At 44.9% G+C, this 484,945-nt stretch overlaps 11 protein-coding genes and 2 long non-coding RNA genes across 30 annotated transcripts; 6 read left to right on the forward strand and 7 right to left on the reverse strand.

The window, feature by feature from the left end:
• The first annotated feature begins 9,209 nt into the window (after positions 1–9,209).
• LOC111843711 (uncharacterized) lies at positions 9,210–26,908 on the forward strand. Its single transcript, XM_023811499.2, has 11 exons — positions 9,210–9,400; positions 9,638–9,794; positions 10,094–10,165; positions 10,400–10,476; positions 12,185–12,285; positions 14,276–14,392; positions 15,594–15,668; positions 23,605–23,743; positions 26,094–26,176; positions 26,319–26,415; positions 26,534–26,908. The coding sequence occupies exons 1-11, from the start codon at positions 9,338–9,340 to the stop codon at positions 26,699–26,701; spliced, it is 1,149 nt and encodes a 382-aa protein (XP_023667267.2). The 5' UTR covers positions 9,210–9,337; the 3' UTR covers positions 26,702–26,908.
• Positions 26,909–28,103: 1,195 nt separating this feature from the next.
• Positions 28,104–147,154, reverse strand: zfpm2a (zinc finger protein, FOG family member 2a). 4 transcript variants are annotated; one of them, XM_023811283.2, is made up of 8 exons: positions 146,835–147,153; positions 114,751–114,909; positions 105,764–105,865; positions 85,457–85,581; positions 68,885–68,996; positions 32,713–32,919; positions 31,833–32,057; positions 28,104–31,372 (listed from the first exon to the last, which is right to left on the reverse strand). In XM_023811283.2, the coding sequence occupies exons 1-8, from the start codon at positions 146,872–146,874 to the stop codon at positions 28,902–28,904; spliced, it is 3,441 nt and encodes a 1,146-aa protein (XP_023667051.1). In that variant the 5' UTR covers positions 146,875–147,153; the 3' UTR covers positions 28,104–28,901. The 4 variants fall into 4 exon arrangements, with proteins under 4 accessions (XP_023667051.1, XP_023667063.1, XP_023667056.1 ...); XM_023811295.2 differs by lacking the exon at positions 146,835–147,153 and adding an exon at positions 136,469–136,493; XM_023811288.2 differs by lacking the exon at positions 114,751–114,909 and having other exon boundaries at positions 146,835–147,154.
• Positions 147,155–228,128: 80,974 nt separating this feature from the next.
• Positions 228,129–242,182, forward strand: dpys (dihydropyrimidinase). Of its 3 annotated transcripts, XM_023815636.2 has the most exons (11): positions 228,129–228,147; positions 228,621–228,752; positions 229,240–229,398; positions 231,296–231,475; positions 234,226–234,415; positions 234,532–234,688; positions 235,006–235,147; positions 235,963–236,105; positions 239,389–239,596; positions 240,335–240,445; positions 241,585–242,182. In XM_023815636.2, the coding sequence occupies exons 2-10, from the start codon at positions 228,666–228,668 to the stop codon at positions 240,398–240,400; spliced, it is 1,332 nt and encodes a 443-aa protein (XP_023671404.2). In that variant the 5' UTR covers positions 228,129–228,147; positions 228,621–228,665; the 3' UTR covers positions 240,401–240,445; positions 241,585–242,182. The 3 variants fall into 3 exon arrangements, with proteins under 3 accessions (XP_023671404.2, XP_023671393.2, XP_023671419.2); XM_023815625.2 differs by lacking the exon at positions 228,129–228,147 and having other exon boundaries at positions 228,222–228,752; XM_023815651.2 differs by lacking the exons at positions 228,129–228,147; positions 240,335–240,445; positions 241,585–242,182 and adding an exon at positions 235,557–235,633 and having other exon boundaries at positions 228,222–228,752; positions 239,389–239,527.
• Positions 242,183–246,159: 3,977 nt separating this feature from the next.
• On the reverse strand, positions 246,160–251,006 carry LOC111843450 (dendritic cell-specific transmembrane protein). Its single transcript, XM_023811064.2, has 5 exons — positions 250,954–251,006; positions 249,504–250,571; positions 249,078–249,407; positions 247,214–247,296; positions 246,160–246,928 (listed from the first exon to the last, which is right to left on the reverse strand). Exons 2-4 carry the CDS (start codon positions 250,557–250,559, stop codon positions 247,243–247,245), a joined length of 1,440 nt encoding a protein of 479 aa, XP_023666832.2. The 5' UTR covers positions 250,560–250,571; positions 250,954–251,006; the 3' UTR covers positions 246,160–246,928; positions 247,214–247,242.
• A 2,964-nt stretch (positions 251,007–253,970) lies between these two features.
• On the reverse strand, positions 253,971–412,233 carry rims2a (regulating synaptic membrane exocytosis 2a). 9 transcript variants are annotated; one of them, XM_072716797.1, is made up of 34 exons: positions 412,200–412,233; positions 410,306–410,487; positions 385,462–385,494; positions 384,806–384,892; positions 379,378–379,588; positions 378,227–378,238; positions 368,229–368,542; positions 343,283–344,130; positions 327,831–327,898; positions 325,708–325,827; positions 324,457–324,556; positions 324,152–324,275; positions 323,263–323,309; positions 322,900–323,012; positions 322,076–322,123; positions 318,565–318,695; positions 317,993–318,164; positions 316,608–316,761; positions 313,917–313,985; positions 311,853–311,991; positions 311,145–311,246; positions 308,854–308,919; positions 307,515–307,619; positions 303,811–303,990; positions 300,476–300,585; positions 294,567–294,656; positions 287,832–287,938; positions 285,498–285,658; positions 274,656–274,894; positions 257,811–257,952; positions 257,352–257,464; positions 257,132–257,233; positions 256,869–257,008; positions 253,971–256,598 (listed from the first exon to the last, which is right to left on the reverse strand). In XM_072716797.1, exons 1-34 carry the CDS (start codon positions 412,212–412,214, stop codon positions 256,383–256,385), a joined length of 4,860 nt encoding a protein of 1,619 aa, XP_072572898.1. In that variant the 5' UTR covers positions 412,215–412,233; the 3' UTR covers positions 253,971–256,382. The 9 variants fall into 9 exon arrangements, with proteins under 9 accessions (XP_072572898.1, XP_023666807.1, XP_023666811.1 ...); XM_023811039.2 differs by lacking the exons at positions 274,656–274,894; positions 285,498–285,658; positions 287,832–287,938; ... (8 more) ...; positions 410,306–410,487; positions 412,200–412,233 and adding exons at positions 327,494–327,705; positions 363,791–364,469; XM_023811043.2 differs by lacking the exons at positions 274,656–274,894; positions 285,498–285,658; positions 287,832–287,938; ... (7 more) ...; positions 410,306–410,487; positions 412,200–412,233 and adding an exon at positions 363,791–364,469.
• On the forward strand, positions 330,962–335,818 carry LOC111843462 (uncharacterized). Of its 3 annotated transcripts, none has more exons than XR_011993135.1 (4): positions 330,962–331,250; positions 333,215–333,260; positions 333,635–334,185; positions 334,259–335,818. It is a non-coding gene; the product is annotated as an uncharacterized lncRNA (long non-coding RNA). The 3 variants fall into 3 exon arrangements; XR_002838168.2 differs by having other exon boundaries at positions 333,635–333,712; positions 333,804–335,818; XR_002838167.2 differs by having other exon boundaries at positions 333,635–335,818.
• Positions 378,043–379,858, forward strand: LOC140592708 (uncharacterized). The gene is made up of 3 exons (XR_011993136.1): positions 378,043–378,294; positions 379,493–379,608; positions 379,802–379,858. It is a non-coding gene; the product is annotated as an uncharacterized lncRNA (long non-coding RNA).
• Positions 412,234–412,560: 327 nt separating the features above from the next.
• Positions 412,561–425,020, reverse strand: dcaf13 (ddb1 and cul4 associated factor 13). Its single transcript, XM_023814212.2, has 11 exons — positions 424,164–425,020; positions 423,669–423,868; positions 422,947–423,054; positions 422,770–422,859; positions 422,064–422,219; positions 421,447–421,524; positions 421,270–421,352; positions 420,221–420,385; positions 418,583–418,718; positions 413,922–414,085; positions 412,561–413,123 (listed from the first exon to the last, which is right to left on the reverse strand). The coding sequence occupies exons 1-11, from the start codon at positions 424,231–424,233 to the stop codon at positions 413,036–413,038; spliced, it is 1,338 nt and encodes a 445-aa protein (XP_023669980.1). The 5' UTR covers positions 424,234–425,020; the 3' UTR covers positions 412,561–413,035.
• Positions 425,021–425,092: 72 nt separating this feature from the next.
• On the forward strand, positions 425,093–429,483 carry slc25a32b (solute carrier family 25 member 32b). Its single transcript, XM_023814225.2, has 7 exons — positions 425,093–425,490; positions 425,826–425,976; positions 426,196–426,281; positions 427,026–427,180; positions 427,521–427,634; positions 428,154–428,299; positions 428,411–429,483. The coding sequence occupies exons 1-7, from the start codon at positions 425,298–425,300 to the stop codon at positions 428,535–428,537; spliced, it is 972 nt and encodes a 323-aa protein (XP_023669993.2). The 5' UTR covers positions 425,093–425,297; the 3' UTR covers positions 428,538–429,483.
• A 140-nt stretch (positions 429,484–429,623) lies between these two features.
• Positions 429,624–435,587, reverse strand: LOC111845106 (collagen triple helix repeat-containing protein 1). Its single transcript, XM_023814238.2, has 4 exons — positions 435,455–435,587; positions 431,465–431,683; positions 430,759–430,975; positions 429,624–430,042 (listed from the first exon to the last, which is right to left on the reverse strand). The coding sequence occupies exons 1-4, from the start codon at positions 435,575–435,577 to the stop codon at positions 429,900–429,902; spliced, it is 702 nt and encodes a 233-aa protein (XP_023670006.1). The 5' UTR covers positions 435,578–435,587; the 3' UTR covers positions 429,624–429,899.
• A 1,723-nt stretch (positions 435,588–437,310) lies between these two features.
• Positions 437,311–450,258, reverse strand: fzd6 (frizzled class receptor 6). Of its 3 annotated transcripts, none has more exons than XM_023814437.2 (7): positions 450,163–450,258; positions 447,894–448,279; positions 442,816–443,012; positions 441,581–442,592; positions 440,449–440,597; positions 439,755–440,126; positions 437,311–439,555 (listed from the first exon to the last, which is right to left on the reverse strand). In XM_023814437.2, exons 2-7 carry the CDS (start codon positions 448,080–448,082, stop codon positions 439,384–439,386), a joined length of 2,091 nt encoding a protein of 696 aa, XP_023670205.2. In that variant the 5' UTR covers positions 448,083–448,279; positions 450,163–450,258; the 3' UTR covers positions 437,311–439,383. The 3 variants fall into 3 exon arrangements, with proteins under 3 accessions (XP_023670205.2, XP_023670224.2, XP_023670214.2); XM_023814456.2 differs by having other exon boundaries at positions 450,143–450,232; XM_023814446.2 differs by having other exon boundaries at positions 449,908–450,218.
• Positions 450,259–456,792: 6,534 nt separating this feature from the next.
• Positions 456,793–461,297, forward strand: mc2r (melanocortin 2 receptor). The gene is made up of 2 exons (XM_023811490.2): positions 456,793–456,866; positions 460,403–461,297. The coding sequence occupies exon 2, from the start codon at positions 460,404–460,406 to the stop codon at positions 461,295–461,297; it is 894 nt and encodes a 297-aa protein (XP_023667258.1). The 5' UTR covers positions 456,793–456,866; position 460,403.
• A 3,408-nt stretch (positions 461,298–464,705) lies between these two features.
• On the reverse strand, positions 464,706–478,742 carry LOC111843695 (melanocortin receptor 5-like). Its single transcript, XM_072716801.1, has 3 exons — positions 478,605–478,742; positions 470,080–471,156; positions 464,706–467,180 (listed from the first exon to the last, which is right to left on the reverse strand). The coding sequence occupies exons 2-3, from the start codon at positions 471,057–471,059 to the stop codon at positions 467,162–467,164; spliced, it is 999 nt and encodes a 332-aa protein (XP_072572902.1). The 5' UTR covers positions 471,060–471,156; positions 478,605–478,742; the 3' UTR covers positions 464,706–467,161.
• Positions 478,743–484,945: the final 6,203 nt, after the last annotated feature.

The raw sequence follows: 484,945 nt of genomic DNA on the forward strand, positions 1-484,945 counted from the left end.
CCTATATGCAATAAGTCAGTTTGTGAAATTTTGTCCCTGCTAGATATTCCACAGTCAACTGTAAGTGGTATTATTGCAAAGTGGAAATATTTAGGAACAACAGAAACTCAGCCATGAAGTGTCAGACCATGTAAAGTGACGGGTCGCAAGGTCGCTGGGTGCTAAAATATATAGTGCATAAAAGTCACCAACGCTCTGTTGACTCAGTAACTGCAGAGTTCCAAACTTCCTCTGGCATTAACCCCAGTACAAAACTCTGTGCCAGGAGCTTCTTGGAATGGACTTCAATGGCTGAGCAGCTGCATGCAAGCCTCACATCACCAAGCACCAAGCGTCGGATGCAGTGGTGTAAAGCACGCCGCCACTGGACTCTGGAGCAGTCGATACATGTTCTGTGGAGTGATGAATCACGTTTCTCTGTCAGGCAGTCTGATGGATGAGTCTGGGTTTGGCAGATACCAGGAGAACGTTACCTGCCTGACTGCATTGTGCCAAATGTAAAGTTTGATGGAGGAGGGATAATGGCATGGGGTTGTTTTTCAGGGGTTGGCCTAAGCCCCTTAGTTCCACTGAAGGGAACTCTTAATGCTTCAGCATACCAAGACATTTTGGACAATTCTGAGGCTCCAACTTTGTGGGATCAGTTGGGGAAGAGGCCCTTTTCTGTTCCAGCATGATCATGCCCCAATGCATAATCCACAGTCATCAATTGAGGAGCTTCTATAAAGACATGGTTGGGTGAGTTTGACGTGGAAGAACTTGACTGGCCCACACAGAGTCCTGACCTCAACCCCATCGAACCCCTTTGGGATATTGCAAGCCAGGCCTGCCGGTTAGCAGCTACGACGTAGGCAGCAGATCCTGTAAATTGTAAGGTGGGGTCTTCGTGGATCAGACTTGTTTCTTCAGCACATCCCACAGATGTTCAATTAGATCTGGGGAATTTGGAGACCAAATCAACACCTTAAAAGTGTCCCCCCCCCCCCCCGCATATAACTGCTCTGAAATGTGCTACATTTAAAATCACTTAACGAAGGGTAAAAGAACCATTTTTTTAAAATAATACTTTAAGTTTTAAATTGTGTTTGCTATTAATGAGAGAATGGTGCGTTGTTTTGTCAGATGTGTGTGTGTGTGTCTGTTTGATTTTTTTAAATAATTAATTAGCAAAATTCCGTAGTGTTTTAATTTTCACATTTACAGGTATTTGCTGATAGCTTAGCTTTAAGTGTGACTCATTCACTTACCATCATTTCAATATCATTGATGAATCAAACCCCACATGTATTAATTGGTATATGGTACATGAGTTTGTACTGGCCTTCCCGTTTCTGCGATGTTAATATGAGCAGTGGGACCTCTGGCATTCTGTCACGGAAAGTCATTATCACCTGTCAATGAAATCTGCCTGGGGTGCCTATGGAGAGTAGCGGCCTTACAAACACATGGTCATGTAAGCATGACCTGCATCCTAGATACATGGTGCACTAGGAAAAAGGACAAGTATCAGAATACCTGTATTATAATGGAAATGTGAAAAAAATAACAAAAAATGATCTCGGCACTTTAAATCTTCACTTGCACATGAGACTGAGACCAAGTATTATAGACATAACAACAGTTACTTTGAGAGGTAGATTACTGAGTGTTTTGTCATTGATCATTTGCTCCTTAAAAAGATTTTTTGTGTTTATTAATATATAAATAGCATTTACGTCAAAGTAATGTTAAGGGCCACAGAGTTTTTTCATTTTTGTTTTTGTGATAATGAAAGTATTTTGGTCAAAAACACAGATCTTCTCTGAGAAAACGATCTCACTGACCTATAAGCATCGTAAATGAGTGTTTCCCTTTTTAGCTAACTCAGCCCATTGAGCGCTATTATGACATGTTATGTGCTGTTTTCCGTTGTTGTGGGAAGTCAGTCTGCCATTGCGGTGCACATATATCACACGAGGAACATGCTGCTACCCTGTAGTGTCTCTTCTGTGTCTCTGTGTTCAACAGCAGCCCCTGGCCGTGACGCCGCCTGCGCCGAAGGTTGGGTGAAATGACATTTAGGAGCATTGGCTCTAGAACAGGACAGCAAACCGAGTCTTTTTGGACCTAATTCCTGAGAATCACAAGCCCGGCGGCTAGCTTGTTGACATGTCACATTCGCTGATGCGCAGGAGGCCCACTGTGGAGCCCCACAACCACACACGCGCTCAGGTAAATTTAGCGCCAAAAAACAGCTCTCCATGCAGCGCCAATAAGGCTCCTGGTGGGCGACTGGGCGGGTGGAGGCCGGCCCACACTCCTCCGCATGTTAGCGCCAATGCTAATGTCGGAATGACGTCCTGAGCCCTTGGCTCTCTTCGCCTGTTTGCCGCCAGCGGCAGTTGCGGGACAGGAGCTCCCGAGGGGTACGCCAGGGACCGTGTTCGTCCACGGCCAGAAATGCTTGGGCGTCGTGGTCCTCATCGCTTCATCCCACGCATGCAGCCCACTATCCAAGGAGATGGGCTGATCTCCAGGGCTGCAGGAAAGGCAGTAGGCGTATGGGGCGAGTCCAGCACCTCCTAGTGGTCAACGCACCCTTTTTGGTAAACCTGCTGACCAAACCGGTCATTTATCCCGATGGGAGCCCTATGGCGTGTCTGTGTCACACGACAGAGGGGATCGTTTGGAGAACCCTTTCCGATAGCGTGAGCACTGCAGAACCCATATGGCTGCCAACATGTTCCTGGAAAAAAAATGCCACTGAAGAATCCTCCATAATCCTTGTTTCCTGAGGAAAAAAAAAATGGACAGGCAGGTCCCCCCGTTGCTAGGCAACCGCCAGGCAGTGTCCAGCAGAAAGAGAGGAAGTCATCAACCAGGTCAACAAGTAAAGTGCGATCTGAGCAGTGTGTTAGGTAAAAGTTTAACTCTTAGTTGGGTGTTCATTACATTGTACAATCAAAACCTTAACCAACCTAAACCAAGTCCATTTATCCTGTACATCTCATAAAGGATTATGGGAATGACATATAAATTATCCTGGAAAAGGGGATAAGAAATGGTTTTAACGTTCTGGACATTTTACAGTGCGGCGAAACTTTTAATAATTATGCATCTACTGAATAATGTATTTTTCATTTATTGCAGAATTAATTTAAATGAAGGCTAATTATTTACTTGAATGTATCCAGGTTCACGGAAGACTTTTTCACCAGCTGCAATTGCCCAAGACTGTCCAAGTTACGAGAGTGCCTATATTGGTATTGTGCTTAAATGCATTAATAGCTTGTTTGCTTTCAAATACATACCCTGCATATAAAAATTATATACCCTCCGTTGCGGGTCCGGTCAACAACATTTATGTAGGCCTATGATTAGTGAATATATAGGCCTAGAAACTTCAGTAGCTCCAGTGGGCTGTTAACTGCTAAATAAAGCACTGCCATTATTTACATAAATGTTAGATTTAGCTAAAAATAAAACTGTACGTTTTAACGCAGCTAGCTGGAAGCTCTGCTCTTCGAAGTGTAAATGAAGACTTTTTACTGTCTGGATCGATATGAAGCTTGAGCGGTGAGCGCCGGAAATCAATGCGCCCAGGGGAGTCTGACGGGCTGGGGAGTGATGTTCGCCGTGGGATGTCGGTGGAGGCGCCAGCGGCTTGGGCAGGCGAGGCGCCCCCTATAGGGGCGCACGTCAGTCCCGTCGCCGCAGCGCTTCCTCCGAACACGCGCATCCAGCCCCAGCCGCGCTCCCGATGCGCAGCTCAGCGCGATCCGCCTAATTGCTGGTGACAGGGCGGCTGTCGGCGGCCGGCCAGGTCGAAGATGCGCCGTGTTGGGATGACCCTCTCCCGGGAGAAAACACGACAAGCGCATCTGTTAGAAAAAAAGCCTTCTCAACCCCTGACCCTGCAATGTATCTCCATTACTTTACCGGATTATACATTTTCTTTGCAGTGCGTTTTATAAAAGCCACTGCTTTCTGCCTTGGCTGCAGATATTATATTTTTTCTCGATTATTATTAGAAAAAAACAAGGGCTTTTGCAGTGTAACTGCCAGAGAGGCTCAGATTAATTTTGCTTTGCAATCATCTCACATACCCATTCGATGAAATATGGCTTTAGAAAACGCGTTATTTTTTCTTTTCTTTTTTTAATTTAGATTTGCTGAAGACAACTGCTGATGAACGAAGCAGAATGAAACTTTAAAAAGTGCACCGTAGCTGCTTGGGAGACTTAAATTGGTCCCAAAGTCATTATACAACAACATCAGCGTTTACTTCAGTATGAAATTAATCTATAGCAGCCAGCAGGTTGGCGGGTATTAACACCCGCTGGTCCACTGTTTGGCCGGCAAGCGTCGGCGATGCCCTTTAATGATTACAACCGCCAACTGCGAGAAAGTTTTCCTGGTAACTGATCGTATCCGACAGGCAGATAAGCCCTGCAGGAAGTGGAGGGTTTTGCAGCTCCTGGAGATCAGAGATTTTCGCCAATGGCAAACTTAGAAAACCGCTTCCATCTGACAAGACCAGAACAGCTACATATAATGCATCTTTCGTTATATGCACAGCAAGTAAAACTGTGGGATTGTACTACGGTTTATTGGGTCTGCCTGGCATCTGAATCCCGGCCCTGGCTCTGTGCATGTGGAGCTCACACGTATGCAGTTTCATCCAAAAAACATGCAGTTAGGCAAACGGGCATTTCTGAATTGCCCTGTGTGCCCTGTGGCGGACTGGCATCACATTCAGGGTGTGCCTGGTGCTTGCTGGGATTGCCTCCAGGCTCACACCATGAGTGGATCTGGATGAACATGGTATTGCACAAAATATGGTCAAAATAATTAAACTTCTGGTTTAAGAAATAAAATGACTGCAACCATGAAAAAGTATGGAGCTTCACAGTTCTTTGCTGGTCCTCTGCTATAGAAAAGGCTCCTTTAAGGGGTGGTGTTTACCAATCTGGCTACATTACTGGGCCAATCTAAAAGTTGTTGGTATTGCTGCTGTGGTTAGTGTCCCCAATATCTTTCAGTCATTAGTAGTTCAGCATGTGCATAACTAATTGATATACAACACACATCTACCTATTTTTATATAATCTGAATATTTTACAGTTCTTCACAGTATCCACCTCGAGAGGTTAAAAGTGCTCCGGGATTGATGGTCCTTCGGGGTGAGATTACATGGGCTGTAGCTGAATGCCAGCATGGGGGTGGAGCCAGGAAAACGGCCGATGCCTCGGAACACAGGAAATGTCAGGCAGGAGGACGCGGGAGAGACCCCTGGAGAAAATCGGCGGCACTCAAGCGTGCCACTGCACTGAGGCGCCTCACCCGGCCAGGGGGGTGGGCGGAGCTTACACGGAGTGTAACGCACTGGATGCAGTGATATGAACTGCAAAACTGGGCAGCATCCTGGAATTTAAACAATGACAACATCAGAAATTACATAATGAAAATAAGAGAGAAATACATCCTCCCATCCATCTTCTGTAACCATTTTTCCGGTACGGAGTGACTGTGACCATGAAGCCTATCCCAGAATGCACAGCTGAGGACACAATGGAAGGGATTCTGGTCCATCACAGGGCACGCATGCAAACACACACACAAGTTTGTATTCACATATTTCTGGGGGCTGACACATGCATACACAGGCACACACACACACACACATGCATAAACACACAAAGCATATACACACACAAGTTTGTATTCCTATCTTTCTGGGGACTGACACATATACACATGCATACACAGGCACACACACACGCATACTGTACACAGGCACACACACACACAAACAAACCATACACACACATACACATGCCTACACACACAATGCTTACACACACACACACAAGTTTGTATTCACATCTTTGTGGGGACTCTCCATTAAGTTCGATTAAGTTCGAGTTCCGAGGTACCACTGTATTTGAAAAAATAGACACATTTAAAAAGTAAGCACATTTCAGCTTTGTTTCAGTTACACATTCCCACAGTAAAGTGATCTATTCATTAAATGATTACAGTGACTATTTTCTTACATAAAATGACATTACTTTCCTTCTTGAAAATGGCGTAAGTCTCAGTTGCGACACAGTGCATTTAGACACCTTGAATATAGATTCTAAATGGTAACGGGCCGAGTTGAGTCATAGGTTATGTTTGCTTATGCATGCAGAATACATACAAAAAGCGGTATGATAAGATTTCCATTGTAGCCATTTCCGAGACAATCTTACCTGCAATTTGCATTAAAAATAACGGCAGAAGCACCGAAGGCTTTTTAGTACATGCCAACCAGGGACTCTGGCTGCTAAAGTAATATAAAAAAACCAACACTGTTTGCTCCAGGCACAATGACAGAAAGAACCACGCGACCTGGGGATGGGCGGGGGAAAGGGACATTATTTGGGGACGGTAGAGCAGATGACATCAGGAAAAAGTAACGCTGGGAGAACTAAGTATAATAGTGGTTAAGACCATAAAACTCTACCCTGAAAGTGTTGAGTTTACCTGAATTATCTCTTGCAAAATATACCCGTGAATGACACATAAATGGGAAAATCTGCCTAGCAGTTTTATAAAAAATAAAACAATGTAACACGTACGAGTTACTTATTGTTAATCTATTTTGATGCGGACCTCACTGACATTTAGAGCTAAAAAGATATACTAGGCTGTTTCTGTAGGATACATTACTGTTAATAGTTTGCGGACATTATATTTCTTGAATCCTGAGGGACACGTACAGAGTTGTGGGTATATATGTGCTGGAACCACGCTATACTGTTATTAGTATACAAGGATTTGCCTGATGACAGATGAAAACAGCCAATCAGTCACTTAATTAGGACAGATACATCAACCATATTGGGATCTCGTTTAGCTTTTATAATTTATGCTGGCATGTAGAGACACTTAAGCATTCCTTTCCTGCCATGTTATCTTGCCTGGAGTCACAGTTAATTCCTTCGGTGCATCGTGGCTAATTGCTGTGAATGAATGATTGGGCAGAGTGACCGGTGATTCAAAACATTACACCCCTCACGCGGGATCATTTTAATTCGCAGTGGCAGCAACAGGAACCTGCAGTGAATAACTAAACAAAATATCTTGCTATGCACATTTCACTAATCGCCGTGAACAGGGACACGTTTACGGAAATTACAAACGGAACCATCGTGGGAAAAACATTAAAAAGAAAAATGGGACTGTTATGTTAAGCATTTTCACAACCGATAAGCTGTAAATTCAGCAAGTAACTGTTTCTTAAAGGGCAACACAACATACTGAATTTCTTACAAACTGTTGCCGCCTAAAGTTCAATTAGAGTGAGCAAAGACAAACATTTAAGGCTGTGCGAGGTGTCTTAAGACATATGAGCCTCAGTTTATCCTGCCAGCTCTGGGCGTCGGTGTTTAGATAGACCTGGCACAACCCATAAGTGACATTCATCATTCCTGGCTGGCAGACAGATTTAATTGCGTCGCTGGAAATGCTACAATATGTGGGATAAAATATTTTATTCGGGATAAAAATATTTGTTTTCTGGGTCAATTTCAGTGTCCACGCGCATTCCACCAAAGCTCTTTTTAAAAAAATGGATCCTTCAAATGACATCGTGTGAGCATTTACGTGTCCTAATCTGAACTTCGACTAGTATCACGTGGATCTGGATGAGGTTTAGTGTTTACGGTGTATAATTGTTTTGAGTAATGATCCAACCATTCACCCATCCATCCATCCATCCATCCATCCATCCATCCACCCATGCATCTGTTTTAGCTGTTAATACTCAGGTAGTGATCAGTCTGGAGCATAATCCAGGTACCAGAGGGCGCAAGGTAAGCTCCCCCAAACACAGAGTACATGCAAACAACACGCACAGCTGGGGATGGGAAAATGAATCCACTATACCACCATCCCACTCAATTTCATCTTCAAATGGATAATCATACATCTTACCATTTACATAAAACCTTCATGCTCTCGTTATCACAGGATGATTACTATATCTTCCTGGTGTAACCTAGCCTATAGCAAGTGCTTCATACCAGCATAGCCTCATGGTTAGAATTAACTGCTGTCTTACGACAAATAATAATTTGTGTGAACGACAAAAAAGTAAAAGGGTATGCTCGAAACTAAAATTTTATAGGCAATAGACTGGACTCCGATTACATGTTCTGTTCTCTGGTGGCTTTTGTGGTAGGACCGTAGGAGTGCATTTACAGGTGAACCTGCTTACCTCTGTCTCAGAGCTACTCAGAGCAATCAGCCCCCTCCATAGAAAATAACTATTTCTCTGCAGATACTGAACGCCAAACACGACCCTTTAACGTCCTCAAAGTCCACGCCATACGACGGCTTTCTACGTGATTTTTAAGCGCTTGTGACCCCTAGAGGTTAACTGGGGCATTGCATAATGTTTCGTATCGACGGGAAAATACAGCTGTCAAGGAATTTTTATAAAGACAATATAGCTACACGTTTAAAAATACGTGATCACCAAATGAAGCAAATTTAATATTATTTGGAATCAAATGGAACAATTACTGAATATAGACGTAATCGAGCATCAGAATTCTGTTTTCGGATCCGTTTTAGAAATTGATGTAATTGTGATAGGCCTAATAAATGCCAAAACATATAGGCTGGAAGTGCGAAAATATTTGTAGAGAGAAGGAATAGGTGGACACAGGATAAGAAGGGTTGCCTAGATGGTTTGTTTTAGGGGAGGAGATTGTGATGCATAGAAAATGACGGACGGATTCAAGAATCAACTCTAAATGTTGTAAACCTTAACTATTCTTATCAGTTTGTCCATTTTAACAAAAACATGTGGGATAACATTGTGAAAAACGATCCACCCCAAGCCTTACTGGAAGAGGAACGGATGTTTTCATCTCATCTGTACTCATGTTTAATTATACAATTACCATATATGAGTAGATTTCATCAGCGAGCCCAGCAGGAAATAATAAACCGCACACTTACGCTTTCCTCAGTAGGAACTCTCTAGATTCTCTCCCCGTAATTAATAACCATATTTCTTTCTATTTATTGCTTTTTATTTTATACCAGTGCACAAAAATACAGTACAAATCGTTGGTGTAATATTTTAAAGGATTTGATGGGAAAACAAAACTCTATTCAACGTTTCAACGTGCATGAACGGCATAGATATATATAGATATAAAAACGCATTTTCCCCCGTTAACTTTGACTTATTTCGGCTACTGTACGGCGTAAGAATGCCTCGTCAGTCTTGAAAGAGATACTTTCACCCATTCATTAAAAACACTGGATTTTTCCCCACTTGAAAGTTTATTTATTTTAAATTATGTTACGTAACAGGACAGTCACTCAAGATAAAAGCAGTAGTGGTAAAGATGATAACAATAAGGTAGGTAGTTATTGCTGACTTGTTGTTTGTGTGTTCCTGCTGTGTCTGCCTGGTATTATCCAGCATGCTAACCACCTATATATAATATTCTACTTTTGCAGGTGGCTGGAAAGATAACAATTAACTACATTTAGCAATCACGATACTTTATTCGTACAGCGAAGTTAATTTCACAATGAGTTTACCTGGGATTACCTACTGTACAGTAATTGCTCTGTATTTTATTTGAATTTAAAGGCGGAAGAATCAAACGTAAGCGCAGATCCTGCGACAAAAAAAGGATTCTGTGCCAAAGTTACAGACGTGGGAAAAGTTGTTCTTCTTATCATCTTCATTCCTCCTTTTTTGAATTATGCCTCTTTGCAGCGAGAGGGAGCGCTGCTTATTCCTGAAGGTAAATGTCACTGCGGGGTTTTATGTTCCCTTTTATTATCGACATTATGCGATATATCCTTGTTTTATATCCGTGCAGCTGGGTAACGATAAGTTGTCATCATTAAATTGAATCTCACATGAAAGTAGGTAAACTGAAAATAGCTTCACAGTTCCCCCTCTGCTGATTGAACGGATACTATACAAAACTAATCTCTCTCTTTAATGAAGTCACTGTTGACGACGTGGGATAGAACCCATGAAACTGCAAAGTGCTCGTGCATTTCATCAGAGGTTGCTATTTGCCTGATTCTTCTGCAGGGGCCCAATCAGTGGATATTGGATTAGGTCAGAAGGTCCACCTCTTGTGCAAAGGACAAGGGGAGCCAGTTGGTAAAGTATAGACTCCGTTTTATTTCACAGATGCGTAAAAACACCACTGGGAGCACTGACACTGCGGTAGACAAATTAATGTTATTCTGTTGCATTTTAAATGTCAGACAAGATGAAGACCAGAACCCCTTGGGGTTGATGGGTTATATACCTTAACAGATTTCACATCCTGAGTCAGCGTTAGATGTGTCGTTCGCTCTCGACTTGTTTCACGCCTGTGGTGTTTCTTCATAGTTCTGCTGGACGCTCCCACCGGAATGTCCTCGGAATCCTGGTTCTATATCCAAGAAGAAGTTTCACAGAAGACCAGGGTGAGCATGTGTTTTTTCTCACTTTTTTGATGTTCAGAGTGCCCAGATGGAGGTTAAACTCATGTGGTGCAAAGTGATGTGGCTTATTCATCATTTACAAGCTCCTACTGCATTCTGGGTACTGGGATTGAGGTGAGCAGGTGGAGCTGCTGTCTCTCACCTCCAGGGCTGCGGGCTTGGGTCCAGCCCCACCTGTGTGTGTGTGTGTGTGTGTGTGTGTGTGTGTGTTTGTCTCCTTGTTCTCCTTGAGCTCCAGAGTTAGGCAGTTCCGCTGAAGAGGCGACTATAAAAAAGCTTTTACCATCAGCCTGTGTGAATATGACCACATGCGACTTTCCTGGTTTCCTGTGACAGACTGATGCTTCATGTGACCTACTGTGACCTTGACTAGATAAGGAGCTGCTGACGGTCGACGTTCTCCGCAGGCCGCAGTGCTGACAGCAGGGCTGTGAATTTCCGTCTGCTCTTCATTAACATTCCTGCTGCCTTGTGGGCTGCTGCACGTGCCTTTAACCCCACAGCTTTTTAAATTTTATTTAAATATTGCTCTATCTGACCTATTCTGGCGACTGTGGGATGCATCTCTCAGGGTCTGCATCGCAGGGTCTGCATCTCTCAGGGTCTGCATCTCTCAGGGTCTGCATCTCTCAGGGTCTGCATCTCTCAGGGTCTGCATCCCGGATCAGCAGGCATCCATAGTTAGGGCTAATGATCAGGATAACGCCCTTTAATTATGAACTAGTTCTGGAATTCACGTGTGTCGCCCGAAGCCCCCCCCCCCCCAGGACATTGCCACGTTTGCCGACCTGGATGTGGGGTTTGTCTGGGGCGGTGTTTGCTCAGTCTTTACCGCTTCCTGTAAAGGCTCAGGATGTCTGCCGGATTGTGTACTGAGCCTTTCTACCATTTTGACACCGAGAGCAGAATATCTGCCTTTAATTTATACTCCATAGTGACCACTTTGCTTTTATGATGAGATGTAGGGGCACGTGGAAGTGGGCGGGGGGGGCGGCTCAGTACCAGCTGGGGCTGGCTTGCGTCTGGGTGCTTCTGGGGACGTGTCTGGGACTGAGGGAGGACAGGTTCCCCCCACCTGCACTACGTTTCCTGTGACTCACTGCCCCTCTGGGTTTCCATAAGCCCAGTCCAATTTCTGTTCCGTCTTATAAATGCCAGCTCCCCCCAACTTGTTTTGCTGTAGGTGTCAAACCCCCAAGGAGCCATCGCTTCTGCTCACTGAGCTCTTTGAATTTACCTCCCCAATCAGAGCTGGTGTTATTTTTGGCTCTTATAAAAGGTTACTGTAAAAACAGTGTCACGCAGAATCAGGGATGTTTAGATATATGTCGGCTGTAGTTTGCTCCTCAGCTTCTCTGGTCCTGAAAGTTTAAAAACACTGGCACCTTGTGTTTATTGGTGCTGTTTATCTTTTCCGGAATTTATTAGCTTGTCACTGAATTTTTATCTGCTGTCCCTGGTCATGGAGATGCTAATGCAGGCAGTTAATGGTAAGGTAAATATGACAGGTGCAGTTATACTGTCACAGTAAGGTAGGGGGCGCTCTTCGTTTGGGCTGTCACATGTACGTATGCAGAATACCCTCTGCATTTCCTTGTGCTAAAGCCGGAGGTGTTGTACTTGTTCCAGAGGGGGAATGAAGACTGTTGGAGTTTAGCATCTCAGTTTGTGTCATGTCTCCCGTGTCCAGGTGTGCGCATATGATCGGGTGGGACTCGGGTTCAGTAAGCGAGCCCTGCAGAACCAGACCACGGGAACAGAGAAGGTGTGGGGCATGTCCACGACTGGAAGGTAAGAAGGTGAACCCCATCCGTCCATCCATTCATCCATCCTTTAACCAGTCATTCTGGTTAGGTACACAGGGGACACAGAGAGAGTTGAAGACAGCATAGAGCAGGGGGTAGCATTTCCAGGCAAAGATTAATGAGTAAAGATTAATGAGATTAATGTAATCTCTGGTGTTTCACTGCAGTCAACTTTGCAATCGTGGTCTTTGTTTAGAGTTCTTTGTTTTTTTTTTTAGCTGTTATTTTTTAATTGATATGTTTAGAGTAAGTAACTGTAGTTCAGCTGAATATAGAACTATTAACGAAACCCAGTGAAAACATTAAACATGGCCACCTGAGCTTGTGAGTCTAATATTCACGGTATGTTGTCTGAAGGTGAATGAGTCCGGTGTCCCCTAAAGCAGCCCCTTGCACTCGATGGCGGGGGTGACACTGGATTTATGACACACTGTGGCCCCCCGTGATGAAGGCTGAGGTGAAGCTCCTTAGCAGGGTGTCGGTTTTAATCCTGCTGAGTTTGTGGATATTTGGGTGGCTGATTACAACATGTCAGATCTATTCGCTGTCTGTCTGTCCATCCATCCATCCATCTGTCTCTCTCTCCTCCATTTATTATGGAGAATTGTTGTAATGTCGGGTCTTTACTTCGTCCTGATTGTCTTTAATGTTTCTTTGGTAGGATTGTGTTTTTGTAAGTAGATCTCCCCCCCCAACACACACACACACACACACACACACACCATTTTTGGCATTTACATTGTGGTACCATTTTGGTCAGCAGCACACCAGTCTGTTCTTATCAGTTAATTGCCTCTCAGACACAGCATGGTGCCCCATTTGCCCCACCAAGCAGCCCCTGCCCGTCTCTGCCGGGGTCCTGGCATGGGGTGGGCTGCTGACATTTCTGAGGAGGCCAATCGATTTCCCAGCATTCAATAATGCGGCGGGCTGGCATTACCGCGGCAGCTGCTGCCCTCGTCCCAGCTCTCGGCGTTCCAATCGCGGGGCTGTTGCCGTGTGCGGAGTTGGCGTGATGGTTTTTCCTTGCTATTTTTAAACCCATCGCTAGGTTAGAATGCACCTCCCCCCCCCATAAAAAAATAGCCCTGTATACAGTTTTATTCCTTTTTATTTTCCGTGAATTACCCCAGCCGTGCTTGAAGAGACCCCAGAGACTCGGAGCAGGATTATAAACACGGATGAAATATCAGGTCGGACTGTGATGCGCCCGTGCTGTGTTTATGGCTCCGCCGCCTACCTCCAAATGGCCGCTGCGTCGAGATGGATTGTCTCGACAAGCGACGCCGGCCCACAGGAAAGTAGAGGTGAATAAATATTTTTAAACGATGGCGGAGAGTGCCAGAAGGTAAACCTGGGATGGCCGCTACCAGACAGGTCAGAGCTCCTCCCATCTTCCCATCTAGATTTGCTGGTACTTTTCCGGGTGACACAGTGGCTCAGTGGGTGGCCTCATGGTCACGGCTTCTGTGTGCATGTCCTCCCTGTGCTGAGTACTCAGAGTACTCTGTATTCCTCCTGCAGTCCACAGACATGCAGCTGGGTGGTTTGAGGCCCTTAAATTCATATTCATTTTGTCAGCCTGTGTGTGTGTGTGTGTGTGTGTGTGTGTGTGTGTGTGTGTGTGTGTCTCTGTGGGCGTCTCTGTTCCTGCCTGCCTGTGTGTGTGTGTGTGTGTGTGTGTGTGTGTGTGTGTGTCCGTCCTGTGATAGACTGGCATCCTGTCCAGCATGTTTCCTCGTCTCATTCCTCCGTTAACCACCCCCCCCCCCCCTTACATTTTCCTCTTGGCTTCTGGTAACATTTTAACATTTCAGTAACTTGGTCCTTCGTCCGTTCACTGCATAAGCGGTTAGAACGTGGTCGGGTGCTGGGGGCGCTTCTCTTACTCTGGAGGTTGTTGTTCCTGACAAAGGCCCCCAGAAGCAGCACTCAGTCTAACGCCAAAGCGATGCCTGGCTCTCTGGCTTCGGCAGGATGGTGGACGACCTGCACCGGCTCGTCAAGGCTGCAGAGATGGCCACGCCCCTGGTGCTGGTGGGATCCGAACTGGGCGCGCTCAATGCCAGGTTCTACAGTCACATCCATGACACGTGAGATTCCTCTCAATATTCTTGCTTATAATCATTATAATTGTGACCTGTGCATTTTGCTAGGTGTGTCTATAAGGTGTGCACGATATCACATGGGCTGCACGATATCACATGGTGATGCAATTGCGATTACATAGCGATTACATATGTTTAATAATCACCAGGGCTTTAGATGACGGTTGTAAACATTTGTCCAGACGCCGGCTTTTTGGTACTATACGGACATTTACTTACACCCACAATTTGGTAAGCAGATTATTAATATGATTAAAACATTAGTGAGAGGCAGATTGTGGCGGCCAAACGTGGCGATGAAGGAAGGGACAGATCAGCAGCCACAACATCTTTTAAAGAGGAGATATTGTGGGTAAACGAGGTAAAAAGATGTCGGTGGTGCGTCTTGCAGTTTAAAATTCGACACGTTGATTAAATATTACGATACTTTGAATTTATACAGATTACTAACCTTTGGGGGTCACAATATGCATCTCATGAAGATCTTACGCACACTACTAATCTGCTTACCAAACTGTGGGCGTAAGTAAACATCCATGTCGTACCGAAAAGCCGGTGTCCGGACAAACGTTTACATGCGTCGTCTGATGCCCTGGTGATTGTTCCGCTTGCACCCTGTAATCACGATGATGTTGTGCACCTACTCCTCCCTGGGATGGGCTCCAAGCGTCTGCGACCCCGTTCAGATACGTCTGTGCCATCTCAGGCACTGCAGACAGCTTTGTAGAGACTTTCTTATTAATCAGAAACTTTGCGTAACTTTGCACGGAACAATCCCGGTCAATCTGAGGGAGGCAGTCAGGACGCCGTCGACTGTGTGGTTGTTAAATCTAGCACCATAAATTCCCAGAACCCCCCCCTGCCCCCCAGGCATGGTGATTAATAAGCCCAGGGGCCTCTTCCTGGGTGGAGACATTTAAAGTTTCATCCTCTGTGATGTGTGGCAGTTAAGAAACTGAATTATGCCGCCGCAAACCCCCCCCCCGACACCCGCCGAATAAAAATATCAGCTTGCGGTCACGGCGGCCCATTCGTCTCCCGGGCGACAACGGCGGACACGCGATACATCTCGTTCTCGTTATCGCCGCGGCGATACAGCAGACAGGCCCGGAGCTGAGGGGGGGTCGTGGGGGGCGAGGGTAATGGAGAAGGTGGCCCTTTATCATGCAGTGTCCCCTTTCCTCAGGGAGGTGTCAGACCTCGTCCTCATCGATCCTATCCCAGAAGGTATATTTCAGGAGACGCAGTGGCAGCAGTACTGGTGAGTCATCTGAGGGGGTGTGGTTGGAGGGGGGGGGGGGTGGCATTAACCGTCCCCGTGCTGTTTTCTGCATTAAAACTCAAGCATGCATCCTCAAGATTACCCTATACTGGCTGGATTGGTAAATGGATAGATGGATGGATGGATGGGTGGATGGATGGATGGATGGATGGGTGCGTACGAAGGCGTCCCACACGTACGTGCATGTGGAGCAAGTGCGTACCCCGGATGGACCGACCTGCCCTAAACACACCCCACCTTGCGGCGTATGGTGCTTCCAGGAATAGACCCTGTATCTTGTATCTCCTCAGTGTGTCTGTGGACGCTGTCACTCATGCTGCCCGTTCTTACACTTCATGCTGCTTTGCAAACAGTCAGACCCACAGCCTGTTTTAATCGCTCTTTATTTCAGGGAGGTGTTTCTGCCCTTTGGAGGCTCAGCTGAGCCGCGAAAACGTGCTTTTAATATTGTGACACTCGAGTACCTAGACGTCCGCATGCTGCAAGAAAGTAAAACCCAATGCGGTTGCTAGGGAGCAGTGAATAATTTATCTTACTAACAGGTGCAAACTTATAAGCGGGAGCTGGGTAGCAAATATCAGCGTTTCAGGCTAGCATGTTATACCGCTGCAGTCTTTAGGAGAGACTTATTACTGCTTATGACTATTCTCTGCAAAAACGCACTCCAGCGATTAGCTAGCATGCTAACCCTGTTAATGTTACCTAATGGCTACTTCAATAGACCAGTGGGATGTTTTAATTAAAGAGCATGTCCTGCCATTTGCTAATTTTCCGGGTCTCTTACTACTCCAGTTTCCCTCGGCTGTGCCCTTCCCGCATCTAGAGAAAAGGGGAGTTAATGTTTTGAACTGCTGAGTCAGCCTCAGTTTAATTTCTGCTGTGGTGCTGTGCGTTCCCATAAAATCTCACATTATACATATGAAAATAAACAGGGTTTATGGAAAGAATAGGGGTTGGGGGCGGAATTTCAGGTATAGCTTATATATCATACTTTTTCTATATTTTTCATATTTTATATTTTCTTAAATTCTCATTTTTATTATGTATAATACCAGCTATTATTCTCGCACTGATATATAATCGGTTTGACCTACACAACTCTTCAGGCTACTCAGCATTTACACGGCATCCATAAATTCACTCTTTACCTCTGCAATCCTGAATATTATTCTGTTATTGTGTGTGTTGGGTCGTCCTGCTTTTGATGTAAAAAAACAGAATTTCTTTTTATTCCCAAAGCAAGTTGCTATATTTATTTTGCAAGGTAAGTCATCTGGGACTCCAGGTAACTGATGTTGACGATAAGATTTTAATGTGAAAAAACATGACAGTAGCATGCATTAATAGTAATGTAACAGGTTTAGCGATTGCTGCCAGATTTATCCTTTTTTTGGCAGTTTTCCTTCTAAATGTAAGACAGATTGTGGGTTTTCAGTCGACGCAGGCAGATTTCTGATTCAAAGCAGTTTCTCGCTACGTAGCTAAAAATGGGCACTTCTGAAGAAAAAAATAACACGTGCCGACTGAGCTGAGTGTGATTCGACTGTATCGAGTGTGTTTCTGCATGGCTATAGTGACCACCCCGATGCATCACATGGCATGATGACGCCTGCAGTCACTTGGGTGAAAAGAACAAGTGGCTGACAGTGGATACACTCACACTCACACTCTCACAGGTGGGGGGTGCTTACAGGCTCTTGCCCCTCCTGACCTGGTGATGGCACTATGTGTTGAGAAGCTGACCTATTATTGCTCTTCTGATTGGGATGCAGTGTTGAATGTCACCTTTTTTTCCTTCTTGGGGCTCAATGGTTCCAAGACCTACCTGTAATTAACCTACATACACACTTCACCTGATTCCGGTAAACATGGGGTCGAAGATCAAGTTTGTTTCATCCGACTTGATTGGCATTTCACTTGAATAAATACAAGGGCTGGACAAAATAAGAGAAAACACGTGAAAAAGTTTTTAACATTGATATAGCTGAGTCCCAATAAAAACGGAGCTATGACTGTAAGCTCAGACAGGCAGCGTTTTGATATGTGATTTTGCAAAGCAAACTTGAGGCAGCTAGCAGGTTAGCATAGAGGCTAATTGAAACCTATATGTTGTCAGCTTCACAAGGCTGGGATTTATCTCAGTCAAGGCTGATGCAGAAAGACGCCAAGCTGGTGGGAGGAGCACAAAGCGGCGCCTGACCAATGGGAGCAAGTCACATGGTCTGAGTCATTGTTCACCATTTTGTTCTTTGTCATAAGAAACCTTTTAACTGAAAGATTTATGTTTGAATAAAACTGCTGGATGCTTTCAGTTCACCTTATAAATCTCATGGGAGGCATTAGGTCTGATGATTGCTCGAGATTTTTCCTTGACAGGAAGCGATTTTGAGGCCGTTTTACAGGGTTGGGAGCAGCGAAACATGCAGACGCTGTTACCCCATGATGCTCAGACAAACACATCCAAGGGTGGTTTCATGAGCCCCAGAGTGAGCTCGAGGCCCATCCATGACCTCCCCAATCACCTGACCTAAATATCACTCAGCCTGAACCATCACTGGGAAGTTCTGGAGCGATGAGCAGGAAGTAGTTTTCCTTCACCTTTATCCATCAAAGAATTGGGGACTTCTTGAAAAATTGCCCAATATTCCATCACACCCAGTTCGGCGTATGACGGTATTCCAGGAAGGACTGAATCAGTTCTCAGGACCCCATGATGTTATTGTTTGGGGTGTCTTTCCCCCCCCATTTATGGATGAGCTGAAGGCAACTGTGATGAGGTTTGGAAATTGCTGCCTGAGCAAATGTGAGACTAACACAAAACTTGTGGAAATGCAGTTAGGTTTTTCAAATTTATCCGCAAGCAATACATCCAACATAATCGGAGCGTTGAAGAAATGCAGGTACGGTTTCCCCCCTTTCTGTCGTCCAATTTGGATGTGCCGATAAAGCCTGACCAATCAGAATGGCGGAGCTACCTGAGGACTGTTAAGGGAAGCATATCGAGCCGCAACGCGGGCTGCGCCATTTACACTTCAAAGGGCTTTCCATTAACCGCGGCTCACAAAGAAATTAGCTCCGTAATATCCTGCAAAATGAATCGCCCATGTCTCCTGAGAATATTTCAATATTTCACATGAACTTGAAAGAGTTCGGCAGGGCATGTGCGGGGGGGGGGAGCAGTAACATCGACAGTTTAGGGGGAGCTGGAAGGCATTTCCTGGCCCTCTGAACCAGAGCCGTAGATTGTTCCAGATGATTAGAACACATCGCCCGGCCCTTTAAATCAGCCTGAGACCTGTACTGTGAAAGTTAAAGCCAGTGTGCGTTTGCACTGCTGAGTTACAGGAGGAGCTCTGCAGTGTCTTAATTGCAGTTGCCTTCTAGACTGTCCCCTGTCGCTGTTTGTTTTTTATTTTTATTTTATTTCTCATTCTAATTATTCTTATTTTCCTCCCTTATCTGGGAAGGCAAGTTAATCCCATCAAAGGTCTCCCCCTCAATAGCACCCATGGAGGGGCGGGGCTGGGTGGTGGGGGCGACGTGCTGACAGACACATAAGCCGCGGGCGACAGTAGTTGTCACTGTGGAGGAATGAGGTGGGGGTGGGGGGTGGCGTCTCATCTGCCTGACCCCCTCCTAAATCAACTGACAGGGTCCCTATTCCCCTGATGCTGAGGGAGGGGGGGGGTAGAGGGTCAGGGCTTGGAGAATCGCTGTGCCTGTGTCACTCAGTGGGAGGACTGTCTCTTACGTTTACTCTAGCTGTACATTTTTACCAATTATATTGCTGCGGGTAAGGGGACATGACAGTCATTTGTGATTGTCACTTAATGCTGGTGAAGCCAACATTGGGACGTGACACCAATGCCTGACACCTATAAATGTCACCTTGGCAGGATGATCAGTCTCACAAAGGGATATTGAATAGTGTGAATTGTTTAGGATCTTGAGGCCCACGCGGCAGGAATCTAGCCTCCGGTTGATCGTTTTTAACGTCCGTTTACTCGTTACTTTGCATGAATCATTCACACACCCATCGCCGGTCTTCTTTCCCGAAGCCCGTTCAAGCGGCCATTCGATTTATATGAGCGAGACAAAAATGTAGACGCCCCCTGATAATCTATGATTGATCGTCACGTTCCCGTGTGTGCAAATATGCTGCCATATTCGTTAAACTGTATCATCGTTAATGTAGCTAACGTTGACTTTGTTGGCATTCTCCTTTTCACTTTGGGTTAAAATGGAGGATAGAGCCTCGCTGGGAAGATCACCTCAGTTCAGCAGTTAATTTCGGTGCAGAAATGTAACATGTTTCCAAATGATGGGAATGGAGAATAGATCAGTCAGCCAGTGTTGAGGTAGATCAAGAGTCTGAGGGCCTCTGCGGGTGACGACCTGAGCCAGCGTCAGGCGCTACCGTGGAGGATTTTTGCTTGGGTTGAAATCTCAGGGCTGAAATCGGTGCCTCTTAGTCACTCGAGGAGGGAGGTGGGTTTTTTTCTAAAATTATCAAGATTCCCGCTGTACCTTGAGAGTATGCAGGGATAATTATGTCAGTCTTAAGGCACTTTAATTTCATGTCAAAAAACTCACATTGACCATATATATACATTCTCATCATGGTTAAAATTAATTTTACTGAGTATATATGATATATCCGGTCTGTCAAACAGGGGGCAATAAAAAAAATCAGTAAGTAGCCTGATGTTATGTTAAAGGTTCAAAGGTTATGTTTTTGTGTTTTGTTTTGTTTTACTTAAAATTATGCATATGTCAATTTGTTTAGGTGAATTACTACTAGTGACTGTCTGGGGGGGTGTTTACCACCACTCACACCTTGCATTTGCATGGGCCCCTGATGTTTGCTGGGGGGGCGCTCTTTTGGCCACAAATAGAAACCACACTAAATGCTAATTAAACACATTCCTTATGTAGGAGATGCTGCATGTTTTGCTAACCAGCTAGCTAGCTGTGATCTTCTGACTCTGCATGGGGGGGTGGAGGGGTTGGTATCTTTAGGTAAGCCTCAGCTGAGCCGATGAGGACCAAAAAAATCACAGTTTACAGCGATGATTCACACTGTGCCAAGTCCTCGGGTATTTAGCTATCAAAGGACAAAAGGTACATTGTATCAAACTTCAGAGGCGTTTGCGTTTGATCCGAAATCAATGCGGAAATACCTCAGCATGTTTATAATGTCGATGCCATTTAGTCTGTCAGTAATCATGGCAGGTAGCTGTGGGGAACCGATGGAATTTAATCAATGCAGATTAGCTGTTACCAGCATCTTGGGTGAAAGTTCCTGTGCAGCCAATTGGTCAGAGCAGTCCTGGAGAGAATGATTGGCAGACTGGATCCCGCCCGCTTTTTCTTCACACGCTGTACTCTGAAAGCAGTGCTTGACTGACACACACTGGTCATGTCAGGAAACTGCCATGTTTACTGGAAGTCTTATATGCAGTAATGATAATGTAACCTTCATCGACTATAATCTGTCCTTTTTTTTTGTTGGAAAATTATTCAGATTCTGTAATTCTGTGTGTATATAAATGTATGTATGTATGTACAGCTCCCTTTGTAATTACTTAAGACTAAGAACAGGGGTAGATTTAAGTCCGCACTCGATAGATCCAGGTTTACCTAGAATCGAGAAACATTCCCGGAAGTATCTGGAAAAGGCTGTAAGATTGGCTCAAAACAGAGTGAAATAGCAGGACAGTGACTGTATCTAGCAATCCACGCGTGTAATGCTGGATGTTCTGCTCACGTGCAAGTATTTTTGTGGCTAAAATATAAAATTACATGGTAATGAACGGAGGTGTTATCGGGGAGGGCTGGGCTGCAGAGGGGTGCGGTTTGGAGGGGACGAAATTCCGACAGTGAATCGCGCAGTTTAACAAAACTAACAGAGTGACCGTTCATCCTGCACTAATCCAGATGGAAAAGTCAAACAGCAGAAAGTCTGCGGCACAAACTCATTTCACCACTTTATTAATTTAGATATTTCCCTGCCACCCCGCCACCCCCAAAAAAGGGTTTTGCAGTGACCAACAGCTTTGCCCTACATGTTTTGTCGTCATCGCCCGTGTTATCGGTTTAATTCATCCCGCCAATCTTCCCAGTCTTTACCCACTGAATTTCCCCTTGACACGCATGCCTTGCCCTGTATAATCCTCTCTCCCGAGCAGAATTAAAAACGGCGACAGGCCGAGGGGTGGGGGAGGGGGGGTTGGGGCAGGTGGCTCAGCGGGCCTTCAGATGTCGTCAGCCTGATGGGAAGGACTGGGCCACAATCAAACAGGTCCACATGGCACCGTGGGGGCAGAAATGCTGACGCGCCTGAAGTAATGGGGGGGTCCGCAAGGAAGAGGTGTGGTCTGCTATAGACATCACACCAGCAGTCTGCCTTCACGCATTTCCATTCAAAATAAGAAATGTGTAATTAATTCCTGAATGCTGTGACTCTTGGGGGGTTCTGTCGGGGCTCCTGGTCCTGATAAACTTGCAACACCCAGGAAATTTTTACACCTTTTTTTTTTTAATGTCATGGACTCCCTCCCCCGCATGAATATCTTTTATCATTGTCGTCTAAATATCGAAGTGCATATTTACACCTATGGAGGGGACCTGCAGACGTCCTCAGACCCTGTTGCGCTTTATTAACCTTGCTAATTTCGCTAATTACGCATTTAGCAGTCAAACCCGGATACGCCCCATCACGCGTGCAGCAGAACGGCTAGCGTGAAAGGCTAGCTTGTGCGCGACATTCTGCTCCGATCCCCATTTTTATGTTGGCATTAAACATTTTACAGGTGTGTTGCCCCGCCTCCTCCTTAAAGCGCTGGCACTGATGGCCGTGCGAACAGGAGGGGTTCGGTTCACAGAAAGGCGGGGGACAGTTTGTAGGGCCCTGTGGTCCGGGACCAGCCAATCAGGTGCATCGGTGAGCCGAGACCGAATGGGGGAGTGCAGAAGCGTGTCGGAGATCGGCCTGGGTCACATGGCCGGGATCCCGTCCGTTCCTCTGCGTCCAGGCACCTTGGAACGCACACACGTTTATGTACACGTTTAAATGCGTGGTTTGTTTTACTCTCGATCGGTCCGTCTGAGTTCCTGACCCAGCCTGGGTACCGGTTTGCCACTCAACTGTGTGGGAAGTTGGACAGATTTCCCACGGGGGCTCTGGTGCCATCCTCTCTGAAACACACCCCGCTCTTCTCCTTCCTACTCGCTGACATGCCTACCCACCGGGTGATGCCTTATTTACTATAACTGTATAAATACACCCCCCCCCCCCCCCGCCCCGCCCACGTACGGCTTGGAGCTTTTTAGCAACGCAGGTCAGATACGGTGCCTGCCGGGAGCTCTGGTCTGCACCCAGTGCCCCCAGTGCCCATCTCGCCCATTCTGTTACAGGCCCGACTCCCTGCTTGTCTTGCTTCTGTCCCCATGGCTGCCGCATGGTTTCTTTTCTTCGTTTCGTGTTTGGTGGATGTTTGACGACTCAGCAATCCTTGGTTTGGTCTCATTGTGGTCTAGGGACCTGCAACATTGTAAAATGTCCAAAAAGTCTTGGGTGGATGGATGGATGGATGGATGGATGACAGTGTTGTTATCTTTCTGATGTTACAGATTCTTGTATGATGCCACAACATCCCTGTTCATTGGACAGCTAGAAAAGTTGACCTGTAGTAATTTAATGTTATGAGTAATCATTTTATTAGTTTTATCGTAGGCTGTGATGCATCCTGGGAAATTAGCATTGTCCTGATATACCCTGGGTGTAAAGGTGTTGTCGTCGTGTAGCATCACCCCCGGGAGCATGGGGAGGACCTGGGCCTTTGCCTGCTGGCTGGATGGCGGCCATCTTTAGCTAACACTCAGCGTGTAGCTGAATGTGTGTGTCGCCTCGCAGGTACTCGCAGCTGGTGCCGTACCTGCAGATGATGCAGCTGGCCGCCGCCACCGGACTTACCAGAATATTCATCATTCTGGGATGGATACATCCAGCGATTAAAGGAGAGATGGTGTCCGAGGATGTAATTCAGAGGCAGGTGGGTCTGCGTTCTGTTTAATTCCGTACGGCGATACCATTTAAAGAGACGTGGATGCTATGAGTAATATTCACCTGGGTCCTTTCCCTGGTTGAAAGTCTGAGACCTACTGGGAAATGTTAGTGAAGGAGCTGCTGTACCGCGTGTGGCCACATGGTGGGGCGAATGTCCAGGTGATGGTGTTTTCATTGCGGTACCCTTGTTCCTTGAATGCCTCCGATTGCGGGTCAGAATTTGTTTCAGCTGCCCAGGTGTGCTGAGTGACTTTCTGGGAATTTAAAGGCTCACAGAATGCGTGTAACTGGCGTTTGGCCCAAGTGAAACCTGCAAATTTGGCTACAAATTAACCTTGTGACACTGACCAGGGCAAATGGTTGAAAGAAGGATGGAAGGATGAGTTAACCTTTGTCTGATCAGAAATTCAAGTGTAAAAGTTCAGAGAATAACCAGTCAGGGAGATCCTGTGCCAAAAGTTACCTAAATCCCAAGCTGTTTGCGTGTTTGCTGGGGTGGGCCGATACAGGACAAGCAACCAATTTGTTTTGGTTTTCAGGCTCGCCCTATTGGGAGTGATGTAACTCACTGACAGATGACTGTAAACTTGCTTTTTTAAATGTATATTTCTTTGTTTTATATCAACACAAATGCACAAATTATATGTGCTTAATCCATTTTGGAGTTTGCCTCCGGAAATATCAATGTAGGTATACAGGGTGAACGGTTTACCTACAGGACAGTGTAGTGTTTGAGTCCGTCTTGGGCGAGTCTGAGTCAAGACCGAGTCCAGCAGGGGGGCGAGTCTGAGTCAAGACCGAGTCCAGCAGGGGGGGTGAGTCTGAGTCAAGACCGAGTCCAGCAGGGGGGGCGAGTCCAGAAAAACACAAATTCAATTCTAGATTTTGAATCTGATTTCAAAAACCATAAACAAAATAACACATGTAAAAATGGTTCTGGAATGAAAGAATATGTATACAGCCATACAAAATTCCTTTAAAAGGCTTTTTTACATGAACCTTTTTATTAAAAATTAAATAATGTACACAATGTAGCTAAATGTGTACTTTAGGCCAACAACCAACTATCTAAGACAAGTATATGGTATCTCTTATGACTGGGACGTTAAATCAATTACCTTAATTTCACACTCAATAACGCCCTGTCACTTTTAAAGGTGCAATTTTCTTGCCATTTAAGTCCATCCAACATCTGATCTAGGCTTGAGTGGTATTAAGGTAATGCAGTATACTGTGGAATTTTGGGTATATTTATTTTTGGGAATTTATACCCTAAATTTATCACGGGGAACCCCAAGTTGACAGTGTTGCTTTCAAAATAATGTAAAAATTCAGTATAACAATTGCTGACTTGGCAGAAGTGATGTCGGACATGAGCGGCTTGTGCACAAAGTTAGATGATCTTTGACACTAATATAGGACGTTGAGTCACCAGTGTGCGAGTCTAAGTAAATATCAAATAAAAATTCACCCGAGCTCACTTACGTGTGCATTCACGAATACCACAACTCAGCTACGTGTTTTCTCTTAAAAATAACTAAATGCCATGGAATTCCTTCCCATTTAACCCTGGATATGTCCCGGGATGAGTCAAAGCTCAGTCCCGGGTTCGAGTGTACAGTAGAATGAGTTTGATCCTGCAGGATGCCCATAGGGGGGTACTCATCATACCTCTGATTGCGTTGATATGGTGCATTGTTTATTTTGGGGTGGGAGTGATGCAGTGCTGAAATTCTGAGAATAAGGTCATCGCTTTCAGTGCCATTGACACTAGTGTTTGTGGCAAGATGGTGATAACTGAAGGAGATAGATCCCCAGATCACCCAGCATTATATCATCTCTGATAATGAGAAAAGTTGAAAATCATCTGTTTATTTAATCGAGTGTCTGTTCCAGGTTAGAGTCTGAGCTGTTCATTAAAATACCTCAGCCCCCCCCCCTCACATTTTGATGACACTGAAGATGAGGAACTTATTTCAGGTTTTTCAGTGATATAGTTGTCTGCAGGGTGATAAGGACCATGAGAATGACAGTATGCTTGAATTCTCATGGAAAAAAGGGAAGTTTGAAAGCAGACCAGAGGAGATTATAACACAGAAATGGTAACACAGACAACATCTGCATTCAGTCTTGCCAAACAAGGTCTTTTCAGAAGGTCTAATTGTGCTCTCGACAAGCTACTGAGTAAATATAATGGCAGACCTTGGTTTTGATGGTATACTTTACAGATTTAGCCTGAAAGTCTCCTTTTTAACCCCCACATTGTATGAATATTGTGACGCATTAACCGGCAAGTGCGGTTTCTGATGGCATCACCCTCTTCTTTCACCTGGTAGAAATATCTCCTGAGCAACCCGTCTCACCAAAGCAGCGCTGTGGACGAGCACTTTTTCCTGAACGAGAGCGCGTCCCAAGTCAGGTGAGAGGGGTCAGTCTCAGGGGTCAGTCTGCCGCTCCTCCTGTGGTGTCCCACCCGAACCTTCCCATGAACATTAAAATCAGTTTTCTACCTGCAGTGTGTATCCTAACAATGACAGTTTACCTGTTTGTTTGTTTTTCAGAGAAATTTCAGTATATAAACCGCTGACAAGCCGGACCTCTGTCAGCATGGTAACGGGTGATCACTTTGACAGCCGGTTTCCTGCTCATCTCAACCAAGTAAGCCTTCCGTTTTTCCAGAAAATCCGTCTTTTAAGTTCGAGGCGAGATAAATAGGGAGGTTTACTTCTCATCTAGGATGCATTTCTCTTTAATTTCTGCAATTTGCTTGTTTTAGATTGTTGCCGAGCATCAAAAGAGATTCCAGGAGCAGTTTTACCCATCAGCTAAGCGGATCCACGTCCGTGGGGCGGATCGCAGAGCCATCTATGAAGATCACAGCATTATTAGCCGGCATTTGCAGGAGATCGTCGCGCAGAGACAACTTAAACAACAGAGCCAGTAAAATTTAGAATTGACATATGACAATTCCTAGCTGTAGTCCTGAATGTCCACTTAATAACAAAAATTCCTTTTTAAATACTGTTTGTTACGAGCTCTGTTATTCCAAGATTACACCCAGGTCATAACTTGTTAATTGAGTGTACAGGCGTTCGCTTGACCTAAATAAGGACACATGGTTTTTGTTAATAAAATGTTCTGGTTTCCATGATGTTATTTCATCCGTATGTATGATTTTCCTCTACAGTAGTATGTTACTTGTTGACCCTGCACTTGCATTGCAGGACGACTTAGCTGGCTAATTTGAGCTTAACAGACTGCTGTGATACGTGCGGTAGGCAGAGCCGCAGCTTCACCCCTCCAAGGCTGGCAGTTCACACCCCACCCCTGATTGTGTGTGTGTTCCACGTGCAGGGCATCCCCAGGTACTGCGGTGCCCCCCAGCGGTGCCCGAGGTGTGTGATGCAGCAGACTGGCGTCTCTAAATGGTCCTTAATGCATGAGTGTGCTGAGCGTTGGTGCCCCATCCAGGGCGCCCCATCCAGTGTGCCCCATCCAGGGCGCCCCATCCAGTGTGCCCCATCCAGGGCGCCCCATCCAGTGTGCCTCATCCAGGGCGCCCCATCCAGGGCGTCCCATCCAGGGCGTCCCATCCAGGGCGTCCCATCCAGGGCGCCCCATCCAGGGCGTCCCATCCATGGCGCCCCATCCAGGGCGCCCCATCCATGGTGCCCCATCCAGGGTATCCCTGCCACCTGCCCTGTGCTTCCTGTCTAGCAGAGATCTCAAAGCACCAGCCCACGGGCCTGGTCCAGTTCCATATGGCCTGTTACATGTTTTTAAATCATAAAATGTGGCCCGCACTTAAAACTTTGATTTTTCCACTTTGTACTTTTTCTTTTATGCAATCTGCACAGACTTTCTAATAGGTTTTCTGATAGATTAGCAGGATATAGACATTATTTTGTTTTTTCTTCACTTTCTCTTCACTTTTGTCTCATAAAATAAAGCTGAGTGCCCCTTTGGCAAAGGACCGTCTAGCCAGTGGCTCCCTGATAATTTGAGTACGAGACCCCTGCTGTATAGGCTTTGTAGGAGTCGATACAACCATGTACTGGATGAGAAATGATGGATGGATGGATGGATGGATGGATGGATGGGGGATTGCAGAAAAGACTCAACACTGAGTTATCCTGAGGATTGAAGTTTAATTATGACACCACATCAAAATAAAATTTTCAACAGTTCTGGAATTTTATTCCATCCATATACATGCATAGCAACGACATTTTTTTAAGAAATACTTTTTTTTTCTCCCTTGGAATGGTCATGTGAGCCCAGTGTTTCCCAAACCCCACCCCCCCATCTCATTCATCAACATCAATAGATTTCATTATTTTACGATTTCACCCCCCCCTCTCCCTCCCAATGGGATACAAACAAAATCTGAAGTCATCCTGTCCTAATACTGTCTCCAGTACCTTTACTTCCTTTACAAAGTATTGCGTCGAAAGAGCAGAGTGTTATAAAGAGAGATGGATGGTCTGTCAGCAAACAGAAACACGAGTACTATACAGGAACGCTGCCATCCTCATGGAAACATCCAATTCCGAGTCGAAAAGGGGGGGAAAATAAAGACGAGGACTAACGGCTACGTACATACGAAAAGCTGGCGGTGCATGCCCGTGTGAGAAGCTTGGGATTAACCCTGGTTATCCCCACAGTGCTGATCCGGGGTGGAAGCTTCAAGGATCCTGTATGCAAATGACCTTCAGGCATACGCTAAAACGCTCACGGACTCGGGTGCCTAAAAAGAAGTTCCCAATGTAGTCGGCGTCTATGGTGGCGTGTTTATCCTACATTACAGTGTAAACAATGTGTGCTGCACAAGAATGACTATACAATAACATTACAAACGACTCTGATATAAATTTCATTTTCATTTAAATTAAGATCACTACTCCTATTAATACTGATCGTAAAATAAATAAATGTGAAAGTGGCACCAATATTACACAATTTTTTGTTGCGTTTTTTTTTTTTTTCTCCTTTTTTAAAACCAATGATCTGCGTTCGAGTCTTAAAATGACGAAAAGAAGATGCTTCTCTTGATTGTCCACAAGCAGCGCATAAGGGCTGCGCGACGCACGATTCCAGACGCACTGGCGTACCGAGGGGGTGGGGGAGGCGGGGGGGAGGGGGCATCACTTCACATGCTCGGCCGCGTGCGACGAGCAGTAGAACTTCTTGTGGGTTATAAAGTTTGACAGGTTGTTGAACTGGATGTCACAGAGGCGGCAGTATTTCCCGCCGCCGGTTGCCTGTGTTGAGCCGTTGACACCTTTTGTGATGGGGGGCGCAGTCTCCTCCGTTGGCGACTTGGTCGACGGCGACACATTCTCGTTGGAGTCGGCCGGGTTCTCCGACCCCCACGTGGGCGAGGGGTGACCGTCCGGAGGCTGCGAGTGGGCATGGTTCTCCTGTTGCGGGGGCCCGGCCGTGGACCTCTCCTCTGGTTTGTGCCCGCCATTAACTATCACCATGCCCCGGTTTTTGGGCAGTAAGGGTAAAGAGTCTTTGCCAGGATGGGGGCAGCCATTTGGTGCCGGCTGGACCTTCCCTGGCTCGGAACCTCCGTTTGTGCCCTGTTCCAGCTCACTTGCCTCTCCCTGCACGATGAGGCCTCCTCCGATATAATCGGTGGGCTTTATCCCATAATATGGGGATATCTGTTCACCACCCTTTACCTTCTTTATTGCTCCGGGATAAAGGCAATGGGGCAGAAAGAGATTCTTGTTCTCCTCCTTGGCCGGCATGAGCTGGGCCTCGCTGAAGGCCTTGAGCCCTGGCAGGGAACCTAGATGGGAGGAGAACATGCCGCCGTTCTGCGCCATCAACTTGGCGCTGCCGTTTTTGTCGCATTTCGTCTGACTCTTGTCGAAGATGTCGTCGGGGTTATTGCCTTCGGTTTTGACGTCGGGGAACATGGCCTGGTCCAGGGCCCTGATGTCACCATGCTGGGCTGCGGTCACGGGGCAGAAGTTCTGTTTATGTGCCAGGTAGTTCTCCACTTTATTGAAGCTTATCTTGCATACGGTGCACTCGTGGTAATCGAGGAGCCGCCGAGGTGAGCCGCACGGCTTGTCGGCGTGTGGCGAGCACTTTTTGCTGAGGTCGATTGGGGCGTCAATCTCTTGCGGGTCCATTGTGTTGCATTTGGGGCCCAAGATCGACTTGGAGACCGTTAGCGAAGCTTCCAAGTGTTTCGGGACCAATCCTGGGAACATGTCGCACCTTGGGTGGAAACGGTCGGCCAGCGTCTCCACCGCTTCCTGGGAGGTGCAGGGGCTGCCTAGGGTGGGCATCCCCAGGAAACCCGGCTGGCCCAGCGGGGGCCTCTGCTCTTGATCGGGGAGGCACATCTCGTACATCTTCCTGCGCTTGCGTGTCCGCATCGTCCGCTGCATGGCAGGCACCTTGTTGGTCGACATGCGCTTCACAGGCGGGTCGTGACGTGTGGCACAGTAATACTGCTTGTGGACCATGAAGGTCTCATGTCGGCTGAAGGTGATGTTGCACGCCTCACAGGTCGTCTTGTTGGGGTCGTTGTCATTCTCCACCAGGGAAGCGTTAGGACTCTTTCCATCCACCTGCTTGCCGTTTAGCCTCTCTTCTGCACCAGCGGGTGTGGCAGTGTTTTTGTCCTGCCCTCCGAGGTCCTTGTCAGGTGCCTTGCCTCCTGCGGCCATCATGTCCAAGACGGAGGAGTTCAGGCAGGCCGATGGCACCAGGTGGCTGTCCGCATCCCCCGGGAGGCATGGCGCCAGCATCCCAACAGATCCATGCCCTGCATTCGGGCTCGTGGCCTCCGCTGCCTTGTCGGTCACACCAGCAAAGTCCGGCGACTTGGCCACGTGCTGCCAGCGGCTGTTGCAGTAGTGTTTCTTGTGGACCAGGTAGTTGTCCAGGTTGTTGAATGTGATGTTGCACTCGAAGCAGGTGGCGCCCTTTGGCATCAGTGGGCTGTAGATCACTGGTGGGTAACTGTTCCCACCGTGCCTCAGCCGGCGGTGCACCAACTCTGACATCTTCGCCAGGATCTCGGAGGCTTGGGGAACTACAGAAATGTCCTGGGAAAAGGGAAACTGGGATAGGAAGGGGCCCATGGGAAATGTAGGCCCCATGCTATGCTGGACTGGCGAGGAAGCAAGACGGGGGCTGGAGGGCTCCGACTTGATCCTGGTGTAGGAAAAGCTGGCCTTGCTGCCCAGGTGGGAGTCGCCCTTCTGGGTTGATGACGCCGTCTTCTTCTCCGGCTTCTCCGGCTCGGCGTCGGAGTGGATCTCCTTACCCTGGGTGCCCTTGGGGCTCTGCAGAAGGTCCTTCCTGCCAAGCAGCTCGGCCCTGGCCTGCTGTGGGCCGTCCTCGCCGGCCCTGGGGGAGTGCTCGCTGTCGCTCTCGCGCCGAAGCTTGCCGCCATGCCCGTGCAAGTCTTGGTGCTGTGAGAGTTCCCGGTGACTCTGGAAGCCCACGTGGCAGTGGCTGCACCGGAAGGCCGCCTGTGACAGGTGGGAGAGGATGTGGTGCTGGAATGTGATGAGAGAGTCGGCCGTGTAGCTACAGATGGTGCATTTCAAGCTGCTGCCAGGGGGGAGGGTCTCTTCTACCTTGACACCTGTGAAAAAGATGAAAAAAGGGCTCAGACTCCTCTGCTCACATCTCTCCTTAATGTCCATAGGAGCGATGATCAAAGAGCCCACCTTCAGCTGCCCGTACTGTGCTAAACACCAGTATTACATCCTTCTCCTCAGCCTGCTCAGACCAGGAATTGAACCCAAGGTGTACCGGGCTAAGGGGTTCACCCAGCCTTGCTGTTCTAGCCACATCGCCACCTGCTGTGCTGTGTGTCTCGTGCCGCTGCTCCCGCCCTCTCTCATCTGGGATTGGCTGATGTTGTTGGTGTGGCCTGTTTCTGTTGGACTGCCTTGGGCCCTGTGTTGCCTGGGATATGCTCCAGGCCACGACCCACGATAAGCGACTGGAAACTGGACTGATGGATGGGTGGGTGACTCCTATTGCCCTAAATGATTCTGCTAAACCGCTGGGCTGCAGAGGATGTGTGCCAGCCTACTCACTGTTGTGCGTCGCCAGGTGCATCTCCAGGGCCCGGGGGCCAGAGAAGCTCTTGTTGCACTGTGGGAAGGGGCAGGCGCTGGGGCTCTGGTGGGGGCTGGCCTCGCTCTCGTCTGCGGCCGGCTCGGGCTCCCGCTGCCTCCCGCTGCAGTAGTACATCAGGTGAGCCTGCAGGTTTCGTTCGCTCCGGAACCAGATGCCACACGCCTTGCAGGGGAAGATGTCCTCTGGGGGGGGGGAGGGGGGGTTACAGAAGCCGGGTCAGGAACAAGAGCATGTAGAGCTCTACGGATCAAGGACAGAGACTAGAAGGTGAACCCAGACTGCCATTTCATTTGACAAGTCCGCATGCCAGTCCTGCTCTATCCAGGTTTGCAGATGTGATGTTGACGTCACGCACATCTGGACATTGATATTACTTACACTGACGAGGGACTCAGCACTCATTAATAACTCGTTAACATTCATCTGAAGAGTAGTGTGTACCTGATACTTTATGCATGTATAAAATCTGACAACTGCTCATATGCATACTTGATTCATATTTCTTTCTCAAATATCCCTTATTCCTTAATCCATCATAACCCTTATTACAAACCTTTAACCCTATTCCAGCATTCCACAAGGGTGATTCTAAGATTTTTTTATGTGGGGGGCATTAGCAGAGCCGTACTCCATACAGAACGGCCAACATTATCATTAGCTGACGATATGTAGTGAATCGGGGAATGACTGGGGAGGGGCCACTCTGGGCGCCAATCAGCGGAGGCCCCGCCTCTGCAAATGCCCCTGGAATTCTGGGAAGCTGGTGGGATTCTGTACTGAAACCCATCAGCGGAAATGTGCTGGAGTGACAGCTAGGGTGCCGACGGCAATGCTCACTGTTGACGATGGCGGTGGGCAGGATGGAGGCCATGGCGGCTTGCTGGGGGAGCAGCTGGATGCTGTCGAGCAGCCGCGCCGGGTACATCCCCTCCGACAGCGACATGTGGCCGAACGCCTGCAGGCGCGAGTCGAAGTCCACGGCGAACGCCACCAGCTCCTCGCCCTCCGCTATGTTCCTGGTGGTGGTGCACCACAGCTGTCCCCCTGCAGGAGGGAAATGGCGGCACATCAGGAGGGACTCGGTGAAACGTTAGCACCCCCCTACACAGGCCTGCATCCCGTTAGGACCCGTAAACGCTGGAGGTCACGCAAAACGCAGACACTTTTATCCAAGATGTTGTTTTGAGAAAGCGGAGTCAGAAAGGAGAAATCAGAGACCCAAAAGTGAAATCATTCAGCTGATCATGGGATTCGAACCAGTGGCCTTCTGATCACAGACACAGGGTCCAGCACTGCTGAGCAGCACACTGCCCCCCCGACACAGCCATCTCTATTTACTGTTTACTCTATTTACTCTACTTAGTGTCAGAGCTTCACCCCTCCAGGTGTAAGGTTTTGCCGGCTCGTGTTCCCTCCAGTCTCTTGAGTAATTGCCACATCTCTTCTGTGATTAAGCTGTTAGCTCGACATGCACGATGTAAACCATGTTAATCATGTTTAAAATGTATTTATCAATTCACTTGTCTGTGCAATATCACCTCATTTTCTTTATTTGTGAACATTAAAACAGAATAATATAACACAGATTTAAACAAAAATAAATGTTGAACAATATCTCTAGCTTTCTTGAAGCATTGCAAGCATTTCCTTAAAAAAATCACACTCCCCTTGACCTCTTCCAAGTCCCTGAATAATGCAGCAGGGAACAGGGAGGTCAATGGGGGTATATACAGTAGGGGGCGCTATGGAGACTGAAATATGGAGGGGTATGGACATGTTTACTCCCCTTCCACCCAGCTGGGCATGAAAGCCACTTAACATGAAATAAACCATGAAATTATTCCAGCGAACCCTGGTAAGACCTAGAGGAACTTGGCCCTGGAAGGTCAGAATCACAGCAGGTGGACCCCCCTGCGATCTCTGGCCACAGCCTGTGTGTAGCGGGGAAACACAAGGCTTATATCACTCAACCCAGATCATATCATGAACCCAGAAACGGTCCGGATGCTGAAGGTCACATTTCAGCTGTTTTTTCCTTTCGTCTGAACCGTTGCCGCGTTACAGTAAGATGAGTCAGTTCTTCTTTCCCCCTGCTGTGCGGCTGACTTGGCCCTTGTTGGGATTTCATGCACCGCAGAAGTAATTATGCTACAAAGGCCTGATGAGGATTCATACTGGGAGCGGATGTCTGACACTGGGCGCCGTGGTCTGCAGGCGTGCAGCATGAACTGCCAACCAAAACACAAAATTAAGATTTACATTTATTTTTATTTAGTAGATGCTTTTGCCCAAAGCGATGTGCAAGTCAGACAAACAGCACCTTACAAACATATCTGCTGTCAAGGATGTGACTAGGCGTGAGTGCAGTGAGCTTCCAGTGAAGGACCAGGTACAAGCAGTATTGGAGCAGGAGATACGCAACATCTTCTACATGCAGCAAGAATCTTATAAGATTATTTGATGAGCAGAGAGGCATCGGACTCGTTGAGGTGTTCCTGGAACAGACGGGGCCTGAGGCGTCTCTCGTTGGAGAGGTGGAAGTAGAGGCTGATGCAACAAAGACTCACACCCTTCAAATGTTTACTTTATTTTCACTGCATATAATGCACCAAATACCGCAGAAGATGCTGCGGAGGCCTGCACATTTGCCCACGCCTCCAGGGTAGGGGGTTCGAACCTCTGTGTGTTGGTTGATTGGTTTTGTATGTTCTCCCTCTGTCGTACAGAGCTATCTCAGTCCGAAGACCCTTGGGTGAATCGGCATCCCTTATTGTTCTGAGTGTGTGCCAAGTGTGTGCCAGGCATGTGTGTGCTTGGCACCAGACTGGCATTCCCAGTTTCTTCTGCCTTATGCTCCGTGCTTCCTGGTTTCTATAATCCAGTGCCTGAGTATTGGTTGGAAGATGGATGCATACTGTACATGGATAAATACATATCTATAATACATTTGAATGCAAAAATGGTTTGATTGGCTGTGTTCAGTCATGTGACTCAGAATGCCACGCTAAATTTCACGTCCCAAATTCAAACTTTTTGGGGCTGACCCGAGCAGTAGGAAATATGGCATGAATAGGACACCTGGGACGAGCCTCAAATGATTAAATTGCATTGTTTTGGATTAAGCATTCTGGCGGAGTCTTCCGGATGTTTCCATCGCGCAGGAAAAGCTTCCACTCAGATAATATTTATCTCTGGACATGACAGGCTTTTCAACTGCACTTCATTTCCACTGAAGAGATTAAAGTTTTTAATGTGACTATTTACAGAAATCTGGCCGGCGAGATAACAACAAACTATGATACACCCGCGCGCTAAATGGCAGAATTAGGACATTGTCTTAGAGAAAAGCTGGACAATTAATTAAACGGCCCTGTTAGCTTTCGGTGATACGCAAACAGCCCTGCTGGGCACCGGGACGGATGGGGTCCAGCGGCGTTTCCGTGCGACGGAGAGAGCGAGATTTCAGCCGACGCACAGGCAACAGAGAAAAGAGCAAGATCCATACATTCAGGCAGAAAGGAAAGTTACTAACGTCTGGTCCAAAAAAATCACAGACTTTAAGAGAAAGCTAAATACTATAGGTTTGATACTGAGCAAAAAATAAACTCAGATAATTGAATATATTGAGGTTTTTGTTCAATCCACGTACATAAAAGTGCCAGAATCCTATAATGCTAATTTCTATGGAAAACGAATCATAACTTAGTGATATTAAAGTGCTTGTTTTATTTATTTCTGGACCAAAGCTGTTAGTTGTCTCAGAATTATCTGTATCTGCGCTACCCACAGCTATCCCATCATAACTTCCTGAGTGCTTTTTTTGCCACAAATTGCAAATCGCAACTTTCTATTTACATTTATTTATTATTTTATCCCACAAGGCAGTTACGTATTTGGATCGTTACCAGTTTTTTTTCCCCAAAGATGCACCTAATACCAATAATTTATGGAGCTAAAACTGTATCTAGCCTGTGGGGTGTGTTTCAGAGAGGGTGGTGTCAGAAGGCACCTCTGCATCTGCTTTTGTGGGGAAGGCCTTATAGACAGGAAGTGATGTGATTTAAAGGGCCAGCGCTACCTACCAGGACCCCCCCCCCCAAAGTGTACACATACAGGTCTATTCAACTCCCATTTGTGAGTCTGTCACATGGCACACTGCCTGCAGAACCACTTAGAGTGTCGTATAAGTAACATAAAGGCAGACTGGCACTGACAGCTGGAGCGCAGATTGGCTCATGGGGAAAGTTTTAAGCCTCAGCAAGCACAAGTTCGGCCGCAGACAATTCACAGGGAGCAAAGAAACAGGCAATGAGCATGAAATGGACTGATGGAGACCAGAGGAACATTGCTGATGGATTAACTGCTGCTGGGAATGTGAACAGATCCACGAGGCCCGGGGGCAGGAGGCCATGAGGACACACGGTGTCCCTCTGGGAAGACGCCGGCCAGACACCCACGCAAAAACTACCAGGCCCTACCTTCTGCTCCCTCTCTCCCCTCCCAAATAAGGGTTAATACACTAAATGGTTAATAATCAAGTAACTGCTTGTCCGATGACCTCGCCCCTCCCCTTGGATGACCCCCCCATCCCCGTCCTTCTCAAATCCCAAGTCGTCCTGAAGGATCTGAAACCTCAGCACTTCCCGAGCGCTCCTCTCTGGGATCGGAAAGCCATTCCTAACCAGTCTGGGATTGTTTGCAACGTCTCGTGCAGCCTCTATACCACAGTGAGCTTCTCCTCCACGATTTACTACCCTCTGATTCCAAGTTCAGTCTGCTCCCGCTTTAGCATTCTGGCTGCCCCGGCTGGCTGGGAGTCGGATTTGAACCCCCCCGGCCCCGAGGGCGGCCTAGATTCAGGGTTCCCCACCCCAGGCAGGTTTCCATACCAGCTCTCACCCAGGTGCTAATGGGTAGCATCACAATATTAATAAACTCCACTCTGTGTGTAGCCCACGCTAATGCGTCTAGGTCCAGCAGACACGTCCGGGCTGAACCCCAACGCCGTTCATTTCCGGAGAGCCCGCTTTGAGTCTTGTACCGGCTGTCTGGTACTGGAGGAGCTGGCTTCTTGGCGCGTGAGCGGGGCCCCTTTGTGAGGCGGCCATCGCCGTGGCGACGCGGGCCATTGTGCACGTCCTCCTGCAGAGCACCTGATAAAAGCGTAAAGACCTCTGACATATTCCTAAAACAATAGGGGAATTAGGCAGAGACAATAGGCCGGCTGCTCCATTAAAACAATCAGGACGGCATCCTGTACTTAGTCCAGATAATTAAACACTACCGCTCCCTCCCCCCCCCCCCCCGATACGCCATTGGCCAATCCGCAGCAGCCAGCCCTGCTGCTAAAACATCCCTTTGCTTTGATTAATGATTTTTTTCTCTCCCTCAGACGCTCGCCGTTGAGAGGCGAGAAACGGCATCGCGGGGGCCGCTCTGCATCAAGAAGAACATCTAGCATTAAGTAAAACCTGCCCCCTCCCTACCCACCCACCCGATGCTGAATGTGAGAGATTTCACAAGAAGCCAACCCAGACGACCATTTCCCCACTTGTTTGCCTCGAAGACACCGACACACACTCACCATTGCTGTATCTTAATGAAAACAGAAACAGCGCCCCCCCCCCCCCCCCAAAACCCCCCCATCCCTCGCAAGGCTGGGAGACAACAGAGCAACGTGAGGAACAGAAGGGTGCAGATAATTAATCTGGCCTGGAGACAGGTATTCAAATGTTTTATGTAAACCGCACAAACTCTTCACCGACTCCCCGTTAAACGGACAGTTAGGCTCGCATCCCCCCCCCCCCCCGCCCATCTGTCTGGGCCAGTCGGCCCACGTGGTTTCCGGAACCCCAGAAACAGGGGACTCGCCGTGCCGAAATATTGGCGTGGACTGTATTATGCAGTGGAAGAATCTGCCAGACCAGAGTGGTTAGGGGGTCCATGTGGCTCTGATCCGCTAAAAAACGCGGAAACGACGACGAACCCATAACCACATGGTGGCTGCATATTTCATATGTATCATATTTTTCCCTCATTGAAGTCCTCCGTACTGTGGGGGGCGGGGCGTCCTAGTACAGCCATGGGTGTGCTTGCTGGGGGAGGGGGGGCTTCTCCAGTTCTCAGGGAGGCACCTGGCTGTGCCCATCTTGGGCAGGTGCCGCCGAGGAGGAACGGTGCCCGTTTTGATGTGCAGGACGAGAGTCGCACAAGCAGGGCTTTCAAACGCCAGGTGTAGCCCGTCGCCGATGACAGATGACTAACGACCCGGCGGCCTGGCCCATTCGCGGGGCCGATTTTTCATTTCGCGCCCACTTGAAACTTTCTTGAATTTCAGCCAGGGGTCCGTATTCCCAGCTTCGCTTCTGTTCTCCAGGACGTCGTCAAAGATAACATTCCATATGTTCAAATGCAGTCTTGATATGTTGGCTTGATGCGATTATTTCATGTTATTTGTCCTGGTTTTTCCTCACAGTTATAATGTAAATAATTTTTTTTTTCTGCTCATGCTTTTTGATAGAAGTCAAAAATAAATAATGTCAAAATCGTGTTACTGTTGAAACAAATAAATAGAATCTTCTGCATGGTCAGTAAAATAATTTAATATATGTTTATTAGAAGGTGTATGTTTATATTTTAAGCCAGAAATGTTACTAATTATAGATCATTCATAAAATAACAGACAATAATTATAATTATCTGACTTTTAACTACAAGCTGCTAGTGAAAAGTGGTTGATTGTAAAGTCCCTCCCCCAGAAGCATTTTCAAACGGTAATCAGCATCTCGAAAACAAAGAGGAAATTAAACAACATTTTCCCTCCCCCGGAATCACCACAAATGTTTGCGCGGTGTCTGACTCGGCGGAGTTAAGAAGAAAAATGCGTCTCGAGGCGTCACATGAAAGCCGGCAGAGAGGAAAAAAGAAAATAGCTGAGTGAAAACGTCCCAGAGACAGGAGGCATGCGATTCAAACGGAGAGCCCACCGGACTCAGTGGCACCTGGTGACATCAAAGTGCCCGTGTGGAATGTGGGTGTGGGACACTGACAAACAAGCCCCTCCGACTGCTCACAGCCGGGACCAGCTAAGCCCATTTCTCGGTTAGCCACTAGATGGCACTCTTCTCCTGCTTAGGTGACATGACAGGGCCACCTGCTCACACGGAGCCGTGGATAAGACCCAGAAGTTCCAGACGAAGTTCCGTGAGACCCAAGGAGAGCGGACCTCGGTGAGAAATCGGCCCGATAACCGTAGCCATCCATAACACCTGTCTGTCCTCTTAAGCTCAGAGATTCCTTTACCTGCAGTTTTCGGAATTGTCTCGATATCCGTGTTCACCCGCTTTTCACCGTCACGTCCAGCAGCCAAAAGTACAGCTTGCAGGCCACCTGCGATTCACCCCATGAATTTACCTCCATTTGCTTATGGACACTTTGTCTGTTGCCATCCTGGGCTCTGCCGACATGGGGTCCCCGGACCCCGCCGAGTCTGCGCATGTGTGCATGAGGACTAATTTTAGCATCAAGTGTTTCGCAGACGATTCCCAGTGTCAAAAGCTCGAGGCTGGCCTTGAGCAGACAGCACCCCAGTCAGAACGCATGAATGCCAAAGGAGCGTGTTTTTTTTTTTAGGTACGTCTGCCATAGTTATGGAGCCCCACCAGGGGTCATAAATCCATGAAAACTGTAACAAGCACAACCCACATTAAAATTTCCTTAGTATCAGAAAAAACACGATTTAAAAATTATAGCACTTACTGGCTGTAATCTGATACGGCTAATGATTAATAATATTTGAAAATTAGACACTTCCTATATAATTAGATGTCATTCCTTCAGCAATTCTCGAGAGGCATAAAAAGCTCTTTTCATATCATATTGAAAATGATATTGGCAATTCTCTGTTTTAGACGGAGCATAGAGTTAAAAAAGCATGAAATGAGAATTAATATGCTGCGATTTTTAAGGGCGTTTCAGAGACATGTACATTAAATGCAGAAATTACATTGCTACCAAAGTCTTCTTCGAATCATCACATTTTCAGTTATCTGTTTGAATTTTACCTAATGCACCTTAGCAGGAATTTGCGTTTTAAGATTATATTCAAGGCAGCAAAACCACCGGGAATCATTACATTGTATATAACTGAAATATAGGTCATATGCTTATACTGTGTTGCCTAAGAAAAATGTCTAATATAGTTGCACATTTCTTTAGATTTTCACACGTTGCACTGATCTGTCATTTTTCTTTACTCTTCCTTTAAAATCACAGGATGCTAATGACAGTTTTGGTAATAACAACCGAATCTTAATTCACAGCTATTTGTCTTCCATATTATCTTCCATCTTCACGTCAAAATATAACCAGCAATTGTCATTTTAATCATCGTCATCAATCAATGGGAAAATGAGGGGAGAGGCTTACGGAGCCAGATCGTAGCCGTCCGAGGGTGTGAGCGCCGGCCAGGACAAAAGACGAAACAGGGTAAATACACAGGGTAAATGGGGTAAACAGAAAAGTAAGCAGAGTAAGGCCTGCTGTACATGCAGATGCATGGAAGAGCCCAATGAAATGTGGCATGGAGATCGGCACGGGCGCTCTCCCGCTAAACCATACAGGCCTCCTACTCCTCAGTAGCTTCCTGTTTTTCTGTCTCATTGTGGAAATTGACTTTGTTTACCGAGGCTCCTAGTGTGGGGGGGGGGGCGAGGGGGAGGCACTAACCCTTTCTGACCGGTGATGGTAATGGGACGGGGATGACTGCTTGACAGGCAGGTTCCACATGGCCCCGAAGCTGCTGCCCACTGGCCTGTATCAAACCCCCCCCAGCACCCCCCCCCCCCCCCACAGTCCCCCAAGGCTGCTGCAGGAGTTCGGGGGGGGGGTGGGGGTGGGGGAGGAAGTCGACGAGAAGCACCGTGGATTGTGGCCCCGGACGCGACACAGTGGCCCTGAAATGTCCTGTCCATTTCTAGAAACGTCCGCCTGGCTCTTCTGGCACCGAAACTTGGCCCAGCTCCAGTGGCAGGGCGAGAGACGGCTGGGAGCCCGGAGAGAAACACGCGGAAACGCTTTCCGGAAGCGGAACGTGAAGGTCGCGCCGGCCCGCTCTGGAGTCCGGACGCGTTCCGCGCTCCAAACACGCCGTGCCGCGAGACCTCGCCGCAGCCAGCCTGGCGCCGCTCCCGCCGCCCGCGCACATACCGCTGAGCGTTGGTTACGTTTCCGGCGGGAGCGTGGGCGCGGTGGCGCGGCCCCCCGGCCCTGGCGCCTGCCCCCGCTTGCTGTCGTTCCGCGGTCCTGGCACGGCTTGCCGCTGCCCCAGGTATCGCCACGCGGCCATCTGGACCCGACATCTGTCTCTCTATTGATCACGAGGGTTTAGCACTTGATCAAACAGACTGCGGCAGGAAATTGCTCTTTTCCCCGCAGAAAAGGCCAAGCGCCCGTGCGGGGGTAATAGAGTGGAACTGAGATGCGCCACCAGAGCAACGGCGGAGGCCTGACGGGGGCGGAGGGGGAGGCCTGAGCTCCACCAGCCGCTCGCTAGCCGTCTCTAAGCTGTTGTTTAAGCTCCGATGCCCCATTTTAGCTGGAGTCGCTCCTCCCTCACACTCGTGTGTCACTCTCTAAAAATAAAATAAAACTCACCTCATAATAATAACATTTCACAACACGAATGAACTGCATCTTCTTTTTCCCCTCATGAGGGGCCAGTTTGAACACAATGCAAAAAGAATCATCCTTCAAAGTCCCGGCCCTCTATCCTCCGGTGAATGATCATGCAGAGAAAGTTCTGGAACGCCGTCTCCGGTGCTTTAAGCCTCCTGTGAGACTCTCCTGCCGCTGCGAGTGCGGAGGATGAGGCCTTCCCGGAAAGTCTGGCTACCGGAGCTGCATTCATGTCAGCGGCTGAGTTAAGATAAATAAATAAATAACTGAGGCACGCCAGATGGTTACTGTTTACTGCGTTTTAATGTGGAAAACAAATATTCCGGGGCAGGAAAACAATTGGAGCTTCGACGGTGAGGGTCAGAATACCTTTGGAAGGTGCAGATCGCAACCTGCATGCGTCGTCGCAATCTAATTAACAGCCTGATCATTGCGACTTATTGGGGGGGGGGGGTTGGGGGCTACGATTCCCTGCTTCCATGGAATTTGTAGAAGATCCCCCGGATCTACCAGCGATCCATAAAATAAACCTGTTTCAAGTGGAAATGTATTATTCAATATGCATGAGTCCAGTAATGCGAAAGGCATTCCATAGCCGCCTATCACAAAGGGGAAATAAATAAAAATTGCATCACTTGCTTCGTATCTCCTGTGGTAATGTTTTGCTTCATACTGCTATTCATATTAATGGTTCATGGCCTGATATCTGACTTGAACTCTGAGTACACAGATTTCCTTGGATTACATCAGATTCGTGCCACAAGGATCGAGCCGAGTTTTGTAAATAAGTCCCAGGAGTCGACGTGCGTCCAACGGCGCCCCCCTGAGACGCCTGCGTCTCGCCAAACGGACACGCCTTGGCAGTCTGGGCGCTGCCCGAGTCGGAGGCATCGGCAGGCTTCTGCTCCCTGCTGCCCCCTGCAGGGCACTGTGTCCTCGGGAGGTACACCGGGCCACGCTGATTCGCCGTGGGGGCCTCCAGCGCTGACCTCCTGGCACGGAGGAATCCCGGTCCATCGCGTGGCTGATCGGGAGCGTGTGCGCGTGAGTGTGTGTGCGCGTGCACATGTGCAAGTTCATTTGCACGGGGCATTTTGCTACTTTTGGCACGAGGACAGGCTGTAGCCCAAGGAGTAACAAGTCGAAAGTATGACGGGGAGGGGAGGGGAAAAAAAATATGACCAGGGGATGTGATAAAAAATTATCAGCGAGTGTGTTTTCCTGTTTGGTTTTAATCTACATTTAATTAAATTCTTATCTGCTGTGTGCTTATGGCTGCATTTGAATGGCGAGACTGCATTCATTATGAATGGTAAAATTGAACTCAGAACATTGTGTGTGGGCCAATAAAGAAGCGGGACTCTTATTTCAGTGCATGCACAAGCAAGAAAAAAAAAAAATAAGTCAATTAAGATGAGGCTTTAAATTAGCACTGTATCAAGACAAGCCGAGGGTGTAGGCTCTATAATAGAATCCCAAGCGAGAGCAATGAGTCAACTGTATTTAATACACATCAAATTCGACACAGTCAATTGGGCTGAACCCCTCAAGGAAGACATGGTTAAGGACTTGTACCTGCCTTTTTTAGCATCTGGGATGCAGGTGGACTTCATGTTATGTTTGAGACAATACGCTCTATATACAATGGGGTTAAACCAAAAGAATCTAATGATAGTTTTTATGTGCGACAGAGAGCTTGTACTTCATGCCGGTACAAAATATAGGCTTGAGGACGTCTTCCTTTCCGAGTCTTTTTAAGCACTCGCTTTTCGAGGGTGTGGCCAATGTTCCCGGGGGGTGCAACCTTATTCGCAAAGGGCCGGTGTGTGTGCAGGTTTTAGGAGTAACCTTTAGGTCAGCTGTTCAAACCCAGGTGTGAGGACTCTTCAGCCAATCAGTCCTCTAATTAGTAATGTAATTAGGGAGTTGCAGTGAAAGCCCACATGCACAGTGGCCCTTTCTGGATAAGATTGCCCACCCCTGCCCTTCAGCACTCTGTACCTCTTCACCTGGTGAGGTGCTTTATGTGTCATGACTACGCAGAACACACAAAGGGTCAAAGGGACACATATGATTGGATGGCTGGCTAGCATACCGACCGCACTGGAAATCTGACCTGACGGCTCCCCCTCCTGGTCACTCCGGCTAAAGCCACGGGATGAGGACCCCTCAGACGCACAGTGTTCGAGCGCCACCTAGATGCCCCCCCTCACTGACGTGTCATGCCTGGGAATGGAGCCCAGCTTTACACAGGACTGGTGTGTGTGTGTGTGCACGGGGGAGGGTCCGCAGATGAACGGCTTTGGCGCGTCGGAAAGAATCGCGGCAGATAATCACTCCGGAGGCCGTGGTCAGCCCTCAGATCTGGCCTTCAGAATAATGTCAGGAATGTTGGGAGTTTCTCAGCAGCCGGGAGTCAGGCTGCCGTCAGTGTTTGCTGTTTAAATTGTAAACGGGGCAGCGCCGCACGGCAGAGTAAATACACTGTAATACGACGGTGTGTGTGTGGGGGGGGGGTGTCCCTGATGTGTCGTCGTGAGAATAAAGAGTTTACACACCTCCCCATAAAAACATAAAAAGCCCCCCATTTCATCTGATTGTTGCAGTGCAGCCCCGCCCCCCCTCCCCTTTGCAGCATGTGAGAGGCCGAGCCAAGTGAAACCCCCCCCCCCCCCCCCCCTCGCCATCGCAGTTTATTAAATCGCCCCGGAGCACGAATGCGGGCGACAGAAACGTAGGGGCGGAAACGTGTGCTTGTGAGCGGATGCTAATGTCTGCCCTGCCGTCAATGTTACTGCCACTAAATGGTCCCTTTCTTTAGCATTTAACACGAAGCTCAGTTTATTAACCGGGGTAAGAGCGCATTGCCGGCGCCTTCTCCGTTTGATATGCTGTCCAGGTGATTCATTCCTCTCTCTTTCAATTGTCTTTCTAACTCCCCCCCCCCCCCCCCTCCCCGATATCGACGGCATCACCTGTTTGTTATCGTCGGCTGTCCTGTTAGCCACTCCTAAACTGACGCCACCGCGTTGACTCCTATTAAGCAGAAGGTCCCCGAACTTCTCACGCTTGATGGTGGAGGCTGGCAATTACGCTAACAACTAATTAACATCATAAAGGCCGCTTCAAAGGGACGGCGACATCGGCCGCCTTCATTAGCACACGCTGAAGGAAAATTACCTGTGTTTTTATTTTGGAAATAATGTATGCATTCATTACTACTCCTGAATATTTATTTTATGGCGGTACCGTTTACATGCAGAATTTCTCGTTATTCACAGGAAAAACGCAAAAAACTTCGGTAATGATAAAGGCAGGATACCAAAAATCCATTTACCACAAAAAAAATAATTCTTGAAAAAAATACGAAGGGACTTGCCAAACTCAATTTTCTAATTTAACTTTAAATGTCAAATATTTCCAGACAGCTACTGGTCCGAGCAGCCGCCCAGCCCGCGACACTTACTGGCTGGATGAACTAAGCCTGTTCAGACTGACACTGCTCACCGAGGGAAGCTAACTCTGCTCCCCAGGCCCTGGAAGACTCCCCCCAAAGCAGGCCCCCTCTCTTGCACCTTCAGGGTGACCCCACATGGGGAAGGACGGGACGACCTCGTGGCATAGGAGGATGACTCCGAGTCCAGTCGACACGTGGGACAGACCCGCATCCGAAAGCTCTTTAAGGGAACTCATAGAGGATCACTAATACGGGTAATCTGCTCTGGCTATAAATGTCACGCTCCGGCCGGGAATGCGAGGTCCAGGGTGCCCGTCGGCTTAGCTGGCAAGTTCCCACCCCCCCCGTTAGCGGTTTGGTTACGAAAGCCGTGGCTATTTCCACGGCGACCAACTTCAAGCTCTTTGTTGCCGAAAAAAATTCAGCGTGCCATTAAAACGCTCTTTGAAACCAGCTCTGAGAAAACAAACTAGTTAAATATGCAATTTCATACGTCCAATCCCCCCCACAACCACAAAACCCAACCCCCCCCATCCCCAAAAGCTTTTCCTAATGAGAAGCAACATTCCTCACTCTACTGAAGAATCCAGACTTTGCCTGTGATAGAGAGACTCGGGATGTTTATTAATAATGAATTTGGATGTTCGCTTGTGGAACGTTATCAGGCTTCCAGACAATCCAACCAATAGTTTGGCCTGATGGGGTGGCTGGGTTCCTCATTAGCAGAACATATTTAATCCAGAAGTTTCTTATCAAATGTCACACCTGCATCTCTAAATGGCATTTTCACATTCATTCGCATGTATTTGGGAGATGAGGCTCCAAGGTGCTCTGAGCAGATTAAGAAGGAGAGAGACTGTGCTTATTTTATCATTTAGCGGGTCTGGAATGAATCCAAGGAGTTTTTGTCTTGTCGTTGTAATTAGAAAGCCTTTTAAGTGATAACGCCTGCATAGGAATATGAATATGGAGAGATCAGGCCGGTTGGTTTTTTTTTAAAAAAAAAAAAAAGAAAAGGAGTAAATTTAACGTTTTATTTTTTTGCTGTATACGTAGCATGGTTTAGCCCTAGCTTCAGAAGTTTAATGAGGGACCCGAAAGTAGCTAAACATTTCATTCCGCCAACTGCTTTTCTGTAGCAGTCGGCTGGGGGGGGGGGATCCTGCACCAGCACCCCCTTCCTGGCGAATCTGCACGTCACGTCGGAGTCATACCCCGCCCCCTGCTCTGACGTGAAATCGGCGGCTGGGTAGGGAGGGCGGGAGCTGCGGAAGAGCCGGCACGAGAGCGCACCGGTCCCCGACGCCGCGGCAGCACTCACAGCGCGCCGTCGACGGAGAAGGCCAACATCCCTGCCGGGGAAAGGCGGCATTAGTGGTGCGTCGGTGAGGACGAGGGCCTTCAGCTGGCTTCTGACTCTCGACTGTGGGGGAGATGGGAGGAGCGAGGGGGGGGGGCGCATCCAACGAAGCCTCCCAGCGTTTAAACAAACGGAGACAGAGTGCAGCTCCTCCGCCGGTGGCATTTCCTTCCCGCGTCTATCTGCCAGAGCTGGCTAACCGTGAAGCCGGAGATAAGTGTAACAACTGAGAGGTATTGATCCGGTAATAGCGACTCGCACTTTGACTCCGACACCGTAACCCGGCAGACATAATGTCATAGCCTCGTCCTCCCCCCTTAACACTGTCTGCCTATCTTCCCCGAGCCGTCAGGCTCAGTAATGCGGCTCCTCGAACCCTCCCTAAATCACCAAAATCACCGCGGCTTCCCCACTTTACTTGCCTCGTGGCTTTCTGAGAGCAGATCGTGATTTACCATCCCCGGGGGGGGGGGGGGGGGGCGGGAAGCACAAACACGTGTGTGTTTTTAATCTCCAAAGACACGGCAAACATCCATTAGAGTAATTCTTTTTCTCTTATTGTAAAGAGGCACCAAACGGCAATTATCGTGCGACTCCGGTGCAATTGTGCTGGCTTACGGCGCATGACAAATACAGTTTCGGCTAGGGCCGACGCGGCAGTCCCCGGCTGGTGGCGGCGCCGGCTTAGGGGGCTCCCGTTAATTGAAAGCGTCACTGTGTAACAGAGCACTATTACAGTCTAGCAGGTGCGAATAATGCCCGATGCTGGCTAATTACCGAGCAGCTAATACGCATTGCGGGCTGTCGCAGGGATGGCATAAAGCGCGGCGCTTATCGCCCGCGGATCGGGGGAGTGACACAGTCAGGGGTGAATGCGATAATTAGCAAGGAGCTCCACTCTGCGAGAAAAAAAGGCATGCAAATAAGAAATAATAATAATAATAGCAATAATAGAACAACCTAAATATGTTTTCTCAAGACTGGTATTAGCTGGTTTTTTAAACCCCCCCCCAGATTTCACCATCTTTTAAAAGACACTTAAAAAAATGTCACAGCAGAAGACAAGCCCTTTGCTGAAGGATGATGCCAAGCGCTGACATTTTATGCAAATTCTGTTTATTATCTCGCAGGCGGCCCGGATACCGGTGCGGCTCGGCCGACCAGCCCATGGCGGCTTCCAAGCGCGCTTTATGCGCAAGGGCCTCTAATGAGCTCTCAGGGGCCACGGCCAGCCCTCCCGTCTCCGGAACGGCACTCGGCAAGCGGCACACTAATTCCGAGGCCGCCATATGTTGCCCAGGAGACCGAAGACGACCCGCCACACTCTGCTGGTCCCCCGTTTTCCCTCCATTTTTTTGTGGACTAGCGAAAAGGTAAATTGCATTATAACGGCCTGGTATTATTCAGGGACAGCTTCGGGCTAAAGGACGTCTGCCATCATATTTGGGGGTGGAAATTTGACCGGGTTATGGCTGCCTGAGCGGGAAGCTCGCTGTACGGCTCTGTAACTGAGGTGATGTGTGTGTGTGTGCGTCACATAATGACTCTACCACGTCCCCTCTCTCCAAAGAAACCATATTTTTATGGCTTTTCATTTCTCTCTGTGTCAAAATCATTACTGCATATCCGTGCAATGATCAAAAAATGATTACAGTGTCTGTAATTTTTTGTTCCTTCCAGTCAGCTTTATTGGCAAGGAAACGTAATCGATATAACAGAAACGTGTCATAAGCAATTTTTCCAGGCTGGCTTTTCCGAGTCTGTCGGTGGCTCTTCGACGCAAACCCTAAGTTTCCAGCAGAACGTCTCCCCCACCTTCTTCACTGAGGCCCTCCACCCACCAGGCAGCCCCCACCTTCTTCACTGAGGCCCTCCACCCACCAGGCAGCCCCCACCTGAAAGCACTTTGTGGTTTTGTATCTCAAGGTCTCTGCGATCAAATGACCAAATGCAACCAAGCCAAGCTCGTATTCTTATTTATTTTATTTTTCGCGACGGCTAGCAGATCATGTCCCACTGTAGCCCGGGCCTCCATGATCGTGGATACCCCCATGACCCTGGGTTGGGGGGGGGGGGGGGCGGGTTTCCGTGCTTCTCGTTCCTGTCGCTTTCTGATGAGGTCCTTCCCCAGCTCCTATCCAACCCCCCATCTTAAACTTAAAAAAATAAACAAATTAACTGGATAACGATCTTATATAATCCATTAGTCGCAAATGGCGTGGTTAACGTGGTTGGAGAAACTCGATACGATAAGAATCACAGAGATACGGTGCTCCCTCCACAACGGAGAGAGGACTGTGAAAATTTGGCTTAAACATCACAATGGCGCCTTATTATCAAATTAGCCCCGGGATTCCCCTCCTATTCCGACACAAACACACATTAGAAAATCGCAGCGGAAAGCCCATTATTATGCTTCGTACAGATGTTTCAGATTACGGGAACACCTTCAACGACGGCTTTGCTCTGTAAAACCCCTGCGTTTTTGAATTTGTACATCCGAATGTTTCCTGGAAAGAGACAAATAACCTGTGGCTTCTGATTTATTAAAGATTATTTTACAAACGAGTGTCATCGCTGTGGGACGTGACGCAAACTCCGGCACCATAATCCCAGGCATGGAAGGAACCAGAAAACACAAGCAGGTCACGAGATTTTCCCCAAAACTTCTCCGCTCCCCTGAAACACTGGCGTGTTCCAAATTTAGTTCCAATTTAGTTATCCATTGTCAGACCACCACCAATGGTTCTGTGGCTCTCGCTTAGGGCTTCAGGGACCGGGGTGCGGGGGGCTGTGGTTTCAGACAGAATAGATTGACTCTATAACTCCGCCGATGGGATCCCGCACCTCAGACGAACTAGGTGACCAGAGATTCATCATTTGTTTTATTCTTTTATTACACAGCTATAGAAGGGGTACAAAATGTGTTGATGCGGTATGACAACTGAACCAGTTAGGCTGCCCCCATACCCACTACAGTTAGACCACTGTAATTCACATCTGCAGGCTTAGATACGACTCAGACGGAGTGACTTGCTAAGCCTTTTTAAGAAATTATGCTACTTGAGATGTCGCTGTGTGTTTTTGCATGAATATTACATTGTTAGGATATTAGTGTGTATTTTGTACGAATATTACCCTGCAGGAATATTATTGTGTGTTTCTGCTTGAACGGTACATTGTTGAACTCGAAACTGAGGATGTTTCTGTGTATTTTTACATGAATATTCCAATGTTTGATGTTACGGTGTATTTTTGCATAAATATTCCACTCTTACGACGGTACTGTGCATTTCTGCATGAATAATACACTGCGTGAATGTTAGAGAGTATATTGTATGAATATTACATCGTCATGATGAGTGTGTACATATTTTTGCAGGGATGTAACATTGTCAGGATGTTACCAGTTATCTCACCGTTAATCCCTCATAGTCCAGCGTTAACCTGTGAGTCACCTCATGAGTTTAATGAATAAAAACAGCTAAACTGATACCGACACAGAACAAAAGCGGCACGACACCAAACGTACAGACGCAGCATCTTAACGGCACGTGGACGTCTACGCTGTGAATATGGGTTCGGTTGCGTGACCAAAGTCTACACTAAGTTAAGGAAGTCTAGGAATACGCAGCGGGGAGAGACCAGCAGCGGAGGAGGAAGACGGAGAAAGCTGGCAGGTGGACTGAGGCCGTGCCAGGCTGGCCCAGGCCGCGCCGCATGGCGGGGGGTGGTGTTCGGGGGAGGGGGGGGGGTGCCCTCGCCAGGAAGCATGGCAAGAGGAGGAAAGATCAAACAACGAGGACTGCGGTGCTCCAGCAATCTGCTCTGCATTAATGTGTGTGCCAAGGAGTGCCCAGACCAGACGCCAGCCGCTGGGGGGGGGGGAGAATCCAAGAGAACCCTCCACCCCCCCAACTCTCAGCAAAACCTAACCCCCAGACTCCAGAGTCTGCCCACGGAACCGCCGGACGGAAGCGGAAACGAGGGATGGGGCAGAGGATGCAGGAGGGTGATGGACCGCCCGCCCGCCCGCCCCCCCCCCCCCCCCCGTCCAGGTCAGGCCGGAACTTCAGTCTTCATTAAACACATGCACTTGGCAGAGGAGGAGGAAGAGGAGGAGGGGCGCAGGCTGCCCAGCTGACAGTTTGGCCGCGGCGATAGCCCAGCCAGGCCCGTATCTGTCAGGACGGGAGTCCGGGCTCCACTGGGCTGTGCACCCAGCCCGCCGGCCCGCTCCAAGAACCCGGCGCCGTATCGGCCCAATAAAAGAAGCAGAAGGCAAATGAGGCGCCGGCTGCCATGTCCCCCTCACAGACAGATGGTGAAATTAGACAATATGCTTTCCAAAATTACCCTGAAATCACATCCCCGCGCGCGTGCCGGGGGTTTGGGCCGGGGGCTGGCAGGCGGGCGGTGAGCCGGGCCTCATTGCCGGTGATTGATACCGGCCGCGCGGGGGTCGCGGGCAAAGCCAGTGGAAGCTTGGCCGGGCAGAATGGGGGCTGAAGGGGGGGCGGGCTCTGTGCAGGCACACATACCAGCCAGCCCCCTTTCTCAAGCACGTCCGCAGGAATCAATTTGTCCTGCGGGATTCTGGGAGAAGTGTCGAAATGGAGGGGGGAGGGGGGAGGGGGGAGATGATAACATTTTTGAAATGCAGATTTTTAAAAAACTTTTCCCAGACAGCATTTATTTTAAAACATTTTCAGTTTCTTTTATAATTTTAAATGTAATCCTGGAAGGGGTTTTCAGGGTCGTACTCCGTACATTTATTATAAGTCTATTTTAATATTTTAATTCAACATGCATATCTAATAGGAGGCTGAGGACAAAAGACGCCTCAGAGGTAAACCAGAAAAAGTCTGATCTGGTACCAGTCCGGCCCAGAATGTGTTGAGACGGAGCAGCTGTCAGATTTGCTCTTGGTGGTTAAGTTGCTGCTTAGCGTGAGATTATCACTGTATCAGTTTTGCAAACATCACAAAGCCCGTCTTTTACATCCATTTTAAAACCTGGTTCCTCTCCTGTCCCCACAATACAGTTCCAGTTATTTTAGTTCCTGTCACATGGTTCTCGTAATGTTGTCATAGGCATTGTTCAATATAGTCTTGCCAAAGGAACTCGCGAATTGGCGCGGCACAGTGGTTAGAGCTGTTGCTTCACATCTCTGAGACCTGGGTTCGAGTCTCTATCAAGGTTCCATGTATGTGGAATTTTGTGCATGTTCTCTCTGTGTCATAGTGGGGTTTCCTTGGGGTTCTCTGCTTTCCACCCCCCAGTCCAAGAACATGCTGAGGTTCATTGGAGTTTGCCTACTGGCAATAGGTGTAAGTCAATGGTGTGTGACTGTGCCCTGTGTTGGGTTGGCAACCCATCCTGGGTTGTTCCTTGCCTTGTGCCTATAGGTTCCAGACCCCCTGAAACCCCGAATAGGACTTTACAGAAAATGATTGGACTCGCAGATATTATCAAAGCCACAATATGGGAAAAGGCATACAAATTCAAAGGCAACACCACTGGTGTCCCCATCCGCAGGATCCTGGGATTCTGCACCAAAATCCTACAATTAAATGTAACTTTTTTTGTGGTGGGGGAGGGGGCAGGAGTTAGAGTCGTATGAAGAAGTCATTTTTCCGGAAAATTCCTCAGTTACGGTCATGCTCCACACAGGCACAAACGAGGCTCTACGCAAACGGACCGGCAGCCGCGCTGCGCTTTAATGACCTGCGATATGAGGGAAGCTTAAAACCAGTGGGAAATAACTAGCTGGTTTAAGGTGAGAAGCTTCTGACAGGTGACAGAAAGTGTGTGTGCTGGGGGGGGGGGTGCAGGCTGGATAGGTTAGACATTCTTAAACATTCCGGAGAAACGCCCCCCTCCGAGGAAAGCCTCAGGTTAGCCTGAAGCATTTAGCAGCCAGGGGGGGCCTGGGCAAGACCCCAGCATTGTAGGGGCAAGCAATGGGGGTGGGGCATAAGACCAGACAGGAGCGGATGTTCTGATTGTCAAAAACTTTTAAAAAATGTACATAATTTCCCACACAGACCTCAATCCTCTAATAACGTGTCTCCTGGAAAAAAATGTACAAGGATTACCTATCTTCAAATCTGCTTTGTATGCAGAAAGTGCCAGAATTATGGAAATGAGCGACTGTTCGAAGAGATGGCGTGCATCAAAAGGGAACCACATTCCGCGCGAGCCGATTAGTCCGGAACATTCCGAGGATCTCCAGTCGTTTATAACTCCTCGTGGAATCCGTAATCGAGATTTCCACACCGAGCGGGAAGTTTGTGGCTTTGACACAAAGGAGCAGCGCGTAATTCTACGGATACTGAGCACGTTTGCGGGAGGGACAGACTGACAGAGACCTCTCCGTGACAAAAAAAGAGGAAAACAAAAGGCCGGCGATCACCCAAACGTAATGAGATATCTGTAGATTTTATTGCGCTTAGAAACGTGAAATTAATTCCTGACACATCACCTATTTTGAAGTTGCATTCGTCCTCGAAACGGAACGACACAGCAGCTTGTGCAGCTGTACCTATTCAACATCCCGTGTTTATTTAAACTAATTGTCTTGTCGGCCTCTGCTAATTATAATGATTATGTTTAATAAAAAGCTTATTGGCTTACTTACTCATTCCATTACAGTAAATATGACATCCAGAAATACAGCTGTCAGTATGTAAAGATGGAGAACCTCTGAAATCAAATGAGGGTAAATTTTACTGTCATGAGGTCTTTGACACTAAAATGGAAAGAGCCTACGTCACCGGTCCTGTGGTGGGAGGAGCTATGCTCAATCTGTTTCCTGAAGCTTCAGAGGGAACCATGGGAATAAACGTGGGCACAGTGTGCTGGAGATCTGAGGGTGCTTCCAGAAGGTCATGGGTTGAAATCCCGTGGCCGGTAGGATAATCATATCGGCAGCGGGCTCTTGAGAAAGGTCCTTAACCACAACTGCCCCAGAGACCTTGGCAGTTTGGACAAAGGCATCTGCTAAATTTAAAGTTGAGGCAGAGCTGTTGTTGTGTCTTACACAGTCTGACACCTGCGATGAAAAGCTGACAGGACTCTTCATGCATTTAGATTCAGTGTAAGAATTCACACTGCACCACATTACATCGATCGGGGTCTTAAATACACCAGATTTGTAATGTTTTGGTTAAGAGAAATAGCCACTGCGTCGATTCATTAATAATGACGACAAAAATCTGAAAACCAGCACCGGTCAAAACTCATGCGGTGCCCTATGCGAGCAATAGCGCCCCCACCAGCTATCTGAGGCGAAGTGCATCTTGCATGCCACATCAGTGCCCCTTCAGGCGATGGCGCCCTAGGCAGCTGCCTATGCTGCCTAATTGGTTTACAGGCACTGCTGAAAATGCCCACCTCACCCGGGATTTGCCGGCCCGTGTGGGTGCGAGGTCCGCGATGACGGCCCCACAGCCGGGCCAGAATTCTGTCTCATACCGGCCTGCTCTGCATCCTGACCACTATTTCATGTTTTTAATAGCCGCCATCTATGCCCAAGCAACTTTGCATGACCTTGCTAGCTGAATTGCAGTGTAAAATTCATTCAGCTTGTGCTATAAAAGGCCAATACATGTTATCTACATTATGATTATAATTAATATTTCCAGGAGACCAGGCCGCATTATTTACGAGGAGGCCCGCGGAAAGCAGCCGTAATAATCTGCTACATATTTTTATTGATCAGTTGATGAATGGCTTTATTGCACCAAAGGGGAGCAGAACCTTTCACTGCCGGATCGGACGAGTCATAATTATTTCGCTGGCTATAATGTCCAATCTTTCATTAGGCCTTTGTTTGTGTGAACCTGAGGTTTGGCGTTCTGGAAAACCCATTACAGGGGCATCCTATTCATACTGTGGTAAATTACAGGCAGACAAAAACACAGATGCATAAGTGTGCACGCACGCACGCACACACACCAGACACACACGTTTGTATTGATATTTTTATGGGGACTCTCCATTCATTTCTATGGGGAAAACTCTAATACGAACAATGACAACCTAACCCCTACCCAGGCCTAACCATTAACTATAAGTAACCAAACAAAATATGAGACTTTTGGTATTTTGATTGTGGTCACAGATTTTTAGAAAATTGAGTTTTCCCTTGTGGAGACTGAAAAAATGGTCCCCGTAACGTTAAAATAACAGGTCTTTATCACGCAATCGGACCCAACAATGTAATATATACATCACTCATACACATACGTAAAGGCACACACATAAATGCACACACACAAATGCACACACAGAAATGCACACACACACACACACTGTGTGTCTTTACATCCCTGGACCTGTAGGGGGCAGGCCGGTGTTGCAGTTATAAGCAGATGACTACAACAAACAAACAAGCAAACAAACACACATCGTTCGGCCGCCTCCGGAGTCAACGTCATCTTCCTAAGGCCTCACCAGCCACTCCCCCACCCCCCCCACCAGTCTATTTGATCTCCAGTCTGGCAAGAATGGCATTTTATTCACCAAAACGTAGTGCAAGGCCCCAACAGATCTTCATAAATATTAATGTCACCATGCAGATATAAGCGATAGACACGCTTTAAGAAAACAGCGCTCGGGCAAGAAGCAATCAGCTTAATTATCGACTCACAAAGTATCTTTAAAGCCCCAATTAATGAATTATTACGTGGGTCTTGGGTAGTTTAATATATGTTTTAAACTGTGAAATGAAACTCATTGTGTCAAAGATTAGCGCTTAATACGATAATTGTTTGATAACTGAATATTACGTACAGTCTTTCAGTATCCTGTCACCATGGCTCAGATTACACCGCGTGATTTCCCATTTTGTAAAAGTTAAACTGAAGTATCCTTATCGCTTGCGTGTGCAATATCTGTTCTGGCAAACCTAATTTTTAAAGAGGCATATTTTTAAAGAAACTACAAGTTGTATCTGGGCTGGGCTGTACCGAGTATCAAACGGCCATGAATCGCTCGCCGTTCCACCCCACAGATAATTGCGGCCTCCCCTTTATAATTTCGCAGAAGGAAAAATCCTTATTCGTCCCTATCTCGCTATTAATCCTCCTAGCAAATCCTTGATTATTTTCCAGCCCTTCCTTCTGATATCGCTGGCTCAGTTCGTCATCTTTGCTCACTCCTCCGCCACACGCCCGCCTCCTCCATCGCGTGTTTTGTTTTTCATTTTAATGAACAGTTGGATTCTTTTATTTCTCCACAAGTGCTGGATTTGCCTTATCACCCCGGTCCCTTTGAGGCTTGCCAATTGGTTTTATCCACGGATGTATCATCTCTTATGATTCCTCTTTTTTTTATCCAGAAAGAAAAAGAACCACTCCGTCAACAAGCCTCTCCGGAATGGGAGATTAGAAACCTCAACATCACCTACCTTCCAGCGCAACTCCCCACTGGTTTCTGTAAAACTCAATTAAACTCGTCCCCGCTGAATTTCACATTACAGTACATTAAACAGGGATTCTTGAAGCATGATGGTAGTTCTCAAGCCTAGCAGCTTGGGGAGACTCTGCTTAAACGTTCCTGTCTTTGGGGTTTTCAGCCTCTAGTTGATGTAAAAAGTTATACAAAGGCAAAAAATATATAAAATATTTTTTATTTCCTTTTCCACAAGAACCTTAATTTATTCACTTACAGGGCCACTACTACATCAAAAAAAGTTAAAGCTGTATGACCTACACAAACAATACTTTCAAATAAAGAGAGAAAAATATTCAACTGCAAATTAAACGCAAATATTATTTGTAAATATATGAATTGTAAATGTGAATCATAAATGTATAAAAATATATGTATGTCCCGTTCATTTCTGCATGAAAGTTAGCAAGCACAGCCAAAACAAATGTGATTGTTTAAAGGAAAATTCCAGTATACTGATGTCAAAGGTTCATGCGGTAAACCAGAGTGTGATAAGTCCAACCAGAATTTAATATAGCCTGTCCATCATTGGGTGATATGGAAAAGAATGCTTCAAAAGGATTATGGGACATCTACACAGTGTGCAACAGGAAATCATCCAGAATTATAAATATCAAGAACATTTCCAAGACTGACTTATTAGTGGTTCTTTTCTGTAGTTTCCATTTATTTTAAGTGAGTGAGCAATGTTACATCTAGAAATAACAAGCCATCTTTGACCCTCACCGTGGGTCAGTGTTCAAGCGCAGCAGGGCTAGATGAAATACAAACTTCCTCTACCAGCAACACAGACAAGGCAGACAGATACATTTATGTAAAGAATATATAACTTTCAGCCTGGCTAGCACCAGAAGAGGGACGATCACTTTCTTGTTTTAACTGTTTCCTGCTCAAAAATCTCTGTTGCACTGGTTACTTGCCATAGATCCATGGTGAAAGATCCCATGAGATCATAGTTAGGAAAAGGGGAAATCAACAAGAAGAGGGATACCCTTTCTTCATGGTGTCTCAGTGCGATACATTTACCTTCTGAAGGAATGGTGACGTCACATTAATAACCGAAACCCTAAAATCATTTTCACAATAACTACAGATCCTGACCTGGCTCTCACATTATTTTCCGTTTTTTAATTTAAGGGGTTCAGTAAGTTAAACTTAACTTAATCTTCTGATTCTGAATGTACTTAATCATGAATTTTACTTAAAAATTTACGTCAAATGAAGGCTCACAAGGCCGTGATGCAAGCTGCCAGCTCTCTTTGAGCAGAGCTTCAGCTTAGGAGTTGTGACACTCCATGACGCTAAAGCTAAACGCTTCCTGTTGGCAGCCTGCTCTCGGCCAATGGGCTCACAGACATGTGCCAGTGACCTCCACTGTCGTCATGACGATGCACGGAGCAAATGGATTAATTCTGAATAAATTATTCTGAGGAGCTATCATTCCAAGGCAACAAATAATAATAAGAATAATAATAATAATAATAATAATAATCTCTGGCAATAGTGTAAAATCCAGAGATGCAAGATCAAGAAAGGAGTGAAGTTATGCCGTGTAATTATACTTGGCAAACTTCAAATTTCTTAGGATATAGTGAATAAACGCTTTGGATTGTGTTTACTAGTGAGCAGAATGGAATATTTTCTGATGATTTGGTGTTTACTCAAACACTGAATAATTCATGACAGAAACCATGAACATATGCTCTAGAAAAAAAGACTGACTTTGCAGGTAGAAAATATATTCAAGATGGACACCTGGAAGAAGTTGCGGTTTTCCTGTCATTGTAGATATGCAGCAAACCAGTACTAGGAATACTTCAAAATACAGATACATTTTTGTACAGCGAATCAATCAGAATATAAATCATCGAAACACCAAAATTCAAAACATTTCAAAAATTGCTTTGTGCAGCACATTGATCTGTCGCTAGAGATTTTTCGTGTTTTTACATGAGCCAGTGAGTTTTCCCAGGTGATGTGTGTACACTTTCGTTGAAGGTGCAGAAAGCATGGTATGGTAAAAACAATAAAAATACATTAATCTAAGATAAAATGGATTGGACAAGAGGGGCATGCTAATTCAGTATTATGAGAAAATATTCGCTTGTATGCTGTCACCCGTTAGCCAGTTAGCTATTCCTGCTAGTAATATCCGAGAAAAGAAACACGAAAACAAGAACTATCGAGAAAATGATAGATTCTCTGCCTGCTCTACAAACAGAGAATAGCGAGGTATACTTTCCTAATTCGTGACATGAAATATTACCTCTGCCGGTCGACAAAGTACACCTGTTAAGATGGCAGGACAGATAGCATCCATCCTTATGGTGTAAGAAACAAACAAACAAACGAAAGCTCCCCGACCTTTGAACCGACACAGGAAGTACAACTGATAAGCCAGTACCAATTTCTTTTCTTTTTTTGAATAGCATTTTTCTCTCCTTGGCCTGAGGTTCACCTTGCTGCGACAGTGCCCTTCTATTAAAGGCAGTAACGGCTGCCAACTTCCCTTAAGGCTCTTTTTTTTATATTTGTCAGTCATGAAAGAAGAGGAAGATGATAAATCTTGTTTCCAAAGCTAAGGGCCTCTATCTCTCCGACAGAATAAAATCCAGTCCGAAACACTACCGTGTGCATTAGGAAGCAGTGGATTTAAGCCTTGTCCGCCCTGATCAAACCAGGATTTATGAAGCATCATAATTCCCGACAACATCCAGCAGCTTATTAATTTAATATATTTTTGTCCGTTCTGTGATATTCCGAGGCTTGACAGTCACTCAAGATAAGCAGAACCTTTCCGACAGGATGGAGTGCATATATATTTCACCGTTCGCACATTCTTCTTGAGCTGAATAGCTTAAGGGGAAACCTCTGCTGCGCTTCCTCCACGATCTGTCGTGCTTTTTGTTTTTATTTTTTTTGTCTTTGCCCTGAACCTCACAATTTCTGGGGAGCACTAAATCCCAGTAGGAGTATCCTATGCCGAGGAGCTGCATGGGGCCCAGTCACGCCACAAAGGCCCTGTGTTTGAGACACAAGAACACTTTGAGTCTGGTGGCAGAGATTTGACTCCTCACCTGTACCACATGAGGGCTCTGTGTTTAACAAACTGATAATTACAATATGAGTACCGCTTTTACTACTGCCTACGATCCCAGCACATTACGCTCCAATACCACTTACACCAGTCCTGCACATTCATTGGATACCCAACCTAGCCTCATGAATGACTGGCTGCATGTACGCCTAACCGTGCGTATGCCTATCCACACATACGCCTATCCACACATACGCCTATCCACACATACGCCTATCCACACATACGCCTATCCACACATACGCCTATCCACACATATGCCTAGCTGCGCGTACGCCTATTCACGCATATGCCTAGCCGCCTGTACACCGCCTGTACGCTGCATGTATGCTGAGCCGCCTGTACGCCGCCTGTATGCCCAGCCGCCTGCATGCCGCCTGCATGCCGCCTGTACGCCACCTGTACGCCCAACCGCCTGTACGCCGCCTGTACGCCACCTGTACGCCCAGCCGCCTGTACGCCCAGCCGCCTGTACGCCCAGCCGCCTGTACGCCACCTGTACGCCACCTGTACGCCCAGCCGCCTGTACGCCACCTGTACGCCTAGCCACCTGTACGCCACCTGTACGCCCAGCCGCCTGTACGCCGCCTGTACGCCACCTGTACGCCCAGCCGCCTGTACGCCACCTGTACGCCACCTGTACGCCACCTGTACGCCTAGCCACCTGTACGCCACCTGTACGCCCAGCCGCCTGTACGCCCAGCCGCCTGTACGCCACCTGTACGCCACCTGTACGCCCAGCCGCCTGTACGCCGCCTGTACGCCCAGCCGCCTGTACGCCGCCTGTACGCCAAGCTGCCTGTACGCCCAGCCGCCTGCATGCCGCCTGTATGTTGCCTGTACGCCTAGCCACCTGTACGCCGCCTGTACGCCCAGCCGCCTGCATGCCGCCTGTATGTTGCCTGTAGGACGCCTGTACGCCTAGCCACCTGTACGCCGCCTGTACGCCAAGCCTCACATACGCCCATCCGACTCCTTGACAGCATGTTTGTAATGTCATTTGCCTCTGACAAAAAGCATCAGCTAAATATATGTAAATATAAAAATAAAATGCATAACTTGAAGCAAGTTACCTTCAACAATTTTTAATCTCTTAATAATAATAATAATAATAATAATATTTATTTACTCAGAAATATATGGATAAATGTGCAGGTGTGTGCCTGTATGTGTCCTACCCCCCCCCCCCCCCCCGTCTAGGGTGCTGACTGGGAAAATCTCCAGGCCCCCCCACAACCCTGATTAGTGGTTAGATGATGAATCTAAGGATAAATATTTAATCTGTTTTTTTGGTACTCGATTGTATCTTGATTTTTAAAATTATTTCCTGCATGTTAAATGATGGATAGATAACACTAATGACTAAGGATAATAGGAGAGATGCTTGCCCCCGGCCTGCGACACGGCGGAGAGCTTCCCCGCTGTCCTGCTGGCATGAACCTCGTACCACCTGCACCAGATGCTGGAAACTCCGGTCCGGAGCGACCCCGGTGCTGCAGGGTTTTAAGGTGCATTTTAATCAGGTTGGACTGTGGGTTCCGTTGGAGCTCCAGCCTAGTGACCCCACCCCGGTCACCGCGGGGGGAGAGCCTGGAGCACGGCATACATAACCAACATGTTGGTGCCACATAGGAAAAGACAGGGAAAACCCCCCTCCCCCAGAAAGCTGCGGAGAGCAAGTCTGCACGCCCACGCGTGAGCTGGGGGCCCGTTTCCGGGTCCCCCGCCCTCCCCCCCCCCACACACACACACACACACATCTCTGCCGGTTACCTGCTGTCTGGTAAACGGGAGGGAAAACCAGCACGGACGGGTAGGATGTAATCTCCGGGAGTTTGTTGATACAGGGAAACACAGAGGGTTCGGGTCAAAGGGATTAAAATGGTGGAGGCGGATGTAAGGAGGACGAGGCTGCGGGAGAAAGGCGTCGGAGCAGCAGGCGAGCAACCCGACAACAGAGAGGAAGCGGGGGATTACAGGGAATATGGCAGGGATTCCTCCCAGAAGGGGAGTGACTCCAAATGGCATCGCAACACAGCATTAGCCTCCGCTATTCAACAATATGCAGGCTTAGGGGGCTAGGCCACCAGAAGAGCTGCTATTTTGGCACAGGGATCGAGGCAGGGGGGGGTGGAGGGGGCTCACTGGTTGCCACGGGTGATTTGAAAAAGGTTCCGACAGGCAGCGGCAGGGAGGGATGCCGCACACCGGTTTGCCCTTGTGCGAAAACTCGGCCGGCTGGCCTGTGCTATCCCGCCTCCTGCAGGCCGCGGACGCGGTTTACGGCGAGCGGTCTGGCAGGCGCGTCGCCGCGGCGAAGCCGCGCAGCGTCTGAGACGCCGATCGGTCCTGGGATGCGAGTACAAACGGCAGCGGTGCATTTAGCTGTTAAGGCCATCGGCATGATCTTACTCTCGCAGCTCATGGGAAGCTTCTCAGCTACAAGTCTCCATGAAAATACAACCCCGTTAAAATAAAAACGCAATGGGGGGGGTTTAGTTTTTACAGCCGTTCCTGATGAATGCAGCAGGAAGTACCCAGTGAAGTGGTATGTTAATGACCCCCGTCATAAAAAACCAAGGCTGTACAATGACAACACATGCTAGTGTTCAGGCTCACTGAGAGCTCCGACACCCCCCCCCCCCCCCCAATGCCTCTGAGCACATACAGAAGCCCCGGTGCCTGCTGCCTCTTGACCAGCGAACCGCTTTCTGCTTCTATGCTGCAGGCGAGGAGGGGGACTCGTCAAGACCGGGCAAGGCCACCCCGCATCACCGCAGCCACCAGCGTGGCAAGTCACACCCCCTCGCTTCATTTAATTTAATCAGCCAATCCGGGGATTCTACTGTCCTTCACTGCAATGTGGCGAAGCGGCGTCGGGGGGTGGGGGGATGGGGAGCTTAAAAGAGCAGGAATTACTGAGATCATTGGGCGAGATTGTCTCCTGAAAATAAAAGATAAGTCCACACAGTGGGTGGTTCCTGGTATGTGCTCAGGGACTGTGCAGTGAGAAAAAGTGATATTGCAGTGATACCACGGTTTAAGAGCCGCGCAGTTATTTTTTTGCAAAGTCAAGTGTACAATCAATAAAATGGATTAGCCGCAAAATTATGTAGCTGTAGAAGGTTATCAGCGGCTTTGCTTGCATGGACACCGAAGAAACCTACAAAACAATTTCGTAACACCTCTACCTATTTCCACTGAGAACATCAGATTTTTCTAAACTGATGTTAGGTGGTCACAATACTGTGAATAAAAAAAAAAAAAAACTCCCTAATTGAACCTGAAAGTGAAGAACGATAAACAGCGCTGAAACGCTACGTGAGAGTAAACATGCTAGCGTAGCTATATCTAGCCATGATCCGTAGCTCTTCGGTAATTGGCCAGTCCCTCTCCTCTTGTCTAAGAGGGAAAAACAGGACCAATGATATCCTGGGAAAATATCCGTCCAGCTTGTTGATCGGAATCACATTAACCTCCCTGATAAAAGCCGCCCCGCTAAGAGCTCCCCGGGACGGCCATCTTTGCCGAGGCGCCTCGCCCGCCTCCCGGTTCCCCTCCCTTCCGTCTGCTGTCCAGTCCGGTCATTTCCCATGGTATGCGGGTTCTAAGGCGAGGTGAACACCTACTTACTATATAAAACGTCACCTGTAGATCTGCTCATGGTCCCACAAACGTCAGGACGCTTTGAGAATGCACAGATACAGTTTAGTGTAACCTATTCATCCGTGCATGTTGAATACAAACCTTCTGTGGCAGGTTTATCGTTTCTAGGGCCCCGCTCTAAATTAATAGCTAGCTAGTAGGGTCAGAAGACCGTAGCTAGTTAGGTGGGCAGCAGAACATGCCGCTTCAGCGTCTCCTAAATACGCAACACAGTTATTTCATATTTAGCGTGGTGGCTGTTTAGGGCCCACGCATGTGTGTGGGTTCAGTGGCGGTAAAAAATAATGTACCTCTAAGTTTAAAAATGACTGGACAGAAAGGAAGCCTCACGCGTCCGGGCATGGCGGTCTGGGTTTGTATGTTCCCTGTGTGTTTGTGCTGGTCTCTTCTGGTCACTGCAGTTTCATCCCACGATAAAATGCGTGCAAAACTAAAAATGTCAAAAGTCTTGTATTTTGTTTGGTTACTTATGGTTAAGGTTAGGGCTGGGTAGGGGTTAAGGTCATTGGGATTAGAATTTCCCCCATAGAAATGATAGAGAGCCCCCACAAAGATATAATTACAAACCTGTGTGTGTGTGTGTGTGTGTGTGTGTGTGTGTGTGTGTGAGAACATGTGGTCTGTGATGGACTGGTACCCCATACAGAGAGTCCCCACCTTGTGTTCTGAGTTTCCTAAGGTCCAAGATCACACAGCCCTGAATCAGGGGTCACAGGAGACGGGAGTGAGGAATGTGCACCTTAAGCAAAGAAGCTCTTTGTGTTTCAGAAGCATGGTGCTACTTCCTGTGAGAGCATCATCTGACCACCCACCCAAGTAATGAAGCCTCCTTCATTTACATTCTCCAGCTGGTCAAAAAAACCTTGCAGTCAAGTAAGTTCAATCACTCTGGATGAAACTGTAGACAGTGCTTCTCAAAAGCCAGAGCAAGTCACAAATATCACACCAGTTTCTCACCTTGACAAAGAGTGAACCTGATGTCGTATCGCTACCATGTCTTTTCACCCTAGAAAAATTCTTTCAAAGCAACCAGAATAATTATTTCTCTGTGATACGCCTTCGAAAACATCACAGTGTCTTATAGGCGACGTGATACTCGGGAAAGAGGACTCTTCAAAGATATACAGTAATCTTGCACACTTTCATTTAAATCAGTTTTTAATGGGACCACTTATCTTTCAGTTAAAGACCGAACATGCTTAGATACTTACACCATGAAAAAAACGAGAAAGCACGGGCCAGGGACAGTGTGGGATTCATCGGTACGATCCGAAGGGACTGCAGGCAGCGAGATGTGAAACCCGACATGTATCGCGTACCTGCACATGCGTAGCTATCTGTCTGTTCAATAAAGTGCTCTGTACACCAAAGGAAAGCAGGAAACTGGAGAGCTGTACTCCTGTCAGGGCCATACTCCTGAGCTTTTTTGGAGTTTCCCACAATCGCTGGCTGGTTTATTATGCTGTGAAGTGCACCAAGAACACTTCAATACTGTCACTATCTATAATGTGTACATGTGTACTCTCTCGATTTATGTGCAAGCTCTATAATACACACCAAATGTGTAGCTTTTGAGAACAGAAGTGACTGCGGTGAAATTAGTGAAGTAAAGAAATTCGGTTGACATATTTGAAAGAAAATGTCAGGTCATCTCGTATCAAGCGAAATATCTAGGTTTTCCCGTTAACAGCGGGACCGCCTTATCCGAGGTGACAGGCTCCTCCTCTCCTGACGTTACACTTCCAGCCAGCTTTAAGTAGTGACGTGTCACCATGCTAAATACCAGCTTCCGCACTGACGGCGCCCAAAAGTCTCAGGGGCCTCGGCACCGTTGCCTTGACAACCAGAACAACTCTCTGTCAGCCGAAAAGCCAAGCTGGGCGCCCCTGACAGCAGATTGACGGGGGCGGGAGGGTGGGGGAGCTAATTTACCCCGGCGGATCGATACGGAGGCATTTCTCGACATCGATTATACAATTATGGTAAGTTAAAACACGGTGGCTGAGCTCGGCTGCCGGCTTTTACAAAAGACACACTCACCGGGGCGGCCAATTTACCTTCAGTGGTTTATGCATGTTGGGAAAATAAGTAAAATGTAGCAGGGCGCAGTGTGGAGAGATTACGGCGCCTAGGCGAGGGCACAATGCGCATGGCCTATTAGCCGAGTCGCAGCACAATAGCGGTATAATTAACCGACGTGACTGGATTCAGCACCAGCCTGACACAGGCCTGCTAAAGCTTTATAAGGCACTCAAACAGATGCATATTCGGAAAGGAACCCGCACAGCCAATCATGCCACCCCCGACCCCCCCCCCCCCCCCCCCCCGGTGAGCTGGGCGGGTGTGAGGACAAGAGGCTGTATTACACTGCAATGGTAACACAGAATTACGCCAGACTGTGGTCCTTGCAGACGAGAAGTTCGTCTTGATGCTGGAGGGGGGGTTTGTATGGGAGGGGAGTCCGCGGATCTGTACAGAAACACACACAGTTTTGTCACACCCATGCCATAGCTAGGTGATCGATGAGGACTCGGCAGGAACAGGAAGAGCGGACATGCACCTTGATCCGCCCCCCCCCCCCCCCGCCCAATTGAATTTTCATAAAATATCAATTATTACCATTACGACCTTCGTAATCTTCAAGGTGATCTGCAGAAGGTCGGTGTGCGCCGTATCTCACACACTGCCCACCTGTCCGAGCAGGCCTGAGGGGGTGCAGCTAATTTTTTTTTTTAAGGGGGCAGGGAGGGGGGGGTACATAGCATGTCAAAATGAGTGGCAATCCCACGCACAAAGCCGTGTCAACCCATGTGAGCATCCCCCCCCCCCCCGCCCCCCAATACAGTCACATGACTCCGCTCACCAGCCGGTACTTAGTCTCTCCAGCCTGACCGCGCACAGTTATCGTGGGGGCTCAGTGCAATCAATTATTGTTGCAGAGAAATCATTAATAATTTCCTAATGAAAACGATTCTGTTGATCTCTTGTATTTTAATTAAACATAATTACACTGCTGCTCAGAGCAGTGGTGGAGACTCCTTTAGGGTACAATTTTGTTTTAATACACTGATAATGAAATTTTACATTGTATTACTTGTTTAGTTATTATTCAGCTGCACTATGTCTCTGTGTTCGAGATAACAGATAATAATGTTAGCACCTCCTATTTCCTAGAGTATTTTATGGGAAGGGCTGGAATTAAACAATTAAATTTGGAAATATCCCCCCAAACCATCATGCATGCACTCTTCCTTTCCCTATGCAGAAATACACAGCTTTGTCCAAAGCCCCCCCCCCCCCCCTCACTTTTTAAAAGCCATGCAAAAAAAAAAAAATTACATTTTGGCATTTGTGGCGACTCCAAAAAAAATTCTAAAAGAAATTCTAAGTCTGAACAAACGTGTTGCTTGATTTCATGGTGGGGGGGGGGCATTCCTACACTTGTAAATGTGCCTGCAATGCTGCATCAGTGGGCCGAAGGGGCTGAAGCTGGGGCTAACCCTATTAGCCAATGATGAGTGTTGATTCGGTGAGTGACAGGGCAGTGGGCCAATCAGCTTTCAGGCTGCAAGTTGGTCTGGATGTAAAGCAGGCATAGGCCCCCACGGATCGGGATGATTCAGGGGCGTGTGAGCCCACATACAACTGACACGTGACATTGGGCTTTTTCTCTGTGGACGATTTATATGTCTGACTACAGCCTAAATAAGAGGCTTAAGCGGTGAAACAAGTGCACTGTAAACTGAAAGGTGTAGTGATGATGTGGAAGGGTCACATCGTCAGGGCAAGGCGACCAGGCCTGATTCACGCCTTCAGTCCTGGCATGGACACACATGAAAATCTGAGTGCCACGCTATTTCATTACCTTTTCCATCGTTACCCATTCGTTCAGCGCTCTTCCCGTTTTTACCAGAAGATGTTAAATAATGACAGGTGTTACATTTTGGTGGTTAGCTAGGAGATGTAACCGACATTATGACAGACGTTTGACAGACGTTGTTTTATCGAAGGATGGGGATTCGTAGCTAAACCTCTGTACGGTTTTCCTACCGCTCGGTGCACAGAAACACGAAACGAAGACAAACCAGAAGCTGTAAGTTAAGCATGAAAGTGTAGCTTCTCACCCCCCCCTGAATACAGTGATACAGGAGTCCAAACGGCTGTGACGTGTAATTACAATGAGCCGCCTGGCAGCCATGTGACCCCCCCCCCCCCCCCAGGGCCGGGGGGAGGACTATGCCGCTCCAGGTGGATTTGCTGATAATGAGCCGGGCCGCGAGTCTGACCGTCAGCTGTCAGCTGCTGCCGACCGGCACGCTACCGAAAAGCGGGCGGTTAACGGCCAGACGGCATCGTGGGGGGGGGCGGCTCAAACCGGCCACGGGACAGCAGGGAGGTCTTAAATGAACCAAAGATGCTTCGTTAAAGAGAAGCGTGACAATAAATTTAACAATAAATTTAATAAGGACTGCTGATGCGGTGGAGCCTGTCCTGGGGTATTATGGGGTATGAGCTGGGGAACACCGTGGATGGGATGTCAGTCTGTAACATTATGGGCAACTCTGATGCTAATTCACTGAAATGTGTGTTTCTGGAGAGTGGGAGCAATGACGGAGTACCCAGAGCAGGGGATAGGACTCGAACCCGCAACCTTGGAGCACTACTGAGGCACAGTGCCAGCCCTGAATTGCACATATTAATTGAACAAAGTACAGAAATTCACCCTGTTGTCCCAGATAATATGTGGAGGATTTTACAAGGAGAATAAAGTCGTATCACAGCAATATACCTCCAATAACCTTGGTAGCTTGATACAGTGCTGAATATTATACTGTAGCGATGGCTGTGAATTATCTCGCACAATTACAATGGCAGATATCGCATATCAGCGATCTCATCCTGGATCGCAGTAACTGCATGGTAGCGCACAAAGATCGCAAGCTCGCTGCCGTCGCATGCCATCCAGGAACAGCAATTTGCCAAGGTGACTATAAACGCATCGGGGGGTGGGGGGGGGGAGGAGAAATAAAAACAGTCGAAGTGTCGGGGAGTAAATATTGAAGGCTTCCCTCGATCGCCCTCGACCACACGCAGAGAGGCGCGCGCGTGCCGTCTTCCCAGCCAGGAAGCCTTCCGGAAGCATCTGCACATCGGCGTCCCGCAAAGCGTCCAACGGCTTCTCGGCTGCCAGACCCACAGCCGACGGGGGGGAGGAGCGGCCTGCACAAACGAGCTCCCACCAGGTGGCGCACTAATTGGTTGACAGGAGTCTTCAAACTCCCCCCCACCCACGTGGTCAGCACCGTGATACCGCGACATGAGCCTTGAGGCCTGTTAGAGAACTGCCCAGCATAGCGTCCCGTGGTGGCAAGGCCCAGAATGGTAACCGGGGGTCGCTTAAATGGTCACATGACAATCGGAAGCCACGCCCACAAAAGATTATGCTCCAAACACCACTGGTCCTGATATTCAGTTATTAGCCTTTTTTTGTTTCATACGTTTTCTCTCCCGGTTAAAAGATTAGAAGATTTTCGAGAACTGCATAATCTTCTTTAACAGCTTATCAAAACTTTAATGATTTGGTGATAAAAAGCACAAAGTTAAGTAGCCGGTTAAGAGGATAACTCCCCAGTGCAGTCGAGTGATTAGTACTTGAGAATCGGGAGACTCGAAATCCGGGTTGCAAATCCCACAGATGCCACTTATTCATCCGGAGAGTAAGGAACTCCATTTCGTCCTGGAATCTAATCGTGGGTAATCACTCTGAAACTGATAAATGGCGACACCGGAGTCCTCTGCAATCCCAATTTGCATCTGCCTCCTGATCCATAAACAATTGACAGGAAGTGCTCATCACGAGCAATAATGCTGTGGTCATATCTGTTTCTTTGTTGCTTCTTACCTTACAGTGTGGAAATCTTAACCCCACATAAGGAATAACTGGAGAAACAAGGTGATAATTTCATCTTTCATACCCGTGTTTTGGGTCAGGTTATTAAAAATAAAAAAATAATAAAATTCTTAATAATTGTGTAAGCAGGGGCCGGTTTAGTTGTTTCTGGGGCCTCATTCAAAAAAATCACTTTGGGGCCCCTGCCTTCTCCCATCGTAGTGACTGTTTGTGACAAGCAGGGGGCTCCCAAGGGGGCCCCACACGAATGCATGGTTTGAGTGTAATGTGACAATATTGGAAGGGGGTGGGGAAACAAAATGACCTGACATAAAAAGGGAGAATGCTGGATTATTGGTGGCTTTGCCGGCGTGGTGCAGGCGAGATAAGGGATTTGAGCACGCTTACCTTTGCTGTACACAACGCAGTTGTTCTTGTTGTCCTCTGCCCCTTGCCAAGTCACATCCAGAAGCCACCGGGGGCCGGAACTCAGCAGCACTGGGACGGAGCACTTGGTCTTCTGCGCGGGGAAAGATAACAGACGCTAATCATTTGCTTATTTTGGTGATTAAAACAACTTTAATAACCGCAAGTTCCGCTCCTCTTCCCCCTCCCCCAAAAGCCATATATGGGTGGTTTCATAAGAGAGGACCCAAGTTCCACCATCCGCCTCCCCAGTGGGGGAGATTTGAGAAGGGCTGGGGGGCGGGGGGGAGGAGGGGGTGGCGAGGGTGTGGTGTAACTGGGGGGAGGCAGGGTTTTGGTAGGGGGGCAGAGGCCCACTGCATGAGCTTGTCCCCGATCTGAATAGCAGAATTATCATCGCGGATTTTGCCCAGTGATACGATATCAGATCTCCGAGATTAGGGAGCATCTCTGGTGGCTGAGAATTATAAAGAGGATGCAGATGACTTTCAGCGAGAAGAAGGCGGTCGTTCAGAAGTGAACTTTAGGCATATTGTACTTCGCTATCGCCGGGATCTCACTATTTCCTGAGACGGGCAGGAAAGAATTTAAAGAATCAGGATCCATTTCAAAGGCCGATTGAGGTTACATTTTTATAATACAGTAGCAAATTATTCTGAATGTGTAACATCATTTTTCTTTTCTGCTCAGGTCAACCACTGGTGCTTTATGTTATTTCTATAAAACGAAAACAGGGCGGGAGGGGTAGGGCAGACAAACGTACCCACACCATATATGGACATCAGGCCAGACCTATCACAGGTTGTTCTATTTTTTATTTTATATTCCATTTTCCCCCAGATAGCATTGTTTTAAACCACATCTCTTTAAGGAGAGAGCTTTTGGAAGCCCATCACCGCCGGGCAAAATGTCACGATTCCCTGGCCGTTACTGTTTAACCCCTGGGTCCGTCTTCATTAGGGCGTAACAGAAACGGGTTCGGGGTTGGGCTACAGTATCAAGACTTCATTTCTTTTTCCATTCGAGATCTCTGCCCACTAGACACCATTCATATCTCTAACACACAGCGAGACGTACTTCTGCAATAAGGCCCAGATGATGACTAGCACTGGTAGGCTGCATTACACCTGGAGAGAGGGCTGTCAAAGCAAGCTAAAACCAGGGTTTATGAAATTACATGTCATGTATGCAAGTATAACTCAGAAACACGCAAGTATATGTGTGTGTGCGTGTGTCTATATCACAGACAAAGACTTTTCATTTAAATAAACCGAACTTTATTTGAATTTGAGTATTTACCATAGATAAATATTATTGTACAAATATTGATATTAAGATATTCAGGAGTATGGTCATATGCATGCTTATGCATACAAGTTTCACGTACAGAGTTAAAAAAAAACTTCTCCATCACAGACTTCATGCTGTTTTTCAAAACAGTACGGACACGTTTTCCATTATGGTATTTCGTTTTGTTTTTCTCAAACATGACACAGGACTTAAACACCGCAGTCGGTGAGGATCCCTCAGCACCGCAGATAACCAGAGCTGACCGGTGCAAATGGCCAGTTAACAATGTAATGCCTAATATCCAGAAAAAATCCCCCCGCATAGCAACCCTCTCGACAGGCTTGACTTTACCCAACAAGGCTGATTACATATAATCCCAGCGAACATCTTCATGGAGACAAAAAGAAGGCTTCGTACCAGCTCACACAAAGGGGCACCGTCGTATAGCACAATTAGGCTACATGTCAAAAAATAAAAGGCATAATCCATGAAGAAGCCGTACTCCCTTTCCAAAGCAGATTGAATATCTCGCGAACAGTGAATTCTGTATTTTACTCTTTTTATTCCATTGCGAGGCTCTTGTCCCCCCCCATCGACAGCAGAATGGAGCCCCCACCCCACCCGGTCATAATTTAAGTCAGCTCCTGTTTCACATCTCAAATTGGCCATACAATAAACTCTTGTATCTTAGCTAACCTGTAAATCGTATACCATTGGCAAAAGGGTAGGGAAGACCACCTGATTGTTGCCATGGCAGCTATCAACACTAAAAATCTGATTAACCCCTTTTCACAGACCAGACTGTAACCATCTCTAGTACAGCTGTACAAATCCACCCTTGTATGGACGGAGCATAATATTTATGAGTAATATTCTGAATGTTAAAGTCCAACTCTGTCTTCACGTTATTAAATAAAATAATGTTGTGGGTTTCATAAATAAATGGATGTATAAATAATCTAGCCATTTTTGTGGTAATTAAGAACCATGTTTTACAGCAATATATTATTATAATATCTCATTTTAATTGTAATATTTATACAAAGTAATAATTGGATATTACCAATATTTAATTATTTTGGTTTTATTCTTTCCTGTTTTGTAATGCAGCATTTTAACCTCTTTATCCTTGATTATAGAACGGGAATACCGGAAACACTGAAAATAACAAAACAAAAACCATACATTTTCACTAAATAATAATATCCATTAAACTGCACCATCATTTTTAAAAGGAAAAATGATGATGCATTTTTATTTCCCAAATGCAGTTACGGAAAGAAAAACGTTTTTTTTTTCCCATCGTGGCGTGGGGTTAAAGAGGGAACGAAAGGCTCAGGGTCAGGGTGTAATCTCCATAAGCAGTGCGTACAAACGTGAAATAAAAAAGAAAATCAACGTTAAATGTATGGTCGACAAGGACAGAGGAAGCCTAGCTGTTCCCACTACACAACATATGGCCAAGCAACACAACCACATTCTTCGGGGGCCCCGGTTACATTCCTTCCCGGTGCAAAATTCAAGAAAAGCCCAGAGACCGCCACCCTCCTTCCAGTCTGCGTTTCATGCCAGATTCCGTCATAAGAACATTGCCCCCTATTGGCTACAAAAAATAAGCGTCGTGCGTCGTTTATTGGTGCGAATCTCCCTGACGGAAGATATAGTCTCAGAGAAGCATCTAACTAAATTCTTAGTAATCTAAATGCCAAGAAGCATCAAAGGAGCTCAAAATAGTAATATATATATATATATATATATATATATATATATATATATATATGCAGAGAAGCTTTTTTCTGCACCTTCTGATAGAGAAATAATTTTCAATAAACAAGTTAGACTCGACTATCAAATCGCTGTACTTTATGTGAGGAGTGCATTGCTACAGCTTTCGCATAAAATACAAAATAGCTCAATATAAAACCTATACTCATATAATATAAATCCATAAACATACATAAACATACAAATGTTAATGTGAAATTGAATTAATTAAAATATTATTTCGTTACATGCAAACAATATCCTGATAGATCTTGCACTAAAAAGAGGCAAATCAAGTAGCTGTACTGTGGTTAAAGCACTTTTCCCCTCCACAGACTGATTTTCGTATCTCTTTTTTTCCACCAGTTCCCTTTTTTCAGTAGCCTCCCAGCCCTCCCCCCCCCCGCCCCCCGCGATGGCTCTGCTACCACCCGACGTGTAAAAGATACAGTGTGAAAACAGTGTAGTCAGCGAGGAAGTGATTACAAACCGATGCTCCAAATTCGCTATAAAATGAAAATCGATATTTCCACAAGTTGCTGCAACATTAACGATAACCTCCATTGATTTTTTTTTTCAAGACTTAGGGCCCCGGAGATAAAATCTAATATAAATTTTCAGCCGCACGGATTTGGATCAGAGCAGAGTTGGCTGAAGATAAGTTGGGTGCACATCTTTGAGAGTTAAGATTTTTTTAAACCCCCCCCCCCCTTTCAGTGGCTGTACTATTTATAATTGGCCCCGTGCAAGCAAAAGCCTCTATCAGGAATCTGTTCTAATTTTTATTACTGAGGAGCTAAAGCCTGTTCCAGATAATTTGGAAATTTCAGGGGAATTCTGATAGAGCTGATGGCACCGCCGGACTGACTCAAGAAAAGCGCTAACCTGTAATAGCCTGTGTGCCTGGGCTGATTAAATGTTGCCATAGATGAAAGACCTGCCATCACCGCAATAAATTAACCAATCACACAAATCCCAAGTCGCTACTAATCCTTCCTTGATACCATGATCCTCTGATCAGCTGAAGGAGGTAAAGAAGAAAGTGGCTTGTGACACTCAGATTTCTAACCCCTGGATTTTGTGTAAACAACCGGCTAATATCACACTGACCGTTTCACAACTGCTGGCTACTCTTAACCCTTAGTGCTCAGGACAGGTCAGACGCTATAAGCTCGTAATGCGCCGATGGGATCCTTGTAGCAAACCGTAATTTGCATTTACCATGAAGAAGTATCACTGCACAAATACTTATATTGAGAAATGAAGGAGTATAGTATGTCGCACGCCTAAGCATCCCTCCCTATTGCAACAAAACATTATAGCGATAACCTCTGACAGCAGTATCAGAAACAACCCCCCCCCCCCCGGGAGAATGTAGCCTGAAGAATATGAAGAAAGCCTGCAGCCACCACCCAAATCGGAAATTACCCGATGTTCCGCCAGTGTGCAGGTGCACTTCGCGGCAAACTTGTAATACTGTAGCTACCCTGCTGTTAGCAGCCATATTGTGCACGGACACACTGGGTGTGCATCCTCCCCCTTCACCCCTAGGTGTGTCCCCGGTGCGGTACGAGGAGAGATGCCATGCTTTCCGTCCGTGCGATCGGCACAGCACCCCGACCAGGGCGAGGTGGCCCTTCCTGTGCGGAGGTGCTGCGGGGTGAATGCGGGACGCAGATCGGGGTATCCGGCACCAAGCATAACGCACTATATACTGATGCACAGCCATTTAACACCTTAACCGCTGCCTGCTCCTCTGAAGCAGAATAATTCACTGTCCTATCTAAAGGCATCACTGTCATTGACTCTCTTCATTTCTTTCCACAGGTGAATCTTGAATATTTTTTTTTCAGCATGAAGGAAAAAAGAAACGGACACGTTTTTATTCTTTATTCATCCACATTTCTTCTAAATTATGGACCGAGTACTCAAAACCCGAATGGTTTCTATAGTATATTGAGGATTATCCTGAAAAATTTGCAGTATGCCGTTATGAAAAATATTTACCTTTACTTTTATTGAAGTGATTCTTTTCTTTAATGAACAACACAACGATACAATAACATATTAGTATTCTGAAATATTTAGCGTGTTACATTACTTTAGATTAAATTGGATTCCAAATGAAAGACACCCAGTTCCGATCTAGCCATATCCTCGTAATAAATTACGCATTAATAGCTAGTTTTCATTGAAGGTAAATGTCTTTTTAAAAACTCCTCAAGCTTAAGAATAAATCATCTTGGTTTCCAGAATCTTCTCTTTGGCGGACCACCGTGCTCCCTGATCGAAATTCTTAACTGATAATGAATGAATGGTTCAGGTTTTGTTTCTGCCTTATTAATACAGTGAGCACCCCGCTGATATAAAAAAAGGTCTGTACCTTTTTCTTTTTTTTGAAGGTCCCGTTCACAACAAAAGCAAACTCATACCTTGATAAAGTCTACTGCAATTAGTTGTTCACCACGATTAAACAAATTGCAAGTGGTCAACTGGAAATTTCATTAAGGTTCAGTCTTTCTGCTTCATTATCGCCTACCACATTAATATTTTCTTAGCCTTGAGGGTAGATGAATTGCGGGGGCCTTTTTTTGGTTAAATGGATGGCCAAAAATGACATTTGGACATAACGGCGACAAGCTTCTTTGTGCGTTTAATACTTAAATGAAAAGAAAAAAAAACATTTGTTAATGCGATTAAATTAAAAGAAAAATGTAAATAGATAAGTTACTAAAATGATAGTACCATTGACACATAGTAATCTATAAGGTCCAGTTTCATTAAGGTGTTTTTCTATATTTTTATTTCTCTCAGATAAAACTAGTGGAGGAAAACGCAATAAGGCAGCACCGAACGGAATCCCTTCACCAGCATCTGTTATTGGGAGACTAAATAAGAGAAATATGCAAAAATCGCACACTAATTCCCCTCGGAGACAGATCTTGGCTGCCGCCCTGTCATAAATCAGAGAATTTCGATATGAAATGAGGCAAGTTACTCTAATCATTTCTGCATTTCAAATTGGATCACTGGCTCAATCGCCTGGCCTTTAAACTGCTTGCCTAAGAGCGAATGTGAGGTGGAAGATAATTCTGGAGAAATCCCCCCCGCCCCCCTGCCTTGTGTGGTGCCGTAGCTAGTTTACTGCTTGAGTGCAAGAGAATGCCCCATCCACTGATAATGTGTCACTTACTGATATATTTCAAACTTTGTTGAACTGAAATCTACATTTAAATTTATTACAATTATAACAGCAGATAAAAATGCATCGTTGGGATCATTGTCATGGAATATATATGAAATTTTGAATTAATTTCTTCCTACTAGTTTTAAAATATTTATAATTAATTCAAAAGTATATAAAATAAAATACCAACATGGAATTTGGAAAATAAAAGAATTAAGAATAAAATATTTACAGAATAAAAAGAATATATTTTGATACATACCTTAAATGTATAAAAATATAAAAAGGTGCAGTGTTATCTGTTAAATTTTAGGCCAACTGGAATATATATAAATTACCTTATATAAATTTCTTACCAGAAAACAAATATTTTTGTATACATTTCATTTTACACCCTGTGCCAAATGAGAGTTTTAAATATAAAATATCGTGCTTGAGTATGGTGACTGGCCAGACCTTGACAGTATTTGTATCTATTTGTTTCTGAATTGAAATGGCTGGAGATGATGCACCCCCCTTTTCCAAAAGAGGAAGAGAGTAGGGGGGGGTAGCCAGCCTGTTCCGGTCAGCCCACATTCCACCAGTGCTTCAGGCAATGATGAAAGATCCTCCAACTCCAGAATCATCCAGTTTAGCGACAGCCCTACCTGCCCTTCAGACAAGATCTTCCCCTGAAACATGCTTTAAAAGTCTGGCACGAGAACTGGGGGGGCTGGGCACACACACGCTATTGTACAGAGCCCCCAGTTACAGCCTCGATGACAGAAACAAAGAAATGCATCCCCCCCCCCCCACCCGTGAAAATACTGTTATTTCATCAAAACGTATATCATGACTGTGTAATAGGTTTCGTACTGTACTGCTGACTTACACGTTTTTCATATAGTGCTGTGGGTAAAGTAAAAAAAAATTCTGTTTCGAATTTAAGGGGAAAAAAAAGACATCCAACAGTCCCAATTTTTGTCATTCGAGTTATTTCAATTTCCTATTTGAATTTCTTTGATCTCTGCATGCAGCTTCCTAGATCCTGCAGCTATGCACAGCAATACGGGGACACAATAGCGTACCTGCTTCCAGTGAGGCTCACCGGTATGGCAATTACAATCTCTTCGGGGGCATTTGAAAAGGTGGAACATGCTCCCCCACACCCGGGGGGCCGTTTGGCACGTGACCGGCACTCGCACAGCTGCCATCGCCGGTAGCTGTTCTGGGAGGGGCTGTCATTGGACCTGATGAGCAACCGTGCTCCTGCACAGTAACAACGCCACCCCCCCCCCAGAATCAAAGGGGGACACAAACACGAACGTAAACATAAGCAAAATTAAATCCACAGAAATAATCCCAGCTATATGTACTCTTTTGAACTCCAGTGTTTTTTTTCCTTTTGCCTCTGCAAGGTTTCACGTTACGTTTTTTTTTTGTAACATCTATGCTGCATTTTTTAAGAAAGCAATTTCATGCAAATCACAAGAAATAAAAGCACGACTCAGAGACCTCAGGTAAAATTTAGATATTCAGGGAGCCAAGAGGGTACATCAATAATTTCCTGTTTTCCCCCCGCATGCCCAAATCACTTCGTGCCCGACGAACTCTACAAACTTTTCCTGATGCCTTTCTAGAGTATATTCATAGCCAACGCTGCAAGGATCATTTAACTGCATGATTTAAAAGGGTAACAAGTTATAATGAAATTAAAAGTGACGGAACACGCGTCTCAGAAATGCAACGGGAGACGGGACATTCCAGAGTCACCAGTGCAATTTTGGTGCATCTTGCGAAGGCCACAGATTTCCGCACGCTAACACCACGAATTACATAACGCCCTGATACCTGAGCGCACTGGCGAGATGCGAAGTCTTCATAAATCCACTTTAAAGACAGACAATATTTACACCGAGTTAAGCAAATAAGATAAAGACGGGCAAGCTGCCCCCTCTAAATGCATTAGCCGTGAACTTCCTTATCCAGCTCTCAGCGCTCTGACTGTTAAAAGATGGGCTCCCAGGCCTGGAAATAGTCTTTGTTACCCAATTAGTTTACCAACAGCCTTGCTGTATAATATTCTTGTTTGACAGGCCTGTACATACAGCTCAATGTGCAGGACCACCGGGGCGGTCAGACGGACACTCTCCAGACGGATTCTCTGTGTCCCGTATCGCGTTTCTTTATCATCTACCGCAGCGATAGTGTGGAGGACAAACTAGCGGAAGAGAAAAAAAAAATCTGCTTGTATTTTCGCTGAATACTTTCATTTTCTGCTGTTCATCCATCTGTAGTCATTTGACAGGGCTTTGTTTTTGGCCTTGGCATGGGGAGATGAGAGGAGGGAGTGAGGTGGGGGGGGGGGCAAAGGATAGCGGCACTTATCAGGGGCCAGCAGCAGGGGCCTGCCACCCATGAGGAAGCCGTCCGCTGGGGGGGGGGTGGGGGGGGGGTTGGGCGAAGCACGCCTCGATGCTCTCCGCTCCCCCAGCCAGCGTTGTCGGGAGGAGAAACTTCAGTCTGGGTGAACCCTGGAGGACCCAGGTGAACATTTCAGGAGCAGGTACAACTTCTGATGCTAGTCTACCTCATAGCGCGCCCGGCTTCCCCATTTTTAATCATGTGACCGTGGTGAGATGCGGAGCGGCTAGGTGGCTAACGCGCCCGGAGATGACGACTCTGTAACAGCGACTCTTTGACTATGTAGCTGCACTCAGACGGTGACTTTGTGAGGCTCAGCGGGCTAAGCCTCTGTGCCTGTGATCGGAGGGTTGCCGGTTCGAGCCCGGCCTCAGCAGGATAGTCACCTCTGTGGGCCCTTGAGCGAGGCCCTTAACCCCCCAGCTCCATGGGTACAGCTGCAGATGGCTGCCCTTTGCTGCCAAGCTTGCTCTCACCTACATGTGCATCGTGGAGAGTAGGACGTGGTAGGCGGGTAGAGGATTTCCCCATGGGGATCAACACTATTATTAGTAGTAACAAAATCATAGTGAGCATGGTTATTGTTACTAGGAACTAACACTGGCTACTTGCACAGATCCTCACTAATAAAAGCCCACGGATGACCATCAAAACGGCGTTGAGTTATATTTTCTTTTACAACATGTCGCTCGTGACATTAGCCAGGAAGGTAATAAACCGGCTCCTTACCACTTGCACAATTAACTTATTCCACTTCACTTTCTATATTACGATACGCTAATTAGGAGGAGGCCGAAATGAGCGGGAAGATCGGGCCATCCTGAAGAAGTCGTTTTAATGGCTAACAAGTGCGGCCATGACAATGACAGATGGGACCGCAACCAGCAGAACGTATGTGCTATTCCGCCATTGGTTCCTCCTATGGCGTCAATACGAAAAGCTTACATGCCTTTACCATCTATGCACAGCATGTTTTCCATCGTGAAATGATCCAATTAGCACCACATTCAACGTTTATGCTTAGTAGCAACTTGGATTAGCCTGGGTGGCTACCGTTTTTAATTTTGCGACCAACTTCCCAATTGGGAATGCCGCAAACTTCTGGGCTGGTGCTCAAAGCCAAGGAAACTGAAGCACGTGAAGGTGATGCGGGCACAGCAGAGGGGAACGTCTGCTCAACTGGCTCCCGTTTAATACCGCCATGTTGCTCGGACAACCTTTGGCGCTGTCACCCCGCTGGTTCCCTGGCAGACAGCTAACTCCCAGGAGGAGGGAAGAGTAAAAGCTCCCCCCCCCCCCCCACTCTACCACCCACCATCAGGAGTCTCTTGACTCCCGATCTAAACTCGCTGAGCTTTCACAGTTCACCAGTCAGCCCCCACCCCCCCCCCCAACCGTCAAGGGGGGGGGCACCGACAGGAAGCTGTCCATTTAGCCGACGACAAGGTGAAGATCTCAGCTGTTCTCCTGGAAGATTCCGCTCATTAAAGAAAAAAAGAACTTCGCTCCATAATTGAGATTATTTTAACATATGCTATGGAGGAACGCTCCAGAAATGGACTGCTTTGGCCGGATTTACGACATTTTTCCTCTTCTTCCATTGTCTGGGAGAGAGTCTTCTCCTGATAGCTTTATCCATGTAGCTCGGGATGTCAATGCTAGTCTCTGCTGCACGATAACATTAACGGAAAAAAAAATGGCAGCTACCTCTAGATAATGATGTAAAGTTTTCAACAAAAGACTTCTGAGCACAAAATGGGAGAGGAAAGAATGTTAATTGTAACATCACACAGGTTTAACAATAAGCTAACTGCTAGATAATTTGTTTACACGAGAAAAACTTTTACCCACAGCAGAGTGGTTTAGATCTAGTTGTTTTCTTCTGGGGTGTCTGTAGTTCAAGTCAAAGGTATGATAATACTGTAACTCCTCTGCATGGTCACGGGAGAAGCAGGGAATTTCAGGCCAGATAAACTATAGACAAAGTCTATCTAGGCAGGCAGGCTCTAACACCCACTCACCATGGCCTAAGATCGTTACAGCGATTAGCTGATGTTCAGGGTGAAATCATGAAGAGACCAACACAGAAATCTTTAGATACGTCTGTCCCGATTAATTCCAGCATAACACATAAACACAACGCCCGTAACCATGTCAACGCGGCTAGAAAAGGCGCGTACAAAGGAACTTGGCTACTTTTCCACTAACAATTTGCACGTTTTGTTCTCTAACGCCTCGACCACAATCTTTGATTAAGTCCAAATCCAAAATAGTCAATTCCTGCTTTGAATTTGGTCCTAAAATCCAACGGAGACAGACAATCGCAGATGATTCCATCACATCTTCCTAAATAAGCTATTTAACAGATGCCAAGAATAGATATGGATTCATTATACAATATTCAATGTAACATATAATATTGCATGCAATATTAAACGGAGACATTTCTGAATCAAAAGAATTTTCTATAAGTAGTGCGTCTTAAATTATCCATCCATCCATCCATCCATCTTCTATACCCACTTCTGAGCCTTGAAAATGATAAAAATCTTCTCGAAACAGGTTACATTTGTCACTGGAAGCTAAAATAAGTCACAATGAAGGCGCCCTGATTATACCATTATATTTGTAATAATACACAGTTGATTTTATGACATTCAGGTAATCTAAAGCCCCGATTTTGCACCACTCTCCCGCCTGGAGCAGATCCGTCTAACGCTGTTGTTTGCATGTGTAACTGCATGCGCATGTGTGTATACAGCAGCCAGAGAATGTGTGTGCGTGTGTGTGAGCATGTGTGTGTGCGTGTGTGTGTGCGTGCGTGTGAGCGTGCGAGCCCCATCCGTACTCCACTCTCAAGTCCCACTGATTCTCCTTTCCAGCCATGTTGAATCCTCTTTTCCTTATCAGGAGGGAGCAGGCCTGCATCGGCTCTCCTTGCTATGACAGAGGCCACAACAATGGGCGCGCGATACCGCTGCTTAGCGCTGCGTTTCGGAAGGGGAACCTGCCACGGGCGCAGATTAACAACAACACACACACACACACACACACACACACTCGCATGCGCGTGCACACACACACGCACACACACGCCCAGACGCACGCGCGTGCGCACAAAATAGATTGCAACCGCCAAAACAAAACATCTTTCAGAATGCCTCCCCTGTGATTAATGCAGTGATGACAAGAAGAAAAATATAATTTCGGGCGGGGAAAAAATTCACTGCCACTTGTTAAAGTTTGGCCCACTAACAATAAACACACTGGAGGGAGAAAATGGGGGGGGGGGGGGGGCGCAGGCAGGAGGGAGAGGAATCGAAGGAGATAAATACATGAGTGATGGGTTGAATAATTTCCCCAGCTTTTTTTGGTATGTGGGCCCCTGTGCCCTAACCCCTAACTAAATAACACAATGAGAATATTCCGGGCTCTGACAGCTTCTGCCTTCTTCCAGCTGCAAATTAAGACAGTATCTTGTCATTTTTTGCAGCCCCGCATGCTGCCGGTCGAAGCTCTCAGCTCTGCGTCTCAGGCAACGCTCCAGTGACTGCTGGGGAACATGGGCCCAGCGGAAGGAGCGCACGTCCGCGAGATCAAAGCCCTTTCCCAGACATGTGCTACTGTACCTTTTCTTCAGCCAGATAAAGACTCCTTAAAAATGCCGTGGAACACACCTCAAAAACAAATCACGCCAATAATGCAGCAGAAAGGGAGAAAAAGCCTAATCATTCCAGAAAGGAAAAACAAACAATAACCCAAACTATAAAAATATTGCAGTTTTTTTTTGATGGAAATATAAATTATTTACAGCTATTACATTTTCAAAGGATTTCTGAAAAAAAATGTTCAGTGTTGCATATCATGGGCTTTTAGTTCAAGGTCAATCATAATAAGCAGTGATTTGAGAAACTCTAGAAATTTATGACAAAACAGTCATTAACCTGGACCTCTATTGTGTCCGAGTCACAAGCCTTCATTAAAATTAAAAAGGAAAATATATTATGTACAGTAGATATAAAATGTATGCATGCAGCAATAAAGTAACCCTATATTAACGCACAGATTTATTAGCATAGAAAACTTTAATTGCTTGATAGGACAGTAAGACAGTAAGAATTGAACTCGACTCGCTGTCACATTAAAGGCTTGCTGCAAGAAAATGTTTACTAACCGGCTATTTTACCAGACATACGAAGGTACAAGAACACACAAGGACAGGAGCTCAGTTACTGACGGCATAGCGCATCTACAAGCGACATCTCGGTGACAGAGAGGACAAGCCGTCACCGGTGCCGTCAGAGCAGATAAAAATAAAACACAGTTGTTGTCACTATCATCGCGCTACGGAACACGCCATGGACTCGGCGCAGGTCAGGAACTACACACATTTAGGGCTTCCTGTGTTGGCTACGCCGGCCTTGATTAGGAGCTGTAATTATCAAAGACTTAATTTTTTAATTGGACATAACGAGGATCCATACCTTCATTAACGGGCATCGGGAACGGAACCTAAAGCTGCAACCCATTATTAGCTCTTGTCCAAATCAATTATTAACACCTAAAATGGGCTCAATCTTTCAGAAAGTCTACTTAAGATGAGCCATGGGCTTGTGTCAGGTTCTGCCAAGCTTAGGTAATTACCACAGCTAAGACACCTGCTACTCAATCGCCTCGACCCAGAATGGTAATTTAGCCCCCACTACAGACATTTAGGTCTAGGTGTCAACATTCATTTGCGTTAATTTGGTGAGCGGGCTGCCACGGGCCTTCCGACACCCCCCCCTTGCCGAGTGTGATAGTAGCTCACCTGCATGGGGCTGATTGCGTAATTGGAGTCTAATGGTCTGATTGATCTGCCCAAGGAACGGGGAAGAAGGCAGGGCACTGGCAATTTCATCACTCACTTGGGGGGAGCGCGAGAGAGTCCGGAACAGGGATGGGTACACTTTGGGTCTATGAGCCAGAGACCAACCTTGACAGACTGCACCACTGTTCCTGAAATGCAGACCCCCCATGTCATGAATGATGATGTCTCCTGTAATCTCGATTTGGTTCCCGAAATTTCACCTGGGGCTGGTCACCCCAGCGGCCTGCTGATGTTCCAAATCTTCTTGTCACAGTGGAACAAGTGACAACTTTGCAATTAAGAATCATGCACCATGACCATAGATAAAACCCCATCGAGTTAGTTAAAATTTTTGTTCAACAAAATAATAAGTGTCTAAAACTCTTCCAATACCCGTGAATCAGTAATGAAAGTCTTCCAAACAATACGAAGAATAAAAAAACATGGATTGAAAGTATAGAACTAAGCAAATGTAGCTCAAATGCTTAATTAGAGAGTAAATATCCCCACAAACCTTTGTATCCGCTTAACATTTCACCTCCAAAGCATCTTCACAAATTTCCCACTTTATGACGTCTCGGTGAGGTACAATCCTATCAGTAGACCCCTGGACAAAGCCTGCATAGTGATGTTTGCATCTAAATTGGCCTCATGCAGGGAATTTTAGCTTCCAACATGACCTTCAGGTCACAATGGCATACGGTGGGCTCTGAGTCAAACATCCAGCAGTGACAATGCCCAGAATCAGGTCACCCCTCAAGCTGGGACGAGACAGAAGACTGAATTTGTGTGACATCACACTCATGCTTCTTGGCTCAGAATGTAATCAGCTATAGATCTGCCAAGAAAAGACACCTAGAGATAAACTGTAATACTTGTAAACTTTTTTCAACATGCAGTAGAAAACAATATACTATATTGTATATATCTGCATTTTATGTTTTTTTTTACTACCAAAAATATGAAAAATATATATGGATCAATAAAGTCCATCTTATCTTATCTTATCTTATCTTGCCTTGTCTTGTCGGCGTGTCTCTCGTTTATGACGGCGGAGCATATTAATGATGAAGCACAGTCTTTGTGCAAGTGGAGTTCTTGATTTGAGTCTGTTGACCAAACCCTGCATTTGAAAGCCCACACTTCAGCACCTGCCATCAACGTTGTACCTGCATGACTGGAGTAATTCATTCGCCTCCACAGTTTCGAAATTCAAATGAAAAAAAAAAGAGCAATACCGAGATTTAGTAGCCTCTCAAGATCAAGCCGCAGAAATTCCCTCTTGGGTGCGGTGCAGGTGCAGGGAGTGATCAAGCTTCATTTCCAACTTAAGTGCTTTATTGCCCCTAGTGACCCAGTAGTGAAATACCCAGCATGCATAAGGACCAGGCAGCTCTCTGCCTGACCCTGGGTAGAGATCTGCAGCCTCTCCTTTGATGGGATCCCCCTTATGTCCTCACACTGGTATCGACTTGTTTCTAAAGGTTGCGTTGAGTCCGATTCTCTGTTTAAACCAAATCGTGTTAGTAGCCCCGGCCTGACAGCTTCGTCCTCTCTGTGAAACTACGAACGGTTCGCTCCGAGAGAGGTGCCGTTCGACGGTCAAATGAGGGACCTCTTCGGTATTCCACTCTCAATGTATTAACATTCCGCACATTCCAAGGATCTAGTTAAAATCTCCACATGTGATGCGTTGTGTCAGGAGAGAAACAAGAAAAAAAATCTTCTGCCTGTCTGTCATCATCAGGGACGTCCTTTGGGAAACGCGGAAGTTGTGTCTTGCGGCACAGAAAGCGCCTTGTGCCAAATGAGCCACAGGGTCCTTAAATCACAGTGTTGCACAGCACTAAACGAACCCTTTAATTACTGCGGTTTAAACATAATTTTTAACCTCCTCCCCATCCCCCCCCCAAAGCATTACCCCGGTAAATCCCACCCCCACTGGTGATCTTTGAACTGTGAGGTTTTTTGCTCAAATGAAGGAATTTCACCGGCACGTGGGAATGATTCATCGGCTCAGTTCGCACCCGCGATAACCTCGGCGCTTCCACCGTTGAGGTGCATTTAAACTCGCTCTCCTCCCCTACTCCCCGGCCGGCATTTCCATTTTAATTGTCCTCGCTGTTTCTGGCGCCGGCGTGTCATCGAATCGGAGTATCGTGGGACCGTTCCGTGTGAACTCACGTTAGGAGCGGAACCAATATTTGTGCTTTTCGTAACGTTTTTGAAGCGTAAATCCACAAGGAAAGCTAACTTAAACGTGGCATGGGAATGGGTGTTAAGTTTTTCAGTACTGGAAAAAATACATAGTTATTTCAAAGGCATTCCATTATTTATTTCTTAGCTATTGGTGGGGGTAGTGGGGTCACATGGGATACAAGCTCTGAAATGGGCCAAACCATTTTGGAGCAGGATTCAGTGAAGTTGTGTAGAAGTAATCCTAGAAAAAATGGACCGCTGAGTCCAAACTCCTTGAGGACAATTCCTTATGTTTCTTAACAGGATAACTGAGATTCGTTACAATTTTTAATAAGTATTGCTTAATTAATCCAAAAGCAAAATTAAATATTAAACCCTAAAGGATTTCTTTTTCCACCAGAGCAGTCAGGTCAACATATTTTTTTTTAAGTAGTTAAAAGAACTTAACGAGGATGTTTAAACAAGCGAAGCTGGCTGATTGCTATAAATCTGTGTGGAGAATAACATCAAATACAATGGGTGGTGAAATAGACTGAACCAGGGTCTGGACTCAACTCAAAATCTACCAATTAAGCCATTTAGTCATAAAATATGCAGATTAAAGAGTTAAAATGGATGCACTTCAAAGCTTTTTGTTAGGCTAAGTTGACTACAGAATAGTCAACTCCATGTCAAAGGGATGTCAAGGGAGATCCCCCCTCCCCATAAAAACCAGCTTCGCCACGATCCTTCATAAGTGGTGGGGGGCTGCTTCCAAGCGATGAAAGACAAAGTTAAGGTAGTGAAGCCGCTAGCGACCCGCTAACGGCGCGGGGCATGGGCGGGGCACGTCCTTCGGAAAGGGGAAGCGGGGGCGACGTACCGTGCTACCGCCGTCGGCGCTCATCTCGATCTTCCCCTCGAACGGCCCCCACGTGGTGCCCACAGAGAGCTGCTGCCGGCTGTGAATCCGACGTTCTCCGTCTTTCTGGAAGACGTCCAGTTCTCCTAAAACGGCAAGGTGAAAGCCATCACGCGTGGGGCTAAAACTGCCAGGACAACTTCCAACTCGAGACCTAAAGTGATAAATCTCCCTCGTCTGTTCCATGAATCTCAAGGGGTGATGTGTGAATGTTGTAGCATTCTGGGAATGTCGTGGCATTCTGGGACTTTGAGTACAGTTAGCTTCTGCGAGACTACAAATCTCTAGACTCTTAAGCCCCCCAGTCTTTGTTTTTCCCCAAATAAAACACTTCCCCCACTGGCACATTCCTGTATTTTTAGTCGACGTAGCTTATCTAACATCAAACGTGCCTGATTAAGGAATCATTTCGCTGTAAGAACTTCATCCAACTTCATCCACAAGTAGGCCAGGATTGATTACCGACTGCTCTGTGGCTTTCCTCAAGTCGAGTGAGTCATTAACGGGGGAGGGGCGCTTCACCGGGGGACCCTGACCCCTGCCAGGTTTGGCTTAGTGGCTTTAGTCAATATTGCAAAGCGTTTAAATTTTAGATTAAAAAAAAAAAGAGAGAGTTCTGCTTCAATGTGCTTCTCATCTGCTATCGTGAAACTTTAATTTCGCGCACTTTTGTACTGCATTTTTGCCAAGTGGACCGTAGCACTTCGTCCGAGATAACTTTATCGGCTAAATGAATAAAATGCAAACGTATGACGCTAAATAAGACAGACCGCCGTGCAGCTGACGGTGTGGGTCTGGATTTCAGCTACTTGCTTACATTTGTGGATGAACTTCAGTGGGAAGGAGTCTGTGACGGTGTGTGTGTGTGTGTGTGTGTGTGTGTGTGTGTCGCGGGGGGTTATATGAAAATAACCCCACCAAAACCCCTCTTGGAAGCCCTCAGCTCCTCTGATAATCTCAATGAGATGTTGCAGGCTTGGTAGCTGGCAGCACAACTATTTTGGGTTTTTCCTGGAAGGGCCCCTCTCGTTAGAGCTCTGTGGAACTCCAGCTAATTAAATGTGTAACCGGATAGCACTGTGAGCCCTATCTTATCTCTTAGATTTAGTGTACTTTTTTAGGGCAGTGATTAATCAAATAGTTATGATAATGGACTCCCGGTCACGACTCCCGCTTTCTCGAGAAAGTCATGCGGATCTCAAGTGTGCATTTCCGAGCGGTCGCCTTGGCAACGCAGAGAGTTTCGATTAAGGAGGGCTGACTGGCTTTGGAGAAATCAGACCCTTAAATTTCACAGCTACCCGCATGTGCATCTGCTTGGCCTGCAGGGGGCGCCCCACCTTTCCGCTTAATAAAGCTCCACCCTCTTACTCTCTGCATATCAGACGCAATTAACAATCATCATTTGAGCCAAAACATTGAAAATAATAAGAATAAACTCCAGAGTGGCATCTTAAACGTTGCATTGTGGGTATTTCCCATGTATTGCAGGACTCCTGGTGCAGACTGTTAGAACTTTCTTGTGTATTTTTTCCCTCAATATCCTTAGAAAGCCTGAAAGAGGTTTAGTGGGTGAACTGCTGACCACAAGTAGAGTTATATAATAATATTTTACACTATTTATATTTGCACTGAGGTGATTGTAGTTTCCTTACAAGAAATGCACCTTTTTTAAGAGAATAGCCGCAATCCTCTCCCGGGATTTAAACCTGCTGAATCGCATCAACACCCAAGTCTTTATTCTCCTCTATCCAGAAGTTTCCTGCGAGAACTTTTTCCCACCTCTCTAATGCTTTGAGGTATCAGTCTGATGGCACTACTGTAATAGGTGGTTTCCATTTTAATAAATGAATACATGTAATTACCATTTAAGACATTAGCACCTGGTGCAAAAAATTTGGGGGTCTAACACTTTTGGCTAAGGATAAAAAGGTCGTATTAAAGGATGGAAAACCTCACAAGGCAGCACCTGCGTGAACTGAGGGGGAAACATGAGCGGGAGCAGCCCAGGCTGCACCCAGAGTGGCAGGGCAGCGCGGCTGGGAGAGGTGGGTAAAGCTCATTAAGACAAAATAATTAAGCATCCAAGCACAGCTGGCAAGCATCAGGGAGAAAGGAACGCGGAGAAAGAGCCCCGGCTTGATGCATCCTGTTTGTCCTCTGATAAGGCCATCGGCCCTTTACCACTTGGATGTGGGCTCACGTTTAGCCCTGCTTGACACTTTGGAAAGCTGTCTCCGGTGGTGGATTCTGTGGCATGGGGGATGGAAGGGTTGGGGGGTTGGGGGGGGGGGGTGGCATGCATAGTGACTGGGTGCCAGTTGTTTGTGTCCCCTTCCAAACGTAGCCAGAGGACCTTGAATTCCCAGCTGCCTCTCCACAGCTGTTGCCCACACCAGCAAAATTTTAAAAAAAAGGTCTGAGGAAAACATGGAATCCAAAAGTACAATCTGCATACGCATCAGGGAAAACGCCACACTTAATAACACTGTTAGAACATGATTAGAACATGATAAGAACATGGTTAGAACATCAACCTTTATTCTACGCATGAACTTCACCAGCTATTTTGTGTCTTATACAGGCAATAATATGCCTTTGTTACCAGTTTCCAAACGATAGGCTGTTACTCAGATGAATGAGAGCAGAAGACCACTGGCACAAATAAATGAATTTTGAAATTGTATAACATACTTTTAAATAGATCTTAAAATACCTTTTCATTGAAAATCCTGTTTTCACCAAAATGTCTTTAACTAGCCATATGCAATAAAAATCTGTACTATATATCATGCAGGTGGTGCAGTAAATGTGAACAATATGATTATGTATGCAAAGTGTCAGATTGTCTTATGTGGTCTGATGGCATCTCCTGTCATCAAAGAAACAACATATATTTAACAATCATTTTGCCAAGACTGTAATCAGACAAACTATCAAAAAATACTATTTAGAGGGAGTTTGCTCAAACGTATCCCAGCAGTCACATGATCAAGGAGGGACAGAAAGTGTAGGATTCACCCATCACTGACATCCTTCAGGAAACTCATCCCAGCCCTAAAATGCCACAGTCTTGGCAAGAAGCAACTGACGTGGGACTAAGGAGATTTCTTCAACCCCCCACCCCTCCTCCCCCCCACATCCTTCGATAAGATCATCATCTGTCGCTAGACTCTAGGGTCTGTTCCTACTCTCCACAGATACTTGGCACACCAATGAACGTCCCTTTATGTGGATGAGATCCTCCTCAGATAGGACCACGACGCCCAGTGCTGGCATCTGTTTGCCATGTGCCACGGATGGATTCAAGCGGAGACGTGTTTCTTCCGCTAGTGCTGCATGGCAACAAGCAGAGGAGGGCCGGCTCGCGGAGTACGGCGTTCCACCTGAGGCCAGTCCTGCCCAGAGGTGACCCTGATCGACATCTACTGGACGTCTACTCCAGGCCCAACCAGGCTTCGTGAAGAAAGTGGCTGTGAAATTTATCCAGCTCTTAACAAAACTGTCCCCTCAAGAGCCACCAGGGCTGAGCTCCTTGGAGGTAATCTGTGATCTGATGCCATAATCGATGACTAAGGGCAGCACGGTGATGTAGCCATCAGGGACATTCAAACTGTCCTCCTGGGTTACTCGTTTAACCAATATACCCCTATTAATGTTTATTTCTTTTCAGTAGTCAGGGTTACAGTTAAGGTACGACTTTGTGAACTACTGTAGGAACAAGTCATGAATATATAAGTTAAATACTGATCTCATGTTTGTTCATCATTAATGAATCACGTTGCATTGTTTATCTCAAGTGGCGACTATATTTGTTCATGATTTTTATATGTTTCCAATGCATTACAATAAACTTGGGAAGAATTTATCAGTCTGGCACCTGTCCTATATGTACCCCTGCCTGTGTACCCCTGCCTGTGTACCCCTGTCCTATATGTACCCCTGCCTGTGTGTACCCCTGCCTGTGTACCCCTGCCTGTGTGTACCCCTGCCTGTGTACCCCTGTCCTATATGTACCCCTGCCTGTGTGTACCCCTGCCTGTGTACCCCTGCCTGTGTGTACCCCTGCCTGTGTGTACCCCTGCCTGTGTACCCCTGCCTGTGTGTACCCCTGCCTGTGTGTACCCCTGCTTGTGTGTACCCCTGTCCTGTGTACCCCTGTCCTGTGTACCCCTGGCCTTTGTACCCCTGGCCTGTGTACCCCTGCCTGTGTGTACCCCTGCTTGTGTGTACCCCTGGCCTGTGTAAACCCCTGGCCTGTGTACCCCTGTCCTGTGTACCCCTGGCCTGTGTACCCCTGCCTGTCTGTACCCCTGCTTGTGTGTACCCCTGGCCTGTGTGTACCCCTGCCTGTGTAAACCCCTGGCCTGTGTACCCCTGTCCTGTGTACCCCTGTCCTGTGTACCCCTGGCCTGTGTACCCCTGGCCTGTGTACCCCTGCCTGTGTGTACCCCTGCTTGTGTGTACCCCTGCCTGTGTGAACCCCTGGCCTGTGTACCCCTGTCCTGTATATACCCCTGCTTGTGTGTACCCCTGCCTGTACCATAAGCAGTCTGACCAAAATAGAAGACAGAAGGATGGATGATGCTCAGTTCATACTCATTACATAATTCATCAGAGAATTGCTGAAGTATTCATATAATTACACATTAAGAACATACATACAATACCATTAAAAGCCACAATAATATTTAACATTATACTTCCTTATATATGTCACTATGTCCACATATATGTCACTTTACTAATGTGTTTACCCTCCGAAATAAACAACACTTCAGTCACTGGAAAATTATAGTTTTGTCAAAATTAAGTGACACTAACATCCCACACTTAAAAAAAGAAGCAGTGAAGCCCACATCTTGTGTGAGTGAGAAGCTACAAGACGCGGAAATTCCCGCGTGACAATTCGCAGGGTGAAGCTATGGGAGGCATCGCTATCGACTGCGCAGGGTACGGCACTGCCAAAATAGGATACAAATTAATATAGCATGCGGAGCGTACAGGCTGCAATGCAGTGTGCTGTATCGCCTGACAAAAGGTGCTACAGCTCTAAAGGAGATATGCGATATGAAATTTAACAGCTGAAGGAGAAATGTCACTGTGCCTTGATAAGAGAGCGATGAACTTTCTCCCCCTCCCCCCTGCCCCCCCCCCCCATCCTGAACCACTATTATCAGGTCCAAGTGAGCAAAATGCATCATTTATAACCTAGAGCCACACCATTATCTCCTGGCGAGACACTTGTTTTAAAACACAGAAGGAGTCTTTATTTCTCACTTTGTCTGGCTCAAGTCTCCCTCGCCGACAAAGTTTCCAGCCAGGCGCGTACGGTAACTTGAAGGGGGGTGAGTAGGCTTCAGAGCTTGCCCCCCCCCCCCCCGCGGCCCCCAGAATGTTCCCGGTCAACTTTGTTTTCAGACAATTGGAATTAGGGGGGACTTCAAAAGTACACAGTGGGTTGGCTTGGACCCAAAGGATGGGCTGATGACACTAATGAGACATCCAAGACGCTCGATGACGTCACACGTCTTTAAGGTCACATGATGTTTTGCTGCTATTGATTTCAGTAAAAGAAAACAAACAAATTAGGTAAAGACTACTAAATTACCTAACACCCTATTAAGCATATTAAGTATAACGCTTTTATTTAAAAAGGCAGTTATTTTGCTAACTAGCAATGAGCCCTTTCCGAATAAAGAGAATTTATTATGAGGTGCATCTTAAATTTTCCATCCATCCATCCTTCCATCCATCCATCCATCCATTTTCCATAACCGTTTATATAGTATATGGTTGCAGTGATACTGGAGGTCATCCCTGGAAATGCAGGGTATGAGGTAGGGCACAGAGCACACTACCACAGTCATAATCACAGTCTCAGTCATAATCACAGTCTCAGTCATAATCACAGTCTCAGTCATAATCACACAGCATGGGCATATTTATTTATCTAACCCATTTGCGTAACTGCATCTTCTTATGGGCTGCAGCAAGAGACCAGAGTGTCATGAGGAAACTATTATCAAAAATTCAGAAAATAAATAATACTTTCGTAATGCATGAGCAAACCAATAGAGTAACAGTAAGCAAGGGAATCTCTCAAACATCTATGTTCTGAAAATACACTACACTCGAGATCAATGACTGGCTTTTAAGAGAGGAGAAAGGCAACTACTTCACAAGTATCTGCACTAACATCTAGAGGACGATGCGTCTTCATCACGTTTATAGGCCGAAACGTAATAATTGAAATCCCTTCACAGAATATAATTAAAATCAAATGTGCCAGAACAAAGCATAACGATAATTTGCAGATTAAAGTCTGGGGCATCCTTTAATTCAGGTCGATCTAAGATTTGTTCATCAGTTCATTTGTTGAAATTACCATGTTTCCAACTGTGGCCACTTAAAATGGGTGAAAAATAGGATTTTGAGATCAGAACATGATTTTGATACATTCATAAAGATACACACACACACACACTACACCTGTGGTTCATGCAAATATATAATCAGCCAATCACATGGCACCGGCTCAAAGCATAAAACCATACAGACACGGGACACAAGCTTCAGTTAATGGTCAGACCAAATATCAGAATCTCAAAAAAATGTGACCTGCGTGATGCATGGTCGTTGGCACCAGACAGAATACTTTGAGGATTTCATCTCCTGGGATTTTCATGCAGAACGGCAGCTAGAGTTTACAAGGAACGGTGCGAAAAACAAAAACGCGGAGAGGCAGATCTGCGGGTGGAAACACCTTGCTGGTGAGAGAATGGTCATGGCACGAGCTGACAGGAAGGTTGGCGTAACTCAAATAGTCCCTCTTTACAACAGTGGGACATTTTTGGTGGATGACAGCAGAGTACAATGACAGCAGAGCACTTCAGATTCCATTCCTGTCGGCGAAGAACAGGAATCTGAGGGCACAGTTAAAGATTTACAAACGTCGCCTCATCTGATGAATCTCGATTTCTGCTGAGGCACACAGAGGCTGGGTCTGAATTTGACGCATACGGCCTGAATCCATGGACCCAACCTACCTTGTGTCAGCAGTTCATGGCTGGTTGTGGCGCTGTAATACGGCAGAAGCCTTTTCTTGGCACACACTGAGCCACCTAATACCAATCGAGCGGCATTTAAATCTGAATATTGTCGCTGGCCGTGTGCATCCCTGTATGGCTACAATTTGACCATCTTCTAATGGCTACTTCCAGCGGGATGATGCACCGTGTCACAAAGCGCAGGTCATCTCAGACTGGTTCCACATTACAATCGGTTTGGGGTACTTCAATGGCCTCGAGTCACCAGATCTGGGATGTTGTGGAAGATTCTCAGCGTGAATGTGCAGCACTCACATGATGCAATAATGACAACATAGACCAGAATCTCTCAGGAATGTTCCCAGCACCCTGTTGAGGCCGTGGAGAATATAGATATATATTCTGGCAGAACGGTAGGTAGTACCGCAGTCTCAGACTTTCAGGGTTGGTTCCAGTTCTGTACACATCTGTTCACATAGGTTCCCTTCAGGTCCTCTGGCTCACACTCCAAAGAGTGTGACTGTGAGTGTGTGCTCTGCGATGGACTGCCACCCCACCCAGGCTGTTCCCCTGCTCTGTACCCCATACCTCCTAGAAAGGCTCCAAGCCACCCAAGCTGGATTAGCAGTTGGAAAATGAATGGATTGGTTTGTTTGCTTATTTTTCAAAAGTAAAGCTAAACAAATGAAGATGAAACAGCAGGAAATCTGTGTTTTACTTCAGCAGTATTACTTACATAATATGGGGGTGGGATCGACTCCCCAGTAACGGATTCCCCGTTCTACACCCATCATTAGTACCAAAATGGCTTTCTACCCTTTTTCCACACTCAATTACAGGGATTTCAAAGTTCCCCTAACCGGAATTCTGTTTTTCCTGGGTGACCTAGTTGTCTTTTGTGAGTAGGTTTTAGCCAGAGCAGTTTGACAGTCAACAGATAAGATGGATTAAGCTCCCCCCCCCCATCCAGTTTTGATGTGAACAGCGTAAAAGTGGGTTAAATCATCCAGTTTTCAGGAGTATTTTTAAATGCCTGGAGATACGACGATAGAGAGGCTAAACTTAAGTCTCCAGCTGGGAAGGTCAAGGTCAGCGTGGCAGAGCTAACGACCCCCCCGATGGAGAGGAAGGGGCCATGGAGCCTGAGATACACGTGGCCAGGCAACTCGTCTCCCAACACTGAGGGGGGGGGGGGCGGCGTGGCATGGGGCTGGGAAGCTGAGGGAATTCTCCACGCCCGTCACAGATAGCCCGGAGTGCCAGCACACCTTCCGTCTGTTTCACCTGCCGCTTCCGTTTTATCCGCACGCTTCGTTAAACGTGCGCAAAATAGGGAGTCGCTGAGAGGAGGCCGATAATGTAAGCTGCATAGCTGTTGGCGTAATCACAGGCCGCGCCGTCAGCGGTGTTCCGTCCACCCTGCCCCCCCACCCCCCCTTACATGCAGCTCAGCGTGGTTTAATAAAGCCATCTCAGTACTACACTCAAAGGGTCATCAGCCGAACCTGCGAACTTTCGCTCGGAGTTTAGGACTCGAAACGGGTTTGCTTTTTTGTTTAAATGAAAAACAGGACTAATCAAAAACAAACGTATTTATGTAGTTGACTGCTCCCGTGATTTTGTGAATAAACACTAAGTTACAATGCCGAGCACTTGGGGAAGGGGGGTGAATGGGTAATAAATCAGCTTGCTGACAAAAACAGCGGGAGTTGAGCAGACTGGAGCGTCTGCCTGCCTGCAGTACATTTGCAAGCGCGAGCTCTGTTATTCTGCTCTGTTATTCTGCTCCAGATCTGGCCAGATGGGATCAGAGCAACCGATTCCATCGCCATGGTAACGCTAAACGTCCGCCGGCGTCATTACCGGCTGACCCAGACAGCGCGCCACGTCTTACCGGTTTGGCACCGCGTCCGGGGGAATAGCTGGCTAACGGCTGAGCTTGAAACTTTTTTTTTTTCCCTTTCGGCACAGGGAGGTATCCGACCAGGAAAGCGCGAATGTCGACAATATATCAATGCATCTGCATGCGCACGATGAAAAAAGAAAATGCTCCGCAGACATCTCCGGCGGCCCGGGATCAATCCCCCCCTTCACCTTGCACCTTTGAAATATGTGACAGAGAGGCTATTCTCACAAGGCCTTTTGCTGGCTGAATTGCAGTAGCTTATGGGCACTGGGCAGTTGGATGTTTAGTGGGGTTAACCTGCCAGGAATGGTTTGGAGACTGATGCCTGCCTGCACAAACGCTAAAGTTCTGGAAAACAGAAAAAACGGCGCTGGACAGTCAGCCGCTATGGGTTTGTCAGGGATATGGGAAATATTCATGTCGGATCACATGGTCATTGCAGAATATACAGTATAGAGGAAATGACACAGAAATAAGATACTTTTAAATTGTGAAAATATATATCTGGAAGATAGTAATTTTGCTGAATAAAACAAAAACTAAAACGACTGAATTCGCAAAAAAAATAAAATAAGATCACACGGAGAATTCTAAATACGGTCGAGGATTAATTAGCTGAGCATTTACAGTTTTTCTGGACATGTGAGCTATTAAGTCGTCCCAACAGAGCTGTCAGAAAGCGGCGCATCTGTAAGAATGCGCCTTACTGATTACTGCGTTTATACCTTTAGTCACATGACGTGATGCAGCCAATCCCTCGCAGCAACAAGTCTTATCGTCCCATACATTCCTTGTACTGAATATTTGCTCATAAAAAAAAAGCCGGGAGAAAACAGGAAACATATTTGGCAACCCTCTGCAGGACTGTCTTCCGTACCCACACAAACATTTTTTAAACAATCATTCAAATAAAAGCAAAATTCAGTCATATATTATCATCCCCCTGCCACACATCTGAAGTTGGTAGGAAACATTAGGGACGTATTTAGAAACATTTTGCAGACAGTTTTTTTTCTTATTTTTTTATTTTTTCCTTTCTCTCCCCCATGTCAGTGACAGGGGGAAGTAATCCTATACACAGGCTGCTATTGTGAAATGGGAGACCATCCTCCTTCACTGGCAGAGACCAGATGCACCTCACTCTCTATCCTAATCTGTAAACGACTTAAAGGAGCCTTATCTCTGGGCTCTTCTGCTTCATTTCATGCTTGATTTACTTTAATTTGTCTGATAGGGCACAAGGATTTGGAAATGGCCCATCTTTCGGCGGAAAATGTTCTGATTTTACTCTGGCATTGTTATGTGGTTTTTTTTTTACTTTCTCTCTCCGTCTCTCTCTCTCTCTCTCTCTCTCTCCCAGTCTCTCTTTCTCTCTCCCTCCTTTTTTTCCATGCCGAGGAGGAATCTCGCACCGGTGCAGCAGTCTGTTTGAGTGCATTTTAGATTCACGCTAACGCAGCAGAAAACGGGCCCCTCCGCGCGGCGCGGGCACGATTCTCCCCGCGATGGGCGACACCGACCCTGGAGAGACGTCCGCTTTCCGATCGTCGTGGTGAGCGAGCGCCTCGGACCGCGAAGATCTTATGTTTAAGTTAAGAGAGAACTGGCCCTCCGGTTTACAGGGTGTGCGTGAGCGACGGGGGCTGTGATAAAGCACCAAACCACACCCCCCCCCCCCCGTCACACGTATAAACGGAAGATGAGAGCGAGCAGTATGGGCTCCTAGCACTTTGTAAGCCCCCTCCCCACCACTAAATACACCCCCTTCCTCTTTTTTGTGAATGGCTACAAAAGCAGTGAGCTGTGATTACAGCAGACATATCTCTCTGCAGACAAACAATGCTCCACTCCTCTGGGTCCTCCCCCATGATCGAGGCGGGACTCACGGAGGCCCAGGTTGACCCACCATAAATGCGCTCATGTTTCACTGTGATGCAATTAATTGCTGCGGTCACCCCCCCCCCCCCCCCCCACACACACAAACTATAGCTAATGAAAATCAATGTTATCGTGAAGGTGAAAATCAATGTTATCATTTTTATAAACTAATTACAGAAATAATAATCACAACAATAATAAAAAAGATCAAAATACTACCAGTAAACTAACATTGTTATATCAATAAATTATCTTGATTGTGTTAAAAACAAGGTCAAAGCCACCGATTGAAAAAAAAAAAAACATTTAGCTCACAGATATTTATCCCTCTGAAAGTGAGGGATATGGTGAGCATTTAGGCAGTGGGACGGCAGGATATTTTACGTCCATAAATGTAAACAGAGCTGTACGCTGCCATCCTGCTGGATAAGTGACGTTGTGACACTCATTCTCTCCTGTTCACTTAGGGTTGAAGTTGCAAATAAATTTGTCTCTCTGTCGTGAGCCGCTGAAGGTCCTTTTCCTTGTAGATTACAGTCATATGCGTTCAAACTCACACACACGCACGCACACACACACACACACACACACACACAAGCACACTAACACACAGACACAGAACCCAAAATAAGAGGGGGAAAACAGCTAGCATTGAAATTCATCTCACGAGCTGAATTTCCTTAACTGCAGGCCTGTGAGCAGTGATAGACAGAGCGATGATCCGCCACTGCGTCTTTATCCATGCCTCGCTTTAATTAACGCCAGCTTGTTTGTTGAATAGATGATTAATATGCCAATGAAAATTGCATAATTGAATACTGCAATACTCTCACAATCAGGAAGGAACATGCAGTTTTAATAACTGATTATTAATAATATTGCTATATTACTATTACTAGTGCTGCGACTATTACAGCCACAGATGTTAGGTATGTTAATCTATCAAACAAGATTCCCCCCCCGAGCAGTGCCAGATAAACACAGTTCTGGAGTTCACTTTAAGTACGATACGGTCTTGTTATATCGATGGTCTCAGAGATGTGTTTACTTTCATATGTTGAGGGCTAGCGGGAGAGGGGAGAAAAGGGGGGGTAGGTTTATGTATGGTGGGGGTTAAGATCAAGCCATACAACCCACCTGCCAAAAGTCCCTGCCTCCCCTTCCCTCTGGCAACCCATATGGAACAGTCTGTCTGTGACAAAAGTGCATGTTTTGGGGTTCCATTGCCTCCCTCCCTTTGCTGAACTTTGGCTCTGTTTTGCAAACGGAAGAGATTACTGGTCTTATCAGTACGACGGCACGCAGTCGCTCTGTCACTCCCGTATTCGCGCTTATTAAAAATAAAATGAGTGGATTTCATCAGAGGGAATTTGTTACATTTTATGTTGTCATGAAGATTATATTTTCTGATATATTAAATTATATATATATATTCCTTAGAAGCACGCCATGTGCGGCAGCGAGATTATCGCCGTGATAACATATCTGCATCGCAGGGAGGCTGACACCTGCCATTAGTGTCCTGAGTTTGGCCGATATCAGATCGCATTCAACCCGCCCATTCGAACCCCTGTCTCGTTTACATTTGTTGCCAGCTGTAAATTCATTTGAAGTCAGCAAGTTTTAATAGCATTATGTTTCTGACACTTTTCATAGCCAATTTCAATAATAGTAATCAGCAGAACTGAGAAAGAAATCTTTACCTTGTGTGTAATTCATGATGTCACACCAATTATAAAAAAAAGGTCATAAAACATCTATCTATCTATCTATCTATCATTTTCCATATTTCAACTTTTGTGATTTGTTTCATTCTCTAAGATTGTTTATTCACTTGTTGAGTGCTCTAAGATGACATATTTTCTGATAAAGTTAATAATGATACTTCAAAACCACTGAATAATAATAATTTACTAATTGAATGTATCCAAGGACAATGCAATATTTGTTTTAAGAATGCTGGAGAACAATACTAAATATGCACAATAATCTGTTATTTTGACATTGTGGGGACCATTTTTTCTGTCCCCAAAAGGGGAAACAAAATTTTTTTAAAATCTGCGAATGCAATCAAAAAACTAAAAAATGCCGAAAGTCTTTTGTGTTGTTACTAATAGTTAATGGTTAGGGCTGGGTAGGCGTTAAGCTTCATTGTTGGGGTTAGGGTTTTTCTCACAGAAATGAATGGAGAGTCCCCACAAACACATGAATACAAATATGTGAATGCAATCAAAAAACTAAAAATGCCAAAAGTCTTGTATTTTGTTTGGTTACTTATGGTTAAGGTTAGGGCTGGGTAGGGGTTAAGGTTTTCATGTTGGGATTAGAGTTTTCCCCATAGAAATGAATGGAGAGTCACCATAAAGATATAATTACAAACCTATGTGTGTGTATGTGTGTGTGTGTGTGTTTCTCTCTCTCTCTGTGTATGTGTGTGTCTCTCTGTGTCTGTGTGTCTGTGTCTGGGTGTGTCTGTCTGTGTGTGTCTGTGTGCAAGTGTCTGTGTGTGTCTCTGTGTGTGTGTGCACGTCTGTGCATGTGTCTGTGTGTCTGTCTGTGTGTGCATGTGTGTCTGTGTGTGCGTGTGAATAACCACAAGAGATAGGGGTGACTCCGGTGATTGTGATTCCAAAAACATTTTAATTTACAGGTTTTTATAGTTTGATATCTTTGACATCTGTTTTTTTGGAATTACCGGTTTTCCTTTAAAATAACATGTATTTTGCATTCAGTTACAAATATTTCTCCCGTTAATATTTAATCTGAATTTCTGAAAACCTCAAATGAAATAAACAAATTATGCAGTTTAACATGGTTGAGCAGGCAACAGAAACATTCTATTCTCAAGCACAAGTCCTTAAATCTGTTTAAAGGAGGCTAAAGAAAATGTACATCCCCTACTTCCAACATTTATGTAAGATCGCAGAAGATTACTCAAGATCAGCTGAGACCTTTGCAGTGATAAAACGCCTCTACTGCCTGTGGAAACATCCTCTTTGCTTTGAGTGGGGAGATTTATGTTCTGCCACTGAAATGTTTAACATCATAGGACTTGTTGAAGACAACAATGGTTAAAAATAATGACTAACTGGACTCTAAATGGTTTGTTTTATGCTATTATGACTGGGCGTCGATGAGAGTGTCTCCAAAGCCCTGGATCAGGCATTTCATCAGAATGGTCCCAGAATGGTCCCAGTCACACCTTGGAGGTGAGTCTGAGGCTCGAAGCTTCTGAAGGACTCGCCTAACTTCCTGATATTTCCAATCCAATTTAAGCAGTGCAGCCGCAATGGTCTCGGCACCACTGTCCCCATCTCTGCTTTCTAAGACTCTCCGTGCTAAAGGCTTGAGGGGCTCAATCAATGACGCTTTGATCTCGGCTGGAACTATAATTATTTAACATTGTTACAAGGATTTCTCTAATCCATCCTACCATTAAATCCCTTCTACACCCTCATCTTCTGAAGGATAATCTGCATCTGTGCACTCTGTTTGTCTCTGTAACTCATTTCTGCAGCCCAAACCCCCCCCCCACCCCGACATGGACATAAAATTATTACTCTATTCGGTTGCCACACCAAACTTTGCAGGTATCAAAGTAAGATTAAGTTGAGGCACATGGGAAAAAAATTCTACCTCCTCTCCTGTTTGCCATGGGAGCACTGCCTGTCGGATTTTGGGTGGAGGGCACCTAGGGTGGCACACACCCCCAAAGAAATGGGCCCCTACCGTTCAGCAGCATATTATGGGGTTATTCTGTGCCTGAAATCACATGAGCGCTAGCAGCTCTCGGTAACCTTGGAAACCACTGTGATTGCCATTGCCAATACTCAATAGTCAATATTCAGCTACAAATTACCTTTATATTAAGTTAAATAAGTTTATATTAAGTTCAAACCACAGAAAACGGTGACCCTCACCTGTTTTATATATAAATGGATGGATCGAAGCAATATGAAATGTCCAATGAATACATTTTCTAACAATTATAAAACTATTAGTGAATAATTATAGTATATAAAGTATATATGACTGTCTTTTGGAAAATCAGTTGGACAATGGATGGATGGATGGAAGCTACAGTTTTAATGTTTCTCCAGCTGCTTCTTCGTTATTCACGTGTCCCGCATGCAGATAAACTGGGATGAACCCAGTGTCAGCCTCGGACGCACCGAGCGAGCAGGGGAGGCTAAGGCCTGGGCTGCCATCGATCGTTCGGTGACTCGCGGACAAAGCCCGGTGTCCTGTCGCTGACACGCGCATCTGTGCTCCGCGGCGATATAAATAGCGCCCCGGCGAAGGCAAACATTTGTCGAGGTGCCCACCGAAGTGCCGCGGCCATCTGGTACGCAGATTCACCTGGCACGGCGTGCGGGCATTAAACCTTAAACGGTCGTTGTCCTACGTGGCCGGAGGGGGCAATGGGGAGGAAGGCAGGGTGGAGAAGGCTGGAGCAGCACCATCTAGGTTAGTCATCCGGAGGAGCGTGGCGTTTGGTGCCCGTGATGATGAAGGAGGACTTTCATGCCGGGCATCGGGACCAGCCTGGGATTTAGGCTTCTCTGGCCGGCGGGCTGCCCTAGGATGCCCGTGCCCACCTGGCACAGAAGGACGGGCATCGCTGGCGCCTCCAAACTCCTGTTTCGTCCTGTCCTTAGGGCGCAATGTGGATGGAGGTGAAGGACCAGGAGACGATGCATGGTGAGGGTTACTTTCAGTTTATCCTTAATCTCGCCCCAAAGTTTCTACAGAAGTCACCCCCCTTCAGTGTGGCACAAACTTATAGAAGTTAACTGGAACAGCTGAAGTGTAATTTGATTCTGCTATTACTGTATGTCCAGAAAGCTCATGTCCTCAATCTGTGTACTCCTTTACTTTCTTGCTTTACTCCGCTGCCTTGGATCAAAGTCACAAATAATCTCATTATCAGAAAGCAGAATCAATGAACTCTGTAAACCAATAATACTGATACCCACTCTCTGCTCAGACCGATAAGCCACTTTGGTACGCCGCACACTGTACGAGCACGGAAAGTATTTCCTACACTAGCCAGGCGTGAAAACACACACAGCTAAGAAGAACTACTCAGCAAATCCGTTCGGCCCTGGAGCGGAGCCCCGTGGGTGTGTGCTATTACAGTAAGATATTGTGAATATTGATATTTTGCTAACATCACATTTAGAAATTGATTGCAAGCACGCATGAAGGGTCCACACACAAGACAACATGAGTGGTACAGAATTTGCTGACAGAAATGAATTATGGGTATTCCCACATCCACAATGGGAATGAATGGATGCCCGTGGTCTGGCACGGTAAATCCATAGGGTCATCATGTGGCCACAAAGCAAAACCTGACTGTTAACCTTGTGTCGACCGTTCCCTCTGTCACCAGACAGCAGCTGGGCGTGGTCACAGTCGACAGGGTCCTTGCGTCAGACTGTGGATATCGCCTGCAAGAAATCCTGCCCTCACAACAAATGAATCAAATAAAAATGAGCCAACATTTGTTGTGTGGCTCAGTGGCATAAGATTCTGTGCCTATAATCACATGTGTGCTGGTTCAAATCCCATGGAAGGCAGAGTGATTTCACCACTGGGCCCTTGGGTAAGGCCCCTAACCCACAACTGCTCCAGCAGTACGGCATTGTCTAAAACGGGTGAGCCCACACGTCCCGGTTAGGTGTTAGGTTCGACACAGTTGCCCTGCCTGTGCCGGTAGTCTCAGGGAGAGATTAAGAATTATCAGTTTAAGATTGTAATCGCCCTGGCTGAAAGCGTAGATAGAAAATAAAAAAAAGACTGAATACAGATGAATATGAAGCACTTGAGTATTTGAAAAGAGATGAAAGGGTTAGAGAGTTAAACTAAATAAATTTGCTTATAATCATCATGTGCTGGAAGTCAAGGCATTTAAGGTATTCACATTTGATTGCTTGATTCTCCACTTAATTCAGAATATAACCAGTCTCTGATCTGACTTCCCCAACAGAAAAGGAAAAATTTATAAAAGAAATCGGCCTTTCATATGAGATATGATGTAAAACTGAATGATGTCATTACATGCAGTGATTAACTAGAGCCTCCGGTACAATTGCTGCGAAAACAATGACACAGTGCAACACCCTGAAATGTGGAGAATGACGATTCCTAGCGGACATGGGTGGTGCGAGTGTTCATTAACATATCACTCTCCTGGTGCATTCTGGGAATACAGCATTTATTCTCAAACAGATAGCACATGCACATGTAAGGAGCTTACAGACCGAATATTTGTACTGGTACTGGGAGAAGACTTCCCCCCCAGGATGGAAATAGAATACGGACTTGGGAAGTTCAGACATTTTCATGTGTTTGGATCTAGAGCTCAGGTGAGACGGTATGAGCGTTTAACTAATTTAAATATTTTAAGATAATTATTAATATTACTTCCATCCATACATACATTTTCTGAAACCGCTTGTCCTATTCAAGGTTGCGGGGGGTCCAGAGTCTATCCCAGAGGCCACAGACGCAAGGCAGGGAACAACCCAGGAAGGGGCACCGACCCATCACAGGGCACAAGGCAGGGAACAACCCAGGAAGGGGTGTCAACCCATCACAGGGCACAAGGCAGGGAACAACCCAGGAAGGGGCACCGACCCATCACAGGGCACACTCACACATTACAAATACTTATTATTAAAATGTATATATTCAAAAATTACCCAAAACAGTGTATATTTTTGAGACAGCAGTCTCAAGGGAAGTGTTCAGGGGCCCAACCGTAATACCACTTCACCCCCTATGGGATTTGAATCAATGACCTTCTGTTTACCAGTACAGCATCCCAACCCAGTTGAACCACACACCGCCCCTGTTTGTGACACCAAAGACAGCTACAATATTTCATGGTGAAATGGTCCTTTAAATCGCCACTGTGCACACAAAAACACTTTTCTCTAACACCTTCACTTGCAACAGACGAACCAGCATTGTAATGATAATACGCAACATTTTCAAATTATTCAGAGAGATCATTCTGTGGCAAAGACTGTCTTGTTACCCACAATGCAACACTCCTTTGAGCCTTCTTAATTTGCATTCTTACGGGTGAGCACAGATCGTAATTAGAGTCACTCACACAGCTCATATCCACTCCTTAAAAGTGGTGTTTTTAAGCTCAACCCCCCCCCCCCCGTCCAAAAAAAAAGACCTCACGAAATGTGACGCCTATTTATGTCACTGCCCCAAAGTTCCTCCGCTGACCCCCCGAGTCCCGTCTGCAGACTGATCACAGTGATGGTTTATTACAGTTGTCCAAACATCCTTATCTTTACCCAGTAACACTCATTTCCTTCCCAAGATTTAAATGCAAATGTGAAATTTAATGATAAATGTATTATCTGATACCACTGATAATACTGATTCACTGTCACTATAAAATACAGAACCCGGGGGGCTACCAACAGAACTTGGCCAAAATCCAGTGTACAAAACGTCTACACCTGCAAGAAATTCACGAGGTTGCACAAATTAAAACGAGTCATACTTTGTGCGTCCAGCAATGTGCCTGTAATGGCCAACAGTAATTGCCATGTTACTATCTGTCTAGATATATTATCCATCGTTTGATGAAGTGACTTTTATAAGGGGAGGAGGAGCAGATAAAACTGTTTTTAAAAAGCCTTAGAGAAAAGCAGGGGGAAAATCTGCAAGGCAAAATGAGATTCTTCAAGAAGAAAAGATAAACACGATTTTTATTATAAGCTTCTGTTGGGCACGCAGTCAGTGTTCAAGCACACACACAATAAGCTTAACAACAGAGGAGCAATTTAATCCATTCCATTCAAACCGGGTAACTAAACTTCTAATTCAACAGTGATAATAACTTCATTTAAGCCTCCCTTAAGGGTCCGCTTCATATTTTGTTAGGAAACAGTTTTGTCAAACTTGAGATCCCCGTTAGAGTACAAAGTCGCGGACGATGCCTTGAGTTTAGGGTTTAAGCGGGAGGCGTCCTGTTTCTCGTTCGACTCTGCCAGGATAGGCTGACCTCGAGTGACACCGTTAACACCTGCCGCTGCATCATCGTCATCGTGATGCCCGATTCGTCCGTCACGCCTCTCTGTGATGAGCGGCGCCTTAGACACCCTTCCTCCTGCCAGCAAGGGCCAACTTACCTCTCAGACACCAAAGGCTTTACCTTCTGTAGCTCTCACGATGTGTCAAGGATATCTGAAGATGCCCTATTATTGGGGGGCGACGAATTCCCCAGATCCCTGATGTATTAATTTAAAACATGTCGTAATCAACCCCTGACAAGTGATTACAGGCGGCTAACTAATGAGCTAAACGTCGTCGAGGAGAGCGTACTGTCACCCGAAAACGAGTGCGTATCCTGATAGCGCATCGACTGCAGAGTCTGGCAGCTCCAGCTTCCGGTGCTGAGCGCTCAGTAATTGAGAGCAGAGTCAGCCACTATGTCACCTCGTAAACCATTCAGCACTGCTTCCTGTTGTGGCGTAAAGGACCACAGTCAAACTCAGAGCTTCCTCTGGTCGCTGATTACAGTACTGTACATCTTATTAATAATGCATTAGGTTTTTATTTACCTTTCAACAAAGGCACAGGCAATAATTAACGGTAACCTTTTGGGTATTGATATGGCATCTACATTGTAGTGTCCCTGACCTTTACTTCTGGCACTTTTTAAGGGCTTCTCTCACATTGGAGGACAGTGACTACAAGCCAGTGGCTGATATACGACTGTACAGCGAGCACTGTAACATTACTATGAGGGTTCACAACACTATGGGCTCTGGGCACTATGACATCACTACAGGGGCCCAGAACACTATGACATCACTACCGGGGTTCAGAACACTACAATATTACTACAAGGGCTCTGGGCACTGTGACAACACCACAGGGGTCCAGCACACTGTGGCACCATTACCGAGGCTCAGGACACTGACATCGTTACAGAGGCTCAGGACACTATGACATCACTACAGGGGCCCAGGGCACGGTAACATCACTACAGGGGCTCAGGACACTATGACGTCATTTACAGGGGCCCAGGGCACTGTGACATCACTACAGGGGCTCAGGACACTATGACATCACTACAGGGGCCCAGGGCACGGTAACATCACTACAGGGGCTCAGGACACTATGACATCACTACAGGGGCCCAGGGCACGGTAACATCACTACAGGGGCTCAGGACACTATGACGTCATTTACAGGGGCCCAGGGCACTGTGACATCACTACAGGGGCTCAGGACACTATGACGTCATTTACAGGGGCCCAGGGCACGGTAACATCACTACAGGGGCTCAGGACACTATGACGTCATTTACAGGGGCCCAGGGCACTGTGACATCACTACAGGGGCTCAGGACACAGTGACATCACTATTCTGCCTTCTGATTTTCAGAGGTAAACTTACTTGGTCCGTCCCAGTCCTCAGGTCCGAGAGGAGGCTGTCGGGCTTTATCATTTTGTCCATCACCGTCGGACTCTCCAGCCTCCCTACTGACATCCTCTTCGCCTGAGGGAAAGAATGCGGGGGTTAGGGGAGGCACAGTGGTATAGCAGCAGAGAATTCTGGGAGGCAGATATGCTTCACTGCAGCAACGTTCAAAATACAACATAAACAGTCGCGAAACATGATCTATAGATTTAAAACCCTTTATATATTTCAATTTATCTACAAGTTTCTGATTTCATCATCCAGCATTCGAACACAAAAAATGGTGAAAATTCTAACACGTTTCGTCCACCCCACATCAAAGTCTGCTGGCAAACGCCAAACGTGGTCTCCAGTGTTAATATCCTTAAGGACTGCCAGGTTGTATCACACATCTGGGGCCTTAAACTGATTACCTAATTGTGTTGGCGAAGCACAACCTTCGACTAACTGCACAATGTGAATTCTGTTATCTGATTGCGCTTGCAGAAGCCAAATCGATAAGGGGGCAATCGGCAAGGCACGCATGTCTGTCCACGGTTTTTGGATCAGAAGGGGGTCACGGGGATGCTCCGGGGGGGGGGCAGGGGGGGGGACTGGAATGGCGATAATCAAGTTCAAGGCTTATTCAAGCCTTGGGTCTTGCTGAGGGACTTTCTTTAAAAATAGTCAGAGTTTGATGGGTAGAAAAATCATTGGAATGTAAACAATGTGACAGGAAGAGGAGCACAGATAGGATCATCATGACCATTGCCTGCTTTAAGGTTAAAGTTTCGCTCAGTCTTTCCTGAAATTTTCCCCAGCATGTGACTGTTATGATCACCTCCATGACTCAAAAACACATACACAGCTAGCTGTAAGCCACAAGTCACGTAACACGGCCGGCACCAGGACGGTGGTCAGGAAACACGGGTCCGGGGGCCGCTACCTTTCACAGCTGTGGCTCTCCCGCCCCCCCCCTTCCTGGCTGCAGGCCTGCGTAGGGATATTCTTCTGATTCGCACTTTGGTCCACTTTGGCAACCCTGCGAACCGGGCGTGTTTTCTGGTTGGCGATGTGCGGATTGCCGCGTGGCGACAGGGAGCTCGGTCCGACCCACCGACCCTCAATTGTGCCGATTCTGCCTGCTAAACACGGACCATCCATAATAATAACAATTATATCTCCACCATCGATGCCAAACATTGACGACATAATCTGTGTCTGAAAACTGATATATGTAATTACCTGCCTAAATGAGAAAAAAAACATAATGATCTGGAATACTAAAGTAGTACAAAAGAAGATGATTTGATGAAGGGAATGATGATCTTGTGTGGAAAATTATCAGGACTGCATAAAGTAAGTGAAACACTGAAGCGTAGGATAGGGAATGTGCTCAAAGGTGAATGATGATCATACATCAAACAGAGCAGAGAATATTACCCATAATGCACCCTATTAGGCAGACCAATAGGCTGCAGCCCTAAGAGCGCAGTGTATTAAACGGCACTCTGGAGGAGCCGAACTCCGTACCGGCGTTTCCTGAAGCAGAACGTCAGGATTACACACTTTTTCCGGAAGTGTCTCCTCGAAGGGGCCTGACAGGAATGGTTTCAGACGCCTCGCCTTCTGAATCACCGCACGTCTAGACGCACGGACGTGCGCTGGACGGGACAGAGGATGAAGACGTCCAAGCAGGGGGTGTATAAACGCGGATAGGAACTCCCCCTAAGAGCCCCGGGGTCGTTAAAAGCGCAAAGTGGCCCCCACATGTCTCCAGGCCAGACAGACATCCACACATTGTGGGGCACTTCCTGACAGATTCAGTTCCTTCCTCAACCTCCCCCAAATCCATCCTCACCTCCAGACCAACTCTCTCTCTCCCTCTCTCTTTCTCTCTCTCTCTCCTTAAAGACATGGTTCACTTCAAAAGACGGACACTGACGCTGTGAAGAGGACATGTGCTTCCTGTCTCATCAAAAAAAAAAAAAAAAAACACGGAAACTGAGGGAAGTGAACACTGCTGTCCTAGTTACAGTACATGAGGTCACTGTGACCCAGTTTTCCACGTATGAGTGTCTGGTCGGGTTACTGCACCCCCCCACCCCCGCACTGCAGTGATGGGGAGCACATACACTAAATTCCCCTACCGCTCTATTAATTGCTGGATTTCGAGAGCCTCGTTAACACACGAGGCTGATATCATGACAGCTGTAACAAAGGCAAATACCAACAGTTACTTCCAAAGTACCAAATTTAAAGAAGAGAGCGCGATAACATTAAGGCTCTACCTTGATCTCAGGCGTACATGTTAAGCCCTGTAACGAAACGTATTGGAACTGTTTAATTACAGCTCAGGAAATGAAGCTACAAGATGATTCCTTAATTAAGCAGTGATTAAGGATTTTCTGCCGTCTATCTAGCACGGTTCGCAATGCATTTTAAAGACGATCGCATGCGCGGCCCCACGAGGAACAATGTCACTGCTGAAGTTCCTTCAGAGGGGCTTCGTCGGGAAGCCGAAACAATGCTATCAGCTCCAGGTCGGCGTTTCTGTGATATTTTTAGAAATATCTCCCTGCCATCAGTATGATCTTGATCTGTGAGGATCATTCAGGAATCTCTCTAATGTAATCTCACTTTGAACTACGATCTCTTTGCTTCAGTTACACTGAGAAGCTGTAATTCAGAGCTTATTATGCTATATATTTAATACTGTGTCTATCGCTAATCTTGTTACATACTGTACACCTGGTTAGAATAGTTTGTATAGAGTTATATTATAAAACTTCCTTATATGTTGACCTTTATTTAACGCTTATTGCCTTGTTTGTAAGATTCCTGGAGCAAATATCAAGTCAGATTCCTTGTAAGTGTAACTCTAGAGATTCTGATCTACAGTGAGTCTTCACTGAGTCACTTGACATTCTAGTAGCCTGGGGTCTAAGCACAGGGTCAGCTGTCCGTTCAGCACCCCTGGGGCATTTTTCTGTGGGGGGGTGGGGTGGTTTAAGAGCCTTGCTTGGGTACCCATCTAAGCTGTGGTTACTCTGCCCACCCCCCACCCTCCAGCGTGGATGGAGGTCTGGCAGCAGGTTCACAAGAAGGGTCGGCAGGTGTAGAAGCCCGTCGTATTGAGGCTCCAATCAGAGGCCTCCCCACCTGCCTGATCACGGTTAATAATCTCATAGGCGATGCACACAAACAGCTCCTCCAGCAAGGTAGGGGCAAAGTCATATTGGCTCCCCCCCCCCCCCCCCCCCCAGCATTGTCTCCATGAAGAAAGCCCTCAGGAAACGTTTATCCTGCACATGCGACTTCAAGGAACATGCATCCCCTAATCACAAAGATCACAAAGAGAAATTGGCTCAGGGTTCCGTAAGTTACCCCCAGTATCATTTTATTTCTGCAGAGCACCCCAGTTTAACAGGTCGACTGGGAATCTACATCCTCGGCGTCCCAAAGGGGAATCCGGAATGTGTCATGTCTGGAAGAGCATCATGGTGTCCTATCACCTTGGTTTTATCTCCGCCGGTTTACATAAGCTGACCTTTCAATGGTTTATCAAGTGGATCAAGCGGCTAATGAACCGATCGGCATTAAAGGCGAAACGACGGGGATGCATGCCGGTCGGCTGGACGGATCAGGAGGGTAATCTTTCCCGAGAAATGCCTTTGAAGGATGACCCGTCTCCCATAATCTCGCGGATACAGAGTGACGACAAACTCTATCCTCATGTAACACGACTCGGCGTCTCTCTTTCATGGAGCCGCAGACCACGTCTTAAATACGACTTCTACGCAAATGTGATGTTAAGCCTCACATGTGCCAAGCCATGTTGTTTTTTGAAAAAATAGTTCCCCTTTTACATCATCACAGACTAGAAGTACGTTGGGGTAAAAAAAAAAAATGCCAGGATCTTTGTATTCTTACACCATCCATGTGAACTGTCTTTCTTCAGAGTCCAACCTTCTACATCATGATCAATCTTCCTCAGCTGCTTATCCAGGAGAGGGTAGCGGCAATTCTCGAACCTATCCCAGGAGGCACTGGGAGCCTCTGTGCCACCTTCTAGGACTCAGTAACCACTTTATTAGGTATACAAAGAGGTGGATAGTTCAGGTCCAGAAAGTAAAAATCCAGACCAAGGATTTGTTGCAACCAACCAGCCAAGTATGAAGAGTCACAGTCACAAAGTACTCAACTGGTTGGTTGAAACAAAATCTTGGTCTGGATTATTACTTTTTTGACCTGAACAATCCACTTGTGGGTACACCTTAACGCTTCTGCATCTAGGGTTTACAGACAATGGTGTGATGAACAAAAAAACACATCCAGCCAAAAGCAGTTCTCTTCCTGAAAAAACACCCCGATAATGAGAGAGGTCAAAGGAGAATGTCCAGACTTGTTAAAGCTAACAGGAAGGCCACAAGTGCAAAAATAACAGCTCTGGAGAACACTAGCATGCAGACAGGCATCTCTAATCAGACAAGTCATCAAAACTTGACGGAAGCAAAAGGAGGTTCTACCCAGTACCAGGTAGGAGAACTTACAAAATGGATCCCCCTTAGCCTCCTGCTAACTAAAGCTCTGTCGCAAACAAACCATTGCCGCTATTAAAAGCTAAAGGGCCTTATAGATTACAGAGATCCTCCCTGACAAGGACAAGGAGACGAAGCGGGGAAAACCGCATTTTCTCATCACCGGCGAAAAGGAAACCAGTCTCAAATGGTACGGTCCGCTCCCACAAGAACAGCATATGCGGTTATTAACTCTGGGCAGATCTGCCCTAAGAGGAGAACAAGCGCAATCATTTCAGGACAAACGCAGGACATCAACCGTTTTCATTCCAGACCCGTGATGTTTCACAGCTGCGAAGGAGAAGAAGACGCCTAAGATCCCATCGCTAGCGATTTGCGAAAAATATCCACAGAAATGCTGGATCCAGGTTCTGGGGGCGCAGGGGGGTGGTCGGCAAAAACCGCGTGACTGTCTCTTTAAAGGCATGCAAGAAAGCCCACAAACAGCCCCCATTACAGAATCTGGCAGCCGTTCCCTCTGTCGGCAGCCGGTTATCTTGCTCCGGTTTGGTCTTGGAGCATGTAGATCTGGCCCAGTTAGATTGTCATACTTAACAAACATTAATGATTAATTTCCTCCACTGAGTTAAATGGGGCTAAAGGGACATCTCGATTCATCTTATCACGCCGCAAATTAGCATTTCCCATATTCTCCGCATAACTTTGCATTAAAATTCCACATTTGCCATTCCGAAGGCCGCCTTCCGTGCCGAAATATTGAGAAGATCCGCCTGCACACGAGAGCTCCCTCCTTGCCTCATTGTGGGGGAAAAAAGGCCGTCGTAATTAATTGGTCCACTCTGTAGTTATTGCCGGCAAGTTACCAGCTTTTACAATATCAATTATTTATTGAGGGAATATTCCGGAAAAGGTCAGCGTGCATTCACACGAGACACCATAATTACAGCTTATTCTGGTCATTTTCAGTAATAGTAAGAATGACCCAGCTGGTGAACGGTTAATCACAAGCTGCTTCGGATGAATCTATTAACCGCATACTGCTTGGTGAGTAACTGTGCCTTAGTCAGTCATAGTTTGTGAGAGTTACCAGCACAAATAAATAAACATAATTTGTTCCTCTTTTCTACATTATACCACAGCAGTAAAGCACGGATTGTGGTCGTATCCAAAATCCTGGATATTTTTGGAAGAGAAAAACACTAATTTGTGAGAAGTGATTATGCAACAGCTTAGAGCTTAATTTAGAAGTAACTGCTAGGTGAGCGACATTCTGCACACTACACCTACAGAAAGTAACATTTATTTTTTTTAAAATAAACTTTTTACAAACTTCCTTTTTTGTTTTTTCCAACTTCTACTAAAGCAAAAGCATGATTTACAAAAACTATATTTCTGGAGTAGATGCCACTCTGTAAATGAAAGCGATCACTCACGAAATTATGGCACGGGAACGTGACAACGGGCTGTAAATAGCCGCTGTGAAACACGAGGCCTCTGCGCATCCACCAGACACCAGGCAGCCTCTATAAATGCGACGTGGGGGGAGGGGGGGGCAGGTTTACGGGTGTCGGAGAGCGGGGTAGAACGAGGTCACGCCTTGAAGAACTTCACTGGAGTCTCGCCTGAAGTCAAAATACTCTGTTTCAACTTTCAGAGTTTTATCGTTGTTTGCACAGAGTACAATGAAACAAGAACGGCAGTAAAGAACAAGGGCTAATAAACAAGTGTCCCCTGTCGACCTACACGGCATACGCAGCTGAAAGATGGGTGGATGGATGGATGGAATAAACAAATAACAACAAATAACAGTACAGAGGAACCTTCAAACAAGTTAATTTTACTAATAAACAATGACGCCAGACTTTAAATTAAACCATTCCTCTCGCAGAATAGGTGCACAACAACCAACATGGAGGAAGCAAGAAAGTCTGACGGATATTGTCAAGCACCAAGGCCTGTAGGGTGACATCTGCCTCTTTCCCGACATCCCAGGTGGCATGAGATCAGGCGTGCATCGCCAAGGTCTCACGGGCTACGTAGCCGGACTGCGTGGCCGGCCCCCTCGCAGGTACTCGCAGCGACGATCCAAGGAGCGTTTTCAAGTGAGGCTAAGGAGAGCAGCTGAGACTTCGGTGACATTCAACTTCTCGACCTTTGTGCTTTTTAAGCGGCTTTGCTCCTTCGCCGTACCGCGATCAAAGTTAATAGGCGCTTCATATGTTAATGAAAATTGGTGCCGCTCTTTGTGTTCCGCCCGCTTTTTAATACCTATTATAGGCCGAAACTTTTAATAGAGGCTTTAGGCCCTCCTGACAAGCCCATTTCGGTGAGTGACTACACAGATACAAGGCTAAGCTAAGACAGGGGACTTGGCCGGCGGTTCCCGCAGAGACGCCTCGCATAGGAGGGAGGAAGCGGCAGCAGATTAAGGCGGCGGGATGAGTGACTCCTTTAAAACCTGCGTCCGACTCAACACCGGGCTAATTACGGCACGCCATCGAAATCTGAGAGGGTTTAGTTCATCAAGGGCATTCCCCTCTCCTGCCTCACATTTGGGAGAAAAACATGAATAAAACCGTTTATCGCAGACAAATTGTACTGCATTCAATTCACACCGCTTCTGTGTGAATGTGGCAGGTTTAAGCCACTCAGAAGACCAGTTAAATTACTTGGTAAGAGGCATAATAGTGGAATGAGGGTATTCATGAATACACCTGATGACTGTGTCTGACCGTTATGGAAAGACAACAAAATGTGAAGAGAAGAGCACTTTCGTATTTTGAGAGACTCAGCTGAGACGGTTTAAGTAGAAAATCTTACAAGGTTTTGTGCCCAAAGGGGAAAGATTAAGATTAAGATTCGTTTTAATGCAACACTTTGATTATACTTTTTAAAACAGTTTGTTACTCAAAAACCGGCAGTTTTGCTTCATTCGCAGACATTAATAACTTTAATGTAACTAACACGACAGCTTGCTAAACTTCAGCGACTGCTGCGACAGTCCAATGGGAACAATTACAGGCACAAGAAATTCCCTGAAGATCCATAATGCTCCTGTGTTCACTCTCACCCAGCTCACTCCCAGAGAAGTCACCCAGCTCTCACCCAGCTCACTCCCAGTGAAGTCACCCAGCTCTCATGCAGCTCACTCCCAGTGAAGTCACCCAGCTCACTCCCAGAGAGGTCACCCAGGTCTCACCCAGCTCACTCCCAGTGAAGTCACCCAGCTCACTCCCAGAGAGGTCACCCAGGTCTCACACAGCTCACTCCCAGTGAGAGCATATCAAATCGGATACCTCTGTGACACACCTGCTCAATGTTTCTGCTCTGGCTAATCGTTCAAGGAACTGCAAAAATGTTTAACTGTAGCTATAGGGTTCCCCTAGCACTGCCCTGTAGGGGTCAAAGGTTAGAATCTCTGCAACATAGAAGCACAGAGATGGTACCAGTCAGTGCCCACAAGCGGGAATGATTAGCATGATAAATGTCACTGTCATATGACATATTCGAATCAATAAATTAATTAAATGTACTGGACCGAATACAACATGCTGTTCTGTGACCATCAGGTCTGAACACATTTCATTTTCTGTAAAAATTAAGAAGACCTATACAATTGACGCCATTTTGTTTGGATGCAGCCAAATCTAGATTTATGTAATGATGTTTTTTTTTAATCCCTCTCCTGAAGAACAAAAGAAAAATTATTATTATGCAGAGAAAACATGAAAAAGAAAACAATTTCTTTTAGTGAAATCCCCCAAGCTAATAGTTTCAACTTTCAAAGTGTAAAAAATATATATATATTTTTTTCAAGATGGGGCTAGGGGAACTGAAAGAGTAAATTGTTTAATTTAAAATTAAAATTCATAGCATTTGACTGCTGGTGCAGCTGGAAACACCTTGTGTAGGCAAATCGGGGGGTTATGACAAATGACATTTCTTTCATCTGTGCATCCAGAGCGAGACTCTGATGAGTTTTGTGTTCTTGTATACGATTTGACCAAATTGAAACAACAAAAAAGGTATAAATAATTGAACTAGAATTCAAACAAATGCTGCGGCTTTGGTCGGGCTGGGTGTTCATTGTTATTATGCAGCATCTCTCCCTGTAAGCCAAGGAGAAGCAGGTGCTGTCAGCTCTCTGTGGCCAAACTGCCCCACGCTGCTACAGGAGAGGCAGTGACAGGGCAGGGCCAGGGCCTCAAAAACGAACAGGACGCGAGCAAACAACATCACACAGTTAAAAAACTACGCCTTTTTGTTTCAGCTAGCTGTGTGATGGGATGAAGGTGGAGTCGGGGGCCCGGTGAAATCGCACCTGACATGTGAGAAATCTCACAGTGATCATTTCACGCAAAATGGCCGTAAGGTAGAGGAGTGAAAGCAGGATGTGAGGCAGGATGATGTGGAGAAGTTTCGCTTTTCTTTTTTGAGGGTCACCTTTGCTGCAGAAGAACTCCATGTCTTCACAGTTCAGGTTCTCGGGTTCGAAGTCGCCGGAGAAGTTCTCCTCTGTGGAGAACTCGTCCTTCGCCACCAGCTCGTTCCCCTCCGACACACATTCCTCCTCTTCATCCTCGAGGCCGTCATCCAGCGGCCCTAGCGACAGAGGCACGTTTCTGTTCAAGGGCCATTTTGGGGGACCGAACAGGCGAAACACGGGCAGGACGCGTTAAACAAACATGCTAAACGAACAGAGAATAGACAGCTATGGCTATGAAGCAACTACTGCATGATTGCTCTGGGATAAACTGGCACAGCAATGCATGGAAGTACTTTGCTTTTGGGGAAATTTCAGCTTGTGGGAACAGAGTCAGGGGAGTTAGCACCAGCTGAAGGCTATAAAGAACCCGCCTCCTTCCTCTCCTTTCCACACACACACACACACACACACACCGGCCCATTTCCTGTTTTTCTTCCCTGCACACTTTGCTCAATAAATCTCTCTTGCAGCACAATGTAGACAAAAGCCTCCTGTTTTACCCCTCAATGAGTACTGCAAAACAATAAAATGCCAAAATAACATCGATGTTGTGATAGCTGGGACGAAGAGACTGTGCTTAATTACCCCTTTACACTCTGCATTTTACAGTTTCACACAGTTAAAAACGCCACACGTTTCTTTGGCTTATAATATATTTTACGCACCATTTTCCTCTGTAATCAGCTCGGCAATTTACAGTACTTAATATATGCATATTTTCTTAACTCTTCGACTATGAAGTGTTTGGTATCTGAAACTGTCACTTTATATAAATCGTTCTTCACCAAGAATGGGATTAGTTGTCTTTCGGGTTGTAACTCAGAAGAGGATGAATGTAGAAATTTGTGGTTCTGGTACCAGAAGGTCTGCTGCTACTGTGGCTCTGAAGAGCTACGTACTCTAAACTGGTTTCTGTACTTAAATGGGAAAATGGGAAATTTTCCAGCCAAACAAATATCTAGAAATACAAAGGATTTTCTCTCTGTAACACTGTACAAGCTAAGCAAGGATACTACAATAGAATATCCTGCTTGTGGAAGAGCTTACAATATTTAAACACAACATGATTTGCATATTTCTGGATTTACTAGGGGAGACCAGAGATAATTCTTGAATGGGGTCAGTTGTTCAACGGACTTTTAACTCACTTTTAAAAACATCTAATCCCAGCTATTTGTCCTTCTACTTCTGCTAACTTAAGACGTCTACCAGAATCAATTCAACAGCTGTCCTCAGCCTCCCCTATAATGGATCCGTACCTGGTGACTTTAATCGCTGAATGTCAGATGCTTCGATAAGGAAGATGTTGGTGTTCTCTTTTAACATTGCTTTCAACAAAGGTAACCACAGCTGCAATAGACTGTAAACCACGGCCTTCAAACTGCGAAGCTCAGGCTTCCTCTGGATACTTTTGACATCTTGGGCGATGCCTGAAATGATGTTACCGGCACGGATGTCCCCCTTTTCCCAGTATCTGAAACTCCAAACTAACTGAGTTCCTCACCGAGTGGAGCAACAGAACACGAGGTGGAAAGAAAATGCGTTTATTAATTTGTTAGCCTTATCACAGGGTACAATGTTGATTTTTCATTTACATTCCATAGCTGCAGGTAATACAACGCTGCAATCTTAAAGGAGACATTTTTCCGTGTGATTAATTTTTTTCCCCTCTGTGCAACATTATTTCTTTAAATCTAAATGATTTTGGAGTTTTGCTTGTAGCTGTACATCTTTTTTTTTCGCATTTGCATATTACCACTTGCTTCAATCAAGCAAACTACACCCTGGATGGTATTAGTTTCAAATAAAAAAAATTCACCTGCACATGAATGACATTTAAACGGTGCCTTTCCCTGCATCTTCTCCCCAAAAAGAAAATAACATTATTTTGTCGTCACCTTAAAAAATTTTAAGGCTGTTATCTGATCTGAGCTAAGGAGACACTCCCCAAAACACCTACTACTTCCACAATCAAGATAATGAATAATCACAATATCTCGATTCCCTCTGAGGTGGGGGTCCCCTGCCCAGCTCCCTCCAGTCCTTACAGGTGGATATTTATCTATTTCGTGCTGTCATTGCGGGAGCCAGGCCACAAAATGTATTCTCAGAGACCTATCGCTGTATTCTCCTGTAAGGAATCCTTCACAAAGCCACTGTTTCAGCTCACAAACGGTGCTGTGCACGCTTCCTCCTGTCTCCCTTTATTCCTGTGCGGGCTGGCGGATGGGTGCGGGGGGGGGGGTCATAAAGGACCCCCCCCCACCACCACCATTTCCACGCCATGTTCATTCCTTTCATTAGTCTTATAAATTACTCCTTTGTAGCAAGCCAACAGCGGCTGGAGCTCCGTAACATGAAAGGAATTAGTACGCGGATCTCTAATCGAGGCTGCAGTGGGGGGGGGGGGAGCTTTAAATGAGTACAACTTTATAGTTTCGTGTTTTATATATATAAATCTGATGCCTCGTATCACCATTCATGCTACTGAGCATCTTCTGCTGCTTAAAACGACGTCTCGGGATAAGGATCGAACTATTAAATTAGCTCGCCCAAGCCGGTCTAAAAAGCCGGCCTTCTGACACAACTAAGGATGTGTTCTGGGCAAGCGTACACGAGCTTGTACGCGGCGCGCTAACCGGATACGGGGAGGCGGAGCCAATAGCCACTAATCTACTGTGTTCGCTTTAACGAACCTGCTGGAACCTAACGGCAAACAATGCGATTTGTTATGAGCCGCCGAGAGGCATAAATAATGCATGAAGACGTTACAGAAAGAGAAAAAAAACTGGGACGAAAAAGCGCAGTTTTGATGGAGAGTTCCTGGGTCCTGTGTAGATTACTTAAAGTTTGATCCCCCTTCCATATGTTTAGTTTATTATACAAAATTCATTGCATGAAGAGACCTGAAATAATTTGAGACAGCAAAGATAAGAATAATGACTTTCTAAACGACTCGCGCCGCACTCCTAACTCATTTTCTGATAGTGCTGGCCCTGCTATATTTAGTTGTGTACTGTTTAAAACCCCGTCACATTCACTACGGCCCGTGAACACCGGTGCCTTTCTGTGGGGCGGGTGACAAACGGCCCGTGGGATATCTCACCCATGTGCCCTGTTATCGTGTCTTCTCCAAGTCAGGGGGTGTCACTTTGATTTCCCGCTTTTGTGTGATGCGATCCAAAAAAGCCATCCGCCGTATAAGAAAAGCAAAAAAAAAAAAAAACAAGGTATAATGAGGTGGGGGGGCTTCTGCATCTTGTTGTACGACGGCCAACATCACGGCGGCCCCTCTGCCAACGTAGACGCATCTGCCCGACGGACATTTGCGGCGGATCTGCTGGTGCATCCATCTGCAGGCCTGAGAGGGCCAGAGAGCCAGGCCAGTGCCAAGCCGGCATCGCTAAGCGCTCACCGGAGAGGAGGAACCAACCTGAGGCCTGCTGAACGGACGGGGGCAGGCCCGGGACAGAAAGGGCGTACTCCTGCTTAATAGAGGGGTGATCATGAGGTTGCTAGGGAGGAAGGCCTGAATAAAACCCAGGCCACAAGCCTAAGTTGAGAGATGTATCGAACCTTCACATGCTAAGACTGAGTTGGTATAGAGGAACTTTGCTGTCGAACTAACGTTTGCTTACCTGCAACTTCAACGCGAAAGATGTATACGGCTATGTGACAGATTTGCTTACATGAATAAGGAAATTGAAAAAAACCAAGAACAGAAAAAATCCCGTATTAAGAGAGATTAGGCTAATACTCAAGCTAGTACAGTATCTAATACTCAAGCTAGTACAGTATCTAATACTCAAGCTAGTACAGTATCTAATTTAGAAAGTTTAGGACCAAGCTGGAATTCTACTGCTGTATCACACTGAGAGGGATTGGCTTCAGACCATGAGAGGCTTCAAGAGAGGTTAGGACAGCAAAAACTGAAAAGTTGGAGATAAAATCAGACATTAGTTGAGGATCCACAGAGAGTTTAAAGTTAAACTGAGATGTTAGTACAGTTATAAACTATGAAAATACTGCCTACCTAAAGAGAGAGAGGTTAAAGAGGTTAGCTTAGCATTTAGCTAAGAGGCGAGAGTAAGTTAGTACCATGCGTCTAAGAATGTGTCAAAGGAGCACATGTCTCCAGTGGCAGAGGTCAGCATCAGACAGAGAGCAGTATGGGGGCTGGGCCCAGCCGCACGCCCCTCAAGCCGAGCCCGTTTGTGCCGAACGCGGGTCCCGATAGCTTCAGAGCTAGGGCACACAGCCCGGCTCTGTCCGAGTGCTAATTCGGCAACCAGTGCTAACAGTGGCCCCGTGTGGCCCCCTCGTCCCGGAGCAGCTTTTGTCCACGCAGTGCCCTGAGTCTAGGGGCGGCGTAACGCGGGGGAAAGTCAGGACGATTCCAAGGGCCCCTGAGTGACAGGGGGCCTAGAAAATCTGGAAAATAACTGGATTTGTCTGGACTGGGGCGCCCAAAATCTCGAGCTAGACAGGGATCGGCAGTGGCAGAGCTAAACTACAACGGGGGGGGTAGGAGATGTTGTAATACAGGAGGGGGACCGGCTCACAAGAAGGGGACGGCCGACAGACCCCTCAAAAACAGAGCTGCCAAGAGGCACAATGTTCTCAGTACAAAAATAACAAATAAAGAGATGAACATGCTGATTTGCAGTGCAGTTTACCTGGGACTTCCCAGGGAAATGTGAAAAACTGCATTTGTGCGTAGAATAAGGAATAGAGGAAAGACAAACAAATATGCAAGTGTGATGTGAATGCTGCAGTTTCTATGGCTCCCGTTTCACCCGTCTGCGGTGTGGGAAGCAACAGTGCCCATTATCAGCGGGCTACACAGTGTGATGTCCGGATCACAAACGGAGCCTTCTCTACGGCTCCTAATTAGAGGTGAGGTAATTGAATCTGACAGAACAAAGCGCCACATCTCTATGAGCATGGAAATCATTTTGCTCCCACCTATGCGCTTTTTAATCTTGCCGCCCATTGAAAATGTGACCAAGCTGGCCCGTGGATGAAACGCAGCACCTGAGCCTACGCGGGGACACGGGCCGGCGCGTGTGCCTCGCGGGCTCTGCTCCCGCTCCCTGCCAACCTTTGCCGGCTCCGTCTGCCGCGAGCCCGGGCGCCTTGCTGTGTCAAGAGAACAAAAAAAGGGGATTTAGCTGCTGCTGCACGAAGGATGTGTAAAATTCCACATATAATCTACCTGCTCGACCGGACAACCTCCTCAGACTGATACTTATGGAGCTCCAGAGCCGTTTATCATAGCAAAATCTAAAATAAAAGAGAAATGTGTCCAGTGGTTGCGGATGGGTCTACTGCAATATTATGTATACATAAGAGTTATTTTGCTATTTGTTTAACCAGCTGGGCCAGTTGCAAATATTTCACAACCAGAAATGGCTCAAATTAAGATGGAAGCTCTAGGGACACGCTCTGGGATGGGTGAAGACACGGGGACGTTCGTTTGGGTGACATATAAAAGATTTACAGACGAAGAGAACGAGAAGGAGAGGTACATTGTTGGTTTGCTACAAGGCAAGGGGCCCAATCATTGCTGCCACCCACGTGACTGTTGTAATGACCTTTGCGATGGAGAGAGCGCAGGCATCTTGTGGGTTACAGGCCAAAAAAATGTTTTTAAATCATTCATCGGTGCCATAAAAACATCCCAACGGTGGAATTAGCATTAGCGTAGCGCACTGCACATACATCGGAACACATCAAACATTTATCTGACACAAAGGAAGGCGCCGTTAAGTTTCCTGTGTTGTGTGGCACACTAGAAACAAAGTCGCAAGCCAATCGTGAGTTGTATGTTTCGTATATTTGAATTGTTTTTGAGGTTTGGGTGCTGGCGCGCAGAGCCAGATGGGAAGGCTTCCGTGGAGCCCGATGTTCTCCAGGCGTTAATAGGCAGTGGTATTGTTTAACTTGATTTTCCAGTCGCTAAGCAATGTAATTCCGGTGATTAGAAATGGCCGCTTTCCTAAATCCAGGGGCCCTTACAATCAACCATCAACAAACAGCTTTGAAACACGATGCAGAAATCCAAAAAACAGCCTATAATTTGCGGCTGTGATCACAATTTATTTATTTATTTATTTTCCAGGGGAAAAAAATTATTCAGAAACAGCCTCATTGGATGGACAAACCACCGGGATGGACTGCGAATAGATTTTTACGTAAAATTTCAGAATGACCAGAGCTGTGGACGACTACACAATATGAAAATCGTTGTAAAAGCTGGAACATGTCTCTTGTTTATTCACTAACTAAAAATAGCTAAAAAGAATTACCTATTCCTTACCGCAGCAAGAGTATCATCCACTGCAGTTCACTGAAAACTGACTTGCAGTTCACAGTATAATTTTTTCCTAGGCGTCTCTTTTATACAGCGTTTTATGTTTCCTTATTTTTACTTTATGCAGTGTCTTATCACCTTAATGTGATTTATAGTCTCCTTGTCAGTGGAAAAAAACAGCCAAAGCTAGCAGGTTTTTTCCCCCCCCCCCAACACCGTGTACCATCGCAAGACCCGACTCCACGACGAAATTTGCGATGAAAGAGATCTCTGAAGCTGAACCTAAAGGAGATTAATGGAGATAATTGTCTGCGTTTTTCCAAGAAACGCTTGATTGCCATAAAAAAAGTGTATTTTAGTGTTGCTGCCTGGTAGCCTTCAAGTTACCGTTCCCTTAATTTATTTATTTATTTATTTTTGCAATGGGGGGGGGGGGGCAAAAAATGTCTCCTTTCACTTCCTTCTCCAATTAATTTGAATTGGAACGGCATGAAAACACGCTGGCATTTCAGTAGCCCATTAAAATGCTGGAAACACCTCTAAGCCTGGCCTCAGGCCTCAGCAGATGCCCGCATCCCTGTAGAACCGGGCTTCCTCCACGGTTCACCCTCCGCAGAGACAGACAGATAGAGAGAGGGAGTGAGAGAGAGAGAGAGAGACGCTCAGCTGGACGAGGACGGCATGGGGGTGGGGGATGTCGTCCGGTTGCTGCACCCCGGCGGAGGAGACGCTCTCGAGAGCGGTCCTGTCTGCGTGGGGATTCTGACACGGAAATGAAGACAAAGATGCGCTAATTGACCACGCCGCTAAAGGTTGTTTCTTATTAACTCGCTGACATTGACTTGCCATGTTCGGGGTGGAGGCAGCGAGAAAAGATCGGTTCCACAGAGCGATAAACATCGAGAAATATCGCCTAACACAGAGTGATGCGAGACGTAAAAGCTTCTCCTATGAGCAATAATAATGGTAATAATGCTACCAACAATAATCTTAATCACCATAATCATCCTGATAGCGGTATTGCTGTTATTCTACGGTATAATACAGACTTTAATGTAGCCAGGATACAATAGCATATAATTACAAAATTGGCATTTGAAATAGATGTTGCTCTTTTCATTAGGAACAAAAAAAAAAAACAGTTTGGAATGGGAACCTTTAATCAAATCAAACAACTGGCCACATTTTCCCTGTGGGAACCATCATGGAGTGGAAACATTTGTCTTCTCCCATTGGCTGTGCAAAAGACAGAAAGGACTCCCCAGCAAAGACAGCCTGTCAATAGACTGCTGCCGCCTGTGGCCCCCAATTAGGCCGACCGCATGGGGGTTTAAGGTAGAGCGTTTGTTTTATCGGAAGGTACGCCACGAAAGCACAGATCTCACACCGGGCTTCTCTGCCTATTCCCAAGTGTGAAATGTGTCACAGTAATTACAGAACATGTAAATGACCTGCAGCGATCAATATTCATATCCGCTGTAGGTAACTAGCTCAGCAAAATTGTTTAATTTATCGCTAGCCCAAACGTACAGTGCATTAGCTGGGGTAATGAAAACGCAGTGTAATTTTGGCAACGCAGATACGTTACATCATTTTTCTACGTTACTCTGAAAGCGGAATTACAGTATGGCCATAAGATACACGAAATGTTAAAGGCCACATTTTATGTTACAGATGCTGTGGTTATTTCTGGTTACTTGCAGTAAATACATAGTACAGCAAAGGGTAAAGTAGAATTGATTCAAGAATCAGATAACAGCTTCATCCATCGAGCGAACATTTATGAAATGGATGTAACTGAAGATTTTATTTTAGTGTTAAATGCCGGAGTTTCCTTTTACAAGAAATTTGTCATTAATTCAATTCTAATTTGCCTCTAGTTCCTATTTCAACTATCGATAGTTCCACTTCTTAATACCCTGGGTAAAAAAAAAAAAAACTACTGTATAACTCAGAGGAGAGCAAACATTAGATACAATCTAAATATTACCAACGCCAAAAAGAATTGTGAAGTCTGATGAACATTTCAAAAGAACAATTCTTTATGGATCAGCTAAATCTTTTCCACTTTTTAATTAAAAGTAAAGAAAATAGAAGTTAATTATCCTGTAAAGATTAGCTGGTGGGCATCTTTCTGTAAATTAGTTCTAATTAAAAGGAAATTGTCAAATGACATTCAAAGTACTGTCCTTTAAAACAGAGACGCAGCCTCTCTAGTTCCTGATGAGGGTCACGTGAAGCTTACAGACAGAGATTAGGATTCTGGCCGGGCTCCGTTAGCTGACACACAGAGACCCCGGCCCTCGTGCTCCAAACAGGCAGCAGCGGCGCGGCTAGCAGAGGCTTGCAGAGCTAACCATCGGCTTTTTGGGTAATAATTATTTGCTGGCATCCATGGCCTGTTTCCTCGACCTCTGGGGCAGGTTAAAAATGTCAGCGGCCGAGGGAGGAAACAGAAAACGTCTCTCGTCACTTTACCCCACGGACTTCAAAACGACCTAGACATAGATCCCAGATGACAAACCTCAGGACATCCGAAAACCTGGCCCAAAGGTTTCCAGCTCTCAATAATGTCTATGTGTTTAAAGACGTCAGCTTCTTACCCTTGGGTAGCACATACTAAGCACCTTCATACCGTGGTAATTTCTGCTTTAATGTTGTAGACACAGATGTGTCGTGCGACGACAAGCACTGAAATCTCAGCAAGGGCTGCTCATTTTGCCTGGAGACTGGACTTCTGTTTACCTTCTGTTTCGCAGTGAAATGAGCAGCGAAACTGAAGCTCAGGCAAAACTGCAAAATATAAAATTACCACACTTTGCCGTCGTCCAAAAGCAGCGTCAAAAGAAAACCGCGTCCAAGAATGTTTTCGGTGGCACAATGGTGCTTCATCGCCTTGAAAGGGCCTGAATCTAGTCCCTTAACTAACTTAAACCTAACTGCAAATCCCAGAACGACATGGAATAAATGTAATATGGGCGTAATACTTGGAGAAAAAAGGAAGGCTGGAGGTACGAATGTTCAGTCTTGGCGTCTCTCCCTACAAAAAGCCAGACTCTTAGTGGAAGAGCCAATGAAAGTGGTGTAAGAGTAGCAGAGTGGATGGTCTCCGCGGGGATTTGGCCCCCACACATTAAACGTAAGTGGCACAATTTTGACCTTTAGAAAGGAGACTCTCAGGCTCGAAGGATCTGTCCTTCAAAAAAAAAATGACAGTCCAGCTGGCCAACAACGACACGCGACGGAAGCGGAAGATGGCAGGACGCTGACCCCACAGCAGTGACCTTACGGAAAGGACGGGGACCGCTTATCACGTCAACCGATCATTTATAATGGATTGTTTTTCCATGGGTGTCTCTTGCTGACTCACTGCTACATGTGTGAGCGATACTGTATATGTGTGCCGTATGAACCTTACTGGCCAGTAGGTGGCAGAGTGCTTAAGGAAACACCAAAACAATAATGAAATGTGATCTATGCCATCGATCAGCAAAGGAAGTGGAATTTACGGTTCTGTAAAGTAAGTGTATTATTACCAGTTGTTTTGTTTTAGACAACAGCATAATAAAATAATAATAATAATAATAATAATAATAATAATAAAGAATTTACAAAACTGATTTCACTCGCAGAAGGCAGTGGATGCTTTGGAATATACATGATTGAAATATTTTCCATAATTTTTGTATCAGTGCTCTGAAATTTGTGAATTTCTTGAGTTCCTCTTCTGGTCCAGACCAAGATGCATATTCTCTTTTTAACAGGTGCATTATTTCCCTCTCCTGCCTTGTCTTCTAAATAGAGAAATGATTGCATTGTGCAACGATAAACTCAAACGTGTTCCATGGGTCTTTCATTACAGACTATGTGCTTCCTGCTTGCTTCTGTAAATAACACACCAAGCACAGTGTGAAGCCACTTCAGGCCCCGCACTGCAAATCACCACTGCAAATATGAATACACACATTTCTAACACCATAACAGATACCCTCTCGTCTAAATATAAATCATTTCAAACCAATTCCACAACCAAGAAACAGCTACATATTGTTTACTCTGTGATTTCTGATATAAAACCACAGTACGTTTTTATTTACGACACTTGCCAATTGTAAACAAAACTTCCATTCTTTATACATCAATAAAAATCTGTCAACATATCAGCTGGTATCAGAATTGGGATCAATAATGTTATGTGAACAATTATCAATATTCTTTGATAATAAATTCTAAAACAGAGGAAAATGGTCAAAAAATGCTAATTCATTTTAGGCTGTGTTTCACACGTTTGACAAGCACACTGCAAACACAAACAGCTAATCCTGTTTTTCCTGTACAGATTATCATTTTTATTACGACCATGATTATTATTATTATCATCGTTATTACAATTTTACGGGCAGAAAAACTAAACAAAGGACGACACAAGGTTTCTTCCCGCCAAAGTCAGCTGAGGATCGACGGAAAACCTAAATAGCTCAGCCTACATTTTGGAAAAACAAAAAAACAAAAATATGTTTCTGTGTTACAAGCAAATTACACGCGCACCGCGCAGAGCGACCGCGGAAGAGGGGAAACGGGCCGGCCGTAATTATATCCTGGCGCAAACGGGCCGTCGATGGGCACCTTCGTTCCGGGGGCCATTCCCCAGGGCCCCGTGGGCATCAAAATGATGTCCAAATTATTTCTGTGCTCTGCGGCATTACCATATTCACCCGCGCCGTGTCATGGCTGCTGTGTTGTTTACACCTGTCTCCCGACGAAGGCACGGCTTAGCTGCTCTAATTTAGCAAATGTACAGCGAGGATATGAGCTTGTTGGCAGGGATTTAAATTAGGTCACAAACAGCATACATCAATAGCATTCCATATGTCTCCTCCTTCATCCCCCCTTTTTTTTTTTTTTTCCTCTGCTCCCGGCACTCCCTCCTCGCTCAGAAGCTCGCCGGCGAAGCAGCTTGACGACGGCAGAAGTAAGATACGTGCAAATCACATTTGCAGATGAGCTCGAAACTCCCTTTAATATTCAGATAGGCGGCACACCGCGAGCCAACTAAGGCTCGACTCGGGAGAGGTGGAGCGAAGAGCCCGTCGTTGAGGGAATCTCGCGCTCGGGCCGCCGCCCCGTTTCCCGGCAGAGCGTGCGGAGAACTCGTCGTTGGAAACAGAGAGCTGCTACTTAGGGGCGATAACAATGGGAGCAGCGGAAATCTGTCTTTTTTTTGAAGATGTTTGCTCCAGTGTTTCTTTCATTCCTGGGTCTGTTGCCATGCCGCCGACTGGATCGAGGGATGGCGGTGCCACCACGTCCCTTTGATCGGGCATCAGTCACATGACCGCAGCGACTAGGCCCCGGTTACGGAATCTTGACAACCAGACCACGCATTTCGGCATCTCAGTTGGTCCGGGTCACCTTTTGCTGGTTCTGTCGGACACCTGGCGAAAATCCAGGCCTGTTCCGGCTCACAGGCCAGTGGCAAAGCATAAAGCCCAGGCTTCTGAAAGCGCCGTGGCAGAAAACGATATAGGGCACCGTCTGTAACACCGAAGCCTTTTTCTGTAGGGGAACGCTGACGCCGCGTGTGCGACTTCCGAACACCTCCGTCCTTTTCCTCGCTTCTTAGGTTGCGTCGAATTTGTCTCCGTGCCATTTTAATTACAACCACGGCAATCTTTACGCCCGCGTTTTTCGCGAGGACGCCAATCTGCAAACCGGGTGATAAGTGTAACCGCAACGCTGCACCAGTATCAGTAATAAACACAGACTTAATTGAATAATTTGACCTAAGAGGCTGATCCTCAGACGTAGCATGTAGCACATTTTTTTTCGAATATTAAAAAAGTTTCCCCGTTTCGCCTGGTTCCTAGGATGCTGTTGGCCCGTCGCCCATAGTGATGACCCAGTGCATGAAAGTGGCTGTGGTGGGACTCGGGGGGGGGGGGGGGGGGGGGTTACCTGGTCCCAAGACATTGCTATCGTGTGGGTGGAGCTGTGATGTCACAATGTTCCGAATAGAGAAGGACGCTGCAGGGCCAATGGGTCTCCCCAAGGCTTACACCGGTCACGATGACTGTAAGCCCCCCCACACCCGGTTAGCGATAGCTGTCATGGCACAGAGCTGACACTGTGGCAGGGTTAGCCTGGGACTCGGACTGGAAAAAAATCTGAGCCACAGTTCAATGCTGATTTGACTGCTAGTGTAATTTTTAATTTTTTTTTTTTGTGCAGGAGACTATTTGCAGATGCGCCGCAGTTATCAATCCGAACAGACACGCAATCCGGGTCCAATGTCACGTCTCCTCATTATGTTAATGGTTAATACATGCAAATGAAAACATTCCGGCAATTTGATTTCTTTGAAGATAGTTTGCATATTGTCTTAGCCGTAATGATGGTACACTTTTCCCTGGCTTCGATTTATGCGAGGGGTAGTTAGTTCAATTTTATCAGCCCCAAGTTCATTTCTAAGGCTACTGGAATGTGGTTTTTTTTCACTCTCCCCTTCGCCTCACTATTTAACTAATTAGGATTCAGGTACCATAAGCAGATTTTTCACGCTATTGGTGTTTTTCTTAATTAAGAAACAAATGAATTCTCCCCAGCAAAATAGATGCAACAAGGGGAGGAAGGCTGCCAGAGGCCAGATGCGCTTCTCTTAATTAGAAGTCACTCTATTGTCTGTGTTTTTTTAATGAAGCCTCAATCTAAATGGATATCAAAAAAAAAAGCTGCTGGGGAAGAAATCTGGCCGTTTAAAATAATAAGAAAGTAAAGATAGGGGAAAACAAAAGATATGTCCCGGCAGTGACGCCTCGCAGGCAGAGTTGGGCGGACTTTCCGCCCGCCGGATTGACCGCTCGCTCGCAGTCTCATTCGGGAAGAGCCTCGATCGTAAACGCGGCGCCTCGGCCCCGATTCCCACAAGTGACGGCTCTCGCTCACCACGTTTCATCTCGTCTATCAGCAATCTCAGCCTCGTTATCGGGCTAATAAAGTTTTTAATCCATCTAATGAGATGAGATGAGAATGGCGCCAGAAGCGCGGTGACTCCCAGTCGGGGAACCGCGAAGTTAAACTTCCAGCTCCGGCGCTTTCCGCGACGGATCGCTCGGCGCGCTTCGAAGACCGAGCGGCGGTTAGAGGTCTGGGCTTGTTAGCTGCAGGTTCGACATGATTAAAGAAAACATGTGGAAAAGTAAATGTAGGAGAAAAAAGGAACCTAGACCCAGGAAAAACTGGATCCAAAATAATCAGATTCCGTCCACCCCCAAACGAAATTCTGCTCAAGACACACCCCGCTAAAAAAAAAAATCATAACCCAAATGACAGGCTGAACTCGACTCCACTAAAAACTTAAACTTAAAACTTAAAGTTGAATCTCAAGTATTTTCATTGTTCTAGCTTCCATTCACCTACCACAAAACACATTTTATTCACTGTGCCTTGTTTCCCAGCTGCCACAAAAATGAAAGCTAACATTTTCCTTAGATTTTTTTTTTTCCCCACAGGGGAGTAGATACTTAAACAAAAATGATACGTCGATGTTACTTGATTTTACTCAGAACACCACGACAGCTGCATCAGGGCTTTTGCCGTCCTTGGTCCGAAAAGCATTTCATCGCTAATATGAGAACAGCACCACAGTCAAAGTCAAATTATTCATTAAAAATGCACATATATTTATAATGTGCTAACTTTCGAAATATTACATAAACATAACCATTTCATGTTGCTATTCAACTGTTTCCTGGATCAGCATTCTCTTCATTCATTGGTTATATGATGCTAGATTAGTAGCTATGCTAAGTAGCTACCTAACGATACAGTGGCTAACATTCTTGCTGTCTTAAGTTCTCCACTGTTTTGTTTGCATGGAGATTCCCAGCCACGTCCAACTCCATCCCCGCAGCCAGAACACCATGTACTCTTGGTCATGCCAGCATGGAGATACCTTCCTTTATTGGGGCTCTCTGTTCTTTTATGGTGAAACAAATTCCACAGATAACAAGCGACTGTCTTGGAGGACTAGACTCTGGTATTGTCTAAACAAAGCAAGATGAGAAAGTGGTAGGGAGGGGGGCATAGAGAAGAGTTGGTTTGATCAAATCCGGAGACAGAACCCATCACCTTCGATAAGCTGACTGCTCCACAGCTAGCGCTGCGCGATGTGTACTGGAGAGCTGCGACTGCATGCATGTAAAGCCAAGGAAAACTCATCAAACACAGACAGGCAAAAGGGCTAAACACAAGCTAGGCCATGATACGTCACCACGGAAACAACAGACACTCGCTCCTTCCTCTTAGCTGACCAAAAAAAACAACAAAAATATAAGACTTGGCAGCATGACACTCTGAATCAAATCTTAATGTGAGATAAATCATTTTATGTTCCAATGCAGATTTCAGGTCCCAAACTGGTACCCAGTCCGATACAAGACCCAAAGTCAGACCGGGATGCCTAAATTCAGGTATAATCCCTTTGTACCCATCGGGGATAGAGCTTCTTGGCGGACAGGGAGTGAACTCAATTTTTAAAACAGTTCACAAAGCACATGCTCCTTCCAGCGTCTCGACAAAAAAAAAAGAAAGAAAAAAAAAAACAGAGGCAGTTGTCAAAAGCCCAGTGATTTAGGTCAGGTCGCGAACGGTCGGCGTTTGTGACGGAAGGCGATAGCATCGGGCCCGATCGCCCTGAAATGAAAACCACCGCCTGGCCACATGTGCTGCCAAGGCCCCCGCTTGATATTCCGACAGCACGGCTCAGGGGCTCCCAGCGGACGGGCGAACGCCCACTGATATGGCTCACTACCTCCCTGTCAAGGCCAGGCATCCCCGTGCCCAAAGGCTGTGCCATCAATGGGCCGGGCCTGCGCCAATCTGGACCGGAACCAGCAATCCATTTCAAAGAGGTTTTTTTATGGATCCGGTATGTGGAATGATTTTCTTTTCCCTTTGTAATGTGCCATGGCTGGGGGGTTAGTGGGGGAAGGGGTGGGATGGGGTACAATGACAATAAACTTCCAGTAGTTTTCCATCTATTCAGTGTGAAATGTAATTGATCCCAGCATGCAATTACACGTTTTTATTATTCTTCTTAGCCTTAGTTTTTAACATCTGTCCATCCACCCACCTCTCCATCCATCCATCCATCCTTCCATCCATCCATCCATCCATCCATGTCCAAATATGTTACCCATGGTGAAGGCTGTGGCATCTGTGCACATGGTAAACAAGTCTGACGGATCATACTGAGACCTCTTAAGGATAGACATGAACTGAAAACAGATTGATGCACCTTGAGCAAATGCAAAGTGATGCTTTAAATGTGCTTTTAGGCATCCTGAGTGAGTGCCTGATTCGTGCGGATTAAAACACAGATCAATAAATTGGTAGCTCGGTGTTTTAGAGATTCGTGACTGTCCAAGACCAAGACAACTTCTGAATTAAATTCATTATATAAACCTTGACAACCTCGCTCTCGTTTAACCACCTGGCTTACGAAGGAAGTGTATTCTTCAGGAGAAGTTGCTCCTTTATTAAAAATGCCATATATTAAACAGCGCTAGTTATCTGCACATTACCATAATCTCTCCTATGCTCACCCATGTGCTCCCCATCTCATTTAGCGACGCGCTTGTTTATTTATATCTCTGAATGAGATTAGTGGGGAAGATTACCCAGTGCAGGAACCTGAATAGTGATCAAAGTCAGGAGGATAATGCAGCGAGTCTTTCGCTGAATGCTCCCCACTCCCAAATCCATCAGCGGGATGTTAGAACAATGCACGCATCAGCAGAGGCGTCTCCGGGGACACGCCCTGCGCAAACATCCCGCCATTACGACCTGCACACCTCGGATCGCGCGGGAATTTGGCCCCGGCTCTGCGGAGTGCTGAGCGGAGCGCAAACTTTCCCATTGGATTCGTGCCCCCCACGCCAGCCCCAGTCTGCCCCCCCGCCACGGCTTCATTTCAAAACACACTGCTGAACATGGCATTTTGTTTCCCTTCACAGATTTGTAATGTTCATAGGTTGTTAACCTTCTACCAAACCGCTGCCTTAATAAGAGGTACGTAGCTGAATGGGTTAGGGTGCTGTGTCTGTGCTCGGGAGCTTTTGAGGCTCAAATCCCAGGAGTTGCCTGCTAAAAAAATGTACTTCTGTTCCAAAGGTCCACCACAGCCTGACATAAAAAAACAGATGAATAAAGAAAGCTATATGAAGGTAGAGAAAAACAGTCATATTCCAGGATTGTGGACATTTTGTTGCAAATAGAGGAACCCTCTAAAAGGATTTCATGTAACTGATGGGGCTAATTAATTATCTGGCCTGCAAACCTCTGCTCATTCCATCTCACTTTAGTTTCCATTGAAAGTCGGAAGTCAACCTGCTTCTGGAGTGGATAACATGAGTAAGGGAGTAAAGAAATCCCAGAATCCTCTTCGCTTTGACTTCTGCCAGACAGAAGGAAGCTTATTCTTTCCACAGGAGATGATCATAAGGGCACAATTAGCACCCAAGCTTAAATGCATCTTTCCTGGCGTGCTTTTTGATGCAATGCCGTGGCAAGCAAATTCGGAAAGAGTTGAGCAGCCAGGATGGAAAAAGAAGTTGAATGTTTCCTGAGCGTTAACTAGCAGCGATTGGGGGGGGTGGGGGGTGCTTCCTCGGGTCGAACTGCAGCACCCCCCCCTCCCTCCCTTTTCCACCACTAAGGGGTTAAACAGCTCAGCACGCAGAGACCCAGCCCCGTTTGTGGAGCTGACGCACCACAGCGCATTCAAATCTGCAGTCCTCCCCAGGAGCCACCCGCTCCCGCTCCCGCTCCCGCTGCCACTCCCGCTCCCGCTCCCGCTCCTGCTCCCGCTCCCGCCAGGGACCCACAACACGGAGGAGCTCAGCATCACATTCAATATTTTTTTTCCCTCAACGACGGAGCTGAGGATCCACACAGGGGTATTTAGTTCTGAGTGAGATCGCAGGCCGGCAGGGAAACACCAGGCATTCGCCTCCCTCTCATGCCTCAATCTGGAGCCGCGCTCTGCGTCAGTCGACTCACCCAGGGACGGACTGGGCCGTACTCTTTGTCCCGGCTCTGATTCGAGTGCAGGCCCCGGTGACACCGAACCCCCCCACCACCCTCCTCCATGCTTCTAAAGGTCGGAGCTTTGGCTCCGTGACGGCAGAGTCAAATGCAAAAAAAAACATTTAAAAGCTATTTTTAACCAAACACTCAACAAATCTATAATCCAAGACTCATGTAAGCAGTGGTGTAAACAGAATGTGCCCAAAAATCCCGGGCTAATTGCTTTCAAATTATACTTCGAAGAAGATCAAAAACATGAAAGTATCTCTTTAAAAGTACATCATATTTCTCTGGGAGACTTGCAGTCCTTTCCAAAACTCTAAAACACAGATGTTTATTTCTTCTTCCACCACAATTTCACAGTACAGAACAACAGAATGGAAATAGATGTTCTGCTTATGGGATAACAGCAGAGCGTGTGTGTTTATTACTAATTTAATTTTAGGAAAAGTATGAAGATACTACCCCTGTCGAGATACTGATAAGGAAAGTTTGACCCAGCGGGGCCACGTTGCTTCCGTTTCACACAAAGCCCTGTTAGCGTCCCCCGATTCCGGCGCTCATGGGTCACGGTTCTGGCCAGTTGAGATAAAAAGCCCCGAATGAGATTAACCATTTGGGAGTTAGGGCTCAGTCTTACCAGCGGAGGGACAGGAGTCACTTGAGAAGCTGCGTGTGACTCCAGCCATCTCGGTGACCTTACTGGAGTGTCCCCTCCCAGTGCAAGATGTGTGAAAATTGATTCATCGCCAATGAGTAAACTGATATTCCCAACGCCTACATGAATTCAATGACTTCAGGGATTAAGGTTCCGCACGAGGATCAGCTACACAACTGTTAAGTCACTTTTCCGTTAAAAGAAAAACTTTTTGGCAATTCTCCTCATTTGCTCATTTGTCTGTTTATTTTTTTTTCCTTTGTTCCCACCCCCACGTGTAATTTCGGGGAGCCCACTGCAGCATGCCCCCTGCAGGACTCTTCCAACCCCCAGTCCGCATTAGATTGCAGAGATTGCGCTTAGGCAAATTAAGGCTCCCCTCATCGGGTTCATTTAAGGTACAGCGTTCACAGTGGACAGTTGCCCTGTCAATCTCCGCCCAAGAGCCCGCCCTCTCTACTCCTCGGTTGCCCAGTTGCGCAGCAGTCGAGGAAAACCCATTATGAATCTATGCAGATTGACAAAGGGCCCAGGGAGGTATTTCCCCACAGGCTTGCAGTATAAGGGGAACAGAGCGGTGCCCATTCCACACCGAATCGTTCCGCTATGGCATTGCGGCACAGCATTAAGGACGTCAACATCCGGGTGCCAGATTCTCCTCGCTATGACATCGCCTCTTCCCATTGGACCGAAGTGGGCCGGGAGCAATAGCCAATCAGACAGGCAGTCGCATAGCCTGACGTGCCACCGAAAACATATCCACAGGTGGTGGTTTGCCTCATGACCTACGTTGCAGAAATCTAGCCTGGACAAGGTACCGCTGTCAGCCAAGCAATCTCCTCCGCAATAATGCAGAGCATTGATGCAGAGCATTATTTGACATCTGCACTGTACTGAAGGGTGGTGTTCGATGGTAGTTCTACCCATTTTAAGAAGAAATTTAAGCCTTAGAATACAGGCTAATCCAAAATATTTTGATCACAAGACACAAATCATTATTCCATTATTCCTTTTTTTTATGTCATATACACCCCCCGTGGGTGATTATTGATAAAAAGGACCTGGTCAATATACAGCATCGCTGTGAAGGATTAGGCCCCTTATCTCAAATGATATTCAATAAACTATGATATTCCATAAACCGAGTGTGAAGAAGTAGCAGGGAGAGTCCGTCCAACAAGCACGTTCCCTGAAATAACACAGCGGGAATTAAGATACACGATCAGATTACATGAGAGAGGAGCAGGGTGGATCCTTCCAGGCTTCTCACATGGCAGATGATGCTCTGAAGCCCTGGAAGCCTGGGAGGACCATAGGAGCCTCGACCATGGATGTACCAAGAGATTCCAGGTTAGAAAAAATATTTTTACAGTTTCTTCTGCAAGTTCCTCGCAACCCCTGAGGTACATTTAGGTAGGTTTACTGTTAACTATCATTATCTTCCAAAGCTATTACTTCACCATACCTGCTAGGGTGGGGCAATGCCAACCCAAGCACAAACGAGGAGGGGGAATCATTCCATGCCTACAGATACTGTACACAAGTCAAATGGAAAAACCGCTAGACTAATACTGCTATTTATTTTTTCTCTGTTTATTGGGCCAGGAAAATGATTAATTCCAGCAAAAAGTTACTTCACCCATAATGCAATACTGTAAATAAACACAATTAATGTGTGTCGAGATATTACTCGCTCATTTGCGCTGCCTAATTAAGTCACTAACCTCCCTTGCGCTGTGCCTTTCTGTAATTGAGGACTTACTGCTGAGATTTGACGCGTGTCGTCTTTCAGCACAAGTCAAACTCCAGTCACGGGTAACAAAGTAGATTGTGAGGACCTTTGAGGATGGCGGCCTCCATTCAAGGTTGATGCAGATCGTTTTCAAATATCAGACCGACAGCGGGGGCTGGACAAAGCGATCCACGTGATTTAGCTAGCTCCGCGCTATGTATTTTTTTTTCTTCTTGATTTAGGAAAAAAAAAACATTCACAAATAAAGTTCGGCAAGAACGCAGCTTCTGTGTTGATTTTTTTTAAATCTGCCACATTTTGAATTTCTCGGCTCCGCGGAGGGACACGAGGGGGCCTCTGAACAGACTTAGCAAGTGTGGCGGGAACACTTGGACGCGCGGTTTCGCTGCTGTGCGCTGGGCCTGTCCAAATACGCGCCGCAAAGTGCTTTCTAATTGGCTGGTCTATACGGGACGGCCGCCATGTTGGAGGGATATCAAAAAGCAATCAACACTCCATTCCTGATGAGCTCTGAGACAGAGTGACTCACACTGTGTGCGGAAACACAATGCCATGCCGGACTGAAGCGGCATAATACCCACAATGACATGATATTATCCGCAAATTCGAATTCAGTGGCCAAAAAAAGTAGGATTATGGGGATGCTGAACGAGAAGTCTTGATTCAAAACCAAATACGATGACATTTTTTTTTTCCACTGAGATGAAAAACTGCAGGACTCAAAAAGGTCAGCACTAAAATAAATAAATAAGAATCTGTACCGGTTTCTTGAGATTACACTGCCCGAAAAAGGCTCAAAACAATCAAGTAACAAAAATTCGACCCCCACCCCCCCATCCGCCTAACAGTAATGACTACTCTCTGTCTGTAGGACGGATGCATTTTCCAGGGCCGTTGAAGCGTAGCAGCACATCGTTAGCGTCAGGAAAGACAGAAAACCGGGAGGAGATCTGTCCCAGAGATAATCGATCTGAGGGGAAGCATCCAGGAGCAACTTTAAAGCCCGAACTTAAGGCCTTGATTCCAAAAAAAAACGCTGCGGCTGGCAGGGAATCGATCAGCAGCAGGTGCGTTTCGACGGGCTACACGGCACCACGGCTCCTGCCGTCTGCCTGTTTATCGGCGGCTAGCATCTCCGGCCCGTTCCTCTACACAGGCGCGCGCCGGAAAGGCTGAAAAATGGCGGCAGCACCACGTGGAGACGCTGGAGTGAGGCCAGAACTTACGTACCTAGAGGACTGTGTATCAAAATCTTATCTTCAAAGCACTGGGTAGGGGCTTGCCGGAACAGTGCCACCGAGCCCCCTCCACCCCCCCAGCCAAGGCGCAGGAGAGGATTTGGGCCCCGGGAGCGGAAAAAGGGAGACGTGTGAGCCAACGCCAAGGCGGGAGACCTCCTCCAAGCCGCCCGAGGGAGCCAGCAGGTCGGGCCGCATACGGAACCACATCACGGGTCTGATCCTCGCCTTCCTGCAGTCCCGCTTCCCACTGAGGCGGACTGGGATCCGAACCCTGACTCGGCCACAAGGGTTTTCCGGATCTCACAGATGGCCGAGGGAGGCTTCGTGCTCTGAAACCGTGGGTGGGTGAGTTTCGGGAGGGTGGAGTGAAGACCGCCTGACTTCACAGGGTCTCTAGGATGTGATAACACAGATCCCCCCCCCCCCCAAACTCCCACTCCAACGCTGAAGGTACGGTCCAGAGGCCATCCTACAGTCGCGAATGACATCTACCGTCCCAAACACCACAAATGGGGCATAAACACGAGTGGGTGTTCGGGGACCCTGTGGGTATCGCGGTAGACCAAAACACGCACCCACACGAGCACACGCACACGCTAGCAGGAACACGGACACTCGCGCACACCTGTTGCAGGCTTGCATCACCCTCCGCAGTGAAAGGCTTCCAGAGTTGTCGGAGTAACCTGCAGAGATCTTGAAGGCTGACGAGCAAGACGGCGTGATGCGGGGAAGCCACGCAGCTCGAGACGGAGCGCGGCGGCGAGGCGCCGTGGGAAACGGACGCCGTGCTCCACATGCAGATCCTACCTGCGCAAAGGCCAATTTGTCTAAATAAGACCACGGAGACATTCACAAAGATAAAAGTTCCAAACAAAATTACATCTCACTAAAAGCTCTGATTTATTTTCCTCTATGTGACATCACCACTATTTTTATTTAACCATATTTTTGGTAGACGTGCTTATATAGTGGAATTTGCATTTCTTTCTTTGCTTAGGCAGCTATATGAGGCTTTTACTGTAATTCAGACATTGGACCTAACTTAATGATAGAGGTTAGGGGATAAATATCACTTCCCTCCTAGGATTTGAGCCTATTTTGTTCTGCTTACAAATTCAGCCTTTGACACGCTGCTACAAATCACCTCCACGTTATTTTAGTAAGCATCGCATTGTAATGTACAGATTATGAACACCTTACAGCAGACAGCAGATCTGTGGAGAGGCTTTAGAAAACAGCACCTACGCTATGGGGAAATCTCCATCTACTGAAGAAGCTACTGCAGTGAGAATTAGCGAGGGGAGCTTACAGAGGGTGGGTACTGACATACTGAGGAGGCCTCAGGTCTTTTCTCAGGTCTGGGAGAGTCAGCTGCAGTCTGGACTACAGTGCTACAGAGAAACCGAAATTTGACACATTTCTGGGTGCCGAATATCGTCACTGGGCAACAGCTGAAGCCTGATTAGTTCTCAGGAGAGACAACTCCCCCCCCCCCCCCCCTCCACCCAGCCACCGAGAGGCTACACCTGCCTAACATTTGCAAAAAACCCAAAACATGAAAGGCAATCCACAGATTATCGGATAAACCCAGACACATGTACTAGGCCTGTACATTCAAATAGGGTTCTGGGTTTTGTGGTCCATCTAGTTCATGCTTATGGACCTTTGGAAAGTAAACACTAAAAAAGTACGAAAGGTGGCTGTAGAGAAAATTCTCCCGAATGTCACCAAAGCGAGAGCGAGTCGGCAGCTGAGCTGAAACCGGAGTCCGTTAGCCGGGGCTCTGGGGGCGACCCGTGCGGCTGCTCCGCCACACGCCGAATGTCATAAGCTCACTGTGCACTTTCGGCCAGCTCAAGGCTTAGATCTGAGCACGCTCGTCAGCTGTGGAAAAACCTCGGAAAGCTAGAGGAAAACAGGACACAGATATCTACAGCTGGTCTTAGGATGCAACCGGCCAGGACAAGAAACACCCAAAAGGCTGTACATCTCCTTCAGAAGTACAAATCTGTCCTCGGAGGAAATATCAAAAACTGTCATTGGTTCCTCACTGCTTATGCCCGACCAATCACAGCTGTCGAGCTTCCCAAAATACCATTTCTGATTCTGATTGCATCATTTTTTAAATTCATAAACACAGCTCTCTAAAACCCCAAACATCACACTTTAAAAAGCTTAGCAGCGGCGCATCTTCATCAAACACCTTTAGGAAATGACCTCCCCCGAAAAGACCTCCCCCGAAACGACCTCCCCCAAAAAGACCTCCTCGAAAAGACCTCACTCGAAACGTGAGCATCAGAATGTAAGTCACCACGATGGCATGTATATTAACCCACACTCTATTTTTGGAAGCTAAATTATGTACCGAATATAAAAGAAATCAAATCAGTGTGCGGAGGGACTGCCAGGCCTCGGCGGTAGCTGGAGAGAGACAGGGAGAAGCCAGTGACCTCTCTGTCCTTCAGATTTGCCTATATCCCCTCACTTCAATCTAAGACGGGGAATCATCTGATCCCAAACTGACTGTCAACAGCTTGCGATGGCGGCGAAGCCAGACATCAATCAATCAGTTTTTATCAGGGTCTCTCTCCCACCCTCCCCCCCCCCATTTTGCTCCCCTTATCACCTGACCCAGTTGTCATCCTGTTTCAGAAGCTTTAGAAACTCGACGACGGTCAAACGTGCATCTGCGCGGAGGCCGGGGGCACGTGGCGGACGAGCGGCCGGCATGAAACAATGGCCGATTATCTGGCTGGAAGCTGCCAGCGCTTCACCGGGAGGACGAACCGCGCGGCGCGGAACCGAATCGATTGAGGTTCACATTCGATTGAACTGATCCACCCAATCCGACATGGTAATCATATCACCAAGCTCAAAAAGCAGGACAGATACCACAATACTTCAGATCTCCTACCTAACAGTATAATCTAATGTGAGGTATGACGAGACGATACATGCCAAAGTAGCACAAATATACTGGACAGAATCTGAAACACAGGTTCACACTCCAAAGGCAGTGCACCTTCATTATAATTAGCACCGTCATTAATATATCTGGCTCAGCTATTCCCTTTAACAAGTTTTAGGTGCTGGCAGGAGACAGACACCAAGGATGACTGGAGATGCTATTTGGACCATGAGGACGGAGCTCACAGTAAATCAATATGTCAAATACCATATCCAGCTTATTTCTGGGGTGAAGACGCATACATCCACAAACAGGAGCCCAAAATAAGCAGGCGGAATTAGACAGGAAGCGCACAAGCGAATTTACACCCGTCGATATGAATGAGGAGGCCGACAGCAGGGCAGTTTTGCACAGACACGCCGTGCGATGCTCAGAAATTAGTTGGCCTGTCAGCATTTGCGGCTCTCTCTCTGAAATGCGACCGCCAAAACGCGGCTTCCTCAAAGCATTACTGCGTCTCCAAGGTCGCCGTTCACGTCCGTCGCTAGTTTTGCATAAATTATTATCTTATTTGCTCGTTTTCGGGCCGGGTCTGTCACAGAAAATTTTCCACGGAACGCTTCCAGCGTGCTGTGTGTTTTTAGGTTGCCGGCCCGCCGAAATGCTGACGTACAAATCGAAATGAAAGGCCTTCTCGCTAATCCTGTCGCGTTTAAACACCTATCCCGTGTCTCTGCCGGATGACAAGTGTCATCCTAATGCCCAATAAAGCCAAACTGCAGACTCCCACTCTCGTCCCCCTCCCAGTCAGGTCCCACCAAGCACAGCCTTAAAAAGACCCAGTCCACAAGATTAATGCTGATATTCTACTAATTCCTTCCTGTTAAGAAAAACAGTCACAATCCATTTTAATCAATATTTTATCCAAGAGGCTAAAATAACTATACAAACTCCCACATATCATTTTCTGACAGCATATAAAGTCAGACATTCATAACCACTTGTAGTTGACAGGGTTAATTATCAAAAGGATCAGTTATTTTTTTTACCTTTCCCACCCACAGAAAAAGCCGCATCAGATAACGAGGACCGATATTAACGCTTAGGTGGAACACACTGGGGTACACACAGCTCTCCTTTGCGTAAGACTCCGCTCATTTAGCCACTGGATGCTTTTCAGTGAAGGTAAACCCAGCTTTCAGGAGATGCGTCTCACGCCTGAACGCTAAGAGACTAAGAGTCATCCCAGACCCGGACCACTTCCTGTGGGGTGAGATCAACGGCAGTGACCTCAGTCCTCCAGGTCAAGGGTCATCCATCAGACTGCATGGCATGTGCTGTTTATACAGAACAAAAATTGCTTTATGTCTGGAACAAGAAACAGTAAAAAAACACCAGGAATGTGTTTGAATAACAGTGTGAAAAACAGACCTTGTTACCAAGAATACGGTGACTGTATACCCAGCTGCCCCAAGAGTAACCTCCTTTAAAACAGAAAGAAACAATTGAAATGATAAAAGTATCCTCACACCGTCCTCCAGTATAGCTGAGGGAAAAGGCCTTTCTCAGCAGCCACAAGCTGCCGGCTACACAGATGTACAGCATAGTGACAGTCCAATAATCAGACCTTTGTTTGGGTCTTAAAAGGACGTACTTGAACAAGACCAGAATCGGAGGCCTGTTTCCCATAATGGCCTTTGGACATCGATATTTAAATCTTACATCTCTGTTGTGATTAGAATGCAAGCCCCTTTTTTCCCCCACAAAACAACAACAAAAAAAAAGCTTAAATCGATGATCTTAGAGTCCAAACTAGATGCCAGAGCAGTTTGCCACTCTCAGCAGCGAGATAAGATGAACTTTCTTTGACCTGAGAGATGAAGTTGCCATGACGATCATGGAGTCCACTTTCTATATTGATATTTTGCTGATGTAACAACAAATGGAACTAGATCCCATTGCTGATAGCGGCGATTAATTAATACCATTATTGATCCCAACAAGCAAGAGACAAGGCTATTAACTGAAAGCCTGAAAGTCAATTATTACCTGGGGGGACGGTGGCTTCATCTATATTAAATGTAAATAAACAACTACAAAAAAAATTAAGTATGTTAGATTTCTTAGATTTATAAAGAGATTTATATTAACATCAGCATGGTAAGAGAATAAAAACAGTGCAGGCCAAAAAATACTAAATTTCCTGCAGATAAAATACACAACTTTTGTGAACTGTAATTCAGAGAAAGCTGTTAAAAATGTCCACGCTCATATTCATAATGTCCTACACACCCCTCATATTTATATGTATGTATATTTGTCAGACTATAATATCTGTTTCATAACTTACACGCCAACTAGTTCACTGGCAATATCCTTTTCAAATTCTATGCATAATAAACAAATGACAGAACGATATTCGGTTGCCTGGGGCAGACAGTGCAATGACTGCAGTGTCATTCCAGAAAAAGGAAGATAAATAAGATTAAATGTCAGGAAGCGACCCCCACCTTTACAAGCCCCGCCCACTTCTCCTGTTCCTTTTCCCCCAAGTTTGACAGTGAACCGTAGAAGGGCCCTGCTGGGCGACACCAGAGCCTGGTTTGCTGGGACACGTCACTCCTCGGGCAAAAGAAAACGCATGGCGAATCCTCCGACGGCGCTCCGCGCACACCAGCCGGCTGACGGCTCGCATCACGGGCTCCCAGAGGGGGCCACGGGGGGGGGGGGGAAGCCACCCTGCAACGGCACCCGAGATGGAAGGCGACAGCGCCCCCCAGGGGACAAATGTCTCGGAGGGGTGGACAAACGATTCGCCGCGGCGGCCCAAAGCGGGTAGCACGCTCGCACAGGAGCGCCGTGCGAAAACAAAGGCCCCAGCGCAGCAGCGGTGAGTGGCGTGCTCCATTCCGGCCCAGGCGACCACGATGCAAGCTGTTCCTGGAGAGGAGCAGATGTGGGGGGGGGGGGGCTGGCGTGTAACAGCATTCTGGGCGTAACGCAGATCTACGGAGAACACAGGAGGAAACAGCCTGATCATCACTGGATGAGGCAAGACAAAAACCCCTTTACTAAATGTCTTTTCCATCAAAATAAGGCCCCCACCTCACGAGACGCAATTTTTTTAGACTGTAAAAAGGAAATTTGCTATTAATTCTTCAGTCATCACCAAAGGCGCCACAGAGACACCGAAAATAAACACAAGCACAAAACTTTGCTGGAATCGGATGCACAGTCACCAAAAATATTCTTACATGGTGAATCAGACTTCCGGTCTGGAGGAACAAAGGCTCTAACAGCAATATCACCCCCCACAATCCCCCCGATCCCAAAATTCCAGTCACACTACACATCCCTGGTTTCCAGAAACACTGGCAGCCAGTACTACGCCAGTTATCCACTGGACGTCTCCTCTGATTAAGACCGCCCAAGAATATAAATACCAGCTGATATGGGCTCGGCCCTCCATCTGTGTACCATGACAGCGTGTTGCAGCATTAAGAAAAAGGAAAAAAAAAAAAAAAACAACAACAGTGCACATAAACATGACCATAAAGATGAGGAAAAGACATGAAGAAAAGAAAAAGTACTATCCACGACATGGACAATGTGCCATTAGCACTTGCAGACCAATGAGAACGAGTAAAAAAAAGATAGACAGCTGTGCTTCACAAATGGTATGCATCCCCTAATTCGCTAGGCCCGCCCCCATTCTGCTTTCATCCACTCAGGACACCAGAAAAATAAAATCTTCAAGTCATCTGTTTCATAAAACACAGATACATAAATAAAGGAATGAACAGAATTTATAAACACGAACAAACAGAACTTCTTAGACCGCCCCATCCTCTCTGTTTCCCAGACAGCCTAATCCTTGAAGTTAATGTTTGTAAATAATCTTTGGTATTATTGTTAAGAACTGCACAGAAAGTCTATGCATAAAGTTTTAGTGTTTTTGTTCTTTTCATTCCACAAACACTAATTGTATTTCTGCTGTTGGTGGATTCCAGCATTTCAAAACAAAGCAGTCATCTGCAGTGCACACACAGTTCAGAAAAAAGAGGCATTTTGTATTTCGGATATTTTTTGCCAACAAATAACTACCCAGGCATAAAACCTTCTGTCATAATCACCAAATATGAAACTATTGTCAATACTGTAATTATTACACAACAATGTCTCATGACAGGTGAAATTCATATATGATAATCATTGTATTTAAGTGTCCATTACAGATACAGTACGTCCTGTACTACTGTACATTTGCATGCCATGCTGTACTGTGCATTTAACTTCGCATTTGTATGTGTATACAAAGTATCTCAAGAATATCCTTATTGAGACCATATTCAAGTCCTGAACCCAAATGCAGTTAAAGTTCATATACCGCACATCAGAATGCCCCCCCCCCCCCACCGACACACACACACAGACACACCATCACCACCAATTTTCTCACAGAGACCCGGAAAGACTCAGTTTCACTTCACTCAACCATGCGTCTCTTAATTAGGCATCACAATACATTCTGCAGGATGGCTGGAGGGGACAGTGGATTGCGCACCACGAGCTAGCAGGACTTGAAGGGTTTGGGTCGGGTGTGGGCAGGATGGTCAGGAGGACACACGGCACCATATCCCCGCAAATCACGATCCGCAGACTATCGGCAATATTTTCATCTCTCCTGTCATAAATTTAGCCGGCCTCTCTGCGGAACGACTCGCAATCCGGGCAATTTATTGGTATATTGGCACGGGGTGATAAGGCTTAAAACAACAGCAGCTAGCAGCTGGGCCGGGGAGATGGGCTGATAACGTTGATATGTGCTCCCATACGTAACACTGCCTCCTCTATCGGAGCTTTTTATCAAACTCTTATTACAATAAAGGTGTATGTTTTTTTTCTCCCTTTTATACTGGGGGACAGGAAGCACCAGAAATGTAACGAAAAGAAAATGGGAGAAAAAAAAACCAGACGTAAAGTTTCACAGGGAAAAAAAAACAAGGGGAAAAATACATAATTTATCACCGTATTATCGGGATATCCAGGCAACCTAATCAAGGAGCTGCGAGTGACTATTTTTTGCCTTATCATCCAAAGTGGTGGAAACGGAGAAGGAATTATCAGCCGGCTGCAGATTGCAGGGCTGGAATTTTAATGGTAATAATCGGGGTTCTGATGGTGTATCTTCTCCTGCTTATCTTTCCCATTATCTGCGCTTATCTCCCCAGTCATCGGAGCAAATTAATGGTGCTCTTTCAGCACTGCCTTTTTTTATCGCCGCTCAGAGAGCACCCAAGGGGAAAGAATAAGCAAAATATTAAAATACTGCATAAATCACAATTTTAGATAACATGGCAATGTATGTGTGGGGGAGGGGGGCACTGTGCCCAACAACCTTTTTGTCCTTTACAGCGACTGTCTAGTCTGACTTTGCCTGCTCCGTCTTGCCGCTTTTCAGAGGAGTTTGCCGGGGACGCAGCGCACGATGCCGCTCCTCCTGACCTTTTCTGCTTCCCTTTCTTCCCGGAACCTGGGGCTGTCTCTCAGACTGTGTAAATGTGCACCACAGACATGACATACACACACGCATCGGTGTAGGTCTCCGCGGGCAAATGCCGGTGTCATCCTATCACTCGCACCCCCCTCCCCCTCCCCGCACCCCACCCTCCATGTGACCCCAAAAACTCATAACGGTGCACTCTGATTGGTCTATCCAAGAGGTCAACAAACCCCCCTCCCCACCACCACCGTTCTTCAAACACGCGTCGCGACTGATGAGCGACACAGACGCGCATTGCCGACATGGTCCCCGCGACACAGCATCGCAGATAGCAGGGATTTAATAGAAATGCAAAGAGTAATTACTGCTTACTTTCTTCAGAGAAACAGAGCTCCTCACTCGAACACAGACATTTAAATAAATAGCGCGCTGCAGAGCGAAGGTTTAGATAAGATCTGTTTCAAATGGAGGTTGCCTCTTTTCCCAAAGGACATTCTAATGGCTTCTTATATTCAAACAGTTATAAATAAAAGTTATTACAGGACTTATTCATTTCAAAGGCTTTTATAACTGAATCTTTGCTCGAAAGGAACTGACAATTAAACCTCTTGGGAAAAAATATTATGTGGCGTAATAATAACACAAAAACCTTTTAAAGTAACCTTAATCTGATCATTTAAACCATTAAATTAGAAGTAAAAAGAATGCCATGTTGCATAATTAATTAGCTTAAAAATATCCACATGACATACTGTAATGTACCGCATTTGTTCATTGAAATTAAAATGATGTCCTCCCAAAAGGTGTAAAGTCTCATGAAAAAACACCAGAAGTACTTTGTTCACCATCAACTGTAATTCATTTGTTCAATTTAAAAACTGCTGTTTCCAAGTAAAACTCATTCCTCGTCACATGTTGTCAGAGACCAAACACTCAAAAAATATACACACTCATTTTTGCTTCTTGTTCTGAATATTGTCCTGAAAAAAATGTGTTTGTACAGTATGTGCAAAACACCAAAAGAAAAGCATATATATATCATAATACATACATACACACAAACACACACACACACACACACACACACACATATCCATGATTATTAAGCTAAACTGTAAAATCTTGTACACTAAATGACCACCATAACTTTAAATGTGAATTAATAGTGTCCCTCTCGCTCCACCTTGTCAGTCCTTGCAATTGACCAAAAACAAGAACCTCCGAAAGGTATTAAACTTTTTTAAAAATAATTTTCAGAGAATACTTCTCATAAGGTGTGCATCCTATACTTAATCATTTCAGATTTGTATGTCAGTAAACGATGCAGAGCAGTAATAACTAGCATCTTTCAAAAGATCAGCAACAGACATCCAGAAAGAAGTCGGTATAGAAGTGGAAAATACAACAAAGCCTCCATGTTTTGAAATGTTGGGGAAAAATGCTACTAATATCGACCCTGCTGAACAACATAAAGGTTGATAATCGTTATTATATAATAACTGGCTTTATTTCTATCCTAATTACCAGTGCTTAACATTGTTGTGGTGAAACACACTTCTCCTAAAACAGTTACTAAAATCAGCATCTGCCTTGTTAGGCCTTGTTAGGCAAACTATTCAGTAGCATAGCAATGCTCATGACTCATAGAAATAATTACAAATATATGATTTTGTTAATATTTATCTAAATTACAACTGTAGTTCTCAGGAAGAGGCAGGATATCACTAAATCTGGGTAGCCATTTACTATCCTTTACGTATACACTGTGCAATTAACCATTAACAGTTTTAAAATTGATGCTGTTAAATGCTAAGGTATATATTTACATTTTTGATGTTTTTTTATTTTGGCCAAAATGTTTGACATTGGCCATTGAATTTCAATGATAGTTACAAATGTTACATTATAAAAATAGATCATTGTCAAATTTGTTTCAATAATAATAATAATAATAATAATAATAACAATAATGCAATTTACTATTGTAAAGGTTTGTCGTTATAGTCTAAAACAAAGTCCAACCGAACGTTTTACTGTATAAACACTCACATTATCACAGTTAACTGCACTGCTGGTTTCTGTAAAACATACTGTACCATATAGTATTTTAGAATACTACAACAATATCTGTGGTGTGTTTTACGACAACATGCTATATTACTTGTTAAATATCAACTGGTCCGTTAAAATCAAGGCGATACGTTTATTCAGCATGTAAACATGACTAGCAGACATATTAAAATGATGTAGGCTATATTTATGATTTTCTGCCCAGCTCTCAGGTCGAACTTTTCAAGTAAGTCATTCTATACGTATAGTAAGATATCAATTATCTTAGAATACATCTGATATTAAAGTTATATTTATTGGAGTAATTAATTAATAAGAGTTCGATTGCGCAGCAAATTTGATCAAATTAAATAGACCGAAACAATAAATTAATTCCATTGATTCATTAAGGTCTGAGGTACCAGTCAGAGAAACATCTTTTGGGTGTTCAAATCCCCTTCCTTACCCTTATAAAACTTTTTCAACAAATGGAATTTGATATTGACAGCAAATGAAAACTGGGAAACTTACGTTTGATTTGTCTTGGGTTGCTCTGCTTTCTTCGGGACATGCCTGCTCCGCGCCGGTCAGTGGATCCAGGTGTAAGACTGACAGATAGATAGGTTTTGGTTCATCCAAGCGCCGATCAATGCCTGGGATTTGTGCTGAAAGGCAAACGGAAGGGGCGAAATGCGGTCAGTCTTGTTCAGTGTGTTTCTCGCTGTTTTCGCCCCTTCTCTTTTCCGCTTTCCTTCCTTTTCTGGCTCGCCCCCCCCCGTTACTCTTTCTTTCTCTCTGGTGCTCTCCGAGATGGAGCTGCACTGAGCTGCGATCCGCACGGACTGACTGAAGAGGTGAAAGCGTTTCGCGCTTTTGTTTGAAGATAAGGTTTGTACCTCCCCGGGTGCCGTACTCAGAGCAACTGAACTTGAATGACCATGTGTAGCTGAAGTGTTAGCATGTTGTGCCTATTCATTATGTCCCCAGTTAGATGGTCAATGATAATAGTGGCCACAAGTGGACATCGGTTTACCCTACAATTTATTGTAGTTCAGCCTGCCTCTGGGTATGCCTCTTAAGCATAAGAATATAGGATCATGCCAAACTGTTGAATTTCAAGTGATTGTAACAGGTTTATTCTTTACTACAGATCTGCATTAAAATGTGCTGTCGTTGAAAGTGAACGACTTATTACAAGGCTTTGCATTTATTAAGCAGTCATGCATTTGTTTACAGCGAATTACGCGTCCGTGTAGTTTCTGCACGATTTTCATTAAAACTACATTTTAAAATATTTCATTTGAAGCAGTAAATAAAATGAAGTTCAGCATTAAAACAATTCATTTGAGATAAATAAAAGGGATAACCAGTTTCAGTAGTAAAACTGTAAAGTACAGGAGTATGAATGAAATCAATAAGTGACGACAACAGGCCTTAGAAGGGCACTGTTTGTGTGAATGTGACGCTTTCAAAATCTGCCCGTGAATGTGTCTTTGGCTGTTTGTAAGTCTACGGCACCGCTATAATAAAAAAGTGAAGGTATAATCCTATTCTAGACTTAACATGTCCAGCACTTTATATTGTGTTTTTTCATGCTGTCGTAATCAGGCACTTTACTGAATACAGATAATGTGAACACCTTTTAGAAATGAACCTTACCCAGTGTTTTGCTGGTTATATTAATTCTTTTCAGTTGACTATCTGTATTTATTCCTGCCTGCTGGTTTTAAGATGAATTAATATAGCATGTCTCTCCGTGTTTCTTCTCAACCTGTTGAGTAAATGTTTACTAATGCAGATAATTCGCTGATATTTTAATACAGTGCTGAAATCCATAGTGTTAAATGTGACTATGGATTTGTAATTCAATGGTTTTTTTTTGTATGTTTAAATCTATCTTTTATTTTCAGCTTAACTTATTTAACATCTTTAAAATTTTGTTACTGAGTTTGAAATACACATCTTACGTATAATATATATACATATAATTACATGAATGATTGAATTTAAAATTACCGGCATTTTATTTAAATCGGAAGGTAATTGATACGCTGAAAAGAATAAACTGAAATAATTAGACATTGATTTTAAAAATCGCATGGGTGATGTCAGAATATTACTGCTGCAGCAATATCTTAACGTTGACATTGCGACGTTATTGCACAAAAATAAGTTAAATTACTGACGGTTAATAATGAATGAACGTTGTTTGTTATTTAATTTTTTTCAATTACAATAGATCAATAACTTTCATTCTTTTTTTTCGTACCATGCTTAGATTTAGGGCATATGGCATTTTCATATTCATTTTCGGTATATTAACGCTATCCTCTCTAACGCTCTGCAGTTCATGTATCATGATGCCAGACTAAATTCTGATTTGCGGTATTTCAGTACTCCATCACATTGTTAATTGCATTCCATGTTACATTTCTGCCAGTTTTATATTCCAAGGAGGCGTAAATACAAAAGGCAGAGTTCCCAAATCACATTCTGGGTTCTGTGTGCATGTTTTATGAGATTTGTTTGTTGTGTATGGTGTTATATATTTGTATATTCATGCTATATGTGATGGTTTATTTGCTCTGATTTACGTTAGGGATCATACTGGGTGTAGCTGGGCCTGGCAGAAAGCAGGTACTGAAATGGTTAAGAGGCTGGACTTGTAACCTGAGGATTGCTTGTTCCAGTCCCAGGAGATCGACTGTTCCACCCTCTACCTGAACAATTTAGCACACATTTAGCTGCAGCTGTATGGGGATAGCATCCAAGTATTGCTTTTTCATATAATTATATATATATATATATATATATATATATATATATATATATATATATATATATATATATATATATATATATATATTGAGTAGTACTTCTATATTCAGTTAAAATATTTCTTATAGCAAAGTCTTGAGCTAATTGTAATAGGTGAATATGGACATGCATTTAAATAAAACATGACATATATAAATTATATATATATCTGTATTTGTTTTACTATATAAGGTAAATATAAATCGTTATATTTATGTAATACCAAAATCTATACATAAAATTATACATAAAATTCAGATAGAATAAAAGTAATACTTCATCAACTTCAAGAATTGTCACAGTGAGATGTGTCTGGAACGACCTCCTGCGCTGAAGGTTGCAGCTTGACTAGGCTGTTTTCTTTGCAGGATCTGGAGACGGGTCCTTCGCTGTCATGAAACGAGCGTAAACGAGTCTATGTCCCACGGAAGGGATGTGTCCACTCCATCTGTGTCAGGGGCTGCAAAGTCACACCATTGGTAAATATCTTTTCCAACAAACATGTTTGTCTTGAAGAGGTTTGTTTGTGTGAGGCCTTAACAGTTAAAATTCGTCCAACAAAAATGCATTCCCTGTCTGTAACTAATCTTTATTTATAATTAATTATTGCACTCTATGCAGTGTTGGTGGTTTATACTGTGTTGAATCACTCACAAATCCTTTGTGCGTTTTGAATGATTACAGTATGACTGACACTGTGTCTCTAAGATGAAACTCCTTTTTCAGAAGCATCTCTGAACATTTATGGGAGTAGTGACATAAAATGGCTGTTGGGAGTTTTAAGAGCTGGAGAGCCGACAGAGTAGGTCCAAACCCATAAGATGTAACTGAAACGTTACAAAAGATGTTCACTGCAACTTGGATTATAAGCTTTATGAAATACAGTATACTACTTAAATCAGTGTACTTTGGAAGTCAACTGGGACCTTTACAGTATAATTGAAAGCCTTATACAGCCTGTATATGCATTTATAGATTGTTGCTGTGTATTTAAACAGTAATGGCATAATTTATATTTTTTCTTTACACAAACTGAACATACGCTTAAGCTTCTGAAGATTCTATATCCTTTATTATCAGTCATTTTTTTTTTCCAGAGAAACGATGTAATTACAGTGAGTTTCTGTGTCACTGGAGTTCCAAGAAATTTTAAATTCATGCCCCCGACAAAAACATAAAACTGACAACCCACGACTTGCTGTGTCAAAAGATGATGCTCCACTCAAGTTTACATGCAGTCTTAATATAGTCTGCTAGCAGAGACTGGAATTTCCCTTCTTCAATTAGCCAGTTGAACTGCCAAGTAAGACAAACAAGTCGTGTGTGAAATTATCTTGTAACCCAATTTCAGGACTTTTGAACGGGGTCTGAAACTACAGTATAATTTCAAGGGGTTAACTAGTCAACAGAGCTGCACCTTGTGCTTCTTGGAGGGAATGTTTATCTCCCAAACCGCAGTTCGCCTCTTTTCACTCACCACTTAACATGGTGGGTGCCGAACTTCACCGCCTGGCCCACTAAATTTGCGTCAGAGTCTTGAAGTAGACCGACGGCGAACAATTTGCCGCGATAAATGATGCGCTTGGAAGCGCCTGGGCCTGGCGACGTGGCGCGCTACCGTGGGCCGCGCCCGGCTGCGTCGGAGGAGCGTCCGATAAGTAGCTCTCGCCGAATCGCGAAATCCAAACCAGTGACCTGCGGTATCTGATCGGGACGGTGTGGGGAAGACGCCTCGGGCCCGGTAAAACGGAGGTCCTCCAATAGTGTATGTCGCTGCTGGAGACAGGCATCTGAGCGGGCCCATCCTCAGACGGGCTCGTCGTGATGTGGTGATTAAGAGCTTTGCAGATTAAAAGGCAACGTGCGGCGGGGTTTTCTGTCGCCCCGTGCCCAACGGTAAACCCAGATAACGTGCCCAGAGCTGTCATGATCCTCGCAGAATTAGAACAGGAGAACATCCCCTGTCAGACATGCTGGAGGAGCGAAAGACATTATGAAAATGTTCGCGTTATAGTAAGGTGCCTCACTCTTCAAGTGTTCCTTGTTAGAAAACACCCAGTTGTGCATCTTGTCAATTTAACTCTAATTTGACCCACCAAATTTTCTTCTCAGCCAGAACGCGGTGTTGGAAATTGCCATGTTGTTCGTAGAGAGCTCGACAGAAGCGTCATTTTGTGGTAATAGTCATTCAGAGGCCTTCGCAGTGTGTAATGATATTGGTGTGAACAGGCGCCTTGAAAAGGGAATAGTGATTCATTGTGATGTGCAGCCCTCCTCTCTCTGTGCTGTCATAATGTGCAGTATTGCTTGCGCTCTGTAGAATCGCTCTCATCGCAGAACCGTGTCGGCCATCTTTTTTTTTTATGTGAGCTGTAAGGCGTTCCTGATGCGCCAGTGTAACTGCTCTAGCCACACAGGCCACGCCCACAACAGTGAAAGCTTAATGACCAATATCATGCCGAGTGATGTGATGAGCTCATTGACCTGAAGCCTGGAGCTTTGGAGTCAGTCTCCTTCATAGTGAATTCAAAAGGCACAATGTACAGTGGATTACATATTAAAATGTGTACTAAATATGCTATGCATAAAATGCTCAGAAATATAGATAGATAGATAGATAGATAGATAGATAGATAGATAGATAGATAGATAGATAGTAATGAACTTAATATTTAAAAATAAGTAGACTACCCGTTTAAAAAGCAGCATATAATGACACAGAATATTTTTGGTAGTTATTTACAGAAACATTATTATATGCTGCTATAAAAATGACTATATTAGGAAATAATATAGTAGCCATTATAAATGTAGAGAAAATTAGTCTTATTTGTTTTAAAAGTGCTTATTATTTAAAAGTGTTTAACATTAAAAAGTAATCTACAAAGCTTGTTGAAGTTCTGTTTTGACCTCTGTGACTTAGAATAGTGTGAGATTTTGCTGACAAACACTTTTGAAACAATTTTTGTTTCTCACCTCAAATTTCACAATGTCTGACATGTGCTGCATTGACCCGGGATTAATTTAATCTTCCCCTGGAACAAAATGCATAGTAGTTCAAAATATCTAGCATATTTCATTTTTTGATTATGCTGGATAATACAACATCTCTATTTTGCATTTAGGGGGTTTCTGTAAATGTAGCAATTATATCTCATGAAGTAAAAGGGAAAAAAAGATTCAATTATTGATTGGTTAAAATGACTTTAATTCCCAGCAAATAATGGAAAAAATAATCTTTTTCTAACATTTAATCTAATCCAAACCTAAGTAAGAAAAGGCTAAGGTTAGAATAATTCCCTGCAGGCAATTAATTAGGTTTATAGCACTAGTCCATGCAAATCACATGACTAGATCGGCTTTTAATGGAACAGGAAGCGATGTCACAGTCTTGAGAATTAGGAGGATTTCCGCTCAGACGTCAAGGCTGTAGAAAATGCTTCTTTATGTCAAGTTGGGTTCATGTGGGATATTTATAACAATACATGCTATATGTCGCTTTATATATGGAGCCATGATTAAATGTAGTTGCCTAACAAGGTCAAATTACTATTTTCATGCTTCTTACTACAACAAAGTGTGGTCTATGCTGCTGGGGTTGGTCATGAGCTTCATTTCATCCTTTTTTTTCGGGTGAATCTCGCTTTGCGGACCATGTGTCTACTGTGAATGGACAGCATTGTAGTAAAACAGTTAGTTGCATTGGACAGAGGAGCCGGCTAAGCAGCCAATCACTGATCTTCGCTAGGAGCTATATTCATGGATACTTATAATCTAAGCATTATGGGTCTGACCCAGTAAGAGGTACCATTATTAGTTATTACTGGAACTGACAGCAAAAAGGTCTGTTAATGAGTCTATAAAACAGTGAATTATATGCAGTTTAAGGTTGGAAGAAACGACTCTGCCCTTTGAAAGAGTCCAGTTCCTTTCATGCATCTGAAGTATCAGTGACTGTCCTGGACTCTGTCTGGATGTAATGTTTGTTCAAGTGTGTTCTATAAGACCTCGACCCAATTTCCAGCCGTGTACTCCGTGGTGCAGATGTCGGCTGACTCCGTCTGAGGACAGCTGATGCGGATGTAGACCTCCTGTCTTCTGCTGTGGGATGACAACGACAGGCTTGTCTGGGTCTGGATTCAGCTTCCCTGCTGGGCTCTTCCCTGACGTGCTTGTTGTCCACAGTTCACCAGAGGGACGTGTCCCACTGAAACTCTACCAGGCTGGAGGAGAAACACCAAGATTGGTGGTCATCCTTGGAAGCAATGTCCAGGCTCATCTCCAAGACCATATAATGCTAGATTTTCAGCTGTTGAGGGGGACAGAGCATGGGAGAACCAGAGTGCAGGCCACCAGAGAGTTTTCATCATCTCCTCACCATCACACACTGCAGCTGCGTGGTAGATGCTTTCAGGAGGCCAGCTGATGATGTGGGAGGAGGTGGCTCAGTTCCCTAACGGTTGGGGACAACCTGCTGTATTCTGAAGGAGACTGGATATGCAGTGCTGAGGGATGGCATGGAGATCTCCATAGATAGTGAAGCTCTCCCTGGCTGAGTCTGAGTCTGAGTCCAGTCTGAGTCAGACCTTTAAGATCATTAGGGTGGTGTAAATTACTTTATCTAATCTAATTTTAATCTATGAGACTCATTCTTCACTAGTGGCTTGTTGGCGTTGCGTGTTCCTTAATTTCACAGAATAGTTTGAATTACATCCTCTCCCCAGGTTACATTTCGATAAACCTATCATAAGATGAAAATATCATGACGAAAATGCGTTTTAATACCGTACACCTAACCTAACAAACATCATAGCCTAGCTAGCCTTCCTTAAACATGCTTAGAACACTTACATTAGCCTACAGTTGGACAAAATCATTGTTAGTTTTATTGTTTTTTTTTTTTTTAAAGTAAAAAAAATTAATAAGCTTTTTTTGTTGACGCGAGTAAGCTGTTTTGTGTCGATAAATTCCTGAAGCTCTGTCCATGCTGAAGCCGGAGAAACACTGCAGCGTGTGAGCATTTTGCACGTAGATGTCCACTCCCCAGAAGCTTTCGCAGATTCACATTCTGTTCTCCGTCTGTTGCTGTGAACCCATGTACTGACTGACCAGAGATATTGGCCTGAATTATGGATGTGAATATGAGTTCATTCTTTTGAATGAAACATCACCATGCTCTGGTCGTTACACAGCAGATGTTATCTGTCCAAGTAAATAGTTTAAGTATAACTACAGCAGGTGGGTTACAGCACATAGACAGTGCTGATTGCAAGTGTGTGTTTTGAATTTTAAAAGCTCAATGTCTCACAGATGTGTGTAAATATCTGTTTGCTGGCTGCCACACCATCTCTCACTAATACAGGGTTCCAAACTGGGTGAATTCTCATTCAGTGTCACTATTCTGCCTGCTTTTATTCATATTTGGCAGGACATGTTAAGCACATAAAGCTAAAATTGCAAGGTTTAGCCAACTGAGGCCTTTAAAACTGTCAAAAATAATAAAGGTTCAGTTGTCTGCTGGAAGCTCAAATTTGCTGTTTTGTGAGAATGAAGTGGCCATTTTAAGGCAAATTTAACCACTCTTCCGAATCCCATGCGGCCGCAACGTTGCTGTTTCCCGGGCCGCGCCGGCTTGTTTGGAGCCGAGACTGACTGACAGCTACAAATCGGCGCAAGGAAGATGATGCCTCTTCAGTGCTTCGGACCAGATGGTCGCGATAATTAACATACTGCGGTTTCCATCACAAGGGAAATCTTTGACAAGAGGTCCGTCACATTAATAACTTAAAGTAGCTGTTGAGGTATATTGGAGTCCGTGCATAATTTGATTCTGAAATGACACTGATTTGGTATGATCCTAAGTTGTTTAATAAGAAATGCCAGGTTCTATTTTAGAAACATGTTTCACAGATGTTAAAATCAGAATGTAGAAAAAGATTGCTTTATTTGTCAGTGTTTTTTTTCCCAAAATATTTCACTAGTGCAACTTCTCCAGACTCCTTTAAATTAATAAAATGTCCAAGTGTTGTAAAGGAATAATGCTGAGCTCACAAATAATTATGAGAAGGGACAATGTAGAAAGGTTGGCTTGAAATAGGGGCATGTTGGTTATCGGGCCAAAAATTCCAAAATACTCCTTTACACATCTATATACATGACGATTCCACATTTTTACTGCTTTGAAAAAAGCGTCCTGTGAGGCAGAAATTGCCGGAATGTGGAACACAAAGGGATGGTTTGATTATTAGCTGTTATAATTTATCTATGAGAGCAGCACTGAGGACAATACAGTCCTTCTGTGGTATACGAGATCTCATAGTCATCATCAATCGCACCGCTTCTTTCAAAGCTAGCATGTTAGCCTAATGATTTCCGTAGAGGAGCTCTGATCTAGGTCAGTGCTCACGTATAATAGGTGTGAATACGTCTTTCTCAAAGTCTTCACAGCTTGTTTATCGTCCTTTTTCATTTTTACACCCCGACATCAGCCATTTTGGATGAGCCGCGAAGCAGCGGCGCTTTGTGATCGCAGCTTGACGGGCTCCCTCAGAGGCCCGCCGGTCAATCGAGGCCCGGAAGAAAGCGAGCATCACTTCTTCCTTTCACATGAAAAGTCAAATTTCACGTTGCGCCGATGTTAAAAGCCTCCAGAAAAGCCAGCCTCAGCGCTAGTGGGGACGCTGTAAAATTAATAAATGCTTCTGAGTGTTTCTTCTAAATTTGCCTTTTCCCCAAGAAGCTCGTGCAACGTGACCGGTCACGCAACTTTTTGGCAGGATGTTTAGAATAATAAACAAACCGGCAAACGTTCCTGCGGCAGACCTGTAATTATCTTTTGGGAAAGCCTTTAGAATGCATTACACTTAACGCAATACAAAGTTTGAAATGTCAGGTGCAAGTTGGCATTAATTACAGTACTGGGAAGTTTGCTTTGAAACAAAATCTTTGAGCAACAAGATCCCTAATATTCCTAATTCATAACTACATGATAGAATGTATAGCAATAATAATACTAAGTTGGAGGCAGATGTCTATAAGCTAATTCACAGGTAGAATTTTAGCTGAATGAATTAACGAAGTATAATGTCCATGAAAGTGACTTTTCTCCTGGTAGAAGATGAGTGTCGTTACAGAAGCCTGCCTCGTTATGCAACATCAGCAGCACTGCCTGAAGACCAATGATCTGCTGTTTCCAGGGTGAATGATGGACACTTTCGCTGGCAGTGTGCGATTGGCCAGGGGCCAGGGCCAGTCAGGTGTGTGTAGCCTGGAAGGGAGTCGGGGGAGACGTCGGGGGGGGGTTACCGTGACATCCAGCCACGCCTGTCCTTCTGGTTCCATGGGGATGAAATGAGCACCGTGATAAACTCAATATTTGAACTGTTTTTAAATATTAATATAGTGAATTCGTAGATCAAATATAAAATACATGTACTTGTAAATTTACAAAATATGGATGGAACATTCAAATATTTTTCTGTTTGTATTTAGTTATTATTTATTTATCTTTATTTATCAATCTGTGTTGATTTTTGTGTATGCCGGCTATGTAAGGCTCTGCTGTGAATTGAGATTGAAAGCTTTATGATTCTTTCTGAAACACAAAATCCTAGTTTTCACAAAATGGTTCCTGGGGGGGGGGGAGCGTTTGTAGCAAGTCACCCCTGTTGGTCAAGGCTGCGGGCTCCTTTAAGCCAATGGATCCAGCCGGAATAAGCAAACAGATGTCTGAGACGTCTGCCAACGTACCCTGAAGCCCTGGAGGACAACGGCCAACGTGGACAGAGACGTGATACTCTCTGCACCACCAGCCCAGCCTATGATGTTTTACACGGGTGGGGGGGGGGGGGCTGACAAATGTTGTTTTGTTTAAAATAACGCAAAATACAAAATGCTGCACAAACCAAAGAATACTCAGATTAATCTTGGTGGGGGGGGGGGGCAAAAGTGACTCCACCCTCTCCTTTGGAAGAGACAAGATGAGGACAGACCAGAAAATGGGTGGGGGGGGGGTTGATTGGGGGGGGGGGGCATCATCCCCAGAGTATCACTTGCATTTGATCTGAATTCCTTTTAAGGCATTTCTGGGGCCTACATGAAGCCTGGTGCCCTTGTCCATTTCGCCATGGACTGACTGCGATGGCGCGCGCAGAAAGGATTTGCCTGCTTTCTTTTTGTCTCAGCTTCAAACTGCTACAATGGGAAGTGACTCAAACAATACATTTTTTACATCCTCCCCCCCCCAAAAAAAAATCCCGCTCTGCCCCTCCAGCAGCAGTACATTTATAAGCCATCAGATTTGTTGTTGTGAGGGAATTGACTGTCCAAACAGGGGTTAACTAGGAAACAGCCCCCAATATCATCCGTCCACTGACTTTAACTTTGTTTCTGGGGTGTTAATTTTGGCTGTTATTATCAGGGCATCCAGTAATACTTTAATCTAATTGAATTTATTTTGTCTGCCTGTGTTCGGCAGCCTAATTCATGTTTTTTCCCCTTGAGTTTAACCCGCTTATATTTCCCATGTGTGATTTTCGGCAACTTTCTGCCATTTGCCAAATTTCTTTGCCCAAAAATACGGAAAAAGATGATAATTCATAAGACAATAATAAGCTTTATTTTTTATTTCTTTTTATTCCATGTTCCCTTTTTCTGTTATTATTCAAAGTATTTGTGCTACATTTTGAACAACATTAATAATCATTATCATAGTAACACTGAAGGATGTTTATTTATTGCAGTAGAAATGTGTTTTTTAAAATGCATTAGAAATGTCCCTCTCCTTTTTTGGATTCTGCGCATTGTTCCCTGACTGCGTGCAGCTGAGCTCTGTGAGGTCTGGCGGCAGGTTTCCGTGGTGACGATTGTGACCTCTCTCCCTTTGACACTGTGGAGGCAGGTTTCCGTGGTGACGATTGTGACCTCTCCCTTTGACACTGTGGAGCTGGTCACACCACAGGCAGCACCTGAGGAGCTTTGCAAACAGTGATTCTCTAAAGAGTCGTATTGACAGGCATGTTACATCTGCCCCCCACCCCCAGTTACCCTCCCTCTCTGGGTAGCTGTCATGGAATGGGTATATACCAGTATTTACTGGAAATATGGGGTATAATGGAATCTATAAATAAATAGATACACACACACACACGTGTGTGTGTGTGTGCGTGTGTGCATGTGCACGTGTGTTTGTAATTATTTCATTGTGGAGACTTACCCACAATGTGATAAAAGCCTGTAACTTTTTACCTTGTGTGGACATTTTTTTTTCGGTCTCCACAAGGACAACCTGAATTTTATAAAAATCTGTGAATGCAATCAAAAATTTTACAATTTTGTTTGGTTACTTATGGGTAAGTTTAGGGCTGGGTAGGGGTTAAGGTTGTCATGATGGGATTAGGGTTATTCCTATAGAAATTAATGGAGGGTCCCTATAAAGATATCAACATGTGGACACACACGCACACGCACACACGACAGCCCTGATAAAAGTTTATCCCACCACTGACAATGCTGTTCAAAGGTTGTTCTTGCTGTTTAGATGGCGGCGCTATAGCTGCGAACCTCTAACAACCAGCTAAAAGCCTCCAGATGGCACAGCAGCCCCCCACCACCGAGCACCTCTGGGCAGACGCGAGTGCTGCTGTCTCTCTTCCAAAAGCCCCGACAAGGTAGGCTCCAGATTAAAAACCCTGCCCCCGCCACACCCCTACTGGTAGATGACCCTCTTGCCCTCGCCCACGTCTGGGGGGGGGGGGGGTGTTTGGTGAATTAAAAAAAAAAAAAACAAGCAAAGGAGGGGAGAGTGGAAGTTCAGAAAGAATGCGACAGGCGCAATAGCTGGCTGCGGCATTTACGGGCCAAAAAATTAGATGCTGGGCTGCTCAATCACTTTAAGGGCATTAACGGGGGGGGGGTTATGATGTTTGGCGTGTTTTTCTGGTACATCGTGCAAACAAAATGCTAACGAGTAACCGTGAGGCAGGTGCATCTCCTGTAGTGATCAAGTGAAAGATAAAAAAAAAACACCTTAAATATTATAGAAACACTCTGCGATATGTGCAATTAAATAATTGTTCATATTTTGTGGCGAGGAAAACCTGTGATCACTGGACAGACTTCCTCAATGTCACCAGGCAGAAAAAAAACCCTTTGTTAATTGAAAATTAGTAAAAAAAAATTATATAGTCATTAAGGTAAAAACTCATTAAGGGATGGGACGTGCAAATTTAACACAATTTGTGATACAGACACACAACTGTGCCACTGACGTTCAGCAAAAGAGGTAATGTTCAGGAAAAAAAAAACCATAACGAGCTTTCTCATCCATTGCCCTGTTCTATAGCTCTTCTTCATAAAATAAGTCTCATTTTAATTTGTCGCGACGTTCCCCTATAAGCTGTCCCAAGCATGCAAATGTCTCTCAATTTTTCACTGATCATTGAGCTGCACTGTGTGTGATTGGAAGAGGCTTCCTGTGCCCTTAATGTACCGCACACTGACACAGACACTCTAGCTGGAGTGATTTCCCCTCTTTACTTTAAGTAGATCCCAAATGGCAGGGGAATTACAACCAATCAACACGCAGAACCGCTTATGAGACACGGTACGTAGGGAGCGAGGCACCTCACAACCTGAATATTGCGTTTTTTTTTTTTTTTTGAACACATTCATGGGCCTGTTGAATTTGGTTCCTTATTTCCTGTGGCCCTACTGGACTGCATTACAATATACAATAACTAATAAATGGACAGCAGGTAAAATACTAAATTAAATTCTCTGCATTTAATTGCCATACCTTTCATGTCTCGTTTTTCCCTCAGTAAGGGACATAAAACCTTGTCTGAACAACAAATACTTCTCTTAAGGAATCTGGCGGTCGCTGTCTCCTGTTTTAATTTTCATGCGACTGCTATAATGCATTCAGCGAATCGCATAAACAGCCTCGGTATTTGGAAGGATCTTTCAGGTTGCCTTTGTAAGAAAAATATATGATCAGTATCAACACGAAATGGCATATGGATGCAAAGTACACAATTCCTGGCTTCTCTGTTCTGACAGATTAATTGCCTGGAATTACAGCCACACCCAATTTATGCTACATCTTAACTGGAGCTGCCAAGGATGCATACTGAAGATCATACTGATTAATCTTTAATTATTAGATTATACAGACCCAAGTGTGGTCCAGGACGGGCTGGGTTATTATATATTTGTGATCAGTCCTTCTAAACATAACAAATGTAACGATAATGGGCTTGTATCCTATTTCCTGCAATAACTGCCAGCTAATCTATTTCCTCAGTACCATACTTCATTTTACCCATTTCATTAAAAATATGATACTGCCTTAACGACGTCAGTGATTTCCGACACCGCGTGTCTCAGTATTTGACCTACAAGAAGAACAAAAAAAATACAAACATAAAATATCAAAATATTTTTTTATCATTAATTTGTGTTTCATATTTTGTTTCATTTTTCGACTTCATACCCATTTATTGGCCCAAACTACTGCGCTGTCCGCAGTCAACAGTGAAACGATTTTATGCCTTAATATGGAGCCTGAAATCAAGTTTGTTTTGCCAGCAGAGAGGAAGGGCTATTAATTAGCTACAGCACATATAAGGATTGTAGTTAGGGAAACACGGTTACTGTAGTAATTATTACAGTAGGATCTGGAGAAACACTGGTTACAGTTACATATGCAGAAGCAACAAACTCAGAAGGAAAAAGGAAAGGGGAAAAAATACATCTATGCAGTGTATTCACATCAAAGCCTAGTGCGGAAACCTCCGGAAATAAATCTACATCTGGCAGGCTTCATGCAAATAGGAGAACTGCCTTTAATAGTCAAACCATCGATAAAAACAGATACAAATATTAAATATTCAGGCTTTCCTTTTACCCAGTATCAAAAGCGTCCAGATGTGGAAAGCTGAAGTTCTTATCAGGCAGGCAAACGACAGCCATTGAAAGAATTTCCTCTGAATTTCCAACCATATAAAAGTATTTTATGCGATGCAAATGAATGGTAATTTTTGACTATGGAGAAAAAAAAAACATGCCAATAAACCCTATCATTTGGGACTAAAAATCCACAAACAGGAGACACTTTCAATTTGCTCTGCCTGTCTTCCCACGTTAGATGCCTGCGATTGCCGCGAAATTAATCCATTTAACAATCTGTGGCTTAAATTTAAGGATTTCCAGTTTTTTTAGAATATCAATAAGTTCCAATTGAAGAGAGGATTCTTTTGCAATTCAGGCATGTGCGGGCGATAACGGCAGACTTGGCATGAAGAGAGGCAAAGATGGATTAATTATGCAGAGAACATGGAAATTCTGCTTATCATCGCTTAGCAAAGGAGCCCAGCTCACATAATCAGAAACCGAGGATGAAAAAAAAAATAACAATACAGTGGCACCTTCCAGCCCATCATCTTACAAGTTAGATTTTTCCTGTAATTAAAAAGTAACATACAATTATATTCATATCTCATATGCAGGCTACGAGTGCTTGTATATTAAATAATTGCATTGGGATATATGGGTTGAGCCAAAAAAAAATGAAAGTATAAAATCCCTGTTTAGCTTCGAGTTCTGGTTCCTTGGTTTGGACTGAACTACTTACTGCCTGATTCCCAAAACTTAGGACTTTTTTGCAAGGCAAACACAAATGAGAAGGAATACTGAGGGAAAATGTAGCTTAAAGAAGAAAAATACATATTTTTTGATACATATGGTTTAGTGTGTATCATACATTATTGTGTACACACATACTAACAAGTGAGCGTAAACTATCAGTAGGGATGGAGATTCCAGGCTCATCTCTCAGGTTTATAGTGTCTGTCGGCCAAGCTTGCAGAAAATATGCATCACTTTGTATCTTTAAGTCCCCCCCCCAAGCCAGGCTCCATGGTCATCAGCTGAGCGTAATAGATTAGTGTTGTAGCAGTAGGAGGGGCCTGCAGTTTGGGATTCGTTTGGGATTTATTTTTTAATTTGCCGGTATGAGTCGGAATCATGAGAAATGAACAACAATGCATACTTATAAATAAAATTTATAAAATTAGATTTTTAGAAAAAAAATTGTAGCATTTTTATATTTTACGTTGGAAATTCTTTATTGCAACATTATGAAAGTTGCATGACATTTTTAGCCAGATGTGTGTCACTAGAATATTCAGTATATATAAAATCCTCTATATACCTTGGATCCTTATTATGCTAGGACAAGCCACCTAATAGCATCTTCTCTGTGTTTATGTTATTCATCAAAGAGCTGATGCTGAGCTTGTTGCTATGGACGGTGGTCTCTAAACTCAACTTGAACCTGTTTTATGACATTATGATGAAAAATAAAGCAATGAAATCTGCCCATAATGCACACTTACAATATATTTTGTAAATTGCCCTCCGTATGACAGTAGCCTATTATGTGATAATAAACGCAGATATGCTAAACTGCAAAGTAAATCATCACGCAATCGACATTAAGATATGTGTGTGATGGGTCCCCTTCCATACAAAATACAGCAAACATAAATAGAGACATGATCTCACCACAACAGACAGGCGAATGACAATACAAAACATAGACCCTGTTTAATATTTAAACAAATAAACAATAAACAACTTAAATGAGCTCTGCGCAAGCACTGCATGCAGACTGATGTCACAAAAGCTGCTTTTTTTAACAACTAAATGGCACAAAGAACCAGGCAAACAAATAAATAATCAACAAACAATAAACAACCAATTAGCTCTTAGTCCTGACCAACTGCTGTGCTTTTTGTTGCAAACGGCCTCTGAGTTCTCGCCCACAGACCCGTGGCTTCCTCTATTTCCCCCTTAATAATCTCACCTGACCAAACAGCTCCCTATTACTCCTGTGAATGGAATCTGTCTCTGTGAAGGTTTGGGGCAACTGGAGATTGGGACGACCAGGCGATTCTGCAGTACTGTTTCCCATAATGTTACATCTATTCAAGCTATGCTTTAAGAAGAAATTTGGATTCTAGGCTTAGAGATTTAGGTATAGAGTTTGCTCATTTTTAGTAATAAGTTGCATATTCTGGTCTCCAGCTGCAAAGGAAGATTTTCTTGAAACAGTATTATAGTTTAGATTTAAAGTAAAGTCCTGCCTCATTGGTTGGAGGTGGGCCCATTGTTGACTTATCTAGCTTCCTGTGAATTCCAGTAAACATCCATCTATCCACAAGGCAAAAGGCTGGGGACAGACTCCACACACTCCTAACGGCATGGTTTTGGATTGCAGGAAGAGACCGGTGCCCCAAAATCTACCTGAAGATACATGAGGAGAACCTGCAGATACCTGGGAGGTATGAGACCGCAGTGCCACCTTTACCCTCTAATCAGGGGCGTCGGAGGGACATGGATACCATGACAAATTCAGGAGGCCCAGTACTTTGTAGGGGCCTGAAACCCCCCACTCGGCAAATTCAACTGAGCGATTGAAAGTGTCAACCCGAGGAGGGGGCCCAAGGTGACATTTTCTCAGGGGGTCCGGGATGTTCAGTTACTCTCCTGCCACTAATGGATACCTTCTGGTAGAATTTCAGTCAATTTTCTAGCTTGTTTCAAATAGACAGCTTAGTTATTCCTCATCTGGATAGAAATAACTTTAGCGTCGCTGGTGAAGTGCTGTTAAGTTATGCAGAATAATGACTGATTGATAAGGGCTATACAAATTACTCCGGTATACCTCAGGTTATATTAAATGGGTAATAGCAGTTTAAGCTAAGAACCTTGTGTAATCAGCTGAATCTCTGGTACTTGGACAAATATCCTGTTTCCATTTGTTCCTTAGACCTGCTGTGTTCTAATTAATTATATCTGGTAATTAAGAAAGCATGGTCATTTTGCATGCCGTACATCCATCAAATCTAACATGACCCCAATCAGCTTGCACGATTCTGGACCCTCTACTTCGTGCCATATCAGATCGGCACAAATGAGCTCTGGCGATACCTCTGTACCTCAACTTTGGTCGTGAAGCCCAGGAACTCCACAAATCTCTTACGCGTCACTCAAAAAAGGTTCTAGCAGGCGAGCTGGCATCTGCTGCTTCACTGTAGAAGAGGATCCTTGAGGTGCAAAAGCACCTTTTAGGGAGCGATGCGTGGAGTGTATTTCATTTCAAGTACAGATTTCAGAATGCAGATGACGAATCTCTCAGCATGCAGAAGATACTGCAAGGCTGCGTCACAGCGGGGTTTCGCTTATACGTCCAAGGCTCCCCCAAGTGACTCAACGTGAGTGGAAAACCTCCCAAAGAAGCCCTGCTATTTATCAGCCTTACAACTAGGCCTCATTCCATGTGCAACACATATACTTACATGCAGACGCCTTCTCAGGGTCATTGAGGACAACACGTACCCCAGCCATGAACTTTCTGCCCTTCTGTCATCTGGCACACGTTATAGGAGCGTACACTGCTGAAGCTCCGGGCTGGCAAACACCTCCATCCCTCAAGCTGTGCATATACTGAACTGCGCATAAAGACTCATTTCAGTACGACCACCGCAGTATGGAAACTTCTGCAGCCAAGCAAACTCTTGGTATATAAAATGTGACTTTTTCACCTTACTTAGGAAACTAATTGATGGACTATGTTTAATGTTATTTGTTCAATCCTATGGTCTGTACTATCTTACTACATACTAAATAATACTGTTATTATGTATGATGCTTGCATTAACAGAGCCTGTGACCTCATTTCATCGTGCACAATGACAATAAAGTTGACTTTAACAGTGTTTGAATTTTGGAATAATTTATGTCTCCATAACGTCATTGATTTTGTATACTCCAAATGATATATCCAAATATGCTCCTCAGATATACTATATATTTAGTATAGTCTATATGAGAATTCATAATTTGTTATTCATGTTATATTGGCAATTTATTTAATATTATTATTAAATTGTTCAAGCAAACAGAGTGACAATTCTATTCTCATATTCTGTCTATTCTTATCCTGGAATTACCCTTGGTTGGGATATTAATTAATTAGCATTTGAGCTCATTTTTGGCTTGAGATAAGAAGAGCTATACTTGTTAAATCTTATTGGCTAAGTTTGAAGTGACTGTCAGACAGCATCTTACGTAAACACAGTGGATGTTAGTGCCCTGAAACAATTCCAGTTTATGAATGTGCTATCATTCCCTGCTATCTCTTTAGTTATTTATCAGTCTTTTGCTAGCCAAATTTCCTTCCAGTCAATACATATAGCAGTATCAAATTTAATAATTTATTCTCTCCCTACCCTCCTTTTCTCCTTCCTTTACTTTGAAGTCTCATTCCTTTGCAATATTCCTCTAGAAGAAAGTAGAAGACATCATGACTAACTGTACATTTTCTTGTAAGCAGTGGAGGTTCTAGAATCTAGACCATTTCACCTGGGGGCCAGACTGGGGCCAGTTGTTCTGTTGGGGGGGCGGGGGCAGATGCTTTTGACCTTAATGCCCTCTAAATATTACTTACACTAGATTGCCAGCATTAAGAAGCAAAAGACAATTTTGAAAACCGAGAAGTTTTTTATGCAGTGCTTTCCAGTCACATTTTACAGTTTTTACAAATATGTAGCTCACTCTGATTTTTTGTTTTAACTGTCTTGCTTCCAGAAGCTTGATTATTTTTCTCTGTCGTTACCACCCAGCGCTCCCGCGTCAGGGAAATGTGCTCACGTTCGTGTTTCGCCTATACCCAGTGCACAAATTTTTTTGCCCACATAATAATACATTTATTTGTAGCTCAAGTAGCATTCGTATTTAGGGGGGGCCATAGGGGGGGTCAGGCAAACATGCCCCCCCCTAGAATCGCCCCTACTTGTAAGCACTAAGAACTGCTTCTTACTGTGTCTTACTATTGGCAATCACTGGTGTATTTTGTGATTTTAGGGTCCTTATGTATTAGGAATGCGTCCTCCAACAGTCAGTTCTAGAACATGGAACACTCAAAGAACGTTGTGGTCTTCTCTCTCTAACCCAGCACTCGATCCCATTCAAGTCAACTGAGCTTCAGCAATATCTGTAAGCAGGGACTGTTGACCAACTACTTCCTAAGAAACATTATTTTATATATAAGTAAAAAGTATGCCTAATCGTGTCACACTAAACACAGACGAAATGAAAAGCGAAGTGAATGTTGGAATAAGTTAGACTCTTTATAACTGACCCCCTGCAACAATTATGGACTTAACCCTGTCTTCATTAAGTTAGGAGACAGAAGAAGCCATCTCGCTGGGAGCAGGGTGAGACCTCATTCCTGGCTCGTGTCACCTTTCCATCTGCAGCCGTAAAGAAAGAGAGCGGTCCGCCGCGCCTGTAAATTGACAGACAGAGTATTATTTTATTACGCTTTCCCTCAACCTTGGCGCTTCCCACTTGACCTCCGTAGAATTTCCAGCATGGTAAATCCTCTGATCTTAAGCTTCCCCGAGAAACATCTCAACGCTGCTTTTTCTCCACCAGTGATGGAAACCGAAATCGAGAAGAGGTGGGGGGGGGGGGGAGGGGACAGGTGGGGGGGGGGGGGATGAAATCTTTTCAGTTCATTTGCAAGATTCCTGGAGCTTTACAGAGCTCCCACCTGTTGGAGGGCCTTGATTTCTTTTTTTGATCAGAAGGTCCTTTGTTGAAGAAGAAGAAGAAGGAGATGAAGAAGAAGAGGCAGAAGGAATAGATCCTTATCTAGTGCTCTCCACTGGACAATGAATTTTCTTCACCATTTAAATGTGTCGGCAGAATGCTTGAGTGATTCATTACAGCAGATTCTGAAGTGTGACAATGGCTCCCAGAAATGAGTGATGGTATCTTTTTCTTGATTTCATTTCCCTGATCCGCTTCATCCCCTGGCCTGTGTACCTCTATTAATTAGAAACCAGGGATTTTCACTCATCAACTGATGGGTTTCATGCTCTGTTCTGTCACAAATCTCCTGCCCGCACAATCTCTCCCACAAACCGGTGGCAGGTTCAGAATGTATTTCAGCAGACTGTCGCTATTTATCTATTTATTATTTTTTTTTATTTTTAATGCTAGAGCTGGTTGGCTTTAATGATTCATAAATATTTAAAAACCGATTTAAAGGAAAAACAATAAAGTCATAAGACAGTGGTTGGGATTCTCCAACAGTGCAGTGGTTCTGTTCCTGAGGAGGGGAAAATATGATTAAACTACTCGTGCTTTTTTTGGAGAGTGTTTGTTGTGATAATAAGAGAAAAATTGCATTGCCTTGCTAACGAAGTACAAGAAACACTGAGATGGTATATGTTGCCTTGAAATGACATGTCTTCACAGATGGTATATGTTGCCTTGAAATGACATGTCTTCACAGATGGTATACAGTATGTTGCCTTGAAATAACATGTCTTCACAGATGGTATATGTTGCCTTGAAATGACATGTCTTCACATGTTCCAAAAGGGGCAGAATCATTTTACATTTTGTACCGTATGTAGTTGCATTTTTTTGGGTAGAAAATATCTTGCCCCTGTTCCCTTACTCATAGGCCTAACGTGGGAAGGAATGGGGATTTTCTAAAGGAAATACTTGATTATTAAATATGCATTCTGAATGAATTCTTTTATCAAGTTCAGAAATTTAGGGTATATTGCGTAATATGTTTAAAAGTCAGGGACACAGTGAGTGGTAAAAATTATATCAATAATTGAACCAAAACTGCACATCTATCATTTATTTTTGTCTTCTGAATGAAATAACCTCTGTTAAGAGGAAATCCAAGGCTTATAGCCTTTTGAGAACATTCTATTTGTCAATCAAAAGCCATTTTAAAACCCAACGATCTTGCTTGCATGTTAGATACAAAAAAATAATGAACTATGTTACATTGTTATAGTCTGAAAAGGAGAACAAAAACTAAAAAAAAAAACTATTTTAAATTAATTCCAAGCATTCTTATTTTAATCAGATAGAACAGGCTCTACTGTCTGTAATAAAAGTACTGAACATGCAGAGTGAAGCCATTTTTCATGTGCCAAAGTTAGGGCAAACAAAAATGTGTACTTTTTAAAGTGCCCGATTGCTAATAAGGCATTAAGTCAGTCACCTCCAGAGAAACATCAACATGTAGCTTGATTATTGACGGGTGGATCTTCATGTCATGATGAATCAAGAAACACACAATAATGACTGATTGCTATCAATCCATCATCACAAACAAGTGAGAAAACTGTTCTGAAAGTTTACTACTTCATAGATTTTAGCTCATAAACACCCTATCGTAACAATTTCCATTATTCATTAACCTAGAGTCTATAAGTATTTTTTTACCGGATATATTGTTGGAGAACTTCTACTACTGTAAATATCCATTGTCAGGATTGCTCCCTCCAGCTAAAGGGCACTCTGCTCTTAGTTACTCACCTTGGTCATTACTTGTGCATGTCCTCATGCTCACTTCAGAAGAGAGCTTTACAGATTGTTTTTTCTTACTTATATGTGTTGTGACCTCAACTTTGCTTCGATTTGCTTTGGCCTCTTTTAGTTCAAGACTTAGCTCAGTCCCTTTTGACTCTGCCTGACCTTGACCTTTCTTTATTTGATCACTTCATCGGTTTATCTACTCCTTCCACCAGCGCTACCATGAATTTACTCGCTTCCACTCTGCTTTCTGTCCAGGCAGTCAGTCTTATTGCTGATCAGACTTTCCGTACGTTCCTATGTTGTTCTGACCTCTAAATGTGGCTCACAGTTCCACCAATGGATCCTTCTGTGCTGCTCATCCAGTACAGGGTCATGGAAAGCCTAGAACCCATCCCAGGAAGCAGGGGACTGGATGACCAGAAATATACATGCGGTGCATCTGTGAAATGAGGCACCATTTGTGAAGAAAGCATCAGAGAATATATTCATTATCTGTCAAACCTCCAATCAGATTTGCATTGTTTTGGACAGATTTTGCAGAGTATTTTGCACCCCACAAATAAACTGTAAATCAATACTCTTCCCTTTTACATAGTCATATCTGGTGTGGTATGCGGCCCATGCAAAATTCTCTAATATTCTACTCATATTTTAGTAGATATGACTACATGAAAGACATGTGGTGATTAATGATCCGAGATGTCAGTATCTCAGTAGGGAAGAACCTTCAAAGCCCTGTAGGAGACCTCACCGAGAAATGTAATGAGACCTCGTACCACACCAGAAACCAACTGCACACTTATTTTAAATATGTCTGTATAGCAAGTATACTTGCAGTATTTTTTTAAATCCTGTTTTTAGCTTTGTGTTTGTTAAATAAAAGCGCTACTTAATGCTCAGTGGCGCAGACTCCTTGTTGCCAGTGGTTGAGATGGAGAACCTACACAGTGTGATTATCTAAGCAGTGTTGTCTCCACAGACATGGGCACCAAGGCCATGCGTTTGTTGGGGCCGAGTCTGGTTCCAGGTTCCAGCTTGTTCTTCAAAAATGAAGTCATTACAGTTGATTAGTCTTTCTAATTAAGCTTTGTTTCATATGATCTTGCTGGTGTCATTTCATGGAAGACAGTTTCTCTGTCTTTTCGTACTTTCCCTTTTAGTCGTTGCGTTTGGTGTAGAATATCCGAGGGCAGCGCTGCATTCCAGCGTGCCAGTGAAGCACTGTAAAAAAAAACACAACATAACACTGAATGCTCTAATTTTAAGAATGGATACTTTTAAAAGCTATTCATGGGGTATTTGGAAGATATACTAGATATATCAATTATCTACTGCAGGGTATTGGCATAGGGAATTTAACACTGACCAGAGACTGGGTTATCGGCACAGATTGTAGTTTCATGATCCCTCATTTCTTCACTCCTGTAGACAATGCAGAAATGCGATGCATCCTTTGTCAGTGGATACCTGTAGCCCCGCCGAGTATTTGCGTGTTACTTTTCCAAGATGCGCCTGCAGCAGAAATTATTTGAGGAATCGTTTATGTTCTGAGTTGCTCCTGAAGAATTTGCCAATTCAAGCTAGTCGGCCGGCTTCATGCATGTCTTCCTTCAGTCTCAGTCTGCCGTTACGTCTGGACTGAGACGATTAAGGCACAACACTGCGACGTTGCAGGTCTTGCAAAGGATAAGCTTTGTTTGCATTAAGAGACTGGCTGCTGCAACCATTGAATGTAAATTAATCAACCTGGTTTGACGCAGCTGAAAACTCAGGGCAACTCCATGGCTAACGTGTCTGGTTTAATGTGATTTGGATTAATGTTGATGACACCAAATACAAAATACAGAAATCTCTGTGGCCTGAAGAGACTGGTGACCAATGAAATATTGACATGTCACACGCTGGAATTCATATACACACTTGCATTCATATATTTGTCAATAGGAAATATGCAGTAGCGAGTGCATGATTATGTATATGGACCAAGGTAGGGTCCTTGGTCCATATTTTGCAGAATGCACAGCAGGAGTTTTTCCAGCAAGATATCCAGCCATGTAAAATATTACTAAACAATCTCAATCTCAGGTTTCCTCCCATTAACTGAAGGCAAGCAGATTGGTGAATTGGCACTTTGGAATTGCCTATACGGTGTGAGTGTGTGCATGTGCTCTGTGATGCATCGGCATCCCTTCCCGGGCGCTGTCCCACCTCGTGCCCAGTGCTGCCTTGATTTGGCTCCAGGCTTCTCCATGGATGGATGGATGGATGGATGGAAAGTTATTCATTAAAAGGGTCAAATGATTTTATAGGACGTAAACCAGAACTTTTGTCATAATACAGCCTCTCCCCAGGTTATGACAGAGTTATGTTCTGATAAACATATAATAATGCAAAAATATCGTAAGGCGGAAATGCATTTTAATACAGTACACCTAACCTAACAAACATCATAGCTTAGCTAGCCTTCCTTAAACATGCTTAGAACACTTACGTCTGTTGAGCAAAATCATAACACAAAGCCTAATTTTTTTTAAAAAGTGTTGAATATCTCATGTAACTTATCGAATAATGTGCTGAAAGTGAAAACATTTCCCCATCGTAAAGTTCAAATATAGTAACACGGGCCATCGTAACCCGGGGATTCCAATAAGTGCAGCTTTCCTGAGGGAAAATGACGAAACTCAAGAGAAATATTCAACTCGCTTTCGCTTGATGTTAAAATGGCACCAAATGTAGGGTAGAGTGGGGACGGTTGCAACATGGGGCAGTTCCATCATGGCTTACTGCTAAAATCGGGAATGAGCTACAGTGATGATATACATACTGCACCCGCTCAGTTAGCTTCTCCTCCTTTCCAGGAGAAGGTTACACATGCGACCATTCCTTCTGCAAAAAATACTTTTCAATTTTTTTATAATCTCATGTAGTGTAAATTGTGGGAAACATTGTAAAGTCATATTATTTTAATCAGTGTTTTCTTAGCAACAACAGACATCACTAGCATGTGTCAAAGCTGTCGTGTCTTGCTAGTATAGCAGGTTTTATGGTGGCTGTCAGTGTAGGGAGAGATGCAACATGCTGTCTCACTGCCACAACTGCGAGTATATTACCCTCTCTCTGTCACATACACATAAGTTACATCACATAAACATATAGAAACACACACAGTTCAGTAGACTTTCACAGAAATTCACAGACGTATTATTAAATTTCAGTGTCTTGATTTTGATTTAAAAAATATTTTGTAGTTCAAATAGTTCAAAAACCACGATTGTTACTTGTTATTTGAAATATGTTTTTTTTAATAGTCTTTGTCTTTATGCAGCCAATTTAACTTAGTGAAGAACTTCTCTGTGCACAAATAAAGTAAATGAATTGCAAAATTACGTTAAAGGGTTACATTTTAATGGATGTTGCAACTGTCCCCATTATGGAATCAGCTGCAACATTTGACTTTGTCTATTTAAGTATAAATTGTATGTATATTATCATATGTACACATGTTACAGCAGTGTGGATGGATAGCTGACAGATGTGGGTTTATTATATTAAAATTTTCTCTTTCCAATACAAACAGTCTGAGAAAGAGAAGGAAATGCAAAAAGTGTTGCAACCGTTCCCACTCTCCCGTTTATGATATTAAAATATGAATACTTTAACTTTTTATTGTATATGTTACATCAGGAGCTGGAGTTGGATAACAAAGCAGTCCAGCAGCGCCTGATCCAGAGAATGGGCCACGTTTTTAAAAAGCCCAGCTGTAACTGACTACTATTTCATTTTGAGTGCAGATTTTGAGTATTTCTATCAAAATATATCACATGCTACAAGGTATTTTTCAAAAACAAAAAAATACAACGATAGCAGTAACACAAAAAATCTAGCAAAATAAATGTGGATGCACTTGCTCTTCCAGCACAGTTGTGCAGCACATTCACTCAGTTTAACTCATTAAACCTTCCTGTACTTTTATAGCGGAGGATCTCCTGTGGTTTTAGACGCCCCAGAGTCTGACATCCAACCCCCTTTGCAAATGCACACGAAGTCATGACTGGGCAGAAAAGGAGACCCCCCTCGTCTGTGAGATTAAGTTTGGCAACTCTACCCCTGCTCTCCCGCACATCAGATTGGCCAAGTAAATTATAAGGAGATCCTCTCGGAGATGACAGATGAAATCTGTCTCCTTCGCCTTGACATGGCGCTGCGGGTGATACACGATACGTGATAAGGCGCCAGGCCGGGGGGGGGCCCTTGGGCCAGGTCTCAGCCGGGCTGATGTCACGGTCGCAGGTGGCTTCTCTGCCCCCTTCCACCCCCCGCCTGTATGGAAAATGACAGGCATTGTGAAAGGCTAAGAGAGACCGTCTATCTCCTCCCCCATCTGTATGGTCTCTGGCGTGATGATCCTGGAATCCCCAGCCAGCCCAACCTTCATGCCATTTAAGAAAAAAAATGGAAGAGAGAAGAAGTGGCGGGGGGTAGGGAGGGGCACTGGGGGGCAGGGTGTAGGGAGAGCACCTGTTTGATCTAGTGTAGTACTGCCTTTCACTCTTACGATCACAATCATTAATGCTCACTGCCAGTCAAGAAGGATCCTGTTCCGATTGTCTCTTGTCTGACGCTTTTAATTAAAGTAGCAATGAGCCGTACATTAAAAATGCTAAATTTAAACACAACTTTTTGTCCACGTATATATCTCTGCGCCTATATGGAGCCTATAGCAAAGTCCTGATTCCTAATTCCTTGCATCTTTTTATCCGGATCGGGCACCAACGGAAAACCAGTGGTGCAGCTGCACTGCAAAGTAGAAACAGCGTTCAAGTTTGTGAGACTCAGAAGTCTGGCAACAGTGAAGGACCAAAACGCTTCACTGGAATTAGGTCTTGGTCCCCAAGACTGACACAGTGAGCACAGCCATATTCATTATGAATTGAGTAATTTACAAGAGGAACGGTTATATTACTCTATTAATCCTGCAAGTACAACAAGAAATTATGCATATTGTGAAAGTAAACAAAATGTATATAATAATGCAATCTTTGGTCTCTTTTTTTCGTGATTTTTTTTCATAAAAAGCAAAGCGTCACTGTTCCCCGACTGAAATAAGAGCCACAATGTACAGTATATGCTGTGTACGCAGTAGCTGGAGCGGAAGAGGGTTCCAAGAGGAAACGAAAATGGAAATTAGAGATTACTTTAAAGTGTACCGTTATTTTCCAGCTGTGTTGTGCTCATAGTGAAAGGCTGTCAGTCAAGCTGTTTTGAAGCAGCGTCTGTTTACAAACGCCATGCCCGCTTCGTTAAAGCGTCGGCTTCACCCCCACAAACATCCCCTTAATTGAATTAAATTAAATTCGATTATCTTTTTTAAAAATCTGAACAGTTAGACACAGCGTGCAAGGAGGTTTTTGAGGATTACATTTCAAAAAGTAATCATGTTTAGACAAAAAAAAGGGGGAAAAAACACAGAAACATTCTCAGCTCATCTGTCTTGTCAGCTTTGGAGGCATCTAATTAACCTTTGCCTTGATAATTTACTTAATTACTTTTATGCTGTGTTTGAGGGATTTCCCCCTCCCCCAAAGATTACACATTTTCAAATTTAAGGAATAATCTTAAATGCCTCAAAGGTGTTGAGCAGAAAGACAGCTCGTGCCGCTGTAAGGAAACGCTTTTCCATGCTGCATTGCCCTGGTGATTACTGCTACATTGACATCAATGGAAAACCTTTGACATCTGGCCCAGAGACAGGACATCAGACAGGAGCAACTTTGATTAAAAAACTTCATATAATTTGCTCCAGTAACCATGTTGGCCCACACTCCTATCAGGCAGGAGACCTCTCTCATCACTAGTAAATTTTTTGGGGGGCTATTAAAGAGGAGCAGAATCACATCTAATAAAAAAGGCCATCTCCAAGGGGACAGGAGGACAGTAGAAACTCGATAACTGGGCACATTTTCAGTTTTTTCCTCGGCTTCTGCACAAGAGTTGATGGCACAATTTTAGGGCTTTATATCAAAAAGGTCCCCGAGATGGATGGTTGTTGGGTGGGTATCAGAAACCGTTCGGGGGCAGAAAAAGTACACACTGAAGCATAGAACATACCTAGATGAAGAATAGTTTTATGCTGTGAAAGATGTCAGGATTTACGAAAGGCCAATATGGGGAACAATGATCCTGCTAGCGAAAATCGTCTTGTGAAAATGAGATTCGATATCAGCATCTACAGGATTCAGCCAACTGAGCACAAATAACGCAGCAGAGCGTTTTATCGGCAGTGAAAGTCCGCGATATTACCCGTTAAAATGCTTATTCTTTTGTTTGCAGGATCTGTATTGGGCTTAACAAAGAAATGCCTTCTCAAGCAAGAAATGTATTTTGCCATTGTAGGTTGCATTGATTTTCTGAAATAGATGTTTATTGATAACGTGTAAAATGTAACAAAATTTACATTGCTACTGAGAATGGAATTATGAGAGTAACACAGAACCGCCCCCCCCCCCCCCCTCAATTTCCCCTCAGTGCTACTGCCCTGCCTTTCTGTCCGGCAAAAAAGATCAGCAAAGCATTCTGGTATAGGTACAAATATGAACTGAAATGTAATTAAACCTGGAGAAGTTTCCATCAAGACAACAAAGTATTTGCTTCAGCGAAGTGTGGAATGTTTCATCCAGGCTTGATACTGCAGTTAGCAAGTGACCCCCTTCCCAAGATACCTTCATTTCCTGAGTTTGATTGCTGAGCGTTTATCAGGGAAACAATGTCTGTCTGCAAATTAAGACAGTGACGGGGAAAAAAGATAATTTTAATGGGCAATTGCTTCTAAGCCTCGTATTGTTTTGTTGCCGTAAATGTGTAATTCCCCCCCCTTTTTGGAGCATGTGTTCGTGTTTGTTTTGCTCCGTTCAGCCGGGAAACACCTGCCTCTTTTCAGTTAATGACCTTTTTTAATACGCTGGCCAAACCTATTTCAAGATGAACCTTTTCACAGTTCCTTAATTTCTGATGTAATTCCCCCCCCACCACACCCCCATAATTACAGTTTTCTTCCTTACATTTATCTGACAATGTACCTGTACTGAAAATATAGCTGAACCAAAACCAAATTTAATTTGATGTGTTTGGCTGTTGAACATCATTGTTCAGCGGATGCAATTAAGACAATATTATCGCATTTTATTTTAGGGATATTACTGCGACATGTGGGACCTGTACGATAAGGGAGAAGGTTCAGCGGTGCTAGTGGCCAGCATTAGCGATTGTTACTTCTGTGGTTTCATTGTAATTAATATTGTAGTGCAGGCCGGTGACTTTGTCTCCAGAAACAGATGTATCTGCAGGACATCCAGGCTTACAATAGCCAATCTCCAAAATAATGATCACATTACAAGCCCTCGCCACTGTCACCCGAATGGTCCGTGAGGGGTTCTCTTTGTGCTTCTACGGCAATGTGACGGAAATCTACGCCAGAATTATCATGCCTTGCGACCCTCACCTGGGTAAGTGGTTTTAAGAAATGGACCATCCACAGTCAGGGTCTGAGAGAGATGTTACACGAGGCATTTCCATCTTAAATGGCACGGCGTCTGTCCACTGGTGAATTTAATTCACCGAAAAGGTGCCTTCTGAAAAAGGCACATGTCATACATCTTAAACCACTTCCATTTTTTTGTTGCAGGACGCTTTACATTTGAAATAACACAATCCTTTGTATAGGACACAGAGCTATAACCATTTACCCAGTACAAGAGCACAGTCAGCCTGGAGCCTATACTGGGAATCACAGGGCACAGGCTAGGGACCCCCTCAATGGGAGGCCAGTCCACCTCGGGGCTAAAGATTTTGTAATGTGCCGTACAAATCTCAGTCAGAAAAGTGGCTGACACTCTGTCTTACACACAACATGAAACTTTACTCTACACTCTCTGAAGATATTTAGACTCCTAAAAAAACCTCACAAAGTACAAATACCCCAGCGATTCCGATTCATTTAAGGTCCCCGAGTTTCCTGGAATGGCTTGTTTGAAACAACTGAACATTTAAGTGCATATTAATCATGTGTAAACCTGTCAGTTATATATATTTTAATGCCAGTGTTTATTTTCTCCAAACTCATGAGTATGCAATGTTCTTTTTCACAACAGACTGATTAGCTTTTTTTTCAGTTGCATTCCCTGATTTTTCCCAAATGTGCATCATTATGACATTTATCAGTCACCAAATGCATTTGCAGACAAGACAACAAGTCCCAACGCGGTAGGTATTGGAGAGTAAGGACTTTATTTTTTTTTTTTACCGACATCCTGTGATATTCCATGTTACGCTGTCAAACCCTGAACACCACGCTGAAGGGAAGGAAGGACATGTGGATTTGTTATTACCGAGTGGCAGATTGGTGCTGGACAGCCGTCGGGGATGGACGTCACGTCCACTGCCTGTCGCGTTCTGCGCGCCTAGATGCACAGGAACACGTAACAGGATGAATCACACGACTGCTGAGTTACTCATCTGATTGATTGATTTGATTGCCCAATCAATCCAGACCATCTTCCACAAATATAAAATCTCTTTATGCTTGTTAATTTCATTTGTCAACTTTATATACTGTATATGAAATATATATCGAATTAAGTTCTTTTAACAGTGGCTACTGCATCAGATATAAAATATTCAGTGGTGCACTCTGTTCAGTCATATAAAATAATTATCGCACAAAATGAAAGAAAAATTGACTCAATGTGGACATTAGAGTGATATTATGTACATATGGGATATATGTATATTTGTGTATTAATCAATATGTTATTTGGTCAATACAAATGCATTGAAGTAATAGTATGTACCTGTATGCAGATATCTGTATTAGCTAACATGCTCTATAATTAATCTGAACGATATGAGTGTTGTCTTGATAACTATAGCAATGATACTTATGCAGGGCTACATTTTTGAATGTCCTGTGATATACTGCGTACCTTCAGAAGAGACGTTTCTTTTGCTGTCCCTTGTAGCGTGGTCCTCCGTCCCGGCATCCAGGCTCTCCGGCCATCTATCTGCTGGACGGCCGTCCGTGTGGAGGCTCTTCGTGAAGGTCTGATCCTGCAGACCTCGTTCAGGTGGTGTGTTCAGGTAGTGTGTTCAGGTGTTGTGTTCTGGCTGAGCGGGTTGCCAGTTTGACAGGAGGGAGTTTGTACAGTTGTGTCCCATTTGCTGGTTGGACCGTGTTTGTCTGTAAAGCAATGAGGCCCCATTACATACATACCTGCTGTGATGGGTGTGAAATGGAAGGACGGGCAATTTCAACATTTATTTTCTACCGATTCCTTCAGAATATGCTTTTTATATGATATTTGTAGGACTACTTGGCTATGTGATATTTAACTACAAAAATACTTGCATTTCTATCGGTGTGGATGTTTGTGTACTCATTTTTATAAATGCAGGTGTGCATTGTGTGTCTTTTTGCATTTAGGAACAGTATTGGCAAAATAAGGGAAAAAAAGAAAAATGAAAACAAAATAAATTAAGAAGCAAGATGCCTCAGAGGAAAAATCCACAGAATGTAACAAAAAAAACCTCATTCATGCCATTTTAATGAGTCTTCAGTGTTTTACAGGAGACCATTAAAATTAAACATTTTCTAGGCTGCTAGCACACATTTGTTAAGCTGAGTTTGTTTCTGTTTTTTGTCTGTTTTATGTTTTCGAATTTTTTATGGTCTTGAAACAAAATGTTATTTTGGCTCGAGCAAAACTATAAATTTAGTATAATAACAATTATTTGGCAGGTAATTTCGGACAAATTTAATATATAATTATAACACATTAGCTAAGTTGCTTTAAATAAGTATCTGACTACAACTAATACTTTAACTACTAGTAATCATAATAGTAATAATTACATATTATTATTATTATTATCATCATCATCATCATCATCATCATCATCATCATTATTATATCCTTGGGAAAACAATCATAGTTTTAGATAGTATTCAACCTCCCGAATCCATTTTACAAACAGACGAAATTCTAAAATTAATTTAGAAGCTAACATCAGATGAGTTGTTTACAAAATTCTGTCATTGTTTTATTCATGCATTCACGATTTAGTACTCACAGAGAACTCACTTCAAGGCACAAAATAATGCAGTAGTGAGAGGGACTGTTCCTAAATGAACATGAATAAACAGTGAGAATGAGGCTGATTGTGTTTGTTTGTAAGGAGGATGTTTCCTCCTAACCCTGCCCTACCAAGCATCCTCGCTGTCGAAAGCTAAGCAGGCAGCCTGGAAATGATGACCAGATACGTCCGCGTGGGGCAGCCTCTTTTTCCCCACAAAAGCCACAATTACAGAAATTGCCATTACACTGTTCACTTGAACACAAATACAGATAGAAACCCCCAAAATTATGCACAAACTAGGAGGAGAAAGTGCCTCGCTTCTGTTTGCTAAATTAATCGCTTCCTAAATGGCTGCAGGCCAGGGAAAGTTAACATTTGCAGTTTCAAAGGTTTTCAGCTCCTGCAATGAGCCATGAAATTACTGCATGCCGTTCGAAAACGGCAGCTGATGAAAGCTCAAGGACCAGGTCTCAAAGGCAGAAAGGTGGCTGCGAGTAAAATCTCCAGCACAAAGTCTCATTTCCCGTCTGCATGATTTCTGAAATTCAGAGCCGGACTCCAGAAATACCGGCGTGGAAGTGAAACCGCGACAAGGCGACAATGGGCGAATGGTCACCTCCCCCCCCCAGCACACCCGAAGCACCCCCCCACTCTTCTGTGGCGCTGGAGAGGGAGAGGTGTGATTTTAACAAGATACTAATAACTGTGCTGAGATGTTTATCTGGAGCAGTGGCAGATTAAATCGCAGGGATGAGATTGCAGATTTTAAATGTCAGGAACAATGAAACAATTAAAGACACACGCACTGCCGGCTATTTTCCCACAAAACCACACTGAGGAATAAAGCCCTTTGGTGATACTGATTCCTCAGTTAGCTACGTACTTCTCTCAAAGGATGAACTGCACACATTTCAATTTAAATTTGTTTTTAACGTGGTGAAATCAACCAAAGAAAGGCGTTTTCTTTGTGCAAGTGCAGTGACTAGGAAAGCAAATCAATTTAATGTCTCAACAGGGTTAGAGGCGATGACTCTGTCATTTGTATCCCACTCTGTCATCTTATCATGAAATGTTGCAATGGACATTCGGATAGTATCTGTCACGTGCACGTGTGTGTGAGTGTGTGTATGTGTATGTGTGTGTGTGTGTGTGTGTGTGTGTGCGTGGATTAGGCTTATATTACGTTGTGGGGATCAGATGTCTGTTTCTTTGACGTTGTGGGGACCAACTTTCAGGTCCCCACAAAGATCTGTGAATGCGATCAAAAAAATTAATAATGCCAAAAGTCTCGTATTTTGTTTGGTTACTTATGGTTAAGGTTAGCGCTGGGTAGGGGTTAAGGTCGTCATGTTGGCATTAGACTTTTCCCCATAAAAATTAATGGAGTGTCCCCATAAAGATTTAAGTACAATCCTCTCTCTGTGTGTGTGTGTGTGTGCATACAGTCATATAAATTTAGCTGTTTTATTTCATAGATGCCTTTGTTTCCAAGGCTTATAGCGTGGTATGTTGCTGGGAACCTGCGAATGCTGTTATGGGATCATGCACAGATATTTCCAGTTCAGCAGTGACACTCCAGTTGCATCCATCAAAGGGGATGAAGTGATGCGCCGTGCCAAAAGCTGGGGTTCCTCTCCAGTGAGGAGAAGCATCGCACCGAAACCAGCAGATTGCTTTGTTCCACACACATAAATATTCTGATTAATTTCAAACACTGGGGGGGGGATGTTATTAAAAGGCAACCTTTTAACATTTCACTGGTAGTTCTGCTAATGCACAGTGCACAACTTTAATATTAAAAGAACTCCTTACTTTTCCTGACACAGAAGTCCTTTTCTTGTATTATTCTTTCATTTTAGTGAAACTGGTCAACTTTTCTAATACGGGTTTTAAAAGCTGGTATGTGAGGACCAGCTGTGCCATCTGATGGGAGCTGGGCAGGTCTGATGCCATCTATCAACGAACAGCCATGAAAGGCGGCTAGTGCTCTTGGCATCTTATAATAAAAGCAAACTGAATGTGTTGTCTCAGTCTCAGGAGAAGCAGAAACGGGTACTGAGAAAAGTATCTTTCTAAGACAAATTGTTTCACGTAAAATTGGCAAGCGTCGGAGCAAAAAATACTCACAACACATTGTTCATATGGTTATAATTACTGTACGATGTCGAGAAAGGTAGTGACCCACACAGTGTCGAGGGATTTCCCAGAAGTAAACACGTATGGAAGATTGTGGCTTGTTTCACAATGTCCACGAGTGCCACACAATTCTAAATTTATTTTATTTAAAGTTAATCTAGAAACTCCATTTTCTGGGAAATAAACAGTATTAATTTCAAACTGCAGCAAAACTGTGGATAGATGTCAGGTGGAAAATGTAACATTATTGGGTCACATAAGAAACAACTGAGATCTTGGAACGAAATATGTGATTAATGGAAGCCAGTAAAGGCAACGCTTAATATCGAATTTCACGATGTCCTGAGACGCTTCACAGTTCGGCAGACATCTGCAGAGATTTTGAGATTTTCGAAAACAAATTAGAAATATGAGTGAATAAATCACATCTTTGCATTGATCTAGTTTTTATCCTGGAGAAATAAAAAGGGAAGATCTGAGATGTTTCCCTTTGCTTTGGTCTGCACCAACCATATGTATCCCAGACTGCACTAATACAGGAAAAATTAGTGAAGGAAGAGACTCTCACAGGGAAAACACAAACCCCATTAAAGCCAAGATGCTAAAAAAATCAACTTGAACATCAGTGGCTGGCGAATTTTTATGGGCTTCATTATAAATAAGCATCCATTTCTATTTTAATGAATTTGTAAACATAACAAGCAAACTCCAATGAGACTGAAAAATATGTCTCCGTCTGTCTGGCATGAAAAAAAAAAAATCTGACAGGGAAAAAGTCAAATAATAGGGAAGCGACGTGGCGAAATCTCTAAATAATACTTGCAAATTTGTCAACACAGAAGCATTTCTGGGAGATTATGTTCAAAGTGAAACGGACCAAAGTCTTTATCATGTCATCCAACATAAACCCCGATCACATTTTAGTGACACTGGAATGTCATCACACAGAATTATTCTTATCTAAATTTATGAGGACGCGTTTAGTAAATAATTTTCTGTAAAACCCCCAGAATATTTTATGTGGGCCTTTTTGATTTTCCATTCCTCTATACTTTGGTAACGCACCTCAGAGATTACGAGTCCTACCAAAGCTGCAGCCCCTGCTGTGCTTTGCTGTCGACCCGCCGCTGGGAAATTGCCAAACGGATCAATCTGAACTTGTACTGGCGACCAACTTTCACATCGCCTCTGCTCCCGGATGCACCTTGACTGATCCGGATGCACACGGTACAGCCAGAAATCCGCTAGATCCTGAGTACATGGGGTTCTTAAGCATGGTTACAACACGGAAGCCAACAAGCCGACATTTTATGTATGTTTTTAATCTAAAAGTATAGATATTGAAACAACAGTAGGGGTGCAAATTGTACAGTCATGTTACTAAATGATAAATTTTTAAACCATATTTCTTTTAATTTCTCCCTTTACAGTAAATATGTATTATCAAATGCAGTTTATTTAGATAAAGCCATCACATCTCTATATATAAATAAATAATAAGTATAGGATTTTAAAAATGCAGGTATATATTTGGACCAGTGCAAAGGGACAAAGTGAATTCAAAACGATTTGTGGTATAAACTAAAAAAATACTCAAAAAATAGTGAAAGACAAGTGCTACTGTCAGTGTGCATACAGTAGGTAAAACGCTCTTCAAGAGTTAATTTCTTAATTTGGTGGCAAATAGTAGCAGAGAAATTTTCCTGGTTTAAATAACTGTTGCATGACATAGACAGTTTAAATGTGGTTCTGAAGCATTAAGGCTGCATTTCCTGCTCATATTAGGCCTATTTTCCAGCATAGCCATGTAATTTCAAATGTAAAATTAATTTGTACTTCATTAATTGGGCTAAACTGGAGGGAGGCAAAGACCATTTGCGTACCCCAACTAATAGAATTTAAAAAAATGTTTATCTCAAAGTTATTGTCTTAATGACATTTAAATACGTTATGCCTTTAACAGCCCAATGTAAAAAACAAGAATAATAATAATAAATAAATAATGAATATGCCTTTGTTAGCTCAGATTTCGGAGCAGAGACGAAGTGCCGTGTGTTTATATATGAGAGCTTAATTAATTTAGGGATGCATTACATTTTAATGTGAATTGTTAACTCTCAGCACACACCCTCATTAAGGTGAACCCCACAGGGAATCGACACTAATAATTCAGCGAGCAACCTGGCGCCCGCTCCCTTGTTTGGCCGTTTCATGCTGGAGATCGATGGCTGACAGAGTAATTAATCATATAGGAAAATTAGCCAGCTCTTTAGCCAGAACAAAAAAGAGAGAGAGAGAGAGGCATCAGGACCATTTGAAATCACTAATAGGCAGGACTTATGATAAAGTTTCAATGGCAGCAATTAAAATAGGAGGAAAAAAAAATCTTGAAGACTATCGTTGATCACTTAATTAGCATTTATTCCTTGGGTCATGGGCCATATTTGTGTATTCTGTATGGAGGACTGTGTTATTATTTAAATGAGTAGCGCTTGCAGAAGTTAATCAATTAAAGGTTTCCTGTGTGCTCCTTTGGGGCTACGAACACGGTACAATGCTACGCACAGGGTGCAGTGCTACGCACAAGAGTGCAGTGCTGCATGAAGGGTGCAGTGCTATGTGCAGGGTGCAGTGCTATGCGCAGGGTGCAGTGCTGCACAAAGGGTGCAGTGCTACGCGCAGGGTGCAGTGCTACGCGCAGGGTGCAGTGCTACGCGCAGGGTGCAGTGCTGCACAAAGGGTGCAGTGCTACGCGCAGGGTGCAGTGCTACGTGCAGGGTGCAGTGCTGCACAAAGGGTGCAGTGCTACGCGCAGGGTGCAGTGCTACGCACGTCAGCCAGCTCTCCGCACCCATATTCAGTCGGATCTTTCGATCCTTTGAGAATGTGGAGTGATCCCATACCAAAAGCCTGGGTGCTGCTTCCCCCAGTATCTTTCTGACAGGGTGTTTCAGTCATATACAGACACATCATCCTACCCCCCTTTAAAACACTCTCACAAGTCACTAGGAATTAGTACTTTTCTTAGGCTACTCTCAATGAATCAACATTGAACTGTCATATTTGACCCTATTAATATAGTTGTTTTTTGTCTGGTCGATGGTCTGTTCACATTTTCTAATGACTGCATTTACAAATTGTTCAAAGGCAAACAACTAGATTTCAGCTAGAAAGAGAAAAAGGGGGGGATGAAGGTGAAGAAATAAGCACTAAATTAAATATGTTCACATGGCCCCACGGAGCCATGTTTTCGGGTCAAAAGGTGAACGACTCCCCTCGCAGCTTGAGTGCTGTTGTTTCAGACGTGCCACCGAACCCACAGGCTTCTTCTGTGCTGTTTCCACTCATTTTGCTCCTAATTACCGCCTCCTCTCCGGAATGTTCCCGGCCCCTCCATCTGTCCGCCCGGCGACGAACAGAGACACCCTAATCACCTCATGCGGCATTTAACAAATGAGAGATCTGCCGCACGGCCAGGATGCCGGCATGACGGCGGCCCGCCGGGTCTGGACAAGAGACGCGCCTGTACCAACCAGCCGCCTTCGCCGGTGGGACGGAATAAAGAGGCACGGAAGAACGGTGGCACCGTCACCCAGGAGGACACGTCGGGGGGGGAGGGGGGTGGCGCCAGCCGCCCAGTTCGATCACCCACTGAGTGGTGGAGACACACGGACCTAGTGAGTCCACCAATTAGCGGTTCAGTCTCGACTTTGAACGAGACCCAGGACGAGCTGTGCCGCCTCGGAGAGACACGTGCCAATGCGGAGGCACCAATCCACGGCAAAGGGAGAGCATCTCTTTTAGCTTCAAACTGCTAATTAAGGTTTCTCCGCCTCGAAGACGCTTTGAACGCGTTCCTTACATTGCGAAAGACGGAACAGAGCAGCCACAGAGGGGCCTGCCTAGAAAACTATCGGCCCGCTACTTTACGAAAAAAACAAAAAGGCAGGCTCTGAAAATAGTTCAGTCAGGGGAGAGAGATGTGTAACAGCTTTGACGTATTAGCACTGCATAGAGGTTTGTCACTGTGGTTAGTGCTGAACGGCCCTCTGGTGACTGCAGTGACGCGGCAAGCTGGCCTGCTGACCGATGCCAATGCACAGACATGCTGGGCAGGCCTCTGGCTAAGGTGCTTCTGGGATACATGGCGGGGAACAAGGAGATTATTGACAGCTCAGGAGACGTGGGACATCTTCAGTTCAGGTCCGTCCTGTTGTATTAAAAACAAACAAATTCTCTTCACTTAATGATCAATGACTTGATAAGGCATGATATATTCATTCCAAAAACAAACAAACATTTTAATACATTCCAGACGATGCAAACATATATATTACCCAGCCTTATTGTTGGTAATCATATAGTAAGTAATAAGTAATTGTTTGCATAAAAAATAGTTGGTTGAAAACCAAATTTATCAGAAACTTTGATTCATTTCCTTCAGTATGTAGGTTTACGTTTGAGGTTTGTCCCGTAAAACAATATGAATCCCACTGAAGTCATTGGTTCTTGACGGGCCTGTTTGTTACAGCCTTGAAAGTTGGAAGGGACTTCTCAAAGTTGGGCTCTCCGAGACCGCAGACGAGCTGATCCTCAGCCGAGGGGGGGGGGGGGGGGGCTCAGGAATGGCAGCGGACGATAAGCCGGCGAGGTTTTTTCCGCTGATTGCGTGATCATCTCTGCTTGATCCAGCTGTGATGCTAAGCCTGCCTCATGCCCCTCGCTCTTGAAACAGTCGGTCTTCTGCACGTCAAAATCGCCTTAAAGATGATCCAGAAAATGAGGAGGAGTATCAGTTTGCCACACAAGTTCTGTCTTTGGCAAAACGAGGCCTGCGTGATATTTCAGGGGCCTAAATAGTTCATCTGCTGATGACTGATGGGACGTCATCAGATTTTATATAGAGGCACCGATGATGATCCTGTATACAGGAGAAAAGTTCTGTGTTTTACACAGGAGAAATAATAGAAGCCAAAAAGAAATGAATAATCCATGGACTCGGCAAGATATGGTGCGTTTTTATTCTGTTGCAGGCTAATCTGAAATGTCTCTATTCATATTCCAGCAGTAATCCTAGATCCTTAGATGGTCAGACCTTGACTGTATCAAGGGTTAGACTCATATTTACATTTAAGGCAGATGTTTGACACGGTGTGGACCTTCTCACTCAGCAAAGCAGCAGGTTGGCACTTGGGAAACTTCTCAACTTTCTCCCTGAACCTGTCGCAGAGACCTGCCCCCCACCAGCCAACGCTGACATTTCCAATAGCATTTGCTGCAGCAGGCGTCCGAGGTCAAACCTCAGTCTTGTGGCGAGTGGGGGAGGCAGCTCCGGATTCGCTAAGAGGCCTGGATGTTAAACGAGATCCCCAAGGAACAGGCGAGGGGACATTATCTTATTCGCTAATGAACAATTATACAATTTCTTTCCAAATCAGTCGTTCTTAGCGCATTCTTTCCAAATGCTGTCACGATAAGTCGCTTTATTTTTTTGGGGGGGGGGGGACTGAGAACAAGAGAAGGGCAGGGGTCTGCCGCGATGGAAGGGGGACCCCCGCAAGCTTTATCTGCTGATTCCTGCCCTCTTCCCGGGCCGCATTAATAATCTGCGAGGACAGACGGCCTTTCCAAAGCCATCGGCGATAAAAACGCCGGCGACGGAATATCGACTTCCTGCTCATAAACTCAAAGATGTTATTAGAATATCAGCACGGCCGGTAATTAATTTTAACTTTAATTACTTGCACTGTTCGCGCCGATTAGATCGTAGGTCTGTGATGGGTTATTGAAACAACTGGGAAATGTTCTCTGTTTAAAAAAAAAAAAAAAAAGTTAATTTCGTTAGCCTCCACCCCCCTTACCTCCTTGTTGAGTGATGCAATTATGCTTTTCTGAAAAGACACCAGGCTGATACACTGCAGATGAAAATGACACCAAAACATCACGTTAACTAGGAATGTTCTGTTAAAGAAATCCAACCGTTGGGGGAAAAAAAAGTGTGATATGATGTTCGCTTAATATGCCATTTTGTCACATCAGTTATTAAACATACATGTTTTGATACCCCCTAGAAATCGGGTACCAGTGAGATCTAATCAATGATTTACCGACTGACCGTAAAAGATGTTTGGAAGGGAAATCAGAAGCTGTAAGACTACGACACTAGCGCCAGACGGCCTATTAGCGCAGTTAATGTTGAGTATTAAGACTGTAACTATTTTTTCTGTGTCTGTTACTTCCTCGCTGTGTTAATGTCATTAGAGTCTTGATGTCAGAGCCCAAACCAGAAGCAGGTGCGCACCCAGTTCCTACACAATGTGACTAAATTCGCTGTGTGGTCCCTGAACATATAGGTCAGAAATCATACTCATTCATGCTTACTGGGTGTTTATGGGGGGGTGGGGGAGTGGGGGGGCAATTTTAAACATGGGGGGAGATTTGACTGGGGGGGGGGGCAGCATTAAGTTTTTCATTAACGGGCCCTGTAATTATACATGCAATGTACTTAATATATTTACAGAAATAATCCTAGGCTAATGGATGAACAATACCCATACATTAATTAATTACAGCATTACTAATTAGAATATAAGTCATTGAGAAGCCCAGATCTGAGTTTGTCAGAATGTGGACAGCAGATTCATTTTGCCCTGTTTTAACTGAATCTTTTGGCCTTTTACAAGCATGAAACAAGTATTGATTTTTTTAAAAATGTGTCAAAGCCTAAATTGTAGGGACTAAATGACTTTTTAAGAGACATATACTTGAGTGAATGTATTACAGTAGAGTGTGAAATACCACAGACTGACAGTCCATATGGTTTTCCATGAAATGAGGATTAAATGAGGGCCGGCGCTTTGCATTTCCTCCTAAGATGCGCGTAACGGTGAATCTTCTAGTTCAGTGACTCCCACCTTGCGCTCTGTCTGTGCAGTTTGCCTGTTCTTCCTGCATTTGCATGGGTTTCACTTTTGCAGCAAAAAAAATACACAACTATGAACTGTTGACCTTGAAATGCTGTCAATGAGTATGCCCTGCACTGGACCACTGTCCAGCCCAGAGAGTTCCCCTGCCCAGTTCATCTTGGGATAAGCTGCAGGCCCTCCATGACCCTGTACCGAATAAGCAGTTATGGAAAATAGACAAGAAAAAATAAAAATATCTGCGGCCTTCTGTAAACGGATGCCTCTCTCCGAAGACTCACCGCCGTTTTGCCGTGTGTGGCCATGTGAAGCTGTTTGTCCAAAGTGCAATTGGGCCTCACCGTATCAGGCAGTCCAATGTATATGTTTCATCAGCAGTCAAATATAATCAGGACACTGTTCATAATAGACATAGCATATGCAAATAATCTGATGGATGTTATATCGCCTAAAGCTGACAAGATATTTACTGGGGAATTATAGTCTGAAAGATGCGAACCAGATGTGCCATTTTGCATTAGATGCATGGATTCCACAATCTTTCACAGATAGTCTAATTAATTTACTTCAACTATAAATAAATATTCTGTCCCCGGCGCAGGCCTGGCCTTCACTGGCATACAGAAGCCTTCATTATACCACGATGTTAAGAGTATGAGGGAACAGCTAATCTTAAAATCCCTGCCACACAATGAATAGAGTGACAGAAAGAAAGGATATTTGAGATAAGTGCCAGTAATGAAACTGGGTGTTAAAGAAGAGGGCAGTGTGTAATGAAGAGAGAGGGAGAGAGAGAGAAAAAAGAGAGTGAGTAGAGTGGAATGTTTAAAATAAGTTCAAGAGCAGTGATGAAGCTTAGGTGATGAATGATAGTATCTTCAGGACTCAGAAAAGCAGACTGTTACAGACTGGGTCCAATCACTTAATCATCAGAGACTCCGCCTAGTCCGGTCCCTGTTCTCCATCTTGTGATACATTCTAATCATTTGCTGTGTATGAGACAGCGATTGTGTATGTGTGTTTGGGAAGGATGTGGCAGTGAGGCAGTCCATTCTCAGGGTGATAAAGCTGCTTTAGTGCACAAAGATTAAAAAAGAAGGAAGCATCTTTAAAGATTTGTTTGTAGCGTAGGTCAATGTTTATCAATCCAGTCCTTGGGGATCCCCAGATGGTCCATGTTTTTGCCCCCACCCAGATCCCAATAGAGAGCTGTGTGGGAGGAAAAATGAGTACTGTCTGGTAGGCAGCTGAGAGGGAGCAAAAATGTGGGCTGTCTGGCAGGGAGCTGGGAGGGAGCAAAAATGTGGGCTGTCTGGCAGGGAGCTGGGAGGGAGCAAAAATGTGGACTGTCTGGTAGGCAGCAGGGAGGGAGCAAAAATGTGGGCTGTCTGGCAGGGAGCTGGGAGGGAGCAAAAATGTGGGCTGTCTGGCAGGGAGCTGGGAGGGAGCAAAAATGTGGGCTGTCTGGCAGGGAGCTGGGAGGGAGCAAAAACGTGGACTGTCTGGTAGGCAGCTGGGATGGAGCAAAAATGTGGACTGTCTGGTAGGCAGCTGGGATGGAGCAAAAATGTGAGCTGTTTGGCAGGGAGCTGGGAGGGAACAAAAATGTGGACTGTCTGGCAGGAAACTGGGAGGGAGCAAAAACATGGGCTGTCTGGCAGGGAGCTGGGAGGGAGCAAAAATGTGGACTGTCTGGCAGGGAGCTGGGAGGGAGCAAAAACGTGGGCTGTCTGGCAGGGAGCTGGGAGGGAGCAAAAACGTGGACTGTCTAGGGGTCTCCGAGGTCCAGGTTGAGGAACACTGATACAGTATAAGTCACAGTGAGCCTCATTAATATCTGGAAAGAGGCATGTGGGGAAAAGTGAGGTTAAAAACTGATGAAAGCAGCAGCCTACATAACAATCAAGCAGTGTCAGCTGAACCTGATCAGGAAGGACCATGTTTCTGGGAGACTAAGGACACTTTAGGGGTGGACAAAGGCTTGCTATGGAAGGGCATGTGATATTATTGTTCACTTTTCTCTTTCTAACCATCTGTCCCTGTTTGCTGCTTAACAGTACAGTCTCCTATTAAATATTACCCTACAGTTTTTCAAATATTATGTCATTCTCATTTTGTCTGAAAGCAGTGGAAGACGGTCAAACATGACCTCGCTGATGGTGCCCCCCCCCCCCCCATGCTCATGCATCCCACCTTAGGCATAAGGATTTCAAGGGTGAGGATGAGGGATAACTGGGTGGCTAGAGGGGAAGGTGCTGGCTAGCTATGGGGTGGTATTACGGTAATACCATATACCGCGATATTTTTGTTTAAAAAATAACTACACCTGGGAAGGAAGGTGTTGGCATGTCGGCAGCAAAATTTGCCAACTGGGGGATGGGGGGGGGGGGGGTAGATGCTGGGCATTGGGGGGTGTCAGGGAGCTGCTGTCCATTTGTGGGAAACTCCTGGAACTTTCAGGAGAGATGAAATATCTGCAGATTCCCTTTCAAAGCCTAATTATTGTTGTTTTAATAATTCTCTTTGAAAACAGCACTTAAAATTTCCAAATTCTTGCATTTCGTAGAATGCAGTACATGCCCCTTTAACCATGCAGAACTTCCATATTGCATGAACAAACAATGATTAACTGCATTAAACTCTCCTGCGGTCAGCTGGCTTCCTGCTTACAGTTTGTTCTAATTGTAACTTAAGGCAGAAAAGTTTATCAAGTTTGTAGTCGTATGGAAGTGCTCAAAACTGCAGTTCCTTCTTATAAAGACATTTTATTATAATTTGCATTTCAAATGAAACATGATAAGAACAAAAGAAATATCACAATAGCAAAAAATACTGTAATCTCAGTCAGAGACAATATTACTCTCTACTACGGATGTGTGGGTCAGTACTGAAATATCGATTATTTCAATACTGAATGGTTCATTTTAAGAATCGATCCTAAAGTTAAAATATTGTTTTTAGCTCTGTATGACAAAGTAGGATTTCTTGCTTAGCAAATAACTTGTTGGTTTTACAGTACCCCAGTTGAAATAGACTTTATCTTCATTCACTGTAGCCCAAACTACCTTAAATCCAAAAGTTATCTGGCAAAGCAAGAAATCCTGCTTGGTGACACAGGCCCCTGGTAATTTAAATGCTTGTATGCAGCACATAAGCTATCACCGGGCAGGACTGCCCATCAGGGTGGGGAAAGGGGCACCTTCACACCTCCAGGTCGGCAAATTTCAAAGCTCGCATCTCGCCGTACGGTCACCAAAAATCAGGATTGGCGATACCAGCCTTGGTGTTGAATCGAATCTGATCAAAAACAAAGTCCCTACTCGCTACCCACCGCAAAACGAAAAACACCAACAGTGGAACAGACGAAAGAATTTCGCGTTACGGGGAGTCCACTGCGCATACCATCGCTATTAAAATAGCTACAGTATATGCACAATGTAGAAGAATTTGCATGAACTTATTAAGATGAAATAAAATTGGATCTAAATCTCAATCATTCTGTAATATTCTTTCAATATCTCCAGCTTGCTCATTGGGTAATGCTGTGACTTCATATCTCCAAGGTGGCTCATTGGGTAACGCTGTGACCTCACATCTGCAGGGCGGCTCATTGGGTAACGCTGTGACCTCACATCTGCAGGGCGGCTCATTGGGTAACGCTGTGACCTCACATCTGCAGAGCGGCTCATTGGGTAACGCTGTGACCTCACATGTCCAGGGGTGGGCTGTTTAAATCCTGATCCTGCTCTGTGTATGCAGACTTTGTATGTTCTCCTTGCATATGTTCAGCCCCCCCTGTGGGTACTCCAAAAGCACGGTTACGTGAGTAAAATTGCCCACAATGGGGTGTAGTGTTGGAACCCACCATTCTATCCAGGTTGTCCCTAATCTCATGCCTTGTCTCATACCACAAAAGTAGTATGGAACATGGATAAAAACTACAGTCAGGTTAATTATGTCACTAAGATGGGTACGTGTAATGTACTGTAGGTCTTTCTTTACTGAACAAAATAATAGAATATGTTTCTCCAATTACCAAGAAGAAATTTTCCTAATCTGCCCCACTTTTGCTGTGCATAGTCAGACTGCACTTCAGCATTGGTGAAGATACGCAGCTCAAACCTCTGCATGTTTTCTCTTCAGCTCACAAAGGAAATATTGCATTAGTCTAGAAGATTCTCCTGAAGTCGCCAGCCGGCCTCGCCGGCGGGTTCAGATGTCGCTCGACAGGATGGGACACAGTCAGCAAAGGAGGCTTTTAGCTCTGTAGCTGTGGGCAGCGAAAGCAGGACGAACAGCAACATTGGACCCGATTTTCGGGCCGCGGCCATGCCTGAGCCGGTGATTAACGGTGTTTTGGTTCGATGGCAGCCCACCAGTCATAAAAGCCGAAACGGAGGAGCGAGGCCCCCCAGAGAGTGGCAGGAGTGGGGCGCTAATGCACTGACCCTAGATGTCCGTGGCTCCCAACTCCTGCCCCCCCCCCCCCCAAGTGCTGGAGCCGCTCTGGATCCGAATGACATGTGTCTCACGCCAGATCACGGAGAGCACGGGCCTTACGGCTTGCCAGGGCCGGCATCTGCCATGATCTCTGGCGAAGTCCCCCCCCCCCCCCGCTGCGAAGAGGGACAGGGAGGTAAACCGTGGCCCCCGTGTTGGCCGCGTCACGCGACGTCGAGTTTCCGGACAAACTGGTGCCAGCCAGCAGAGCAGCAAAAGTCATTAATGAGGGAGGGGGGCATCCAATCATGCGGTGGCCCAGGGCATTGCACGCCCCATTACATTTAAAGGAACAAAAGAAGATCGATATAACTGATGAATGCTGCACATTACACGTCTACGCCATGCTGCCTGGTACGTGATACGGCGTGTAACCAGTGCTGAGCATCAGCTACATGATCCTATTAGCTGTTAGCGTCACATATACCTAGGAATTAAAATAAAAAATAAATAAAAGCCATTTAAATAGAAACTAAATCAAAAGTGTTGGTCTGGGTCTTATGTATTTGTAACAGTTCCTATTAATAATAATTAACATGTTAGGGTCGCACATGAGCATAATTATGATTGGAGGGTGGCACTCCTCCATGGTTGGGGGGGGGGGGGTTAATCTTGCCTCAATAAAAAAATAAATAAATAAAAATTTTAAATGATAACACTGCATTTCTTTCAACAAGAAGGAAATGTAGAAAGCTGGGCATTCATTTCTAAGGATTTAATAGCATGCTTCAAGATGGTGCAGAACAGAGTAACGCAGCCTCATTTTGGTAAATGGCATGTATTTCGTGACAGTGGACGAGCATGTGTGCGGACACTGTCTGATTAATTATGGTTTAATCAGACTGACACAGTTACGTCTGCGCTGAATGACACAGTCACAGGTGCAGCCGCCGCAGGCCAAGTCGCAAAAGGCAACAACGCAAGTGCATGCGAAATGCAGAGGGGCCTCTGGTCCTGCACCGGGAAACCTCGCAGCTACACGTCCCTGCGACTTAGAGAGGAAAGAACGGTCGCATTGTTGCTTTGATGCCAGGGATACCTGTAGTGTTTCTTTTGTCACGACACATGTAGCTGATTCCAGTTTAACCAATTAAGGTTGGGGGGGGGGGGGGATTTACACGCTGGTGAGTAAAGTCCCGCACAAGAACAGACCGAAACAAATGTCAAAGGAAGTGCGCGGTCTGAAAACACGGGTTTATCGTGAGCGCGTTAATCAAAGCCACTTTAGGAGAGACTGAGCAACCGAACGGAGACTAATGTGCGCAGACAGACATCAGCGTTTCACCTTCTTTGTTTATACAAAATGGGAGATAAGATTTAAAGAAAATAATAAACGTGAACTAGGTGACCCCTGACTTCCAGAGATGTTGAAAGCCGGAATGGTGAGCAAAGCAATCTCCCAAACATGACGATATCCTGTATGGGTGGCCCCGTTTATGGAACCGACATATGATGTCATTCACGTGCGGAGTCAAAAATTTGGGATTTAGTTACCCTTAGAAAAGGGGAACAGAGACTCAAGCTAGTCTAGCATTCTGCTTCCAGTAAATTCTATTTTCCAATTCAAATTCACACATACCTGTGTTCAGTAATGAGCGGATCCACAGGTTTGCAGTCTTTTTTCCTTTAATGTATATTTTATTTATTTTACATATATTTTTGTTTATGGTAAAAAAAAAAAAGTAAAACCAGCAGCCATTGAAGTTATTCTTTGTAGATTTTTAAATACATTACATCCCTTCCAGTTGAATACATCAATGTTTCTTTTCATTGGTTTCCACACTCAGAATATGTAAATACAATTCTGCTATTTATTCCAGCACAAAAAAAGTAATATTGGCAATAGAACAGAAGAAAGGGGTTTGCAGAAAAATATATTATATATATGTCTTATTGGACAGAGTGCACGACATCAAAAGAACGCTTTACATGTTGTCAAATTATATTACATTTTATGTGAAACATTACACGAATAAAGTTTCACAGCTTTTAAGGCAACGGCGCGCGTGTTGGACAATGGCTCAGTTGGGGAGTGGAAAAAAATAATTAGCTGGAAAAAGAATTGATTTGACTAATGAGACTTCCATTTCACTGGGGTACTTCACTTGACCTCCAGTGCGGCCTCACTATCCAAGAATAAAGCCAGGTTTATAATTACACTCTGCAATGCACCATGAAATTGTTATTGTGGAATACCTTTTTGAAAATGCTATCAAACAATTACTTTCATTTTCCTCCGGAAACTGTTGCATATGTATACAAAATAGAATGGACCAAAAAAAACAAGTCCTGTCCCCAGGCCCAGTAAACGAAGCCATTAAATTCAGGGGAAGGGTCTTTCTGTCCATGGCGTGCTGCGGTAAATAAAATAATATGCAGATAGAACTGAAATATTTTATGACACAGTGATAATCACTGCCGTGTACGAGGCACTGATATGAAACCGTTGCAGCTGGAAAAGAAGAAATAATCCTTTTTTTTTGGGGGGGGGGGGGGCTTAGAAACAGGAATCTCAGTTGAATCACATCAAAAAACTCAAAGACAGCTCCGAGATGAACCGCGAGAAAATGACCTCCTCGCTTTTTTGGTGATAAAGTTCCAGCCAAAATGTGATCCAGGGCTGCGACGTGACTCATTAGAAGTGTGCGTACGTTTTGGAGTCGCACTCTCTATCTGGCAGAACCCGGCTTGCCGACTGATAAGAGGCAAATGCAAATGTCCTGATAAGAACTGAATGCAAATATTTATGATATGATATTCCCTGGGAATTATGTGTGGATAAAACAAAGTGTATTATTTCCCTGTATTCCTTTCAGGTTTGCCAAAAATGCCCCTTTTTTGCTTTTGCAATTTGCATTTCTTCAAAATTGATTGGGCCTGCATATTATGTTAAGCTATTTGTTTGCTGAGGATGGTAATTAGTTACTGTAATTACAGCGATGACAGTTGCTAAATTGTTTTTAAAGCATTACAGTGTGCCTGTGCCAGAAGATTGCAGTACTTATTTTAGGATTTAAGCAACTGTTGGAAATGCTCCCACTCCAAGGCCAAAGTGGGATTTTTGAACTACAAAGCAGCCATTTACTAAGCAAAGACATTTTTGAAAATGTCTGTTAATTTGTACTAATTGCAGGGTTGACTGTGTTTTGCAGTTTGTTCGCTGATCAGGGCCATGCTACCGATAGGAAGTCTTCAGGGATCAAAAAACTGGGCTTGAAAGTTGAAATGTGTGTTTCTGTTTGCTTCTTGCATGGATTCTAAGGAGAACTTTAATGTTTTGTGCAGCGTCAAAACAAAAGTGGCGGAGAAGACACGTCGGGAGCGTGTTCCTTCTGTATGGCTTCAAACTATGTAAATATGAATGCATGTTGATTTTGGTGTCTCAGAAAAATGTTTCCGTGCTCGATTTAAAAGGCTGCAAAGTCGAATCAGTACAGAACATCAAGCATCGTGATGGTCCACAATAACAAACTGAGACTATTGGCAACAATGATGGCAGAGGCCATACAAAATTAACTTGTGCGTACTTACGAATGTTAAACAGATAGTCTACAGTACGTGAAAATAGTCAACTCTAATTAACCTGTAAAAGAACAAAATATAATATGAAATAGCTGTTGTAATTTCTGACTTACCCCGCAGCTAGAAGATGTATGAATGCATGGACTTTCTGTCTTAACTAAGGTCAAACTGATTACTGCTGGGAGACTTTAGTGCCGTAACACTGAAAAATTTTATTTGTTGCCACAAAGCCGCCACATGGTCAATGAACTGTTCGTTGCCATCCTGCATTTCAGAGAATACTGAGCTGGGTTGTTGGGTATTTGCAGAACAGCCCAAATCTTCTGCTGGTCTCAGCAATACATACGGATGGATTAAAATACTGAAATAAGTGAATATTTTAAACCGAAGATTTATAAGAGTTTCTCATGGAAGGAAACTAAGGCTACCAAATAAAGACATATACAGTGTTAACTTTGCTACATTTGTCAAAAATATTCCATCCCTCCAATATAAATTGTTGGATTTAGGGAATATTTCACAGCTATACTCACAATCAAAGTGTCATTTGCTTTATACAGACATGTGGAGCTTTTAAAGTGAGAGGGAAGGAAATCTGGCAGGGACACACAGAAAATTACACCAGTTACACAACAGGTCAATGATTATTTACAAATTACAAACAATACTGGTTTGTGAGCTATGTCAAAAATAATAAAGACAGACTGTGCATACACTCGCTGTTCAATCAGTCACCAATTTTCTTTGTCCAATTAAAAATACAAGACAAAATATTTATGCATTAGTACATGCACAGATGACATAACACACCATATAAACCATATTTTATATTATTTAAAATACTGGATAAATATTGAAAAGTTGTATGTCTACCACCCCCTTCTGTTTGCCCACCTGGGGCAGCCTTGTGGTGTTACAATCATTCTCTTGTACCGTGGTCCACTTTCTGCTTGGGAGTCTTAAGCAAAAAAGCAGCCAAGCTTGTTTTTTGTTAATAGAAAAAAAAACACAAGACCCCCTCCCTTTCGGTAAACACCCAGCTACCTTCCCTTTTTCCACTCGTCCCAGTTATCTTCATGTTCACGAGATGCACCCTATAGTTAAAGCTTAATTAACAGCAAGCTCTTATAATGGAATTGCTCTTTGAGTTCACAAAATCCCTTTGAAATTACAAAGGATTAAATAAAGTTAGTTGCTAAATTGGTGTGTGCATCTGTAATTTAATTGCATCCAAATGTATTAATTAATATGGTACCTTCTTAATAGTTATTGTAAGGTTGCCATTAATTAATGGGCAGTTCTGATAAAGAGTCACAGAATTTAAACAAAAACAATTAGCATAGACAAGTGTACAGGAAATTTCTCTCCATTAGTGTTTGAGGTAATACAGTAACACAGATAAAGAGCCTTGTATAGATCCTAATTTGAGAGAAAACATTTTGACATCCATAGGGGAATTAATATACATTAATTACAATTAGTAAGCTCATTTTAAATAATACCATCATCATTTCCCATTAAAATACTCATAGATTGTCTCTTTTTTTATTTGGGATGAAAAGATGCAAGGCAGAAAAAAAACATTTGCACTTTAATAATTGAACTCAGACAAATAATATTGTCGTTATAATCTTTTTGGATTACATTAGTGGAAATATCTGGTAATTAATAAGCCTTCTATTGTTCTGTGATGACTGCAGAACACAGCAACATGCTGCTGAGAATATTCAACAGCACGGCACGTGTGTGTGTGTTTGGGGAGTGCAATTGGGTGGGTGATCCTTCTGTTTTTAAACCCCGTACAACATGATTCAAAAACAGGGGTTCTTCCTTAGCCGTACAATGCAAGACCGACGATTAGTCACATGACACGGTGCCATGGACCATTGGGGTTATATTAAGCTACATCACAAAACATCTTATAATTAAAGTGCAGTGAGAAAGTTAATTTTATTATAACTTGCTATTAAAGCTAATGGAGGCAATAATAATATGATGGTTATAATGGAACAGTTTGTCAGAATCAGAATCTTTTATTTGCCAAATACAAAAAGCACAAGGAGTTTGTTTTGGTGTAGGTGATGGCATGGAGCATACAATTAAACATAAAATCAAGTCAAATGTACAAAAAATAGAATAAATGTAAAATAGAGGTAGAAACAGAAATAAAGATGTGTCCCTTCATTCATCGTGTACATGTTTGCACCTCAGTTTACCAAACTGCCATCAGAATGTGTAGAGCAGCCAAAATGGTTTCTCAAGTTGGTTCTTGGTGTAGTTGTATCATCTTTAGAAAAAAAAAACATTTTTTTTTAAATAAGTGTGAAGTGGACGAACAGAAGCCCAGTCTTGGATGTTTGTCTTCCAGTGGTGTCCAATTTCCCTGTCCTCGAATCCACCGCCATGAATAAATTGTCACCACGTCGCGGGACCAGCGCAGGCGCGGGTGAGGGGGGGGGGGGGACAGCTCAGAAACACCTCTGTTAGACGTTTTTTTCACAATCGAAACCGTACACGAAGAATAACGGGGAATAATCTTCACCGCTAATGTGTTTAAAAGCCTGAGATACCAACCATTTAACATGCTGGGGATGTTTTTTCCAGTTCTCTTTAGTTATTGCTCATTTTTTATGAATATTAAAGACAGTGGTATGCATTATTTAACATTAACAGCTCAAAGTTCACAAGCTTTATTATTTATGTCTCTTGCAGGCAAATTAAACAAGAAAGTGCTTTTTGAAAAATCTTAAATGCATTTAACTTTTTCCCCTAATATCTATGTACATGGTGTACCGCTGTTGCTTCGGACCACCTGGTTTGGGGGGTAAATCCCATATCTACACCGTGTGTGGAATTTGCCCTGTATGGGATTCCTCTGTGTAGTCTAGTTTCTAAATTGCTGTAGTGTGTATGCGCCCTGTGATGGACTGGCTTGGATGTGCCCCAGCCGTGTGCCAAGTGCTGCCAGAGAGGATAGATGAAAGTATTTGAAGTTGTGGTCTACGTGAAATTAAAGAAAAAAAAAGTACATAAAAAAAAAAATCATCTGCCTTTTAAAATAGAGGCAGTACCTCTAAAATCCACACAGCACTGTAGCTTAGAGCAGGGCTCAGTTGCTTTGGTCCTCAGGTAGCTGACAGTAAACTGCTTCTCTTTACTTTCAATTCCTCCAAATGCTTACAGAAGGATGCGGCACGTGATGTCAAACTAAAACAAGTTAGCCAAAGACTATTTAATTGAACGGAAAAAGCTCACAAACGTGTGCAAGGACAGCTAGGTTGTCCTCAAGACATATTTCCCCTATTGTTAGATTTTTGGTGAAACTTAATAATCAGTCACAGTAGATATTAATGGAGATTTATCAATCCTTTCTACACAGTTATCACAATATTTCCAAATTGTCATAGTGTGTGTAACTATTGTATATTATATAACTATTATATAACTTTTCACCATTACATCTATTCCATCGTTTAACCACAAATAAGTACCGTGATTGGTTTAGTAAGATTAGTACTGCACTATCCAACAGGCCAATCAGGCATAATTAATTCGAGAGCTAAACACACCACGGCCCGGGAAGAATGGTGACACTGAAGACATGTAATAAAGGCTTTTGTCTTGCATGCTCCTGCATTTATTGTGGCTAAATGAAACTTACTTTCTGGGTAAGACATTAGGATCTATAGTGAGACCTTTTCAGGAGACAGGTCAGCTCCGTTTGGGATTTGGCATTTTCTCCCATCTTCCACAGACTAATGGTAAAATATGACAGGTCCGCAGTGGCCCCCCAGGGCCAGCCGTTTTGCTGGAGGTTTGAAGTGCTCCGCGGGGATCGCTGCCTCCTCTCTGCATACGCACCTCATTAGCACAGTTATGTAATTTCGAGCGCTGACAGTTCTCAGGGACGCCTCACGAAGGCAGGAGCCGCGGCCGAGCTCCGGACCGCTAATTGCCGACCAGCGGCACACAAAATGTCAGCCGCCTTCTCCGAGCCATGCAGCCCTTGCGGTGGAATGGCATCAACGCTTTGCGGCACGGTGACATTTGCCAAGTGTGAGTGGGGGGGGGGGGCATCAGCCTGGGACGAAGGCCGCTTAGGGGGTCAGCCGTCGGAACCCGGCTCGCCCCATATCTACTCTGTGGGGGTGTCTGGAGGGGGGTGGAACTGCTCTATCCACCTGTGCTACAATATAGAGGGGATGGCAGTGTCTCAGAGAGAATAAAGTGTCAATAGAATGTGTGGTTACATGTGCCGTACAATCACAGTGCCCAACATACCATCGTTTAACCTTTACAACATGTGTATTGATCCATTCTGCTGCTATCAGGCCCTGATCAGAGCCTCTGCTTAGCCTCTGGTCAAGACAAAGAGCCCCCACAACAGTCCAGTTATGATTTTACACGCTTCCTCTTTTTCTTGCTGCCGATGCAATAGCGTCTCTTTCTCTCCGTCTTCCACATCTACAATTAGGCCTTAGATAAGATCGTAACCCACTTGAATGAGCTGATTAAGAAAGAAATCCAGCCTCTCCAGATTATGTTTCAGCCTTGTGATGCATTGGACAGAATCGCTATTGTTCTCTGGAGAGCACACACACAATAACACGGAAGGGAAAGGGATTCGCAGACATTTCAGTAAAATAATAGAATGCAGTGGAAACGATCATTTGATGTTCGTCTTGGTTCGTCTTTCACTAATTGCTTAAACAAATACAGCAGATAAATGCACGTGGCCTCTTAGGAAACCCTATCGGCCATCGGAGGGCTGAAGGACGTCAGGTCCTCACATATGACCTCGGGAGAGAAGGAACCCTGTCTGAGGGGAGGGGTCTGAGCCAGGCCGGGAGAGAAGCCCCGCGTGATGGAGATCGACTGACCTCCGCGGCAGGGGCATCCGGTACCTGGCTGGTCTGCAAAACTAAAGCTTTGTCTGCAAAGTGCATCTGAAGTGGATCTTACCAGAGGCACATGGAAATATACATTATTACTATTATTATTATTGTTGTTGTTATCCATCTATCTTCAGTCTGTTAATCCAGTGGGGGGGGGGGGGGGGCACTGGAGGACAGTAGTGGGCAGGAGGGGGGGGGGGCTGGAGCCCATCCCAGGCAGCACAGGGCAGAGTATATTATTATTATTAGTGCTGATATTATGATATTATTAATATTTCCCTGTGATGCAGCACAGCACCCGATCCTTGTACCTTGTGCTCACTGGAATAAGACCCAGTCTCACCCTGACCCAGGACTGTATAATAAGTGGTTATGGACAATAGACGCGTTCCTCATGTTATTATAATAGTTGTTGTTGCTGCTGCTGCTGCTGAAAAGCGATTTCCTATCCAAAGGAACTTAGACCAATTATACAAGTGGATTCACCAAATCCAATTAATTTTAGTATCCTGTTTAAGGGTACAACAGCTGACCTTTACCCTGTGCCCTGACCAATCTTGAGGACCACAATATGCACACATGCTCCTATATGAGTCATGTTTAATGCCAGAAGAAACATATATTTTTTGAATTCCAGGAGACATCTTAGAACAAAATTCGACACAGAGTACAGCTGAATCGAGAGGTCAAATTAAGTCCAAACCATTACAGATTATTTGGAAACTGCTCTCGTGTTTCCACACATGACAAACACGGAGGTAAGGCTTTTTTCAGCTCCCGATAAGTGTTAATAAATTACTAGAATTTCAAAATTAATGGCTGCCCGCCTGCTTCTGCGAGATATCATTGTGTTTCATGAATATTTTGATTTAGCGATTAGATCAAAATGCGGAGAATTCCTAAACAGCCGTTCCCAAGCACCGCTGATCATAAACTGCTCCCTTTTTATACAAATTATATTCCTTGCAAATCTGCTGATATGGTGTAATTAGAATGAGTTGCCTGCAGTTTACTGTAACATTTGCATGACTTCAGATCCCAGTCTAGTGATCTAGAAGGTAAGAGAATGTGTACGTTTTGTGTGACTTCTTTAATATACCTTGGTCGCCGAGATAATTGTTTATATTGTGATGTTAAAGAGGGTCATATTAATAAAAAAAAAAAACACAAGTCCGGTGCTGCTCCTGGGAGACACTGATTACACACTTCGTGTTTCTATTCCGTCACTGTTTACGCTGTTTGCTGTCTTTCCGCATTTTGCGCACGATAGTGGTCAGATTCGGCAAAGCCCGTGTTTTTTATTTGTACACAAGAAATCCTAAAACGACAGATAATTATAACTTTAACTCAAAACTGCATTCCTACAAATACCCACAATTATGTTGTTCTCCGCCTGACTACCAAACAGATATAGGCATGTAGGGTGTGTCTATAATCATTATGCCTTTGTCTCGCTTTGTCTATAGGCCTATTTTTAACATAAACAGGCACTCCGCTTTACGTCCCTCATAGGTCTCCCCCCCGCAGTTACAGTGATCCTTTGCATAAACGTGAGCGTTTGCAGGTTGTCACCCAAAGTTATATGCATTGCATTTCCAGGGACCGCAGCAAGCACCTCCAGTCTCCGTTTTGCGCCTCCTGCAGAGCAGCTGCGAGGGGCCCCTGGGACGGGCCTGCGTGCATCGGGTCTCTCAAACGAGTCGCTCATTAGCGCAAGCGAATGCATTGCACACAGATGGCTGTCAGCGTTCAGGAGAGAAGAGGAAAAAAACACCTTGCCTACATAAGACAAGCCAACTGAGGTTTGACTTCCTTATGCTGGCTTTTATGACATGGCAATATTCATGCGCTATTTGTTTATGTCTTCAAAACTATGAAGACGCAGCGTCTGAAAGCGCGTTTCCTAATGAGCGCCGCGCGGCTCCACGCCCGTCACTCAGCGGCGCGCGAGCCTACACGCGCTTGCCATAACGCAAAACGGCGTGCCTCTGATACACCGGCGGATGTGCCCATTAGTCCAACTAAATCAATTAGATGGCTTACCTTTCAGGGCTCAAAGACTTTAAACGTGATGCTACGTTTTTTTTATTTATTAATATTTTAATTTCTATTTATATGCAGCCTCTTTTGCAATGTCATGGGAAAATGTCTGTCCAAAAGTATGACACAAAGCTGGCGGCATGGCCGACGCCTTTTAACCCCAATATCACCTACTTGCATTTTACTCTTACGTCAACTTTTATAAGATGTGCACGTAAAAAGCGTAAACGAGAAGTTCTTAAGTTCTCCTGAATCTGTTCGTTAGTACTGCCCACACTTTAAACAGCCATCTCAGACAATACAAATATTAGAGATATATTTTCAAAATAGTAACAATGTAAGAACTGTAAAAAAATAAAAATACACATTACTGGTCGGGAAATCATTATGCTGGAAAATAATTAAAATACAAATTCAAACATGTAAGAAAACATGCAAATTTAATGTATGACCTAGTTCAAACGGGAAAAAACTGGGATTTTAATGAAAGCTGATTAGTAAGACTAACGCAATATCCCGCCCATTTTGTTCGTCAGCTCACTTAAAGGTCTGCCTGGGCATTTTGGTGGTAGGCTCCAAATTTTGGGATTCAGCAAAGTCTCCTTTAGGTCTTTCTAACACCGCACTCTGGCTTAGGGAGAAGGTATGAATTAAGTCAGAGTTAAGTAGAGTTAGTAGGCCTACATATTTGTGCAACATATCTTCTGTTCAGTGATCTCTGGGTCATTAGTGTTAGATTACCCGCATACTTTCCTAGAATGATGTACAATTATTTTTATTATTATAGGTGATGGATAGATTCAAGAGTGATTTTGGTGGCCAAATTGTATTCTCTTTAGTTATTAATGAAAATAAAGACCAAACTGGTGTTAATTTCACTTTGGCTTTGTAGCATTTTATTAATGCAATTAACGAGCGGAGAAACTAGAGTTCAAAATTAATTATGGATGGGACTTTCATGCACCATTAGTCATATTTTTTTCTGTTTGTCACTGGTTCTCGTTTAAGTAAATCAGACAACAGTTCAAACTTAAAACAATCCATAATGTTGAATCCAGCAACGGTCGAAATCCTAGGCAAGACTCACCACCGACACCCCCAATCTGAGACAAAGTGAAATTGGATCGTTGAGGCAGCCACTTATCTCACCTAATAGGTTGACCGGTACCAGTTAAATCATTCGTGCTTTATTTACAAAGAATACACGAGAAATGTGTCTGTGAATCTAAGGTCTGTGTTTATTGTAAGGTAAATCAAGGTAACTTCTTTTCTACTAATTTGTAGTATCACACAGCCAGACGCAAAATAGGAATGTCAGCAATAATCAAGCTCATATTTGAAACAAAACACGTGACTTTTCATTTCAGATTGTACTGGAGTTTTGGAGTAATACTGTTGCCTTTAGTGTTTGTTTGTTTGTTTGTTTGTTTGTTTCTCCTCATAGCATACATGTGCCTGGCACACAGGTTCCTGTTCCCAGGGAGCAGTTCCTCCTGGACTCAGCATGAGCCCTTTCAGCAGACAGTAAAGTGTCCATGCAGGACCATTGCATGACTGGTGAATGTATAAGGAGATCTTCCATTTAAATTTGTATTGATTTATTCAAGGTGAATATCAATGGGAATGAGGAAGTAAGACTCTAACATATAATAAAGGCGTGGAGCTTAAAGGCTGTGTGGTTGAGGAATGAGCCCAAAAATATCAATGTCATGAGGTTTGGGCTGAAGTAAGCAGTATATTTCCTTTAATTCCCCCTGCATTATTAATAATTGCATGCATTTTTATAACAAGTAAAATGGCGCATTTACATCTGTACAAAACTACTTTTTTCCAGGAGCAAAAAAAAAAATCTGCCAGGAAATTTACATCATAAACAAAAGAATGCATAGAATTTATGCTAAACAGCTGCTTTCAAAAAATGGTGTGTAAAACTTCTCAAATGAAGCGTTGCTTCCTCGGTATTCTGTACAGTCGGTATTGTGTTAGCGGTTATCATGACGTCTTTAAAACTCATTGTTTTGAAAAGCTCATTCTGATTAGCTTTTGCATTCTTCTCTAGGCCAACAATGCTAATGCTTTTGCGCGGCACGCCTGCATATTCCAGTACTGCAAATATAATATGATGATTAGGTCTGATACAAAAGTTGTATTACTGAAAATACTCAGAAGGCAGAGAACAAACAAATTTGCATTTAGCTGCCTTGCTGATACATTTGTGCAGAGCAACTTCATACTGCTGGGCATTTCAACACGACAATGCTAAAAGTTTAGGGACTTGAACAAGCAACCTTGCGGTTACCAGGTAAAACCCTCACCTGTTACAGTACCTGTTACAGTACCTGTTACAGTACCTGCTTTAGCAATGACAGCATCCAGCTTTCAGAGATGAAATGTCGTCATCTTTTCGGCATTCTCCATGAGAAAGACGCTCATAGCATTTCTTGTTATGTTTTTAATATGCGCTAATACTGGTTAAGTGGCACCATTCTTTGGTTCCAAGAACATTCTGGATCCTGCCCCGGTGAATGGGTCAGATTTGTAATGTTATAACGGCTTTCAGGGCAACTTAACCTTCAGAAAACCAATTAATGTAACCGTATGTAGGTAGTGATTGTTATTATGCAAGTAGATATTATAATCACCAGGTTGTGTGCCCTCCCCAGGGAATAAAGGGCTGTCATTATTCCTCTGAGATTACTTACACTTGTAACTGTGCATTCATTGGAATCTCAGCCTAGCTGCACTAACCCCTAGTCGACTCCTGGACGGCTGTATGCTTGTAATGTGCAGTTTGTTGTACCTTCGGACAAAAGCATGAGCTAAATAAATAAATGTAATGCGAATGTATTTCTCAATATTACATCTTGTCAGTTGGGGGTCTTTGGTTTCGTAGGGGATTGATAAAGGGAACACGGTCTGGCTCTTAACCCTGTTGAAAGAAGATGGTGTGGAGATGGATGCGCCAACCCACCAGAACGACGACTTATGGGACAAAAGGTTTGGCCAGTGATCGGAGCGTCGGCAAGCAGTGCGTCATGATGCCCAGTTTAACACGAATATATAACAGGCTGCATTAGGTACGCAGATCAATTTCTCTATTTCGCATATTTTTTCAAACACAGTAGTAATGAGATGTGTATATAATTTAATGTTTGATTTTTTTTTAAAATACGATGTGCACTAGTTATTACTCGTAATAATGTAGTAAGAGTGTACATGATTATTGTTATAATTTGTTGTTATTTACTTGCAAAAGGGTTCAAGGTATGCGACTGAAAAAATATTTAGCATGGACTCAAGTAAAGTAATGCTATATGTAGTCATTGTGCAACTGGATAAACTGGATATCTTGAGATACATAAACCGTTCCCTGATGAGAGCGCACAATCTCACTGGATTTAATACACATACAGTACAGTATCAGAGATGTGCTTGTAGCTGTGGCTAATGATGGAGTTTTGCAGAAGGTGAATTACAAGAGAGCCTAGTCGGTCAAATTGCTGGATCCGCGCCCTTCTAGACACTAATGGATTTAAGGTATGACTTTGGGTTGAGGAAAAAAAACTGTTGTATTTAACTAACAGCTGGCACAATGGCTGATGAAAGGTCTGGAAATCAGTCCGGTTAATACCAGATTAAAGGTGCGATTTTGGGACGGCCTACTTTGGAAGCAGTCATATGAGGCAGAGTACTCAATCTGACCTACTTGCTTATCTCATGTCTCCCTCCTCTAGCCAACTGTAAAAATAACCATATGTCAAATAGACAGAAACCCTGACTCATAAATATTTCACCATTGTCACAATCCTGTTAAAGGCAATACTCTTTGCCAGGAGCTGGAGTAGAGATTATTCAAGGTTTCCACCTTTGGCAAGTCTGTTAATTGATTAATTGACCATTCAAACCATATTTTGTGCAGCACATATTCCAGAACATTTTGATCTTTTATCCTCTTCCTTTTTAAATATTCAAGAAATTAGTAATGCATGTATAGAGCAACATAGTTGTGGAATACTGACAGTGAGGCTCCTATATAATGTAAATTCTATAATATCCCATTCAGTTAAAGACGGCTGTGCTTTTGCAGTTCTGCATTATCATACAGTATGTAACACATAGTTAGAATAAACCATAGCTTTTGAATAGATGCCATTTTCTGAAAAATGTGACAGGCCTCTGTTTAATCCTTTGCTATTCCAGATAGCAGTATTATTGAGAAAAACTCACTTTCTTGGCTAAATGAATTTCTTTCCAGTATATTTACATGAATCAAATTGTTCTAAATGAACCAAAACCATTCTTAAGTCAATTGGCCATTGAAAATTCCAATTGAATCTGTGTTAAATCAAAGACCTACGTCCGTATTACGGCGTTTAAATGTTTTTTCTTGTTATTTTTTATGTATCATATCCATTAGATCTGCTGAATAGGTTTTTATTATCATTTTAATTCATAAACCTATAATACATTAAGATGGTATTCAATCAGGCTGTGTTATGGCAATGACCGTGACGGTGGCGATACGATATGTATCATGATACGGGGTTATGATTCAATATATTATTGCGATACTGTGAAGACGTGGTATATTTTGATTTTTTTAAAACTAATTTTAGGAAAACTGTCATAGTATAATGAAGACACCACCATACGCATTAAAAAGTAAAAAAAAAAAAAACAGCTGTGGTTGGTAACGTTACTAGGCAGCTAGGTTTGCTAATACGAACATTAGCAGTGCGCCCTTACGCTACTTCCTGACTCAGTTTACGTTACGTTGGAGTGGAAGACTCAAATGTCTATAGATAGGTTACAACACTGCTCTCTAGCAATCAGGGGTTTAAGCACAAAACAAAATGAACCAACGTTTGCCACAAATCTTTGCATGCAAATTATTAATTAAAAATCGTTACAACATAATGTCGTGATACTGAAATGTATCGATATCTACTTAGACCACTCTTATGCAAGTTGTTATACAAGATGTTATTCTACAGTTAATTAGGAGTGACATTGTAAAGATCTGTGGGATAAATTTGCTACCTGTCACAGAGACCTCTTGACTGGAAGGGCAGATCTATAAACTCCTCCTATCATGGGGTGGTATTTAGCTCTAGTAACCTGGGGGAGGGCAAACCAACTAGTCATCTCCAAAACAGCAAATCAGGTCGGGGGCCCCTCCCCTAACCAGTAGGGTTTTATTGTCTCTCTGTGTCCCTCTCTCTCTCGCTCTCTCTCTCTCTCCCTCCCTCCTCTGGGAGCATCCTCGGAGTAGGCAACGCAGACATGTCTGACCGACTGAGTGGTAGGATTAGTCAAGGATCCATCTTGAGGCGCAGATAATGTTCTCCACCCGGCCCCGTCACTCCGCCCTCAGCGGACTGCGGCTTGTGTGCTTTCACTGAGCGATAATGCCTCACGCGTCTGCTCCCCGCCTTGCAAAGGGGGAGAAAAAGGGACCTCTTACGGCATATTTAGGAGCAATACCCATTAGTGTGTATGTGCCTTTTTGAAAATTATTTCAACAACTAGGTCAGGACAAAGACTCCGTTCATGCTGTTGGATTCACTGAGCTTCTACTGACAATAAAGAGATGTTTGAGTGCACTATCAAGACTTCCTCAGAATGTTTCTAATGCTGTTCGGCATAATGGTGATCTTGACCCTTGCAAGACAGGAAAAAAAAAAGCTTCCTCTGATAACTTTTCGTTTGAGGTACATTTCTGGAAAACACCTGTGTCTGGAGAAGCTTGTATCGCAAATTCCTCATTCAGAGCTGGGGTTGCATTGAGATGGCACCCAAAGCCTTGTTTGTTATTCTCTGAGGGGGGGGGGGGGATGGTTGCATTTATTTCACAAAGAATTCCATACCTCCTGAAGGAATTGTGGCGCAGGTCACATGAGAGCTCGGCCGGGCCTGAAGCTACACCTGCCTGTTTTCTGAGCAGACCGGTGGAGAACATACAGGCGACCATGACAGCTGAGATCAGCCAAAGGCCATGGAATGACGCTGCCTGTTGCAATCCCACTTCTCCATCGTAGCTTCACATGAACACCTTTAAACAAGCCTGCCATTCATTTCCTCATATACTATTCAATCTCTACATTTATCAAGTTCCCAGTACTTACCCTAATAACTTTACCTATTTACTCAGCTAGTTATTATATTCAAATTGTGTCTTCACTTATGATTGCATGTCCATGTTCTTAGCCACCTGCTTGTCACGCTACATATTACACTGCGTTTCTCAGCCATTATTTACTTACATATTTCTCCAATATTATTCTCAAATTCACTCTCCACATAGTATTGATACTTTGCCATAGTACAGTCAGTTTCATCCCTGTCCCGTTGCACCATATCCCTAATTTGTTTGTATTGGTTATGAAAAAACAATGGAAAATTGAAATGTCCGTGTGCTCCGTTAATGGACAGTACTGTGTCTATATAAATTCGGTATAGGTATATCCCTAAAGCATGTGGTAAGACAATTAAAGGGGCTCCTTCCACCTCAACAGGCGGCTGCTGTGTTGGGGAGCAAAGAAATCCTGTGACTCCCATTCTTACCGTGTGGGCAGGAGCAAATTTAATTTAAGCCACTGTTCTCATTACCTTCACTTCCTGGGCTGTTAAAACACTGAAGTGACTGTTCTTCTCCCATGTAAAAGAACCCATTATCAAAGCATTACGATATGATTAAAGTGACATTTTCTTAAGAAAACCAAGAGTAGGGGGGAAGCATTCTGAAAGAGCACTACATACTCCAGATCTTATCAAGAGAGCCTCCATACTGATCTTTGAAGCGGCTTATTACCAAGCCCGCTAAGGAGACAAGCGTGAGGGTGTATGGATCAGAGGGACGTAAGTAAATGCACCTACTAGATTTCACTATCGTACAGAGTTTGTCAGTCAGCATTGAGGTCCTGCCAGGATGTAAAAATCTTCTTCCTCACAATTCTAATGTCAGAGCAGAGGTGCATATTTTCTTTTCTTTCTTCGAGAGAAAAGGATAAGATAAAATCCATTGGGTACAGCAGGTTACGAGTGCTCTCATGTTAGGGATGGCTAGTTGGATTTTTATGACATTTAAACACGGTGACGGCTGTAGATTTAGGTCAACCATTCAACGGCGTCTTGGTTGGCGACGGGTGTCATATTGTGGTATGCTAATGTAAATATTAGCCTTGCCCGCTAACACCTGAGCTCCCTTGTAGAGAGTAGTCATTGGCTTGTATTATCACGCACACATTTCTTCCCATTATTTTAATCAGCTGGCTGTCTTGGGTCACTGTTTTGCAGAACTGGTGAGGTGCTCGCAGCTGTTTGTGATACGCACGACCTTCAAATGACATTATGGCTCGCAGTCCCCAAGCAACTGAGAAATTATACATTTCTGGAAACTAATGAATTTGAATTTTTACCGGACCCAGAGGAAAGGTGTTGGTGTAATTAACAGGTAATTATCCTGAAGTTCCAGTGGAGAATAAATTTATGAAAAAGTATTATTTAAGACAACAATATTCCAAGACACAAACTGTCTCCCCATCACATAAACACATGAAAATACAGTAACCCCTTCACAGTCTCTTCAGTTGGCCTAGTCCCATTAGACAGGAAAATCTTTGCAGCTTGTCGAAAGATTGCAGAAACTTGCAAGGCGACACGCACGCCAAAAAACAACACTGAAAAAGATTTGGATCACATAAACTTCAATAAAATATAAATATTAGTGATACATCATATTCATTATTGTAACTGCATAGTACATCTATAATATTAAGTCTTGGCGTGGTTATGCCGCGTATCTTTGTCTCCTTGTGAATGTGGAGTCTCACATTCTTAACTTTTAAACTTTTCAGTGCTGTTAATTTAGCATTTTTAGTAATGAGTCTGAAATGTACTGCTCCCAGTACATACAGTAGTAACTTTGTACTTACAGGGACATAATTTAGATGGTCTGTATATAAAAAGGTCTACTGTATGTAGGAAATGACAAAGCAATTTGACATGCAAAGTGTACAGCAAAGTGCTATTTATTTATAAATTGGTAATAAATAGACCTTTTATGTTGTCGTTCAGCTGGCAGGCTGCTGTAGGTTGAGGTCATTGGTGCTCAAATATTATTCACAAATTTTCACATTCAGACTTTCACTTCCAGCCATAAATCTCGCAAATTTGAAGGAGTTACTGTACATGGACTTTTCAAAACGTCTGGTCGACTAAAACACATTCAACTGACATAATTTATTAACCGACACCATCTATTTCTGTAGTTGAAATCATTGCTTTCAGAATTTGAATTTGACATTAATTAAAACCATCCTGCCAATCATGTTCTCCAACCTTGGGCACAAGGCTGCCTGGAACAGGGCTCCTGCGACTATGACCAGTATCAGCAGTTAGCAGATGGATGGATGGATGGATGGATAGATAGATAGATGGAAGGATGGGTGGGTGGATTTAACTAACATTTGCTAAAGTCATAAAACATTGATTTGCTATATCATAATCTTAGCTCTGTATGATCAGTCCATTTACAGTGAGATTAGCATAATTCCTCAAAAAAAAAAAGCTTATAATTGTCTACTTTTCCGTTATATCTGAAAGAAAAAGCATTCACATTGTCATGCAGGCCTGTCAGTCAATTTAGTTGCCAAAGAAGAACCCTGAAATGCTTCCAGCTAAAACAGTAAACAGTAAAATAGAAAATATTGGATTCTCCACTGTTTTAGAGATTATGTAATCTTTCCAGTTTTCCATTTAAATGGTGCTGAGATGCAACCATCAGATATACGTTTTGTTTTCGGTCAGTATCATATGTTTCGACAAATAATGAGACGGCTCTAAAAGTCGCAGTGTTTATGTAAATTTGTACAAAGAGAGAGCCAAGGAGACATCCGAACAGAATGAATAATTTGAATTTGTTTGCATTGAACGCTCCAGCAGCGGGAGAGGACTTAGCGATGCCCTGAGTGGGCGGGGCGTCAAACAGCAGCAAACCAATCAGCGTTGAGAGGGGCTCAGGTGCATGCCGGTGCTCCTAGTGCAGGGCTATTCAAATCACGGGCCTCAGGGTCCGAGCCCTGCTGATTTTCCAGCCTTGCTTTACCCGTGAGTCTCTGTGGCCAATCAGAATCAGTAATTATTGAACTAACTACCTGAGAGAATTGAAAACAAGGCCTAGATTTAGAATCGAGGTCCAGATTTCAAGAGTCCTGTCCTAGTACCATGTACTGAAGGTTCTGTTTTTGATTCCTAACTCAGCATGAATTTGATTTTCATGTATTCATTGTTTTTATTGTGTTATCTAAGCACTAAACTGCTTAGAGCGGGTTAAGTGAAACCGAACTTGGAATTCCTTGTAGTGAACCAGAAAATGGTCCCAGGACCGAAATTGTCAGAAGATCTGAACCTAGATGGGCGACGTTTTGATTTATAGCTTGATTTACTCAGCACAATGAGAGTGAGCGGCCAGCTCCGGTCCTCACACCAAGCATCGAGTTCCGGCTGGTCTCGGCCCAGGGTTCTGCGTGAACCATGTCGCCCTCCCGGTCTTTAGGGGGGGGAAGCTGGAGAGCGAAGATCTGGACGGCTAATTACACCGGAGCGCTCAGCGCAGCCACTGAAAACGACGCTTCCCCGATGGGATCTGCACCCGAACCCATTACCGCGGGGCTGCCAGTGGGCGGAGAGGGATTGTTCTCTAGGAAGGCAGCGCGGCGTCGCACAACGCCGGCCTCTGATGCACCGTGCCCCCGCTGAGTTAATAAACGTGACCCCCACTTAATTAAAGCAGTGCACTATCTTCCAGCAACTAAAAAGAGCCGGTTTCAGAATTATTTCAAATAATTGGTCATAAAGATGACGGAGAGCAACAGAGAACGCACAAAATATCTATATTTAGCTGTGCTGAGAAACAGCAAATATACAGCAATTACGTTTGATGGGATGTAAACGAACGAATAAGAGCATATTAGGTGAGGAGTCTCTCAGATCAATATGGACAGATGCTCTGTCTTATCCTGTGAAGGCAAATGCAGAAGAAATTGTTTGATAAACTAAAGGCAGGACGTGTGAGTGTCGATAAGGTCACGATGCCATGACATTTAAAAATATTAGTTATGTTGCCTAACAAAAAATGAATAGATGCTTTGCAAACTCTTCTGAATAGCTCCCCTTTTACATGAAAATGCACTTTTAATACATCATTGTTTATTCTCATAGTAGCCTCACTAGGAAGCTGTAATTATTCAAATAAAGACATCCAAGACGGAGTACTGGTGGGCTAATGGTGAAACACTCAGAACGATGGCAAATTAACAATGGAATTTACGTTTTAATATGACAATGGTACTGCCAAACAAAATATGAATCAATGTATTGAAAAGGCATTTATGTGTCCTTTTTCAGCACCATGAACACACTTTTAATCTGTGATTGTTTTATTTTCGTCGTCTTTTTGTTAGGAGGAAGATGCTTTGGGTAGGTTTTAAAAAAGTGTGACAATTCATAATGGTGGAAATCCACATCCGCGCTGGAGGATTTTTGTTGTTGCCGTTGTCATCTCCTGCCATCTTGAATATTGGCCCTCGGTGCCGTGGGGGCAGTAATTCTGAAGCATGGCGTGTTAAGAGGATATCATTATCATGTGTTTGTTGAGTAAGCCGCAGATTTGGTTAAATATAGTAGTTTTTTGTTTCATCTTCTTTCATTTCTGGGCAAAAGCTGGGTCAGACGGAACTCTCCCATGGCGCCCCCCTCGTATAAGCAGCCAAAGCCGGGGTTCTGCCACAGACGCAGCCAGTATCGATGCTGCGCTCAAAAACTGATTGAAAAGCGACTTACATGTTTCAAAGCATGGTGGGAATTGGGGGCCAGGCGACAGCCCAGAGTATTAAAGTGTAGACGGTCTTAGCAGAGGGCTGCAAGCGTTAAACTTCACTGGTAAACAGACCGGCGGAAAGTTACTGAGAATGTTATAATAGCATTTAAAGAATTTCGTGAGAGAATTTCGCAGAAATATGTGAGACGGTCAGAGAAAATTGTTTAGAGCTTGTTTTTTTGAGAATGAAATTGTAGCCTAGCTATTGCACACACCTAAGGGAGATCTTCAAACGGCTTTAAAACGATATAAAACTCATATACTGCACCAACTTGGTGCTAAGTTGAGTTGTAACTGTTTAGACAAATGCTATATATATAGCCTACTACTGTAAATTATGAATTGTAAACTGTTGCACTTTGACTTACATAGATCGTCGGTTCAGCTTCAAAAGAATGCACCAGAACTTTGATGGACTGGGGACGACTGGTGCTTAAATTATTTCCTGATTTCTTCAAGATCATTCTGGAGTGGTTCCCCATACAGTAGAAACTGATACCGGTTAGCTAAACCGTACGGTTACGGTGATTAAAATTGTTTGAGAATCAACTGCATTAGAAAAGCAGGATTTAGGCTACCTGCTGCACTGACTGTGTATCACCTCCTTTAGTAACTTAGTAACATAAATCACACCATCCATCGGAAAAAAGGCTCCTTTTTATGAATTGTCTGTGTCAAAGTGGGTCAGAAAAACTGAGTTCGGTCTCTGGAGTCTCCTGAGTGCAGCGTGTTCAGCATTTTGCGAAGATCTTTCGCTTCCTCGAAGTGTTGAAGTTGGCTGCGTAAATGAGGTTACATTCCTAATCCCCATGCAGGCAGTGTAGAGTTGAGCAGGATCCGTATTAACAGTTATGGAATAAAATAAACAGGATACGCTGAACTGTTACAGCCAGCACAATAAACGACTGACTGTGCTTCGAGGATGTTTTGAATGTGTCATAAATAACTCTTAAACACTAAAATATTTAAGATTTTTGACATCTAGTTGATAAAAAAAAGATAGAGGCATTCAGATTGATGTCATAAAGATGTGTCACAAAAGATTATGTTCCTCTTTTTATATACTGTGCATCAAACCTGAAATCTTAGGTGAATAATCACTACGGTGCTACTTTTCTGTGGCTTTTACGTTCCTTCCCTCGTAATATTTATCTGAGAAGACAGTCGGAGCTGATCGCCTTACAGTAGGAGATGACGCGGATTTCAGATAAAGGGCGTGAAATGTAACGTTTTCTTTCTGGAACTAATAACAAGTAGGAACAGCCTAAAAGGTGTGGTTTCAGTAATCGCTTGTGTGAATCCCCAACATTTCAAAAAGTCATAAACAAAATGTTTATGCTCATAACATGTGGATATCATATTAAAGAAATTAACAAAACCTCGAATCATAAGGAATTGACTGAATGTTGTAAATAAGCATTTTTTCAGTTCTGCTATACGAATCATTTCTTTGTATTTTTAGTTGTGCTGTATCAATCATTTAATGAGCGGCGAAACAACATGTATATTTAATTTGCCTTTCCCAGCTGTGGAAGAATATTTTAAACTTATTCTGTAAACATGGTATCAAACTCCATAGTATACAAATCTCAGATAAAATAAATAATTTATTTGGAAAATAACTTATTCACTGCGGAATTATTTCAGATACTATTTTAAAATCATATCTGGGATACCTGTTAAAAAAAACTATTAGCTAATGGTATTCATTTTTTTTTTAATCTATCTACAGTATAATTAAGCAAAGCACAGATCCTTCGCACAACTTGAGGTTTGTAAATTTTACCTTAAGAAATACAGTAGTCTATTTTTTTCTTTCAGAAAAATCTAAATTTCAATTCATAAGCAAGAAAGTACGTGCAGTTAAAACGGAATATACAATTTTGCACAATAATAGAATATTGAAAAAAATATATATTTTTTAGACGTCACATCATCATATCATTCCGTATTTCTTAAAGAATATTACTCATGAAATATTTCGTCACAAACATCTCATTCTTTTCCTCTGCTCTGTTAGTCTGGTTTATTAAATACTACCGTCGAAAGGCAATCGTAAGTCAGGACTGTTGGAAAGTCAGTACAAACGCCTTGTATTGTGTAATATATATGTAAACGAGCACAATGAAGGTTACAAAATTCAGAGATCTGTAAAGTCGAGGGAGGGGGATAGAGTAGCTAAATTGTTACTCAACGGTGTCATCTAGTGGCACTGAAGCAGTCAGAGGGATAGAAGTGTAACGTGGCCCTTCAAAGGAGGTGACGTGTATATAGCGGTGATTCGATCTCTGTCTGCAGTGCTTCATCATTCACTTTATCAACCTTTGCAATAAGACAACAGTGCCTTACACCGTAATAACTTCTTGAATGAATAATAAAGGAAACCTTCGATCGATGAGGCAAATGACGAACAACGCACGTAACAGTGTGGTTTGAGTTGTGGCGTGGTGAACCATGGGCACGTGCAGTTTTCGCTGTTTTAATTTAATGAACTGCAAAAGCAAGCCTGTTAGCATTAGCTTGTAAAAAAAATCCCCTATTCGTTCAGGTTTGAAAGAAAATGACAATAAATAAGCCGGATATGCTCCATTTCCCAGAAAGCGGGGGGGGGACCTAAGTATTGCAGTGTTCCTCCTACTTTGCTGTTGCCACGTATCACTCATCCAGAGTCTTCCAGTGCAGATGTTGTCAAATTTCCTTTGTTTTGTTGTTCCTGAATCTCATCCGGGTTTTTTTTTTTTTTACTAAACTCCATGAAATTATATATATTACCATAGGCAAGTCCATATTACATTGTTACAATATGGAAAATATAAAAATACTTCAGTAGGCCAAATTAAACTTTTTTCTTTCATTTTTTCTGGAGTGCATTTAGTATAACAGATGCATAATAATCATATAATCTCAAAATGCTTGCCTGATACAGTGCCTTTATTTTTAAATCTTTAAACATTGTTTTGTTGTACTTTATAGTTAGACTAATGCTCCTTTTTACTGTCAATCACAGAATAGCACGATTAACTAAGGAAATGACATGAAAGTATTTAATTCACAGGGAGATATTAAGCTGAATTATGCTGTGGTCAGTACATATACTGTATTTGCTCTAGTATGTCTAAAACAAACCCTAAAATTATACCGTGCCACATTCATACTATTGAAACTTTAATTAATACCAGTCATACAACTGTGCATAAATGGTCTTTAATAGCATTCTAATCCCTACATCCAAAAATATTCCTTAGTTTGTTCACTAAGCCAAAACTGTGCTTCCCTGTTAAAATGGCTGCGATGAAAACAATAATATTTTAATGAATACTGGCCATGCACTACTGAGGATGGCATACATTTCAGCTGCTTGGTATTTGCCGCATGTGTCACATGCTGAACATTTCATGAATGAGGCAAAATTCCATTTATTTCTCAAAGTTAAGGCTGAATGTTGTGCAGGGTTTACCGAGTCTTTTTTTTTTTTGTGCAGAGTAAAAACACAGCTTGCCGGTGTGAAAAAGCCAGTCACCGACAGCCTCGCTCCTCGTGCACTAACTCTGACCCCCACCCCCCAATACAGGTTAAATGAAGAGCGTGTCCTTCCTGCAGCCATTTAAGAGATAAAAAAATAAAGATGTATTCTCTAGGGATGTCAGATTTCTAAAGAGAGTTACACATTCCATTGTTTTACTGCAGAAATTATTTATATACATGTTTCATAACAAACCTACAGTTGTCAACAGCTTCTTTCCACGCTATCATGTCTCTTTAATAAGAACCATTAAAACATTTGGCGCGTCTTGCGCTCCAAACTTGAATGTTTGACATTTCGATAAAGGGATTATGACCCAGCATAGCCCCGTCTCCATGCTGCTGGTTTTGTACACTCATACTTCTAAGACACGTTGCATAGATTCCAATATCAAATATTAAAAGGCGGAACTAAATGAAAAGACATGAAACCTCTTACGGTATGTTTATTTTATTTATTTTTCATGAAAGCCGCGAATGTCCTAGTGAATTAGTTGATTCGCCGATTCAAATCGACTTCCCAAGTTCTTTATCCGCAGAGAGTGAACGCCAGGGCTCCGTCTACGTTTAACCATTAAACAGTCTTGGGGTGCCCTCTGGCTTCGCAGAATGGCCATCGCTGACGAAAAACACAAGCTGTCGTTCTCAAATATTTCCCTACTGCATATTCTGCCGCTGCACGTGAAATTTAGATAATTATGACTTAAGACCAAACGTAAAATCGGAATATATGCATATGAAATAAGATTTCATAAGTATAAAATCAAGCATGGAAACAGTCGAGTTCCCACCTCCCCGTGTCAAGTGGTGTTTTGCTGAATTTACCAGATTTTTTTTTCCCATCTTTTTTCAGTACAGTAGAAATGTCACAGAGCGTGATTTAATCTGCGCTACACTGTTATTAGATGTGACGCTATGCGTAACGGGGCTGCGCTGCGCCGTAGCTGCATAAAGTAAACTAACTTCTTTGTTCCGCCACAAGGACTCAACGGAGTGAGAAGCGCAAAGCCAGAAATACCAACTCCGAAAAAATAGATTAGCAGGGATGCAGTCAGTCAAAGGGCTTTTTTTTCTAAGGGGGCCGTCAGCATGTGCACATGCAGAAAAGCTAATCAGAAAGATACCAGTAAAGTGTATGTAATACTTCTGAGATTTAATGCAGTTTTTAATTGGATAGAGGCCCATTATTTTTCAATACAGAATGGGCAGTGAGGCACACAAAGCCCTTGAATATTTTTGCAAATCGTGTTCGACAGCATAATGATTAACCGTGGCACTAAATTTGCCTCACAAAATGAAAAGCAAACTTCATGCAAGGCGTAATTTAATTGTTTTCCTCACATTCTCCGCTTCCCATTGTTGGGAGCTTAACATTTTTCAGAGACTGCTTAACAGCCCCAGCGCGACGCTCCACTTGCGACAATGTGTGTCAGACAAATGTTCTGTAGTAGCGCAAGACTCACTTTTCTCTCCCACCATGACTGACCTGTTGGACGACGATCTTCTCCGGAGACGGAGGGGTGCAAGTTGTTGTTTTTCCCTTCTTGGCGCCCCAATTACTTCCATCAAGCTGTCATTTACTTATAGGAGAACTGCTGCATTACAGGAGGACTGAGCAACTGCTGCAATCTTTATCTGCACAGAAAACACGCATCTTCTGAGTGGGGTTAAGATGAGCTCTGAGTTAGTGGCATCTAATGCTATGACTGAAACGGTCTACTGAGATGTTTTATATCAAGGGTTAAACAGAAAATACAGACTTGAAAGTGTCGACAGTTAAAACGAATGAGTAAATGCAACTTGAAATAAACGCACCGTGACATGAATAAATGTATTTTTTCGGAGGGCTATTGTGAACTTTTTCATGTTTACAGTAACCTATTTTTAATTATTTCGCTTCCCAAATACGGTGTTTAAAAAACCGCCATTTCCGCTTTAATATTTGTAAGTTTTTTTCCCGTTTGTGGGAATAACATGCAAATTTTGGGAGTTAACCGAGGCCACGGGGCGGATTCAAACGCGCAATTAGTTTACTGCGCTCCCTAAGGGCAACAGTTAAAAAGCCGGGACTGGCAACCCTGAATCTTATCTAAAAATGTCAGCGTCATTAACTATAGCTGTAAAACCAAGGATTCTGCAACTTAATACAACCGGCTGCTTTTTTAAAAAAAAATACATATTTCTATTTTTTTAAGTGTAGCGGGGTTGTTTTAATCCTTAATTCCATGCAGAACTACGGGTAATGGAAGACAAAATTTAAACCGATACGTATAATAATTTGGCGTGTCGTCGTACTATACTACTGAACGATTTTTGTGACCTTTCAATTCATCTCTTTAACTTGTTAGACTTATTCACACACATACACACGCCTTAATAAAAGTATAGGTATTTTAGCCTGAGAATGTAAGGTTAGATACATATACGTGACTGCTCTTTAAAATATAAATACAGTGAATATGCACATAAATGGAATGAATTGATAGGTTAATTGCTCGCTGCCAACTGCATGCGAGCATTTTTTATTTATTTATTTATTTTACCAAAATGATTATAGTTGTTCTCCAAAAACGAAGTTGTTTTCTACTCTGGTGAGATGGTTGGATATTTTGTATACATGGCCGATGTTTTGGGGCTTACACAAAATGGTTCCTCTGAGTCTTGGGAGTATAATTATATCCCCCCAATGGGCAATGCACCTCGTACAAAGTGCACGAATTCTGCAAAGGCATTCAGCGCAGCACATTATAAACCCCTTTTCATGATTAATTCAGTGTTTGCCTTTTATATACCCTCTTTGAGAGCTGGCAGTCCCTGTTTACGTTCACCTGTATTGTACCTATAGATATTGCCGTATCAGGGCGAAGCAGGGGTGCTGTGTTTTTTTTTTTAAGTACAAAGTATCTAGAATGGAGCGAGGATCAAGAGGATTAAGAAAGAAAGTGAAGAGAAATTATGGGGAAAGGAGAAAATAACATCAAACCGCTGTCTTATAGACACAATAAATGCTGCGCACGTCTTGATGGATTATCTAAAGCAAACAAACATAAAAGAAGCTGGAAAGTTTGTAGCGATTTCATAGGAACAATTAAGGAAGCAAAGTGTTTCCAGTATTATTTTTTTCGAGGTGTTATACTCTAGAAAATACTCCAGAAAAGACGTGGGTTCCTGCGGAAGTGTCCATAAGGTTCCACTTCTGGTCCTTTTGTGCATGTATGCAAACACAAAAAAAAAGACCTACAATCAAGAGGTTAGGTTTGATTTCAACATTGGTAGGGGCCAAATCAGCCCCAACCCCCCCATCCTCCTAAACAGATACAGTACTCCCACAATATTGGTAATATTGGTCCCTACTGTCCATAACCAAATGTACACCCTTGTCTTTTAGCATGTGGAAGTGACATTTAATAACTGACATCTCATCAATGTTCCCCCAGTTCTTCTACCTTAAATGAAATTCTTGCCAAAACCACCAGCGTGACTGTGCGATTATTTTGGCATTTAGGGTAAGCTGTGGGAGACTTTCCTCTAATACAACATAATTGTTAGCATTCACTTTTTCTGAATGCGTTCTTACGCTTCCTCTGAAAAGTGTTTCTGCAAAAACTGCACAGAAAAGGACACGTTTGACAGAGAAAGGGGTTGCCAGCGATGACTAAACAGTCACACCAAGCTGTTTTGTTTCTTGTGAGTCGTGAACGTTGATATCTCGACAGCTGCTCTGGTTGCCCTGCTTTGAGTTGAGTAACTTCTAATGCAAATTCCAAGCAGTTTGTTCAGCTGCTTTCGTCATACTTCTCTGAATCTGTGCAGGAACCAACACACCACACACGAACAGGAACCAACACACCACACACAAAGTCCTACATTCAGTTGTCATATATTGGGTTTATTTCTGCTACCAGGGCCGGCAGCAGCTGATTTCATGTGAAAAAAAGTCATTCTGACATCTGCATGCTTGCTTTTAAAATTTACAAACACATTGTCTAAAGTTTGAACAATCTAGCAGGGAGGTTGTCTCAAGGACAGCAGTGACTCTCATAGACAGCCTGAATATAATGGGCTGTTCAGAAGACTCTGCTGGACTCCTTTGGACAGCAGTGACTATTATGGACTATCCTGGAGATTCTTGTGGACTCTCATGAAGGACAGTGGCTATTATGGACTATTCTGGAGATTCTTGTGGACTCCCATGAAGGACAGTGACTATTATGGACTATCGTGGAGATTCTGCTGGACCCTTGTGGACAGCAGTGACTATCATGGTCTCTTGTGGACAGCAGTGACTTTTTGGAGATTCTTGTGGACTCCCATGAGCCACAGTGGCTCCCATGGACTCTCATGGAGATGGTGGTGGACTCCCATGAACCGCAGTAACTTTCTTAGACAGCGCTGAATATAATGAGCTCTCATGGAGATTCTGGTGGTACCAGAATGCATGAACATGCATGAAGGACAGTGACTATTATGGACTATCCTGGAGATTCTTGTGGACTCCCATGACCTGCAGGGAGTAACATGGACTCTTGTGGACTTATGTGAAATATGTGGAAGTCTCACATATTTTACACAGGTGGCACATGAAGCTGAAGCCCTTTGTACACAAGCTGCATATATAATAACACATTGCGTTCATCTCACAAACAAGAGCCAGGAATTTATATAATATGCTAATGATGGTGTGTAATATTCCTCAGCCAAACAGGAACAAAGAAAACAGACCATAATTTCAGAGTGTGGTAGAGTTTAAATGCTCTGACTGTAAGCACTGGTGCATTGGCTTGCAGTGTGGGTGTCGGGTACAGCTCTATTTGTTTACTAAATGTAACATATCGAATCAGGGCCAAGCATGAAAAAAGTTCACTCAGCACCTTCAAAAAGAGGCACGTTTAATAATTTGGGTAAAAGGGCACATGCTCAAGCATCCCAGCCCCCCACGTGCCTGTATCCAATGATCAATTAGCCTTATATATAAGTAAAGTGTATTAAATAGTTATCCCTGGAATGCTATGTGACTTATATAATGTGATAGGATTTGTTCAGTCGTGATGTAGGTGTTGATAGCTACTCAGCTTCTAGGTAATCTTTGGTGATGTCCAAGTTCCTTGGGAATACACACCAACTCAGTAAGGGGTACAAATTGCCCTTCATTTTGGATATAAGCATCAGCTAAGCCACAAAATGTAAATTGGTTCTGGTGCATTTGACTATGTAATTAAATTAGAGGAAAGCGTCTTTGATCACTGGGTACCAAATAGCTTTTTTATTTTAAGGTATTTCATCACTGTGCTGTCCAGGGCTGCGAGGTTAACTGTTGCACTTTGGAAACTCTTAAGCAGTCATTGAACATTCATACATTTGCAGTGATACTGAGATATGATGTTTCTCATACCCCAGGATGACATTCAGAGTGGGCTACCGTTTGATGCCATCGTTCTCTTAGAAGTGTACTTTCAGTGAAACAGTGTGACTTGTGTTTTATCTGATGGCAGTTTGGGGAATCTGACATTCCTCTGGAAACCTGTTTGGCTCTAACCACTGTACCTTGTGAAAGCGCACTCTGCAGCTTACTCTGCAGCTGACAAAGGCAGCTATTGGGAGAAAGGAGCTGCACTGGATTAGGTTCCACAAAGCACAGTAACAGTACTGGGTGATTGCAGTGAAACACTGAATTGGGAAAGTCCACAGAAGGAAGGGGAAAGAGGGAGAGAGAGATGAGAGAGAGGTATAGAAATAACCAGCATCATAACCAGAAAATACTGCTATGCAGAGGAGAATTGCACATACTGGTAAAATGCTAAACAATGATGCTGCACTTTTGTGGCAAACAATGCAACAAAATCAGTAATTAAGTTTCGTTTACTGATGTGTCAACACATATATCCAGCTATGTGAGGTTGGTCTGATTCAAAGGGCTGTAATTTGTTTTTGTAACATAGACAATCACAGTTGCATTCAATTAGGAAAATAGTACTCCTTTGTTTAACTATTTAATTTTGTTTATGGGTGCAGCTGTTGTTCTTAAAGTAATACGCCAGTTTCATCTGAAGTCGTTGAATAACCACGTTGAATATGTTTTAATGTGAATTGGGAGTGGTAGCGTAATGTGTTACCTAATTTTAGTTACCTTTGGAAAACATGCAGAACAAACACGGCTGAATTGGCCTATTCTGATATGTAAACTGCTTGAAAATGTTAGTTGTCTTAGGACATTAAAACTTAATTTCTTATTCATACTGTTAATGGTTCACATTTGTGATTTATGTGCAGTATCCTCACACATGAGAGGCCCGTCAGTCTGTGGACTCCTGCAGTTAATGTTTATGCGTGAATGCACAGTGTTTTGCGGCACCACCTGTCTGTTAGAAAGGGAAGTGCAACCAATGAGGCAATAAAGAAAAATCCAAGGGGCCGTCAGTTAGGGGGCAGCAGGAAAATAAGCAGAGTTGGGTAATTCAGTTGCAGAGAGTAAAAGTCCAGAGCGGGATTACCCAACTCTGAAAATAACAGAAATACAGATCAAAAAAGAAAAACTTCAGCGTGGAAACAAAAAATTCTGACAGTCAGCTGACTCATATCTTTAATATGAGTTTTCATCTAACCGCGCTATAAAGATTCCAAATAATTACTGGCAGAACAGCAGGTGCATCAATCAAAAAAAATGCAGTTATTTAAAGGGGGACAGTCTCAGAAATCATGACGGCATATACCACATGCAGACAAACTGCAGTGACAGTGGGGTACATGGTCTCAGCTCAAAGCCCCCTGACCCATAACGGGATAGTCGCTAAACGACACAAAAGTGCGACCTGAAAACACTGAACCAGCAGTATAAACCGACACAACGGCAGCTGCACAAAGCTGGGATTTACGGCAGGGCTGCAGTCCAGGCTGATGTAGAAAGACACACGAGCTGGTGGGAGGAGCACAGAATGACTCCTGACCAATGGGAACAAGTCCCAAGGTCTGATGAGTCATTGTTCCCCTTTCTGCTTTACATCTGGATGGGTTTACGTTTGGAGAAAAACAACGGATCCACCATGACTATTTATGGCGACCCATGGCAGGATTCTGGCCCGATGATTATTCTGCATGGAATATGAGGTCATTTTACAGGAGCAGGTGGATCCTATGTGGCAAACACTGTTCCCTTGGGTTCTTCCCATCTTCTAAGATTATCACGCCCCCATAAGTGAGTTCTGATTCTGATTCTGAATGGCATCATTCCAGGAAGACCTGAAGCTGGCTGAAGACAAAGGGTGTCCCTGCTCCATATGAGATCCCATATGAGATACTTGCCTGTTTAGTAGACTGTTTAAAAAAAAAAAACATCTCACAGTCTAAGCAAACAACAGCATAGTTCCATATCACAACTTCAGCAGCTCAATGGCTTGAAGAACCACCACACCTGTGGTAAAAATTTATTTTGCTGACGCGTGAAAAATCAATGGCGACACAGCAAAGTCGCTGTGACTACACTACAGGGGAAGGACAAGCAGTAAAGGCAGCCAATCAGCACTCAGAGATGACTTCAAAGTCATAGCTGTGGTTGACACATAGTCATACATTCACCTCTGCATGTGGGGGGGCATGCGGATTAATTACAAGGTCGACCAAGCATCAACAACTTTAACTGGTGGGGAGACCAGGAAGCCACACGCCTGCAGTCACCTATACAACGGCAGAGGTGGAAATTTCAGGTCCAGAAAGTACAAATCCAGACCGTGATTTAGTTTCAACCAACCAGTTGAGCATAAAGAGTCACAGTTACAGAGTACTCCACTGGTTGGTTGAAACAAAATCCTGGTCTGGATTCATACTTTCTGGACCTGAAATTTTCACCTCTGCACAACGGGTTCAATTAGGACTGGAAACTTAGAGACGCACTGTATCCAGCAGGGGCTTGCAGGGTCTGGCCAATCAGATGTTTAGGATTAATACATGCTGATGACTCAGAGGTCGCTTCAGTGATTTCCATTATCTTAAGGACTATTCATCAATTAAGGGATTGGGATTAAACCAACAGTCTTTACGAAGAACTGCGTTTGTGACTGGAAATCTCACTAAGGGTCACGAGATCTGAGTATGAAAACTTAATTTCACTGTCACTGTGATCCATCAGTTTTTTAGTTTGTTTATCTTTAGCTGATTTTTAACAGTCAAATAGTGAACTACACACAAAATACACACCATAGTGGGTGTGCTACCATGAAGCGTCAGTGGTAAAGCATCCCAGGAATCTGCACAGTTAGCAGGCAGTGCCAGTCAAAGTCCAGGTGGGGCCCTTGGCGAGCTTCACTGCCAGTGCACCCCCTTCCCCCCAGGCAAACTGAACTGCACAATTGCATTGTGTCATGGACGATGCACCGTGTGTGGTTGCGTGCATGCTCCCCCTGCTGGAGGGAACTGGTGGTGCTTTAGAGGATGGCACGCCTAATGAGTTGACCAGCACTGCATGGAGGACCAGTGCCTGTGGGTTCATGGTATCCTTTCTATGCTAGCCACTGTTCCAGGTCATGGCCATCAGGCAAACTTAGATCCGCATCTATTGACAGGTTTACCGAAATAATTACGCACCGAGATGGATAGGAATCAGCTCACCCTGAATCATCTCTGTGCTCATCGCTACTGCTGTTTAAGATCTGGGTGCAGTGGTTTCGTGACCCACTTGTCCATTGCAATCAGAACCAATTAGAATTTATCAGAACTAATTACAACCACATGTTTTGCCCCAGGTTAAATAAATGGTCAAAATCACCTAAATGAAAACTTACCTTTTCCTTTCAAAGCTTGGAATAACAAATGTCTGTCCAATTGCAGATAATAAATTATACATTAAAGAACTGTCGGACCAACATGTCAATGATTATTCAAATTCTACACAGGTTTTTACAATTTTCACATTCATACCCAGACTTTGTCTAAAAACTTGATATACTAATAAAAAATGAAATAATTTAAACTACAGTATTTTACACTGTGAGCGGAAAGTGAGCAAAATATATTCTGTCAAATGCCTAAATCCCTGTGAAATATGAAGTAGCTTTATCCTGGATTTGAGTACAACTTTGTTTTGGTTACACTGTGGTGAATTATTACTCAGCTTTGTGTAACAGACCTATGTGCCTAAGCCTGATTTAGATCTTTTCTAAGAATGAACGTGAGGCCGCGTTTACACTTGGTTTTAAAATGTGACCTGGACAATCTGAGTACAAGTGGACAGTGATTGTGATCCGATCACTAAAACCACTTGCCAAGGTGGTCTGGGACACATTTGACCACATATCTTTGGTGGTATAAACGTTAATGTGTCCAGAAGAGTCTCCGACAAGGACGCCACCAATAATTGTGCTCGTGCCATTTCACTTTGCAGCAGAAGTGACGTAGGCAGTAATGAAATCTGAACACAAGCAGTCAGCAGGCACCTTGGAGATGCATGATAGACACAGGTGTGAACGGCCATGTCTCAGCTGTCCACTTGTGATCCAATCACCAAAGACGCATATAAAAACTAAGTATAAACAGGGCCAAAGTCACCTTTAAGTTTCTAACTGCAGAAGCTTATCATATTTTGTCCCGCACTCACCCACATCTTATAAGTCTCGTCCCCCTTCTGTCCACAAATTAAACATTTCATTTGACTATGCTTATTCTTAGGTTACGAATAAAGACAAACCTGTAGCTGAAACAAACAGGCTACATTCAGTGTTTCACAGTTAAAAATTACTTATTGCATTACTACTTTGCAATAACAGGTCACAGATCTGCACAAACAAAATCCACACATTTTTGTTGTTTCATTCTTTTAGTGCACTTGTCGCTTTTGATTTGCTTGCACTTGCAGTGAATGTCAGTGTAGTCTGACCCTTTGAAACTGAACACATGACGTTTTTGTCCTGAACTGCCAGACTTGTGCCAAGTGTACAGTATGATAGCACTTTGTTGCATTTGTCTAAGTGGTTGTCATTGTGGTCGTGTACAGTGGAAAAAGACTGCCAAATATCTGATTCTGCTTACGTAGACTGACAATTTTATATTCATCTCTCCTTAAGCAGGCACTTCACATCTTTCCTCAGGTGTTAAAGATTTTTGTGCTGGCTCTGTCATCATTAGCTAGCCGCTCACACGAGTGACTAGGAACTTTCAAAATGCCAACACCCTTGTAAAACTTCGAGGATAGGCCGGCTATATAAAAACCAAATTAGGCATAGCAGTCGATTTTTCTTTTATTCACTGAAATTTTTTATGCAACTTTCTGTTCACGCACGAACATGAATAACAGCTTGATAATATATATATATATATATATATATATTTCTTTTTTTTATGCTTTTTGCGCCCACAGATGGAGTTCAGACAAGGTGGAAGTGGCAGACAAGATCCTATGACTGCGGTAAGACTGAATTCATGCGCAGCTACAATCGATGCTGCTTCTAATTGGACCAGTTTCAATTGTGTTGCTTCGTGACATTTTCCAGTCGTTTCATTGGTTGACATGACATTTCGTCATAGTTTTTGGCGCCATATATTAATTTGGTGTTTTATTATCGTGAACAATGGCCGTCAGTTAATGTCGTGAACAATGTTCATTTTTCGTCAGCGAAATTAACATTGGTTCAGCTCTCGGGACGCTCCCCTCCACCTCGGTCACATTAGGCGGCTCTAAAAACACAAATCCCTCCACTTATAAACCGTTAGAGAAATTAAGTAGGAAGAGAAGAAAATGTGAAATGCAAGGGAGGCGTGCTTGTGTTCGAAAGGTTTCTGGTTCGAATCCCCGACCAGTAAGGTACTGCTCCATGGGAGCTGAATAGTAGCTCTCCATTGCTCTCACATATGGGTTAAATGCAGATGACACATTTAGTTATTATGCTGTGGTATATCGATAATTAATCTCTTTCACTAAATTCAGGGTGGGACTTACGTCAAGAGAAGTTAACACTAACTCCCAACCAGAGAACAGCATTTTCCCTACTATAAAGCAAATTGGCTATGCATTTTCAAACAAGATGTTTAAGGTTTAGACCTGCGCAGCAAGGGCGTAGTTTTGGTTTCAGCTGTGAACACCGGTAAGGACCAAACCAGCCCCTATCATCTCCGCCTCCCTAGTTACATATTGTACTCCCATACCGTCCGTGCCTAAATCTACGCCCTTAGGTACAGGGGCCAACGACAGGAAACAGTTTGGACTACGATCGAGGGACATGTGTATATTAACCGAGGACTTAGTTTTATCAAGAACACTCAGGGACCCGAAAATACATCAGCGTAATTCCTTGCAGTAACCACATAAAAAGCAATACGCGTTAAAACATTTCTTATCGTTATTTAAACATAAAATAAGCGACGTTTTCTCAATTCGCTGAATATACATTTTTTTATTATTACTACAGGCGATTCATTTAATTAAAACGTCGGTAGGATGACAGATCAAAGCAGGATTCTAATAAAAGGAGGGAAAGTTGTAAACGAGGATTGCTCAGTAATCAGCGACGTCTACATTGAAGATGGGCTAATTAAAGACATCGGATTAAACCTTCAGGTCCCTGCCGGGGTGAGAGTAATTGATGCAACGGATAAGCTTGTCATGCCAGGCGGTATCGACACCCACACGCATATGGAGCTGGAATTCATGAGCACTAAAACCGCGGACGATTTTTACACTGGAACCAAGGTAAAGTGTTTTGCTTTTAGAGTGATGGGCTTAATAATAAAAATAATAGTTTGAAATGTAGAGTTATTTTACAATAGACGTACACGCGTGTAAATGTGTGTGTGTGTGTATGTATATGTGTGTGTGTGTGTCTGATCATTCTATAGGTGAATATTGATTAAATGGGACAAAGGGTAAACCGGGACAACTATATTTTTGGTACGCTATATCTTTATACCTCTGTAGTCTATTAACTTAAACTAAGTTCTTGAGCTTTCAGTAATACTTTTATGGTTCAATATTTATAATTAGGATAATATTTTTAAAGTGAAAGATAAAGTAACATTTCAAAAATTGTCCCAGTTCACCAATATCCACCCTGTGTTTTTAATAGCTGTGGAAGTGTTCTTGACTGGTTCTAGTGTTTCCCAGTCCTGCTTTTACTGTGATTATAACTCAAGCAGCAGCCTTTGTCACTGTTGTATCAAGCATTTACGTATTTTTGCAGGCCGCCCTGGCTGGTGGTACGACCATGATCATGGACTTTGTCATCCCCAACAAGGGAGCCTCTCTGCTCCAAGCCTATGAAAACTGGAGGTCGAGAGCAGACTCCAAAGTCTGCTGCGACTATTCCCTGCACATGGCCGTGACGTGGTGGGCAGACACGGTAGGGGACAACGGAAGTCAATTTCCAAGACAAATTTCAGTGTCCACGAGAAACTGGATTTTTGAATTTTTGTTTGTTTGTATATTAATGTAAATCTCAGACATCCCACAAGCTGTAAGATAGAATTTAACACATCTGAGATAGCTGCCTCACATCCTGCATTGGCTGAAAATTACAGACAAAAATGAAAAGACTTGGTGTTACTTGTGGGGAAGCCAGAACTTCAGACTAGAGCCCTGCGCGGGACTATTTTTTTAATCCCGCTCCCGCCCACTCCCGCTGAATTTCTGACCATTACCGCCCACTCCCGCTGAATTTCTGACGATTCCCGCCCAATCCCGCCCGCTGTCTCTGTCACTCCCGCCCGCTCCCGCCCACGACAATCTAAAACCCGCCCAATCCCGTAAGATTTGCGTTGGGTCCCGCGGGACCCGCGGGATCCCGCTCCCAATGCAGGGCTCTACCTGGGAGTACAGCAACGGGGCAGGTGTGTCGCCTCAATCCTGAAGTGCCAGATTTGTGCCCGTTGTACACTATCGCTTTGCCGCACTTCACACAACACACAAATTTCAGCTCTTTACCCTCTTTGTTTGTTACAATTTTAAAGTTTTTCTATATCTCCGATTTCCCCAATTTTAGTTTTGTTTTATATTCTCCCTTTGCAATTTTATTAACAACATCAGCTGCATCCTCCGTCCTGCTAAGCTAACAATTTTGGGACCCGCTGTCTATTTTTATCCCGCCCACTATCTCTGTTGCTCCCGTCCGCTCCCGCCCACGACAATCTGAAACCCGCCCAATCCCGTGAGATTTGCGTTGGGTCCCGCGGGACCCGTGGGATCCCGCTCCCAATGCAGGGCTCTACTTCAGACCTTTAATGAAGTTCAGTTGACTGAATCCCTACACCATTGATTCTGTGGTCTACATCTGCAAACTCAGACCTCTGACTCATGGTAATTTTTAGTGATTCCACCTAGCCCAAAATCCGATGATATATTCAATTATGCACCGGCCAAAACAGTATTAAAAAATAATAATTTGTTAGTGGGGCGGATCACTGTGGGTTGTAACTCAGAAGGCTGCAGGTTCAAATCCCTGGGTTGGCAGAGTGATTCCATCATTGGGCCCCTGAGCGAGGCCCTTAACCCTGATTGCTCCCGGGACTGACCCTCCTCTTTACATTTTCATGAGGGGGTCTCCCCATAAATGAGCTCCCCCATATGCTGAGCACTCATTGACCACTTTTTTATTCACTCTCTGGTCAAACTCTTCCCAAACCATCTCTACTGCGCTTAAGTTAGGTGGCCAGGTCATATGATCTGACACTCTATCGCTCTTCTGTGTAGGCAGCTTGGCGTATATATATATTGTAAGGCTTCACAACCAGGGAAGAGGCAGACCCTGAAATGCAGGAGAACGCTTTATTCAGAGAACTGGCTACACCAAAATCCAGAGGGCAAATCCAAAAGAGAGGTCGGGTTGGTCGCGGTGGGTCAGTAGCCGGGAGGGTCAACCCTACGTTCAGTGACGGGACGAGGAGACGAAGGGATGGGAGGAGCGACGAGAGCAGACCAGGAAGGCAGGGCAGGCTGGCAGGAGGGCAGGGAGGGCAGGGCAGAACGAGACAAGCAGGGCAAGCGGGAGAGACAATGGACAAAAAAACGCTCAGTTTGTGTCATAACCATGGCAACAATACTTCGCAAGTTCAGAGAAGTTGCTTCCGCATTAAATAGAGCACTTAATTAGGCGGCGATTGCCCACCGCAATATATATATATATATATATATATATATGGAATTTTATATGTATATCCTATGTAGCAATACTTATTGGTACATAATCACAAATTAATATAGCACTCTACATTTACAAGGCTGTTTTTTTTAACTGGTTCCAGGTGAAAAGAGAAATGGAGTCTCTGGTTCGAGAAAAAGGCATCAATTCCTTCAAGATGTTCATGGCCTACAAGGACGTCTACATGATCCAGGACCACGAGCTGCATGCTGCCTTCTCCGCCTGCAGAGATCTCGGCGCAGTCGCTCAGATTCACGCAGAGCACGGAGATTTGGTAGCAGAGGTGCGTCTCTGTTGTCCGCATTAGCTGCGGCTGAAAGTGGAAGCGCTTGGTAAAGTTTATTCTGTAAGTAATACGGTTAGCCTTCTTGCGGTGTGTCACATGACCCATGACTTTCGTATAATGTCCTATGAGCATTTATACATTATCTATACAAATTTTGACCTGATTTCTTAATGTTATAATAAGGAGCATCATTTGACAAACAGATTAGACTGAAACCAAGAACACAAGTGTATTAAAGTTTGTGAACAAGGGGGTGGTGGGGCGGGGGGTAATGATAAAGAGTGGAACATGGAATATGCATTGTACAAAAGAATATCTTTCCAGGAAAAAAGCACCCAAATCCAATGAACCCAATGGCCACCCCACCTAACATCTGCAGAACTTTTGTGCTGTATCACTGGTCCCAGCAACTCACAGCGGCAGGGAAGATGCAGCATCGGAGAGTTGGGCCTGCAAGTAGCAGTTGGCAGACAAGAAGGCTGCGGTTATTTCATGGGCGGGTCTCCGATGGCTGCTGGGGGGGCATGGTGGTGCTCTGGTTAGCCCTGTTGCCTCCCACCTCTGGGGCCAGGTTTGAGTCTCTGCTATGGCTGCATGTTCCCCCTGTGTTCCTGTTCCTGTTGTGGGGTTTCCTCCAGTTCCACCCCATTTGTGAGATCAAATGTCCCCCACAATCTACTAAAAACCTGTTTTTTGACATTTTGGGGACCATTTTTCAGTAAACCTAAGAATGGCAAAAGTCTCGTATTTAGTTTGGTTATTTACGGGTAAGGTTAGGGCTGGGTAGGGGTTAAGGTTGTCATGTTATGATTAGAGTTTTCCCCATAGATGTGAATGGAGAGTGCCCACAAAGATATATTTACAAGCCTCTGTATGTGTACATGCGCGTGTGTGTGTGCGTGCGTGTGTGTGTCTGTGCGTGCGTGTGTGCGTGCGTGTGACTGTGTCTGTGTGCGTGCATGTGCGTGTGTGTGTGCGAGCGGGTGTGTGTGTGTGTCTGTGTCTGTGCGTGTGACTGTGTGTGTGTGCGTGCATGTGCGTGTGTGTGTGTGCGAGCGGGTGTGTGTGTGTGTGTCTGTGCGTGCACCCTGCGATGGGTTGGCACTCCATCCCGGCATGTTCTGTCTATAATAGGCTCCGGACAGGACCTCTGCAACCCTGATTAGAACATCCAGGTACGGAAAATGGATGGTTTTTGATGGGGGCTATGGACAGGATGACTGAAGACACCTACATGACGGCGGCCATTTGCTGCATGCAGGACAAGCAACACATGTTACTGTCTTGGATGAGATCCCCTCAAGGCGTTCATGCCTATTGTGTCAGTTTCTCAGAAGCAGCTACAGATCAGCTGATACTGGAGCAAGAATCGCCCAGTCAGCATGTGTGTAATGTCTACTTAAGACCTAAGCTGGACCAAAGACTAGCAGACATGGTAGCCCTCAAGGACCAAGATTGAAAGATGGTGCTTTGGGGTTAGGTTCACTTCTGTCACACTTGCCACTTGCCCATCTTTGGCTGTTGCCCCCATAAGCATCACCATGACGATGCTAAAGAGTGGTGTTGAAGTCACATGCCATCATGGGCTACACCTCATTTGCTGTAGTCAACACTTGATTGACACATCATTGATCCAGTTATGTTTCATCTGCAGCTCCTTGGGGCATTCTGTCTGGTCTTTATTTCATCATGCCCTTCTAAAACAGTCTGCCTACAACATAAATCCTGATGGCATATTAATCACTCATCTCTTATTTTTGCTTTGGGAACCAGCAGACGTCACACGTCCAGGGTTGTGGGTTTCAGAGTTTGCATGTCTTCCCTGTGTTTCTTTGGGTTTTATCTAGACTTTCTAGTACCTTCCCACAGTGTAAAAACATGTTTTAGGTGGATCAGTGTGTATAGATTGCCTTGGTTGTACGAATTGTTTGTCTCATTGATCACCACAAGAGGGTAGCAAGTATGCATGTCTACATAGGTACGAATGTTATGCTTGTGGATTATATTTGGTATTTAATTCATGGAATATTTGGTACAAATGATAATATGTCTTATATGTGAATTTTTTTAAACAATATTAAGGGAATCCTTAAGCCTAAATGTTTTCATATATTCGTTCATCATTGGTTTACATTAATTATAGGTATCGTTCATACACTGCACATGATACCTCCCATGTCTTGTGTATCATTAGGTGAGTGGGAATGGGGAAATGTCTGAATGTGATTGGTCAGTTCAGTTGTGTGGGAATTAGGATGCATCTAAATGTGATTGGTCTGTTCAGTTTTGTGAGAATGAGGATGTGTCTGAACGTGATTGGCCAGTTCTGTTGTGTAGCAGTGAGGATACGTCTGAATGTGATTGGCCAGTTCAGCGTGTGTAGGAGTAAGGATATGTCTGAACGTGATTGGCCAGTTCAGTGTGTGTAGGAGTGAGGATATGTCTGAACGTGATTGGTCAGTTTTTGTGTTTGAATGGGGACCGGCTGGGTTTAGTTTAAAGGTTTGTATGTATGGGGAGGCCCTAGAGCAGATGGGAAGTGTGTTTTTCGTGAGCGAACCAGCTTGTGTATTTTAATACACTCTTGCAATGAAATGTGCCAAAAGGCAAGCAGGCTTCCACTCATCCGAGCCTTTCTGCTCTGAAGCACTCGGCCATGACCTCATTTTTATCATTGTTTATTCATGTAGAAGAGCCGGTCATACAAGGTTGCACACGTTCAATGCAAGTGTCCGTTTGCGACGCAGGGGGCAAAGAAGATGCTCTCCCTGGGCATCACGGGGCCCGAGGGTCATGAAATGTGCCGCCCCGAGGAGGTGGAGGCCGAGGCCACGCAGCGGGCCGCCACTATCGCGCACGTCACCAACTGCCCGCTGTACGTGGTGCACGTCATGAGCAAGTCCGCCGCGAAGGTGGTGCGCCACGCGCGGCAGCAAGGTGACACAGACGACAGAGCATGCGGGGTGGGGGGTGGGGACATGACCATTACCCATAGGCACTCTGAACCTTCTTCCACTGACCAAGACCCGACTGAGACGTTTTCTGTCCCCCAGGCTGGGTCGTGTTCGGAGAGCCCATAGCAGCCGGGCTGGGGACAGACGGCACACACTACTGGCACCAAGATTGGGCCCATGCAGCGGGCTTCGTCATGGGCCCGCCCCTGAGACCGGACCCCAGCACCCCCGGGTACCTCATGGATCTGCTGGCCAAGTATGTCCCGCAGTGGCTCCACACTGCCCCCGGTGGAGAAACAGTGCAATGTCAATAAAAAAGTTCAAAAGACTATTTCAATATATACGTACATTTAAAGGTACATTTATCCCCATTTCATAAGCTTCCATTCTTCTGGTGCAAGGTCATTTTATGTGGCATTTACTGTAGCAGACAGACTGGTTTCCACATTCGGGAACCGGAAATCCCGCCATCCACTGACAGAGTCCGCGTTTTCGGCCAATGGCGCTCGCTGTTCCTTGCAAAAGCTCGCCGTCTCACCCACGCTGACGGTGTGACCGGTGCCTCCCCTCCAGTGACGACCTCAGCGTCACCGGCACCGATAACTGCACCTTCTCCATCTGCCAGAAGGCACTGGGCAAGGATGACTTCACCAAGATTCCCAATGGTGTCAACGGTGTGGAGGATCGGATGTCGGTCATCTGGGAAAAGGGTGTGGTCAGTCGCTGCATCCTTCCAATGAGTCTTAGCCATTAGCCTTTCTGGGTTCTGTGTGTTTTGGGAAGCATATTGCTTTGCTGTGATGTCAGTGGGTCACACGACGACTCAGTTCTTTACCTGGAAGCTGAAACGAACCATGAGTCCATTCCGATCAGTAAAATAGTAGAACACTTTTAGTTTTCAGGAGATCTGTCAACCGCCACCAGAACTCGACAACTTTGTTAACAAATCGGGGTATGCCATCCATTGGATAGCAAATGCATAAATTATAGATGTAGGCATACATAATGAATTTAAGGGCATGCGGCGGCGGCCGTGCCAGACGTAGCAAAGCAGGGGTGAGCGCAGGCTTCACGAGGAGCGCAGACAGTCCGCAGTCATTAATATGGAAGTGTGCTCCTTTCAGTGCCCCAGGTACTGCGGGGAAGGCGAAGGCCCGGTTCAGTGGCCTGCAGCAGGCCGCTCTGAGTCCAGGGGCTGCAGGTGAGCCGCTAGCATTTCGCTGAAGGATGTTTGCAGGCTGAGGGATATCATGCCCCCGGAGGGAGACAGTTCAGGCAGAAATAAGCGAACACAGAGCGTATTTCCAGCACTCAGTCTCTGCTCTCTCTGCAAAGTGCTTCCACCAGATGGAATAATTCAGTTTCAGTGATTTATTTTGAACCATAAGAAAACCTTGAGTTTTGTAGACGCAGTTAGAATTCTCGCTAACAGTTTCCTCTGTAATGTCACGCGGAAAAGCGATTTTCATTTACTGGGGGTTTAGGAGGGATGCTGAGACCCAGTGTTTTGTGATGTCACTTCCCCTTAAGCATAGCGGAAAGATGGACGAAAACCGATTTGTGGCTGTCACTAGCAGCAATGCAGCAAAAATATTCAACATTTACCCCCGTAAAGGAAGGATCGACAGAGGTTCAGATGCAGATGTGGTAATTTGGGACCCAAACAGAACGAGGTAAGACTGTTGCACTGTATGCTAAACTACTTTAATGGACTTTTTGCAGGATAAGAATAACCAAACTACATTTACACTGTTTTTCTCAAGCAACTAACACATCCTTCTTAATTGTTGATGTTTTTGTAATGAAACAGTGGTTATCTTTCTCCTATGTATATCTATAGATACATATTTAAAACGAGTCCCAGTGCTTTTCCCTTTCTACCGTCACACTTAAAATTATTGTTATTTTTATAAGAAATAAATCTCTAAATGTAATACTATGCACTATTTAGAGGAGTACATTAATAATAATGTGCATGTTTATATATACACACAGAAATACATATTAGTATTATTAGGTAAATGTGTGGGCTGGGGGGGGGGGGGGGGGGGGGCGCGGGGGGGCTGTGCTGTGGGCGATGTCAATCCATTTCCCTGTAATAATAATTGTAAAATTCTAACTCGCTCTTAATTGCCATTTCACCCTGGATGCTACTCTTGTTTGTAACAGCAGAGGGAGCTCTCCCCTTGAGCATCTTATTACTTATCGCTATACTGTACCGTTGGACAGTATGACGCAGACGTGGGATATGCATGAAAAGTATTAGTACATTTTAAGGATGGTGGACCTCTAAACTGCCCACTGCTGCTTCACATAGGTCTTATGTCAGACTTTCTACGCCAAAAAGGATAAAGAGCACATAGAGGAAACCAGACTGCCGGCTCCCATATTCAGGGTCTCTGCGTATAGGTTCTTATGCCATTGCTGATACCAATACAGCAGATCGATCGGGGCAGAAATTGTCCAACATCGGCCAAACATTTCGGCTTGCCGCACGTATCACCAATCCCAGATAGCATCATGTGACTGTTTCAACGTAGAATTATAGGCCTAGTTAAATGCGTATAGTTAAATGCGTTGCGGTGGCAAAACATTGATTCAATGTTGATATAAAGTGAAAGATTGAAGATCAACGTTGTTTCAACCCTTTCGTCTGATATGGAATCAATGTCATTTCAAAGTATGTGTACGCTATCTGGGATAGGACTGATATTGCTGTTGTGACGGTTAATGATCAAATTATCAACCATAGAACAAATGTAGAAAAACAGTTAAACAAGATTTAGACGAAAAATATGCCTAATACCTGTATAAGTAGGCTATTTTTTAATAAGCCGTGCTCATAATAATGTGAAAAGTCACTTATGCAGCCTTTGGACTGCGTGCATGCGCGTGGTTAGTGTCCCGCACGTACAGAGTATGGCCATGCACTCTTCCTTATCCCATGTAATCCCAGCTTCACTTCGCCGTCTTGCTGTCTTTACCCGTCAAACACACCGAGGCAGCGAGCGGTTCTTCCCCGCCGCTCCGGAACGCTCACATTGCGGCAGCGCTTTCCCAGCCCCGGATGCAGCAAGCCGTATATGCGCGGTGTCCATCTAAATGAAACCTTTCGTAACGCTATGCAATTTACAAAATATTAAAATTAAATTAACCATCTACATTTATTGTTGTAACAAACGTATTGAAACTGACAGAGCACTAGTGTCAGCTTCCTGTATGTATTTTATCCTACTCTGAACATATGGAAATCAAATAGCGTCATTTAGAAAAGTATTTTTATTATATAAGTGGCTTATAATAGAAGTACAGTATGACTAATACCTTGTTGATATATTTCTTAAACGTGTTACATTTTTATGACGACTACGCACATCGTACCTCGCCTTTTCATTTTCTTAACAGCGTGGTACAGATAGTAATTTTAATGATATTACGCTGCTAGTTAAAGCATCATCCCCAAGATATTTTGTCGTTTAATGTTGCAGAAAGCTTCTCAGTCTCGCGTGTCTAAAGCACCGAACGCAGGATTATTGCTCTCCCGTAAAAACGCGTACAGGCAGCGCCGAGTCCCTGCAGCGTCCCGGCAGACGCAGTTAATGCGCTTGCGTAAGAGCATCGGTCTTGTGCTGCTTGCATCTTGCAGGACTTAGCGAGGCCCTTTGTGACAGTAACTGTCTTACCTTTATATCGCATTTAGAGTGAGTCATCCTCTGACCACCAGTTATAACACTTAATGGATATGCGCTGTGAAATTTCCCCATGAAACTTGCAGATTTTACTGTTGGTGTTACTGTGAACCGGTGCTGAGGGTGAGATTAAATATTTAAACTTAAAAAAACGAGTCTTTCTCGCGATCCATCGTGTAATACTTTTGAGTTTACTTATGTAAACGATATGTAAATTACATGTAGCAGTTAATATTGCTCAATCACTTTTTTGAAAGATGGAGAATGAATCTTGCATTGCATAGTGTTGAGACTTGCAAATGCCACCAAGTACACAAAAATTGATTAAGGTGTAGCTTTAAATTAACTGGCCGCCTTTAGCAACTGTCATCCACTGGCAAGATATTGAGCCGCACTGAATAATCCATAATGTGGGACGACTTGAAATGGCAAAGAACAGCAGTTCATTTTTAAGGCTGTGTAAGTAGATCAAGAAGTACAGTGCAGTATTTTTCCGGCGCTCAGTGTTTGAAGTAATTGCATCTCAGAGGAAATTTCACCCTCGTTTCCCTGTGACATTTTTCAGATATTTTGTGTCATACTTAGAAAATGCGCACACTCACACACAGCCGTTGCACTGGGACTCATTTATTTTGATTCAGGACTGTCCTTCTTGTGTAATGGCCGTGATTCTGCAGCAGTGTATGCTTTTCTGACACATAAAACTTACGGGAAGTCCACGATAGATGGCACGTCCTTGTTGTAGTGAGCAATATCTGCTCCTTAAGGAATTCGGAAGCATCATTTCAAAATGAAAAATAATCTTCAGCAATATAAAAGTGACATGTGTGACCAGTACAGTAAAAACGTGTGTACTTGAAATACTTTTCAATACACCTCTTCAATAGTACTGCAGGGATGCCAACTGTCACGCATCTGGCGTGACACTCACGCTTACAGACGGTCACGCAACAAATCTTACGGCAAATCGGTATTATTCCATTATAAACCTAAAAAAATCCGCATGAAAAGCTCTGGGCCAGTTTGTAAACCCTACAGACTACTTAGAAAGTAATAAAACTATTACGTACATGTAAATGCGTGTGCAGACTTGTCTAAAATTGAAAATCTCACGCCAGCCAGCTGACCGAAGTTGACAACCCTGTCGCTGATTGTTCGTACAGGACTTGCAACTGCAGTAGTACTGCACCCAAAATCACAGGGTTCCTCTGTGGGTTCCAGAGTTGCAGCCGTTCTGCATTTATCTGCTTGTCCCCCACACTGACAGGACAATTTCGGCTAAGACTCATCACCAGGCGGTGGACTACAACATCTTCGAGGGGATGGTGTGCCATGGTGTTGCCATGGTGACCGTATCCAGGGGAAAGGTGGTGTATGAACACGGTGCCTTGTACGTCACACCTGGGGCAGGACGCTTCATCCCTCGCAAGCCCTTCTCCGATTTCGTCTACAAGCGCATAAAGCAGAGACAGCTGGTAAGACTGGATGAGATCTTAACCCCTTTCTGGTTCGTGCTGTGAGACCCCCCATCTGTCCTGACCTGGGATTTTGCTGAGATCAAACTAGGCTGTTAAGCTAGGCTAGCAACTTTCTGCTAAGGCATGGTCATTTCTGGCTGCGAGCAAACTGTAAAACTCTTTGATGTGTGATCAGACCCTTAAAGGTTCCGATCCTCATTGGTCTCCACATTTGGTTTTCAGGGAATAACACATTCTTCCTATTTCATAGTTCGATAGTGACAATCATACAGATAAACTGGGCTGTCTGATGATCTTAATGTGTTTTTTGCTGTATGACCTTGGGATATAAGTACAGTGAAATAAAACATACATTACAGCAAAAGGTTTAGAGAAACACTTCAACCTGTGACCTGTTCATTAAAAAAATGACATCATAATAAAACAATAAACCAGGAATAATACAGTGTTCATTATTATTGCAGAGACAAATCTCACAATGTTAGAATGACAAAGACAGCTGACGAAGACAGCTGAAACTAACCAATTAACGGGCTGTACTCAGTACCTCGCACTGTGCTGTTGCCTGTTAATCGCTGGTAGTTAGTTTCAGCCGTCTTCACGATGTGGGCGTGACACTTGCGTAAGAGACGTATGTTCCCAAATTTTTTCAGTATCTGGGTGTGTCTGACTGCTGGTCTGTCACGTTGTAGGGTTGCTGGTTCCAGTAAACCCGTGTCGTTGTTGGTTTTCCAGATAAAGACGCCCACGGCGGTGGACAGAGAGCCGTACGGAGGCGTAGTGGTGAGACTGCCCTCCTAGCCCCGGCATGTGGGGAGAGGCTGCAACCTCCAGTTACCCTCTCAGGTAAAGTGCTGCTTCATATAGGCAGCATGCAGGAGAAGGACACCTGGGCTGGTTCTGTGATGGGGCGACCCAAGGTCAGCTGTTAGTATGTACAAGGTGATGATACACTGGGCTATTTCAGCTATGTTTCTGGGCAGTCGCCAACCAGGTGAGACAAAGGACAACTCGTCTGGATTTGGATGATCGCAAGAAGTTGCCCGCTGCCCTTCAAAGTTTTTCAAATAGAAATTTGTTGTCCAATATCAATTTGGAAAGTGCCCAAGCAGCACTGGGGAGCCAAACTACCCAGTAACACTGCCCAGTAACATTGCACAGAAAGGTTACCTGTATATCGTCACCGTTACGATTTATTTTCTCCAGGCAAATTTCAGTTCTTTTAGCGTGATAAAATACTTTTTTTTGTTGTTTTACATGCTGCCTGCGCCCATTGTTCCCGGGATAGGCTCCGGTCCCCCCCGCGACCCCAGTTGGGATTCAGCGGTTTCAGAAAATGGATGGATGGATGGATGGATGGGTGTTGTTTTACATGCCTATATATTTCCCAGTCTAAAAAGTTGTTGCTTTCTTTTCATTTTCCCCGAAGCTGACACTGGTGTGAATTTTGTTACATTTAATTTGCCAATAGCCACAACCACTGGTGTTATATGTTAAAAAAGTTGATGAATTTCAGAAGTGTGCGCGTTTGGGGACTTTCCTGTGTTCTCGAGAATTACATGTATAAATACTGGTGACAGAATCGTCTGGGATCATCGAGTTCCCGTCAGCGTTTCACCATACGCTGGTCACACAGCAATTATTACATAAACTCATTTTCAGAATTGAGCCTCATCTAATTACAGAGAGCTGTTCAAGAGGTTCGTTAAGTTGACAATAAAATTAACATTGACGAAGAATTTACTGCACACACTTTAATGAAGCGGCTTACCAGACTGTTTTAATATGTTGAATCCTATAAATATGCGAAAAATGTAGCTGTCTCTCTCGTGCATCTCCTGCGTGACTGAATACAGTCTACAGACATTCTAGTTAGCTAGCAAATGCACTTAACTAAAACGCTTGTAGACGTTTGTTATTGAACTCTGTGGTCATATTTATGGGAACCCCATTGGATGTCATTTCTATTCCTCATTCTCTTTCAGGTGAACATGAGGCCATGTCCTACGATACTTTCTTCTGCCATTTTGACACTCACCAGGAACACCAAGAATAAACATCCCGAAAACAAATAATGCATCTTCTGCTATGATCTGTGCAATCTCAAGGAATCAAGAGCCTTTTTATTTTACTGACTGATCTTGATTGAATTTGTTTTATGAAAAGCACCAGAAAAATCCTGCAGGAATTCTACTTAATATTATGACATTGTCTTTATTAGATATGGCAACCATCTTGTAGAGCTGTTCATTGGTTGACTCAAACCCATACAATTTAAAGTGGCCAACAGGATTTTTTGTAGGGGTTGGGCGCTGAGTATAAGAGTTGAATATTGGCTTGCTTCCTTCCTATTTACATTAATCAAAATAAATTCTGTGATCCGAGCTAGGGTAGCCAGTAAAATTGCAGTCTGTTAAAACATTCAGCTTCTGTCAGGCTCATATATGTTATATCACTCTGAAAGTGCCTTTTTAATCCTGAAAGAATTGATGAAAGACTGTGTCTCTGCTTGGCTGTTCAACTTGCTTGCTTCAGTTTGCATGGTGTTTCATTAAAAATAAATAAATAAGGTGTTGTAAGTAATTTTAAAGATGGGTATTTCTTAGAAACATTCATCCACCTATTTTCCAACAAATTATCTGGCTCAGGGTACAATGCAAATACTCCGAAACAGGAATTTGTATATTTATTTTTATATATAATTTTCACATGTAATATAGAGAAGAACATCTAAACAAATGATAAAGAATGAAGACAAGAAGTTCAAGATTTATTGTAACAATGAATGAAGATGCAAAGCATGAGGAACAAAGACCTGAATTTTCAAGATGCATGACGATCTCAATTAAGTATGATCTGTTACTCAAATAATACTCAAAAGTATTATTCATTCAGTAGAGCCAGCTCTGAAGATGAAGTCTAATCTTTTTTACCTCATCTTTTAATTAAGACATAAATGCATATTTAGCCATATTTCATATTTACCCTCTGCTCAAGCCAAACAGCAGCATTAAGAAGCACTTTGATACTCAGTTGCACTCATTTGTTAGTCTTCATTGAGAGGAATATACTTCGAAACACTTTGCAGGTAATCAACCATTAAGCTGTTAGTGAAATTCAACAGACCTCTTGTTAAATTACAGTCTTAAGATATCTTATGTACAATTACAATAGAGACAGAAAGTTGTGATTTGAATGGTGAATTCTGGGACCCGCTGGGATATGAAACATGCTCTTTATGGGGCTTCGTACCAGAACGTCAGGCAAGGAAACTACTGAGGTTTTGTGGGCGCGATGTGACAGTGATTTTTGAATTTTATAATTTGCCGAGGGGTGGGGGGGGGGGGGGGTTCAGTTTATTGTTCAATATTGGACGTTCTTGTAAAATATGAAACAGGTGCCAACTTGAGGTATAATATTTTATTAAATAAGATTGGTTGAGGCCCCTTTCAGTGGAGGCCCCTGGGCTTTGACCTGGGTGAACCTGTACTTTAAATGCCCCCACCCTTTAATAAAAACCGAGGCTTCAAGACACAAAACTGCTTCTCTCCCCCAGCAGTGTCCCTCTAGAACAAACTGACATTATTCACGTGTTATGGCAAAAGTCCACTATTGCACATGTGTTTCCCATATTTACTATTTGAACCTCACGTGCCTTAATAGCCTGAGAAGCCGGTTTCTTATGGGCTGAGTGGCTCAGCGGGATAAGCCCATGCGCCTGTCTAAGTCCGGCTTTGGCGAAACAGTCACATGTCCGTGGGCCTTTATGTGAGGCCTTGAACCCCCCCCCAGGGCTGCCAGGAGACTGATCCTTTACTGTGATCCCAAGCTTGGTCTCACCTCTACATGTCTCTCATGGAAAGCGAGATGGGCTCGGCAAAAAGAGAATTTATACATATTAATTAGGGGGGGCTTCCTTTTGGAGGAGTTACAAGCTGTGTTTAGGTACTGTATACAGGCCTGATGACATCAGGAAGCAATCTGCTCCAATGATTTCTAAAATAAATGCGCATGAAATCATTCCAGTATTTATGAGGCCAGTTTTCAGTAAATAGACCATTATAAGGACAATTAAGTGAATCTGGTGGTTATTACGGGCCTGGCAATACTGCTCTCTGATTAGTGCTCTCCTCCTTTCAGCAGTTTTGCAATATTTGGGTTTCTTAGGTGCATGTTTGCGTCATCTATCAGAACTGTCATTGTCTAAAATACTGAGATTCTTAGTTTTACCCTTCAAAAATCGCAGGGGGTGCTAAGGCAGGCAGCACAGGGAACCAGACAGGAGAACATCCTGGATGGGAAAAAAATATAAAATGTGCCTTGTCTACTTTAAGACAGAATGATAACAGATATGTTCCATTTGGATGTCCTTTCCTGACTGGTGAAATACTTTGAGCAGCAAAACAATACTTGCAATGTGCCTGCATGGCAATATTTCCAGAATATTCTGCAGTGACATGCACACGGCTGAGACGTGAAACACGGTTAATGTCGGGCAACATTTCTTTCCTTAAACCCATTTCCCAAGTGATCACTAGGCTTCATTGAACAGGACTGATTAAATCTAAAAAATTTTTGCTCATTTGGTGTAATGGATAATTGTGCGTAAAACCTCATCAGACCACTTTCATTTTATGCTCTGGAGGAAAAAATAATATTTCACTTATGATAGTGAAATGTAGGAGTGAACCACAGTGCGAGTCTGGGTTTCTGTCACATGGTACAGGGTCCTGCTACAAAGTAAAATAATCATTTTTATGAATGATACAACATTATTTCAAAGGATTAATATCACGAGTTTTGTCATGTCATCTAGCACTTTACGATTATGCAAAAGTATTCAAATTCCTCTTTTAACCAAGTCTACAGCACGGATTGTATTATCGTGATGAATGAATGAGCAGTATTCATTTTAAATACTAATGTCAGGAAGCATGAATATACCACTAAGCCAAAAATGACGTGAAGCATCTTTTAGTCAATGTTAAGACGCTATTGATGTTCATTAACATTTATTTATTTAACAGATAGTTTTATCTGAAGCGGTGTACAAGTAAAGCAGACAGTAAATCACAAGCATAGAGTTATCTATTAGTCCAATGGGGATAAGTGTAGTTTGGCAGGCTGAGCTTCTGGTGAGTGACCGGTAACAAGTGAAAATTAGCACCGGAGCCAGATCTGCAAGTTCAAGATGGGACACAAGGGAAGGAGAGCTTCAGCGCTAGAAGCACATTTTGATACATTCACGTTTCAGCCAGAAACGTTACGCTCAACTGAATTACCTTGTTAGCATGGATGGCTCAACAGTCCCCAAGGCCAAAAATATAATAATAAAGAACAGCCTTAAAATAAAACAAAAGATATATATAGAATTACTAGTGATGTAGTCAGACGTTGGCTCGCAGCTGCTCTGCTAAAGGCTGTAGGTTCATTTAGCTCATTTAGCTTGTAGCTAAAGCAATAGTCCTTTTAATACAGGTCGATTAGCGGGATAGTTAGGGTACAATGAAAAGGGCAGTTATTGAACATAATGATGTGTACCTCTCCTTCATTTGCATTCCTCTGCTCTCGATTTCTCTTTCACAGGCCTCATTTAACACACGTTTTCCACACTCTTACAAAGATGACTTCTTCTCTTTTGTTTTTTTGTTGTTACATTCAGCCATTGCACCTAGTCGGCATCAGAATAGCATTTTTGCTTAAAGTAGCTGTTTGTATTATCATTATTTACTGTTAGATTTTATTTTCTGTAGCTGGAAACTTCCAGAATTCTGGCAATGCATTAGCTCAAAAAAAAGCATGGTTAACCATTATACCGCAGAAACCATTGCAATATGGATAAAAATCCAGCAGACAAATATACTAGCATGGCTTATCTCTACCCTTCAGGACGAAGACCAGCAACCCAATCATGGGAGAGGAATGTAATGGCGTCAACAGAAGACCCAAGAAGACAATCATTTCATTTCACATGTTTAACTTTTTCTATACAAATGAGCAAATTTTACACATTCAAAGACCTGAATGTTTCATTAAAGAAATTCAGAATAGGTACATTCAACAGTCAAGAGTATGACATAATTCACCCATTTCTGGACTGGAACCAGTAATCTTCAGTTTACAAGCCTGTTCTGAACTTCTCTGTAGGAAACTTCATCCCGCAAACACAATGAGGTACTGGGTGAGGTGCCTGAACACTGTAGCCCATTCACTCTGCGATGACGTCCCTTTTATCTTTGATGACAATGAGTTGTCATGCTTTACATCTCAAATTCCAGAGCTTTTTACCTATAGCAACAAGAAATCAGATCCCTGTAGCAGTGATGTCCTTAAATGGCCATGTGATAAAACTATAAATGCTGAAAACCAGAGATTTGAACAAAAGAGAATGAGATACATCCTTAAATTCGGGTATTCTACATCTATCTGCACATCTCCTGTAACTGTTCATCCAGTAAAGGGTCAGAGTCAGGCTGCAATCTCACCCAGGAAGTACAGGACACTGGTGGAGAACATGCAAGCCCCCCACCCCCCCACCCCCCTCCCCGCCACAGCCAGCAGGGTGCTGTGAGAAAAACGAATAGCGATAAACACTAGGTATACGGCGTCTTCACAGAAAATAAGCCAGTTCCATTTTTTTTTCTTTTTAAATTCTAGAAGCACATTCATGGATCATAGGCAAACACTTCAGACCTGCAGGGGAAAATGAAAACGTGTGTTTTTTAAACGGCTTGCAGGCCAGCGTTGTCTGGAGAACACAAATATTTTCAACCTGAGTTCATTTAAACAATGGGTGGGTAAATAAGTTCTCAGAACTTATTTAATTCCAGCTCTCCTACTCTGCTGGATGCTATGTCGAACTCCCACACTGTATCAAAGGTTTGTTTAATATATCTGAAGCTGATTTATACACTACAATGGTATCTGTTTAAACAGGGCAGAGATCACCAAAATAATCCCTAATGGAAGTTCATGCAAAAGTGAGTCAAATGAAGTCAACTGGTTGCAACTGGTTTGGTAGTATGATAGATTAACTAATTTAGCATGGCACATGACTTTGAAGATTTTGCAGCACACAGTGCAGACTGCATCATAACACTGAAGCTGACATTTACTATACCAGTTCAGACGTTGCTCAATGCAAATCATGGTGGACGTTATTACATATATCATGGTTCAGTAACTATAACAATGTCACTCTGCTGCCTGTGTTAATTTCCAAATTGTGTACTTTGTAGTGTATTTGGCGATTTGAAGGTACCAAAGCATCCAGCAGACACCTTTCCCTTGTACCAGCATGCCTCATTCCAGGCCCTGAAAGCTAGACATCTGTTTGTTGATAGATAAAATTCAGCTATTGAAGCAGACAGTAAATCACAAGCATTCGCCAGTTCGAAACCTCATTTTTCTTTATACACTTATATTTCCCCAAATTAATACTATTTCCAAAACATAAAAGGAGAACATTTAGGGGAATTATTAACTCTACAAGCCTCACAGGCTTAAAAACATGAATTAATTTTAAATAGCCTTTTCAAATATTGCATTAGATTTAAAAAAATATTAATATCAATAAGTAATATTATGAATATTTTCCGAGAGAAAAACTCTTGCCTTGATTGCATCGATCCTGGTGAGGTTAGTCAGAAATTGTCCTTGTCTTTATCATGGAACAATATTGGAAACCAGAAACTGGCCTGTGAACAGAAGGTGAAGATTATTTGTGAAACTGTGTACAATTTAATGTGCGTTAAATTGCATACAAATTGAGGGAACTTTGGACTAAATTATGCTACATAAAATACATTCTTTGCATGTCCATATCCACAGTAGCTTATACCAGGAAACGTAGAGCACAAAAACAAAACCTTATGTGCTATTCATTATTTTCTAAAATTTCACCCAAAATGAGTAAGCAGAGCTCTGAAGTCTCACGCACTGACCGCGAGACACGCGCGTTCCAGCCACGTCACCCGCTCACGCGCCGCTGAGAAATAAGGGGTAGCTACAGTAGCTGAGTGTTATTACCCCCGGTTTTTTTATTTGCAATTCATGTATTTTCCTATATGTTCCATTTTTATGTAAATGCTATAAATTCACTTCTATATATAAACTTTTGTTCTGGCGGATGCGCGTGTTATTTTATTATTTTATTTTTGTCGGTTTCGCGTGATTAAGGCGTGTTATTGCTCACGGAAAGCAGCGCGAATAAACGGTAAAGGAAGTCTGTGCCTGGTTCATAGTGTGAACAAGGTAAATGTATTTATCTGTGAAGTTTAAGTTATGCAGCACTGGAATCTAAAAGGAGCTTATTAGTGTTTATACGCGTTTGTACATTGAAGTTGCGGGGAACATATTTATTTTCATTTTAATTCTTTCCTTTTGACAGCTCTTACGGTGAATTCATGAAAATGATACCCCCGCTAATTTTTTATGAATCATCAGTCCTTGAGCTGTTTCGATAATTCAGCCGTTAGGTACAATAACGCCCACGAAGTGTCCTGTTATATAGAATTAATGGACGAGGCGCCGGTGTTCGGTCGAGTTGAGCTACCTATCCAGACGTGCTATCGAGCCTTTCTGCGCATGTGCAGTTCCACCGTTTTGGGATTAGGGTTGGGTTTTAGGGGTTAGGGTAAGGGTTTTAGGGGGGGTGTTTTGGGGTTAGGGTTAGCTTTATCGATTAGCACTACGGTAGCCTAACTCGACAAAGTAGCTCAACTGAACAGAACACAGCATACGGAGTGCAGTTTTCCACCAGTTCATAGCTGTCCTGACTTATACAGACTTAATAGCCACCTACCAGCCAATCAGAAAATAGCATTTGTTGTTTAAGGGTAAATTAAAAAATAAATTACATGTGATCTGTTATTACATGGCTGCGTTCACAGATGGAGTTCAGACAAGGTGGAAGTGGCAGACAAGATCCTATGACTGTGGTAAGACAGGGCTCTCAAGTCTCACGCACTGACCGTGAGACACACGCTCTGACCCGAAAAGATGTAATCTCACTCCAAACCTCTGATTAAACTTGGTAAGTAAAGATTAAGGTGCTTTTCACAGACATATAGTCACAAAGCAGCACACAACAAAATAAAAGCAATAAAAAGTAAACAAGAAATATTAAGACACATTAAAATAAATGATGACAGATAATTATAATGCCATCAATATCAATAAAAATCTAAAAAAAAGCCTGATTAAATGCCAGATAAAAAAAAGTTTTTAACTTTTTTTAAATAATCCACGGAGTCTGCCAAACATAATTGTAATGGGAGATTGTTCCTAAACCTGGGAGCCACAGATTGAAAGGCTCTATCCCCCCTAGCCTTTAATCTCCTGTGGGGAACGACAAACAAATTATGAACCTGAGATCGAAGAGTACGAGAAACAGTATGTTTGAGAAATACAATTTAATATTGCAATAAACTAATGACTAAGGACTTAAATCCTCCAAGTGAAGTAAAGAATGACAAACCTCTCTCAGTCGTTTCATCAGAGCAGTTTTCTGGGCATTCCTGTCTGTCTGCCTATCCAAGACTATTTCCGAGTGCAGGTACTGTACCCTTTTGTCAGAGGCCTGGCTGTAGAGCTTAGTCGATAACAAGAGTCGGACTTGCTGGAGTTTGCCAGAGAGGAGAGCCAGGAAGGCCAAGACGACAAGGATGACAGAGAGCGGGACCGTGGAGTTGTAGGTCATCAAAGTGGGATTAGGAAGACATTTCTCCTCAAAGAGGGCCACAGAATATGAGAAATCCCTGCTCTCCCTGTTATCCTGAAAATTAATGCCAATGATGGTTTTTTCTTCCTGGGAAACAAAACACAGTACTTTCAACCATGTTAAGACAATGAAGATAATAAATCAAACAAACAAGGTATTGATGAGTGGTACAACTGCACTTACAGTAGAGCTGACTTTCAGGGGAACGTTGAATGGCTCCAAACTTTCTAGATGGGTTTTGATGATGACAATCAGCCAATAGATAAGAGCATCGATGACCATAAATAAAACCCAGACTAAGAAGTTAGTCAGGATAGGAAGACTGAACTTCAGCATGGCCTTCCACTCCTTGGTGGTGAACCAAAGAGATGGGATCGTGGTGTAGAGAGCCGCTTCATTTTTCGTCAGGGGCAGGACAGAAATCTGTCCCATAGCTTGTTGCCTCCTATCGTACTCGATGAAGTGGCTGGTGATAAAGGTGTTCATAAACTTTTTGTTGTGCTGGTACTGCCTTGCATACAATACTGTGAAAACCAAGACCAGAAAGAGACCAAGGACTGGACCTACTATCTGGCTTATGGTGGACATGGTGTCCATTACACCAAGTACGTGGTCTGCTGTGGCATTTAACATTTTCTCTGCATGCTTCAGCATATTCTCCAGGCCTTCAGAGTCAACCTTGGATGAGACGTGTAGCTGAGTCTTGAAATCGACCATTCCAAAATGGGGGTTTGCCTGGAGTTGCTTGCCGATCCATTTTAGCATTTTAACATAGTTGCTAATGGGTGTGAGGTCAATGAGAATCCGCCTGGTCTCCAGGTTGCAGATCATGCTCCTGGCCAACTCCTTGAGGTTGCTGAATGTGTTCTGAACATTCCAGAAGATCACTATACCAGTCCCGGCAGTTATGAGCAGATTCCTCCCTTGCCGCATGCCACAGGAGATCAAAAAGAGGAGCCCGAAATGGCGAACATCCTGGGAAATGAATAAGGCAGGTGTGGTAACAGCCAAGCTCAGGCCCGCGACACACCCCAGCACCGCCCTCTCGTACTTCAGAGATAAGAAGCTGAGGAAGAGGAGGACACTAAAGGCCAGACTGATGGTGAAGGAGGTGAGAAGACGAAGGAAGCAACGTTTGTAGGCATCTCTGCGGTCTGGGATGTTGAGCAATGCAGTAGTGGACAAACACTGGGTCCTGAGCTGCTTTAACTCTGGATGCAGTGTGTGCATCTTCAGCATGATGCCTGTTAGCTAAAAAAACAGTGTCATTATCATAAACAATCGCGGCAGGCAACAAGAGCTAACAAGCATGGAAGATCGACTTTTCTGTGAACGTGGCACTCGCTTGGCAGCACACAATCAAAAATTCTGGGAGAATAACTTACACAAATAAACCCTTAAACTTTTGTAAATTTCTAAATCATCTCCTAGGGCTGATAAATGGCTACTTCGAACAGGTACTGAATATTTAAAATTTTACTGTGGTTAGACAGCACTTCAAACAGCCTGAAATTTAATCATTATTGTGTTATGAAATCCCCCTTCCCTTTCATAACATTAAGACAACCTGACATTTACACCAATAATATCTTTTCTCAGTGGAGAAGGCTTATAAGGAGGGAAATTAGAATACCTGACGAGCTGGAGTCGGCGCAGCCGTCGCTTCGCAGCGGGTCTGGGAAATGCCAGCATTTTTGGTCTTTGTCTTTGAAACCGTGGCACTTCCTCCTCATGAGACACCACCGGGAAGTTACAAAACTGACCACGTTTACGTGTTTTCTGTTCCAATGCAAGACTCTGTAAAATAAACATTACAATTTTATGATGATTACGATGATGCATGATCAATTTTCAGCAAATTAATACAACGTTATTCTGCTAAGAATACATGGTTTCTAGTAGATCATCAAAATGCATGCATGTCTGGTAAAATGAATTAGAGTCCAATAATTAATATTTACCAAACCTATTCAACTTGTATGGAGAGCATGTAATGGGAGAAGATGGATTGGAAGTAGACAACTGTAATTTCAGAGTAGTGGAAGAAACGTTGACATCCTTCAATTGGCTGATGACACCAAACACAGCAGAAGAAGATCTGAATTTGGGTATTAGAAATGTTATAGAAGATGGTAAGGAGCATGCTCTGATTACAGTGTGTAAGGAGCATGCTCTGATTACAGTGTGTAAGGAGCATGCTCTGATTACAGTGTGTAAGGAGCATGCACTGATTACAGTGTGTAAAGAGCATGCATTGATTACAGTGTGTGAGGAGCATGCACTGATCACAGTGTGTGAGGAGCATGCACTGATCACAGTGTGTAAGGAGCATGCTCTGATCACAGTGTGTAAGGAGCATGCTCTGATCACAGTGTGTAAGGAGCATGCACTGATTACAGTGTGTAAGGAGCATGCACTGATCACAGTGTGTAAGGAGCATGCTCTGATTACAGTGTGTAAGGAGCATGCACTGATTACAGTGTGTAAGGAGCATGCTCTGATTACAGTGTGTAAGGAGCATGCTCTGATTACAGTGTGTAAGGAGCATGCTCCGATTACAGTGTGTTGCCGCATCCACTGCACAACAAACCACCTTAGGGATGAGAATCTGAATGCAGGCATGAGGTGGGTGATACCTAAGCGCCACACTAGTCTGAATGGACCAGTGTGAGTTTTTTTTCCCAGTGGCTGGAGAGTCAATCCTGCCACCAACCCCCAAGTTTTTCCCTGTAAGTTGGAAGATCTGCTTGATGAGACTATGGCTAAATGTGACAAAAACTAAAGTTACAGTATAACCACAGGATCAGCAGATCACTTTAGTGTAGAGGGATCAACAGTCTGCACATTATCAACAACAAAAGATCAGACCGTCGAGAAATATGTCACAAATTAGCACTTGGCAGATGATGAAAGATGTAGATAAAATCTTCAAAAGTACCGATGTATCGCTAACATCAAAGATCAAAAGAGATTATGGTATGACATCATACGGGTGTGAAAACTGGTCAGTATTATGGAGAAGATCCTGCTGATGGCTAAAAAGAAAGAAGTCAGCCAACAATAAAATGGATGGACTCAATTATTACACAGAATATGCTGCTAGGAAGCGTCACGATCTGGGAACAAGATGGATCATTATGGAGAAATGTTCTCTATATGGCCTGCAGGAGATATCAACTTGATAGCAGCTAATAAAATAATTCTCTTAACCCATTCAAATTAGCCTCCTCCAGGTATCAACATCCTTTGCTCATTAGGTAAAAATAGTGTCATGAATCAAATGAAACCTGGCTTGTAGGGGTTGGGAACTGGTGTACATGATGGAACTACATGCTGCGTGGATCCATACTTATGGCCGCCGGATGTTGCTTTTGCTGAATACGCACCAGCAGCATTGTACCAGATTTGGACCACATGTGGACTCAGGGCTGGCTTTACCTTTTCAGGAGTCCTGGGAAGGCCCCCCTTTGAAGAAAACTGATGATTCCACTTCCTCCGCAATCCTGGTAATTTGTGGGCCCCAGATTACTACCTATTCTGCCTATAGCTAGAGCCGGCCATTTGTAGACCGAGAATAAAAAGGCATGGTAGGTTCCAGAAACATGCACGCATTGATATAGCGTTCTGAACCGCACCGTCTGCTCAGCCCAGATCGCAGAGAAGCAACAGTCCCTTATCTCAGTATCCAGTACAGCTCTGAAAATTATTTTCAGGACTAATATCTTTACCACTATGCTGTGCTGGCTGAAAAAAGCACATTTAACTGTGTTCCTCCACATTAAGCAATTGCTCAAACCTCGATATGACAGCAAAAAAAAACAAAAAAAAACAAGTCTTGGTCATTAACAGTAAAAAGTGGTTTTCAGAGGTGCTATAAGAACATGCTTGTTTTTCAGCTGTTGCTGGGGGTTTATGGAAAGTTCCCCAGACTGGAGGCTCGGTGTTTGGTACGTGGACCTGAACTGTCACCAGCTGGGTTGAGCAACAGTGGTTTCAGTGGCTGAGGAGACGGATGCGAAAAGCAAATGTGCGGACAGCTGTCGCGGAGATGTAGTGCGGACAAAGACGGCGTGGAAGCCGGACAACGCAAACAATACAGAGATCGACGCAAAACGCGACCCTGCAGAACAACCTGATAAACAAACATCACCATCACTAACACGTAAAGACTCTATTATCAGTCTGAAATACCATCACCAGAATTACTGTTGACTGAACTCAGTAATGAAGTCAGATCTGTGTCTGATTTGTGTTGGGTCACTCTAAAGGTCCAGATTACTGTACCTATTACTTATCCTTCTTCTTATTACCATTTAGGTTTTGTATTTTATTTGCATATATAGGACAGCCGTAGTCATTAAAGGACCGATAGTTTTCACATGGCTAAATGGTAATTTGTTGGAAAATCGTAATATGTTGGAAAAAAAAAAAACATTTAAAAAAATGTATAATAATAGACTGTTTTCCATATTTTTCAGTCTTTATGCATTTGAAACGTATACAGAGGAGTGCATTTGTGGGGAAGGTGTCAGTTGGTGGCTTTCTGTAGATGGTTTATACTGCTGAAAAACAAGTTATTCGGGCAGCTTAAAGCAAAGAAGTGGGGGAGAGTGCTACAACATCTGTTTGATTTGTTGCTGGTACTCAGTATCTGTGTTATATCCATTTTTTATTGTTAATTTGAAAAATAACTTACATAAATCTCTGTACTCAACCATACTTTACCAAGACATAACCTTGGCATGAACACATTGCACCGGAAAAAAATGAATAGCCATTCCGGGGTTAATAACAGCAGGTCTTATTGATGTTCTCATGAGGCATTACCCCTTCCTCCAAAATGCTGTGCCTTTTTACATTTGCATGTGTTTCGAATCCACTCCATTCGCAGGTTTGTGCGTGTGCATGTATGGGAAGCCTATGTACAATGCAAAGCAAAAGGAAAATACAGAGCTTGTTACAGAAACAAAGAAAAAATGTTGAATGTTGTAGAGAGGAATAATGCCTCACGATTCGGTCTCATTAAAACATTTTAAACACTCTTAAGACTCATTTACTTCCCAATCATCGGAAGCATTTAATAATTACTAAAAATAGGAAATAAAAAATTGGTCTTGGCTTGTAAAATAAACTAACAAAAAATATATTTATATATATTAAAGTAATTTTATTTTCCCAAAAACGACAAACAAAAGTCAAAAGTTCATCGTGTGGCAAATCCCCATTTTCTGTACTTTTTGAGTCATTCGTTGTTTCACAAACAGCGCCGCTAAAATTGAACTTTACAGCAAAATACATTACAGTACAGGACTCTCCGCTGCTTGCTTAGATAAAATTCATCCCGCGAATCCAGTTTATGGGTTTATTCTTTTTTGTTTGTATTACTCTTTTTTTACAACAATAATAAAATAAAAGATGCAACCTTACACTATTTTGTAGTCAACCACTATTAAATATAAAACCATTTTCCTTTATCATTCTTTTTTTTTTTTTTGATTTTTGTTTTTTTTAATCAGAAACATAATGATACCAGGAGGTGGAATGTCTCGATAAACATCTCAACAGTTGGCCACAAAAGCCCGATAACTCATTTGCTGTAGAATTCAATTCAAGGTGAAGGAAAAAAGTAACTTAGTTTTTTGTTTTTTTTCTTTTTACATGCACTGTACAAGAAAACTGCAAAAATCCAAATATCTCTTTTCTATCAAAACATGCTGAGTTACTGTGTGCCCAAGCCATGTTGCAAAAAATCCCTTTTCAACATGCTTGTTAGACAAATCAAATCCATAAAAGAAATACAGACATAAAGAATCCAGAACTGTAAGATAATTTACAGTTCTGAAGAAACAGGGACGGAACCAGGGGAATTGGACAATGACGGAAATGAGTAGTACAATGACCTGGGGGAGGACAGAATTGAGAAATGTACAATTTGCACATAATATCTGTCTTTTTAAGGCTTGCGCCTTTACAATGAAATTAATACTTTACATTTATTTTAATATTATCTTGTCACATAAACAGGTCTTTCTTGTTAATAAGCTATAAATCTTTTTTAAGCTTCCTGTCTGTAAAAATACAGACCAGTGTGTGGTCTGACAGGCGACAAACACGGTGTGTCTCTTTGAATCACGGCGTTACATTCACTCCCTTTTAAAACCATGCACTAGTGAAATTCACCTTTAAAAATAATATAAATTGTTGAAAATGGCTGATCTCTATCATTTTTCTTTTTATTCTTTTTTTTGCAAGTTGCAGCCTCAAGAAAATAATTTTTTTTTTTTTTAAAGTTCAGCTAAATTTGTGATCATGCAAAAAAATTTTTTCCTCTTTTAAATTTCATACAATATATCAACAGAGAAATAATTATAATAGATCAGAAAAGTTCATCTTGTTCTGGGATGTGGTGTTTATGACCTGGAGCGTCAGTTACAGCCATTTTGAAAAGTTGACTCGCAATTTCTCAGGACCTGCTTTAGCTGTGAGGGCGGGTAGCTAATCTGGGATCACTGGGCTGCATGGAGCGCGGTGCCTTGCGCTGGCTTACACCCTAATCTGCTCAGTCGCATCTCACTGCCCCTGCTCAAACTTCTGCATTGCTGTGGCATAACCAGGCATCTGTTAAGCAACGTCGTTACCCCGTCTTGTACGTCGACAACAAAAAAAAAACATAAATACAATAAACAAAACAAAAAAACAAGATTAATGACTTTGATTTTTAGTTATATTTTTTATTTTAAAAAAGGGCTTCTGTAGAACTCATTGATTGGTTCTCAGTCCACCCTCCATGGCTTCAGATTGGATGAAAACCTAGCATCACGCAACTCCATGTTTGCAAGTTCGTTCATGCTGCTTCTATCTGGTTCTCCCCATAAGGGTTTTTGGATCGCACAATGTGTGCAACTTTTGCCAAAAACACGGGATCACCTTTGCATCCCTAGAAACAGGCTCAGAGGACACAACATCAAGCATGCATTGTAACCAGGGTAACCAGGGCGTGGCCTTTCGAGACTTTAAACTCCAACACTGGCTGCTACAACAAAGCTATCTTTTCTTGCACTGCTATGAACGAGCATAAGGTCCAGAGGAACTGTCCAGTGACGATTGGGAAGCTCTCCTGGTCAAAGGTGCCAGGGTTGGGTCCACCAATGAGGAAGGGGGGAAGAGCTTGAACCAGCCAATCACCATGTTGGACAAGTCAAGATCGTCTAAAAGTATCTGAGCAGCTCCCATAAAGGATTTGTGGTCCATGCGTCCATAGTCCCCCCACACAATGATCTGTCAAAAGCAGAGAAGCCAAAGTCAAACATCCATATACTCAGTCATGCTCATACTAATTTACATTTCAAACATATAAGGTAAATATAATTGCAAGGAACCACTGGCTTCAGCTAGCCAATCTCTGCCAAACTTATATGTACATACATATTTTCCCCCTTTTTATTTACTAACAACCATTTCAACATCAAATGGATTGTTTAACAAACTGTGTGGATGACACAGTGGGAACTGGCTTGCCTACTTATTTTTGCAGAATTGACACGGTACCTGCAGAACTTTCCCGCCTGGAGTGTCCTCAAATGACAGTTGCTGCTGATAGAGGGGATCCAAAGTTTTCCGAGCGACTTTCGTTTTCTTTTTGGCTACACAGGCTCCGTTTTCCAGAAGGTACACTTTGACATACGGTGCTAGGAGGGGAAAACGCAGTCAGGCAAAGGTGACTAAGAGCCTCATCCCCCCCCCCACCCTCTCCATGCAGCGACTCATTTTCATGGTGCTTCCAAAAAGCACGATGGATGGGTTAGACTTACCTGGCAGTGCCTTAGAGCCTGGTTTTCCCACAAGGCCACGAGCTCGGATGACTTCCACCTCTAGCAATCCTTTCTTGTCCACCATTCCAATTTGGATGTCACCTAAGAACATCAGCAAGTCAGCATTAAGTCATGCAGTGAACACTTAAGCACATCTGTGTTTTGTAGTATTAATCTGAGTAACTGGAGCAAAATGAAGCCATCTTAGTGTCAGGCTTACCCATGGAAGGTGTGGCCAATGTCTGCCGACCCACAAGCTGGGCAGGACCAAGACCATCCAGGAAGTCACTGAACTGGCTGTCAGAAGAAAGCCGCACTCCAGGAAATATCAGGCTATAGGAGACAAACAAAGATAATCTCTCATTTAGCTGCACAAACGTAGATTCTGATGATGGTTTTAGGGGCTTTGATGTAGAGTGACACAAAAGTTTTAAGTATTTCTTTCACTTTAAGATGGGTGTACATTACTCAGGCGGTGTTGATATTGGGTGTAAATTACTTGGGTGGTGTTGAAGTTGGGTGTACATTACTCATGGGTTGTTGACATTGGTGTACATTACTCATGGGTTGTTGACATTGGTGTACATTACTCATGGGTTGTTGACAGTGGTGTACATTACTCATGGGTTGTTGACAGTGGTGTACAGTACTCGGTGGTGCTCCAACCAGCTGTACTTACTTTCCTTCGGAGCTGTAGCTGTTCATGCTGCCGTCGGTGGACTCCCGGCTGGCCTGCCGTGTCATACGGCTCCTCATCTCCACCGCCAAGCCTGTCTCCGTGCTCCTCTGGATGGTGCTGCGCAACTTCTTCCCTCCTGCTTCTGCAGAGGGGTGACAGAGGGGGAGAGAGGAAGAGAGTAGGAGGGAGGGGGGGAGAGAGAGATGCAGGCCTTGTCAACTCTGGAAAGGGAAGGCTTGCAGGGAGGGAGGGGGACAGTGCCCTTAGCATGCTGCGCAGCAGAAAGGCAAAACTGTCCATCCAGTGCATCCATGCCGCCACAGATCCAGAAACACGGGCAGGACATGGCATGCCGCTGGCTGCGTCCCGCTATAGACCTGGCCATGTCCCCGTGTTATATACGCAGCAAAGCCCAGGAAAGCAGAGCTCTCACACAGACACAGGCTGGCTCTGCTGCCAGCTCCCACTTGGAAGAAAGGATAAATCAGCAGGTGACCTGAGGCTCCGTCTTCAGAAACCCACCATTAAGGGTGTAGCATTACTCTGGGTGACTCAGTTCACCACACAGTCCCAGGTAGGCAGGGTCGGTTTATCCAGACGCCGCATGTGTAGTGCAGAGACAGGAGGAAGATTGCACGCGTATTGCTGAGTACCACTCAGGGAGGGGGTGTGGAAAGTGTCCAGCTTGCTCCCCGATACTGATCACTTACATCTCTGTACCTGCTGGTCCTGGCAACTGCCTGCCGACTAATGTCGCTGTCTCATCACGTTTATACCCACGTGCGAGAAGCTGTCCATCAGCTTAAATCAGCAGTGCGATCTGGCTTGCTAACGGTACACGGCCTTATGTCCACCAATCAACAAACACCAGATTTACACTGGAAATATACAGTCCACGGATCCATAAATTAGTCATTAGAGTATCATAGTCAAAGACACAAATACTTATACATGCTAAAATGCACATCATCATATCCTTGCTTATACTTGATATCTTAAGTATAATACTGTCTCAAGCAGTTTAATATCCCACAGGGTTGAACAACATTACACCATGTGGCGTCCTTCAGGAGCGAGCCCATGCATATGCAGACCCCTGTGACGGGTGCCAGAGCCCCAGGGTGCCACCGTCACTGCAGCCGTGCTCCGCCCTGCCCCGTCTACCTAGGGGGGCCACCGCAAACCCCAGGGTATCATTTCCTGAGATGCAGGATCTGCATATGACCCAAACCCCCCTTTCCATTACCAAACCATGGTATGCTCCAAAAGACAGTGACGTTCGTTGTCGGAGAAGATCATTTAGCAAAAATAGACCTCACGAACCAAATAACTGGATAGGCAAATAGTGTCCGAATGTTACTTCTGTCTGTGTTTAACACCTAAGGAATTACACTGTAAGAGGGTTAAAGTGCAGCTACCATGGGATTCAACTTTTCCATGACTTAACTAATGAGGAATAAAAAATTTAAGAACCTCTTTGATTTTACAAGGATTTTTGCAGATGCAGACTAGGCAAAGCAGACTGCTGCGCACTTTGGAAAGGGTCAGCACAGAAAGAGCTTTTCTACAGATTAAAGTGGGGATTTGAGAGGCTCTGTCTGAGACACACGCATAATTATGATCCCGGACACTCAGGGATAGACAAACTCCCCTATTTTGCAATTAAGGTCAATCAATTTCCTGGGAGAAAATTTACAATTCCAATTATAATTCACTTAAAAAAAAAACAGAAGCACTGCATTACATACAAGGAGAGAGTAGCAGATGTTTGGCCGAATGGGAGACAGCGGCGGTGGGGGGTTAGGCCTCCTCTCCCAGAGCCTGTGTCTGCTCCTGAACCTCCTGCGGATGCATTACAGGCTGCATGGGGGGACTGGGCTGCATGCCACCCCGCAGTTCAGCACGCCACCCTCCCCACCCTGCCGCAAGACAGCCGCATCCCCTCCCAGACGCCGGCTGGATGATCGATCTGTCCAGGGATTTTTGGGAAGGAGAGCCCCCATGTCTGCAGTTATCTGTGGTGCATCTGCTACAAGCAGCCGTACCCATGAGGACAAGGAGAACATCAGCAAAGAGTTCCTCTGCCAGCAGTCGGACACAGCGCTTCAGAGAACCTTCCGGAAAAAGGCCAGAAACGGCCATGCTCTCCCACACACCTCGCGGACATACTGATGCCCTGTGCCCTCGCATCCATCCACTCGCAGTCTTTCACAAAGGGGTCGTGGGGGGGGGGTCGGAACAGTCCTACCTGTGTCCTCCTCGTCAAAGGAGTTCATGCAGGGGAAGTAGACGGCGAGAGCCTCAAAGGATGCGGAGAGGCTGAGCCGGCTCTGAGAGCGGGGTATGCGTGTGCCGGAGCCGCCGGCCGCGGATGCCGCCGCCACATCGTGACTCTGCCTGCCCATCTTCAGCCGCTGTTCACCCGCGTCTGGGCTGCCTCTCGGAGGTCCGGGCCGGGCCGCGTAGCCCGACTGCTAAGCGCGAAACGTGCTGAGGAGACCTGTCTGCTGGTCTGCAAGGCTCAGAGAAGCAGCCGTCTCTGTGCTCGGCTTCAGCGCTCTGTGCCTGTCTCTCCTGCTCGTCTCTCTACTTCGGTCTACCTCTCAGTGGGGGGGGGGGGGGGAGGAGGGAGGGAGGGGAGGAGGGAGGGGGTGGGGCTCCATCCGCCAGCAGCCAATCGGATGCTATGGTGCAGAGCAGCACCTCGAATGGCTCTCCAGGAGACGGAGCTCTACCCAGAGATATCTCGGCACATGGGCAGCTGGAGAGAGCACTCTCCCTTACTGCGTCCTAATCACAGAGGTGAGGGCTGGGAGTTTGCACTCCCATGGCACCCTTGGGCTGGCCATTCACGGTTCACATGCTTCGAAGACCCTTCATCGGTAAATGTCTTCACACCACCGTCCATCTTTTGTTTTGTTTTTTTGTTTTTGTTTTTTTTTTCGCAGTGTTTTTCCATGACAGACTGCAGGGGCCTTTTCACGCCTTTCCCTTCCGCTGGCGGGATCTTTCACGGGGAATGTCAGACCGCAGAGCCCGTGTGCCCCGGGTCCCGGCCCATTCTCACCCCCAAGGAGCGCAGAAGAGCGCCGATTAAAAAAAAAAAAAAAAACGGGGAAACAAAAATCTGTGCGTCAGCAAAGCTAAATGCATCGGATCTGCGCAGCCACAAGGGGGTAGGTATACAAAGCAGCGGCAAAAAAGCATCTGTAATGAGAAAATGAGGAGGGAGCCCGATATATCCGGATTAACCAACACTCACACGCTGACCCGGTGTGCAAGAGCAGCAACTTCTGCTACTCTTTCATATAGTGCCTCTTTCAAATAGCTCTCTTCCAAACACTGCCAAACATTAAACCCAACAATGACATATTTCACAGGTTAGTAAATATCATATTAGAGGAGCCAAACCATAACCATCAAGTGGAGAATGCAGACTAGTGAATGTTAACTGGGTGAGAGGAGGTATAAAATAGTTACCTATGCACATATGAACTACATTTGCTCAGTTACTCTCTTATTCACTTAATGAGTTGTAGTTCCAAAGTGCTAATGAATATCTGGATAGGAAGTTATTAAGAACACTTGGATAATAAACCATCACTATAATAAAGCACCTATCCAGTTAGGGTCAATCTGATCCAGGAACAGTGGTAGGCATTAGACCAAAGGCAGGGTAGCCAGAAGAGTCAGTCTGCCACACGCAGGAAGGATAATCGATTCACAAGAAGCACCTGTGTTCGGACTGTGGGAAACGGGAGGACCTGAAGGAGACCCAAGCTGACACATGGATACCATGTAGACCCACAGAGATGCGGGCAAACTCCACACACGCACTAAGAGGTTTGAAGTGGAAAGTGGCGAGTCCCTGTTTCTCCGTTCGATCAAATGCAGTGAACAGGTCACTATTAATGACCTCGTATGCTCATTAACATGGGGAAGGAATCCAATAATGCCGGCAGCGCTGATTTCCCCTTAGACATCGTTGCTCACAGAGATTCTCCTCTAAGCTCATGCTTCTGCTAAACGTGAGCAAGTCCCTCTGAAAGCTCAGTAGACCTGATTGATTTGGCTAAGTCAGTGAGATCCCAGCCATTTCATATGAATCTTCTTCTCAGTTATGGATGTGAAGATCGAGTACTTAAAAGCAGTTTATCAACAGCTGTAACTGTTAAAAATAAATAAATAACAACAGGAATGACGCTCTCTGCATGTGATCGATGTCCATCCACGCCGGCCCGACGTGCTGCCATCAATCTCCCCATTAGCGGCCGTCTCCCCCCATGCAGTGACCGTCGCCCGCTTTTATGAATTTTAGATGTGGGCTGGAAATAGGAATTCGCAGGAAATTTAACCGAAACGTCACGGAGGAGAGAAACAAAAACTTTCAAATATATTATAATAGCGGAAAATAGCAATAAAAACCACAACATGATACAAATAACAGAGATGAAACCGAGATTAAATAGCTACAGTAACAGAAAGTGTTTTTGTGCAACAAAGGCTCACAGAGGGGATATTAATGAGCGAGGCCGGCCAGTGGCCTGCACAACCAGCTCCCTTGCAGTACAGTCCTGTCAGCATTCAGCTACCTCTGCATTTTTTCTCCCCCAAAATGCCAGTGTGTCCCTGCTGCGTCATGGAAATACATCATACCGATATACGGTACAGGCTTTCTGATACAGTTAAAACAGCTTCATGCAAAGAGATCGGCAGCCCGGCTAACCACGGGCCACTTCCACTTTCCTCTGAAAGAGCTTCACCCAAACAGCGTTACTGCCTGTGTATTTTTAACACTTTATTAACAACACTGGCTGAGTGTAAAGTTTTGCAGTCTGTTCCAAGCTGCTGTTGGCAACCGAACACCCAGAACGAGGCGTGCTGTGCGAACAGGAGCGCGCGGGAAGGGCCGCATCAACAATGACGCCACGTTCACTGTGCCCGTTTCCCGTGGCTGTCTTCCACTTCGTCCATCACCTGCCTTCGAAGTTTGAGTCCTTTGGGCCCAGCTTTGTGAAGCTGTCCAAGCTCTTCTCGGGACAGCCGACAAGGGATTAGTGTGTCCTTCTGTGCCAAGAAAACACATTATAAAACACAGGCGGCAAGAAGCAGGGATCAATATTTATCAAGATGTACCAACCTGTACTCAGAGTGTATTAACGCATGGCACTCTACTCTGCACTAAGGGCCCTTTGTTGTACTTGCCAGTGTTCTGCTTGTGACCGTGTACCAAGAAGAACAAAACGGGGGGACAGTTTGCGGTGATGAAGTGCGGCAATAATGGCCCTGAAATGATCACATGATAGTGCCATCCCCAATGGCCGCAGCTCCAGATTATTCCTCAGCGTTCGCCCGCCGCCCCAGAGGGACGGCACGGCTGATTTTAACGAGACTCGGGAGGGAACAGCCAAACTCAGCAGCCATCAAAATCTGCCCAGACCAAAGCTTGGACGTTTTTGCTTTCACAGCAAATACAAGCGTCCCCACATTCCCCCCCACCACCACCCAAAATAAGATTTTGAACCAATGTCCATAAATCCACCTTCAATTGTTCAATTGCTGCTTATTCATTCAGTGTCTGTATGGGAAAGCATGGGAGGGAACAGAGGCCACATGCCCATGGTAGAGAATACAGGGCACGTGCACTGGGGAGGGAACACATTAGACGCGCCTAGGGATGTGCCAAAGAAGGAAATACAGGGGACACGCCCACTGGAGGGAACACACCCATAGGAGGAAACAAAAGGGACACGCCCACTGGAGGGAACACAGGGGACACACCCATAGGAGGAAACACAAGGGACACGCCCACTAGAGGGAACACACCCATAGGAGGAAACACAAGGGACACGCCCACTGGAGGGAACACACCCATAGGAGGAAACACAAGGGACACGCCCACTGGAGGGAACACAGGGAACACACCCATAGGAGGAAAGACAAGGGACACACCCACTGGAGGGAACACACCCATAGGAGGAAACACAAGGGACACGCCCACTGGAGGGAACCAAAGTGATGCGCCCACTGGACAGAACACAAGGGACGCAGAAATGCTCCCTGGATGAGATGCACGCTGGTCGATCAACAGGGGCCTCTAGTATCATCAACTCCCTCAGCCTACAGCAGGGTGGTAATCATACCCTAGAATTATTTTGGTGACTCCAAAACCCTCAGAGACTGCAGGCCAGAATAGGGAAGTGCTACCTGGAAATCCACGCTGACTGTAGAAAAGCTGCAATGTCTCAGCACAGAAGCCCTGACTCACATTAAGCTGTTATGGATGGGGTACACGGCACGGCACAACGTATAACAAAGGCTGGCCGGCACTCAGATGTCAAGTAGACTGAGCTGAATGTCTCCTCATCTGCATTTTGCTCCCAGGGCAGCACAAATACACAGTTAATTACATATCCAGTTAACAGGGAACGTTTTAAGCCTGCAGACCTTCACCATCCCCAAGGATTAAAAAAATAAAAATAAAAAAACCATAAATTTTCACTACAGTACAATGAAATTAATTACTGGAGCTGAAGAGTAGCTAATTAAAACTGCACAGAGGGTCACGCGTTTCAAGTAAACGAGGGGCGTCAGGAAGGCGAAACCATGAGGAGCAAAACCGTGGCAACGGAGAAGAGTGCGGAAAATCCCCAGGAGACCCTTCACGCCCGGCGCAGGACGCGCTCACAGCCCCTAGGCTCCACCCTCTCGTCCTGCTGATGGCCCTGTACCCGTGTCGTGCGCTTCGTAAGCATCGCTTTACTAACGGGCCTGTGAATTCGCTTCAGAGTGCTGATGGCACTGGACCTCACGGCAGAACGCACCGAGGACCATAGGACACGCCGTTCAGTCATGACTGTGCATGAAAAAGCAGAATCTGCTTAAATCAGGAGTAAAAGCGCTGACTCCTGATTACCTTGTTTACGACTTGCTCCCAGCAAAGACACACGCTAACAAAAAAACATAGTTTGCCCATTATTTTACTGAGTATTTCTAATTAAAAGCTTTCCACAGAACATACCCAGAAGAACACAGCACGCAGCAAACGTGCTGTACTGACGTCCTATTCAGCAGACACGTCCATGCTCATTGCAATTCCAACATGCAGCATCATGACAGTCAGGACTCCCAAAGAGGCATGGATGCCCATTACTTGTCCTTTGTCACCAAGGACCCAGAACTGAATAAGACAAGGGCCGTCCAATAGGATGCCGGATGTCAGCATGTGGAAATTTGAAGAATCCCACTCATCCGGCCGCATGGGCTGACGGTGTATCCAAGAATCTTGCCTTGACATCTGGCTTGGGTCCGGGAAAACGAGAGGAGGCGGAGAGGAACTGGGGGTGTGAGAATCCACAGAGGGCCTGCCCCTCCCCCACCGTCCCGCTGTGGATAAACAACCCCTAATAGAGTGGTCCTCTCTGTATACATTCCCCAGGTAGCTATCCTGACTGACGAGGGGACAGATCCTTTCCTGCCGCTTCCAGAGGGTTCCGGTTGCAAGCAGCCTATGACTGCCACTAGCTACATTGTAGCCTGACCGCCGCAGGGTCGTTGGTTCGAATGCGTTTCGCATTTCGTGGTTCTCCACAAGGGTTCCTTTGCGGTTTAGGCCCACTGGACTTTCCAAATTGGTGAAGGCCTCACTAGGGGGCGCTGTCTGCCTCAGTGAGTTAGGGCTCAGTGCCTGTGATCAGAAGGTTACCAGTTTGAGTCCCATGCTCAGCAGAAGGGTCACAATAGCCACAGAGCCCCCAAAAATGCTCCAGTGGTGCCAGATGAATGGCTGGCCTTGGACTCAGACCCAAGCTGGGTTATGTGAAAACTTAATTTACTGTACAAATGGCAAAAAAGCATCGTTCCAGCATCCATGGTGCACCCCGTGCGTCCAGAGATGGACCCCAGGCTTTTTGCAGAACGTCATTGGACGGGCAGTTGTTGTAAAAAAACAGGGCCCACTACTAATGGCCAATGAGAGCTGAGTGGGATGACGGTGTGGAGGGCAGGCAGATGGGCGCCCGTGTGCGTCAGCTGCCCTCCCGGCCGGCTGCCTCCTGCATCGATGGCGGAGCAGGAAGGAACCAAACACGCTCACGTGTCTGTAAAGCCCTGTGAAAAAGCCTCATCCCCGTGCCCACAGCCCTCCCTGGGGTTTAGCCAGGGGGGAACACGACGCAGGTGTGTCAGCTGAAAGGGTCGTTTCCACAGGGTGTCCAAACATCTGTGACGAATGTGGCACCAAGCACGTGACAGACTCTGAAGTGTTTTAATGGAAGATCAAGTCAGTTCCAGAAAAGACAGCCTAGCGAGAAGATTCAGCCTCAACACACAGAGCCTGAATAACACTGGCACAAAGTTTCATTTCCGATCTGGAGTTGCAAAGACACAGCGGCGTGTACTTTTGTATGTATGAATACAAAATCATAAATAGAGCCGGAGAGGGGTGGGGGGGAAGGCGACTGATTCAGAATTTTCAGGCTTAAAATAACCTGTACCCAGCTACTGGCTTCTTCCCTAAATCAGGAAAGAGGAAGAGTACTGCTCTGTCACCCATACAGCGATGCAGACAGGGAAGAGGAGGCTTTCGCGGGTGAGTAAGCGCTATGCGTATAAACCTGACCTCTGCTCTGAAACCACGCGCTGGGAGAGAGTGAATCACGTATGAAGCCAGGAGAGCTCTAGCACATGCAGTATGAAAGGCCAGTGACAAACTCCCGCGTTGCACTTTGTCTCGCGGGGAGAAGAGACATTTCCGCACCGTGACACACGTGGGCATTTCCATTTTTTCCCTCAAACATCAGCCTACCACATCCCTAAATCTGGCTACAGATCATCACGTCCTCTTGAGTCGAAGGTCTAATTTAAGCAGCTAGAAAGTTCATTAAGCTCACCGAGCTTAATTTTTCAAGGAAATGCCCGGTAGTCAATCAATCAATTACTTATTAACCCTTAGTTGTCCCTATAGCTTAGAAGAAGCCTCCCTCTTCAGGACCTGTGCATCTCATCGAATTACATGTCAGAAGGGGTATGCCCCAAGGAGTGTGTGGGGGACGACTGATCTTTAATTGTTAATAAGATGCCAGAGGTGCGTGACCTTGCTGTCTCCCCGTCAGCTCCACGTGATCCCATGTGATCCCATGTGATCCCACGTGATCCCACGTGATCCCAGAGGCATTTCCTGCTTAGCTGCCTCTTTGAAGTGTCAGTTTTGACACGCAAACATTGTTGGCTAAATAGATGGGATTTGGTTGCCAGTAACAACTCTCACGTTAGACTAGTTTCAGTAACATGGTTCACGTATTTATAAAACGATAGAAAGGGAAGTATAAAGTTGTTCGCCTAACAAGTTTATGTCAGGTCACGCTGCAGTGGTGTGCATTATTACATCGCGGTACTGGGGGTGGGGCCTGATTATTTGGACGCGCTTTTCCGAGCGAGGAAAGAGTTACATTCCTCCCCAGCCGGCTGTCAGCAGCTGCAGTTCATCAAAGGCCTGTTACGCAGTTTTAGCAGAGACTGAAACCTGGGCCTTCCCAGTCATCCTGTAAACACATGTGACATTGATGAACACCTCTTTCATTGGCTGAGCCTTCCAAGATGGCGGCCACCTCCTCACATCCCCGACACAAAAACATACAAAAATGAAACGATCTCCAGTCCCCTTTCCGTGGCCGCCTTCAAATACGGTGACGCCACCGGACAGGACGTCTACACAAGCTGTTAATAACACCACTCGTATTACACTCCATAATCAGTCCATGAAACCTGATTGGCGCATCCTAATGGGGGGGCAGAGGAGTGTTTTGCTGAGATTCTACAGCACAATAAGGTCAGTATGGTTAATTTTTCTTCATCTTATAATTCTTCCTAACTAATAATTTTTATATCACAAAAGAGTACACAGGTGTGCACCTACATGTACAAAATAAGAGTGACACAGACAAGTCACAGAGCATCCCATACCTGCTAATGAACAGGGAAGGTGGATACACACAGCTCACCCTGCATAATATATCAGTCTTTCTTTCAAGAACAAAGTGATGTGTGAAGCTGCATAACCCGTGAGTGGGAGCCTCACCACAGCTCACGTCTGTTGCCTCACTACCTTCTCACTCAATCAATCACTTCTCCACCCTTTCTGGCTTCCTGAGGCTCTGAGGGCCGGTTCTATCCATACCAGGTCCAGTAGCCTGGTACCAGCCCTCCTTTTCCAGGGAACCCCGTGACAACTGCTGGCGTTCACTGCAGCTCTGTGTCTGACAGAACCGCTGGGTCCGATGAGAACGGAATTCTTAAACATGTTACAATAAGCATTAAATGAAGATTTTTATGCAGGAACAAGCTCTCCCCCAACAAGCTACATTTACAATTAAGAAAAATGCAGAAATGATTTCTAATTCTTAAATTAAGGGCCTTGCTCTGTGGATGCGAGCCGGTGAGCGTCCGATCATAGGCACAGCACCTTATCCCACCCAGCTACACACCCAGCTACACCCCACCCCCATACAAGGCCAGCAGAGGACTGGATGAGGAGAGAAACGCAGCTCAGCGTGTTTCCCGAAACAGTGCTGACGGTGAAAGCTGCATCACGCTGGGTTGTACTGCACAGCGCCCCCCTCTGGGGTCAATTAAAAACAAACAGGGGCAGGGCCTGAAGAAAGATGGCCTCACCGTCCTCAGCTTGTGGGAGGAGCCCCGGTTTAGTCTTGTCAGGGACCGGGACCAGACCCCAGAGCTCCATGCCCGGCATTGGGATTGAGGGCGGCATGTAAAAACAGGAAGTGCTCAAAAGCAGTTTGACATGCACATCCTGTGTATGACAGTGCTTGGTTAGCAAAATGGTAAAATGAGGCCATCTGGTGAACCACAGGATTGTGCCTGCGTTTAGAAAGTCACCGGTTCAAACCTCAGGGTTGGCAGAGTGCTTTGACAGTTGGGCCCTTGAGCAATGCCCTTAATCTCCAATTGCTCCACGGACTAGCTGACTCTGCCTTCTCAATTGTGCATCACCTGCCAAGGAAGACACTGTAGCTGTGTTGACATAAACTTCATTTCCTAAAACTCGTGTTGGGTTAGCATCCTCACACACTGTTTCTAAGTGGGGTCTTCTCAAAAGCAGGTATGATCACTGATTCAGCTGCAGATGCTGCTCTGGGCTGTGGCCTCCTTGTTGCATCACGCCAAGTGCATCCAGCTATGTGTGACTGAACATCTCCCACTTAGCAGCTAATGCACCAGTGGCTGCGCAAACAACCCTCGTCCCGCTAAACATCCAGCCCCTGCAGTTGAGAAAATAAACATTATGTTGGTCAAATTAAATTATTTTCAAATCATCCTACATGTAAATCTTCTTTGAACAGACTACACAATTAAACAATTCACCTCTGGCAGTGTTTTTACTGAATAAACAGTTAATCGGATCTTAACTCCTTCATACCGGGAGCTTGCTTAGCAGGACCTCGATACTGGATACTGCAGTAAGAATTTTTCATACGCCAGTGAGGCACATTTACCTGCAATGCAGAAGAATGTTCCAGAAACAGACAGCGAGACCGAGCTACAATCTCCTTCACACGGCAGTGCACTAACACACTAGGCTCGGCAGTAACGTCCCTGTGAAAGCTGTTCCTCTTCAGGGATACGGAGACAGTTACAAAAAAAGACTTTAAACAGAGTTTAATGACCAATTCCGGTCGGACTGTTCAAGGTCAATCAGTATGCTGTGTTTCTAACTGGGCGCAAATGGAATTAAGGTTGAGAAAAGGACAGGAGTAATATATCATTTACTTAAAGTCATTAACTGTGGTGTCAGGAACTCACGCACTTGAGACATACACCTTTTTTTGTTATTTCCTTCTTTTACTGAAACAGGACCTTCCGGCACTACATTTGAAAATTATGGACGGCGACTAAAAAAAAAAATAGGAAGACTTTTGACTAACAGAGGTTACTGGCAAGATCTGCCACTCAGAAAGCCCAAGTCAAGCTCAGGCACAAGCAAGGAAAAAATGGCGGGTTTTTGAGGGTTGAACGTAGAGCATAGTGACAAGCCAAACTCTTCAGCACCCCTGCGGACACCCCCCAGCAGGCTAACAGGAAGACACTCTCCGCTATTCTTTGAAACATCTGACACCATCAGGCTGGTAATTGAAAGCGTGGCTCTGGATGGCGCGTCTTGGCTTCCGTAATGATTTAACGCCCTTGTCCCGTGGGGTCACAAATTGCAGAAACTGACCGAAAAAGCAGGTTTAGCAGCGGGAAGCCAGTGGAAGAAAGCAGCCCGAAATCACACACGAAACTGCAAGTGCGGAGCCCCTGAGGTGAGCGAGGAGGCGATCTCCGTCCTCTCCTGCTCCGGCCCCCTCTAATTCCGTCCCCAGAATGGATAAACACCTCTAACATCTTCACGCTCGGCATCACAGAGGACTCGGCCTGTAAAGCTCACTGGTCTCATTTGCGGAAAATCAGCGTGTTGTCCGGAAAGGAGAACCCCCCCCCCTCCACCCCCAACGCTCACTCACCCTTGCAGAAAAGAGGAAGTAGTCACCGCTTCTCATAATCCAGCTGGCAGGGTACCTCTTACGTGAAAATACACATGATTTTCTTCATCAGCGTTCTACCACTGGACATCTGGACGATGGTGGCCAATCTGGGCAGCTTGTACAGCTTAAGATATGTCCCTCTCCTAGTCAAAGCTGTCATCTGGATCCCTTTGCTGGGGATAAACTGCACGCTACACTAAAATGCTTAACTGAAAGGAACATATGGTTTAGCATAACGCTGAGGGCTACAGCTCATATTATCTGCTGTACCTAAACATCTGACCAAATATCTCCAGACAGGATGTATGGACCCAGCCAGGTGTTCCGCTGCTCCTTCGTCATTGACAATCCACTTCTCTCTGTCCAGTGTTACAACCCAGGACCTCGAGTGATTTGAAAGTTTACACACGGAATGATTCTCCTGCACTCAGATTCCTCCTCAATGTCTCAAAGGTCCTATGCAAAAAAATACCATCCTGAGAAATCATTGAGTAACTGATCAATTCTAGGATTCAAGAGACATGTCAAAGGAGATGCACCCAGATCTCACATGTTACAAGCTTTCAGGCTGGTGAAAGTGAAGCATAGAAAAAACACATCATTTTGTTTTGTTAGACTTTGGTTACAGCTGTTGTGTTGATGCAGATGCTTTCTGCCTTTGTGTTACACAAAAAGTAAACTACAGAATAGACATCCTTGCTATTAGTTTGCTATTAGTGCCACATGGTGTAGGTAGCTACGAAATGTTATACAAGAGCCTTGGGATTCAGTTTGGCTATGATTAATACCTCTGTGATCATGTTCTCCCAAGGCCTCCACTAGCACAGCTGGCTTCCAGAATGCTAGCCAAGTACAGACATAACCAAGATTAATGATGCTGAGCAGCTCCATGCCGCTACGTGCTACCTTATGCTAATGCTTACAAACGGAAGACAGAAACACAATTGTGGCTCCTGATCCAGAAACGCAGTGCTTTCCAATGACTAGTGTCACCTCAAGGTGCAGATCTTTGCCTCAATTTGCCAAAAGGACTAGGGTGAAACGGGAAAATCTGGCGAAACGACAGAAAATGTGTTTTCCTTAGCTTTCCCTTTGAGGGACTTCATGTGCACCGTACCTCAGATGCAGCTGAGGTACGGGTTTGGTTACAGGCTTCTGAAACTGAGATCCGCTCACCTGAGTCCTCTTCTTACAAGACTGGATGCTGCTTTCAGGGGTTCTAGGTCTCTGCTGGAACACTGCCTATCAGCAAACTAATGCAAGCATCCAAGTAGGAGGCTACAGAAGACCCCCTTCCCGGCATGGGTACCGCTGCTCAGAGCCCTGACCACAGCACATCTGGGGCAGGAACTTCAAACACTTTTTACCATTTTTTACTGCTGAGAAACAGAAACGCCTTCCCCTGGATTTCAGCCTTCCCAGTGAATAAGCCGCATTTCATTTCATTCTGCATGAAACAACACTTGATTACGATAGATACTTCAGGCCAGAATAATGAAAAAGCAGCATTAGCTGCTGGTAAAAGATCCTCATTACTGTGACTAAATATTACCATGTTTCTGAGGGATTGAAACTCCTGTTATCTAGCTATTGAGATTTCCGAGTTACCATAATTTACCTGCTGAAAGAAGCAGCTAAAAATAAACTTAGGCTGGTAGCTGACTTTAGCTGGTCTAAAATGGTCTTAGATGGTCATGTCCCAGTGCTTTTGATGGTTTAGCTGGGTAGGTCACCAGTTGGTTATGCTGGTGGGGCCTGCCTATCAAGCCGGAGCAGCTAAAACAGCTAGTATGACAATCATAAGCTGGTATGCCAGCTAAACTATCAAATCATCATGCAAAAACAAACCTTAAGGTAGTCGACTATCATAAACTGGTCAACTAGCTCAACTAGCTCATTGGTCAACCAGGTCAAGCTGGTTTCTTCAGCAGGGTAGTAATATTTGGCAGACAGTGAGCTAAGACATATAGGGGAATTAGCACAGACCAAGCTACCTTTGCCAGTACTCAAACAGCAGTACAGCAGCGATTTCACATTTACTCACGGTATACAGCACAGATCAAACACACCAGCATGATACCCTCAGAAGCAATGATGCATAGATTCAGATTTTAAACATACATTTTAAAAAATGGACTGAGCTGTGGATCCTGGATAAATAAATAATTTTTTGAGGCATACTGACCCTTATTTGCTTGCTGAACTATCATAGCAGATACACATTAACCCAACATTTCAAAGGTCATGATTCCTTTTTTACATCATGCATAATGCTTTGCTGGCACTAAAACAGCTTCTCCTACTTGCATCAAAAACTATGCAAGTTCTCCTCTTTGAAGATACTCAAAGCACCTTCTGTTGACTTTTCAGGCTACATGTGTCTTCACCCATCCATGCTTCCCAGGTCCATCCCAGGAACAGTGGAACACACTCTGGGACAAAGAAATAACGAGGTCCTTTGTACCACACTTGTATAGCCATAAATGACTGAGAGAATCTTGTTTTCTTTGACAAAAAAAGTTCAGGGTGTGGAGACAAATCAATAGCACACAAATGTATTAGACGCACTTAAATAAGGCGTCATCAAAACATCAAGAGACCACAATTCTCTACAGGAGACATCTGGGGCAACCCAGAGTGGGCCGGAAGGGGAGAGAGGACACGAAATGGACGTCAGGATTTAAGTGACGGGCTGTCCATGGGACACGTGCCTTCTGGGTCACGGGGTACAGAAAAGCATTGACACAGTTAGGGATTTCTTGTTGCCTTGCTCTACATTCGGAGGTTAGCCTCTCCTCCACTGGCGACAATGAAGGGTGTATCATTATCATCTTTTATGGCCCAACAAAAGGTGATCTTTGTGGGGAATAATACAAACCATCAATAGAACAAGTCAGAAAAATAGGACATCTTAAAATATACTTTCTTTCTGCGCGACAAACAAAGGGAGCTTCGTCTGGAGTGACATGTGACTTCAGGCTGTCACACAAACATTTCACTGTCCTTTTTACAGCACGTTCAATTTCCCACTATAGCAACAGGACGAGGGTGGCATCCTTCACCCTCGGAAAGTCATGAGGAATGGAGAAATTGGGAATAAAACCTGCAAAATAATCAACTCATACATTAAATGAAAGTAACTGTTTTCATCAGAGAGTTCACAAGCTAACTGCTAGTGATCAGTAACACTTCTGTGGGTGACACAATGTTTCAAATCATGGAGCTCTAGAAATAACCAGTGCACAACTCACAAAAACCTTATAAAATAAGTCTTAATGATCCTCAGTGCCGCCTGAAGCATGACCTTAAAAATCCCCCCACACATATTTTCCCTTTAAGCAATCTCACATTCCCTGCATTTCATCCTTTGTTTAGTCTATGTTGTCAGACCAGTTGTACAATAAAATGTTCATTCCTGCACAGGAAACAATGCCCAAAATACTCTTTAAAGAAACTTTCCCCTTTGGAAGCTCAATACAGCAATTATAACACTTATAAGACAGGAGCAACAGAGAGTCGTACAAACTAACAATGAGGCAACTCACACAGACAGTTAGATTTAGGTATTTTTAAGTGGTCTACCATCTGGATGGTAATCATTACATATAAAGTGCATCTTATGTCTTTAGCGATGACAACTACAAACATTACCGCTGAATATATTCAGTTATTATGCAACAGGTAAATGATTAAAAGTGTATCAGCAACGTATCTGAGTTGGAGCTCCACAGCAATGTGACCCAAAGCACTGAGCAGTCAGTGTCTTGCCGATGACTTTCTGTGTATAATTCGCTCAGCAGTTGATTGACAAGCTCTCTCTTAGTACTGAAAGTACCAATAGGAGGCATAGTTACTGTTTTTAATGAGGTAAAGCAGGGACAAGCCGTGTCCATAAACAATGAGGTTATTATAGCTACTGCTCATGTCACTGGCCGCAACTTTGCACAAAAATGAAATATGACCAAACGAAAATATAAAAAGATGGAAAACAGCAGCTTTTGGTTTATAAATCCTTGCAGTCTCATGTCTCTTTTCGACTCCTACAAAGAAAAAGGTTGTGCTTAGTGATTAGTGGTCGTCTTTGCGTATTTTGTGAGAAACAAGCAGCACATTCCCTGTATCTGGAAAGAAGAAGCAGTGAGGTGAAGGGCTGCTTTATCCTTGTGGTCCAGCCAGTCGGCCATGGAGAAGAGCCCTGTAAAGCCCTTTGCAGAAAAGGCCAGGCGGGAGAGAGTTCACACATGGGGGGGGGGGCATGGAGAGGGTAGGGGAAGGGGAGGGCTGAGCGGGGGTCACCTCCTACCTGTTTGGCTGAGCTGAGACGCGCTGCGGCTCTTCCTCGTAAGGCCCACTATAGCCACCATTTTGGCACCCATGCTGGCGCGCCGCACCTTCTCCTCGGTGCCTACCGTGCCCACGCCCGTGTCCGACTGGCTGCCGTCCTGCTTCTCCAGGTCACACATCTCCCCGCTGATGCTGCTGCTCTTGGTCATGCTTGGCTCGGACGAGTCCTGCCTGCGTTTCGTTTTGGGTGCAAAGCCACTGTCAGCGACGGCGGCGGCCCAGTAGATACAGTAGGTGCAGAAGGAGGAGGACAGAAAGGGGACAGGGGAAGAAGAGGAGAAAATTCAAGGACAGAAGTCAGGAACAGGAGTGCAGAGAGGCCAAGGGTCCAGCTTCTGCAGGTCTGGGTCTTCAGATATGGATCTCCTGGTTTGGATCTAAGGTCTGTACCTATATATTTAGATCTGAAAGACTGGAGCTAAAGTTTTAGATCTGCAGGCCTGGATTAGCAGGCTTTAATCTATGAATCTATATCTGCAACGCTAGATCTCTAGGTCTGGATCTGGGGGCAAACTGGATCTATGGGTTTGTATCTAAGGATCTAGATCAAGATTCATGTGATTCAATGCGATCTATGCACACTTTCCAGTCTGAAAATGCCACTCCCTGTCTACTCTAACCACAATGTCAAAAAAGTGTGGAGCATTTAATGTAAATAAACATGCAGAAATACTGCACACTGGCGCTTTCCAGTGCATTCTCCTGCTTAGTGTCTGCAACGCTCCACATACAGTGCTAAACTGATGCATGCTATTAAGAAATGGCATCATCCTGCATTACGGGAGCTGTCCTGTTTACCCAGATGGTAAACAACAATGTCTGACACATGAGGCTTTTTCTGCAAGATTAAGTGCATCACATTAAAAATAATAAGAGCTAGGCTCCTTATGGATGGATATATTCATCAGAACCTTGCTTTTATTTCACCAGTATTTCAACACAACGCTTAACCCAAAGGGTTTTGTTTATTTAAGACAATTACAATCACAAAATAACTTCTTATATGGTAAAAGCAGAAAGATAACGAGCTTTGAAATTTCAGCTAAAAATGACTCCAGAGATGGGCAGTTCAGGTTCAGAAACTAAAACTCCAGATCAAGATTTTGTTTCAACCAACCAGATAAGTATGTGACTGGTTGTTTGAAACAAAATCATGGTCTGGATTTTAACCTTTTGTACCTGAACTATCCGTCTCTGAGTTAATCTAATGTGATTAAATTGTGTTTTTAAGCCTTTCGGCTCCTTTCATAGTTCAGTGCTTTATCTTAGTACATATACACAGTATGTATAGAACAGGAATCAGATACAAGCTTGCATGCTCAAACTAGAACCACCATGGACAGGATCCACGGATGGGACTCAGTGTGGCACCAGCCCCCATTACGAGCCATGATGCATCAGTCTGGAGTACCAGGTGACGCAGTTCCCGGACAACACGCCGTTACTGGAGTGACAGGATCAGCTGGAGATGACCACACCATCATCTAAACGATTACAGGGTTTAAGCTGCAATGACAGAGCATGTTTGCCGCATTCCGGGAAGCAATTATGCACGGAAATACAAGATGGAGACCGTTTCTCTGCATGGTCTGACCTCCGGCTGGGATGAGACTAATCTAATGCAATTATGGATAATTCAACAATATACACCCAACAAAACCTTCAGTGCACCACAGTGAGAGTTTGCCGAACCTTTCCTGAACCCTCTCCGGTCTCACCATCAGTACTTGAAGGCAATTATCAAAATGGATGAAAATGATGAACAAGATCTAACAGAATAAAGACCCATAAGGTCACATGACCATGCTGTCCCTATGCAGTCTGTGAGCCGCTCACGGCACTGCATAGTGAAGTAAGAGCATGGAGCTCTGAGAGGAACCGCAATATGCCATCTCCCTGGGAACAGATCTCCAATGATTGCCCTCAAAAACAATAGTTTATTTATCAGCACATCTAAGAACGACAGGATACCTGAAGTCGACATCTCTTTGTTGCTTGGAGCCACCAGTATTCTTTTATGGAGGTGTGCGTGTACGTACTGTATGCGTGCTGTCCCGCAGTACATCAGGCTAAATGGCTGCATTTAGCAGGTGTTAGGCGTTGAAAGGTCTGTGTATGGATACCATTCTGCTTGAGGGACTCGAGGTTGCCTAGAGGACACCCAAGGATGGCTGATCTTCCATGTGTATGTGAAAAACAAAGCTGGGTTATGAGTCTGAAAAGTGCCAATTTTACTTTATTCAGAACCGCACGTCACCTCTGCCTTCTACACACTAAGAGCTTGTCGTCTGTTTGGAATTATCCTATAGATTACAGGGTTATTAATGAAATAACTGTGTGCAATTAATGTATATCCAAAAGTCCAACATCTTGGAACGCCATTGGCAGGCCAAAAACACCTTCACAGGACATTACTTATACATTTTTCATCTGGATTGGATCCTATTTGCGTAATTATCTGGACATTAACAACAAGACCTATTCTGAAACCTGAACTGCTGTTATGGTCAGTTCTTAATCCACGTATGTATGTATGTATGTATGTATGTATGTATGTATGTATGTATGTATGTATGTATGTATGTATGTATGTATGTATGTATGTATGTATGTATGTATGTATGTATGTATGTATGTATGTATGTATGTATGTATGTATGTATGTATCTATCCATCTGTCAGTCCATCTGCTTCACTACCTACTATCACATCTGAGTGAGTGTAGCTTCGTTGCTATATGTGTAGGTAATACAATGAAATGACATCACTCCCAATACAGGACACCGCTCATCCCCAGCATGAAACATGATCTCCCTTCCTTACAATATCTGATGACCCAATGTGAGATTTGCTTCATTAGCAATAGACGGGAAGGCCTTGACTCCTCCCCATTCCCTGGTAAATCCAAGCCCTCTTCCCGCCTCACACTCAGCGTTCCCGGCCTTCTAAGACCTGTGCGGAACAGAGCACTTCCTCAGTGCTGTGTAATTTGTTCCATTAGTTGTATACTATGGATGCTGCTCCTTAGAGAAGAAAAAAAAACACCACTATCTCAGATTCGCATACAGGTCATTATAAGGACACTGGTGGTCCACACAAATCACAAATTAAGACCACCGACATCTACGCTTAATCAATGCACGTCACCCATCCACACTTAATCAATGCCCTTCATACTCAGGTGTAATGCGGTTCGATAATCTGGTACCACTATTATAATGCAATAGTAAAGATTTGAAACCAAGAGATTCTATCATTTTGCAGATTTCGATATTTGATGAAATATCTCTATTGCACACATTAAAAAGCACTTAAAAATTAAAAAGCAAGAAGTCGTTTAGCATAGTGGACGTGTCGAATGTGCGCTTTGGGGAGAGACACAGTCGCACTCGTTTCATGAGTCTCTTGCGTGGAGGAGCTACAGAGATGGAGCACGGAAATGACTGCGGCCCTCAGCCTGCCTCTGGCCGATAAGCAGGGCAGCTGAAGTGAGACGCGGCATTTCGTCGGTTTTAAACCGAACGATGAAGGTGAACCTGCAGAGTCGACAGCCCCAGTAAGCAAACGCTGCTACAAGGGGAAACAAGTCTAACCTGGTGAAGCATCTGTCTCTCACTCAGCCTGATTTATATGAGGAGTTTAAAGATCGTCAGATGTGCAAGATTACGGTATAAGAGATGATAGAGATGTAACTTAGTGATTGTTACATTTAATGTTTTTGTTTAAAGTCATGTTTAGCTGACATGCGAGTTCTTTCATATCCTTTTCCCCAGTTTAGGCTAGGTTAAATGACGAACACAGCAAAGAAAAATGGTTAATTCCCATGAAATAAATGTTTCAGTGACATACAGTATTTTTTCTATAGAATAACTGACATAACCTTAACTTTTTAGGTATATTAAAATGATTGTTGTTTTGATTTAATGATTTTTTAAAAATCATTTTCCCCAGATAAGTCACTAAAAATCTCATTACTATAATAGTTTTAACATCAAATAACACATAACTAGATAAAACTTCTCTAAATCTTTCAACATTATCGCATGTGAGACAATATACAATCACTTTGTATAACAAGATGTATATTGTTCCTAGTTTTGACATTTTTCTGCATCTCTGCAACTCTTGGCCAGGATTTGATTAAATATTTCTGTATATTTGCTATGAATTCATAAGAATGCCTGAGATATAAACCTAACATAATAATAATAGATACTTTATTAATCCCTGTGGGGAAATTGTCTTTATGCCTCCCTCAGCTTGCTCTTTGTAGAGTAAGCGGTCCGTGAAGGGCAGCCACCCATAGTGGCGCCCAGGGAGCTGGGGGTTAAGGGCCTTGCTCAAGGACCAGCAGATGTGCTGAAGCTGGGTTTAAACCAGCAACCTTCTGATTACAGGCACACAGGATTAGCCCACTGAGCCACGCACTGCCCCCTAATTATTATCATTAATAATGATTAATTAACAATTAATATAAGAATGTCTGAGATATAAACCTAACATTAGTGTATTATCGATAATTCTTTGTAGCACTGAGGCCATATTTCACTGATAATGTTAAACTTATTTTATAGGTTATTGCAGTTCAATTTTAAATAAGCATGATTATTTCAAAGCAATATAACATTTGAATAGAAATGTTTTACAGAATTGTTATTGATTATGAGGTACCAAAGCTGGAATCGGTGTCAATGTCAAACTTCTGTTATTGATCCAACTCTAATCAGATGCTAACGAAAACAGTGAGGATGAGGTCTGTGCCGTTCCTTATTCATAGCTGTTTCTAATCTCCTGACCTTTGACCTGCAATGTCACCTGGGGACCCACGACCACTTTGAGACCAGGACACCAAGAGTGGCTTAAAGAGTGCTGACTGTGGGCGACCACACGCACCAAAGAGCGCCACGTGAAATCAGCGCGGGTCAGCTGACCGACGGCATCCTGGGGAGTGGATGACATCGTGTCAGCAGGTCTTCGCATTCTGCAGCTGCAGCCATTGCTGCGTCTTTACAGCACACCCCACAGTTGCGTTTTGGCTGCATCACTCCAAGGCCCTGGCCATCAAACTCATTTCAGTTAACGGGCCACACAATCTCATGCAGACCGGACCAAACAAACGTACATGTAGCAGGTTAATAGCTCATTAACAAACCATCTCACATTCCTTTTTCGTTATTTATGTATGAAGGACGACAGTAAGGTGTATTCTGAATGCAGAGGCATAACACTGATCATAAATCAAATAAAAATAATGATCAGACTGCAGTGCCTTATGAAAAATGTTCATTTTCAGAAGTATCAACGGTTTTACCATATAGGCTACCCTCAAAAACAGTCACAGAACATTAGCGGTGCTTATCAACACATTATTACCGACATAATGCAAGATTAATAACATCTGCTAACAAACTGACACAGAGCAAATAAACAGAACCTGCCTGAAATCTCAGTCAGTGTACAGAAGCCCAATAGCTGCCATTTAGTGCAGTTTGTGCAATTAATCACCACACAGTTATTCACCAAGTTAAATGCAGAAAGCACATAAACAGTGGCGGGACCTGATATCCCATGTGCAGCTGAATTTCTCATGAGATGTACACGCTCTCTGCAGCTCTCAGTCTGCACATCGTCCCAAACTCAACAGCAGGGGATGGTTTTGACGATGTTACTATTTCATTAGCACTAAGCTTTCACAGCTGCATCACTCTCTCCTGACTACAGCTAAAACATACTGCTATTTCCTACGTCCCACCAATAACGAGTTTACTTTCTCTGTTCTGTGCTGCCCTTGCAAACCATTGTACTTTTCAGCATGGTCAGTGTGACATGGTGCGGGACAGTATACACTTCTGCACTATAGTGCTTTTCCCCCCAAGTGGAAAAACTAATAGCCTGTGGGACTTAGGAGTTAGGAAAATGCACAGAGGATGAGACACACCCAATATGACCTCCCCCCATCACCTGATAAACATTAATTAAGCCTTAATTAAGTCTTCCTTCAGCTATGTCTTTTCCCTCCCTTCATTGGTTACCGTCCTTCCCCACATGTGGCTTCACCCGATGGGCTGCAGAAGATTCGACACCCATTAGCGAGCATGTTAACGTCAGTGCTAATGTTGATGCTAACGCTTCTCTGAAGCTGGCAGAGGGAGAGTGATCCCACCTCCTGTCATCTGTGTCGGCCTGCCCCCTCACTGCAGAGAAGAGGGGCTCTACGGCAGCACATTGCTGACTGGACATCTCAAGCATGCAAACAGAGCTCTCCTGAAACATGACAACCACCATCGTTTCTTCTTTTACTATGTGTATAAAACACAGGCCATTATTTACCAACATTACTCAGCAACATAAAAAAAAATCCATTTAATAAAGATCATACTGACATTTTCTTTTTTGTCATATGTAGGTATCCATCGACTTACAGTAGGTGCGGCTTGTGTCCCGGAAGAGAGCATGCATGTCAGTCTGGACGTTTCTTGATCATTATAGGGGTGACATCAGATATACTGTATAAGATATAATATCACACACATGTACTAAAGCTCTATAGTGACAGTGCAGTTGGTTTGTTTAGGTTCTTGCCGTATGCCACACGTGGTAAAATACATCAGCTAACGGCCACCACGTCTGCTTCGGACGCCTGTCGATACATTTTATTAAGGCTCTCATGGGACGTAAATACGATCAAACTCAATAACTGTAAATATGAATGTGAAAAAGATTCATAAGCTATTTATTTACCAGTAAATTATCTCAACCCTGGCCCAATTTTACTGGTAATACTTGGACGATTATGGAAAATTTTAATAAATAAAGCACTAGACAGCAAAAACTACCCAAAGTTATAATAAATACCTAAGGATACCTTAAAAATCACCTTCACCCAATCATCTTTCAGGACAAGCCAACTTCAGAAGCAATTTGTGATAATTACCTAGTAACAACAGCATTAATTATCTTTTGTTGCTGATCACTGGTGAGTGTCCATGAGATAAGCACTTTATACACAAGCCTGACAGTACATGAAAACACAGAGCAGTTACACTGATGGATAAAAAGCTTAGATACTCATACTGGGAAAAAAAAAACAGCTGAAAGGAAATCTGCTCATTTGTGTCGCTTATTTTAATTTGCTTAATTAACTTATGTTACCTAATTAACCTTTATCTGAAGGTTAATTAACATTTAAAAGGGTTGTTAAAGTTCCTTTACATAAATATAAAGGAAATGCATTACTTTACAAGACAGAGTTAAACAAGGCACACTCATTTTTTCCCCTCTCTTTGGTATTTGTTATTGTAGGTAATTCATTATGCATGCTAATTATGTGCTTGATTAACTGCAACGTGTTTAGTTTGTACCCAAGTTCTGCAGGAAAGCAGAGTGAGAGAGATAGTATTTAAACACAGACAGCTTTCTACCAGTGTGGTCAAAGCCTCTTTAAATCTTAAAGATTAAAGTTTGACCATCTTAGCAAAATAAATGGAAAATCAGTTTATTGGGAATTTTACTTTTGAATTACCTGGAATAAAAGTATATCTGCAGCGTTACGTAATATTGCATCGACTTCATATTATATACGTCGTGTGATATCTGCATGATATTATGATGTTATCCCCAAAATTCACTGTCTGAAAAATCACTGGTCCAGTTTTATAAATTTTAACATTGGGCTTTTAAAGCCCCCCTTAAATATTAATCATTAATAATTTTAAAATAACACGACACCATATTTACTGCGACGGTACGTATATTTTCACACACATGCTAAATTATCCCATGTCAGTTATAAAGAAAATTCCAGTCTGCAGACCAAGCCTTTGGGTCACCACAAAATGTCACAACTTCCTAAAGAAGTTATAAAAGCAATGACAGATCAGCCGCTGAAAACCCAGGCATGCGCAATGTTGCTATAATGCTGCTACAACACACATCGTTGTGACATTACTGGTGAATCAAGCAAACCAAACCATGTCACTACGGGTCAGGTGGCTGGACCTGGGGCATTAAAGGGACTATATTATGATATTGGGTGAGGGTGTTTTTTACGGTTAGGATTTAAACAACTAGCGCAATGTAATGTCACATGGCATGAATCTGCATCCCATAATCCTACCACAAAAGCCACAGAATGTGAGCTTTGCAGAAGTGGTCAGACTTGGGTAAGACATTTAATCACACCCAATGTAGAAAACAATACTCACTCACTACTCCATCATCTATTTAAGTTGTCTGTTTGAGTTAGTCAATGCATGAACTTCAAGGAGTAAACCTACATATTTTGAAAACATTTCAGACATAACTGACAAGTCCCATAAAGCCCTACAGTGCTCATATAGGACAAGGAATGCTTATAAAAACTCAAGTTTTAATGCCTGATTGTAGCATTTATAGCTAGATGAATCACCGTGGAAACAGATTTTGTGAAATAAACAGATGACTGTGACCTTATACATCCTTCACAGAAATCTGTCCCACAGATGCATCACTTACACGTGTTTCTGAGACGTGACAGTGGATGAAGAGGCATGGAGCCCAGCTTCTGCTGCCGTCTGACACGTCTGTACTCTAATTTTGTCATTTTCGGGATTGTGTCTCAATGCGGAGAGGGTGAGTGGGGCCCATTAAAGAAAAACTATCACCGATGGCAATAACAGAAATAAAGAAAATAACGTGACAGCAAGAGCCAACTGTGCGCGATCCGTGTGACTTGGGAAATAGGGTTTCCATAAATGTGATGAGAATGACGCCACAGAGTCTATAATGGGAATGCCGATGAAATCACCAGTTTCCTGGGACTGAAGGCAGGAGGGCTTAGACCCTAACCCCACCAGCTTGATGAGGAACATGACCCCAGGCCTGAATGACACACAAGCGGTCCATGACACGTGATCTACATCAGTGAATTTGAGTTTACCTAGGTTTTCCGTAAAAATCATGTGATTTTTCTGAACACACAAGGTGTGGCGAGTGTGATGCCTAGGCCAAAGGATCACGAAGATCAATGCTGGGATTGTAAATAGCCATGTTATTCTTTCTACAGTACAGGCTCATATTACAGCCTCATGAAGTCTAAGATACACTGAAGTTAAATCCATTTTATTGAGGGAACTAACAGCATAGGGGATTCAATCAATTAAATGTCTAATCAGCTATTCTGGTCTACGCCTCTCTAAGCCACCGCGTGGATGAAAAGAAAGCCAGTACCTGCAGTTTCCCCAATGGCCTTCCAGAAAGAGATTGGAAAGATTAGTGATAGCGTAACAATAAACAGAATCGACGCTAAAGACGGCTCTTATGGTTGCATTGTGTAACATTTTCTATAGATAATGTGAGGAAATACAAATCAGGATGCAAGCCGTGTTTTTGGGAAATGGGGGGGAGGGGGTGGTAGCATTACAGATCAGCTATCCACTGATGAGTCCAGCCCCCCATCGTCGTACCAGACACTTTCCCACCACAGAGACCTGGGTACAAGAACATTTATCAGGAACCAGGAACTTCTGTCATACTTCCACCACAGGGACTCCTGATTGTAGTTCCTTGGATGTAGTTCAAAGTGGGTACTTTTCGGTCAGCCAAGAACTACTAGGTGGGGATTTACTGATAAAGTTGCTGACTTGTTGACCACAAGCCCCGGAGGTAACTTGGAAGTGATACGGAAGTGCAGGGAGTAAAAACTGAGCAGATAGAATTATTTTTCAATCTCAGTTACATTAAATGCATTAATGAATAGCTTTTTTGCTTGCATCTCCATATTTCTGCATTGGAAAATTCAATCAATAACTGACATACTGCTGTCTAATATCACTGCCACTTGCCAGCCCTTATTAGCAGGAATAACGCTGCATCGTTTTTCATTCTGTGGAAAATGAAAGATCGATCTGCTGGCTAGATTTAATAATGAATGATTAACGTGTCACCGGCCATATACATAAAATGCGATTGGCCCCATATTTTCAGAAAGTGCAGTTCATCTCCCAAATAACTAACAAAACGACTTGTTCATCCTCCATTGTTTTGGGGTTTCACATGAAATTACATATGAAGTTTAACTTATGAGCTTCTTGCATCTCCTGTACTTATTTAGCATAAAGGTCACAATTCCTGCAATGGGAAAGTGACACACGAACATTGCCAGGAACTACAAAAGTTCCCAGTCGAGACAACCCAGGAACTCGGAATTAGGAATTGGGTTCCTGAACCTTGGTGGGAAAGCATCTATTTACAACCCTGCCTGTCCTTCCCTACAGCCCCCCCACTCTACACTCCCCATTTCTCTCCCTCTGTCTCAGGTGAAACCAAACCCAGAAGCCCCTCCCTCTCGCCCTCTGACTGACTTTTTTCCTTAGGTGGTTCTGGGCAGCTGAGGGCTGAAGAATCATGGAATGCAAGGCAAGCAAGATGAAAAGGAAAGCAATCACTGCAGGATATAAAGAAGTCATACACACAAAGCAGCCAATGTCCTCTGGGGCCCAGAGATAACACACACTCAGTGTTCGGTGCACAGTGCCAGTGGTGGGCAAACGTTCTGTAAAAGTAAATTCAGACATTTGGCTCAATCCTTATTTGGTCAGAACCAAACCTGAACTCACTGGAAAGTAGGAAGTGAACCCTTTGACAAACAGATCATGTCTTTTTTGACACGACAGCCCAGTGCAAGCCTTTTCGAGTGGAAAAGACCTAATCAGGGGCCAAGTCAGTGTGAACCAGCGCTGGCAATAGGTGGTTCAGAACCTGTTGGTAAGGTTTGCCCATCCCTGGCGACTGCCACCAATATTTGGGTGTGAGGGGGCCTCACCTTATCCTGCGGTTTGCCCGTGGTTGTTCGGACTGGACAGACATGTGGCTCGTGCTGCTGAACCGAGAGGCACTACTGGTCCTCGATACAGCGGACACATCGCTTACGTCACTGTCCGAGGACCTGGCGGAGAGGTTGTCTGGGCCTCGGTTACCCAAGCGCTGTAGAGGGAGAAGCCAAACCTGTGTTACTCCTTGTATAAGTACCAGACAAACAACGTAATACAGTCCCAGGGCACTTAATACAGTAACATCTTAAAGACCATACTCATGGCTGAGTGATCTCGGTTACTCTCGAGGAGACACATTTTTTCCTGAAACTGCCACTGATCAGACACTGCTCTCAGTGCAAGAACACTGTGCTGGGTAGGACAATTACAACCAAAGAATGCTTGATATTTTGGGAGGAATGTTTAAAAATATCCACTCTCCGCTGCAGTATGTTCCTGGGGCGAGCAGAGCAAAATGTGCCCAGCAGAACAATCTGAAGCGCTCACAGATGATCGAGACCAGACGACGACAAACTCCGAGCTGTTGACATTCATAACAGATCGTCCCATGCTGGGCACGGTTCTGTTTACATCACAAGCAGAAGCTGATCGCCAGTGTCATGGACTAATCGGCCAAATGATAATATTTGGCTGAGAAGTTACTGGTGTCCGTTTGCCAAGCACTGAGACAGAGCAGACCTGTGTCAGACTTTTCAAACAAATAATAATGCTTTGCACTTCGCAGGAGATAATCTAGGAACAGGAGCTTGGATTCAAGAATGCATCTCCCCAAATAGAATAGGTGTTTGGTCTGTAGCTATTTATGGAACTTCCAATTCAGTCTTTATGAGATTCCATCTTGATTATCCTTCTATAAATGCATAACTCACCAGCGACGATACATTAACCGTCCTCCCGACCCATTGTTTTTGAGAACCTTTGAAGACCTGTGTCAGAAATACATTGAGTAACAAAGAACACTGCAATGTTCCGAGTGGTTTATCACAATGGTAAACAGTCTTATATGCTAACAATCAAGCCATTTGCACAACAGGCCTGATGTGCCTCTGTTGTACTTGCTTTTTATTTGTTCACAAAAGCTCGTTTCAGGTACTTTAGCACTTGTGTTGCTTGGCATGAGTTGTAAACATTAAAGTTTTGTCTTTTCAGTAGTTCTTCTACCGAGTCCGGTCTTGCTTAACATAACTCATAAGCTCAGACAATCAACAAGACCCAGCGATGGGTATTTAAGGACTCCTTGACTATGCTGGTTTTCATTTCGATTTTCCCATTTACGACTGGTAATGGCACGCCCTTATTCGAAAAAGTCACCATGGAGATAGAGCGGCAAGAAGAACACATGGATGTACCTATGCATGGAAAATAAGCTCTTCTAGGAAATTATACACAGCATCAATCACCCGATTTCAGACAAAATATAGCTTCCTTAGTGCACAACTAGAAGTGATTATTGGTCAAAAAGGGCCACCATACAAGGACAAAACCCCTTCAGTACTGAGAAAAGGCAACTGCAGGAAGACAAGGCTCAGGTATGCAACGCCTGAGGTTCACCGCCCTACGGCTAAAGCTAATTCCTGATGACTATCAGGATAGAACAGAAAGCCTCAGATAGAATCAGCCCGGGGATCAGAACAGATCAGAACTAAGAAAACAATACTTTACACAAACTGCAGTGAGATGAACATCTCAGGGGTCTCTCTAGATTCCCTAGGCTCATTTAACCCGGCATTAAACAAAAATTCACTGCCAGTTAATATGAAGTACAGTGGGCTCTTTGTACCTGTGTAATATTTCTGCAGTTCTGATTATTTTAATTTAATAGCTAATTGTTCTTATATACCATAATTATGGAGCACTGTTAAAATTTGATTGAACATAACTGATTTCATAAGGCACACTTATCACTTAATTTAGGTCCATCAGCTAAGTTCAACAATTGGTTAAGCTATTAAATTCTCCTGGAGCCTTGAAGGTAGGACTTTCTGCATCTCTCCCCTTGGACTGGGTGTTTCCCAACTTTCACTACATGGTCAAGCAGACCACCGGTGAGACAGAAGGGGAAATTAATTCAACTTATAATTAACTTAGTCAATTGTTTAAATGCACCCTTAAAATTAAAACCAGTGCAGAGAGTTAAGCTGAATTAAGCTACCATTGCTACAACAGGTACTTCATCAAGAAAGTTTTCTGTGGTGCTCTGACACATTATGATACCTCTGAAGCTCCTGTAGGTACGATGAGCAAGTCATTATCACAGATTTCATTTGGATGGTGCCAAACCCTTGCTACAGAGACCCAGGGATGAGAAAGAGAGGCACACTCACCTTGGCCTGGTCGTCTAACTCCAGCCTGGAGTCGGTGGACGACTCCTGCCTGGATCTGCTCATTTTCAGCCTCATCTGCCGTGTGCGCTCCTCCACTTCCAGATCACCTGTGGAGGAGAGGGGGTCAGAGGTCATTGGGGGGGGGGGGGGGGGGGGGCTGGTCCTTGTCACCTGGAGTCTCCTTAGAGAAAGCGTGTTAATGGAGGAGCTTTGGTATGAGAGAAGCCCAGGGGCTGGACTGATGGTCCTGGTGAGGAACATATGCTGCATTGCCTCTTAATTCTCTCCTAAAACACTAAGACAAAAACCGATTGTCAGTGTGATTTATGGAGCTACATTAATATATGACTGATAAATGAGAAATAACCACAACATCGACCCTGTGAGTTCTGTACCGCAGGGCGAATTTCGGCTATTATTCTGGAGGCTTCCTAAAACTGGGTGTCAGATGCCATCAAATTTTGGCTGGAATAATAGAGCAGAGAATCCAGCAGAGGATGACGAAACACCACTGGGACCTGAAGCCGAATGGGCCGGAGGGCGACAGTCAGGCTCTAAGTAATTATGAAACTGATTTGCGTTTCTTCGGCCCTTTAGGTTGGCAGAGAACGACTCCACCTCAGCTGTTCTTCAGAAGCTAATCGCTGGCGTTTTATTTCCCACTTGGCAGCTTCTAAGGTTCTCAGGCGTCTAAGTTTGGACAAACGGGGTTTCAACACTTTGAGGCGAAGAACACGACTGTAGCTAAATGAAGCAAGATGAAATTTGTGAAGGCTTCATGAAAATGACGTTGGAAAAAAAAAATAGAGAAACTGCTTTTATTTTTAAACTCCGGCACGAGCTGGGTTTTGCGTGTGGGAATCACAGCTGTGAAAAGCATCTGGAGCGACTGAATGCTGCTGAACGCCATGTTGGCCCAGGTGGGGGCGCCGTGCCTCAGAACTCTGTCATAACAAGCGCTCTGCAACACCGTCGAAATATTTCCCTGACAATGCAGCTGGAAAATGTGTCTATGCTTTCATTACGGCGTAAATCCCAAAATAGCAGAAATGCTTCCTGGGAGCTGACCAGCAAAGCGTGGCCCTACGTTTCTGAGGCAGCCATCGCCAATTTTGAACAGTTTTTTTTTTTTTTTAATGAAGTGATGGTAAAAGCTGTCATGTGCCAGCGTTGCATGTCATTTAATCGAAGACGTTTGTGGGTATATTGCATTGCATGGCAGAGCATCTCTGTTCCCAAACCATGCAATCAGACTCAAACTGTAATTAAAACAGCTCCTGTCCTCTTAGCCATGCAGCGACATGCCCCTTAAGCTTTGCCCCCCCTGTCCCTGAGCCCTTCACAGCCACTTCAGCCAAGCCGCCCCCCCCCCCACAACACAGTGTTATACATCCCCCAATGTTCAAAGCGGGTTAAGGAAACTGAATTATGTTTTGATTATGCAGATATCTCTGGCCATACACTCTCTTCACATGCTCTAAAGTGAACTGAGGAAAGCAGCAGTGCGTAATCCCAGAGGCATGCTGATGTCACCGTGCATCTGACCAACGGTAGCAACTTCCTACCATCTGCAAATAACTACGAACGGGTCGGATTCTGCTGGTGATGGCACCACACTGACAGCCCGAGAGCGAGTTTACGGTGACATCGCGGAGATCTCGAGTAGCCCCGCCCACCTGCATTCGCTCTCATTCAAGGCCTCCTCCCACGCTACCCCAGTCAGTTTTATGAGGAACGTGAGGAGAGAACATGAATGTAGGAAGAACTAAACAAAACAAAACAGGAAGCTGGACAGATGGATACCAGGCAACAACACGGCATTCCCTAAACAGCGGATAAGATGGCAGTAAACATGGACAGATTCTCTTTATTTGGTCCTGCCTTCCCATCCGCACCTTTGAGGCAGCAGAACATGATAGCAGTTAGCGTGGCAGCAGCTCCTGGCTATAGATGCAACTCAAATTCAATCTACATGATAGCTTGGTGGTAGGAAATGGGTCTTGGGTTCCACTTTACGTTATTATCACTATTTGTTTGGCTCAGACCTGCCTCTTATAAAAAATCTGAAAACTCTCCACAGTCTCCATCTCACAGCAAATGCTTCGTTGGACTTGCTTCTCCTGGATAGGTCCCTTGTTACTGATGGCCTGTTGAAGGAAGATCTCCCACACAGAAAGCTGAGCCGGCCCTCTGTTACCCCGTTGCCTGAATTGAGGATCATCATCAGCTGCCCCATGGGAGTCGGGCAGCTCCGCCACCCTGTGAGTGACGCACGGCTCTGCTCAGGGTCACCAGCAAGGCTCAGTCAAGCATGCGTTGAGTCTTTGCCGGTCACTTACTTTCAATTAAATCTCATGTCAACATCTCACCGCAAATGTTCCATAGATAGAATGTGACTTTCATATGGTACATTCCCGCTTGCTGCACTGCTTCTGGCTCTCCATCCAATCGCATATTGATGACTGGTGTGAGCGCTGCCCGCGGTCCGGCCAGCTGTGACATCACTGGACGCGAACGGCTTGACCTCCAGGTCTCAGAGGATGGGCTCCCTTTACTTTTGTTCCCAAGTTTGCTTGGGACAACTCACTTCCTTTCTGCATTATGAGAACTATTCCTCTGCTGATGGGCAATAGATAATGCCCAGTATGTGTGGATAGACTCTGCTTTTCTCATTTCTCACAGGGAAAATTGAGAGTGGCGAGTTTGTTCATTTGGTTTGACATAAAGTTAGTTTTCTTCTGTCTCACAACAGCAGAACTGCTTGGTTCCTAACCAAAGCACCCAAGACAGCTCTGGACTACGCTGATATGTCAGTGTATGGAATGCTGTCAGACTTACATCATTAAGAAGAAATTTGTCTTTGGGAACTTCATCTCTTTTACAATCTTCACCGTTTCAATGGATGATGTGATATATTTATGGGACATCAGTGAAAAATATGTAGCCAAAATGGCATGACCGTCTATACAAAACAGAAGGATGAATCTATGCGCTATCCAGGATAACAGGTGAGCAATCACTACACAGGATTCTACTCGATGAGAGATCTCACTAGGATACCACTTTTAAAGGTAGACATATGAAAACATTTCATCTTTCTAGAATCTTCCATATGGTTTACATTTATGGGGATGTTCAGATGAGGTCTGACGATACAGCGCTAGGACCAAGGTCAGTTGTGGCTTGGCTTTTACACTCCAGAGTGTTTTATTGACCTGCCTGTCAGCACTGTGTTGTCCACTGTACACCCATCATCTTTCGAAGCATTGTAGTTGTGCTCTGAAAAGCAGGTTCAGCAGGGAGGAAGGTGGAACTCAAATGCCATCGGACCAATCAGAATGGCCGGCACAAGTATCAACTTTTAAAACTTGGGCCAATGAATACCACTGTTTAATTGCTCATTGCTCCCTTAGTGTGGCTATGATGTTCAGAGCACAATTTCAACAACTCGAAACTTCACCAGGCCTCCAGTACAGTGCTGACAGGGAGAGTCTTAAAAAGACTCCAGATGTGAGATCCGTCCTGGAACTGCGTGGTCAGACCACGTGGGTGAGCACTGTCGCATTCAGCAAGTCAAGGAGATTCAAACAACATCACATACCAACAGCAGAGGCAGAAATGGGGATGGAAGATAGGGGGAGAAGGACGGTGAAGTAGAAGGAGAAGGAGAAAAAGAAGAAGGGACAGACCTGAGCTCGTCCGTCGGGGTGAGTCCATATCTTCCGGGGTCACACCACAAAATGGACAGACACAGACAAAGGAGATGGACGTGAGCGGATGTTTTCAGAGGGTGAGAGGTGACACGGGGCGGGAGAAAGACTCTCCGGCAGTAGCGACACAGATGTGGGGCAGGGGAGTGGGGGCGGGGTGAGGTGGAGCACAACAGTAAGAATACAAAACGGCAAAACACACCACAGAACATGAAGAAAGACACGGATCACAGAATACACACACAAAGAAGAGAAGAGCAGCCGAGAACTGGGACAGAAAGGCAGCACAGAGCACTGTAAGTGATAAAAGCGAGGGCAGTGTCCAGAGGAGAGAAACGTTAGAGGCACATTAATGCGAAGATGATGATCAGGAGCCAAGCTCTCTGGAGGGAGAGGAGGGAAATGCTTTGGTCAGCTCAGAGATCCAAGAGTAGGGTGGAAAAACAGCTGCAAAAAGAGTCTAGAAATGGGAAGAAAAGAAAAGAAATAATAATAAAATTAAATTAAAATGTTTAAAAACACTTGTCTCTAAGTGAAATAATCTCACTGTATGTGTGAGGCTGCCTCACTGCTTTGCCCAGGCCTCTAATTAGACGCCAGCCTCGGTTATATATCCACAGCATCTGGAGAGCTGGGAAAACTGCTGAGGTTTTTTTTGTCCTCTAATGATCATCTCTGTTTTGAACTCAACGTCATTAATCATATGTGGCAACTGGCTTTTGGTCCTGCAAGACAGGGCCCCCTCTTGGCACGGCCGTGGCTCCGGGATCGAGAGAGATTACCTCGGACACCAGTCGGTAGGCGGAGAGCTGAGGCAGGCAGCTGAACCACACTGGCTCTGGCTTTGCCTGGCGTCCCTCCCAGGACGTTTTACTGGGTTACCACCCTGACCCCCAATATCACCCCGAAAGATTAACTTGCAGATACATCAAATAAAAGAGCATCTGGCTAACAGGGGAATCTTTAATAATCCAGTCTGAAGAGTCAACAGAACAGCCTTAGACATGGAAAACAAGAGAAAACACTTGACATCCCACCCTGAAGCCCCTTTAAATGATATAGAACCATAATATATAGACACAGTCATATGACAAGACAGGGTACATAGGTCGAAAATACGGAAAAAGCTGCAGAAATGCCTGCATAGTGTCCCTGTTTACAATCCAGGTATATTTATTCTGTGCTCTGTAACACTCTGTTCCACTACAGGGTGATGCATTTGCATATGTACATCGTACCTTTTTCCCCTTTGGGCCCTGCGCTGCTTGTTTTTCGTCTCTGAATTGCAACATTTGTCTTGTAGTCGCACTATTGGACGCTTGACGTTGCTGCTGTTCACACCTTAATTTCCCTTTGGGGACTAATATAGCTTATCTATCCATCTATGCAATAATAACTCGGAAGATTTGGTCAATGTTTCAGCTCTTTCAGTTGCCATTCTTCAGCACGTGTGAACTTTGAATATTTCCTCCCCATTATTTGAAAGGTCAAAGCACAAAAGCTCAGTAAAAAGAAAGTGTGTTTGCAGGAGGTGATCAGGAAATTCCCGGGCATTCTGCTATCGCAAACCGTGCTCTGCAGAGTCCGGGAAGGAATTGTGCTTTCACGTAAAACACGCCTGCACTTTTTATACATCAGAGGGAGGAACGCGCAGACCTGCAGTCCAAACACAGTCAATATCTTGGTTTGCGAACCGACCAAGCAGGGCAGCGTAGCAAAGGGGTTTGGGAGGCAGGGGGCAGTAAAGAGCATGACACATTACCCCGAGGCATTTTACTGCAAAGCAACGCAGGCAGTCCAAAAACAGCAACAACAACAGCAAAGGCAGCCTGCTTCCATTCTGCTTTTCCAAAGCAGATCAGCAGAATAAGTGAATAATCGACTCTGTCTGGCTTTAGTCAAGCTGGCTGAGCTGACCCCGTAACACACGTCTGACGATCCCCCCGTTTAGGTTTTTGGTAACCTCAGCTCCTGTTTGTGCTTACAGGGAATGTTTCCGCAAAGAGCCAGCTTTGCAGAGGACAAAAAAAACTCAAGGTGCACGACGCATCGCTGCTCAGTTGTTACCAACACTGCGCCGCTCTCCATCCTGAACGGTCGCGAAGGACGGGTTGGGGTGACAGGCCCAGCAGAGACTGAGGGAATTTCACTCCTGCCTCGCACATTCACACACTGTACTGCAGCTACAATTAAAGATTCAACAGTTCTGTGAAAGTCATTTTAAAGAATAGCTGGGTATTATTATGAAAACAGTGAAATTGGTGATTTTTTTTTATCACATTTCAACAGCAGGACAGGTTTTGACAGCAAAACTCATGAAGTAAATCGTATTAAAACTTTCCATACTCTTCCCACTCTGACAGATGCTTTTAGCATCCATTTACTTTGAAAAACCAATGACCTCGATTCGACTTTTATAACTTCAAATCACTTTCTATACACCATATTACTCTTTTATTGGAGATGCCCAAGATTTCTCAGAGTTGTACCACCGTAATGAAATAACCTCAATATTTTCTCAATTCAATCTCTGCACATCCTCATATTAAAATATAACCTCACATCATTATGGGCAGAGTATCCAACATATTTCCATTTTGTTTTTCACATCAATTTTAATCTCTTCACAAATAGCTGGACTGGTTGTATTACCCTAAAATAAATCACCAGCAAGTAGAATGTCAAGAAAATGCCTAGAAAAAGGACAATTTTAACAAAGCTCTTCTTTCTTCTTTAAAATGTGGTGAATGTGTGTAAGACGGCCTTTGAAACTTTGACCCATTTTGCATCATCGATGAAAGGCTCAAAATCATGCTCAAGCCCTAAACAAACATCACTCTTTTCCTCTGTAATGCTTAAGTGCCAGGGGGCAGCTCCTGGTGCCACCCGCCAGAATCCACCATGCCACCCTGGCAAGAAAAGGAGAGGGGATGAGAGAGGAGGGGGGCTCAGCTAACAGGAGAAGGGAGCCCAGGGCAATAGGAAGAGGCCCCCAGGGGACAAGCTTCCACACACCCGGACCAACCTGGCTCAGAAGGTTCGAGATGCTCATCTTGTGTCCCGTCATCGGTTACTGTACCGTTGACCCCTCTCTGCTGGTCCTTCCAGGTCACCTCTGACGCACATCATCGTGGTGGTGAGGGAGACAACAGAGTAAACATAGGGCCGATTCTCAGTCCGAAGGGACACACACCCACTGAAACGCACTCCCACGCTTGCCGTCTTTGCACTCAACTGCTAAGTCCAATTGCTTGAACTTCAAACCAAAGCAGAGACGTCTGACGGAAATGTACAGCTGACATTAAATGGACACGTCACATTAAGCAACAAATCAATAGCATACACCCTGTGCACTGAGTGACACCATAAGGCATCATTCGTCTGAGACTGATGGAGATACAAGCACTGCTTGAGGTGGAGAAAAACAGGTCCTGCTGCTCCCCTTGTTGTTCAGTACCAGGTGACGGCACTCCCCTTGTTATGCAGTACCAGCCAAAATTGAGAGGTGGCATTACTCTGAAGAGAAAAGCAAAGAGGCGCTGGTACTGTGTACCGATGAGTACTGGCCCACTTCAAGCACTAGTTACAAGATGAAAGGATTCACCAATGCATGTTTAGTAGAATACAACAGTGTCATAAGATAGGTGGACACAGAGCGTGCGTGTGTGTGTGTGTGGAGGGGGGTGGGGGGTGGGGGTAGGTTTAACAGGTTAATGTAGACCCACCCAAGGGTCAGATGACTATTTAATTGAAATCTGTCACAGTGGGTGCCTGCCCTCAGACATGCATTCCCCCCAAACCTTGCCCCTACCTACACACAGTATAATCTGGTTAACCAGACATGGAGCTGGTTATTTCTACTACAGGACAACACATGCTGTTGGTTTCCGCAAGAGGTCTCGCATTATTCATTTAACGTTAATTTGTAATTTTACATTTAACATTATTAAGAATGAGGATACATATGTCAGTTCTTTAGCACTGAAATGAGAGAAAATTTGAAAAATGACTTCTGTGTTAAATTGCATAATATACGGATTAACCTCATGTGTGTCATCTGTAGGTCTTAGGTCATTTAAGAGCAGCAAACGCGCCATTTGGGCGCTTTCAGCACCTTTGGCGGGAACAGCTCCGTCTTATAATAATGAGTTTTGCGCCATCTGCTGGTGGACAGCTGAAATGGCTTTTCGCACTAAGCCGTAGCACATAATGTCTCTGAAAAGGAAGACACCGCCGCAGGTTTAGACTACACCTGCTCGATGTCAGCATGCTTGGAGTACATTTAAAGTACATTCAACAGTGAAGAAACTAAAAAAAAAAAAAAAAAAAAATCCTACAATAAGGAATCATATCGTAATTAACAGACATCAATATTATTTATCGGTACACATGTTTATACCCAATATCCAACCATACTGGATAAGCGATTGAAGGATGGACGAGGGGACAAGTTTATTTATTTATAGCACCAGGAGCTTAGCCCAGAGACCTAGTCTGTCCGAGGATCATCATATAGAATTCTCTCTCTGTGTCTTTAGTTACAATGAACTACGAAAGATTTGTGAAACGCAGCCTTGTAGTAGGACTGCTGTGATGTATGGAATTCTCAAACTCAGAACACGGTTGTTAGAACATCAGAGCTAAACAAATCAATCGGGGCTCGTTGGAATTCATTCGGGACCTGAGCTGCGAATGCCCCAGGACAAATATATTTGTATATATTGTATATATTTATACATATTTTGGTCATATTTATTCTGGCTACGATTTTGTGTAATTTTATTTTGTATAACTAAGCAAATGAATGCACTGTGCTTTAAGAGCGACAATCAAGAGGACGGGTGAAAACGGAGGTAAAAGTACGTCAGCCAGAACCGCCACACCAGTAACTCCTCACAGCAAACAGTTTGCACACGAAAGCAATCCTTTGTGGAGATCGAGAGGAGAGGAGGTACAGCGGAGCACGCAAGTCGGACGTTGGTGTAGAGCGGGCACACCACGCAGCATCGGGCAGACTTGCCTTTCCTCCCGTTAACGGGCGTGCCCTGGGACCTCTCCTCGAATTCTTAGTGTGGTTTGGAAACACAGCACAGTTAAATGATGAGTTAAAAAAAAAATTAGGACCACGGAAGTGTCACTCCTTATGTCTATGCAAACACACACACGCCCGCGTGCACGCGCATTAAAATGCACACAGGATCTGGCTTAAAATGTCATTCTACAATAGGCAGTGCGAAACAAAGGTTGTGTCTTTAACAATCCCAGAAAGAATGTTCCCTTTCGTAAGAGAAAGGGCATGCAAAACTAACTCATAGAGACATGGAGGAGTCAGACTGCAGCCGACTCGACTGCAGACAACTCAGAAGAACTAGGCACAAGAACAACCGGCGGTTAGCAAATAGAAAATGAACTTTCTCCCCTGCAAACTGACTGCGCAGCACGGATCAGACAGCATGGTAACTGAACTTCAGGGCTGGACTGGGATTAAAAATCGACCCTGGACTTTGGGGTAGATCCATGAGATCCACGCTACATTTTTCTCAGCCCAGATACTCCTCTGTACACCGGGAAAAAGCCTGGTATGCCAGATGGCCAGTGCAGCCCTGCATCTGATACGCGATGTGTCCAAGCAGCTACTAAATGTCTTTGTAAAAGAATGCTCTATGCATTTCTTCCTTTTGAGTTTTAGTCATTATAATATTATTTATTTTTACGATAAAAAAAAAATTATAATAACCTTTTTTTTTTTTTTTTTTACTGGAATAATGTTACGAGGTTTTAGATCACAGCATGTGAGGGAGCATAAGACTTCCAGGAGGAAAGGAGTAGGGAAGGAGAGGGGGGGCACCAAGCTCCGCCCATACAAGGGAGACACACCTGGGTCACCCTGGGGCTCGGACTCCTCCCCTGTTGGCTCTGAGAAGGCATGGTATGAGACAGAAAGGGTGGGGGCGGCTCCAGGCAAACACACACACACAAACACACACACACACACACACACACACACACATATATATATAAATATTATAGCAGACACGGGCAGAGGAGGGGCAATGGACATTGGTGAGATAAATGAAACAGTAACACTCTTGTGTGTGTGCACTCGCACAGAACCATTTCCCGTCTATGCCAAAGGCTATTAATTACACCACAGGGGGGTGTGTGTGATGATTTATTGCTTATCTTCCCCTGCAGAAGATATAGCGAGGTTATGGAGCTGTGCTGATTTGATTTTCCTTTTCAGGCGTGATGCGCTAGGCGGTGCATTCTTCCCAGGTCCGTGAGGGTCCTCAAGTTTCATTTGTTTGTCTTTAGCACCCCTTGCCCCCTCCCACCTTACATACCCTGACCCCCCCCCCCCCCCCCAACTCCACACACCCCCACCCCACGCAGCCCCACCCTTCATCACCAGCTCCATAAAGCCCTTACAGCTGGCACATGACTCAGGTCTGGACTCACGCTGGGGTCACTGGGGACACAGAATATCACAAACAGTGGTACCTCGAAACTCGAACTTAATCCGTTCAGAACTCCAAATCGAATCCTAAAAAGTTCGAGTTCTGATGGAATTTTCCCCATAAGAAATAATGGAAAACCAATTAATTGGTTCCCGGCGCCAAAAAAATACACCTAAATATGTTTTTTTAGCATTTAAACACAAAATGAACCGGATAAAACAAGAAAGGCATATACTATACTAAACACATCTAAGCACATTTATCAAGACAGTAATTTGTAAAGTAAGAAAATAAATGTATCCAAACAATGTGTAAAGTTAAAAAAAACAATGTGTCCTGCCCCGATCGTCCGCACCATCCGTGTGCCACGCCCGCCCGTTAACCCTGTGTGGAATCCCCGTGTGATTGTCTGTTTTTGGTTGTTTTTATTAGCTCTCTGTATTTCGTCCGCGTTTCAGTTTGTTTCCCCAGTCCAGTCATTGTATTGTCCGTCTGCGTTTTGCCTGCCTTACCTGTAATTAAACCCCGTATTCCCCGATACCCTGACGTCTGCGCCTTTGTCTCCGTTCCGTCCCCACTCGGCACGACAATATTATTATAATTAAATGTATTAATGGTTTATTAATATTAAAATAATAAGAAATCTTTATTTTAATTGTATTTTATTATATAATAATTACTATTGTTATTGTTATTATCATTGTCTAAATGTATTTTTACTGTCTAAATTTATGTATTCAGCTAGTGTAAACATGCACGATGCAATCACAGGGAATGCGAGGCTGAGACTGAAGCATTACCCTTTGTTTCCACTGAGAGACGTGCCGCATGACTCATTTCCCCGCATACAAGTTATCTTAGGTCGGCATTCACGGTTTGATTCAGATCAAGCTCTAGGTAATTTTTTTTCAAACCGGTTGGTTCGACTTTTAAGAAATTCGAGTTCTAATGAGTTCGAGAACTGAGGTACCACTGTAATTGTGATTCCACAGATTCCTCTATAAATACGGAGCTATTCCAGCTTTTCGGGCCAGGCCCCAAGGCCCATCCCACACACAGTGTCCTGAGTGAGGCCCCTAAAAGCTGTAGAGCCCTGTGGTTATAAAGTCACTGCACAGGACTCCCAGATTTGGCAGACAGGACATCTGGGAGAGCTCTGGCAAGCCACGAGGCATTCGGCGGGTGAGGCATCACCGCCCTAACTTTATCTGAGAGGCCTTCCCTTGCTGTTGGACACAGCCATGTCATTCTGAGCTGAATATATCAATAATATTCCCCGGGGGGGGGGGGGGGGGGGCGCCAACAAAAAGAAATGACAAAAATAAAAAAACAGGCATCCACATTTAAAACAAACTAATAAAATAAATATAATACTGCAGATCATCCATTGTTGAAGCCCTAACAGAGACCTTTTTAACATCTGAGGAGGTAGAATTTGTCCATTTTCTATATACAATATACACGATTAACCTTTGATTTTTTTTTCAAAGGTATATGCAAGAAATGCACAGTGTGATTCACCGTTGTCTGGGAGACCATTAGCTTCGCATTTCTTTTGCGTGGTAAATGCTGAATCACCTCACAGACGAGGGTGATTAATACAAACCGAGCAAGAGACAGGCACACCTAGAACGCTGAGGCCCCCAAGACAGTCAGGACGTCTCACGGCTGTGGGAGTGACAGACCCCAACACACAGCAGAAGGACAGAAAAGAGTCCATCCCCAAACCAGGGCAGCAGAGGGACAGAGACATCACTCGGGATCACACAACCGACATGTTCAGAAATCGGACGAGGAGAGATCCGGACAGAACCGGCACCTGAAGATCGCAGGGGCCTACTGAGAACAGGCTTGCCCGCTTAGAAGCCCATTCTGGGCTTATTTAGCAACACTAAGACCACACTGGAGAGTACAGACCTTCATAAGGCTCTTCTCCTTCGATTCCATCTTCTTGGGGGGGTGAGGGGAATGGGAGGAGGAACCAAGTAGAATTGTTAAATAAAGAGTTCCATAAAATTCTGATGGAGAACACAGACATGTTCTGCGACAGAGGAACGTGGGGACCAGGAGGCGAGGTCATTACGGGGCACAGAAGCACCTAGAAGGCCAGCGTCAGAAATGCACAGATGCACCTTCCAGACTGGTAGCTTAAACAGACCAAGAGCAAGTAGAGCTTTCTTCCACTACATCCAGAAACAACAACAGCAGAAACACTAAATACCGTTTCATTCAGCTAACATCATTTATTATTAATTTATCACTGGACCAAATTTACATATAGGTATGTATGTACAAACCAACCAGGTTTGGTGAAGCTGGGTATTTTACAAAGGGTATTCCTCATTTTTGCCTCCTCCATATTTAAATTGAAATGCAGAACATCTTCCACTGATCGGGTCTTTAGATGGAAGGGGGACTCAGCTTGATCTGTGGCTGATGGCCAGAATCCTTGGGAAAAAAAGATCGGATTACTTACTTCTTTCCAGTGTCCCCTTGGAAGGGAGTTGGGGCAGCTGCCGTCCTCTCCGACTGGACGCGGGGGTACTGGTGGGGCTGGTTTGGACCGATCCGCTACGGGGGTGCGCCCTATGGGACACAGACCGGTAAACATTCAGGCGACTCACACAAAGGTTGCAAGGAGGATGGATGAAGATCTCCTTCCGGGACCGTGAGTGGGGGGGGGCTGGGGCAGGAGGAGGGGGTCGTGAGTACACCAGAGCTCAAAATTTCCGCTTCCTCATTTTGCGCTGAGCGGGACGATGGCATTGAACTTAATCCCAAAATACAAGCAAGCCACAGGAAGAGGATCAGCCATGGCAGGGGTGGAAGCCAAGCCATGGGGATCTAACATCGCTTCTCATGATGGCGGGAAAAATGAAAGGTTGACATGCGTAGATCCAGCGTAAGGATTGTACCATGTGTGGTTTACGCGTGTGACGGTGACACGTCCCGTACAATCTTTACCGAGCACAGCCGCTGGGCACCTGCGCCGCTCGGGGTAGCGCTCACCACCCGACTGGTAACGCATCTTCAACGTTAACGAGCTTGTTGAAACGGCGATTGCATGGCCCCGGCTAGCCTGCAGGCATTCGGCACAGGGGCTGTCCTAGAAAAGGCCCAGGTTTCATGATCCCGTCTCCATGGAGAGCGGGGAGGATGCCCCCTGGCCTGGATCTGTCACCACCAGGTGTTTAAATGAGCATCTTAAAGGCTGAGCTGTGACTCGGGGTAACTGCTCACTAGCAAACAGAAAGCTGGGGAGGGGGCCAAACTAGACTGACAATTTTAATAAGCAGAAAATATATAAACATTTCAATACAATGTACACATGCATAAACAGCCTTTTCAGGCATTTTCATGAGCTTTTAAGCTTTGCTATTGAAGTTCGTGTTCATATTCATGCCTATAGCTAGTGTTTGGGGGCTGCAGGAAAGTTTATCAACTTTATTTTTTATTATTTTGTTATTATACCAACTTTCCCCTCAGCCATGTGAATGCAATTTTTATTGCATACATGCAAACATGGCCAGATGTTTCACATCAAATTATACATTCATGCTTCTCTTTCTTTAATGTCCTGCAAAGCATTTAACTGCTTGGCCAACCCTTTTAATCCAAAGCATGTTCTACTCAGGCTATGTGCATTCATAGAGCTGGATAGTTTTATCAGAACAGCTTAGCTTAGGTACTTGGCTATAAACACTCCAGGGGACCCCATGGAGGCTCGAGCCAATAGCCTTCAGGTTAAAGGACCTCAGTAAGCAGCTCTGAAAGGCACTCGGGTCAGGATCACAGAGCATGGTCACAGTGCCCAATGAAGACGCCAGGAAAGGAGGGGCCCCATGATGCCTCAGTTTCCCACCCACATTCTGTGGCCATGCAATCACTGTTCATCTCGTTGCTGATGCATCTCAGGAAATCAGGATTAATCAATAAATATAAGCAAAATAAACAATGAAGCACCAAACAGCCAAGCATGCCGGAATGTTCTACTGTGGTGTATGTATGTGTGGTGCACATACACAACCACGTATGTACCTTGTACATACCCACAGCTAAATATGCATAATTATACAATATTTGGCATTATTACTGAGATGGCCTGGAAAATCGCTAAGCAGTACCTTTAAATGTGTTTAAAGTCTGATTTCACTGGTAGATAAACAATAAAACAAATAAGTAAAAAATTTGCTACTGTGGCAGTTAACACTTCTGCATGCACAGTGCAACCACTGTATTACATCATATAAAAGTAACCTTAAGAAATTCTCTTTGATATTAACTAACAATCTAACCATATGAGGTGTTTCACAGCACCATGGTATCAACGACCAAAACTGAATAATTCAACATGCACATCCCACATCTTGTAATTTTCAGATATTAATTCTGCAGATTGGAAATGAAAGGTGTTAAGGAGGTTGTGCTAAACAGGGTAGCTGTATTAATCAGTCTGTGCTGAGTAGGAGCTACTGTATCAAACCAAAGAGCCCACAAATCCAAAAAAATAACCTAAATCAGGGTCTGTGTGTGGACAGTGTGCAGAAAAGTAACACATACAGATTGTGTCTGTGATTATTACATTGTGGGGGCCACAAAAACATGGAACTTTTTACCTTGTGGGGACATTTTTTGGTCCCTACAAGGATAACCTCAATTTTATAAAAATGTGTGAATGCAATCAAAAAACTGAAAAATACCAAAAGTCTTGTATTTTGTTTGGTTACTTATGGTTAAGGTTAGGGCTGGGTAGGGGTTAAGGTTGTCATGTTCGGATTAGAGTTCTGCCCATAGAAATGAATGGAGAGTCCCCACAAAGATATGAACACATGGATTGTGTGTGGGTTGTGTTTGTGTATTAACTTGACAGACAGGGTGTTCCTTAGTCAAGTCTCCTGTCCCAGAGTATCCAAACCAGTCATTCCAATGGCAGGCAGCACACATCCGGTGACCCTCGGCAGAGCATGGATCACATATGACAGTATTGGGCCATATCAGTGTCACCTCTGATTGGAAGTTACGATTTGTCTCTTCGAAGAACGATACAAACAAATCTCTATGGCTCTAAAGTGCTTCAAGATCATCAATTTACTTCCTCATGTATATGCATCTGTCACTTCACCAGAACCAGAAGTTATAATCCATTACACAAACTAAACCATAAACCTTAGTAAAGCCTTTACAGTTAGACCAGTAGGTAGAACCGTTGGAAGAACTTTAGGTAGAATCTTAGGTGGAATCTTTGGAAGAATCTTAAGTAGAACCTTTAGACAGAACCTTAGGTGGAACATTAGGCTGATCCTTTGGCAACAAAGGTACCTGTGCAAAACAGCAGCCACACATATGACACATGGTCAAATGATCATCTGGACAGACAACATGGCGTCTGCTCGAATTTGCAAAAAGAAAAAAACAAAAAATACACAAAACTCGGCTCACCCAAAAGGCTGCAAGAAAAGGGTGAGAGTAGCCATGAATGTCAAAATGCAGGACAACACCTGATGAGGCACGAGAGAAAGAAATCAACATGGAACAGATACCATCAAATGTCTGGTGTTAGTAAATAAAGTGCCATGGCCATCTCACACCATTATATTCCATCAGAATATAAGTAATGTGTTGTTAGTATGTGCCACGTCTACTGGGCTCATCTAAGATGGAGGGAAACAAAACAATCCAGCACTGTCGGTCTTGGAAGAAAATAAAATGGAGCTGGCAGGAAGGGGAGGCGGTGCTCGGGAAGGGGGGAGGGGTGGAGGTTTGGCAAAGAAGGGTCGATTAGCTGGGGCTGTTGAGATTTGCTTGGGTCACCTCGTTAAGGCAGGTGAGGGAGGGGCGGATCTTCCGGACGGTAAGGACGGCATAGACCTCATGAGGCTCGAGTCGGGCCGCTCACTGGACCGGGAGCGAGGGGCAGGGCGATCTACTGTGGGACGCTGGTCCGTGGACCGGGACCGGTGATACTCATGCCGGTCCAAGGCACCACAAGTCCTGCAACGTTAGTCAGAAAACCCGCTCAGTGTGGCCCCCCTCCTGGACCTGGATGAAGCAGAACAGGAGGACAGAGCAGCAAGGTGGGGGGGGTTTAGGGCCGTGAAAAAGGCACACTATGTGTTCTTCGGCCAGGCAGAGACAGGCTTGCCACTTCCTCGTGCTAGCATCTTAGCATGAGCCTGTTGCCATTTTAACATGACTGCTTATTGACAAGCCACTTACTGTCCACTTTTTTTTATGATCTGAACCTTTGATCAATAGATTAGCAGCAAATATTTTGTCACAAATTCTGGACCTTGGCCAGGTGGAAATGCTGATTTCCTGGACCTCCAGATCCCATGAGGGTGAAGGCCTTCTTGCTGCCCCAAATAATGTACCTTTTATGCTGCATTTAAATGAAATATTGACGAAGTTGTGGGTAAGGCTTCCTTTAACAGACAACCATGAATTTTTGGAGGCACTCTTCATGGTGGTCGCAGCTGTGAGTAATAAGTCTGAAATCATGTCAGTTCAGCAAAAAGACAGAATAAATCATTTCTGTTTCAGGATAACACTGACATAAATTTATAAACGAACAAACACATAACAGAAACACAAGTACACATAGACACAAATACGTACGTGAAGTACCTTATAGAACCAGGCTATGCATATATTATTATACACCATTTACACGGTGTGTACTGTATATATACAAACATAAAAGTCTCATCATCCAAGCACACACATTGAAACAGAACAATGAAAATTTACATCTGCCAATGGTGAGTATCATTAATTATACCAAGAGTTTGATCACTTTGGAAGTTTTGATGTTTGCCTGTGGACTTTCAGATTAAAAAAAAAAATTGTGATAAACAATTACAACATGCACTACAAAGTATAGGTTAAGTAATCCCAAATGACGATTATTTTGGTATGTACTCATCTTAAAAGGCTGTTTTTTGTCATTTCAGTTGAGACCAATTTTTTCTGGACACTCCTATACATTCGAACCTGACATCTCCCAGGGTGCACAGCAGTTTAACCTACACTGACACCTGCTGGTCCCGTGGCCAGGAAGCACTAAACACAATGGCTGAGTAAAGATGAATAGTCTGATTGAGGTGGAGTCCCTCAGCATGGACAGAAGATTTCCTGCAGAGGCGTGGCCACCAGTCGACACGCACAAGGGAGGTACCGTTTGTGACTGACTGACACACTGCGCTCACTCTCACTACTCTACCTCTACACATTAAGCACAGAGGTTTGCAAAGAGTAACTCCAGCTTAATCACTATGAAGATGATTTATTTGTCAAGGTGTCAATTCACAGTAAACGGCAAAAATTCTCAGTTAATGTGAGAACAGTGATGAGGGTCATCGTTAATTACAAGATACAGCGCTGGCTTGGTTATATATGACAAACTTTTAACTCTGAATGCCAATTTGCTGTGGGTTTGACTCAAAGACATTTAATACTGTGAGCAGCTCCAGCACATGCAGACCTGAGATCCACAGCTGGCTAGCAAATGACAAAACTGGTGTAACCACTTACAGACTGATCACTAACTAAGTATGCTTTAGTGAATGAAAATAAATAATGAACAGCAAGACCTAATCACTACCACAGGAATATCATGAAACTGACAACTTATTGATGATGAAGTCTTTCCCGTACATAGGCAGCACCTGACTAAGCCTCTCTCGGCGTTTCCTGCACTCGCATTTCATCTCGTACCTTCCTGGAGCGGCGCGTGAGTCATCAAAGGTTCTCTCATCTTTCCCCCCTTAATCCTCCTATCCACAGTGGGAGGTGCAAGCCAGCAGCAAGCTGAATGGAACTAAGGAATCCATTCCAGTGCTAAAGGAAACATAGCTGCTGGTAATTTCTGTCCAACTCACACCCACAACCCCGACAACAAGAGCCCCTGGTGGCAGGAGAGTCTGCCGTGACTCCTTAACACATTTACTGTGATTCGATATACCTGCAAACAGCAGCGCGGTCTTCAGGGACTCAAAGTTCTCCTGTCTTGTTAAACATGTGTGGGTTCAGGTTTTGTGAGGGGGTGCTGAGGGGAGAAACCAAACTCATGGGAGTTTTACTTACACAAAAATGTTCTGAGGGCAAAAGGAAAAATCATTGGTTCAGAGCAACTAGAAGAAGCATGACCAAGACATCTTATTGGATGGTCCCATCCCCTCTAGTTGCTTGGAGCCACCTCCACAACAATCTGATTGGTTATCTCTCTGAACCAATCATTTTTCCTGCTCTCAGAACATTTTTGTATAAGTAAATCTCCCATGAGCTCGAAACCGGGGGGGTTACTATCTTGGATGAGTGACCCAGAGAGCCTAGAAGAGTGACTTATTCACCATTAGCATGACACTAAACCTTTAGAATTGTAGTATTGCAAATGTTCAATAACAAATAGGCAAAATGTCTTCAAATTTAAACCACATTTGCTACTACTAACAATAATAACCTCACCCTTCATTGGCTATAGGCTCATACTTGTCTCCTCAAGACCATGTGTCTCTTTGGTCACCAAATCAATGCCGCTTTGAGATTCCTCCACCACATGACAAATGTGGTTCTCCAATGGCGGAGGGAGCTGCTGAACCTCGTTCGGTCATCAGACTCTCCCTCTACCTTCAAGAAACGCCTCAGTTTCCCAGAATGTTCGCAATGTTGCACTTTCTGCTGATCAAACAGTTGTCTTCCTAGGTTCTTGCTTTGTTTGTGTAGCTCTTGCTCCAATACTACTTAGACTTGTACCTGGGTATAGACTGCATGCTGAGCCTAGCTGCACTTATTTGTAGTCAACTATTTGTTGGTGATGTGCTGTTTGCCTCATTTACACATCACTCTGGATAAAAGTGTCTGCCAAATAAATCTAAATGTAAATAACAATAACAGGGTCACCATGGGAACAGTGTGAAGTTTTTGACCAGTAATTTGGAGGTGCAAATCCCAGGAAGCAAGTCACAGAATCAGGCTGACTACATCAAGCATCTAGGCAAAAATGAGTGCTCTCAGTAAGAGTTAACGCTAATTAAGGAAGCAATTCAACATTATTTACTCACAGAGCCAACATTATTTACTCATAGATAAAAATACACACAAAGAACGAAGTGGGGGGAAAAACAACGCAGACGGCTTACAGTCAAAGACAGCAGTACGTTCACGCCACATGGGGAGGCACATCATGTTCTGAGATCTTTCACTTTCCACTAGTAACATTGGCAGCCAACAAACCAATGTGCTAGCGAAAGGCGCTAACAAGTCCCGGAATGCTAACGTCTGTCCAGAAAAGAGTCGCCCACACACTTGCATGGTTCTCCACCGATTAAGGCAGTTGTGGAGGTCAAAAACTCCTCTTTTTTTTGACTCCTCAGAAAGATCAGCAATGATTCCACTTTAAATGGACATCATCGATGGCATGATCTGCACGGTCATCTCTTGACAATCGGACATGTTAAAAAAAGGTGTCACAGGACGACAGAGGACAAGGAAGAAGAAGAATGGTGTAGCGTTGATACCTCTCAAGGTCATTGTTATCACCGCCAGAATACGCATGGGCCTTCTTAGCCATGCGCAGTAACCTGACTGCATCTTCTCGACAGATAGGGTACACGAGATTGTCTCTGTCGCCAAAAAGACAACAGATCAGTTAAAAAAAAGAAGAAAAAGAAAACAAAGAAATGAGAAGCATAAAAACAGACAGGATTATTTTTCCCTCCTTCTGAAGAAGACGGAGAACAAAACCAAAGGCCACGATAGGACCATTAGCTGTTAGCTTTAGCTACCATGGAACCCACATCAAGCATATATTATTGATATGTGTTCAATGCACTGAACCCACCAAACACCATACAGATAATTAGGATGGGGGTGTGCAATAACCTCTGCTGGAAAACCCTACAGGTTCCGCCTCAGTTCGATTTGAGGGTTCTCAGGTGGTCGTCAGATGAACAGGTTGAAGGTTTGCCTTTCATTCAAAGGCAAAGCCGAGATATAGAAGTACTCTTCCCTGGATGCTTGCTCACAGATTTTTTTTTCTATTCCTCAAAATATTCACATAAACACAAGGCAAAAGTACACACAAAGGTAGTTTGTGAGTAAAGAGACAATTATGAGGGTGTAAAAGTGAGTGTGAAAAATAATGCAGAATATGGACAAAATGCGAGGAGCTATTAAACATGGATTTCCCATGATCCTTCACAGCTGTAGCACAAACTCCCTGATCAGCATAGCTTACCTGTTCAGCACTAGCAAAGTCTCCCAAACATTTGTAATGGCAAAAATCTATATATTTCTCATTGGTTAGACACACTTTCACAACATACCAAACTATATTCACTGGCTACAACAATTGCAAAACTTTACAATTTGAAGCATGGGATTGTGGACAATGATGTAATGATACAGGATGCATGATGTCACTTCCCAGTTCTGGCTTCTCCCGGCTGAAGCGGCCAGTCATTCTCAAAGGGAGCAAATCTTTCCGGAATACTGGATCATCGCTGTATATACCTTCAGCTACTCCAATATTTATGCTTATGAATAAGTCACAAGCAAAAATTTAACAAAGTGCTGTTCACAATAAGGAAAAAAAAAAACAAACAAACAAATATGGCATGCTAATTTTTGCTGACCACCTCCTGAGACAGAGAACGACTCTGCGCAGATATCCTGAGCCTCTTCCCTAAGTCAATTTGGTGGCTCGGGGAAGAGTGAGAAGGCTCTCAACACAAAGAACACTCCGGTAAGTGCCAGAAGAACTGGAGCCGTACGTGTCTGGGACGACGTCGACTTTACCAACAAGATTTCAACGGAAGGAGGGAGACGGGCATGAGCGACACTCATGTCGTGGTCTACCTGGGTTCCCTCTGGTGGCGATCGATAGGCTGGCTGTGTCTCGATCGTGGTATCGTGAGATAATGGCTGGAACCACATGGAGAGAGCAGAAACAGCCATGAATGCAGCGGGATGAAGAACGGGCTGGAGAACATCACCAGCCTCTACTCTGTCATGGGGAGGGGATGGTCATGGGCGGGGGGTCATGGAAGGGGAGATGGTGCATCCTTAACTGAGATGTGCTGAGAGATGGTTGGATGCCAAGAGGGGCGTCGGGTGGCACGTTACCACCATCCTGCTTACTGCCCCTCAAACCCGAGTGCAGAGTGAAAAACTCAACCAGCACTCGCAAGCAGCACTTGGGAGCAGCAGAGGGTATGAGAGAGAAAAAGTGAGAAGAAACTCTGCTCCAGACCCTGAAGTCTTCTGGAACATTCACTTTGAAATGGTTCAGCCTCACAGCTGTGACGGGGATAAATTGTTTTGAAGATTACATCAGCGGAAATCACACATGGATTTGCACGCATGGCATGATTCTCTATACATTATGTAGATATTTTATGATATGAAAGTGGTTGTCCTTGCAGGAGATGTTTGTGAAGCTCTGAAGACACCTTCCAAAAATCACGTCATTAGAAAACGGTTATAATCAATAACAGTCACAGTAGTCATTTCCTAAATGTTGGTGCTAGTGTAGCATGACAAGTTATGTAATCTCTGCAAGACTGTACAGCACGTTTGCAGGCTCAGCTATGAAGAGATTCTGAAATACTAAGAAGTCACTTAGCAGTGCATCCATACTCTGAAATCCTGACAGGGGTTTTTAGGCAGGTTGCTTATTGACTGTGAAGATAGAATCTAACAAAAAAAAGTGGGTTTTGCCAATCCCTTGTTCAGGATCACAGGAAGTGAGAGCTGGCCAGTGGTATAATTTGGAGAACACCAGCAGGCATTTATTACCGTCCTAAATAATCCAAACAGTTCATTATTCAGTTCTAGTTTAATTTCCTACCATTTTCAATAAATAGGAGAGGAATGTATTTAATTAACTGGTGAAATACAGTCTAGTGAACACTGTCACACACAATTTAGATAAGTGCACTTCCTGCTTATGAGTGTGATTTAGGCCACGTTCCTCAAATACGGGGGGGCAGGGGAAACTGGTGTCTGGGTGCACCCTGGATCGGTGACGTAAGCAAGGTGCGAGGACTTGCTAATTCTAAGCCAGCAATGATGTGAGGACCTCAGATCTCTTGGCGTAAAAGTAGGTGGGCTTGGGAAGGTAAAGGGTATCAGCAGCTGATACGATTAGAGGGAGTAGCTAAATTAAGGCTTTACTTCTTAAATTATGCACTTTAATGGTGAGCAGGAGTGAACCCTGTGGTTCAGAATGTAGGTATTAGCTTTAACACATTTCTCATTACCATTCATCTGTGTCGATTTTGATATCGATGGTTTTATCAATGAAACATTACCAACTGTAAACTGTACTCATTTTTTTAAGAGGCACAAAAACCAGCTGAATGTTTAAAACAGCGACTTGACTCCATTTCCTGTGGAGCGTGCTGGACCTGAATGCTTGTGCTTACTTCATCAGCTAATCAATTAGCCTTAATTAAGCTGATAATTGTTTTTTTTTTCTGGAATATAAAACGGCAGCCACTTTCAGGTGAAGGGTCCCAGATTTACGCTTACAAAAGTGTGTTTTAACAACTTAAGAAATATATAGTGTATTAATAAATAGTCTAAAATAGTCTAAACCACCAACGTTCACAGGACGATGAGTATAAACAGCAAGCGTGTGCTTATACATATAACCGCATAACATTCAAACCGATGAAGGTGAACTCTTCGATTTAATGCAATGTAATATTTAATGCACTGCAATATAAACTAGAATATACCCCCCAAAAAAATGGTTATTTTTTTAGGACCAAGCTTATGTTTTTATTTATTTTTCCCACTGATAAACCTTCACACACACACAAAAACACTGCTCTCCAGTGAACTGGTGTTGACCCACTGACCTACAGCAGAGATGCATCGACGGGGAGGACAGTGGAGACGAGGCTTGGATCTGGTTCTGGATATGATACAGTGCCGTTGGGGCCAGAACCACAGACACTGAACAGCATATAATTTCAGATGGACTTTGTAAATATACTGGATGTCAGCTTTATAAAAAAGATATGTTGGGAAATAAAGGTCTTCACAGATCAGTGCACTCAGCCAGCCAGCAGATGGAGGCACGGCGATAAAACCACGGGATAGGAGCTTCAAGGTGGGTTACAGGGAGGAGGGGTCTGCCGTACCTGTCGGGGGAGTAGCGGTCTTCTGACATGTGATGCCGTTCCATCCTACCAGTGGTGTGGTACTGCGAGGGCGGCCCACGGTCACCGTGGTCCAGGCTCCGACTGCGGGCACAGAGCGGGAGCCCCGTCACTCGTGCCCATGCTGCTCAATGGATGCCAGCTCAGAACAGCGCTGGCTGTCACACTGCCCCGGCGTGACAGGCCGCAGACGGACCGATCGGCACAGGCTCATGCTCTCGTCGGCAGGGTGCAAATTCCCACAGGAAGCCTTTGCAGGGGCACGTATGGTCAGGCACGCATTAAACACTTACAGACAGCACAAACAGCTTGCAACAATGGCCAACCAACAAATAACCTTAATGGCAGTGACGAGAAGAACAAGGCCTGTGAACAGATGGCGGGCGGGATTTACAGCGAGGTGTCAATCACTGCCTAGGTTAACCAATGGGAGGCAAGGAGATAACCAACAAAAAGTGAGCTAAACACATGATAATCCCAATATTAACTTGTTTTTCCTATCTCTCCTTATTATTAATAAGAATAATAATGATTATTTAAAATGCATGGTCTGTTTGCTAAACCTTTGCTTTCAGACTTGCGTTTTTGCCTATGGCCAAATAAGGCCATCCGCCACTCCACCCAACATGCATCAGGTTTCTACCGCTCCACCCATCATGCATTGTGGGGCTGGGGGGCGAGCTGGGTTACCTTTGCGGAGGCGGGACGCTGGGCGAGCGCGAGCGCGCGCGGCTCGTGTCCGCTGACCGTGAGCAGTGGTTGGATGACATCACCTGCTCAGGAACGGAGAGCGTGGAGCTCTGGAGATCCCTGCTGTTCTGTCTGTAATCTGGAAAAGGGGATGGGGGGGGGGGGGGACAGAGCTGGGGGTCATGCTTTTTGCGGGACTGGGTGCCGCAAATCGCCGTCTAACGCTTCTACATTTCAAAGCCTGGGAGAGAAAAAAATACTGCTAGCAGGGATTAGTCTCGATAATGGCTTCTTCCTGGGGGACTTATCAGTCCAGTGGGCCTGAAAGAGTCCATTATCCAGTAATCTGTGGCGGCGGCAACCGTCGCCAAGGTCACGGCCTCGGTGGGTCCAGTGCCAGTGACATGCAGTGGGTTGTACAGGACTTTAAAAGGCTTAAGAGTGGACCAAAAACAGGGTTAGAGGGTGGCACTCAAAGTCTGCAGTGAGGAAGGGAAAGAACAAACGTAAAGTTAGAGTACCACCTTTTCTGAATCATCTGAACTACTGCAAGAGACTGAAAAACTGAGCATTTTCTAGTCCTCGCAACTGCAAATGTCTCACAACCTGTCAAAATGATGATCATAATTACCATGCATCCATCCATACATCCATCTTCTGTAACAACCTACCCTATCCAGGGTTACAGGCATAGTTACCAGCAAATCCAAATATAACCAAGATGGTTTTCCTGAAGATTTAGATGTGACATTTGTTTGACATTAAATTACTACACCTGTGAGTCTGCTTCACCCAAAACCAGAAAAGTTTACCCTAAAAATGGGATACAACTGTAATCCTGTCTTCCTACATATCTAACAATAATAATAATAATATCTAATTTGTAAATAAAGTCTTTTGCACATGGTGTCATTTTAAACACAAACTATACACCCATTTTCAGCAATACATCAGAATTATTTGAAATGACATTTGTAATCAGCTTTCTGTATAACTCTTAAACTATGAGAATTTGCAAAACCATTAAGAAGCCAGTGATCGTGTGAGTCCAAAATCCAAAAGGGAGGTTTCCCTTCCCCCGTCCCACGAGATGCCATCCTGCACTGTCAGGCTGACGTGGGAGAACGGTGGGCGGCCAGCCAGTCTGGAGGGGCCCCCCGCCGTGCTCCAGCATTGCGTGTTTCAGTGAACTGGAGTCCAGGGCTTCCCCCCCCAAGGGAGACACACTTTTACAGATGGACGGTCGAGTCTGTCAGCCGTCAGCAGTGAGACTTTTTCCTTTTCTTTTTAAATTCCGAAAACGGCGTGACTCACACAGGAGAAATCTATAACCCCCCCCTGAATGCTAATCGACCCCCCGCCAGAGCTTTGCCTCAGCAGACTGAAATGGGGTCTCCAGAATCAGGAGGAAAGTGGGACCATGAGAATACTGAAACAGAGTAGCAGTAAATGGAAAGGGGGGGGGGGGCAGCAGTTGAAGGAAATTCTAAAAAGACAGAGGGGGTGGTGATGGGAGGTGTGGAGGGGTGGGAGGGAATTTCTCTCTTCCCCAATTTCTGATTGATGCTCCCCAATTCAAAAAACACCACTATGTGATACTGCAGTTCAGGACAAACCCCAAACACCAAATTCATTTTGAAACTCACCACATTCCTCCCACTCCATTACAAGCTCACGCTCTTATTGCGAATAGGGCGCGCAAACATATCGGCCGCAAAGTTAGATAACAGGGAACAGGAGCGGATTTGGGGGAGTTACAAATAAGCGGGCATCACAGAGGCGTTATGAAGGATCCGGACAGGCCCAGTTTCCGCAGTGAACCCGACACTTTATGGTCCAACAGGATTGACGCGCGGCAGGTAACTGAGGAGGTCGTCGCTGAGACGGATCGCGGCGCAGTGCGTAAAAGAAACCTGAAAGGCGAGACACGGATGGGATCAGGACACATAACCGGCAAGGAGGATGATCGGAAAGAGAGCCTGTATACTCCAGTCTGGATTCGCTGGGGGGGCACGGCTGAGGTGTGTGCGGGTTACGTACTCGGCGTGATCTCCGTCTCTTTACCTGATACTACTCCAATTCCGTCCTCACAGTCGTAGTCAGAGATTTCACTGTCACTGATTCTCTGGGATCCTGGGTGGAGAGAGAGGGAAGGAGGGAGGAAGGGGGGGAGGGTTGTTTAGTGATGTCCATGTCAACAGCCTGGAACTGGGAGGGGTCATCAAGGGCCGATCCCCCCCCCCAGACCGTGCAACAACGGAAATCACCAAAACAAGACCTCCAAAGGACAGGACTAACAGTTCACCTGGGGCAATGGCGAGACTACGCCACCAGGTGGACACAAGCAGATGGACAGTGAGCACACACTGATGTGGAGGACAGACCATCAGTTTCTGGAAATCGCATACATCAAAAGCTAGACTGACGTATCGGTCACCAACAACAGAGGCAGCAGGAGGGCCTTTTTAAAATAAAATAGTACTATGGGCCAATTAAGAAAAAACACCTCCACATAACGTACTATTCTTCAGAAATGTATCACTTCAGTGTGACATTTTTAGAAAATATTAGGTCTGGAAACTTCTGAGGCTTCGGCAGCCGGTGTGAAAACTGGAAGACAGAACGGTGCCATATTTCACAGGTAACAGGTCAACAGAAGCCGCGTGACAGAAACATTCCAGAAGTATTCTCTCCACACATTCGGATATTCGGTCAAGTGCTAAAACGTTTCCGGAAGCAATTTTTAAATCCTTTTTTTTACATTCAAGTTTATCTTTGACTGAGAAGGAATCTGCAGTTCAAAAAACATGTGATGGTTTCCCAGACTGATCTGCGCTCTCAGTTGGCAGCTTTCTGGCTCTGATCTCATCCGGTCACCTTAAATCCACCGGCCTCCACATGTGACCCTCTCAGGTACAGAGGCGTCCAACTCTGACTCCTCGGCTCGCGTCGCTGGACACCAGACAGTAGGCAGAAGAGGAATGAATTAAAGGGCCCAATTAAATATTAAGATTGTTTTTGTTATTGCAGTTGCCCAAACATACCAGCCTTCCAGAACACTGCCTCAATAAACTGCTCAACCAGTGAAACCAACAGACGTGCGCCATGGACACAGAACACAATTGACACGTAAGCACTTGAAGGGAAACAGAGTCACTGTCAGAGGAGTCACGACAGGTAGAGCCGGTCAACAAAGGAAATTATTAATGTTTCGTCAGTAAAAAAGGGAGCCCAAACCGACCGTAACGATAGCAAGGGGTGGGGGCTTTATGGCACATCGTACTGACGCGAGCCAGGGTGGGAAAGACAGAGCAGAAGAAGTGCTTCTGGGAGAACCAGAGGGGCAACAGGATGGCTCAAAGGGATTAGAGGGGGCATGTGGATAAGATGTAAATGTTGGGGTGTGAAGTGAAAGGGGGCAAAGTCCAGCCGAACAGCACGCTGACGTCGCTGATCTACACACTGCATTATCCGAGTTGTACAGGAACGGGTCTTTTTCTGGCGGCGGACAGAGCAGGTTGAGAAAAGATGAAACACGGGAAAATGGGTCAAACACTAGCATCCGTGGAAGTCCATTCTCTTCGTAGGGGCCTGAGCGCAGGGTAGATGGGGAAAGGTACAGAATAGCTCCCTTTCAGTCATTTAGTTTAATGTCAGGCACACAGGACACAGAAAGCAGACAAAGGTGGGGCTGAATGCCACAACCTGCCGTCGTTAGGCTGGGGAGCTAATCAGCAGCCCTGTGCCAAAAACAGCCCAGCTGATCCTGATTAGGGATGCTGTCCTCATTATGGTGTAAACAGGGTCAGCTGGGAGGATGAGGGAGATGCTGCTGGATATTTAGGGCATTATGGTCACAGGGGGGCTGGAAGGGTGTTTAGTCTGCTGTGTCTCTGCGCGTTGCAGGGATTTCTTTTGTTAGTTTTGAAGAGACGCTTTAGCAACGATTCTTAAATATGCCTCGTTCCCATTTCGTTCGGTTATTTCCGGCAAGTCCCTTGCTTTCCTGGGTCTTCCGTCTCAGCGCCGTGATAGACCTCTGCCCCACCGGAACGAAACATTGTAAAACTCTGTGATTATTATGGAGTGCATCACACTGCCTATCAAAACACACTTAGAAATACTTTGAGAACAACCACAGATATCAGACTCATGTTCAACGTTCACACAAATACACAAAGCAAAATATACCAATGTTTTACTCCCCTTCAGACTAATCAAAGATTAGGTAAAAAGAATCATGGTGGTAAAAGTTACTCCAAGACCCAGGAGGATTTAGCTGTACCATTGAGCTAAAAACATAGTTTCTAACAAAATAGTTACCTGGGTAAATGGGAAGTTAGTGGACTGAGTGGTTAAACAGCAAGAAAGAAGGTTGATTCCCCTACCTACAGAACATTATCAGAGACCCGTGATCTCAAGCTCTGCATTTAATCCACTTTAGTTCACAATGTAGCTTTGGCACATAATTTCACAAAACAAAAACACAATAATGATCACAGACATGAAGAGAACGAAAACAGAATGGCTGTTACCTCACGGCACAGGTAACGGCTGAAAGAGAAGGGCCACGTGGCGCAGGATACCAGTGTGTCTCTGTGGTGACGCTGAGTGTAATGCAGGCAGTGAGCGAGCGCCATAGGGGGGCCATTAATCCGGGAGGGGGGTTAACTGCGAGGCTAATGACAGCAGCGGAGGCAGATGTTCCACCGCGGGTCGCCACGGCGACGGCGGAGTGGCAGGGAGGGGACCTACTCTGCAGCCTGGGTGTGGGACTCCCCCCGACGGGCGTCCTGCGCTGCAGCTGGGGTGAGGGGCGGGGCAGCGGCATGGAGGACACTTCGTGTGTCTGTAGCTTATACCAGTGTGGCTCGTCGTCCAGCAACGCCGTCTCCAGCTCGATCAGGATCTGTAAGGGGGGGGCACTGGACATCAAGGCTCGCTCTCTGTCCATCCTCAGGCATGCGAGACACACCCCCGAGCCCTAGGCCATGCGGGGGGACACCAGAACAAAGCCCCAACGCAGAAGGATCCAAATGGAGAAGCACAACCCAAAAACATTGCTCAGATCCCTCATACAGGTGGCGCTCTTCTTCACTGCAGTATGACTGTACTGATGTTTTTATTAAAAGCTTGAATGAGCCAGTGGGGTATTTTAGTCACCAGTGCGGGGAACATTACATGTATTAAAAAAAAAAATCTCAGATCAGATCTTGCTTGCATCCTGCGAAGACTATTCCATAGGTTTACTAGGGTCATTTACTGTACAACCATTTTTCTTTTAACTTTTCACACATTTCAGAAGACTTACATGAGCTTGGAGAGTTTGGAAATATTCCACTGTTTCGCTGTCCATATGACTCACATGCTGCCCTGGCCATTTGATTTGCTCTTACTGGGTCAGGTGGTAAGATACTGTAATACTGTGCAGGAATATATTTTAAACACTCAATGTGGACCCTTAAAGATGTGAATAAGATGAAATGTTCTCTGGCTGGTTGACAGCCAAGAAAAACAAGGCAGTGAGCCAGGGAAAAGCAGTCCAGCAGCAAATAAACTAGACAACACTGACTCCTCCCACTGCAGCTTGGCATTATGGGAAATGCTCACTACCAAATGCATTCCTGTACTGTACAGGAGTATTCACTGAATTTTGGAATTGTACGTTCCAAAAGTAAGAGTCATTCATTATTCTAATTATTTAAATGAATAGATTTCTTATCTTTCTGAAATTTGATCACTTCAGTTCCTTGATTTGATCTCGGGGACTTTTGGTGTATCCATTGTATCAGTTATGTATCAGTTATCTAATCATTTAATTGCCTTCAAATTAAATATTCCCTGAAGTCTACTATAAATATTCCCATGCAACAATAATAATAATGATGTACTTTATTTCCTCTTTCATTTTCCCTAACCCACTTACAGCCCACGACCTTCATAACCCTAACCCTAACCCTAACCCTAACCCTAACCCTTTTGACCAGATCCCTAAGGATAATTCATTCATCTCGGTCCTCACTGCCCCAAGTCAGATTCCAAATTTCATTCTCTCATAATCCAAGTGTCTTGGTACTATTGAACACAGAACCAATATGGTCGCAGGACCCACACACCAGTGACGTCCACTGTCCCCTTACCTCTCCCAGGAACTCACTCTCCTCTTCTCTAACCCGTGCTTGGTCCCAGAGCGTGATCTCCAGCATTCGCTCGCGGAACTCCCGCCGGTGCACCGGTGAGTACATAAACGTCTGGTTCCATTTGGGCTCTAATGATTTCTTTACTGTTTTTGTTCTTCTCTTGCTCTTATCACTGGAGGAACAATAATTCAAACTGTTTTTATTTACCACCGAGGTATGAGATTCTGAGGGTGCCAGAAACAAGAATCACTGAAAGATAAAAGAGGGGCGGAGACTGTGCTCCCTGTCCAATCATTCCTCTACAGCAGCTGTTAATCAAGCCAATTAACAGTTCCCTTCCCTAAAGAGCAAAAACAAAGGCATGGATGAGAGGCACGTTTGCTTAAAAAAAACCCACATGAATACCCTATGAAGCATGAAGACCATAAAACTGGAACTTAGGACATCAACAAAGCATTGAAATGGTGTTATATTCAATTATATAAACACACAAGGAAGCACACAAGCTGTCTGCATCTATTCTTAGATTCTAACTTCAGGAACGAAGAGGCCCAAACTATTTATACTCTTACCTTCTGTCGGGCAGGAAGTAGATTTTTACGTAGGGATTCCTCGGCCGCCCGTCGTCCCTGGAAGGCAGGTCCTTTGCTCCCAAAATTGTGACAATGAGCTGGTGGCCCACTTTGTCGTACCAGAGTTTTACCTGCGGGGGGAGACACCGGTTCTGCACTGAGTGCCAGGGGGGTGCGTGAGTGTTGGTGGGAGGGTGGAGGTTGGGGTGGGGGGGGGGGGGGGGGGGGAGCACAAATGGCCTGGAGCTACCTGACACCAGCCTGTCACGTCACATGCTTAGCGCAGCCTCTCCGAAGCGCATGTTTGGTGAAATATGATGACGGCGATGACATTAGCAGGGCACAGATTAGCATTCAGAACCAAGAGCTGGAACAAGCATAGGATTTTTGATAGCAGAAAGTTTCAGGAAATGTCAATGGATCTATATGCTTCCTAGGCTATTACAGATCCATTTTTGAAAGTACTTACCTCAACAGTATTCGTTTCCTATCAGTTCTGATTCTTACTCGAGTGTAATTTATTTTTGTATAAAATAACTAACTTCAAAATAACTTCCTAGTAACTAATTAATGAAGTCAGCATCACCTTATTCTTAATAATTCACATATATCATCAATGCAATAACAAAAAGGTTTTACACGTTATAATTTTACAATTACTTAATCACCCTTTTTAAAGCCATTAATACTAATCAGCTTGTTAATTTTGGGGGGAGGATTCTAGAGGAATTTTCACATTGCCCCCACAGGTAACAGAGAGATGGTATTCCCGGTGGTACTCATCTTCTGGGTTGGATAGGGGTGGGGAGTGGTAGACACTGCTCCCTAGAGATCACCACGTCTGACTCATGGTCTTTTGCTTCAGTGACGAGCTTTTAAACGACGCATGCGGTGGGATCAAGACCATCTCAAACGGCATGGGCAAAGGAGGCTATGGGGGGAAAAGACCTACAGGAGAAGTCATCGGGACGAAAATCTGAGAACGTCACATGCGCTGGACACAGACCTGACATGACAACGGAGGACAAACCGATCTCACCCAAAAGTATCAGGCACCCCCCTCCAAATTAGCGTATTAACAAGAATCAGGCTTTTTTTTCCTTTTCCTGACTATTCAGGAAAAGTCCATGGTGCCTAACACCTGTACCAATGACCGTGTGTGTGGACAGTAGTCATGCTCCAGTGACTGAGAAGGTAGACAGGGGGTAAGTGAGGACTGAGCAGCAGGTCACCCCGAAGCCCAGCGCGAGCCCGTCACACGACAAGCTGACCTCGTTCACTTCTGCCGTAAGAAGGGGAGTTGTAAGCGACCAGCGGGACGTGCTTACAACTCACCGAAGTGGAGGTTGTGCGGGGGGGCGGGGGGTGGGGAAGTTTCAACACTTCAACAGCAGCTGATATCCAAAACATGCAACACAGCAAAGCATTCAAAACAGACCACAACCAGGGACCACAGACTTTAGGAAGGTCTAAAGGTCAAACAAATTGTACCGAAGGACATGTCAACCCAAAGCCTGTTATGTAAGCTTTCAGAATGTTGCCAATATATTTGCCAGGCTGTCTGAATTTCGGGTACGATCTAAAGTGCTCCGTCTATCCATTTCCATGACGACAAGCATACAGAGAGACATTTCTGTCACCATATCTGTCACCGGAGACATCCTTGATGGCAAGATGAATTCAATGGTGAGTGTGCAGAGGCTTTGGCATGTGAAACAAGTCAGACATGTAATGGAGAGAAGATTCCATTTGTCATTTAAATGATTAGCTATGTCTCTTTCCTTGTCAAGCAGTTGTACTGTGAAAACAGTACAAACTATAAAATGTGATGTATAGCTAGAGTATTAAAGTAAACCTGACCTCAGCTGTTAAATAGTCTAACCTAAGAAAGTGTGTGTGTGTGTATGTAAATTAGGTTTATACGACATTGTGGGGACCAAATGTCCCCCACAATGTAATAAAAACCTGTTTTTTTATGTTGTGGGGATCATTTCTCAGGTTCCCACAAAGATCTGTGAATGCAATCAAAAAAGTACAAATGTCAAAAGTCTTGTATTTTGTTTGGTTACAAATGGTTAAGGTTAGCGCTGGGTAGGGGTTGTCATTGGTGGGAACAGGGGCGCCGTAAGGGGGAGGAAAGCTAGGACGATTCCAAGGGCCCCTGAGCGACAGGGGCCCTAAAAAATTAGGAAAATAACTGGATTGGTTTAGACTGGGGGGCCTAATATGATATGCTTTCATGGGGCCCAAAATCTCTAGCAGCGCCCCTGGGTGGGAATATGGTTTTTCCCATAGAAATGAATGGAGAGTCCCCACAAAGATATGAATACAAACATGTGTATGCATGTGTGTATATGTGTTTCTGCTGGGGGGGGGTGGGGGGGGGGTAGCTGCCTTAGAGTGATCTGCAGTGACCTCCTGTTAAGGCACACAAACCATCCATCTCCTACAATGCTCTCGAAGCCTCATGTTCTGATCTCCCGCGGTTACGGTTCTGTCCGCCATCGCTAGCTCCATCCTATATCCATCAGCCTCTCCACCCACTAATACTCACTGCTTCTCTAATTGGACAGTCCTTTCAAAGCCATGATGGACAGTAACACCTTCAATATAATGTGAAACCTGCGGTATTTTACAGCAAAAGAACCTTCTAGTCATTTCATATGCCTTTTAAGGGTGCTGCCCCTCAGCATCAGCTTCAAACAGGAGAAATTTCTAGAAAAGTCACTTTCCTTCATAAACTTCCCAATGTCTAACACTGCGCGACACAGCGTGGAGACGGACCCTGGAAACAGTGACGGCGACTGGTGGCTTGTATATTTACAGTGGGAGGGATGCCCGCTCACGGCATGTGGCGCAACTTTCTGGGGCCCAAGCATGTGCCTGCTGCCAGACATGCCGCTGAAAGGGATGGCACGGAGGACAGCCGTGCCCGAGTGAAAAAGGAAGTGTAACGTCTTCTGCTGAGATGTGTCATGGCCCGAGGAGAAGCATCCCATCTGTTTATCCCTAGGATCTTCAAAAAATACCAGGGCATTTAAAGAGACTCAGTACTCCATGGCCGTTTTGTTTTTTTTTTTGTGTGTGCATATGTAAATACATTATTTTCATTTTCTTTAAAGGAAACAACGTGGAAGTCCATGTGACTTCCACATAGATCAGGTCTTTGGGTGACCTCGTCACCTCAGTCCCTGCGCTGTCGCCGGCCATGACGGAACGTCTCTTTAAACTCTTTTAATGAGGTCTTTACTCATGCAGACACTTCCAGGCTCCCGGCAACATGGATGTGAATGTATCACGAAGATGGCGGCGATAATAACAATCATAATCAGAACGATAATAATGATCAGAAGCACCACACTTTTACGCATAAACTCAGGGAAGACACACTGAGCTCGGCCATATTCCTGTGCATTTTGCAAAAAATGCAGAAATGAAAAGGAGATGGAAAGACAGTATGGGGAAAGAGAGACCATACAGAGACGTCTGTCGCTTGGACAGGGGTCGTTACCTGGACCCTAGGGACAAAAGGCGTAGTTCTCCTACTAAGGCTTTGGCTCTGGGTAAAGGCACAATTAAACAAAGAAAAGAACAAAGAAACAAAGAAAAAAATGCAATAAAACAAAATCCAAATGACAAAAACCCACAATCAAATACACAAACAAAAAAAATCAAGTCTAGCGGAAAAGAGGCTTTTTAGGCTGTTTAGTTTCTTTTAGACTATTGGTATTGATCTGATGTCTTCAATAACAGAACGTGCTTTGCTTTCTCTACATCTGCACTTCCTGTTTCCTGGAGACTGGAGGTGAGCTGTGAATGTTGTGCTTGTTTTTGTTATCCTGCTGGTTATAAAACGTTCCAAGGCCAATACTTTCAGCATAAGCATTTAACGAATGATGTGGAGCTGTCGAGCCAGTACCAGTCCTGACCTCGGGAGGGATTCGTGACATCCCCCAGGACTGGAAAAATCGTACGGGCCTCCACTGCACTAGACGCAGCCGAAAACATGAACAGGGCTTAGTTGGCCCCTAGTTAGGGCATGAGCTGCATTGGTAGCCAGGCTTTCAGCTGAGATTGCCCCCCGACATGGATGGGGGCATATAGGTATCAGCCCTCTTGGTTAAATCTCCTTCCAAAAAAAAAACAACCTCAAAGGTAAAGGTAGACCTCAAATTATTCACCAGCTGGAACGTTTTACAACCATTTTTTATTACAAAAACTGTTCTTTGTGTAACAACTTTCACACCACACTTCCCGGCCTTCAACTTAAGTAGCCCAGCTGCCCTGTCGTCTGTGTCAGCTCAATGCCCCAAGGCGGGCATTGTGGGTACCTACTGAGAGCTGTCCGGACAGGTACTGAGGGGCGTCTCGGAGCATGCTGGGGCTCATGGGAGACGTGACCGCAATGGAGGGCCGCTCCATCTTCTGGGATTCAAAGGAACTCGAACCTGCAACGAATACAGGAGGTGTTGGACATTCTCACCTTTGCCTGTTGATGCTGCGGTCAGGTTTCGCCAGTCAGGTAAAGGTTGAGTTACATGATTATGAGATGTTCAATGTGAACTGAAGTTTTATCCAGGGGTGGGGGATCCTTTTATAGCATAAGCATACACCATCATAAATATTTGTAAAGTAACTTTTAAGTATTTCCCCATAATAATTCATGTGATTTTTTTTTTTTTGGGCAGCTCTACTCACTTGATTCCAATTGTGCGTGTGTGCTATCTGGTATCCGGGGAATATCTCTGAAAGGAAAGGGGGAGGGAGGTGTTACACCAGCACACGGCACACAGTGCTTTAATGACTCACAGCACTCCATTTGTCTTCATTGTCCAATCAGCTTCCTATGCAATACGAAGCTGGTCGAATATGCAAATGGCAGGTTTTCCACTTTCTAGTTCATCAGTTAGACCCGGTCCTCTGTTTTCATTTAGGAAAGTGCAGTACACAGGTTCAACTATAGATGCACTATTTCACCATTTAGCAAAGCGATTCACCTGATTAGCTCCTGTACACGTCCACCATGTTGTACAAAATAATGATTAAAATAATGTCAATGAAAATTCATCCACCCATCCATCTTTCTATCCATCCATCTTTCTACACATCCATCTTCTAAACACTGTTCAGTGTCATGTGGGGGGGGTGGAAACTATCTCTGGCTGCAAGGCTGGGATACACCCTCGATTATTATTATTAGAATCAGATTTATTGGCCAAGTATGTTAACTCACACAAGGAATTTGATTCTGGCTAATGGTGTCTCTCAAGTTAGACAGACAATATACAGGCAATGAACATATAATTTACTGACAATATACAAGCTGTATACTGATTAAATGCAAGGCAAGTAATATACATAAAGTGTCAACGGCAATAATGAGAATTACATATGGGAATGAAGGTACAATTCAGTATTTGTACATGTGAGGTCGGGTGTGAAGACAAGAGTCGCTGCAACATAGCCGATGGTACTGGTCACCTATTTATGAGGATAATGGCATGAGGAATGAAATTGCTCTGGTTATTATGAAATAATAATAATAATAATAATAATAATAATAATAATAATAATAATAATAACCTACCCAATGGGGCGAGACACCACCAGCTCCACCTGGGGCTCAGGCTTTGAATCTAAAATGATATTGTAAACTTCTTTGAAGGTGGCCCCTTCTAGGAGCCTCCCGTTCCACTCCAGGACCTGATCGCCTGTGGGGTGACACATGGGGGGAGGGGTCAGCTCAGAAGACCGGCAAAGACCGGCACAGACATTATTGAGGCAACAGCAAATAACACAGGGAATCACAACAAAAGATTCGGCGTGTGACTACATTAAAACGTATGTTTTTCTATGAAAAAGGTTTTATTTCATTTATTTTTTTTATAATACCTGGTCGAAGGTGTCCAACAGTATCTGCTAGGCTTCCTTTTTTCACTTTTGTGATGAAAGCACGAAGTCTACCAGATTCTGTCATCTTTCCTCCAACCACCTGGTGGCGAACACACATATGTGAGGACACAGTGCGGCAACCGGTCTGGCGGTCACAGGCAAACAAATCGAGTACACACACACGCGTGCGCACATGTCGCATACACACACAGACACACACACATACATATAAATACACTTATTCAAGTAAGAAAACAAAAGAAACCTAATGGCACCATATAACAAAATGTGTTACATGTTTTGGCCTTGAGATTTTCTTTAAGCAAATGTGACATGAAGAAAAAAGAAAATTAAATTTTGGCCAATGTGTCTGATTCACCACATGGGGGGGCGGGGGGGTAATCTGTGGGAACTGTCCATGGTGCTGAACAGATAACAGGAAAAAGGAGCAGTGGGGGCGAAACCCAAGCATCCGACTGGACGCACGCGCGGAAGAGGCCCCGCCCATTCAGGAAGTGCTCAGGAGCAGCAGGTGCTTTCCCAGCATGCCTCACTGCATTACCTCTGACTGTCTGTGGCATTTAGATAACTCTCAAAACAACGTGCTGCCAAATCTGAACATAAATGATTCACAGGACTTTACTGTAGCTGAATGGCGGCTTCCATAAAGCTCTTTCATTCCCTGATATTTTCCTCTTTTATAATTAGATTATAAAACTCCTCCTAAACATGTTTTTGAAAGCTCATTTTCAAACAGAGTGTGCAGGTGCAACACTTCTGAAAGGGTATTCCCTACAAGACATTCAAAATCCTCTGTTATGTGAAAATATAAAATGGATTTCCCTGGAGTGTCGTGATTTACAGTGTAGTTTCAAAGAACAGATTTTACATCAGAAGACAGCTCAAAGAAGCAGCTTATAAACTATACCAAAAAATATCTAGTATATTACCATAAAAATACAGCACTGCTACTGTTGACAAATATTAAAAATGTTAAAAGAAAAACTATAGGCAGTGTACATCCCTAAATACAAATATGCAAACTTACAGGACTAAAGTAACTAAAAATAAAACAAAAAATCTTAAAATATGATAATGATCTACTCCACAAGCAAGATTTATGAATGCAAATTATTCTAAAAAACCAACAGAATTTACCAACTTACTGCCATGACAACAATAAAAATGAAGATTCCCCACTGGGTAAGCGGCAGGGTCCCGCCTCCACACTCAGTGAATCATGAGGCTCACCTTCAGTCCTAGAAGTGCACCTGAGTCTCGAGGCACGCTCCCGTCCTTCATCCGCTTGTTTAGCAAGATCCGTCCAATCAGTCGATCCCCATCTTTGGACGGCTGCCACGTCACCGGGTGCTGGGGGGGGGGGGCACAGCACACCCTGTGTTTTACAGCATCCCCAGCTGGAGCATTTAAGAACAAATAAAACCAGGGGGCAAATTCGGGACAGGGATTCTGTTTGCCATACTGAGATACACAGTGACCACACAAACTCTGCCTTTTACACACCATCTTACGCTTTGTTAATTCTGTCAATGTGATTCTGGTAGCCTCATGATTTTGCAGCAGCATGTGGCATGTGCAGGCTATGATCACACAACAGCCTCCTTGACTGTTATATTACTTAAAACTAGAAGAGGTGACTGTTTCTCTGTGATTTATGGTTTTATAATTACATTTAAAAATAAGCATTCTGTCCAATTTGGTTACTTCCAAATCGACTGAACACGACTGTCCAAATCAAATGGACAGCACATGCATCCTTGCGGCTAAGAAAAAGCATTGGCTTCAGTGTGACTCTACCCTTGAACCTTCAGCACAGTATTTCCAAGACACAAATAATGATTAACATGTACTTTATAATAAATATGAAATCATAAAATCTTGCAATTATACAGGAAAGAAGTTGGTTCCCTCTGCGGTTCTCATCGACATCGTCTATGTTAATTTTCAATTGAGCTAATAACTGGGAGTGGGAAGTACAGTGTTTATGCTTTACTGCTTTTTAGAATCAGAGTACTGGGAGAATCAAGGATTCACAGCTAGAGTCTTGAACGTTTGACGGTGCTGCACATTTTTTTGGTCAATGTTTAGGCTCAGAGTTTGTCACAGTGACCTCACATATGGGGGAGGGTGACGGAGGCATGCAACAGTCCATGCAGACTGGCAAGCGGAGGGGAGCCGGCCCAAAATCCGCACCCCCGCCGAACAGCTCAGAGGCAGGTGGAGCACAGACAAAAAACGCCGAAACAAATCCATAAAAGCAGGAAGGAGAATCAGAACCAAAAATGGAACAAAAAATAAGTAGTAAAATGGTCACAGAATAGTAAATAAAACTCACAGAAATGACAGTGGAAGGGAAAAAAGAAAAACATAATTCTATCTATGCAAAACAAAATCCAGTCTTTCCCTCATAAAAAATTTCAAATAAAACAGTGTGCTTTGTTTTGATTTAGTTCTGAACCTGGGTGGCTCTTTGGGGGAAACGACGACTTGAGTGGGGTTGTAGGTAAGGGAAGGGGGGATTTCATAACAGTAACGGGACATCAGCCCGGGTGAGAGGTGTTCCCCAAAGGGACTCGGGATGTCATCTCCACGGCAACAACACAAAACTATTCAAAGAGACAGACATGCAGCTGGGGTACCCACATCCCTGTGTGCCACGACAAACGTGACATGTCTCTAAATTTTGTTTAGTCTTTGTCATAGTCATTAAAAAAAAATTATTTAAATTGTCTTCGGTTTCTCAAAGCAAATTTCCACTGCAGAGCGAAAAGTCAAGTGAGCCAGAGGGTCCCCCACTTTCTCTTTCGGCAACGCCCCTGGGAGAGCTGCCGAAGATTAACCCTGAAATCAAACAAAAGCTCAAAATTTATATATCTTATAAATCAAAGAAGAGAAAGAAAAATAGGTTTAAACAGCTCACCTATATACAGTTAGTGACAGAGAGCAAACAAAGACCAGACGAATAGATAAATAAAAAAAATAAATAAACAAAATGCAGGCTAAATGGTCCAAGTACCTTCTCACTATGGCTATGCTCCTCATTTAGCGTTGTGCTACTGCATGTATCAACGCCAGAGTCTTTAACTTGGGGTTCGCACAATTCCAAGTCCTCTTCGAACGAACGGCCCCCAAAACGCACCGTTTTCTTTTGCCTCTCAGATAAGGTGTAAGCCGAGTCCAACAAAATTGCCTGCTCATGAGTGTTTCTTTTTCCCCTTTGACTGCCCCCTACAGGTGTGGGATAAAACAAAGAAAGAAAAAAACAGAAAAAAAACATGCAGAAGTGTAAATAAAACAAAGGAAACATGAAATGGCGAAGGACTCCGGACAGAGCAGGACTCCGCATGTCTCACCAAAGACATTGTGGAGGCCTCGCTGCCATGCCACCAAGCGTGGTCCCACCAGTGGCCATCCATATCTCCTGCGGGCGGGGGGGTGGGGGGGGTCAGACACACAAGAGAGGACAGCAGAGGGCATGTGAGGAGGACAGGACACGTCCGTCGATGACGAGCTGACGTACAACAGCCACACACACACACCCACGCACATGCATGCACATCTCCTTGGAAAAAAAGATCAAATAAAATGACAAGAAGCCAGCAGCTGCCCACCTCTGAAGCTCCCCATCCTTTAATTTAAAAAGTAAATTAAATTAAAACAAGTAAGACAATATTCTGTGGAGCAGAGCATTTAAACATGGCTTTACAAAGCCATGCACCAAAACAGCTGCCTTTCAGTAGCAAAAATAAATAAAAACAGCAAACAAAACAGAGAGTCTTATAGCTGGCATTCAGCAACTTTAATGGCAGTGTGTGGTGGTGCAAACCACGGATGCAAGAGCAGCCCACGCTTTAGATGTAAAAAATGCCCTTGCCTCTATCTAAGCTGTTCGGTTTAACTACACACAAAGATAATTTTATCCAGGAAAGGGGAAGAAAAAAAACACTGGCTATACAACTATAAAGATCAAAACCAACAGCTGTCCTCCAATCACACTTTACTGTTTTAGCAGGGTCTCCGATTTATTATATGGAGTACAAATGCATTTCCTTTCAGAAAGGTTTTTACAAAGCACAAACAATCCCAGTATGCCTCTGGAATAGGAAATCGAATTAGCATATTTGCATAGTATTTTTATGTTTGATGTAAGATAAGGGACCACGTTCATTTCATATTGTCTTTAGTTCTTTTCCCGTTATATTTTAAGTATCTGTGCAGGCTAAGATAAGACCATTGTCCCCTTGGAGAGTTCAGTACGAGCTTTGAAACATTGCTAACATTTAAAGAGTGTTATATTTTAAATGCAAACATCTCACATACATCCTCATCATTTTGGGATACTGTTTGATATTACGTTGAGGCTAACAGACGTAAGATACAATTATATTTTAATCAAAAACGATACCAAGAATCCTACTAGATCTCAAAATAGATAAGTACTTAAAAAAAACGCTGTTGGGCTGAAAAGCACTCAGAAAACTGTATGCTGACGACACACACGCATGCGCGCGCAGACACACTCCCACACACAGAGGAAAAACACAATCGAAAAGTTAGAATTTGATGCTGTCTATAAGGAATGACGCACCGACTTCTTCAAATGGATAAAACGCAGAAACACCCGCATGACATACTGATCCCCGTCGTTAGTCAGGGAGACGCAGTCTGTCCAGATCACGTCCAGGGTGCTTCTGTTATAGCACCAGCACCGGGAGAATCGGCACAGAAATAAAACGGCGGAGAGACGCGCTTGTTTGGCAGCCAATCCTGCACACGGAGTTCATCTCCTCTGCAGTTCACTGTATAAAAGCGATCGCTCCGATACCAGCAAGACGGGATCAATAGAGGGCAGGTCCCCGGGTGAAACCCTGACCCGCTCGCTGTAAACACTCATTTCTCACCTTTAAAACTCGACAGCGGGATGTGTCTGGGAGCATTAGGCTTTCGAAGCACCTAAAAAAGCCGGCGTTTTGAAGGAATATGAAAGGAACCTAATAACTCGTGATTTCCGAACATGCAAACGTTTCAGGATCTACACTAGAGATAGGAAATTGGAATCTGCTTTAACGATTCGTTCACTTCAGACACGGGGAGGTCTCTTTAGGAAATTTTTCAGCATATGTGTCTCCTTCTCCTACTTAAGCTTACTGTATATTTAAATATAGGCCTAATTAAAAAAATATACATTGTATATTACATTGTTGCCAGCTCTCAGGCATCTGGCATGACACTCACGCCTTCAGACTCTCGCGCTCCCGCAAAAAAACTTACCGTAAATTTATATTATTCCATCCACTACAAACCTAAAATTACATAAAAAGCTTTGGGGCAGTTTGCAAACTTTACAGACTATTTACAAAGTAATAAAATTATTACATACATGTAAATGCGTGTGCTGACTTGCCTCGAACTGGAAATCTCACGCTAAGTCTGACTAAAGTTGGCAACCCTGATATGGTACATCAGTTTAATTAAATTATTATACTTGCCATAGTGGCTTTTTCGGTCGTTTGAACGTTATGATATAGGCCAGCTTTACTCCTGACCGAAACGATCAATCACACAGATCGAATCGGGAACCACTCATTGAACCAAATGAACAAATCGGTGCAGTAACCTAGATTATTTCGTTCAATTAAAATATTTGTCCAAAAACACACAAATCTGATCTACGCAAATCCACAGTGGTGTGAAAGCGTTATATAATAGCATAGGATATAAATATATAGCTTACTGCATATCTGCATAACATCTACTTTTAGCTAATTTATTATCTGTAATAAAATCGAGTACGGAAGCTGTAAACTAAATCTCGCTGCACCTGTGCAGTGACAGTTGTACTTGTGCAATGACAAAGGTATTCTATTCTAATTTAAAAACGTTTTCTTATTCACAACAAAAATTACATTTTAATGTACCATATAATGACTAGAAAGACTGTAGTTACCTATGGCATACTCATGCTTCGGTTTTTGCGAAACACCCGAATTTGGCATAGAGGTAGTGTAAATATTTAATTCGTGTTGTTTTCACTCTCAGTTAATTTATACTGGAGAATCAAACAGAACAATCTATTAAATTATTAAATCTTTTAAATAAGCAGTAAATCAGTCCATGTTTAAGAGATTAAGGAGCTCCCTATTTAAATAAATATTGGGGCAAAACACAAGCACTGTATGGTCTGATAACTAGAAAGCATGAAATAACAAGTTAACCTCTCAAACCGCAGGCCTGACTAAAATAATTTCTAATACAGATACAAATCACCGTTTAAAAATGTCGTTTTGTAGATCACAGTCTGATCTAAATAAACGCTTAGTGGGCTACATAAACACCGCAGAACGTATATAGGCTAAATTAAAAAGGTGCTTTTTCCCAAAAAATTTACGGCCACGAAACATTTTCCCACCAAATTTCCATCGGTGCTATAAGAAGCTATAAGTAGCCGCGCGCGCCGGACCTGCAGTTATTCGGCAGACTGCAGTTCACCGACGCCGACTCGACCCCAGAATAACAAGTAACGCCCTGAAACTAAGGTCAGATGCGTCTGTCAAGTTCTGGTGCGTCTGTCCATTACGTCGTGAGGAAAGACAAGGTATTCAGGAGGAAAAGAGTACATCTGGATAAGTAACGTTTTATTTTTTTAATGAGCTATACGAAATGAATACAAGAATATGGCCACGGCCGATTACCCGGCCTTCAGCCCATGAGAAGAGATGCCGAGACCCCGCATTCCTATGAACACATCCCGGACTTTTTGTACACTTTATACGGTAAATTATACCTGAGACAAATGTATGAGATTCAGATCAGAATCTCAACTTGTGTAGACATGAATCTTACGGAAAACCATGTTGATGAAGTAACCTAATTCGGAGGGGATTAGTTTTACCTAAGGGGGTTCGGTGTATAGTTTGTAAAGTGATTAGTCTGACCGATTCGGACAGGAGAAGAAACGTGTGTAATTTTCCCCAAATTACCAGAGATAGCGGAGATAAAACTAATCCCGCACGGATGCTAACGTCAGAGTTAGCACATCTTAAAACCAAATGACAACAGAATTTTCATTTTTGGATGACCAGACTCTTTAAAATACTAATCAAACAAATACTAATCATATCGTTAAAATACTAATCAAACAAATACCGTACAGTTGCTTACAAATCGGCGTTACTCAGTACTGTTGTGCTGCTGTGCACCTACGGTAGATGTTGGTTTTCAGGCGTTTATATTGAAAACTCAGTACCCATCCAAGCTAAATTTTTAACGAATAAAATGCTGATTCCGTTTAACAAGAAAGAGGCGTGGCTTTATAGACATGTACTTATAACCGATACGGCAATGCGGCCAAATGCTTAGGAGAGAGTTTAATACTGGGGGGGCATAACAATTTAAATATGAAGTTCTATTTTTTTTGGAGGAACAAATGAAATGCACGCCCCCCCCCCCCCCCCCGGGTTCATACGCCCGTGAATTCAGACTGGACTTCTATTACCCAAAGAGGTCCGTTTTCACTGAAATATAGAATGAAATTCGCTGCTGATTTTTTTACCGTGGAGGTTTGTAATAATTACAGACATGGCAGATTCGGATAAAAAATAACGGACCTTGTATGTAATTGCTTCAATTACATTTTGTCCCCAGGTAAAACTAATCCCGTCCTAATAGGGCTTAAGTCTGCAAACTAAAGAAATATGAACTAGGGAAATAGCATGGTAACCAGGCGTAGGGTGAGGGGGGCAGGTGTATCGGGGTCAGAGGTGTGACGTCACGTCGCATTATATGGCGATTTTGTAGTCGCGCTGTTTGTTTTTTTTATTCGTAAACTATTGCTGTTACAATTACAATCTATAAAGTGATAGTCATCTTTCCATTTTTTACTCAGATTCATCTTTCGTCGTGTGGTGGGCAGTGGGTCACACTGTAACGGTGCATGTTCCCCAACCAGGCCTGACCTGATATTAGACTAATATGGCAGTTTAAGGATGGTACTGTTCCCCATTATGCTGAACTATTATTAAGAATTATTAAGATTATGCACAGATTGCGAGATTGCGCCACGACTGTCAGGCCATGCACTGTGGAAAAATGACCTCACCTCAGGCTCCACTATGATGCCCCTGTCACTCTCCTGCACCCTGTCTTCTCTCAAAAACACATCCTAACTGTATGGAAAAAATCACTAGCACAAACAAAACACATATTAACTAGCGCCTTGGAAATTGATATAAGTAAAATAAATTTCATTAAATAGGGGATTTATTGAATCCCTTCTTAGCGATTGCTCCGTTCATAAAAAGTGCTGGATGTTATGCCAGCACTGTTTATGAACAAAATGATTCTGAGTTTCTGGTAACTCAGTTGCTTACTTTATGGCATTTTCCAAATAAATGCCAGGTTTGGCCCCGTCTTTGATGGACATCTTACTCATTCCTATGTCCTACCAGCAAACACAGTGGGATGAGAATTGTGACATAAACGCAATTCACTGCTACGTTATCAGCATTGCTGTTTGTGGTATGCTGTCAACTAACCAAGCTAGTTGCAGTTTGCAAATAAGATAATGTTCAAGAAAATTGATGGACAAGGGACGATTAAATTCCAATATTTCACACAATCTTTTATTGACTAACTGTTGGTTATGATACGAGGTCATCAGTGAATTAAGCTTACACTGAAAGCCGTGCAGTGTTTTCCCGCTCACCACTCTCTACGCCTGTTGTCTCTTCACTCGCAGGTCTGTAAGTGAGTGTCTGCCCGCCAGGGACACATTTCCCAACAATGTAAGTTGCAGCTGTGCTTTTGGGACACACAGCCCAGAGCTGGAGTATAGAGTAAACCATTTTAATTAACGGAAGGCAGGGGTTCTCTAGGTGAAGACTGTCAGAAAAATCTGTAAATTATGTGATGAGATATATTTATCATATATTTTTATTTTTTTTGTAAACCAAGCATTATGTTATATCTGATAGTATTGAGGGGGATAGTCTCCCCTTTTCTAAACATTTGGGGGACCTATGATGGCAACCAAAACAAATTAGATGAAAAGTACACTAATCATGTAGAACAGTGTCTGGGGATGTAAATCCAGAGGCAAAAATTTGTTTAATGCAACAATCCTACAAGGGGAAATAACCTTAAAACTTGCGCCTAACAGGGTGAGCAACCACAAGACTAGGACGTACATATTACTTAAGGAGGCTGCATACCAGCAGATGCAAACATCCAAACACAGGTGAAAATGCAGCAGTGCTCGAAATGGACTGTTTAAATTTAACCAGGCCCCAGGGAGAGGAGTTGAGCCAAACTATATGTCACTGGCACAGGTGAAAAATGCAAGTTCTCGACACCACAGAGCAGCCCCCCCCTCCCCCAGCACCTGTCCAAACACCAATTCCTTTTTCGGAGGTGATAAACTGTAAGCTGCACGAAGCCAAGAATCCCTGAAAGCAACACCCAGCACTGACCTGACACCTCAAAGTCACAGCGATCAAACCCTGGAGAGGGAACATAAATCTAACCTCTGCTGCCCAAGCTAATCGGGGGTGAGGAGACCGAGAGAGCGAGAGAAGCAAAGAAACGGAGCAAAGTGAGAGATGGAGAGAGAAAGTAGGGAGATGAAAAGGAGAAATGAAGGCAAGGGATACAGAAACAGAAGGAAGCACCGAGGAAGAACAAGAGGAAAAAGATTTGAGTGAAAGAAAAGAGGCAAGATAGCAAACAGAACGAGGAATGCATGTTATTCATTTTATTAAAAATATAATAGGTATCCACTTGACAGATGGAAGCAATGTGAGGGGAAAAGAGAACAAGGCAGAGGGGGCGGACAGAGAAGCGAATGGGTGTCCGAGGTAAGCCTGCGTCCTACATAACTTTAAGTGCTCCGAGTCTATTACAGAGTCTCTGAAGGAAGAACATCGGAAGGGAAACATACAATCCTACAAGGTTTCTAACAAGGACGTCGACAGCCCTGCAGTCCGGAGCACTAGGGCGACAGTGGTAAATGAGCGCTCACGCCGCGAGGAAGCCCTGCTCTAAGAGTACGACAGAGAATGGGGCCAGGCATCCCGAGCTGGCATACTTACGGCAAACTGGGGGTGGGGCGAGATGTCACCCAGGAGGGGGCGCTGCTGTGGGCAAGACTGACTCTGAGAGGAAAAAAACTGTTTGGCTTTTGCTGCTCGTTGAGATCCCGTAAGCCCTGATTATGTCCGTTAACTGGTATTTGGGACTGATTTTATTTTAAAAAAAAATAATAAATGTTTTCTGTTCAGTTTTTAAAAATTGGATAGATCTGTGAAGTGGGCAGTTGATTGATCAATATGCATACAGCAGAATATTTAAAATCCTCTGGCAGAGTCAACTAAAATGAAGAAAAATCTGATTTATTATTTATGCGTGAAATGAACCATTTTCCTTGAATAAATTATTTTTTTATCAAAAGGCCAGAGCCGAATTCGATTTACCTACTACCAACTAGGAGCTAAGGAAAGCACCGGTTTGTGAAAAAACAGACGATCCATGCACTGCAATTCATGTATCCACAAACCTAAACCTTGATTTGTTCACGGTTAGTCTTAAAAACCATGGAAATGCTGTTTGATCCTTCTTCTAAAACATACACAAGTCACTGCTGTCAAAAAACTAATTGTTCCCCTTTATATTATTAAGCCACTAACCACGAAGCCAGTTTCTGTAAGAATAGCACTCCTTTTTCCTACATAAATGTAACCACAATTACTTGGAAAAATATGCCCATGTTAATGTCAGTGGGGGTTACTAACTCTGTGCTTTTAATTGGAAAACCTCCCCTCGTCTGTTTACGCAGAGCGAGGCTGTCTTGTACAAACACACTTGGAAAAGCATTTTCCTGATTTGCTTATTTGCCTCTGAAGTCCTTCTTCCTTGACGTCAGACATGGATCGTCAATGTGTGTCCCCCCCCACCCCCCACACTGTTAAAAAACGACACGATGCAGGTATGGGCCGCGATTGGAACCTTGTTCTAAACCATTTGCCGGCACGCAGCTGAGAATTGTGGGAAACACAGTGGTCAAACAAAGAGACGGGAACTGACACAGCATTTGAAGAGGGTGAAAATCCTTATACTGCAAGTGTATTATTTATCATGTAATTTCAATAAGTCACCCCATGCAGGACAGTTAAGGAAGTGGGCTGTTAGACTGGAAGCTGGGTCGTTTCTCTCCATCATTTTTACCCTGCCGACCTACCTTTGAAGAATGTTCTTGAATTTAATTAAAATAAATGGGTTGGGCTGTTTAAATATGAAAAAAAAAACTGCATTTCACTGTTGGGAAGTAGATAATTTAATGGCATGTAAACATAAGGTCAATAAAGTCTGGTGTTAAGTGTTAAAAATGAGTCATGTTTACATGAATGAAAGCCCTGCTTTTAATCACTCCTGTGGATTTTTAAGCTGCTTGCCATCTTTCCGCAGCTGTTGTCCAGTTTATCTACTGTTCAACCCGACCCCCGACCTCCTGTTCTGATAGGGCCAGACAGATCCTCTGAATGCCAACACAAAACACATTTCCTCCTGGTTTAGTGAAAGCAAGAGACCACAAAATGGGCTCCAGACCACCTCCGCCTCGTTCCCCCCCCCCCCTCCACAAACACACAGTCTCCCACCACCTTCCATAAGGCTCTGTGGCTTTCCGGAGCAGGAAACTCATCAAGGCGAGGGATTGCAGGCGTCAGCATTCCCGGGAACTCGCGCGCTTTGGGCTGGGGCCACTGATGGTGTAAAACGCTGACAGCAAGCGGCCACATCCGGGCCGGGCCTCATGGCCCGCCACCCTTCCATCACTCTGACAACTCAATAAAAACCCATGTAAACTATTAATTGGATCATTAATTATTGACACTTTTCGTTTTTTCTCACTGAGATTTTGGAGACCCAGAGATGTGGGGAAAGATTAGGGGCAACGGCACATGCGTTTAGACACAGAATCATGGGGACCTGCCTCCCTGTCACTCCATGGGGCTGAGTGGGTTAGGGCGAGCATCCTGGGCGGAGACAGGCGATCCCTTAGACTGCCTTCTGCCAGGACCCACTAGCTGAGGACCTTTCTCGCTTTGGTTTCAGTTTGCCATCTGATACCTGTTGTCAGCCGAAGTCAATAGGCCTTTTGGAGTATTTCATTTTTCCTTGTGAATGCTTTTGGTTGAGTTAAAAGCATACCCGTGTAATTTATCATTCCTTGCTAAGGAACAGGAGGTTAAGGATAGACAACAGGTATTTTCACACATGGAAGTCTTTTCTGGAACCAAAACCTTTTTCCAGAACCAGGGACTACCGTCATGTTCACACTGCAGGAACCTGACTCCATTGTAGTTCCTCTGAGGCAGTTCCAGAACCCTTTTGAGAACCGACTCCAGACTAGGTACTTTTCGTTCGAATACAAACTACTACGGAGGCACTTACAACGATAGTTTGCTCATTAGTTTACCACAAACACCAACGCTAACATAGAAATTACACAGAAGTGTAGAAAATGATGTAATGGAGCAAAAATCCATTTCTGCATCGGATTGATTGCTAAGCAATATACTTTTGTCCAATACGAGCATTCATGGGTGCCAGTGATGAAACTTGCCAGCACTATTAGCGAGATAACTTTACATTGTTTTTTATTCAGTTGAAAATGATCTGCCAGATTTAATAAGAATCATGAACATGTTGCGGGTCAAATATGTAAAACATAAATAAAATACCATGCCCCATTTTGACTGCTCATTTATCACGGTCGCCAGTAATCATTTTGAATAAAAGCAATACCTGGCAAGTACCTAAAATCTTAAAAACGCACTCTGGTATAAAGTGTCCACATAACGTGACCCCAACATGATTATTGCATGCCTTCATGAGTCTATTTTTACCTTTTACATTCAGTTAAGCAGTAGTAAAAGAAGTCTAATTGATCGCTTTTACTACAATTCAGGATAAGTACATTACTTCAGTGTACAACAGCTGGACACACTCAGAAACCCTTTGCTACTTGTCAACCTCTATCTCAGCTACCAGAAGACCAGCCCCATTTCCCCGTAGCCCCTGCACCACAACGGCCACGATCAGAGGATTTCATCTGGGCTTGCAGCTTTTCCTTCATTAACGTGCACCTCAAGGGTTAAGGAGCAGAATCCCTTTCGGGCCCTCGAACCAATGTCCTGGAAGCTCTAGGCCTCCTGGTTTTCTTTTGAACTACAGAATCAGAGCCTGTGGGGAGGGCGGGGGAGCAAGATCTGATCTCTGACAGTCTGTGATCTTGCTGCTCCAGACGTTCTCTTAGAGATGTTCCTCCCACCTGATAAAAAATCTGCATCACTCCATCTGTTTTTGCAGGATTTCAGAGAAGTCTGTGGAATCGGAGACTAAATGGACCTTATTTTCATAAATAAATAAAGCTCATCTGGCTTTCTGCGTTTCACACATTTGGTTTACCCTTTAAGCAGCTACAGAGCAGCATGTCTAGACTGAAGCAGTCAGATCTAGTACTCTGCCCAGTTCTGATGTGAACCGTTTCCTCTCCAGCTGAAACGCAGCTTCTCAGGTATGAAACGATTCAGCATGTAGATGCGGCAGAAGGGGAGGCAAGATGGCCGCATACATGTCCACAAGATCCGCTCCCTCTGCTGAGAAACGCTGTCACGTGACCACACACGTGGGATCCGACGTGGTGAACAGACGGAAAGTCTCTCTGAGGGGGGGCTGTGGACCCTGGAAGGAGGATCAGTGCCCATTAGGCCAACAGACCTTTCACACCTATGCTCCCCCGCCCCCAATCCACCTCCACACGGTTTAGAGAGCACAACATGATGCATTCTTGCCCTGCCAATAAATGGCCATTATTCACGCCCCCCCCCCCCCAGCACCTAACCACTCAACCATCTCCTTAAAACTGCAACTCGCTGACGAGTCACATATGGCAGAAAGGTGCTTTAACCTCCACTTCTCTCCCTTCTTTCTCCTCTAGAGGTACAGATTGCGTGGCATGTCCATCCTTCGCCTCCGTGTCAGCTGCTCACGTCACATGACGCTCCCCGCAGGGGTTGGTCACTACCCTGGCCGACCTGGCACACGCTGATCTTCACAGAGGAGAATCGGACGTCACGTTTGATATGCGGCCTGGAGTCGCAACCTTCATTCACAAAATGAGCCTTTTACTCAGCTGCCTGACAGCTGGTCATGCTCACACAGCAACCTTCAACGGTACCATGCAGACTTTTTTATTGGCAGGTACTCAAAGCCTTTGACACATTAAAGGGGCACCGCCCCCCCCCCCACATGCCTGACCTTCAACACAACATCAGCCACATATATATTTATACATATCCATCTTCCAGGTAGTATGGCATTGTTTTTCATTTACGAAAGGCAGACAGGCATCGCATATAAGACCGTTCACTGATATTCTTCTTGAATAATGCATGAATCACATTAGATAACAGTTAATAAATTAAAATTCAAAACGTATAAAAATAATAAATTGCATTTTGGGAGAATTCAGCTGCTGCAAAACAGACAAGAATGATTAACACCCCCCCCCCCTCCAGAATAAAAAGAAAGATCTATATGGGTGTTTCCTGCTAACAATCCAACTTTCATTAAATAATATTTTCTCCATATTGGACTACGCAGTTTGCGGTAGTTTTGACAGTAAGTCAGCCTGTCCCCCTCACCTCCCAATCCCAGTAGTACGACCTGACATATAGCCAATGCGATTTTGACACCATCGAGACTTACAGCACTGGGTCAATCCCGTCAAACACGTACACAGCCTTTGGAGCATGCGTCTTCACGGGGTGTAACTATAGTGACCGGAGTCAAACGTGTCACGCACTATAGCTGTCTGTGCAGAGGCTCCCAAGGCACCCTACATCACGTGAACAGGGGTTCATAAATTGTTTAGAAAACACGGCCTCCCCAGAACCGTGGCGAGCACTGGGAGGGGGGATTTTAAATCCTGTGAAGTGTGCGACATCTCCATCACTTCCCGTAAGAGGGACCTGCCTGCACACAAGCCGCTGAGAATCGTGTATGACGGGAAGCGAATCGGTATTCCCACTCCAGCTTCCCGACAGCCCGTTCACACACCAGGCCAGTAACACCAGAGCACCCAGACTCCTGGTTCTCTGCCTGTCACACATTCCCCTGAGCTTTGGTCCATAGCAGTGTTTAAAAGAAGGAAAGCCCAGGTATTAATAATTAAAAAGACCTCTTCCCTTCTGCAGGAGGACAGGGATGGTTATGTAATGATGGCAGGCAGGGATGGTCCCATGAGCCTCCTCTGTTTCTCCTCACTAAACTCCGCCAGGACCACCTCCTCCCCCATCCTACCTTTCCCTTCATCTCGGCACTCCTTATGTCTACTTCCTTTTCCCATCTTCCCTTCTTCCAGTATTATTCCTCCTGCCAGCCTCTATCCTCTCCCCTTCCTTCTTTCCTACTATCTCCATCCCTTATCTCTCATTCTCCCTGCTGTATTTCTTCTTCCTACCCCCTTCCTTCCTTATCTCTTTCTCCTGCTTTGCTTCTCCCTCCTTCCTGTCTTCCCTCCTTCATCTCTTTCCCCCTACATTCTCTGTTTGAGCCTTAATCCTCCCTGCCTTCTTCCTCTCCCCTGCCTCCATTTTTCCTCCTCTCTCTCTCTCTCTCTCTCTCCCTCCCTCCACCCTGTCTCTTCCTCCCTCTCTCCTGTCTCCGTTCTGTCAGCCGTGCTTCACTCAGCCAGGTGGGAGGCTGCACTCGCGGCTTTGACAGCAAAATCAATTTGCACTTACAACAAACAGTGGCAGCATTAAGCTGTCAGCCTGCACACTGCTCACGGGACCCGCGCGCACGTTAATTCTGCAGGAAACCTGCTCTTGTCTGCCGCCTTTCTGTAGCAATGCTTTGCCCGTGTGTGTGTTTGTGCGCATGTGTGTGTGTGCGGGCGTGTGTGTGTTTGTGCGCCCGAGCGGGTTTATCTATTCTTATGGGGACACAATGTCCCCATAACGTGATAAATATCCATTTTTTTTCCCTTATGGGGACCGGTTTCCTGGTCCCCATAAGGGAAAACTCTATTTTATAAAAATCGGTGACTGCTATGAAAAAACTAAAAATGCAAAAACTCTTGTATTTTGTTTGGTTACTTATGGTTATGGTTAGGGCTGGGTGGGGGTTAAGGTTGTCATAGTTAGCGTTAGCATTTTTCCCATTGAAATGAATGAGCGGTGCCCATAAGGATATGTTTACCCTACATGTGCGTGTGTGTGTGTGTGTGTGTGTGTGTGTGTATGCACACTCACACATGCTAGCATGTCCCATAACCATTTTCTCTGAGGAACAGATCGTGAACAGTGGGGGGGGAAGGGGGAGATTTCACTAATCCCATCAACAACAAGCGACCGTGAATGTGAAGAATTTTCCCCACACATGAACAGACCGCTAACAAAACTTCCTTCATATAGCAGAGCCTCTAGCATACAGCTGCAGAGCTTTGCTCTCCATGCCTCCTGATGGGAATCTCGAAGAATCCAGCATATAAACGGAAAGTCATCTTCTGGCATCTCACCTCACTGCTGGGGCTTGCGCACCACGCAGGAGGCACAGAGGGACGCTGCGTATGCTTGGTGACATTCGTGACACGCTCTGGGAAGCCACTGTACTCACACGGGTTAACCCTCTCAGCACCAGAATGGCTCAGAACTGAGCTTACTAGCAGGATTATAATAGGACCAGGGATTTAAAGGATATCTTACGTGCTCTGGACAAAACTGGTTAGCTGACTGCCAGTAAGTGCAAGGTGGGGCAGGGCCTTGTATGCTAATTATTATGAACATCTAGCATCAGCACTTAAAGGTGGGGCTGGACTAGCCTGCCTGCACCCCGAAGATGACACAGCAGGGGTCGCTAATATGTCCCTTGCAAACGTTCCGTTAATTAACGTCTGAGACCTATGTCCGCACTTGCGCAATTCTGCTGCAAAGCCCGACCCCCCACATTCAAAACAGGCTCGCAGCCAGGTTACGTAACAAAGTCTATCAGAGCGGACTGTGCGGTCGTGGGAGAGATCCGACCCCTGCCAAGGGCACCCCCTGCTGGGCAAGGAAAGAAGCAGGTTTACACAGGATGGCAATCATGAACACACATTCATGAGCAGGTCTGCACACGCTCTCTGTGTGCTCTCACTTTGCACGCATTCATCCACACATGCTTGTCTGCATACGCTCATCCGCACACATCTAGCCAAAGGGGAGGCGCTATGAACAGCAGGGGAAATACTGAAGTGGAGTGATGAAAAAAGACACGGACAGACCTTCAGACACCAGGAGAAAGAGGGTGAATTATCTTAGGATGATACAGCGGTTCATACAGACATTGTTACATACACAGTACAGCCAGATTCCAGGCTAATTGAAACAACAGAGAGGCAGTAACAGTTACACATAAAACGTTTTTTTTTCTTAAACAAAAGCAATAGTATCGGAAGGAAGGGTGTCAGGTTCCTGTCTTGGGTACACTGTTTTTCTAAAACTTATTTTAATTTATTTAATGAATGAACTTTTTTGCTGTTGACAGAGCTACACAGTCATGCAATTTGAATTGATGCAATTTTTCAAAGGTGTTAAATCTGTAATGAGGGACAGGGGCTGTGTTCTTAATGAGATAAGCTTCCATTATCTGATTCTTCGTGGAATTCAAACAAACCTGAATAAATCAGTATTGAACTTAATTTGGTTAATTATTTGTAGCCTTTTTAATTACTTAATTCGAATAAGGAAAGTCAATTATAAGAAAAACATTACTGTAGTACTATTCACAAAATAAATAAAAAAAACTCCCTTACCTTTAATTTCTTCATTATAAAGCATTTTCAGAAAACACAAAATAGGTTCTACTGAAGGACATTTTACGGAGCCTTAACTTTATTTAACTATGCAATTTGATCAATCCACAGCTCAATCAAAGTGAAAAGCTTCATTCATTAATTAGTTAAGAGCCTGGCTGGAAGCGAATCCGGTCTGTCCTGACACTCGTGAGCCTGACACCCCTGATCTATGGGCAAACATACACACACTATATTATCGCAGACAGAAGTATGCAACTCAAAACACCAAATCTGGATCGAAGACATTTTAGTTATTAAATTGGATTAATGATATTTTAATTACTAGACGCAACTGAAACAAAGCTGCTTTAATTCACATCAAGGGAGGTGTTTGCCTGCAGGGTTTGTCTTACAGACAACACATGCAGGTTCAATTGGCTCTCAGATTGAGACATCTCTGCAGGATGGAGTAGTGGGTGTATGGAAAGGTGGGCGGGTTATATCGAAAGGTGGGCGGGTCATATCGAAAGGTGGGCGGGTTATATCGAAAGGTGGGCGGGTCATATCAAAAGGTGGGCGGGTCATATCAAAAGGTGGGCATGTCGAAAGGTCATTTCTATTGGCCGAAAATAAACATTATTTCAGGAAGCCCAGACATATAGGTCAGGCAACGACTATTAACAGACATCTGTATTACTGCCATATGTCCAATAAGTGCAACTACATATGTGGTTCCACCCACTTGGTATCTATTCCTGTCAACACGCCCACCTTTCAACACACCCACAGACCTTTTGACACGCCTACAAAGCGTTCAACACGCCCACAAACATTTCAACACGCCTGCAAACCTTTCGACACACCCACAAACATTTCAACACGCCCATAAACCTTTTGACATGCCCACTACTCCAGCTTGCAGAAACCTATACTCGCTGAGATTAGCGGCGGGGGGACACAGGGCTTTCGTACCTTTCTCGCTCACTGATTCGCTCTCAATCTCCACGTCCTCGCAGCTGGTGTACTCCGGCGTGGTGGCCAGCTCCTCCTCCGAGCTGCTAAAGGACAGCTGCCGCATCTTGCCGCCCCGCTTGGCCTTGTGGGGCCGGGGCGGTGGCGGCCGCACTGACTCGGACTGGTCGGAACTCAGCGAGTCATTGCGGAGCATGCTCTCCATCTTCTCCCGCTTGCTCTTCCGCATGGCGGAGCCGGGGTCCAGGTGGTGGTGCTGTGGTGGGGGCCGGCGAGCGGGGCCCCCCTGCCCCCGCCGGCCCTCCCCCAGAACAGGGCTCCGGTGGGGTGTGGGCGGGCTGTGGCGCCCAGGCACAGGGGACGTCCTCTCCACCGAATACGAGCGCGTTCTCTCAGCCGGGTGCAGCCGGCCCGACGGCTCGTCCATTTCGGTGTAGGCCAGTGACACGTCGCTATGACGACGCTCGTGCCGTGCCCGTGACACCTCAGCATGCATGCGCATCTGCTCCTCGTACGGCTGCGGCTTTACCGGGTAGCGTGCCAGGTTGGGGTCACTACGGTAACGTGCCTGGTACTCTTCCTCCCGCTCGCCGTGTGGCCTGTCTACCTCCTCCTCCGGCGGGTAGTCCTGCCACCGTCCCCGCCGCTCCTGGTACTCCAAGCGGCCGTCCTCGGCATCCTCGTATGGCCACGAGCCCCGTGGTCCCCGGTGGGGGTCCCGGTCCCCGTAGTCAGACGGCGATCTGGGCATCCCGCCGTCCGCCGGGGCATACTGCGAGTGGTCCCCCCTCTCCTCCCTTTGGTCGTATTTTTGGTTTGAATCCCTGGATGCTGATGGGCTTCTTTTCCTGTCAATCAAAGAGAGGCAGCCAATCAGTACTCAGCTTGATTAAAAAAAAAAAAGAGCCATTGGCAGCAACAGGAAAAAGCCAGAGTATAAGGACATATTCGTAATAATTTAAGATTTAAGATTCTTTCATGCAGGTAAAAGGAATTAAAGAAAACAAACTTTTTTCTCTGCGGAGGTTAGTAACAAGAAGTGGAACGAGAATAAAATGTTTCATTCTCTTTGATGTTCGGTTAAACTAGATTTTTAAATAAAATAATCATTTAATTAATTCTGGCGTCTTTCACAAAACTTCTACATGGAGAAATGTTTGGCTGTGTTTAGAGAGCTCAGGAGATCTGGATTTTACTGAAATCTGGGGTGAATGGGGAGAGCTACAGAAGCCTCCCTTCCTGTTCAGAAGAAGGACCGTGACACACGCTGTCGAAACCGGCCTACAGGGCGGCGACAGCAATGGAAAGGAACAGAAGAATGGCCTCACTACACAACACCAGCAGTGATAAATCCCACTGAAAATTAAAGGCCAGATCCCACCTACAAGAAAACGCCAAAGCTGCAGTTTACTTCTTGACTTCTTGGTACTATAGATTCGGTTGCTCTTCGTCGCAATGGAGACCATGGGTGAGTGGCCATCCCATCCTCCCCCATCCCTCAGCAACCCGGACACATCCAGAGCATGTATCCAGCGAGTCGCACCCAAGGGACTCGGAACTGCCTCTTCTCGTGTCTAGAGGCCTCCTTCCTCGCCCATCGGATTGGAGTCCGACCCGGACGCTTCCCATTCGGCGCCTGAAGTGGCTCCAGCAGCAGCAGAGTCTCCTAAGGTTCAACACTTTGCATTTCACTGCTGACATCTTTAACCTTCGGAGGTACAGTACCGGTCCTGGCTGATGTGGTGCCCTGAGCGAACTTCACCACCAGCGCCCCCTGTCTGAGGCAAAGTGAATGAGGCTGGCAAGTCAGCCCCCCCACTCAGATGGTGGCATCCTAGGCAGCCACCTATATCCCTTACAGGACCGACCGGCCCTGTCAGACCAATGGGGGCCGGACATTGGTTGAAACTAGGATAGTCGCTGGGAATTGTGGCAAGACTCAAGACCGAAATGGATCAATACGACACAACCAGACAATATATCACTAATCTGTAAAAGAGAATTTTGTCGTTTAACACAAAGATATAGAATAACGCAGAAGCCCACAGAACCGTCCTGCACATTTCACGGTGTACACAACATGGATATGGATCCTTCTGATGCCACAGTTAATATGTGTTAAGTACTACATATATCCGAATAATTGCACAAAGTATAAATGTCAGTCTAGTTGCATATATGCGTGTAGGGGTCAGTCTGTTTGTGTTTGAAAGATTCTGCGGGGTGTTTTCTCACGTGTCAGCAATGACAAATACCAGTCATAATGGACATGTTCTGACCGGGGGGGGGGAAGGTGGGTTTGAGTCACATCGGAAGTCCATGTCTAGTTATGAGTGATGTCCCTAAGCTTGAACGCATTAGGAAAAACATCATTAATGAGTTTGCTTCACTACTCCGCAGATGAGGGGAGGTCCACCTAATTCGGCCTCTTTCACGCAGACCACCTGCCCCCCGGCCATGTCCACTCAATGCCCGCCTCATCTGAAGCATCAACGCAGAAGCCTAATTTCACTTCAGGCATGCAATACTCACAGAGAGCAGCACTCAAACTCCTCTCCTTGATATTGCTTCAAGTGATAACTGACATTACGGCAAATTTCACACACTATTAGTAAACCTAAAAACAAGTCTGTTTGTGCTTTTTTTGTGGGTCAATACTTAACTTACAGCCATTGTGTCGATGACTTCAGCAGAGACCGAACTAACTTTCAGCATCCTGGCCAGGTTATATCAGCCAGCTGGTGCCCGGGCATCTTATTCTGGTTTGTCTGGTTCCCAGTGGCTAACTGGGTTATGCTGCTGGTTCATATCTAGGCCCAGCTGACTTGCAATGCGCCTGAGAGAGTAAACCTGCACGGCCGCATATCAGAGCGGCCTGCACAACTTGGCCGGCCATGAACGCAAATCCAGAAATGACCCAAAGGGAAGAATGAAGAAAAACTAAAATAAAGGTATTCAAACATTCCAATAAAATTTATACAGTTCAAGTGTCGGTTACATAAATTTCTCAGCAAGGAAAAGAGTAGGACATGTGACACTTGGTCAAATGATTTATGTCATGATACTTGATCCTGAGTCAAAAGACGCAATAAAAATGACCGGCTTATAAATCAAAGGCCTGTTGAGTGTCAGTGCAGCACGGAGGAAGTGAACTTCCCCCAGGTTGGACAGAACAGAGCTCGTGGGGTGTACAAACGTGCGCGATCCATCACAATCACAAACCCCGCACGGGCCGCTTGTGCGAATGCTGACCTGACACCCGTCATTTTCGGCCAACTGTGCCACGGGAGTAAAAAAAGGTAAGGAAATGTTTAAAAAGTGAAAACAAGTAATAGCGTTTTTTCACAAAAAAGTTTTTGAAGCGTCGCCTTAATTTTATACATGACAACCTTGCATAAATTTCCACGCGGCTCATTAATCGCGTACAGTGCTGTTCCTCTGCGTTCTCTGCTTCATGCCCCTTTCTATTGGCTAGCTCAGTGGGCTGTTAATAGGATTCCCTCCCTGCCCTCTGGGTAACTTCTCCAATTTCAACTTTGCCTCATATCCAAACACACACCCTCGGTACCACAAGTCCAGGGACTGCTGCAACACCCAGGACACAAGGCCCTTTCTGCTGCAGAAGTTTGAACTGAAAAATCAAGGCTCCTGTCCCTTTAAGAGAGATCATGCCCCACCCCTTCCTAGGCGTGGTTTATCAGAGCCAATGGAAAGGATGCAACACTAAGTGGTGCATACCAGGCCTTTTGAGCATCAATACAACCACAGTATTCCAGTTCCACCAGGGAAAAGTGCTTCACAATCAACCCACATGGTCTGGCACACAGTCAGAGGTTTGTTTTCAAGCAAGGCCACCTGATGTCGTAGTGTACCGCACCTGTTTTCAGGTGGAGCGACGAAACCACAGTATGTCAGTGAAAGCCGCCAATAAACTCGAGACAAATAATCGATGCCACTGGAAAACGACGTGAGGAAGGATCTTAATGGCCGAAAAAGAATGGAGAAAAGAGGAATCCCTGCGAGATCTGGCCCGATCTACAGTCAGATGCCACACAGCATCCACATGGCGGCATCCTGACCCTAATAGGGGGCAAGAGGAGGGACAAGGGGCCTGACAGTGGTTAATGAGCTTCTTCGCCGTGAAACTCCCTTTGAACCACTGCAATCAGGGAGAGGCGAAGAGCATCAGGGGTGCCCCCCCTCCACGGTGCTTCCCCAGTGTTCGGAGCTCAGAGTGTTTTCCAGTCATTCCCGCCTCGACCATCCGGTGCATCCGCCGCACGTGTCTGGAGTGGAGGGCGTGTGGCAATGCATAATTCATGGATGGCCAGACATTAAGAAAGGAATCGATCAGAGGGAAAAAAAACAGCAAGACGAAGTGCAGCGGCGCCAGGGTGGGAGGTCAGGGGGAACCCGGGGAGGTGCGCAGTCCCACGGGCCGACGAGACATGTGACAGAGTCATGAGCCCGGTGTCTTCAGCACATCAGGGTGTCACACACCCACGAGACCTCCTCAATATCAGTCATCCAGCAAGGCTGTCACCTCATTCAGTACAAAACACTAGCAGACAGTCAGAACTTCTCACTGAAAACTCACTGCAGTCCTTCATCGAGGATATACCACTGTGCTTCAACACAAACTTCAAAAGGTCCTTCATTAATCCACGGCGGTCTTTCAGTAGAAATTTGTAAAGGTCCTTCACTAACCCACTGTGATCCTTCAATACAAACTCACAGAGGTCCTTCACCAACCCACCACAGTGCTTCAGTATAAACTCATCGAGATGCTTCACTAATCCACCATGGTCCTTCAGTACAAACTTCTAGAGGTCCTTCACTAACCCACTGTGGTACTTCAGTATAAATTCATAGAGATCTTTCACTTCACTAACCTACTGCAGTCTTTCAGTAGAAACTCACAGAGGTTCTTCACTAATCCACCACGATCCTTCAGTATAAACTGGTAGAGGTCCTTCACTAACCCTCCACAGTCCTTCAATAAAAACTTGTACCGGTCCTTCAGTAAAGACTCCTTGTAATGGTTGCTCCTTTACAGGGCCTCCAGTCTGGCTACCCCGTCAGTGCCTGACAAACCTTTGATGGACCATTAAAAAGACACTTTATGTGACCCGATGCCTGTCAGCTAAGGAGCGGCCCAGCCTGATGGAGCAGCAGCAGCTGAATTTTGCCAGTAGGGCTGAGGAAGACTTTGGCAAAGCGGGCGGTGGGGGACCTGGGGTTGAGGGTCCAGGCTTTCACTGTGACATTAGACCCAGAAGACCAGAGCTGAGAGCATGTGTGCTTTCTGGCCTTGCCTCCCTGTTTGCTATTGCCAGTATTTTCATCTCCCAGCAGATGTTACTGTCCTCCTGTCTTGGGGGGACTGGGGTAAGAGGTGAGAAAAAGAGGTTTTGGGCTCTATGGCACAATCCACTGACAGCCAATCTGCATTCATACCAGGAGTGACGACCCTTCCGTGTATACGGGTCAGATTCTCATCACAGCAGGGCAGGGGAACACCTCTGCGAGGGCACTGGGTCACTGCAACCTGCTCTCCAGTGACTGCTGTGCCTCCACTGTGAAACGGTTATCTACCCTTTTCCCCCCAAACACCAGAGCTATAGAGAACGGCCACGGGCAACAGTTGTGCAAAAAAAGTAATAGTTTTACGAAATATTCTTAATGTGGTGGAGTGTATAAAGGTGTGTGTGTGTGTGTGTGTGTGTGTGTGTATGTGTGTGTCTGTCTGTCAATCCAGTCTCTGATTGGATGGATGGATAGATGAGCCCAGTTCATGGTCCCACCCATGCCGTGCAAATGGCTTGGAAACCGTGCCACAATGGAGAAGACAGAAAACTCAGAACGCAGTTTAGTGCGTTACCCATCGGTACGCCTTTCAGGACAGGGTGCAGGAAACAGATTGTTGTTTCAGCTGCAGACGGAGAGTGAAGGCTGGGGCGATGACTAATCGTACCAACTGTATTTAAAAAAGCATCGTCTTGACGCCGCTATGCTCCCAGGCCGGCATGCTAATTACTCTAGCTTCCAGTGACCCAGTAAAACACAGCGGGGTGTCTTCACCAGTCTCCGAGTGGCGCTCTCGCCATGTCTGCCATCGACGCGGCTGCCCTGCCAGGTTCTCCCGACCGACCCACTGTTCCCCCCCCCCCCCCCCCTTAGTGCTGCACAGCAAAGGAGGAGAGCGGAATGCAAATGAGCCTCTTGTCGGGTACATGGCGTACCTTCGTCGCCGTGGGGGTGAGTGCTGCGGGGGGGGGGGAGGGATGGGGAGGGGTGAGATATTCTCTTCACCTAAGCAGACGTCAAAACAGGAGGGAGCGTTTCACGCCGGGGGGAAACGTTTTGTTCCCCGGGGGACCCAAATGAAGCCGACAGCTTGGAGCGGAGCGCCTGAGTTTGTGGGGCACACACTGGCACGGGCTCGGGCACGGATAACGAGGCGGGGTGTGTGTGCCCGTGCCTCTGTGCTCACGTCAGGCAGAGGAGCAGGAGCGAGCGAGACGCTCAGATCTCACACCTTCCATCACAACGATCCGTCCCGCCTTGAAAAACTTCAACACGGCTGACCTTAGAGACACACGGATCCGTTCCAGAGAGTTCCGGTAACCCTGCTGTCGCTCGCTCTAATTAATCAGACATCTCCTCCTCCTCATGTGCTCTCTAGGCCGTTTGATGGTACTACATCCTGATGCAAAGATGTGGGACAAACAGTAATATATTTATGTGTTTGCTCCGCAAACCTTACAAAAAGTTTCTTCCCCCGAATTTGTTCCAAATATTCATGCCAATGTTTGTACTGAGTATTACACTCCATTATGTTCTTAAAGAAGTGAGTATAATGTTCTAAGGGTTCAGCAATCCCTTGTATCCTCTGGTATCTCATCCATGAGATCTAGCCAGTTAACAGCCAGATAGCAGACTGTCATGCCCCTGCACATTCCAGGATGGTCTATAACAGAATGAGTAACAGAGCCTCGTGATCTCCGAACATTTTCATTTCTTTTCCCTTTGAATAAGTACAAGACTCTGAATGCTGGGTATAGTTAACGCAGGGGTTAGTTAACACCAAAGCTGGTTAATGACATTGACTAGCCCCATTTCTGTGGTTTCTTGAACCTGGGACCACAGTCTGACCCAAATCCAGACTGCCCATACACCGCAAGCTTCAAATCCTCACCGTCACCTTAAACAAACAGCAATCTTAATTACCATTAACCATTTCACCAACTGACAAATTATTACAGGTAAATGCAGTCCCTCAGAAACATGCTCTGTGAGATCTCAATACCCCCTTCCCATTTCCACACAAAATACCTAGTTAACTGGTTACTATACTGCTGTCCATAACAGGAGCTAATTCCGGTGTTAGGGCAGCATGGGAATGTGTTAACTAGGATACCCATGCGATTGGCCTGTCTCGTGTCGGAGCGCCCCCCCTCTGCTACAGTTGGCAGTGCTAAGGAAAATGTAGGACATAATTTACATCAGCGCACCGAGAGCTTTCTGCGGGAAGCTGCAGAGCAACACACAGCGACGCTGTACGGGCGCGTCTGCCGTTTCTGTCCCCCGGGTGGCGCCGGCTATTTATACCACACTGCCACCCCCTCCCCCGGCTGCATGCTGCACATCTGTGAAGTCTCTGGCGGCCACCTCGCACCCCTTCCCACGAATACCCCCTCCCCCAGCGCCTCAGCCAAGATGCCTTCTCTGTGAGGAGCTTCGCTATCAAGGAGCCAACCCCCTTCATCGCATATGAGATCGCCGAACATGTGACCTGCCGCAAAGGATGCTGGGAGCAGCGCTGCTCTGTTCTGCTCCCTTGACTTACAGAGTAAGAAGCAGGTGACTTGCAGAAGGAGGGAGGGAACGGGGACTTTATTTGGACAGAGGAGCGGAGATGGATTTAAAACAGCAGAAAGGGATGAAAATGAAACATGTGAGGAGCAACACAAAGGAAAACGAAACAGGTGGCAAGTCATGGATGGGGATAGAATGGGTTGGGATGGCACATTAAGGTTATACCCACAAATATGCCATTAAAACACTGAGCTAGAGTTCCGACCCATTCTCATCTACGAGAAGAACTAAACCCCTTTTCCTGCTTCTAACACTGCTTCCAGGGGCCAGGAAATTTTAGCGATTTCTTGCAGGTGAAGCACTGTACTTAGAGGCATGGGGCGGGGCCAAAGCTCTAAGCCACGCCCCATGTCGTGCTTGGGGGCGGGTCTGGCCGGGGGTTGACAGACTGACCCATAACAGCAGGGGGAAACAAAGCTTCTCAGCGAATCGCGCATGGAGAGCCGTGGCAGCAGATGCGGGCACAGGGAAGCGGTCAGGGGTAGGGGGGAGGGGTTCAGAATCTGCCAGAACGTTCCGGAGCCAGAACCCTGGCTCGCTGCTTCCTTAAAAGGCGAACTCCAGCCAAGCAGCAAGCCTTGATCTCGGCTGTTCAGCTTCAGATGGGGGAATAAAGTGACAAACCTTTTCATTTATTTTTTTTAACACACCTCCTTTAAAAGTAAACGCGGCCCCCGCAGGAGGGGGCCGAGGACGCAGCCAAAGCCACTGCGCAGCATCTGCTGGTGGGAAGACAAGTTCAAAATGGTCAATGACCACAGCGGTTTCACAGGACACACACCAAACACTGGACCCCCCCAGGACAGCAGACTACACTCATGGTAAAAGTACCCCACCCCATTTAAAAGGGCTCCATTGCACTCCACAGCAGTCCGTTTACTCACAGCTGAACCCCTCTGCCTCACATACGCACCATACCGCCAACAACGTACCCCCTCCCCCCCCCTGCGATGAAACGGCCCTACTCTTGATGTAGGTCACACCCTGGGAGAGTCAAGCATTAAGGCCACTCCGTGCCCCCCCCCACACACTTTTACAAGAGGGGGAAACAAGGACACTTTCTCCCAGAGAGCATTGTCCGTCTGACCGGCTGAGGTGACTCGAATCTCACGTTGAGTTTTACGTTAACGGTATAGTTGCTTTTTTTTTTTTTTTTTTTTTTTTTGTCTGTCAGTGTCGTAACACCTTAGACAGCCATTTGTCCTGCCTGGCTGTATGTTCCCATGGACCGGGGGGGGGCTACCTAATTATTCTCAGCGACCCCAGCTTGAGTCTTGACTGAAACCCACCGTCAGATTGGCCGGGGAAGGCGGGAAAAACGCTCGCAAGCTAATGAGAGGAGTAGATATCGACTGTCACCCCGGAGCCATTCAGAGCTCGTGGCACTGCCCGCAGACAGGCAAAATTACCCAGAATTCCCACCAAACCTGTGAGCCTCACTGCATTACGAGCACCGTGTGACACCATTTCATCGCCTGAAGGGATCCTTTTCCCGTGTCCCTGCCCCTGGGTGCATCTGGAACCCCAGCCCCCCCCCCCCCCCCCCGCAGGGGTGATGTGAGCTTCCAGCACCTTCTGGTCTGGCCCTGCTGTAAGTAGCACACAGCTTTTCTTAGCTTCCAGTAGCAGCTGAGCCATCTTCCCCGCTGTCCTGCGGTCTCCATCACAGTTAACTTTGGGGATGATATCCGGTTCCACGTCCACATGCTTACAGGTTGTCTAATTAAAACTATGGCCCCAAGACCCCATTCTTTCTAAAAGGTTTAACAGTGGCCCTGCTGAACCGTCACAAAAACCTGAAAGAGGCTCTGACCGCGTTTTCACCGCCAAGACTTGGCCGCTACACTGGGCAAAGGGACTGCGGGTCTGCTAGCCCCGCGCTGAGGGCCCTTCACAGGGGTCCTAAGGGCCCTGTTCTGCCCGCCTTTTTCTGACAAAAAAAAATGTCTGGGAGTGAAAAGAAAAGACACTTCCCTGGTCCAAACCAGCTTCCCGACACTGCTAAGCGGGCAAAGGGGGTCTGGAATTCGGGGAGGCAGCCGCGGCGAATCCGAAGAAGCAGCCGGCACCAGAGTGAGTCAGACAGCCGCGTGACACCGCTCCCCAGGAAGTGCCCCTTTCCGTTTTTGGGCTCCCACTCGTCGGGACCTGGAGGACAGTGTCCGCCGCGAGGTCCCAGCAGTGACGCGGAAACTAGCGGTGTCGCTACCTGAAATGGGACAGCGAGGCCCCCAGTTCACCTGAATCCCCGACACTAACCTCAGGCTGATCACCATCACCACGTTTCATGTGACCACTGACACACTTTCCTCCCCTGGTTTTCATTTTCACGGCCGCAGAGAGACACCCAGCAAACAGGATCTGGCTTTTCACGGTTCGCCTCCCGACTCACCGCCCAGAACTCAAACTGCATAGTCAAGTTCGTCTCCGGGGAGTAACAGGAGCCCGGGGCCCATCAGTCAGAGACCCGCTTGCAGCTTTGAGGGGAGACAATCCAAATACTCCACCTACTAGCTGACGATAAGCCCCGCCCACTGGTTTCTTGGCTGGGTGAGTTCCTTAAAGGACCCTGAATAAATAACCAGTTCGTTTATTCACCGGCAGCACTGGGGGCCCGCAGTGGCCCACCCCGGAAGAGCATGGAGAATAAATTAACGACAATACAGAATCGATGGGGGCAGGTGAAGAATAAGGGAGGTGAAGTTTAGTTAGTGACATCTAATTATCTCCACGTTACATGCAGGCGGATCACACACCCCACACGTCAGCGGCTTCGCCCTGAAAGGAACAGCATCCATGCCTGTCCTGGGGAGCCCCAAACGGCACCACCGCCTGTCCTGGGGAGCCCCAAACGGCACCACCGCCTGTCCTGGGGAGCCCCAAACGGCACCACCGCCTGTCGTGAGGGAGCCCCAAACGGCACCACCGCCTGTCCTGGGAAGCCCCAAACGGCACCACCGCCTGTCCTGGGGAGCCCCAAACGGCACCACCGCCTGTCCTGGGGAGCCCCAAACGGCACCACTGCCTGTCCTGGGGAGCCCCAAACGGCACCCGCCAACAACCACGGGGGCGTCGCTTAACGCAGAAGCGGCAAACGGCTCGCTTCCTCAGCAGCCATGCACTGGAGGGCGACGGACCTCTTACAACACGTCCCGTCACCTGACCGCACAAGGGGATAAAAACAGACAGTGTGTGACGTCAGAGAGTGGCGGGGGGTGGGGGTGTAACGTCGATGAGCTCAAATTATCGCCCCGTGGGGAGCCTCCCCCCTCCCCGCCCCTGCTCAGAGTTAGCAAGCACGCCTTTCCACACACACCTGCGCTTGAGGCGTAGACGGCACACCTCAGAGGCCATCTGCTGAGTGATAGAGGCTGCTGCTACGTACAAAACACCCCTCCCTGGCCCCCCCCCCCCCCCATGACAGGAGGGCACAGTCCAGGGACACGCCGCAGCGTTCCAGAAGCACAGGGGAGAGGTGTGGTCTCCAGCTCGGGCTCGACCCCGCCACAATCTGCCCTGCCCCCCCCCCCCCAGCCTCAATGACAGAGGGGGGCCTACAACACTAACAGAAGGTGGACAGTGCAGGCCCGCAACTGCCCGGAAAGGGGGGGCTCCATGGCTGGAGGGCAGACCTTAATATTGAGGGACCTTTGGGTGGCATGTAGTAAAATGTGGCGGTTTTAGCTGAGCACCAACGCAGAAGGGGGAGGGAACCTGAGATGGTGGGCGGCTTCTCCTCACGTACCGCAGCTGCATGCCACTGGGGCAGCTCCCATCGCAGGAGAGTATTGCAAAGCGAACAGGCAATGCGAGGGCAACCATGCATGCCCCTGCCCCCCGATATATCAGCAGCCACTGAATACGGAGGCCTTGGGAGGGGGGCAGCTACCCAGCAGGCTATCTGAGAATGACACCACCTGTCCCATGTACATCGCCAAAGCCCCCTCCACACCTTCTATCTGCCTCAGAACTAAAATAACAAAATCCTGAAAGCACCCCCCCCCCACCACACAGGAATGAATCAAGCTCTATCTGAAACCTAATGAATGGGTAAACATGCTGAATTAGATTAATATTCCATATTCAAATAATGTCACAAGTGCCCCCAAACAGTGCGGGATGGGCGTCAAAAATAAGAAAAAAAGTCAAAAGCAGTGTGAGGCGGACGCCCAGGAGCGCCACCCTCGGATACGGATCAGCACATGGAAGCGGACGCCCAGGAGCGCCACCCTCGGATACGGATCAGCACATGGAAGCGGGTGCCCAGGAGCGCCACCCTCGGATATGGATCAGCACATGGAAGCGGGTGCCCAGGAGCGCCACCCTCGGATACGGATCAGCACATGGAAGCGGACGCCCAGGCGCGCCACCCTCGGAAACGGGTCAGCACTTGGAAGCGGACGCCCAGGAGCGCCACCCTCGGATACGGATCAGCACTTGGAAGCGGACGCCCAGGAGCGCCACCCTCGGATACTGATCAGCACATGGAAGCGGGCGCCCAGGAGCGCCACCCTCGAATACGGATCAGCACATGGAAGCGGACGCCCAGGCGCGCCACCCTCGGATACGGATCAGCACATGGAAGCGGGCGCCCAGGAGCGCCACCCTCGGATACGGATCAGCACATGGAAGCGGGCGCCCAGAAGCGCCACCCTCGGATACGGATCAGCACATGGAAGCGGGCGCCCAGGCGCGCCACCCTCGGATACGGATCAGCACATGGAAGCGGGCGCCCAGGCGCGCCACCCTCGGATACGGATCAGCACATGGAAGCGGACACCCAGGAGCGCCACCCTCGGATACGGATCAGCACATGGAAGCGGACGCCCAGGCGCGCCACCCTCGGATACGGATCAGCACATGGAAGCGGGGCTACTGACTATATCTGGCCAACAGGGGGGGCCCAATCTCAGGAGGCCAATTAAAATTTGAGTGGCGGCAAACACCACCCCTACGCTCAGCACCTCCCTGGTGTGCCAGGCCGGGGGCTGGCCAGGGGTTCGAGGAAAGGTGACGTTTCAGAACCCTCTGTGGTTCTGTGAAGCTGGTCCGATGAGAGAACGGGTAACATCAGAATGACAGGTCGATATCCTTGTGGGTACATCGGGCTCAAACGCAGGGGACTTCCCGAGACCATCTTGGGTAAGGAAGTCTCAGAGCGCCAGAGAAACAGATAAGCAAGCAAGATTACTTAAAATAATTTAAATAATACATGCTGAGGGCTATTCAAGGCACATAAAAAGCCCAGGGAGCCCCAAGAGAGGCTAAAAGCTAACTGGAGTCTACATCAACGCCATCCGGCGGAGGAAGAAGAGGGTTTTTCTAAGAGGCTGAAACTCACTGGAGGCGTCTGGTGCAATGGCTCATGGGATACCTCCGAATGATTACGCAAGGGCTCATGGGATACCTCCGAATGATTACACACCCCACAGCCTCAGGAGCGCAGCTGCGCATCCCCACCCAAGAAGCCTTCCCTCCCCATCGACACGGCTTGGGAAAAAATAAATAAGTCAGAGACGAGGCCCTGTGCTGCTGGAATTAAAAATATACACTGCAGGTGAAAGGCTGGTTACCCCGACGTACAGAGAAAGCCAGACTGCCGGGAACACACTCTGCTCTCGGATCAAATCCGCTCCTCTCTCTGCAAATGTAGCCGTCCCGGGGTCATGACACCTGTCTTCCCTCCTTTCGCCCATTTCTGAGGCTGGCAAACAGGACACCCTCTGCCCCCCTGCCCCTCTGCCCCTCTGCCCCCCTGCTCATACTTCCTCCCAGTCCGCCTTCCGCCCTCCTCCCGGAAGAACGATCTAGTTTCTGTGAGTGTCGGGCGACCTGGGGCGTGACACCAATGCTTATCTGACCGTGGAACACTAGTGTGTCCGTTCTGGAGGAGGGGGTATCGATTCACTACAACTTCCTCCCCCCAAAACAGCTTAAAGCCAAGCTAAAACAGGCTCCAGCTCTGTAATTCCGGGACAGAAAATGGGGTTTAATTATGGCTTCTGACCAGGGCAGAAGCGGCACTGTGAGGCTGGAAACAACAAGTGGTATTTTGGGTTGAGGAGGCGTGCAGACTCGGCGAGGAGGCACGGGGAGGGGGCTCGCTCCCTGTTATCATTCCCCTCCCTCCACTCCCTCCTCTACCATGTGGTCATTAATCTGTGACCGGAGCAGGTGTGGGTGTCCCCTGGGGGCCGGCCCCCCATCCCATCTCTGTTTCGCTGTTCCAGGACCCTCCTGGTACCAGTCATCACCCCCAATGTTCCCTGTACCAAGGAGGCATAAAAATGACCCGGGAAGAACAAGTCACATACAGAATGGCATCCTAAATCTCAGGGATTAATGTAAACTAAACTAAGACTGCAAGAGATACCTAAAGACCCCACCACCCCCTTCAAAGGGAATACCCTTCATTCCCACCTCCAGACCCAACTGACTGCAGGATTCCCCCATGGGAATCTTCAGCCTCCTTATTGATCAAACAACATTGCCATAGCAACCATACCCCATCAGAGATACCGCCCAACGGGCACAAATCAACTGACCAAAACAGGGAATACACAGAGATGACAGTCCAGCTGACAGAAAATGCATAGAGATGAGAGGCCAGCTGACAGGAAATGGATAGAAAGGAGAGGCCTGCTGACAGGAAATGGACAAAGATGAGAGGTCCATTGAAGGAAACAGGAAATGCACAAAGATCTGACGCCTGATGACAGGAAAAAGGAAATTCACAAAGATGAGAGGCCTGCTGACAGGAAACAGGAAATGCAGTGAGATGAGAGGCCCACTGACAGCAAATGCACAAAGATGAGAGGCCCATTGACAGGAAACAGGAAATGCAGTGGGATGAGAGGCCCGCTAACTGAAAACGCACAGAGATCAGAGGCCCACTGACAGGAAACAAGAAATGCAGTGAGATGAGGGGCCCACTGACTAAAAATGTGCAGAGATCAGAGGCCCACTGACAGGAACAGGAAATGCAGTGGGATGAGAGGCCCACTGATAAGGGTTCCTCTTGTTTCTGAGTGACTTCGGTGGCCTCTTACTACTCAGCCGTTGAATCTTCTAAAACCTCCACTTTCTTTACCCTTTCAGCCTGCCTGGTGTCCTCAGGAAATGAAGCCAATAAAACTGCCAGATACTGTTACCCACCCATCCATCCTTCTTCCATAACTGCTTACCCACTGCAGGGTCAGGCTCCGCCTGGAGCCTCTCCCAGGCTGTACAGGGCACAAGGCAGGGGGTACCCTGGACAAAATGCCAGTCCACACACACACACTTTGCTCAATTCAGAGACAGTACACGTAACTTGTTTTTTTTCTTATTCTGGAACCAAGAGGAATTCTACACAACACAAGAAGAAAAGATATGTATCACAGTCTCTTTCTATATTTTACGAGAAATACCTCTGCATAAACGAAATATAAATTTAAATGAGTCTTTATTCTCAGCCTAACTGGAAATAAAAAAAAAACAAAGAATCAGAAAAGTCCCGCAGGACACTGAGATATTTCTATAACACCGAGATGTGGCTCTCAGGCCAGTTTTTCACGCCAGTTTTTTTTCTTACTTTAAATAGCTTGAATACCTATTATTTCTGCTGACCAGCCTTTGCCTGTTCTTGCTAAAAATGTTGAGTAATATCGCGGGATTCTCCTCCAGTTAATTGTCCTCCAACATTCCCATGGATCCGGCAGACATTCGGGACGGACAGACTTGCCGTCCTTGCTGACGCAAAATGCAGGCGATTCCCAGCCAGGGCGTGACGGACAGAGAAACTCTCACTTGGGAAACTCTTTCCTCTCCTGCCCCCCCCCCGTTCTTGTCTTCTTAACAAACAGCGCATGCAGGATTTCCAAATGTGCCAAACAAGCGCATTTTATGCAACACAGCAGTTGCAGATTACAGCGTGCTCAAGACCTCTAAGTATTAACAGTGTGGAAGATTTTCCCAGAATTATGAAAGGAGAGATAAAAATACTCTGCCACTAAAAACATGCACGCATCAAATGCGATGCAATCGGGTAACAGAGACCTGCGTCTGTGCAATGCAGTTTCGTACCCTCAAATTACACTTTCATGAGTCGATCCTTTTGTTTCATTCTTTTGTTGCCGGCTTTTGGTTATTTTGCCGAGCATCGCCTAAAAACAGATTAGGGTTAAAGTACCACAGCTATGCGTGGGCCGCGGAAACAAAATCCTCAGACACAAGGATAACGACAAAACCAAGCCAAATACAGGGTGCTTCACCATGCAGTCCCTGTACGCGGAAATACAACCCCCTGCAACTTACATGCGTTGGCAGATAAAGTCGAGGATGCCTGGTCCCCAGGCCAGGCCCGAATAAGTCGAACGGCAGCCAGGAAATTCGGAAAGCACTGGTGGAGAGGAGCAACGCCTCATAAACCCTTCGTAGCCAGGCGTGACCATTCGCTGGCGGCTCTCCTTTGTTTGTTAGTACAGCAGAAGCGAGAGAGATAAATGCTAAAGTTAGCGACAAGGAAACAACAGCACCAACAGAATAGTTCCAATGCTATTTTTATCCCGTCACTCCCATGGGTTCCAGGCCCAAGGGGGAAGGGGCTTCACAGTTTCGACCCTGGGCGACATGCCCTGAATTGCACCAGTAAATTCATATTTACCAAAATTAACCGGGAATCCTCAGTCATAAAGCCTGCTATAGTGGTAACCTGAGGAACAGAACCATCCGTGGCGGGCACATGAGCGGGCAGCCGTGTGGCCCCAAGGCCTGGGCCACCCTGTGCAGACAAGGGAGGTCGCACACCTCAACTCCACATCCCCAGCTTCTCAGAGATGCCCTCGCACCCAAAGGATGCTGGGAAACCCCGGAGCCCCGGCACGGGCTTTTCCATCTTGTGACCCACGGTCGTTCTACCCCCTTCCTCTCTGTTTTGCTTCCCTCTAAGAAGTAGAGGTAAGAAATCCTGGCGCTCAGCGTTTCCCAGGAAACACATGTAAACTGTAACCCTTCCCTCTCCTCTAAGTCACTTTGGATAAAAGTGACAGATAAATAAATTAATGACATTCATTCATGGAAGAAAAAAAACGAGAACCAAAAAAAGTTTCGTGGGAGGGGCAGTCACAAGCACAAGCCACAATACTCGCAAACCTAACACAGCACCCCCAACCCCCCCAATGCCCGGACTGACAGCATGTGATTGGCAGAAAGTCAAGCGGCTGAAGACCTGTACGTATCAGTAAACAGAAGGGCATAGGTTCAAGTCCTAGGGTGGGTCACTGTACCTTTGAGGATGGTAATTACCCTAAAGATCTGCTAGATATATTTACAGCTAAACAAATGTAAACTAGTGGCAATCTCTGCTATGCATACAGCCTTTTGGCTCGGGCTGTTTGCCGTGCAGTGAGGGCTGTTCCAGGCCTGAAGCTCAAAGGCATGTTACACAAGACGTCACGTGACAGATTCTTCGAGCGCTGCTGCGTAATTCGATTTGAAACGGCCGTTCGCATCAGTCACTCCATTTTGCCCTCGCAAGCGCTTTGGTCTCTGGTCCACCCACCCACGATGGCTCGCCCCGGCCCACCCCACCGGGAACCACATGGCAAGCACCGGAATACACCCCCGCCCCCCTCCCCGCATCACAGAGCCAAGCTTCACTGAAACGTGGGCACCCCGCGAAAAAAGGCAGGCCATTCGATACGGTAGTCCTCGGTGTCGCTAAGGGCCAACCGTGCAGAGGGCCAGGTATCAGCATTTTCCCCTAGGGCACCTCTTAAGCACAGCTCAACCCTCGGGCTAGCTGGTCCGGCGTGAATGGCCAGGGTAATGGCTACACCCATGGAGGACAATAGCCATTTCAATCGGATCACATATCAGATTACAACAAGAGCAACAGCGACAACAAACCAGGCAATACATGAGCTGTGTGGGCACTGCAGTCAGCTGGCACCAGTGTGGCTGACACGACCCACCCCACCCGCCTTCGCCCCACCCGCCAACACTCCGCACGCGCTCAGTCCACCCGTCCTCTTCGTGTCACGTGACTTTTCCTGAAGTACTCCAGTTTCCATCCCACATCGAAAGACGTGCATTTAGGCTAATCGCTGTCTCTGTGTAACACGGATGATCGTGCCAGTCGTGCATATATGTGCGCATTTTGGTTTAGTGTCCTGTAACTTTAAAACGCTTGTGCAGTTGCCTTTAAGAAAACGTTCTCAGTTTGAATCGCCCGCGCAAGCGCATCATAACTGCTGAAAATACCAGTTCCAGAACAACTGGGTGATTACAGTGTTCATCCATTATCAGAATAAACTATTGTAAACTACTGGGAATCCTGAGCTATGGTGCATTCAATTTACACGACGCAAGGGCACGTCGGTTACGCTGGCACTGTGGACACGTGCCCTTTGACGGACTGGCATCCACTCCAGGATGCCGCCCCGCCTTGTGCACTGGGGTAGGCTCCAAGATCCCCCCCATCGAAGAACGCTATCCGGGATAAACGACTGAAAGATGGATGGGTAAATTAGTTTGTCTGAGAAAAACATAAAGGGTTAGCATGAGCATTAGCCGTGTGCTGTAACTCTCTTTAAAAGCATGAATTTAAATGGTTGTATTATGCACAGAAACAAGCAGGGCTGTGGCTGTGCTGACATTTCAGACGCGGCGTGTGGGCCTCTGTGATCCAGAGAGTGCTGGGCATCTCCCAGGGCCAGAGAACAGGAGGCGTGGCCAGCGTGTGCTCTGGCGGGGGTCCCGTCCCGCGTCTGTCCGAGGCACCTGACGCTCAGCACGCGGCACAGCACCAGGTCAGCGACGGCGGAGGGACCCCGACCCCCATCTCTGTCACCACGGAAGCCACAAACGGGAAAACAGCATTTCATGTCACTTAAACTGTCACCCCTCCACCCCAAAAAGAAGAAACAAACATTCCTTTAACCACAGAACGTCCCCTACGCCAGATATCATTCACTTCCCAAGGCATTTGTTTACATACGCCATGGTTGTTTGCAAAAAATAAACAAAGAAGGTAACAGATGCATTCTTTGGTTGCTAACACGTACCTATAGGAAGCTGGTTGCACTTTATGAATGTAGAAAACGGTAGAAACCCAAGTACACAGCAGAACAGCACAGAGGTATCGCTGGATATTGATGGTTAAGTCAATAGGTTGGGGTTGTATTTCGAGGACATGGCCTTCACGGTAATCCACAGTGCCTGGCATGTGATTTGGGAGAAAGACGACCTGGACTACGAGTCCGCTTTCACCGTAACAGTCCCGTGCTGTGAAATACAGCAGCGCTAACTTCTTCAGTTACCTCCAAAGAGAGAGAGAGTGTGCCCGAGAGTCGCCACTTGAATGTGTATCTGCTATGTACGTGGAGTTGGGTGTGCATCATTGCTTGCGCCTGTGCGTGTGCACGCGTGTGTGTGCGTGCGCGCGCAATGCATTTCAACGTTAAGGAAACGTCAGGCCAGCACCATGTGCCAAAACACTGTACAAGCACGAGCAATATGCACAGCATACACTGAACATCAAGGACCCCGGACAAACGACGGCACCGGACCCAGATCGGGTATTTTTCTCTGGGCCTCCCACCGGGTGGCGGGCCGAGCGCTCTTCGCCGTCATGGCCATCCTGTCCCCGCACTGTCGGGCCGCCTCGCTCTCTCACTCGCTCTCTCCCGCCTCGCTCTCTCCTCTGCAGAATTTGGACTCCTTTTTTCACACGATAAAACCGGAAAAGCACATGAATCCCAAAAAAGCTGTTTGCGGCCACTGGAACCGGCTGGGTAAAAAAATACATATTAGAGCACGACCAGAAAGATCAGAGACGGAAACAAACGGATAAATTTACACAGATCTTTACATAAATATCTCATAAACAAATCTAACCATTTATGCCGGTTGTTGTATGGCATACTAGCAGACAGACGAACGATGTAATAAATTTAAGCCGGTGGGTTTGCAGATAAATGAAACTTGAAAACTTGCATCGTAATTGAAAAAAATCCCGAATGAGAAGCAGTCAGGAAATATTAAATACATGCGTACGTCCTATCTGTATGTATCCTATTGCGTTTTAATGTGTTATTTTTAAATGAAAGCTAAAACCACGCACACAGCAAAGCTTCAGTGAAGAGACCATTAATAAGAAGGTAATGCGTGCAGCAAAGGCCGGACAGGGTTTTATGTAATGGACAGGGTGCGGGGAAAGGTTTGTCAGAAATGACTCAAATGATGGAGGGATCCGCTCCGGGATGGGGAGGGGGCGAGCGGCTCCACATGCGGCGGCGATTCGCGCAGTCAAACGCTGCTCTCGCCCTCGCCAGTTTAACGGGTTGATTCATTTCAACTGTAATACAGATCTCAAGCCCTTACCTCCCCCCACTGCCCACCATCCTCTACACCTCCAGCGAAAAAACCTCGCCATCCTCCCCGGGCAGCTTCGGTGAAGGACATTTTCAATTGCAATTTCCCGATACGTCCTCGCAAAACGCCAGCGATCGATCGCCGAGGACCCCCCCCCCCCCCCTCCTCCATATCCCCCACACCTCCTCCCAGCTCCTCTCGGCATGCATACACCCCCGATAGCCCTGCTGGGAAAGCCTCCATAAATCACAGCATCTTTTCAAAGGGATCGCTCACCCGATGTTGCCGAGCGCCTGCTCCAGCAGCTCCGTCTGCAGGATATTCTGAGGCGGCGAGAAAGCCCCATTGAAATGAGATAAAACAGAGCTACAAAACTGACGCAATGTCTCAAACTGCATTTTTCCTTTTTCTCCCCCCTTCTTTTCTCCCTTTCTTCCGTGCGGCCCCCTTTTTCCTTCACAAACGACACGTCCACCTGTCCTCGGTCCGCTCCCACCTCCTCGGAAACATCGGAGAAAAAAGACGGCGATCAAGTTCCATATTTCTCCCGATCCTGGTCAAAAGTACGCTTTGATAAGCAGCAGCAGCACACGGACGCGGCGTGTTCAGTCATTATGCTCCCAACTTAGAGGAAATGTAGGTGCAGGGGCTGTTTTTTCGCCTGCCTGTGGCAAAATTTCTCCACAGCGGATGAAAAAAAATAACCGAAAGAGAGAAAGAGAGAGAGACGGCGGAGCATGTTTTCATGGGCATCCCTGGCCGGAACACCAGGGGCTTGCATTTCTCAGGGCGGTTTACAACACTGCCATCCATCCGCTCACTGGACGCGGACAGAGGCGCAGGAGCGGCGGGCGCGATGCTGTCTTGAGGGTTTCGGCCACATCTGGCTGCCAAGCATCAACTCTCTTAAGTAATAAAGGCGCAGGACAAGGCATCCTAATGCAATTACACCGAGTCTGAGGAGGGGGACTGGGATCTACACGGTCGGTGGGTGGGTGGAGGTGGAGGTGGATCGGGGGGGCGACAAGGGGAAGGGAGGGGGATTCTCTACAGAAATTAAATCTAATGGCTCCGACAGAGTTTACTCACAAATCACAGGAGCCTATTCCGTGCCCCCCAAGCGATCAGAGCTTGGATGAGAGTCGCAGTGCACAGAAAACGACACATTTTTACAAAAAAAGAAAGAAACGGCGCTGGCTGGCAACGACGGAATGTAAACCATGTGACAACAAGCGTATAAAGATTTGCTTTGCATAGATGCTAAATCAGCCCTGATCTCATAACACGCATATCGTCTGTCACTTTATTGAAAACGTATATTAAATCTTACTTGTCAGTACAGGAAACTAATGCCTGACATCTACAAGGCCTTAAAAAGAAAGAAAAAAAATCAGAACAGCATAGAAAAATACAGTAATGAACTATATGAGCTAGTGACAAAATTTTATTTTATATGAATAGGAAATGACAAAATTACGAAAATCAACAAAATACGTGTTTAGTTGCAGTAATCACTCTCTATACGCAGGCAGATAGAATAGTCGGGGAGACCGGAAGGAGCGCGCGCCTCACTGGTGACACGCGCCCCCGGGGCACCCTACCCCGCACCGGGGAGACGCACATCTACTGACCAGCTCAAAATCCATCAGAAGAGAGCACCCACAATATAGCATTTCATAGCCTCCTTATTATGATGATCATCATCATCATTATTATTCAAATAATAATAAATCGCTAATAAAACCATTTAACTAGAAAAGTGTGATTATTTTTCCCACTGGAAATTGTACATAGTATCAGTCCACTTCTCCATACTTTAAAAGCCACTCAATAATTTAACGACAATTTCCTCACGACATAAGTCGAAGATTTGGGTATAAATATAAAACAATTCGGGGATTATATGCTGGGTTGCTGTGCGTTATATCACGGCTTGTTCTGCGAAGCTCCAAAGACAGCGCTAGGGGGTTTTACATAGAGGAAGGGAGCGAGGTTTCAATGAATAAAACCTCAAGAAACACAAGGAAGTAATTAAATTTTAATCCCAGCGTAATTATTGTTGTCTCTTCAACCTCTCCACTGTGACTTGTCCTTGAGTATCTGTGTTCATTCAAATGACACCTTGGAGACCAAGATAAATTAGACCCTTTTCAAAGTTATTTCAGGTTATAAATAGGCTGTCAGCACTTTTTGGTGAAATAGATTCAGAGTTAATTTAAGCATTCTTTAAGATTAATGAAACTGACCGTAGCTACTTATTCTGTAGGAGGTCTATTTACGGACAGCCTCCCTCCTCCCCACACACACCCGCTTCAATCATCTCCATTATCTCTTGAAATTTCAGACGGGAAACCTACTAGCATGACGACATTTCACTCCGCTGCACTGTACTGAAGCCCCAGCCGTTATTCCTCTTTGAACAATAATCAATAGATCACAAGTTACACCCATCAGCCAATCAAAACACAGCGTTCCCTGCCGCTACGAACATAAATCATGTTGCTTTTTATGCCTCGGAAACCAGAAACTAGTCATTTGTAATAAGTAGTTGCCTGTATAATATGACTAATTCATTGATTGCCGTAAAATAAGCGAATTAAATTCGTAATCAAATTAAATAATTGTTATAAATTGTTATACATTTTAAATATGGTGTTAACAAGCTTGGATATTAATCAATTAGGTGTAATACATAACAGCATGGAAAATAATCGCCATCTATCCTGGTATTAGAAGCAGAAGAGATGCATCATAGCACAGTGAAGATACCAAACATATTGCATGCTGGGAATAAACAGTGTACACTTTCTGTCATGGTTGACAGATTCCCCCCTCCCTTCCTTTATAGACAGAAAAAAAAACTTACAAAGGAATATGGGCCATCTTTTATTCTCTGTCTAAAACAATTTATCCCCAAGCTGTGGACGCAGCACGAAAAGGGCCAGTCAAAGACTGCTGGACTGTTGTACCTCTGCCCTAAAAACAGTCACCCTTTCTGTTTCAGGGTCCTCTTCAGCAGCAGGGGCTTTCAAATAGGGGCTCTTGGGTTTGCGTGGCCACAAAGGCAAACATGCCACCCGGCTGCTGAGTTTCGTGGCCCAGAGTCAGCAGCGCTCGCGTTCAGCACGTTGAGGTATGTGCATTCGAAGGTAGGGAAGTGTAACAGGAAAGCTTTTCCCCCAGCAGAGAGGAAGAGAAATGCATCTAACGTGTAAGACTCAAGGAAGAAAAAAACTAACGGAGGCAGGGCCTGGGTCAGAGAGCCACATGGTGGCTGTATTCCCTCTGCAGTGGGGATTTGTGGCACGTCCATCGCGGAAACTCGCTGGAGAAGCGTATGTGACAACCAAAGACAAGGAATAGGAGACAAAGGTGAACCGCCAAGCAGGTTTTCGGTCTCCTAATCCGAGGCGTCTCCCCCCTCGTTAGCCGCTAACAAGCGGATTCTCCAGACACGCCTGGTTTTCTCCATGAAGGGGAGGTGTATGGCTGAAGCAGCCCAGATGCCCAAAGGAGAAAGGGGGGGGGGGCGGGGTGGGATCGAGCACAGCAACGGCATGGCGAACACTAAGCCACTTTGGACAGCTGCTGGAGGAAGCTGGGAGTGTGATTGTAAACGAGGGTGGGGAGGGGTGCGGGGGGGGGCAGGCGACATTTGATTTAAAACTCGCAGGGCCCTGGTCACAGCTCTGGCATGGGGAGTTAGCTTGAAGCATGCCGGGGGGGGGGCTGGTTGCATCACTGCAAGGTCAGCGGCAAGAGGCTCGCCAGGGGTGGGGCGGGGACAGTGGTGGAGCCAATCAGATGCCCATCCACTGAGCTAGGAGGCACATAAGCCCCTCCCCCAACCCCCCCCCCCCGCCTCCGCCTGCCACCGCCCAAACAGGGGCCCGTGAAATGTTCTCTCAGGGACGCCTACGGGAAGGCGGCATCTTCTCTTGCCAGCCCAGCGGCTCTGCCATGAGGAGGATTGCTGTCCAGCGGACGGACAATCAATACAGTTAAAAGCCCACGTCTGAACTCGTGGGAAAGGAAGCTGCTCAGGAATCGAGTGACTTTAATATCCGACATCACTGCGCCCGGCGCCCCTGCGTCCTCTCTGAGCCAAACAAGGAAGACGAACACCCCCCTGTGGTCGGATTTGTTAGTGCACCAACTCCAAGTACACAGCATGGCCATACGCATGACTAAAACAGAATTCACCTGAAAGTACAGCCCATACTTACTGCCAGCACACCAACGATGCAACCTTTATCTCCCAGCTCATTCGTTTTTTTTGTGTAGTTTTGTTTTCCCGTGATGGTAACATCAAGCCCTCATCCTGCTTCTCAGCATCGGAGCATTAGGGAGCAGAAATGGGGAACCGGCCAAATAACACCAGACAATTAGCAGGTATGGGGGGGCCATCAACCTTCAGTACAGCTGTTTTAGGGGAACCCCTTTGGATTGAATGTCAGCGAGATGGTGTTTGGGGGGAGGATCATTTGCCAGGAACATTATTTTTTGTCTGCTGTTGGCTTGCCGCCCAATTCAACGCCCCCACCTGCCATATGTGCCTTTTCATCCATGTCCTGTAACCTATCGGGAAAATTCTAGAAAATGCAGAGACCAACCCCCACCACACTTTAAAGGAGAATTCTGCCTCCACACCAAAAGAAATAAGATATAAGAAATAAGGGTGGAGTTTGCGGGGGGGGGGGGGGGATTAGCTCACCTGTCAACAAGCACGTCGCCTGGTTCAGGACGCTGCGGCCCCGAGCCGTTCCGGAGCGACTGCTGGCGCTGGAGCCCGGGGGGTCTGCTCCGGTCAGGCGTGGATGCGGCGACGTCCCCCGCGGCTCCCTGGGAAGGGGCCGCACCCTGGAGCTTGGCCTTCTTCTCGCGGGGGGCCTCCTCCAGCCGTGGGCCCCGGGGCCCCTCAGTGGAGGTTGCCCTCTGGGCCGCAGTGGGGATCCCGCTGCACAGCCATTCCCCGGACTTAGTGAGGATTTCCTGTTGTTTTCGGCACAGGTTGCATACCCAGATAACCTGGGGGGGGGGACACACACGCTAGTTAGGGCACCCAGATCATAACACAAATTATAATCCAGATTGCTTAGAGTAATTTAATGCAGACCGACATAGCAGACCTCAATAATCGCCTATGCACTCAAACAAACAGACATAACTAAACAATCCAACTGATTCTTGGCAACGACTGATGAAGTCTTTCATATTGTCTAGTTGTGTCACTGGGAAACAATAGCTGTCAAACTGGTAAAAAAACTCAAACAAAAACTGTCATAAACTACAGCTGGTCTCATAGAGAACTGTCCATAATAATTTATCGCTGCTACATGTGTAGCTCACGGATTTTAATTCCATTTTCAGAGGCGCTCCAGCTATCTGAAGCTACTATTGCTAATGGCTAATAATGTTAGTGAGGTAGGATTTCTGAGAAAGCCGCAGAACCGCAAGAACTAATGCGAAAACCAGCCCCTAGCCACTCACTCTCACGCTGGGACCTTATAAGATAAACGCTGCACAATCGGGGGGGGGGGGGGGGGGGGGTTGGCGGATCCACCTAGAAGCCCCTCTACCAAGCCACTCTGAGGACTGGCAGGAACATCAAGACTGAGAGATCTACAAGGACAAAGAGCAGGACCACACGCCCAACCCCCCCACCACCACCACCATGCTCACACGCCGCCGCAGAACACATTAGCACCATAAATCTCCAGAAGGGTGGGGAGCAGAGGGAGGGGACTCTGATCACTCTGGGTAGCCACTGCAGCTCCATCCCAGCGCCCCCCCCCCTCCCCCTAACAGCACAGCGTCCCATGGCCACGGACCGAGGAGAGCATGAGATAGAGGAGCTCAGGACCATGCCGGACGCTGGGGCTCCGGTCGATATGGCTTCGGTTCCGATCCAATTAAATAAACACGGCATAATGGAAGGATAAGAACCGCCGCTGTGAGGTTCCCCTTCCTAAAGACCTCCATCCTTCCCGTGTGCCTCCGGTCCGGGCACTGCGTGCTCCCTCCGCGGGACCCAAGACAGAAGCCAAGAAGCCTCAGACACCTGTTTGATGGCTGCAGCACCTCCCGGCCCGTCCATCACCGCACTCGCCGCACGGAAAGAGAGACAGCGAGGAGGAACCGCCGGGAGTCCAGTGCATGGCTCCCTGCACTGCTGTGTCCGGAGAGCTCAGAGGAAAGTGACAGCCCACCCCTCAAGCCCCCTCCCCAGTCTCCCACAACGGCTGTCCCACCCCCACCCCCCCCCCCCACGCCCAACCCCCTAAGCACTGACTCACTACATCAACGCCCTGCAAGGCGAACACAGCGAAGGGAACAAGGGTGCTGCCGATCTCCTGAGTCACTCAGGACCACTCCCCCCCATTCTCCCCCCAGCTTGAACTCCACCCCCTCCACCATACCCCTCCCCCCCCTAAAAAAAAAAATCCAGACTTTCAGGCTTTTCTCATTTGGCTACTAATAACTGTTAAAATCCCCACATTACAAAGGTTTTACCCAGAACGTGCCAAACAGCACAACAATTCTACACTGTACCTCATTGGTTCAGCTTGTTAATGCCATAATAATATTGGTTATTAAAAAAACATAGTTAATAAAAAATGACGGATGAGCAGCTACTGAAGCACTTCCGATTAAGCACCATATCACAATTGTAAAATAGTAAACTAATGGATCTTCACAAGGGTATTTTACTGAGGTAATTGGGGTTACGCCCCATTTACTCAAGGGTATAACAGAAGGATTCCCCCAATCCCTGTGCTGCCAAGCTTTCCTTAGATAAACTTCCTTGACTGTTATACTGCCTTAACCGCCAAGGCCATAGACATTTTTTAATTCCACTACTACTAGTAAAGCTGACAGATAAATTAGTAATGTCAGTGCAGGTTAATGACTGCACACAAAAACATCTTTTTTTTCTCTCAGCGTCACGCATTTTGAAGTTAAGATGACATTCAGGTCCTCAACGGAATAATCCACTGGAGCATGTCTGGCATCACACTCAAAGGTACAACAGCGATGGCCTCCAAAGCAGCAACCTTCGCGTTAGGAGCGCATGTCAGAAACCGCTACTCAGCCAACTGCTCGGGAGAATTAGTGACCCACTGAAACGGAGAAGACCGCGTAGGAACGGTAAAAGAAAAACAAGTCGTTCCTGTCATCACGGACGGATGCGGGTCCGAGGCCGCGCTAAGGGAGCGGCGTTTCCGGACCAGCTGCTCATTTACATATTTCCCGCGATTCCTCCCTCTTTTCTATCCCAGTTCCGTCACGGACGGGCTGCGAATCACACATCAGAACTGACCTACTTACTTACACCTCCCGAGCGCGATTAGCATAAAGTCAAGCCGTAGCGCGGCGCCCCAGCCAGCCGCCGTCAATCGCACTGATTCCCGGGTATCCAGGTCTCCCATCCCGCCTAGATTTCAACCTCTGGAAGCGGCTGCGTGTAGACAGGGACTTGTAACAGACGAGTCGGGGCTCATCGTCAATTCATAACACATTTTGGTGCCCTCTCCCCCCGCATTAAGGGCGTAACTTTGGCTGGAACATTGCTGGGGTTGAGGTCCCCACCCATTACGGGGGAAACGTGATTACTGGGGGGTATATTAGCTGACTTTGATTTATTGGGGGGGGGGCTACAACCCCCCATCCCCATACACACACACCCACATATAAGCTACACACATAAGCGATGTGTGCTTCCACAGCCAGACCGAAAACAGAACTGCCAATATGCTGGAATCATCGATACACAACGACAGCTCTTTTTTTTCTTTTTGTAAAAGTACAGCAAATGACACAAATATTAGCAGGGCGGCAAAACATTAAGTCGTTATCAGCTGCTATGGTTTCCCCTTTTTGGTGTTATTACCCTAAACCTGCTTCGCCTGAACTTAAATGGGCGACACTGCAGTATCTTATCGAAGGAAACAATCTGATACGGACTCAAGGTTTCTCTCGTGTAACGCAATGTGCCCGAATGTCATTATGTCATTCATTCATCTTATTGGCCAATTAAATTCTGCGGATCCCAATCCTGCCTTACATTTCGGGTGTAATGTGGAGCTCAGTCGGGGGGTGGCTTTCACTACCAGGCAAACACACGAATCAAAAACACGAATCCAGCATTATAAGTGCTGCAGGACTTGGGGGGGGACCAAGGCAAGTTCCACGAAAAATGGCGAGGGAGGGATCTGTGTCAAATCTGCAGCCCTGGAATATGAGCTAACATATTAACCCGCCCCCTAACAAACACAAGAGCCAACCCATGAAATCCCCTGCATCTTGGAAATTATTGAAAAACTTTTTTTATCGTATTACCTCACTAACTGCCATGAGAGACACTAGTGTCGCGGCTCCCAATAGCTGCCCGCCTCGCATGTAACCCACTTTCTCATCTGGGTTTTTATTACAGCAGTCCAGGTGAGAGCAGCTACCAGCAAGACGAATCGCTTCAGCCCAGCGTATCTGAATATAGCGCCCGCTATTCCGGAGCACACCTCACAGCTTACCACGTACGCATATGGGCCAGAAATGATCTATATGTTTCGGGAATGTTCTTTTTTAAAAAAAAAAAAAAAAAAGTAAAAAGCATCCATGGATTCTTATGTGGCGGAGAGATAGGGGGGAGAAGGAGCTTGGGCGCTCACACATCCAAAAGCACAAATACGCAACCCCCCAGCACATACAACTGTCTTTTAATTCACATCCCAGATACATACACAGTGTACACCACAAGCTGCTATGTTCGCAGTTTCACAGTCCCCTGTAGATCACGTGCACCCTCAGTACTAAGAGCGAAGCCTGCATCACCGATTCAATTAAGGTAATAATTAGTTCAATCGAGCGCCTTTGTGCTCCGTTCCGAATGAAAACCTGCTCACGCTGCGGCCGTAAGACTGGGAGCGAAGCCCCAAGACTGTCCAAAACGGGAAAGAAAGACGCGCAGAGAAATAAGATGTGAAAGGGTTGAGTCAAGGTCCCACCGGATGTCCCACTTACTGAGCGCCTGGTGCAGGGCTGCACGTTAACCTCGTTTCCTTACGTTTCTTTGGATGCTGCCAATGACTTACAAACAGCTTCTCCTATCATCAAAATAATTTGTCTTCAGGAATTTTTTTTTCTCAAATCATGATCTCTATCGAATTGTCTTAAATACCCAGTGTCATTCTCGTGATTTTCTGATAACCAGATATATTAAAAGCACACGATGAGCCCTGCAAACGCCATTAAAGGGATCAGTATGAGCATTAATATAAAGCGTAATGTTGCCCTGCTAGGGACGAGTCAGGGTTCATCGGCAGAAATTTCCAGAGTATCAGCTGAACGTCGGCGCTGAGACCTTTTATATTTACATCCGCTTAAGTGAACAGGAAACGCAGTGACAGTGTGAATGATGGGGATGCAGGGGCTGGACGGTGACCCGAATGTCCAACCCGCGGGATGATTAACACCCGGCTCAGTCACCCGCTGAGCCCTCGTACCCGGGTCGGGTGCAGATGCAAAGGCTAAACGCGTGTATCATCTTACAGGGTGTTTAAAATACCAAGAGTGATTTTTGTGCTGATGCTACTGGAAAACAGCGCGTTTTCTAACATCACATCATGCCTTTATTAATGAAAAGAGAGACGCTCCCGGACTTATATAATAAAATAAATAATATATTATTATTATATAAGTAATAAAGTAGTTTTTCATCTGGGGGTTATTTCGCTTCATGTAAATGGCTCATGGGATGTTTTATTTATTTTTCCTAACACATGTTTTAAGTCACTTCAGATAGAAAGCACCCTACAGCCATGACATTTGCGCTTAGCTGTCATTTTAGCTCTTGTGAATTTATATCACAGCCGCCCGACAGGGAGGTTCCGGGAAAACCTTCATTCAGCAATGATGAGCCTGTTCGCAGATCGCCCTCTTGTGGGCAAAAAACGCCTCCCGGTTATTATCTCCTATGTAATCTTGCAAAATTTAGTGCAGTAAAGTGAAGAAAGGAGCTTATTTCATCATCAGTAAAGAATAATATTAATATAAATATTATAAATTAATTATGATTATTATATTTAAATGTCCTGTTGGCTTCATCTGCTGGGGACCTCCAGAGTGCTCTCGGGCGGTTCCCAGCCGAGTGCGAAACGACGGGGATGTCCGAGACCATGGTTCTCAGCCGGAAACGGGTGGATTGCCCTCTTCAGGTTCAGGTCAGGGAGGAGATACTGCTCCAAGTGGAGAAGTCCAAGTATCTCGGGGTCTCGTTCACGACTGAGGGTAGGCGAGATCGAGAACCGGACAGGCGGATCGGAGCGGCGTCTGCGGGCGCTTAACCGGTTCGTCGTGGCTAAGAAAGAAGTGAGCCGGAAAGGAAAGATCTCGATCTACTGGTCCATCTTCGTTCCTACCCTCACCTATGGTCATAAGCTGTGGGTAATGACCGAAAGAATGAGATCGTGGATACAGGCGGCCGAAATGAGTTTTCTCCGCAGGGTGTCTGGGCTCTCCCTTAGAGATAGGGTGAGAAATTCGGATATGCAGGAGAGTCTCAGAGTATAACCGCTGCTTCTCCACGTCGAAAGGAGCCCTTTGAGGTGGTTTGGACACCTGGCGCGGATGCCTCCTGGGCGGCTGCCCTACAGGGAGGAGGCCCCGGGGCAGACCCAGGACGCGCTGGAGGGATTATATCTCTCGGCTGGCCTGGGGAACGCCTCTGAACCCCACCCCCCGAAGAGCTGGTAGCGGTAGCTCGGGAGAGGGAGGTCTGCGTATCTATCCTGAACTTGCAACCCCCCACGACCCGAACCCCGTACCCCGGATAAGCGGATGGTAATGGATGGATGTATGGATATTTAAATGTGTAATATGCAACAAAACTGATGTTTTTAATAGACCGGGGGGAGGGGGGGTAATATACTGGATATATTACAATAATTCCATACATTATTTATGATCACAGTAAAGACAAAATATTTTGCTCATAGCGATTCATAGCACATACTAATGTGCAAACGATTCAATAGCTTTAGCTTGTTTCCCCACTTTCAGTTCTGCTTTTCACAGCTCATTAAAAAGCCCATTAACACCCTCTGCTCTTAAAAGGAGTGAAGTCTAGCTGGGACAGAATATAGATTTTAACTGCATACTGATTATCCGCACAATAAATATCCATCTGACGAAGAATAAACGAAACCAAAAATAAATAAACATCAACTTATTTAACCTGTACGGATTCTATGGAAATTAACACGTAAGCCTAAATGAACGTTTCTTGAAACGTAATATAAAAGATAATATCCTCATGATATACTTTAATATCAATTTAGTAGGAAGTTATTTAAAAAATCTCAAACGAATTATACTTATTGAACTGTGATTGTAGTTCATGTGTGATAATTTCTGCAATAATTTCCGATTCTGCATAAATACACCAAGGCACTGCATTGAAACACGACTTGTTATTAGTGAGATCTTCGACTCACATGCCACAATTCAGCAACACGCGCGGGACATAAAAAATTAATTAGTTTCTAATTTTAGCCTACAGCTGATGAGACATGCTCGACATTTGTGCATCTTTTTTATTACTGAATAACAGCGTTCAAAAACATAAGTAATAAATTAAACCAAAAAAAAAAGAAAAATGCCATCTATTTCATTTAAGACCTCAAGGATTTGCAAATACCAGTTATCTAACCATCTATTGTGTTGCTTTCGATACCTGTTCCAATAACAATACCCGGATGACAGTAAACCTTTTAATCATTATCTAAATACCTCAAGATAAATGTAAGCTTAAAAACAATATTAATAACGCTATAAATGCGTTTTGTCACTCAGCCGTACTATGAATAAATATGGCTGTAACAAAAACGTAGCATCGAGACAGCGCTCCTTCAAATAATGATTCAAAACTGCTATCACTCTCAAACATATAGACAGTTACGTAATTTTATCCCGGACCTGACACGACCAATTAAGCGAACCTGTTGGATTAAATCGGGACGAGTGAATCAGACGGAGCGCACGGTGCCTTACCCATGGTGCCGGTCAGATGCGCGGTGACAGAACCGAAGCGACTAATAATCCCGACGGAGCTGCCACTCTGACAGCACGTGTTTTTTCGGCTCGCAGGGTCCCTCGGCAGCACCGGCGACACCGGCAGCTCAGACTGACTGCAGTCTGATGCAGCCACTCGCCTTTACGCGCAGTAAGCGATCCACTCGGTCCCCGCTCCAGCCCCACCCCCGACTCTACCTCAAAGAAATGGTAGTTCAAAGTCAGAATAAAAAATATTCAGCATTTAAAATCCTGTAAAGATCCTTAATTCCTCATGAGAAGTGTAAAAGGGGGATACATCACTATTAAATGACTGCACGAGTAAGCAGAACAACGGCAAACTGCCGACAGACATTCGCAGGTCAGACCGCGGGAGACGCGGCGACTCGCCGAAAAAGGACTTGCGGGCGTGAGCTGGAAGAGCTTAATCATGTTTTTGCCATCACTCTGATACTAGTTATGTCTTCATTATTAATGGATGCAGGCGCGATTCTCCGGACACCGGAGCTGATTGCGGCTTATTAAGAATGCAGAGTGTCCCCGTGCGGTGCCGCGCAGCCCAACTGTGCTCAAAGAGCGCAAAGTGCAGCGCCGGGAGGGAGCCGCTGCGTACGGCCGGCCAGCCCGCCTTATAAGAGGAGACGCCCGCGAAGAGCCGTATTAAAGCGCAAGCTGGCCAATTGGAGTCAAGAAAACCACCCCGATTTCTTTATCTCTTTTAACGTTTCCCTGCATCTAACATGTGACATCCAGTGGTTTTTCTGGCTGCTTGAGACACAGTTAACTGGAAAGAGTGACGCTGCCATAGAAAATAATATCGCTCTCGCCACTCCTGTGAGAGGAAGTAAGACAATCGGAAAGGCACCAGTGGCCTTTTTGAATGAACATCACACATCTCATCGTCATATAGCGTCCTATCATATAGCTTTGTGTCACAAATACAAAACCTACATCCTGGCATCTGAACTATCGGATCCTTAACCGCTATTCGGCCGGCTGCCCTTGACTTCTGTTTGAAGCCATCCTTTGCCGAGCCTTTCAGGGGCACAGCTCCAAGGTCTGTGCACAGCTGCCAGGGTCTCGGAAGTGAATCCGGTCACCTGAACGTCAGCAGGGTCCAGGGAACCTGCTCCTCAACATAGCCACATACGCAGCAACGGGGCCCACGGTGTTGGCGCTGCCCACCCAGGCCGAACCCACACCCTGCCGCCCTTCCCAGCCTTGACAACCAATAGCCTGGATGCGTCCCAGATCCTAGCAGCCAATCAGAAAAGCTGAAGCTTAGTGATCGATCTCCCCAAATTACACTTCATTACAATTAGATTCTGCTTAAATCTCAACTTTGCAAGTATGGTGCAGCACTGAACATTTCCAGGGCAACCACTACAAAAATAAGTGGAACAGGGAAATTTCAAGAATTTGGGGACTGCTTTTGCCCCTAGGAATAAGACTCAGGGGGGCAATTCAGGGAAATGATGCAAAGATCTACAAATTTGCCGGGTGGACAGTTTGGCATCAGCAGGTCCCGGAGTCACCGAACAGGCTCATCCGAGGGCAGCCCTGACCTGCTTCCGGAGCTGAGCTCGGGTCCTGGGTGCCAGCCCTGCACCTGCTGTGGATTCTGTGACAGCCCTGCCCGCAGGATCCTGAAAACCGATCCCCTGCCCATTCTCCTGGCACCACAAAAGGAGGCCCTGGGCACAGCGACAGCCCCCTGCCCCTACCCCCTCCTCCCACAGATGGGGTAGCGGTCTCTGGGTCACCCCGTCCAGCGGTGCCGAGGGAAACTCGGCCAATCTGGGATGCTCTGAAGCCTCACCGAGCTCATCTGCAAGCTGCAGTTTAGGGCCCAACATTCATTATGGCAGCAAGGTTTAATCACTTCAGCCAATTTCCTACTAACCCTCAAAAAGCTTCTCACATGTCTTATAAACACATTTTGAAATGTACTCAGTTTAGACTGAGCTGTAACTGCAAATCCATCTGTCCTGTTGAGGGTTTCTCTGCATGGAGGAAACAAACCAGGAAACAAAACTAATAAGCTGAAAAAGTAACCCCAGTATTGACCAAATCCAGTGCACAGATTAATCCAAGTTACCCGGCAGGGTGTGTGAACAAACAAATGTGGGCTGTTGCAGCACTATTTTCCCATTTGACATTCCTGGGTGTTCAGACATGCTGTTGCCTTTATTTCTACAGAAATTGGTGTTAATTTTACTGCTCTGCCTATTATCATACCAAAGAAACCAGTCCCGTTCTTTTACTAGTCTAACTAATCACACACAGATTAAATAATCCTATTCCTTTACTGGTTTGACAAATCACACACAGATGAAACCAATCCCCTTCTTCAACTAGTCTGACTAATCACACACAGATGAAACCAATCCCCTTCTTCTACTAGTCTGACTAATCACACACAGATGAAACCAATCCCCTTCTTATACTACTCTGACCGATATCCCACTAATGGAATGAATTCTTAAACTAGTTTTCTTAATACCCCACATTTTAACCCACTGCAAATCAAATCTCTTTCCTTTCAGGGGTAACCATATTGGGTTTTGCATCACACAGCACCTTAAAGGGTTAAATGACATACTTCATAAATATTTAGCAGGTAAAATAAGGAAAGATGCTAACCACTTTGTCCTCCTGTTGCAATTCCGGGAAAGCAGGAATGCAGAACAGAGAGAGAGGGGGAGAGGAAGGTAAGAGAATGACATCAGAGTTAAATGTGTCACATGGCTACAGGAAAGACCAGACAATGGCAGACAGAACATCTCTAAACTTATGACCCATATCGAGTGCGCTCTTCGGTGGTAAAACATTTACGAGCAGTAACTAAACCTGTGAGAGAGAACGAAAAGGTCATTTGGCGTAACCAGCCAGCCAAGTGTAACTCTGGTTTGTGTGAAAGTTAAGTTGACAGGCGCCCTCGTATGATTGCTAAGTATAGACTGTCTCTTGTCTGGTTTGAGGGGGTGACCACAGAAGGTGCAGCGAAAGAAACTCGATATCACTAAGGCGTCACAGGTATTATTTATATTACTTAATAAATAAAGAGATACTTTAAAAATTGCAGGACGCTTGAGGTCTCTCTACAAAAGTCATCCAGCCCTCGCAACTGGGAATGTAAGATAAAAATGGAGAAGTTGTTCAGACTGTTTGTGACCATTTTCTAGGAAAATATATAATTCCCACGAGCAACAACAGATCTTGGAAACAAATGTTCCTTTGAGAGAACTTTCAAACAGACCGATCAAAATAAACCCTGCGTTAATTTAACCGACATATATAAATTGCAAAGGTTAAGAACTGCGTAACAAAACTGTAATTTCTTGGAAAAAAAACACTATTTCTTAAGAGAAACTCATAAAGTTTCAATGATTAAATTGCTTTAAACTGAGTTCTGTTGAGCCACGTCTTCAAAACAAATTGCTTATTTATGAAGTTAAACAAAAACTCTGACCAGTTAGCAACCAAACAACCAGATCTTATTATACGTTCAAGACAATTGAAGTGTTTCTACCTTTCGTTTTCTATCGTTGTGATCAGTTTTTAGGCTGAGCAAAGCATTTAGTTAAGTAACTATCATAAGTTCATATGTTTTCTACATTTATCTACATCTCCAATGCAAATCTGTGTTGTCCACATTTTTAGGTTAGTGAAGGTCAAACTGTGATATGATGTTTGGTGTTAAGGAAATTGGTCTGAGTTATGTTTAATCTCGGCCCTAGCATAAGGGATAGTGTTGGGTAGGCGTCCACCATGGGCAGAGGGCGGAGCCCTACCTTGTTTGATCGCAGTGACACACGTCCACCACACCGCGCACAGAACTTGGTTTGGCAATAAGAACAAATATGGCCACAGCCATCGGCAAACTTGGTTTTCTGGCATATTCCGCAGGTGGGCGCGCCGTCCTTCTGCTCCGGTGTCTGCTGAGCCTCGTCCCCCAGCTTCTTCACCTGGTCCTTGTACACCTCAAACTGCTGGTGCAACTTCCTGCGAAGGGTCAGTGAAAGGTCAGTTAGGAGAAGCGGTCATGTTCCCATGGGGGGGGGGGTCACCTCGAAGCTATCGCGTTCAAACTCCACCCCAAATGAAAATCCACACCCATCCATCCATTTTCTGTAACTGAAAATCCACACCTCTAATGAAATTCATCCATCCCCATATCGCACTTTTATATTTTAGTTATATGTGTCCTCCTCCCAGGCTCGCTGCAATTTCCAGGCCCCATGACCCCCCACCACAAGCCACCCCCCCCCCCCCCCCCCCACACCCGACCCCTGGGTCTGGGATAACTTCTGCTGCTTCCTGCCTCTCCTGGTCTGTCGATATCATGGACTGTCTGCTCTGGACACTTGAAGGGCAGAAGCTCCCCAGATGATTAAGAAGCACACCAGCCAAGCCCTGTCCATCTCCGTCCTATACGGCCATCATGCCGCTCATCGTGCACTCTCCCAAGCCAGAGCAACATTTCTTAAACTTAAATCAGACTTTGAAGATTTATACTTTAGAGGATATCCCACCTATACTTCAGAGGAAACACCACCTATACCTCAGAGGAAACACCACTTACACGGGGGAACTATACTATGCATTCTGTAACATAGTATTCCAAACACTAATTACATTGTTAAACAATCAGATACAAGAACAAGATATGTGAAATTTGTACAGTATATTGCGAGTGTATGCCATCAGTACACGGCCTGGAGAAAGGGTTATGCAATAAGTTAATTGATGTTAAGAGGCTCAGTCTGTCTAATTAAAAATGAGAACCCAATACAGCCCTTTTATCTCCAACTGTGCCTTCGAATGCAACAGCCAAGCTCAAATATCCCCTGGATGGAAGCTCAGGGAGGGATACTCACAGATTAACGGTTCAAAACGCTCACACTAAGCGCTCCTTGAGCCACGGTCGTGCCGACGTGGCCCGTCACTCACCCGCAGCCTCATGCGTGGCCGTGACAGACCCCATCCCCACCACGCTGGCCATATCTGGTGGGGCTGATGCACGATCGCACCAGTGATTCAGGTCAATGCATTACACTGAGTACAATATGAAGGAGATGCTCAAGACAACAGGACATCAATCATATTCTGTACCTAATGCATTTTAACATCCTTATTCTCTCTGTATGAAGAACAGATGAAACCATAAAGGATTCTATTCTGAAGCTCAAAGCAAACAATGCTGCTACCAATCCCTGTTTTATAGGCCATCCCAGATCCAAAAAGATGCCACTTTGGTCCCATTTAACCCAATTACACTCAAAGTAGACCTAGTTTGCTGGTCTTATCTGAAGAAGGCCTCACTTCAGCCTCTAGATGGAGTCCTGATGAAACAAGGCCTCACTTTAGCCTCTAGATTGAGTCCTGACAAAACAAGGCCTCACTTCAGCCTCTAGATCGAGTCCTGACAAAACAAGGCCTCACTTCAGCCTCTAGATCGAGTCCTGACAAAACAAGGCCTCACTTCAGCCTCTAGATGGAGTCCTGGCCAAATGAGGCCTCACTCCATCCTCTTTAGGTCCTTTCCCACTGTAGGAACTTTTTCAGAAACCAGGAACTGCTGTCATGTTCCCATTGCAGGAACTCGGTCTGATTGTAGTTTCTCGGACGTACAGTCAGCCCGCTTCTTATGCAGTTTTCGATTGTGTGGCATTGAATGATCGCAGTTCGAAAATATATAAAAAATAGAGGTTTAGTGACACACGAAGGTGGTGCGGAGCTACAGAAGTTCCTGATACAGACAACCCATGAAATCTTCAGTGGGAAAGGCACCTTTTTAGTTGAGCCCTGACAAAACGACGGCACACTTCTGAATTTTATCCTGACCAAAGAGACCTCATTTCAGCTGCTTTGGGTTGAGTTCTGCCTGAACAAGGCCTCACTTAGACTTCTGAGATGGCACCTGAACAAAAAAGGCCTTCTTTCAGTATGAGTGGAGATCAAACAACCTGCACACACACACACACACACACACACACACACACCGTGTCATTAAGCTGAGACCCATGGGGGGTGTCCCTGAGCTGGGCCTATAACTGAATAATCAATGTTGTTATTATTTGGCATATTGTCCCGGGCAGTGAACCAAAATCCCGCATGTGCTGCGTTACTGCAAGCCAGACTCAGGAGGGGACCTTTACTGATGTGATTAGGACACTGGGCTGGGATCCGGGTTTCAATCTTCCTGTCATTCGAGTGTTCATGGGGACAAAGCGATGTCCTTCACATAAGGCAAACAAGCAGCCCTTCAGGACCTTGACTGTGAAGCAATCAATTTAATTTTTGACTGGCAAACTATAACCCTTAAAATTGTCCAATTAATACAGTGGTGTGTGCGCTTGGGACCTCAGTGCGGACGGAGTATGTGGTACAGATTCAGGTCTCATCTGAAGATGCTAGAACACTCAACACCTGCTTTCGTAGAGAAAACACTGCACCCACTGGATCAAAGGGAGACGTGTATCAGGTTTGCACTGCAAGTTTAATTATACTTTCTCAGGTTCCTCCCCCCTCCCATCTTTCTGAGGGCCAGATGTGGGGGAGGCCGTTTCACAGTTCTGAGGTTGGACAGCAGACAGCCTGTTAGCTTATAGCCCGTTAGCTTATAGCCTGTTAGCTTATAGCCTGTTGGCTTCCCCATCTTGGCGGAAGGTGCGCCCCAGTGCCCCAGTGTAGCTCCTGGGTTATGTAACTGTCGTGGGTCAAAGAGCTCAGAGGCAGTTTCTACATTTACAGCAGATGATGGTGCTGGTGGTGATGGAGTGGGAGGATGCCTATGGGATATGGAGTGAGACAGTGACATAACAGAAAAAGGGGAACCAGAATCACCTTTGGGGAAGGGCACTCCTGACCTGCCCGGACACGCATGCATTTTGTATGACAGGTGTCAATCCAGCGTCGCCGTGGAAACCAAATACAGGCTGACTTCATAACGCGGTGATCGGAGCGGGTCTCGCCCGCGTGTGCCCTGCACTCTTCATCAGAGCCGTGAATTATTAACCGGCACTATCCATTTACCGCTTGCCCCGGTGGTGCGGATAAGTGCGTCGACTTCCTCTCCCCGTAAACGGTCCTTTTAGCGCACAAAGTGGATCGCCATGGCAACTATCTGTGCCGGCGAGGTAGAGCAGCCGTTGGCTCCCGTGGACACGCCCATTCCTGGCGGCCAGTGAGCAGGTCTCAGTCCCCGGGGGTTTTGTCCTCCGCTTCCAAGCCAGCCATAAACAGTAATTAGCACTGCGGTCGGCAGGCCCAGCATCAACCATGTGCCACGTGTCCGATGAGCAATATGCTTTGAATATTTCTTTAAAACAAACGAACAAACAAATAAGTAACAGCCTGCCCATGAATGACTGACTTCAAAAAAAGGGGGAGGGGTTTTTAAAGCCCATATAAAGTAAAAAAGATAACAGAAGGAGGTGGACACCCCCCAAAAATCAGGTCTGGCACATTAGAAGCGAATATAGTTCAGCGGACAGGAAGCAGAGGTTTATTTCCACTCTTGAAGTGAGAGCTGCCAACCTGTGTTCTGCATGGGGAGGTTTCCAGCGTAGTCGTTCTGCACAGGTGTGTGTGACCACAGTCCCATGGTCACCCACATGTCAGCCTTCCTCAGCCGATAGCCAAGCTTTAGAATCGAACTCCAACCTAATGTGCCTCAACATGGCATCTGATCAATGATGGACTGCGGGGCGTCTTCTGGTCATAACCGTTATAACTGTATAGTATAGCTGTAAATAATGTTTTTCCCTCTCATTTCATCATTTGCAGAGAATAATATGGGGCAACAAGGAAAAAAAACAGACTGGAAAATAAACCGCAAACGTTGTTCTCAGTGGCTTGGTCCTTAACATCAGTAAGACCATTAGGTGGCTGGAAGCCAGGCCGGGTGGGGGGGGGTTAGAGGGGAGAGGGGAGAGGGGGGAGGGGCCAGCTCCGGTGGGGACGTCTTCTGGCAAGGCCGTCTTCTCTCCGAAAACAAGAGTTTGCGCAAGCTGGTCCACCGTTTGCCTGGATCACAGTGTGGGCCAGGAGCCTCCCCCCCCCCCCCCCCCGAGGTCAGCTGGCAGGAGAGACAGCGGGGTGACGATCTCCACAGTGCTGGAGGTGGAAGGTGAGTAAGCCGACATTTAATCATACCTGCTTCTGGAGCGCAGCCAAATTAACACATGGGCGCCCCCCCCCCCCCCCAACCTCCAACTAACATTGTCTCACTCCTCCACTATCTGTACTCCCTCAATCTCACTCCATCCTCCCTCTCGGTCAGCCTGTGACCTACTCCCACTCTGCCACCATTTCACTCCACTTTACCGTACTCCACTGTCTCTTCCACCTCACTCATCTCTCATACCATCTCACCCTCTGTCCATCGACACACCATCTCACCCTCTGTCCATCTCATTCTACCACCATCACACACCACTTGATCCTCACTCCATCTCACCCTCCCACTGTCTCACTCACATATCAGGGGCATCAGGGCACTAATCTGCTGTTTAAGTGCTGCGTGAGCCTACACTTACACACACCTGTATGAATGCACCGCATTCACCTGACACTTTTATCCAAAGAGACTTACAGTGCAGAGAAGGGTTCCGATTGCTGTGTTTCTGCTCCCCGGGATGTGAACCCACAACCCTTGTGTTGTTAGCACAATGCTATACTTGCTAAGCTACAAGCAAAAAGAGAGGCTCCTCTGTTTCATTCCACAACATTCACCTCAAACTCAAACTGAAATGTCTCCAGCACAGAAGGAAGCTGTAATATTCAAAAAGAAAAATGTAACATGCCGAATGAAGCACCTCTGATTTGAACACTAAGTTCCACTCCTCGCAGCTCTATACAGGAATGTACGATGTGGATAAACATTTCACATTCAGTGGTTAATAAACACAGTAATTAACTAAATATTTTCTGGACAGCCTGAATGCTGAGTGTGAAATGACATACATTTCAAACCCTTGGGTTTTATTAAGTGTGGACCACAGTGAGTCTGGACTCATGGGACATTTATTTACACAAAAATATTCTGAGGGCAGAAGGAAAATGGCTGGATCAGAGAGATAACCATTCTGATTATAGAGGAGGTGGGACCAACCAATCAGATGCCTTGGTCCCGCCTCCTCTATAATCCGAATGGTTATCAGTCATTTTTCAATCGACCCTCAGAATATTTTGCTGTGCTCACGGGGTCATACTTACGTTTCTGGCTCCCTCTCATTTTGGGACCTTTGCTGTGGCTGAAGAACGTTATTTACCAGCTCAGTAATTCCGCTAAAGGGAAACCACCTGTTCAAACAAGCAAATCATGTGACCAGACAGTCAAGGGGAAGTAAGTAAACAAACAAATAAGTATTCCAGCTGCATAACTCCTACAAAGTTCAGACCATTACGGCATGGGGGGTGTCATGGTACCATCAGCTTAGAGCACTACAGATACCATCAGCGGTAACAGGGATATCAAGGACAGCAGCGGTATTTTTAGAAAGGATGAAAAATGAAACTTTCAGGCAGGAACTCTACAGGCAATGGAGATGGGAAGCTGCGTTAAACTGCCAGCCAATAGGAACAAAGCAAAGAAAACTACAGACCCAACCCCCTTACTCCTCCGTAAAGTGGACATAAATGCAAACTGCAAAGAAGATGCATCCAGCCCAATATGTGGATGAAGTTAGAAGCCAAGAGGAAGCTCTCTTAAAGCCAATCAGAAGGCAGATGACACACTAAGTGCAGCCAGGTACCAGCGGGGGGGTTGTGTGTCTTGGAGACCAAGAAAGCCACAGGTAGCACAAGGCGTAGAGCAAGGGAGGGGGGAGAGGCGTCAAAGCCTAGAGCACTCTGGGTAATTTGCTACTTACTGTGCTGGCTGAGGCTTTTGTTCTTCCTTGACCCTAAAAAGATAAGTTTGCATAGCTCAGTGCACACAACGTAAAAAAAATGGACAGATGAAGTGAGTGAAGACAGCAAAACCGGAACTGACAGCGATGGTGACAATAACGATGACAATGACGACCACGATGGCGACTGACTCAAGACAGGAACCCTAAAGCTGAACATGAAGAACAGTATCAACACTGAACGTTCGCCTTTCTGGAGCGTCATCTCTGCGGTGCGACCGGCAGGCTTGGTGTCAGCTTAGCAAATAGGCAGCGTGAACATACGGCTGACCGAGGGCTTTTCCTGACGGAACCGAAGTACGAGCGGCTCCACCAAACAGCAATTGAGTGCATCATTTAATTAGACTGGAACTCCTCAATTCAGCCCATTAATCAATAACCTAATCAAATAAATGCCTCCCTCGTAGCTAAAAAGCTAAGCTGGGCCCCCTCAATTTGCATTTGACTTTTGCATTATTAACAGACACCAGTAGGTTTATCGCGATCTCCATCGTACTTGACTCGGGCATGCCGTAAATAGATTTCCGTTCACAGCAGGAAAATCAAAAGTGACCAGTAAACAAAAAACTGCTATTGTCAACTCAAAGAATAGAGACAAAAAAGAGAAAAGAGACAATGCCCTCACAGTACTAAATGTACCTGAAATGTGTTTTATCTTTCAAACTGGACATTCGATCCTCACTACGCCATCAATGAGCAGCATCACACACAGTACAAATTGTGAGCTAAGCTCGACATTTGGCAAGCATCTGTACTACGGTCTGTAAAGTTACCGCAGGCGGCTGTTAGGGCATCAGCTATATTGCACAACATTTCAAAATGCTAAGTATAAAATTCAGAAACAAACACCGAGTGTTTTGTATATAACTACTAACCCTGGCTCAGTTTTGGCAGATTGGCCACTGTTCCTCACCATATTCCTTGGACCACATTCAGATCACCCTGGGACCATCTACGCTGTCTGATACTGCAGACCAATTCCTCCGCCACCGTACTCCCTGGTGTGGATTCACGTATCTAACCCTGAACTGCGGATCTCATGACATGTGCCTAAAGGTAAATAAAACTTATGTAAACAGTACAACTTTAATTCACATAAGTTTTATTTGTGGCAAAGCAGGCTTTAAAAGCAGGAGATGGGACGGAATGAATATTTTCGATACAAAAGGCTGTTAAATGTAGCAAGTGATGAGTAAGTTTTGGAATAAAAGGTAGGAGTCTCGAGAATACAGTATGGCTGTTTCCTTTCAGCGTTTACGTATACAATTACGGAGTTGGAGTAAAAATTGACACGTACCATACCGCCCCCTAGTGGGCACAAGTTAGTTTTTTTTTTTTTTAAACTTTCAGAAATTTTGTCAGTTTTAATAGTAGTGATTTTAAACAATTTTAAAGGGTTTTATGGGACAAGGGCTTTAAGCGAGCATAGCATTCAGGCAGAGATGCCAGTTGTCTAAAGGTGAGGGCTGTCTTTTGGTCTCAGGTTAGTGGGAGCGCCGCCTTATCAGCACTGAAAGACGACAGACAGGTGACCCGCGATGCCCTGGCAGAGGTTGGGCGTCTCCCAAGCATGCCCACGACACCGTGATCTCATGGATTTTAAAATCAGATTAGCGCGGCTCCAGACTGCGCTTTTCAGGTGCACCAGACGTGACCTGAATCCTTGGCGCCTTCAAAGACAATACGCCCCTGTTCAGACACTCCTCACCCCCCCAAGCGTACGAAAAAAAATCAGGTGGTTGGGAATTATGACAGTGGAAGCACCACACCTACCACTCAGGAATTATTCAAGGGATGACTATGTTCTTTCGTGCATTCGTGTGTTGACCTAAAAGGACCTTTTGCCTGTTTATTTACCTGGTTACTCGCTAAGGAAACCCAAATCCTGTTCCTTCCACCAAGAGTGGAACCTGCTAACGTTTTTTCCTGTAATATCACTCAAAATGACTCAACATACAGTAAAAGGGAAGGAGACTGTTTGCATGAATGGAGACCGTATCGGCGAATGGAAAAACAGATACTTTCAGTTACTCCAGCTCCAGGAACGGCTCTTCTCACACCTAATTGACCTCCGAATCAATGATGCGTTGAGCGCCCCATGCAATAGCAAAGTGTGTCCACAAGATGGCAACAAATAGAAATTTTTGCCTATCAGAGAACCAGTCTCCCTAACGACTACACAAATATTGAACCTAAAACGCCGGTATATATGACAATCAAGGCCGTTCATTCAACTCGATCAAGTCTCGGCTGGATGACAGGAATAACAAACTACTGTATTTAAAAATGTAACCAAAAATTTAAAAAACAAGAAAATGAAAGGTATCAGTCTATCAGTAGTGATGATGAAAATCATGACATTTTGCACGAAAAAGAGATAATTACGTCCAAACTCTCCTTTTAACCTCCGCGATATTTCTGAATGTCCCACTTCACCGGGTCATAAAAATTCCTCCAATCCTCTTCAATCTACGTTTAAGGGTGTCTCGGAATCGTACCAAAGTATGAATTTGCACAATCAGCTGTTGTAAGCTGGCAGCTGTTAGCACAAGCATGTCTATTTATGGATGACATTCTCGTCATTTTAATTTCAGCAGCTCAAACTTCCTGTAGATGAAAAGAAGCATCATTACTGCAGCGAGGTCACTGAGGTAGATGATACGTCGATATATTGAAGCGTTAATGTTAAAAAATATATGGCCATAGAAAATGGCTTTCTGCTAAAATCAAGCTTTCGTGAAACAGGAATGGCATCAAAACTCACTCTCTCACACAAACACACACACTTCATACAGATGCACACTGCTACACTCTTACAACATGCACAGACACACTAGCAACACTCAAGCAAGCACTGCTGCACTCACAGTCATAAAATACACAGATATACAATCGCAAACACAACTGTATACATATAGGGGCGCGGCCAGAAATTCTGGGGCCCCAAGCTAAATGTCACCTTGGGTGTCCCCCTCGGTAGATTTTAACAATCAGGCCCCAATGTTAGATTTTGGGGCCCCCTGACTAAGACAGGGCCCCTACGACACACACAACTACACATCCAGAGCTGTGTTCCATGTTCAGCCTTTCATAACTCACACTGAGAGGAAGTCGCCCTTTCTGCTGACACTAAGCTAAGGATCTGTCCTTAATTCTTCATATCTCTGGGTAATTTGGTGAAACAATTCAGGTTAATTACCTCACTCAAGGTCACAAGACTGGAACTTAAAGTGTACTCTACCTGTAATCCCTAAAAGGTTATTTTAATTATCATAAATGATCATTTTCTCCATTAACCACTTTCTGGAGCCTATCCCAGGAAGCTGTGGCACTGAGGAGGGGACACCCTGAATAGGGACCCACACGCGGAAACCGTGCGCAGAGCCTGGGCCCGAGGCTGCGAACCGCGCGCAGAGCCTGGGCCCGAGGCTGCGAACCGCGCGCAGAGCCTGGGCCCGAGGCTGAGAACCGCGCGCAGGGCCTGGGCCCGAGGCTGAGAACCGCGCGCAGAGCCTGGGCCAAGGATTGAGTGCCCATATCCTGTGAGGTCACAGTGCTCCCAATGGGCTGCTTGATTATGGCAAGAAGGCTGAAGGCTCAGACGTATGAAATTGGCATCATTCACACTGATCAGCTGCCCTAAATGTGTGTTACATGTACAGCACTATAAAGCTGAACATGTGACTGGTTTTCTTCTTAATTACTGCTCAAACCCCCTGATGTCTGATATAATATCCTTCATTTTCTAAATTAACCATGGGGGGGGGGGCAGCTAATTGCAAAGGTGTTTCACAGCCCAAGGGTGGCTTCTGAGATCCGGGGGTCAGATCTTCGGTTCCGTTTTGTTCAGAACACTGTCCGTGAACACCTCTCTCCCCCCTCCCCCCGGAAGTGCCGCAGGAGATGGGATCCTGGTGACGAGTAGGTGGAACGTGCAGCTTCCGTCACTCCCTGAGCATGGTGACACCCATATAAAATGACTGGGCTCTCATTACACCACAAGCATGTAGAGTAAGGCTGTGGTTATAAAGCGAATCAACAAGTGAATCTAGTTATTAATTCAAGTTTTTAAAGTCATACTGAAAAGAAACTTTTGTGGAAAATTAAACAAATTGAAATCCATTGATAACTTATCCAATGAAGTGAGGGTGAAGCCAGGGGAACAGCTGGAGATTATGCCCCCCGCGACCAATTTCATGTATTCTTGGGCCCCTGTAAAAAGTGGTGGGGCCCCAGAATCTCCTAGAGTATCCATGTCTCTACTGGGTGAAGCCAATCACAGGAAGCACATCGCAGGAGACTCCCTGGATGAGACGTGGTGGGATACACACACGCGCACACATATGCACGCACACACACACGCAAATGCAGAAACACACACACGCATATGCACAAACACACACACACATATGCACACACGCACGCACACAGACAGACAGGTCAATTTAGAGACACCAGTGTGCATAGCCACGTGTTATCTAGGCTGCAGGAGGAAATTAGAGACCCCGAAGAAAAAACGCATGACACAGCGCTGTCATGCAAACACACACGCATGCACACAGCCAGAATGAGCCAGCAGTCCTGGACGGGGGAGACTATAGCCAACAAGCAGGCTGTCCACAAGCCAAAACATCTCTGCTAAAATTTAACAAAAACACTAAAACATTTCCCACCTTTTTTGGGATCGTAAAGCAGAGGAAGGTTTGTTGCGCAGAGTAAAAGAGAAATTTCAACCCATCAGGTTTGATAGCAGCACCTAATTTTACTGTGATGCCGAGTTACAAGCCTTTTATATTCGCACTGAACTTAAAATAACACCAAACAGAATGAACCAGGTCATTACAATAATAAGAACGGAACAGAAATGATAACCGAATTTAAAAAGAAAAAGAAAAATAACCAGGCTATATACAGCATATTTTACATTGGTAAAACAGACTATTACTGGCCTTCTGGTGCATAATAACCCGGATTAGCATAACAGAGAAGGTTTTTCAGAAATAGCAACAGCCACGGGCAACACGGAACAAAAACACACAGTCCAGCATGACAGCAGGAGGGCGGGTAACACATGTTCAGTGCGCGCACCGTTCACGGTCTGTGCATGGTGTACATATTGTCCCCAGCGTGTCTGCCCTGCCCAGGACAACTTAATGACAAAGCAAAGCACAGCAGTTTGGTAAAATGAAATCATTAAATATGCATCTGGCTAAATGCCTCAATCTTCTGTGCCCGGCACAGACACACTTTAATATCCAAAAACGTCCAAAGTAGATATGCACCTACGGAGAAGTCTTCAGTATTCGGGGTAGCAATATGACGCAGAGCCGCGTCCTGGCCACTAGGGGGAGTAGAATCTTCCGAATCGCGCCGCCTCTTTTAGCCTCTAGAGCGCAGCCGACCATGTCCACAGCGGCCGGTTAATCGCACCATAATTAATATCCGGTCTCTGTAATCATATCTTGAAGGTATGGGATGCCGCTTCTCTGGCTTCTTGTTGGTTGTTAGAAAGGAACTCAGAATTACAAGAAATAAAGTAAGAACTGTGAGGGAAAAAAGTCAGAATTTCGACTCAATATTAAGTTATAATCCTAAAATAAATGTGCGTTTTTTCTCCTCCAGATGGCGGAAGCGGGCTTCCGGTTCTCGGCGGCCGTGATGACGAACAACACATTTCAGCATGAGGGGAATTCCAATTTTAATAAGATTTGGGCCATTCTGTTCGTATTTAACATGCAGTAAGTGGATCACACACAGTGCTAAACAGCTATTTCCATCCTTCCATCTGTCTTCTGTATGCTTCCTCTGGTCAGGGTCACAAGGGCTGGGACGCCAGTCCATTGCAGGGCACGTACACTTACACATACTAACAATCATACACTACAGGCAACCTAGAAACACCAACTAGCCAGACTGCATGTCCAGACCAAACGCACAATAAATAAGATCCGCCCCCACCCCCAGAGCTGTACAGTGCCACCCACTGAGCAACCATGCCACCCACCAATCGCTCCCCATTATATTTATGATAAATAGCATGGTGACATTTTGGGCACCCCACCCCAAGTTGACTGCAAGCAATACATGCCTTTCAATGTACCATCCCCTCCAAAGAAAGGAGCGTGGTTCTGAGGGTTAGGATGCTGTGTTTATGAATGGAAGGTTGTCGGTTCAAATCCCCTGGATGGTGGAGTGATTTTACCATTGGGTCCTGGAGCAAGGCTCCAAACCCTCAATTACTCCAGTAGCGTGCTGAGTCTGATTTCGCAAAATGTACATTGCTTTGGATAAAAGCATCGGCGAAATAAATTTAACGAAGGACCATTACGCTTTGCTACTTAGCAGATGATAAAGATGGTGTGGGGGTCAGCTAGTGAGCCTGGCTGAAGCCATGTAGTGCCCTAGGCAAGCTTCCATGAGGGGGGGGGGGTTTCGCAGCAGGTGAAGTTGTGGACCAATGGGGGCTCTATGGCCACAGTCTGCTAAATCGGCACATCCTGAGAAGATGATGCTATGGGCAATTTCAAATAATGCCTTAGCCAGGACCTACCACTGCTGAAGCAGACGGGGTTCAGGGCTTTAAGGGCCCGACGGCAATATGACTCTGCTGGCCGTGGAATTTCACCACACAAGCTACTGGACATGGACACAGAATTTTGAGCCACACCGGCTCCAGAAAAGGTCACAGAATGCCACCCGTGGGAGTTATACTTAGACAAAAATGTTCTGAGGGCAAAACAAAAAATGATTGGTTCAGAGAGATAACTAATCACATTATAGAGGAGGTGGGTCCAAGCAACTAGAGGAGGCGGGACCAAGACATCTGATTGGTTATGTCTGCAATCTGATTGGCTATCTCTCTCAACCAATCATTTTTTGTTTTGCCCTCAGAACATTTTTGAGAGTACAACTCACATAATCAAGAATGCCAAGACTCCAGGAAGAGTAGAGCCTTGCTGTTGTACATTCGAGCTGATGTAAAAAAATCTTTCAAGCACAGTAGGGGCAGGGGCCTGATGTCCTCTCTGTGGTGGACATTAGATTTTGAGGTATGGAACCCCCTTTCTCTGTCAGCATTCACATCTTCATGTCCCGTGCACCAGGATGTAAACTATCCTATGCGTAAGTGACCAAGGACCTGTACCTCACATGCAAGACACCATCTAGGAAAACCACCTGACCCAGTTAAGTTAATCGTTTTTTTTATTGAAGTTTTAAGTGGGTCTAGGGAAGCAAGTCCAAATGATCAGAAGGTAACGGAACTGTCAGAATCACAGACAAAAAGGAATCGGAACCCAGGTGCACGTAGAAGCATACTGAACAATACACAGCTGTGCTCATTAAATAATCAATTGCTTAATTAATAGGCATGCCTGCTTCCCAGTGCAGTCTGGGCCTGAACTAAATTTTTAAGCTACAGGTTATAAGACAAACAACACAGCATGTACTGGGAGAAGGAGAGCTGACGCCACTTCTGTAGAGTTGACCAGAACAGCAACTGGACACTGACCATGTTAAAAGATGCCAGTTTCGCAGCCTGGCACTGAGCACACTATGGGCTCCAGGAAAGGGTGAAGCAGAAGGCAGAGTAACTCAACAGAGGGCGGAGTCACTCAGAAGAGGGTGGAGTCTCTCAGGGCAGTAAAGTCAATGAGGGAGGGTCATGCCTTCTGATAATAGGATGGCAATGTGTTTGTGTTCTATGCTGGATCAGGCTTCATAGCTGCATTCCAGCCTCCTGTAGACTTGGGGATTTCTCCTACAGTGGGGGGGGGGGACATGAGAGATTCGCCCTAGAGACACCTGTTTACTGTCAATTTAGTGGGGAACCCTGGAACTGCCCCTCTGTGCTCCAGTTGGATTTTGGGAAAACATTATCGTTAATAACTTCCTGCTCCACAAGCAGCTGGAGAGGGGCATCTTCTCAGGTGAAGCTACATGCCTCGAACCCGGGGCCAACAGACACAGAAAGCTGTTAACCTTGGCCATCTCATGCTCTCTCTAAGCTCCTCTCCTTTGTCAGGGCCACTTGAATGAAAAAATAATAACAAATCCATTAAATAATTAATAGATAAAAAGCCAAGGCCGGCATCCTGAAAGTATAAGTAAAAGGACTGTCAGAGCAGCGAGGAGCTCACTAAGCTGCAGCCAAATATAACCCGAAACCCATCTGCTTGCCCAGATTATCCACCGGCTTTCAATTGAGCCCCCCGCACGTTGCTGGGAGGGCCAGTGAAGCTGGCTGTTTGCTGGGAGGGACCCTTCATCCACTGCCCTTGCCGCGCACTGGTTTGGAATCACAGTGTCCCAACCCTAAGGATGCACACATCAGAAACTATGCCCCGTCAAGCTAAATTTCCACGCACAAGTTCATTTGTTTGTGTTCAGGTCCGGTATACATCAGTGTGTGTGTGTGGTCCCTCTGGGTACATGGTACCTATAAAACTTCCATTCAAATTCTGACACCACCAGTAAGCCAGTTTACTTCTGTAATCATCCTCAGATCTGTCAGAACTAGCAGCCTCGCTGCCATAATAAACACAACGATAAATGATTAAAATAATAAATGAAAAATAAAAAGTGAGCCAGAAGCTCTCCACTCCCCCGCACTGTTACCTCAGAGTTAAGCCGACAGTGACCTGTATAAGTTTTGAGCGGTAAGATGCCCCAAATTCCCCAACCTGTGTGAGGAATAGGGAACAGAATCTTCTTCCTAACAGAAAAGAAGAAGGGGCTTTGAATTCAGGCTGGAGCAGGTATAGAACGGGACGAAACCAAGACGCCAGCAAGTCGCAAATGCAGGACAGCGGGTTTGCAAATGAAAGATTCAGGTACTTGATGTCTGTGGGCAGTTCAAGTCCCAGTGGATGTCCTACTGCAGCGGTAAAATTTCAAGATGTTCTAAATGTCTAAGTTTCCCCTAAACATCAATTGGAAGGGCTCCATCTTCCGGACAAGACAGGGAAATTTCAGCAGGACCAGCATCTTCAGTCGACCCACGATACGACACCCGCAGTGAACACGCTCGAGGACCCACGATACGACACCCGCAGTGAACACGCTCGAGGACCCACGATACGACACCCGCAGTGAACACGCTCGAGGACCCACGATACGACACCCGCAGTGAACACGCTCGAGGACCCACGATACGACACCCGCAGTGAACACGCTCGAGGACCCACGATACGACACCCGCAGTGAACACGCTCGAGGACCCACGATACGACACCCGCAGTGAACACGCTCGAGGACCCACGATACGACACCCGCAGTGAACACGCTCGAGGACCAACGATACGACACCCGCAGTGAACACGCTCGAGGACCAACGATACGACACCCGCAGTGAACACGCTCGAGGACCAACGATACGACACCCGCAGTGAACACGCTCGAGGACCAACGATACGACACCCGCAGTGAACACGCTCGAGGACCCACGATACGACACCCGCAGTGAACACGCTCGAGGACCCACGATACGACACCCGCAGTGAACACGCTCGAGGACCAACGATACGACACCCGCAGTGAACACGCTCGAGGACCAACGATACGACACCCGCAGTGAACACGCTCGAGGACCAACGATACGACACCCGCAGTGAACACGCTCGAGGACCAACGATACGACACCCGCAGTGAACACGCTCGAGGACCAACGATACGACACCCGCAGTGAACACGCTCGAGGACCAACGATACGACACCCGCAGTGAACACGCTCGAGGACCAACGATACGACACCCGCAGTGAACACGCTCGAGGACCAACGATACGACACCCGCAGTGAACACGCTCGAGGACCAACGATACGACACCCGCAGTGAACACGCTCGAGGACCAACGATACGACACCCGCAGTGAACACGCTCGAGGACCCACGATACGACACCCGCAGTGAACACGCTCGAGGACCCACGATACGACACCCGCAGTGAACACGCTCGAGGACACATTTGCTGGCAATGAGACGGCGGGGGAAGACGGGCGTGGCTGGTCACAGAGCTCTTATTTAGACTTGGGGACAGCGAGCGAGATCCCAATGCTACAGCCCTGCATAGCATTTGTGGAAAGTAGACTTTGAATGAAATCCCTGGCCAATCTAGCCTATGTGGACCCACGCAGAATGAGGGGTAAAGGGCTCGTTCTTCTGGCAGTAGATGATTTCAAAAGGGGACATTTCAAGTTTTATGCTGATTCTACATAATCCAGCCCAACACAACTGTGATTCATAACAAGTGAGTCTTCCCACTGTGATACACAGTAACACTTAATGGTCGTCTTCACCGCCAAGACAAGACAGCCGACCCGCCCCCCCCCCCCCAACATCGCATAGGTCGCTGCCCTTTGGCGGAGAACAGAGCTAGAGAGCTGGTGCCAGGGTAAAGGATTCCCAGTTGACTCAGATCACACACACACACACACACACACACACACATGCTCACACACACACACACACACACATGCTCTCACGCACACACACACTGCATTATTATATTATTCAGTTGCTTAGTAAATAACCTAATGCAAGCCACTTATCCCACAGTTTCACAATTTTCCATTTTTACAGCTGGACACACACATCATATTATATAGTTACTTAGCAGACAAATCTAATCTACTTAGTTTACAGTTTTATGATTTCACTCATTTATACAGCCGGACACACACACAGACACACACGTCATTTCAGCATTATTTGGTTGCTTAGTGAAACGCTCTTACCCAAGGTGACATTTTCCATTTCATAAAGAGTCCAGCCGCAAAGTCAATCAGCAGCACTGCTTGGTTCCACCCCAAGCGACAGACCAGGTGAAGGCCAGAGAAACTCTCCTCCCAACCAACGCCGCTGGCAGATAGATTTGTTAGCATGCAGGTGATTAATGCATTATTGTGACCGAGAATAATTTACTCACCACCTTTTTCATCACTTACATCCTGGTTCACTTATTCTATAAGTGCTTATCCAAAAGAGCAGTGTTTCCCCACCCGCTCCTCGGGGACCTCCAGACAGTCCATGTTTTTGCTCCCTCCCAGCTCCTGGTAAACGTGGCCTGTCTGGCAGGGAGCCAGGAGGGAGCAAAAACGTGGGCTGTCTGGCAGGGAGCCAGGAGGGAGCAAAAACGTGGACTGTCTGGCAGGGAGCCCGGAGGGAGCAAAAATGTGGACCGGCTCAGGGGTCCCTAAGGAGCGGGTTGGGAAACACTGCAGCAGAGGGTCACAGTGAGGCTGGATGCTATCCTGGGAGGGACTTACAAGGCTGGGTACCTGGATGCTAGTCCACACGGGGCCCATTCACAAAATACGGGTAATGCAGTAATGACAGTTCAACTAGCCAGATGATTTTGGCCTGTTGGATGAAGCCAACCATTGAAAAGCCGACCAAGCACATGGACAGGATTTACCCATAAGCCCCCCTGACAGCCACAGTGTGCTTAATCAGCCCTATTCTCAGTCACTACATGTCTCTCATGAAAACATTACTCGCAAAAGAACAACACAACAGAGGGCTGGTGTGCAACTCACTGGGTTACTGTGGTCAGAGGGTCACCAGTTCAAATCCCAGGGCAGGTAGAACTGGCAAAGGCCTGAACCCCCAGCTGCTCCACAGGCAGGTGCCCCTTCAAATAAAAGCATCTTCTAAAATAAATAGGAACAAGGCTTTCTTTTAAAGGCACCGATTCCAGAGTAGCCGGTGACATTGTAAAGGTGCGGTTAGAGAAAAGCATAGTTAATCATGTCTTTTATATTCCGGTAAAGGCAAAAATAATGACAGGAGTTGTAGAAAGTTGTAAAAATCACAAAGTGATGTGCATGAACTTTCTCCGATGAAGTTCCAGCAAGAGCAGTCGGGCAAAAAGTCTGTCCGGCGGACAAGCAGCCAGACAGCTTACAGAGTAAAGCTGCAGCCAAACCCATCTCCCCCCCCCCCCTCCCAGCACGCGAGCGCGCCACAAAACACCGACACCGATACCTCACTGGAAAGCCTGAGCCTCGGCCGCGGCACTGCCAAATATAAACATCCGTCTTTCCATTTTTAGAAACCCCTTACCCAATCAGAACCACGGCAATCCGGAGCCCTGCCAGGACAGCGCTCAGAGAAAGCCGGGCTGCCGGGCCGCCGCGGGCCTCCTGTCCGACGACACCAAGGGCGGTCCGAGGGCTCGGGTTACAGAGGAACGCGGTACGAATGCATGGGAGGGCGGCCTACAAACTAACCATCACATGACCACACTGGTCAGGGACTCATGGCAATTTATTAATATCCAATCAATCAAAAATTGTTTTTTTAAGAGGCTTTGGGCTTCCAGGTTCCCAGTGTTCCCATGGTGTTATTTCACCACCATCCACCATGCTCTCTTGAGGAAGAATTAAGTGTTATGCAGTGAAATACATTAAAGGTTTTATCCCCATTTAAAGCAGAGTATGTTTCCTCAGAAGGACTATTCCCACATTCCAGCTGAACATGCAGCACACGATTTAAAAGCTGCTTCTCCCCCATGCAAATGCTGTTGTTTCAAAGGTGCTATTCCCCTTTAATTTGCAGCCTGTTATTTTAAAGGTGCTATTCCCCTTAAATTTGCAGCCTGTTATTTTAAAGGTGCTATTCCCCTTTAATTTGCAGCCTGTTGTTTCAAAGGTGCTATTCCCCTTGAATTTACAGCCTGTTATTTTAAAGGTGCTATTCCCCTTGAATTTGCAGCCTGTTATTTTAAAGGTGCTATTCCCCTTTAATTTGCAGCCTGTTATCTTAAAGGTGCTATTCCCCTTTAATTTGCAGCCTGTTATCTTAAAGGTGCTGCTTCAGGAGAGCCGAGCATAAGCGCAAACACTCATGACACAGACGGGGGCCTCCGTCTGCTTCTATCCCCCCTAATCACAGGCATGAGACTGAGGCTTTCCGCTAAAATCTGTTCTTTACCCACTAAAAATAGAGGGAGATCTCAGCTTGCTGGCTCAGTCTGTATTTCATGTTACCAGGAGGCAATAAATGCATCTGGTCAGGATTGCTGCTCACCTGCCCCCCCCCTGGCCTGGAGTTTCTCTGGCAGGATCACCAGCGACCACAAGATGCCGTCAACAGCTGGAGCGAGGAGGCGGGGAGGAGGCGGGGAGCGGCTTAGAGAGTCAGGCCTCTGTGTCGGTGAGTGGAAGGTTACTACTCGGCAGAGTAACTACATCTCTGTTGGGTCCTTCAGCAAGGCCTTTAACCCCCCCCCCCCCGGGACACTGGATGGACAGCTGACTCTAAGCTGTACTCAGACCCCTATCTGTGTGAGACAGGGTCTGTAAGAAAAGCATTCCAATGTACCTGTACAAACTCCTCCATTCACCACTGAGAATGTCATTGTTTTCTAGGCCTGGACTGGCCATCTGGCAGACTGGGCATTTTCCCAGTGGGCTGGCAAAATTTATGACGGGGATCCCCCCCCCCACCAGCCTCGCCAAAATTCATCACTCCCCCGGGAGTGAACACCACTTGTGTCCTGTTTGAGAGGACATGTGATGACCCCACAGTGGCCGTGCCCCCCCCGACACGTAGCGGGACGCCATTGTAATGCTGGTGTGAGACTGAATGCTCCTATCAAAGTAAAGCATCACATAATCCAAGGCTCATATTCCAAGATTTACTTTTCATTTATTAATTTGGGAAGGCAGGGTGAGACAATCCAACTGGGGGGTCAAGGGGCTATGTTCAGCCGCAGGCACAGCACCCAAACTCACTGAGCTACACTCAGGAGATCAGATACCACCTAGGCACCTCATCTTCTATTGGTTTGTTTGGAAATGACGTCACGGGGAGGTTTCCTATACTAATTTAAGTCCATCCAGGGTGTCCCTTGCATCTTGGACTGTGTTTCCTGGGATATACATCAGGTCTCTGCGGCCCTGGACTGGTATGGGTGCGTATTTGAAGTCCTGTGATTACCTCGTGCCTCAGTCTGTGTGTATCCTGCGTGTATCCTGCGTGTATCCTGTGACTGACCCCTCCTTGTGTAAACCTGCCACATCACATGACACCCATTGTCATTTGGGATGACATCGAGCGAGCAGTAGGTGGACGCGTCCTGAGCTGAAGATCACGATGGCAGATACCATTAATAGGCTAATTACTCGCCCTTTCACAAATCCTTTGAAGTCCATAAAAGAATGTGCCCTCTCACTGCTGCCAGTCACTCCTGTGTGCAGAAGAGCGTCACAAAGAACACCAGCTGTGTCCTGTTTGAGTAAACGGTGTATGTGCGGGGAGGGGGGGGGGGGATAGAGGGAAAAGGAAAGAGGGAGAAAGAGGGAGAGCGAGTAAGGGAGGAGAGGTAAGCATGAGCAAAGGGAGCGAGAGAAGAGGGGAAAAAAGAGAGAGAGAAGCAATGAGTGGGACAGAAAAGAGAAAGAATGAGTGGGAATGAGGGGAGAGAGACAGATGGTGAAGGGGAGAGAGGGAGAATGTATGAGAAAGGACGGATGCTGCACGAAGACAGGGAAAGAGAGAGTGAGTGAGAGAGGGAGGGAGAGGGAGAGAGAGAGAGAGAGAGAGAGGAGTTCACATGGGCTGCAAGGCCGGGTCTTATCAGGCCAGCGCCTGCCTGCTGTGTTCATGATTGTTATCTCTGTGCAGGATAAGCGCTGATCCGTTTGCTTTGTAAGCGTCACATTTCACAGATTAGCGCCGTAGGAGCCGCCGTAGGAGCTGGAGTGCTCAGCACCGGCACTAATTACCGTAAAACGTGGCCGGGGCACCGGCAGCAGGGCGCTGGCCTCGCAGCCGCGGCAGGAGCACGTCCATCCGAGCCCCACTGTTGGCTGCTCGCTTTCTCGCCGCCACTCTGCCCTACCTGTCACCTGATGACAACGTGTGCAGTTTTTCCTGGAGCATTTCCCAGGAAACATGGACCGGCGGTAAACCCAGGATGGGATGCCAGGAAAGAGCCCACACACAGTCATCCATAAAAGATCCCCGGATGAATTCTTAATAATCTTTGTTTTCCATTATATATAAATAAAAGACTCATCCATCCATCCAGCCACCCACCCTTTTTCTATACCGACTTGGGGGGTCGCGGGGGTCCGGAGCCTATGGGCACAAGGCAGGGAACAACCCAGGACAGGGTGCCAAGCCATCGCAGGGCACATTCACACGCCATTCACACCTACGGCCAATTTGGCAGCTTCAGTTCACCTTAGCATGTTTTTGGACTGTGGGGGGAATGCGGAGAACCCAGAGGAAACCCCACGATGACACGAGGACAGCATGCAAACCACACGCTAAATATATCAATTTCAGAAGAAAAAAAAAAAACGCAAGCACAAAAATATGCTTTACATTTGTACGTATTCCAAATCCCAGTAAGATGAATGATACACTGACTTATTTTCATGACTAAAAGGTTAGAGGTCACTTCAGCCTTAGCTGGGGTGTGAAGTTCTCCCTGAACCTTTAGGATAAACTGTCAAAAACGTCATTTTCAGCCGCATACGCTTAGATGCTCATCGCAGTCAGTACGCTGGAAAGCAGCCCGTGAGCCTTCCTCTCTGCTACGGGCTAAAACTGACAACATTCCTGCTATTTATAGCCCTGCGAGCAACGTGACGCCTCGTGGTTTGTCTCGTTCGCGCACCGCTGGCTTGAAATGGACCGGCGCTCGCGTTCCACCTGCCAGGGCGACCTCGAACAACGGGGACACGGGGGCCGGAGGGTTTCAACATCTTACAACTTCACAAAAGTCCAGAAAGTCCAGCCGTTTCGAGACTTCTCTTCAGTCCTGATCTTAAATGTGCTTGATCTTGGGGTTAAGATGAAATATACTGGGAATGACAAAGGATCACAGCTGACTCATGTTTATTATGAGGTACAGGAGCATCAAATGTTCTGAAATGAAACTATACGAATGACACATTACTTGTGGTTGACAGGGTTGCATAAAAACGAAACCCACTGATCGATCTATCTATCTATCTATCTATCTATCTATCTATCTATCTATCTATCTATCTATCTATCTATCTATCTATCTATCTATCTATCCTGTCCCTTACTTTGCCCTCCTCCCCTCAAACCTGTGTGACACCTTACTCTGTCACTATGACATTCAATACTTTTATCACGCGAAAGCTGTTAAGATGCATCGAACATCTGTCCGGCTCAAAAAGTCACCTCAGCTCAGGAATCTTCTCCCTCTGATGTGTCAGGCACCACATTTCCTGACCAAAAAATCAAAAGTAGGACAGTCTGCCTGCTTGCTTGGCTCAAACCTCTGGCTTTGGTCCCTCTGTCCACTTCAGGAAAAACCCCAATGTCTCCCCCTTGAACAGCACAGAGGCACAGTCGCCATCATCTCTAAACCTGCCTTGTATAACTGCCATTTTCACCCCAGAGACACTCGAGCACGTTCCACATTTGTGCTTTACCCATCTGATCCTCATCAGAGCTGCACTGGGGCTTCAACCCACAACCACTACCCAGAGCCAGCAAGCAAAGTTGGTGGGGGGGACATATATTTTTACGGTTTATTTATTTAACAGGCACTTTTATCCAAAGTGATATACATTTTTGATTAAATAGGGCAGCCCCTGGGGCAGTTGGGGTTAAGGGCCTCAATGCCACTCTGCCAACCCTGGGATTTGAACCGACGACCTCCCAGTCACAGAGAGTGTCCCTGCTGGCTGAGCCACACAGTACCCGACATGTGGCACTTTGCTATTTCAGCACATGGTTCAGCACAATCTCAGGCTGGGGGGGGTGCTAATCTCATGGGATGGTTCTAGTAGACCTTTGTGTGCCTTGCCTCTGCATTCCCGACTGGATCATCGAGCAGCGTCTCTTACGCACGTGCCACGCAGAAACGCCAACATGACAAAACACGGAACAAACAATGAACCGACTCGCATTTGGAAGCCACACCTTCCACCCCCGTCGGCCCGGTGGGGTCTGCGTCACCTCTGCACCTGAGAAAGGACGTGAGAGCCATACTATAGGAGTCGTAACAGACAGAAAGAGCGAAGAAAGAGGAACACAGCAATGAGGGAAGCCCCCCAAATGCAAAACCTATATCAAAACATGTCAAAATAAATAATCTCAGTGCAATTCCTTATGAAGTCTCTTATACTGAATCAGACCCACACAGATATTTTAGTCAACAACCAGACTTTTCCACAGAATAACTGGAGTGAGTCTCTGATCTCATCGGCCTAGAATATTACCACTGGTGAGACCTTAGCTATCTGATCAGCAAAACACTGTCTCATACCTCACAGAGTAATGACAGTAACCACATAATTTAGCCTGACAAAGAGAACAATTTGCACGGTGGTTAGTGCTGAGATCTCTTTTCATAATTAATAGTGACTGTAACCTGGGTGTGACCGTATAGTGGTGAATGCCGCAGGTGGACGGGTCGGTCTCTAGGTGTTCGATGGGCCGCTATTTGGACGTAAATGGATTCACAAAGGATTTTGTTCAGTGGATGTGTAGCCAGACACCAGGCCGCTCAGCACCTCGATACGGGAACTTCACATGGCGGAGAAGTCCGGCGTTTTCGGCATTTTTTAGGGAATCCCGCTCAAAATATGACCGTTAATACATTAGCTGACAGAATGAACACATCGCGCCTGGAAGAGGTAGATTGTAGGTGTGACTTTATGGCAACAGAAGCAATAAGACAGAGAGTCTAGGGCACTGAGAGACCTACACTGATGGGGTTTCTCCCTGATATGGAGCCTGACCAGTGATTCCATAGCAGCCTGACCAAAGAGATGAGCTCCTGAACACCCTCACCTATGTACAGCCTCACTCCTGAACACCCTCACCTATGTACAGCCTCACTCCTGTACACCCTCACCTATGTACAGCCTCACTCCTGAACACCCTAATCATTCCTGGGAGCCCCAATGTCCCCCAGCACCTGGCCAGGCTGGAAAGGCCCCCAGCTGCAGCGTGCTGAGCAGGCAATACACTCCACCTGGGCCAAATATAAGCACTACTTCCTGTTGCCATACTAATCACAGGTCCTGTCAGGATCTGCTGCCTCACACAACACCACTAGGCTATATCTGTTCAGATTGCAACACCGTGTAATTCCCCATGTTTATTTGGGACGACATCATACGGTTAACGCGCTTGAGTGAAACAATCACTGTCTTTGATTTTCATTGTGTCAGAAATTATATCTTATTAAAAATATGGCCGTCTGGATCTCTGTCTCAGAGACCATCTTATGTTGCCTATTTATGCATTGTAAATACGTAGTAATTACATAATCTGTCTTACATTTCTCCATAAAATGAATTTCACACTGATTGTTTAATTACACCCGACTGACAAGTCCAGTTTCATTGCTGTTCAGTTACATTGTACAAGTGGGACCAATTAATTTCCCAGTTCCTCTAATGAGAGACAGGAATACCCTCTCTGCATGTATGTGTTTGCATTTACATTTAACATACTGAGCAAACAGAGGCAAATAGCACATTGCAAAAGTCCCTGCTGCCAGGCAGTCAACTAAGCATATGTGCAGCTAGGTCGAGTATGCAGGTAACTGGCAGGTACAGAGCAGGTAGCGGTTTGCTTTCAGAAAGCACCAGTGAGAAACCTTTAGTCTGGCATGTCTTACAGTTGGCTGGACTTCAATGGCATGCTAAAAAAAATCATTGTTACTGAAATGTACCTCAATCTCATCCATGACCTCGCCAATTACTATAAAGGCTGCAAAGCATTGTGGGTAATTATGCACTGCGTGGATACAGATAGTCTTGTGCTCCTGCATTACTGGTGTATGGTAACTGCAGATGATGTCCTAAGTCACTGAAAGGGGGTCTGGGAATGCTTGGGGTCCTGTTGCTGACGTGCTGAACCCCTAGGCCTTGTAGTTCCATGAAGCCTTCCGGAACGTCGACGCAGAGTCACGGCTTGGACTCCCTTGATCAGGGGGGGTGTGTGTGTGGGGGGGGGGGGGGGAGCTCTTCCTGAGAACAGGGAGCTGCTGATCACAGTGGAGCTCTGCGTGACACAGTACCCACGATGTAATTACAGCTGTCATGGGGAGTCTCGCCACTCAGAAGCGGGACGCTTTAATGAGTCACCACAAGGGGAAAGCGGCCGCAGGGAGGCATGGCCCACCCCCCTGGTCACACGGACGAGCTACCTACCAGGACCTGGGAGCTACCTATATCTGGTTCAAGCTCGGGGGAAAGGTGCAGCATTCACAAGGGCAGCAGGTTGCGTGTTAGTTCAATGGCAGCCATATACCCTAGGACACTGCTGTTGTACCCTTGAGCTACCAATTTGCAAAAACCTGACTATCCAGTTTCAAAACTAGGGCAGGTACTATTGAACAAGAGCAATGCATACAAATCAAACATTAAACATGTAAAGGTAAACACTGCAGCCACACAGAGACAACTGGAGGGCTTATTACAATTAGCTAACTCTCATAAGCTGCCCTTATTTCTTCTGTATAGAATTTGCATTGATTCACCTCTATTGTACTGTGACCCTGGACTGGAAGAGCACTTATGGATGGATAGATGGATGGATGGATGGATGGATGGATACCTGAATTTCCCAGCCTGCACTTTCACCCCAGCTGAAGCTATGATAAAAAGTAGCACGGCTACATGAGAAGCTCCAGGCCCAGAATCCTCCACAACCCCTCCTATGACAATGACTGCAACTTAGGGTGTAGAGTTCCAGACAGTCCTCGTAAAAAGCTGCAAAACTGAAGCTGAAAGATAGAAACACATTTTCAAAGTACATAAAGAGAAGCATCTGATTAGTAAGAAGGAATCATTACATGCTGAAATAGTGCCTCTCAATCATTGTTCCCCATGAATATTGCCAAGCATCAAACAGGATTATTAAATTACTTGCACTATCACTACACCAGTAAATATTTACCCGAGGGCAGAGTTACCTTTCTCAATAAAGTCAACCCGGGTGGGTCCATATCTTATAAATGCTGTGCTTGCTCTTTTATTAAAAAATTACAAAGAGAATCTTGCATCGTTTTATAACATCTAGGGACTGTAAGTGCATTTTCAGCCAATTGCCTGCCCTTGCTCTTCCAAAGGACAGCGAAACACAATCTCATTCGCCACTGCTTTCTGTTACAACTGCTCTTCCAGCCAAAAGGTCTCGGTTGCTACATGCTTCCTCGCTGGCAGAGCACCGATGCTAAGAGTACAAGCCAAAGCATCGGCCTCCAAACCCTGTATAGGCTTCGTATGTGTGGTGGGGAATGTTCCCCTGGAGGCTGTAGGGATTCTGGGTAATTACAATGGATTCTGGGTAATTACAGATAACGTAACCACAGCCCGCTCTCCCCTACACAATCTCCCGGCTCCTATGCAGCCCCTTCAAGAGAGTCGACAGTGGGTTGATGTCTCTCCAAACCACTCCGCTTCCAGTATCGGATTACAACCTCCAGTCTCCCACAGCTGCCATGGTAACACTAAGATTCCCGCGGCCCTGGTATTCTCATTAGACATCAGTTAACCAATTAGCCTCTCTGCTGTCTGTCAATAACGCCAAGACTGGGGCCCAGAGCGCTGTAAACGCAACCACAAACCTTACACACAGACCGGCAAATTTAACAAAACATCTATTCTTATTTATCAAAATATAAACTTTTCTTCAGTATGAAAAAATAGCCGCTAAACTGTATCATTTCTTTGAAGTACATATACTTTGAACTTCACAGAAGCAGTTAATTGAAATTACATTTTACTTAAAGCTAAGGGACCTTTGGACTCGAAGCAGTAATTCTTATGTAGTCTGGTTTAATCTACTTTGTTATTACAACTTTCCCTGACAAATTTTCTGCCTCTTTCAACACTACAATATTTTCCCTCAAAATTAACATGCACCTTTGTATCAGAAATCCTAAAAGCTACACTAGGCAAATACTCTTGGACAGTTTAAGGAGAGACCTTGCCTGTTAAGGAGAGACCTTGCAGGTGTGTGACTTTTAGCTAAATGCTCTCCCTGCTGCTGAAAGAGGGGTAGAACTACAAAAGCTCACAGGGGGTGTTAGTGTATGACACCATTGTGAGGCCCCATTTTCAGGCGCACAATGCTTTACAAACCACTTATGTAAAACAGTCCAGCTGTGCGTATTCAGGCTGCCTGGTCATCCTTTGAAATCATGAACTGGTACTTAGCAGCTCTTTACCGAAGAACTTGAGAGACATGACAAACAGCTCGAGGGGAGGGGTTAAAAATGACGATGATTCATGCAAAGTAATAGTCATCTTCAGTGAGTCATGCTCGCCACGGTACTGCTCTGCTTCGTTTGCAGTGAGACGCAGAATAGCTAATATGTAGGCTACCTAACGAATACAAGGCGGTAATGGTTAATGCCGCCCAGCGATATCGATGTTTCCGACCCATATGAGCAGTCTACCCTTTACATGGCGTGTCATCCCTTAGCGCATTACTTAATAAATAAATAAGTTCGGTTTCGTCATCTTTGGCGCTTGTATGTTGCTTTGAACAAACACGTGTGCTTTAGAAATTAATACACGTAAGCGTAATGTAGCATAAATATTTATTACATGGTGTAAGGGTCAAGGGATTGCAGACATAAATTATCCACTTATAAAAAGTTTAACAACAGCCATAAAGTTTGGTTTCTGTCATAAAGCGCTTTTCAATGTCTTTTCAAGAAATACTGGCATAATCCTCACTAATTAGCCTACTCATGGCTATGGTAAGGTTTTCATTTTAGATTGATTTAAAACTAATTTTTACCTGGAATCCACTTTTGATTCCAAGCTATTTATTAACACAGCAGCGCTGTGTGACTGTTTATTGTTTAATGAAAGTAACATCGAAGCAACTTGTTTGTATACTTATATTTGCCAAAACACTCATTTTAGTTTTCTGGAGACTCGGCATGGAGGTGATCCTCAGACAGAGGGTGAGGGAAATGGGGGACGCGTCCCTTAACTCTCCCTTAGGTGGGGGCTCCCCTCGGCAGGCTACGCCTCCCCCATTCAGTGCCGGTGTCTGGGGACGCGAGATAATACAGCAGCTCCTCGTTGGTTATATTGCAAGCAAAACGATCAGCGACAAACAGACTCCAGTAGGGGATAAGTCTAATGAAAGATTTTTTACTCAAGAAGCCCCGAACTGGGAAAGGGGCAAACGGACCAAGAAGTCACATAACCCTCGATAAAACACGCTCTTAACGCACTTTGTGAGATTCCCCAGTTCCACCCAGTGTGTTAACGGTGAAAATGTTTTATAGAAGGGCAAAAACAACTGAGTGCGCACATTACCTATTATCAGGAATGTCTTCTCTGATGCAGATAATACAAAATATCGGGCTTACGGTCATGCAGGTGATGCACGCCGACCCACACACACACGCGCACACACACACACACACAGGGTCGGCCTAATGTGGCCACTAGTTCAGCCGATCCATGTTCATCCTCTCTCTCTCTCTCTCTCTCTCTCTCTCTCTCACACACACACACACACACACACACACAAACACGCGCGTGCCGGGGGCATTTCAGGCAGCCTGGTCACCGGTTCACCTGAACATCGTGTTACTGCATCGCGAGGGGGAAGCGAAATACCCAGAGGACCCCCACACGGACCTCGGGAGGGGGCTGCACTCCTACCGGAGGTTACAACAAACTGAGCTGGGAGGCGAAAACGCCACCTGCTAATCCACCGTGTCAGCTCCTGCTAAAAACAGAAAACGTCGGCGAAAATCTGTTGTACTTAAACAATAATGAAATGTCCGAGTTCTTATACAATAGGGGTTTAAACCGTCACAAAACTTGAAACGTTACAGCATAATCCGTGACAGACCTAAAAGCAAGTTTTAGAAGTTTTCTAGAAATTCTGATTCGTAGGATGATGCGAGCTATAACCTAAATAAAACTAGGTTTTAGAAAAAAAAAATCGTTCAGTATTCCTTTATTTCCCCCTTAAAACTGCCTTTCTATTTGCAGAACAGAGAGGACCTAATATAAGTAATCTACTTGGACAAAAATGCCACAGAGACCTGCTGAAACTCGAAGCGGAAGGTCGAGATCCGAACTACAAAATCGAACCGAATGCTTAATTAACAGTCTGTGCAGGTGGACAGGCATGCGATACCGTGTGTGTGTGTGTGTGTGTGTGTGTGTAAAAGTCTTAGGCAGTCAAAGAAAATGTTTAAGGCTATTTATCTTGGTAGTAATTGTGTATTTGCACAGACAAAAAACAATTTAACATTTTAACATATGCAAATTAAAAGCAACACAATAAAAAATAAACAAGAATTCCGTCTGTTTTCCAAAAAGAACTGATATCTATAGGTGAATGGCTAGATGAACAGCACCTTCAGTTCCCACACCTCTCCTTAGGGCCACCTCAGCCATTCAACGTATTCATTACATTTCTACACCGGCCCAATTAATTAATTAACTTGATTTAATAAATAACTCAATGGGATGTTAATTAGCCAAACAATGTGGGGTAGTGATCGAATAAAAAAAAAATACATTGATGTATCGGGCGGTTGCTGCAAATGCTGCGGTGATTTTAAGACAGCTTTTGAAACGCCTAAGCTGTCACGCTTTGACAGACATAATATCGCAGTTTTACACCAACGTGAAGATACTAGAAACACCATTTTCTGAGGCTACCTAAGAGTTTTGCATAGTACTGTAGGCTATATCCATTTTCTAGACAATGACATATAATATAGCCTACCAAAATACACGTTTTATACAAACTACCCATTGACTCCAACCTCATAACAAAGCATTAAATTAATCCAACAAACAGCAGTGGTACAGTAGATAAGTGATAGTAAAAATCAGATTCAATGATCCGAGAATGGCATTTCCACACTATCTCCTAAACTTTCTCAAAAATGTTAATGACTAATGTGAAACCTATTTAACCTTAATAATAAAATATTCCAAAGGTTTCATTATAATGTTACACCGAGTAGTAGTAGTAATAAAATAATAATATACAACGCTATAAATAAAACATTTAAAATACATCTCGGCATCGGTTTTACATGACAGGACAAACAGAATGCGTGTACGGCACTGAGCAGCCGCTCCTGCCAGGGAGCGCGGATCTCAGCAGCGTGCGGTGACGCGCGTTCACGACAGCGCAACTCCGCGTCACACGGCAGCGAACAGCGCCGCGGTGCTGAAAAGCGGCTTCCCGGAGAAGGGAAGCAGCGCAGCCGGGGAAAACACCGCCGATTATCGCACCCGGCCTCAGCATCGTGTCAGCTGGACCGAGCCGTGCCGCTCCGCAACATGCAATACTTGAGAAACCGAAATCTCGCGTCGGTTTTAACTGAAGATGGCGGCCACTACTAAACCAACCCAAACCTAACAGTGAGAAGGCCTGTGATATTAACTAACACATATGTCCATTAAATATGACAGCACGATGATGGCACAAACACGTCACGAAATCAAATGACAGTCCGTCGACACAATAAATGGCGCCTCGATCAGCATCCCTGTTCATGATATTTCGAGACAGTTTTCACTTCTTATTTTCACTAAACACAAACTATAGGACAAATCTAAACATACACAGATGAAGCATTAGTGGACTTTACGAGACAGAGATGGACACAGACAGCTCAAATTCATCCCAAGAAACGAAATCCAGAGTAATAGTAAAAGTCAGATTCAGTGATCCGGCACCGGCATTTCCACAAACTACCGCTGCATTACACGCAGGTTACAGGATATTCAGTCTCAGCATGCCACAAACTAACATGCCCCTTACCCTCTCCCGTTAAAAATAAAAGCATAAGCTTATGAAATGTCTTACTTTAGCATGGACTGTTCCTTCTCCTCTTCTTTCTTCTGCCGGTCCATTACGCCAAGGATGATCTTTCGCTCCTCCTCGGTTAGATGGCTTAGATCCGGCATCTCGGGCAGCTCTGCAGCCGCAGGACGAGCGGCGGGGCCGCCCCGGGGCCCGAGTGGAGCAGACATCTTTCGATACAATTGCTAAAAAGATCAACAACCAGCAATATGACAGGCTCGGTTTGCGGGTGGGAAAACGTGATGCAAAAAAGGCGAAATGTAGCCTATCATTCTCCCACATTTTCATAGCCAGTGGCCGGATACAGGATTCCAAAGACCCCTGTGCCAGGAAACATGTTTACAACAATTAACTTACTTTGCGTATAGCTCACGCGTACGGTGACACACATGTCCTAATGCATGCATGCGCGAATACATCCGTGGATGTCAAAAACACAACCAAGCACTAAAAAGGCAACTTAAAGGGGACTTTTGAACACGAGGTCATGTACGCTTGAAATTTCTCAAGGAATGAAATAGATCGCCGGTAAAAGAAATAGGAAAAAAATAAGCACACGCTTTACTTCGAATGGCATAGCAAATAAAGGGCAAACAGTGTAATTTGTAAAAGGCATCTTTAGCATTGACCAGAAGGAGACATATTTGGTAACCATCGGCCACGTTGAAGATGATAACCGAGCGACAGCTGTACTCTCGGATTCATACAATTGCTTTTAAAAACAATTCCTGTATGTGGAGAAGGTGACAGAAAAGCCCTTCCGCGTTATCAGAGTATAATTCATTCCGAAAGTATCCCAAACACACTTCTCACTGCGTCCACTGATGCAACTGTACACGAATAGAACAAGCTCTTGCCTTTTTTTATTTTGCAATCATGTTAAATCCCGTCTAACCCATTGCTGTCATCTTCTAGAAAGATGTTATTCGCATCTTGAATCGAGGGGGCGTCTTTTTCCTTTTTTTCAGTTGTTTTCCTCGTCCTTCCTCCTCCTCACCCTCTTTCACGGTCTCCTCCAGGTTGTTGATTCTTGGAGGTTTCTTAAATGCACAAAAATGGATGCAATGAAAAAAAATCCAAATAGAGGGGAGGCGGAGCGACGCATCTACGTAGAACAAAGATGAGCGGATCCCGGGGAGGTAGCGGAAGGGGAGACCCGATGCTCGCCCATTGACAGCGCGAATGGGAATCGCCTCCAAAACGTGGACTGGATGTCAGCCTTGCTGTGGACTTGGTAATTCTAGGTTATGTGGATAAAAATTTAAATTTATTGCAGGGTGACGTACAGTGCGCTTAAGCAAAAACCAGAAATGGAAACGCATTTAATAACCACACAGCATCAGGATTTAATACGCCTGTTCTTGTTACTACTTATGTTGTATACATCAGGTATATTGTAAAACATTATAAGTGTGACGCTTCAAACTAACATATAGATTTTCCCACGATCTCTGGCGATCGGCTAGTTTCGGCCACATGTCCGCGTACTTATCGCTCCTGATCCGGCTGGCGTTCAGTATAATGAGATACAAAGAAGCTCACGATCGAGTTTCTGTGTTTTTAATTATTTATGAAGCCCCCGGTCAACTGAGTGTTAAACCGTAAGGATAATAACGCTTTTTGTCGTTGCATTTTAATAACCCTGTTCCTCCCCGCGGATTAAAGTGCACGCTCCTTGTTTAAAAGTTATCATATGCGCAAAGTTCGGATCACTATCAGGAAAACCATCATTATTAGAAGGCCAGTTTTAAAAGGTAATGAGAGGTTAAGGAAAAACAAACATAAAGCCGATGAGACGGGGCTTCGCCTCGAAAAGGTAATTGTCAGAGATAATTTCCAAGCCATATAAAGCGCAAAACAAGCCTGTCTCGTTTTTCCTGATGTGGCGACCACTTACACTCGCCCCCAACATCTGGCGTTCACGGCTCTCTTCACCTGACGAGTGTTTGCCTTGGCAACCAATTTAATAATGAGCTCAAAAGAAAAAGAGCAATTTGGATGCATAGTAGGTAAGAGGTCAGGAACTAGGAAGTATGAACAAAGCTGGTAATCAGCCTAGAGAAGTGGAGAAAGAACAACTGTAGGGAAAACGCGGGAGATCAGACCATTTCCAGTCTGGGACACAGGTGGACCAAGAGACAGCAAAACTGCTGAGGTAAAAAAATAAAAATAAATGGCAGGTCTGATCCAGATATGACCATCGCCACTGGACCAACACCAACATTTAAAGGACTGACTGGAACCACAGTGGCCTTGAGTTCATTTATAGTCAAGTTTTATTACAAGATTTAAAAACAAACAAACAGGTCAGCAATATGCCAGCGGAGAGGGAATAGGGTTACAGCATTTGCATGCGATATGTACCCTGCAAGGAGATCCGTATACCCATTACCCCCAGGGTCAGTGTTCAGTTTCTTCGATGAATTATACGCACTTTCGAGGAGCTGGTCTGTTTCATGACATGTCCAGTCCCCCCCCCCACCACTAGCCCATCCACTGAGAGAGCAACAGAGTCAAAAGAGCCCTTACAGAAATAGGGGGGGACACAGAACCCAGCAAATCTTTAGCAGTTGGTGAAAAGAAAAACAGGAATTCTTCCAAATTCTGGTGGTGGTGGTGGTGGGGGGGGGGCTGGGAATCCTCGCAGAAAGAGTCTGGAGAGGAAAGCGTATTCCACACCAGTGGCTGCTGTCCATCTCCGTGGGGGTACGCCTGGGGGGGTTATGGGGGTGTTTACTTGACCACAGCCACGATATTCTTCTCCTTCTCGGCCACAGTGGGGATGGAACCCGGCTTGCTGTGCTTCTTCACGTTCCTCTCCCTGGAAGAAGAAATACAGATTCTGTTAGTCCCATTTAGCTATGAACAGGGTAGCGTCAACAGGGAATCCACTCAACACCCACCCCCCACCACCCTCAAACACTAGGTGCAGCCGCCAGCCTCGATCTGATCGCAGATGGACCGACGGGGAACAGATGGATCCCACTCATCAGCACCTGGAACCGCAGAAGGGCCCGGACCACCATGCCTGTGGGAACGCTACGCGCCAGCATCCATCACGCAAAGCTAAAGCGACTGGGGAATCTCCGAAAAAATGGTAACGATATGCAGAACAGGTGACATAATAGCACTAGAACATTCCGCAGCTCCTTCAGCGCCACCTGACCGAGAAGGGAGTGGGTCGGCGGCGTTCCGCTAGCAGAGGAACGGGCCCCTCCAGCAGCCGGCGTAATAGGATCTCCAAAACGCCATTACCAGGTGAGCCGGCGGCCATCTGCGGCAGCGGCCCGGCAGGTGCGAGCGAAACGTCAGAAGGGAAAGGTGTGTGCTTTGAGGAAAAGCCAAGCCACAGCGGAGCCCTTCTGTAATCCCTAGCTGGCTGGAGAAAGGACAGCAGGGGGCGATGGGGAGTCGCAAAGGCACGGGGGCCAAGTTGACCCGGAGAAGCAGGGTGACGCAACGGCAAGACGTCCCCCTCGGGCGCTAAGGCCGCCGCGGCAGGAAGGAGGCCGAGGGCCACCATTCCCTTACTGCGTGGGGGGTTTGGCTTAACTTTACCACAGCCAGGTATGGAAGGGAGCGTGCGCGGGGGAGGGGGGGGGGGGGGGCTGGCACTCACTTCCTACGGCGGGCTGCCGTCATGACCTGCAGCTCCTTCTTCTGCAGGTACACGCCCTTGGGCAGGTGTCGGTGGTGGGCGATGCGGCGGATCTGCGGGTGGTGCTGGAACTTGCTCTTCAGCTTCTGGCTGTAGTTTTGAGCGGCTTTTTCCCTGGGCGTCAGCTGGCGGGGGGTTGGGGGGGAACACAGAGGTTAGAAATGCCATCCCAGTCACTTAATGAAGGGCTACGGCCTGCAGCGGTTTTCCCGCATTGACTCCCATTAACCATAGAACTACAGCGGTGGATGTAAACTGGCAAGACTGGTTTCTGTGGTGGTTATCAGTACGAGCACCTCAGAACACAGAGATGGGGGGGGGGGGGGGATTTGCCCAGCAGGGAGTAACGTTTACTGGATACACTCATTTCTTACTGGGCTTTTCCTCCAAAATTCAGCTACTACATATATCGCGTTCCCCATCCATTAAAGACAAACATACAGTTTGTTAGACAAGTTTATCATTTGAGTTAATCCAACAAAAGTCACCCGACATTTTGTCATAAACCGATGCAGCTCTTCATCTCCTCCTAGAAGACAGAATTTGTAGGGAAGAGTGGAGGCGGAACCGGAGAACCCAGCCATCTCACTGTCGGGTCAGGTTATGGAGAAGGATCAAACGGCACAAGTGTCAGCTTCAAGAAAGCAAAACGAGGATACAGGGGTGCGTCGTGAGGTGTCCAAGCCAGCTAAGATGTCAGCTCTCAGGCTCTCCGCTCAGAGCCCGAGAAGCTGCTCGCTTCGCCTGCACAGCCCATCTGCTGACGATCCTCCCCACCATTTTTGGGTCGCCCACAAAGCACTTACATTGCATGCATTTAGTTGTTGCTTTTACTCAAAGCGACATGCAGTTTTATCAGTCCCTCGCAGGAGCAATTGGGGTTAAGGGGCTCGTTCAAGGACCCAGCAATGAAATCACTACTATGGCATCTGAACTGCTGAACTTCTGATCACGGGTGCCGAGTCGCAAAGCCACACACTGCCTTATTATTGGGTGGGAATAGGGGAAGGAAATGTAGGAATAAACTGGGAAAAGCACTAAAAACAAGCCAGTAGCCTCTGAGAGGTTAGAAACTTGTTCTATTCCAGCAGGTGAGCGCGGGTCAATCACAATTTGCATGGACATGCCACTTTGATTTGGTAATTAACTCTCTCTAATGATTTATGAGGCAACTCAAATACCGATTAATTATACGAGGGAAAAAAAAAAAAAAGTCACATTTTCATGGGGGAGGGTGAAACTTCCGATTTCTTCATGGGGGAGGGTTGATACATTAAGTTTAGGAGAAAGTCTTCGCATGATAAATGTCTATAGAATTCAATATAATGCGGGCCACCGTTACCCCCACATGCAGAGACTTAAGTATATAAACATGCATGTAAAATAAAATAATTCATAGATAAGGGAGGAGGATTCATTGCAGAGATACAATCTCGTTACTTGGCAAAAAAAGCAGAAGCGTCACAAAGATTTAAGGTGGGGCTCATAACGAGCGGCTGTGATAATTCGGGAGGGGGGGGGGGGGGGGGGCAGTGGATGCCGGGGCCTCCTGAGTGGAGCTGGCACAGGAGCGGACGGCCGTCAGCCGCCTCGCCATTTCTCATAAATCCACGGTCCCCGCCGGAGCACGTGGCGGGGTGCCGTCTCCACGACAGCATTCCTAAAGGGCTTTCATCCTAATTAAATGCAGCGATTTTCCTCGAATTCATTTTACATGGGGGGGGGGGGGGGGGGGGAAATAAACAAACGCTGCCAACCCCTGTGAATGGTGCCAAGAAACCTCATCATTTAAGGAATTTTAACGTTTACTTACGACTTTTTTTATTTTATTTTTTTAAACAGGTGGGTGAGGAACCTGATGCCAAGGGAATGAAGCAGAAAGACCTTCAGAGGTCACATCAGCGGAACAACGAGGAGCTACATCTTTGTGGAACGAGCACCACCCTCAGGTACCTTGGGCAGGTATCAATCGGAACACAAAATGCCCTGAGATGCGGTCAGTTCCCACGGACCGCCGTAGTAGTGGGGTCTCCAACCAAGATTACGTGCGTTTTGTAGATGCCAACTAAGAGATTGTTAGCAAAAATGAAAAAAAGTTGTTGGGGGGGGGAACCCCAAATATCACCAAAAAAAGTTTTGAAGTGGTTTGAGGTGGTTTTTGTGGCAAATGGAAAAGAAAGAACTTTGCAAAAGTGTCATGGAAACAGAATTTCTTTTTTTGGTGGGGGGCGAATAAGAAATAATCTGGGTTTCACTGACTGGCAACAGAATCACACTAAATAACATGTTAGATTACGTAGTTATGTGACTTTAGCGTAAATAAAAATATACTACACTCCACTGGATAACCAAAATGTTGCCACACTGCTGGCTTGATCATGCCCAGGTGCTCTGCAATCTCAGGATTATTATCCATCTTTAGCTAATGAAACCAGCCTAGCTTTTACTGCAGCCGTGATTACTTGATCATGATTGGACTAGAGTAGTCATGTGACACACGACTAAGGTGCAATACGCAATACTTCCAAAATATACAGCTCACCTTATCTTTAAATAGAATAACAATTGTGATTCACATGTGTTATAGTGTTAATTGTGAAACGCAAAATGAATTTTGTAACATCAGTAATGTAATGAGAGCTCAACAGGCTGCACCCGGGCCAGCGGATTCCGTTTGGGTGCATATTGAACGTTTGTATTGTGGCTTCATTCTCGCGTTCAGAAACATTACAACATTGGCATGACAATTAGTCCTTCTAGAAGCATCAGCTTGTGGAAAGTCCGTTCCATGCTGAAGCAGACGAATTCGCGGGATGACCATCACGACGTCTGTTCATAGAGACACATCCTATTTGCAATTTCACTCTGCCAATTTTGTTTATAGTTTGCACAAAACTTCAGTGGAAACAGCAAAATCAGCCCAGTTTCTCATTACATAGACGGGGGGGGGGGGGGGCGGCTGGTCAACCCCGATTCTGTGTTCAAGAGGCGGCGAAGTCTTCAGCCACCACTGCATCCATGCATTTAGCACACAGTCGTAAAACCAAAGGGTTTTTAAAGGAAGCATATTCAGCCAGGGGCACGGATGTAACTTCTGAATGCAGCACAACACTGGGAGAGACTCGATTCAGCGTTTCCTTAATTAAAATACCCAAGATGGCACGGTGAAGCATGCAGCTAGAAAAGCATCAACTGATTTAAGTGATTGGTCGCTTAAAACTGCTGATAAGCAGGGGGGGGGCATCGTCTGATCCATTAAGGGCAGGGCTTGCAGATAAATCTCGGGTCGGTTTTTACGGTGTACCAGGTGCCACCCCCGCAGTCAGCCATAATGAGCACCGACGCAGATTCGGTCTGTCGCTGTGTTTCCGTGTTTTGTGCTGCTTATAAGTAAATAAGCTGACAAAATGACATTGTGAATACGGTGTGCTTCCATTAATGCGAAAAGGACTTGCCATTCATCATTCTGATAGAACCAGACCCATGCCTCATACTTCAACACGGAGAACGGCTTTCTGTAGGTCGGTGGCTCTAGATAAACTCGGTGCCATGACCTAATTAGGCATTAATTTTCAAATTCTTTCCGTTTTGCCACAAAACCTCCAGAAGTGAACGTAAAAACTTTTTCGCGATATTCGAAGGTCTTTACAAAATCTCGATGTTAATGCCACGGTTTCCCGGGAGACGAAAAAAAAGGGGGGGGGGTTCTGTGGGCATTTTGGGTTGTGGTGGGAAGTAATGAAATGTTACGCATCAGCTGAAAAGCTGGGATTTAACCAGTGAAACCTGATCACTGCATGGCCGCCTGTCTACTTCAGCTCATCCTTTAACTCTCTTACAAAATAATTTATAATACAATGAATAAAACCCACCGGGTTCAGTCACACATGGTGTCAGAAACGCACAACCGATGTGCTCCTGTCTGGGGGGGGCGCAGTGTTTACAGGGACCCCCCGCAATCAAACACGAGTCCTGAACTCAGCACCCCAAGGACTTACTCCTCCAGGGATCAGCAATGAGCAACAAACATCCACCGCGTGAGTGTAAAAGTAGAGTTCATTTTCTAAATAAAAAAAAAAACCTATTTGGCCACCGGGGGGAGGTGGGGGGAGGGGTTATATTTATGGAAATGGAAAATAAAAGCAGACAATAAGCAACAAGTTTTAACACGATAAAAAGTAGCAGAGCAATAAATAAAGTCAACCCAACAAATTTAAGTGAAGTGATTAACTGTCATTGGTGACAAACCACAGCACAAAAAACGAAATGCATCCTCTGCATTTATCCCACCTGTGGCTATGTGACATAGCAGGGGGCAGCTAATTCAACACCCAGGGAACAGTGCTTGGGGGCGGTACCTGGCTGGACGGGGATTCGAACCAGTAACCTTTCAATCACAAGTGCGCATCGCGAACCATTAGACTACATGTCATAGTCATTTCCCTTTGGAATGCAACAGCACAGCACAAAACTAACAAGGTGATGGTGTGTCAAGGAGCCTGGCGGCGGCCGTGGGCGGCGGCCGTGGGCGGCGGCCGTGGGCGGCGGCCGTGGGCGGCGGCCGTGGGCGGCGGCCGTGGGCGGCGGCCGTGGGCGGCGGCCGTGGGCGGCTGAGGACTCACCACCCCCAGCTTCTCCGACGCGTTGGCCTTCCACAGGCGGATGTTCATCTCGTCCGAGCCGGCCATGATGTACCTGCTGTCCAGGGACCACCTGACGCAGATGACATGCTGCATGCGCTTGGTGTGGTACACCTCTCTGTGGGGGGGGGGCAGATAAACACAAATGAATAATCGGATTTAACGGGGCCGAAAAAAGCATGGCAGCTTCACACTTCCCATTCTCTACCCCCCCCCCCCCCTTGGAATTCACACTCATTCTTTCATACCTCTTCCACATTCCCCCATAAGGAGTGACATCGCCACGAGAAATCCCTTTTCCAGGCTCACGATTAGATCCCAAACACCCACCCTCGGCAAACCCAAACCATTCCTTGTGTTTGCAGTATTTTGGCCCCAGTTTACTTGATTCTACTACCTACGGGACACAATAAATAAATAAATATTAGTAGATGGCAGTGCTGAGCTCAGACTGACCGTTGGCGGAATGAGACACGGCTAAAGAAGCCAGCCAGTAGATTCAGAAAATTACAGAGGCAAAAACCCTCCTGAACTCCCATTCTATCACCTATCTGCTCAAACCCCCCCAACTCAAAGACCCTCATTTCATTCTTTAGGTCTCTTCTCCCACCCCCACTCCAGGCCTCATTAATCATATCAGCAAATGGCACCATAATCGACATTTAACCCCCATCGTAGTCGCTAAGGATGCTGACTGGACACACTTGCTGCTAAGCAAACTGGGAAATATTATGCATCAAAATCGACGCCCAGTTAACCAGGGTCGTCATCCCCCCCCCCCCCCACTTCATGAAGACCGGGATCGATATCACTCCTACTAACAGGCATTATAGCCTGGACTCCACTGGGTGCCAAACAGCGAATAGCGACATGCTTGCACACCACGGCCTCGCAAATTCCTCTCATGCCCAGATAAAACCCACAAAATGTGCCCAGGATCAATCTACTCTGCTACCCCCACCTCGGCGCTTCCGTCAGCTTTCTGCACCCCAACCCCTCGCCCACTGCGGCAGCCACGCAGCGACCAGCGAGAACCATCCGTCAAACACTCATCCCTTCATCAGCGCGTTGTTAGCTCAATGCTCTCCCTTAACCGCTGAAACAGAAGATGCCATCTCATCGCACTGTGGTTCATTATCATCAAGTATTAACCAGAAAAAGACGGAACGACCGGAACTGAACAAGGCACCCATAGCTCAGATTGCAGCAAAGCAAAACCACCAGAGTGAAGAGTTTACGGCAAAACATCAAACAAGCTAATAGGTGCATGAAGAGCCAAGAAAATTAAGTCATCGATAAATTAGCAGGTCTAAAAAAAACTGAAAGCGGCAAGTCAGTAACAGCTAAGAACTATTCACAAGGGTAGCTACAATTACCAGTAATTACAGTGGGGGGGTTCAACATCAGATCATTCTCATCTGGTCTTGTATCATAAGAGTTATAGCTCATGAGCATGTTACCCCCCACCCTTCATTATTCAATAGGGCGGGCCGCTATTAATCAACCTGGATCACTATGAAGAGCTCTGCGACAAGGCGTGCTTCTGGCACGGTATCGATTGCTCACGGACCAGAGGACAGGAGCGGCAGGAGTGCAGTGTGTGGGCGGGGCCACACTCACCTGCTGTGGCCCATGTTTTTGGGGAATATCCGGATGGTCTTGTCGAAGCTGGCCGACACGAACTCCCTCCCCGTCGGCGAGTAGTCCAGGTCGAGCACGGCAGAGACGTGGTCCTTGTGAACCGTCACGGGGGTGTCCAGCCGCCGCATGTCGAACGTGTACAGGCTACGCAACATTGGGGAGACAGGAGGAGGATGGGACTCTCTTAAAGGGCCAGCGGCAACACCTTCCGGAATGAACCACGAGTTCAGCCACTGTCACGCTCACTGGTCAAACAGGCCTCAGTGACACGGCTCCGAGATGATCTGGGAAGGCCGCAGTCCAGCCGGCCGCCAGCTACACGTAGGGCTGGGCAATGAATCGAATTTTAATTTCAATTACGATTTTGGCTTCCAAGCATCATCTAAACAAAATAATTGAGATAAAACGATTATTGTGCCGCATTTCGTTTCACAATGATGCCCCCATTTTTTCTTGTGTTATAAATCCAGTGCAGCCCTTTCCAGCTTCTTTTTATTAGTTTCTCAGTTTAATTATATTAAGAGTTCAAGGAAATCCACTGTTAAAAAGACAAGTGTTTTTCAGAAGTTCAATAAATGGATGACAGTTCCATAGTCATTGAGTAATTGTGTTAAATAATCGTGATCAATTCTGACCAAATTAATTGCGATTATGATTATGATTTTTGCCATAATCGAGCAGCCCTAGCTACACACAGAACCCAAACCAACCCCAGTAAAGGATTCATCATCTTAACAGCTCAGTCAAGAGGATAACAGCAGATGAAATTCATAAATACGAATAAATCCCGCGAAAGGGAACGACACAGCGAACAGCGAATCACATAAAGTAAAACGTTAACGACACGCCAGCTCACTGCAGAACCCTGCATGTTCTATATGTGCTTCAACAAAGACACCAAAGTCAAAAGTTATTAAATGCTACTCAGCTAAGCATACAGGCACCAAACAGGAGAAGTAAAAGTTCGAGCACAAAAAATACTGCATCCTGAACTCCAAAACAAACTTTGAGGAGGAAAGCCCACTTACTTATAATCTTCATTTGAACAGGTGAAGTAGTACGCTTCCATGGGATTCCAGCACAGTGTGTTACTCCGCAGACTCATAATCACCTGAGGGGACAATTAAAATCAGACATGAACACGCCATCGCCACGACGGGACACCCGGCTCCCCGCGTGTGGTGTGACTGGCGACGGGGGTCCACCTTCTTCAGGGGGTTGGCCTCCCTCATGTCGTAGAGCACGATGCTACGGTCTGAAGCACAGCTGGCCAGGAGCTCGGTCTGTGGAAGGACAGCTGTGATCAAGCACCGATATCAGCAGGGGCCGAGCGCAGCAGGACGCGGCGGAGATCAGAAGTGGGTCAGGCCGAATCTCCTGACATGGCAGCTAGCCACCTTCTTAGATGCTTAGGCTCCAGAGATTCCTGCCCAGAATCTCTCAGGTACACCATAGGCCAGTCAGTAGCAGGGCATATACATGCACACACAGTCCTGACCCAGCATTTCCCAACCGAGTCCTCGGGGTCATCCAGACAGTCCACGTTTTTTGGGAGCTGGGAGGGAGCAAAAACATGGACTGGATTGGGAAACGCTGCCCTAACCTTCGGGAAATTTAGAAGTGCCGATTAGCTGGGATTTGATTGGGCTGTAGAAAGAAAGCAGAGGAAACCCAAACAATATGGGGAAGCAGCATGTCTACCCACTGAACCACTGCGCCGCTCACAGAATCACTGACATTTCACTGCACGCCAGTGAAGCTGGACCTGCGGATTCAGATGTAAGAAACATGTAGCGCCAGCCTCCCCCGCCCAGAGACGGACCTCCACAGGGTTGAAGCGGACGCAGCTGAAGCTGTCCACCCCCCAGGTGAAGGTGCGGATGGGGCTGCTCCTCTGCTCATCCCAGATGTCCACCTGTTGGCCGCAGGTGGCGAACAAGCTCTCCTTCTGGTGGTGGTCAATGCCGGTTAGCACAGTCTGAGGAACACAACACAAGCTACAGTCACATTACAGTCCTCACGGTTCAATCCCGATCCGTTTGCTCAGATCATCTTGACTGTTCACATTTATAATTACTAATGACCTGTATCTAACACATCGCTCTTCCAAAATGGCCTGCATGTGTAAATTGATATGCTTTTGCACTAGTCATCTGTGTAACCAACAGCAAAAAAATGCTCGCCGCATGCATAAGGCTATAAACCCACATTCCGATCTCATTCATGGTGCATAGCCACAAATCAGATATGGATCCAATCTAGGACCACATTTGACAGTGACTCAAATCTGATTTGAAATGATCAAATTTCTGTGCACACACAGCCCTAAAAACATCAGATCCGTGTTAAATCAAGGCAACAAGTCAGAGTCACCGCAGCCTGATGAGTGTAACCATAAACCTTGCACGATGTCAAGTTTCTCCTGTATATTCTGCTTTTATTTTTGCAAATTTACTATATTAATTCATTTTGCAGACTCTTTCCCCATAAGTCTTGGCTGTGCCTTAAGCGATGCTGTAACAGCCTACCTTTCCCAGGATGGTGTTCAAAAGCTCCTCCTCCTCGCCGTATCCGGGGGTGTCCATCTTCCACTGCTTGATGGTCCTGTCATCACCCACCTATAAACTGGCTATGTTAGGAACCACTCACGTGTGTCTAATACTACTGTCAGCCACTGCTGCAGGTGGCCAGAAGGGGGCGCTCACCGTGAAAAAAGACGCCCCACAGAAGCGTACGCACATCCCCCGCACGAAGCCCTCGTGTGCCTGCAGTGTTCGCACACACTTGCGTGTTGGCAGGTTCCACACTTTGACCTGTGGCACAGAGACCCCTCGTCAGGTGGAAGAGAAAACAAAATACCGACCTTAACAGTTAACTGAAGAATGATCGAGGCTTTACGACAATCAAGGCTAAAATCATGCGCACTGTTATTAAACCTTGTCAGATACAGGCAAAAGAACAACTGTTTCTCTGGTGCAAGTTCAAGATGAAAATGCTGGACTGGAATGACTGAAATGACATTCACCGTTTAAACCCTTAACTGACATCTTTTCAATACAATTTCCATCGAAATAATATTTACTCAAAAATACTGTAAAAAAAGGAAGAGCCTCCTGAAATGGAGCATCTGCAGAGAGGTTCATTTACTTCCTTCGCCAGTGTTGCCAACTCTCACGCATCTGGCGTGACACTCACGCTTTCAGACTCTCATGCAAGAAATCTTACGGAAAATCTATATTACTCCATTATAGACCTAAAATTAGGTACATCAGAAGCGTTGGGGTAGTTTGCTAACCCTACAGACTATTTACAAGGTAATCAAACCCTTAAATTCATGTAAATTGTTTCAAATTTAAAATGTCACTCGGCCAGCTGCCTGAAGTTGGCAACCCTGCTTTGCTGGTATAAGGGGCCGGCTGCCTGATACCTCGCCATCGCAGGATCCAGAGAGCAGCGTGGACAGGCTGCTGGGGTGCTTGGCCATGCAATTGACCCCATCCCTGTGGCCATCCAGGGAGGCTACGAAGGGTTTGGCGAACACACGCTCCAGCTTGGTGGCGTTCAGAGCCCGTGTGTACTCCCTCGGCACCTCGAAAGGGTGCAGCGACGGGTCATAATTTCTGGGAACTAAAACGCAACGTTGTTAGAAATCCTTTTGATTACCGTTACCATAATCAATCACTTCAGACGAAGAAAGGTAGCTTTTTAACAGCACAAATAGGTAAATGTCTGATTCACTACAGATAAGACATGAGAATTAACATCTTAACAGGACACTCGTATTTTATCTGAGATAAAAATGAGCTCAAGCCAACAAAACGGAGAAACGGTAACGGTTTTGGCTGTCGGTATAAACCACGACCTACGAGGGTGTGTAAATGATTTAAGAAGAGCAGGAATTGCTCGGTAACCTGAGACCCACCACGCTGCACATCTTTCGTCGTTTCGCGGACATAATCATCCGGGTTTCGGCACAGGACCTTCACTTTCATCTTTTATCACGCGTGGTTATCCGGTTTCTTCGTATGGTACTACACCGATTCCAAATCCAATTATACAAAAAATACAAAGTAAACATGTGTTCTGTTCAGGAATCCATCTTTAAAAGATTCTCGGAACTCGGGTCATTTGATGGATATGCTGCCCCCTACCGCACTGGAGTACGACCTGTACGACTTCATTTGCTCAGCAAACTACTTTAATTCTTAAATTTGTATTGTTTTATTTTTAATCGTGGAATTCAGTAATAAAAATAGATATTGTTCGTGTGTTCTGCTGTTTTCTCTTGAGTTATGTTTGTTATATCAATGGTAAGTGGCAATATACCTAATAAATGTACCTATGTCCGGGATAATGTTTGCTGCATTTCGTGTGAGATACATACACTCCTATAGTTATGTTTTCCTGACTTCTCATAAAATAATACAACTTGAGTACATGACCTATAATAAACGTGAAACTACCTGAAACAAGATTTACCGATTGCATAATCTACAATGTGCCCACACAAAAATATTAAATGCCATTTTCCATACCGCAGCTTTACAAAAATTTCTACCAACTGTTTACATTGGACTTGCACCCATATCTATGGAGTTTACCTAGATTTAGAATTTTATGGTCAACTTTTGACCTGAGTGTCTTGGGTTTGCTGCCACCTTTTGTATCGGAGAATACACTGCATACATTTAAAATTATGGCGTATATTTTAAAGAATTATCATTTCATGTTCCCAGGACTAAATCGTCGTTAATGTCTTAAAGAATGGGAAAAGTGCCAACGTCTCCCAGGCTCTTAAAATGACAGAGCGGGACTTCCGCTGTTCGTCCACGTGGTTTGTCTAGTTTTGGCGCGTTGTATTATGGGATAGAGATGTCAGACTTGGGAGCACTTTTATTGCGTCATAAACACGCAGCTTTGGAACGAGCGCCTGAAGAGGTGGAACGCTAGTGTGCAGCGGTAGCGTGGGTGCGTAGTGGACGTGTTCGTTGCACAAGGTGTCTAGTTCAGATGTCAGTTAACCCTGCGCCTGGGTACTGACCTGCTGTGAGTGAGCATGAGTCCCGTGGGATCCCCGACGCCGCTGTCGGTGTCACCGGAACGCGAAGGCACCCCGGTGTCGGTGACAGCTAGACTCCGGCGCTTCTTTTCTCATGTCAGATACGAAAATTTAGTGGCGGGTGTGACCGGAGGGGTCATCTCCACCATGGTGCTACATCCCCTCGATCTGGTCAAGATCCGGTTTGCAGGTGCGTATTATTCCCGTTTTCGGTGATGACCAGAAGGAGATGCAGGAAGACACTTAATTATTGTAATCATGGACCCAGTCTGAAACGGATAGTTTAAATATAAATCTGTCTTATGGAGGGCCCGATCGTTTTGTGACCAGAGTAACAATTTTAATTCCTGGCAGGACAGCTGAAGGGAGGTATTGAAATGTTTGACGTTTTCATTTATTAAAAAAATGAGATGTTAAGAGCAGACATTAATTATGTGATTCAGTTATTTATTGCATATGGAAAATTCCACATTCATAAGAAAGAACCATAACCAATTACCCCCCCCCCCCCCCCCCCCCGTGCAGTGAGTGATGGACTGGAGCTGAGGCCCAAGTACAATGGAATGCTGCACTGCATTCGGAGCATCTGGCGGGCAGAGGGACTTAGGGGACTCTACCAAGGAGTAACTCCCAACGTCTGGGGCGCTGGAGCGTCCTGGGGACTGTACTTCTTCTTGTGCGTATCTTGACATGTGCGACTCAGATTTTTACCAATTAAACGACGAAGAGTCATTACCAGCAACAGAAACACCAACCAAGGAAAAGCTAGTGCTTTCACTGTAAAAACATTAATTAATCTTACAAAAACTACAAAAGCGTAAAGTGTCAAAGTGAATGTATACATAAAACACATCTTTGCTATTGGGCTGGCTAAGTGTTGCATCAACCCCTGCAGCTACAATGCAATCAAGGCCTACGCTCGAGAAGACCGTCGCTCTGAACTCAGCGCTTCGGAGCACTTGATAGCAGCCGCTCAGGCAGGTGGGTGCTGTGTGTCCGTGTCCCAGTCTTCTGTCTTCCCAGGGGGTTCTGATCCACATTGTGGAACATGGTACATCTGCAGTCTCCATCCAGCCTTTCTGGTCATACAGGATCAGTGTACCGATGCTTATATTCTGCCACTTTGTCGGGGACTGAGACAAAGGGGGACATTGTCAAAATACCCATTTCTCTGGCACCCGAAGACACCTAAAATTAAAATGTTAACAAAAATAGACACTGGACACAGTTTATACATCTATACTTTCTCAGACTGTCACTGGTCTTTCAAGAACCAGAATTAAGTTTGGGTTGCTGGGTCATCCAAGTCAGAAGCATGAGCTCTTCAGAAGGGTGAAAAATAAATGATCTGGAACCTTTCATCATAACGTCCATGTTCCCAAAATGAGCTGCTCCAATTGGTGGTGGGATATACCACTGGCAGCCTTTAATTTGGGGTGTGCTTCTCACTCATGGGAGTTATACTTGCACAAAAATGTTCTGAGGGCAGAATGAAAAATTTTTGGTTCAGAGAAATAACCAATCAGATTGTACAGGAGGTGGGTCAAGTGGCTCAAGGAGGTAGGGCCAACCAATCAGATTTCTTTGTCCCCCTCTAGTTGCCTGGACCCACCTCCTCTACAATTCTTGAATAACATGTTTTTGAAATGGTGACTGAGGATGGGGGTTTGTTACCATCTGAGTCTGTGCTGTTCCACTTCTAACCAGGCCAAACTTTCCTTCTAGGTGGAATGACGCTCTGCCTGACCAACCCGATCTGGGTAACCAAAACCCGCCTGGTCCTGCAGTACAACACCGACCACTCTGGCAGGCAGTACAGAGGCATGCTGGACGCCTTGGTGAAAATATACCGGCAGGAGGGTGTAGCAGGACTGTACAGGGTAATGCTTGTTCTGCCTCCCTGGGAAATCCCTACTCTTTAGAGCAGTGGTTCAGTTTTCCTTGGTCATTAAGCCGCAACCCAAAGACATTAAGAACAGTGCTTTAGAGACCATGGCATGAGTCAGTCAGTCTTCATGAGTCTTTAGTGTTGAATTTTTAGAAGTTCACCACTAGAGGGCGCTTTAAAACCAAATTAGTGAGCTTCCTGAAGACATAAGGTGTCTTGAGCTTAAAGAGAGTTAAACCAGATTTACCAGCAACAGGAGTACTTTTAAGAAATGGGAAGTTGTGCGTTTTCAAAGCTGATCAACAATGATGTGCCATTCTGTGTGATTCCAGGGTTTTGTGCCCGGATTGTTCGGCACGTCCCATGGTGCACTGCAGTTCATGGCATACGAGGAGCTGAAGAGGGATTACAATAAGTACAGGAGCAGAGCTTCAGAAGCGAAACTGGTGAGTGAACAATGTGATGAATGAACAACTCACTGTGTTTTGTGTGTGTGTGTGTGTGTTTGCAATTATTGCATTGTGAGGACCAAATTCCCCACAATGTAATGAAAACCTGTTATCTTTCTCTGATGGGGATATTTTTTAAGTCTCCATATTTGGTAACTCGGTTTAATAAAAAATCTGTGACTGTAATCAGAAAACTTGGTGGTGACTTATAGTTAAGTTTAGGGCTGGTTTGGGGTTAAGGTTGTCATTGTTGGGATTAGGGTTTTACCCATAAAAATGAATGGACGTTCCCCACAAAGACATAAATACAAACCTGTGTGTGTACATCCTTTGAAACCTAACAAAGTGTTTATGCTTGATGCAATGGAAATGTGACCTGTGCAAAAACAAAACTACTGGTCACAACTGGACTCCCAACAGAATTCTCACAAGAACAGAATAGAACAGAAAGGAGCTTGTGAATACAATTACTTTGCTCGCCAGAGAATCACAGCACGGCAATTACTTTCTCCACAGAATCCATTAGAATATCTTTCCATGGCCGCCCTGTCCAAAGTCTTTGCCGTTTCCACTACATACCCATACCAGGTGGTCCGGGCCCGGCTACAGGACCAGCACACCACGTACAGCGGAGCGCTGGACGTCATTCGCAGGACATGGAGGTGACGCCTGCTCTCCTGCAGATCCTTTACGTGCAGATCCACTTGTTCACTCTCACGTGGTCACATGGTCGAGCTGAAGTGTCACATGACGCGTGTCTCCTTCCCTACCAGAAATGAGGGCCTGAGGGGCTTCTACAAAGGCATGTTGGCCAACCTGCTCAGGGTGACCCCCGCATGCTGCATCACCTTCGTCGTGTATGAGAACATGTCCCACCTCCTGCTGGACCAGCAGGCGTGAGCAGAAGAAACCAACCCGGGGGAGGATCTTCGCCCTGCCCAAGACTCCTGAGGGAGCGGAACCTGAGCGTGTGGTTGGTTATCCGCTCCCACAACACAGCACCCAGACGGCCTCGGATCGGACAAGGAATGACCTCCTTCTGAAAGCATGTTATAGTCTGGTTATAACAGACAATGAATAAAAATGTGAAAGCAAGCTCAGCTATCTTAGGGTTCCATCCCTCAGCCCATCCTCCCGAGTTTTAATGAGTAATGGAATCAAATTTATTTTTAGTTTGTTGTCAGGAAGCGTAAAAACTTTTATGTACTTAATGTGGTTTTCCCAAAACGAAGTGCCGCTCCCTGGATCAGACGAGGGGGAAGTGACATCATCAGAATCTCTGAACATCTCGACGGCCCACAACCAAAGGCAGATCTGACTTACTGGGGTACCCCACCCCACCACCCCCCCAACTCCCCTCAGGCCAGTTGTGTGAAAATTGTAAATGTATAAGTCTCTTTCGTATGTTTTTATTTACTGAATTTTGATGGTATGGTGTTAAGTCTTCAGTCGTATTTTTGTGCGCACAAATTTGGAAACAGATTCAACTTCTCTACAGCCTGCTTTTGCCCTCTTCATCCTGTGTAGCTTCAGCAGGCCACAAGCATATACCACCGTTTAATTAAACGGCCCTCGACCGTGAGAGTGTTCGGGAATTAAATTCCATTTTTCCTGTTCCCAGTTGAATAAATGCTGCAAAAATAATGTCCAGAACAAAGTTTCTTTACATGTAAAAGTTTGTGACTATTTCACTTTTCAATATTTATGAAATACTGTGATTTGTTTCTGCAGTTGTACATAAAAGTGTGTTTTTATATGTGTAATCTGAGAAAATTATATTCTCATTCTCCTGTACCAAGATGAAATTTAACGATCCTTTAAATGATAAATGATATTCAGTAACGTTTTTGGTGATACGGTGATTTAACATGAGGTAACAGAAATGGTTTTGTAAGTGTGTTTTAAGTACATAGCAAAGTTTAGCTGTTTGTATCATGTATTACAAAAATGAACTGATTTGACAAGAACTGATATGACTAGCTAAAATATATTTCTTAAAAAAAGGTAATTTTTTATTTGCATATATAAAAAGTGATATTGGCATCTGATGTTCCACAACATAAAATAGCTCAGGCTAAAATTTGCAAATCCAAAACTACGTTTTTTTTCCTACAACATTTGAGCTTTACAAAAAACGCCTAATTTCCCACCAGTGACAGGTTTACTCCACAATCCTGAACCGATGCTAGCACAGATTGGCAGGGGCGTGGGGCTGGTTGCCGATGGTCTCCCTCCAGGGGATCTCTCATGGGGGGCCACCCCTCATTTGGGCAGCTCCTCGATGATGACACGGGACACGGAGTTCCAGCCGGTGGAAGCATCGCCCCGTGGGTAGTCAGCACAGGTGCCGACCCAAATGGCCACATCCACCAGACCAGCCTGGATCCCATCGCAAAGGCCCTCCACTGGACACAGAACAGCAAATGTGACATCAGCACCGTGTGTCATGAACTCTGATTGGTCCGGTGTGTCACATGATGCTTGGCTTATCATAAACACCACACATCTCGGTGGTTACACCTGTTAGGCTTATCTAGGCTCAACTGTAGGATGTACATCGCTCTGCGAAATCATTTCAAAGCAGATCAGACATTAATGACCCACAAAAAGCAAAGCACAAACCGCACAGAAACATCAGGTAAGAGAAACAATTAAATGCAACTGCAAGTACAACTTAAATATTTACACAATCACTGTTCTTGAGTTCTTCAAGTTTGGGGAATGTGCTCTGGCGCTCAGGGGAGAGGGGGGCGGAGTTCGGGGAATGTGCTCTGGTGCTCAGGGGAGAGGGGGGCGGAGTTCGGGGAATGTGCTCTGGCGCTCAGTGGAGAGAGGGGAACGTGCTCTGGCACTCAGGGGAGAGAGGGGCGGAGAGAGGGGAACGTGCTCTGGTGCTCAGGGGAGAGGGGGGTGGAGTTTGGGGAACGTGCTCTGGCGCTCAGGGGAGACGGGGGCGGAGTTTGGGGAACATGCTCTGGTGCTCAGGGGAGAGGGGGGTGGAGTTTGGGGAACGTGCTCTGGTGCTCAGGGGAGAGGGGGGCGGAGTTTGGGGAACGTGCTCTGGCGCTCAGGGGAGAGGGGGGCGGAGTTTGGGGAACATGCAAACCTAGTTTGCTCCCACCTGCAGAGGTGCGGTGAATGTTGATGGTGGAGTTGAGTTCAGGGCTCCCCTGGTCCAGGTAGATGATGGACTCTATGGGTAGCGGCGCTGCGCACTCCGCCCCGTTAAACGTGAAGTACCAGCGCTGGCAGCAAGCTGTCTTGCACTTGAGCCGCAGGGAACCGCTGAAGAGCACCCTCAGCGAGCTGTCCGAGCGCATCTTGGTGAACGTGCATTCCTGCGGGTGGAGATAAAGGAAGGGGGGCGTGGCTAAGGAGACGGTCACATGACCCAAAGTCTGCACATCATCAGGCTACTAGCCAAATGTGCCAAATCACATCTGAGTTCAAAGGTCATTCTGTTTATTAAACAAAATAGCATATTTCTGATAGTTACATTTGTTCGTTTAGTAGATGCTTTTGTCCAAAGCAACATACAAGTGAGGATCAGAGATCAGGGTCAGCCAGTGTCGCTGCAGCAGCTGGGGTTAATAAAGGGCCTTGCTCAACAACCTAATGGTGAAATCACGCTACCAGCTGCGGGATTTGAACTGGTGACCTTCCAGTCCTAACCCACAGAAACATACACTATAAACCATAAGTTTATTACATGTGGTGTATATAATATGTTTAGTGTGTATATATATATGCATACACTGTATATATGAACTTAAGCATCACTTAGAGTTGTAGTGTTTAACGCCCGCCAGGCTCTCCTCGACCCCCACCGTGATTTTGCCCAGGTCGATCCCGTAGTTGAGCGAGTTCCAGGCGCACTGCTTGTAGTTGGGCTTCCAGGGCTCCTCGAAGATCTCCCTCTCACACTCGCCCTTCGCACCCTTCAGGCCATCGCGGCCCGGGATGCCGGGCGTGCCGGGGATGCCGTTGACGCCGGGGTTCCCCTCACGGCCCGGGACCCCCGGAGGTCCCTGCAGGCAGCTGGTGTACTGTAGGAGCAGGGAGAGGAGGCAGGGCATTGGGGGATCTCCCACATGAGGCCTCTAACTTCAGGCAGCTGTGACTCAACAGTGACATCAGCGGTCAAATTCTTCTCCTGGTCATGGAACCATCTGGGTTTGTTAATGGTGCAAATCAATACCACCTCAACCAGTGCTGGAAAATCCATTGGTTTTACCCTGTCTAGGTTCAAAAAGCTATATGGCCCCTTTATTGTGAAACTGTCACTGCCGTGGAACACCAAGACTAGCTTAAACAAAAAATATGTGCAAAATGTCTTGTTCACACAGAGAATCACACAACCTCAGTGTCAGTGACACAGCTAGAACTAATTTTGGGAATCAAAAGAACCAACTAATATTGAAAAATATATAATTTGGTGCATTGTAGGTGTTGAACTGTCGCTGCAGATCAGGCCACTAGATGAACTATCCACAGTAACTCCAGTATGAAGGGTGACAATGGACCACAGCATTTGAAAAAGGGCACGACCACTTTTCCTGTCCGGATTGAAAATCCCTCGCCAAGATTTACGCTGAGTCATCCCACGCCAATGGCCACTGCCAGATGACTCTGCAGAGTGATTCACTTCCACTTTGTCACTGTTTACACAGATGCTGGAATAAAAGAGAAGCAGTTCTGCCTTCCTCAGCGAAACATCACATCGCTTGTTCCATGGTGATAACACCAACGGGATTAGTCTGGTTCAAAAACCTGACCTTTCGTTTCAAATTTCCCACTACAGATTCCATTAATAACATTCAAACTTGTTTAGATTCATGAAAAGGCAATTTAAAAACCCCATTCTGAAGTCTGCAGCTGGGCTGCATGATGACTGTGAAATTGTACTGAACAACAAAACAACGCCACTCAAATCCCCGAAGAGGAACGTATCCTGTACCCTTTAGAAAGACAATGAACGGCTCCAGCAGAATACAAAGCCCCCTTCTCTGTGTTGTGCTGTAGGTGCCACAGATACAAGGACCCGCTTGTCTGGGAGGTTTTGTGGCGGCGGACGGTAGAGCACGTCTGTCTGCTGGGACGAAACGGGAAAAGCCAGCGGCGCTGGCATAGTTGCCGGAGACTTTCAAACGGGTGCGAGGCACACAGCGATTTAGTAATTCCAAGGCTATTTTTAGATGCCGACGTTTTCATAAAAGAGGGAACCAGCACCAGGCCACGTTATATTAACAGTGGGCCCGAGTTAAAAATTACAAGATTATTGCGTCTGGTTACTGCTGTCTAGACGACGACTTGGTTTCGGCCAAAAAGTCTGGTCTGTTATTGCCATACAGAATACCATGACTGTCAGGAGTAAGGGGTGTGAGTTTAGTTGCTTCTTTGTCACATATCAAAACATGGGCCGTTGCAAAAGTTTTGGGTTCTGCATCACACTTAGCGCGTTATGTTGTTTTACTCTTTTTTTTTTTTAATACTTAAAGCTACAAGCCATACTCACTACGTTCAATTCGTCAATATTACAATGATGATACATGAAACACCCGAGAGGCCTTTGGAAATGGTGCCCAGAAGAGCAATTCAAAAAGCAGAATTCAAAGGGAACTGCAACAGTGGTCAACGGGAATATAGATTATAATAAATAGTATTATATAGTATAAAAAGCAATTTCCCTTTGGGATTAATAAAGTTCTTTGAATCTTGAATCTTGAATATAGTTGTACTTTGTAGATGCCGCTGGAACTTCCTGGTCTTCCCATACAGTCTAATTGTATTATGGTTTCATTCGGTTTACGTTCCAGCGAAACCAGATCGCATCGATCTCAGACTGAAATGACGTCCACCTCCATGGCCGCGTACCGAAGGCAAGCGTGGAGGTCCGGCGCCCTGACGGCTCTCTAGGAAAAGGGCTGGCCGCGGGGCGAGCCGGAGGGGGTTTTTCCTGGCGCCGCACCGAAGTCCAGCAAGCAATGGAGCCGTTGGGAACACGCGGAATGGTGGAGAAACAGAGGGCTTTTCTTCTAGACTCAGGTATATTACAGGAAGGAGAAAAAAGCTAAAAGTAAACTCTCAGCTGTCTGATCGGACCACATTATTCTTAAATCGCGCTTCGTTTTCCAAACTCTCCAAGTTTTGTCTGGCTTCACCACGTTCTCTGGAAGCAGAACATATTTGAAGACAACATGCATATAATTTGGTCTCTCTATTGTGCGCGGTTTCCACATGTCGTCAAAGTGCCACCTGTACGTAAAGACAGATTTAGCTCCCGTGTTGCAAGAGTAACATTTTGTGCAAACTTTGGTTTAAAGGATTACTAACGTATTCTTTTGGGTTACGCTAAATTTGAAGTAACATCCAGAATGTTCCTTTATGGACTTTTACCCACAGACACTCAGGTTTGTAATTATATCTTTGTAGAGACTCTCCATTCATTTCCTTGGGGAAAACTCTAATCCCACCATGACGACCTTAACCCCTACCCAGCCCTAACCTTAAACATAAGTAACCAAACTATATACGAGAGTTTTGGCATTTTTGCTTTTTTGATTGCATTCACAGATATTTGTGGGTACCTGAAAAATGGAATTTGGTTGACATGGGAATAAATAAGTACAGCTTCTGAAGAGATCGCAGAGACCGTTGAAAATCTGATTTTGTTTCTCATGGATGCCGTTCTTGGGGGGGTTGGGTCCTGCTCTTTGAAGTACCATTTCATTTTCATCCATCAGTTTTCTGTTACCATTTGTTCTATATTCGAGGACGCAGGGGGACCAGAACCTATCCGAGAGGCTGGGAACCGCCCGAGGCGCCAACCCATCGCAGAGCAGCCTGTGAATTCAAAAATTAAGTGGAAAATTACTTTAAAACTAAATGGAAATTACACCTGGCAAAACACCAGAAACCAGCTTGACGCGGTGTCGCGCACACAGCGCCCCCAGTCTCAGTGCACCTACAGGGACAGGGACCTGGTAAACTACAGGCTGTCTGTATCGCTCCCAGTGCACTACGGCGTGACTTAAGTAGGGGTTTGCAGAACCGTGTATCACTTCGGGTGGTGCTGAGATTTTGGGCCCCGTGAAAGCATATCATATTGGGCCCCCAACCCAGACCAATCCATTTTTTTTTTTTTCAATTTTGTAAGCCCCCCCAAATCCCCCCTCGTCCTATCTTTTCCCCCTTTGCGGCGATCCGGACGACTTCTTCAAACGCATTCCCATGAAATCACTAACTTCTACTTTAAATAATGTCGAGCATTTACTTTCAACTCCAAATTCCCTTTTGTGGCAATGTCAAAAAAAAAAAAAAAAATCCAAATTCCATCAATTAAAACAAGTTTTTGATGTGCCACGACATTTCCCTTCTCTTTAGTTCCACGCCGAAACGCCTCGGCGTGCTGCAAAGGTATATTTACGGATTAGTGTCAAACCACTAAGAATCGATTTTTTTTCCTGTTAATTCTTGGTCTTTGGAGCATCCAGACTGGACTTTGTATGGCAAACAGGGAGACGCTACCTCTAATATATAGGGACTTCGGCAATGTTTAAAGAAATCTTAAAACATTTTCGTATTATTATTTCAAGAGTAATATGAATATATTTTAAACGCTCAATATCATAAATTGCAAAAACGACTAAAAGTTACAACCGGTACATTCGACAACATCCTGCATAAAGTTTTAATCGTTCAGTTGATTGTCCCTCGGTATATTTTCGTAATGCATCATTGTAGTACAGAAGCAGCAGAAAACTATGTTTCTGTAATTGAAACGAGTGATTAAGTTTTCGAATTAAATTAAATCTTACTCTGTCCCCGATCTCAGCATCCCTCTGCCGGAGCCCCCGCTGTCGAGCCTTCTCCGTCCCGCAGAGAGGCAGGATCAACCCGCTGAGAAGCAACAGTCGAGCCGGCAAGGAAACCATATTCATGCAGCAGCCACTGCCGTTTCACGATGCTACTTCTCAGACGTATTTAGTGCCCGGGGCAGAACCTTGGCAGCGTGAAATGCGTTCGGTCTGCTGCGCAAACGTGCGTTTCTGAGACCGGCCGCCCCCTCCTCCACCACAACCCCCAGCACCAAAGAAGCCCTTGGGAATTTAGGAATCTGCTCCAAAAGACCTCTAAAAGTTACCCACTCCAAAGTCCACCCTGTCTGATTGAGGCAAAGGTGCCCTTAAGCAATAGACCGATAGGCCTATTTTTAATGCCGAATAAGTAACACAAATGAAATTCAATATAATACAGATTCTAGTTTGTCCCAGAGATTAAAGTGGAACTGTATTGGCAATGTAATATAAGAGTGAAATCGCTGCCGGTGAGTCTCATAATGAACGGCATCTCCCAGGTCTGGAAGCATGTAATCAAGTATGAGTCACACAATATATCAGTTTACAGCATCGTCATGGCAGCCGACTCCAGCTGTCTCACAGCGTCATTGACTTAAAGCCTTTCAAAATTAAGAGAGAAGCAGAAGGCGACGACCACCCGTATATTGCGCTCCTGTTCAAAGCGACTTAACACAGTTGTACACGTATATAATCTGTACCTCCCTTCCTACTATCGCCTAGGACACGATTTGATTAGGGGGGCGCGAAAGAGCGAGTTAAAGAAAACCAGAATACCTCTGTGGCCTGTACTTATACGAAGCGGGGTTACTGGCTTATCGGGGTAACTTGTCGGATTTAAGGTAGTCTGGGCAAAATGTAAGCGAACGAATATGAAGTCCATTTAAACTGTGGTACCTTAAATCCGACAAGTTACCTCGATAAGCCAATTAACCCCGCTTCGTAGTACAGGCCACTGGTTGCGTACCGTAACATTACTTATTTGCACTAGTTCTAATATTTCACTACTTTATATAACTTAGATGCCCCGTATACTGAAATGTTTGTAAGAAGTATAAATGAAGTAACCAGATTTTTTTCTGCTGCTCCTGGCAGGATGCTCAACAGAATCTTGACTATAGGGCTCCAGAACAGTCAGGGCCAGTGTCGATCTGAAGAGAACCTTTGGAGAGCAAATGTAGCTCAAGGCATTTTTTTATTGATTCATATCCTACATCCTACACCATTTGAATATACATACATGCCAATTAACCCATCAGCAATGCATGTGGGGTCGGTTTCTTCGATAGGAACTGTACATATAAGATTATAAAGAAGTCCTCTCTTCAAACTTCTACCTGGCCTGGGTTCTCACACATAACAGGATCAAAAAGAATCTGTCAGTTCTGTGCTTTTAAATGAATCAGTCTACGCTGTTCATATCAATCACTGTCTAAGGGGCACTGAGCTGAGCAGAAAGCAAGCTTTTGCATCTCGGGTGTTCATAAAACAAAAACAATGAAAGTCATTTAAAAAAAATACCAAGCAGCTGAAATCTCAGGTCTGTCTTATATTGGCCAAATGCACATAATTTTCCATAGAGTTTATCTTTTTCACAGAAGCGGTACAGATCAAGGGCTCAGAAGGCCGTCAATTCAAGTCAGAGGCATTTTGCTGCTCAGCATGTGCTCCAATAACATGTTCAGCTGCATAAGCAGGTAATGCAAGTCTCTTAAGACAAAAACCAAGCAAATAATGTTAAAGCACAGAGGTATTGGAAAATATGCTTCAATGACTTCAGATTAGTGACATCAATAAGCAACGTACTGGAAACAAGGTTAATTTCAAAGGTGTTTATTCGAGGTACAGGCTATTATTCAAATAAGTAACAGTTGAAATGCTGATCAAAGAAAAACAATACATGAGAAGCTCTTAAGGACTTATTCAAAATTCAGAATGAAAAGAAAGTAAGAGAGAGTTTTAAAGGGCGATTTCCGTTTGCATGTTTTTTTGAATTACCATTAAAACCAACCCAATAGTATTTGGAGAGGCCCAAGATCAGCCCAAAGATCAGTAATAAGCCCTTGGTTAATCGCAAGGCAATATTCCCTCCAAATGGAAACACTGCCAACCATCTGTGATCAATCATTCCCTCCATCAGCCTTCTGTGAGCACCACACAGAAACAGGTGAAGGTGCAGGAAATCACTAGGATACATTTATCTGCAGACAACATGTGGGTTTTGAAAACACCCATCAGCATCCATTAATTCACAGATGGTCAGGAACAAAAATTGCTTAAATTCTATAAAAGTGACATTTTTGGTGCTTTCTGTTCACTCGAGAAACCAACACAATCAATTTGTCGTCAGACAATAAAAGCTACACGCCAAGCCTGTTTTTTCTTTGTATATGTTCTGTTGCGGCATGCATTCTATAGATACAGATCTAGAAACCCTACAGCTTTCATTAAATTCTCCTTCTGCTGTGATTTTAATTCCCTTTTGGATAAAATGGCACATTCTCCAGCTTATTTTCCCCCACAGAGTCTCCACCTGCCCTAACAAAGAAGCATTTCAAAGCAAAACATCTCAAGTGAAAAGTCAAAAACATAAATGCAAATCACCAAAAAAAAGTTTACCACAGGAAAACACTAGATAAAAAAAACCTTTGTTGTAGAATACTACTGTATGAACGTTCAACAACAAACATAACATCAAATGTAAATCAGATGAAATCAGAAACCCTCTGACTGCCCCAAAGCACGTTCCGGATACCTCACACCCGTTTATGCTCTGGTAATTACATTTTAATCACGGCTTCCTTTTAGATATGATGATAATCATTCTTCCGCCTTAATGTAGCTTAATGCCACAATGGTAGAGCTAGACATACAGGTAGGGGAATATCAAGAAGTATTTGTGGCCATAAAGAGGCATAATTAAACACAAAGTATTTTTGAAAGTAGGAGATAAGACCCCATTTCTCAAGACATAATGGATACCATGTTAGCCACAAGCAGAAGTGCTTCAGAATTTTGGAACTTAATCATTTTTAATGTTTTTTCCATTATGCATCTGGAACGTCAGATAGGGGTCAAAATTTTAAAGTATTACTATAAAAACACAGGATTGTGTTGTGGTGTGAAGAAAATCAAATATACATTAATATTGATGTAAAATTTTGTTTCTTGGGTGTCCTTGTACATACGAAGTATGATACTAAGTATGATTTAAAATGAAAATTGCACAAAGACACCGACGTTACACTTAAATATAATATCATACACAATAATACTGAAGACAACTACACATATGTCTGGATAAAATATAACCACAGGTACATATTGTAATGTACATTTATACCAGCAAAGCTTAATATCCAAAGACTTGGAGAAAAGCCATGGAAAACATTCAGCATGCAAACCATACAAACAGATATGGCCCTGTTTGGAATATTCTGAATAAGCCTAAAAGATGCTATGTAAAGTAAACTAATGTCAATTTGGTTTCCGACATGACACAGGGGGGCCATAATGTTTCCCATGAATCTGACATTACAAAGTAGTCTGAAACCATTGTGCTTTTTACACATCTACGCTCACATCCCACCAAAACAGTGTACAGACTAGATTCCAGTGTTGCCACATCACCGAAATATCACTCCAGTGGTTTTTAAAATCAATTCTTAATTCATTCCTAAGTATCCCTCATGATAATAGTTTACCATCGCAGATATGCTACAGATCTCCTTAAAAACCACACGAAGGATACTTCAGCTTTACAACGACCACATGCGGCAGTGAAGAACTAATGCCAGTGACCTATGACTCAGACCGGCTCACAAGGCAGTCTCCTTTCAGAGGTCTGGGTGCCAAGTCCCTTTTCAGCCAGGATGAGTACCCCCTTCTGGCTAAGTGAGGGCATTGCAGACAGCTCCAGCCTCAAGAGTTGGAGCAGCTGTTTCCTTGGATTCCAGGCGGGCCAGAACTGGGGCGGAGCCTTTCAAGCTGCCATGGTGGGTGGGGTTGAGGAGCTGGCTGCTGGTCAGCTGCTTACCGTCAGTCACATCACATGACGTTGTCCTCAAAGAGCAAGAGACAGGATATTTACAAATCTAACCTCCTGTTGGAGATGCATCTTATTCAGACTCATAACTACCTGAATGAACGGGATAGTCTGTCTTGGTTTGTTTAAAATTACGTTCTTTTAGTGCCTGCCAATTTGGTCCTTATAAGTCCCTTAACCCCTGTACATGCATCAGCAGGACAATGATGGCGTTACCTTCCATCTGGGGCCCTCTGGAAACTGTCAGAGTGGCTGCTGACCTTCTCGGAGCTGCCGCCTTTGCTGCGCCTCTCCACCCCAGCCAACTCTTTCCCCTCAGACTTGGGCCCTCGGCTCGCGGCTCTAGACTCCACCAGCTCCACGGGAGGGGTCTCGGAGGTGCCCAGGGCCTCCCCGGAGGTGGAGGCTCGGCCCGGGCCATCGCCCAAGGCGGTGGCCGCTCCCGTGCTGGTGCCCATGGACTTGGAGATGACCTTAAGCTTGTGGGAGCTGTGCTTGTACTGCTTCTTCTTGTGCTGGACCCGGCTGTTGTGCTTCAGGAAGAAATCGCAGGATTCCTGCAGAACCCTGCGACTCTCGCTGATGGGACTGAGGTTCAGGGCAGGGGGGAGGGAGGGAGGGAGAGAGAGAGAGAGAGAAAAAAAAATGTTGCAACGCTTCCAAAGATAATCTAAGTTTAGCCATAAATATAACAGACAGCCTCACTAAATTGAAGCCTTCTTCTGCTCAACATATTATAAGAGAATTTAATCATCTGCTATCTTCCATGAAAGACGCAGAAGACCTGCCTGCTCCCACAAAGACGGCAAAGTATGTGGGGCGCAGTGCTGCTCGGCGTGGAGCTCACTGCGAGGAGCTCACTGCGCAGTGAAACACAAACACGAGGTCACCCCGAAGGCACCGCACTCACTCCTTCTTGCGAGTCCTGTTGAAGAAGAAAGCCCATTCGGAGCACGTCTTCTTGCTGCCGACCCAAAACACAGTCGATATTCCAACCACCAGCGTCATCAGGTACTTGATTAGGAAGAGGGACAGGTTTGGCCGATCCAGTTCCTTTTTCTGAAGGGAAAAGATGATGTTAATACAGCTATTTGGACTATGCAGAAAATCCACGCGGAAGCTTGGAAGCCAAGCTACACTGGTATGAAAAATTCACTCTACGAAAACCATGGAGCCGAATTTCGTTTGTCCATACATCACGGTTTAACCCCCAACCCTCACAACCATCCCTAATAATCAATTGATAAAAATTTCATATGTGTTTATGTCATTTATTAACATTAACTTGTTTAGTCGCATGAAACACATCTTGTGCGGGTTCATAGTAGAAGACAAGATGACGTCACCACGTGCCAATGACACGGTTTGTGTGACTGTCAGCCTGTTTCGCTTTGTGGCGTCATGTGACCTCAGATGCTGCGTGAGGTTTGATGCGTTGCCTGTGTTGCCTGTGTTGCCAAAGCTATAATGGTTTTTTTTTTTTTTTTGTTTTTAGAATTCAGAATTTAGAATTAAGTGATAAGTGATCAGTGGTCATTGTCAACACACCACAGCACACAGTGCGCAACAACGAAATGTGACCTCTGCATTTGACCCATATGTGACTTTCGTGACATAGCAGGGGGCAGCTAATTCAGCGCCCGGGGAGCAGTGCTTGGGGACGGTACCTTGCTCAGGGTACCTCAGTGGTGACTTGCTGGTGGGGGATTCGAACCTGCAATCTTTCAATTACAAGTGCGCTACCCTAACCATCAAGCCACCACTGCCCAACACATGCCCTACGAATTGGCAAGTCCCTGTGAAAATTACAGCAAACTGTCTCAGTTTTAGGAATTAAATCTGAATTAATGTGAATTGGGATCATTAAATGTAACGGAAATTAACGTGTTGTGACATCACAAACCGTGACATAGAACAGCTGTAATAGTGTAAATATTTCATATTTTTTAATCACAGTATCATACCAGTGAACCCCTACTTGGAAGATCAAGGTCCTTCAAGATGTATAATCGCAATTAGGCCTCCTCGGTAAGGAGCCTTACCTTATAGGAGCAAGGGATGCTGTACTCCTGGCAGCGGTCATTGATCCAGGTGTTCTCCCACGTCCCACGGTGGGCTTGCTCGTAGACATAACACCCCAGCAGGGCAACCAGCGGCAGCAGGTACAGGCCGCTGAACACGCCGATGCGGATCATGAACTTCTTCAGCTTTCCCTGGTTGCGCTCGTCGTGCTGGATGACCTGCCGCACGTTGTTGAGAGAGACGATGCCAGCCAGGAGGAAAGACAGACCCACGGCCACGGCCACGCAGAGCGGAGCCAGAACAAAGTAGCGCAGAGCGTGCAGGTCGTAGAGGCCCACGAAGCACACGCCGCTGATGCCGTCGCCCTCCACCTTGTTCAGCGCCAACAGCATGACAGTCAGCGCCCCAGGCACCCCCCAGGCCGTCGAGTGGAACCACACGGCCTTCTTCTCGATGGCCTCACAGCTCCACTTGGGCCCCGCCGCCAAGAACCAGGTGATCGTGAGGATGACCCACCAGACGGTGCCGGCGGTGGAGAAGAAGTAGAGCAGCATGAAGAGCAACGTGCAGCCCTTGTTCTGCGAGCCGAGCACCACGGTCTCCACGGCGCCGGGGAGGGTCGCCCGATTGCAGGCCATGTTGTTGCCCAGCAGAAAGCCGACGAAGTAGATGAGCGACACAAAGCTATAACAGACGGCGTAGAATATGATGGGGCGCTCCGGGTAGCGGAAGCGCTTGACATCTATGAGGAAGGTGAGGAAGGTGAAGAGCGTGGCACATAGACAGACGACGGACAACACGCCAATGAAGTTCTTGGCGAATTCGACCTCGTTCGGCTTGAGGTACATGTTGGCGCAAGGGGGGGCACAGTCCTTTGCCCCAAGGAAGGAGGAGCCGAGCCCCGGCAGAGTTTTGAGAGGCAATGGGCACCAGAATCCCAGATCCCTTCTCACTGATGCAGAGGTCTTTGGTGTGGTTGCATGCTTTGCAGGGAAAGTGCCTGAATCATCAGAAGTACTGCACTCATCTAGCCTGCAGAATACAACGATTCCAACAAATTAATTCCGGCATTCTGCACAACAAACATGGCGGCAGCCAACAGCGTCTGTTACCAATGAGCGATAATTTGCTGCAAGAGCTCACATTAGCCAACCAGCAATAGTGTTCATTTGTGAGAAGTGATATCTTCAGGATGCCCGAGCACACACTGGCATGGAGGTACGAGACCCCGCCCACAGGTTATGGCCACGCCTACCTGTCACACTGTAGTTCTGGGGGCCAGGCGAGGTCAAACATGGCCATGTCCTTGTGGCAGTCGGCGTGCACCGTCTTACAAAGCGCACGGCAGGGCGCCATCACTTTGTTGGGCTCAATGCAGGCCGGAACAAAGGCCTGACAGAGGAAGTTGTGCACTTCCGGGGAGCACTGGAGGTTAACCAGGGGCATGAATGGCTGCAAAACAGGGAGAGAAAGTCGCAGCAGTCAGATTTAATCTGTTTGCTGAGACTCGTGCTGTCAAAGAAGTAACCACAGCACATTATTATCGTTTTAATTAGCTGACACCTCTGTCCAAGACATATTATGTATGGAAAACCCACAGTTTTTTATTCTCCTGACAACAAAGCAACACAGGTCAGATACCAGGTCACACGGCCTCCAAAAATATACCCAAATTCATTTCCTGTCACATGACTTGGTTGAAAAACCAAAGCCTTCTCGGGCCAGGAACACGCAGCGATCTCCAACAAAAGGTTCCTTTCACAGACTGCATGAGCGGAAGAACCGGAAGGGCAGACCAGGACCGGAGGGGGTGTGGGAAGAAGGGGAGCAATCAGGAAATTACTGCAAGGCCCCTTAGAAACAGACAGGGACAATCGTGGAGTTACAGAGGCATCAGAGACGGCAGAGGACGTTTCAAAGAGGACAAAGGGGGAAAAAAACAACTGATCAACTAGCAAAAGCAGTAACCTTACTGCTCAACTTACTGACATATTAACATAGATTATAGGGGAACTTGCTGGAGTCGGTAGTTTGAGTTAAAAAATCATTCAGCCTTGGAGAAATGCCAGAAATTAAGTCTGAATATTCACACAGTTTGGAGAAACAAACCTGCAGAATTCATTTAAAACCATTAAGTAAATACTGACAAAATAAACATTTTACAAAATTTAGCCATTGCTTCCGGACTTAATATTTCACTGTCGATATTTAAGTTATGTTTGTAGTAAGAGCACCCTACTCTTCTTCCAACAGCTAACCCTACAATCCATGTGGATCAGGGGGTGTTCCACGAAGCGGAATCTCTCAGTTAGCTGGGTTCACTTAAGCTAGAAGTCATGCTTGTCCAATAGGAATGCTCCTTACCTAAACCCGTATGATTGTCCAATAGGAATGCTCCTTTCGTAAACCCTTATGATTGTCCATTAGGAATGCTCCCTACCTAAACGCTTATTGGGCAATCATGACTTCTAGCTAAAGTTAACCCAGCTAACTGGGAAATCCTGCTTGGCGGAAGAAGACCCCCCTGGTCTGTCTATTTCATCAAATGCTGTGTTAGAGAGCATCGAATCACGTGCTTATACAGACCATGCTGAATTCTAGAAGGTTCTGAACTAGAACACTGGCAAACTGTATAGGACTGATTCATTTATAAAAATTGCAGATGTGACATTAAAGTATTGCTCAGTATTAATCTAGTTGAAATTTTACTCCACCTTCGTGAAGCAACCCCAAGCCCTAAGGAGTCCTTACCTTAGTTGTGAAAGCCCCCCCCCCCAAACCAAACTCAAAAGCAGGGCTATGTTAACAAGTAAACTATTCATATATGCCATGTTTATTTTCCTCGCCCCCACCTGCCCACAAACCCAGCACCACTGAGAGCTGAACGCATGGGACAAACCAGCTCACATACTGATCACTGTTCTGCCACGGCGGTGGTCTCTCGCCCCCCCCCCCCCCCCCCCAGCACTGAATGAATGAATGTTTCGTTACATCACAACACCAGATTCAAGGCGCCCACAGGAAAGGGGCACATTTGTGGGAACGAAACGCAGGTCACAGATGAGCTTTGAGTCAGCGCAATTAGAAGGCCATTTAGCAGCAGTTTAGCTCGCCCAGTTGCCCCCCCGCACCCCAATGCCTCACCCCCACCCCACCATACCCAAGTACAGGTTCCCTGATGCAGAACAAAGAGGCTTTCAGTGCTCAGTGATAAAACCCTGCAGTTAGATGATTCCAAAACAAGCCACATGAGAGTCTATCATCTCATCTTCAACCATTTGTATACATTGTAATGTGCATATTTTTCAACAGAGAGCCGACCACACTGTTAAACGTAGCTCACGCAAAAGCAACGGCGGGAAACTTTAGACTTTAACATGTACTAGATAATTCTGAAAAGGAACCGTCATTAAAAATCGCAAAGTTTGCCAAGTTTGGTTTCCTACGACCGAGTAAAAATGTTTTAGCGCAAAAGGCAGCAGACTATCACGAATCTTGACAAGTGACAACTGCACGCCCAAGAAATGCCTTGTCGATATTAACGTCACACATCGTTCAAGCCTGCCAAGTCGGAACAGTGGTGCAGGGGGCAGCGCAGTGGCTTGCAGTTTGCATGCTCACCCCGTGTTTACGTGCATTTCTGGTGGATCCTCCAGTTTCCTTCCACTATCCAAAAACATGCTACTTAAGTGAGTTGGAGTACCTACATGTTCAGAATGTGTGACTGAGTATACACCAATTGCAATGTAAATTATATATGATAATTCGATGAACTCAGATTAAATCAGTGGATTTCTCAATTATAGACATAATTGATGATTATGACAGCCCTACAACCCTAACCCTACACCCAGTGGAAATCTGATCCCCACAAAGTAATAATTACAAAAAAGGCACACAAACACACGCAGACACACAGGCGCAGAGACACACGCAGACACGGTCGCGCACACACACACATGCGCAGACACACACAGACAGAGCAGGCCCTGGACCCAAATCCCCAACCTTGGGGCTGTAAGGCTACAGTACACCCTTACACGAAATACCTAGGGGGGTTCAATATGACACCTGGCAGTTTCAAAAACCAACCTTTTGTGCGGAGGACTTGTCTGTTACCATGGTAACGTAGCATTTACAAAAATCGTGCTTGTTATAGAAGTTTCTCCCAACATCTTACGACATTTGCTCCTAACCACAGTCTTTGAAAGGATAGTCAGCTTCTCCAAGTTTAATTAAAAGTACATTTAAAAAAGTGAAAAGGCACAAGGACGGACAGCATTTCTCCACCTGCCTGGAGAAGCAGGACCCCATCAGAGAGACAGATAGATGCTTTATTGTCATTGTAAGTACAATGAGATTTAGTTTGGAACACGCCAGCAGATGCACAGGATATTTACAATGAAATAGATTGAGGCATAAATAGATGGGAGAGTATATATATATGTACGAGAAGTTAGTTCGCAGAGGTAGAGTTTTCAAGTGGACTAAATGCAGATAAATATGGAAATTGCACATGTGGGGTGTTGCTTTAGAATGTTCGAGATCAGTGCTGAGAGTTCAGAAGTGTGATGAATGTGAGGTAAACCTCAGCCGGGTTTCGCGTGCGACACGGGGAGCTCCGGGCCGCTGCATCCGTGCGCGCCGCCATCTTGCTACAATCCCACGCGAGTCTGTCCCTCTTCCTTTATTCTAGTAGAATGACCAGTATCCCCCTCAGTCCCCCAGCTGCATTTCCAGTGGCTCTGGTGCCCAGAAGAGGCTTGCTCAGGGAGACTCTTTGATACAATTACATTTCAAGATTTTCAACAACAAAAACACGAAAGCATTAAATCGATTTAAGTGCTTATGTTACTGTCTGCTTTACCTGTGCCGTTCCTACTATATTCCAGAACCTTCTGTGACAAACAAAAGAAACTGATGCTGCTGATCTTAACAGTCAACAGCTCAGCATTGTTCCCAAGCATGTAAAACGCAAGCATACAAAGCCAGTTCACGGACTCCATTAACGTTCCATTCATAACTGTCCATTTACCCGAAATATCAAACAACACCCGCAATCTGAAATCTGTTGCTAAGGGTCAAATGCCAAGTGTAACCACGACAGCGACAGGAATGTCTCCAGCACAGGATGAGGACGGCCTCCCCCACGAGCCTCAAGACTCACTTTTTTTTTTTTTTTTTTTAGCTGTTCACACTTGTTGCTGAGCGATGGAACCCGCTGGCAATAACGACCAAACGGCGCAGTGCTGATTAAAGGCAGCCCTAGTGGGGCCTCGTCACCAAGAATGCTGGGAAGCCTTTGTGTGCAGCTGGGTGTGTCCCCTTCCCCCCCACCCCACGAATCAAAGGCCCAGCACAATAACAACACGAAAAAGGACCGGGCAACTCTGAAAGGTGAAGCCCTACAGATCAGACACCAGACGACCTCCATGTAAACCACCCAAAAACGATACAAAGGCACTCCCACCTTCAGACTGATGTAAGCCACAAAGAATTTACTGCTTGAATATTGACTCTGCACTGGAACGTCACACGATAAACGACCACAAAGACCAATGAGAGGCAGAGGTGCTGGGGAGAGGGTTACTAGTGTACCACTACAAAACGAACGGAACATATAAACTGTACAGCCGCCATTAGATGCTGCAAAGTTCTTCAGTGCTTCCATATCAGAAAACTCTAGCTCTCCTAAACAGTGGGCATGAAACTTAAGTATTACTTTAGCTGGTTAATCAATCCCAGGTGCCTGTTTATGAGATAAATGTTGAGACAGAGTAATAACCCCCCTGGTGTAAAAGATGACAGATTAATGCAGCATTTTATTTAGCACAAGGCTGGGGGGGTGGGGGAGGGGCATTAGTTGCTCTAAGGGGAAACGTGCAACAAATATGGAAAAGAAATGTGTCCCAGGAGGCAGTTTTCTTGGGTTAATTTTCCTTTGTGGACTTTGAGCTCCTGTGCTGGGAGCCGCACAGCCAGCCAGCAGGCCGTGTCTGCAGCAGACACCGAATCACATCTCAGGCTTTGGAACATGAGAATCACACAGGAAGCCCCTTATAAGGAGAAGCAAACATCTCAAGATCTTATTGAACCTTATGCTTGCATTACCGCTAGTTTTCTCTTACCAGCTCAGTTTCTTGCTGCTGTTGGTTGCAAGAAGAATATGTATTGCTCTAATTAATCTATTCTAAGACCAGTGTGGATTTTAGCTGCCAAGAGTAAAGTTTACAGCAGGCTCTCTCTCTCACTCTGGGATTAATATTTTCTTGACTGTCAGGTCTTAACAGCAGGCAAGTCAGATGCGCAAATTCGTCAGGTTGAAGAACTGACCTCCATCCTGATGGCAGCGCTGTCCTGGTCGTAGTGCTCCATCATGTTGGGGAAGAAGGTCATGTTGTAGGCCATGTCCAGGCAGCGGGGCACCCTGATTGGCTCACACGTGAAGTAGCTGTGAGCAAGAACATGGACGGGGACCAGGAGCCCCAGAAGCAGGGACAGCGGAGCTGGGTGGGGTCCCATCGTCCCCGCAGCCAGAGGAGAAGGGCAGGGGGGAATCGTGGGCAAGCGCGATCCTGGCGGGGCACTTGGCCAGGCGACTCACTCACATTCCGTGGGATACGCGGCCATTTCTGCCCTGCCGAAGCTGACCGTAGCCCCCCACCCCCCCAGGAATCAGACTGGCCCTTCCCCTCCTCTCTCAGGCACGTCTTTGCGACCTGGAAGAGGGTGAAATACTCATTATTATATAACACTGATTTTATGAATGTTAAACAAATAAATATAAACTGTGGCAGTTGAGTACATGAACCCAAATGGTTGTAGATCAGGTCTCAGGTGGAGTTCTGATGGTAGGACAGTCAAATGGCCTACAACGAACAGACCAGTTAATGAACTTGGCACTATTAAAATTAAACTCATTACCAAGACAAAATGAGGTATGGAGCTTAAATCAATATAATTCTTCACAAGGTGCACTAACGTTTTAGTTATAATAAAATGTTATTGCTAGTTATTCCATAAAGAAATCAGGACAGGATAAAAAGCGACAGCTTCATCTCACGGATTATATGCTGATATTTTTGTTATTACATTTCCTTGCGCTCTTCTGCGCCCTTATTTAATTATCTTAATTAGGGGCAGCATGGTGGCTCAGCGATTAGCGAGGAAGCATCACAGCTGCGGGCTTGGGGTCAGACACTTGTCTCTGCTCACACTGCCGCGGCAGCTCGGGGGGACACTGGGGGGTCCCGGGCGCCCCCAGATGGGACTCAGGCCCACATCAAGCGACAGTACAATAAAACGATTTTGTCTGACAGGTACGTGTGTGCGTGGTCAGGTCAAACGGAGGAAAAGTGCTGTTGTTCATTTGGTTTTAGTAAAAACCGATTTAAAAATACGCGGCCGAGTCTGTAGTGCGATTTTGTCGCCATGTGAATCGTTATGGGACTGGCCCATCTGATCTTCATCCCTCCCACCCAGGCCATGATTTCAGGCCCCGCCATTGATCTCACATGTTATAACTGGCGCATTTAAACTCCGTGTATGCCCCCTGTGATGAACTGGCATCCTGAACAGGATAAGCAATCGGCAGATGGATAGACAGCTCAGGGGGCTATTTAGCCTATATATATAGCCACATAACACTGATACATCTTTCCAGGGTTTTTTTAATATATATATATATTTAATTTATTTAAAACGCAAAAAAGGCCGAAAAGACAGATGGTATTAACGACGCAGGCCGACGGGGTTTAGTGGCGGAGCAACAGACGGAAACACGCAGTTAAAGTGACGAAACGCTAATAATAAAGTTAAACACAGCCTGTCCGTACAGGCATAACGCGTCTGTTTGCGCAAGTATTTCAGAGTCTGATTTCAGCATGGAAAACGGAATTACACACGCAAATAGGGCCTGAAAACGAGATTTAGGCAAAGTAATATATATATATATATATATATATATATATATATATATATATAAAAATTCATAATCATTAATAATGGGTAGATCGCTATTAACCTTTCCGTGTTCATCCTACGGTATTTGTATTCAGCTACGGGAAATCATCATTTTCACAGATACATACAGGTAATATAAGTTTAGGATCTATATCCCCTGATCCGAACAAAACTCAAATGAACATGAAATCAGATACAATTAACATGGACAGCAGTTAATGATAAAAGGCTTAAGGGAATGTGGTTTAGGAAACGAGGCGCCGCAGGGCGACCCTTTTCCGTAAACACCAGGAATGGTGAAAAACGTCACCTTTACGCCAAAGTTATGGTTAGGCACACGCTTGAAATCAAAGCATGTTAAATATGTATCGAGTGAGGATATTACCCGCAAACATAAGCGCAATAAAATAGCAATAACTATTTAGATTTAGTCCACAATCCCCCGCCTCTTCGGTGCTTCACTTTGGCCGGCTCGGGCGCACTGTAGTCCCGCAAGTCGCCTGTTGACTCCTGGCAGGAAAGTTAGTAAACTCCCCCTTTTAAGGCCAAAAAGTGCCCGATGGTCTGTTAAAACACCGTCCAGCTTTCGCCAAACTGCGATGAGAGCTGCGAAAACGCACCCGTGTGCATCTCGGCTTACCTCCGGTGTATCTACGCCGTAATGTGACCCCCAAGCGAACAGACCGCCTCATTCACCCACATTCCTCCTCGGGTTTTGTTCTCCCTTCTTCCTGCCTCATTCCAAAACTCCCCGCCTCCTTTGCTCAAACATCCTGTAAATCCGGAGAAGGCGATTGCTGGAGCAAATGCGGATTCTTTGGCCAGCCTGATATAATATTATACAGTAGAAGCACATGCATGTTTGTTGTCACATATCAATATTTTTTTAAGCTTGTAACCTTGCACAATCTGAGCCATTTTATGAACCATTTTAACTATATGTATATGTAAATTGTCTATGGAGGAGTTGCATATTGAATCTCATTGTAATTGGTGCAATGACAATAAAGCTATTCAATTCAGTTACGGGGGAAATTCTCAACCTCTGAACCTACCTTGATGGGTACAGAGAGGGGGCACTAAGATGTTTAAGCATTCAATAAGAACGCACATTATTTAAGAAACAAATACACCCGGAACACAAACAATGTTTAATTATAAAAAATATATATAGTTACCAATCGTATATAAGCAGTTTACAAAAGGAGTAGGATTATGAGTTTCGGGATTTGTAGTATCTTTAAGTTGCTATCTATGGTCGTTTGGTTTAATTTCCAGTGGTTTGTATCTGAAGTAGAAATTGGAGTTAAACTAGATACAGTTACAGTTAAAGTAATGCACCCAACCGTAAAGAGTCCGTTGGGTTGCCGCTCTGACACCAAAATGAACGTTTCTGTGCTGACCAGCAGATGGTAGTATAGTCCACAGGGAGGGGATGGGTGGGCTTTGGCACCGAAGGGGGGTTCGGTTACCGGGCGGTCGCCACTTTCCATTGGTGCAATCAGGTAGTGCACAAGTCACAGCTACTGCCTGGACTTCGCCTCCCCTATTACACTACCTTTAATGCATCCTCCTGTGTCACTAGGTAGTTCTACAATAATCTCCCTTAATATGTACTTAAAGAACATCCATTCATCCATCCATCCATGTGCAACAGGCACAGATATGGAGTAATCCCAATACTTATAACCATCTAACAACCAAAAGTTTGACCACCTGTTACATGCATGCTGCATAATGTACATTCAGGGGTGGACTAACTTCTCGGGGGGGCTAATTGTGTCATTTGAGCTATTTTTTGGAGCCAAAAGAGAAATGAGAGGGAATTTAAAAAAAACAACGGAACATCAATAATATGCTAATTAAGGCGTGGTGTGAGTAGCCCCTGAGGTTTGTGGTCCCTGTTGACCAGCATTTGTCCTTGGGCTTCTGATTGGCTGGTTTCTGTGTTGGGGTGGGTTCATGATCCAAGGCAGCCCTCTTTCCGCAGCTGGAGTCATGTCTCTGGGGGTTTAATGTCTTGGATTTTGTTCTTGCCCCTATTAAGTTCCTGGTGTGGGGTTTTCCGGGCCACTCCACCTCATCCTGGCCAGGCCCCCCACCCAAACCCCCCAGATTCCCCATTCCCAGCAGTGTTGGGGGTGATTGGTCTCAGGGTTCAGGAGGCAGAACACCTGGCATGATGGATGGGTGGCCCAGGTACAACTTCTATCACAGATCTTATTTTATAAAGGCTAATGCAATGTTTTAACCTGTATCCAGAGTACAAGTCATGACGGGTTTGGAGTGGACATTCAATCTAAGGATTTTATTATGAAAAGAAATTTGAGATCAGCTGGAGGCCCCCTGGTGTGCAGACCCAGGGTTGGTCACCCCTCCACCCACCACCTCCCCCCCCCCCCGCACCCAAATTCTGCCCCTGTGTCCATTCAGTTGTATTACTATGAACATTTTGTAAAAGAAAATCACAGAACACTCAAATTGCATTGTACTCTCCACTGAGCAAAGCATCTTCTGACGTTCATTTTCCATATGTATGCTGAGAAGAAACTAAGATGCAAAGAATAGATATTAAACAAAGACCATTCATTCATTCAATTACATAAAAATTGTGAAAATCACAAACAGGAGAGACATGCCCATTCACATGTCTTCTGCCTTTTCTTTAAAAATAAACCTATTTGAGAGACTATTTTTCCTTGAGTAGACAGAAAATACTATATTTATTTATGATGTATATTTTTCTACCCTTTCCCAATACTTGATGGCGTACTGAAATCATTTCAGTGTTACACCAGGCATATAACTATTCGACTGCTTCCAGCCTGTTGTCTGAAAGGGTGTTTTGCTGGACTGAAAGCTCTATTGTTAGTTTTTTCCATTGACGGGCTATTTTTCATTTCAGAAAACCATGTAATAATCAAGCATGACCAGGAAATGAATATGTGCACTGGCCAATACCTTCTAATATAAAATATATTCTGCAAAAAGTCCATGTGTACCTCACATAAGTGCAGTGTATTGCACAACATCATAACATGGTTTGCATCCAAAAATGGTAGTAGAACAATGCTTCAGGTCGTTTTGGCCAATCGACCCATTGGAATGTCCCAGCCTTGTCCTATAAGCTGCCTGGGATAAACTCCAGGCCAGGTAACCAGTATAAGCAGTGGAAAGATGGATGCGATGGATGGATGGTTGGATGGTTGGATAAACATTCTGCAGACTGAAGTCTTGACTGATCTTCAGCCTTGATGCAAATAATTTCTGCTTGAAACACTCCAAGCGTGAAAAAGAAATACTTTCAGGGTTTAGTGAATTTTTGGAAAATACATGTAATAATAAGCTGATCTTTGGAAAAACATTGTTTTGTCGAAGGTTGCGAATCCAACCGTAGGTTGGCGAAGGTTGAGAACGACCGTAAACGCGTTAATACAGAGTCACTGTTAAACTGAAAACATAATGCAACAAACCTACTGATTTGTGCTACAGAGATTTTATTTAAGACATTATTTAAGAAACAAACACACCTGGAACATAGACAATGTTTAATTATAAAAATATATATGTGTCCAACATCCATAAATCACCCCAACCATGGAATGAAATAAAAAATGTAAAATAGGGAAATTCTGCTATATTTCAGCTAAATAAGTACTGCTGTCATTCTGCTCTCCACCTACATTCATCCCTGTTGTCCCTTAAGTTTTTAAATCCCACTTACTCACTCATTCACTCTAGGCTCACGGTTCCACCTACACAGAAAATGCTTTGAATTTGAAGTTGCTGGCCTTTCACGGCTATTTACCGCAGGATCTCTGTGGCCTAGTAACAGTAAGTAACAGGACTGGGCATAATCTCTGATTGAAGGTTTTAATTCAATATTTCTGTCCAGTTATAATTCCTTCTACTCAGACCAATTATATCATACTGAACTAAGACCCCTAGAGGGACTTATGCTTTATGTTAAAATTTTCAAGTAATTGAACCTTAAGAAAAAAAAACAATTATTTAAAAGAACTGCATGATTCTTCAAGGAGTAGTTTTGTTGCCTCGCATCTCCACCCTGGAGGGTTTAAATCCAGCCTGTGTTGCATGTGAGGTTTCAACCTGCTATTTCACTGCCATCCCACAGCATCCCAAAGTCAGGCAGTCACTGTGAGTGGCGTTTCGACACTGGCTGCAGTGTAGTTGCCCTGCAATGGACCGGCCCCCAGTCCAGGTCGCCTAGGTGCCAAGATCCCCTGCACCCCTGTCTAGGACAAGTGCTTGAAGGATGGATAGATTTAAAAGTTAACAAGTAGAGGTAGGATGTGAACTACAAGATAAAATGATATGGTATGTAAACAGTAGTTTCTAACAGTTTGGGTTTGTACTGCTAAATTATATATATATATGTGTGTGTGTGTGTATATGTATATGTGTGTGGTATATATATATATATATATATACACTGTAAATATATAACAGAATACATTTTTGCGCTTGCACACAGAATGAAAGCTAGGGATCTCCCGAGAGAGTGAAGTGAAACAGGTTCTTTGATGGTGTAAAATTTTAAGAACTGCCATATGTTGTTATAACCATGGGTAGAAACAGCACCGCCCTCACAAGGTCAGCGATGGTAGATAAGGCAGACTGGATCTCCATCAGCACAGCCTTGGCCGTGCTCCAAAAGCCCGCGTGTAAGTTCCACTGACATCCTAGTGGACCCTCGCTGTGAAAGCATAGCCTGAGAGAGACCTGAGTCTCCACAGCAGCAGGCTGCGACCTTGTCATGACAGCAGGTCTTTGGCCGGAAGGCTGATGGACAGCTGGGGCAGGACCCACCGGACATGCTGAACATCACCTAACGTTCCTGCTGACACTCGGACATCTGACTGAACAAGTGTGGTTGGCATGTTCAGCAGAAGTGAGTGCAACCCCCATCCCCCCAACTTTATTTTCTTTGCTCCCCTGTTCCACAATCTTTGACCTTTTTTGCATGCTCAGTACACCATCCGTTTATATACATATATGTAAGGGGCTCTGGGGCAATTATCTTCTGCAGGATGCTGTATAAAAATGCATTTGGATTCAATTGATTTGAGTCTTGAGTTGACCTGCCAGTCTCGTTGTACCAGCATGAACAACGACAATAAAGACCTGAGTCCTGAACTTTAATGATCAGGTAACTTCAGGTACCAGTAAAGTTCCCATCTCAGCCAGTGTCACATTTCCAGCAGGTACAGCTGCTCTGGATCTCATTTAAGTTTACTTTTTTATTGAGTTTACATTCTACGGTGACAGAAACTACCAGAAACTTTGACAGGAATGTCAGCTTCCACTGTCACAGCGAAGAGATTGGTGACACAGGGGACACAGGAGATGGCAGACAGAAGTGTATTGCCAACCTCAGTATGGAACAGGTAGACAAACTAAATAATATATGGCAATAGTCATTGTACAGACTCCTTTATCTAAAGCAGAGGCGTCGAACTCCAGTGCTGGGGGGCCGGAGCCCTGCACGTTTTTGGGTTTCCCCTCATTTAACGCACCTGATCCAGGTCCTTGTGCTAATTACCACACAGCTCTTGAGCTGAATCATTTGTGATGGAGCAGGGAAAGACCAAAGCTACACAGGGCTCCAGCCCCCCAGGACTGCAGTTTGACACCCCTGGTTTAAAGAGATGAATGATTAGGAAAGCAGAGTCAGACAGTCCCTGGAGCAAATGGGGGCCGGGGGTGCGCTAAGAGCTTTGCTCAGGGCTCAACAGTGAAGTTACTCTACCAAACCTGGGATTTGAACCAGAGGCTTTTTAATCACTGGCACAGTGTTCTAACCTGCTAAGCCACATACAGCCCCTGTTGTACCCCCTTGCCTTAAAAATGAGCAAAACTGAAACCCCAAACTTCTGTACCGCTGCTCCTGGTCTCTGTTTTTTATCCACACAAAGCAAAACTCCATTTTACAGAAGAGCCCGACCTGGGGCCTGTATCACAAAGCCAGATCTCTTATTTAGCCGGATAACTTCTCAGATTTAACGTAGTCTGGGACAGATATAAGTGAAGGAAGATGAAGTTCACTTAAACTAGGCTACCTTAAATCCATTAAGTTATCAGGCTAATCAACAAAATCCTAAGCCCCCAATCTTGCTCCCGAAACACTCACGGCCTCCCCCCATCTTACGCTCTGCTGGAGTGTGTCCGCAGGCCAAAATGAGTCAGCGTCCATCTAAAGGGGAAACCAGCAATTTCCTGCCAGGTTTGCTTTGCTCCCAGAACAGCTGGCAGCCTTTTTAGTGACTCTGTATGAGTCGGGTTCCTTAATTAGATTTTGCTGTCAAACACTTCAGAAGTTCATTGTGAAGTCAGAGATGTGGATACGGTCTGTTTCAGATGCTTAGTAATAATATTGTTGGCAATGGGTGGTTTTATTCACTGCAATTATTTCATTTGTAGCTCAAAATCAAAACTGACTGCAATTTCTGCACATTTAATTTAGTGATTCTTATCTAATGCAAGAAGTAAATTACTTGAAAGGTTGCCATAAAAACAGTGCATCTTGGCATCACGCTTCTTATCTATAATGAAAACTATTTTGCCTGTTTTTCATATATATGTACAGGGGTTATTGCTCTTTTCATAAGTTTGTTCATTTTCTATCAGTTAGAACAGTAAGTCAAAGCAGAATAGTGAGTTTAATCCCCGCATGATGTAGCACTGTAATTCTATAGAAGAAAAGTGTCCACTGCAGTGTCTACTGCATTAATGTTATAACACAATTTACCTCCTCAAATAAAGCATACAGTTCCAAATGAAGCAAACTCTTATTGTTCACATTCTTTAAATTAAATTCTCAGTTTGCGTCTGCCTTCCTACACCCAGTAAACTTCACCAGAATACAAAAATATAATTTCACATGTTTCAGAAATAAAAGTTGTTCATATTAGGATATGCTGCACAAGTGTTATTCCACCTGCAGTGACCTCGTTGGCAGATGCGCCGTTTAACATATTTTCACTGCTGCATGGCAGATTCAATGACGCCCTCGTCAAAATCACATTTCTACGGTCCCTCTGTCAATTCTGACGTGGGAATTCTGACATGGTCAAGGGAGGAATGGCGTCAGCTTTACAGGGGTCTGAAAAACAAGCCCGCGGAGCAGAAAATAGCCCGGCAGCCTTGGCAGAGCAGACGTCCAAGGGCTTGATAACGGTGACACTTGTCTGTCCTCCCACGTCTCTTCACTTGATGGTGTTTGCTGTTTCCATCATGATCATCAGGAAAAAGACAGTTGAAAGCATAAGCTTCTTCTGGGTGCATCATCACCTTCTGCTTTATTCAAGTACATAAGGCATCAAGGTAAGTGTCTTTTTTTCCTTTACTTTTTTTTTGATCTGTATATGCAGTGCCATGCTTAGTAAAAATGATCATATTCTGTATGAGGCATATATTGGAACTATGGACACTTAAAGAAACACAAAATTCTTTTTTTGTGATTAGGTTTATCTAACCAAATCATCTTCTATACCTAAGCTGTTTGGTCATATTAAACATCTACTGGTTTTAAGATTTGTTTTAGATTTATTTTTTATACCAAAAAACTCTTCTGTCCTATTGAAATGCTCAAAATATGTAGACTATCTGAATCCCGGTCCAGTAGGAAGCGAATCAAGTTAATGGGAACCTTTTATTTACAGTTTGTATAGTTATGTGGGAATTCTGCAGTTTTTGCATTGAGAGGTGAGAGTACAGCTTACCGTCATCGTAGAGGGTCAGTGTCCCTAGAGCAGTTTGGGTTATGGGTCTCGCTCAAGGGTCCAAAAATGATACGATTACTCACACAGCCATGGGTTACAAATCAGCCACCTTCCGGACAAGGACACCGATTCTGAGCCCACGGGGTCACATACCTGACCAATCTCAATGGGATCTAGCCAGTGCTACCCACCCAACGCTTTTGGAGAGAACATGGCAAAGAAAATCCATTAAGAAGAAAAGAATCGGTAACACTGTAACATGCAGCAGACTGAGGCTTGCTTTCAGGTCAGAACAACACCCTTATATTAAGCACAGGTTATATTAAACACAGGCATCCAATAAACCAAAACAATATGGCAGGGAACCATGGGGAGGTTTAATATCGGACTGTAAGGTACACACACGGTTGGTAATTTATACTCGGCTAAAGACATGCAAGGATCGGACAGGGTTCACACAGGGAAACATACATGCAACAGTAGGGAATGCAGCAAGTATTAACACTCACACAAACAAGGGGGTATTTACAATTACCCAGAATGCTCGGGCACTACGATATGCTTATATGGCTTCACTGATAGGTGAAGATGAATATATTTTAGATTACTGTGATTTAGCAGAGGACAAAATATTTTGGGAAGAACGTTGGCACTGAATGGCACTGAGAAATGAAAGTTGGTATTAATATAATTGCTGAAAGGGTTTGCATTGTCTGTGGCTTTTGCAATGCGTTCCATTCTCTGCTGCATGAGACCATAAGAATGCGGGAAACATAAACCATACATCTTACACAATACCGCAAGCAGTATTAAAGTGTCACTTCGCAAGTCAGTATTGTCATTTCCACTTGCCAGCCTTCATCAAAGCACTGCATTCGTGTGTGAAAGTCAAGTTCCAATTCCTTGCATCTGTATTCAGTGCATATACTGTAGGAAGAATGTGTTTGTTTGATACTGTGGTTGTATACAGAGTAAGCACTGAAGTCCTGTAAAGTCTCCCCAGTTTCCTGGTCCCCATAAGGGAAAACTCAATTTAATAAAAATCTTTGACGGCAATGAAAAACCTAAAAATGCAAAAACACTTGTATTTTGCTTGGTTACTTATGGTTATGGATAGGGCTGGGTGGGGGTTAAGGTTGTCTTAGTTAGCGTTAACATTTTTCCTATAGAAATAAATGAGCGGTCCCCATAAAGATATGTTTTCCTGACTGTGTGTGTGTGTGTGTTTTAAAGTCATATAAATTTGCCATTAGAATCTTATAAAAGCTTAATTTTCTAGAACTTATTTCATCCAGTCATAATTATATAGCCATATTGTCAGGCCCTGCTCGTCCAATCCTCCTGTGTGCCATGCCCCCTCATTAACCTCGTGTGGAATCCCCGTGTGATCAGCTGTCATTAGTCCGGTGTATTTAAGTCTGCGTTAAAGTATGTTTCCCCAGTCCGGTCATTAACGTTGTAACGTTGTGTTGTAGTTCTGTGTTCCTGAGTGCTTTACCTGTATTAAATCCTGTGTTCCCCCGACTCCCTGGCTCTTGCTCGCGCTTCCCCGCTCCGTGTGCCATGACACATTTACATAATACAACAATCAGGTGGTGTTTTCATTCCAAATTCAAGTATTTAATTCTCGATTTGCATAAAATCCCATAAAGTTACACAAAGTAACTTACAGTTACAGGAGCCAAAACTAGAGAACAGGAAATGTTTTTGTTGATTGTCTGGAGCTATGCATGCATCTGCTTGCTGTTTTATCTACCCACCACATGTAAATCAGTGAGGTGAATTTCCCAGGTACTCTGGATATCTCGGTTCAGCAAACAAAGCTTGACAGGGCGAATGGAACGAAGACATGGCTCTATGGAATCTCAAAGCCTCCTGAACACAAAATGAAAGTATCCTGAAATAATTGGAAATGTGATCTAATACTTACAAAGCCTTCTCAGAGTCGATTTAGAAGGTGATATGAGAAATATTTTTAGACCATCGAACGAGTGGGATCATTGTCTCATTTCTGGGTGAAATGTCAGCCTGTTATCAGGGTACATAAGTCTTTCAATGTTATAAACAGCACATTGTAAAATATAACGCCTTTGCCGCATTTAGAATTCCTGGATGCTTTATACTTAACCAATGAATAGTTAAGCTCCAATCCCAGCTGAGACTTTCCAGTTCATGTATAAGAGGGAAAAGTTACTACTGATAATAACCTGCATCAGCCCCTGCTTCACACAATATTTGCAAAAATGTGTTGTAAAAACAACCATTTCCATTCTCTCTGTGTTTATCAAGCATAATTACGTAGCTTTCCTCATTTATAAATGACAATTCAGGTCGCGTGTTTGTCACTGACTGGTACTCTACCCATTATCCTGACTCCTTACCAAACTGCATAGGAATGACAAGATGACAGTAAGGGCCTCAGCCGGTACAGAGAGGTCAAATTGGGACAGTTTACCAGAAGATCCCGTTATCATAACACTTAAATGATGCTAGGTGTTTGGCTCATATGCTCAAAAGCTTCTCTTAATGGAAACACTGATTCTAAATCTCTGGTGGTAGATAAGATATGTGGAACGCTCTGGTAACCGATCAGTATGATGCGTTTCTTTTTTTTAATATATATAGTCAATGGGGGTGACATGGTGGTGCAGTGGTTAGCACTGTTGCCTTACACCTCTGGGACCCGGGTTCAAGTCTCCGCCTGGGTTATAGGGTTGTTCCCCGCCTTTTGCCCATTGCTTCTTGGATAAGCTCCGGACCCCCCACGACCCAGTAGGATAAGCAGGTTGGAAGATGGATGGATATATAGTCCACCATGCTCTGACTTTGCTGTAGAATCTCTCCTTTTATTGTTAAAACTGACAGGAACAGAAACTAAAAATTTCCTTAGCGAATGAAGCAAACAACTTGAATGTACTTCCAGGAAGGTGGGATATAATCTTAGAACAAACACAACAAGAGGAACAAAACATACGGAAAAAAAAGAGCCTGTTATCCAATGTCTGAATATTCATCAATTTCACTACTTGTCATGGTGACCACCTTGAAGGACCTAGACGAGATGTGAGCATGTTGGTGGAGTATCAGCTGAAGGTAAAGCATGTACTATCACTCTCCTTGCCTCTCTGTCTGTTCCAGCATGGAGAACATCACTGGAGTCTATGCAAATGAAACCGATTGCAGGGAAGTCCAGATCCCTAATGAAATCTTCTTCACCATCGCTATGGTGAGCCTGGGAGAAAATCTGCTGGTGGTGGTGGCCGTCATACGGAATAAGAACCTTCACTCCCCCATGTACTGCTTCATCTGCAGTCTGGCTCTCTTCAACACCATCTCCAGCCTGTCCAAGACATGGGAAAATATCATGCTAGTCTTCACCAACACAGGCCACCTCAATTCACGGGGGGATTCAGTGCTCAAGGTGGATGACGTGATGGACTCCTTGCTCTGCATGTCGTTCATTGGGTCTATCTTCAGCTTCCTGGCCATCGCGGTGGACCGCTATGTCACCATCTTTCATGCCCTGAGGTACCACAACATCATGACCATGAAGCGAGCCAAGGCCATCCTTTCAGCCATCTGGGCATTCTGTGGCTGCACCGGTGTGGTCATGGTAGTGTTCTTCCACAATGTTGCCATCATGATGTGCTTCATCATCCTCTTTGTGTTTGCTCTGGTCCTCATCCTCTTCCTTTATGTTCACATGTTTCTTCTGGCCAGACATCATGCCAGGAAGATTGCCTCCCTGCCAGGAAGTACCAAGCATCACAATCTGAGGGGAGCACTGACCCTCACCATCCTATTTGGGGTCTTTATTGCATGTTGGTCTCCATTTTTCCTCCACCTGCTCATCATCATGGTATGCCCTCAGAACCCATACTGTGAGTGTTATCGATCCCTCTTCCAAATCCATGTCATTCTCCTGATGAGCCACGCTGTCATTGACCCAGCCATTTATGCCTTTCGGAGTGCAGAGCTACGAAGCACCTTCAGGAAGATGTTCCTCTGCTCAGACTCCAGGCTGTGCCATTAAGTCGACCCAGCAGTGACATCTTCTCCTACCATTGTTTTCAAAGCATTAATTTGGGGCTTTTATCTCAATTGAGTTACCAACACTAATATGGTGTTCAATATAAGAAAGAGGAGATCATTCTTTTAAGTTCTTCTTCATTGCGGTACGAACTTATATGCTAAAAATGCACTGGCAAGGAATTTTCTTGAAATTTTCCTTCCAAATCAGGTTACAATTATGATTGTAAATCAGCATCGGCCTGATCAGTATCACACTGCCTCTGAGCTGGCAGGGAGCTCACTGGACTCACATCCCTGTTTGTCTGCTTTATTTTCAATATTGCAACTTTTTAAGATGCTGCAAAGGACTCGGCGCAGGGCCTGAGCAATTCCCAGCAACTTACGTGCACCCAGGGAGACCAGTGGGCTTATTTATTGAGTTGCCCATTTGGGAATCCTTGAAGAAATTATCTCATTACCCAGTGCTCACTCCCTCCCAGAGTCTTTTCTGAAAGTCTCCTAGACACAGAACCTCATCAATGACAAACCCAGAAGCCAAACACAATCTGTCCTGCGGCAACCAGATTGGATTCGGTGAAAGACAGCCATTTAAACAGTGAAAATGAGATTAAACCTCAAAACAAAATTTAATTATTCAGTCGTCTAAATATGCAGAGCTCCTTTCTATTTTAGGCTGGTTTTAATGCAAGGGATATAGCCCATGTTCACAAAAGTCTGTGATAACCTGATGCAGAATATCACTGCAGTTCGTGACATAGCTTGGTAGAGATTAAATGACCCATGAAAATCCCCCACAGCTCATATGGCATGAAACTCCTGTTAATTTATTTCATAGTTTGACCCACTATTTCTGTAATGAGTTAAGCACTGTCTGCTTCTGGACAACAGTGAAGGTTCCTTGACAAACTGTATTGTGTGTGCATTACATTTAAATCAGCCTGATACTTTGGAGATGATGAATTCATTAACTAGACTGCGGGTGAATGTTGTGGAGACCCTGAAGACGTATTCGTGCGGCCTAATGATGACTTTGTGTAGCACACTTGTGCTCTGCATGAGTGTGCACGTCAGCTGACTTCACCAAGCCGGAGGGTGTCCGTTTCCCTCCCCAGCACCTGCAGGTTTGCGGGGGCCCGTATTTTTCCCCATGTTTGACATGTTCTCTGCCTGTTTGTGTGGATTTTCACCAGGTGTGCTGGTTCCCCTGCACAATCCTAAGAGATCTTGCTCCGTATGATGTTTGTGTTTGTGCCGATCGGATGGACTTACGTCCGGGTAAGCTTATGCATTAAGTACTCCAGCCTGCCTTATGGCCAATGTTCCAGTTCAGTATGACTCCCATTGGATTAATGACAATGGGGATAACTGGGAGCAACGAATCCTGAGGGCTCTAGGCTGTTCATTCTGTTTATAGTACTTTGTAAACCACTCGGTATACTTTAACTATTTGGTGGCAGGTTTAATATGCTTAATGACACACACATGTACAACAAAATATGCAAAAAAAAAGTGACACATTCCATCAAATTCTTTTTCCACCTTTGTCCTATAAATCCAGCGAAAACGTTTTATGACCACGTTCATTTAATTTTTCTGTGCATTGAATGCATCACCATACAATATAGATTAATTTTCTACATTATCCTTGTTGCTATTACGAGACCTATGAGCTGATTAGTGTTACACTCTGCATATGAAAATACAAAGCAGTCCCTAAGTGGTTTCCGTGGGGGGGGCAAACCTGCTCCTGTTGTGCTGCAGGCTTTTCTGGTCATATTTAATTTCAGTGCACTGCAGCTTGATTGAAGCAATTATTATGATACCAAGTCATGCACCCATTGTCTAAGGAATGAATCAGCTGCAAATTGAACGTTAAAAGCAATATGTGCAGGATTGTGGTCCTCAAGGGATAGGCTCATTCTGTATACAAAGCTACATTGATCTATTGTATGAATGGAGGGTACCATTTTTCCATTTTATATTCATAGCTTTTGCATTTTGTTGTGATTCATTGTGCAAAATGACAGCCCCGCTTGTCAACTGCTTTTGGGAAATGAAATGTAATGCTTGTTTTTCTTAGTAATAAAAAAAAGCAAAACATACAACAGATGAGTGCAGCATTTATAAAAGTGATAAAACTTTAGCATTAGCTAGCGATGTAAGCTACATTTGTCCACCCACTCGTCTTCCGCACTGCACATCCAGTACAGGGGTGCAGTGGGCCGGGGGATCACCCTGCAGTGGGTGCCAGTATCCTACGCTCACGCTATGATGCTAATTACATGGAATGGCATTATTGACAGCATGCTATTCTGACGGGGGCGGTGGGAGCAGAACAAACCCCATCCAGTCCTCGAACCCAACTATGTAAGTCATAGTGGAAATAAATTGCCTGGGAAGATAATTAACTGCCATTGTTTTTCCATGAATAATGGTCTCATTCAGTTGGAGGAGAGGTATTGTATATGTACTATAAAAATTATATGAAAAATACCATAAATTTGTTTGCTCATTCAACAAAAGTCTCACAGCTAGAATAAAGGTGGTTATAAAAATAAGCACACGATTGAGGTGATTATGGAGAATCATTAATGCTGCTTAATTGCCAGCTATAGGACAAAGGAGAGGACAGCACTCTAACCAGAATGCCAGCACAGTCATGGTAATTAACAGAAAGTAACTCATTCATTAATTGCAAAGACTGCATTTTCCTGGTCATTTCTGCCCTGCAGTTTAGCAGAGACGACTTAAACTGAGCAGAACAGAACTCACAAATAGCAATCCACCCATTTTCCAGCCATTTATTTTGGTGAGGCGGGGAAGTGGGAGGTAGGCGGAGTCTATTGCTTGTGGCTGGGATCATTACTATCACCAACACTGATGGACTTTATTTCATCAAAGTGCATTTCACCATCAATACAGTATTTAACAATGTAACTTTGTGTGATATGGCAAAATGTTTTATTGTGTGTGATAATTTTTTTCACATCAATTGATATCAATATTTATCACAAAATAAGTCATTAATTTACATTAAGTCTCCATTACTGCTTAAAATTCTGTTAGAAATGCTGATAAAAAAAGATTGAGATCCTGAAAAGTGAAAACTCGAATGGACTGCAAAGGGGAATCTAATTTTAATAAATACATAATACAATACATAGGGTGTAATATTAGAAAATCATCCAGCCCTAATACATAGTTTTTCTCTCAGTTAAAACATTTTGCCGCAAACACAGATGAGCCTTTACCACGGACAGGTTTGTCTGTGTACAGACAAGTTTGACGATTGATGTGGTACAGGCTGGGGTATATTCTGGTAGGGATAGCAGTCCATCGCAGCAGAAATTCACAAATAGGAGACAAAAATGTGATTGTGTGCAAAACACAAAGTTGCATGACAAGGAAATCTGACAGAAAATATACTTTATTTATCATATTTATTGATCACACATTTACTTAATCAACAAAGGACATATTCAATGCATTTTCAATATTCTCAAATATGTTGCTACGGAAAGATATTCATAGTTTTACAGCATGTATGTAAAATATTTCTGTTTTCAAATTAACATTGCTAGACATAAACCTCTGCTGGGGCACAGCACCCCACCCCCACCCCCATTATCCATATGATTTGAACGTGAGATCACTGGGGCACTGCATATAAATACTGGGACACATGCCCCAATAAAAGGGGTCTAGTTAGGGTCAGTTAACCTAACTGTGTGTCTTTGGTCTGCAGGGGGAAAAATACACTACTGGTGTAGAACATGCAAACTCCCTGTAAGTGGGGCATAGGTAGGGTTCAAATCCCCAAAATACGGATATGATGCGGCAGTGATGCCCACTCAGCCAGTTAAACATTTATGCCTATATGAAATAAATGATGGAACTGATTTAACATACTGGGCTCTTTATTGAATAAAGACAAACAATTATTGGGAACTGAAAATGCTATGTGTTTGGGTGTGGTCTTTATACACTGACTGTGCTTATGAAATTTACTTATCCGTACAGGAAACTCTGACAGCAAATACAGTAATTGCATACAGTTCCTCAGAAAGCATAAGTGTATAATATAGGAATGACACAGTGCTGATATATTCAAAACACAACACTTTACTGCTGTACAAATTTGTCCAACACGTATTCTAGCAAGCATGACCTGATCTCATTGACAAAACATAAAGCATTAAATAAAACAATGATCTTAGAAAAAACAGAGAATTATTATTTTTTTATCAATAAGCATCTATGTACAGATTCCACCCAGAAGTCATGTGGCAGCTTGACCAAAGTAGAAAAGAACTTCGATAGAAAGAAAATGTTGAAAACGAGTTACGCATGAATCATTCCATTAAGGAGTTAATATATTTACATTTCATTGTCTACAGCGTAAGACATGGAAAACTGCTTCATAACCAGTGTAAAATCTACCAAGATGGGGATTGCAAGTCTCTGGCACTGTTATTTTGGGGGTCTTGGGCTAAAAGTTTTAGGAACCCTTGCATTATTTGCCTTGCGATGCATGCTGAGACTTGGCTAATGCTGTTGAGGATGTAACATTAAATTTACAGTGTAAAAATACAGTTCATTGGTAGATATGAAATCGCAATACTATTCATCTATTAATATTGTTTGCCTTACCTAAAAATCACATATATAATATATACATGATTTTTCAGGCCTTTATTAATACAGTTTTATCGGTTTGCAGTAAATTATATGTGGGTATTTTTTTGTGGTTGTTCATCACTACATTCTTAATGATTCTCCGAAAGATACTTGGGCACAATGTGTGTGCGTGTAAGTGTGTGTGTCTGCAATAGAAAAAAATATTCCAGGTAACTAACATAAAAATAAAAACAGTACGCAAAAAAAACTGAATGTCCACTACAACACGAATAAAGCCTAAATTGAACGATTTTCATTAGATAAAGCAGGTCTGGTCAATCCTATAAACCCAGTGTTTCCTAACGCAGTCCTCATGCACCCCCAGAGAGACCACATTTTTGCTCCCTAACGTGGTCCTCATACACCCCCAGAGAGACCACATTTTTGCTCGCTAACGCGATCCATATGCACCCCCAGAGAGACCACATTTTTGCTCCCTAACGCGATCCATATGCACCCCCAGAGAGACCACATTTTTGCTCCCTAACGCGATCCATATGCACCCCCAGAGAGACCACATTTTTGCTCCCTAATGCGGTCCTCATACACCCCCAGAGAGACCACATTTTCGCTCCCTCCTAGCATCCAGCCAATCAAGAACTTCAAATACCTGGCATGGCTATGCTGGGAGCTGGGAGAGAACAAAATTATGAACTGTCTGTGTTCCCTGCAGACTGGACTGGGTTGGGAAACACTGCTGTAAGTGACATAGGCGACCGCCTAGGGAGGCACCTTCTGAGGGGCGCCAAGGCTGATTCTAAACTAGGCAACCAAGTCAAAGTGAAATTGGGTATCTTGTATGCAAAGTACTCAGGGCCTGTGCAGTGCCGACACAGAACAGCTATGCGATGTGGGGGGGTCGGAAAGGTGTCACGGACACTGTCAGGTTAGCACAGTGCGACAAAAAAATTAACAGGTCTGTCAGACAATTAAAAAAAAATTGCAATTAACTGCATACCATGACGATTAATTGTATATACAATCATGTTGCAATATCATCAAAAAAATGTTATATTCTGCATTTTCATTATAGAATTTAAATTGAAAAATATTTACATATACTATTCTCCCACCGAGTATCAAAATTATCCAAGAAACAAGAACGCCTTATAACACTGTCACTTACTATTACGAGGGGTCCAGGCATGCAGTGCTGGAAGCCGACTCCGTTTGCTTGGGTATTTCTTCTTATTGTTGTTCTTCGGCACTAAAACAATACGGGGAGCAGAAACTGTAAGGTGCAGAAACACCAAATCTGTTTGAATGCCCCTCACTACTCAGGCAAGCAAAATCACACCCATCAGCCTGATGGTGGCGCCCTAAGGCAGTGATTTACATTTTGGCCTATATTTATTATTATTATTATTATTAGTAGTAGTAGTAGAAGTCATATTTTTTCATTATATAACAATGTTACTTATTATCAACATTAAACAATGAACCATCTTCTTTTTCCTTGCTACCCTTGCATATGTCTTTTGGAGGAAACTGGGGGATCGGTTACCGTCGGTGAAGCTACCTTGAACACAACATGGGCTTTGATCGAACCTGGCATGTCACCAACACCCAGAAGATGCTGGTGTCCTTTGGGTTTCCTGTCTGATCATCCATCCATCCATCCACCTTCTAATGGCTTATCATGGTTGGGGTCGCAGGGATAACTAACCTACTGCTGTAAATGGCTTAAGTCACTGGTAGGAAACGACAACTGGGACCTATGGCGTGACCAGCACAAACGCGAGTGTGTCTGCGTAGGCAGTGCTGGTGATCTGACAAGCTCACCCCGAAAGCTAATTAGACCGAGGGGGGTTATTTAGTTGGCTTATAAAGTGCTGATTTAATTTAATTTTCCCCAGATTCTTCCTACTTACCTTTTGACAGATTTAATATGATAGAATAACGGAGAAAGCCCAATTACACCTGATAATCATTTTATTATTAAGGAGAATTTCCAAAAAGCACATCTTTGGGATTCTTTCCTCTCCAGTACTGGGGTATCATTCATCATTCATATATTCATTATGAAAAGGCATTAGCTAACTGGTCTGACTGGTCCAGAGAAGTGGGGCCCAAGAAAACCAGCTTATCGTGAACTTCAGTGCGAGGGGACTACAGACCCTGGGTTTGAGAAAGAGTGCGGCCACTCTGGAGAAGGTAATTCATGGTGAACAGGAAGTTACTTGACTAATGAAAATCTGTTTATCCCTGCCACACACACACACACACACACACACCTCTGTTCTGAGAAACTGTTCCCAACTGTTCTGTAGTGTTTGTAGACTATATACCACTCATTATTGAAAAATACTAATCTCTCAGTGGAGAGCAATTAGTTCACTGTGTTTAAGGGTCTGCTAACAGATTAATATGTTCCTGCTTCTTAGCTATTTTAATACCCATGGCCTAGTTTGCTACTTGAGTGTTTCGCACATACTGATTCCCATATGCACATTTAGCTGTGAGAAGTACTCCTCTCTTAGTTTGACACTAGTATAAAAATTGATGCATTGAGCTGTTGTCAATAAATTATTCATACCGAGAATGAGAATTGTATTTGGAAACCGCAATAAATTTCAGCAGCAGTGTATGGTCTGTAGTTTATGTTAGACAACAAGTACTTTTTTGCGTCCCTCTCTTGCCACCTACCCACCTTAATCAATGCTTTCACCATAACACTGAAAATTAAAACGGAAATTAAATAAAAACGATACTAGAACGAGTCATTGTCAGAAGTAAAAGCAATGGACTGAACTAAAACTAAACTGAAATTCCAAATAAAAACCCCACGTCACGTCACACTCTGACGCACACATCCGATTACGCCCTGTGAGCAACGCAGAGACACAAATTCATTCAACCGGATCCAGGGTATGAACCAAAAAATGAGCCACAACCCTGCAGATTTCAGGCTACTGTCACAGACCTCATACGACACATTTATATAAAGACGCTCCTCTACTTACGAACTTTCAACTTACAAACTTTCAGATATACGAACAAAGAGGACTGTAAGTCCAAATTGTGTTCATTGGGCTCCCGTTTCCTGTCCACTACATCATTTTTTTTTTCTGCTCGCCAATTCCACCTAGTATGACTTCTGGCCGCTACTCCCGCCGCACAGCAGCGTAGCGTGCGTACTCCCAGCATCCTAGTTCTGAGTACTTGCGTATACCCTTGAAAAGAAGCAAATATAAATCATAAAGATTCATACTGCAAATCACATCTTCTTAGCCATATAAACATGCTTTCCTTAGTATCAATGTATTACGTATGTTACAGATTTATACAGTATTAGAAAACTGTGCTTTATCTTGCATTAAGATTAGCTGTCTTGTCATGCATTATGGTTTAATCCTGAACTATTCTGCAATACCAGGTTTTTAAAAAATCATCTACTTCTTTGCTCCAGCGTATGAAACTGTGCTCAGGAGTGTGTAGTATGTATCCTAAAATCTCAGTACTTATACTTAATAAGTTCAAAATGCAAAATACTATTTGAGTAACACAATTATTATCAGGATAAACTTCAAATACAGGCAATATTTAAAGAAAATGTATGCAAATGAATGTGTGTTTTTACCATTAAGGAAAAATTCACTTTTTTTCACAGCAAAAGCTTATCAGACGAGCAAAACCTGTGTCTCTTGCAGAAAACTGAAAAGCAACGTAAGGATAAATCACGCCGTTAAGCACCTTCACGTTGTAACAATGCAGCACGGGAGCTTTCAAAGAAAATGGGAGCCTCTGGTTTTGCTGTGAAAATTAAGTCATGCTTTATTTTATATATCGATGTACAACGTACCTGATCTCAGAAGACAAAATGCAGAGTGCCCAGAAATTACCATTAACCTGAAATTTAAATAATTTATAGTTGGGTAACCTATTAAGTCTAAAATTATTTGATCAGTTAGAACAGTCATGCAAATTTTCATGAGCATGCAAAAAGAAAAGAGATGCCATACTCTATACAATCAGGGCCTCTGGTCTGGTGAGCTTAAATACTGGCAAAACTTCCATCCTTTCATGAGATCAGGTTGTTGTACAAAACGATATGCTGTACAGACTCAGAGTTCGCCTGTGTTTCCTTTAAAGAGCAGAGCTAGTACTTGCTGGACATTCCGCAGGTGTTACGCAGACTGTAGCAGCAGATGATCTCCTTGAAGGTCTTCCTCATCTCATGACTACGGAAGGCGTAGATGAGCGGGTCGATGACGGAGTTACACATGATCAAGATGAGGTACATGTTGAAATGGGACATGAAGCAGACGCAGTAGATGTTCCTAGGACAGGAAATCATGAGGATGAGGTGGAGGAAGAAGGGCGCCCAGCAGACGATGAAGATCCCCAGGAGGATTGTGAGGGTGATGGCAGCCTTCATGCTGGTGCGCGGGTGGACGGAGTTTTGGCCGGGCAGCGCGGCGATGCGCTTGACGTGGGATCGTGCCAGCATGAACATGTGACTGTAGAGAGAGGCCATCAAGAGAAGCATGGCAAAGAACATGGACACCAGGCAGACGATGACGGGCGTGCTGTCTGAGTAGATGATGAAGACGATGCCGCAGCCTGTGCAGAAGGTCCAGATGCCGGCGATGATGAAGGTCGCACGCCGCATGGTCATGATGTTGTGGTAGCGCAGGGCGTAGAAGATGGTGACGTAGCGATCCACGGCGATGGCCAGCAGGCTGCACATGGAGGCCACGACGGAGATGCAGATCATGGAATCGAAGACGTTGTCCATCTGCCGGATGAAGTGGTCGCTCACCACCAGCTGACCACTGTTGAGGAGGTAGATGATGATGGTCTCCCAGGCGTTGGAGACGCTCACCAACATGTCCGCCACGGCCAGGCTGCACACAAAGAAGTACATGGGCGAGTGCAGGTTCTTGTTCTTGACGATGGCGCAGATGACCAGGATGTTCTCCAGCAGGCTGACGATGCCCAGGGTGAGGAACACCTCCGTGGCGATGCTCACCTGCTCACAGACCGTGGGCTTGCTCGCGCCGTCGGCCGCAGTCGCATTGCGTGGCGCAAGGCTGACGTTGGGCAGGAAATCCTCCTGCACCGGGGGCCTCTGGGAGATATTCATCTCGCGTGGGGGGTTCAGGCGCAGGGCTTCCGCAGAACTGTCTCTGAATCACAAGCCTGTTGCAGGCATAGTGGATCTCCTTCCTGTGTGATGGACACTGAAATGAGAAAAGCAGAGGATGAAAGTCACCCCTGATGGAAAATGACGGGTGTGACTGTAGCTGTAGGGCAGGAATGTCAAGCTGTAGTCCTGGGGGGCCGAAGCCCTACGCATTCTTGGGTTTCCCCTCATTTAACACACCTCATTCGACTCCTTGCACATCCTTGTGCTAAGTACCACACATCTCTTGAGTTGAATCATTTGTGTTGGAACAGGGGAAAGAACTAAGCTACACAGGACTCCGGCCCCCCAGGACTGGAGTTTGACACCCCTGCTATAGGGTATGATCCAACAGCCTGAATGACGTAAGAAAACATCAGGGTAATCACAGGATTTGGACAATAAGTATAATAAAAACTCAAAAATTAGTAGCTTTTGGGAACAAACTAGTAAAAACACATGCATACTAAGTTATAGCAACGTATGACATTACATTATATACTCCATAACACAAAAAATAGTATTCCAAATATCTGTTCGTGGTCTGGCATTCTGTGAAATTGCTTGAGGTACTCATTATAATATTATAAAAATAACCGGCATTGCAAAAAGTCTTTGTAGATTTGATTTGACAAAGTTTCCTTTGTTGCAGTGTACCTAACATGATCAGCTGGGTTTATACGCTGCAGACTGTACAATTAGACAATTCATTATATCAAACAAAGCAGTATGTAACCAAAGAGGCAGAAGGAGTCTTTGCAGAAATACTCCTTATTTCCTCTTGCATTGTTTTTCTCCTGAGAGTCCTTTAAGGAAATTAAATGCCTGACAGACCATGCAATATTTTGTTTTAATGATTTATATTTTACTAATTTCCCAGTAATATTCTGTTACTGATCTTGATCAACTTGGCTGCTGTTCTCGATCTCCACACATGAGCCTGCGTGCTGTGCATGAATACATCTCAGATCTCCTCTTGGCATCCACCTACAGTCCAGCCCCAGGTTCATTACATATGCAAAGAAAGCAGGATTTCTTTGGCATGGACAAGGTGAAAGTCTCTGAATTTCCATTCTGAAAGAGTCCATTCTGGGAAACGGTCTTATTCAGATTTTGCTGATATAAATAAGCTACTTTTCTATCTCCGTCATATTTATGAGTCATTCCACACTGTAGATAATTGCCATAGTCACTAATTATTTGAAAATCCTATATTCAAAAAGATAGAACAAGATAAAATGAAAATCATCAAGCTTAATAATACTAGAAAACTGGCTGCAAGCAAAAAATATTAAGTGGATAATGCATTAGAATGAGAATTCCTGCTTCTCTAGTTTGCATTTGCGCCTCCTATGCATAACTCGGGGCTTTTTCTGCTCAGCACACCTGATCACTTCAGAAACATTGCAGAACATGTGAGTGGTCCATATTGTGTCACACTCCTGAGCATGTAGATGTGGAGCATTGCTTGACGGACAGTGAGGGTGAACTGTACGTCTCTTCATCCAAATGCACAAATTACCTCGCAGGCGACTTGACACTTTAATCTGGCCTCAGAAGGTGCTATGGAAAGAAAACCCCCCTCCAAGAAAAGAGTGAGACAAGGCGGAAAAGCGGGTGACATTTTACACTGTAAAATGTACTTTAATTGGTGGCAGTTAAATGACACATATTTCCCCAGGAATGTTAGTCATTATCTTCTAAAGAAGTTTGACGGCAATTTATTTCCCTCGACTGTCATTAGCGAACGAGTCCGTGATCACAGACATTCCACCAAAACAATGTTAAAAGGTTAGCATTACCAAAACACTTCGGCTTTCGTTATTAGCAATCCAGTTAGTGTCTGCAAACTTCCAGTGTCTGCAAAACAGGCCACTGCGCTGGTGATCTGTTAACCTCACAGTGTGCATCCAGGCTTTGATCTGCTCCTGCTTTGCACTGCTGCTCATGGTTATGTAAGATACCATTTAAAATGCCTTAACCGTCAATCAGTCTCAGGTAAATATATAAAGCAAAATATATAAAGCAAAGGAAAGCCACTATTGGGAGAGATCAGCATTTCGTAAAAACCAAGCAGAGTTTTACAAAAGCTGTCATGCCAGTATGATATGGGTTAATTAGCACTCGTTAAGCTTGCAGCAGAATCAAAAAAGCACATACAGTTTGGTTTGACATTAAAAAGTCATCTAAAACCATTACTTGGACAATGATTTTGCCTGACATATATTTCTCAGTCTGACAGCTTATTTTATATAATGAAATATCAAACAGTGTTGGAAGATCTTTTTGGTTAAAATTATTGCATATTATTTCTTGTTTTATCAGGAAAATAGTCTCAAATTCTTGCGTGAAATTACCCACAGAGGACCTTGTGTAAGTACAGACCAATCATTAGCAGACCAATCATTTTCCTGACTATAGAGGCTTAAGATGAAAATCTCAAGCTTTCAATTTTGAATTTAATTTGGTCTTACATGCCAAGTTTAACTGAGGTGAAGCAGAACTTTATTGGGTTCACTCTCACAGAACAAAACGATGGAGACAAACATACAAGGAAATAGGATGGATTCCACAAGGAAATATCCTGGCAGAGGTACCAGGAAAGTCACATATGGTAACCTCCATCAGAAAAGACGAGAATCATTGATGGATACTACTCAGATATGATGAAAGGGAACGCTGACTCCTGCCCAGCAATCATCCAGAAAAAAGTGTTGTGATCCTTCAACTTTTACACAAAAAGACGGACACCCAGAATTGCCCAAAACACGAGTAAGAGCACCATACTGAGGATGAGTAATAATAGGTGCGATGGATCAAAGTTTGCTCAGTGAATTTTGCTAAGATCAGGATCCGTAGACTGACATCATCCAACTATGAAACTTCATATTTTTACCTATAAATTGGTCATAATTACTGAAATTTCACATGAACAGCTACAAGTTCGACTTGTAGTTTGACTACAAGTTCAAAAGATAAATTAATTTTAGAGCACGGGTGGCAGTGATTAGGAACAGAGGTAGGTACACCAGAGTGTTTATTATACACAGATGAAGCAGCAGCTATCTTTGGCTGGCAACCAAGACTAACATGCCATAGGTACTCACAAGGTAACCATTAAAAAAAAATCCACACTTTTAATGAGCTATGAGTCATTATGACAGTAGTTGTACCTTAAAATGACAGGACTCACTGTAATGACAAGACTTGCACTTAACCTTATATTAATAGTAGCACCATGTATTGATTTTACCTTTTACTTAGTTAAATTTGATAAATGATTTTTTTTAATTAAAAAACAAACATATTGGGAAAATGATTGGTGTAGTTACCAGAGACATCAATACAGCACAAATCCACTTATTATGATATTTTCAATATTTTTATTTGGTTTAAAAATTAGATTAAGGTTTTAATGTTATGGATTTTATTCAACAGACTCCATGTTCACCATAATCTGGCAGTGGCTCAGCAGTTGGAAGACAGACAGATGGATGGATTATATTTAATAAAATATTAAAAGATAGAGAATTTATAGCTTTTGGATAAATGAAATGAAAGAAAACTGCAGTACAGGTTATGGTGAGAGTTAAGTTTAACTAGTTTTAACTTTAGTAATTTAAATATATGAAGCACAAATGATATAACTGGGATTGCTTATGCTAAAACAATTTTATGATGCGTTCCAATCAACAAACTATTAACTAGAGCTAATACAGAACCATTTCTAATAACATGATATCATGTTTGATCAGGCTGAGTGCAGTCTATGGCCATTGAGGGACCCTCTGGGGGGGGGGGGTGGTCGACGAGGGCTACAGAACCAAAGGCACAACCAGTGAGTGCAGCTGGAGGTATAGAAGCACGATTAGCTAGATGGACAATTAACTGATATCCGGATGAGCTGTTCTCCACAAAACCTGCCAGATGTTAATTTCTCCTAATACCATTAGGCCAAATTAAATACTGGATGTAATAACAAACAACTGCAAGTCTGAACTCGATAAGCAGTCATGGAAGATGGGAGGGCAAGAGGACAAGAAAAGGCAAGAAAACAAGTGTCAGACTGATAAAGGACTTTAATAGAGTTGTAGCACTGAGAAAGGGCCGTTCCTCTGCATGCAGCATAGACGCAGTGTTCCAGTACGTTCCTCAGGTTTCGATCCTGCTTCATGCAGCAAAAAGCCCAGAGCAATAATGAGGAATGTCTGGATACAAACCAATACAATTCTGGTGAATCATGGGGGACGGGGACTTGTCCTGCAGCCTGGGTGTTGGCCGACTACACGAGACGGCGTGCGGTTTGGGATCTAAAGTCATGCGTCGGCATGATCGCAAGCAGTGCCTGCGGGTTCTGAGAAGAGGAGCGGCGGCTCGCCCCAGGAACAGCGACGCCACTCCACCAGCGATCCAGGACGCAAACAGCCACACAAACAGCCGCTTTGTCTGCTATTCTTAAACGCTTCTGTTTCTGAGGCCAGGCTTAGGCGCGAGGCAGCCAGCTGCCTTGGATAATTCGGCTTTTGCATCTGAAACGTGGTGTTCAGCCGCTGGTGATGTAATGGTCGGCCATGTTCCTCTGCGTCCCGTGACTTTTTTACTGGCCCATCTGGGCACCTCGAGATGCTCTTTTCACACCTGTATGGGGCCTGGTACCACATATTCCAAAGACATGCTTGGGAGGGGAGCATATTCTCCCAATGTATAATTTGGCTTCATTCACCCTCCAATAAATAAATCATCCATCCAGGGTTGCAGGGGGTCTGTAGCCTATCCCAGAAGCTATGGGCATGAGGTGGGGAACAACCCAGAATGGGGGGCCAGCCCTTCACAGGGCACACTCACACACCATTCACTCATACATGCACACCAATGGGCAATTTAGGTACTCCAATTAGCCTCAGCATGTCTTTGGACTTGGGGGGGGGGGGTAACTGGAGTACCCAAAGGAAACCCCATGACAACATGGGGAGAACATGTAAACTCCACACATACGTGACCCATGTGACTTGAACCCAGGTCCCAGAGGTGTGAGGCAACAGTGCTAACCACTGCACCACCATGCCAACCCCCTCAACAAATCATTTCATTAAAATTATTACGTTGTGTCCCCCTGGATATCAGCCTCTCTCTTACACCTTTGCTTGACTGCATTTCTTTTCTGCTTTTTCGTCAACCTCAATCTGTTTCTCTTCCGCTAATTCAATCTTCTCTCCCTACTCAGGTCAGGCCAGCCCACGTCCTCCTGAAAGCAACGTCAGAAGCCATCGTTGTTCTCAACTTCCGGCTCCAGCAGACACAGATCTTCCAAGTCAGGCAAGCTCATGTTTATCCATCCAAACATTTTCCACACCTTGTCCTATGCAGGGTTGTGCAGCTCCCAAGCCCTTTTATGGACAATCTGGCAACTACACTTCATCTTGCATTGTCTTTGGGCTGTGGGGGGAAAGCAGGGCACCCGGAGGAAACCCCACAGTGACATGGGGAGAACATGCAAACTCTACATACACAGAGCCAATTAAGATGGCGACTCGAACTCAACTATGCTAGCCAGCGTACCACCGAGCCGCCCCACCTCGTGCTTATGGCATTTCAAAATCAGGATGGCTTGTTGGATCCTGTTAGTATGCTATCCTTAAACGTCACGCTAGGGTCTGACCTGGCCGTTGTTCCTGCAGCGATGGCTGTTCCTTGTCGCTTGTTTTCTGTGCCATGGAATACGACTAGTTCCTGATAAATATTGTCTGTGACAGCGCAGGGTATTGGATACAAAAATGTTATCTCAAGTTTCAAGTTTATTGTCTTACGTACTTCGTAAAATTAGATTCTTACTCTCATGTCTTCCACATACACGCGATTAAGATTAAATTTTAAAATAATAGCAAGTAGCACCAGCCGACGTTAAAGACGCAGGGACGATAAGGAACACAGAAATTATCACTGAACAACAAATTAGAAAATGGCACAAAACATTGTTTCATGATACAAAGACATGGTAATAATGTATGTATAATGAATAATGATATATATGTAATTTACTTATATTCCGTAGTCAATAAGTGTTAGTTGCTAGGTAACTACAGTTATAATAATAATAATAATAATAATAATAATAATAATAATAATAATAATAATCAGGAATAATATAAATACATTTGGGTCAACACCACGTGACACGTCTTCATTTGTGGATCAAAACATTGTACAAAACAACAAACGTAGCATCTGAGGCTGTTTAAATTATTCCATTGGCAAAGAAACTGTACCGGAAGGCTTGCACACCGGCAAATCCTAAATCCTCTGATCGTGCTGCAATACGAAGATAATTTTTGCTGCATATAACGCAGCAGCACAAGAATTCTGCCACGGCGCTATATCTGCACGCACATTGTACAAAAGCGAGGCAAGTACATCCTTGTACAAACAGTGTGACCAAATCATGTTACATTAATATTTCGATGGACTGCATACTTCTTAAACTATATTAAATATGCTACTTCAAATGTTCCGCTTTCTGAATGTATGTAAAGACATTGTTTGGCTTTACTTATTCCTTATATAAAAACATTCTGGCAATTGTTTTATTGGCAATGCTTCTGCTTGGTAAGTGTCTAAGTATCTTAACAACTGTTGCTTTTCATTTCGCTCTCGTTTTCCCCCACCCCGTGATGTTTGTGCTCAGAAACAAACACGGATTTTTCATCAATCAAGGAGAATTGCTTTGCGGGGGCTAGAATTGATTTTCCCATAAAGTATAATTAGTGTCTTCGATTTTAGCCTATGGTACGGCTTTTGAAGACCCCGTTTCTCTTTTTCAGAACTGCTTGGGCGGACAGCGCCTTGGCTGGTCCGCATGTTATCCAGCTACATACCCCGGCAGGTGCCACAGCTTAGGGGCCTCTAATGGCTCCGCTCGGCGGCGAGAGAGTTATCAAGCTGCTCTAGTCCACTCGAAGTCAGCGGTGCAAAGTCTGTACCCCCATCCAGCACTGGCAATGGTACTGAGAGCTATGCCTGACATTGATTTCAAAGACCATACGTCCAGAAACTCGCATTAAACCCGTCAAAAAGAAACAATCCGTGGCGAACTTCTTTGGAATTATCTAGACAATTGTTACTATTTCACAATTTACGTAACATGTATTTTAATTCCTTTAGAAATACATGCACGATGTTTTAAAATCAGATATTCCTTGTACCGAAACTAATTTTAATATGCGCGAACTAGTCTGTGTATGACATTCATTTAGCCATGCAGCGATTATTAAAATTGAGTAATAATCACCGATGATTAAAATAAAGTAATAAAATGCAATAAAAGTAAAGGCGTCGCGGTAAAATGCTTATTGCAATAATTGTATACCCTAAAGCGGCAAATGGTGTCTTGAACAAATGAGACGCATGGTGGAGATTACTGCCTAAAATCTCAGCAATACCGGCTGACCACGTACTTTATACTTATTAAAAGATCACATCTTCGCAAGTTCACAATCAACAAGTCGTTACCTTTCTGAGGAATTGGATTCCAGTGCTGGGGCTTTTCCTCTGTAGGTTAGAAAATGCCCCCCCGCTGGCTTCGCGCCTCGCAGAGAGATGCAGTTTCCCCCTGCAGCAATCCAATGCAGCTGGGCTGCCTGCACGGCCGGCGACATTTATACCCCGACGAGACGCCGAGCGGGGGGCAGCGGAACTCCACCTCCCAAAATTACACCCGTGATGGTGCTACATTTACCACCCCACCCCAAAAATCCTCTTCTTAAGACGAGCTTCGTCAATATTCTCCGCTCCTAATAACAGCTACGGCAATTAAGTTGCGCTACAGGCAACTTAAACATGCTAATTGCAATGAGTATTAACAACCTCGCGGGCGGGACACTAAGGCTCTTCCCCAAACCGGCTACTCAAATGTAAGGTAATGTTTAGAAAAAAAACAAATAACGTCCATCCTTCATTTGCCATTACACTGTCACTCCCACAGGGCTGTGATCAGACCAAGGAAGGGGATTTGAGTATGAATGCTACAGACGTGCGCTTACCGATACTGTAGGAGCACTTTTTATGTTTAGGGGAGCTGCAGAGTTCCTGGCTGATTTGGTCTCTACCCATTGGCATAACCCCCCCAAATAATAAAAACCAGCCAGTACAATCCCCTAGACCTTGTTAAATCAGTTAGTTAGATCTTGGGTGGAGACCACAACTCCCCCAGTACTAAACCCAAAGTTACACCCTTGTCCCAAACTATGTTGGAATCAAACCTACATCCTTGGGTCCGACCAAAGCCACAGATGGAAAGAATCTTCATCCATCCATCCATCCATCATTTATCCTCCAATCATGGATTCAGTGCTGGGTCAAACCTTTACCAAGGAACACAAGGTCATAAAACATGCAGTTACGTCCATTGATGTCCCTCTTCTGCATCGATAACTGCAGTGCCAGGGAACGCCACCGTGAGCAGCATGCAGCCTATGCACCCTTTGAAGTCCTTTCCTTCGCTTCCCCAGCCTAACCCCATCCACCGTGACCACATCACCCCAGCCTAACCCCATCCACCGTGACCACATCACCCCAGCCTAACCCCATCCACCGTGACCACATCACCCCAGCCTAACCCCATCCACCGTGACCACATCACCCCAGCCTAACCCCATCCACCGTGACCACATCACCCCAGCCAGTGCTGTGGTGCACTGGCGTCCTGTCCATTAAATAAATAAATAAATAAATATAGCATGGGCTAATATCTGAAAGATCATTATCATGTCTTCTTCTTAGAGACCAACAGAAATTGATTATCACATATTCCGTGGTAGATCTGATATAAAAATAAGTGTAATGAGGGTAATCTATCATGAAGAGAGGGCACTTTAATGGGCCAGTTGCTGCTAATTAGATATTGTGACGCCGAACCTTTTAAAAACAGCCTTTTCATATTCACATTTTTAAATATTCAGGCAAAAATTCTCAGGAGAGGAGGAACTGTATTGCTGAAGTTGTCACATTTGCATCTACCCCTATAGGACCATCATGTGAAAAAATCCCCAATTCAGATTCCACCCAACTCTGGAAGTTTAAAGATCTTTTGCTGTTTTGTTTGAGATCATCTGAGTCACTGACTGATAGCCCCGACGTAACGGGGGCGAGGACCCCTGCGGATACAGCACTTTCTACCAACTCAGAAAAGCTTGGCAAAGAAAGAGGCTTGTGTTAATGTTTTTCAAAACTCTTGGGGGGGGGGGTGTTTTGGCTGTATTACTCATAGGCAAAAACAGTCGCGAAAGAACTTGTGACCATCTCAAACACTTTACAGTCTCATAAAACACCGGCTAAATTAAACCGTCACATCATTTAAAGAAATTTACAAATGATCAGCTTGTTGAGGAAGCCCACAGAGACTGCATGCGTTTGTTTGCGTAATTCTGATGAATGTACTCGGTATAAAGGTACAAATTTACACAGGCAGAAGAACGGGTCACCAGCAGAAAAATACATGTTAAACATGTTCATAAGCCTTCCTGAAAGGAAAATTTACAACAACAAATCGCAGGGTTAAAGAATATATTTTTAATAGACTGTTCTGGGTTACCCACTGTCAAAAGTTTTTAATCATAGGCTTCCAGAACTAGCAACAAATGATCAATTTTTATATGATCCTGGCAAAAGGTCAAATAGATGAAAGCAGAGAGACTGGGGGGGGGGGCTTTTATGCAGCACGAGTCATTAATCCCTCACATTACAATTTTCCATCAGATTTTGAAAAAAATCACTTTTTATCAAGTTTTTAGCACAATAAATCACAAACAAAATGTGGTCTCTGACCCGGTGTGGTATAAGCAGTTGAATATAGAAAGATGGATCGATGGATGGAAGTATACAAGTATTATACAAGTATGTTTATCACAGGGTGAGGTCTATGCTTTTAAAACTATTCCGTGATAGCAGACTTCATAAAAAGGAAATACTAAGATTAAAGACAACATGCTCAATTAGCAGAAGATTCATTAACTGAGCCGACTTGTATCATCAAGCTCTTGAGTTCCTCAGCCTTTTTACCATTATTTATACTACTTTTGCTATAGTCTAAAACTGAAATGTTGCAGTCATGAGCCCAATTAGATGCCGAAACATCCTCGTTTGATTTAACAATGCGATTATCTCACTCGAAAGACTTGGAGATTTGTTTTATTGTACTTTTCCATGTAGTGTCAGGGTCAGTGCCTGACCCCGCCCTCTGACCCCGCCATCTGACCCTGCCCTCTCACCCCGCCCTCTGACCCCGCCATCTGACCCCGCCCTCTGACCCCGCCATCTGACCCCACCCTCTGACCCCGCCATCTGACCCCGCCCTCTCACCCAGCCCTCTCACCCCGCCCTCTGACCGTTCCCTGCTTGACCAGCAGCCATTGCTGGCCATTCTGCTTCTCTGTCTCTTGCTTTTCAGCTGTTGCTTGTTGCCCTGCTTTGTTGTTTGATTGGTTATATTCTATCACTCACACCTGCCCTTTGTTAGTCCTCAGTATCAGTGTACTTACGTGCCTGTCTTTGGTAATTTCCCAAGTCGGTCACTGTGTATATTGTTCTGTGTTTGTTACCCTGCATGTTCTGAGTTCTCTTCTCCATATTACCCGTTTCCCTATGTAGGCCATTTGTGGTTCTGTTAGTTATTTTCCCCTGTTTAGGTCTGACCCCTCCTGGTCCTTTTATTTTGTATTTTACCTCATAACATTCACAACATTTAGTCACTTCAGTGACATTTGTAGTCAAGGCCGTTATCCATTTGTATGGCTACATATTCTTCAGCTCACGTTGAGCACCCTACTGAAGCTGTAATGTAACCAATGAGCTTTAGAGTAACAAGGCTCATCCTTAACCATTACCAGCATCCTGGTACCCTAACTGCACCTTAATTCCAATGCATAACACTCTTCCACTATTTGGGACCTGGACTTCTTTCCAAGCATGTCAGGATCGGTCCCTGTCTGGTTATGTCTGTTCCCTGTCTTGCCAGCAGGTGTCGCTGGCCATCCCGTGTCCCTCACTCCTAGTGTTTCCCTGTTCCCCAGGCTGTTGTGTGGCTTAATGAGCTAAGCGGATAGCCGTTTTTCCACATTCCCCCTTTGTTGTTGCAGTTGTCATTTAACATTTGTTTTGTGTTTTTCTTGGTTTATCGTGTGTTTGTGTATTTCAGATACAGTCCTAACAAGTGACTTTTCTTTGGCTTCTGGGCCTCTCTGGAGCTGTTTATTGACCCCACCTGTGCCTTGTTAGCCTCGTTGTATATATGTGACTGTCTTTGCCTTGTCTGCTCAGTCGGTCATTGTGGTTCTTACTGTGTGTTAGTTCCCATGTTTTTAGCGTTCTGCTAATTGCTTGGTCCCGACGTGTCTTATTGCCTGTATCGTCTTAGTTGTATTTTTAGTGGTACTTTACCTTTGGTTAGTTATAGTTTACTTCTTGTTCCTGCCTACTTGTTCCAACCCCTCGCAGTGCCTTTATTTTCCGGTTCTCCCCTTGTTTTTGGTATTGTTCTTAAAACCCAGCTTGTTGAGAGCCGCTACATGGGTCGCCCCACCTTCATCATGTCCCGTCGTAACAATGCAAAGATTTAGCGTGTGTGACACATATCAACACTTTTGATGTTTCAGTGTTGGCACACATTTTCTCAAAATCTCACAGGATGATTGGGTTCCTACACAAAGGGGAAAAAAATATTCTTTCACCTGAGTATTATTTATGATCAATGGAAGAACAGGTCAGCGGATTTGACCGTTATGAGTTGAGTACTAAGATTTTGAAACCCCTCTACTTTTTAATGTTAAGATCCTTACATAATGTCTTCAGAGAGGAGTTATTACATTGAAGCCTTTGACCTTAATCATTTGTTCCTTTCTTCTCATTGTTTTAGGTGTATGATTCAATTTCCACATTATTACTTCAAATTAAAGCCATTCAAACTAGAGAAAAAATTGCAGTAAAATGACCTATTATACAGTAACCCCATCAAACCACCAATCAAACCTGCTATTGAAATTTTAAATATATATCTGGATTTAATTTACAAAAGTTACACTACCCAACACTATGTAAAACCGATATTAAGGAATACCAATAATTATAATAATTTTGAATATGTATAGGAGCTGTACTTCAAACGGATGAACTACATTCTGCTCAAGGACCATTAGATTCAGTGCAACATTATAAATCACTTTCATGCTCAAGCCGATTAAAATTGTACTGATGTTACACAGAGGAATCACATGAGAATCAGAAATTAAACGTTGCGTATTACCCGACACCCGATCACTTATGTTTGTCGTAAAAGAAAGCAAAATGGTTTGTGACAGATGTGTAATACTCAGCTTAAATTCCCATTCTGTGCCAAGAATAGTGAAATTATAAATGTTACTACAAAAATCCATTCTTCTCTATGAAGATATTTATTTGTGCTTCTCAATGCTGTGACCCATTTTGAGGATTACGGAGTCAGCACTAGAGGACTCGCAGACACACGCGCATAGCGTGGGAGAGAGTACTGCTTGCTTTGAAACTGATTTCTAAATTCATATTTTCATGTACATTTCTTCCAGCATTTCTGACATGTATGTCAAGGCTTCAGGCCAGGGGTGCCATAAAAGTGGGGGAAAGTTTTCAAAAACTTTCAAACATAATTGAATTGGTCTGAGTTGGGGGCCCAAAATGACTCGCTTTCATGGGGCCCAAAGCCTTCAGCAGAGCCCCTGCTTCAGGCACACTCACGGCCTTCACGGATGGCTGGTTTAAATTGCCACTGGGCATTTAATTAACCAAGTTTTCTTCATTTAATTGTGTCACTGACTCGTGCAATATGGATGTACATATCCTGTACTCCAACACATTAACCAAAGTTGAATGTTAATTTATTCTGGTTTGTTAATGCATCAAAAATAATTGCAGAATAGCTTTGTGTCAAGGATGAAATAATTATGTAGAGAACTGCACATCGTGAATAATAAATGGCACATATTATAATGTCTAGCTACAAAGAGAAGAAAATAAGCAAAAAGGTTACAGGAAGACTGTTGGCTTCACAGTTACAAGCCAAACCCCGAACTTCTCCTGCTTGTTAGCCAATCCATGGCTAGCTGCTATGGCAACTGCACACTGAGCACTGTGTACCATGCAGCTTGTACCTGGCCATTAGCGAGTGTATACCATGCAGTTTGTACCTGGCCGTTGGCGGGTGTATACCATTCAGTTTTTACCTGGCCGTTAGCGAGTGTATACCATGCAGTTTGTACCTGGCCGTTAGCGGGTGTATACCATGCAGTTTGTACCTGGCCGTTAGCGGGTGTATACAGTACCATGCAGTTTTTACCTGGCCGTTAGCGAGTGTATACCATGCAGTTTGTACCTGGCCGTTGGCGGGTGTATACCATTCAGTTTTTACCTGGCCGTTAGCGAGTGTATACCATGCAGTTTGTACCTGGCCGATAGCGGGTGTATACCATGCAGTTTGTACCTGGCCGTTAGCGGGTGTGAAGCCGACATGGATACAGCGGACAATTTAGGGGGCCCAGTACCTGATGGGGGTGCTGAATACGTAAAATTATACGTACAAATTGGGCAGGGCAGGAGACGGCCAAGGACATTTTGTCAGGGTGCCAAGAATTTCTGCATAAGCCCTTGTCCACATTCACAGCGTTTAAATGACAGTCATTCCATTGTACTGGAAGCAGTCCAATGACACACTTTAAACGCATCAGCATTCATTCCCAGGTGGTAAGTCTGCATGTGCAATTATCTGTGTGAGGCAGAGAACCACAGGTGGGGCTGCATCTGTATGGATTTGAGGCCTCATGATGCAT

The sequence above is a fragment of the Paramormyrops kingsleyae genome, chromosome 9, assembly GCF_048594095.1.
Source record: "Paramormyrops kingsleyae isolate MSU_618 chromosome 9, PKINGS_0.4, whole genome shotgun sequence".
NCBI lineage: Eukaryota > Metazoa > Chordata > Actinopteri > Osteoglossiformes > Mormyridae > Paramormyrops > Paramormyrops kingsleyae.

Excerpts from the sequence above, each read along its gene's own strand:
- LOC111843711 (XM_023811499.2), top strand. The coding sequence starts at position 9,338 with ATGTTACGTAACAGGACAGTCACTCAAGATAAAAGCAGTAGTGGTAAA. Across the intron at positions 10,477-12,184 it reads AAGTTTCACAGAAGACCAGG|GTGTGCGCATATGATCGGGT; the intron begins GTGAGCATGTGT and ends TCCCGTGTCCAG. Across the intron at positions 15,669-23,604 it reads ACGCAGTGGCAGCAGTACTG|GTACTCGCAGCTGGTGCCGT; the intron begins GTGAGTCATCTG and ends GTCGCCTCGCAG.
- zfpm2a (XM_023811283.2), bottom strand. The coding sequence starts at position 146,874 with ATGTCCCGAAGAAAGCAGAGCAACCCAAGACAAATCAAAC. Across the intron at positions 105,866-114,750 it reads GGAGTTCTTCTGCAGCAAAG|GCGAAGAGGATGTCAGTAGG; the intron begins GTGACCCTCAAA and ends TCTTTCCCTCAG. Across the intron at positions 32,920-68,884 it reads CTGCGTTGTGTACAGCAAAG|GGGGACAGCTGTGGTGCACC; the intron begins GTAAGCGTGCTC and ends TCCCTCCTGCAG.
- dpys (XM_023815625.2), top strand. The coding sequence starts at position 228,501 with ATGACAGATCAAAGCAGGATTCTAATAAAAGGAGGGAAAGTTGTAAAC. Across the intron at positions 234,689-235,005 it reads CTCATGGATCTGCTGGCCAA|TGACGACCTCAGCGTCACCG; the intron begins GTATGTCCCGCA and ends CCTCCCCTCCAG. Across the intron at positions 235,148-235,962 it reads TCATCTGGGAAAAGGGTGTG|CATAGCGGAAAGATGGACGA; the intron begins GTCAGTCGCTGC and ends CTTCCCCTTAAG.
- LOC111843450 (XM_023811064.2), bottom strand. The coding sequence starts at position 250,559 with ATGCTGAAGATGCACACACTGCATCCAGAGTTAAAGCAGCTCAGGACC. Across the intron at positions 249,408-249,503 it reads CCCTGAAAGTCAGCTCTACT|GAAGAAAAAACCATCATTGG; the intron begins GTAAGTGCAGTT and ends TTTGTTTCCCAG. Across the intron at positions 247,297-249,077 it reads TGATGAAACGACTGAGAGAG|GCCAGTTTCTGGTTTCCAAT; the intron begins GTTTGTCATTCT and ends TTCTGTTCACAG.
- rims2a (XM_072716797.1), bottom strand. Across the intron at positions 300,586-303,810 it reads CCCTCACCTGCCTTAACGAG|GGCGCACCCCCGTAGCGGAT; the intron begins GTGACCCAAGCA and ends TGTGTCCCATAG. Across the intron at positions 257,465-257,810 it reads AGCTACAGCTCCGAAGGAAA|CCTGATATTTCCTGGAGTGC; the intron begins GTAAGTACAGCT and ends TGTCTCCTATAG.
- dcaf13 (XM_023814212.2), bottom strand. The coding sequence starts at position 424,233 with ATGAAAGTGAAGGTCCTGTGCCGAAACCCGGATGATTATGTCCGCGAA. Across the intron at positions 422,860-422,946 it reads GTGGGGCGTCTTTTTTCACG|GTGGGTGATGACAGGACCAT; the intron begins GTGAGCGCCCCC and ends GCCAGTTTATAG. Across the intron at positions 418,719-420,220 it reads AAAAACATGGGCCACAGCAG|AGAGGTGTACCACACCAAGC; the intron begins GTGAGTGTGGCC and ends CCCCCCCCACAG.
- slc25a32b (XM_023814225.2), top strand. The coding sequence starts at position 425,298 with ATGAGTCCCGTGGGATCCCCGACGCCGCTGTCGGTGTCACCGGAACGC. Across the intron at positions 425,977-426,195 it reads TGGGGACTGTACTTCTTCTT|CTACAATGCAATCAAGGCCT; the intron begins GTGCGTATCTTG and ends CAACCCCTGCAG. Across the intron at positions 428,300-428,410 it reads GTCATTCGCAGGACATGGAG|AAATGAGGGCCTGAGGGGCT; the intron begins GTGACGCCTGCT and ends CTTCCCTACCAG.
- LOC111845106 (XM_023814238.2), bottom strand. The coding sequence starts at position 435,577 with ATGAATATGGTTTCCTTGCCGGCTCGACTGTTGCTTCTCAGCGGGTTG. Across the intron at positions 430,976-431,464 it reads TCGACCTGGGCAAAATCACG|GAATGCACGTTCACCAAGAT; the intron begins GTGGGGGTCGAG and ends CTCCACCCGCAG. Across the intron at positions 430,043-430,758 it reads CATTCACCGCACCTCTGCAG|TGGAGGGCCTTTGCGATGGG; the intron begins GTGGGAGCAAAC and ends TTCTGTGTCCAG.
- fzd6 (XM_023814437.2), bottom strand. The coding sequence starts at position 448,082 with ATGGGACCCCACCCAGCTCCGCTGTCCCTGCTTCTGGGGCTCCTGGTC. Across the intron at positions 442,593-442,815 it reads CCAGAACTACAGTGTGACAG|GCTAGATGAGTGCAGTACTT; the intron begins GTAGGCGTGGCC and ends TGTATTCTGCAG. Across the intron at positions 440,598-441,580 it reads GCATCCCTTGCTCCTATAAG|AAAAAGGAACTGGATCGGCC; the intron begins GTAAGGCTCCTT and ends TTTTCCCTTCAG.
- mc2r (XM_023811490.2), top strand. The coding sequence starts at position 460,404 with ATGGAGAACATCACTGGAGTCTATGCAAATGAAACCGATTGCAGGGAA.
- LOC111843695 (XM_072716801.1), bottom strand. The coding sequence starts at position 471,059 with ATGAATATCTCCCAGAGGCCCCCGGTGCAGGAGGATTTCCTGCCCAAC.